The sequence below is a fragment of the Corvus moneduloides genome, chromosome 3, assembly GCF_009650955.1.
Source record: "Corvus moneduloides isolate bCorMon1 chromosome 3, bCorMon1.pri, whole genome shotgun sequence".
In the NCBI taxonomy this organism is placed as follows: Eukaryota; Metazoa; Chordata; class Aves; order Passeriformes; family Corvidae; genus Corvus; species Corvus moneduloides.
The window spans coordinates 63,515,848-64,005,373 of record NC_045478.1 but is presented as its reverse complement, the minus strand read 5'-3'; the positions used below and the strand labels follow the sequence as shown (position 1 = coordinate 64,005,373).

At 40.2% G+C, this 489,526-nt stretch overlaps 1 protein-coding gene and 2 long non-coding RNA genes across 14 annotated transcripts; 2 read left to right on the top strand and 1 right to left on the bottom strand.

Annotated features, from left to right (window-relative positions):
* Positions 1-56,028: 56,028 nt before the first annotated feature.
* Positions 56,029-385,600, bottom strand: ARID1B (AT-rich interaction domain 1B). Of its 11 annotated transcripts, none has more exons than XM_032101920.1 (23): positions 385,430-385,599; positions 383,373-385,173; positions 352,712-352,906; positions 304,170-304,316; positions 285,178-285,288; positions 200,941-200,982; positions 154,392-154,635; positions 137,322-137,411; positions 121,717-121,896; positions 115,051-115,378; positions 97,212-97,363; positions 90,123-90,232; positions 89,229-89,387; positions 83,024-83,233; positions 79,441-79,645; positions 71,825-71,963; positions 70,608-70,780; positions 68,844-68,994; positions 67,727-67,843; positions 66,189-66,285; positions 62,121-62,910; positions 61,129-61,259; positions 56,029-59,125 (listed from the first exon to the last, which is right to left on the bottom strand). In XM_032101920.1, the coding sequence occupies exons 1-23, from the start codon at positions 385,576-385,578 to the stop codon at positions 57,413-57,415; spliced, it is 7,434 nt and encodes a 2,477-aa protein (XP_031957811.1). In that variant the 5' UTR covers positions 385,579-385,599; the 3' UTR covers positions 56,029-57,412. The 11 variants fall into 11 exon arrangements, with proteins under 11 accessions (XP_031957811.1, XP_031957812.1, XP_031957817.1 ...); XM_032101921.1 differs by having other exon boundaries at positions 97,218-97,363; XM_032101928.1 differs by having other exon boundaries at positions 57,413-59,125; positions 385,366-385,600.
* LOC116440780 lies at positions 383,565-388,428 on the top strand. Of its 2 annotated transcripts, none has more exons than XR_004238761.1 (3): positions 383,565-383,643; positions 386,771-386,868; positions 387,861-388,428. It is a non-coding gene; the product is annotated as an uncharacterized LOC116440780 (long non-coding RNA). The 2 variants fall into 2 exon arrangements; XR_004238760.1 differs by lacking the exon at positions 383,565-383,643 and adding an exon at positions 385,281-385,414.
* A 42,422-nt stretch (positions 388,429-430,850) lies between these two features.
* LOC116441894 lies at positions 430,851-480,580 on the top strand. The gene is made up of 2 exons (XR_004239271.1): positions 430,851-430,986; positions 480,313-480,580. It is a non-coding gene; the product is annotated as an uncharacterized LOC116441894 (long non-coding RNA).
* Positions 480,581-489,526: the final 8,946 nt, after the last annotated feature.

The window sequence follows — 489,526 nt, the reverse complement described above, 5'->3', positions numbered from 1 at the left end:
TCAGCGTGTGACAATAAAAGTTCCTCTGAGATCGCCGTGAGGGACCCTTCTTCTGCCTCCTTTACTGTCCCCGTGTTGCGGAGCTGACAGCTGGCCAGAGCAGGGGCGCGGGGCCGTCCGGAGGGGCTGCGGGAGAGCGGACCTGCCTCTCTGTCCTAAGCAGCCCCGCTGCACCCTCTGAGAAGGCTGCGGCTTGCTAAACCCAACCAAACAACGCAACAGTTTTCCTATGAAACATGACACTAAAATAATACCTTTAAAACAATTGAAGTGTAATAGTTGACGTCTTTTCCAGAGCTTGATGCTTGTAATTCAATATTAAATTGTGGTGAATACTGCCATCATACACACATGAAAAATGGTACTGTTTTTGTATTTCTGTTACTTTCGTGTGAGTGGTGATACCTGTTTTGCCTACATTTAAGCATATTAGTGCTGAGTTACCAATTTTAACAAGTAGCTGTGTCATAGCTGGTCAAATACTGAAGTGAACTAAATAAATGCAAATCACATGATGTCCTTAGGATTACTTTTAGTTTCTAAGGTGGGATTTGGGTCATCTTTATCTGGGTTAAATAGCTCACCTAAATCAGTCATCCAAAGTGCCTTGCATGTTCAATGGAGAAAGGCTGGCCAGAGGGTGGCTTGCACTGTATTGAGATGAATGGCTGTTCCTGGAATTGTACAAGTTGTCACATCAGTCCTGCGTGCTGGCTGCCTCTGGAGAGAGCTGTCCTACCCTTGCTTACCCCCCTTCAGCAGTGACTGCATGTGGACACAGTTCAGGTGAAACCCAGAAGGAATATGAGTGGTCTTCTAGCACTTCAGAGCTCTGAGGGTTAGTTGGTAAGTCTTGACACAGGAGAACTGTCCCTTCTGGAAATGGTTAGCCACTGGATTAGTGTAACTATTATAAAAAAAATTCCCTTATGACACATCAGATAAATTAAATCTGGGGGTACCCAGTTACAAGGACATACCAGATTATGCTCTTCAAAAAATTCTAGCAGTGAAATATAGAGACAAAAATCTTTAAAATAGAACTATGCTTAACAGGACAAGTACAGAGTGATGAAATAAATCCATGTTGAGGTATAAGGCTGAACATTAAACATGTTTCAAAGAGAGAGGAGTTCATGGATCATTGTATTCCAAAGTTGTGTTTTTGGCTGGAAATGGATTTTCTCTACATAAGGGTTTGAGTAGAAGAGTGCAAGCATAATGTAGGAGTAAATCAAGTCTCAGTTGACATGAAAAACACAAGAGATCTTGGATATTTGTTACTGCACTGTGCAGATCTCCACTCGGTGAACATTCTGCTGGTTTTGTGATGGGTCATTTTTTCTTTTTATGAAAATATTTGGCAAAAACTTATTGGAAACCACAACAAAACTGAACAAATAGAAGGAAAAGTTCTTAGTACACCAATAGCAGCTAGATACCATAGTGTATGTAGTTATTGAAACGGAACGAATAAAATTAGGCAAAAAACAACAACAGACAGTAGACATTTAAAAAAAATTAACAAGTTTCAAAAGTTAAATACTAGAAGTAGATACTAGCACAAAAAAGTTGGTGGATCAGTGACTCCCTAATTGCTTTCTTTTATTTAAAAATTGCTTACTCTCTATCAAGGGAGTGTAAGAACAAGACAGAAGTTTATTTTCATCCTCAACTCTTCCTGTGCAAAAAGTTACACTAAAGTAAGGTGATGTTTGCAACACTGCCATTCGAAGTGGGTAATGTAGAATACCCACAGTGAGTTTCAAATTGTTTCAAGTTACTCTTCAGCTGGTCTCTGTTTCATTTCCACTGATTTTTTCCAACTTTCTGGTCACATTGAGTTATAGGAATAACAGAGGGCATGTATGTTCTTAAAATTAGCCTGTAGGCTAATGCTTAATAATCCATGAGCTCCCTCCATATTCCTGTGTTGCTTAGAAGCAAAAAGAAAAATAGGAAAACAAACAGTGATGAGAAGAGATCAGCAGCCTGCCCAGCTCTGCCATGCTTGTGATTACTGAGGGAGCCCCCACAGTACCACCAGCCCCAAAGTCACTAACAGTGTATTTGCTCTAGGAGGTAGGAAATGAAAATAAGATGGGAATGCTTGTTTAAATTGGTCCACTGCCCACTCTGGCAAAAAAAAATTCAGGGGCTTTTGCTGTGATTTTTGTCACCTACGGCATCTACTGACTTAAACCAGGCTCCTAAGAGCTCATCGTTTTAGAAAATTCAGGTCACCTAACATGCACGCAGAACGGAGTAGCCTTCAATATTTAGGCTGTCAGTCAAAAATCTCCAGAGTGTTACATGCCTGAAATGCAATTAAGGATGAAGAGCTGAATCAACACTGCGAGAGTCTGGGCTGGTGGTTGCCAAATTTCTAGATGTTTCAAACCTGATAGGCCAGAAAACAATTCCATCTGGGCAAATGGCCTGTTTTTGCAATCAGGATTAAGCTGACAGAAGTTTTCTGTAATTTGTCTATTTCCTTCATAGTGTGGACTTATTGTTAAATTAGTTAATGGGAAGAAAAAATGTTTAACAGCTAATGTGATCCTTTATGTGGCGTGCCATCTGTGTATAGTGTGCTGAACGTCACTGGCTGTGGGAGAGAGGAAATCATAAAGAATTTCAGCCTTGTCTTCTTTACTGTCATTATCTTGGGCAAGTATGATAAATAATCATATTTATGTTCTGGAGCATATACAGTTTAAATCAACCTATTAACCAGGAAGACATTCTTCACAGACTTTGGAAGGCACAAAAAAGACATTATCTCACCATAAGCAATCCATTTCATGGATGCTGAGCACTAGAAACTTAGAATGGAGTGAACAAGACAAGTTATTTCTCCTTTCACATTTAAATAAAGCTATTTGCAGAGACTTTATTCAAGCATATTTGGGGGCTAATCCTGAGGTTCTGGAAGGGAACAAATCAGCTTTTGTAGACTGTTATGCAGAAAGTTTAAGAAATTTTTAATCCTCCATGTCCCAAAATCATCAATTTTATTTAATTGAACACTTGTTTCTATGAAAGACTTTCTGCTGTTAATTGGAGCTTCAAGAGAATCAGTTCAGTTATTCATCAGCCTGACAACTGTGGATCCTGCTGTCCTTCCCATCTGAGGTGTTACTCTGATCATCAGCAGAGCAGGGAGGAGATAGCTGACAATGAACTATTTGGCTATGGGTGCAGTTTTTGCCCTGCGATGGCTGGCCCCTACTCTAGCTCAGCCACACTCACCTGCCAGCACAAGGCTTTCCTCTCCCAAGGATGGAGGTGCAGCACTCACTCACTCACTTCAAAGAGTTTGAGCAGTCGGTGCCATCCACTCTGCAGCGCTGCCCACCCAGCTATAGGAAAGTTTCCCAGACCAAAGCTCTGTTGCCATATGGTTTAGGGACATGCAGGAACAGCGTCTGCCTCATTAGCTCCTGCTGAAGCTGTTTCACTGAATGTAAATAACACAATAGTTATTACATTGGAGAGAAAGAGGAAAAAACCTCAGGAGATGACTCACAATTTTGTGGTCAAGCTATTCACTTGGGATAGGAAAGGGTAAAGTTCAAGAATAACTAACATGAAGGGGGAACAGTTTTGACAGTGGAGAGGGATGCCTCCTGTGTCAGATATGCCCCAGGATAGCCTCCTGGGACATGAAGACCTATTTCAAATTGAATGCTTTGCTCTTCCTTACAAAAAAAAGCAAAATAAAACACAACAAAAAAACCAAACCAAAAAAACAACTCAGAATGGGAACATTTACTTTCATGGTTGGTTGGATTTTTCCAGCACGGAAACATTTTCTGTATTCTTCCCTAGAAGAAACATTTTCACCACAAGACTGAACTTATTTTTATCGTGCACCACTGGACTTGATTTGCATTTGTCTCTTCTGTAAGGCCTCTGGAGTTCTTGCAAGCAATAGCAACTGATTAAACTCTATTCCTGATTCCTATTCTTCCCCTTGGCTGTTGGACTATGACTTAAAATTGATAAAATGTACTGGACAGGTTATTGTTCTCTACTCTGCTTGGCTACGCAGCTTATTTATTATTTGGTACAACTTATCTCAAGAGTACTGTGGAGATGATTTGCAGAAAGTCTGGGATTTGCTCATATATCTGGGTCTGGTTCATTGCTTTCATACTCTGTTGTTCTACTGAGACATATGTAGATCCATACCAGTTCTTTATTACTTCTCCTTTCATTTGGGTCTTTTTTTTTTCTTTAAAAGAAGTGAAGAAAAAAAAATACAAGTGGTTTTAGATGTGTGGATTTTGGATGCTCACAGTAAGGGCTTTATTGATAGTAGATAAACAGAAAATACTGACAAGTACTTTGTTTGCAGCCCTTTAGAGGAGAAGGATTTTCAGATTGGGCACAGAGGGTTATCTGCCTTCTTTAAAAAATTGCCTTACTACATTATGTATTTGTACTTGTAATATATTTGAATGTTCTGTGTGACCATACTGTGGCTCTGTTATAGAAATCTGTTCTTATGGGTCACAGGTTTATTTTTATGTCATTTATGAGAACACACTATGAATTAAAGAAAATTTACTGCAGTGGTCCTGTTGAAAAAGAGAAGCTCACACATCAGGGATGACTTACTTGATGCCAAACACTATTCTGATATCAAAGTACATAGCAGTCAAAAACAATGCTTTGCAGCCAGTGCTTTTCAATTAATGTACTGGATTTTTATTCCCAATTCCTATAGATATCTGCAGAAGCATATATCAAAATTCCCAATGTTAAAAAATTTAAGTGAAAAATGAAGTGCACCTTAAAAACTATACCATAAATAGTGTAAGAAATTAATCTGAATTTTTAGACCAATTACTTCTATATAGTCACAAATGATAATAACTTTGCTAGTAGGCTGACAAGTCAAAATAGAAACACTTGTTTTGAGTTAAGCTGTTGTTTCCCTCTTTGTTGTTAAGCAGCATTCTTTCTGTCCAAAACTTACTGCTCTGGACCCTACTGACATTAAGAAAGACCAAGAATTTTCTGTGTGCCAGCTTTTGCTGCCAGATAGAGAATGTTGGAGAAGAGCTTTTTTGAGTCCATGTTGGAATCCTGTGGCCCTTTGCTGGCCTGACCTCAAACCAGCTATAACATGGTGGGTTTTTCTAGGGTTTTCTTCTGGGTTTTGAATTTCTTTAAAGCTGAAACTTTGAAGCTCAAAATCCTCAGAAGGAACAGAAAGAGAAACCTCATGCAAACAAATACCGCTGATCTTTACACAGCTTTGATCTCTCATATATCTATAGTGCCTTTCATCATGAAGAAGCCCAATAAGATTTATAAACTGCCTTCAAAGAGAAATATCTTATCCTCTGTACCACAATGTGCACACCACTGAAAACCAGTCTTCAGAGCAGATGACCTATACCACAGTGTGCACACCTGGAGCATGATGCATATTAACTGGCAATAGGGAAATAATTAGCAAATACAGAGGAAAAACATTATTTGGCAGGATCTGCAATGCCAGAGAAAATAGTAGAGACCTCACATTTTAATGTCATATTTATCTTAACTGGAAAAAGGGGCATCTTCCCTTAAGGGACTAAGGGAAACACAAGGGCAGCCTGATAGCATGTTATCTCAGTCCTGGACACTGCCTCAATTCCAGTTAGCCGCTACTTGTGATCACTTGGAGACTGTCCGCATCCCTGGAAGCTGTTGCCTTGTGGGGGATTTCAAGAGGAAAACACGTAAGATGCCAGCAGTGTCTGCACACATGAGCATGCAGGCACGCAGGCACAGTGTGGTGATTGCATTCTCGGCTCCCACAGGTGTGTGTAGGAGAGGGCCGCCTGGGCAAGCTGCTCCAGCCCTGCGCCGCCTCAGGACTCCTCAGCTGCCCACGTAGCAAACACCCAAGCCTCTCTGCCCTCCAAGACCCTCCAAGGCAGACAGCACATGCTAAGGCAGAGGAAAGAATATAATCACAGGGGGCAGAACAGACTTCATGAACCATTTCAAACTCCTGGGTGCAACAACCCCTACTGCTAGGGATGGCTCAGCAAACGTTTTTGTTGCACCTGTCAGCAGGTGCCAGTTTTGCCAACCCATCTTCAGCACAGGGGATTCTGTATCTCCTCTCAACATGCACTGGTACCCCACAAGATTTTTGCACAGAAAAATTTATAGGCACATTTCTGCTCTCTCTCCAGATCTCTGTTGAAAGTCCTGGCCTTAGGGACCCCAGCTGAAACAGCTCTTCTCCCTCCTTTCCATTAGCCAGAATCTTTGATTAACTGAGCCTCTGACTGTCTGAAAATTGCAGGCACCCTTGAAGACTTTCAGGTAATTGCAGTCTCTACTGCATTTCAAAGCTAAGGCTTAGGTTCCTAAGCCATCTCCATAATGTCTGATCAATGAAGTGATCAATTAGGAATGGGAAAATGAGCTACGGTACAGCAAGCGGAATGGCTAATGACCTATCACAGAGAAGTCTTTTAATCTCTGGCTCCCATGACTGCGTGCCAGCCTGCTCCCCCACAAAGCCGGCAGGGTCCTAGAAAGTTGAAAATTACCATAAAGAAGAGAACAAATGGATACCAGGAAAAATCAGTTAAAACTAGTGGTATTGTAAGAACCTAGAGTGGGCTCAGGAAAAATTCTAAGTGTTTGTTTAATGGATGTGTGAGATTGTTTGCCCTAGTAACTGTGTCTCTGATATGTATGAGGCTCTGAATATTTTATAACAGTGATGGCTGTGTTCACTTAAAGGCAGCTGCTTGAAAAAAATTAAAATTCCAGAAAACACTTTGTCTTTCAACTCAGCATTATGTAATGTTTCAGGCTGGATATCCATTTTCTTTGAAGGCTTTTCCCACTGATAGCATCAGAAGTATCACCCAGGAAAGATGTTTCATCAGAAAAAAAAAAAGGTTGTTGGGTCTTAAAGGTTTTGTTTTGTTTTCTTTTTTTATTCCACTGACAGATAATGAGTGTTAATGCTTCATCTGAAACAAAAAAAATGATAGCTGAATTGGAAGAGTGCTAGAGAGGAGGGCACTGGGGAACACATTTGTGAGCCATCACACAAATTCTCTGAGAAGCCCAGGCAGAAATTCAGAACATCACATCTTAACAGAACATAATGTACTCCAGAAAGAGTAGAGATAATGTATCCTAATGTATTCAGTATTTGCCTTTGATGTAAGCTTAAGTATTATTCCATATGTTTTACTCCATCACTATATTAATTTTGGTTGGAAACCATCACACATTAATTATCAAATATGACTAAGCTCCAGCTCACTGGTTTTCCTAGGTTAATTGATATCTGCCGTGAGACAGTTACACTGCAGAATTTTGTTTATAATAGCTGTGGCTAACACGTTAACAGTGACTCTGCCAGATTTGCCAACCATCAGGCACAAATACAGCTCAGCTGTCCAGGGAGGAGGCTGTATAGGAAGGGAAAGACCTGAGCCTCAGCAAAGATTTTGCAAATGCATGCACGGGGTCTTCTTTGAAACAAAATAGAATAAACTAAAATCCATTTTTACAGGGAAAGAATCAACTCATTTGGGTCAAACATTTTATATGTTGCATGGCAATTATCTCAAGCAAATGCTTGAATAAAGAAGGCAGAAATTTATTTAAATTTTTCCCCCAGTATTACAGACCACTCCCTGACCTAATGCTTTACTTTGTTTTGAACAGCTTTTATGTGAATTTTCAAGAACATTTTAAATAATAGATGTGCCATAATTACAGCCTGTGTTTCTTATGAGAGGGGGTTTTACTATTCAGATCTTGTCATTTTAAGATCAAAAGATTTCTATTTCAGAACTCTCTTCCTTGCTGAGCTCTAGACAGACAGAATAGTTCGTGAGTTGCCAGATCTTTAGCTCTTGTAAGCTCTATTGCCATTAAACTAAAGAAATGTTCCTGAAAAATCCTTTGTTACACAAGCAGCTTATTGCAGTATTGCCCACGCTTCTTTAATGGAGAAGCCCACATTCCCTTTGGAATAATCTAGGGACCATCTTGTGTAAGTGGAACCAGAGTGTTTTTCATCTAAAGAAAACTGTAAAAAATTTTGAGCTAACAGTAGAATTTCATGGTTTTTTCTGTTTGCTTACTTAATCATGGATGTGTGCAGTTTTTTGCAATGTTTCATCATGTTCTGTTGATCACCAGAGATCCCTGAGATACATGGTAAGAATATTTCTCTATAGTCAAGGCAACAAAGGGAAAAATGATACTGAAGATTTTCTGAAGTTGTTCTTTGCTAATTCATCATCATAAACTAACATATAACCTTCTATCACAAGCTAAAGGTTCATAAATCTAGACTCTGTTGTACAAAAAACAACTCATCCAGTGTGTTCCATTGGCCAGATGCCCCTACCTACAGGTGGGGAAGGCAGTACTTAGGTAAGTGAGGAGGGAGTATACACAGCTTGTATTTGGCTGTTCAAATTCAAGGCTAAATGACAAAAGCAGTCTGAGTAAAATAATGGTAAAAATCACACAAACTGTGAAAGCTTCCACCCAAATATTTTCAAGGGCAAAAATCTCTCAAGAATGATGGGCTATTTCCTACTATGTGTCACTTCAAATGTTGTTAAGAAAATAGATTGGTTTTAGGTTTAGGCTCTGACAAAAGAGACAGTTTGGGTTAGAATGGAGATGTATTTGTTCTACTTATGACCTGTCTCTAGTGATGTGCCAACCTTGAACATTTGCCTATTCCTATTACAACTGCTTCTAGCTTCACTTGAGGCTTTAATGGGACATTTATTTAAGCGGATACTGTTGCATGAAAAAGTAGCCTGTAAGTCTCTTTTTCCTGCAGCCACATCCTTTGCCATCCCGTCAGCTCAGCTAGCAGCATCAGTAGTGCAGCTGAGTGACAGTTCAAGCTGAAAGATGATTTCTCCCAAAAGGATTATTTCCCAGCTGCTCTGGTTCCCTGACCTAGTGCATCACAATCCCTCAGCTTGTGCTACACAGCTAACACAGTGTACAAGGTAGAGGACAGGGACTAGTTTGGGGAAAGCAAGCCATGATCTTGGTGATCTGGGGCCTTTTATTGTAAAAATCATTACCTCAACAAACAGGAAAACTCATTACAGTTACTTTCACATTGAGCTAAACTCTTCAGGCTTTAATCACTTTTTACCAAAACTTCTGCAGTCAGTGGAATCTCACCAAAACACAGGGAAAGCTTGAACCAGTGAAATATGAAACTTTAGAAGAAGGGTAAATGGCAAGAAAGGGGGAAAGATATGAGAATGGCGTAGATACATTAATTAGCTTTTAGAAAATGTTGAAAAATAAATCTGACCAAAATATTATGTAATGAACATCAGAATCTATTCTTGTAAGACGATGTTTGGAATTAACTCCTGCTTTTTTTAATTGTCCTACTGGCCATCTGTTAGCGTTATTCCGCTTTCCATTTAAAAAGCCGTCTCATCTTTAGCAGATGTTCAGTTTGTCTACATGTATGTTTTCTAATTCCTCTCAACTCTACTAATGGGCTTTGTACTCTCAGAACTACAAGTTTTCTTATATTGCCTCCACAGTGACTGCAACATCCTCCTAAAATTTGAATAGAAAGCTTCTATTAACATCTCCCTTCTTTGAGGCAATAGTGTTCAAACATCTTCACAAAATAGCCTTTGCAGTTATCTCTAGTGGGCAGTAGCTGTAAACTCTGAAGTTCCTATTCATTCTGAAATATAAAATTGAAAGCCTTAACTATCTCTACTCTAGCTCTAAGTTGTCACAAAAAGAAATGGGTTGTATGTTCACAAGGTAGGGAAAATTTCAGCATGGAATATCTGTCTGATACCACTTGCACTTGGACTGAAATAGAGTTTTCCCACTATTTCGCATCCCATATAGAAGTCAGCGTGTGTGGTTAATAGTAAAACAGGTAAGGGAAATATCACACAAGGCCATTTTGTGTCCTTCCAGCCAGATGAACATGAAGGATGTGTGCCTCCTGTTTGGTAGGCAGAGGTACAAAAGGTCAAACATTTGTATGGCATATATTGCAGTGCCACTTCCTGACATTCATGAGTTTTATATGTTCTAAAAGAGTCATGTACCTTTAATGGTCTCCTTTAATATATTTGTTAGCATTTTCTCTTCTCCATTTCTAAATTCTCTCTTATTTTATGAAATAGTTGTACAGTTAGGCTTTGTACCCATGACTGGTAGAAGAAATCCGGGTAGAAGCAGCTGAGGAAGGAAGAAAGTGATGTTTGCAGTGGGTGAGGGATGTGGATTAAATGATGACCTCAGTAAGATGAAAATTCTTAGCCGGGCAGCGGGTGAAAGTGAAAGATGATGAGACTAGGGACACTGAAGACTCAATAACATACTAAAAGGAAAGGTGTGCAAAGGTTGCTATTTCATACCAAGCTGCCTGGCCAGAGACACTGTTTAATAGAACAGCTAGATGAGTAGCAGTCAATTATTAGGTGGTGCTGCAGATTTCTGCAGAATACCGCCACCTTGGAAGGAATATTGCAAGGATAAATTTGAACCCAGCCCCAGAAGCATTGCATTCTTCCATCATTGCTGACTAACAATTAAGTTTTCTTTAAAACAGCTTGTTTCCAGCCATCTGCAGCTCTTAGCTTCCTTATCTTTGCTTTGTGCTTCTGCTTTCCAAAACAGACTTTGTTTTGATGGTCTCAGTAGCTGAAATAGCACAGCCTAAAACATAGTTGGCATATACAAGCTCTTTCTGCCCCCTTACTTGCTAGAGGGTTTCAGCCTTCCCATTTATTTCTGGATCTGTTTTTGTCTCTGCTGTCACTTCCAGCAGGGGCATGAGGGAGGTGTGCAACCTGTGCAGAGCTGGGCTAACACTATAAGAGAAGTGATGAGGAGAGGAATTTTAGCCATGAATATCCTAATGAAGCTCCTGTGCTGACCTTACACACTTCTGATTAAGCAAATATGCAAATGAAAAGCAGTTCAGAACTGGATTAGCATTCAAAGATTTTTAAAAAGCTACTGTGGCTACATGCAGAGTGACCTTTAGGCCTGCTCAAATCTGCTAGAATGCAGATGAGGAAAAAGAAAGACATTATAAATACAGTAGAACTTGCAGTCACCATAAAATGTGCCACAGGAGGAAAATAATATCCAGATCAAGGTTTTACAGCTGATCTGATTACGGGGCAAGAGATTATTCTGCATCATACTTGGGGATGTTTCTTCCAGTACCTTCCAAAACCAAAGTTAGCTTAACAGTTGGTTTGATCATAATCCTGCAGGTTTTTGTACTTCAAAAAAAAAAAGGAAAGTTGATAGATAAGGAACCAAATCTGTGTCTCAACAGTGCTATAAAGATTCAGGGAGGAACAGGAAATCCAGGGCAACTAGGAGACATATCTCAAGGTCACAAGAGGGCCAACACACAGGGATCTGCTGTTTCCACCAGCTGGTGATCAGGAGGTGAGCATTAGTGGTGCTATGGTGGATACATCACAATTCAAAACCAGAACCTGGGCTGTGGTTTTAAGATTGGGTATCCAGATCCACAGATGACTGAAGGTTGTTCTAAGCTTGTACTTCTAAGAGGAGGGAAAACTACTGGAAAGAAGTGGTTAAGAAATACTGGTCATTTACAGTGAACTGTTCCCTCTACAAATACACACCTTATTTCTAGGGACACAGCAGTGAAAGAGACCTCCTGAGTTCTCAAAACTCTCTGATTGCAAGGACCATGTTATATTCTTCATAAATTAGGGATTTAGTTGCTGCTGTTCTGACTAAATCCACCAAAAATCTCTTCCAGAATGAGCTTCCCTTATAACTGAGAACTCCCTTCTGATTTTTCAGGCTAAATGTATCTGTAGCTACCTTTCACCCACGCAGAAAACTGACTTTATTTAATTACTTCCTAAGGCTTGTGTATAAATATCTTTATTTTCTTTCCCTTGGAATGCTGCTTGAAAAAATATTTTAACAGTGAAACAGGAGGACACTATAAACCATATGAGATCCTCTACTGGTATAAACTGGTTTAACTTTCATGCTAATGTGTATTGACTAGGAATTTAAAAGAAACTTTTCATGTGGGTTTCTTTCAAGTTAGACAAGGTAGCAAATATCCGTGCTAAGATGCTATGAATACATCCATAGCAACCACACTTTCAGGTCATATATCTGTCATTTTTTTTCTAAGAATTCTTTTATAAGAAAAACTGAACTCTGAAAGAAACAAACAAGCAAAATGTTTTCCTATTGTGATTTCTTGATTACATTATACCCCCATATCTTAATGTAGCATGTCTATTTCTGTTTATTTTTGCATCAATCAACTTCTTGATTTGGAAGATATTGTCAAATATATTTGTTTACCCAATGCATACTTGAGGTTCCAGAATGTCTTTATGCAGATGGCAGCAAAACATTATAATACATCGCTTTATTTCCTTTTGGAGATAAACAATAAAGATCAAAATTTACCACAGCTCAAAATACTACAAAATGTTCACAATAATTTGTTTGAGTTACAGCTGAAGGATATAAACTTGTTTTATATCTTAGAAACAATCACTTAGAGTTTTTGAATCTACTGATCCTTTGCCTGAGATGATCATTTTGGAAAGGTTCAAGAACTTGTTTTTCAATAGTTTTCTAAATTGACAGAAAACACAAATTTTGATAAAGATAACAAGAAACCTTAAAACCAATATCATGAAGCTATAAGGGAAAGTATCAACAATTCTGTTTCTAATGATGAATGAACACATTTTTCCTGTGATTTAAACCTCATCAAGTTGTATTTAGCACTCAAATAATAAAAAAGCTCCATATTTTATGCCGGTTTAAAATGACAGGCTTCATATGGGCTCTGAGGCAAACTCTAAAATAGCTCAGGCTGGTTCAAAATCAGATCTGCATCCCCTGAGAAAGCTGGCTGTTCCGTGCTTATCACAAAATGTGAAACTGAATTTTGTACCTTTATGTGTAATAACTCTTCATACAGTAAATATCCTGGTTTATTTCTGCCCAATATGAGGAATAAAGGATAAATATGGCTGATTCTCCTGTGAGCCCTTCTGCTTATGCAGTCTGCAAACCAGAATCAAACATTCCTTTATGAAAACAGCCTACACTTTAAGAAAGGAAAAAAAAAATCAACAAAGCTTTATGAGACATAATTGGGATCAGTAGAAATTACTGTAATTCTGAGATATATTCTACAAGTTTTTAAACCATCCTTTAGTATTCTGTACTAAAGGCATGATTATACATTAAATTATAGCAGATGGCATCATGTAGAGGTATCATCTGTTAATATATTCTGCTGGGCTTACCCATCAAGGTAGTACAAATTGGCATAAATTACACTTTCTTTTGGCTTTTTGGCATGTTGATTGCATTGCGTTACGTTCTTTCACAGCTCTATTCTTACCGTCTGAACTATGGCTAAAAAGTCATCTTGCATAAACTAAATACAGGAAGAGCGAAATCTTGAGTGTCAAAACTACAAACCCCAATGGCTGGCACTAATCTTACAGGAAAGTCCAGTCAGCTCATTTTCCTTCTCAACTAGACAGTCACCCTGAAAAGGGTAGGTTGCCAAGAAGACAGACAGAAGAAGACAGGGGATAGATTTAAGAGAAAAGATGAAAGCTAGAAGTGGAACTAGACCCAAACAGATCGTATCCATCCAAGTAAAGAAAGATGCAGGGAAATCAGCGTTAGGACCAGCTTCTTATGTGGGTTCAGGGCTGAGCTGATGGTAAGAAGGACTCTGTGCAGCGTCACTGCCATGCATTATGGAGGCAATCATGCCTTGCTTTGTTCTTAGAGCCTTGCAGAGGAGTCAGAGATATCTCTCAGATGTGATGTTTTCTAGCGGGAGGGCAGCCAGGAAAACACTATAACTGGTGGTTAGAGCAAGCAAACCTGTGAATCGGGACAGCAACCTGATTTTGCTTTTGTCACCTCCAGTGAGCCTGGGGTAGGTGAAGCTGTGTGAAGCTGTATGAAGCTGTAGCGCTGCACTGTTCCAGCAGAGAGCAGTATCCGTATATGGAAAAACGCTGCTCTCCTTCAGTTAGCGCATCCTGCTCCGTCTCTTACAGAGCGAGCCTGGGACTATCACCCTTTTTCCGTCTCCGCAGTTCATAGGTAAATGAACTTATCATCGAACCTAACACTTAACGTTTTTAGTATCATACCGTTCCATGTTTTATTAAGTCAAGATTAAAGTTTACATTTTAAAAATGAAGATTATCAGCAATGAAATAATTCAGATTCTGGAAGCAAAGTTGAAATCTCTATATATTTTGCATTCGGCATATTTCACAACACAGTATTATTACATTGATTACTGTGATTATTAAGGATAGATAGTTTAGGAATGCGTAAATCAATCAATCCCAATCAGGGAGTAGAACCTCAGTTCAGAAGACGTTGAATGCAGAATCACAGAATATTCTGATTTGGAAGGGACTGCCGAGGATCATTGAGTGCAGCTCTATAGTGAATGGGCCATACAAGGATCAGACCCGTGACTTTGGTATTTTTAGCACCGTGGTCTGACCAACTGAGCTAATCCCAGTGTCTGTGTGCCTGGGTGCAATTAAAATCCACAAGTTCCAGCAGACACACATCTGAGCAGCTTTGTTAAGCACTTCTAGGCTCTTGACTTTTAAAATGTGGGGTGAAAAAACAGTCTACCCATGTGAAAGCAGCTAAACTAGTGGTTCTTGGAGCCTAATATTTTACACTTTTTTATCGTTGCAGTTTCATTCTCTCAATAAACTAATTTAGTTGCATTAATGTAAGGTACTGGAGGAAATTTGCCCATGTTGTGAGGCTGAGCCACACTGGGGCTGCTCTGCTTATCTGTGCTATTCCTTCCTTCTAGCTGTCCCTTTGTCTGAATTTATGTCTTTACAACATGATACTGTTTAGCTTCATGAGCAGGGTGGTGTGATTCACTATAAAGATGCTGAAAGACCAGCAAGTAGTTTGGATGTTCCAGTCACAATTCAGAGATAATTAATCTACAAGGCTGCTATCCTTTCCAAAAAGATGACAACTGTGATTAGGAGAACAAGAGTGAGCTTGGGAAGTGATGCTACATAAACAGAAGTTCAAGAGATTGCTGGAAGCAACAACCATGTTTTAAGATGCTGAATTAACCTCTGAATTTATAGAGTGCACCAGTGACTGTGGGAGACACACCTGCTCTTCATAGATGTAATTCATGGTAATGTGTAGAAAATGGCTGAGCAGAGGACAAATTTATGAATTTTGTGTATGGTTTGTGTGACACTGACTATCAGACTGACCTTGTGGATTTTGCCATGCTGAGAAATGATAAACCATGTAACATGTGAAAATGAGAATATGGCTTAAGACATATTTCTGCTCTGTGTTTTTTGACAAAAAGGATATTGACATGAAAAACCCTCAAAAATTTAATTACCTGTGTAGTCAACCCTTCAGCTTTCAGAAAAATGAAGATCTACACACTTCTAGTTCATTTACAAATTTTTCTCTGAGATGAGAGAAAAAACCCACACCAACCAAACATAAGCAAGCAAACAAACAGAAAAACCCAAACCCCAAAACACAACCCCACAAAAAGAACTCCAAAAAAACCCCCCAAGCCTCCACAAAACCAAATTCAACTCCCTGCAAATCAAAACAACAGCACTACCCCCCATTAATTCTGTTGAAAAAAAAGGGTTTAATAATAAATCAGTGATACTTTCTTCATAGTCCCGCAACACTGAGTTCACGTGATAAAAATACAGTTGATTTTAATATGAACAGTTTTCTACAAGCTTTGAAAAGTCAAGGTCCGAGGATGTATAGAAAAGGGAAAATTAGAAGTTAATTGAAAAGAAAGCAGATGCTATAGAAAGATGGGCAACAAAAACCTGCAGAAAAAAAATTGAAAGAATAAAGCAAAGTACTAAAAAGTGGAGAGAAAAAAAGGATGGAATAAAAGACAAATATTGACTTCATATATTGTGAAATGTAGACATTCATCATAAATACTTATATCTATCTACGTAACTCAAATAATCACATCCATTTCATTGCATTTTTCAGTTGAAAATGGTTATGGTTTAAGTGTGTAGTATCTGCAATCTAATGTTCTAAGTAATTTTAAATCCCTCAGGAATGATAAAAGTAAAATGCTGCCTATTTGGGTTTTTTTGTACTTCAGTGCTCCCTCCTTGTACCTTACCTTTCCTTGTACAAAACTCCAGTTAAAAAAACAGAAAAATTGTCATGCTCAAATGTCAGATTTCCTGCACCCCCAAGTGCTCATCTGACTTGATCTATTCAAAATTATAATTGAAATAGGCTACACCAAAATACCATACTGTGTGATACTGTGTGATCCAACATGACTTTCCTTTTTCCTCCTTCTGCATTTCAAAGTCTCTTATACTTTCCCCAGACCTTCCAGCTGCCCTAGTGACTCCATCCCTCACTGACACCTGTCTTCCCTCTCATCTACTCTCAGCCTGGGTAAGACTGGCCATACATCCCAACTGCAGAAAACTCTACAGATGTTTGATAACCTCGCTGTGTGGAAGACATATACAAATTTTTGCTAGGTAGGGGATACTTTTGAAGGATCAACTCCTTTAAAAGAGGCAGAAATAATAAAGGGAAAAACAAATTTGAGACACTTCAGCATACATGCAGAAAATTCTACACCAGCAGAAAAGGAAAGAAAAAGAAATAAACTCTTCTGATAAACTTACTTGTCATTCCTAGCAGAATACTTTGCAAGAAATACCAGATGTGCTGCCCACAGAGGCTCCATACCCTATGAAGGACATGGTCTTATTGATATCTTGTTTTAACTTTCAACTCAGTAATGGCAGAGATTGTGTCAAAAAGTTTTAAAAGCAAAATAGAGGTTAGATGCATTTTTGATACTCTAAATTAAAAGAATAAATGAATCACCCAACTGTAGTTAATGGGCAATTAACATAATTCTGGTCCGGTGTAGCTGAAAGATAATGAAAAAGCTGATTGCAAATGAACCAGCAGTAATGTGGGAGGTCATAATAGTCCCATAACTCTGAATGAGAAACCAATTTCTCCTCTAATGCTTGGTGCTTTGATTGGTGAAGGGCTTTATCATACTATGAAATTTAACCGTGATAGTATGAGACATAAAAAAAAAAGGTTCTGCTGTGTAAATGGTGGATGGCTGACAGAACAGGTACCCTGAGCTGCTGCGTGAGCCTGTAGTAGCTATCATAAACTAGAGGGTAATTAGAAGTGCAGTGGTGAATAGAGAGAAGAGGAGCATATATCTGAGTAATGAGCTCACAACTGTACTACAGCAGGGCAACAACCCACCAGGGGAAATGCAGCAGGGCATCAGACTCTGTTCCAGCCTGGAGACTGGATGTGCTGATGCCCTCTAACTCGGCCCACCTCCTGGATACAGCGTAATACCTTCTTTGTGCTCAATTTGTTCTTAAAAAAGGGGTAATGGGGTGGGATGAATTCCACCCACAATGCTTCTCTCCACTTACCATCTATGTCCTGATCCTATTAAAACTTAAGATCTTGTTCAGCAAACTGTCATCAGATAAAGTAAATTACATTTAATGCTAGTGGTAATGCTCTCAAAATCAAGAGAACAATTGAGTCTAGGCCAAGGACCGTCTCTTTTCCTAGAATTTTAAGTAAATCTATATTTAGCCCCTTTGTGGCTTTTGAGGGGGGGAAAAAGGTAATCATGTTAGAACACTGTAATGGTAAATGAATCTACGTCCTAGCAGCAGATGGCACATTAATAGAGTACAGACACATACACACAAAAAAGAACTAACCTTTAAAAACGTATTTTTTTCCTCGGTATTTTTCATCACTGTTTCCTATGCCTTTTCTACCAGGCTGAATAAAATGATGGTATATTTAACAGAGAGGATTTATTCTTAGTGCTATATTTATATCATGACAAATCAATAGGTTATTGCTGCATTATGCAAAATAGAAAAAGTAAATAGATAAAGTAACAGTGCTTAACACTCATAAATATTTAACATAACACTTTAGGTGCGTGGATTACAAACAACCTTTTTGGGTTGATTTTTACACCACCTTTCTCACTACTGTCCTATCACTAACATGAGTAACAGAAGTCACTAAGGCATTTGAGATGACTGGATCTTCTTGCTGTGTAGAGGTGCATGCAACTCTGACACAGGAGCACCAATGCAGATGCCTCCAAGCAGTGAGTACTGCAGCAGATACCTGTAGTTCCTTCACATTGAGTAGAACACCCATCTTTGTGGTGTCCATCGGGATAGCAGAGTAGTGGGTTCAACATGGAAAAAGCATATAAACCAGGGAAAGTATTACTAATCCTCCTGCCCAGCCATCCAAAAAACCACTTCCCTGATAGTGTTCCAAGAAATACTTGTGGAGCAACTCTGAAGATATCATATTTGTCACCTTACAAAATTATTAATAGCCTAAGAAAGAGCAGGTAATAACTTTGACCAACTTGGGAAAGTCAACATGGCTTTTATAATGGACAGTCTTGCCTTCCAAATTTACTAGAGTTCTCTAAAGAGATCAATGCGTGTGGATGGTGTTAATTCAGTTGACATAATTTACTTGGATTTCCAAAGGTCTCCAAAAAAATCCTTCATAAAAAGTTTATAAGAAAGCTGAGGAGTGATGGGATTAAGGGAAAGGTCCCTGCATGTATAAGAAACTGTTTAATGGAGAGGAAGCAGAGGAAAAGTGAATGAATAATTTTTGCAATAGAGTGTATTTCATCCTTGGAGTTCCAGTGGGATCTGAGCTGGCAACTGGGATAGACACTGTATTCCTAAGTGATTTGGGAAAGTGGGTGAATAGGGAATTCAGGAAATTTGATGAAGACACAGAGCTGTTCAAGATAGCAAAGGCAAGCAGAGACAAAATAAACCTACAGAGGAACCTTATGAGTCTGAGTGACTGGGCAATTAAATGACAAATGAAATTCACTGTAGATAAATGGAAAGCAGTGCACATGGGAAAACCAATTCTAACTCCACATATTAATATGATGGAGTTGATCATTACTACTTAGGAGATAGATCTGGGGTTATGACAGATAGTCCTACGAAAATGTCAACCTGATGCTTAATAGCAGTCAAGAAGGCAAGTCAAATGTTAGAAAACATTAGGAAATAAATGAAGAACAAAACAGAGAACATCACTGTGCTGATACAGAAAACCATCACTCAACCCCACATTGAATAGTGTGTGCTGAATACTGTCAGGTCCCCTTTTTTCAAAAATGATACAGGTAAAACAGAAAATTTCAGAGGAAAGCAACAAAAATGATCAAAGCGGTAAAGCAGCCATCATATTAAGGAAAGCCACTCAGCAACTACAACAGGAGATGCTAGCACACTTTATCCTGAAAAGAAGGATGACCTGTAAGAATATGACAGAAATCTGAGAAATCATGAACACAAAGAGAAGGATGGATCTTGATCCTTCACTCATGAAAACTAGGGAATATCAAATGAAGATATTAAGAACCATATTTAAAACAAACACAGTTGTAGATGTGTAAAAATAATTTCCTGATACTCTGGATGCATAGACTAAAAGGGGAAACTAAACAAGTAGATTGGTCATGCGCTGAGAGTTATGAAAATGCAGTGACCACATCTATTCAGGATGAACATAGCTGAGGTCTGGAGAGCAGCAAGAGCAAGGATCATGCAGAAATAGGTGCTGAGCTAATGGGCCTCCGGCCTTACCAGTAATGGCTCTTAATATGATCTTACATTCTTCTAAAACATCGCTGCACCTGGGATATTCAAAATGCGGTTGATTAATTAAAATGAGTAACACACATGCTGTACAATTCAGACAAATGGCAGGTATCTTGAATTTTCTGTCAGTACAGATTAAGGATAACTAGAGATGGCAGAAGGCAACACACACGTTTACAGAGGTAGGCCCTTTAAGAAAATTATATAGTTTCAGATATTTCTTCTTAACTCACATGAATCAATTTATTTTCTTTGATTACTTTAACAGGACATTTCTTATACCAGAGGGACAGACTTTTCCTCCTTCTACTCTCAAATGAATTATGACAGAGATCACCTTATTTAGTGATCTGGGACAATTTGCCAGGATCTCCAATAATCTTCCAGTGCAGTCGCTACCTTAAAGAAATATCTATACTTTGTTCACGATAATGAAATCTGAATTTTTTCAGATAATGATGCCAACTGGGAAAGAAGAAAAGGATCTAAATTTGAAAGAAGGCTGGGAAGGCAGGGGGGTTATATAGAAGAGACTTAAATAAATTGCTATAAAGACAGCATCAGCAGATGGAGCTGTTACTTGCACTCTTCTAAATTCTTCTCCTTTGCATGCAAGGACCCCCTCAGTTTTAAGATCTTATATATTGCATAATTTTGTGAAATAATTTCTGTGTTCCAGACTACAGCGAGTAGCAGGGGAGTTTGCTCTCTGTCCTACTGCCTCTACCAGAGCTGCTATTCTGGGACCTCTTTGGTGCTTTCTTGAGGCTTCTGAATGAAGACATCACCTGAACCCTTACTGCTCTTTATTCAGAGACTATTACATGACGGTGAAAATAAAGTATCCTGCACAAGGACTACACCCTGATTTCGCCCTGCAATGGTAAGCACTTGCAGGCCTCTGACACTGAAGGCTGCTTTGGCAGAAAGACAAGCAGTTACAGCTGATCCACACATAACCTTATCGATTGTATCTCTCCTCTCCCAGGCTTTCCAGAACTGTGCTTGAGATGGGAGCCTCGCTGCCATTTTTCTTGCTGTAGATCTGCTTATTCTTTCTGTTATCAGTGCTCCCAATATGCATTATCTCTGTACATTATCACCCACAACAAAGCCAAAAGAAGAAAAGCTTTCCCTGTAAAATATTTCACTTAAAACCCCAGTTATCTAATCAAAAGCTTTAGCTCTGTCCCAGGGAAGAGAGCAACCTTCAGTTTATTGCCCATAGAGGAGTCTATTCTTATTAATCAAGGCACCTCAGCACCATATTCAGTGAAAAACCATGCTGGGTGAAACTGGCCTGATTGCTGCCTCTGTGGGTTGGTGCGAGGGAGACTGTATTTAGAGAGGCTATCACAACCTTGGCAAAAACTGTCTCCTCCTTGTTAAATTCTTGCCTGTACCAGACGCTATCACAGGGCTTTAAATTCCACTTTGGAATTCTATTTTTAGAGCTCAAGTGGGATTTATATGGTGCTCCGACCTAACATGAGCTTGCTGCACAAGGCTGAATTTAGCCTTGCATGCACTTGCTGCTGAAACTGCTGACTATAATAAACTGAGAAGGGCTTGCTCTACATATGTCTAGTAGTCTCCTATGTACCTGAAATGTAGGACTACCATGATGGCTTTAATTTCACCAAATGCTTGTAACAATAAAGATGACAATTTATGTTTCTAAGTTCACCTTTCCTTATCAGCAGTGTCTGTACTTCTTTACTGACTGTTATAAAAAAATACCAGACCCTTGTTTTAAGAATAAATGAAATAAGATTCCCAGATTTTTTACAGCTAAGGAAAACATTCCTTTTTCAGCCTAGTCTATGATCATGCTATGGTCAGCCCTGACTCCCTTCACTTGCATAAATTTTGAACTGTTGGCCAACTTAAACAAATAGAAGAGCACAGGGGAACAGGTCTTATGGATACTAAACTCCTTTGGGCTTCGTCAGGTAGGTGAGAAAGAGTACTAATACCCCAGTGACAGAAATATGCCGAACCCATATTAGACAGCACAGAAGGCAGACAGGAGCAGATGAAGACATAAATATGATAGAAAATTAGATGCTGTCGATTTGGTTGTTCATGGATAACATGTTACTGTGAGGGAACAGATACACGGGAGATCAAGACCTATGTGCTCACAGTGTTGTTAATGTTGTGTGTTTTGATGTTATTTGCTTCAGCTTCAGGTGCAAACGGCAGCCACAAATGGAGCCCTTTAATATAAAAATATGGATTGAAAAATCAGTCCTGAGTGTCCTGCCCAAAGTCAGCCAGTAATGGGAACAATTATATATGTTGTTTCAAACTGTCTGGCCCTGATAAATTTCTGTTCAAAGACTGGGCTGGGGTAATGAAAAATATTCCCAGGATGGTCTCAATTTCATAACTACACATTAGCTATAAGCAAAAAAAAACCCCAAAACAAAACACCAAATGAAGCCAAACAACTCACTGTAGTAGAATAAAGCAATGAAGAATGACAAAACAGATGAAGAAATCCACAATGTGTTCGCCTGTGCCTCACAGTAATTAATGCTTTTTGAGATATTAGATAAACTTTTCTTTGTTGTAATAGAAACAGATTTCCCAGATCTCCTATTTCAGCTCTCAAGCTCCACCTTTTCTCAGCTTTGTCTGAAATTAGCCACATTTTCTACCACTTTAATAAACGTGGAATACAATTTGGAAATTATCTGTTTGCATCAGCACTGGCAATGAACAATAGCTCAAATTTTGAGAGTCAAGGCTTCAATAATAAGGCCTGATTTTCTTAGCAATCAGATGCATACACACGCGTACACACACACACGCACGCACGCACACCACATGTCTTTGTGAATAGGGCCCAAAACAGCTGCAACCTTCCAGAAATTAATTGGATTCTGGATCATTTGCATTTTTATATAGTTTACCAACAAAAGATGGAGATAGCAAGTTTATTAATGTGAAAAAAAAGAAACAAAGAGAGAGAGGGAGGGAAAGTGAACGTTTTGGTTGAGCCACTAATCCAAATTTTAATACACAGAGTGCCTATTCACCTTATAATACTGCAGCAGATCCTCCAAGGTGGAAATTGATATGCAGGTCTAAACTGCAGGCAGCTGTTAAGGACTCCTCCTGATGCCTAGGGCCTTTACAGTTCCTCATCTGGGTAGACATTATGATTTGATAATGGCCATATTCAGACAACACCCAAGGCAATTCTAGGATTTGCTGTCACAATAGACACACTGAAAATAAAGTCAGTGTAAATAGATTAAGAAATTGACAGAATAACAAGGCAGAAAGAATTAGAATGAGTACACAAATGGCAGATGACAACTCAATGTATTGTGATGCAGAGATGGGATAAGGAAAGTGGAGCTGGAAGATTTATCTGCTGCCAGTATGCCTTCAACCTGCTTCCTGCCTTCGTGGATGCCTAGTTCACTGAGAAGTGAAATCTTTATTAGAAGATTTCTTATCTCCCTTTGCTGCTCACTGAAAAACTTCCTTTCTGTTCAATTGAAAGTGAAAGCTCCTGAAAGCTCCTGAAAGCTCCTGATCCATAGGTGTCCAAGACATCCTTGTTTCCCTAGGGAATAGGAAGAAAATACTGTCTTGATATTCAGAGGAGAGAGTGTCCCTCAACTCCCATGGGAGTTGATGTGAACACTGGGTGACAAGGTAGTAACCAGAACATTTTTCTATGTGTTTAATTTACAAATTTCTTAGAATTGTGCTGAGGTGTATGTGAGGTTTAATGTCTGAATTGTTCCGTGGAATCCCTTATTAGATGCTTTTTTGGGTGGCAATATATTGATGGAATTTCATTTATTCACTTTGATCATGATTCAATTTTAACTTTATCTCTGCCAAAACAGCTCCTAGCTCTGCTCAGCCCAGCCTGAAAAACCAAATCATACCAGAGTAAAGAAGTTATCAGACCAATTCCTGAAACATGTGCAGAATAACTGGATAATGACTGGTTCATTGGGTTGGTCTCTGTACAATAGACCCAGAGCACGTGCAGAGATAGAATATCAGCAGTGACATCTCCAGTAGGTTGGTGGGTGAAGAATGGACTAAAGCTGCTGTAACACTGAAAATGAAACTCAGTTCTGTGTTAGTACTCAGCTGGATAAGGATCCTATGAACTTCACAATTCTGTGTTAGTACAGTAAGTGCTTCCTGGGTCTGTCAGACCTCGTACACAGCTTTTCTGTGGAACAAAACCTGGATGGGAGCACACAGGAAGGCAAGGCAGCAGCACTGCGCAGGGCTGGCTGTAGCAGCAGGAGGCTGGAGATGCCATATAGCAGTAAAATGCCATGTGCTTGGGCTTGGACTGTGTCAGAGCTTTGGGCAACAAGATTGGACACCAAGGAGACACTGCAGTAAAAGGTGCTGCTGGGAGGAAGAAGGAAAGAGTAACTTTGCCCCCCTGGGGTTACATCAGCAGGAAGTTGTACCCTTGACTATCCAGCCCAGCTCCACCTTTTCCTTCAAGCCCTTTCCCATTTACTTATTTTGCTAAAATCACTGAGAAGCCATGAGATAGCTCTTGTGTTTGAACAACACAAATCCCAAACTCTCAGTGCAGAGTATTCAACCAATACATCCAGAGTAATCTGGAGGGAGCTTAGACTCATTTTAGTAAAATAGTTTGCTTGACTTCATGGGAATTATCCCAGTGCTTGAGTGCTATGTTGGATCAGGGACAAAATTATATGTGTCTTGCCTAGAAAATAATTAAATATTTTGTGATTTTATACATGCCTATTACCTCATATGGATCTTTTGGATGTAACAGTTCAATCAAAATCTGAAACACAATGCAATGGAACAACTTTGAACTTTTATTTCCTTACCTCATTTTCTTTCCTCCTGCCACATTTCTTTGGCCCAATCAGAGGTCTCCATGATTTTCCTACATTTTCTGTTGTTTGTTTTCCTTCTGCCTGCATAAAGTTTGACCAAGTCTTCTATATAAGATTTGATCACAGTCCCTACCTTTTTGGTTTTTTGCTTGTTTGTTTGTTTTTCTCTTTGCTTTATTCCTTTAGGTGTTATTTTTATTCTTGTTCCTTTGGGTGTTCTCAACCACTTTCGTTTAATACTCTCTCAGTCTTCTCTTTCTATAACTAATTTACGCTGAGCATCTACTGCTTCTGTTCCTCTCCCATAATCTGTCCTTCAGGGTTAGAGAAAGAGATAAGATGATGGCCAGAGGAACGAGAAATCAGGCATCAAGACTGAAAAGTGCTGAATGTCACAGAGCCTTCACGTATGAGGACAAACAAGGTAGAATAAAAAATATAAAAAGTGGAGGGGTGAAGAGAAAGTTTGCATAAAGAACATGGGAAAAGGATTGAAAATAAAGGTAGTGAAGGAAAAACTGCAGGGCTACTACTTTTATTCACAAGTTCAATGTTCCCTGATTTTTCAAGGATCCAGATCTGCAAGGAGTAGAGAGCTCCATTTAGCCTTAAATCAATCCTGTTAAAAGGAATACCTTGATTACAGTTAGCTTGCCAGCATTTAGAAATGAGACAGGAACATGGCCAACATTCTTCTGGCCGAATACACAGATAGAGCAAGACACATTATGGAATGATAAAGTATCTAAGTGCACCAAGCTCTTATTTATCTAACTTTTGTTAACCTTTGCAAAAAGCCTGCCAAAGTACTCTGGTAGGACTGAAAAGCCAAGCAGGCAACAGTCTTATAACCTGGCTACTTTTGTATGGCACAAAAAACTGTATTTGTGCTGCCTAGGGACTTTGTAATTTCCTGCTTTTGAGACAGTAGAGAAATGTGAGAATTTTAAGATTGAAATCCTAGCCTTGCTGAAGTCAAAGGCAATATATCCACTTAAATTCTAGTAGTGCAGCCACTTTCCAACTAAAAGGGTGCTTATGGAATGTTGCCTGTGTGAATGTACATAATTTAGGTGGTTTAAGAAAGCACCAGAGGAGAAAACGCAGAAAGCTGATGAGTATTAGGGCAGGAGTGATAGAGAAACTTCAGGAAGAGCAAGATCATGAAAGGACTCAGGCTGAAAGGGTGGAGGAGAGAGCATGTCCATAAAGGACTGTAAAAGGAACAGATGAGGATCAAAATTGTCAGGGACTGCAAATGAAGGGGAAAGGAGGACACAGACAATGAGAACTCAGAGCCATTCTAGGCAAAGCAGAAGCTGTTGCTACCAAGTGGGCTGAACTTCCTGCATGAGGCTTGGGAAGTGTTTATGGAAAGAGAGAACTATCCTGTGGTTATGCTTGGGAACCCGGCACAATACACCTTAGCTTTGCATCTGTTTATTTTGTAGCTATGAAATATATTTTGTTTGAAGAAAGTACCAAACACATATACTTTTTAAATACTCAGGATTTATAACACTCCTCTTCTGTATTTCAAGGGTGCCACACCCTGAACTCTGCCTGGAGACTGCCTTCTTCAGCTCTTCCGTGTGAAAAGCTATATTTCACCTGTTAAAAATCTTTCAATACTTCTCCAAGCAGAAATACAAATATTTGCCTGCTACTTCACTAGGCAATAGAAATTAATTTTTTTCCTCTTTGTGGTGAGAAAACACTAATGAACCACTTATTTTATTCCCTGAGAGGAAGCAAGAGGGAGACGCTGTTACATCACCAAAACCAAATCCTGATAACAGAGAACAGTTATACATTTGATATTAATTTTCTATTGTCTTGTCAAAACTCATTTAAATTCCCAATGGATAGGTCTTCTGCTACTCCTTTTGGGATTGTACTTCATTATTACTAAAGGAGTTTTCTTGATTTTGTCTTTGCTTTGCAATAAGTTAGTTTTCCTTTCTCCTTAGCATTCATACCCTATAAAAATTTAAAACTTGTTATATTTCATCCCATTTACTCTTTCACTAAGTTGCCTGTACTTGACTGATGGGGTTTTTTTTTAATGTGAGTTCATCTTCCTGTTCCCATTCTCTGGATTTTCTTTAGTTTATCAGCTACATTCTAGTGACATGATAAATCAAAAACATACCTAGTATTCTATCCAGGCTACAACAGAACTACACAGACAGGGCTGTTAAGTCAGGGCTCAGTAGTGCACAGCTTTTGTACAGGCAGCCTGAAATTTTGCTACGCTTCATTGCAACTGTGTCATGTTACATATGCATGCTTAATTTTCTGTTCACTATTACCCCTTTTAGAATATGTAAGACAGTGGCATAAGGCTATTCAGCTGGTTTACTCTTTCTGAGCACTGCTCGAATGCTAGTAATGATGTCATAAAAAAAAATCTGAAATCTGAATTGGGCTCCTGTTGACTTTACCCAGAAATTACAATTTTATTTTATTTTCATTTTAAGCTGTTATATTATGAGAGGTCAGATGTTTGGCAAAATATTCGCCTGTTGCAGATAACAGTTTCACTTAATGAAAACAGGTTTTTGCTTTGCAAAATTTGAAGAAAGCCCACTCAGAACTTTACTTACCCAAAAAAAACATTTTGTTAATCAGGAAACAATTCTAATGCTCCAATGGACATGGCTAATTCAAAGAGTACTTGAAGTTAAAGACTAAAACCAGAATAGTACATAGGCTTGATAAGGAGTTTATACTGCACCCTCCTGGGACATCAGCAGTAGTACATTATTGCTTGCAGAAGTGAAACTTGTGATACTAAATGACCACATAAAATCTTCAGAAATGCAATTTATCAGGAGAAAATACTCTGTAAATAAATAAGTATAAATTATTTCAAATAGAGTACTGTTGTTCCTTTACACAGTAGGATCTGCCTGGAACAATTTGAAGATGGGAAACCTTCGCTGTAGTGTAGTATTAGTGTTTCATTAGCAATGGTAAATCATTCTGGGGTAAAAGATGAGAAGGAGATGAGAAGGAGTATTTTTTCTTTCAGCACCCCTGTGCTGTTTCTCTGCAAAATAGGGGATGCTCTAGCAGCATGGTTGATTGCCTTGAGAAGATGAGACAGCAGCGAGGGTAAGTGTACCTATATTACTGCTAAATTAATTTCCCTCAACAGTGTGGAAAGCATGAGCTACTCAGGTTTGCCTGGGACCTACGGCCTATAGTCTGATGGATGGTTTACATGGAAGTCTAATTCACATGCCACTGCATTTCCCTGCTGTTTTTAAAGTTATGGGTGTTCAAGAGGCAATTAGTCCTTCTTGTTGCAATATGGGCACTGCAAGGAGTCGAAAGCAAAACACAACGCTTGATCAGCCAGTCCCTCCTCGATTCCTGTCACACCTTCTCCTACACTGACTTTGTACCTTGAACACTAAAGCAGGAGTGATGCCTTCCAGGTGTGCATTCTCTCCTTTCAGATAAAGAAGATAGGATCAGCTTGAGACACTGCAGATCAGAAACCTACAGTATGATGTCAGCTAATTCCATAGTGTTTATAAATAAGTTTCAGATAATGGATACCATGGAATTCAGATTCTTCTTAGTTCTTTACTCTGGCTTGAAATTGATAAAACTAACACATTTTCACAATCCAAGCCATACTTCCCACAGATTAAGAAACTGGGTTTGTACATAAACTAAGCTTAAACCAAGTTTGACCATATATTGGCAGCTCAACCCACATTTAAATCAAAACTGCATGGAGTAGTAAGTTTTTATGCCAAAGTAATAAAAACTATAACGAGACACATACATACACACATCCCTGTCACAACATATATACACTGTGTCCTAGGCATACTTTTAATCTGTATCTAACTTTTTTAGTAGTGACAAAGCGCCTTCCAGTCATTACTAGAACCATTAATTTAAGTATCAGCATTGTCTGGATGTACTGTTCTCCTACAGTGCCTAGGATGTCCACACAACCATTGATTTAGGAGACGATATCACTTGCTTCCAAGTTTATGAGGCAATAAACAGCTCCCGCATATTGATGAATGCGGAGGTGTTTGCTCAGCACATTTGCAGGGGACGTTTATTACCCAAGTGCTGTGCTTTAAAAGCAAATGAAATTGTAACTATTCTCACTTTCTTTTGTTGGGGGGAAGGGAGAAAAATACTGTTGTTTTTAATTTGTTCCTGCACTTTCCCTCCTCCTGTGACTCATTAAAATGACTGACACAGCCACGGACGCTTCTCTCATCTGTGCAGTTGACGACTACAGTCATTTTTTTCTTGGGTGGCTTTACATGAGACTGCTTTAGAACAGGGTGCAATTGTCAGAATACCAGAGAGACATGACTAAGATTATTCCTTCGTGCTTTATTACCCTATTATCCCCTTCCAAAGGATTAAGTTAGCTCATCAGCATAGCCACTTAGAGTTACTAACTCTACAATAATATTCATTGCTCTGCCCATACAATAAAAGAATGAAATAATTTTTAATTTGCAGAATTGGATAATGCAAATGTAAGGGATTAAAAGATGAGTCTTTGGCTTGTACACCTGGCAAAACACTGCTTGGAATCTAAACTCCTTTGACGTATATTATACTGGGAAGGAAAAGAGAGTGGAGGAAAGAGATGAGATTGCAAAGCTGCATGCCAACTGAGTTGTTATAAGGATGCCAGACAGAGAGAGCAACCCGTGAAAAATGTATTAAATTATCAAACCCACAAAGCTGATTTATAGCTGCTGTAATTTCTCTTTTGCTTTTTGTTCCCATACGAAGAATGTCAGGGGCAATATTTACTTACAAAAAAGAAAATGTTTCTAGCTGTTAATAAAAGAAAAAGAAATGTTTCTAGCTGTTAATAAAATATATACAAACATATTTTAATTATTTTATTTATCTAGGTTGGGAACGAAAACAGAATGACAATTTAAAGAAAAGTTGGAATACAAAATGTAAGAAGTAAACAAATATTTTCCAAAATTCTTGAGATGAATGAATCATTGAATCTTCTGGCTCGTGTGAAAAGTCTTTAATCTAAATAGCAGCCTATTTGTTGTTTTAACAAAATGATGTTTGAAATTTCTAGCAGATCAGATGATTCCTTTCTTACAATTATTATGTGAGATAAGGGAAAAAAATATTAACTTGAAATATTTCACAATGCTCATTAACTTGCCTCATTGCTTGTCTCTTTTCTAATTTAAGACTCAGATATGCAAACTTGCATTCATTTATATAAACCTGTTCATCTGAGTAGTGGCATTAAAATCGATGGGACACATTCTTAGGACAAGCCAGTCCTTAGCAATGTTATGCCAGTAGGTTGCAAAAGGTCATTCTTTTCCTTCATGTTTGAAAAATGCCTTCAGTCCACCTAGAGGTGTAAAAATTATAGCAGTAAGAATTAATCCCTATATTTAATAGTAGGAAAACTTTAATTGGTTGTACTTAACTAGCTCTTAATACTTTACACTCTTAGAAAGGAATTTTCTACCACACCTGCTTTAATCCATATACTTGGAATTTTCCATTATAGTCCTTTTCTTCCTAATACTCTTTCTGATCCTTTCATTTGTCCTGAACTTTCATTTTGCCTTGATTTTTGTCTTTCATTCTTATTTGATAGAGTGAATTTTTAATGGGGAATTGAAGGGAGCTAATGGGAATACCAGATTATGGTGACATCCATTCAGCCTTCGTGTCCTGTGCTGGTTCACTGCAAACAGCCAGACTCCAGTTTGCTCTTACTGTCCTTTGCCTTCCGGTGAAAGGGAGTTAGTCCATGGGAACAAGTTGGACAATAGCAGCATCTGTTTAACTTACAATCCAGTTGGCAAGTTTTAGTTGGCATTTTTATCTTGCTAATATTAGGTTACTGCAGATTTTGAATTATGTAAATTAGAAGGAACAAGACTTCTGACAGGTTTTGACAACCTCACCGACTGCTACTTGGGGAATTTATTTGGGGCAGCATACGGGTGGCTGGTTAAAATCACATATTTAAATTTTGCTTTAATGTATCTGAATTCACTACAAGAACAGTATTCCAGAAAGTCAAGAAACTGAAATTAATGTTTTTCCATGCTTATAATTTTAAACAATGGAAGTGTGGAATTTTGAAATTGGAATTACTTTAAAAAAAATCGTGGCAATAATGGATGGAGACTGGGCTTCAGTCTGGGAACTGAAGTGAAAATGTGTGTCATCATAAAATGGTTTAAGTTAGATCTAGTTACCTCAAGTGTGAAACAAAGTAATGAAAAAGAATGTTTGCTATATAGAGGTTTTTATGTATCCTGTTCTATAACAATTGGACTATTGAGAATAAATATAGGAAGAAGGTTCAGTTAACTACATATTTTGCTCCACTGTTATTAATTTCATCTGAATGTCCATAGTAGCCTTGACTAAGGTCCATGCATGACCCCATTCTTTGGAGGTGTGGATATGGCAACAATCTGCTAAGAAAGAAAGTAGGAAGATATAGTGGCATAACTAAAAATGAGGCATTTTGCTGATTTAACGGACCTCAGGAGCAAAAATAAACAGCAATATCTAATAGCACAGGGCTACCTTGGCTATTAAAGAACTTTTAAGCTAAAAATAGAAAATAATTCCCAATTAATGTAGTAAGAAAGAATCAAACCTGATGGTACGTACAGCTGATAAAATGTGTTATTTATCAAAGACATAGGATTAAACTAGAGTATGTGATTTTTTAAAGAAAATATTTTTTCAAAAGTTATTTCTTTTATTCCTTATTTAGGCTGTCACTGAGAAAGAAAACAGGGTATAATTTTACTGTTCTAGTTTTGGGGTTTCACCTTTTAAAGTTTTTCTATACAGAAAAGCTCAAGAAGAACTACTTTCTTTTCAAAAAATGTTTTCAAAATGGGTAGTGCATCCTGTTTTTCTTTCTGACACCCTATTTGATTTTTTTTTTTGCAAAACAATGGGAACAAAGTAAGGTTACCTCCAGGAAAAATAACAGAAGCTTTTGACATGTGTCTGAGAGAAGAGTCAACAAAAAGCAAATGGGGGCAGTGACTAGTCTTTGTTAGTAAGGACTGTTATCCACATCCAATGGAGGGAAGTGGATGATGACTACTTTGGAAAAGACATTCTGAATGTTAGGGCAGGTGTCTCAGTCCCATAGAAAAGCTAAGACATGGCAATGATTTTGAGAGAGGATCCATTTTTGTAATGGATATGATGTTCCAGCTTCTGCAGGAGGAAATCTCAGAAGTGTACACCAAGAAATAAGACAGTTTTCCTTCCATATTTTCTCTGCGAAGGGTCTCAGATATGAGCAATACTTACTGTACTCAGTAAACTTTAATTGCATGGAAAGTGTTGAAAGCCTATTATACTTTGTGTGAAGATTATTAGGGGTTCCCCAAAAATCTCATGTTGAGTGACTAATTGCTAGCAGCAGACATATTTCTAATTAATCATAACACAAATTATTCAGATACTCTCTTTCATTGTCTGAAAATTCATAAGTAAGCTCTGCCATTTGCATATGCTCTTTGGCCCAAGGGACATGTTAGTGTTGGCAGTGAAAGGAAACCAAAAAAGCACTTTTGTTAAAAGGAGAAAGAAATGGTGCAGTCAGGTCTGTTCTCTGATGCAGTTTCACTGAGTTACTCAAAACACAGCAATCCTGTATCTCCAAACACAGAACAAACCTATGTGATATTCACATTCACAATTGCTAAGGTTGCCTTCCCAGTCTGCTCTGTGCCCCAGGGTCTTTTCCTTTCTTCTGTTCCCTATTAAAGCCAAACAAGGACCCTGTATCTCTACCTGTAGCTGGTGAACTCGGACTTTTAATCATTCCCTTACATGAAGCCTTTTGCTAGTGAAGGGAACTCCTAATCTTTCCAGCTGTTTCATTTGTACAAAGGGCCTTAATCAAGCCTTCCCTTTAGCCAGATTTAGGGGTGTTTAGCACCCCTAGCTAGAGCTGTAATGGCCTGGAGATCACAGGCTTACTTGACAGTAGCCTCTAACACTTTCCAGCACAGCAATATCATATCCAGGTACAATACCAGGTATGATTTAATTTCAAATCCCTTTTGTTCCTGCAGGGGTCCCATCAAGCAAAGCATACACTCAAAGTATAAATTCATAGAAAACACTGGCTCCCTATGTGGATAAGAGATACAAGTTAAAGGGGAAAAATAAAAAGGAATTATGTCTGGGCTGCTGCTTCTGTGTGATTTTCATATTTATTAGCATAATCAGATTTATCATTATTCTTATGTATCTCTTGAGAAGCACAGTTGCCAATTATTTAATTTTTTAGTAGTAAAGAAAAGCACATCTCTTTAGCACTGGGTGACAAGGACAGGAGAACCTTTGTCTGAGAAGCACATGTGGATGAGCCAGTATCCACAAAATTATGTATCTGCTGGAGTACATAGCACTCCCTGAATGGAGAGCAATCCTTTCCTTAAAGAATTAGTAGAAGCAAGCTTTACATGCTGGATTTATTTACTCCCTCCTCCCCATAAGAAAAACACCACCACACACCTACTGAAAATAGCTGCATTTTTAATGTTTTCTTAATCCCATTTGTTATTTCCTGGGCAAAACTGAACTGTGGCTCACCCTCCAAAAAAACCCCAGCAGACATAGACCTATAAAAACTATCTTGCTATAAAGGACTCTATAAAACAGTATGTTTTAATTGCTTCCTGGTTTCAGCAAACTGTTTTATATTCAAAGTTAACATTAGGTTGACACTTAACTTCCTTGGGCTTTTTATTATTTTAAAGCATAAATTATCAGAAGCTATTTATTTTAGCACTTGCTTTCATGAATGGAGGTAGCATTTGTGTGACTGATTAAGCACTTAAAAAAGCAGCACAACCCACCGCAGATTTAATTAGTTGCACAAATTATCACTGAGCACCGTAAATTTAATGTCATCTCTTTTACAATTACAAAAAATACTGAGCAGGTAATAACACATTTGTATGGAACAATTGAGTATCCCGTGGGTAGGTTACTATTATACTCATTTGGGGTACAGGAAGATGGGACTGAAGGAGTTGTCCAGGGTGATGCTCTCAACTGATGGTTTGGGTTCTGAAACAGGAAGACTGACAGTTCAGGAAATAAGGATGTTTGGATTTGTGCAGAGATGACCAGAGCTACCCTGCCACCCACCTACAGAATAGGTTAGGAATCACAAATACAATCAGCTGAGCAATTACTACCTTTATTGGAAAAAAATACACAAAGCATTCTCTGTTTGCATTGTACGTGTCTAACAACGTTTTGGTGCTCAGCCAGGTAAGTCTTCCCTTAATAACCTGTCTTCTCGCAGATGCTGAGCCTGTAATACAGCTACTAAAATGTATTTAAAAGGTTTATTAACTTCAAGACTCTTCAGAAATCTGTCTCACAACAAACTGATATCATTCTGGAGAGAAAGATACAGTACCTTCTGTAGTGAGACTCTAGCACTGTTTATCTCCCAAATGAGATATCAGCTCATGAGGTCAAGAATCAACCAAGTGAATTTTTACATTATAGACTCTCACAAGAATCAGATGAAAACTGGTGACGTGCAAGAGAACTGAAAGCACACCTGCTGCTTAAAGTACAATCTAGTCATTAATAACCTACTCCCAGGTATTGTGTGGTGTCATGGTTGATCTGTAAGGACAAATGGGTCACTGGATAGTTCAAAAACACCCATTTTTTCAAAAAAGCCATTCCCCATTCTTCCCTGTGGAGGATAGGAATGCACAAAACAAAGCAGTATATTACTTAAAGGTAAGTCAGCATCCTATGAGAAACAACAAAAATGAGACTGCACAATCTGAAGTCTTAGCCCTCTTCCTGGAGCAGTGAAAACTTTCTAAGCCACAGCAGAAACAACAGAGAAACCCTGCATCAGTAATAATCTTTTTCTATGACAAGCGCTCTTCCAAGGTCATGCATTTAAGGGAGCCGACAGATGAAATCTGACAAACCTAGCTGCAGCAATCTGGGATGTTATTTCCCAGTGTTGTCTGGATTCATCTCTCTGCCATGGATTACCACAGATCACAACGCATGCAGCTGCTTCAGCCCATCTCAACTTTGTTACTGGAGGTGTGTGCTGCAGAGGCAAGCTATGAATGGAGCTGGCTGAGGTGCAGCCCAGCCAGGCCTGCTGTTGTGCTGTCCCTGCTGCAGGGGCTGCAGCCTCTGGCACAGGAGCAGGACAGCCTTGCTCTCCCTGGCTTGCTCTGCCTCAGCCTGCCTGTTGAATTCACTGGGGTGCACTGCAATTAGGAAGCTTTACTGCAACCCCTGCAGATAAGAGCTTTCAGCTGCCAAATATTATGCAGGATCCCTGATGGGCTCCTCAGCCTATGTCAAACCCTGTGAGGTTGTAGTTGCCATCAAGCTGCAATCATTGATCTGAACTGCGGGCTACAATTGCACCTTGAGAGGAGCAGCACTGAGAGAACATAGCAGAAATCTGTCTAGCATGCAATGCTATCTCTTAACAGCAGATGCCTGGAGCTCAATATAAGAACATAGGTACTTTTAAAGCCAGGGTTTGCATCCCGAACTTCTCGTGTAGAAATCCAGCTAATTGCTTTTGGAGCTCATATAAACTTCTGACTTCTACATGAGGAGATCCAAATTACAACATTTCCTTAAATAGCATTTCTTCTTGCTGCTTTCAACCAGCCATTTCCTAGTTCCAGCAGCAGTACCTATTTCTTGGGTTGAAAGATAATTCCTTTTTCACTTCCCCATGTATCTCACAGGTTCCTAGATTTGAATTGTCAACAACTTTGGTCACTGCTTCCCCAGAAAGAACCATGCTAGTGTAGTTGTTTCTCATCTGAAGTCATTCCCTAACTTCTCTCGCTCTTGTCATTTTTTTCCATCATTCTTACTCTGCTAGCTAGGTGCGGGTAGCACACTGTCACCTTTGTGCCACAGGAGTCAGAGTGGCAGACATGAAGAACAGCCTAAATCAGAGTAAACTGCCCAGCATGGGGGATGGCCACCAGCCAAGCACCCCCAAGGATAATGTGCACATCCACCTGTGATGTGCACCTCCATGCTTCCCATTGCGATCACATGCTCCAGACTATGGGTTCATGGAAGATTTTCTACTCCTCTCAGGCCTCTCCACCTCTTAACTTTTTGTAAAGAGATGAAGACTCTCAGTAAACAACACTCTCGAGCTAAACTGTAAATTTGTGCTGATATCCAATTTATCAATAGTTAGAAAAATTCTAAAATAAAACTGTAAGTACTCATTCTGCTCTTCTGCTGCTTGACCCATTCAGTTAAATTCACTAAATTACAAGATTATTTCCACTCAATTGAACTATCAAACAGCAAACAAACACAAACAAACAAGAAGAGCAAGCAAAAGAGCAAACAACAACCACAAAAACATCCAGAAGTAATAGGCTGGGGTTCCAAGAAACTAAGAAACTTCATTACAGATTATGAGGTTAAAAAAATCCTGAATAATCTGGGATAAATATTTTAGTAAAGTAGGGATTCTGTTTTCATGTTCTGCCAGCAATTGTAAGATGAAAATGTTACTTTTACAAAGAAAGCTGATGACACCATGATTCCAGCCAAGGTCCAAGCCACATGGGATTTCAGTTGGCTTAGCATTTTCAGTTTGTGCAGTTAAAATTCAAGATTCAGCTCTTTACAGTAAACTAGTGGAGCAAGGACAGTTGTTCCATGTATTTTATTAGCTCAGGTAACATATACTCAGGATTTTATATTCACCTTCAATATATTTCATGAGTCTTCTTTTCTATATCTCCTGACAAAAAAGGAGAAAATACTTTTTGAGACTGGCAACACTCATTCTGGGAATGACTGTGCCTTCACCTTCACAGCCTCAAGAGGAAACTGTAGCTGCTGGGGAATTTGTATCTAGTAAATTCTCTTTTCAGAAAAAGAAATGTGAATGGATTGCTGGGAAAAAAAAATACAAGACAATTTCACTAGTGAGAATAAAACAACAAAAAAATCTAACCAACCAACCAAAAACCAAACCAAACCAAAAATAAAAACAAAAAAACCCAACCAACCAGCTAGTCAGCCAGCCAGCCAACCAACCAACCAACCAAAAAAACTGCACAAGAAAGGGCATTTTAAGGAAATCAGGTCTCAAAGAATTTTAGCCAGCTGCAATTACAGTTAATACACTCAAGTTACACTTCTCCAAAAACATTATTTTAGCAGTTTTAGTAGTCATTATTGATCATTAATTAGCCATGTCTTATTGCTAAGATATTTTAGTGGGTATTCCTTGGCCATCACAGGTGAAAGCAGGTCCTTACTTGCCACTTCTGTAACATTTCTAAATTAATAGATATGCACAACCTGGAAGACAGGGTGTGATTTGTCACGAATATTCAAAATGGGTCACATCTTTTCTGTATTAGACAAGAGTATATTTGCTTTAAAATAAGAACTCAACATTACCCACAAATTTGTATGGGTATCTCCTCCATTATGAAACTGGAAAGAGCAGTGAATTGGCACTCTGTATGATTTACATAAGGTGAAGAAATAAGGTTTGCTTAATTCCTACCTTTGCCAATGCTGTAAAGAAATACAAATTGAGAAATCTCAACCTCCATTTTTCTCAAACTTCTCCAGACATTACAAAAGTCTATAAAATAATTATACAACAAATAATATTAACCATGGTACCAAACTGTATTATTGCCTTTAAATAGAATATTTATTCTTGTCCCCAGAAAACATATAATATTTTTCACTGGAACTGAGAGCAAACACTTAATGTATAAAATATTTCTGAGTTTGTTAATTACTGAGAGAGAAATGTAATTAGCAATAACAATTCTTGGGATCACTTTATAGTCAGTCTTTCTCAATTAAACTTGCAATCTATAGTTTTCCTGGAGGAGATGCTGAAATGTCTCAGATCTCAGCAGGCTAAGTTCTGTGTATGAAAAGCTCCATAAAAGGTCGTCACAGAGCAAAGCATGGGCTCTCTTTAAACTGAATAATAGTTATAGTAATAAATATAGTACTGTTGAGGTTTTGCAGGTTGCAGTAGAATAACTTTTCCTGGTATTCTTTTGCAAAGGTTCTCCTGCAGTCTCTGCCAGCAATAAACTAGACTTGAAGAGGGAGTGCAACAGGAATGTATTTTGACCCACACCCATCTCTACCCCTTGATCTCTGTGCTGGTGGGCACTTGTCTCTATGTGTAGTTGGCTTCCTGGACTGCTGATAGCCTACGCTGGAAGAATTCACTATTTATATATTGCCATCAGTTCTAAGAGGAAGAATTCCTTTTTACTGCAGGAAAAGCAACTTCACAGTGAATGAAAAAATAAAGTAAACCACACTGGACTATGGGCCATGCTATTCTACAAAAGCATAGAGGAGTTAAACCCTGTGCAGCTTTCATAAATGTGGAGGAGGTGTCTTTTAAGGTGTCTTTTAAGATTATCCTATCTTATCTGTAAGGTTTGTCCACCTAACCAAATCACAGCTACATTCAGGAACATATTCTAGAAATGCATTTTACCCAGAACCATATCTAATAATTTCATTTACAGATGGGGGCACTTTTAGAGCATTACAGATTAAATTACATGTCTGTTACTTGTGTTAGGTCAGCATCCTAAAGCATTGACCTGTGGAGCAGGAAGGCAACATTGTCCTCCGGATGACATGCAAGATATTTAATAATGTCCAGTTATTAAAACATGCATGTTTAATTGTGCAATATGGTCAAAGGCAGCTATAGATGGAGTCTGAATTGGGGTACTACAAAAGACACCATTTATAGATGACTTTTAAAGTATTTTAAGGTAAATATGCCTTGATTTCCTTTCGAAAATTTTACAGTAACTTCGCAATCATACAAAAAACATTGCTGCAATCACACATTGTTTGTGCCTGTTACCCTTGTTCTGTCACTGGGCTCTACTGGAAAGAGCCTGACCCCATCCTCTTGACATCCACACTTAAGATATTTGTGCGCATTGATAAGATCCCCTCTCATCTGTCTCTTCTCTAAGCTTAACGGGCCCAGCTCCCTCAGTCTTCCCTAAGAAGAGAGATATTCCAGACTCATAATCATCTTTGTAGCTCTCCACTTGGGAATCTCCAGGAGTTCTTTTTCCTTCATGAACTGAGGAGCCCGGAACTGGACACAGCACTCCAGATGAGGCCTCACCAGGGCTGAGCAGAGGGGCAGAATCACTGGCCTCAACCTGCTGGCAATGCTTTTCCTGTTGCCCCCCAGGATACCGTTTGCCTTCTTGGCCACATGGGCACTGCTGGCCCAAGGACAGCTTGGTGTCCACCAGCTCCTTCTCTGCAGAGCTGCTTCCCAGCAGGTCAGCCCTCAGCCTGTGCTGGTGCATGGGGTTATCGTTCCCAAGGGCAGGACCCTGCACTGGCCTTGCTGAATTTCAAAATTCACTCCAACCTGTTGAGACACTTCTGAATGGCCACAAAGTGCTCTGGGGTATTGGCCACCCCTCCCAGTGAGGAGGTGCTCTGTCCCTTCATCCAAGTCCTTGATGAACAATTAAACAATACTGGACACTAATCAGAATCTGTGTAGGCAATATATCTGTGTACAAACAGTACAAGGGAAATTTTACACCAAAGTGCCTCTTCTTTACTAGAATCTCAATTTTTGATCCCACATAATGTCATCCCCCTCCTTTGGCCTCTCATTTTGGGCATTTTACTTGGAAGAATGGATTATCCAAGAATATGGATTACTTGAAGATTTTTTTTTCCCCAAGGAACAATTTTTAAAATAGCAGTTACCATGTGGAAGAAAATATGAATGATTCACCCAATCCCTCTATCAGTGTGCTTGAAGCTGAGGAATCCAATACTAAGCTCTCTTGGTCAGGTGGTAATTTCAGATACTGCTGGGCAACTATCTGAGTCTCTTTGCATGTTTACGTGGCCTATCCCCACATGCTGACAGGTTCACACCTGTAAATCTGATTAGCAGACAATGTTTGACTTGATTAGTCAAGTGCAAAGCTCAATGCAGTCAGACATTTGAAACTCAAGATTTCCTGGAGCTGTGTTAATAGGTTTGAGACCTGAGCAGCGTGAAAATGAAGCTACAGGAGCCACACATTCTTACAGACAGTGTTTAATTTCTTCATTCTCAGGGGGTACTGAATCAGGAGCTGTTTGGAACTGATGTGTCCCTCCATTACTGAATGCCTTAAGACAGACAGTGGTTGCCATCAGAGCTTTTCTGGAGCTTCTTCAAATGGAAAATAGGAGGTTTGTGTAATATTAATCAGCAAATTCCAGTTTCCTACTGATTACTGTCTGTACATTTGATGATCTCTAAAGGTCTACAGGCTGCTTTCAGATTATTCCTTCACATGACAAAGAAGGACTATATTCTCCCTCCAGCCTTTCACAAGGGTTGTCTATTTGCACTCTCTCAGCTCAACCTCTTGTTTACTTATTGTTCTTCCATTTCCGTGAATCCAATTTCTCCTGAAATTTTTTGTCAATGCAAAGCTCCCTTTCTCTTCTGAGACTGTCTCAGTGAAGCATTTGTGGTACCACACATCACGGGTGCTCTGTGAAATCAGTTTCAGAGTAATGATTAATGATTATACCAGCTTAGAAAGGCACTTATGTTTCCAAATACCTCCTTGCATATTGTTAAGGTTTGAACAAAATGATGAGTCATTCTGCCACCATAAGGAGACCAGAGAAGAAACACACATGAGTATAGGCCCAGTCCAGTCCTAGTTAGTGTGGGGGAAAAAGTCATGGAAGTGTTGTCATCTATTTATACCTACCCACTATGAACATGGTATTTTATTATCCAGTAACAAGAGATGGACCCTTGCCCCTTGATCCTGTAGATCCTGGAATATAAGAGAAATTACACTGCACTGAAGTAATTGCAGTATTGCAAACCCTTGATACTGACAAAGTTTGTAAGCAGCAAAGTAAGATTTATTTTCATGTGGCGCACCCTGTAACACATTGCAATAAGTAGTCTCGGGAATGAGCTCTACTCTCTGGTACCACACCTTAATATCTCTATTGAGTCTCTCAGAATATTGTCCTAAAATAGGTCAAATCCAGTACAAGAATACAGGACATTATGACAGGGCAAAGTAATGGTGGAAGGAAAAAAATCAATAAATACAAAAAAAGGCTGAAAATTGCTTTGAGGTGAGTAGAGTTATTCCCACAGAAAGACTATCTGCATTGATTTAATTTCTGACATGCTTTGTTTTTAAGACTTGTAATGAACTGTACTATTACTGTTCTGAAGCATTATCAGAACAAAGTCATGAATAAACAAGAATGGAAATGAAAAATTTTAGTCTTCATGCCATCTGTGAAGGGCAGGAATCACCTACAGGCACTAAAACATGAGCTGGATAAACAAGGTGGGCAGGAGGCTGGAGGAGAACACAGATCATAGAGCAGCAACTGAGGTGAGAATGGGGGATTTGCTGGAAAATGGTAGACACAATGCTTTAGTAATCATTGACCTTGCACTAAACAGCCCAGGAAAAAGTCAGTGCTGCAGAGATTTAACACAGGACAAACTCAAGAGGACCAACATTCAACAGATTTCTCTCTTATGTGCACCTTATTTCCCTATCCATTTCTCCCTAGTCATATTAGCTGTGTCCTTTCTCCAGTGTCATAAGTTTACTCCTCTTCCCCCAGACAGCAGTTCTCTCTCCCCCAGCCACCAAAACTCAGAGGCCTCTAAAACCTGCAGGGTAACATTTTTACACAAACCAACATTTTCTTTGATACGACAGGACTACTTACTGATGAAAACTTGTGATTTTTCAGAAGACATTAAAAAAAAATAAATCCAAACACTAAAATTACAACACTATATTTAAACTGGGAAAATCCATGGAATAGCTGGCTTTCATTTGGTGCTTAAGTGAATGCACAAATGACTATCAGAAGACTTATCCCTGTACCATTTGCTTTATTGCAAAGCAGCCATTGGGAAAATTTGTGAAGATTTCAGCAAATTTGCATTAAGACCAATGTTGGTTACACTATCATTTTGCACAGCACAAGACACTTTGAGAATCTGTTTATTTCCAGAGCAAAGTGTTCCTTGCTCATGGACTCTTTCAAAATGATGCCCATATTTTTACCAAAAGGAAGTGTCAGTGATTGACTGCCCTCTGTCATTCACTTTCACATGTTCTGCCTCCTTTCTCACATCTTGCAAGACACATATGAAGGCACTGTGGTTTATAAAGGTGATGCATCTGATGCCTGCAGCCACACAACGGGAAAGCGAGTGGTGCACCAGTGCTGGAGAGCATGAACTTGCACAGTGCCACAATCTGTGTCCTTGTCTGTTACCCCAGACATTGCATAAGTCTGCTTGGTGGATCAAAGGAGCAACATTCTGAGGAAGCATGACTGCTGCATGGTGCTCCATAAATGCATGTGATGTGGTGGCATACTATAAGTCATGTTTCCTAGGAAGTGGACTCTCCTGTCTTAGATCAAAATACTGGTGCACCCCCACTGCTGCTTCCACTTCCCACCTTGACTGACCCAGTGTCCTTTTCATATTCATCTTTCATATTCATCTCTCTTGCAGAAACTTCTCTCACCCAGGGCTCCTCCCTCTCTGCTACCTGGACCCATGTGTCCCCTTCTGAAAAATCCTGCCTACCCTCCTGATGGCATGTGGCTGTGGGCTGTACAGTGTACACACTCACACACCCACACAAAACCTGTGGGAAGGCACGAGGCAACTGCTCTTACACCAGGTTCTCAGTAGGGCTGTAGCCCTGTGGCAACCACTAGCAAATGCCTAAAGGAATCATTAGGACAGTATTTAACTCAGTGTTGTCTTCACATCGAATGCACTCACTGGAAATAAAGAGGAGGGAGCAAATCACAACTGCTTCGCAAACAGGCTGTGCAGTCTCCAATTTTGAGAATTTCTGCCTCGGGAAGCAGGCACTGTGAATTGTATTTAAATGCTACAGGGGAGGGGAGGGGAGGGGAGGTGAGAGTGAATTTCTCTCTCATGTCACACCATGGTCACCAAAGCTGGCAGTGTGTGGTCAGCTGCCTGCTCTGGAAGGGTCATGGCTGTTCTGCTGCTGCTGCTGGAGTTTGTATGAGAGCTTGGGCCATCTGATTCAGGCAAAATCAGCCAAGGTGGTGTAACCCATTGAAACATGCAGTGAGTTTCCCTGGCTCATTTTGTTTGAAGAGCTCACACAAAACTGGCTGCCCAGCAGAGCTGCAGGAAAGGGGCAGCAACAGGCAATTGGGAGGCAGTGAAGGCTGGAGTCAGAGCTGTGTGAAACACGAACATCTGTGGTTCAGTCATTTATCAGTACAGTTGGTGTTTGTCAACGTGGTCAATGAGGTCATTTGTCAAAACAAAACTCTGCTGAGTTCCCAGATGCCTCGTTCTTTCACGTGAACTTCCCTAATATAAGTGCAGGAATAAAAAGAATGTGCTTGTCATTGCAAGAATAAATTCATTAAAGGTTAGAGCAAAATCCAAAACAATTATAAGGAAGCATTTACCTCTCCACAGACAACATCTCTCTGTTATTTTTGCCAGCAATTTGGAAAACTAATTAAAATAATGGATTATTGTAGTCACTGTTTTAAACTAATCAGTAATCCTAACATGCTATGCATTTGCTATTTCCTATAAACACTATTTTTAAAAGCCTTAATAAATTGAAACTTTTAAATAAAAATTAATTTCTTTTTCTTCTTAATTATATCTAATCCAATAAAAAATTAAGCTCATCTTGCTGGTATTTGCATGAGTGTGAGAAAGCACAGGTCATTGGGCATGGGTAGCTGAGGAGACCCTAGATCCCTGAGAAGGGAAGATTTTCATAAAGCTTTTTAGTTACAAAATACATAATGTTTTAAAGCCATTGACCTTCCAAAGGACTGAACACCTTTCATATGTCTCCAGGTGAACTTTCCAAAGCAGGAGCCCACTAACTTAACAGGCAGGCTTGAATACCTTGCCTCAGGGTGTTTTTCACAAACAATACAGACACATACACTCGGCTCATAGCATGTCTCTTCCACTTGCCTGAGAACTAAAAACCAAATAAGGGAAAGAAATCCTCAGTTGCGCTATGAAATATGAATAGTTCTTCTGTGAGTTGAACTTTGAAGCTTAAATAACAGAGCAGAAAAAGTCTGGGAAATGGAAAGATGTACATTTCTAATTTAGTGTTACCCCAAAAATTCAGTTAAAAGATTTAAACGTCTTTCTTTACTTTAACTAGAATCTTCAATGGACCAAAAGTGCCTCTGGGGAATCAGCAAAGCGTTCTGCAAGATCTGAAGAAGATTCAGGGGGAGGAGATCACGGGGGGAATTATCTGCACTTCAAAGAGTTTCCTTCAATATCACTATTTCACATGAAGATTTACAAAATGTTTGTTATTTATACATTTAGTTATTTAAACAAATGTAATGTATTATTCAGATGAGAACAAAAACAGTTTGAAAACTTAATTTTTATGCTGTAAAAAAAAACCTATTGGACTGAAGTTCGCTTTGACATTCATTTCTCTTTTTAAGGGGACTTTTTTCAAACCAAAGACAAAAAAAATGTCAAGTTCTCACCTCTCTGTTGAGGTTCAAAGGATTTTCCCCCCTTCATTTTAGTATTATTTTATATGGTAAGTATCCTATCAAATGAAGGCTCTGTTTGCTTGAATTTCAATGAAAAGTAAGATAGAAGAACCCAGCAGCAAGTATTCCACACTGAGTGCTGCTTTCTACACTTTTGAGACAGCTGCTCTGAAAAGTCTGCAGAAAGGGTAGAAACAACAAGCAAAAAAATGTACAAAACCCCCATTCTGACATTGCTGTTTCATTATGTTGCATTATTTAAAATGAGCTTCAGAAAATAGGAAAGTACTTTCTAAAGCTGAGGTATTTAGAGGCATTGAGTGGCCACGGCTGTTACCTGTGGGCAGGAGGATGGCACAAAAATGCTAGCCAATTTTTTGGTTTTTATTAAGTTTCTGTGAGATACAGAAGTCCTTTAAGGATTTGATGAACTCTAAAGATATGCTTAAGTTCAGCTTAATGTTACATCACTTTAGCATGTACTTGCACTGTCCTAAGGCGGCTTTTAAGTCAGCAACAACCTATCACAATGTAACTTTTATAATCTTCCATAATTTCCCCATTCTGTACCTCCAAATATTTTCTATTTATTTATTTAGCATCACACATTTTCTGAGGAAGAAGTTTCATTCAGGTTAGTCAGGCTAGCCTTTCAAAAAACCTGATCAAGCCAGGTGAAAGAGATTTTTAAAAAAAGTGTTAGCGAGCATCTCTCCCATGTCCCCTGGCCTTTGTGGGACAAGTCCTTTGAGGCAATAAGCAGTGCAGAAAAAGCATGTACACCATTGCCGTCACTGCATCTGTTTTCCATGGTCTCCTGTGCTGCCAGAGGTTCTGCCTGGGGCCTGACACCCCCAGGTCCTTCAGGAGCATTTCTTTCTGCTAATGGACACCTGCCTGCACCCAGTCTCACAGCTGTGCTGGGCCCTCTCTGCCGGCCAGGAGAGCATCCCCCAGCTGATGTGCAGTGCCCGAGGGGCTTTGCTGGTTTGCCCTCTTGTGCTTCACCTGCTGCAGGTGCTCAGGCTGTGGGGCAGCTGGATGTTGCCCCCCCACCTTACAGCCTTGGCGCAGCACTGGAAAAAGTCAGTTCTCCCAGCAGCTTCCAGCCAGCGTGGGCAGCAGAGAAACAAGGGCCTCTATGCAACTTTTGGCTGTGACTGTGAGTTCCTACAGACTACCTAAAAGACAGCAGTGAATCAGAAGCATTGTAATGGTATGTTGTGTATTTTAGCATAACTTCAGTCAAATCAGAGGCCATGGATTGATTTTTAAGGCTGTACGAATGTTGCCAGCTAGACTAAAATATATGGCAGACCAGAATTGAGTTAATGTGCTAGTAAGACAAAGAACTTTTGCCAGCAGGGAAACGTAAAGCTCTGAATTCCCTAAGGCTGTAACTAGGTGAAGCAAAGGTATGGCTGGTTACCCACTGCTATGCTACTGTGACTTGTACAGTTCACACAGCTCATGAGAAACTCCCAGAAAAATGTGGATGCCTTGGCTGTATTGTGCTTAGTTCTACTGAGAGCATTGTAAGGATTGTTCACCTTTTCTTTGCTTGAAGTAACATTTATCATTGTTTAGAGAGTACCAATGGCAGGGAGATTTGGCAAGCTTCTCTAGTATGCTGTCCTTCATCCCCTTCTGTTATTCCTATCCCTGCTGACAGCTAATCAACCCCCTTTTTTTTTTTTTTTGATTAAAAATTGTGTTTTCTTGATTCGGGACTGCACTTCCACTGCAATTGAGAAGTTTTGAAAAAAAAATTACTGCTTTCAAATGTATATTTATTATGGGAAACATTCAGAACAAACCACTTGAATTTACTGATTTTTTTGATGACGTCAAGCACCTTTGAAACATTTAGTTTTGACAAAAGATATAGGTTATTATTCTGATTAACTTCCCATCATTTAGGATTATATTAGATGGCAGTTAGTAATGTTATAGACAAGTTACTTATTCAGCACTGAAGCAATGTACTTTTACTTATCAGTGTAGTAAAATTACCTTGCAATTTGTGTCTTAATGAAACCCCCTCTTGTACCTTTACACGAAGTGTGCTTCAAAATTTGAAGTCAATCTCTAGACTAAGGAAACTAAAGTTAGAATCACAGAAATCTCCCTTCATGTTATTAAAATCTCAGTCATTGAAATTTCTGTGCTGAAAACTCAGTGCAGTTATTTCTGCATATTGTTGCTCTATGTTAGTTTGACTGATTGTCTTCTTTCGCTTCATGAGGAATTAATGACATACAGAAGTTCTCTTAATGTGAAGGAAACATTATCTGATTCAAAGTCCAAAGAACCCACAACTTGGATGGTGATGCCATTTGCAAAGATGGTTTGACACAAATCCATTCAACAATGGAAGTGGCCTTGTAAGGGCAAACACAGCTGTAGTTATTTGAAGCTGACAAGCCTCAGACCATTCGTGCCTCGCAGTCCTTTAAACTCTTCTCCATTCTCCCTCAGGTTAGGAGGAAAGGAAGAGCTAGGGAGGGGTTCATTCAGAGCGCTGCCAATCTTTCAGTGACTCATAAAAGACTTTAGCAGGCAGGCCAGTTCTTACAGAGCCGTGGGGTTGGAAGGAAACACATAAGCAGAATCTCAGTGAGAGGCATGAAGACAGACCCAAACTAGTTCATGACCTCTCACATAAGTTGTTGAGGAAGAAATCTGGATAGAAAGCAGCCAGTCTGCTTTTTCATCTAGTCTTAGATTTAAGTCTTACAGAGACCTGTGTTATTTTAGACAGTTTTTATCTGTTTACAGAGAATATTTCTATCATTTTACCTGTTATATGTTGCTATGATTATGTTGTTTTCTTCCTAATAAAAAAATAAAAATCAAGATGTCCTTGATATCTTAGTCTGCAGCCACCAGCTACCTTGAAAAGAAATACCAAAATACTGCAACACTTTGATTGTTGCTATATAGTTAATGGGAGAATGGGCTATTATTTATTCAATTATTTTCAAAACAGCGCAGAAATCGCAAAAGATTCTTCAAAAAATGTGAAGATATAATAATACCATGTGTTTTTAACTTTCACTTATCTACAGCTGATAATGCTGATACCAATGCTAGTAAGCACCACTGCCTACAAACTAATTAGAAAATGAAAATATATGCTTATATGATTGTTCTGCTTGCATTTTTCATAATTGGCTATAACAAAATCATTGTTTGATCTTGAGTATTGCATAGTAAATGGTGTCAGCTACTTTTTCTTTATCAGCCAATGAATTTTGGAACAGAAGACATATTTTCAACTTCTTTTTCTGTTAAAATGAAGAGGTATGTCTTTAATATATTACCATGCCACTGAAGGGTCTTAAAATACTGCATATTACTAGATACTTGTAAACACAAGGCAAGGATTGCATTTTTAAAATAGTTTAACAATGATGAAGTGGTTCTTTCAGTGAATGACTACCACTCATATTTCTTTCAATATGAGCTGAAGGACTTTTTTTTTTTTTTTTTAAATTAGAACAAGCTGATCTGTATGTGCTTAATTTTGATATAGTATGCTAATTGCTGAGTTACCAAAAACTGATGACAAAAGCTCTGGTCATAAATAGTGCTCTCATACAAACACATCCTAGTGAAATTGAAAAAAATATTTCATATATGTGTGTGTGCTTTTATACCCACTTCCCCACTCTACAAGGAACAGGGAGAGAGGCTTTTTACAAGAGCATGTAGTGACAGGAAGGGGGAATGGCTTCAAACTGAAAAAGGGCAGGTTTAGATATTTAGATATTAGGGAGAAAATCTTTACTGAGCTGGTGTTGAGGCACTGGAACAGGTTACCCAGAGAAGCTGTAGATGCCCCATTCGTGGAAGTGTTTTAGGCCAGGTTGCATGGGGCTTTGAACAACATGATCTAGTGGAAGGTGTCCCTGTCCCTGGCAGGGCATTTGGAATTAGACGACCTTTTAAGGTCCTTTCCAAACCAGACGATTTTGAGTGCATCAAACAAAAATAAAAAAATAAAGTCAGAATGACTTTTTGGGAACTCACCGATGGTGCTCAGCAGGCGACGCTGATTCCCGAAGGTGGCCAAGGGCGGCTCAGTACTTGCATGTGAGCGGACGCGGTGGCACCGGGCGGCGGGTGGGTGCCGGAGGCCCGCAGGAGCCGGCGGCCGCCTCGGGGGGCCACGGGGCAGCCCGCACGGGAGGAGGCCGCTCCTGCCTCACCCAGCGCCGCGCTCCCCTGTGTCAATAGACCGGCATGGATTGCAGGAACCTGCTAAATATTGATTCTGCTAAGGTTCGGAATTAAAGTTAATTTAAATAGTACGTGTAAAGAGTTTTATGAATTGATTTCAAATGACAAAGAAGTATTGAAAAAGCATTAAACCTAAGTGCAATTTTAAACAATAAATTTAAGCTCATGGTAATTGAATTACGTGTTTGCAGGTGGAAGGGCAGGCCGGGGCGAAACACACTCTGTGCTGCTGAAAACAGGGGAAGCATTCTGGAAGTAAAATTGCTGTCCTGAGTGCAGAGGGGCTGCGTGCGGGAGGGCAGCTCGCCCCGGGCTGTCCCACACAAACCTGCGAGGCCGCTGCCGCCGCCGAGGGGACGGGGGTGCTGAGGGGGCGGCCTTCAGGGAGCCCGGCGGGGCCAGGGCGTCCGGGCTGCCGGGGCCGGCTCTACCGAGCTGGGGGGCGTGGAGGAAGGAAAGCAGCGGGACACGAGAGGCAGCTGTGGCGCAGGAGGAGGGGCGGAGAGTGGCCAGCAAGTCGAGCGAGATGATCGTCTCTCTCCAACTCTGGTGAGACCCTGCCTGGCGTACTGCATCCAGCTCTGTGGTCCCCAGCACAGGAAAGGCGTGGGCCTGTTGGAGTGAGTTCAGAGGAGGGACACCAACATGATCAGAGGGCTGGAGCACCTCTCCTGTGAGGAAAAGTGGAGAGAGTTGGCGCTGTTCAGCCTGGAGAAGAAAAGGTCCTGGGGAGACCTTATAGAAGCCTGCCAGTACCTAAAGGGGACTGGAGACTGGAGAGCTGGAGAGAGACTTTTATGAGGGTGTTTAGTGATAGGACAGGGGGAAATGGCTTTAGGCTGAAAGAGAACAGGTTCAGATTGGATATAAGGAAGAAATTCTTTACTGTGACGGTGGTGAGGCACCAGAGCAGGTTGCCCAGAGAAGCTGAGGGTTCCCCGTGACTGAAAGGGTTTCCAGCCCAGGCTGGATGGGGCTTTGAGCAACCTGGTTTAATGGGAGGTGTCCCTGACTATGGCAGTGGGTTGGAACTAGCTGATATTTAAGGTCCCCTCCAACCCAAACCATCCTATGAGAGCAAGGCCAAAAGGATCTCAGTCCCACAGAGAATGAGTTTCAATGCATCAGACTGGGAGGAGCTCTAGGTGTTTTCCTCCATGTATCATCATTTCCCACCAAACTGACTACAAAATAATTAAAAATTGAAACAAAAACTGTTGGGAACAACCCTCTCTCCCACAACCACTTTCTGCTCCAAGGCAAATGAGTGCTGCTGGTGGAAATGTCAAATTCATATAAATGAGGGCTTTATTGGCTTCCTTACATGCCTGTTCAGTGATGGCACTGCTGCCCAGAACTGTATCCATGACCTTTGGGTGGTGCAACACCTTTGTGATGGATTGGTCGCCTGTTGGTTGTCCCCCTATCCAAACAGAAGGCAAATGAGAAGCCTTTCTTGTGTTCTTTTAGTAGAATGTATAGTTTCATAAATAGCAGCTCCAGACATTAAAAACTAAGCAAACAGTGCAGATCAGACTGCCTGTTAGAGGAATTTAAGAGCATTTAAGTGTCCTTGGATAATGATTTATCAGTATACTTTGTTGTTTCCTTTCAGCATGAGTTTATTACTCCAGGACTACATCCTCTGCCTGTACCTGGGGCAAGAAGCTGTGCTGCTTTTTGTGAGACCAGGCTGAAGGTCCAGTGCATGCCCACCCTCCCTTACACTAGATTTTTAGATGCTCTGGGAGGTATATCAAATCTACTGGCTCCTGGAGAGTTTGGAGCCAGCAACAAATCACTGTCTGTTGTATAATGGGTGAATAACTCTGTGAGTGTATGGTCACAGCAGCTGTCAAAATGTTCTGGGTGGAAAAACGAGCACACCAAACACCTGAATGCATTAAGTGCTTAATCTAGCCTTGGCTAGGTTAGAAACAGTACCCTAGAGCTGCTGTGTTTGCAGGGAGCTAATAACTTGTAGGAGGTGCAGGCCAGGAATGGTAACCTCCTCAGGTAAGGCCACAGCCTTGCATGTACACAGCTCCAGCTGAAGATAAAACAAGCTAATGAAATGAGGTCAAAAGTCTCCTGCTTAAAAGAAGGTGTTTAATGAATATGATCTGCACATACTGCTTTATTTTCTTCCTTATGCTTCCTTATGCTATACTAGTCAGTGTTTTGGTTCTGTGAGTAGCCTTTCTTAGACAAGATACACATGTCGTGGAAGGTTGGCATGTTCTAGGCTGATAAAAATGCATGAGCCACTTGAGGTACTGAATGAGCTGGTGTTACGGAGGCCATAATATTATTTTCACAGGGTACATTGGTCATACATCTAAGTGCTTTTGAACAGGCAGCTTTATTGATATTTAAAGCAAACTCTCCTTACTCAAAAGATCCTATGTAATAGAAAAGCTGAGGAAGTTATAGTAGCTGACTGGAAAGGTTGGTTATTAATGCTTACTGTAACTAACATGCCCGTCTTTTGAAGGTGTAGAATGTCAAATGTGTAACTCTTTTCTCTTCTTTACCTGTCCTTGGCAGATCTCGACCACCTCTGCCCTGTTAAGGTTGGGAGCCCATTGTAGTCACTTTTCTCTGCAGGGTAAGAACCTTTGGGAGATGCTATGTCTCAAGAACTGGTGACTCAATTTACACAATGAAGAAATCCCTCTGTATACTACAAGGTATCAATAACAGACAAACCCTAGGCTATTCAGTTATTTAAAAAAATCAGGACTCTGTATTTGGTACTAATGCATAGGGGAAAGGAAGGAAGCAATGTGAGAGGTTTAGGGACTAAATACTAGGAAAAAAAGAAGGAACAAAAAAGAACAACTTCTCCTTCACTGTGAGACATATGCCAGTGAAACATGCATGACTATACAAAATGGGTGGAAATACACTTTTATTTTTTAGGTGAGCTCATGATATTGGTAACAACTTGTTGTTACAAGTCTGTCTTCCCTAACTGCATCTAAAATACATAGTGGTAGTTCTGCAGATGAAGCCTTGTGCTTAAATCTCAGTATTTCTCAGTTATTGTGTTTCATTATGTACAGAGTTTCATCTTTCATATTAAAAAACTAAAAAAAGAATCTTCTAGAAGGAGTCCACTGTAAGCTTTAGCAGTAGTGATAAACCCAGTGGAACATTGTTTCTTTCCAAATTCTCTTAGAGCAAAAGAAGTTTAATAGTTGATTTTGCAATTTTGTGTTATAATTTGATGGTAAAACATGTACTAGATTTAGTTATTTTTCTTCTCAGTTGCAGATGCATATGTAGAACTGGTAGGCAAATTACCACATATAAAGTAGAATTGCATCATGGAGTACTCTAAGCTTTTTCTAGCATGTGTTTTTCATGTTAGGTAAATGTATGTTTATTTATATTATCATGCCTTCTTCTGGCATGATAATACATCAACTTGCATTTTAAAATTGCTCTATAATGGAGTAGAAGTCAGAATGTTTGTCCTTCAGGAGTCTCTTTGCAGACCTGAATAAACATTGTAGAGATTCCCGAGTCATTAGGGATTTGCTCTGCTGGCTAGGCAATTCCACTGCATCACCCTTTCAATGTAAATAACTATGCTTAATTAATGGAAATGCAATATATACTAAGTAATGACAGAACAAGTAAATTAACAAATGCAGGGAAAGATGTGCTCTGTTGAGGGCATCAGATGAGGATCTTGCTACTTCATTAGTTTAGGCCAGTTAAAACAAATATGAAGTATAAACCTACACTTTTTAATACTGTACAACAGCATTGCAATGAAATACATTTTAGCTTGTGTTAGTAATTAGAAGAACAAAATGAGTCGTTTAGGCATGTGACTGGCTGTATTTGGTATGCACTCCAGAACAGCTGTCTCCTGTATCCACAGCTACTGACACTCACAGAAAGGATGGCCAGACTTTGCAAACCCATTTCTGACAGTGCACAAATAAACAACTGGGGGTGGATTCAACAATGCAGACAGTTATTAATTCTTCCCCATTCCTGCTGTCTTGAGGATTTGAAAGGTAAATGCAATTAAGTAAAACTTGAATTTACCAGTCTACACTTGGAGGCTCATCTTTTCCTTCCCTTGCTCCCACTAAAAATATATTTTTGATTCCACTGTATTTATACCAGCCACCAATGAAATTACAAATTCCCCTAGCTTGGTTTAATTGTTTTTTTGTAATGACATAGAGTAAGGGACATAGGAAACTTTTCTTTCAGCTTTGTGTTCTGCTTCTCTTTTTCCAAATGACCATGCCTTTTCACCCTTAATTTTCCTCCCCTTTCTTCACGCTCAATAATCCTTAAAATATGGGGGACGGATGGAAAGGAATTTGCCATGGGGAACTGTAAGATTTCATGAGAAAACAACTGGGGAGAACCCTCAAATGTCACAAATTATCCTGAGGAAAATTAAAGTGGCATGAGGCCATGTTCTAGATCTCTGAATTCCACTTTGCTACAAGAGTGGTACCTGCCTTTTAGGTTTACTGCTGCTTTTTTTTCCATTTTCTCCTCTTTTTCCACCTGCAGTTACTTGTTCATGACTTGGAAAATAAACTCTTTGCAGCAGGGACTGCTTTGTGGTTCTGTCTGTGAGCATGGTTTTCACGTATTTGGTATTACTGGGTTGGAGGTGATAGAAGTCATCTTTCTCTGGAGTACTCTGACCCAGAATTTCAGACTGCTCCTAGTTGTAAGCCCAAAAAGCCTGACTTCTGTGGTAGTGTTATTGCAGTGTTTGGGTGACAGGTGTGTATTATTTCTTACGTACATCAGCACTACTGCCTGCAGAGTAAGGAACCTACTCACAGATTCCTGAAAGGTGAACTCACTGTGTGCCACCTCAGTTCAGTTTCAAGTTGGCTTGAGCCCCTGCACTGTATGAATGCTTACAATCCTCTCTGTTCTGTGGGGGAGAACAGTAGAGGTGATGGTAATTTTTTTTCTTTCAGTTACACCTCTTTATTACTAAGAAGTATTTCTGTATTATTCATAAAATAAGAAATGTAGCCTGCATTGCACTGTAAAAGTGTTGTATAGGAATCATTAACGTGTAACACATGTACGTGCTTTTCCTACAGTATTTCTTTAATGATGTACATGTTTCTTCTAGATGTATCCATGCCAACAAGACAATGGTCTCACGGTAGTGATGGCACAGATTGTGGTGTGAAACAACAAAAGAAGATGGAAGAGAAAGTGCCTAGGCTTTTGAACACAGATTTTTCTTTTCCATCTTTCATTTTTGGTAGTTGAAAACATGGAGTTTCTGAGCAGGATATTTTTGTATGTTGGTTTTTTGTGGGTTTTCTTAAAGAATAGTGTAGGAAGTTATGTTAACAAGAAACAAAACCATTTTTTCCTGTCAAAGGGGATAGGCATTTAATTCCTGAAGTGATTCTAAACGTCAGTAAAGATAAATTAACACTCTTTCGATCTGCAAGAAATTAATTGCTTGGGTCTGCCATAGAACCAGGTAGGTTTATATATACATATATATATATATATACACACAGTTAGTTAGTCAAATATTCGTGGCTGAGTAGTGCCTAAAATGCTAATTGGCTGCTTTCCCTTAAATAACTCAAATAGTCCATCCTGTTAGTACTACTCTGAGCTTCACTACAGTGATCACATCAGCATAAAAATGTAGAATTTGCTTCTGAAACTGAAAGCTAAAATACCTCTTATAAGAACAATACCAACAGCAGCTCAGGCGTGGTCAGGACTCAGTAAGAACATGCTAAGTGCACAAGTTCCATGAGCAGGTTGTCTCCAAAGGTTTAAGAGAACATTGTGGGAAAGATGGAATCATATGAAGACAAGAGAGGGAACTGGAGTTCTTATGTGTCACCTTACTTCTGATAAATGTGCTGCAATACTAACCAGTGATTTAGATTGTTTACTCTTACTGTAACAGAATAAAATCATGTTCAGGCAGAGTCTGTACTGTTCACACTGCTGTGTTTTCTCAGCTAGTTCTTGGCCCAGCTGGAAAACTGGCAGGAAATGCCACATACATATGGACATTATGTGGCTGGCTGGGTGTTTTTTTCCCCCATGTTGTTTAAGCAGGCTCGGAGCAGTCTTGAAGAGCATTAACGTGCTGCCTCTGACAGCTGAGAGTGTTTTGCCACAGGTGTAGTTTTCCCCAGAGGACTCTGGGTCTGAATGCTGAAGAGAGAAGAGAATAGATGTCCTTTGTTGTCCTTGATCAGAAAGGGGTGCGTAGCACTCAGGAGAGGGTTTATTTAACAGCTTCCTTGCTTGCATCCATGGGGTGGTATCAAGCAGTAAAACATTACTAAGAAATAAGTTTAGCAGGGCATTCTACTTCCACACTGCCCAGCAATAAGCTGTAAAAATCATCCCTGAAATATGCCTCCTTCTGTGATGAAGAGTTACAAGCAGGTTATAATTCACCAGACACTTCTAAAAGCAGTGATATGCAAGAGGAAGACAGACCACTGCAGCAGATGATGTAGGAGTAGAGAGATTATTGAGTAAGAGAAGCTAGAAGGAGAAATTACTTCTCATGACACTAGGGAAGCACGTTTCAAACTTGGCTTATAATTGTATGTACTTCACCTGTCTCTGAAATTCTCTTACATATATTAATGTTATAGCAATCTATATGAACAAAGTGGGCAGTATGCCAAAGGGGGCTGTAATTTTCAAGTACCTCCGTATTGTTATTGGAGAGGGGAGGAGGATATCCACTACCAGTGTAATTATGTGGCAATTCCAGGGAAATTGATTATTATTAGCTTTTTATGATCACACTAACAAAGTCAATGATCCAAGATAAAATAGCAAAAATTAGTGCTTGAACAATATTCAGCAACAAGGTATCACCAGGTGAGAGTGGACGTATCTGAAACCAGGTAATTCCTGAAAGGCAAATGGCCATCTCCCACCAATTATAACGATGGACGCGCTCTATTAAAGCCTGATCCACTTTATGGGGAACTCCCAGCATGAGAGGCCACGTAAGTATGCAATGACACATACAGTATCGAGAAGTGGGTGGGTGTTTATTCTAAATACCCACATCACTGGGGTATTTGCACCTTTAACCAACAGAGAGAATTACAGGTAGTGAATACAGATCAATTTCTTCCAGTTGGTTATTGCTTTAACAAAACCTTTTGTCACTTTTTCTAACATCTGTCTTCAGTCCCCCAAACACAGCACGGAGACTGGGTACCTGCATAGTCACAACTATCACTTGTTAGCCGTGTCTTCCCCTTTGAGGCTTCGTGGTTTTATATATAGTAATTAAAAACACTTCTCCAGGATGTGAGAAGGCTTTTCTAAAAGGAGAGCAAGTTGCTGCAATACAAGAGCATAATATTTTTGAAGGTCATAATAATAAAGTAAGGGAAAGAGAATAATCATTATTGCTCTTTCTTGTAATTAGTTTGCTTTCCGATATCCCACACTGTAACTAGAACATTATTCAAGAACACCCATCACAGTGCTTAACAAGATTTAATGTACATTTATTCTTAACATGTGGAACATATAAAGATTTTATACTGAATAAATGAAATTCATTAAGCCAGAGGAAAAGGAGGAATTTACATCAAGTTTTTTCTTTTTTAACTACATTATCTTGAAATACAAATGCAGATTCTTGTCACTGAAAAATCTTTGAAGCTGTGTTTCTTCCTTTTTTTTTTCCTGTATATATTTTTTGTCTGTAGACTGGTAACCATTTTCTTAAATCAATCCATACGTAACCATTTCCACACCTTGATTTATAAAGCAAATTGTGATCGGCTGCTCTCCCGAAATAGAGCATGACTTTATACATACAGAAACTTGTACATTACCCTCAGTTGTTGGTTTTCTGTGTTGGGTTTTTCCTTTTTTCTTTTTTTTTTTATTATTTTTTGGAGATATGGCCCAAATGAAAGAAAAAAATAATTCTACTATCACTTTGTAGATACCACATCATGAAAAAGAAACTAAAAACTTTGTACTAAAAAAAAAAAATAAAATGAGGGTATGTTTCATGTACAACTTCTATATACATCACGGCCCTTAGGCAATAAGAAAATATTTTAAAAAATGATTAAAGGAATTGTGAAGAACTGTCATTGTGGAAGGTCAAAAAAAAAAAACCCAGATGTAGACAAGACAGTTCTGGTGAGGAAGCAATTGATGTTTGACTTCAGGTTTTGTTTAAAAATCTTTTAACTTGACTTGTTTTGTTTTGCTCCTAGCCTAATGTAACCATTTCTCCTGAGGAGAAATCAGTATCATTTTGGATTCTGACTACTGACTGACACCCTCCTTGATCCCCTATACCTACATCACTAGAATCGTCTATTGCACAGAGCTTTTGGTGATGGTATACAAGTTTTTTTTTATTTTTTCCTTATCTGAAAAAATAAAACACACAGGAACTTGGTATGTTGGTTATTTTTCACCTTTTTGTTTCAAAGTGGTGAGGTTTTTCTTCCCCATCATACAATGGTTTGCCATAACATTTTTTTTAAAAAGTCACTAGTTCGCTTCCCAAAAAATATGCAATACAAACATGGAAAAGAACATTGAAAAGGATAATCTATGGAAAAAAAAAAGTGTGACCTTTGAATGTACTAGACAGCAACTTTGGTTAAAAAAAATAAAATAAAAAGATGTACTTATACACATAGACAGCAAATATTAATTTCATAACTGTTCAAATTAATAATTTCTTTAATTCCCAATTGGTAAATAGTGAATGGGGCAGAGGAGCAAAGATTCTTTTTTTTCCTTCTTCCTACGTTGGATAAACAAGAACAGAAAACAGCCAGTTATATGTGACCCTCTAATCTCCACTCACACATGCTTGGCTTCTCACTTATGTCATAACTGCCCAATCTGAAAAAGTACATCACAGATGACAGATGCAACCAGAGAGTTCAGGACAGCAGATATTGAGATATCCAGCAAACGACCCTCGTGCAAAAGGAACTCGGAGCGGTTCTCGTCCACTCTCGCCATGGCCAGCAAGGCCTTGGCTGCCCTGCACATCATGTCTACGCTAGGCGGCTCCAGAGGCGGAGGCTGCATGTGCATGAGGTTATGCTGGCTCTGCTGGTACTGGGCCATAGTGACCCCATCCTCCAGGAAGCTTATCAAGTTTCCGATGCTTCCCTTCTGCACAGCTATTGCCCTTGCTGCTAATGTGTCCCCCTGGGCAAGGTTCGATAGGAGCGCCATGGACATTTCTCGGCAGACCGGGTTTTTGCGGTCCCCAACGTACCTAACTAAAGTAGCGTAGAGTTTCTCCTGACGGCTGAATGGGGGGGTGGCCAAGATAAGGTCCACATTATTGTCCTGGATACTGAGCTTACACAGGGTCTCCAGCACAAGTCTCTGAGGCGAAAGAACTGAGTTGGGCCCCACGGTTGGAAAAGGATCCTGTGCCTCTGCAGACGGGCACACCATCCAGTGCAGCAAGCCATCCAAAATTGGCAAACAGATGCTTTCCGTGTAAGCAGACAAGTCTAGCTGCCCAGAAATGTTGGCTAATGTGACCAATGTATTATCCCTCAAGACCTCGAGGCAGTCCCACCACCACTCATCCTTGCTGCAGGCCACCCCTTTGTCCTCCTCTTCCTCTTTCTCGTAAGTCTGCGGCGCTCGCTTTCTTTCTGGATGCTCGTGGTGAAGAAGGATCAACTTTCCCAGGATCAGCACCAAGCCTGGATGTTTGGACATTTCGGTGTCATTGCCAGGCACAAAAGACAAGCTACGGACAATATTTGACACACAGATGCAGCGTTTGGCCAAGGAGTCTTGCCAGTGAGTTATGGTGCATAGAGGAGTCTCATCCCGGCTCCTTGGCTCATCCTCTAGCAGTTTAATATTCCGGTGGCTTTTGGCTTGATGGATCCCAAAGGGAAATTTACTGCTCTCTGTTTGGGAACCAGAGTTTGAGTCTTCAGGTAATGCTCCTGGCCGAGCTGAGAGGACATCATCAATGGTTGCTGTTATACTCTTTTCTTGTTGCTCCTCAGATTCACTTTTCCCCTCGAGGTCCTTCTTTTTGCTTGGAGAGTTCAAGGGAGGAGGGGCTTTCCTGCGTGGTGGAATCTCCATCTTGCTTTCAAAGTGAGTCTGGATATGCTCAGTTGTGTCACCACCACCAAGCTGCCAGTGGAGAAGTCCACTATCAAATTCCTGAACGCGTCCAAGTTTGTCAGATCGGTCAACAACAAATAGATTATTTTTCTTTACAATCTTTATTGGCAGCTTGTCAAATTTACTGGCTTGTTTTGGCCTCTCACTTGGATCAGCAATGGCACCAGGAGTGGAAAAAACAATGCTCTTTTCTTCTCCTTCTACCTTTTCATCCTCCCCCTCCTCCTCCTCTTCATCAAAATAGTCAATACATTCGTCATTCTCATCTTTTCCAGTATCCTCTGCCAAGGACTGACTATCATCTTTCTTGGCTACTTTGTGATCAAGTGCTTTGTGGCCTGGATCTCCCACTTCATATTCCATAAGGATTCCAAAAATGTCAATCAGGCATTTTCTAAAATATTCTACTAAAAGCTCAAGAAATCCAGACAACTGAGGGGAGAAGAAAGAAAGAACATAAAAATCACGTAAATATTTTTGTCTGCATGAGATTTTATTAGGAACACTGATGCATATATGTGTGAATATTTCCCTCATACTGCTGTGGACTTGTGGCTAGGTCCTGCATGGCAGAAGTTAATCAAAAGAAATTCTTCTAGAGTCTGTCCAAACAGTATATAATGTCAAACTATCACAGTTCCATTTGCTTCAACTGTAACAGCTATGAGAAGTACAGAACTTTATTAATATCTCCTTTAAGCCATAGCAGACATCTGGCTTAGCTGTTCTGTCCCCTTGGAAGTTCCTATTACTCTTCATTTTTTGTACAGAGTACTTAAGTTCCTAACTTGGCTGTTTTTTCTCATTTGTACTTTTATTAGATATCTAAAGTTTGCAATTCTTCCTTTCCTCCTTTGTCTCTGAAACCAACTGTCATGTAGGAACCTGCAGTTTAGGTGTCTAGAACTGATGTCCTAAATTAGTATGTCATCTCTGTTGGAATAGATCCATTTTTTGTCTGGCAATAGTTAAAAATTGTTATTGGAGCCTGGTGCTGTAAGTCACCCTTCAGAAACAGTTTTCATTTAGGTTTAATCTTCTTAATTAACTTGTAATCACTTTCTTATGGAAAGGCAGTAGTTGGACTTGGTATTAATTTACGCTCAGTGGCTTTATTATTAAAAATTCTTTGTTGTTATGATGCATTCAGCCCGATTGTCTGGATTTTAATGTGGTTTTTTTTCTTTTTGTGGGCTAATAGGTTTTCAGTGAAATGTAGCCTTTTGTCTGTTCTGTATTCTCATATGATTGCCAGCTCCTCAAAGAACTACGGACAAACTGATGCTTATCAGAACCGCAGGAGTTACCAGGCATCATATGGTCCTGGCTGCCACTGGAAACAGAGTCCAAGGCAAATGTAACAAAAGAATGTCTATATTTACAATATGCATGGTATTCTGTGCAATTTGCATAGGGTGCATTAACACAATTTCTGACAGAGTTCAGAGGAGGTTCACCTCATTTAACTTCAAACACCCACACTAGTCACACACCTAACCTAATTGTCTTGATTCCTTTTATAATCAATGGTCTTTTACAGGCCATTTCTAGGGTATGATTCATCTGACCTATTTTAGATCTCTTCTTCTGGGTGAGATAAATCATGCTATAGATATCCCTAATTCCAAAGTTAGGTGGGATGTAATGTACCATTTGTGTCTGAATTTAAAAAAAAAGAAGTCATTATATTTAAAAAATGATGAGTTACACTATTAGTAACCAAGGAATGAATGGAGGAGAGAAACTGAATATTTAATTTGTACAAATTTTAGATGATGTAAATTATCAGCATGCCATCTATTACTACCACCTAACAGCCAAATGATTAGAGCAGAGCTGAAAAATGCTGGGAGGCAGTGAGGCAAACCCACACTGTTAAATCCTGTGTTGCCTGCATCCTACAGATAGACAGTGGATTTTAGCCTTTAAATTGTCAATTTGGTATTCCTGGAAAAATGAAATTCCCTGGAAGAAGAAACCAAACAGAAAATAAGCAATTAAATAAAGTCCCACAGTCTTACATGGAAGTATGGAATAGGACAAATTGTCATCAAAAGACAGCCTTCAAATCAGTTTAACATAGTTTTGCAAAGTCTTTTATGGAAACACAGATTAAGAAAGATTACTAACATACTGCTGTTTTGAGGGATTATACTACCATGTGTGTGAATTTACACACTAGTTTTTTGGCAGTGCTAAAACTCTTATATTCCTACATGCTCCTTTCTACAAGAAACATCCTTCTTTCAGGCTTCTTAATTTCCTCTATGTGACCTATATCTGTCTCTCACAATCTCAATCACAAGTGCAAGTTTTGCAATATTAAAATTTCTGTTAATTAGAATAAATTGGAAAGGCCAGCAGCATTTTTGTAGGTGTCTTATTTCACTTTTCTTTCCCTGCAAAGTTGAGAAGTATACTGCTTTCCCACCTACCTGAGAGAGGTTGAAAGTAGCAACAGTGCTGTCATCATACAGAAGAATATTAATAGTGTCTAGCGCCCAGGTACTTTCAGCCAAAAGACCAGATTTAAGAGACATCATCACTCTCCAGGCCTCAGGAGTTACTGGAGAAAGAAAAAGGGAGAAGTAAAACAGAATTAGTGCATCCAGATTGTTAATGAGTTCTGAAAGAGTAAACTGTGACATTCTGAGGATGCAAATTTAAATTAAATAGTTACTGGTTAAGACCCTATTTTCACTGCTTAGTTCTGTTCAGTTTTCTGTAACTGCTGCTAAGCCTTAGTGCTGGAGAATATCCTAACAGGGACATTCTTCCTGACTCTGCTGAACCTGAAATAATTGTACAAACTTAAAGAACTTGACTAACCCAATTCATCAGTAAACCAAGGTAGAATACTCTGTCAGGACTGTGGAAATCAGAAATATGAGAACTTGAATGGATGAAATGTAACCAGAATTTAAGATAAGAAGATACTTGGGGATCTTAAGAAGCAGGGGAGAAACAAACAGGACAAATACTATGGAATGATTAAATGGACCATTCAAGGAAAGCAGAGACTGCAACTACACAGCAGAACAGCATGAGCTTCCACGGAACAAAAACATGGAAAGCTTTGCTAAGCTAAATGTTGTATTGGTAATTTAACAGACATTCTGAAGGACCTTTCAACACAGCTCATTTTGAAATCTAAGGCAAGCTTCATTTTTAATGCATTTGTGGAGACCTCAGGTCTCCATATAAAATATTGCTTTCATTTCATGTCAGATTGTCTGGGATGAGTTTTACCTATCATCCCCACTGATGCACATGTTATCACATTTTTATTGAAAACAATCACATTACAGTCACCAAAGTTCCCTATTTGTCAAGAGTGTCTTAAAATGTGAAAAAAAAAAAAAAATCAGACTCAAAGTGCCTTTCCTCACAATTTATATTGGTACTTAGGTTTTGGTTTGATGCTTACCAATATCTTTTGAGGTAATCTTTCGTCTTGGTTTTAAGACTGGTTGGGATGCTTCTACAGAGCCTGGGGGGAAGGTAATCTCTCGCCTAATCGGTGGTGGTTGGGGTGGAGGTCCTGTGACCTGTGACACTGGAACTGTGGGTATAACCTTTTGCATCTTCATGGAGGGTAGGAAAGGAGACTTGCTTGGAGACATACGGTTTTCCAAAGAGCGCTGGAAGGATGCTGGACTTGGAGCTCTAGAGATGTGGTTTGGCATAGAGGGTGGTGTCTGGTAGGATGACTGAGGAGGTCTAGTGATAGGCTGCATGGAGGCTGAGGATGACATATAAGAAGGCTGCCGTTGGTTGACATGAGAAGGCCACTGACTCTCGTGGTTTATCCTCTGGTCAGGTACCATCATATCATCAGTGCGATTCATCCCTGGATACGGAGGAGCCTGTGCAGGGCCTCCTGGACCTTGCCTGTTCTGGTAAGGGTAAGGCATATCATTTCGTGTTGGCCACATGTTCTGCTGAGGACCTTCACTGGAGGATGACGATTGCATAGGGCCACCAATCATCTGGGGAGGTATTCCATGCTGCTGCATTTGTCCTGGGCCCTGCATCCTCTCCCTGTTGTATGGATATGGATACTGTCCCTGCATGGGCCTCCTGTCAGGCCCTGTGTAAGCGTTGCTGTACTGGTTATACATTTCCTGCTGCTGGTTGCCATACTGCATGTTATACATATCCCCTTCATGGCGTTTGGCTGGAGGCCCATACATGCCATCCATGTGTCTCTTGTAGTTCTGAAAGAAAATTTTGGAAAGATGTGTCACTTTTACTCCATACACAATACAAATATACTGGATGAAAGCTCATTCAAAAAGCCAAAGGCACTTAGTTCTAGAGGGATCGTGCTGACTCTGGAGTCAGGCATACAGCATTATGGTTAGGCTTGATCCAGTGCTTTCTTTTTAAGCCTCTATTTTGCTGTGCTTATAACTGAATACTAAAAGGAAACTTATCCTTGGGCTAAATTTTCTTATGCTTGCTCTAATTTTCTCCCTTTCCCTTTCCTTCCCCATCTGTCAGATTAAATTCCACTGGTCATTTCAGACATGCATGAAAAGGCAACATTCCTCACCAACTAAAATATTTTCACTTCTTTTTTATGCTTAGTCTACTAGGAAGAAAAATCTTAAAAAAAATTCAAAACCACCCAGTGAATCTTTTCAAGAGACAAGCACTGAATAAACTCTTAAAGTAACAAGATATGCTGCAAGCATGCATGTCTAAAACACTGAATCTTACAATATGACACAGACTACACACAGTATATTTATTAATAGAAGAAAATATTCTGCTGCATTTGATACTCTGTGTAATTCCCAGGAATAGACTCCTCTTTGGGCAACCGTCCTCTTCCCAAATCATCCTAATCATATTTATTTTACTGCGAGATTATTACAGCAAATGGTCACATCCAAGTGTTCTGTTCTAGTTTATGCAGGGTCTTACCCTGCTGTTCAGTAATGAATTAAGCAATGTAACTAACAGCTGCCACCTATGGTTTATTCCCTCTTTGTTTCTCACCCTCTCAAGTGGGGAATGTTGTGTGAGGGAAGCTGTTTTACGTTGGGGAGAGCTGAGTGGTTTTTAAACCACACAAGGTTGTATGTATTTATGTTTAAGATGGCAGAACAAAAAAAAAGACATGTTGCTCTTCGAGGGGAAGGTGGTAAGGTTTGCAGCAGTCCTTAGTTCCTGTGGGAGTTTGTTCCACAGTTCAAACCACACTGAAAGCTCTGAAGCAAAAAATGTGAATTAAATGGGTGATTTTTGAATATATGATCTATGGCAAATTCAAAGTTACAGCTCCCCTGGAAACTCAGTAGCTCAATAGCATGGTACAATGTATACTAATGTACTAGAGTTAAGATCAGATAAAATTCTCTCTGTATTCAATATGGGAAAGTTAAAACAGCTCTGGGATTCATAAAGTCATCTTCCAACTTTGGTGCACATAAAACCACAACTACTGTATTGTATAAAAGTATTTTTTTTTAAACTTGCTATAGAGCTTTCTGGTTATCTGAGAAATACCTATTTCCAGCCTTACATGAACTATTTGCTGTACTAAATTCCACCCTTGGGGCCAATTTATACATTAAGAAATGACTTGGCAGTTGCCACACCTAAGAAGGTCGTGTTCATTTTGCCAGAGTGACTCAGTGCTTACAGCAGACACTTGGGAATGAAGCATGTGCCTTTTCAAAAGCACTCCAGCACCCTGGAACATGCAGTGCCAACATGCCCAGTGGTCCCCAGTGCAGAGGACAGTGATGCAGCTGAGCTCCTCCCTCCTGTGGACAGGCTCAGCAGGAGACTGAGACTGCACAACGTGTCTCTCTCTCCACTGAGATGTGGAATTCTGAGACCTCACAGAGGACAAAAAGCCACCAGCACAGGTCACCTGCTGTGTAATAGCTCTTGGGATGTAAGCATTCATACAGGAACTGAAAAACCTGGCTCCAAGTGTTTCATTAGCCCCAGGAGTTCATGCTCCAATCACCTTCTTTGCAGGTCATTCCCTAGTCTTCGGGTTGCAGATAAAGCTTTGAAAGGGTCATTTTTCACATTCCTTCTGTACCACTACAGAGTAAGATTTACGAAATTGTAAATAAGCTACTGGCAACAGAATCTCTAGCTAAATGAAGAAGTGGAATCCTCCGGGGATGGGAGGGAGAGGCCGAGGCCAGTCAGGATCCTTGTCCTTCATTCTCCACTGCTTTTCTGCATTAATGCATTTTGTATTCAAGAATCACTGTACAAAATACACAAACAGCACTAAGGACAGGGCTAAATACATTTTCACAAATTCTAGCTGTCTCCTTGCTTAAATGAACATGTAGTTAATATATTCCCTGCACATGTTAGCATGGAATATCATAAACTGTTCTGTTATGTATCTTTGCAATTTCCCCACTAAATCACCTGGACTGCTAGCATATGCTTGTCACAAAAAACAACAAAACACTTTTTCGATTATGCCACTTTTGAGATGTTACGAACCAAAGAGATAAACAAGAAATTCTGAAATTTAAATTTATATATGTTTTTAGTACAGTGCAATCTAAGATTTCTTTTGGTTTCTCCCCACAGCACTCCCAACCCCTGACCCCAATTTCCTAGTGAAACTCCTTCCCCAGCTGAAAAGAACTGTCTGAAATTGGCTCAAAACTAGTTTACATTTTAGTTCTCTTACAATAAGGAAATGCTTTCTATTCTGGAAGCTAACTTCGAGTATTGTATGACTAGAACTGAATTAGTAACATGCAGAATGAAACTGATCCTGTTGAAGTCAGTGGAGTTTTGCTATTGTCTTCTAAGGTGGGATTTTGCTCACAAGGTATTAATCATACATGTAACAAAAAATATCTTATTAATTAATATAATTTGTACTTTTGACTTATAAGAGCTGGGGAGACTGCAATGTAAAAATGCTTAAACTAGTTTTAACACCAATAACATTCTCTCTTCTCTCTTACGTATTTGTACCATATTATTACTAGAGGCATCATGTGGGAAGTGCTCTGATCTATATTAAAGATAGGTATCTCATATGACCCACCACAGCACGGAAGAGAATTGAGAGTGCTGCACATTTTATTTTGTTCAGTTCTCTGTTGGGTTCACTTGGCTGCATGACATTAAGTTAAGGCCCTTGAACCTGCCATCCAAGCCGCTTTTCTATTTGTTCCTGGAATTAAGGCAACATCACATCACTTGTCCATGCTTCATACTTTTCCAGTCTGCTGGTTATTAACTTGGGACAATCACTTGATGCACATCCAAAGCCACAGAACATCTGTTAGAATTTATATCTTCCAGTGTAATGAACACATTTTCCTACAGCTGCACATACACTGCTTATCCATACAGGCTGTGACTTTGACCAGAACTACAGTGCTCCTCTGTGCCAGAAGACATACACTGTATAAACAAATTTTTGAATGTATACAGAATTCTGGGGTGAATTTTATTAAACAAATGTTATGAACATAGCCATTTTCCCCTCTACTACCTGCTGCTGTGGATACATTCCAGGTTGATGCCCTCCATATGGTGGCTGTCCTGAGGGAGGTCCTTGTCCTGGATACTGCTGCCCATATGGTTCATGCCTAAAATAAAGCATTCAAATCAACACTTAGAGCTGCTGGAGTTTTTAAGCCACCAAGAAAAGTAAAGTCTTCATAAAATCTTGCACCTGAAGGTATCTGCCATCTGGAAACAAGGTGAAGGTACAGTCTGGTATGGTCCTGAGCCTGAGGTAGCAAGCTCTGCTGGAGCTTTTAGTGGGAGGAAGGAGGTAAAGTAGATAGGAGAAAGAAGGAGCAGTGAAGGTACAGCAGAGAGGTTTAGGGGGAGCAGTCAGGAATGGGAAGAGGGTATGGTCAGCAAAGAAGTTAGAAAGGCAGTTGCAGATGGGGAGCCCATCCTTGGTGGAAAAGTATCTGTTGTACAGATCAAAGGTTGCAAGTAAAAATTCTTGTGTTTTAGAATGCCAACCTAATAGCAAGCTACTTTCTGGATTATTTAAGAATGTATCAATTTAAAGTGAGTAAAAACAGTACTCATAATTTTGCTAATGTTCATGTAATTTTTAATTAAAGCTACATAATGAAGCATACACATAAGAGACAAAGTTGTGTTGCACTGGAAACTTACCTGTGGCCTTTAAGACCTCTGAGGAGCACTACAGTGTAACTGCAATATTTTTAGCACATCTGAATGAAATTTAGGTTGCTGAAATCAAGTACTTGGGAAGCATTAAGATTGATAAATAACACTGTACTGCAGGCTAATATGTCAGTAATTCCTCTCTGTACACTACCAGTGAGAACACATCAACAATTACAGGGTAATTATGGAAGTAATGTATCAGGGAGCGTCACAGAAACAGAGGACTGGGGAACCTGACATGTTAAAAGAACTAATGGGACCTCATTTTCCAAAAGCATAGAAAATGAACTTTTTTTTTTTTGAGAGATGACAAGAGAGAAAGCAAAAGCAATTCCCTATCTCCTAAAATTATGACATGGATGGAGAGAAATTATGCAATGCCAGTTAAAAGAACAATGTAAATGAGGGGAGTTGTCTGTAGCTGTCCAAGATTACATGCAGTAAGACAAAATTCAGCAAAAGTACACATATGTTATATGTAAGGGAAGACTTTCTAAATGTTCGGTTTGTTAGCCACAGGATAACCACAAGCCAGGTGAAGTTGTGGAAGCTTCAGAAGTGGTGTCATTTAATGCTGTTCTGGAGAACTTGGGCCTGTGAACTATGTTCTAGTCCAGTGCTGACCAGCAGATACACAAGGCAGGATGTACACTCCTTTTCTAACATCTCTGATTCTACTACTACACAAAGTCAACTGACTCACACAAGCCTCTGCTCCCCTACAAGAAACTGAACCAACGGTAAAGCCTGAACAAGAACAAGCAAAACAGAAGTAACACACCAAGAGGCCACATGCTCTGTCTATGTGCTCTCACAGAGGCTGCTAGCACTTGTTAGCTGGTTACTGTGGGTATTACAAACAGAGAAATCAGTGTTCACCTTTGCTGGCCAGGGTAACGATTAGGAGAGTACATGCTTGGGTCACTGTTTGAAGGCACCATGTTGCTTTGACCAGGTGGTGCCATACTGCCTTCAGGACCCAGCCCATGATCCGACCTAAAAAATGACAAAGGAAACCTCATTCTGTAAAAAGTACTTCTTTTCCAAAATTGTCAACAAAATAAAATAAATCATGCCCCTTCAAGAAAACACTCTCTTGACTTAACACCTTCCACTGGAGCTCTTACTCTCACCAACTCCCCAGCAATGTGACCGATTGAACAGCATGATTATATTCGTTTTACTTGACACATCTGCTGCTTAAAACTACTGACTGAAAACTACTCTGCCCTTACACCTTAAAGACCCACACTGCACCACTCTGTCTACCATCAGAAAACAAAAAGAGAAGCTAAGTACACAGCTTAATGAAAGTAAAAGCAGGAATATGGCCAGAGCAGCAAAACCTGCAAGAATACTTAATATAATCTAAACATTCCCAAAACATTCTGCTTGCTCTACCAATGCTTAGACATCAGTGATCTTACAGATTTTTTTTTTCCAAAGCCTTTCCCCAGATAAACAAAAGAGGACCAAATATATTTTGTGTACTTCACTGAAGGACAAACTTATGAGAATCCTGTTGGACACATAGCAAGACTGATGCTGCTACAGCTCTGACAACAGACTCCAGACTCTCCAAAGGCAATCGACTAACAGACCACAGATCAGACACATTTAGACTGTGCATTTTGTTTTTCATAAAAACCCAACCAGCAACTGTTTAGGTGAAAACATGGCCAGGAGACCAACTCAAGCACTACTTTATGCCATCACAGCCCAGTCCAGCTGCCAGCTGAAGGCAGCTGTCAAAGACACCCATGAGATGATCTGCTGAAACCTGAGTGACTTCTAAGGTGTGACAATTCCTCCTTATTAATTTCTGTGAACAGCTAGACTCAGTCATCACCAGTGGTTTGACTCCCAGTGATTTAGTTAAGATGTTGTAGGAAATGTAGGCTGCTATGTTCTCTGCAAAGTGCAATGAGAAAATGAGAAGGAAGAGAGAGGATCATTTTCACTAATGGGCTTTGCTTTTTCCTAAAGATTGACTCACCTCCTGTCATAGCCACTTCCATAAGAGAACTGCTGTCGCTGGCTCATGCTCATGTTGGACATTGCTCCAGACGGACTCTGGTTATACATATCTTGTATTCCACTGTTAGGCATTTGTCCAGGGGTCATGAAAGGCTCATTGCTTCCAGGCACTGCAACAGTCAGGGAAATTAAATTTATTATTCTGGGTGTTTCAGGATCTCTTTCTATTCAATGAAGTATTTTAGGAGAATGTTCAGATCCCTAACACTGCCAAGGAGAATTAGCTGGTGTCTGACAAACTCTCTGGGGTCTGATGGGAACACATGAAGCACCACCACTACCAAGATGATGGGTATAATATTAAGGAGCCGCAAGTGAGGAAAGAAATCTCCTCCTATGGAACTGAGATATCAGGTACCAGGCAGCTGCTTCCCTCTGGTCTTCACACCTGAACTTACTCTTGTTCTTTTCACCCCAAACAATGCTAAATATGAATGCAAACATAAGCCTTACAAAACAGATGAAAGCAAATCTGCTAGTTTGACCTACAAAGCTGTCATAATCAAACTTTTATTTCCCCCCATAAAACCCTCATACACAGATATACAATAATGTTGTTATGGACAGGATACTATATCCTAATGTAGCTTCTCAAGCAGGATGGGCATATTCTATGGGTCCAACAATAGGCACTATTATCAGATATAAATCACCAAGCAAATAGAAGAGACTCCAGCCTTTAGTCCCTCACAGTAGATACTGAACAGAGATATTTCTGTTTTGACAGGATGAAGTGAAATGTATGACAAAGTACAATACACCCACTTTATCTCACATGGATATAAAACCTAAAGTGAATCTAAAGGAGAGAGAGTTTTCCCTTCCTTCATCTGTGTTATATGTTAGTGTCCACAGTCCAGGCAAAAGGATTTAAAGGAAAGGCCTTAAGAAAAAATCACATCTGACTAACTATCTCTTTTAAAGCATCTCCCCACTTCATCACATCTCTCTCTTTCCTCAGTTTCTGAACCTCTTCTTGCCATATCTCCCTTTTGCTCTCTTTCAGTTTACACTTCATCTCCTCCACCTGCTCTTCTCTTTACAGCCATTGTAAGCCGTGCTTATGTTCTTTCCTCCCACTTTCCTATATACAAGGCATGCAAGATTGATTCATTTTAAGCTCATTTTACAATATCCACAAAACCAGCTGTAGGTTAAGTACCCAAAAGGACCAGAGTCAGTTTTGACATTAATTTTAAATTTTGCTTTCTAAAAATAAGCAAACTTTGAGTGTGTTTATTGCCTTTTGTCAGGGGCTGCCCAAGTAAAAAAAAAATTAGCTTTAGTATTCTGAAAAATATGTAAACTGAGACAGAGAGCATTAGGAGACTTGCTCAGTTTCACACGGTGAATTCCCAGATCAGTCTTACTACAGCCAGGCATGTTGCTTCACCACTTCACATTCTAACAGTGAAGTCCAGCACTTGATTTGCAGAGAGGCTAACCAACCTCAAGAAATATAAAATCTAACCCTATGATTAATGCCATTTCCCGAAATGCATTCCTACAAGCATTTTTAGGATTCTGTTAATTCCAAAATAAAGGGTGTGACTCTGAGCAGGGAAAATATGAACAGACCAGAGACACAACTGCACTGCACCTCTCTTTTTGCTACAAGGACATCAATGGCAGAATCATTAAAGTGAAAAAGCTCATTCTGACTACAACATCTTGTTTACCTAAGACACAGGGAAGAACACATAAGCTCCCACACAGAAAATACCTTTTCTCATTCCACCGAAAGGATCTTTATTCGGCTCATATGGCATCCTTCCCATCATATCTGGCATGTTTATTCCCTGCTGGTATGGTGCATTTGGCGTCATGGAGTTTCGCTTTGGGAATGCTGAATCACTTACATCAGAAAAGGGATCATGCACACTGACTGCGCTGTTTCTAGCAGATTAAGAAAAAAGAAACATTATCATCATCATGTATTCGTAAGAATTGTGAAAACAGCCTAGACTACAATACAACTAGCTCACCGTGCTGAGGCAGTGATCAGTGCAGGATATATCCAACGAAGATGCAAAAATGACTTTCACAATGGACAATCATTAAAAAGAATCTACCACTTTTTCCCCAAGCTTCTTTGTCTACTTACCTTCGAGATCAGGATTTTTCATCTAATTCTATTGTTTGTGCATTCCTGCTATTCATATAAAAGTCTAAACCTTCCTGAAATTTCACTAAGCTGTTTTGTTCTTTTTTACCTAGTGAAAGAAAACTCAATCTGAATTGAAGATGATTAAAAAAGGTTCTTGCTATCCTTTCTGCAGCATTACAGATGGATTAAAAAAGGACCTAAGTAAATTAAGTTTGGAGTGACTCTGTACCCAGTTCAGAACTCAGTTGTGTTCCTGCTGAAGTCATAAAGAACTGTTTTGCTGGACTCCAGTGGACTAAGGCTCCTTAACAAATGGTGAGAAGGCTTCACTTCAGATTAAGCCAGTCTGTGTGACTCAAAGAGCACAGAACTGAGAGGGATCTCAGTTGAATCCTCTGCTATCTCAACCACTGTTATTGTATACGCTTTTCATAATTTGAATTTAAGTAACACCTTAAAACCACGTCTCTCCTTCCTGAGCATGACTGGATCTGTTGACCAGAGGTGTACAGGATAAGCGAGGAAAGGAAGGTTGTGGTTTTAAGTTGGTGCTGTTGGGTTCCACCTTCCTCCCCACTACTGACATATTCGCATGCACCTCTTTGCACTGGTGCTTGTCTGATCCTTCTCTGGTGCTTACAAAGCTAATGGACCTCCTACTCCTTCCTCCCTTACCCTCTCTCTCCTCCAAAAATAAATAATTTTCTGCCACTTTTCAGCCTCTAACTGGTTCACCACAGAATTACATGAGTGCCTGTGCAGCTAGGAAAGACTGGATTAAACTGCTGCAGAACTAGAGCCCAATGAAAAATGAAGCAAAGCCTTTTTCATACCTGCCACCCTGCATAGGTGTCATCTGTCCATGAGGTGTGGATGCTGGTGTTGGGGGCTTCAGATCGCCTGGCACTTCTGTCATGGAATTACTACCAGTGGACTGTGGAGTCTGTGGGCCTTGCAACGAACCAGAATTAGCTGAGAAATTTAAAAAAAAGTAATTATTGAAAGGTAGCAGCCAAATTCCTGTGGAAATAATAATCATCAAGGAAAGGAAATGGTTCTTTCCTCCAGAAGCCTGGGTATACCTTAATCCATCTCAGTACTTTATAACTTCCCCAAAATCCTCTGAGATCAGGATATGCTGTGTAGTAATAGCCATCATCTTTCCTAGAACCATGAATTTAATCTGCTGCCTGAAGCAACATGAATAGCAATCATCCAGATGAAGGATCATTTAAATCAGAGGTCAGAGATACAAAGTTAATTGCCTGTAGTTTACAACAGAATAAACGAAGGTTGTTCTTTGGCATAGCTCCTTATAATCACTATCACAACACATATGCTTATAAGAAATATAAGAAATAAATAAGATGGTATTTAAGAAATATACAAGGCAATCTGGGATCAAGAAGAAAAAAACAACTGAAAGTAGAATTTGAACAGGAGGCTACAGCTAACACTCCTAAAAGAATTGTAAAAACAGAAATGGACATCTTAACAAAATGTTAGTTAGGGTCAGTCATGGTAAAGCATATGTAACAAGACCAGGTCAAATCTGCAAAGCATCAGTTTAATCTGCAAAAACTTATTTGTTGAGATCTCAGAAAGCAATAGAGTATCTACACTGGTGTCCTCCTTAATGGAGGTAAATAGCTTGATATTCTTGCTATGACAAACGTAGAAGAGCATTTTACTGTTGTGTTCTGAGCAGCAATAAGGGCATTAAATGAATACATCAGATAAGCTAATGGTAAAATACATCCAGACCAGTCTTCTAGAGTAGACACCAAAGCTATATTTTCATATGACTACTGAACAGAAACATGCCCTGAGCCCAAAACTCTGACATAGTAGTTTTATAATTTAGAAGGTGGTAAGTGAGGATTAGTAACAACATCTAAGCCTTGGATCTGACAGGTCTTGCAGCAGAAATTCTGTGGACGAAGAACTTGTAGGATTCAAGTCTTTAGATGCAACTGGGAAAAAAAATACCAACAGAAAAAATTCACAAATCCAACACACTGAGTAGGACATGGATTTGGCTTGAGAGGTCCTTCTTTTTTATGAACTGTCATGTAAGTATTTTATTTCACCTGCCTATCTACATTCAATAACCAATTAACAAAACTTTATAAATTACTGTTAGAGGGAAAGTTGGAACAAGCAGTATGGGTTTTTCTTCTGCGTATGAAAGAGAGTAGTTTATAATTGACTCAGAATCCTAGAACACTCATCATCCTGACAGGCAGAGCTTGTTTTTAACTGAAGAACACCTTTTTTATATGTGTTTCATTTATATCTGTAACACATGCTCCCCTATCTGGAAATCAGTCTCAGTAGCAAGTGCATATGTAAAATCCACATTGTGTGGACCACATTGTTCTTGTCCTCAGCTTTCTGAGGCATTTTTGAATTATGCTTACATAGTAATGAAGTGCAAAAAAAAGTTTAGGAAAAGCTCTCTGACTGCATTAGTACAGTAACAAGAACATTTGCAACAACTAATGCTACAGTTAACTGAAGGCTTTAATGCTATAATAAAACAAAAAATCATCATATTCACATAAAATGAGCTCTTTGTATATATGACCCCTGAGCAGGTCAAGATCATTCTTCTGCCCTTGAGCTTTAAACACAATTCTAGATTCTTCTAAAAAGCTTGAAAGCATTTCTGAGTTATGCCACAGATTGTCACATATCATCTTGCTATATTAGAAACGTGTAAGTAAACATCTTAGTGTACCCATATACTTACTGTAAATTCGGATATTGCCTAACCCTGCATATTTCTCTTATGGTGGGCTATTAAGCAGCAATTAAGCTTTTCCCTATCCTACCTGAGCAAGAGCTTAATTCATATCTCAAGCAAATCTAAAGGAAAAAAGTAAAAGATTTTTCAGTATTTATGGGCTGCAGGAGTGCAGAATTATTGATAACAATGTGTTTTATATCATATTATATAAAGAAATGTTTAAAAGAAAAAAGAAGACACCCAATGAGAAGCTACAAGTCCAATTTCTATCTTCTGGCTGGCAGTTATAAGGTTGGTTATTTTTCCTCAAGCCTGTTTCTAAATGACTGGTTATAAACAACGGAAAAAATGGAAGGCAAATGCTGTCATGAGAAGTGCAAAGTTTCTGGTACTGCTTTTTTAATACACTTTGCCCTTGACCTCCAAGTGTTTCAATCTCTGGATTAGGACACACACCATCTACCAAGAAGAGCTTGTATTTCCCATTTCACCTTAAATTTTACATTTGCTGGGCTGCACTCTGAAATTTTTACATCTATTTCGCAGGGATTTTATTATGTTAGATGTTTGATTGTGGACATCCTGAAATAGAAACAGTATCTTTTAGAGTGCTTCATAAGCTTCAGTATTAAAGCAAGTTCTAAGAAGGAAGACAAACAACAATGTTCTTTTAGGAAAAGTGATCTCTGCTTACATGATTCTGCAGCTATCTTGGGGATGTCCAGGAAAAAAACCTGTGGGTTCATAGCTACTGAATTCCTCACCTCCCATCCACATCTAAGCAACATTTGTCTTTCAAGCATTGTAACAGATTTGTAAGAATATGCTTTTCACAATAGAAAATACATCAAAACTTAAATACAACTGACATCTTTGTCAGTGAGAAGGTGAGGTTTTCCACAGTTTGCTGTGGAAGCATGTGTTTGTAACACATGATAGCATGCATTATTCTCTGCAGCATGGAACTATAGTACTGGCATGGCTTTTGCCTTGCAAAGCTGGCATGGCTTTCAGGAAAGACCCTTTATTTACCAGAGAAGAAATATGCAGCTAAAAAAAGATATAAAACCTTTCTCTTGCCAGCAATTTTTTTCCCTTTGGGGAAAAAAAAAAAGAAAGAAAAGGAAAGAAGAATGCAACCTCTTGAAACTCCATTAATGTGAGGCCTGACATGCTCTCTAGGATATCCCTACCTTTTGCCAGAAGCTACAAATGTATACTCTAAAGTAAACAATGGAAAGGTTACTGAAGGTTAAGTACATTCTCATACTTCAGAGTGAACAGCCAGCCACCACGCTGGGAAGATAATTTACACAGCACGAACCCAGCGCCCCAGTTAGGCTGGACTGGGGGCCGCTGGCTGCTGCAGGGCCCCCCGGGCAGGCATGGATGCAGGCACGGGGCACCTCCGCCTGTCCCCCCAGCCACCCCTCCCAAGCCCTGGCCCATCCATCTTCAGTGGGGATTCCCTGGCTGGCCTCATGACACGCTCCATGACATCACCTGCCTGCTAATAATAGCACTTCAGTGAGCCACCCGCCAGCAGAGAGACGGATGGGTTTGGTTACAGATGCACTCACTGAATGGCTGTGTCCTGCGGTGCTGTGTTGTGTCCCCCCCCCGCCATCCCCCCCCCCAAGTCTCCTTTCTCTGCTGCCAAGGAAACACACTCCTGGCACATTCTCGCTCTCTCTTTCCAGCACAAGCATATGATTTTTCCAGGTTTGCTTTAATGAAATCTCTGTTGACATCAGGGCCAGCTGCTGTTACTCACAAGAATCCTCAGCTGGACCACTTTGGCCATCCTGTTCATTCAACAGAGGATAAACTCTGAGCCTGTTATTTTGAGAGTTGTGCACACATAACTGCACAATGCAACTAAGAATTCAGAGTGCCAGAGGACAGCAATGGAAAATAACTCCTTCATGCTGATGCTCTCTTGGAATTTTTTCTCCAGCATCCATTAGTGCTTACTGTAATGGTGCCCAGAATTCTTCTCAGCTTAGAACTTCCCACATTATTTGTGAGCATTTTGGTCAAAACTATCAAACACATGACAGGAAAAGCATTTTCCCTCTGCACCCACTCCTGGAAAGCACTGGAGCACTAGAAGGAAGAGGTATGATGCCGCTCACTCTAAGGGAGTTTTTACACAGTTAAAGTCATCAGCAGTTGACATGGACCTTGGCACAGACCCAGTGATCAGGACAGAAGGCCAACAGGGGTCCCCCAATAGTTAGTCTGTCACTAGGCATTTGCGACTGATGGCATTACCTGACCCAGGCAGATTTAAGCTGATACAAAGGCCTAAGCCTACCACAAACACATCGTCAACTTGCACAGCCTCAGAGCAGTGCCAGGTACATTAAAACACTCAGGCCCCCAGCCCTCCCCAGGAGCATTATGAAACAGCAGAAGAGGCTCTGACAGTGATATGAAGTGAGAACTATTAAAATGAGCACCTAATCCTAACCCTAACACCTTGGCTACTGTGCAAATCTCTGCTGATCAAGGCCAACCAGTCTGTCACTTTGCTGCTCTACTCTCATTCCTTTTTTCAACTTCTTATAATTGCTGACACTATCATGAATTGCACTGTACATCACACTAAATTATTCACTCCTTTACATACCATTTACCTTATTAATGATGTTGTAAAAACCAGAAGTGGCGGAAAAATCCCAAGTATAGTGCTACAAGCAAATGGACAAACACATGCTCCCAGACCACCATCTTGCAGTCCCATAAATTTGACTTACACATCGCATCCTTTCCTTGACCGTGCTCTTCCATATGAATCTCCTTGCCATGGCTGTCGTATTGTGTTTCCCAGCCCTCCCTCTATGCCTGCATTCTAAAGGTCATCTGTGAGGCAGTCACATAACCACCCCTTGGATCTGAGACATCTGCAAGAACGGATTTGCTCTAAGCTGCACTTCAGCCTGCTCCCACCTTGCATAACCACCTACCTGGGAACTATGACAACATTGGAACCGAATCCTCCTCTGTACCATAAAGGCTGCCAGTCCTCATGTATTCTTATGAACAATTGAAATATTTAATTTTAAAAGTTTTATGAAGATCAGTTGACTTTTAAGATCTCAAGACTTGTTTTGTAGCATCAGCTTGTTAGCACTGGACAAAATACAACACCCTCCCCTCTGAGACAAGTCCCTCTCCTTTTCTATCAGATTAACTTCAGCCCTAATACTGTAACTAGTTCCCTGCAAATGGATTTGGCTTCTAAGTGGCTCTGCCTACACTGAGCTAACTGCACAAGAGAGGCTAATGGTTAAAGCAAGGACCTTTGGAGGCTACTGTTTCTTGTTGTATTGGGCTCCTGTTCCCTCTGAAAGCCAAACAGTGACAGATTATCTAAAGTATGTCTACAACTCTGCTTCTTTTGTGCAGCTAAAATGTTAATGTTGGTATATACTAAAGGAAAAGGAACAAGAAAAAAATCTGACTATTAAAGAGAACAAGCTTGTACTCTCTGAGGCATCTATACCTCAGCAGGATTTCATGTACTAAAGCTGATACACACTGGGAAAGCCTTTCTCCGTACAGAAGTGCAGTCCCATTCAGTGACACGAGCTCTTTTCTCTCCAACAAAACAAACCTTGAGATCTTTGCTTGCTTCCCCCTTTTCTAGTCTCTATGTCCTGCTGTGTTTTTATTTTACAAAAATGGTTTCAGTTCTCCTCAAAGACAGCTTGCTTGAATGTTATGATAAATTTAAACTTGGACTTTGCCATTTTCATTTGTAGCATCACGATGCAAAAGAACCCTGTAAAGTGGTACATCGGACAATTCCATTCCTTTGTTTCATGTTTACATATTTAAATAACAATTCTTCACTCAAAATTCAGCTGATACATGGTGATCATCCCCAATTCAACTGTTGAGAGCAGTGTTGGAGAAAGAAGGTAAGGGAGGAGAGAACAAAGCATAATACTCTTTCATTTTTAGAGACAGATTAATTTATTCTTCACTGTCCTTAACAAGTCTAACCATTTCAGCTTCCCTTACCAGTCTTCTCAGGAGGTGACGGGCACCTCCAACATGTATTTTTTGCAACTGTGCACATTCAGGACACTCTGTGCTTATTTCAGACAGATAAACATTTGGACTATGGGCTTTACTTCTAGCACCAAGTGTTTTTCTCTATCTCCTAAACTTATTGCAAGGTAACCTAATCTCCTCTTCATTAAACAATCACCACTGGGGTATCTGATAACCCTAAGTTTTAACAAGGTGGAGGAAATATTTAAGTTATTACATAGGGATGTACTTAGGAAGATTTTAACTAAACACTCCCTCAAATCCTTACACTGAATAAATCAGGCTGAGAAAGATTTAAGCCTTATCACTGTTATCTTTTTCTGTACTGACAAAGCACTATTGTAAGAGATAATCTTGGAAAGGCCAGAACTTTATTATATGATTATAAAGGTCTTTGCAATTTTCTAGTATCCACGATAGGGTACTGAAGTCATGTGATTGCAAACTGTCTGCAGGGCTTGCTGGCTATCTGACTCTCCACTTCCCATTTTCAGCCAGTGAACTGCACTAAGAAATGAATAAATTAATTTAATTAGTATTAAGTTAATTAATATTAACTTAATTAAGGAATTACGTTAATTAGTATTTTCCTAAACTTGTGTTCTAATGCAGGAAACTACTGTAAACATTCCAGAAACTATATTCTCTTGGCAGTAAGTGACAGTGGTCTGCCTCATAGTAATCGTGGCACTAATTCACAAATTTTGTCAAATTATTTGGTTGGTCAGAAAAACTAATAACAAAAGGAATAATCCAAAATAATTAAAGGACCTTTTTACTCTACCATGGGTAGTCCAGAAGTCAACATCTAGACTAATACTATGACTCTTCCTATGTACTTAAAATGTTTCTACTTAAGAATAGTCCTGTCTTGAGTATCAACTGTATCAAATCTTGAGAGACTTAAGCAGCATGAATTTAGAAAGAAAACAGTGGTTTCAAACATCACCCTGTAAATGCAAAAAAGAACAGCCAGAATAAAGCAATCCCAGTTCCAATTTTTCAGATGAGAAGATAAAAACAGTGATCCTAATGACTTCTCTGACACACAGGATTAGCAACAAAAGAACAGAGCGCGTGCCTCCGAACTAGGATGTCTGGCAGTGGGGATACACTCTACTCTCAGCTCTCCATCTGCCACACATTCAACACGAGCTGCATCAGAGCAACCATCTGAGACGCGCTGATCAGTCCAGCATCTGCCATCCTGCTCCAACTGAAGCCTTGCTGATCAACAGTTGGGCTGAAAATCAGCTTCAGTCACGGCAAGGAAAGTGCAGGTACCAGAGCCTGACCTTTAGACAAATGCATGCTCCTGTCTTACAGCAGAAGCACATCCGTGCAGGACTCCGTTCTTTTCCTTACGCCCATGTCACTGAATGTTAAGGGTACGCTGGCACAGACGTCTTTGTATGTTGGACAAACCAGATACACGACTGCGGGTGGCCCTGCAGACTTAACACTGATTTGACTGAGGAGCTGGCTCCAAGTTTGAGAACAAGATGTCAACAACAGATTTATCCTTGTTTTTTGTCCAGCATTGTCGAGACATGCTTATAAATATATAAGGTGCAACGACCTAGCATCCCTTGCACTCAGAAAATGGTTGTGTAAGAGGCTGCAGTTTATTTGACTTACCAGGAGATGGCGGCTGAATCTTAGGTTGTTTCTTGGTATCTCCAGTGCTGAAGACTTCTGGCGGGGGCTCCTCCCCTCGCTCAATCTTGCACTCGAAGGCAAACAGGTACTGAATGTATTGTTTTTTCAGGGAGCTGGCTGCGCTGCTCGAAGTGCCAACGTTCAAGGTGGTTGCCAGCTCACGCCATTTCTTGTTTTTATTAACCTAGCAAAGTAAACGGCAGAATCATTGGTTTGCAGCAAAGTGTTTTGTTTAAGTCAGGAAACAAAAAAGGAAAAAAAAATCCCACTTAATGTCTTGGTTTACTTTTTTTATTTTCCTCTTTTAACTAATGCTCATTACTCCCACATGCAGTAATGCACAGACAGCATTTACAGTTATAAAGCCATTAAGGAACCTGCTGATAGCTACATAAAAAGCTTTGCTTGTGGAGTCTTCTGCATGGTGCATCCTTTAAATGCCTTACGCCCTTCCAGGGCCTATGCTCTTCACTTAGCAATCCATCTCCAAGTAAATTCCTGCTCACTCTCTCCCTCCCTAACACCCACCCACACCCACCCCATTCTAATTAAAAAGCAGCTTCTAAAATATAATTTAGAAAGCAATAACAGTGTTATTCTGCAATTTGTTTGAACGTTGATATGAAAAATAAATTTTTCTCCCAAATAGCCACCAGCTGTCAAACAGTTCAGCTTGTAATTCCTGGTTCAATTCCTTTCACTTTAGTGCATCTTGCAGGGGCAGATCAATGATTCTCTGGCTAGATGAGAGGCAGAGTGAAGCCAGGCCCCTTAATTAATTAAGGCAGACTTCAAACACTCACGGCTAGTCCAGCAATACTCTGTATTACAATGCTGACTGCACCACTCCACTGCCAGTCTTGTTTGCAGCGTAAGGCTGAGAATATTGAAAGACTCTGCTCATGACTTCCTCAAACACAAGTGATCTGTAATAATAGCGAAGTTCATTTGTCATCCTGGATGATGCCACTGACTCATTCGGCTGTACCACTTGTAGCAGCCACTGCTTTTGCTGTAACACCTGATGCCCTTAAGTTCATTCAACCAGTTATGCCATTTCTAGGTATGATCCAAGGAGCAGGGTCAGCACCAAAATAAATGGGCTTTAAACATCTGAGAATATCAGCTTTTGTGGGTAGCAATTCTGATTCTATGATGTCTGCTCCTTGCCCTAAGGCCTGATATTTTAACGACTCCAACTTGTGTAGCTAGAAAGATTGTTAGCCATACTATTCCTTAGTCTGTGTGCCAGAAAAGAAAACATTTTCTTAAGTTTCTCTCTGTGTTTAATAACACTGTAACTGCTGCCAGTCAGCAAAGATCTTTTGAGGATGGCATTAACAGCAAGCAGGTTGGCATGGCTGCGCAAAGTGTTTTTATTTCTCTGGTGCATCCTGCAAGAACCCAGGAGTTAAAGGAGACCAGATTTTCATAAACTGCCCTTGTTGAGGCTTGAAATCCAGTTACACAGCTCTTTGAGCCTACTGGCTTACAGCTAAGTGGTGCGTAACAAACACATTGCATAATGCAAACTGAAACGTTCATGCCTAAATGCCCAGGATATTGGCATTTAAAAGAAGACTGCCAGCAGCTGGTCTGTTCATGTTGGGACCCCATCAGCTGCAACTCTTCAGACAGAGAATGTGCACCAGTGCTGCACAGCTCCACTCCCTGGCACTCTCTGGGCAGAGTCACAAGATGTGGAGTGCAGCACTTGGAGCAACGGCTTTTTAGGAGGGCATCACACAGACACATTTAAATAAAACTCAGCAAGCAAAGCTCTGCACCTCTGAGTTGCTCTAAACAGATAAACATAGTGAACATTCATGTGGACACACCAGCAAAACCAGAAGCCTTCATTTTAAGTGTAAATTTTCACCGGTACTGAAGCACACACATTTATAACTCAAGCTCTTTCAAAAATCAGTCTAAGTGAACAGCATCTATTCTTTGGCAAAACATAAAAGTCTGTCACTGAAAATCAACACAATGTCCCAAAACAAAATAAATTTCCATAATAAGCAAACATGAATGACTCTCTAGAATACCCCATCTGCCCCCCATCTTGTTCAATTTTGGATGCTAAGAGTCACACTGTGGGCACAATCATGCTGTATGAGGCAGAGCAGCTGCATGATACGATTTACCTGTAATAAAGTTTCTGAGCTAAAAGTAATCAAATCCATATGATGCTGAGGAGCATGAGCCGATCACTAAAAATGTCAGGATAACATCTCTTACCCATATACAGCATTTAGCAACAGATGACTGTAGTAGGTTTCTCTGCCTTCCTTTAATAAAAAGAATAGCTAAAATCCCTGGATTTGAAAGGCCAATGATCTAATTCAGTAGTCAAATCCTATGTTGTGAGGTGCTATTAAAAATAGCTTTGAAAGGGGTACTAATTGATGTTGGACATTCCTTTCTTGAAGTAACCACATAGATTATGAAAATATGTTCTCTTTTTGAGAATCTAATTTGTTTGCCATTTTTTTGAGTTCAGATTTTGTAATGAGTGTAGATTGTACCTGTTTTAATATTATATGTTTTATATAATATTACACATGCATATTTCTCTACATGTTAGCTATGTTTAAGACCTCATTTTGCAAGGCATTTAACAAATATCTTCAAAAACATAGAACTGATGGATCCTGGCACTTCCCAATAGTTTCTAGCATCTAGCCAGTGATCCCCCAGATGCAAGGGATGCTTTGTCATCAGGCAAAGACAGGCAACTTTGAATGCCAAATCTAAGCAAGTACTGACCGTTTTCTCCTGCTTTCCCTTTAGATGTTAAACAATGAAACATTTCATTTTGATCTGTGGTGAACAGCCTTATAGAACACATGAGTATTTTTCAAACATCCCTTTGCAAAACTTCCAGTTAGCTGGTGAGAACACAAACGAAAGCTTCTGTCTCCCATCTGAGACTTTTTTATTCTCAGCTCTTCCTGCTCTCATTTTTCTTCAACTCATTTAGGTAATTCACCTTTTCCTTGTAATCATTATGTTTGCAAGGCAACCCAAAATATCCTGTAAGCATTTTCCAAACACAGGGCAAAGCACAGTCTGTGTATAAGAAACAAATGCACCATATAGAGACACTCAGAATTAAAGGTTTGGGATGAAGGACTGTGTTTTAAGAACATGTCTGCAGTTTCTCTGGAGAGATGAACTGAATTGTCCTACAGGCTGTATCTCTATATGGGAAAGATGGACTTAAAAATTTCCTTTTCCTTTTAGCTCTATCATCTGCTTCTTACTCGTAACTTTGATCCAGTGGCCTTTTCCTCTTTTCTTCTCTCAGCAGCATTACTAGATTTCCCTGAAAAGGCAACAATTTCATCTGTCTACAGCAATGGTCAATCTTGATTCAAACTCCAAAGTTTTAGGGCCATTATAAAGCCCAAAATGAACTCCAGACAGATATCAAAGCATGAAATAAATTTTCTTCAACAATATTGCCAGTGCTGGAAACCTAATGATGTAACCAGCAGGAAATACTCTAGAAAAAAAAGGGCATTGGCTTTTTGAAGGTTCACTTTTAACCAGTTCTCACCTGTGCCAAACCTCCAATCTCTTTGACACAGACATAGAGCCTGAACAGGTCCAAGGGCTTCTTGCCCACAGCTGGCAGACTGGCCACAGGCGTGCCCCTCTCCTCCATGAACGTCAGGTACCGATCTACCCACATCTTGCGCTCCGGCTCATTTCCTAGCTCATAGACTTTAGTGATCTTCTCTCCAGTTGTGGTAGAGGAACTTGATTTCTAAATTGCAAGAAGAAAAGAAAGCGTTGGGGGAAGGGTGGGAGGGGAAGGGAGAAGAAAGTAAGAAACTCACAACACTGAAAAAGAGAAGATGTCAAACAAACTAAAGCTATCACACAACAGTCAGGAATGAAGGCTACTAGTTCAGGCACAAACAGTACATTCTGTCCATATGCAGAAAAGTCAACTTTATAAATAAAGGGCCCAAACTCCCCATTTTCCTATTTCTTTCACTGATCTGAACTTTGGATCCCAGAAGGCAAGTTTCTGATGTTGCCTCATGTCATTTTAAGAAGAGGTAGCTCTCACAGAGTGCTTCTTACCCACTTATTTCAAAGTGCTTTGCAAGCAAATATTTTGGTAAAATTAGAAACAAGCTTGTCCCACACAAGTTTAGAAAATCGTAAAACCAAACCAATCCTCTCCTCTTTGCCCTCAAAGATGGGCTAGAAAACCTGGAAGTGATCCTCCACAGCAGGAATTGCACAAAAATAGCCGAAAGTGTGAATCATGGCAAACTAGTACATGGAGAAGTAGTCCTCTCTTCAGAGTCATAAATGGTTACACTTTATTACCACTTCACACCACTGGTGGCCAAAAAGCAAGATAAGCAAGAGTGCCTGCAGTACAAGCAGATTGGTGGCAATACTCTTTGTGAACTGCCAATTAGCTCCCTGATCCAATAAGGCTTATAAGTAGCTACTACTCTCCTCCCTTGACAGAGTACAGAAGATATCCATCTCACTTGTCCTACCTTGCAAAAGGAATGTGTGTTATGACCTGGGGAAAACCAAGGAGGGACAGGAATCAGAGCTGAGCCACCAGGAAAAGCAGAAGAGGTGGCAAGAGCAGAATTCCATCTCTGTGGCAAAAAGGCAGGAGCGAACCTGCTTTCCTGCTGCTCTTTGGGCTTTACAGCTAATGAAAGCTCATATTATGTTTGATTCCCTTTTCTTCTCTTTTTTGTAAAATGTAGAGACAGCAGAAAGCACTGAGGCTGCTACATAAGCTATGAATTCTCACCCCACTTTTTCTGTGCAATATAACCCTGTGAGCTGGGCTCTGTGCCGTGTATGGACAGACCCTGTCACAGACCCTACCCGAGCTGCATCAGCTCTGACAGCAGAGAGGGGCTGCTGCTACAGCAGGAAGACCCTCCTACTTGCAGAAAGTGAACTGATTTGCTCAGCAGTGGAAGATGGGAGTGGTTCTGAATTAAACACAAGGGGAAAAGACTGACATAAAGCTTTGGGAAAGGAGCCAAATATGTGAAGGGAAACATATCCTTTACGTCTGTATAGTAAAAGCCTAAACTTTGTTGTTGATTGCAGCAGACACTTCTTAAAACTCATCTAGTCAATCACTCTTTCCCTCCTTTGCCTTTTCCTTACTTTGAACTGAAGACAGACTATTCTCATGTAAACAGAAACTCATTCCTAGTTGAACATCTCTAAAGAGGACCCTCACTGTACCTCACAGATGCTACAAAACCACCCACTTTGTCCATGTCCCCACATAGTGGTGAGGCCTGGCACTCGACACCATGGAAGAGGGATGCAGCAGAGCAGAAACCCACTGCCAATGATTTCACCATTCATCTTGCATGTTAGCCTGGAAAATATGACAGACTCTGTATCTCCTTCCAGCTATCAGCTGCAACTTGGCAACACCAGAAGAGAGTCAGGAGAACAGAAACATGAAGCCAAGGGGGGTGACCTAGTGGTTCCATGAGCCATTGCTGTTCTTTCCAGTGAATGGATATCCATTTTAATTAAATAAATACCCTCCTTTAAAGTTTTCTGCCTTGCTGACATTGTAACTTCTTCACAGCAATCCTTGCTACAGACAGATATGATTACCTTTCTTACAAATGAGGTGCATGCCTGAATTTACTTGAGCCAGACTCAGTAGCGTTACAACTCCTACTGAAGTGAGAGTCAGGGCTAAACTTGTTTTATTAATACTAAGTGGCTGGCAGGAAAGTACTTTGACATGAATCCTGCAGCTCATGCAAAGGAAGCACAAACTGATTCTGTAATAGCAACCAATTTACTCAAAGTATCACTTGCTGTGTATCTGGGTGTCCAAGATCAGTTTAACTCTTTGCAACAAATAACACTTTGTCAAAGTTTGGGAGGTTTTTTTGGGTGGGTGGAAAGGGGGAAGTAGGGAAGTCATGTTGCTACTAATTTGATATTGTAGTGAGCACTAGATACATGACCACACAGGCTTGAACAGTTTGATGAACTGGAGCTATCCCACTACCTTTTGCAGTAAGTACAAAGTTACTCTCTCTACTGGTCGCCAGCATCAATTTTAATCTGACACTTAAGATGCCCCAGAACTCTTAACAAAAATGAAGGTGGGAAATTCCAGCTTTTACCCAGCAAATTTTCTATGTGCTTATATTCTAACATACGAGGCAACAAAATAGTTTGTATTTCATGTTATGGTGAACCAGGATTAAGAAAGTTCAGCTTTACCAGTTTTAGGATTTCATTTTTATATGTTAAGATTCACTTTTTCAAATCAGATTCAGAGCAGAAGGAAAACTGTTAAGAATTTTTCATTCCGTATTTTTCTACTATACATCTCAAATGATGCTGCTTTTCAGCAGTGTGGCAGCAAGCTCTAAAATGACAGTATAATCTGAAAACTTTTCACAGCTTACAGAAGGTAAGAAGTGTTTCTTACTGTGTGAGCTTTCAGGTTGTCATGCTTTATAAAATGGGTGCAATTTTCTTCTAAAATGAAATGTTAACTTTAGAAGAATGCACTGCAGGGAAGAATGCTATTCCTCAAGAGTAAAGATCTTTTTCTCTTCTCTATTTTTATAAATGTAAACGTATAAAAATGACAGATTTGTGCAAGCTAGTCTACACACAAACAAACTTCAGTTTCACATGGGCAGGTTCAGCTGGAAGCCTAAATTCACCTATAAATATTAAATATTAACCCTTATAAAGCGATAGTTTATAAGAAAAAGACCCCATTGTTAATTAAAATGAGCACATCCCAGGCAATGCTGGAAGAACACTGATCATGACCTTTTCTTCTGTTAAGTATGTTGATAATTTTGGTGATAGAAGAATGCCAGTGCAAGCCTGTGGCACATATCTTTACTGATTTAGTTGTATCCTACTCTGCCCGCAATCCCCAGCACTCTTCCACGATATACTGGCAGTGTTGAAATGGGTGATTAAAAAAACTCCACCAAAGTATATGGATATCAAAGCCAATTCCCATATTAAATCTGTTGAACCCCACACTTTCTTTTCAATATACCTACCCACTATTAAAACTGTATTATACGCAGACCCTTGTATGGTGAGTCTGCAGAATCCTTCAGAGCAATACAAATTTCTGTAGGAGTTATTTTCACATGAAAGGCAGTGGGTAGTTGCTTCTGTACAAATCTTTAAGGATCTATATTTATAGAATTACCTACTGTTCACTTCCCCCACTTCAGTGAAGAATTTGCCAATATTACATGTATTACACAGACCTCTTTTACTACAGAACAGAGCGTGCATACACAGGCAGCAAAAACTGCCAAAGTCCAATCCGTGGCAGAGGCTTGTGCAGGACACAATCCTCTGTCAAGATTTTCTCCTGAAGGACTCTGGAGACCCCTCCCAGCTAGCACCATGGAGGTGCAGCACTGTTCAGGTGTATTCACTGTCATGTTCATGGGTACCTATGGACAGGGAACAGCAATTTACAAGGTTTTCGTAAGCTACTGTTTTACTCATGTTGCAGTGACCCTGCGTAGTTTACACCCACACTTGAAATGTTTCTTTTAAAGAATTTTAAAACTACCTCACCAGTGTCAGGGATGCACATTATATGCAAACTTGGCATAGCAGAAGTGTCCTTTTCCTGATATACCCAAAGAGGCCTCAAAACCTAATGTTCAGCAGTTCTTTCTCCCCATTTTCTCATGCCTCACTTCCGCACAAAGCAGCTGAAAGAGAGGATCCACTTAGTAGGATCACAGGAATACCTTGAAGTGAATCACAGACCATTCACCCCTGCTTTTATCCTCTACTGGAATGGACAAGTTGTAGCACATGAAGCAGCTTTGGGATTTAATGAACCAATTCGGGCTGTTTTCAAGTGTAACGAAATGCCTGCAATCAATCGTTCCAGGCTATGTCAGGCTGCTGTTAAAATCGATGAAGTTATCCAATCCACTGGCCTTCATAGGTAAAAAGGGATCAGCTCATTTGTAGCACTTATTTTGCTATCATTCCAAAGCACTGTATTTATCCATGTCTAACTGAAACTTTTGGAGAGAAGGACATCCAGAAGAAATTGAAAGCACAAACTTTCCTCACGTATTTTTTCCAATGTTATACTCTGGCAATAACCTATAGTTTATTTACATGAAAAAATCTCCACGTGTTCCTGATGACTCCAGGATTTGCTACACAGTTTATGCAATGAGCTCAGGAATGCATTATTGTTTGGTTGTAGAGGAAGCACTCAATGTGTTAGACAGCCTGTGCTATAACTCTCTTGCCTTCCTCCAGAAAACTGCCCAAAAGCAAGACCCCAAACATTACTACAAAGAAAACTAACAGAATTTTTGATATCACACTTTCACAAATGCTGTTAAGAAAAACATGAAACTTTGTGGGATCAAGTAACATCAGCTGCCTTCTGAGACTCAAAGTTGCTGTCAAATAAACATCCAAAGATTTAAGTGGTGCATTTCATGCCATGCTGCCCCCTTGCTCGGGGGATTCAGTAAATGTCTGTTTTTTTGGATGGTTAGATCTCTTACCCTCTGACTGGCCTTCCTCTGTTTGCCCTGAGACACACTCTTTAACATATCACTTTGTAAAAATTGTTATCAAAGAATTATTGCTAATTTAAGTGCACTTTAACATTAGGGAAAACCCCCTTTATATTCTGCACAAGAATATATTTCACTATTTTTCTACAGAGAAATTACCATCATTTCTGCTTTTGATAAAAAGGAATAAGAGAGGAACAACATATACATTCTTAATTATAAAAAAAAAAAACAAAGCAAAAATGACCAAGTGGACATTTGCTCCCCATAGACCGACCACATCATCTTATGTCTGCATTCTCTTTTCTATATATGTATATAGATTTTCTAGGTGTGCGCATATATAGAGATAGAAAGATAGATGATGAAATTTGGTTTTAGCTCCACACATCTCTCTCAGGTTTTTCTTTACAACCTGTATGAGAATGATTAAACATTACTCATCTAAAAAAATAGTTTTCTAAAAATGTACATGCATCAGGGTCTTTGCAGCTTATAATCTGGGTTATTTCAAAATAACCAAATGAAGCAAATTAGAAACAATTTTGGTTTAGACTGTGCCCTGACAGCCTAATGGCTGTATTTCCAAATACACAATTCGAAATTAAAAATCTTCCAAAAATATAAATGGCAGTTTTTCTGTGGTGCTGAGTCTGTAATTTAAGTTTTGATGGATATTAGCTTCAATAGGGGAGAATACTTCTCTTTTTTGTTTGTTTTTGTTTTTTTTTTTTTTTTTTTCCTAAATAATCCTAGTAAAGACAAGTGCAGCAACCAGAGTGAAGTCAGTTGTGTGAAGGAGTTTGGGCCCAGGAACAGAAATGGAATTGTCCTTAACAACACAGTAGGCATGCTTGGAAGCTGATGCATTACAGGAAGGATGTTTTCTCCACAACAACTGCTGTTTTACCAGACAGCACACTTGCATGATGCACACAATTTTACTCTTTCTTATTTCCAAGTACTGTTGGGACAAATTTTGCCCTTGGATAAGCATGCTCAGGCCCCACTGAAGCCAGGCAGTGGAACTTACAGTCATGTGTCCGAGAGCAGAATTTGTACCCAGTGTTATAAAGAAAGAAAACTGTTTAGTGGATAAATAATAAAGAAAAGGAATTTACAAAACAAACAAGCAAGCATTAAAATATAATTAATTACAAAAAATAAACGAAAACCAAAATAACCAGAGCCACTTACAGGGCTTGATGGAGTCTTTGGCCAGCCTGGGCTGCTAATGCTATCACTTTCATCTCCATGAAATGAGGAGATGCTAGCAGAGCTTGGGGACATTGGGGAAGGGACTGGCAGGTTGCCTGGGGTTGGGGGCTGAGAAATACCCTGAGAGCTGTAGCTATCCTGTGGTAGAGGAATAAAAAAAAAAATATGACAAAGGCAGGGCAAACTTTATTAAAAACAAAAAAAATACATCCAGTTTAACAGACTGACCAATTTTTATATATAAAATATATATAAACAGAGAGACACATACAGAAAACACACACATACAGAAATATATTTATATATATATAAAAGGTATTAAAACAACATTGTTAATTAGTATAATTTGGAAAGTTTGCTGGATGCTTGGCTAAAGTCACTAAGCCACCATGCTTACTTCAAGCTCACATGAAATGCTAAGCATGGGTTTCCCATTATGAAAGAAAGAAACAAAAACAAGCCGTTCACCTTATTTAATCAAATAAGGCAGGAAAGCAAAATATTAAGGTATGTTGCTGCTGCTGAGGTGGCCAAAACAGGAAGCTATAACTGAAGGCAGAGAAAAATGGCTGCAAGGATTGCAATCAGGCAAGACCCTTCTTTCCCACCCACCTGGCACAGCCAAATCCCCACGCAACTTTTGGCTTGGGATGCTTTGCCCCCACAAGTTAAAATGCCATAAGAACTAGTAACTTTCAGATCCACACAATGAAGGAAAAAAAGAAAAAAAAAAGAAACAAACAAAGAAATTGCACGTGAATGGAAAGGCATGCAGGAAAGAACAGAAGTGGGTAGGCCAAAACCAGGAGATGAAGGACAAGACAGCAGACTTCTGCGGGCAGAACCAACACCACGTGCGGAGGTGGTAAATACCTTTGACTTGCTCTCGGGTTGGGGGGCTCCTTCTTCTTTGCCATCTGCTTTGAGAGGAAGGGGTAGTTTGGACTCACCAGGTGTCATCATATCTGCAAGACCCATAGGTGCTAATCGAAAACAGGAGAAACAGTTAAGCATGACTATGTTTGGCTTTGTAGGAAAAAACACGCTTCCTGCTGCAAGGTTGTAGCGCCACGTGAAGGAGAGGTTTTCCCACCTCTGTCCTGTTATTCCAGCATCTGGAAACCTGGAAACCTCCTCAGCTGAATTGCAGAAACAAAGGAGAATGAACAAGAAGAGAATACAAGCACCATGCAACAACAACCACCACCACTTTACAGAGTAGAATTCATTCTTCCTGCTGCTCGTGCTCTTCAACTGTCTCTGCATTTGACCACAACATTTCAACAAAAGTCTATTTGAATTACTGCTCTCTCCCTTTAGCAGTAGACAAATGTAAGTGAAAACAATGTACATTTTGCTTGCTATGTTGAATCCAAGAAAAAGGCTGAATTTTCCGATTACATCTGTATTAAGGCTGGTGTCCAGCAGATAATTCCTACCTCTACTGACTTCAAAATGAATGGCTCAGCCACTGTGAGCCTTAACTACAGAATTACAAGCTGTAAACTGCGCTCTGTTGGAGAACCAGCACTCAGCTTCCTCCTCCTGCCAAAATGAGGTGGGACTATAACGAACACACAAATGTCTTTCTCTGATAATGGCATGCAGTTGCTTCCCAGGGGTGCAAGGAGTTTAAGGGGTTTTTTTATTTGAAGATGCAAGTGCCAAGTATAGTATTACTGCTGCAGAGCTGCTGGGTTCCTGCATTTCTAGAAAGATGCAAGAAGAAACATTCAGACAAATAGACAGAAAATACTGGGCAGAGCAGATGCTAGGAGGTGCCATGACATTGAATCAATGCAAATAACCAGAAAACAGCAGCACGACATCAGGTGATTCTTTGCCTGCTGAAAAGCATGTGCACAGCATTTGTGAAAGACTGGATTACCTTCCCTTTCTCTCTTTTTAATCCCCCTCATGCCCTTCTTTCAAAGGATATGAGTTAAGAAAAACATACAGAATAACCTAAAAGACAATAAAAAGGAAAAAAATATATATTGCAAATGTCAAAATGTAAGAATCAGCAAAGCATCATTGTCTTTACCAGAGTAGTGTGGCTCGCAAAATGACAGTGCTGGCTTGCACCAGGCAGCAGGCACACTGCACAGCGAGCCAAAGATAGGAGGGGGAAAAGAAGCTTTAAAAATACTTCACAGATTGCCCACTACAAAATGATTATTGCACATATTCATGTATTACTATGTTTTAGAAAATAATTAGTTTTAATTACAGCAGTGAGAGCATGAGCAGGACTCTAGCGAATACGCTGGCAAGCTTTGCAGTGCTAATTTGCTAATATCTTTAGCATCACTGCAGGTTGAGACTCTGGCTCTGCCAAAAAAACCTACCCAGCCATGTGCCATGTGAGTTTACAACTGTATGCTCAATATTCAGCTTTGAACTGCCGGTGTTTTTCATGGGCACATTTTCTTGTTTTTTCAAAGCACATTTGTAGCCCAATCAAGCCCTTAAAGTCATCACAACACATAAATCATAATTGAGATTAAAAAAAAAAATTACTTGCAATACTTCAGACTTCAAGAATTGGAACAAAAAGGCTTTTACAAGTGATGCAGCTGCAGAGAAAAATCTATTGGGATCAGCTAAAAATGCTGTTATTTTTATGTATGTGTGTGAAATCTCAACAAAACAGCCAGTCAATATGCTACTGGGAAGTCAGCATGCACTAAGCATTTGATTAGTATGCATTTTGCCCTTATATTCTGCTTGAGGAGCTGGGGCAGCTTGTGACCATTCTCAAGTTAAGGATGGCAGCCTAACATGTTCTAGTTTCGAATTCACAATTAAAAAAAAAATAATTTTTCTTTCAGAGATTTTAAAAAAGTTCTATGTTCAAAATGGTCAAATATATGCCACAGTGTGCTTTCAAACTGGGATGCAGAACTGTTATACAAAATCCATTTTAACAGTTAACACATTTCATGCTGTGAAAGTGCTAAAAAAGAAGTCTTGGGTATTAGTTTCAAAGCAAGCAAAGCTGACCCTTTCCCTATAAAGCAATTTTAGAGAGGTCGAACAAAGCAAAGTTAAAGATGACACTTCTTCACCAGAATTCTGCATAGCTAAATCCTCTGCTGATATCTCACTTTTATGTAGTTGGAACATCATACTTCTATTACAAAGAATTTAAAAATTGTGTCCACTTCTGGTAGTCCTGTTCCCATCAGAACTCCCTTATGAAATCTCTGTTCCAGAGGGGCTTAAGTTAACACCTCATATAAAGGGCTAGTAACTCCAGTCTGCAGATTATCACAAACATTCTGACTCTATTAATCATGCTTAGAAATGTAAAAATACAGGTTCATTTTGGTTTTTGACTATTTATTTTTGGCATATGCAAATGTAACTATCAGAAGTTGGAGACAATTATGAAAAAAATAATAAAGTTACCCAAATTCTGTTTCACTTTTTGTTCTAAATTATTTAGTTCATCTACATTCTTTCTTTCTACCTCTAAGAGAAGAAAACTGCAAGCACTTTACTGGCAAACTGCAAGGTTGTCTATTATCCCTATAGCTTTTACCCAAGATGTTTCCACAGCTATTTTTCTATCTGCTGTTGAAATGCTGTTTCATAACTTCTTGCTAACATACTCTCCAGCGATTTGTGAGAAGACATTCTTTCACTTTTTTTAGCTAAGCGGTACAGCAAGAACATTGTTTTGACCCTTTCTGAGCAGTGAAATACTGTTATTGTCACGAAACTGCTAAAATAAGACACAGTCTCTTTCTACACAGGTACTAATAATTCTGCCTGTGAAGTGCAGACCAAAGGATAAAACATTGTAGAGAGGAGGATAACAGGGAAAATCTTGACTCGAAAAGTGTTGTGGCGTACTGTGAATAGGTTTCAAGTACTAGCCTCTGGCTTATTATAAGAATGTAAGAGGTAGAATGATTTCAAAAAGCAAGTATAGGTCAAGGTCCTGAATTAACTATTCCACACTGAATTTAAGGTACTCAAAGGCAGATATTGACATGAGTAAAACTGCAGCAAAGAATTCTTTTTTGCTAAAGGCTGCTCTACCAGTCCCAGCAGACGATGAAATACTGTAGAAGCAGCAATATACAAACATTGTTTTTCTCTTTATTGCTAGTGCAATAACAAATCATGCTCTACAAAACAGAATACTCCCTCCTTTGTAGGACATTCCTTTCCCCCTTCCAACCCTAGCACTCTCCCTCTGCAAAAAAAAAGAGAAGAAAAAGCAAAAGCAGCGAATTAGTGACTGTGGAGTTGACGAGAGGATCTCCACTGCTTTGATGCCCACAGGAAAAACAGAATAGGGACAACAGTAGTGCCTGATGTCCTGCCATGAATGATCCTCCAGCTCTGGGGACAAGGGCACCCCAGGGTTTGATTTGATTCCTTTAGTGCAAAAAATTTTTCCTAGAATTTCACGTTTTATGTGAAGTATTATGATGTTAAAAATTAATTGGGAATAATAATACCCAGAAAAATAAAGGTTTCAGTAAGACAGAGGTACTGAAATAAGGAAAGTATCCTTGAGCAGTAAGGAGATTAATGCCTTTTTATTGGTTTGTCCATCTCCAGAGGTAGCAGAGATTGTGAATGCCAGTTTCTGTGCAAGAAAAATATGGAAACCTGTGAGATATAAACTTCATATTGCTTCTTTTTAAAGATAATTTTCGCTAGAATTAACAAAGCTCACAGCATGATCTATACTGGGGGTTGTAAGTTTCCTGTTTATTATATGCATTTTTAAACCTGGAACTTGAAAAATAGGGGGGAAAAGTCTGAAATATATATGGGTAATTTGAACTCATATAACAAAAGGACAGTGGAGGTTATACAGTTTTTCTGAATGGCAGTTTGTTCCATAATTGTGAAGGGATTCTGACACCTTTTTCCTGAAGCTTTTGTTATTGTTATGAATGGAATACTCTATTAGAAGGATCTGTCTTCTTTGATCTCGTAATTTCTGTGTTCCTAAACCACTCTGCATCAGCAGAAGCTGGTGATCTGCTGTTTGATCCACAATCACTGCTGAAGTACGAGGATGCATAACTGCATTTTCCTTTCAATTGTGACATTAATTAAAAAAAACTAAAGACAAAAGGATCAACTGGTAATGAGGAGTTATAAATACTACTAAAAATGGGTGACAAAACCAGTGTTAGACATAGCTGTACTGAGGCTCCAACACCATATGAAAACAATTCCATCAGTTATCAGCAATCTTCTTCTATTTTAGAGTAAAACCTAAAAGTGCATTTGATTGAAATGAAAGACCCACCTTCCTCCCTCATATCAGGCAACACAACTGCACCCTCCAAAACCCAGACAACCAAGAAACAAACTTCTCCTTATTACTTGCCTTGGGTTTTCATTGGCCTCTAACTGAAACCACAGTTGTTCATGCCCAGTGTATGTAAGCAAGTTAACCAGCGCCTTCACTCCAGCAGCAGCCACTCAGCTGCACTCTGTTTTGGCCCTCCATGTGGACTGAACGCTGGTTTATCTGACAGATGTATGATTTTACACTAATGGGGCAGGAAGGAAGGGGAAGCTAAGGAGCCATATAGCTGAACTGGTCTTCCTGCCACAGAAAATCCTGTTTTCAAGCCCCTAAATAGGTATCATGTGTAGGTTCTCCACCTCATCAAATGCAGGGCCAGAGCTGACCCTAAAGTGCACCCCCAGCTCAAGGAATTATCACTAAAAATATGGTATTTACACTTGGCTTAAGCTTTCATTTTTTTGACCAAATCAGAAGGATGAGTCATGATAGGGGGAAATTAAGCATTCCCACCGTATTTGCCCTCAGCAGTGTATCCACACCTAATTTTCTTTATTCGGTGTTGTGTGTGTCCATTTCCTCCCCAACATTGTCTCTTGGAGACCTGTAAAGCAATTCTAGATGCGTGTCTGCTCCCACGCGGACTGAAGGGGTGCACTGAACTCCTCTAGTTCATCTCATACTTACTTTCCATTGGGTAATCTCTGAATTAATAAAACTGGAACAAAAGAAAACCTCACAAATGCACTGGCAGAAAAAACCCTGATAAATGTTTAAATTATTAAAAATCCAATATTTCAGAATGCATAACACAATAAAAAGAGTATGACTACCCCATACAAAAGACTGCTAGGATAAATGGTCTTGCATTGAACAGATTTCCACTGTATGAAATAACGAATGGCTGAATTATCTGAACAAAAAAACCTCTGTGAATCTTCCTTTAAACTGGTTATTCCTTAGGAATACATAAATCTTCTTAGGCAGGGCACTCTGCCATCTGTTTGCTGTTGGTTATTTTTGCAGCTCTGGGGGCCAACGGAAAAGGGTGGAAAAATTACTTCTGCTAATAGCAAAACAGAATTTATAGCACAGTTTCAATGCTCAGAAGTAATTTTATTTCAGCAAGCCAGACAAAACACATAACTAGACAAACAAAACATAATATTACCTGGGACAGCTCTGGTGGGGAAAAAGCAAGCTATTATCTAATGCTCTTTTCAATAGCTTGTCCCTCTTCATCCAGATGGTGCAGTGTGCTGTCTGGGCTAGCCAACAGCTTCCAGGCCAGCACTGGAAAAAGCCTTTTTTTTTTTGTTAATTTCTCTCTCTTTTTTTTTTTTATATCTTACTGATTAGCAGCTTCCTTTCTGCTTCTTCAGCTAACCAAAATGGTAACATAATGTTCTTGAAATATAAGACACTGTTCAGTGTCTCAGCAGCTCCTATGCAGAGGAAAGAAACTCTCTGGACATACTAGACACTAGCATCTCACTGTGGCCATTTTCTTCCAAAGAAGCAGGAACATAATAGAATTTACAGGGAGAAAAGACGGAAAGATGCAAAGGATGAAGGAAATACACAGACTAAGAGGGGTAGAGAAAAAGATATCAAAGCCAAGGCTCTTGGTAAGACACAGTTTAGGTAGTAAAGCATTTCTACAGAAATAACAGAAGTAGAAACAAAAACAACTAAGAAACAACATCATATTACCTTAGCACAACCTATTCAGCTTTCTGAAAAAAACTTCAAAAACCCCAACATTTCTAAAAGGGATAATGTAATCAGTAAAGCATGCACGGAAACTCCATGACTGGAATAAGTATTTGGGAGGATCCGCTTCAGGGTCATTGAAACTCCATCCAAACACAGCCCAATCAAAGAATTGATCTTTGCTGAAGTATTATCTTGAAGGAGGTAATTGTTAGGAATTCAAGCTGAATATGGACCATGAAGCACATTTGCACAGAACTACATTCACCTGTCTTCAGAGACACACAGAAAGCTACAAGCAATTCTGAACTCATAAGTCATGATATGAAGGATAAATCCAGGAGCTACATTGAATATGCCCTTTTCCTTTTTTTCTTTTTTTTTTTTCCAAAAGGAAGTTATGAAAAAATTTCATAGACTGATACTTAAATAAGTAAATGAGGAAACCCTATATGAATTTTGGAAACAGTAAATATGGCCTATGTTTTTCAAACAGAATAATTATGTTAAGTGCTCAACTTACAGCATCTTCAAGTCAGAGCAAGTGCTCATCTCTTTTTTTAAATGACTACCACATTAAATATCTGAAATTGCAACCGTAGCAAGTAAGATGCTGAAAAACAAAAGCAACCTCTTAAAAGAAGTTATTCTCCTTCCCTTTCCTGCAGACACATACACACAAATATACATACTGGCTAGTCAACACCTATGTCAGGCTGAGTCTGAGTGACGCTGGACTCTGTGTGCATCAGCACTGTATGCATCTACGTGCTGTGCAGAAGGACTTAATGAAAAACGTATGAGTTACTGTACAAAAAAAAGGCGCATACCTTAGCCTAATTTCAAATCACTCCAAACTACCCAACAGGGGTGAATCAAATGAAGAAGGATGTTCCCCTGCCACCAGCCCTGGGCTGACACTGTTAAGCAGGTTTATGGAGGAAGGTCACTGCTGGAAGGCTACTCACCATTACCTGTTGAACTGTTCACCATGTTAGGTGCCATGCTGTAAGGAGGAGCTTGCGGGTTCATCAGGCCAGAGCTGTTGTTCATCGGCTGAGTGTAGGGGGAGCTGGATCCCATAATGCTGCTCTGATTCATGGCAGGAAAATTGCCTTGCCTAGGAGAGGAAAGCACACATACAATATCTCATTACATACCTCATTGCTGAAGATGCTGTGGTTTGTCACAGAGCACATCACCTATTGTTTGTAAGGAGAAAGCAGGCAATTAGTTCGTTTTACCTACGTGGGGAGTTTGAATTAGTCTTGAGCTAGTTACCATACGTGTGAAATAGAGTTGGACTGAAGACTAATTTCAAGAGAGGTATACAGAGTCTTTCTGTGTCACCACCAATTGAAAGAAAAATACAGCTCACATTATACCCTATGAGTAGACACCAATGTGATCAGGAGTCAAAATTAGAACCTAGCACTGGCATAAAAAAAAATCCAGCGCATTGCCATTCTCACCATTTTGACCATGTAACAGCAACCCTCACCTGCCTGAGCTTAATAAAAAGCAAAATGACCAAAAGAAAAATGGGTACCATAGACTCAGTTTCTGATTTTTGCATCTGTTGTTATTGCGTTGGACAGTGTTCATCCGTATGTGTCATCTATGTCCAATCTTTCAAAAAACTCCATACATATTCCACTTTGCTGAAACAAGAAACCTCAGCAGGACTATTTTGCTTTTGAAAATTTAATCCCGTATTTGTTTAACGCTTTTATAACTGAGACTTAAATGTGTCTCAAAAACGGCCCTAAATGAAACCCTTGTATAATTCTCCACACATTCAGATTCTCCACATACTCAGACCAAGTATTTTTAAAGACTAAAACTTATCTACTTTTAAGTTCTAAAAAGTATCTAAGTATGCTTGGTACCTGATTTGTGAAACTCTGTAGATTAACTGAGGCACAAGGAAGAAAATAATCCAATCGAAGTAAGCACAGTAACCCAATGTAATGCATGATTCACTTAAAAAGTGACCTTTTATTCTTTTAATCCATAAAACAATTACCTACCTTTTCTTAGTATAGTTGAAGACTGCATGTATTATCATATGTATATGAGTTAGACTTAAACATATAAAATCATATCTATAAATAAGAACACATGGAAAAAATACTTACTTTTATATTCATAGGAAAATACATAGGAAAATACAAAACTCAGACCTGTTTCTTCAGTGTGCCCCCTGTAAATTTATGCTGTTTTTCCAAATAAAAGAAACAAGAAAGCAACCACCCTTTTACACAGCTTTAGTACCTGTCAACTTTTATTTCCTTACAAAAACGAAGCACTTAATTTCATCCTACACAAAGGGAAAGCTGAATGTCTTGGTAGCAAGATGAGAGTTTTAGTAGAAATTCTGCTTTTAATTATTATACAGTATTCAAATGAAAAAAGACAATTCCAAAATTAAGAACCCTGAGTAACTTCAGTGGCTTCTTGTCTTCTCCAAACTCATGGCAGATTCTTAACACAATTGGCAGAAGCAGATTTCTTTTTTAGGAGGTATAGGAGGAAGACCATTAAAGCACTATTTGGCCTAATTTTTCTTGACACATTGTGAATTTCTTCAAAGGAAAAGAGAACGTGTTATCTAAATAAAGCATCTTTTTCCAAGTCAGTTTTGTCCTTTGCTCTCTGAAGACAAACTTTTCTTCACTCTTGCAAAGAGGCAAAGGCTTTCTTTTGATATGAAGGAGATAACTGCCATACAATGTCATTTCCCAGATGAAGCTTGCAAGGAGAAGTGGAGGGAAAAGATTTAAAATGCACAGTGGTGCAATGCTCCAAGGGAGAATTACAAAGGGAAAAGAGAAGAGCAGAACCATTTGGCAACAACTTTAAATTATTTCAGTCACACAATCAAGCTTTTCTTATGTAAATACTGTATCTTAAACATCCCCACCCTCCTTTTTTAGCTGAAAAAAACTATATTTCAACAAATGCAGTTAACCAAAAAATGCTTTCTACACTGGATAAGCAAGATCCTTTCTGTTACTGGGTAAAATTACTAGTGAAGATGAAAAAAACGTGCAAGTGTATTTTCACAGTTTAAAAAAGAAGTAATAGATTTTGAGAGGTTCTTTTATGGACTAAGGCTAGGATTCTGGAAAAGGCAAGTCTCTACAGGTATCTATCTCCTTAATGTGCTTCTTTTACTTTAAAAATACACAGGAGACACACACCTTGCAGGTAAGCTGAAATTGGTCCTTACCTACTAATATTTCAACACTATTACTTCCTATAGCATGTGTATCTTCTAAGCTGTGGGGCTGTTCATTGTCTCAAACTGAGGTACAACCTGTTTCATGTTACCCACTATGGACATCAATCTCAATTGCAGCTCATGCAAGCATATTGCTGTACAACAGCTTTAAATCAAAAAGTAGGAAACTATTTCCAGTTTAGACGGAAAGTGGAAATTAAATAAAAAAGAATATACTGGCTTTGGCCAGGGCAGCAAGAAAACAACTGAAGTCTAAAAAAATTGCTTCTGTACTCAGAAGAACCTGAATGGCAGAGCCTAATTCTGAAATTTCATCTGGCAAGGCAATACCTTTCCCTTTCATCCTCCTATGTAATGCTGCACTTGGAACGGACACAGCTCTCCATCTCTGGAAAGAGCCCAGCAAGTGAAAAGACTCAGCACCATCCCTGGCAGGACTTCGTCCTTTCCCGGCCCCCTGTCAAAGCCCTGACCCGCAGCACGCGTGAGCTAATTCAGTAATGCTGAAAGGACATCCTGCCAGAGTAAATGCTGTTTTATTCTGAGATTGGGTGCAGTGAGCAGTACAGAGCTCCTCCACATATTATTTTGCTCTATGATGGTTTGGAATGGAAAGTTTTCTTTAGGGAGAAATAATCAGGTATTACTTCAGCCTTTAATTCTCACTCCACAGTAGGCCTCCTTTGAGTAAAGACTGCCGACTGTGACAAATTGTGCTGCATCAGTGCTATAATATGAAGTGGAGTCCATTAAGAACTGAGCTGAGATCACCAAACTCATTTTGATTAACCTCCAGGTCACTAAACACTTATAAATATGTTACACAGCAGCTGCTAAACATATTTATATATGCTTAAGGTCACAGCATCATCTGTTGGTTGTTGGAGTTAAGTCAAAAATCTTATGTTTCCTTCTGTGCTGCTTTTAGTTAAGGCATATCCAACATACTACAGTACCAGACTCTCTCCTACATCTCCCAATTCCCTCCTCCATTTTTCTGGGGTGCTAAATAAAAATCAAGCCTTTTAAAAACAGTCTGCTGTGCATGTAGTGACATCTAATGGCAAAAATTCAACTGTCCAGCTATGAATTTTATAGCAGAACAAACCCAGCTAAGTAAACAATTTTACAGTATTTGCCACATAAACACCAAGGGCTGGGTTGTTTAGGGACAATGCAATTAGGAATAATAGGAAGAAATTAAGAAAAGAAACACTGAAGTTTAGTATAATGAAAAGATGTCTTCATGGTGAGATACAGTTACCCTCCAAGGGAATGAAGGAAACGTCAGTACCTGACATGTCTGCATGCAGGCAACATGTTAGAAAACATACTGGTCAGAGAAACCCTGCATTGTGTATGAGCTAGAGTATCTGCTCTTGCAATACCTTGATCCCAGATAATGTATTTTTCCCATTTAGAAGAAAAAGCAGCCAGGCCAATAGAAATTTGGGATTATCCTATCAATTTAAACTCAGTCTCTAAGCCTACAAGTTTTTTTTCCTGCTCTACTGCTACAAGTAGATCTTCAAGAATTCAGCAGTTGTAAGAGATTTAAAGTGGGAAGAGAGGATCTGCTTGCTTTCTATGGCTTATTTACTCTGTTGACAATTTAACAATGCATAATGCCAGAGCCAGTTGTTATGCTTGAGGAAAGGGCTGCCATCTCAGGGGACCTGGACAAGCTGGAGGAATGTGCTGACAGGAACCCTGTAAAAGTCAACAGGGACAAGCGCAAGGTCCTGCACCTGGGAAGGACAAGCCCCCTGCAGTGGTGCCAGCTGGGACTTGACTACAGGGAGCAGCTTTCCTGAAAAGTCCCTGGGCATCTTGGCAGATAGAGCTGAGTGTAAGCCAGCAGACTGTCCTGGCAGCAAAGAGGGCCAACAACATCCTGGGCTGTGTGATGAGGTGCAGAGTTGGGAGACGGAAGAAACTCTTGGAAGGGATGGAAGGGATCATCCCCTCCTTCCTCAGCACTTGCTGGACTCCATCTAGAGTATCAAGTTCAGTTTTGGATTCCCCAGAAAAGAAAAGAAAAGATGATAATAAACTAGAGTGAGCAGTGAACGAACCCCTTAGATGGCCAGGGCTTGAGCACTCACCCTGGAGGGGCTGAAGGATAAGGCCTCATTCAGCCTGGGGCAGACAACTGTCAAGAGGAACCTACAGCAGCTCCATAGCACCTAAAAGAAGGTCAGCAAGAAGAGGAAACTGGCCTTTTCACAGTGGGCATGGTGGGGGACAAGACACACTGGGCAAGAGTGAAAACACATTAAGTTCAGACTGGATGCAAGGAAACCATTTTCCCAGTGAACACAGTGAGAGACTAGATCTGGAGGCCCAAACGGACTGGGCAATCTCTATCTTTGGAGATTCTGAAGACTCAACAGGATAACGCCCTAAGCTCTAAGCTGAGCCTGATGAGGAGAAGGTTGGACTAAATGTTCCTCCTGAGGTTGCTTTCCAGCTTGAATGATCCTATGATTTTAGCTTGTCAGCTTCACTGTGCTGTTGACAGTCTCGTGTACTCCTGGGTCCATAGTACAACTGCTCAAATTCAAACCATTTCCTTTTAAGAGGTTCTTCTGATCTTTTGCTTTCCTTCATTTGCAATCTACCCAAAGCTTAATCTGCATTTAATCTCTTTTCTCTGCAAAACAAGCAGCATCAGATCTAATTGTGTCTTCTGAGCTAATGCAGAAGTCCATGTATTTAAGAGGAGGAGTTGACATGCAAGATCTGGTCATCGTTAAAAAGCAGAACAAAGAAATTGTTAGAAAGAGCAGCACTGACAATACACAGAAGCACAAGTGATCACAGCTGCTGAGCAGTCTCTTATACTGAAATGCCTTCCTTTAATTGGACCTGAAATCCTCACTAAGTTTTACATGTCTCCAACTGCTACACAGAAGTCACTCTACAGCCCTTGTGCTTAATACTTCCTGATATGTGATTTAGTACCTCCTCAGATTTGTCACCTTATGCTAGACTTATACTGTCATCTTCCTTCTTATTGAATTAGTATGAATTCACTACAAAATTGAGTTCAGACGTATATGTGGTAATTTAGCTATGGACGATGACAGAAATGGATTATGCTTCACAAGACAAGAAATGAAGACACAACTTTTCATATGGAAACATGTCAAAGCTCAGGTTGTTCCTGTGTACAGAGAGATCAAGTTCTAAAACTTTCTGTGGATTTCCTAAGAGGCATCTGATGCCTTGTATTCTTCTCTCAATCTGCAACACTGGAGCAAAGCCCTTTGTACAGCCAGAAAAAAATGATCCAGCTTCTCTATGAGCCTTGTGGCAGCCTGAGCACAGGAGGTGAGTCCAACATGGAAATGTCTAGGGAACAGAAGAAAGCTTCAGAGGTGGAGAGTTTAGAAGTGATGGAAGTGAGGAGATTCTGGGCCATAAGAAATGGAAATGAAGGAGACAGTAGAAGGAAATTAAGAAGGAAAAAGGATTGGGAGCATCCTCACTAGGTGCCAAAGATTTTTAGGGCCAGGAGGTTGGTAGGTACGCAGGAGAAAGCAGATAAAACAGAGATGCAGGAGAAGGAGCAGGGAGAGATGCACAGAATGCTGCTACTCCTAGGGCAAACACAGGTTACGGTCCCTCTAGCACAAGTGGAGCCTCTCAGCCAGATACACCTGAAGGAAGGAAGGGATTCACAGGGAAGCTTCCAAAGCAGGGTGCTACCAGACATGTGCCTTCCCTCAGCTCCTCAGCTCGTGCACCCTGCCCTGAGTTAGGCCAGGCTCTGATGTGGCCACATTGGCCAAACGCTGGGGGAGCCCCAGTCCAAATGTGGCACAATGGGGTGATGCTGAAGGAGCCGTGCAACAGGGACAAGAGCAGAGATGGGGCACACAGCTCAGGTAGGGAAGAGATGGCACTGAGTCACACTGCACAAATCCTGGTGGTCACAAACTCGTATCAGCTGTTAGTTAGGTACTTGGGCACTGTGCTTCCTGACACTTGCCACACAGTGCACCTAATGTAGGGATTTCGCCCAGTTATGTTGCCCTAGGTGTGAGACCTGAGAAATTATCCTGTTACTGTGACCTGGCCACCTGAGCAATTGGCTCATGAAAAAAAAATGGCCCACAAGTTTGCCATTTCTGCTCCAGATCTTTAACCTACATCAGTTTTGCAGTCAATGCACTGCAGCACCTCAAGGGAGTAATTTGTGTAAACATTTTAAAAGGAACATTTTTTCTTTTAATGCTGACACACTGCTAAGGTGGCTACTTGATTACAAACTGTGAAAATGACTGCGTTAGGCTGCACTCACAAATCACAGTGTACTGACCAAATTGCCCTGTGCTTATCTGTGCCAGGTCTGCAGCATGACAATATTTCCTCTCTCTTTTAAATGTCAAAGTATGATTTGGGGGGCTGTTATTTAAACACACTGACCTGCACAATAACCAGAAGTACTTTATTTAAATCTGTCTTGAGCTGGGACTAGCCTTAAGCGCTTATAATCTGTCACACTTTGACACCAAATGGGTTATTATAATGAGAGTAATTCAGGAGTGAGACCTGTGAATGCTTTCTCCCTGGAGAATTTACACATAAACATGTGCAGGCAGATACATATGCTTTTTTGTTATGGATTTTCCTTCTTGCTACATTATGGGCTTCCTTGGAGAAGTGAAACCATTTCTGTTGTCAGTGGATATGGGAGAACTGAAGGAGGGAGAAGAGAGCAAGGGAAAATAAACCCCAACATTGCTTACTTTGTTCTGCCTGGAGGTTCATAGTACTCTTAGCAAAGGCCAAGACAAATGAAGCCTGAATATTGGCTTGAGCAGCTACAAAATGGCATTGAAGGCAGTTCCCATGTGAACAAAACAAACAAATTTAACATCACTGTATCTGAAAACAAAGTATCATCTCTAGTTAGCTTCTACTAACTATACTGCAAGTATACTAGCCTGGACTTATATGTCCTCCTCTGTTCAGTGGGGAAGCTCAGCAACTGTAACAACAAAGTTTTAGAAAAACAACCACGAAAGCTGCTGATGTGACAGGTATTAGGGCTGCCACAAGACTTTTTGCCATTTTTCAAGTTAGAAGGAAAGCGAAAATTTTAGATTTGTGCATGTGTACTTGTGTGCAAATGGAAGGCCAAAGTTCTGAAATACACTGACAAAGCACTGGCACACACAAATGAAAAAGCATCCAGATTTGTACTGAGGGGTGTGTGTGTATGTGTGTCTGCTGACAGGAGGTACACAGAACTAACACAAAACTGTTCTTCTCAACAATCAGGCCTAAATGGCAACGCTAAAATGGGGGAATATTTTCAGCACTGTAATTATGTGATAGTGCAAATTGTCATCCGCTGCAGTCGGACTGCTTACACTGACTGTTTTCTTCGTCTGGCTGATCCAAAGATTATTGTGCAAGATACTTTTAAAAAGAGTAACAGAAATAGCCTTTCTAAATATATTATTTTTCTTCTGATTTACACAAATACTTGTGCCTTTAGCATCATCTCCATTGCTTAGATTTTACTACAGAACAATCAAGGAGGGGGGAGAAACTTAAAAATTAGTTGTTCCTACCACACTGATTCAATGCTGAGCTGCTTAGCAAAACAGTCACAAAAACTTATTGTTTGTTTACAAGCTGTTGTCATCACATTAACCATTTTTCCAGTGAAAACATCTGCCTGACAGGCTACCTACGTGGTAGCCATTTAAAGCCCAACAGAACAGGAGTGTCATACCACATCAAACTCTTGAAGAGCAACATAAGAGGCACAATGTAATTCACGAGTAATGATGTTAATAACAACACAACTACCCAACATTTGCACAGCTGAATGCATGCTGAGATCAGAATAAATCTCCCTATCCTGTTTTACAGATAATAAAAACTGAGGAGGAGATCCAAGATTAATAATGATCTAAAATAAGGCCAGAAGAATAATTAAGTAGTTGAATACAGTGAGGAAAACACAGCACAAGTCTATTAAAAATAAATCCTTAACTTCATTTGATCCTAATGACAGAAGGGTGTGTGACTGAAAAGCATTTAGTGATAGTGAAATATTGTAGGGTTTTGTTTGTTTGTTTGTTTGCAGGTTGCAGCTATTTGATTTTCTTTTTATAAAGTTCCATTTGTGTTAATTAAAGTGGTTTTGGTCTGAATTTCATGGTGACCACAGCATTTGGTCACCACTCCTCAAACCCACAGGGAACCCCTGAAATGCCTTTATTGCACAGCATTCTTGCAAGTGCAGCAACACTTCCATATTTGAATTTATTTGTGTAAGAACAAACTAAGCTCTTGGTATTCAGTGCAACCTGTACTGGATAAATAGAATATAATGCTGTGTGACAGAAAGCAGAGAATGACTGAAAAGTGGGCCAAGTCAAATGGCTTGTAAACTCATCAGAGCTCTGCTCTTGGTAACCTCTGCCAACCTTCCCTACACATGGATTTGTATAGCAGCTCTAACAGCAACTTGCTTGCACAACTGTCCCCATCAGATGTGATATCTGAACACTGAGGGGATACATTTCTTAGCCCAAGTGGAGTGCGTGATGCATAAAAGAGGGCTGCTTTAATCTGTCCAGCAAGCAGGAGCATGCATGAACGGGTTTATAGGGAAAAAAAGAAATTTGCCCTGTATGGCATGATGCTGTCAATCTGAACCAGAATGTCAAGAAGGGTGATTTAGTTTAGTGTGACTTGATATCAAAATGAGAATGACTCATACAACTCTCACTATGCATCTTCTATTTCTGTGCATGTTTATAAATAGCTGTATTAAAAAGTCGGAAGGCCCTATGAACTCTCTCCCAGAAAGATTACTTGAATGTGGCAAGAGTCTGTTCCCAGCACATAAACAGCCAGAAGGTCACCAAAGTGTGGTGCTAAAAAGCTACAGAAAATTATTCACTCACTCAGTTTCCTCTGGTGGGACACTGTCTTGAGAGAGGCTCAATCCCTGAGCTCCCTCATCTTTCACCCGGGGATGCTGTCTCCCACCACCATGTTCAGTCACATCCTCGCCCTGCTTTTGAGCACCTTGGACTGCACTGTGCTAGCAACCAACTGAAAATCTAATAAAATCCTCATCATTTCATGCCAGCTCTTCAGTGTATTTTTTCATAGTAAAATGTCATCTGGCTGACAGCAGGACGCTGAATGCAACTGTGCATGTGCAGCAGCATGGTGAGGAAGTTCTCCAGAGGGATTTCCCAGCAGACATGTTTTCACTCACCTATCTTTGCCCAATGGCCTGGAGCAGTTATATGTTTATCAATATTATTACCAGCACTGTTACCATCAGTCTCGGCTCTCTGGCACACCGGGCAGTTTCACAAGAGCAATGTAGTGCACATGACAGCATGATTTCAGTTGGCTCTCTTCTTCATCTTTGTCTCAATAGATGCCTGAAACCTACTGCAACCACTGCAACAGGTATTTAACGTGTTGGTAAGATTGACAGCCATCATTAAAAAAATCTCATGCTGTTAGGTTATTATTTAATATGATTCTTAAAAGGCTACTTATGTGTCCAGCTAGAACGGGTGCTCCCATCTGAGCTCATCAACAAAGTGAAGGGTTCTTCCCACTCATATTTCCCCAGGCAGCATTGCTAAAAAAAATTGTTTATTTTTCTCTCAAATATCACCACTGTAAAAGAACCTAAAACCTTAAACCCCCTTTAAAACTAGAAACCCTCCTACCATTTTTTATGTCTCTCCCTTTCTGTCACAAGAATCTTAGGCTGTTCAATCACAGTCTTGTACTTGCACAGTGTTATGTGCCAAATCACACAGTGCAGTCACAGAATTAGCTTTCTTCATGAGTCCCATTAAACAGATGGCTATTCTTCTATTTTGTTTTGGCTTTTTTTTTCCTAACCACTTCTGTGATTTAAACTAGTAGATCTTCTGACAGACTGTGTAAACTGTTTCCTCATCTGAAATAGTTTTTGTTGCCTAAGAAAGAGTACTCAATCTAAGATGCTCCCTTATTCTTTATACAGTATCAATTAATGAAGTACTGCATTCTTAATTTCCTGAAGATCATATTTTAAGGTACACAGTTTCTGTGTAACATCTGACCCTGAGGCGAGGCAGAATGTCAATAAACTACACGAAGTCCTACACTGCAATTCTGTTTCAAAATATTTACTCTTTCTACAGAGGGCAGTGAATCTCCTACGCAACCAAATCAAGCCAAAAATAATCTTGACACAATACTAATCGAATTAGAAGTGTCTCTGAGGTAAGTGAAAATTCTCATTCATGACTGAAAATCATGCTTCCTTCTCAACACACTCCTGCTTTTACAATTTAAGAACGGTTACTCTCTGAAGGAGGAAAAGAGTAGGACTCTTGAGGTCTGTGGTTAATCTCTAATGGCACGAACAGCATACAGCAGTCGACTTGATTGATGAGTCCAAAGAAGAAAAAAATGCTTCCCCAAATCACTGGTTGCCTGCAAGAGCTCTGCGGCATGGTGACAACCAGGGCTCCAAAATGATGGATTTACCTTTTAGTAAAACAAAATTCCAGATAAAAATGTATTTCTCTTAGTCTCCCACAAGAAATGGCTATGGTTAGCTCAGCATGTAAAGTTTCTTCCAATTCTTACATGATTTTATCAGCAATTTTGAGCTGATCCATAAAATGCATCTCCATTTAAATAAAATAATCACAGAAGATTTCTAGCTTTCCCTGTACAATAATAAATACATATAAGCTGAGCTGAACTTCCTCCTTCCTAATACATTATAGAAAAAAGTCACACATGATTCTGCTTTGAAAAGTAAAACACAAGGGAAAGAAAAAAAGAAATAATAAAAAAATCAGCTTGATACAAATGACTATTTCTCATGAAGAGGAAAGAAGCACGGATCCTTTAGAAGAGAAATATGTCAATACTGGTTAATAGCTTCCTTAGAAATTACAGTTACAGTAAGCATTAGTATTTGGACTTTTAACCCCTCAAATCACATGGAAGCTGAGCTTGGGGAGAAGATATTCCAGCTATTACTGAATCTCCTCCAGCCTCAGGTGGAGCCAGCACAGGAGTATTTGGGGTTTGCAGAGACAATACAGCCATTTAGGCCAAGAAGCAAAACCACTTCACCCTGCTGAAACTACAAGTGGGGCTCATTTCAAGGTGACCCATCAGGATCTCTAAGGAGCAGAGCGGAAATGACCAGACAGCTTGAGCCTGGAGAACTGTGAATGGCCTGAATTTGAACAGGAGCAACTCCTTCCGTGTGACTGAATGTTAAATAAAAGACCAGGCAGAAAGAGCCTTTCTTGCCAGGGGCTTATTTCAAAGGCAACAGATAACGAAGGCCCTGGCTCCAATTATGGCTACCAGTCCTATCTTAGCCTAGTTTACTTTGGGGATTTCACAGTTGGCAGCCTTTCATCTGGAAGTAGCCTGGTTTGAATAAGCAAAGAAACTTGAATGAGTACTTAACCTTCCTGCACTCCACTGAACTTCCCAGCAGAGAAGAACAGCACCTCCAAGCTTAAGGGGAAAAGGGAAAACAATGGAAAACATATACTCTCTCCAAGGATTAAAGACGGTAAGTTTTACTGGAGCACTTCAAGACTTCCTGCTACGAAACTGCAGCTTTCAAAATCACAATTAGAATTTTAAACCCAAGTCTGAAGATCAAAAGGGCCAGACTGGAAAATACTGCACAAAACTGACAGGCACTAGGATGTAAAACAACTAAAACAGTCCTGGGTTTTATTTATATTATTATTCTCTTTAAAAAATTTATTCCCCATTTCCGCCTCCTTCTTTTGCCTTTTGACGTTTTAATGCACCATGTCCATTACTGTATTTCCTCACCGGTACCTTCTAGTCCATCAGCAGTGCTGCATTACCCTGCTGTTGGAGAAAATAATACAGAAAAAGTGCTTTGCTGGCACCAGCAACATGGATTATGAATTATACATACATAGCAGGAGAGAAATAGCTGATGGAAGGTTAGTGTGACTGTGTGTGTGCAAGTGTGCATGTGCATGTATACACATGCACAGACTAAGAAGAAGACATCTAGAATGCACTTTTTAAACTAATTTATGCTAATTGTGTTTCTCTGTACAACAGAAATTCTCTAATATCAGTGCAGCTTTTCTAGATCAGTATTATGACTGATTAAAAACTTACTAAATTCTTCTCACCACACTACAATGAGGCTGTGGTATCTAACCAGTTGCTAAGTAATTTAGAACCAGAACCACATTCTAGAATGCCTAAAAGTATATCAAAGCAATGCCACATCATACATTATTTTAGAGACTGAACACCACTTCTCACGCATGGGGATCAGCGGGAGATAATGTAAATATCCACCACAATTTAGCAACCCAATGGCCAGGATTTAAAGTGACCAGAGGCTGCAAATAGCAAAGCTGGTTTCCAATTCCTCAGTTTAATAAACTACTGTCTGAATCGTCACCTCTAAAATCAATGGCACTGAATTCTAAATTCACTCAATCTATAAAAAAAAATTGCTTTAATTTACAAAATTGCAACATGCAATCCTGAGAATCATATTAAGGTACATTGAGGTCAAAGGGGTGCCTTCAAAGATAGGATTGCTCCTCATGTAGGCACATCAAAACTCATTTTGTTGTAATTAGTTCAGGTATTGATAACTGTAGATGCACCAGCAAAAGGCTCATTTTAACATCCAGTTGGATGCACATTTTACAGCCACCTAGCACTGAATTACATCTTCTAAGGCCACAATTCTAACAGCATGCAAGCCAGCTGTTTTACAACTATGTTTTTACCTTTCCATATACTACAGTCACACTTTCAACTACTAAGAAGACATGCTCAGAATGACGCTAGAATGAGAGATGCTGAAAGTGATGGTGAAAAGCATCTAGCTCTAAAGATGTCTTTTGACTTCAGGTGCCAACCTGATAATCAGTTTTAAACTAGGAACTTGCTGTAGGAAGCAAAAGCTCAGAGACAGTGCACACATACTCCTGCAAAGATTCAAGCTGGGCATCTACGAACTGAGGAGATCAAAATTGGCTGGTACTAGAAGATATTGGCTAAATTTGCTGCCTTTCACATAAACAGGGAAAACACAATCTCATATGCTTAAAACTGTTTGTTTTTACTGAAGGCTTACTGTGTTGCAGTTTTGTGCACACAGGAGTATTTATCTATCACTATAATAGATACATGTATGGTTCTAAGAAGAGCCACAGTGTGATAAAAGACTTGATCTTTTGGAGCCACCTGGTCCTTGAAGGTCTCCTCTGGGTTCCAGTCTCCAGCAGCAGAACCAGCCCTTGGGGTTTCAGTCAATGTCAACCTAAGTTATGAAGAGTCTTTTCTTACATGGATATATTAGGTCTTTAACATAGAGTCCTCACCAGTCGATGCTTATGCTGAGACCAGGACAAGACAAATATAAAAAGGAAAACACTGTTTCGTAGTTCCTTCATACTCTCCTCCTGAAAATGAAGGGAATTACTACACAGGGTACTAGAGAGTTATTTAACATTGCCTGCTGTGAACTTTCACTCAGAGCAAGCTTGAACACCCTGGGCAGTGTGAAACAATGAAGAGGTTCAATGAAGAGGTCTTAAAAACACCTTTCTTTTCTCTAGCCTGACATGCTAGTTATCATTTGGGAAACACTGGCCTGCATGCAGAGGACAGACTAGCACATTGTAAGATTTTAGGTTACAGGGAAGGTATTATGTAACTGTAGAAATTAATCTAAGCTTAACATAAAGCAGATCTCAAGATGAGGTCAAAGGCTAATTCAAATGGTGTAAACCTAGTATCTTCCACAGCCACCACTTTCATTTATGTGATTTTTATCTTTTCTAATGAAAAGGGTGGTAGTCTGCTCGGAGGATGACACCTAGGTATAACTGGCTGACACTCAGATCTTGATCATCCTGCCCTGGTTAATGAACATCAATTTTAGGCCCCAGTGGAAGAGATTTTTTTCTGATGCATGCCATTTAAATTCATTTTATACAGCTGCTTAGTGTGGCTTGGCAAGGCAGAGGCAAACCAGTGTTCTAAGTCTAAATGAGACTCCTGAGCTGGTGAAGGACAGATCCTGTCTGTGGATTAACAGCTGAAGATAAATTTCTCTCCCCTATTGATACTTGGCTACTGAGTCAACAAGTTGACCTTGAAGTCGATCACGACCAACTTGTACAGAAATACTGCTGTGTAACCATGACTATGACACAACCTTTTAATTTTAATCTGAATTCTACACAGAGGAGGGTGTTTTATAGTAATAAAAATCCAACAGTTTTTGAGGTCCACAGCCGAATCTTATAAACTCAACACATTCAAAGAAAAAGGCTGGGCACTGCTCATGCTTGTTGGCATACAGTAGTGGATGTCTTTCCAGTCAGGCAAAGTAGTATGGTGGGAGTGCTCTCCCATTTCACTAAGTTTTGTTTTTTGAACAGGATAACCAGTAGACTTGTGTTCTAATTTTTTAGTTTTCTTTCTGCTTTTTCTATGCATATATATGAACAATGTTACTAAGGAAAAAACCAAACTAGCAGCTACAGAAAACTGGTAATTAAAACTTGTTAATTGCTGTGACAGCAGCAATAATTTGGGTATTACAGATTTCCTACAGAGGCAACAACTGAATTAACATGATGGCAGGGAAGTCCTTAAAGGTTAAATCTCAAATGAAGATGGACCTGTTTGCGAGGAAGCAACAGGCTGGGAGCCAACACAGATACTTTCTCCCAGTTCTGTAATTTATGATATGGTTACAGAAAACAGTGTGAAGGACTCTGGTGAGAAAACAGTACCTGTGCTTCAGGCAAATGTTTTGCAAAGGATACTTAGTGCTCCTAAAAATCTTCTAGAGACTAGTTTTTCAAATACATGCACACTCAATTACAGGGTACTACAACTTCCTTGAAAATCCCATTAGGAAATGCTGTAATCACTCCCGCAGTACATCATCTCTCAGAAAGAGATCATACTTTGGGGGCTGCAGTTCTCTGCCTAGGCAGCAGCGACAATACCACCAAGTCCAGAAAATTTGGCAGCACCGCTGCAGACAAGAACACCAACAATGAAGAGAGAAAGATGGTGCCTGGGTCAGGGGAAGGAGACATCTCATCAGCCATGATGAGGTTCTTCATTTCCCTTTTAGTCACAAGGAAATGGAGCTGTGCCAAAAGCCATGCAGGTGTGTGAGTGAGCGACATGCAGATTTTCGTTGTACTGTCACAGTGATGTTAGTAAAAAGAAAACAAAAAACTAAAATCCCCTCTACAATGCAAGTATTTCTGTTTATTTCATGTGATTTTTATACTCCTTCAGCAGCCAGATGGCATGATCATAAACATTTTTAAAGAATGCTAAGGTCCCACAGCAAGTCCAGTTTACACTGCTACCTACCTGTACTGGTCAGGCTGGTGCACTGAGGAGCCTGAGTGTTGCCATAGTTTGGGTGCTGTGAAGAAAACAGCCCCAGACTGGATGGGATAAGTGGGTGACCTAATGTGTGGTGGCCTAAAGCAGAATGAAAGAACAGCCTCTCTGGATTTGATCTGTATCACAAATCCGAGTCACTGTCAAGTACATGTCAAGTCATTCCTTCCATATGCGAGTCTGGAGGACTTGCAGGAATAGCCAAAAGCCATTATGCTTTCTCCCCTACAGTTGACTTGAGACCAAAGAGGAAAACAGTGTGCTTGCAATCTCCTGGCATGAGAGCAGTGTGACAAGTTCCTCCCAATTTGCAGTTTATAAACAACCCTTTTGTCAGTATTTGTGACAGAAATTCAGTGACTGCTCTTCCATAGGTGCTGGATCACTGGAATGGGCAGTATGCGATAGGAAGGCTCCGAAATGCTGCAGTTTTGTCCAGTCAGAGCTAGAAAGAAAAAGCAGTTCTACGAAACTGACTTGGGAGGAAGGTGTGAGATAGAAATGGTAATCATTTAACCGAGTTTTTGATCAAACACCACACACTATGCCCAACGTATAAGTTGAATCACAACCAAATGCTTTCCACTTAATACAAAGTCTTTTCTTGCTGTCAAGACCAACAAATGTGAGCTTTTCCTTTCATTCTGTGATTATAAAGAAATCCTGTTCCTGCAGCTGCAGTGATGGCCTATTTATTCCTTTGTGCCTGACCTATCAGCTTATAGCCTAAACCAGACAGACAGAAGCAGACTTCCATAAATCCTACTAGACAGGTCTGTTAAAACAAGCAACAGAAGAAAGGGACTGCTGGTTCACAGATATCTGCTGGAGTATGGTCTATTTTAAGGGAACCTGTTTCTATTTTACTAAGGAAGAACATGAAGCACACTAAATTTACTGTTATTGTTTTAAAAGTTTGCTGCTGCTTATCATTAGTAGCCACCTGCCTTTCAAGTTCTCAAAACAAGAAAGCAACAAATACAGGGACACATTAGCTTCCTATTTCTTGTTTAACATTGCATCTTGGAATAAGAGCAACTCTAGTGTCCACAAACACTGGTCTTGACTGATAAATACCTGGATGAATGTATGGGCATCTGTGTACGCATATGTGTAAGTGCAGTGAGCAACACACACACATAAAAACATGTTCACCAGAAGAGTGCAACTAGATTTCTGTAATTCTCAAACATTATGGACCTTCTTGCAACAGAAAAAGGTAATAAATATGCCAGGAATTATTTGAGTCCAGGGAAATGTGGATGTTACTTAATCTGAAATACTTCACTAAAAAAAAAAAGGTTTAATTCCAAATATTTAGGCACCTTAAGAATGACATGAACAGAAAACTGCCTTTTACCAAAACCCATATACAAATGGCAACATGTAGCTATGCTGGCCAAAAGGGAGACAAGAAGACATATGATGGCTCCAAACTCTGCAGTTCTGTTTGCAGGTTCTCTGTTATGGATGCACAATGGCAGGAATCAACTCCAGATTACTACAGATTGGTTTTATGTCCCCTTCTGCCTCTCCCCTCCAGCTGTTCCCCTCAGCCTGCCCTCCTCTCCCCTCTGCAGGCCTGCTCAGGAACAAGAACATCCCGCAGAAGAGAACTGCCATCAGCACTGCTGCTCAAAATATGGGCAGTAGATGCAAGAGTTGATGGGCAGCTTCATAGGCTTCCTTACTCCCTGGCAGGGGCAAGCTGCTGAGGACATATTAGCTCTCTCTTTACTGGAGATAAAAAAAGTATAATCAGCTGATCAGTTTAAAGTTCCAGAGGGCTTGTCAAATGTCACTGCAATCCTGTGGGTTTTCCTAAAGCCTATAGTGCCAAGAACCAAACTAGAAGTGGCCATCATCTCCATTGTCACAACTGCTTTTTGAGAGGATAATTCAAACAGGCAACAGCATGCTTTCTCCTTAAGAAAAGGAGATGATTAAGAATAAGTATTCTTCGGACACACCATCTCCTCCCAGAGATAAGGGCACAGCTAGAACATCTATAAATGCACATTCACACACCTCTACAGTGCTGTTACTTCAGAAATTACAAGGAAAACATTCCTACTTATTTAAATTTCTTTCACCTGAGCGCATACCTGCTCTGAGCGGAGTTTGCAGCAGCCTGCATCACTGCAGCAGCCGCCTCCTGTGCCTTACGGTTCACAGTTGGCATGGGTGGGCCCATCCCAGGGCCTCCCTGCTGAGACATGCCAGGAGAATTGGGGGTCATACTGCTCATGTTTCCAGGAAATGGTCTGCTCTGCATCCCAGCTGATGGCATCCGTCCCAGGGGCATGGTACCACAAGGCTGGCTTGGCCCTTGTCCATGCATCTGACTGTTGGCATTTATACCCATGCCAGGTCCTGGGCCACTGTAACTTGTGTTGGGCACACCGCTGTATGTCGGTGGTCTGGAGTAGTTTCCTGAACAAAATGATAAAAAGCACAAAGAAAAACATTAAAACTTTTGAGCACATACTTCTATTTAGGAAGTTAGCAGCTGCAGAACTTACACATGTGAACTGAAGTGACCTACGCTGGCCTCAAAGTCAGGACGTTTTTACATATGAGGACAGAGAAGCAGCAGAACAAATTGCCCAAGGAGGTTTTGTAGACTCCCTGCATCCAAAATCCAGTTGGATAAAGCCAAGAGTAACCTGGTCTGATCCTTTATCTGACCCTGATATGAGTACAAGGTCAGTTAAGAACAGCTCTTGAGCACTCTTCCAACCTGAATGATCCTATGAACCTGATTTTCATGTACCCTCAAACATTTTCTGTCTAATATATGTTATGAGGCATCATGAAATAAAGAAAAGCACAGCCTCCAGAGGGTTATCAGCACAGCACACAGTACACGACTGTCTTATGCAGTAAAGAGAGATGTGGCACGTAAAAAGCCCATTACGTAAGATCAAGGAAGACTCTTATTTTTGTAATTTCATGTTCTCATTCCTTTGTCTTTCTGCAGTTTCAGCAACAGGCTTCTTGCTCCTAACTGTTCTGCCCATTTGAGTCAGAGATGATTTGGAGTAGACTGGTGAGGATAACTGCTGGGGTCTGAGAAAGATTCCTGCTGCCTCCTGCCCCACCCCTGCTTTCCTAGTAAGTTCAGTTTGGCTATGCCAGCAGAAGGGGTGGTAGCTTACAGTACACCTCCTCTGAGAAAACTAGTCTTACACAAGTAAGCAGCAATAGTACAAAGATGCTAATGTAAGCAGGTGCCTTACGAAGGATGGCTGAACCCAATCTATGTTGTCACTGGAGTAAAGTGCTCTGCTTGCAGCAGCTTAACTCATTTGAGTGCTGATTTTCCTGTCACGTTGAAATCTCAAGAAAAAGCAAGTATACAGCATGCAGTGTTACAGAAACAAACCCAAGCAGCATGAGAAAGAGGGAAAAAAAAAAAAAGCAAGCTAAAGATATGATAGAATACTATTTTAGGAAACGTATCACATTGCACTACTTCAGTCATCAGTTTTGACTTGTCTTCATTTCCATCTCATCCAGATTAGTGGAAACATGACCCATTCCCTCCCTGTGGGATGCCACACAGCAGAGTTTCCTGATTACTCTCAGATATTCCCACGCTTATTCGAAGGCAGAAGCCCTTGGACTCTTGCTCTGAATGTGGAGATCAGCCATGCCTCTCCTCAGGCCTCAGCTACCAGGCAGAGGAGTTGGTGGCATCCAATCCCCGTTTGTATTTAAAATAAACATATTCATCCATCATTTGAATGCACACATAATTAACTCATATGCTCCTTCTGCTGTGCTTTCACTAATCTTCTCCTCTCCACCCTGTAACTGACTCACTCTACTACAAGATCTCCTCGGCGAGAACGTGTGAGACCTACACTTCCCATGGAAATGAAGCAACCATTCTCTCCTGTTTTAAAATCCAAGTTTCTGCCTGGGGGTCCTCATGGAAGTATGTGGTTCAGCAGAGATGAAAGGCTCCAGATTCAGCTTTATGCTGGCTTAAGACTGCCCTGTCACTTCTCCTCCTCCTCTAGGCTTGGCTGCTGGCAGCTGACTGTTCTCTGTTCAGTGAGCCATTGCCCCCAGCCGGAGTTTTGGTTGCTGAGACCTGCTCAAGCCACGCATCTGATCCAGCATATGTGACTACAAACTGAAGGGCTGACTAGTTTCACACTGCTCTGCTATGTGTTACAGGCAACAGCACACAACTTGGATGTTGCTCTGGGTTTCCAGCTGCTTTGTGCAAGAAAAATGTAATACAGCAAGATAGTGTATATGTGCACTCAAAGATTATGCACAGCAGTTAGCACATCTTATGTACATGCTATTAGTAACACTACTTCCCAAAGTGAAGCAAATTCCCTCCCTAGACTAGCAGACCTGATATCCATGATCACTGGCAGCTACTGTCAGTCCAATTTACATAAAGCCAATTTGTTTTGTCATTTAGGGTCTACGAAGCACATTCAGCAGCACGCGTGGAGGAGCAAACACCAATGCTAAAACATTACCGCTGTTTTGATGCTATTTTGAATTGGGACAAAAAACGTAATCTTTTGTGCTTTGGCTTTTCCAGCATATGCACAACACAGAAAAAAACGTGGAATCTTCTCCATAAAAATATGTGGCTCAGTTAAAATAGGTTCTAATCGTTCATCTCCAGGGATACACATCCAAGAGCACCGGGAAGTTGTATCTTTTTAGTAAGGAAAACAAGTTTCAATGGTTTTTTCCATTTTTTTTTTTCCCCTAAGCATTTCCTCAATACCTCAAGTACTAGCTATTCTTATACCTTTCCCAGACCATAAAAAAAAAGGCAAAATAAAAGCCAAACAAAATACAAGAGGAATTGCCAGGAATGAGGAGTGCAATCTTATTTCCATGTTTCTCTAATAGATTAGTAATTTGTTGGCAGTGGCTTTGACAGAAAACAGATGGATGCAGCATTAAACACAATGAATGCAGCAGATGCTAGGCCAGCCCACATCAGCTGGACGTGTCAGGCAGCCAAGTTCAAGAGCCCACACTTTTCAAGTGGGTACAAGCCTGGCAACAGCGGCTGCACAATACTACTGAACAACTCCTCCCCTCCATATCTGAGGGATTTTTGATTCCAACTCCCCCTTGGCAGACTAGAATTGTACCCAGAGAGACTACATCTCTAATGCATGAGAAAAAACAATGCTGTAACAGGAATCAGGAGGAAAAAAAAAAAGTGTAATGAAGATAAAGTATAAAAAAGCTGACTAACAACCTGCCAAAGACAGATGTTCATACTTACTGCTGAAACCCTGGTCCACTTTGTTCAGGTTTGCTGAACAAAGTGCTCTGAGATCTTGCCATTTCTAGGCAAACAGAAAAGAGGGAAATTTGAGAACTACCTGTTAGCTTTGCTCTCTGCTTTAGAGACATAGATCAGATGCATCGTATTAAAAATAGCATCTTAGGATAGTTCTAGAATTTTTTACATGTGCACTTAACCATCAAGCTTTTCTTCCACAGACAATTTAAATGTGTTGTTCTGAATTCCTCTAAACTATTTTACCCAGGGGACTTCAGTAAGACACAGCTGATATTTAAGTCTTAGCTCCACAGGCTCTCGCATACATGGGTCTGGATTCAGAGGTCCAGACTCTCAAGATACTCAGGGCATCTCATCCTTAAGATGCTACCAATTTTAATTAAAATCGAGGATTAAAATCAGTGGGAGCTAGACAGCAAAGTGCTTTTGTGAAATGAGTCCAACATTAAAGGTTACAAGGCACAAATACTCAATTCATACTACTTTATCATGAGCAAAAGGGGGTTTAACTTATAGTGACGCTCTGGGGAAACATATTCAGTAGTGATTTCCCTCTTTGTTATATCCCCACAGAACAGCTTTACTGCTGAATTGAGTAGGAAAAGTTAGGAAGAGACAGGATGTATTTCTGAGACATTTTACTGATCCACAGGAAGCTTTTCCCTGCCCCGGTCTTAAAAGATCCAACTGACTACGGCATCCGACTGCTCTCCAGAGTGCATTTAATGGACATTTTGCTGTGACAGCAGTCTGATGCTCGGGTCATAGACCAGGGCTTCATTAGCCCCCAAGCTAGATGTTGTCCAAATACAAATCAAAGAGATTCTTTCAGTAACAACTTCCATCCTTGCTCTGCTTTTCTTTCTTTTTTTTTTTTAATTTATTCTTGGGGACAGGAAAATGCTGGGATTTAATAAAAAATTAAAATTAATGTTCTGTACTGCATGCTCCTGTGTTGTATCCCAGACACACACAGAAGTGTAGAGCCAAAGCCATTTATTATTTTTGTAGGAAATGGTTTCAGAGAATTGGACTAGGACCCAGTACAGAGCTGCTTCCTGGGAAAATACATTCTGCTCTTATTATAGATCTAAGTGTCATGCAAACACACAAAAATCAAATAAATCAACCATAGGCATGAAATGGATCATTCTGCTCTTATGAACTGGGGGCTAATACTTCCAATCCAAACTTAATGGTGTAGTCTTTACAATGGTGAGCAATTCCACTGCACACAGGACACTAGCCTTAAGCAATGGTTTTCAGGACAGCACATAGTGAAATCCAGTATTCAAAGCTGGATCAAAAGCTTAGTGTCCAGACTGCTTTGATGCATATATGAAAATACAAGTAGTCCTGTCAAATCCAGCCTAAGCTTAACAATATTCTGGAAGAAGGCCTATGTGAACAAAACATGGAAAACAAATCAGATCTGTGAGAATTACTTTAGTTTAATAAATTAAGAACTTGGTTTCAACCCAGGTAATTTTTAGTATATTTCCTATTTTGGCAGGAAAAGGCATATGGGATAACATTATTATATATTCATCATTGCTGGCATATGATTATGCTTTGTAATAGGGTATGTTAAGAGTTGCAATTACAGATTACTTTTATTTAAAATGAAAAAACGCTATTAAAACCTTAAATCCAGGTAAACACATAACTTGGAATATATCACTATCGTCATACCTGGATTTTATTAATGGTTAGATTAGCCTAGTTAAAATGTAGTATTCTTCTGGTCTAATTGTTACCTATAGAGCTGACAGTCTGCAAGGCCCTAATTTTATGATGATCAGCGCACAGAACCACTGGTACCTTCCAAACACTGGCAGAAGAACATGGTTTTCATCCATCACACTATTCACCAAACCCTTCTGAAGCGGCCTGTTAATGACAATGATGCTCATTTTCTTCCTGTCCCTCAAGTTCACTTTTTAATAGCAGTTTCTTCCTGACCATGACCCATAAAATCATTACATAGGCACTTTCATCTACAGAGGGAGGAAAAGAACTGCTGAACTCAAGCAAAAAAAGAAAGTAGTATTTGGCGTGTTACTTAAATGCATTGATTTAGTACAAAAACCTTTCCATTCAATCAGTGTGGATGGCTAATGTTTTACTGCACTTGACACCCACTATTCCCATGGTTCGGAATCTCAGCAGCAGCAGTACAGCTGGAAGTCAGGATAGCACATCATAAATCCACTGGATTTTTTACCAGTTAAGCTAGTTGCTCACTGTGCAGATAAAAATAAGCACTTGGACAGCATTTTATGGCCACAAAATGCTTTCCAAATAAAAGGAAAGCACCAGTCAACTGGAGTTAGGTAATTAATCTTCGCACATGGCTATAAGGCATTACTAGCCCCATTTTATAGTTAAGGAAGGCAAAGCAGAGAAATGAATCTACTTGCCTAAGTTGAAAGATGATGTAAAAGGCAGAGCCAGAATTAGAAACTGGGAAATCTTGGCTTGTAGCCCTGTGCTCAGAACACTAAACCAAACGCTACCCAGGGATGAAACAGAAAGGAGCATTGCATAGGGCAGCAACGCTCTTTGCAAACAAACATCAGAACTAGTTCTCAGAAACTGTGGAGACTAAAATAACCATCCTTACTAGCATAGGCCAGTCATTGAGCCCTACAGAAATTCCCATTGCTGGCTCAAGTCCTTTTTGAGGCTTTTAAGTAAGAAAGCAATAGTAGGAAGTGCTGAAATAGAAAAGCTTCTTTATGTACCTCTAAAGAAAATACTGACCCTTATATATTCTGTGGCTTGACTTCAACTTCATTAAACCCCTAAACAGATGCATACTTTATAAAGGTTATCCATTAAAGGCAAAACAATAGACAAGTTCAAGGTTGTCCAGGGGCAGAAATTGTGTATTCTATTTTTGTTTTACTCCCCCACCAATTTTGTCAAACAAGCAAAATAAAAAGAACTGTCTCTTTCAGTCTAAAGGGTTAGTTAAGATTCACAAACCATATGCATTAGAGCTCAATATTCTATTTCCACAGTAGCCACTGTATTATTATGCTTGTTAGAAGACTTTACCCTCGAAGTCACCACGCAATTTCAGGTTGGCCTTGGGATTTCATCCAAGAAAAAAAGACTTATTTTGGGATTGGTGTTGTGACCCTTATTCCATGCTCGCTCAAATGCAGCCTCATCACAGAGATGACATGCTTGGGCTCCTAAACAATAGACCTGGCAATGCCACAGATTCATCATTTCCTTGCCTAATTTAGGTCACTATTTTTACACAGAGAAAGGTGCTAATAACAGAAACAGCTTCTTCCACAAGGTGCAGCTCCACCTTGGATAACAGCTTTATTTGTTTAGCCTTTTTTTTTTTTTTTTAGGGAGTGTTGTGTGTGTGCTTCTGTTGTTTTTAACACACCAACCCACATATATGATACACATATATATAGAAAAAAAAAATTACTGTATCTATTACCAGGAAGCATTTTACCTTGTGGTCCATACTGGCTCATCTGAGGCCCATAAGTACCACTTGAATTACTCTGCTGAAAGCTACCAATTCCAGGATGCACTTGACCTCCAGGTGATGGGTGTGGTGACATGGAAGGTCCAGTTTGTTGAGGTCCATACTGTGACATTTGGGGGTTCCTCTGTATGCCTGCCATGAAACCTGAAGGGAGAAAAGTGACAAAGCAAAAATTAATATTCAGGTAACGGTTCTTTGTTTTTAAAAAATCTTTGGCATTAAAGTAAACCAACCCTCTTTAGTTATCTCAGACTAAGAATACCCAGAAAACTGCTGTTGTTCATACAAACAAAACCAAACACATCTCCAAGTCAGCAAAGATGTCTCAACCACCAAAACCTACACATAAGGTTTGAAATCCTTTACTTGTAAAATAAAGACAGGGCAGTACTGCTTAGTTACAAATGGGTGTTAATTTTAAAATTAAAACAACTTTTAGGAAAAAAAATTAAAGGCAATTATATGCATTACCTAATTAGCAGTACTAGGGAATTTGCCTGATGACTTACGGTAGAGTATCACGTCTTCCAAAATTATATGTTGCTACCAAAATGCCTCACTTCAGCATATAGAAACCTACTGTAAATACTCCTCTGTTGCCAACAAACTCACCAGAGCTAAAATTTACCTCTGTGTGAAGACTAGTCTTACCAGCCAGAAATAACAGTTGTTTTGTTATGTATTTGTGCTCTAGGTCCTTCTTCTACTCTTTCCCCAGCACATTCTATGGCATTCTCTCCTTTTTCTTTTTTGCAAATGTATTAATGAATCCCAATTTAATTTAAGGTTCAAAAGCTACAGCAAGAGGCCTAGTGAAACGGTATAAAATTTAGAGGCTTCACATAAAGGAACAGAACTTATCCTATTAAATGAAGGAAGAAGAGGGTTTTGTGGTGGGGTTTTTGAAGTTTTCATGAACTGGGAAAAATGCTGCAATCCTGCCTGTGAAATGTCCGTGTAGGGGTGCTGGTTTTCTAATGTTTTATACCTTGAATGGTTTTAGTGCTGCTTCCAATGTTGAAGAGGATGTGCTGGAAAAGTTTAGGGATTTTTTTTTTTTTATTTCTGGAGGAAATCCGCTTTCTTTCCTGTTCTGCTTGCATATTAAATTTCATCTTTCCATTTCCCTGCGGGGCAAAACCCATGCGTACCACAGGCCAGTGCTGGCTGTGCTGCCATCGTGCCAAGTGAGGAGGGAGCCCCGGTGTGTGGCTGCCCAGTGGGATCAGGGCCCTGGCACTGCTGCATTCCGGCCCATCCAGCTGCCAGCCCAGGATCCCGTGCTCTGGGGCCACAGAGAGCTGAAGCCTTACGTATCAAAGTTGCCCCTTTCCAATCTGCCCCGTTCCTTTTAGTGGCATGTGTGTGGGGAGGTGTGAACTTGAAAGCCAAGAGACACCTTGCCTGGCAGCACTAGTTACACCTTTCCCTACATGAGGGAGGGAATAATAGAAAGGTAGAACAACCAGAAGCTGCTGATGGGAGGATCAGAAAAAGAAGGGAAAAGGGGAGAGAGAGGCAAAGGCAAGTTGTGAGGACAGACAGACATGGGTGACCAGGAGGAGGCAGAGGAGACAAAAGGATGACTCTCCCACAGGACCGGGGTGTCCTCCCACTGGTTAGCACCAAACATCACCACCCCCCTCCCCCAAACACTCAATGCCTGATTAATGAAAAGAGGTAATTTTTTCTGAGCCATAATTAAATGTGTGATCAAACTCGTAACTGAAAACACTGAGGTGCAGGTCATAAGGAGAAAAACCAGGAGATGAGATGACTCTGCACCCCTTGTGCCCAGTTCTTTCGTGCAACAAACAGCTCAACCTCTATTGTGCTAGAACTCCAACTGCAAGATTTGGCAGAATATGCATCAAGTTCTCCTGATCTTTGTGCAAGCCCCAAGACAAGGAACTTGATCACACCTGAACTGCTAAGTCAGAGCCTGGCACTTTCTCTGGAGGTAGAGCAGACATTGACACACGGCACAGAAAAAACTGAGTGCAAAATGGCAGCTTGGAAACTGGTCTGTACTGGTTGGAAAACTCCACACTTCTGCAAAGGAAAACTTGCATGACCTTCTCCATTTAGCTGTATTTTGGAATAGACCCTTTGATTTTTAAAACAGTTCTACCCTCGGTACAACTCTTATTACAAAGCCTATGCCTTCTGCTGACAGTGTTGGTAAGTAATTTAGAAACCTAATACAATCGTATGGCTGTATGAAATAAATGCCCATGTTCCTGACAGACATACACCATATATATCACACTTGTGGGATCCATTTGAATGAAAAAATTTGTACTGGTCACACTAAGATTTTTATTATAAAGACAGTGAAGTTACTCCTGTGTCTAGTACAAAAGTGAGGGGGGGGGGTTTTCTGTTCACCTTTAAATCTATATGAGGCAACTTTCCAAACACTGTGCTAGTGATTAAGGTTTTTCAGCCCCATTATTATTGCAAGTAGTACTTTTCTTAACACCACAAGGAAGGGTGATACACTGAAAAGCTACTGGTACAGTAATTTCCAGTAGTGACGCAGAAGGACTGCTGGTTGTTGAAGCTAATGGAGAACATGGACTAATGTCTAATGAAAAACATGGAGATTATCATTTTTAACCAGCTCTACTGGTTGTCAAAAGGGCTTCTCAAGGCACCAGAGTAATAAGTAAAATAAGTGTTTCTACTCAAATGACCTCTTCTTCAGTAACCTCCTTCTCATTCATTTCAGATGCTGTGGAATGGACTGGGCAGCTATGTGTACAGTCATAAATAAAACATGCCAGGAAGAGAGTGGGGCCACTTGTGTCCATCCAGATAAACCTTCCCACTCAATCCTGGTAATCTTATCTGTATGACTTTTGTGCATAGTCCCTTGTCCTGCCTTATCCATGCTCTGGGCTGTGGCTCAGGGAGTGCTAATGGGCATTGGCCAAAACTAAGCTGAGGGCATGCCAGTAACTCAAGAGCACAGATAACTGTGTGATACTACTCAAACTCATGCTCTAGCCTTAGTTTAATAAAGACGTTGATTAACACAACAAAAAAGGAACACACTCCTAAACTGCTTCTGACGTGAGGCATTGGTTTCATCATCTCAGACGGTGTAAGATTCCTCTCAAATCAAGGCTGGCTTTGCTATCTTTCCTTGAAAGAAGATGAAGCATTAAGACAGGTAAAGAATTAAGGAAAAGGAATCCTGAAATTCAGGAAGAGTATCTATGCTATACTGTGTTCTGTTACTGTCTGTACGGTACATGGAAGCATGGCGTCAAAACAAGACATGCTCTAATTTCCTTCCAGCGAGCAGAGGAGTCCTTTCAGCTACAGATATGATGTAGAGAAGCTAAGAACAGTTCTTACTGTGATCTGGATTCCATTACAACATAGAGGAGTCTATCCTCATCAACCTCCATGAGAGCCCAGTCAACATTCAGAGATCAGTGCATGAGTTTGAAGTATTTCAAATATTTGCAGACAGCTCAGATGTCTTAGAGAGAAAAGGGTTCCTGGTCAATACATTAACATGCATGCATCATAAAGAAAAAACAACATCAATTCTAAAAATCTTATCAGAAATGAAAGGGAGCAGCTGGCATACATTCATTTTTCCTTATTTACACACATTTTCCCTAGTGTTCAACTTCATTTTATAGCCGATACAAAAACAAATAAATTTTCTTCCACAAAATTAGATCTAAGATAAAAGTTTTCTTCTGTAAAGAAAGGAAGTAGAATTACATTAGAGGTGCACTGGAGTAATGGCAGTGGAGTGATTCAACAGCCAGACTGCATCTGACACGTCAACCCCTGTGACAACAAGGTGAGTTGTTCTGTCTTTTAAACTGCTAGGAAACAGCTATGAGTTAAGCCTTTAGAAACTGCAGTGACAACATACTCATCAGTGAACAAATCTACTCCCTTCCCTTAATATTAGTGATAAAAAGAGATAGAGGTGATGCTTTACATGCCATCACAACAAAACATTACTTATTGAAAAAACACTTGAGTGGGTTTTGGCAAACTAAGCTATTTCAGAAGTAGCTGAATAAAGTGACCCTGTCAGAAGCATTCTCCTCGTTTAGTTAGCTGTTATACTACATTTACATACGTGAAGAATGACTGTATTAAAAACAGTTTAACAATGCAGAATCATCTTGGCAATTTTTTTTGTTCTCAGTGGAAGAGTAGCATACTATTAACAATTATCACACCATAGCAACAATAAAATATGTTTGCATGTTCAAATAGAACATACATACAGGGTTTAAAAATGGTCAGGAAGCATTTTATTTTTCTTCTTTCTTTTTAGCAAAATATAGAGAAAAAATATAAACTGAGCAATGCTTATGATAAAAGAGTTTCTGCTCCTTTGATGATGGAAAATACAAAAACGAAGCCTCTGTTGTCCTAAACAGCACTAACACCTGGTAATACACTATATATATATAGCCACATATATAATATAGCTAGTACCACTTATGATGCCTTTTTAAAAACATTCAGAAACTTGTCTTTCCCTCAGGCATATATATACACAAAACAGATACACAACAGTAAATTACTAAAGCTTCATGAAATTATGCACTAAGGTTGTCTTAATTACATTTGTACGTTGACCAAGACAAAACCATCTGTTTCTTGAATACTATCTCCTTAGCACTACCCATGAAAAACACCTACTGAACGTGCTGGGTGCTGCTGTAAAATCTCAGACGGATTCTTCCGACATTTAAAAATCTTGGCTTGAATATGAAAAAACCTTACAGAAAAGTAGAAGCTCAAACAAAAAGGAAGTGACTACAAAGGAACAGGTTATTGCATATCAGTTGACAGACAGCAACTGTCCACTGGCACACACTTAACCCATGGTCAATGAGAGGTCTTTTGATTTAGCCAGGAGTAGTGCATTGATTTTCATGAATGAATTAAACCTGAAAACATGTGGAACACTTACTCATTTTAAGCTCACAAAAACGTTGGAGTTTACAGCGATAGCAGATCACCATTAACTTACACATCTGATAAATAAAAAATTAGGAAAGGTACGATGTGCAACAGTATATTGTAAAAATGAACTTACCTAAGTAAAAAATACACAGGGCTATGGCTCTTTCTAGAGGGGCATGCTTAGTGACACAACTTGGGACGAAAACAACTGAGGAACCTTTCCGAATAAGGAATAAGGAAGTTCCCCTTGTTCAAGGGCAGAGGCTGAAGAAAGGGCTAGACAGGCTTATTACTCTGAAAATCATGGAATAAGAAAAGTAAAAACAGATTGGATGCATACAGTGTTCATCAACTAATTAGAGAAAAATAACATAAAATCTTGTACTTATGAATCAGCTCAAAAAAATTAAGTACGTGAAGAGATATTTTCCACTACCTCTAAAGGAAAAACTTGTGTGTGGGGAGAATCACAGAAATTTCCAATGCTTGGTATTTAAGCAAGGCACTGGTCAGTACCCTTGAGAAAAAAGAGCAAATGTTTGCACACCCATGACACAAGTTTTTGGCAGACCTTCCTTCCTCAGATAGCAGTTTGGGTTCTATCCACTCTCTCAGGATTTTCAACAGAGAATACAACAGAACTGCAATGGATCTAAAGCAGTGACTCCCATATCTAGCTCATCTGTGGACAAACAACACTGAGATAGATGTGTCAGGGTAAAACTAAACAAATGAAAAGCATTATTCTGTGATTTGGCACCCTGTTAGCATGGCAGGATGCTGAGGAACATCACAGTCAGACTGAAACACTGCCTAGCCCACCCATTTCAGATGGCAAGGACAGCTCAGGAAGGCTTTGGACTGATGAACCATGTCTGGGTTTTTGCCCAGCTAAACATGTCCACAGTCAGCACCTCAGAGCACTGCAAGGAAACATCCAACAGAACACAACACACACATTAATTGTTTTAGTAATTGAAAGAGTTGGTTATTCTCACATAAGCCGGTGATACCAGAACCCTAAATATGCAACCAGATTGTCTGCAGACTGTTGATGGTACTTGAATGAACATCTTCAAATGGTGTGGTCAAACCTGGAGATGTGTGGCTTACAGACAGCAGGAGCTAAGAAAATACTATTGTGCCATTGCTTATGGGAGGCCAGCTCTACCTGGCCATAAACTACTTACTGTCACAGGCAAAGAATGGCGTGGTACCTACCCCTAAGGTGCTACTTAAAATAAACACTGAGAAGGACACAGTGAGGGAGATTTAGGTACTGGAAAAAACCTAAGCAGACAAAAATGTTATACAGGTCTAAACAAATAACAGCAATTAAGAAACTGGTGAAGGTTTGACCCATGTATCAGAATACAAACCAAGTAAATCAAGTGAAATCATGTGGGTGGCATAAAAAAACCTGGTATCTAGAGCAAGCAGGCACAAGGTTTCTTTACATTTGAGATACCCCATCTTACTTTCATTTTCCAGAAAGCAACCTTAATAACATATGCCCAGCTAGCCCTATGTTTGACACACACGAAGCATCTGACTTAGCAATATGCACCACAGGGTGATGGGTTGGTGAGCATGAGTGGCTGAGCCTGCAGTGTCAATCTCATTTAGACACTGCAAATACTAATTCTCAATATTCCTGTCCAGTTAATAGGCAGGTAAAAGAAATAAGAAATCAAATAAATAAAACACCTGCACTACACCAATGCAATATCTTCACATATAATATTTTATAAAAGCTAAAAAAAAAATACTTAAAATTTCTTCTTTCTTCTCCAATCACATTCTATTTTTAACAAAAAGTCCCAAAATGTTTTTAGGAGAAAGTTCTTTGAGAAAAAAGAGCAAATGTTTGCAAACCCATGATACAGTTTTTGGCAGACTTTCCTTCCTCAGACATTCTCTCTCTCAGTTCTTCTGAGAACTGTTCTTCTTCTAATGAACTGCTCTTCTTCTAATTAGAGGTTCTTCTAATTTTTCTCCATTAACCGTGAAAAAACATAATCAAGTTTCTACACTGAGCTCTTTTTTCAGCCCACATAAAATCCCACATAAACCATGTCATCTTCTCCAAGTCCATCAGAGCACCACTAAAACCATGCTGAAGTTCTCTAGGCTGGAGTAACAGTGACATGATTTCCCTCTGGTATCTGGACAATTTATTTTCACAATGGCATCTGCTAATATCTGCAGTACAACCACCACATTTCTTCACATCCATTCAACAAAGAATGTTTCTTTGCTTATGTGAAACAGCAATGGAAAACATCACCATAGCAAAATTAGTTCTTCCTGCAAAGATCACTGCAGTATTTCTCGTTTCCACAGAAAGACCAATGTTCTGTTTAAGAGAAAGTGCTGGACTGGTTTTCTTTTTCTTTGAAATTATTTTCTTATTATGCTTTAATATCTATCTTACAGTCTCCTCACTGTTTATTTGTCTGACTGCTTCTCTTCACAATGTGAATAGCTTTGGGGAAGATGGAAACTAATGACCTAGCTAAGGTTTTAACTCAGACCCCCTCGTGTTTTACCAGCTGTGCTATTAGGTTAACTGGCTGAATCTCCTCTGCTTCTCTCTCTGATATTACAAAACCTCAGTCTATGTATAGCATGCAATAATGTTTAAATTTTTCCCACCCCTAAACCTCCCTCTGCTACTGCCTAGCCTTGAAATTCATATAATCTATCATTGATAAATTAGAATCTGGGGAAGGATCAGACAGATTACCCAGATGGTAGCCAGGGAAGAAATACCCAACCTTTCCTAATGCAAACCTTGCATAACGCTCTCTGATGCAAATTTTAAGTGCTATACTGAGGACAAAGAAGGAAAGACATCTGTGGAGACGTTCATGCACAGACTAAACAAAAACCACATTGCTCAAGCCCCATTTTTCACATAATTTGTTACTGTAATCTACCTTACACAAGATGCTTTTACTATGGTGCTTGAAAAATCAGGGTCACAGTGACTTGCAGTACAAAAGCGCCCACCCTGCCCTCCCAATTGCCCCCGAAGGGAATCCTGAATTTCAGTAGGTAGCTTGGGCTGCTAGAATTAATCTCAGCAGCAACATGAAAAATCTGAGGAGTCCGTCTGCTTTGCACAATCGACATTTGCTTAAGTTTTGCTAGTAACATGCACACTTAGGAAAATCACGGAGGAGAGCAAAGAAGGAACAGCATTTTATAATGTGTAATGTGCAAAGCCTGCAGGCTTAATGGTCTAAATCTCAGGTTTGAAAAATTAACCCTCCCCAGATACTGCTGTTCAAAGGTTCCTTGGATCAACTCAGATCTTCCTTTTCATGAAGTAAATATATTGAAGACCACTATATATATATTTTGTGGACAAAACTAAAATATATGTGATGTGTCTTTTCTGTTGCACACATGTAAAATAAATCATAATGTTTCTTTCAAAAACACAAAATGAGTGTGTTGTCCCCAGTCCCAAAATGCCTTTGCCTCAGTCTTATTTTTACCATGATTTATGATTTGACTGATTTTTCCCTTCCTTGATTTGCAGCTGTTCCCTGATGAGTGTTTATTCTTTTGGGATCCTTTGGGATGGTAGGAATTATCCAGTGATAGCTATAAATATATACATTATATAGATTTCAACTCAGTGTCCTGTATATTAATTTAAAAAGACATAAAGGGTCTTAGATCAGAGGTTGTTTATCGTTACAGAAGCTTTATAAAAAGGTTAAGTTAGGTACTGAGGAAGTAGAGTGTCCTGACAACCATGGTGCTGCTGAACAGGAAGACCACAGGCAGCTCCCAGTTTATAGGCCACGATGGGAAGCTCTCCCAGGGACAGGGATCATACCCAGTAACTTTACATCAAGCGTGTGACACCAACATTGACTGTCACTCTGTCAAGTTCTTCATCAGTAACTGCTGTAGCTTATCGTGCTCCCTGAGCCCAGAGGCAGGGAATTTGATGGCTGCCTAATGAAGTCACAGGAAACTTTTCTATTGAGAAGTCTCTCTGCTGGCAACTGTATAAACTCTCTCAGAATAAGTGAATTCTGCTCCCTAATTTCAGAAAGAGAATCCCCAATTTAGTTTAAAAAATGAAATAAAGATTTATCTCCAAGTATAATGAGATTTAACATCAGCAAAAAGAGTGCAATGACCAGCTGCTAGTATACAAAATTTATTTGAGACCTCACTCTGGGTTTTGATTGTACAGATATTATTACCTACTTCACATTCTACTTCTGCAGTCTTGCTGTCTCCCAGCATGGCTTATCATATGTAAATCATACTCTTTTGTCCTCTGATTCTTCTTGCAGATGGCCTGCTGTATATTTAGTGTAGGCCACAACTAATCAGATCAACCTAAAGCTGAGACTGGCTACTGTATGTCTTAAATCCAAGTATAGTCTGAAACCAGTATCCTCAAATGGCGATTGACTTCTTTAAGAATTAACCTGTTTTGGCAGAGTTAACGTAATTTCTAATACTTTTGGCCAAGAAAACCAGGTCTTCCTGAAACACTTGAGAGACAAACAGACACAAAACTATGCACTCCACAGCTCAGGGAGAAAAGCAGTAACTTTTCATCCCAGTGATGTTGATTACTAATCAAAGTAGACATATTGTAAGCTTTTTTGCTGTGCATTGCTAATCAAAATAGCAAAGAAAAATAGCATGTACACATTTAAAAAAACTGCTCATCACACTGACACTGTATTTCAGTGCACTTCCACTTTTACAGTCAAATTAAAAATACAGAGGTAAAAACGAATGATGGCCCGATCTTTTTTAAAGACTGTCGCTAAATTCAGCACTCACTAAGTTGAGAAACTAATGTAGCTTTTTGAGTCACCGAAGAAGCTTAGTGCCTGGCTCTACTGCATGGCTCTGCCTTCACACACAGACCCTGCTCCGTGTACTCCTATGCATCATGTTCCTACTTCATCAAGTGACTTGAGATAAAAAAAGGATGTTTTACAGAGTTAGTGTGACAGTTTTAACTAAAACCTGCTTTTCCTCCTTATGCGATGCACTTTTTCTGCTTATTGAGGGCACAATTCCTCTAACCCCAGTTTTCCAGGCATGAAGATTTCCTCCCAGTCTGGCAATGTTCCTGCATACCAGACAGAGCTCAGCTCCCCTGCACTGACCCACTTGGAGAACGCTGTGTGCAGAAGAGGCACTCAAACATACCTGTGGCTTTGCACTCTATGCATGTCTCAAGCATCTTTCTTTAAGAGCCTGAAACACTTCAGTCTACATCAAGTAAACTTATTACCAAGTCTGATTTAACCTTAAGTGGTGTCATCGTTAACATGGCAAGCAGAAGAATGTTAATGACAAGAATCGTTTTATTCTCTAGCTCCTCAGTGCTCTGAATAGATCCCAAATCCCCAAATGAGAGCAAAAAACGTATTCTCAGGGAAAAAGTCTTTTTAAGATATAAAAGCAAACTACAGTATCTTTTTTGTTGCAGTAAGAATTCTTTGATCTATTTTCTTCCTTCTGGTTTCTCTTTTTAAGAAGAAAATAGATTTCAGGGGAAAGAATCTCTACCATCAAATGTCAGTATTAAGCCATAAATCTGATCAGGAATTGTAGGTGCAAAACACCTGATTGGTATTCTGTGTCTTCCACACAAGCAAAAACATTTATATTTTGTTAGAAGAAAATGCATGACAGCGGAATTTATGTGATGACTGTGTATAAATAAGTATGCCCAGAAAACAGTTAAAGGGGAGAAAAATACCTGTATGAAATCTAATGGGTAAATTAGGAAATTTTAGTTACATGAATTCAGTTGCTACTACTTAGTGTTTGTAGGGAAGCACAAAGAGAACATCAAAATGCCTGATCACATCCCATCTGTTACAACCTCTTACTGGATAACATCTTGACTGCCAAAAAAGCTATTTAAATTTACTACATTGCAGCTACTGATAAATATCACTTCTGTGAAGATCTAATACTAAATAAGGACAAGATCTGAGGATAAACCTTACAAGCAGTAGTGTCAGAAAGATCCAAACTTTGCTTAGTCTAACACCTGTACTATTAAGAGCGTGCAGTTTCTTACTCCTTGTCCCTGTCTGTGACATGTTTTTAATAGAGCACACAACTGTACAACACTCCTCAAAAGCTGGATGTCAACATGGAATGAAATAAAGGTACAACAGAAAGAATGACATAAAAAAGAAAAAAATGAAACGGTACTAGGAGAAGGTGATGGAGAAGGCAGCAACTTCTATTCAACAATTTCGGAGGTGCTTACTCCAGGCACTGTCCACATAGATCTGACAGGCACAGAATGCTGCCATGAAACTGCCTCCAGCAATGGAATACATTTTCCAGCACATCACAGCAGCTGCAACGGCATCAATTCTGCTTGCAATCCATGTCCAAAAAGAAAAGTTCTCAGTGGTCCTATTTCAGCATATCTCAAGGACTAATTAAATCCTCATTACTATCTTCTAATTATTCCAGTGCTCTGGGATTTCACTCAGCAAGTCCCCAATGGTGCATTAGATGAAAAGGGTTAAATAACCTGTGTTGATTTTGAGACTCCAGATCTATTTCAGACCTTTAGCATATCATCAGCATTATCATGAATATTTAACTATGTACTGCTGTGAAAATTATAAGGGGAAAACAATTAAAGATTTTTTAAAAATTAATTCTGACCCATATACATTTGCACTAATAAATAAGGTTTCTTTAAGTATCCCCATTATGAGAGTGCTTGCTAGAGTAATAATGTGAAGTCATTAACTGTTTTCATTAAATTCAATGGTTTTCAGGAGCTCCCAATTCATTATTTTAATATAAGACTGAAACCTGACATCTACATACCCAACTGCTTAAGCATGAAAATACTATTTAAAAGCAAGTAAGTTTTCTAAGCTTTTTCAAAATTACATAAGGAACCATTCATTCCTGCAGGGGTAAAAGTGCCTATTTCAACATCATTGTGACACATATTCTCCTAATAGTGCTTGCAGAGGTGAGTGTTCATAGAAGCAAACAGAAATCTTCATTAGTTTACAAAAGTAAGAATGGGAGTATAAGCTAACGGCCAGGACGAAGGTTTCTTTTTCAGGCTGCAGCTTCAGGAAACTAAATTAGGGGGTCAATTGGGATGTGCCGGGCTTCTATTTGATCCCTAGAAATAACTTCTAACTCACTATTCTGGCTACTAAGTACATCCTCAAAGTACAGCTTCCAAAACCCAAACAAATAAGTAGATACAGCTGAACACAGGGAACCCAAGCGGCTGTGTACCTCAAGTATTTGCCAAATGATTATGACAGCTGAGGTATTACTGCCGCCCTACCTCTGGGGCTGATGCCACAAAAGTCTATAAAGAGCTTTGACTTCAATAAACACAAAATATCAAACCCCTACTTTTGATCATATAAATGAAAGTCTGGCGTAAGTCTATCAGAAACGGAGAGCAAAACGTGCACCCTCCCCCCAAAAACACAGCAACTTTCGATGACTACCTCAATTAGTCATGACTACACTGTCATTATGGTAGCCCCAAGTAATGGTAATTGTTGGGATTCAACAGTGGCTAAACACACTCTCGCTTCTCCAAAAGACTTCTGACACCAGTCTGTCTCCGCAGCTGGCCGGCTCCAACAGTGCTTTAAGATGTATGGGACTTACTTCAAGTCCCAGTGCTTTCAAAGTCATGTGAGCTAAGAAATAGGTTATGTACATAAATAAATGCAATTTCTTGTTTCCTAGGTAGACAATGTGTGTTGGTAGAACTAAAACTACTTCACTGATTGGGCATCAAACAACAGTGGCCAGTTATCAGTTGTGGGACAAGAATAAAAGTGCCTAGAATAGCAGGCTACATTTACACTGAGCAGGTTCAAATGTTCTACAGCTTGAGCAGGACACGAAAAAATTAAAAATTATTTTTAAAAAGTAAGCATTTTAATGCTCATTACAGAAAGTATGAAATAAGCTGTATAAAAAGAAGGCTGAGGAGAACAAAAAAAAATTCAATCCCCCAAGAAATTCCTATTACTGTGTATATGCACTACATTACTACTCCCCTACTTTCACACACAGAATGTACATCTAAAAACGTGGTCATTGCTTCATGCTGCATGGTATGACTGGTGATGCACAGTCTTAGGCAGGCAAACATAAAGATTCCAAATGGGTGTTGAGTAACCATGGAAAGCAGGTAAAATATAATCAAACACTTTGACAATAAAACAACTGTAACCTTAATGGTTCAAGGTAGTGGTTTAGCATGCAAAAGTGCTGCAGCTCAGACCCCACCCATCGGTCAATCTTCATGATAGCTGGTAAATAACATTTTTTTCAAGTATTGAGAGCAGAAGATTCTGCTCAAGCAATGACTAGCAGTCTTTTGTCCACCCAATTTTCTCTCTAAACAAGGAAAGAAATGCTATACTAAGTGTGAAAACAAACAACTTTACCTTATCCTATGGAGTGTCTCTGGGTGTTTTGTTTTCATTTTCCTTTTTTTTCTCTTTTTTTTTTTGGAGAAAGTGTATCAGTAAGCTGAGAGTTTAAATTACTGTAACAGATGCCCAAGGATCAGGTGTCCTTAGCAGCAACGATTTTCTGCTCAGGTTTTTATCAGTAAATGACAAGCACCTTCCCTTTGAGTCCCCATCATTCCCCCTCCTTCCTTTCTTCAAGTTCTGTTGAAACCAGTTCAAGCAAGCAAAGGAACCAACTAATGTAACAGCCTTTTTAAAAGGTGAAGTTTTCCATTTCAAAGGAGCCTCTAATCAATGGCAGGGCACAAAAGGGAATGCACGCATGTTTATGCGTACAGCACAGACTTTAGAGAAGCTTTGGGGAACGTGTTCTGCAAAATCAATATGACCTAGCTAGTTACAAATTTTGAATCTCCTGCATGAAACAAATGGACTTCTTGTACAAGCTGGGTCACAAGGATCATGCATATTACACCAGATTTTGTATATGAAGTGTGCAAAACCTGTAACATTCCTGAACACATTTTCTCTAAGAATATACCCACAATTCTCACTGCAAAGAGGAAAAAACAAACTAAATCAATCTGTAAATTTTATTTCTCTCACTGTTACTTACTTACTTGTTTGACTTCCCAATTATGGCAGCTGTCTTCTGTTTTACTTCTGAATAGGTATTCAGGTGTCCACCTCTCCTGACCATACAATGAACCCCAGTTTTGCTCTGAAGCAGAACAGGTTCGACCTTTCCAGCTCTGTCAGGCCTAACTTGTCCCCCAAAGCCAGGTGAGGAACACACACTGCAGAAAAAATTATTACTGGGCAGTGTAACATTTTATGCCAAGACCCAGTTGTGTTAGGAAATGCACACATCTTTCTGAGATGTTTGAGTCTTCAAAGCCTCCATCCGATCCATTCTTGCTGCCTTGTGACATTTCTATCCCAGAAAGCATCATATATTTGTATTGGGTACTGAGAGCATTCTTTTTTCCCCAAACATGTACATTATTCTGATTTTTTTTAATGGGAAAATAAGACCCTGCACTAACAACTGAGTATAAAGAATGACTGAAAAGGAAACAAAACAAATGAGCATGGAATTCTGTATTTCATGTTCTCATTAATCAGCATTCCTGGACGAGGGGACATTCAACCCAGAAAAATAGCAAAAATTAAGACTCTCTGCTCTTCTTTGTGAGTCCTCTTAGCTCCTCCTGGATGCTATCCCAGAAATTTGTCATTCTGTGAGTTCAACTTGTTTCACTGTGAGAAAACTTCTAGTATTTATGGTATCCCCATATGGTGCTACTTGGGATATTTCTGGAAGCAATTTTAGGAGGGGCATTTCATAAATAACTCCATGTTTATCACAGTTATCATGTGTCTGTTTTGCAAGCCTGTCACTGGCACATGTTAACCACTGCATGGACAGGATGCCCAGTTTACAGCAGTTGATCGCACGTATGGCCGTGCAACAAAGCTGCGACAACTATCTTCCATGAGCTAGGGAGAAAAGAGGTGAATGGAAAAAGGGCTTAAAGTTTATAAAAGGTAACTTTAATTTGAAAATGCTCTGTTTATTTTTGTGAGCACATGGTAGGGAGCACCCTTTTAGAACAGTGCTGTTGCCTGCAAGGTTTTCCATGGCAAGATTTCCAAATGTTTGAACCATTTGACCTAAATATTTGATTTCCCTTTATATTTAAAGATATTTTTATCCTAGAACGGGCTAGAGAACTATTGTGTCCATGCAAAGATATTAGAAATGACAATTCTAAGAATAGTGGCAAAACCGCTCATAGTTAGCACTCTTTCTCTACATCTTAATTCCAAGATAGACAACAAAGAGTTGTACTGTCCAGGACATGACTCAAGTATTTACAGAAACTGCCTTTATACCCTGGGCATTCACTGTATTTTGAGAAAACCTTGTTTTCTATTATAGTTTGGTAAAACCTGCTATTCAACTGCTCTTTCCCCGGAGACGGAAACCCCCCAAGCCTTTTACAATGAAGACTGTCATTATTTTCCCTGGGAAAAGAAAAGAAATACCAGGAAATCTCACATTGCTAATGTGCAACTTAAAATGAAGGCTGCATTTGGCACCAACTGAGAAAGCCCCAACACCTAACAAACCTCGGTCCTGTGGCATTGGTGACTGGCTCAAGGCAGGGTGGGAGCTGGATTCTGACTGGCTGCCAGGAGGCTGTGGTGGCATCTGACTGCCTGTAACACATAGAGAAAAAAGGGATAACAGACTTGCTTTTAGCATTTCAATGCACAAAACCAAGCATTGCTGCATTTTTCAACCACCAACATCAAAGAAAGTACCAGCTGTATAAGGTAAAGACAGAGCTCAACAGGTCTAGCTTTTTTCATACCTTTTTCTTTTTTTTTTCTTTTATTTTTTGAAACCCATGGAGGAAACATGCACAAACACATTTAGCAACAGGCATGGCGAAATGTTCAATTTCGCACTGAGCGAGTTCCCAACCTCACCAACATGATCCAATTTATAGCTGCAAATCTCCTGACACATATTTCTGTTAGAGAGTTTAACAAAATCCAAGTCTGCTGAACAATAGGGCTCATCCTGCTGAGCTTAAACTGGCCTCCAGCCAGGCAGACATGGACTGCTGCCAACAATATTACCAATGAAAATTTCGGTCAATACAAAAATTACTAACAACAACAGTTTAAAAAGTATTTCAATGAATCAGTGGTTTTAATATTGTTTGAATGTCCATGTAGAATATGGGAATAAAGAATAACATGTAGGCACACATGGTGAAAGTGAATGTTTGAAAGAGAGCAGACAGAAAAGGGGTATCTTATTCAAATAAAAGCAAAGGGAAGTTATTTATTAAAATAACTAAAATAACTAGCCCGAACAGACACATCCATTTTTATGACCTTGTTCAAAAGACATCCACTGCTGTCTACCCACCCAAACAAGAACAACACTCCCAGTGCTGTGAGGCTCAGAACACAAAATGTTCCCTTGCAATGTTAATAGATAATAAGGCAAGTGCTTATTGCACTGATGCAAGTCACTCCTCCGGGTCACCATTCAACACTGTGTCAACAAGGGAGGTTCATCTTACCACCCTCCCAATGCCCCGAAGCCTTGTGCTTAAGTCAACCTGCCACAGCCCAAGCAGGAGGAAGAATGAGGCCTGGACATCCCCTAGGATTCCTCTTTGCTCTTGGTCTGAGACATGCCTGCTTGTGACAGCCCAAGAGGCTTGAAGACCACCTCAGGTTAGGCAGCAAATACACACTTTAAGCATTTAGACACTTGCAGTGACGAGCACAGTATAAATAGCAGCAGACAGGTTTATATCCCTCATCCTCAAAAACTGTTCGGATTGTTTTCCATTTGAAAGAAATGGACAGAATAAAAACACAGGCAATAGATTTGTGCCTGCTGAGACTCATTTTCTCCTGCTCAGCAGCTGCCCTTCTGCAGTGGCAGGAGCAAGAATCCTGCGGACGGTCCTGGCGCTGGGAGCCGGGCTGACAGCGGGGCAGTAGGGGCTGCCCTTTAGAGCGACCAAGGGCCCGGAGTTGGATACAAATGCAGGAAAGCAAATGTGTCTGCTCTGCCCCATCCACTTCCCATCCCCAAAGCCACCGGCTCTCAGCATCAACTCTGAAGAAAGGCCAGACTGATACAGAATAAAGAGAAAATCTATAAAATGTGGAGTGTAACCATTGCCTAGCTATTCAGATGAGGTGCTTTTGCACTAAAAACAGGACAGTCAACATTACTAGGAGCAGCTGTGACAACTGTCTCAGAGATGCAAATGCTGGACTAGAGGCAGAATTGTTCCTCCAAAAGACCAAACATGCCACTCAGCGCCCAAGGCTTTGGGTTCCATGGCCCATTCACGAACTCTGAGGCATATGACAATAATAATGACAAATTCCAGCTTATGTTTTGATGTCACTCAAGAGCAGGCTGTGGAGATGGTAAGTGCCTGCATTATAATGAAAGCTTTCGGCTTGACAGGAAGGATTCAGTGACTCAAGACTGTAAACAAACAGCATTTCCATGTTAACACAGAGCACTGCCACTTCCACCGTGTATGCCCCAGGCACCACTATCAGACAGAGCACTTCAAGTATATGGGAACCATCTAAGATTTCTACAAACACTTAAAAAAAGTAAATAATAAAGGCAAGGCTGCTCCTGACTGCACCACATAGCTCTCAGCAGGATCCCTCCTTTAGGTGGACGCTTGGCAACTTTGAGAAAAGCTATAGTGCACAGAGTATCTATGATAGGCAACATATTTTGCATATTATACATGGTGTCTGTTTTTTTACATTGACAGTAACATCAGTTATCTGGCTGGATCCTAATCCTGTACAGGCAAATGTGCAAGCACAGACAGTGAAAGTAAAAGCCTAGAACAGTACCTGTACAACTTGTACAAAGAAATCAGTTTCATCTGCATCCTCAGTCAATACAGACCCAGGAGTTTTGCAGATTCACTGAAATTATCAGCCTCTGCAAACACTAGTGCTATTTTGTCAGTGTACTTCTATTTTTTCCTTATTAAACAAACTTCAAAGTAAAATTTCATAACATTTCATACACACGACCAACTCTACACATATTCTAGCAAGTAACAAACTTACAAGAGAAGTATCCAGCACGCTAATTATCAGTGGGTGCTACAGATTATCCAGGTGCTGGACATGAAGGTACTGCATCAAAATGTTTTCAATCGAGCTGCCATTTTATTCTTAGAAGTGATGTGAAAGGTAAAAGGAGGTTAAGCACCCAAATACCTTTGAAGACTTGAACTGAACTCTTAATTTGGGTATCTAGCTCCTATTGATTGGGAGCTGATGACAGGACTTTAAAACCTTTGAAGATCCTGTCTGCCATGCTTTCTAAGTTTCTTTGTCATGAAAAGAAATGACCTTAAAGATTTTCCATTTCTTTCCTTTAAATGACAGTAATCCTTCTCTCTTTCAAACAGTATTGCATTTGTGTTTCTTGGAAGACACTTTAAATAATACATGAACAGACTTTTGTATTTTATTAGGGAAGGAAAATGTCTACAAAAGAAAAACAACCCTTTTTCGTTTTTAACATAAATTCTACAGCTATTTAAGAGAGAGAAAAAAAATCCAGTAATTTCTTTTTCACTGACAGACTACTGCCTCCTTTGACCCAGCGATACACAGAAGGAAGTTTAAACAGGGATGACCTTTTCCCATGTTTTGTATACCATTGTTGCCACATTGGTGAGATACTCCACCTGCCAAAATGTATGCAAAATGAATACTACAGATGTTTCACAATACTTCTATTATGCAAAACCACAGAAAATGCAATAATGCATGTTAAAGGGATAGAAGCTGCCACACTAGTTCTTTCCCCTATATTTAACAGAGGAGCAAAATGCTATTCAAAGTTATATAGCTATCTAGTAAAATTAATTGTTAAAACTACCAAAACCAGCAGTCTACCTAATATAGTATCTGCTATTTAAAATAAAAAAAGAGTCAGATGAAGAGGTAAGGGAATTAAAAAATGCATACTTGTAAGCGGGGTTTCTATTTCTTAAATTATGTCGAACGCTTTTAAATTTTTGCACTTGGAAAATCTTCACTTCAAATGGAGTCAGGAGAGACTGCATGCTACCTTTGGAAAAGATGGACTGAGAAAAGTACTAAATAGCAATTGCATTAGGGCTACAGCCATGCAGTTAAAACTGTAAAAAGTAAATTCCTTAGGGCCAACATAGCAAGCAAGAGCAGACCTTTGGTATCCTGCTGAGGAGGGGTCCTTACAGTCCACATCAGCAATGTTTTGAAACATGCTGAGGGCTCTCTGCTCCCATCACTGTAATGATACTGGAGGATGCTTGACTGAGACACCCTGTACCAGCTGGACAATACCTCACAGAATTACGCCTGAACAATTGAATCAAGAAAACACTTTGGTGATAACAGGTTCCCTCTGGGAAATAACTAGTTAAAGGGGGAAGGAGGGATATAAGCACAGGAATTTTAAGATGCATGAGGAACTGAAGGGTGGGGACTGATCACAGCCTGTATTGAAAATGGAACACTAGTTTAAAGGAAAGGCAGAAGTCACAGATCTTGTGGGTTGTCTTTGGGACAATTCCCAAACTAATTTAGGAACTGAGAGCTATGACTGGATTAATGACATTGTGATCAATGTCATTAGGGAAAGTAGGGAATATTAGTCAATACAAAAGATGATCAAAATACTACCTAAGAAACCCTTGGTACCACCTTTTGGCCTGGATTATTAAAAATGCAAACATTTATATTCATGGATCAGAACCAGGCCTTTTATAACTGAAGAGCTGTAGATTATCAGGTAGTCATGGGAGAAGAAAAGGAAGGAAAAATCTGACCATATCTGTTGACCTAAAATGGTTATAGCCTACAAACAGGTATAACTAACCATGTGATGTGGCACTCAAAGAAACAAATTTATCACTAGGATAAATCAGGATTGTTTACAGTAGAGGTAAGGCAACACAACATCACTGCTGATGTGTCACTGGAGAGCCTTCATAAGGACAAACCCAGAAAGCCTAATGCAAACTGGAATGGTGCCACGATGCTAACCAGAATGAAATGACAGGAGGCTGAAAGTGTGAGTATTATTTTACGGCAAAATCTAGAGCGAGAATTTTGTAACTTCTTTCTAAAAACATATTTGAGGCTAAATATCAGGGAGGGAAAAGAGCATGATGATGTTTAGGAGGATAATCAAACCATTACTGGAATTTGAAACAACTTTGTTTTAGGAATAATGAGGTCCTGAAAATCTAGTGATTAAGATGAGATCTGATAAAATAACAGGATACTCATCACACAGTCAGTGTTACAATAAAGGCTCACAGACCAGAAGAGACATTCTGGGTCTCGGATCCCTACATCAGAAATGAAAGAACATAAGTAGGCTTCTATATGGGAGTGTTTCAAATGAGCTCTTCAGGAAATTGGAAGTGAGGTGCAAATGACTCAAAGGAAAGAAATTTTTCTGTGGGTAGCATAAAGGGAAACTGGTCATGTGTTTCGTGTTATCTCTTTCATCTTATCAAGCCTATGACCCCTTAAGAAAAAAGATTATTTTCTTCCTTAATTTATGCATTGTAGCCAGGCTTCCTATTGTATCAACAGTATTTTTAAAATTACTTATTCATTCAAGTAAAAAGTAAGGGTTGTCTGCATATCCTCTCAAATTAAGACAAAAATACTAAAACCTTCCTCCTATCTATGCAGTAATCTGAGCACAGATGTTTTAAAAGGCCTGAGACATCAGGACCCTTTCAGATAGAGCAGCTGTGGCTGTGCTGGGATATGGAGAGTCAAACACACTCAGACCAAGCCTTCTGGCTCTGCTCAGCACCACTGCAGCTAATAACCCCTTGCAAAGCTGGTAATCCACTGCAGCCTGCTTACCAAGACAACTGCCACCTCCCTGACCCAGGAACTTAGGACCAAACCCAGAACCCTCCTGCCTTGGAATGCTTTTGGTGGCTGGCTGAGAGGCTCACTGAAGGTGAGACTGCAAGAAGCTTATTTGTTCCACTGCAGCAGCGCAAAACTTCTGTACAAGCTTCTAAACAAGAAGCTTATCAACTTAAGCCAGATTTATGGATGCTCTTTATCATAAAATGTTATCAAGATTGTTGTCAGGCCTAGCCCTGATTTTCCATATTACCTCTTAAAACAAATGTATTATGCTTCAAACACACAGATTCCCTAACATATGTGACTATCACAATCCACGTAAAATCAACTAGAAGTCAAAAACCCCACTTTGCTTCTCATGAAAGTGTAAAATTCTCAGATACCAACTCTCGAAAGTTACACTCTCACCTTCTTCTTCCTATCTATGTCACATTCACCATATCAGGGATGTGACAGAGTTTCAGAGAAATCACTGTAACTTAAGTGCTAAATTGCTCTCAGATCTCCATTAAAAAAATGCAACAATGAACAAAGGGGCCTGGAGAACCCTAGCTCTGACTTTTCTCTGCACAAATGCAATAGCATAAACATCCTAATTTCATGAAAAGAGGCTACTTGTTTGACACGATACAACATTTAATTCAAAGCAAAGCTGACACTGACAGGATGAGGTAGCTAGTCAATATTTTGTTTCATCCTCATTACTCAGCATGTAGTCCCAAGGTAATACTTATGGAACACCATCCAAATGTCATCCTTACTACAGAATAATTCATTATATTATGGACTTCAAAAAAAAAGAATTAAGTAGCTGAAACTGGCATCTGTAAAATTAGACATCCAAGTTTTATTCCCAGGTTGTGTAAACTCTGAGTAAGGTATGAAGACTGTAACAAATACTCAGGAGTATGAAGTGAAATAATTGTTAGTACTGCCTGAACTGACAACGGTCTTGGTGGCAAGGGGCAAGAAAGAAAATATATTTTCCTCTGGAGAATATGTATCTTTTTCCTCTGGAGGGGAAGGGAGAGCAGCAGCAGACACTGCCAAGCAGGTCTGTTTCATCCATGCTCCATGCAGAAGTCACCTCTCTGTTGGGACCAAAGTGAAGCACTTTCCCCTGAGATTTTGGAAACAAGCCCAAAGCAAGCTGTCAATGGGAATCTTCAGAAGCCTGCGACTCACCCGAATAATGAGTGGCTTTCCAGTAGGTCACAGCAAGCACCTGTCTGCTGAGGACTATTCTTTTCCAACAAATTCCAAAATTCTGCTGCAAACCAGGAAGGCAGCAGAGCTCCTCAAAATTAAGGATGCATCATTTAATTATTTGTATAAATGAAGGCATAAATCAGTCTAAATCTAGGGATCACTGCTTCTCTATCCTCAGTAACATCCACCCCAGACCTGTAATTTCACTTTACAGTTATGAGAAGTTTCATTTGGGGGAATCAAATTCTTTCTGCTTTCACCTCTGCCTAACTCCACGTCCATTTAATACATTATTTCCATTAAGCTCGAGAGTTTCCAGCCAAGGATATTTCTGTTGGAGGCCAGTCCTGAATGGTGCAGCCCAGGATAGCAACCAGTTAAATCTTTTCTAATCCCCACATTCAGAAATGGTGGCTCACAGCGGCTGGCATGCAGGAACTGAATAGAGCAGGCAAGCTCGTATTTCTCTCACCAGGCCAAATTAATAAAAACAAAACCTGATTTCTCCTTCTCGTTTTCCTATTCTTCCTGTTCCCCAATATTTTTCCTTTCAAACAATTTTATTTTTTTTTTGTTTGAGAAGCCTAATGTTTGGCTGCCTTCTGAAGAAATGGGCACAGTGACAGATGAAAGGCCGTATTCATCGCCTAATTCAGAATAGGAAAAAACCGACTGCTGTGCATTTAAGATTCTAACAACCTTGCAATTTTGTAGAGCCGTTTTCCCCAACCCGTTCTTTTGAAGAAATCTGCTTTTATTCTGTTAATAACTAACCACAGTTGCAGCAGCATGGATCCGATTAGCGGTTCTTACGCTACAAAGGGGGTGGGGGGAGGCTGTGAACAGGGTTGCCAATTTGTCCACCTGGGTCCCCAGAAGAAAGATTAGATGAGGTGCTTGCTCCTTTCTTCCCCACTCGCTTGCTGCTCTGCACTAGACAGACCTCTTCAAAGCTCAGCCACTGACTTAATTTCTTTTTTCCCCCCTCTAAAGTCTCGTTTAACCACCCCTCCACATGTTTTGCACTCTGTCACTGCGTCCCTCTAAAGCGATGGCGTGAATTGGGATGAGAGGGGTTGGGAGAAGCCGTGGCCACAGCTTGCCAGCGCTTCCTCTCACACCTCTACAGGGCCTCTGAATTGCTTTTAGATTTTGCAAATTATATTTTCTTAAATTTGTGCAAGCCACTGGAAAAAAGCATCTATGTTCTTCAGGGAATTAACCAGATCCTGTAGTCGTACTGTGATTTTCATTCTCTCCTTTTAATCCTTCCACAAAAATGGTAGTTTTGCTTGCATTTAGACTGAAGTAGAAGATTGTAAAGGGTTGCATGGATTTAGTAATCTGTAATTACTTGGGACACATCATTACATGTTTCTAGTAATTACATGTAATGCAAAAAGCATATACTTCAGCTAGATAAAAACCATTCTCAATTTTTTTATAAAATGTCAATTAAACAGAATATAAAATTGTAATTGATGCAAGTGCTAAATATCTAAAAGCTCTAACAAAGGAGAGGGAAGTATTTCTTTCTTATATTTGGCTCATTTCTTCCCTCCAGAAATGAAACCTACCCTGCCACACACCTGAAACTTAAAACTTCAGAATTCTATTTAGGGATTTAATCCAAGTTCCAAAAGGAAGAATTTCTCATTATCAATGCTCCTTCTCTAGACTGCATTTATAACTAGGAGGAGATTTTTTTCTCTAAGGTGTTCCTCATTGTGTCAACTGCATTTGAGAGCCTGAGAAGCACAACAGATGTAGCAGACATACACTTCTAAAATTTGCCACCTAAGAAAAACCTTAACTCCCAACTTTAACATTGCCAAATTCTAACCAAACCACAGATCAATTTTCATTTAAGATACCTGCAGTGTGAAAACATGCAAGATAAAGAACAAAGGGTCAATGTGAACTGAAATTGCTGTTTCTTATCCATATTTCTTTTCCCTTGATCCAGGCAAGTTTAACAATTTCTCAGAATCAGGCAGCACTAACCTGGAATACCATCAATGACGGAGTTTGAGTTCTCCCTGCTCCTCCCAGCTCTCTCAAGTTTAGCAAGCAGGGAAACTGGAGCAGCGCTATGTGGCAATGAACTATTTAGCTAGTCCTGCCTGCTACTCCTCGTACTAGATCACTGTCTGTAATTAAAAAACATTTTAGTAGCAAAATGTGTGTGCTCTCACTAATACTACCCTCAAAAGGAACAAACCCTCAGCTAATCTAGCTTTTCCTATTGTGTTATATTGCATATTACACAGCCCTGGTCTCAGCAATTCTCAGGAATGAGGGAGGAAAGGGCAAGTTGAATGCATAAAGGATAAAAGCACCTTGAGGCAAACCTGCTTCCAAAAACCATTTGGTGGGTCTGATCTCCCTAGAAGACAAGATCTATCATGCCATATTTCATCTTGCCCGACAACGATAAGCTCCAAAGACCGGTGCAGAAGCGAAGCAATTCTTCATGTATTTTTAATCAACCGAGAACTTTCATCTGGCGAGCTCCCTCCGCAAGGTCACACGCACCACGCGCAGCCACGTGCCTCTCATGCAGTTTGCAAACACCAACTCCTATGTCAGCTTCTGTTTGGAAGGGGGAGTATTAACATTAGTGACTCCTGGTTATATCATTTATAAACATGCAGATGTGGATTATTAAAGATTAATGCATTTTGGGATTGGTGTCGGCATTCCGTTTGTCTCACGCCGAAACCAATTCTGTTCTTCATTAGTCAACGACAACCCACATCACCCTGTTGTGGAAGAGAAATCAAAGGTGCAAGCGTGAATTGAGAATAAGTGATGAAACTGATTACTAAGAAACTTAACGGCTGTAATCAATCAACACATCACAATAATTTGAGCCCACTGTTATCTGAAGATGGGGAACAAACAGAAAAGCTTACCGACGGAGTGAATTGTTCTTTTGTGTTTGCTTTCTAAAAACCCACTTTGCAATTTGACTTCCCTATCTACCTACAGAGTGATGCTGTCAAAGGGCTGTTCAAATCTTTCAAGTTGCAGCTCAACCTGCATGAATTTTGTCTCCAAGGGGGAGAAAAGATATCTTGCTTTTCATTAATTTTTTAAAAAATTATTATCTGGAGGTAGTGAAAATGTTCTTCTTTTGAGGCACAGAATTAATTCAAGCCACATTTGCAATTGTTCAGACTCCTTCTTCTAAGGAGGGACACACCACGTATCTGTCTAGTCAAGTCTGACACTAACTATGAAGCATGAAGGCCACTTTAAATATCTCTCATGGCAGTGATACATACTCCACTGAAAAGCTGAAAACTGCAGCAGCCTATCCCATCACAGAAACCAAACCACTTATGACATTTATGCTCTATTTTATTTAGGTATAACAACCATCTGTCAACAACAACAAAAACACACTGATGGAGACGTGAGAGACTTTTCCCATTTGCTCATCAATCACTGCTTAGTATTGCAAAGGACAAGGGAGTGAGAGACAACTTTTTAATTTATGATAAAACGCAAATTAATGCCCTATTTGCCAACACAAAGAAAGAGAGACAATCTATGTTTGTGTAGCCAAATAATGACAGAATAAAACCCCCCAAACATTCAAAAACAAATATACACCACTTAAAATTTCTTGTAGAAATGTAAGTGGCTTTAGAAAAAAGTTATAAAGAAATGCATAGGTTAATGATCAAATGTAAACAGTAATTGTCCAAGGTTGGCCTTAGAACATACACCTAAGACTAACAACAAACATACCTGTCAAATCTTGGCAGCTGTGGTTAAGTATATTTGAATTTTGTTACGTGAAGCAGAGCACATGCATAATTATGCAAATATGTTAACTGGATTCCAACAGCCCTCATACTCTAGATGGATTTGTACCAGCAGGGTGCTACCAGTGACTCACAGAGCTACAAGAAGTGGCCTGTCATACGTACGTGTGCTGCCACAGTGTCCACAGCAGCAGATGCCCTGCCATGCTGGCTGCTCAGCCATTGCCAGGATGGTAGAAACAGGCCTGGCAGGAATCAACAAAGAGGACAAACCAGATATGGGGCAGAGCACAGTTATGGGGATGCAAACGCCACTGATCTGGCCATCTGTGGGACGTGCTGGACAACTCTCAGCACTCTTCAGGATGTTCAGTCCATAGGGCAGAAGTGTTTGGCACAGGCTTAAGACAGCAATTAAACACTAAAACTGAAATGTGTGACTGTGAAATGTAAACACTGACACACCAGATATTAAGCAAGTGAAACCATTTGAAACTAAACCACGTAAACTAACCCTAAAAAATAACCACCCAGGGCATGCTTTTTTGGTGATTTACTGTTTCTCTACCTGATGCTTAACTTCGAGCCAATAAAAACCAGCAGGTTGATGCTGGTGGAATATGAAACCCTCTGTCATCATGAAAACCTAACAGGAGGAACTTGAACAGCGTGCCTCTGTCTCACTTCATCTCCTGCACCTGTTCTGCAAAGACCACCTCTGCAGAGAAGGACACCTCCCTGATCTCTGGCAAAATTGCAAGTATGATAGTTTTTATAGTGCCTTTTGCAGCATAGGCTCTCCTCATGAAACTTGATTGAGACTATTTAGTTATTTCATGAAGCCTTGAGACAACAGATTATTTATCAGTTGTGACCCGGTCTGAATTCTAATTGGTATCAGAGGTTAGACACTCCCTATGCTAGAAGCAATGCCTTGAGCTACAGTGCCTTACAATTTGCTTATTTTTTCATCCTTTGAAAAGACAGAAACACTCTAAGTGTTGTTCAAACCATTCAAAAGAAAGGGTTTTAAACCACTATTATGTGAAACATTCACATATTTCATTTGTAAGCATTCTAGATTTGCAAAACTGCTGATTAGATGTTTTGTGCACTAGAAGTGATTAAGAACATAGCTACGTCAATGGCATTTTGTGTTTTGGCTTTTTTCTGGTCTGGATGCCAATGAACAGCATGCATCTTCCTTGCAACAAGCTGTTGCAAGATTTTTGCCTCCGGAGAAGCCAAGGGGGAAACATTGATAGATGTGTTAAAATAATCTTTCCAGACAGGGGGATCATATCCATTTTACAAGGATATAATCCCCTCTTGTTTTGCAATCACTTTAGGGTATTTAAAACTTCAACAAAAAGCACAGTATTACAAATTCATACATTCATAGATTTGTTTGGGTTGGAATGGATCTTACAGTTCATCTAGTTCCAACCCTCCTCCCCCCTGTCATGGGTAGGGACAGCTTCCACTAGACCAGGTTGCTCAAAGCCTCATCCAACCTGGCCTGGAACACTTCTAGGGATGGGGCATCAACAGATTCTCTGGGCAACCTGTTCCAGTGCCTCACTACTCTTACAGCGAAGAACTTCTTCCCAATATCTAATCTAAACCTCCTTTCAGTTTAAAGCCATTCCCCCTTGACCTATTACTACATGTCCTTTTAAACAGTTCCTCTCCAGCCCTCCTGTAAGCCACCTGTAAGTGCTGGAAGGCTGCCTGCCATAAAGTCTCCCGAAGCCTTCTCTTCTTCAGGCTGAACAACCTCAGCTCTCTCAAGCCATCTTCTAGAAGAGGTGCTCCAGCCCTCTCATCACCTTCAGGGTCCTTCTCTGGACCTACTCCAGGTTCTTCTTGTGTTGGGCACCCCAGAGCTGGATGCAGAACTCCAGGTGGGGTCTCACCAGAGGAGAGCAGAGGGGCAGAATCCCCTCCCACACCCTGCTGGCCACACTGCTTTTGAGGCAGCCCAGATCATGGTTGGCTCTTTGGGCTGCAAGTGCACATTGCTGGCTCTTGCTGAGCTTCTCCTCCACCAAAATCCCCAAGTCCTTCTCCTCAGGGAATGGCCTCTCTCAATCCATTCTCTGCCCAGTCTCTATCTGTTGGGATTGCCCTGACCCAGGTGCCAGACCTTGCACTTGGCCTTGTTGAAGTTCATGAGGTTCACACAGCCCCACCCCTCAAGTCTGTGCAGGTCTCTGTGGATGCCATCCCTTCCCTCCGTGTGCCGACTGCGGCGCATGGCATCAGCAAACTCGCTGGGGTGCACTTGATCCCACTGTCCATGTCACCAACAAAGACATTAAACAGTGTTTATCACTTTCATGTAGTCTTCTCTCCCACAAATAATATTTAAAAGGGGTCCATGCCATGTAGCATACGAATAGTGGTGGTTCACAGGGTAAGTACATAGAAAAGCTCAATCCCAAAGAAAAGATGTTTCCAAATTCTTTTTTAAAACAAAATCTACAGTAAAATTATTGTTTTACTATAGTATATTCTGGAAACTGGTTCAACTGGTTCTTTTTTATAAGGTATGAAAGGAAGCATCATTCCTATTCAGAGTCTTGCAGTACAATGCCCATTTGGACTATGATAGACTGCTGCTCATGTTTTTCTTCTCGCAGCATTTTAGTCACACACATTGACTAACATGCACACGAAGACAAGATTTCCTGTTACTGTTCTGTCTGGGTATCCCATTTCCCTCTTGCTCCTTTTTTTTGCCTGGAGTGCTGGCTGTAATGCTGATGGATCCTGAAATTCAAGCAAGCTAACTGATCAATACAGATGTGGAAGACCTCCAGGTTTGCAGACAGTAGAGTTTAACACTGAATGGATCACATCCATTGGTTCATAGAATTACCAGAATTAAAAATTTGGGGTATTTTTAATCAGGGGAGGATGCTGACTGGTTAGCATAAATTAAAAAGTCTGGCAATAACACTCCTAAGACAGAGTATCCACAAATGGATCTCTTCCTGAAAATTGTAACTTCATCTGTATCCAAGCTCTTCAGTGAAAGAAGGCATCAGTCGTAATAAAAACAATGTAGTTGATGCTTAACAGAGTGAAAATCAGCTTGTTTCTTTAGAAAGTACATGGAACGTGATAAAAGCACAAGTCAAAATACTGATCCATGTAAAAAAAAAAATTACGTATTTCTAAAGGCAGCATTTGCTACTCGTTATTAGCACAGCATACCCTTCTGGACAGATAAAAATTGCTGTAGAGGTTTAAAAATAATAGAATCTATTAACTTGTACAAAATCTGCTTGTCCATCATGGGTTAAGGGATTCCTGGCCTATCAGCAATGTTTCACAGAACTCTTAATATTAAAAAATTTTTGCTGCTTACACCGCAAGGGAGAAAGAGCTGACAAAAGCCTTTGGCCAGTGAGACCAAAATTGGGGATGGGGGGAGAAAGGGGAGCTTAGCTTATTTACATTTTTGCTTTGTTAGTAAACTGGAATTGTTAGAGCAGGAGGGACAGGGAAAAAAAAAAAAAAGAGAAAAGTGAAATTAACAGCCTCTAAATCTTCTGGCAACAGCAGTGCATTTTGATATGTGCTGTGTCAGCTTCCACTAATGGTTTAGAGTTGAATCAGGCACAGTTCAAGACCCAAAGCAGTGCAGGGCATCACATCTCATTCCTTGGAATAACATGTACCCTAATTATAAAGATGGCTACAAAATAAAGAGATCAGGATTTCTGGCAAAACAGAATAATGATCTACTTAAAAGGAAATCATAATGTCATTTTGAATCAGTAGAAATCATAGAAGAGTAGGATTTCAGCCCTGTAGTGAACATACATCTGAACAAGAAGTGTTCCCATTTTGAGAGAAAACACCTTTCTGACAAAATCCATCGAAGTTGCTTTTTCTGCTCTTAGGAGTTAATCTCCCTAGTCTATTCTGGTAATGCGAATGGAAACAAAGGCTGTATATGCATGTGCCACTTACCACACAAAATATCCATCCAGTATTTCAGAGAGCACAGGAAGGAAATGCCCACTGAGCTAGGGACGTGCCAATGTCAGTGCTGCCTGTGCCAGGCTGTTCCTGTGAAATTCGTGGCGTGCAGCAGAAAGCAATGCGGGGTAGCAGGCTTGCGGTGGGGTGCGGAGACAGCTTAAACAGGCAGTGGAAGAGAAGCAGCCATTTGGGAGGTTTAATAGGGGGCTGTTTGTTTGTCTGCCCTTTTGATGTTAAATTAGTTTTCAATTTTGTTGCAAGGAAGGAGCCATTGGGAAAAGGATGCTTCTCTTCCAGTAAACCCTGGGAAAGCAACACCTTTATTTTAACTGTCTTCCCACCAAGAACCCCCTGCAACATTTTGGCTTTCCCCAGCCATAGCTATCAGCAACACAACAGCTGCTCATTTTACAATGACTTGCTGGAGAGAGAATGATTGAAAGAGCCAATCTATGTCACATTGAGAAACTGTGGCATAACATCGCAGGAGGTAATAGGAGAGGAATGAGGTCAGAACAAACAAGGGTAGGGTGAGAACAGAGAGGAAAATAGCAGAGAACAAAATTATTAAAGGCAAGGTGCTGTACTACACAATCTATGTTTAAAAACGGCTACAACCTGAATGCTGCAAACAGCCACAGAAATGCAAACAAGCTCTGTGTTACTTTTTCTTAGGGTCTCATGAATGCAGCTAATGATAAAAGCTACCAAAGTCCTTGTAATGAAGCACAATGGTGGGAACACACTTAGGTGAAAGCACAGTCTAATTCACATGGCTTGAAAGCCCCAGCACCCAGCAGCATCCCTCTATCACAGAGTTTTACATAGCAGCATTGCTCCTGTCGTTTTGTAGCTTGAGAAACACAGCAGCAGCAGCAGCAGCGATGCTACCACAGCTGCCTGGCTGCCCTCAGGAGAGTGCTGCCTTAGCTCACACCTGGGAATTCACCTTTAGCAAGAGCTGCAGAGACCAGAAGCTTGTCTGTGACAGGGAAACAGTGGAGGGTGATTTTGATTTAGCACCATTCATAAAAATCCTTCCTGAAAAAGAACCGCTTTTGTGTTACTGCAGCAGACCAGAAAACCACTGTGCAAAATGGTGGCACAGTTTGTATGGAGAGACAATGCTTTTCACTAGGTGAGTTATAAAAATGAGCTTTTGGGGCTCATCTGAAGTGATGAAGTGACTCTGACCCTGACCTCTGAGCCCATATCCCTTCTATTTTTACCCCATGGGGATCAAGTGGTAATAAAAGTTATTACTCTCCCCCTACACTCTTATGCTCATCCTTACATAGCATGGCTACAATAAAGCTATTTTCAGTGTCACAACATTTTTTCCCTGTTCAGCAATCAGGCTGATAAAATGCCAATCCATTTACCGGCCTGAATCTGACTGTGGCAAAATGTTACTTTTTCAGCCAGGTGGACTATCCGGCTTCACTCAACAACAGAGATGGATTTCTATACCAAATACTGGAAATTATCTTGGAAATACAAAGCTACCACACTGCATACAATGCAAATACTCTGCCCCCACTATTCCTCCTCCACTTGAGCTTGTGCTGCCAGTCAGAGCGGCTGGAGAGGGAAGAAATAACTGCAGGGCATGCACACAGCATCAGGGCTCAACATGCTCAGGCCACATTTAGTACTCAACATTCCTGTGTGCACTGAGCTTGCTTCCCTTTGCTTATCTAGTTTAACCTCTGCAGACAAACAGGCACAAACATTTTACACAGATACCTTTGTATCAAATACCGAAACACATGCTACCCTCTGAATTTTAACCAGCATTTGGTTTACAGCAACACTCAAATCACCTAACAAAAAGACACCTCTGCTTTTGTTTCTTGTAACTGAGCTCCATGTTTATTATTCCGTGGTTTTGTCAGCAACTGATGTTATCCCTAGGGTAATGTCAGCACTCTCCTACTCTTAGGAATTCCCCTAGTATTCAAAATGTCAGAAGATAATAAAAAAACTTGAGCATCAGGAAGAGAATAAACTCACCTGAAATACTAAATAAACATTGCTGCCTGACCCCCTGGAGTAAGGAACATGCCAGATTGGTGGGGATAAGGTAAGAACTGAAATTAATGTATGCCATTTTTTTCTTCTGGGTATCTTAACAGATTTCCACAAATTTCTGAATATACATGAATGACTGTGTGTCATACTCTAAATTGCACAAGAGAGCGAGTGGCAAGCATGCCACTGGTATTCCAATTATTACTGGTGGGGCTGAATCCCCAGTAACTTGTTAATCTTTGCAAATATTAAGAAATATCTCATACAATATTCTCTACTGATGTCCAAAATTACATTGTCACAATACAGGGTTGAAAAACCTCTGCCTCGTCCTGCAGGTCTGTAACCACCATATAAGCTCAACAGCCAAACCCAACAAAAATACACAGTTAGAACAAAAAAAGGATTGTAAATTATCAAGAGAAGTATGTGACTAATGACACAAAAACCAAACACAAAAACTACAGTTAAGTATTCACATTGCTTGGTGATAAAGACACGTATTGAACACCTATGGCGAGTCAAGCTCAGAATTTTGAGCATTCTGAGGGCTTGACAGCTGAAGTTTAGATGGGATTTACTCCCGCTCTAAGCATGCATTTTTTTCAGAAAAAGGCCCTGAAAAGGTAGGATTCTCAGAAAGTAAGTTAGTTTGAAATACAGGAGTATTTATTTACGTATTTAATAAACCTACCAATTGCTTTAACTTTGTTTGTTAGAACCAACTTACCTGGAATACTCGCTGGAGAAATGGGACCAGATCTTGACTGGTTGCTTCCAACGGGTGAGCCTACAGGGGAAGGCGATGGACCCCCAGGGATGCCAGAGAGATGTGGAGAAGCATGAGGGGAAAACGGAGACTGTGCAGGGTTGCTCTGCTCCCCTTGGCTGCTTGTAGAGCCTGACGCGCTAACAGCTGAGCTGAGGGTTGCTTCAGTTCCAGTCGGCAAGTCGTCAATGGATCCAGATAAATCCTGAGGAAAAATGAAGAAAGAACGTAAGTGCTTGCATGAATACTCAGGCCAGAGGACTCAAGAGCTGGCATGGCAATAGATCCATTTGTTTACTTATTGCAGCAGATAACTGAAAGGTTGTCTTCAACATGTAGTTAAATGATGGCAGAAAACAAGGATAGTATGCACAATTCTCTGCTTAATCTCTGATTCTTTTGAGAAAAAGAACAAGCAAGGGCAACAAATGAATTGGAACAAATTCATTCAGCATTCAATTTAACCTTTTCCATCTGGATTAAGCTTTCAAAATTAATCCCAGAAATTCTGCCTGGGCATACCAAAACTAATGAAAATGATACATCAGTTTCACTTTTACACAGTATTTAATTTTGGGGTTTGCTACCATTACAATCACAGCTTATACTCTTCACTCCAAACTATTACCACAATGAGAGAAGAAGGGTTTAAAATACGCAGCCCTCTAACCCTCCCATGCAGCTCCTTTGCCTTGCAGCAGGGAGATGAGAAAAGGCCCAGCCCTCAGCAGCAGCACTGGATCTGCTGGCCACCAAGGAACAAGGACTGCTGCTTATTCACTTCCATCATATACCAGTGTACAGCTCACAGGTTCTCTTCAATTTCATCTGAATACAGTGCTGAACAGTTACTCCATTTTAGCTCATAACCGCTACATTTTCAATGAGAAATTTCCTCTGTAGATCACAGCACATCTGAATTCTAACTATGAACTGCTGGACATATTCCCTGAAGCTGTAACACAGGAATTATACTGGTCTTTGAATCTGTGGGAGTAATCAGAGGCTTTAAATAATTTTAAGATCAGATATAAAAAACCAAGAATGCTGTGACAAAGCAAGCACATGCTCCCCAACTCTCAAGAAAAATATTAATTCCTAAGCATCACAGAAAAACCTCATACAAACGGAAAGGTGCCAATATAGCTGTGCTTCTGTAGCTATTGGCAAGTCACAAGGAGCATGTTACTATGTTACTATTTCTATTAGCAAATTAAAGCACAAAAAAGTAGCACGGAGCTAACTCACATACAAACCAGGTCATTAAGTGACCTCTGAGACTTGAAATAACTGGGATGACAGAGTGCATTACTTTGGTTGATCCTGACTTCATTTGTTTGGCTCATGCAAGTGGTTGAACCACAGACAGCAGGACCCCTTGTCCGAATGGCACAAAAAGAACTAAGTTCTGCTTGAGTAAAGAGCTCAGGAAGCAAAACCTTAGTGCTGCCTAATTTTCATAACAAAAACCAAAACTTTTTAGAAGTCACAGAACACGGATGAAATGCACACGTGGTGTACTTAGAGCCCTGTCCAACGATGACTACCACCATTACAAGGGAGGCTCACAGCCAGGTTTCCCTAACAGACGGACATGGGCAGTCTTCCGAGGCACAGGAAGAGGAGGATTAACAGTTTAAGCGCTGCTAACACTCACTAGAAGCCACGTAGAACGCCGTGTGTTATTCCTCGTTGTGCGTAAGGGTAGGAAATACAAACCACCTGACTTAGCTCTCTGCAGGGCATCTTGCGGACCTTATTTCCAATGAGTTCCCACAAATACTTCAAGAACAACTCTTATCACAGTTAAATTTTGCTTTTTCTGACAAGCATGGAATTGTACCCCTATTTCATTAGGCATACGAAAAGCAAAAATTAAGGCTAAAACTTCAGTCTACATGTGGATGCTGCATTTACTCAAGAGTAGACTTCAAAATCCGTACAAATGGAAATTTAATTGTGAAGTGGGCAATAAACTATTTTCATTGTTTCCTTTTTGGATCTATTAACTGTAGAAAATGTAAACAAGAAATAACACTGCTTGGTACTGCATAGAGCAACACTAGATATTTTTCATACTAGAATGTATTTGGCAAACAGGTAAGCAATTATTGCTTTTCCATACATAATATGGTATTCTCCTAAATGGAATCAAATTGCTGCTGTCGTCATGTGTAACAAATGCTGCAGGAAGTGCTGATAAAACAAATGCTGCTGAAAAGCATATAATAAACCTATGAAAACTGAATGCAGCAAAACAGAGCCTATTCTAAAGGAATATAAATTCTGTGTAAAAAACCAGATAGGCACCCAACTGATAGAAGATACAGAAAACATAGAGGTTTACGTTTAGAATAACAAAGATTTTAAAATGGTGTGTGGAGTAAAGCTTTCACGTGGGCTGGCAAGCCAAAGTACTTGACAGAACAGGTTTGCCAGAATAACGGAAAAGCCATGAAGAAATTAGCACTGTCCTTGATGAAATTATCTGCTGTTCAAAGGCTAAGGCAAGACTTTGGGACGGGAATGAAGTCAGGTCACATCGACTTCTCCAGCTTTCCGCATGAGTGGAAGAACTGGTGAGTCTCAGGCATTTTCTCAAGTGCCTGCTTTCCAGGAATTTCTTCACCCACCTGATGAAAATCCTTCACGAAGGTGGAAGGGGAAAGCTTGCATGACACCCTTCTATTTAAATTGTGAAGCCATGCCACCCTCATGCAGTGCAGGCTGAGGGAGCAGCCCGGTCACCACGGCACACCCACAGTCCCTTGGGCTCCCCACATGAGCTCAAGGGTAAGCACTGGGATTTTCTCCCAGGAATGGCACACTTCACAATCACCACACCTGCTGAGGATGCTATGGTAGTGTTCACTCATCAGACTCATCAAGAAAACCGAGAAAGAGGTTGCTCTCAGGATGGCACAAAAGACTGTTGCCTGTCTAGAAGTCTGGGCTGTGCCACACAGCCTCCTACCTTGCCATCAAGTGGGCTATAATGAGAAATATCAGCTGTTCTGTACAGGGTGGTTTGGGGTTTTTTGTTTGTTTGGGGGGGTGTTTGTGTGTTTTGTTTTTGGTTTTTTTTTTCTTTTTTGTTAACATACACTTCAAGGCCTTACCTAGTCTTCTAAGGTGGAAAGCCTGAGCGGACGAGCAACTGGGAAACTTGCAGCATACGGAGGCTTTAGAAACACCTCTGTTAACTAAAAAAGCTAATTGGGAAATATAAAAGAAGGAGAAGAAAGACTTTATGTGAAGCACACCTGGACAGAAAGAGCAGAAGCCGGCTTTCTGTTCTCCTATTACCAGCATTTTAATGCTTACTTTTACCTCATTTTACAGAACAGTAGTGAAGTTGTGCAAATTCCACATCACAAACACTTATTTGTATATAAAACACTATACACACACACATTATATACGTAAATTACATGGATACACTTGCATTTACTTAGCACATCTATATGTAAAGCTATTAGAAAGCCTACTAATAGGAGAAATTCACAGCGGTTTAAGCATACAGCCTAGTTAACAAAGAAGCTCTGTAACTAATACTCCTCTAGAGGACAATTTAGTCAGCAGGGCACCAACTCTATTCTTCTTTTATAAGTAGTATCAGATCTATGATGCCTGTAAAGAACAGAGAGACCTTACTTACTGCATCTCATTCAAACCAAGGCACCTTCAAGCTACAGTGCTTCCATTTATCTTGTTGGGAAGTTGGCAGGTTAGGTAATTGCTGGGATTCTTTTAAGGGGCTGAAGTCCCCATACCCTAAGGCATGCCTTAAATTTTGCCTCTTTTCAGAGGCTTTTTCTGGAAAGCACTTATTTCTTCCAGTAAAATCTAGCAAGTTTAGAATTACCAGTAGTCTTGTGTTTCTTACAGATCTGTTTCTTGTAATGTAATCCTATTATTCTTATCTATGGTATTTTTATGACTATATTTTCAAATGTGACATCAAATCTAAGAAAAAATGAAAGACAAACTATTTCCCCCCTCCCATCACAAGTCTATATTACAGTTCTGTATTCTCTACGTCAGCTTTATATCCTGTATTATTCAGGACATTCCAACCAGCTTTCAAAGTTCATTTCCACATAATAACTTGATTACAAACTGAAATGTCCCCATGCAAGATTTATCTCTTTTAGCAAAGTGTTTTATCTTCAAGTATCTTCAGTTCTAGCCTCACCTTCCACCTATGCACGACCTTTTTTCATGCCCATCTGACAAGCACAAGAGCTAAAATGAACAAGATCACATTGTGCTTGGGATTATAATGTTATGCCTTCCTGGTGGTACGATCTTATCAGAGTGACAGGAGAGACACTCTTGAAACAGCACACCAATTTACTACCGCAATGTGGGCAGCAAGAGATAGAAGGAAGCAAACAGATTATATAGAGCCAGGAAACCCAAAGCTACAAAGAGATCACAGGGAAAAAAAGCCCTACAAACACCCATATATAATATAATAACAACTTACTCGAGGAACACACCTAGATCCAATAAACAAGCAAAAGGGAGACGACAGTAGCTCAGCAATATCACCACAATTTTACACACTGAGTGCGACAGGATTACAGCATTCACTGTGCAGCAAAAATTTACACTGCAAACACTTCATGCAGTTGTCAGCTTTGCTTAGCAATGTCTCAGCAAAGACAAACCAAGATTTTACTAAGGGGATCCCTTGCTAAATACTTACAGTTGAAAAAGGATGAGCACCTTCTCAGAAATCAGAAGAAGGAGAAAGTGTGGGGCCCCTTGCTAACGGAGTTCCTACGCCACTAAATTACAGCCTAAATTCTCTAAGAAGTTACGGCAGTTTGGGGCTCTCTTGCGGGGATTATGCAGAGCACATACAGCCTGTGATTTATTTAAATTTTCCAACTATTGCCTACCAGTTCCTTTATGCTCAGGGAGTAGAAGAAAAGCAGAGGTATTCTGTCAATACTAAAATTTAAGACACACAAAACCTTTCTGTCTCCAAGAAGCTGAACCCCCTAGACTCTACCCTACAATCCATTGTGCTGGGATGAATCCCAGTGCTACATGTAGGGAACTGCATCAACTCACTGGCTGCAGGATCAAAGCCTACTCATTCCATTCAGGCCTTCCTGCAGTATTTCCTTAGGATGGTACTGCTCAAAAGACAGGATCCTGCATGAAATATCCATCTCTTTAACAAGAATCGCCACTTTACAAGCAAAATTATATATACAAGCAAACATATTTCACATGTAAGTATGTAAATATATATTCAAACAGACATACACTCTGCTATTGTTTTGGAGCCATGGGGGATTACGAACAATATGCTCTGTAATTGAGATTAACTTTGAACAAATGATTTGGCTGACAAACACACATACGCACACAAAAGGAAAACTCACAATAGCTCTGTTTAAATTTCAAGATATTTGTAAGACCTCTTTTCATCACAAAGCAGCCTATAATAGCATGTTTCAAGAAGTCTTCCAAAGGCCCTGCTGGTCACATTGTGGAGGCAGCGAGTGAGCTAACAGCCTCCTAGCGCCTACACAACCGGAAAAATGCACAGGCGCAGCAATGATTGGGACCATGTGGAAAATTCTTTCATTTTCAAAGGCTGTTACCCACAACCTGGGTATCTTCCTTCCACGCCAGCTGCATAGGGACCTTCAGCTAAGCACAAAAAACTGTACCTAACACACATCCTTAAAAAATTGTTTAACAGGAGACAGCAGGGCTGCCATTAAATTTCTGCAAAAATTCCTTCTACACGCCTTTCTGAAATTAATTCTGGGGGAGAAAACAAGGTTCATTCTCTGAATCTTGTTAAATCAAGGTCTGGAGAAGGAAAAGTAAAGAAGATCACTTCTAGTACAAACACCTCTCAGAGGAAAAAGCTCGATTTCTATTGACAGGCACAACCCTACCTCAGAGCACGCTGTTGTAAGGAGAGGGCTTGTTTCACCTGCAAGACAAACACAAACTTTGACAATAGCTGGGCAGAGGTACTTCTTATGGTACTTAGTCATGTTACCTAGAATTCTTATGTAATTCCACTTACTATATGTTTCAGTGTTTTTAACCAGGTTTTTAACTTTAACCTCTATGTGATAAACTATTCATGCAATATTCTAAATGAAGGGAATTCTAAGTATATGATAAAAATACTAGCATCTTGCACTAAATTTAGTGACAAAGAACAACTTGCTGGGGAAACACATTCCCTTCATTCTGTGGACCTCACATGCTTCCCAAAATAACTTGGTTACTGAACTGTGTTGCAAGTACTCTCTCTGATCAGAATCAAGAGCTTTCTCTGAGAAGTTATATAGGCAAGCTCCTGAGGATGCAAAAATCTTTTTCCCAAAAGCCCTATATTCACTCAAGCAACCAAGAAAAAGTGCAATCAAACAATGTAGTGCCAGTGCCCTGCCTGATACCTTTTCAATGTATGGGATCCTGGAACTAGATCTGTCTTCAAGAAATTATCCACAAAAAGCTGACTTGGAAAAACATATTCAAATCACAGCTTACTACCTAATTGCTAAGCAAATGACTGTTCATTTAAAGAAAGAGTAATTTTTTACTACATTTGTTTAGCAAGCAAAGGATCTGTGTTTGTAAGAAACCTTACCTAAAAATAAAAATTGTTGACCTGGGGATACAGGAGTCCAAGAACAGAACATTACATGCCCGTATCTGTCAGACATGGGATGAGAAGAAGTTGCTAGGATGGATAAAATCGCATTTCTGCGTCTACAGTTATCCACAATGGGATCTTATTTGCTTGTCCAGACAAGAGCTTTACACCAAAGCAACTTAGGGCAGCTAGAAATTCAACACTGATGAGGCACCAGATGAAGGCCCCACCAGCCACACTCCTCCTTGCCCGCACCGAGTGCCACTCACTGCAGGGTCCGCAGCTCCCTGGCAGTTACCAGGAAGGGGCACCTGAGTCCTACAGCAGCATCAAGTAACCTAACGGCACAAGAAAAAGTCACTGGTTTATAAACATTGACTCCCGTGTATGAACAATAAATACTAATGACCCATGTGCCATCAAAACAAATTGACAAAGTCTAACAAGGACTGTAAAGCGTAGGACACACAGCCTGTCTGACAAGGATACTTTTTTATATTGAAAATAAACAGTAAATCTCTAGAACAGAAAAACAGTAACACAGTATCTCTCAAGATACAAACTTCCTTGTTTATCTCTGAAGAAGAATGCTTAGCACGTAGAATTTCTGGAAATAAAATTTAAAAACAAAAAGCCATGAACCCTTAGGAGTCATTTGTTTCTTCAGTACTGTAGCAAAGAAAAATGCCCAGCTAACAACTCTTGTAGTTACAGCATCAGTCATTTATCATCAATAAATCATCAACTTTTAAAACAACCAAATCAATGAAAACGACAACAAATGGGCCTTACGAAGAAGGAAAGTTGTGTTTGCATAACAGCAATCTAATAAAATTTAGTTTATTCATGCTACTTCCCATGCATAGTACTGTTCCCAAACTGATAAACCTAAGGGGTTTTTCATATAAAAAACAGTGAGGTGAGACATAACAACTTCCCTTTTTTGTGTCTCTTTGGATTACAACAATTTTCTAGATCATGTTGCCTCCACAGGGAGAAGACAGACTAAACTGGCAGGATAAAACAGAGGAAGCTGACTGAAGCAAAACATGTACTGATCCAAAATCTCTCAAGCTCACTGGAGAGCTTGCTCTTTTGGGGATCACTGTCCTTCTCCCTCTATGCAGCAAGCTTAGAATCTGGACGGCCACTGCACGACCACCCTGCTCGCCAGCCCAGACAACTCTCCTAGCTCTGCTTCCAGCCATGCTGAATTCAGCATCAAAAAGTCATAGGGAAAACACCACGTGGCTGCTACTCCTCCCATTACCTACTTATTCTACTTTCACAGCTGATGTAGAAAGAAATCAGACTAAGTAAGCAAGGAGAGGAGTCCTAAATCACAAGAAAGACAAACACGGATTTAAGCAAAAGCATATGAGAAAGAACAAGACATTACTAAGAACATATAGGTCAGTAGATCTGAAAGAGACCAAACATTTTAGCAAGTGCAGCAGCAATATGCATTAGAAAGTATTGCTTACTCTCTTTATTCTATTTACTCTGGCTATCATACTTTGGAAATTTGCAGCACATGCAGTCAGACATAGACCATCTATCTTCGAGACTACATATTCAAAAACCTGGTATTGTGTGGGTGTGGCTCAAGCAGAAATGAACAAACAAAACTTCAGAATACCATAACGTGCAATGTGATAAAATTCACATCATGCCTCACCTGCACTACACCCACGAGACTGCAGTGCAGAGATTCTCAATAGGTCTGCGCAGGGCAGCTCACGTAGGAGAAGCTCTTTGAACATGACCACACAACCTCATGTGGCTGAATGTACCTTACTGTTTACTACTACAGACATACCCTGAGTCACAACACACTTATTTTGCAACTATTAATTGACATCTTTCTACATATGCTTCTCAGGCTATCCCACATGGCATCCAGAAGGCATTAACTGTGCTTTTAAATTTGGACCTACAGTATTATCTGATTTGGAGACTGCAGTTGAGAGAATAGAGAAAGTGTTGGTCCAACAACCAACTGCCCACTGATCACTGAAAGCAGATACTGTCATGCCACAGTAAATTAGGCAAGTTGATAACAAGTGAGCTGTTCTGACAGCCCAAGGCCACCTATGCATGGAGTACGATAAAGGGCTTAACAACTGATTGAACCTATACACCTGTATGCCCAAGGTTTAAAAACTCTTGATCTACAGCACTTGCCTTTTTTCTTTTTTTTCATATTAATACCCTTTGTAGAGTTACGGTTTGATAAAAAAGTCTGTCCCAGCAGGTTACCGTGGGAATAAGGATCTACAAAACATAGTTTTTCATTAGCTTAGGGCTTGTGCATGCATCATACTGCGTCTCTTTCTTCTCTCTCCCACAACACCCTGTAACCAAATACCACAATTCAATGAGATGGTAAATAAGCCCCAGACACATCTTAAACTTCAAAAACACAGGTGCTCTGTTAACTTTCCATCTCTTCCTCTTGAATCAGAAGCAGAAAGGAGGAGAAAAATGTATACATCAAAAAGACTGATAAATGTTATGAAGACTTCCTTTTTAAGGAACTGAATAAAGTGACTTCCCTCAGAGAACAACACTAATTAATGAATTAAGTCTTATTTAAAATACTGGAAATGCAGCATTATATTGGGGTAACAGGCAGAAATGAGCGCCATAAGGTTTACTTCAGTAAATTCAGCTTAATTTGCTACTTCAGGCTCATTGTCTCATCGTCATGCAAGAACCTCTCATCTCTGTTCCTTTCTCTTCATTTTTACTGAACCCAATGCGACTCAGTGGAGTGTAGTTTGACCATCAGTAAAGCACAAATGCATGGGGCTGTGATCACCCTGCTTCTGCTTTGCTCCTCACCCCCAGCTACACGCACAAACTGATGACTTCTTTCTGAGGTCTGTGGACCACAGCATCAAAGCCAAACAATTACTCTTCAAGAGCTGTTCACTCTACCCCTCCCACGAAAAGGTTGGAAAATGAAATCCAAGACAGTAAAAAAGCAGAAAATGAACTTTCACATTGTTTTTCACACATGCCTGAACATGGCCCCCACAACACCCCAAGTTCTGGAATTCACATTTCTTTGCAGTAGTTCAGTACTTGCTGGACATGCTAAATAATTAAGCAGCCAGGGAACGTGGTATTTTGAGATGATATGGCTTTAACAAACTTGTGTAGAACTCAAGTCTCAGAAACCTCTATATAAATTTCAAAAGGCTTTTGAAATTCTATAAAAGTGTCTTGGCCTCAGTTTTCTTTTTGAAATAATGCCTTGATTAGCCAAGTAGGAAGCATAACTTGCAGCACTTCAACTGGGCATTAAGAAAAAATTCTGAAACACTGATACCCTCCCCCATCTACTGCTAAGCAACATTTTGGCATGGGAAGAGGTATATCAAGGCTAAGATAGTGCCATGGTTGCCTTGATCACTGAGTGAACTAAGCTGAACTTTATTCAACAGGTTCATAATTTCAGGTGCACTCCTGAAATCCAGTAAATGAGGAGACACGTGGACCTGTCACTAGAGGAGTGTTAAACATTGTGGACTATGCAATCTACCAAAAAAACCCAACAGATCAACTACTACTGTTCTTTAATTAACATATCATACAAAGCAAAATCATCCATGCGGAATTTTGAGGGTTCTGTGTGCCTGAGCATGCTTCAGTGTTGCAGCTTTTGCTTATGATAGAGAGGATAGGGAATCCTGAGGTCCTTTAGATAAAGCTTGTAGTGGGTTGCTCTTCCAAAATTTTCCTTGCCTGTAAGGGAGGAGGTTGGTATTGCACAGAATTACCAATTCATTGCGATGCTAATAAAAGCCATCTGAAAAAATTCCAAGAAAGCATGGATAGGATGTCCAGTGTACAGTAGTTGTGGTCTGCAAAAATGTGACTGCCACAATGGATGGACACTTGGTGGGGCCTTACTGGGCAGGGCGCTTCCATCTGCCTTTTTGTATGATGGTGCTTTACCCAGCCCTTCACCTGAGGCGCCAGTTGTCCTTCTCCAACACCTGCCAGGCTATGTCCCTGCTGCAGCTCCCTCCAGCAAGCATCACTGCAGTGCCACAGCCCACAGTGCACTTGTAAGCCACTAGTATAAAATATTTGTAATGCAATAAAAGATAAATCCTTTCCCCATTGATCTCTATTTTTGTTGCCCTGAATTTTTAGAGTTTTCATAAATGGTGTGAAAAAACACATCAGGTAAAATGACAGAGGTGGAAAAAGAAAGAACTGCAGCTAGAAGCTTCTTTGAAAGAGGGTTTCCCAGGATCTTGTAAGGAAGTGATCCTTTGTTCTCCTCTCTGGCCGTTCCTGTTCCCCCATGGGAAGCCAAAAGAACTGCAGCTCTGGTCAATGGCTGCTTCCTGGTCCTTGCAAGATGGAGCAGAGACTTCAGCCCTGCCAGACCTGCAGTTGCAGCCCTACCTACTGCTGATTCTCCATCCTCCAAGCCTGTTTGAGCTTTGTAACACGGCTTAGGGAGCTGGGCCAAGAAGGCTTTTGGGGACCGTGTCTGATAGAAAGGTGGGAAAAGAGCCATTTGTATCAATGCATGATAAGTGCTACAGCTTGAGAAGAGCCTGGTTCGTAACCTTATGAAAGTTTTGCTGCATGGCTTCTAAGGTCATTGCTGCTTTGCAGCAGCCTTTCCTAAGCTCCTCTCCTAGTTCCCTGTTCACGGTCTTCTATGCTGAATCCTACAAATAGGGCCAGTGTTTATACACTGCTGTCTTTCTTTAAAAAGACCACTACCTTTATCACAACTTCGAAGAAGATCTACCTAATGGAACTATCAAGCTACAGCTCATTTCAACCTCTAAGTTATTCATTAGAGAGACCACCAAAAAAGAGGAAAAAAAAGCAAATCAGTAAGCTGGATCTTTACAAAGCCTCAAAATACTTCTAAAGGATGCTTGTCAGAACAAACAAATGTACCAAAGGAAGAAACAGCCTCATGAATTAAGTAAAAAAATAAATATAGGGAAAACATATGAAAATTTCAACAACCGTGCCGATCTGTTGCGAGCTGTACCCGTGCCAGTGGGCGGCCTCGGGGCACCGTAGGATTCCTCAGTGCAGTGCCAAGCTCCAGCAATATTGTTATGGTTAGAGAGGAATTTCTCACAAGAGCTAACAAAGGCAGAAGGTCATAAATAAACACAGCAGGATCGCCTTGTCAGTTCTCATTATTAGCGCTGCAGGCACTTGCTTTTCTATGGGCTGCTCACAGGTTCATTTAAGTGTAAGAGCTCCTCCTCAGAATTTCACATACTCATAAATAAAGACAACATTTCATTAGAAGGAAAGGCACACCTAAGTTATTTTTTATTATGGAGGTTTTTTTACGCACACAGGGGCACATGTGCTTGAGCCGGCTGTGCTGCCGGCAGCCGCTGTATCCGTACACATCCTGCACTGGCCAAAACCTTACACTCGGCTAACCCAGAGCTGCAACACCCTTCTATGCTGGCCTCCATGACGCCGTGCAGGCCTCCCTCAGACCATGGTCATAATGAATGAGGAGAGCCTTACTACTGTAATAATGGTCACCAGAATTACATCTGGGCAGGAAATGAGGCTGAGCTCCTAAACTGATCCTGACGTGCATTATACAACTAGGAAAGCACAGCTGTGTGATCATTACTGCAATTATAAAGTGACATTTAGTGTTAATTTTCTTTTCTTAGTGAATTTTGAAACAGAGAGGGGGCAGGACCAGTAACCTTGGGAGTACAAATGTGCAAAAAAAGGAGATGAAAGTTTTTAAGAGTGCAAATGTTGAGTCTTCATCACCTGTCAGAGGTTTACAAACAGCAGAGTGAAAACACCTCGTATCTCCCATATAAACACCCACCTTTATCTATATTCACACCTGTATAAATGGGTGAAAAATAAGCTCTGTGTAAAACCAGACATGCTTGAAATAAATTAACACTATCATATAATGCATGCTGATTTCAAGTTGCAGATATAGTGCTTTTCAGAATATTAGGGGAAATCAAGAGATCAGCAATGCTATCTCTAGAGAGTTTTTATTTTCTACTTATTACCCTGGAATTAAAAAAAAAATGTAAAGATACTAATAAAGCTCAAAGATTCACAACCGTGGAAACACCACCAGTAAATAAAAAGTAAATAAAATAACAGGTCTTATGTTACACAGGAGATGCCTAGCAATGGGAAAAACACTTCTCGGTCACCATTCCTTCCAACACAAGAGAGGTGCTAGGGAATGTAATTACTCACCTGCCAACCCCACCCCTCAAAATACTGCTCCCTCCTGTGAACTGTACTGACCACTAATGTACCAGTACATTAACTGGTCGTGTCTATCCTTCTAGCTGGCTAAAATTTGACCGATGTTATTGTTACTATAAACTCAAATCCTCACCTTTTAAAGCAAACTACATGACTGACAAGCAAAAACCCTTGTCCCTTGCATGCTTTCTGTGAGAAGCTTGGGAAAACAATTTTCCTTCCAGTTTGCTTCCTATCCCATCACCTGCTATCAAAAGAAGTCGGGTTGTTAGTCCTGATGCACTGCAGCAGAAAAGCCATGTTCGGAGAACTGTTTCTCTGACCTGTGCAGCCTTTCATTCATCATTATCAACACCAGGAGCTGCTGAAACAGCCCTTGTGAAGGAAAAATCTCCCTGTTTAACTTCTAGAGGCTGCCAGCCCACTCCCTTTGGCCTCTGTGCTGAGGCAGGGTTTGTACCTCTGGCAGTGTGCTGCCGGCCATGCTGTGTGTGTGTCCCCTTCGCCCTGACAGGAGGGCAGCAGCCCCTCTCTCCTTCTGCCAGTGGGAACACACAGAGCCATTCTCCAAACAACTGACCCTAAACTGGTTTCTAGCAGACAGAATACCAAAGGGGCAAGGGAAGTTGCTTTCTTTCTGCACACCAGCAATGACGTGCTTCTTGGCTCCAGACTCCTTGAGAGGAAAGACCTTCCGGAAGTGGAAGGAGCTGGAAGAAGGGACAACAGTTTGCAGCTGGTCACTTCCTCAGTTCCTCCTGATGAGTAGGCAAGGTGCTGCCAGGGCACAGGGCAGGCTGCAATCCCTTCTGCAAGCACAGAAATGGAGATGCTGCTCTATCTCTAGCCTCTTCCCTTTGCTCACTTTTTTCTTATTAATATTTTAAAAACATTTACATAGCAGACACGTTGCAATTAATTTATCTTCCCTGGTCAAAACACATTTACTTCTGCAGAAACACTCCTCTGCCACCCATTTCAAAAGAAGAGCTGGGTTTCAGCCCACTCACTCAAACATAGATTTGTATTAATTCTTGCGCCTCGTTAATTATTTCAGAAAAGGAGAATTCCTTACACAAGTTAGAGAGTGACCTAAACCTACAAACTGCTGTGTCCTATGAATGGCAATGGACAGAGACGAGGAGAAAGATGTTTTTCAGGGGTCTCTGCAGTGCTTTTAAGTCACACTGAGAAGAACTTCAGGTTTCCCAGACTCATTTTACTTTCTTTTTTTTTTAGTACCATCTTTTTTGTTCTTCAGTGGTTTTGGTCATATTTCAGTAGCACGATATCCATGGCTTTTTGAGACTTTTGGTATCTTAAACTTATTTTACACAGTTACACACTTGGAATTTTCTACAGAAAACATTACAGAAATATTTCAAGGACATCAAATTTCTAAGTTAAATTCATTAAATAGTTTGTCATATCCAGCACTATATTTCACTGCCATAGATGCACTACTGTGGAGTTTTTCCTCTAGGAGTGCAAAATATTTATTTTGTACAGTCTGAAAAAAGTAATTTTACATTTGTTAAGAGTATGAAAGAATTATACAAAGAACAGTTGAGGAAGGGGAAAAAAAGCAGGAGGTATATTCTTCAGAAAAATTACGGAGGTATTTTCTTGTTACAAAATATTATTTGTTATTTTTCAATCAAAGAAAACTGCAAGGACACACTAAGAAGGTTGAACCAACTACTCTAAAAAATTATGAATGCCAAAAGATCACAAAAAGCACATTAATGTAAGAGTGTTGGCTCCCATTGACTGCTCAGGATTTTAATTTTGCTTTCCAAAGGGAGAAAACAGAGAAACAGAGAAGGCATCATTAGACTAAGTCCATCCTGCCTTGCCCTAATTTTTTAAGCTAAAACCCCCAAACTGTGTCCATGATCTGTATCGGTTTGTACCTGACCACTTCAGCTGTCCCTGACACTTGACCTGCTTCTGAAAAGCAAGAAGTCCAATTTAAGTCGACGGTCCTACAGGGAGGTAATGGTTTGACCCTTGTTCCCTCCACTGCAACCATTCCAATTCTCTAATGATTTCCCTGCAGGGTTCATTTACCAGTTCTGGGTCAAAGACCAGCACATCCACGAAGGCAAGGGGCAGCAGAAGCACTGCATGATGGATTTGAAAATAAGTGCATCGTAAAGGAAACCTCCATCAATTAGGGATGGCCTTTGAATTCAAAACAAAAGGAAGCAAAGTGCAAATCATGTCTACTCTGCTCACTTTAGCAGCACATGATTTAGCAGACACATACGGTAAGAGATGCATTCTAGCCTAGGCGCAAAACCAGCAATCATCCTAGGGCAAACAGTCCCCCGTTCATCCTCAGAATAGATGGCCTTTTGCTCACTCTGGGCAACTGGGAAGTTGAAGGAATTCACTATTCTATTCCATGCCAGCTTTTAGTACAGCTTAGTACTTCGGTATGTGCACCATGGCTTTAATCAGAAATATTAAGACCTGCTCTAACTAACTATGAAGCGAAATATTACCCAGGTCCACTTCCACTTTCTGGAATCTGTGGTTTAATTTACCTTTACAGGGAACTGCAAAACGACCAGTTATGAGTACATCTTTTCCATCCACCCAATATAATGCACATATTAAAAAGCTGCAGATTTCCTTCTTCTCCCAGTGCTTTTCAATATTGAAATGCACTACAGGGTTTTTTTGAAAGAAAGGTATGAGGAAGTCTACAGAAGGAGACGGTACAAAAGGAGATGCAGTAAGGGCATAAAAATATGAACAATGAAGAAAAAATGTATCTCTTGCTTGTAGTGAAAGATTGAGGGAAAAAAGAAAAACAGCAAACATGCAAATTAAAAAAAATGAGAATGCTAAAAATAACTTTGAAGGAGGTCTCTGATGTCCTGTGTGAAGTGACCAGGCAAAGGCATGTTAACAACTCTGCTGATGCTAGAAGCCATGGCCATGACTAGTGGTCACTGAGCTCTCATCTAGTGAATTCTGCTTAGCTGTAACCATTAGGGAGCTATAGCCACACGTGTAACCCTTTTAATGCTATAGTTATAAGACCACCAAAATTAAAACATTAAAGAAATCCTACAAGTTGTGGTTTTGGTTTTTGGTGTTTTGTTGTGGGTTTTTTTTGTTTGTTTATTCTTGTTTTTTAATGTTTTTAGTACATCTAAGCTTCTCTTCCCTATCTATTTTTGAAAGACAGGAGAAACTGCTTATCTGATATTCAAAATATGTTTGTTATCATGCTTCTTGCCAAGGCTTCTCAAACTTAATAGTGATTGAGACCTCATAAAAATACTCTCATTTTCCAAGAGTTCCAAGAAGCCTGAAAAGAAAGGACTTCATAGTGTTTCAACATAGCATCTGAAAACTACAAGTTGTCTTTTAAACTTTTGCCTGCCTGTGTGCACGAGTATCACATACTCTCTCCAATAATCTGCCCAATACAAATATGCGTGTATTCTTTTCCTGCACAAGAAGCATAGAAACCTATATTCTTGCTAAAACAGAGAGAAAGAAAAACATTACTTTCTCCAACAATACTTATCTGAAAAAAGAACACGACTGCTAAGACTGAAAACAGCCGAATTTAAACAGGGAGCAGAGAGATAAAATAATAAGGAAAACATTGCAATAGACAAACTTTTTACATCACACCTCTTCACAAATGCAAAATTTAGAAGCTACATAAAATCCTCAGCATTGAGCCCATCAAGCTTGCTGACCTTGAATCTCATGAATTACCTCCCAAAGTTTAGTATTTTCACTTCTATTTTGGCAAAAGTGAGGGATGGGCAACATCCGCTGGGATCTGAGTGAACGCGGTTTGTCTATGCAACCGGGCTGGCTGAGAATAAGTTCTTGCTGCCAACGACACCATATGTGACAGGAAAACTTTTGTTAATAAAAACCATATTGATGTACTTGTTAACGACTTGAACAGCCCAGTAATTGAATTTAAACCAGTTAACTATTCACCAGGGCTTCATCAGCCCACCTCCTTCATCTCCTCGAGCCCTGTGTTATTTCAAAGCAACTGGAAGAATTTTACAGCACCACCACCCTTCCCGGCACAACCCTTTCACCATTATGCGTGCTCGGGAAGCCTACCATTTGAGCAGCTCATTTGAAGAGCTCTTAACTGCATTTCTGAAAGAACAAAGCAGTTTTATAACTGTCTCTATACAAACAGAAGGCACTTATCTCAGGGGCTCTCTTATTTTCAGTCCATCAATAAGTGACACCGATATGTTACAACTGGCTACCACCATGGAGACAAAGTGTGTCCATCCCTGACCTCAAAAGGATCAATCACATCAATGTTTCGATGAGGTTTGGGTTTTTTATTAAAGGGGATCAAGGAAAGAAACAAAGCTCCCCAAAGTACACAGAATGTTTTAATGCGTAAGTTTTTCAATTTCCTCATCCGCAACATTATTTGAAAGCTGAATTACTAAAAGGTTGCAATTACAGAAAAATGGTTTTCAATAACTTTTTTTCTGAAGTAGTAATTCTTTAATTTATTTTCCCTCATTTTTCATCAATTAAGTTTAATTTTTCCTGTGAGCCAACACAAGGGAGCTGACAATAAAAGCCTGATGCAGCAAACCTTTCTGAAGGCCCTTAAGCCAAGTGATTTCAGCTTATAACCAGAATTTGCTTGCATTCACAACTACCCCCTCACTATGGCTCCACTTCTGCTCAAAAGTGCGGTTTTGCAAGATTTCTTCTGGGCTGGCAACATTTTGCTTTTGTAGTTGTATGCCAAGAATGGCTCACTACAAACTTTACTAGAAATAAAGGAACTTATTTGTTTATTTTTGCTTTAATTCAATTACTCTGTGCAGCTCATTTATCTCACGCAGACCACAATTTACTATTGCCATTTATTTAAACAAATTCTGCATCTGATGAACTCCTTATTGGTGAGCACCTACAAAAAATGAAGACACTTCTCTCAGAGCAGTCCTTCTCCCTCCCTAAATTCAGGCAGGAACAGAAAAGCCAATAGTTGTCTTTAACTGTACACCGGGTCGCAGACCAAACAGTAATCGTACACATTGCAACAGATTTGCACAACATTTGGGCAGCATCTCAATGGATTGATAGCTTGTCCGCAGAGATGTGAACTTATCAACGTTCTGCTTAGTGTAGATATCCAGACAAGCAGTTGGCAGCAAGGTTTCTTCAGCACTAATTACATTCTTTTCCAAAAGTTCACCCTGCCTGGGTGTCCAGGTAATTGCAATTAAGGCAAGAATCTGGTAATTAGAAATTCAAGTGCCCTGCCAAGAACAATACACTTCCTCTTAACGTGCTGCCCAAAGTACTAATTCACTTGGAAAAGACAGAAGCTGATGTGAAGTGGCAGAGTAGATGTTGATTAAGCAACAACCACAGAAGTAAATTCCCTTCCCCCTAAAATAATTTAGATTCTTAGAAAGTTTTTTATTACCTTTGAAACAAATAAAATAAATTTAAAAATCAAAATTCCAGGCTTCCAAACAGCAGCATTTTCTGTTCCCATGTCTGCTTAGAATTTCTGGACTGTCTTTCTTGAAGCTGAAAGTGCTGGTCATACTCCCCTTCCACCTCCCACTGAAAGCTAACTTTGTATCATGACTCAGCAATTACTGCTCATAGGCATTACTGAGTAAGTATCAAATTGCTCAGTAATTTCTGAAGTAAATTTAACACAGAACAACAAACACATTTTAAAAAAAGTATAAAGCAAAGCCACTCACAGTTTAGTGCTCTCACAGGATATAAGGATACTACAATGTCCTCTAAATTCCAAGTTTTTTAATGGTATTGTTAGTTGGAAACGAATGGTTACTTTTTACTCTCCCTACACATTTCGTTCTAACTCATAGCTGTTCCTGTCAATTCAGAATAACATCTTTATCCCAAATCTTGAGCCTAGCCTCTTATAGTTAATACTACTTTTTTCTTTCAGGAAACACAAAAAGCCTTTCTCCATTGGGGATAAGGAAACTCTTATTGTGTGTATATTGTGTACATGTGTGTATGCGTATTTACACAGTTACACGAACACAGACATTTCTGTCCAAATCAAAGCCCTGGAATCATGTGCCTGGCTTTAGACATAGCTATGACTATTAATTTTTATCCAGCTGAGCAATCTGAAATTCAAAGACGGAAGACTCTAGGATGATGTTATTTAAAATTATTTGAAAAAAACGGGGTGGGGGAGAAATTCCCTCCCTCTTTCTGAGTAAAAATGTATACCAGGTCCACATTCATGCTAGATGAGTCAAGGAAAGTGCTCTCTCCAGTACTGCACTCTGTGGTTCCCAAATAGCTTCTTTCGGATGACATCACTACCTCTTCTAGTGTGCTACCCAGGCACTATCAAAGGAGCCTCTGTTGCCTTGTCTCGTGTTTCACCCACTGGAGGCTTCAATAAAATCCCATCACTGGGATTGATGTGGGGATCAAAAACCACCACAAGCATCACTCACAGAATCCAGAGTGCACTTCACAAACGGAGCCTAGAGCAGCACACAAAATGTGCATAGAGCCCTGATGGAAAACTATGAAAAGGAAAGGATGCTTTGAAATTTTCAAGTTTTGTTGTTGGTTTGCTTTCATAAAGCATTGCAAAAGCAGTACTGCTCCCCTCCCGCTCCCAATGTTTTTAAGTCTAAAAAACTACTCCATTCTCTCCTGACCTCTGTTTCCTATTGCCTTAGTGGGTTTCCAAGATTTCTTAGATCATAGCCAGACATAACTACTAAAGGAACAAGCTGAGATCATCAAAACCTCATGACTGAAACACTGAAAACAAAATAAAATGCACAGTTTTCACCATCCACCCCAGAAGTACATCAAGTGCACAGCAAGAGAAGCCTACAGTAAGAAATTACCTCTCACGCACTGCAGCAAAGCCTCAGGAGCTAATAATACAAGAAATAAAACTGCTGTTTTGATTGATAGATCTGTTAAAGTTTCTTATCGCTTATTTCCAACAATGTCAGTCAAATATGTTTCATCTTTTATCAGTAACAAAATAAAGTTATTCTTGCCTGAGAATCTAAATTATAGATATTTACATGTAGAGAAATAGCACTAAGCTGAGCGACAATTGGGGACTAATGTTTTGCAATTGACCTAACAATGTATTGAAGAAAAAATAACAAAGATTAACTCTTACCATCTAACACTCTGTTCCTTCCTATAATTCATTTCAGGTGATCGTAAGCAAGTTGTTTAGTTCAGTATATTGGGTTTTAACTTAAGTAATCTTCCCCTTTACATCACGATACAATACAGAAATTAACTGTACGGATTTTTTGTTCATCTAACAGACAAATTTTACATATGTTACACAAGTATTTACATATATTTACATGTTTATGCAAATACACCCATTTGTATATATACAATACATGTAATGTAGTATTTGATTGGTAAAGCTGGGTTCTGAAAAATGGCTCACTCTCAGCAAGGTTTTGCTGTTGTATCATAAGTGATTTTTATTTTCCTGGGCAAGTTAAAATCTATTGTTCAAGGAGTATTGAAATCCTCTAACCTGCATGCTGATTTCATAGTTACAACAGGCTGAAACTCATCGGATGCTTTGTAGATGGCGTAACAGTGAAAGTAGTGCTTTGCAGGGAATTTGGACTAGAAAAGCCTGGAAAAAGTTAGGAGCCTTATCCTCCTTGTATATACACACACTTACACAGAAGCAGATGAACAGCTGACTGCGTCCACGCAGTTGGGTAAGATCATTTCCCAAGGTGCTGACACTGTCTGCACACAAGCAGGGCTGGGCCCCATTCCCTTCCCAATTGCAGGGGTACATCACAACCCAGAGAACGAGAGAAAACTCTAAGAGGCCACAAACCACAAAAATAGCAGAAGAATTTAGACCAAAAGAAAGGGATTTGTCATGTCAGAAGTTAGCAGATCCCAGGCTGATGGCATGTGTAGGTCCATCCTGCTGCTTCTGAACACCTGCTGGAGGGACCCATTCCCACCTGGGTCCCACGATGAGCAGCAGCTCTCCCACACCTTTCCACAGCCTCTTCTGTGTGCTGCTGGACTAGGACTGCAACTTACACTACCCCAGACCACAGTGTAACAGTGTTATCTCCAGCAGCTCTGCAGGGATGTTAAAGACCTCAACAGTGTGCCAAGCACTGGCCGCGCTCCCCAATGCTGACTGCTGTCAGGCGTATCCCACCCCAAGAAGCAAAACTGCCTGGATTTCTCTCCGGACCACAGAATCCATTTCTTTTATATTAAATATTTTATCACAAACTAGGTAATGTAGAATAAACTTTCTCTTGTAACATCCTTTAAAATGGTTAATAAGGGATTTTTAGAAGTTAAGATTTTTCTGTGTAACACTCCATAAAACAGTAACAGAGCATTTTATTGCTTCTTTCTTCAAAGATGCACAGCTTTTGTGAGAGCTGCATCCATTCAAGTAATGGAAAGAAGCCAAGGTGAAACCAGAGGCACTTACATTTTGAAATCCAAATCATCACTTTAGAAAAATTATACTAACCAGCACATAGCAATATAAATTGCTCTATAAAAGCAGCAAACTGCCTTATAAACTGCTCTTTAAAAACTAACTTTAGAAAAAAAAAAAAAGGTTAACAATGGGCTACATAGCTGTAAAGTAAGTTGCCAGTCCCCAACCAAGATGATGAAAATCAGCCATAAAGAAATTTTGGTGAACAGCAGAAAGAACAAGGTGATGTATATATTTGGGGGAGTGATCAGGCCTTGCAAACTCTACTTCAGCAGCAGAGTACATGTAAAACACCACATCCATCTCAAGCTGGCATCCAGTTCACCAGGCATGGTATTCAAGACAAATTCATTATCATTCAATAATAATGACTCAAGAGCCAGTATTTTCTGGGAAAAACCCAGATTTACTGCGATGGACAAGCAGCAGACTGCCAGCAGTTAGACAGGTGTGGGGACAAGTCAACCATACCACAGATAATCTCCTCCATTTTATAAAGGTTCTGCTGTAACACAGACAGATACCTCATTTTCGTAACTTCAGATTGAAGTCCTTTCCAAAAACCTCTCTGACATCTTTGTGAAACAGACTCCCAATTTTTTTCTGAACCACAGGAAAAGGCTCGTGTTAACGCAAAGAATGACACAACAGGAAAATTACTGGACACCTTCACTGTTTCTCATTAGCTAATTTTTTTTTTTTTAAAGAAGATACAGTTTCTAATGACCTTCCCACCCAAAGGGTAAGAGCTTTGTCACTTGTGAGTTATTTGTATACTCTTGCTAATTGTATCGGTACACTCCTCCAACCGTTATGAATATTCATTTTATCTTACTTCTATCTCTGTGCAGCTATTAACTGTATAACACAAATACTTGAGAGATTTTGCGTGTGTGTGTACATAGGCATGTGTGTGTGTGATACTATTTATGTAAATCTATAGCTGACCTGTGCACACAAACCACTATTCGCCGGTGGTACCACAGCCCTTAGAAACAAGGTTTTAAAGGTCTGAATGGCAACAGAAATTGCAAAGGTTCCAAATAACCAAATTTCGCCTCAAACAAAACCAGTTCCTTTTACAACAATTTTCTTACTAAGGATATGAACTCACCAAGCATTTCTTATCATTATTGTTACTATTATTTACTGAGCACTAAACTGTGTTTTGTCTTATAGATTTAAATTAAGAAAGTAAGCTGCCTAAAAGACCGCATCTTGTCATGTTTGCTTCTATCTGCTGCTACAGTTTTAAAGCACATTTCCCTTTATTTCACTTTTCCACAAGCCATAAAAAAACTCATTTCTAATTCATCCGTTCGTTCAGCTTAACCTCTCTTCTCAGCAATTAAAGCACTCTGCGCATCCCTCATCTATCACACAGCCAGCTAAATAATGCATTGCGTCCTCCGCTCATCTTTTATCATCCCAAATGACAGGTATTAGCATATCTCCCCAGTCAATTACAGTGCAGCGGAATAATCACAGCATAATTGGGCGAAAGCCACTCTAATCACCAACCCTGCAAACTCGCAGAATAAAAACTGAGTGGCAGTTCAGACAGGCCTTGCTCTTGTCCATGACTCCAGCCAACAGGCTTGGCAGGTCTCCACATCCTTCTGCTTTTCCAAACTCGTTCGTTGGGGCTAAACTTCTCAGCACACACACACGCAACCCGTTTGGGTTTTCTTAAAGGAAGACCAGGGCATTGACAAATATTACCCAAAGACTTTTTGCTAACAAATGCCAGTCTGGAATACAGCACAGATGTTTTCTGCCCTTCAGATCATCCAGCGGGGCTCTGCTTTATAGACTAGCTTTGACAGATGGGTTTGTTGCTCAAGGTAGAAAGTTTTATATTTCATGTTAGAGCAAGCAGAATTTCTTTTCCTTTAAGTATAAAGGATTTATGAGATCTAACACAGTTAGGTACTGCTTTAGATGGTGCTGCTTACTGCAGACATTAGCCTTCTGGTTTTCAACACTAGTGAGATGCCCACAAAGCATAATTTTTATTTGTTGTCTGCTTAATACATCAAGATTAAAATCCTACATATGTATTTGAACATAAAATGAGCGTTTCACTTGCTAAACAAAGAGACAAAAAGAAATTAACATCACATTGCTGTCTCCTGTGCTCAATCTGAGCAAATGAGAGTATCAACAGAATTTTGCCATGGCCATTACGCCAAGTTAAGGCTAACAGGCTCCTGGATGTGCGCCCTCCCCACAGCTCTCAAGTTGGTGGTGCAGGACTAACTTCAGGTGAGCTGCTTGCTCTGAGACTTCCCCATTCTAGCATGCAGAGCCATGTTCTCATGAAGGAGCTATCTGTGGGTGGTGGTGGGACCATCCCAGGCCTGGGTGTACTCCTGGGATCTGCTTACCCTACACGGCAGGAATACATCAGCTCTGCAGTCTGGGATCATCCCAACAGTTGGAAGTTGAGGGCATGAATCATGCCCTGGGAAATCAGGATACAAATTGAATTCAAAAGAAGATTTTCCACAATATTACATCAGCACAGTTGAAATTTTCGAACGTATTACAAACAGGGAGAAAGTAATCTGAAATCTAACAGCCAAGTTATCTTTGAAATTCTAAGTGAGAAGTACTAAATTTGTGCTGTTGTCATCACTGCTAGCAGACTTGGGTTAAGCATATTTTCTAGCTCAGTCCCAAAGACAGAAAGAAATGCTACTAAAGAAAAAGAGCAGTTAGACATATAACCAGACCATTAGCATAGTGCATTCCTGCTGTTTGGTTAGCAGTGTGCATAACTACAAATTTTAACCAGTGTAAGGTTAAATAGCACATAATGACAAAAAATCAAGACTTTCTGGAAGCAAACTTTAGGCAGGCTACATACCTATTTCAGTCTAAAGGGAGGGGGTTGCTTTACTTCCTTGTACTAAATACTTGAGAGCTTACACATTATTTTAGCTAGAACACATCATCATTTTAAAAGAGCATTTAATGTTTCATCTTCTTCCTAACCTTTTTGCTCCTTTGTTTTCTCTAAACTGCTTTCAAGTTTCTACCCCAGCATAATTTCTTTTTCATTGGCAGATTAATACCAGATACATTTAATCAGTGGTGATCTTCCCATCCTTGCTTTCCAAAATGGAGCTGAACAAGATAGGGAGGCTTTTTTCTATTTTATTAAATTCATTTTGTGTAACATCTCATTATATAGTTCTGTGTACCAGCACTGCTCCATACAGTGCAGCTATGGGAACAATTTGGTATTAAACCCCTGTTACAAAGCTGGGAAGAATAAAAGCTTGTGTATAGGACAAAGAGAAATACCTTCCTTACCCCCATGTCTTCCATAAGATCTATACTACTGATTTTCCACACACAGGCTGCTGCAACCACAGCACAAGTGAGAAGGGCAAAGTAAGGCTTGAGACTGTTTCACAGTGGAAGTGTTGGTGGAGGATCTGTTTCTGTCCCCTGAATGGACCTGAGTGTTCACAAAGATGTGGTAACTATTCAGCTTTCTGTGCTGCTTCTTTCTTCTGTGCCACCACAGAGTGTCAGAGACTGAAATATTATAGTCTATGACTTAAAGATTTTCTGAAAGGACTTTTAAAACTGTATTACAAAAGCTGCAGAGAAGACTACTGCACCCTGGATGGGCCCTGACTGAGGCCTTGCACCGCTCGCTGATGAAGATAAAGTAACAACTCAGGGCTGGGGACATTCACAGAGCACAAGCTTAACACCTCCAAGGTGGAGATCACAGCCCCAGGGCTATCAGCTGCCAGGCTCGCACAGACCCTCCACCAAAGGGTGGGGGGAGGAGAGGCTTTGGGTATCTTGGAAAGGCCTCTGGTCAGAGGCGCAGTGACTGCCCATCCTCCACTGTGCAGAGGAGCCCAGCTGAGGGGTCCTCATTGGGAGGTGGAAGCTTATCCACAGCAGGAGGGGGTGACATGGCCCATCACAGGGGCCCCCTCAAAGGGGTGCCCAGACCCTGCACCGGAGCCCCAGAGATGGTGCAACAAGACCCTCAGTGTTGCAAGGGACAGTGTCAAGCCGGCCCCTGCAAGAGGAGACACGTGGGTGTTCCCACCTGGCCCACAGTGTACATTAATCCACGGGATTCCGTACTCTTCCGCGCGTGGTGTGGTGGCGTGTGGCGATGGGGGACCCTCGCCACCAGCAGAGCAGATGGAGGGGAGCAACGAGACATCATTGGGACCCTCACATGGGTGATACGCTTCCACCTAATCCCTGTCACCTCTCCCTGTTCCCCCAACCATGCACTTCTTTTTTCCATTTCTTTCTTTCTTTTCTCTTCCTTCTCTTTGCCTCTTTTACTATTAAATAAAATACATCAATTATTTGGCATCAACATCCAACCTTGTTTGGTTTTAATCTTGTTTCTGGGAATATTTTGAACCTTCTAAGTTCTGTCCAGTTTATGCACAGAGACTTAGCCTTCTTTGCTTTTCTGGGTTTAAACTGGATCATAACACTGGGCCAAAGCCTGCTTCTTCTGCTAAGAGCCACAGAACAAAAGACCTACCACCTGTACCCTTCCAACACCTTTCATCCTAACTCATTTCTCATTTGAACTTTTGCTTAAAAGAAAAAATGGCACAGAGTAGTTATACAAATAACTTTTTCACTGTTTTAAAAAAATTCCAGTGTTACTCTGTTGCATCGCATTTCAAGCTGCTTACTTCATACAAGTAGATGGAGGTGGCTTTCCAAATTCCAATTTATTACTTTTTATAATGTTAGGTACTGTGTTACTCTCAACAAATTCACTGAATACGATGTGACTTGGGGCAAAGCCAATCAACAAGAAAAAAAAAGCCATTAAAAATTGGCTTTAAATCTTGGCTTTCAACTGATAGAAAGACTTGAAAAAACTTTTAATTTCTCTCCTGCACTTGCTGATTTCACTCCTGCTCTGTAAAAACCCCAGCTGAGTGAATGAAGGCTGGTCAGCTAGGTCATAACAGGTTATGTTGAAAAAACCACTAAGTTAAATGCTGCTACAGGAACCTTTATAAAACCCGACAGACATTGCTTTTCTTTCTGCACTGCATTTACTGCTCATAAGAAGTGTTCAAGAGCTATTGAGGTTTCTTCATTCCTGCAATCTAAAGGCATAGCGCGTGTCCCCGAACAAGATGCACAGATGCTGCCCTTCACATCGCCCTGCTCTAAGAAATGTATCTGCTCTGCTTTTCTTCTTCCGTTTTATCTTTTTCTTTTCCCGAACACCAGCATCCAGTTTTACGAAATTAACAACTTCTCTGTGAAGAAGCAGGCTAAGACCAAATCCAATTTTGCAGAAGTACACAAGTCTCCCTAATTTCTCAACAGATGCATCTGGCAAAGCCAAAAGCTGAAGGATTTGGCAGCCTGTAATACAAAGCCTTCCCAGGAACTGGTGACAAATTTTGAAGTGCAAACAACCTTGTTAACAATTTGTTTCACCTCCAGGGGCAAAGGTTTCTACAGTTCTATTTCAACTATTTCTATTTGCTGGGGCAGGTTAGAATCATAGAATGGTTTGTGTTGGAAGGGACCTTAGAGATCAACTAGTTCCAGCCCCCATGCCATGGACAGGGACACCTTCCACTACACCAGGTTACTTGAAGCCCAATCCAACCTGGCTTTGAACACTTCCAGAGATGGGGAATCCACAGCTGCTCTGGGCAACCTGTTCCAGTGCCTCAACACCTCACAGTACAAATTTCTTCCTAACATCAAATCTGAATCTCGTCTTTGTCAGTTTGAAGCCATTCCCCCATGTCCTATAACTACAAGTCCTAACAAACTGTTAGGGTTGAACTATGAAGGTTAGGGCTCTTCTATCTGTCTACCTCACTGCTTTGCTGCTTTTACAGAAAAATCATTATAAGAGAATGTAAACTTGCACCCAGATATTGAAACTCAAACTGAGTCCCATGGTTTAAACTATGACGCTCTGGACTACTGCAAACATACCTGTATGTGTTATGAGGTTTGTAGCTTCCGGTAAGTAGCGAGGAATAGTTAACACCTTCTGCAGTATCATCTGTCAAAGCACCTCCTGATAGACACCTAATCTAAAGAATGCAGAGATGATCCTTAAAATCACACAGCTCAAATTCTACAACATTATGTTGTACCAGGACCGCTCTCAGTTGTTCCAGGGAAGCAAATATAAAGCACACTCATCACACAGTAATGTCAAAACCTTGGCCTAAGTTTTGAATATTGCCTCCTTGATGGCACACCCAGACACATACTGGAGTTCATATTTTTGAGAAAAGCAGAATTCATCTAATAATAACATCCAAAATTATGTGCTAATACGTAATTTCACAGGAAATATGAAAGGCTCTGCAAACATCAGCTTTTAAGAAAAGGTTCCAGAATCTCAGATGGAAGGAGAACATGTATAAAAACTCCTCCACTAACACCTGGAACAAAATAACGGCTTAAAAAAAACCATTTTAAATCTATATTACTTGGAACCGAAATTCGGGAGCATTATTTCCTTTCATCCATGATCAAGATTCTGTAAGCAACAAATGGATCAAGTTCCACTAAGAGTTCCTATAGATGCAGTATTTTAATGCCTCCAAGCTGCATGCAAATTTCTACCCAAGCAAGGGAATTTGTGTTGATGTTTAGAAAGTGCAAATGTGACATGCTGCAGCCGCCTTGCTCATTACGAAACACAATTCTCATAGTCCTGGACAATGCCTGTCTGCAAAACTGTAAAGACAGAGAAACATAAACTATACAAGGTAGTCAGAGAAACAGCAGAGGAGGTCGGTGCAGGGGAAGCATGGATTTAACACCAACCTCAACTCTACAGTGATGATGGAGAATTCTGTAAGTTAGTCTTTGTTTCTCTGAACATTACTCACAGTGGACACTATCAAGGTGTCTGAATTCAAAAGAATGGTCTGCAGAAAAAGCATGTAAAATAAATCCAAGAATTGAAGGGAAGATGTATTCTCTGGAGTAAGCGGCTAGTAGGGAACCATAAGCTACTACTCTTTAAACTGGGACTGTCGAAAATGTGTAGATTTGCAAAGTTTAGTCACACAGGAACTCTCTCCTGGATGCAAACTCTTCATGTTTGCACTAAGGACAGTCCTAGAGAAACAGACAGATATACAGTCCCTTCCTTTACAACTGCACTGGTTTATGTTTCAAAAATTAGGCAGCAGTATCCCTTTATCACTGAGCTTTCATCATCAGTGCAGTACTATAATTTATTTGAAAGTCAGGTTCACGTTTGTTTTGTGGATTTTGAAGGATGTTAAAATACTGACATTTTTATTAAAATACTTTTGTTCCAATAGATCTCACAGCCCTAACACTTATTTATCTCTTTCAAGAACTCTCTAATAGAGTAATAATTATGACCTATGTTCAATTGACTTGACGACTAATGAGCCTTCTGTAACCCAAGTAAAAATCCCATAAGCTTTGATAAATTGCACAGATGTAATGTTGTAGCAACACTCAGTCACTACTTCTCCGGAGTGAAACAGGAGTACCAAGACAAAGCTGAGAGGATAAATGCCTTCCCTCTTCCTTCCCAGGGGGTGGGGGCATAGTGAGGAAATTATGCATTATGTTCCAGCCACAAAATCCTTAAATCTGAGAGGAAAGTTAGGAACCTCTTTTAATGTAAAAGACTTCCTACACTACCTGGATTCTACCATTAACAGGAACGATGCCTCATTTTTCCAGAGATCTTTTAGCATAACCACACCTATGCCATGGGGATACAAGTGTCTCCAAAGGAAAAGCATTTTCTATTCAAGAGAAAATACAGTTGAGTTCTTATTACAGAGTATAATACTCTGCATTTTAGTTACTGCTTGGAGGATTGTAAGAAAAACATACATGGTCTCAAAAATGGGATTAGAGCTCCTTTATCGCAAAAATTAAGTCTAAATATATGGGAAGCAATCAGTTCTATGCATAGCTATTCTCATTCCCTTGCTATATATGCATGAATGAAAGCAGGCACATGTGCTTATTACATTTCTTAGTATATGTATGATATCAAGGAAATGATATAATCTTTGGTTATCTAGGACTTTCAAACTCACATTATTAAATAACTTCCATCATCTTAAAGACAGGTTAGTAAAATGTCATGGTTTTCTTCTATAAACAATGTTAAAGAAATGAGACAAATTAATAAAATAACTGCATTCAGAAAATGATTGCAAAAAGTGATTTTTCTAAATTAATTATTAAAACTGCTTATGACTCTCTCCCTGAAAAATATTCCAAAACCTGGATAATGTCCAAACAGTATTTTGGAATTAGACATATGCTCATCACATCATCTATCTCACAATTTCCTCACAGACTGGTTCCAGGTATTAGTTAAAAAGCCTTTTTAAGTCTGGAATGACGAGATCCAACTACAGAATAAAAATGCTAACGTAGATGCACTTTAAAACAACTTCTGTTTTAAAATATTGCTTCCTTTCTGATTTGCAAGATCATACGTATGTAAGAAAAGAAACCATTTGCAATCCCTTTACAAATAATTCCTTCATCGCAATTCACCACAGAAACATAAATATGAATTATTATAAAGCATTTTGAAATTCAGAAATATTATATTACAATTTTGAATAATTCAATGCCTAACTAACTTTCAAAATTCACTTTATAAAACTGTTTTTCCATTGTTACACAATGACTTGAAAAAGGGAATGTTTCCCCTTTGCTCAGCTATGGCAGATGCCACCTCTGGGACGGAGGAGCTGAGCACCAGACGTTTGCGCAGCCCTTTTGAAACCGAAGACTGGCACCCGCAACACTCCTCCTAAATTTATTATGCTCTTTCTTATAGCTCAGCAGTGACACATAAGCAACAAGCAGAGCTGTGAGCAACCTACAGTGACAATCTCAGGCTTATTTTATTTTCACCAAAGAGTTTACTATTACTACTATCCATGCTGCTAGTATGCACAAAATGGACCCAAGGTATTGAAAATCTTTGATTTTATTACTTCCAATTGAGCACATACCGCTCTACAGATATGCAGTCAGAACTGCATATCTACATCAGCCTTTTGCAAGATGTTCTCAGTGAGCACACGAAACTCAGAGTGAACGTATAAAGAAATCTCAAAATTGACAGAAACCGAAGCTAGCTTTTCCGCTTACACCTCCTAGCACAAACTTTACTGTGCAGTAGGGACTTTGAAATAATAACAGATAACATTGCATTTGAGCCTTATTTCTTGTTATTTGGGGCCTCTTGCCTAATTTTTTTTTTAATATTAAAATGACAAGGGGGCAAAACCAATTATAGAAACAAGGCAAGCTGCTCTTAAACTGATTAGCCTAGATGTCAAAATGGTCATATTCACTTTTATTGAACATCTTTCCAGCAAAGGAAATCCACTCTCTTCTAGACCAAGTGTCATATACAAGTGTACATATGCAAATATGTACACTTCAATCTACCGACTGGTGTTTGATCAATTTACATAGTCGAGTGGCTCACTCAGACTCTCTGTGCTTTGAGGTTACATGTCCCAGAATGTACTGAGCTTGTTGGCATTTTGAAAATTAAATTTAGAAAAACGTATTACTTCACAGTTCTTTCCCCCAAGTTACTAAAATATTTAAGTGTAAGATATTCTACATCTAGATAAGGGGATAAATCAAAGATCAAGACTATGAACTTCCATTCAACGCCAGCCCTTTTCTGCATCTTTCATCTCTTTATCAAAACATAGAGAGATGAACCTTGAGGGAAGCAAGCCCTGGAGTGAGACATTCCAGGCCTGCTGAGGTATGCAAGGAGACCACAGTGCAGTGGTCGCATGTACTTGAGTGTAGCAAAAACCATCTTTCACTTTTAAATTAGAACATGCTGAACTCAAATAACTTTGCAGGGCAAAATTGGAAGTGCAAGACTAAAATAAGAAGAGACAATTCTAACCAGAGAAAGATCTGGAAATCTATCCGGTCCTGACAGGCCTTTTTTTCCCCCCCATACCTTAAAGATGTGCCAGTAGCAAAGTGAGAAGGCAAACCCTTCTCCTCTGCTGAAGCAAAGCAATCATCTGGACCTCACTGGAAGTTCATTTCAGATTTTGTACACCACAGCCACTAGCTCTGGGTAGACTTCAGGCTCCACACAACTCTGCGTTTTGAAAAGCTCTCCAATTGAGGGCTCTTGAAATATTTAATGTTAAGCAGGAGTATCCTGCCCAGAGTGGCAGCCCAGCCTTGACAGAGCTGTGGCACCCAGCCCATGGAGCGCTGGGTACGACTGGCCAGGCCAGCGCTCCTCCAGGAGTGAGGTTACTGCTGCAGTTTAGCACAAGCACAATTTGCATTGTGGGGTTGTAAAGGTAAGGCACTGATGTCCCAGCCAATACCATGAAGTGACAGGCATTCTCAATATGGTTGTTTTTTATGTGTGTGCGCATTTGGGATTTGAAATGTATATTTTATCAGATTTAGCAGAAGGATGATCTTTGCCAAAACACGATGAAAGGGTATGCATGGAATGCAATCTCCAAATTACACTGTCATAGTATAATTACTTTAAATCACTGTAAAATATCATAAACTAACTCCAAATTTTAGCTCTTTGGCAAAATGTATATTCACAGTAAAGATCAACAAGAAGAAACTGTGGCAATCGCTGCAGCAGGAAAAAAAAGAACCAGGTGCTGCCATATAAGCTGTTGTTTTTAATTACTTTTAATTATTTCACAAGATAATCCAATATTTTAGAAATTACTGCAGAAAGAATTTATTACATACTTCTGTAACATTTCTATTCTAGACTGAAGACTTCATTCTGCCTGGTCTGAAAGAAATAAGCAGCAGTGAGAAAAAACCCCCAAACTACTTTGGCTTCACTTACTGGGGGATTTAGTGATGAGGGATTAAAAATATGTAACCAGTCTTTATCCAACGCCCTACAACTTAAGGCAAAATAAACAGAATTTAATTCTTGAATGTGGAAAGGACATAGCTCTCTTTTTACCTTTTAACACTGGTTTTCTTTGTTTAACTAAGACCTTGTATTTCAAATCTGATGGTGATACGATCATAGCACATTACCCATGAACAGCTTCTCTCCAGTAATCCCAAAACACTATGAGCACAGCCCAGACAAACAAGGGCACACATTCCTTCCTAAGAAGGAACCATTTTAGTGCATCTTCAAGTCCTAGCTCAATCCCTCTGAAGTCAGAGAGGAATCTGCCGCACACTGCTGTCCTTCTTGGCCATGGAATACCAACTTACTTCTCTGCACAGTCCTATCTAAGACTATTTTTAGCCCAACTCTCACTTGCTGTGAGAAAAAGGTGTCTGAAACAAACCCTGAGAGCCCACTGGTTACTTCAAATAATGCTGATTCCTGTGTAAAGCCAATGCAAGAGTGGTGAAATAAGTGATTTATAAACCAAATAGTTCTGCACATCACTACCAGCACCTGGGCCTGTGCCACAATGTGTGTGTGTGCACATGCCTGACGATAATGTGATCCACACCGCTCCTGTATTTTGACTTCAAACTTGTGACTGCCATTTTGGCACAAAAATGAAATACAAAAAGTGATGGCCTAGAAGGAGCTGGAGTACCTGGGGTTGGTACTGGTTTTCTGCCAGGGAGGAGTGCTGCAGTAACAACAAGCTTCTCCCAACTGTGGAGGGGCCCCATCAGCACTTGGCTGACAGGAGGGAAGGAGAGCAATTGGAGGTGAGCAGAAAATCCTGACAAACTCTTTGCAGACATTACAGGAAGATTTAGTGCCCAGGTATGGTATGAACCAACTTATGAAAAAATTACACAATCAGCAATTATCTCTTTTCAGGCCATGCAAAAATCCTGCCAAAAAAAGAGAAAAAAGCCTATGTAACTAAACATAGATACATAAGAAATAAAATTTTACATATATAAATACACAGCTTTGTGTATATATATATTTTATATTTCCATGTGCATGTATAAAAATACAGTTTTGAATATTTTAATAGAAGCAAGCACAAATTGATTTAAATTAAGGCCTGAACATAGTGGAGAGCCAGCAGAGTAATTAACTGTGTTATTTATTAACTATTATAACCATCCCAACTGTCCTTTCTCTTCATCTCTCCAATAAAAACAACTCATTGCTAATCCACTACAGCTGCAGAAACTTCCATGAAATCTTAGTTAAGGTAATAAAATAGCTCCAGTTTTAGGTATGGAAGATCCATTTCTGCCCTTGAATAGTTTATGTCAGATTATAATCTTCAGTGAAGAATTTGATGTTATTTCAACAATCCAATACCTCATTGGCACATGCTAGCACACAAAACCATTTTTTTTAAATTACACAGCAATATAGTCTGAATAGGAAACCGGTCACTGAACAAGCTAAATCTGCATGAAGGAGAAAGACTGGAAGAGCGGGATAGAAGTGGGAGGGTAGAATGCAGTGAGCAGTATCAGAAAAATGAACACATAAACGAGAAAGGAGGAAGGATCATAGAAATGCACCTTAGTTGAAAAGATTTCTTTCAGTATCTGCTGGCACTTTCTTTTTATCTACAACTAGTTCACTCTATTGCAGCCAATAACCTGAGTGGGCATAAAATAGATTTTTTTCATGGTTTGGATCAACGCGGGATATAAACCACAACTGAAACACATTTCCATGTGCTAAACTCAGCAATGATTATTGTAATCCAATTGCTTATACAGCATACTTTGACAATTGAGGTGGTAGGCACAGGGAATACAGAGCAAAAAGGTAGGTAGGAACACGGTTCAGATTACTGCTTTCCAAATCTACTTTTGTTTTGCTGGTGTATTGTTAAATCCTTTCTGTGCTTCACAGGAAGCTACACACTTTGAAGACAGTTAGTCACAACAACTTCTTTATTTTGTTTTTGGTTTAAAACGCCTATGATTTGCACACCCTGACACTTGCTGATTTCATGCCCTGCCTTTTCCTGTCAAAGCCCCTTCTTGGCTCTCCACACGAGGAAATCTCATTTATCAAAATTCTGTTTGCGTAAGGGGAAGGGCTATGCTGAACTGAGCCGTGGCCTTCATTAAACATGCAGAACATAAACTGCTGACACTAAGCACAGTCAACTTGCAGCATGGCAGAGGAGAGAGGGAAAAAAAAAGAAAAAAAAGAGCAATGAGACAGAAGGAATGATGTGATGGTGAAATAGGAATAAAAGTCACAGTTTTGCAAAGCATTTAAGTCATACTGGAGTCAGTGAGATTTAATCACAGACCTGAAGTTAAGCATGTGCTTAACTTTGCCGAACAGAAATAGATCACTAAATTATGAATGGAACAATCTATTTCTGTTCCTAGGAACACGGACACTTTGTTCTCCAGACCAGTCCCTCAGGGAATGGAAAAGGTGAGGGGGAAAAACGACAACAAAATTGGAGAAAACAATCCCTTCTTCAACTCAAAATACCGGTCCAGATAAAGGAACCGTACATTATCTTTAACATAACAGGATTAAAAAGGATGGTATCCATCACTTAGGTTACAGGAGACAGAAAAGGGCATTTGCCATTATGGTCATTAATTTCAACAAGGTACCAAAGGCTGGGGCTCCGAATAAAATAAAAATTTGTAAATTTGGAAGAACCAAGCATGAGAACAGAAATGCATTAAAAACCAGAATTAGGGCTGAGGGGGAACAAAGTGGCTTTTTGAATTTTCACTTCACTTACTGTTCTTGATATTTTTTCCCCTTTAATTCTCAAAGATAGCTGTGTAATGCTGCCTACAATAGAAACTTGAATTTAATAGGCACGAAGCAGAAGGTGTGTAGCATTTTCCTCTGATCACAAGGAACAAGCACTTAGCTGTAAGAGATCCACAATGAGTCACTGCAGGGAGGAATCAAATGCATCACAGGTACATGCAAGCCTTTTTTATTCTTATTCTACCAACTCAAAATGCATTATAACATACAGCCCTAGGAAAAAAAAAAATCAATTTCAAACCACCTAGTCCTACAAAAATATATAATTTTCCAATCATATATGCCTGCATTTACACAGTTCAAGAAGAGCTAAGGCAGATGCAAGGCAGGGGGATGGGGCGGGAGATAGGTGGAGGGGGATGTTAACATTTCCTCTGTAAGCTTTTCTTGGTATTTATAAATAAGATAGTAATTCCAAGTTGAAATTGTCTCAGTACTAAAATGAATAACTTACCATCAAGTTTCAAACAGTAGCTAGAAGTTATCCTAATATTATCTGAAAAATAATATTATATTAACATTTTCTGATACTTTCACACCTCTTAAAACACTTCTTCAAAGTTAATCTGGAAGTTAAGAACCATAAAATCAATGGCTGGATTCTGCCACCCTTTTCCATATGATGAATATCATCATACTCCAGAGAGAAAGAACTTAGCTCTGATCAACTAGCTCTTAACATAGTATTAACTTTTCTTCCCTCTTGCAGTCTTCTGTGTACATGCAGCTTTAACGGAAGAGAGCAGAAAGCGGACACGCTTATGGCAATGGAGCATGCACCTTGACCATTCCTCAAGAGTGATTTCTGTAGTTTTTTAAAAAAACAAATATTGTATACATTCAACAGAAATCAATAGCTGCTTTTATGTTGAAAAAGTGTTGTTTTTCTTGAGGTCACCTATAAAATAGAAGAGGACAGCCCAATTGTTCTATCTTCTCTTTGAACTTGTAAACAATGCAGTATTATCACCAGCTTTTTTAGCTGTTATTCTGGTCAACAAGGCGCTGCAGCCTGCCATATAAAGCTGCACACCACATGGCACCATTCAACAGTATATCTAGGTCAGCTTGCATTTTTAATGTGCTCCATTAGCTTTCCCTTGCTCACTGTATCAAGTTTGAACTTCTCCTTCTCACTTTTCAAACCTCTCTATAACTAAGCCAGGCAACACACAGGATCCTAAGAGTATTGTGATCATCTTCAACATTTGTTCCACCAAAGACAGCAGTTCTAATCCTACTTCCTTAATTCCATGCTGTTTCCAAACCCAGCATCCCTCAATTTCCCCTTCAAGATCCTTTTCCGCAATACTGCTGGTAAAAAAAAAAAAAAAAAAAAAAAAAAAAAGAGGTTACTTAAATAGAAAACCCCAATGCTTTACCTAACGTAATACCTTCCCTCAGTACTACTTGGGGAAGCTTAACAACTTTGGCCTTGGCAGCATTCTGCATGCACCACAGCTAAAAAAACTACAAGTTAATAAACATAGAAAGAGCCATACGTAAATTACTGTAAAGCTTTTGCAGAATCATATGTGCTATAATGGTATAAGTTACTTTGATGCAACAAAAACCAGTTCTACATGATTCACTTCATTGATTTCCTTCATAAACAGCAGTTAACTCATTTCTTAAAATACATTTAATAATTTTTAAATTAGCATGTATTCTAACTGCTTTTCCCACAGATGATTTTAAGGCATACATCCCTCCACTGGAGCACAGCCCTTGCACAAGGACTGAAGTTGTAAAACCACCCTAGATATAGATTACAGGTACAAGGTAATTGGTACATCAGTATGGACACAAGGAATAACACTGGGAGCAAGTTTAGCAGGAGGCTCAGGGAGATTCAAACAGATCTTGATAAGTGGGGAGTGAACTGGATGATGGAACGAAAACAGTCAGTCATGTTAAATTGAACTGTACAAATAATACTTATTTTGGTTCAAATTAAAATGGTAAGGCAAGTTTTAATAAAGAGACTGCAAATTCATCTGTTGTCTATTTCATGTAGGAGCAAGGATTTAGTACTGAAATCATAAAACACACAGAATGATTGTTACACTAGGAATGTGTCACAATAGCTTACATCTGTATAGTATAAAACAATGTAAAGCATTGCAACAGTATGAAAATCATGCCAAAACAATCTGTAATCTTGATCCTTCTGTACAAGGAAATATTAAGACCCTGTATAATTAAGTGTTCACCAAGAAAATCAAAGGAATGACCTTGAAAAACAAGATTTCCCAGTGTCATTCTAATCTCATAAAATTATCCATCAATATCCCAATTCACTAGAAAACCCTGTCTCAACAAGAAGAAATCCTTAAAAAGCAAACTGAAATAATTGAAGCTTCAAAGTTAGAAAATGATGTCTTCTGTAAAAAAAAATATATGTTCGGTAAAAAGCCCTAGATTCTGCACTATTGTCATTGTTTTTTCCTCTTGAAATCTGCAACATGTCAACAGCACTTTTTCCAGCAAAGCACAGCTCTGAATGATGATACACACCTGACCTTGTCTCAGGAAAAAAACCAGGGGAAATGAAAACTGAAATCACATCTGTCTACCCAACAACATTCTCACGGTCCTCTCTGCAATTCCTATTCTTCACACCTAGCACTAGTTTTAACAAGCCAATTCTGAAATCAGGGGAAGCAGCCACACAGCAGAAATCTGAATATTTTTCTATATGTGTATTTCATGCTGTTAAAAAAGTATGGTATAAAGAAAAGGCAAACACATTAACAGTAGTTTTATAAAAAAATAAGTATCTGTGGGGGTTTTGTTGTTGTTTTTTAAGTCCCAATCTGAATGGGAGCATGCTTTCTGTAGCAAGGTGGGATTGGTTGCTGCAGGGCACAGTTCTGGTCCCACTAGTTGTACAATTAGGTAGAATTTACAGAAGAAAAAGAAATCTGGTCTAACCTGTTCACTTCATCAAGGAGGAACAGCAAACTATTTGCAAATATTCTGAACTGCCCTCTTCCCACCCCTAAAAGAAAGAGACCACCTGCCTCAACATTTATTTAAAATGTGCAGGTATTTACAAGCAAACTTTGTGTTCCGATTGTTAGATGACTTCTTGGTAAATCTGATACTCCCTCCAAGTTCAAACCGGCAGTGTAAATCAAAGGGACCACATGGAACTGTAAAGGACCCGCCTGATCAGGCAAGCATCACCCCCGTTTACATGTCAACAGGAGGCAGCTGAGCAAGGGAGGATGCTGAGCAGCACACCCAGCCAGACAGCTCAGGCACACCAGACTCAGGCTGCCTGAGTGCGCCCACCAGTTAAAATTTAATGAGCAACAGAAGGAAGACTGAGAAAATAAATTCTTTTTTTCTGGTAGTAACTTAAGTCACTGCAATGTAGTGACTGGTGTTAAATGGTGGGTTCAAACCCTTGAGGTGATGCATTTTCCCACTGTGAAAGCAGCACCAAATTTTGCACTCTTCTGGAATTTCTATGGAGTTAGGAAAGGGAAGACCATACTACAGACGGACTCTTCATAAAAGCAGCAGGGGGTAGTATGGATTGCTGCTGCAGTTGCTGCTGCTGGTGCCACCACAAAAGCTCGATGGTTCAATGTTGCAGCAGCTCATTTTAACATAGTGGCAATCTAAATGGGCATAGGACTGCACAATGAGGGATAGTCATCAATCAGAAAAGCAAAACTAGTTGCCAAGCCTTTACTGGGAAGGTGGTGAGGCACTGCAACAAGTTGCCCAGAAAGATGCCCTGTTCCTGGAGGTGTTCAAGGCCAGCTTGGATGGAGCTCTGAGCAACCTGATGTAGCTGAAAGGTGTTCCTGTCCATGACAGGAGGATTGGAACTAGGTGACCTTTAAAGCTCCTTCCAACCTGAACCATTCCACGATTCTTACTTACAGACATTATTTTAGCAACTACCTAACAGTTGCCATGAATTGCATACACATCTTCTGAAAACTCCACACTGGTACTCCCAGGAAGGCAGTGGGAGCTTTAAATCTGTATCAAAACCCAAAATGTGGCCCCATCGACACCTTGATAACCTAAACCATGCAGTGCTGGAGAGCGAGGCTGTTCATCACATTTATGTATGTCCAAAAGTAGAGATGATGTAGAAAAAAAGAGAGCAGTTTATGTTTTCTTAGCACTAATCCCAGCTGGTTGCAGGGCACTGGGCAAACCACAGGCCAACGATGTCCAAGGGTTCTGAGGAGGGCAGGTTTACCATCTGTGCTCACTCCAGCTTGCCACAGAGTGCTTGGGAACTTTGAAAAATAAATGCTACCACATACCCATGTAAACTGCCTAAGCGTAACCCTGAGGCCATCAGTATTTATTCTGCAAGCACCATGAGATGCTTCATGGTGAAAAGGAACATTAAACATGTATTTATGGCTAGTTTGGATCACTGGCAAGAGAAGCAAAAAGGAAATATCCAAGAAAGCCTGACATGCTGTATACGCACAGGGACACTGCCACAGGAGACAGGTCCTTCCAAAAACCTCACCTTGTCTTGTCTTTCCTGAGACTACAGCAGTGTGGGCACAGGGCACAAGGAGGAGAGAACCAACTCTTATTTTTATCCAGCCGATCATGACTTTCTGACAAGTGGGGCTTCTCAGCTAACATATCTTTCTTTTCTCCTATTCTATGGATCATCTTGTCTTTTCTTTTACGCAAGATTGTTATGGAATTGTCCAGACCCACCTTCACTGCACAAGGAGGCATCATGACCTCCAGGAGGCCTGCACTTTTTTCCATTCTCCCAGAGAGCTTTAAAATCCTCTCCACGTGGGAAGCAGGACAAAGTTGTGAGTAGTGGGACACCTCAAGTGGGTGCTTTTTGGACGCACCCTCCACACTCAAGGTGGTTAGATGCACTCTTCTACTGCTTGCAGCACTCAGGACAAAGCTGGACCACAATTAGGACTCTACGATGGACAGAGATGAGCTTATGGCCGTAAATCTCTTGGTGTGCCTCTTAATTCCTATACAACTAACTGGGGAAAAAAACCCACAAACCACAGATGTATTTATTGAGACTAAACTTACAGGACATTAAGAGCTATTGATTATGCAGATGAAATTTCTAAAACATGATCGCAAATTCTCAGTTTTGTGTTTTCTTGGACTGTCCCAAATAGCATAGCAATGATATGCACAGGTTACTCAGGAAGAAGCCTGTTCAAGTTGCTGCTACTTAATCATAAGTACTTCAAAACACTTCGATACATCTGTAAGGGGTCCCTAAGAAAATGAAAAGAGCACCGTGGTCCATGCTTTAATGCCATTCTCTGCCCTTAGAAAACACCCAGCACAGAGGGCACTCAAGAGACGTCAGCAACCCCTAAACACAACTTTAACTATGAGTCAAAGAAAAAAGGTTGGAAAATCCTTTTAGTCATCTGAACACCTCTGGTGAAACAAGTCCACAAAGAAATGAACAACAGAACTGGGGAAACATACAATCCTAACTCTCCTATGAGTAGCAAAACAGAATTTACTGGAGGTTAATATGAATAACTATCTTTTCTAAGCTAAAACAAATCCAAAAACTTATTTACAACTCCCAGGTTCCTACCTAAGTCAACAGTGCAAAGACAGATGTAAATGAGGACTCATTTCTCTATATTTCCCCATAAACTAAGCACACACAGACAATCCAAGTGTCAACACATCAAGACAGAGATAATTCTGACCCTTGAAAACATTCTCTTCTGAAAAGGATTAATTGGCTTTAAAACAATTTAATTTGGCTTTGAAGATGCAGCTTTTATTAGTAACCACCAGATGGCAGGAGCAAAGGCTGCTTACAGTCTTCAACAAAAGAAAGCTGTCTTAAACAAGGTGAGCATTAAAAGAGAACAGTTTTTTATGTCTACTTTTTCTTCACTTTCAGTGGTTAATTTTCTTATTCTTTCCAAGAAGTACTATTTTATTGCAATCAAGCTAATACATTAAAAAAAAAAAAAGAGAGAAAGAAAAACGTCTCTTGAGAACATGTTTCTCAATTTTATCTCATGCCATCTCCATCTCATAGCTCAAGGGTTCTGCTACAGATATTGCAAGAACAACAGCTTCCTTCTAGGTTTGCACAGTCGTAACTCACAGGCAGCCACCAAATGTATTCCCTTTGATGTCCTATGCTTCAAACCAGAAAGGTGACACATAGCTACACTGTGTAGCTCAATTTACCCTTGGGATTTGAACTTCTGCTATCTGGGATATGAAAATAAGTAGAATACAGAAGATGCACCATGATGTGATGATTGTTGCAATAATGCATCATCTACAAGGTGGAGGAAAGCAAAACCCCTCCCCCAAAAGCATGAGCCTCCCCACTCTGCCCAGCGCTCTCCCACCAAAGCAACCAAAAAAACCACCTTAATAAAATAAAGTAAAAGTAGTATGTTTGGGAGGAAAAATGTTTTAGTCTGAGCACATTTGATTCTTAAAAACATATATCCTGTATCAGAGAAAGAGCATTTAAAAAATGCAATCCATCAGCACATACTTTAAAAGACTTAGGAACAGACTCTCTAAACAACTTCCAGAGTTACTAAATTATGGAGACAAGGTCATCACTTTATGTTGTGTCATAAAACATAAATACAGCTAGTTCCATGAACAATGCTGGAAGCTCCACCACACAGACACATCCACATCAGAAATACCACCCTCGCCGTATTTCTTTAATAGAGCTGTATCTCCATTATGCTGATTTCTTGATCAAAGAGAAAGCTTTGCTCCTGTATTTGTCTTCCGCAAAGGAAACATAAAATCACTCCTACAGTGAACATATCCATCGGGAATGAGATTCTTTTTCCTCAACCCCAGCAGCACATAGTCCCAGAAAAGAACAGATGAAGCTCGCTCCTACTTCAAAACAGCGTGAGATGCAGTTGTGTGGTTAATTCTGCCTCTGTACATTAGCAAACACGCCACTTTCAAAATATGAAAGGCTTTCTTCCCTGCCCCGTTTTTAAATGACACCTGCAAATCACTAATCCAGTTGCCATTTATTTCCATATGTCAAATTACAATCTTAACTTGTGCAAAGCAACATAATAGTAATGATTAAGCCAATTACATCACAACACAGCTTAAAATGACACACAATGGAAGGATTAAAGCTCACTACCAAATAAGAGAGTCCTGTTCTTGATGGAGCTCCCCCACTGTGGGAACATAAGTGTCTCTTTTCCTGTTGCACAAACTTGTGAGCCTTCTAACATGTAGCTGGTAGACTGCCATTAACAAACTTATTTATATTAATGCAGCACTAAGCTGGGATCACTGCACCTCGGCATTAGCTGCGGAGGGCGGGCTCTGCAGCCGGCGCTGCAAACGCGGCTTATGGCACACCACAGGTCCATAGACAGGTTGGGACACATGCACGAGGTGATCTCACCAGGCTTAACCAAATAAAGCCTCCTCTACCTGACGTTATTTGGGTCAGGTAGATGCTGACAGTAAAACCCTTAGGGAAAAGGAGGGAAAGGAGAGCAAACTGAGCACAAATATTTAAAAAATCAGGCATCCTGTTGTCTAGATAGGGCCAGACACCATTTGCAGCCTCTGTGAAGCATGTGCTACTGCATTTGACACCATAATTCCAACTGATGCCAATGTGCAGCTCCTACAACAATAAAATGTGGGTTAAATCTTTACATAATAACCAACCTTTCAGACTAAGATTTTCAATTCTACCTCAGGGATTAAAAGGTTCTAATGGAAATTGAGCATCTGAATCTTTTAGGAGGATTTAAAAACTCACACACTCTTATTTTTATTTGTTCATTGCTTTAGTCTTTAAATCAGCATCATTCAAAATGGTTAAACCTTTTACCTTTTACTTCTGCCCTGGGCACCTTTTTTTTTTTTCCCCACTTTCTCCTTCTTTTTCACATCTTTGTATTCCTCCTATTTTCTCTGCCATCTGCAAACAGTGGTCCCATCTGCTAAAATATAACTTCCTACTCAGCTAAAATAAACACAAAATAAATTGGTACTGTTAGTATTTTACACATCATCATTAAGCTGTAGTAAGATTAATGGGACTTAAAGAGTTTCCAGCTTTGAAATACATTCCTGTGTGTTGACTACAGACTCGAGCAGATATCACTCCATCTATTCACTCTTACTCTATGTTAGCTTCTTGGCAACTAAGGCTTTGAAGGAACTTACTATATATGTAAGTCTATCCTCAGCAGAATTTGAACAAACCAGGCATAACTGTTAAGCCTGTCCCAGATCACCCATCAGCTGTTCATGATTTGCTGCGTGGTCATTTCCCCTACGTCTCTCCATACATAACCATGCATATAACACTTCTAAAATATTGGAACAAAAGAGCCAGTCGAAAGCTGGAAGGTTTTTCTTCAAAAACAAACATGCATTCAAGCACACACACAAATGCATGTGTAAATTAAATTGAACACCATGTGTACCATCTTTGAAAAAGCTGTTACAGCACACCAACAGCTTCCTCCTTCTGTAAAATTAGTTGCACAGAAAGCTAAATGGGTTTGCTTCCTTCTATTCAACCAAAAGAAAGGTTTGGACAGCAATGCAATCAAATCTGTACATATTTATACTTATCAAATGACAACTTTTATTTAAACCGATTGAAAACATGCTTAGATTTTTATGGCCTTTTAAACAGTACTGGTCTCACATATGCACAAAATGAAAATAAAAAAGTTCATATTAAAATATCATTTTTACTCCAACAAATACCTTATGTCCTACATTTGTTTGGGGAAGACTGTTTACTTATTAGAAAGCTGAGGCGGAGGAAACAATTTTAAGGATTACTATTAATGGTTTGCAATTTGCACCTGTTCCATGCTTAAGGAGTAAAGATAGGATTTGGTACTTCAAGGTGCTTTTTCCCTGGGTATTTTGACAGTTTGACACGATTTCATTTGTTTTCATTTTATTTTCTAAAATAAGAATTATTTTGACTAAATCAATATGCGTAACTTGATAAAAAGCATCCTGTACCTGATTTCTACACACACTTATGAAGATGATGATCATCATCATCCAAGACTCAACCATTCAAGGGGCAGAGTACATCAGCCAGATCTTCACTTTGCCAATGATAACTACAGTGAAGCTGAACAATATTCTGACATCTCATTCAGAACCTTTTCCTAGGAAACAGCCCCATTTGCTGCCAGTATGCATATTTACCATGAGACTGAAATCATCGAGAATTTAAGAACAACAAATGACATTGTACATTCTTTCAGTAGTCTACAAATACTCTTTTTAAAAAGACAGTATTCTTGTATGTATCTACAGGCAACACAGCCTGTCAACAGCCTAAAACTAAGTGGCATCTAAGGATAGGTAGAATGGATGCAGTCAAAAGAAGAGTCATCCCCTGCAGCAAATTAAGCTTCTGCTCTTGCATACAGCGGGGCCCTACAATGTTCCAAGCTGAGACATATGCTACACCCAAACCCAAAAAAGTTCCCTCCAACACTCTACAATAGCCCTGGAGGAAAATTCAGGCTAAAAGCAGGTACCAAGGAAAGCACTGCATGGTGCAAATTTTTAATGTTACATCTTTCTCAAATGTGTTATCTGGTATTCAACTTATGATCTAATCTATAAAATTAAACATTTTTCATTTGAAAAGTTTTGCTTATACACATTCTTTGTTCGCATACCAACTCATCTGTTAACGTAACAGAGACTCTAGCCTTTATTTGTCATTGAGACAGACAGTAAAGAAAGCATATCTTAAGGGAGAGAAGGCAAGAAAGTGCTTTCGCAGCATGTCTAAATAGACAGCAAAAATAAATTCTGGGGTTAACAAGTTTTGGATGATATATTTAGCTTTCTTTTTGATTGATAAAAAGTACATGACATTCCTACACATACAGAGTTTACTATATAACATAAAGCTACTATTACAAGAGAGTTTAAAAGATCCTGATGGTTTGAAGACGAATCTTAGGAAAAAAGATATTTGGGACTCTGGACAATGACGTTCAGAGTTGGCAACAGTACAGATTCAGTTTTGTAAAACTGAAGCTTAGCAACAGAAAACTTTTAAAAGTTTTTGTAGTAAAAAGGAGTTTCAAAGGATGTCCATCAGGATGACAAGACATAAAAACACCTTGCAAATCTAGCCATGAAAAAAACTTAGAAGCCTCCTCCACAGTGCTTTAGCTCTAAGAGAAACTGGCAACAATAATCATCAGTACTATTTCTATTTACCCACCTAGTCTGAAGGATTATGGAGATGAGTTCACAAGAGCTGACCCTCAAGGTTTATTAAATATTCAATGAATATTTTGTATGCTTGCTGGGTATTAAATAAAAATCAGAAAATACTGAAGACTACCATATGTTATATACTTCAAATAATACCGGAGTAGCTCTGTTTGTTTTTTAATAATTTATTGAAATCACTTTATCACATATCAACATAAAAATGTACAATACAGACACAACGTAAATTCTGGCATCATGAATATTTAGGTACTTTTAAAGCTTTTTTTTTCTGCTGGTAATTTTGTTTATTGTATTCCAAATAAACCTGGAGAACTTATTCAGTATTTTCTTGCTTTTCTTTTTTACCTTAATAGTAATAGCACTGCTATTTTTTTCACCTGCAGAAGCATCACAGCATATGGACCTCCAGCAGCAGGAAACTCTTCACTGTCATGATTTAGCCTACTGTGCCTACAATCTCCTTTTTCCCTTCCCCATCCACTCTCTTCCTGACTAACTAGATAAAGCCTAAACACAGTCTGCCCTGATTAAAATCATCTGGTATTAGTGCTCAGGTAAAACAGTGGTCATCACTATAATGCTCACTGGCCAAAGAAACTTGAGCACTACGTAGGACACAGTCCATCCATGTAGCTGGGCAGGTCTGAAGTCATCTCTCCAACACACAGTACTGCCCATCACACACTGATCTACAGTTGAACACAGGGTGATGCAGCTGTTCAGTGAACTACTTTCTACTTGAGATGCTTTGTCAAAAAGGGCCTGAACAAACTCAGCAGACTGCCAAGCAGACAAGTACAATTTCTGAGTTGCAAATCTATGGAACAAGAACAAATTCAGCTTTTGGGCAAGTCCAATCTTAAGAACTACTGCTAAGCTGACCTTCCATGTCTCCACATGGGTTTCCACAAGTAAAACTTGCTCACAGGTTTTATACCAAGAACAGGATTAAGACAGCCTGTGTGCCACTCTCAGATTACCACACGTAAGGGAAAGTTTCTGAATTGATGGATGCAAGTCACAGGATCCTCAATTCTCAGGTTGAAAATTGTCATTTTCTGTGGCATCACATCCAACAATTCATATTGTTGGGACCTATATAACAAAACTGCACCAAACTACACACCTTGTGTCCAAATGTAGCATCCTCGGAGGCCAAGACTTCAACCTGAAATTATAAGGAGAAAGATAATTTCAAATTTAGCCACCACCAAGAACCTCTCTCTCCTGAGCACAGCACCACACTCCAGGCAAAGAAGAGATCTGTAAATGAAGGTGCCAGTCTGGATCAACCCTAGGAAACCTACATATGATAGGATGTGCAAAACTATCAGCTGACAACAGAAATCCTCAAGTGAGGAAACTCGGAGAGCATCCCTCATGACACAAACAAGGTTTCTCCACCTGAATGACATAAAGAGTACCTGTCAGTGTCCCAGAATTTACTGTACTACAGCTGGAACATTTTTCTCCATAAAGAGTTCTGACTACACCAAAAAGCTGCCTGAGCACAACTAGAATGATCTGCCATGGTCCATCCCTGTAAAAAAAAAAAGCTGGAAACACCTGAACTCTTCCCCTCTGGTTACCCTCTAAGCAGGCTGGGTACTTCTGCACCAGCACCAAGTGGAACAGCAATAAGGGGAAACTCTGCAGCCAAGGTCTTGGTTGCAGGCTCCTGTCTTGTCTTGAGCTAGAGAATTGTTTGAAAACTGTAGAATTCAGGGAACACAAGCTCCCCAGGCAAAGGCTGAGATCAGCTGGCTGAGAGATACAGTGAATGTTTGAAAGTCTGAGAAAAGCAAGCTGCCAGGTCATCAAGTTGTGCTCCAGACCAAACCCCTTGCTGGTTGCCACACACTGCACAGCTCTAGAGTTGATATGCACTAATCTGTGACAACAGGAACAGACGTAGGAAAGCAGGCACACCGATTTTTCATTAGACTCCTTAAAAATACTTCACACTTCAGCACCTTTCACCTGAGAATCTCAGTGCTTTTATGAATTCTAATTAATTAAGCTTCCCAATACACCAGTGAAGTCAGAAATGTCATCATCCCAATATAGAGAGAGAAGAGTAAGGCAGAAAGAGGTTAAATAATTTTTTAGTAGTCATGTGCCAAGCCAGGGACACACTCATAAAAAGAATCTCAGATCTCTAGTCTCAGGCTCACAGTTTAACAACTAGGAAATTCTCTATTTCTCTGATTTACATCCTATTTAAAATGCCTACTGCTGCATTATTATTTATACAACTAGTATAACTATAACTAATGTATCTAATCTCCAGTTTAACTTAAGAAGAGTGAAGGATTTAAAGCAAATCAAGAGGGAAAAAATGAATGTGAAGTTTCAGCCTGAGGCATGTTATAATGCCAGAGTTATAAACCCCTGAACAAGAGGGTTTATAATGGAAAGGCTGATAAACTAGCAATGATGCCAGCACTTAAATATATTTATGTCATGATCTAGCAACATATGGTATTTCTTCATCTCTAAATTAAAAAAGGGAGGAAAAAAAAAAGCGGGAGGGAGATAAAGCATTTATAGGAACTAAGAATAAATTAAGAAAATGAACCTTGGAGTTACCCAATTGTGACCTGTCCAGCTAGTTAGGAATGGCAGTAAGAGGCTACAAAATAGCATCTCATTCAATTGGAGGTAGGAAAAAAAAATCCAAGTAAATAAAATCAATCTAAAATGATATGATATGTATTAGCTCCTTATATTAAGCTTCTAATCCTTTAGGCACTTTATAAATATTAAACAATCAGTCCTGGTGAGACTGATAAATATCCATAATATATTTTACAGATGAAGAAACAGACAGAGGGTTAAGTGACTTGCCCAGGGCCAAAAAGAATAATCAGCTATCGGATTGGAAATAACTGTATGACTGCTTGTCACAATACAGTGCCCTACTCAGATGCTCAGGTGGCTTCTGAAAAAAGTCATTCCACTACCAGAAGCATCTCAGTTAGGGTTAATGTGGTGCACATCTAAAGTGTGAATGCTCATTTTCACTAGGCTTACTGCTTCGGTACAGCATCCAGCTACCACCACTAGATAGACGCCAAAACTTGTTCAAACTCACTCAGTTTCTCTATCCAGTATTATGCAGTCACATATCCCAGATGCTATCTCCAGTCCCATTAATCATAGAATCATAAGGGTTGGAAAAGAGGTCCAAGATCATCACGTTCAACCTTTGATGGAACACAACCATGTCAACCAGACCACAGCACCAAGCGCCATGTCCAGTTGTTTCTTGAACACTTCCAAGAACAGTGATTCCACCACCTCCCTGGGCAGCCCATTCCAATACCTAAACACCCTTTCAGTGAAGAAATTCTTCATGATGTCCAGCTTCAACTTCCCCTGGCACAGCTAGAGGCTATGTCCTCCTGTCCTGTCACTTGTTGCCTGGGAGAAGATGCTGACCCTCACCTGGCTACAAACCTCAGTTGTTCTACCTTTCAAGTAGTTGTAGAGAGTGGATGCTTTATCACTGTGCTACATTTCTATTGTGGAGATTCATTAGGGAAAAATGGAGCCTTCTTTGTGCCACAGGGTCCTTCTCTGACTCTCTCCTGGAATCCACCACAGTTGCTGATGCCTTGCCAGCCCCAGTACACTCTGTCTCCCTTGCCCTGCTGCCCCTGCCTCCTCCCTCTCCTTCCCAAGCATCCCAGCTGGGCGGACAGCCCCATTGAGCCTGTCCAAGGCTGTCTGTCCCCTGCCTGCAGAAGCACGACATGGATGGGATGGCATGGAACCCCTGCACCAACCCAGCACAGATCGGGCAGAGTCTTAGTTTGGGCTCCGCATTGCACCTCATCTACAGAGAGGCCACCTGACATGCCAGGACCGTCACTGCAAAGCACAGGCGAATTGTCAACACCTGGGCTCTGCTAAGGAAGCTCCTGCTCAGGGCCAAGAGAATGCTCATGTCTGCCACAGTTCCAAAAGACATTAATTAACTTGGCAAAATGACCAGCACGTGCAAAATCCAATCCTTCTTTTCACCAAGAAACTGAGAACAACAAACTGTGACATCAAAGAGTAAAGCAGAAGTTTATGTTGGTTTAACATACTCTTAGTCTCTTTTACATATAGAAATATTTTCTTTTATGCTTACAAACATAAGGCTCACAAAGACAGTAAAATGGCTTGGAGCGAAGCTAGTATAGATAACAATTCTAATTAAAAATGTTATTGAACAGGTCTGATAATGCTGCTTCTACTTTTCCAAGAACGATCACACCACTTCTGTGATAAATAATTGTCCTCACTTTGCAGATGATGCAATGAAACATCCTCCGTATTCTTTGTTACTACTGTGTTTAACAGTGTACTGGTGTGTTAGTCCATTCATTTACATTTTCACCTCCTCGTATAAAAGACAGTTAAGCTAAGTAAGAGACAAGTAACTGCTGACACCATAAGATACGCAACATAAAGGACTGAAACAAGATGTGGGACAACATGAGGTTTTCCTCATGCTCAGCTTCCAAAAAAAAAAAAAAAAGCCAAAATGCATTACAGCCTGGGCTGAGTGGACCCCCCTCTAGTGGGAATGCTTGTGTACTTCAATCAGCACCCACACCACCCCAGCAAAAGACAACATTACTTTAAGAATCAGGCAAGCACCATCTTTCTCTTAATTGCCTTTCAGAACGTATCCTTTCCATTCCAATACACAAAAAAAGAACATGACATTTATTATTGGTTTAAGATAATCTGATGTTAATTAAGAACTTCTCATTATATACCTATTTGTAGCAGCTAAACATTTTCTATTTTAGTTGGCTGTTCTGAGTGTACACATGTAAGTATCTTGGGTAGGTGGAGTGTTTTTCTTTTACAGTGAAAAATTCACTGCATCACTAAAAAATGCAGACTTGATTCTTAAATGAAGCAGTGTTGATTTCATGTACATATTTATATCTGTATCAGATACAGCAGCTTTCCCCTAGGCACTGAATCTTTGCTCCAGTCCACAGTTTCCACTCCCCAAAATACAGTGCTACAGTTGAATGCTGTTTGCCCTGTAATTTATTTCTATGTAAAAGTAATTTTTGGTGACTGTTTTTTGGTGGGTTTTTTCCAGTTTATCTAAAGAACTGAACGGCCTTTTTGCTTCTAATAAACAAACTCTAATAAACAAACTGCAATTCTGGGCTAGAAGGCTATTGTAAGTGGTAAGGGGTAAATGAAGGGGTACTATTTGAGGGAGTATATGTATTAACCATACACTGGGGATCAATTACACGAGTTAGTGGTTTAAGCAGGAGTATCCCACAGCTGAATCACGCCTGTCCTACCTGGGCAACTGACCCTTCCTACAGCCTGCTCCCCACTGCTGACCCTGGTCCAAGAGGAGCCTTCCGGGGCTGGCCAGGATGGGGTCCAGAAACCTCCACAGTGCATGACAAGGTGAACTTCCCACCTCCCTGCACAACTTACATGGTCTCCAAAATGGGCAGCTGTGGCCAAGGGCATTACTGCTTATGTAGTATTCTGTGATTTAACGGTCAAATAGAATAGCATTTAGTATTTTTTTATAAGATGAAAGAATTCATAAATGTCATGTCACCCTGAAGGACCCAATGAATAAGGTGTGGAGTACCCTGAAACAAGATGGGGAGTAGCCTTGAGTCTCTTTTTGTCAGAAGTAACGAGACTTTGTCAGTAGTTTTATCTTGCTTCTCAAAAAATGAGTCATACAGACCTAGTTCGACAAAGAATATTGCATCGTGACCAAGAGACTTACAGTAAATTACACACAGTCATTTCTACCTCCCCGTCAAAAAGGAGTTGAAACATAGATAGAACTCTTGAGGTGCAATGCTGAACATGGCCTTTTTGGAACGAAGTTGTACAACCTAGTGATCAGATGACACAAAGAATTATTCTAACTTGGTCTTCTTCAAAGCCATTTTCGGCATTGGTTCAGACCTCAGCTCAGCCCAGGACCTTCTTGGCTCATCAAGACATTGCTTGAGATAGGATTAGGCGAAACTAAGCAAGAGTCATGGGAAGTGGAATACCATTAAGAGGAGGAATTACAGCCACGCTTAATGCCCACACTGTTATCCAAACAATGGAACATGAAATAGCAAGTACACAAGGACAAAAATAACTAACTCACAAAAGACTTGGGTTACAAAAGCCCTCTCCATCTTCTTTGGGGAATCTGAAAATAAGCACTAATAATAATTTCTGATGCATGCTGATTCCTGGTTAATATCCTGTTAACATTAATGCTGAAAAGCATCATCGACCTACATTTAACTACCCAGGCAAAAACTTCCAATACAGCACACACTTAACGCTGGTCTGAGATGGGCTGGAGCTCCTCAAAGTTCACTCAATGGAGCCAGAATTTGCAGCTGGCAAGTGAGGGGATTACAGCTACTCTGGCAAGGGACACAGTAGACTGAAGCGGCTCCGATCAAGACAAAATATTCTGTATGGGCACTTACAGTTTCTGTGGTTCACACATGAGAATTTGCCCAGCTGGCTGCAAATTTTATAGGCTTTCTATTGTCACTTGTTTGACATTATTATTCTAGGAAAATTATAGCACAGGGCCTTCTCTGATACCTAGAGGGTTTTTGCCAACTGCCTGCTTACTAAAAAGGCATGCCTCTGGCTCTTCTAAAATATGCTCAAAACAAAACAAATGTGTAAGTTAATACTTGCATTTTGCAATACTTTTGTTTTCCCTGTTCGGTAACGATCAATCAGTTTAGAAAGGGCTCTCCTCCCCATGATAACAAAATCTAAAAAGAATGAGGGAAGACAGGTGCATCCACTTGAATTACTACTGCCAAATCACCTTCTTGCTGTCAGGGTACACTTCTTGCTCAATTGTTCCAAGACAAAACCTTGTCACGCTGTCCAGTTCAAACTGTTTGGTCTTGTACGTATGTTTGCCCTCTGACTTAACGCAAGACTTGGTGACTTTTTCCCCTCCTGGGGAGAGGCTCTGTAGCTCCAACAACTCAGTGGGTCTCATCAGTCCAGGTGCAGAGCAATACAAATGTAACTCCCATTACTATTTCCACATACCAATCTTGCTGAGCTGCCTGTAGGAAATAGCCTGGATAGCATGAAACATGGAGGATGCTGTAATGCTTGGTGCAGATACACCCTCATAATCCTTTTCTAGCGTAGATTTTCAGCTTTTAAGGTTTTCCCATCAGCCCACCCACCCACACACCACCACTTCTGAACTCATCTTATAAACGAAGGTGATAGGAAGTTAATCCAGTTTTCATTTTTCAAAGTCCTTAGTTTATTTCAAAGATGAATATAGTTACAGTCATTCATATCTTTATGAAATCCACTTTAACTAGCTTTAACATCTCCTCCCTTTGCCATCCTTTTCAAGTAATTTAGGATTCAGTAATTGAGGCAGATAGCTGTCCTTTTCATTGGAGCAGGGACAAACCTACATGACCCACACTGTTCCTGGCAGTTCTTCAAGGACTTACTGAGGGTGTACACAGCTTTACATGCACACTGAACTATGGTAATAAACTTTGGTAACTGCAACAACCCTTCCTTCCCTTTTTTCTCTGCTACCCGCCACCAGTTTTATTTATTTTTAATTGTAATCATGCATGTACTTCACGCTAGGTTTCAGGTCTGTAGCAAGTGAGTGTTAGGCGTGTTTCTTGGGCAATCTTTGAATAAATACACCAAAGACACACCTTTGTTATGACCCTGAATCTATGCCTGAAACAAAGGTGTGACAGTCACATAGTATAAATCTCATGAATTAAGGACAGATCAGCTGAAATTTCCTCACTTTCTATACAAAGGCTGTTGAGACTACTTACTGAGTTAAGTAAATGCTACTGCCTCACAGTTCGACCTACATAAAAACTGGAAACCATGTGACACAGTTCACGGTAATTATTCATTATATCTGGCATCCCCTTCTTCTTAGGCTTTCCCTTTCATTTATTTTGCTTCTTCTTTGTGGTATCAGTCATTTATCTCTTAGCTCACTGGGTCCCGCAATAATAAAGATCAACGTTCTAATTTTTGAAGGCACAACTTTTAGGTAGAAAAAGACAAATTAAGTAACAAAATGATCCCTCGTTAAATGATAGAGTAACTTTGTGTGCTACTTTTTGCTAAAAAGGTTTGAAAAGATGTTTCAAGTAACTACTCTGCAGCTCAAATTGCTTATTAATTCTCCTCATTCTCCGTATTAGCATGTACAGACAATGCAGTGACTCAAGGACGCAGCTCGCTGAAGCAGCTCTGTTCTTGGTCAGCCAGTGTTTGAGATAAAACACAATGATGCATCATGTTCTTAAAACCTGATTAGTGGAACAGATGTGTCCTGCTTGTATTTTTAAATTTTCTCTTGAATGTCACTACTTTTGGGGAAGCTGATTTACAACAATTAAAAAAAAAAATCATTCACATCTCCAGCATTGAGTCCAACACACATTGCTGGATGTGCTATTGACTGACCTGCTGGCTTAGTCTCCCTTTGCAAATATTTTGCAAAATCCTGGGAACAAGGCCAATCCCTGAGAAGGAAATATTAGCTAACTAAAAGTAATAACAATCAGCCTTGTAAGATATAATACATACAACATTACACATATCAGAAGCACCTCAGGAGGAAAAAAATGGTGTGCTATGGGGCAATTTCTGTAAAGTCAAGACAGAAAAGTACAAAAATATTTAGGTTTGCACCAGGAAACAAACATTACAATTCCCAGAGAAACTGACATTTGAGACTATGTGCACCCTCACTGCAGAGAAACCTATGAGACCTATCTGTGGGCACCCTCCCATCCCTTACAACTCTGTCACAACTTGCTGCTCTGTAGGTCCCATATCAGTAGCGGATCATCAGCAAATTCATGGCAGTAACATGCTCATCTGCTCTTGTCATTAGGAGATGAAACAGGCAAGATATATATAAACACACACACATACCCATGCACGTGTTTTCCATCTGTAAGCATATATTCAAATTCTTTTATATTTTCCTGTCATACTGTTTTTCATATATATATGCAAAAGATGTGTAACATGCAATTAGTTCTTTCACACCAGAACACTGCATGAAACAGAGTTAACTGCACTAAAAATGCTTTTGATATTTATTTGTTTGACAATGTAGAGATCAAAATGAGTGTTGTACATAACCCAAAATCTCAGAGCAGTTGCTATTTAATTTCCCTTAAGAAAGGAGTGGTAGGTATCATAAAAAAAAATTCCAACCTCACGCATTCTAGTATGTGGGAAATTCTGAAAAACTGTCATTATACCATGTGACATAAGCAGTAACAATTACCGCCACGAGTAAGTCTTTAAGGTATTGTGACTGCATCTTTTCTAATCCTTTTGTATTTTTCGCTCTCTCGTTCCAACACTGTGATCTCATTTTAATTCCCCACTTTCAAAACTGAGAAACATAAAACCTTGTCTGCAAAGGGTCTCTATAGCTATTGCCTTGGGGCACTACCACACTGTAGGGCTGCATAGGGACTACTAAGGAAAAACTCAAAAAAGGGTTAAATGTCGCTGCCCCCTGCTAGCAGGGCTGGAGCTTCCCACTCCCACAGCTCAGCAACCCAAGCACCCATCTGAACATCCCCAACAGCTTTGTCTTTCCAGACAAATTTGGGTTCCTCAGCCTTAAATACAAGATGCCATCCACCAGTAACTACAGGGTGGTAAAACAGCTGCATTGCCAGAATGCTTCTAAATATTCCAGAAAGTTCCAGAAAGGCATGTTTTAAAGCCACCCTCACCAGAGGGAAGGATTTTTGCTGCTTAAGGCTGCAGCTGCGGAGTACTCCCTTGTCCCCTTTACCTACATCTCTACATAATTACTGCACACAGCACCTGTAAAAGTGAAAATAAACACAGTTCCAGGTAAAACGGCATGTCTTAACAATCTTGACTAAAAGAAGTTAAACATTTTGCAGCAAAAATTGAAGATAAGTGACCAAGGACAAAATCTTTATGGAAACAAAGCTTCAACTCTACACCATTCTGTCAGCAGCTTTCTTACTTAATTGAGCCCGTATACAACCAACATCAAAGATACAAAGCTATTTTGTGCTGAAAATATTGGAAGCATGTTAGGAAGAGGTGGCAAACAGAAAGGATCTGTCAAAGGTAACAGATGTATCAAGGGCACCAAGCACTGTGAAGAAGGCGTTAATTATCTATGCTGAAAAAGAAAAGGTGTTTGAAAAACAGAAACTGTTTTCAAGAGATTCGACATATTCCTATTGTGCTCAGGAGAAAAAAGCTTCCTGCACCTTAGAGAACATTATTTTGAGTATGCGAGTTAAAAAGAACTTTTAGGCGAGTTTAAACACAATGTAGGGAGCACTCTGTTTCAGAAAAATAATTTTAACTTCAAAACCTTTACTGTGTCTCGCAACCAATTCCAATCGTAAATTGCATTCTTTATTCCTACTTTTAATGGAATGGGTAACTTACACAACCTAGCGGAATCTCAAAAATAACAGGCAAAGAACACCTTTTTCAGCACCTTTTTGTAATTTAGCATCACTTCCCACAGTACTTTCAACTCCCACCCTACAAGAACTGTTTCATTTTTCTTCTTGCTTTATCTGAAAAAAGTGGTGCTTTTTGAAAAAAACACCAAATCACACCAAGGCAAATTTATCACCGTTAAGATCTACCCTACATACATCTTACGCTCTTCTATACTTGCTTTCTAGATTGTATACAGTACTACTTGCTCCCAACCTAATTCTGAGTCAGAAGAAACTGATTCTTTATTATACCTGTGCTTCCTCTTTCCACCTTCCTTTGTAGGACTGGTGAATTGGGACTTTCTAAAACACGATTTTGAGAAAAATGATCAGTTAACATAAAAATCAACCTTTTCATCTTCAACAGAAAAAAAAAATCGGAACAGATGCAAAAGGAGATGAGAAACAATTAAAAGCAAGGAAAGCCCACACTTTTATACAAAAAAGGGGTGAAACACATTTTTCTGAACATGACTGAAACATACTAAATGCGTGTCTGATATTGCACACTCAGCTAAATTAATGTTACCATAGGAGTGTGATAGGATTAACAAGAAAACCATGGCGCTCCACGCGACTGTAAAGTACGTGGGGAAAGGATCAAGGCAACCGCCAACAGCATGTAACACGCTCCCAGAATTTGGCCCCTACCTTCCCGACTAGATCAAAGGCTCTTCCTGACGTCCCCTTCTCCCATGTATCATGCCATATACAGACAGTGGCTAATGCTGACAACATCTGGGCAACTCATGTGGGCATCATCTGGGCATTGTCAGATCCAGTGCACAGGTTTAGAAGGCATAGTTTGCATAACAAACTGTCCACACACCTACCAAATAACCATGCAGTACGAATTCCTTGGGCAGTGCTCTGTGTTTCCATCTCTAACTTGAAAAGGTAAATCTGTGGAACAAGACTCAGTTAAACTACTTGACTTTTGCCAATGACATGAGCTTTTCTTTTGAATTATCTTAGGATTGCCTCCACACATGGTACAAAGATTGATAAACACTCTGACTGGATTAACTGCTTTAAAAATTATTCAGATGTCACAGCTGGCCAGTTCTTGACCCTTCTGGTATCAAGATTTAAGAGTTGACTGGGAAAGAACAAGCGCTCTAGTCAGTACCATAACTCCTCCACACTCTTCCAGCTCACAATAGCAATACAATTCCTCAGAAGTGAAGGAAAAACTGGCTGTCAAATCTAGTCCAGCTTTACACTGAACATTTCAATGGGATAGGCAAAAATACAAGCATTCCTAGGAATCACTTCAGTCGTAAGTAGGGTGCATAATAATAAAAGCTTAGAAGAACCGACAAACTGTTTGCATTTTTTTTTCCATTTAACTTGAGTTCTCTACACATTGTGCTGAAGAAAACTGAGCACAAGCCCTGAAAACATGTCCTCCAAAAACACACGTTCCATGATTCACATGCACAAAGCCCAAATCTGCATACAGGAATCAAACAATTAGCTTTCTCAAATGCTTGAACTACTTACACAGTTCAGGACTTTTGCTAACCCAAGCAAGTGCACAACATATAATTTTGCTGACCACTTCAGCATTTCACTTTTTTGCTACAGCCACAAACAAACAAACGAAGTAATTTAAGTCCGAATTCTTCTCAAAGTTACTGCTAGCAAATAGTGGCTCACTTATAAAGCCTGATTAACAGCAGAATCTTGGCTTTAGAATTCAATTACATGTTAGAATATTAAAAATTCTAGAGTCTATAAACAATGACTATGAAACTGTTTATAGCATTTTAAGTATTTTGAATACTGCAATATGAACTGCAAATGTTCTTCCCCCTCCCCCACTTTTCTTCTCATTTGTTTGCTGCAGCTTCTTCATGCAAACAGAACAAGAACGACACTGAGGGAAGGAGGAGAGGAGAAAGGATGTGGCAGGCTATTGACACACCACCTCCTCACAAACTCTGAATCTTCCTTGTGCTTTATGCCTGTTCTGTGAATTTTATTCTGGGTCTAAAAGGGTGCTTCTGGATAATTACAGGATACAAGCTAACTTTTTTTTCCCCAGCCTGTCTCAATTTCAAAGTAAACCCCCTCTTCATTCTTTTACTGCTATTCAAAGTGAAACAGCAAAACAAATCAATTGCTAACAGCCTTGTACAGGTTTCCAAACTTAGCATTTCTGTACGACAGTGTGCATATAAGGCAATATTCATTGTAGCAGTACATCTTCAGGCATGAAAACCTTGTATAAATCCTCAACTTCAATGACCACTTCTGTAAAGATTTCTTCTTTATGCACATATATTTATATATACACATACACATATGTATATATATATATTTTACAAGTGCCCAGTAAAGATTTTCTTTACAATGTTCCCTGAATAAACTAAATCCCAGCACTCACCCTGTTTTCCAATTAGGTTATCTGCATCAATTGTAACACAACTGGCAATCCCAGAGACTACTTTTTCTACTTATTTTAAGCTCATTTTACTCAGAATGTAAAGAAAGACCTGAACTACAATTTCAAAGCTGAAAGAGTTTTAATTTCTGAACTGTGCAGTCCTGGCAGGGCTTTTCAACACTTTCATGTTTTGTAGAACCCATTTTATTTCTGTAGGTATTTCTACTAAGGCTCCCCTTTTCCCTTAAAATAAAGAACGTATCACTGTATTTATAAGGAAGCTGGTCACAGACAGGTTTTGCTGCAGCTCATTTGTTACGTCTCACTGTGAGTTTACAAACAGCTGTCCCATGCATCTCTACTGGATACAATTTTAGTCTAGACAGGGGAAATCCAAGCTACTGCTGCCCAAACAACATAAACACAGGAAGATTTTCAATCAATCATTTCATTAATAGAAACACATCTAATAATATAAGGGGAGGGTGTTTTGGAAGAAAGCCCATTTCAGAGCCTGAAACAGCATAATTGTGCGGTATTGTTCTTGTGCTAGGCAGGGCTATGGAACGACACTCTCGCAAACCAGATTTTGGTGCTGTGGTACGTTTCAATAAACTAAGCCTTGTTTCTCCAACACAAGTGGCTTTCAAGACCACTAACAACTTTGAATTAAATGGTAAACAGACTAACTAAGGCTTGCACAGCGCTGGCATTCATCTCTGCTTTGATACAATCGGGTCAGTGCCCACACAAATACATTTCTAGCATGACCATTATTTCAGGTTTTCTTCAAGCTGTTTTACCTGGGAAAGAGCATTAAACCCAGCAGCTAATAACATACTAGTACCTTTCTCCTGTTCTCATCTGTGCCAGCCTGTTGTCTGTCTTCAGTCATATAAATGTTTGAAATCAGCTGCTTTGAATGCAGCTAGTCCTATGTTGCTGTTTCTTAAAGAGAAAAACACTGCGGTCTCTCATGTTATGTTTGGAGCATCCACACAGTAACTTGTCAAAAAAAAAAAAAAAAAATCAAAATGAAGACCATTGCAATGCTTTTCATTCAAGAGGAGGAGGGGGAAGAAGCTATTCTTCGGTCCATGTTTTGTTTTTTATTCCTGAGTAATAGCTGTCCTTTTACTATCCTGATCTCAGATCAACTTTTACCAGTGGGTGTCAGTGTAACAGTATAATGATATAATGGGGGGAGGACAGGGAGAAAACGCATGAAAAAATAACGATTAAGTTTTATTTTTAGATGCTACATTTATATTAAAAGTAAAGAAAGAAAATGTTTCCTTTCAAAACTGATTTCACTGCAGATTTATTCTGCAAAGATCCTCCAACTGATTGTTTGTGCCAAGTAATTAATTACAATTTTTGTTTTCCAAACCTATGTATCTTCTGTGTACGTACACACATGCACACAATCATGGACATACAATAAATGTTTGGTATATAAACCTTTTTTCATCGTTTTGATAAAGTGAGACTGTCTCTTTAATTCAAATTTCACAGCAAACAGTTAAGAGGCTCTATGGACCCCAACTTATTAACCTGTGCCAATTTAACTAGTATTACTCAAGAGGTTCGAAAACCTAAAAATAGGTGTTAATCTGTGCAGACTGACAGCAACTAATCAGTACCCGCCCCGCCACAACTTCTGCCCCTCCTACATACTTGAAGGGGGGCAAGTACAGCACAAGGAGAGGCAAGAAAAGGACAGTCCCCATGGTGCGGTTTTTGTGTGTGTGCGTGTTTTGTTTGCTTGTTTCCGCTTGACTTTTCTGAAAGGAAAAAAACCCCACCAAGTGTATTTAGTAGAGCTCGGCTTGAAAACTTGTTTCCGTACTAGCAAGCAATGGCTTCCTGAAATCAAGAACTGCTTGAACGGCTACCAAATCATTCTGCCGAAGTGATAAAAGCCTTTAGTTTTACATACCCTAAAAATAAACATGCTTTAAAAATCCAGTGGCCTTAGCTCCAAGTCTAGTTAGACACCATTTGAAATTTTAAACGTGCCACTTTGCCTTTTCAAACGCTGCTACATTAATTAATAACCTAGTTCGGAGACTCTCTCCACCAAAGCACAAAGGTACGTCCTCTTCTTCTCTTGCTCGTTGCCCGACCGTAAGCCTGGCATTCCTGTGCCATGGAGAAAACCCTGAGTTAGATGCCCATAACCCCTTTATTAAACCCAAAACCCATTAAATACTGAGTGAAAAGCAGCCCAAGTTGCGGCTCACAGCTGTAGCTGTAGCGCTGCCCCTGGAATCAGATCCTACAAAAGCGGGTTAAAATAAAGAGCCGGCCGGGACAGGGCGATAACTAAACGGTCGAATTAAAAATATGCACCGAAGTAGGTTAGGTCTTTCCGTATATAACTCGTACTGCCCGGGATATGTCGGGCTCTGTCAAAAGGAAAGACCTATCGGTCCGAGCGAGCCACCGCGGGGCAGATTTGCAGAAGTACCAAAATACCGCACAACAACTCTGTTGCAGCCATTGTTAACAGAAGGAAGTAAACAAAGCTGGGCTAAGGCTGGAACGGGGAGAGAACAGAGGAGCCCCCGCCGGGCCGGGCCGGGCGGGCTCGCAAATGGCGGCGCCAATGGCGGCCCGCGCGCCCCTCCCCCGGACCTGTTTTTGTGCGCGCTTCACCCCCCCCTCCCGTCCCACCCCCCGGCCCCTCGCAGCCATCAGCCGCTCGTCCCAATTACGCTGAACGAGTCGCAACTCATCCAGGCTGAAAGTTATATATTAAAAAGAGATCGGGCGAAGCGTAGGGAAAGAGGTCGGGAGGGACGAGGGGGATGGAAACCGGGAAGAGCAGCTGAGAGTGGAGTTGCGGCCGGCGAGGGCTCGGCAAGGGGCGCTCCTCGCCTCGGCACTGCCACTGCCCACGCGACCTTTTATTTTGGGTTCTCTCCCGGGTCAGCAGAAACTTCTCTCCCTCCGTGTTTCTCCCGCTCCTCTCAAGAAAAGATCAGTCTTGGGAGCCCATCCCTTTAACACACGGCCTAAAAAAAACTAAAACAAAAACAAGGGGGTAAAAAATCCCCAGGGGTCAAGTACACCCCGGCCGCCCGACGGCGCTCGGCCCCGCGTACAGAGGCGGGGGCATGGCCGGCTTTCCAAAGTTTCCCTATTTAGGTCGCCTCCAGCTTTCTCTGCTCTTTGAGCCACTCCGAGGAATTAAACAAGGGCCACTAACGAGAGGGGGGCGGAGGAGGAGGGCAGCCTTGGGCAAGAAGCAGCCGCATGCCATTCGCCTCGGCCCCGCGCTCTTGCCCTCACTCGCCATCCTCCTCCCTCCCCGACGTGTGTGTGGGTTCACAAAGGCACATCTGTGCGTGTCGGAGGGCCGGCCTGACGTGTTCTCCGCTCGCAGCAGCTGCGGTTTCTGAGGAAACAAGGCTGATTTTCTAGTCAGGCTAGAAGGGCTTTCCCCCCCCCTTCCAAGCGCCTACGTGCGGGGGAGGGGGAGCGGGAGCGGCGGGGGGAGGAGAGGAGCAGGAGAGCCGAGCCGAGCCCGCGCCGCAGCGGAGCCGCCGGGGGAGGGGCCGCGCGGGGCCTGCCGGGAATGTGCTGGGAATGGTTCGGTGTTCCCAGGGCGGCTCTCGGTGTCGCAATCTCGCTCTCTCCTGCTCTCTCGGCGCTCTTGGCTTGTTTTCTTTAAGGCTACAACCTTTGCAGTCGCGCGGGTGTTGCGCGAGGGCTCGGGATCGTCAAGGGGCGCCTCGCACCGTTTGCCAAAAATCCCTTTTAATCCTGCCAACTTGGGGGAGGGGGAAAGGGAAAAAAAAAAAAAAGCTCTGCTCAACTAAGTCCTCGCAGTTCTCGGTGCTGCGGGCGGGTTTTCACGCTCTCCGCTTCGGCTTCCCCGGCTCCTCAGCAAGGGAAGGGGTTAATCCGAACCACTCCAGCTCTTTAAACCGGCTGCAGATCTGCGGTGCGATAGCGTCCGAGCAGGGGCTCGTCCTTCCCTCTCCCTCACACTGCCCGAGCCCCCGCTCAAAAATCCAGCTCTGGCAACCAACACAAACAGATAAATTGCCGTGCCCATGAACGATGAGCCCCGGCGTGACACGCAGCCCGGCCCGGCAGCGGGGGAGGAGAGGCGAGCGGAGGGATGGGGGTCAGCCAGCGAGGGGCCCGCGATGGGAGGCGGCGACCGGCCGCCCCAGCGACCGGCCCTGGACACACAGGTTCGCCTCACAGAAATTTTCCTGAGGTTTTCCTGTGCTACCTGCGCTTCGTGAAAAGACACGGAAATTAATTAAAGGCTGTAGAGCAAACCCGGAGCCAACAAGGACATGCCAGGGAAAGATGAAATGTTCCGAGTTAAAAAGGAGCGCAGCCCTTCAGCTTCCCCGTTCTATCCGCCCGTAATAGCCCCCCCTCATAACTAGAAATTAAAGACTGGGAGGGAGGACAGAGGGTGGGAACTACTACTGCTCTGACAAGGACGGGAAGAAGAAAGAGGAGACCGGGATAAAATGTACATGGAAAGACTTTTGCCGAGTTCGGTAAATGAAGTCGTAATTGACTGTAATAGGCAAAGGTGGAAGATAAACATTTGTGCTCTTTGTTCTGATACTAGAAATGTCAGATAAAACTTTAATCCCTTGTAGCTGTTTATATGTAAAATGTCCAAACATCTTCCTGTGCACACACCATAACAAATTAATTTCACTGATGTTTAGCGTTTGAGATCACCGTAGACAAGCAAGGAATTGATTCTGAGATATAAAAGCTAATGTTACAAATTTTTCAAACTTGATTGCCTGCTATTAGGTACCTATGTTCATATTTAGTCACTGAAATAATTGGCCTAATTTTCAGAAATGATAAGCACTCACATTTTCAATTAATTTCACATCTCTGAAAATTAGGCCATTACGTATCTAAATTTGACGTAGGTTTGAAAATTCTGGTTGTATCTCTGAAACAGAAAAAAACCTAGAGTGATTACAACCGAATTCTGGCATAATTACTTAACATTAAATATGGAAAGAGTAGAAAAGGAAAATATATTCATTGGGCAATGGTATCTAGTGCTACAGAAGCTATGTGACAATTGAATTAAAAACATTCAAAGCTCCATCTGAATCTGATAGTTAGACTGGCTTCAGTTATTGCTGTGGAAGAAAAAATAAACAATTCGTATCCCAACAGAAAATAAAGCACACATTTACAAATTGTCAGGACTGACCCCAAATATTTGGCCATATTAACCACATTTAATGCACATTTTCCACAAAGGAATTAAAGGGGGAAAAAAAATAACTTCTGCTTTAAAGAGGGGAAAAGGCAAACTGGATAAAGACTGCATGTGCAAATATTCCTCACTGCATTTAATTTAACTGCTATTTCTAACTGTACAAAGGCTGTTTTTCCCACAATTTCAAGTGAACTTTTCTGCAAGGTTGAGCAAGGCACAGGGGTGGCTCTAAAGAGGAATATTAGAAACAGAGGGAAAAAAAGATTCTTGAGAAATGCCAAAAATAATCATGTTTCTTGCCTTCTGCCAGAATTGGAGTCAGTTTTACCAAGCGGAAGCAGTCAAAAATCCCGTGTCTGGGCTCAAAACAAGGAAAAAAGCTTTACAGAACATGAAACTTTTAGGAAACAACTCTGGATTCGTTTTATACATCTTCTAGTTTTTGAACCTGTACAGTAAGTGCTTAGATCATTATTCTCACGTCCCTCCCCCACCATTTTACAAGAGCTAAAAAATGCCCCCCTACAAGCACTGGAATGTAGAGGCTGAAGGGTTTTGTTATTGTTGTTTCGTTTTCTCAAATTGTCCAAAAAACAAGAATCCAGTCTCTGATCCATCCTCGTCTCCTCTTCCCCTCTGCCCTCCCATGAAAACCCTGAAGTAATCCCCAAGTCCAAACGCCCGGGGAGCTGGCAGCCAGGCTTCCCCGAGGCTGCTGCCTCTGCCTCACCCCCGTGCGGGGCAGCAGCAATAATGGCTCCTTCTGCCGTGCTCACCAAAAAAGGTGATCTGCTCTAATAATAAGGTAGTATCTTTAGCTCGATCTCAATCCTTTACGCAGGAAAAAATTAGCTGCAGTGGCCTCCAGAGTCCTAGCGCTCATTGTCAGCAGGCCTCCTAGGCACAGAGATTGCAGGAGGGAATTCACATCCCAGCCTACTGCGGCCGGGGAAGGCGGCAAGCAAGGGTGAGTTGAGCACCGCGTTTGGGATGGCCAGCATAAGGCAGAATTTTTAGCTGAGGTCCTTGGAGGAACCTATGGTTTACCTCGGCATACTAAATTGTTTGAAACCCCCAAATTATCTCATCCTGATCGTATTACCTCACGGTAGTAAACTTGCTAGGAATGCTGTTCTTTAATGACAAGCGCTTTAAAGGCACAGTGCAGAATCTCAGCCACTGTGCTTGCTTTCCCCTTAACAGCTTTGGCAGGCCCTGCAGCAATGTCGAGCTCTTGCTTTGCAGGCTTTCTGTGTCTATCTCAACTAATGGTCAGTGTTGAGGGCCAGCGGAATGGGGGCTGGGAGAAGGGTGTTTGAGGAACTGAAACACATGGTGGAAGAAAAATCTAGTAAGCTTCTCTGATTAAGGGGGACCACAAATGAATGGTCACTGTTGGAAAAGAACTCCTGCAATTTATCAGTACTGTAATGTGGACAAGTACAAGTTCAGATGTAGTGACCTGTAAGCAGCAGATGTAGCTTTAAATATGGTTGAAAAAGGTGGGGTTTTTTCAGTCTTGTAATACTTTGTGAACAGTAACAGCAACTGGAAAATGATGCAACTATAACTCATATACAGAAAGCAGATGGTCTGTTTATACTTGGAGAAACCAAACATCTAATATGTAGACTATATTGCCTTACAACCTTTTCAAATGAAAACACAAATGCTTTGTATGTTTGATACTCTAGAAGTGCCAACAAGACCATTCAGAGCTACAAAGTATAAAAAAAAAAAAAAAAAGCCATCCATTTCAGTGCCTGTTAAACAAGAAAGTGACCCCAATTCCTTTAAAAAAAATAAGGTTTCCAAAACTCTAGAAAAAGCAAGAAAATTCCCTTGCTGGTAACTAAATCTCTATTTCCAAATCTTCCAGGATCCAATAGCAACATTCAACACATGCAATCACAAAGCTCTGAAAAATGCTTTTAAAGTTTTAAGACAGCCTGTACTGCCTCATAGGAATTATTCACGTCTCTTTCCACGCTGTGGAAGACTTGAAAGGGAAAATAAGGTATATATGCATAAATATTTGACATACTGGTCCAAGCCTCTAAAAACGTATGAAAATACAGAACATGTGAAAGGAGCCAACCCAGATGAATGCCTGCATGATTAGATGAGTGCTGCCTTCCATTCCCTTCCTTTTACCACTAAATGAAATTGTCATTAGCAGAGTGTCAGTCCCAATATCATCAACTTAATAAAGGAAGATTGAAACAGGAGACTAAGCCAGTTAATGCAGTCCTCCAAATGCAACCCATATCAGAAGAATACTGTTTGAAAGGCATGGTGCTGCTTCTAGCAGAGGAACTAATAACTAACAACATGTTAGTTAATGACTGGGCAACAATTCTTGAAGGAAAGAGCAAAGATCCTTGTACTGTACAGAACACTGAAAAGCTGCATCTGGGAAAGTTATGGGTAAAGATGAAACATGATATGGAAAAGGGTTAATTACAATATAGTTTAAGTTTCTAAAGACTCTTTAGTAATGAATGATCAGCATACAAGCAATAGATTGGTTAGGCAGATGCAACCTTGGGCACTTTAAAAGATTAACATTGAGATGATCCGCTACTGCTCCTGACTATTTCCCTTTTCCTCCCCAGTTCAAACTGGTGTCATTACCACTGTTCATGTGGGAGTGGGAAACACCCCAAACCAGAAAGCATTTACATACTGATCATACCAATACACTGTATGCAAGGAAAATCCTTATACAGACTACACAGACTCCCTAACAATGTTTCTCTGAAAAGAAACCTATTATAGTAGACGTGGGCAAAAGTGAAAATTCATGGTCATTGAAGGAAGCTGAGTCTTCTTCAGGGACTGAAAAACAAGGATTGTTTTAATACTGTACAAAAGCCAAGCACCCAAATCCACATGAGGAAACCCAAAAAGGTTCCAGCCTAGCGATTCAACAACCTACTGAAGTTCTCATCTACAGTGCATCAAGAGATTTACAAACAGAGTGCTACATGCTCCACAGCACAATGGGACCAATTTCTGAAACAAGAAACCTGTAACAAAGCTAATTTATTCCATCAGATTGGAACAACCTTCATTAGGTTCCCCACAACCTTTCACAAACACAACTTTATTTGAAAATGTTTGAGCATAAAATTCATCAATAATTGTTCTTAACTGTGTTTTACAGTTTCAGGTAACTGTTCTTGTATAAATATTGTCTATTTATACATTCTCATTGTGAGTGAAACCATATGCAAGCACAGAAAGCCTACGAATTTTATTTTCTCATCAGTATCTGCAGAGGAGGGAGACAAATATGACCCGCTCCCCTTGCCCTGCATACAGCTATGAAATCAATGGCATGTGCTCTTTCCTGTCAGTTCCTAACCTGAGGAGATTTTTTATCTAAGGGACTGTAGGGAGAGGGTTTATGAAAATACAGGAGAATAATACACTTTAGAGGCAGAATAGCTGCAAGTAAATAACCTTTCCATCTCTTTAAATGCCTCCCCATGTGAGCTTCGAATTGTACTTCACACAAAATACCATTTTCCTAAAGGACGATTCCAAAGGCCATGGCAGATAGAAGCTCTGCTCTCCCAAAACCACCGTCAATCAGCCAGGCTTCAACAGGGTGCAGAGCTTGGCAAATGTGGAAAAAAACCCTGTCAAGGTAACGTGTTGAAAAAAACTTGAGAGGGAAAACATGCTGGCATTGTCCCAGCTATGGTAGAGCATGCCTGGGTCATCCCAGGCCTTCTACTTTCCCAACTGACCCTCAAAGCATCATTTAACTATCTGACACTCTCTGTCTCGAGAATACCAGGCACGAAGAGTTTCTAATCAGATCCAGAAAGCCAGGGGAATCCTCCAGTTTTTTGTTTTGTTTTGTTTGTTTGTTTGGTTTTGGGGTTTTGGTGTTTGTTTTTTTTGTTTGGTTTTTTTTTTTTTCCCTGTTGTGTTTTTTTTTTTTTATGATGATGATGATTGTTGGGGTCCCTCCCCTGCCATGGAGCCCTGGGAGAGGGGCCCTGAGGGCACAGACACGGGGCTTCCCTGCCCCTGCTCAGCCTCGTTCCCATTGGTTGGTTTGTGTTCCCTGCGCGGGCAGAAGGACCCTTGGTCCCGTGATTGAACAGTTCCTCAGCAGAGCTCCGGCCATGCGGCTGGAGAAATAAACATCTCTGAAACATCTAGCAAGAATCTGTCTGTCCATATATATTTCCTTTCCACGGGACTCCTGGTTTGATATATGCGTGTTGCAGGATCCCCACTGCAACAAATGGTGGAGAATTGAGAGCAGAACGATCCCCGATCCCTAAGCGACTGATTTGTGTGAGTAAACCCTGGAAACTTTGGATTCCTCTTCTTGGTTTTGCTTTGCTATTCCATATCTAAACTATGGAGGAACAGTGGGAAGACTCTTGGCTCTCCGAGCCGCATATGGACATTTATCTTAAACTTAAAACGATTCTTGAACAACGATTTGTAAATTTTAGCTTGATTCAAGCTCAGAAAGAACTGAAACACTTCCTGGCATGGTTGTTTAAGAACTTTTTCTATGTTTCTTGGGATTTAATTCTTACCAAGGGCTTTTGGAAAACCGTTTGGACACAGTTAATATTTGAGTCAAAATATATGCCGATGGAAGAATATTTTCGTGAATATTATTTAGTTACCGAGACTGTTGAGCAATGTCAGCTGTGTCCTGGCGAAGGGAAGCCTGGCGCAGGGACCGTGCGGCCCAGGCCACGTGCACCGAGCGCTCTCCGAGCAGCAGCGAGGCAGTTCCCGCGCGCGGGCGGAGCCACGTGAGCCGCAGTGTCGGTGGCGGAGCGAGGAGCGGTGGGACCCGGCGGTGCCTGCCCGGCCGCGTGCAGCGTGTGGTGGAGCGAGCCCCGGGAATGCCCGACCGAGACGGAGCCGCGCCGAACCGAAACACGCGCTGGAGCAGGGCGCGGGGGAGTCGTCGCTCGGGGGCCCGGCCGAGACGTGGGTACAGCGCCTGGCAGCGGCAGCGAAGCTGCGACCAGAGGAGGCGACGCACGGAGAACTGAGCGGCGCGGCCCGGCCCGGCCCACGCAGCCCCGAACGCGACCCCGGGAAGAGCGCGCAGGCACGAGCAGCCCCGACAATTCCAACACGGGAGCGACCGAAGGAGAGAGCAAAGACGCAGCGAGACAAAAAACAGCAGCCACTCGGAAAAAGATCATAGTAACTAAGACCTTAGGGATAGTAAAATGGTATAATGTTAAGCAAAATTATGGTTTTATAACAAGGTGTGACAACCAGCAAGACATATTCGTGCATAGAACTGCTATTAAAAAGAATAACCCTGAAAAATGCATCCCAAGCTTGGGAGATGGAGAGGTGGTGGAATTTAATATTGTACTAGGGAGAAAAGGGTTACAAGCATCGCAGGTCACTGGGCCTGATGGTGTTCCTGTAAAAGGCAGTATATATGCAAAAAATCGTAGTCATGTTAGACAATATCTCCATTGTAAGCCCCCCCTACAGTCTCCCTTTCCTAATCCCACCTTTCCCTTTTACCCTATGTCCTATTACCCCCGGTGTATTCCCAATCCGTTTTTTCATCCATGGTTTCCCTCACAAAACCATGCTTTTGCCAATTGTTTCCCCAGAAATCCCTTTCCAATGCCGAGTGGGGGATGAAAAGGGGGAGGGAAGAAGTTAAACCCTCTCCTGCCTCAGTTTCCCCACAAAGCATGCTCAGAGAGTCCTGTCTCCCTTCTGTCAGCCCTAAGATGTTCCACAGAATCTGTTTGGACATTTAAAGACTCAGGAGGGTGGCTTGTTTTGTTTTGAAACTGTTCTTGTTATGTTTATCCAGTTGTTTTCATTCTCCTTTTATTAAAATAGAACAGGTGAGGTGTTGGGGTCCCTCCCCCGCCGTGTAGCCCTGGGAGAGGGGCCCTGAGGGCACAGACACGGGGCTTCCCTGCCCCTGCTCAGCCTCGTTCCCATTGGTTGGTTTGTGTTCCCTGCGCGGGCAGAAGGACCCTTGGTCCCGTGATTGAACAGTTCCTCCGCTGAGCCCCGGCCTTGCGGCTGGAGAAATAAACACCTCTGAAACATCTAGCAAGAATCTGTCTGTCCATATATATTTCCTTTCCACGGGACTCCTGGTTTGATATATGCGTGTTGCAGGATCCCCACTGCAACAGATGATAATGATGAAACATGTAAGATGTAAGAGGAAGCCTAAAGCCCTTAGAGGTGAACAGGAGCACATGAGCTGTGGAGACTCAAATGACTGGAGTTCTGACATGGCCTCAAGGGGAAAACTTAGTGTGTGTTCTAGAAGTTACCTTGTCCTGAAAAGTTAAAAATTAACAGTCCACCAAAATGCCCTGGATCTCTCATTTTGGACAAGATTATGTAGACATGAAGACAACTATTGGCTTCTCTGTAAAAATAACAGAGAGGGTAGGTGGACACTGGCTGTAACAGGCGAGTAATCCAGAAGGCCAACTGACTACAGGACCTCCTCCTCGGCCAAGAAGAGGTTGCATGGATCAGGGCGGGGTGAATTAGCACTGAGAAAATCTCTACTTGGGAGTTCCAGGCAGAGAGAGAGAGAGCGAGCAAGTGCAACCTGAGAAAACTTAACAGAGGCCCACTTCTTTTCAGCTCAAGCAAGTAATCCAGAATACTGGGCAGAGCAACCTGAAACAGGGTCATGTTTGTTTTGTTCCTCTGCAGATACTGCTGAGGAAATAAAATTTTCTGGCTTTCTATGCTTGCATATGGGTTCACTCAGAATTTCAGCCACCCACCAAGCTGAAAAATGTGGTTTATTTAGCCATATACGTTAATTAAAGATATATTCCCAATCTTCAGTGATTTGTAATTCAACACTTGCTGAACCAGAGGTCACACATCTTTGTATTAAATAGTATTTGATGGAGTTTTCTTCTACTCATGAAACCTTTATTTTGAGCCCACTAACTTTTTTGGCATCTCTAACATCTTTCAGCGAGAATATCTACAGTTTAACATGACTCTTTTGGTTTACTTTCAGCATGCTACCTTGCTTTGAAAGAGACCAAAGTGGGACTGGACTTCACAGGTGTTTCTGAAATGGCACCCAAAGATAGAAATTTGCACATGCGTATTTGATCCCAGAATGAAAGAACATGAATGGGAGTCCTAAAGTTCTCAATGTTCACACACATATATATAAACAAAAAGATACTTTTTATGAGCAGGGGACCTGTTTCTGTGCAGATGTTAGCTGGGAATCAGAGGATTCCAGGTGCAGAACTGTTCCTGCACCTGTTACTTGTTTACAACAATTGCCAACACCAAAACTGGCATCCCACCACCACAGTGCGGCTCTTACAAGTGAATAGAGACCAAAACACATGCCAAAAATCTGGGGGAGGAGTAACAAAATGGCACTCTTTGTATATCCAGAAAGCCCCTTACAGAAAAGCCAACCTTTCAGTCTTGGACAGCACAGTTTGAAAGGTTAAATCACTTTGGCATTTGAGATAAAACAAGTATCTTAACTTTTCCCTTAACCAGTTCCCTACTAGAACTGGTTACAATGTCTAATTTACACTTTCCTTACCAGATGAAAAACATTCGTTGGAATGCCTTGGTTAAACATGCACTAATTGACTATGTGCAAATACAATTTACTTTGACAGTTTAAATCCTGTTATTTCCCCAAATTTGAATTCCACATTATTTTTAAGTTACGGTAAATACCTCTTAAAATATTAGCAAAATTTTGGAATGACTGCCAGTGTTTCATTCCTTTACAGAATACATTTTTTCAGAAAAGAAACAACCTTTTGATGAACTGAATTCATTAACATAATCCTAAAGGAAAAAAATATGCATATCAGTCCTACCCATTGAGAGACACTGTATAGGAGAAGTTGTGACAAACAATTAACAAAGATTAATTTTATTTTAACTTTACTCCCCCCATCCCAGTTACACTTTCATCAAGAGTAACTGCAATAACTTTTAAATTTGATAGGTCAAATTAAATAGGAAGAAAATAAAACTTCCTCTGGCTCTTTCTTGTGTTGCTTGTCTTTAAGAGGCTTTCTGACTATAAAGAAAATTACTTTAACCTAATCCTATTTTGAAGGGGAAAAATAACTGTTGGGCTATACTTCCAGACTTTTTGGGTTAATAATGAGGACAAGCCCTTCAAAACAGAAGTAAAATACAAAACAACTTACTACAGAAATGATGTTAATTCAAATCCAACTATGACAGCTCAGTGCTATCAGGCAGATGTCTTTTCACCTCCACAGCTTTCACATCTCTCTGTGTCCATATAGATACACACTTAAAAATAATTTCTTAATGCATTTCTTTAACAGAAACTACAGTTCAACATTTGCAGGGTGTTTTAGGCCAGGAAGGATGATGACTACAAAGGTGAGGAAGATTTACATTACATTTGGCTTTGGATCTCACAAAACTATCTTTCAGTGGAAAATCATCTCTGTTCTCCAGGGCACGTAATTTACTTGTCTTCACAAAAGGCAGCTGACACTAACATTACAAATACAAGGCTCTGAATCTCAATTACAGGAATTAACTCCATTTGGCCTGGCTGGATTTTGTTCCCTAGCCTTGCTGCACCCATGTGTCAATACAAATTCTGAACTCAGAACAGAAATGGTAGCAAATGTTGGGTTATTGGTAAAATAGCTTTGTTTATGTACACACATACACACAGAGTTTTCCTCAACAGACCTCAGTTAATGTGATTTACAGATGTTCACCTTTCAGAAAACTTGTGTTGCATCTCTCAGTACCAGCTGTGCCAGGCCACATTACCTTAGTGAAAAAACGTCCAGGCAAAAATCTCAAAACCACAAGCAAGCAAAATGAGATCCACAGAGTTCTACCACAGAGATAGCATCGTCTGTAGTAACAAGCTGTAGCCTGCAAAGTGTGCATGTCCCAGCACACAGTGCACCTCTGCAGCATGAACATTCAGAAGGCTGCACGAGATCTGCTGCATTTTACAAACACTAGCAACTAAACACCATGCTTTCTGTAGAGTTTGTATGTTATTGCCTTAATATAAATTTAGGTAAAAACAGATTCTGTTTGCACAATACAGGAAAAAGTGTATTTCCAACTAAGCCAAAAGACCCCAAATCATCTAATCCAGTCAGCTTTAAGACAAAAGGACAGGAAAACTAATTTTTGTAATTATTCATGAAAGCTGTTATATTTGAAATAACTGGTATTTCCAAAGTGAGATGCAACACATTAATGTTATTGGATCTCTAAATACCTGGCATTGCTTTTTACGTTTGTATGTATTAAAGCAATGGAATATAACTTTGAGGTATATGTGATGATACTGAATTTTCTGGTTTTCTGTATCCAGTCCTGCGTGTGGAGGCACATGCATAATACACACACTCCTTCTCCCTCCAATGGTACTTGCACAGTTAAAGTGTTCCACTGATTAGAAGTCTGAAAAAAAATTCGTTTTTTCCTCCTCTGCTTTCACACAAGCACCTAGAAGAATAAAATGAGTAGGAACGGTTCTGCTAATGATTCACTTTGCTTCAAAAGTCATCACATCAACATCTCCATTTTCATTTCACATCCACTCCCCAGCTGGTGCACACAAGTGACCAGCACATGGGACAGTCCATTAATGAGAGGAAGAAAACAAAGAAAGAAACAGTTAAGGGAAGACTGCAACTAATTCATACTCACTTTTCAGCATTTGTTAGAAAATATATTCCCACAAACAAGGATGTATTAAACATTATACCCTTTCTCAGAGAGGAGGACAAAAATACTTATTTTTGGTTCAAAATGACAGGGTATAGAAAGGATGGCTCTGTTTGTGTTTGGAATTAACAGCATAACCACAGTATCTGAGCTGTAAATATATGCAATTAAGACATGAAAACTTGAACTTTCTTCTGAATTTTTTGAAGTATTCTTACCAAAGTCCTTAAGAACAATGTCTCCCTGACAGTTTAATCTTCTGACAATCTCTAGGCATTCAAACCTGTCCTATTCTACACATTTTGCTATACAGCAATAATAAAATCAGTTTTTTAGGGCTGAATGGTACTGATATTTGCCTTGACTCATACCTGCAGCTGCTACAGACTAACTTCTATGGTACCAGTCCTGGCAAGGCCCTGGTATGCTGGGCTGAGGGCTCAGGAGGGCTCTCGGGTCAACACAGCAGTCCAGTCTATCCTACATGAAGAAGCCAATGTAAATCAGCATCTTTCTATGCCTTGGCTTCTAGAGCCTCCATCTTCAAAAATTAGATAAGAAAACCCAAACCAATTTGTCCTTTATTAAGACTCTTTTTTGGAAAGCTTAATCACTTACTTCAGTAACTTTAAAAAGAGAAATCTAACAGAAAAGATCTCTCACCTTGGTACCTCCTATACAACAGAAGGGAGTTCTACAGCTGTGTTGTGTCAGCAAATAGGCAAGAAAATGAGAAGAGAATAGGGAGACAGGCTTGTAAAACACATATTGCAAGTACAAAGTTAGCTCCTAAGTGGCATGCTAGCCTTGGGGGCTTCCTCAGGCCCTGAAAAAAACCAGAGCAATTAACAGATAAACGAGCTGAATTTTGTTAGCTTGTTTGGGGCATGCATTTTTCTTTTTTTGGTTGGGTTGTTTTTGTTGTTGTTTATTTTTTGATGCTCAAGAACAAAGATAATTCATAATGTGCAGATTTCCTAAAAAGCCAAGGCAGACCAATAATGTAACATTGTTATTTGTACTTGTTAACAGCAGCAGCAGCAGCAGTAACAAATTCCTGGAAGAGAAGAGACAGTAGGGAAAGGAATATTATGTTTCCTTTCTTCTCCAGCATTCGGAAAATGGCCTGTAGGGAAACACCACTGATCATTTTTCATAGAAAAAAAACCCCAGAAACCGTGCTTAGTCCCCCACCACTGAGGACTGGCTGCTCAGAGAAAAGATTTTTCATTTTCGCACATGCACACGCCTCTACACACGCTTGGTTTAGATAAATTTGCACAAGCTGCTTTAACTAAACTGATGGGAAGCTTGGCTGCATCTGAAATACATGGTAATTCTCGTAGACAAGAGGGTGGGTACTGCATGCATGTTGTTCAGAATTAGACAGCAATTTAGGACATCAAATTGATCTGGGATGAGCAACCATGCTTGTATTAAGTGACTTACTATGAAGCCACCAATACTGTGGCCATGGTTATAAACTTGGGTGCATGTGTGGGTGCAGGTGAAAGAAGCAAGAGGACAGACTTTGATTATTTTCTCTGCTTAGATTTTAATAAAATAATTTTAATTTGAGCAAGTGTACAGCCATCTAATTGTTCGGTCTGATTCACGTGAAAGTGTAATTCACCTTTTCTTCCTCCTCCCCCTTCATTTGTTCCCTCTTTCCATGATTCCCTTATAGTCAGATTTGACAAAATGTGAAAAGTTTATTTTAACATCTTTCGGAAGCTGCATAAGAAATACCTCTGAAAAAACTCCATGACTATGGAATCAGGGCTCAGGGGGAGATAATTTCACTCACCATGGCTCACTCTGTTTTAATGTTCAATTTTTCATTTGTAACTACAGTTACATTTCTGCAACAATACATTTAAAAGGGAAGAAAAAAAAATCCAGCTCAGCAAGTGCCTTTTCTATTGTTTGACAGATTTAAGCCAAGCTAAAAAAAAAACAAAAAAACCCCCCAAAACAATGGTGGGTTTAGGATAAAGAGTCCACTCATCCTCCACTGGTAGAGAAAGTCCAGTGGGATCAAATCGTGGGAGAAAAAGGAATAATATCCTTGGAAATTCAAATACAAGCCTGATGAGTTCTTTGAGACATGACTAAACTGCATTTCTAAAGAGACTTTCACAGACTTACACTTCTACTGTAAGTCACATATGTTCTCTATTAAATGTAACAAAATAAGCTTTAATCTTTGTGATACTCAAATGTTGTAATATGTGAGACTGTAATCTTCTGTAAGAATCTTTTTGCTATTATACACATTTTGAAGGTATTATACACTTTTTGAAGTACTCATAGTTGCCTTCCCCCTCTTGACTACACAGTATGTACATTTTGCTTAATTTCAGAAGTATTCCTGTTTGCATATGGTATTCCCAAGGAAGATTAATAGATTCCTACAAAATACATAATTCAGCTCTCTCTTGCCATTCTGCAAATACTACCAACTGTACTTCAGTACACAATTCCTGAATATTTTAAAACTCATACTTCACATTTTCCAGTCCAAAAAAAAAACCAACAACAAAAAACCAAACCCAAACCAACCAAAAAAACCCCAAACCAGTTTCATGGCACTCCATATAATTGTCTTGAAATTTTTGAGTTTGTGCAGTCTGTTATCAAATTTAACGTAAGTATGTGAGAAAGGATTTTCAAAATCGTTTCTATTTCTGTAAATACCATTTTATTAATTAATACTTCACAATTAGAAGCTAACCTCGGCTCATATTAAATTCTTATGCAGGTTTTCGACAGATGAAGAAATTAAGATACCAATCTTCAAGTGAAATGTTCTTCATAGGAAAAAATTAGTTGCTGCACTTAGAACTCTCAGTGCTTAAGAGCAGAAAGCCATCCTGGACTCCATGAAAGTGGCAACTGCTGTCCAAGCCCAAAAAATGCTGTTCATCCTCTTCCATCAACGAAAAAATCCCAGTTCCCTTCACGGATGCATTGTGTAGCCTGTTTATCCACACACTGCTTGGAAGCAGCGGGATGCATGGCTGCTGCCAGGTGTGGGACTGTGGGACTCCTCTCCTGGAGTCTCGCAGCACAGAGGAGCCATGTACAACACGCAGAAGGGAGAGAGAACCATGCCTACCTGTCACCGTGCATTTTCCATTACATTTAGTTATCAGTAAATCCAACTTGGACGCTGAGGCAATCTCCTATCTTCCCTTCTAGTTTACTATGGAACCTGTCATGACTGCAAGTGTCCAGGACCTTGGTTTTACATCTCATCTGAATGACAGGGCCAGCAAAAGCTATATTGTCCCCTGATACACTGCAGGGGCATTGATTCTGCATGGGTTTAGAGAGAACAGTGTCACCTACTGAATCACAAATACCACTTGCTAGAGCAGTTTTTCTTCTATGTGTCACATCTAATCAGCATAGCACAATTCTCACAGCTGCTAGGAAGGCTGATAACATTTTCTTTCAAGGAACTAAAATTTAATTTTATTCAGGCAAGATACTAGCATTGCTGGAAAGAAGGCTTTTACTGAGATTTGGAAGAGCATTAACAAAATGTTATAGGGCCATATGGCCTTCAGTAATCTGGCCAAGCAAAAGACCATTTAGGGGTAGTTCAAGATGTGGAGGGAATTTCATCACAATGGGAAGATCTCTTTGTGAGAGTGCAGAGCTGATGAATGCAGAGATGGGTGACACACGCTGTGGCATATCCATGCTGCTCACCAGATCACTTCTTTATTTTTTAAATACCCAGGATTTTTTTTTAGATTGAATTTGCTATTCAAAACAACTTAACATGAATGTTCTTTTAGTATTAGCAATAAATTTGCACAGCCTCCGTGCAGCGTGGAACACTGAATCCATGTGGCTAAAAAACTGGTTATGCAAGCAAGGCATATGCTTGAGAGGATGAAGAAAAATTGGCAAGATACAGCTTGCCAAGGCATGCCACACATTAGTCTACTTTAAAACTGTTAGGAAATTTCAGCATTTGCAGTTCAGTTTTCTCTACGGATACACAAAACGGGAAGCATCTTCCTTCAAGAATCATCATGAGATGTCCTCCCCTCCCCACTTCTCTCCTATTTTGATCACATCTTCCCTTTGGAATTAGTGGCCAGCTTTCTCAGATGGTGTTATCTCTGAGCTAAGGAACACTATGTCATTTATTATTTAAAATTAGGTATTAAACAGAAGCAAACATTTCTTTGCAAAGCAATAACTGCACATTTGTGCAGCATACAGCATTGTTCTTGGAAATGGCTTAAACCATTGAACACGTAAGAGAAAGATTGCACACATGCCATATTATTTTAAAGAATTGCTTTACCATAAATTGTCTTTTTTTTTCCTGAACTCGTGTTCTGAATTTTTTTCAGTTGTAATCCTGCATATTGGAAGAGTCCAGGGCAGAATGGGCAGTACTAGAAATTTTAAGGAATCAGTATCACCTACAGTGTATCTTAAGTATATCTCTTACAATGATTCGAGAAAATATGTTGTGTGCTTATAGCACGAAAAAACCCCTAAAATATTAGAAAATGTTAGTTCCTTATTTACAAGTAGTCAGAACGTAAATTTTAGGCACTGGCCCAATTTGTTGATGTTTATCATGGCCTGGTGAAGTATAAAAACTTCTCTGGAAAGAGGAGCTAGAAAAAAAACCAGAAAAGGAATGAAAGAGTGTAGGACTTGTCTGGAAAATACACAGGAATTATAATAAATGAAAAGATGAAGGATGATATTACATCACTGAATATCAATGTTTACATTCCTGTCTTTCTTACAACAATAAAATTTCCAGGAACTTTTAGAAAAATCGTAGATTTTCACTACATTGAAAAAATTAAATTACTCTCAAATAATGGGCTGTTAAAAATCCTGTTCAGTATATCCAGACTGTCTTCTTCTTCCCCAAGGTTATTAGCTTGCTGCAAACCTCCACCAATGCAGTTAGCATAATTACTGAGCAGTGTTATTTTTAAGCTTCTGCTTTCAAAGTGACCATATATATGTAGAATGTTGCACCTGGAACTCTGTGAGCAAAATAGGAAAAACAAAACAAGCCCACAGTATTTTACATTAAAACATTTCATTCAACCAAATTCCTGTCTCCCCAAGTTGCTTCTGTGTGTTCTTTTTTTTTTTTTCCCAATTTTTTTGAAGAGGTAAGTTAATTTCATTAATAGTAATGATGTAGATGTTCTTTCTCCTCCCACTCTTCCATTATCATTCTTTTGAATACAGATGCACCAGTTACTGTGAAGCAGCAGGTCTTCCCCAAACTTTTCTGGAATTTCACTCAACTGTAGCTCCATAAACTTATACTCCATAAGGCAAAGCAAAGTGCTGAGCATCTTTCATTATGATCCCATTACTTTCTCTCCCAGTATTTGTTCACAGGAGACAAAACCGACCCCATTTAACGTTTTGGGGGGCTGCAAAGCTATTATGCTTGCTAAACATTCAGCAAACATGTAATTTACTTGGCAGCATTAGACAGAGTTCAAGCTCTTGCTTGGCATGCAGTTAGCATCCCCAGCCTGTGACATTTCCATGCAAAGCAGGCTTCCTGCGAAGTAAACTAATGCTAATCAATAGATCTGACTCAGTGAAAAGCCTTAGACTGATAAAAGAAGGCATCAAACATGAAGACAGATCATTACCTCGTCTAGCAGCTGTCTGTCATTTCTAGTGAGGTGCAAAACTTTTTCTGAAAACATCACTTTAACTTAGTTCAAACTGAAACACCATTTCAAATGCAAGCTAGGTGGGTTCAGTGCCAGTGTTTTACTAAAATTGGTCAGATCTCATTTTGCAACTACCAGAAACCATTGCTATTAGCACTGCTCAAAATACATCCACAAAGGCTGCTTAAGTCTCTGCAGAGAGACATTTGGATACCCTCTTTAAAGTCAGGTACTTTAAAGGTTAAAATAATAATTTTAAAAAATCTGTAAAAAGGCAACGAGTTTCTTCCTGTATAAAAGGCTGTAGTTAAAACTGAAGAAATTTTCTGCCTTTGCTCTGTAACAGGTGTTAACAGAGACAGCAGTTAACCCTTATGCCCACATTCATTCTTGACAGAAGTATTTACTTCAGTGAGTTTTCTGGAGCACAGATTAATTCAGCTCCCGCTGTGAATAATAGCCTATCAATGGAATATTTAAGATATTTAAAAATTTTTTTAAAAATTGAAAGGAGCTACATTAACATTTGGAAGGAAGGGAAAAAAGCTTGCATGAAATCCTACCTCTTACAAAAGATTTATGTGCCAAAGTCATACTGAAAGCTCGTATCAAGAGAGAGTCATAGCTACCTTTGAAAACAGTACCAGTAAGTCTAATAAGCATGTTGAACACCCAGCTCTGCCACCTTCAGAAAGTCTTCTGGTAACCTTGTTTGTTATAACGTAAGACTCTGTGTCAGTTTACAAGCACCTTCACAGAAACAGCCAACCAAAACTGAAGTTTTGCAATATAAAAATGATGTGCAGTTCTCATGAGGGAGAATTTAATGTATATGTGCTTCAGACTGCAGTCAGCTTATTTTAATGAAGCCTTCCCTCTCAAAAGAAAACGTACACAAACCTCAAGATGTGTCATGATTTTTAGAATATGAGCACTGGAGGTCATGGATGTTGAAATATGTACTTGTGAAGTACAGGCTGTTTTTGCAAATGCTCATACAGCAAGGATATTCTGTGTTCTTCCAAGGTCAGATATTTTTAACATCCCTACGCACGGAGCCCTGTTAAAACATTATAGTAGGTCACAAAAATAGGATCAAAAGTTAAGATGTGAATATTAAGGTTGCTGATGTCAGCTCAGATGTGGTCTTCTTTCCCTGTCACCTCCCATTTGTTCATGTCCTGCCTAGTCCTGCTACCTTTCCCATGTGAATCTCTTGGCCTTAATCTCAATGCAGATCAAGAGGCTTCACTCTCCTCCCCTCTGGACAATTTCTGTCTCTACAGCTCCCAGCCTCTGCTTTCCCTGCCCATCCGTCCCTGGGGAACCAGGCCCTGTGCTCCCCCAGTGCTCAGACAATGTCCCCTGTCCTCCTTTTCTCTGTCCAGCCTTCACTGCATTCCCCTAAAGCCAGCATCACCTCCAGTGCTGAGGTCCCGCTCACTCCCCCCCTACCACAGTATAGCTCCAGCCTCCCCCATGGCTCCTCAACAGACCCTGGCTTCTCCCTCCTTTTTCTGTCCTTTCCTTCAGCCAGTCCTCTTCTGACCTCCATCATGGGTTTTGCTCCCTTCCTGCTGTTGCTAAGGTCCCTTCTGTGCCACATCCTCAGCTCAGTCTTGCGCCTCACCTCTACTTTCAGAGCAGCCTGCTGTCTCCCTTGCCAGGCACAGCCCGGGCTGCTGGTGAAAGGCTCTTTGAGCCTCTTTAGCTGCACTCCAGGACTGAGTGGGCAGCGTTACCAACTCACATCTGCCAGGTGTGGTAACAGGGGCAGATTTATGGCAGTGGCAAGTGACCTACCCTGCATGCCAAGTGCAGCAGCAGTCAGTTAGTTTTTAACTTTCTGCTAAAAATAATGGGACTGCAAGGTCTGTTTAAAGAGAAGAGGTTGTGCTATGGTGGGGTTTTTTGGGGTCTAAAAATATTCTGTAAACCCATTTTTTTAAGAAAAAATGAGCTGGTTTTGTGATATTTTCAACATTTTAAAAAACTATCTGTAAGCAAAAATTAAAGCAGGCTTTTACAGTAGGAAATGTCAGACACCCTGAATATTAGTGCTATCGCGCCTGCCCATAATAATTTCCAAATCAAATTTAGATTCTGTGGTATATCTTTACCTAAACAGATTTCCATAACCACCAACCAGTAACTCTTCTTTTAATTTAGGAGTGCTGTTAGATGAATTTGTTCCCAGACTCAGACTATGAGGCTAGCCTCCCAAGAGACACTCCCACCTCTTCCTGGGGATAAACAAGCCAGCCCTGGGAACATGAAACAAACAGCAAGAAACACTATTTGACTTTTATAAATTTTAATAAACTAAAACACAGGACTGAAAGCTTGAGATCTTTTTTATTTACTATTACCCTGCAGTGAAAATGGGGGAGAAAGGAGGGGGTGTATTTTTTGCATATACTTTAAATATATAAATGTACCATTTTTGTCATTCAATACCCTTTCTATCTACCTATCCTTTTCCATTTACTTAGTTTTTTAAACAGTCTGACATTAGGCAAAAACTTAGTTTTCACTCTTTTTTTTTTTTATTAATTCTATGAGAGGAATATATCCACAGTAGGCTTCATAATCCTAGCAGATATTTTTCATGGCCATTCTTTGGTTTATGAATCAGGCAATTGGAAGTCACTTGCGTCACTGCCATCGCCATTTTGATCACCACATGTGAGAAGTAACTGTTCTACTTTAAAACTTGTTCTGGAGTCTGCCCTCAGCACTGCACATTGCTTTTTACTACTTCCTTTCTGCCATTTTTTAAAATATTATAAACATTAATCTCTATGCTTATACATATGTCAGCTAAGTAATCATTTTTTTACATTCCCAAATACTTAAGTTTACAAAGGATATTTGTAATTAAAAGGGCCATCTTAGCTCATTTTATCACTGTATCACTAATACTTATTTTTAATGTATTGTTGTGTTACACAAATGTGTATGTAATGTATGTATTGCTGGATGGGAGAGGCCAAAGGGGAACATGGGGGTACCTTAAATAAATATCTTGGAGACAGTAAAAGACAATAAATAACAAAAAAATCAAGTCTACATTGTTGAGAATGGATTTGTATCAGTTTTTGAAGTCCAGGGATTGCTCTGCTATATCATATATATGGGAAATGAGGGGTGCTGCAGATCACAGTCTCTCCTTTGACCTTCACCTTCCTGGGCTAAACTGTCAGAAAGGAAAACTGTGCAAATATAAATACCACTAGTAATGCAACAAAACCCAAAGAAAGTACTAACTACTCCAGAGTAGGCTGGGCTTCTGGTAACCCATATGGGAATTTGTTTCTTCCTGAAATGGGCTATCTCCAGCCATCTTTCACAGGCTCAAAAACCCAGGGAAGAATGAAGAGGAAGAGAAAGCTGCCATTCCAACATCAATACTTTAGCCGTGTTTTTCTCTCTTCATTCCCCCAGCTATCACTCCTCATTCACTCCACATGGTGGAAGAGAGTCTCAATTTCTTTGAACTTGTCTCCACTATTTTCAAAAGAGATGAGGGGCAGCAGAAGAAAGAAGAGAGAGAGGGAAGAAAAGAGAGAAGGAAAGAGACAGGGAGGACACATCAAGGTGAGTTACATTTCCACATCATTTATCCTACAAGAAAGCACATGCTTTAATCTACCCTGAGCCATACACAGGCATTGTCAGGGTTGCATTTTGTCTACAAAGCTAAAGAAGTAGCGAGTGTAAGATTATGCTGCTGTGTCAGTCTAGTTTGACCAGTTTCACAAGTTCGCTAGAAAAGGAAATGTGACATTTTCATTTAGAAGAACATGAGCGAAGTTTAGAAACATGGCTGGGCATGTTGGAGTAAATGGGACGGTGTTTTTCTGAGCAGGAGAGAGCCTTGTTTTACAATGAACTGGAGATTTTTACAACCAATGACAGATTTGCCTGAATTTAAAATCTGAATGCAGAGAAACTTCACTTAAGATAGTGAGAGACAAAGAAGAAAGAGATTTTGAGAGAAAAAGAAAAGCTGTATTTGCTGCTCCATCTCCCTGATCCCCCCAGCTCACAGGTACAGTCCCACAGCAGGTATGGATACACCCTGGCACTCGTGAGCAGATGCCATGTACCAGCACCTGCCTGGCACACGGCTCTGGGCCTCCCTCACGCTTTCTCCCTGTGGGTTTAAACCGGAGCGTGTCCGTACCGTGCCAGTGTTTAATCCGACTGCAGTATCCCCAAGACAGGAGTTTCAAAAGGACTTTCACGGGATAGAGTGTAGTGAGGGGAAGAGGAATGCACACCATGAACGTTCACGTGTGCTGCTGTTGTAAAGAACATCAGTTACCAGTAAGTAATGTCTGTTTTCAAACCCCGTAATTACATTCACAAAGGGCAAATGCAGGCTCCAGGAACAAGCCCCATTCACACTCACAAACCTTGTAGGGGTCTGGGAGCAAACCTGTTGACATTGAAGATGCAAAGAGTGGCCTTGGCACTGGAGGCAGGTTAAAACCATACCTGTTGACACCTGGGTTTAAGGAATTAAAAGGCCACTTTGCAGAGAAACTCTGAATGTGCTACAGGAGCACCCTGTCCAGCCTGCCTGGGAAACACCAGCAATAGGGGCCTGGATTCCTTCCAACTTCCAGAAAAGGTGACTGCAAAAGGAACATCACCTTCACAGTAAGATGAAATAAGAAAAAATTCTTGTGGATTGAAGGTCAGGCCAAAGAGCACGGAGGTAAGTTTATCCATCAGCCCACAATAAAACAATGTAACTTTTAAAATCTAGAAATGCCTGTCTCTTTCACATCATCTTGTCATCTGCTCCCTCAGTCCTGTGTGCTCACAGCCAAAATGTGATCCCTAGTTCAAAATCAAGTATCTGTCACAAAAAAACAGAGGAAGGGTTTCCAGTGTTGGGTCTGTCCCGCCCTGAGTAACAGACTTCTTTGCTGGGATGTGTCCATAAACTCAGATATCTCTGCATATTAAAAGAACCAACCACTCCTCACAAATCAGGGAATCGTCTAAACACAGGATTTTAGGTTTCATGTCTGTTTGTGAAGCTGCATGGTTTAGAAGGGTTGCACAAAACTATACTGATTGAAAATGAAATCAGAACGAGACAACGGCACATGGTCTTAAAACCTATGCTGCTGCACAACCTTTGAGCTACTGAATCCACATTCTCCATAATGATCTTTAAAGCCTGGATGGAGGTAACCTGTTGATTTTTGGCATTTATTGTTACACCTCCAGCTCTTAAGGCATAAAATGCTCCTAACAGAAAAGCTGTAAGATTGTTTGATCAAACAGCTATTCAGATTAAGTGAAAAAGATAGTGAATTCCCCTGAAGTGGGAACAGCTTTGTTAAGGTGCTCACTTGTAGTAGAAGAAGAGACAATTTGGAATTAGAAATGGTTTTGCCCTTCCCAAGACAAAGAAAACATCTACAGGATGTTCTCACAGCTGTATGAAACCAGAAACCTCAAGATCAAAAGGCATCGCCAGTCTTTTACCTCAAATACCAAGAATCATAGCAGCCAGGGTCACTATCCTGGACTTGAACTTGCGAATTTTGGTGCTTAGTTTTTCTAAATGCAGAACACACTTAAATCTGCTATTTCTCTTCATGTAATACCTGGTTTAGGTATCTCACACACTTTGTAGTGTATGAAAATTATCTGTAGGGCAACCTAGCATCAGCAAGGTACTTTTGCTTATGTGAAGTAACACTAATGAAATTCTCAAATAGGGGTAAAATAAAGTTTTGGGGAGACAACATGTAGACAATGACTTCTGATAACAATGTGTTGGACCCTGAGCCTGACATTGCATGTGCTCCTTGAAAAACTTGGTCTCCAGCGATAAAATCAGTGTGCACTTACTACACAGAATCACTGCAGGGGAAGAGAGAAGATTATATATAAAAATGTATTTATTCATATTTAATCCACATCACTTCCCAAGGTACAATAAATTTTAACAGTTTGGGAATCAGATGCTATAGATAATAACATAATAATCAAGGACAGCAGAAAGGATGTCAGAAGTTGACCGGTTCTGAAATACTGAATGTTGCATTATGAATGGTTTCCAAAACTATTCTGTACAGATAGCTACACCTAATCTGCAGAAAAATTAAAGACTGCTATATTTTACAAACATTATTAGTTACAGATGAAACATACCTATGAAAAAAGTGTCAGTAACATGAATTGTGTAAATTAAAATGATCAGAAGATAAACATGATGGGAAAGACAGCTAAATAAGAGAAAGGTCAATGTGGCATAAGCAGAAATGGGTAAAAACTGCCAATACTGCCAATAATAGCTGTGCTTAAGCTGGAAGTGAGAAGTTCCTAAGTAATGGCATGACCCTCCAGGCAGGGAACTGAATGCAAGAAGGTCCCTGTTTGGAGAAAGAGCACTCAATGTGCTGTGCGCAGAACCAAGTAACAGATCTTGTGGTGATCTGTGATTACAGCATAAAGGTTCCTCATTGGTCCCAGCTGCAGAGCTATTCCATCACCAGGAGGTGTGCCTCTGTGTGTTGCTGACCTTGTCATGTTTATTTCAGAGCGCATATACAAGCAATAGCAAATTAACTGAGTTTCCTTGATTTCTTTCTCTTCTTCTCTCTTATTTTTCCCTTCTTGTTAGGGGTGGGAAGGGAGGTAGAAGGGTATGAAGGCAGCAGAGAAAAGACAAGCTAGAAGATATTTTAAGCAAATGCAGAGACAGAAACCCTGAATTACAAGTATTAGTTCCAGTATAGAATATGGTTCCCTATATGTCTACAGACAATTTTTGTTTTCAAGGAATATCGAAGTGATACATGCAACTGTCTGTCCTTCTTCAAAGGCATGCTGCAGTCACAAATGGATCCTCTTACACAGCTGTGAACGGTGAAAAGATCTGTGTTTCAGCCTTAGGCTAAAAACGGAATCTATTTCTACTGTATCAGTTTCCTTTTAAATATCAATAAATACCACAAGTCCTGGGTGACTTTCTTGCAAGACTTGATGTTTCTGCTTCTGTTCATCCATTTATGCTATTATATTTCAGGCTAAACACATTTTGTTAATTACGCAGCAGGATAGGATACGTCTTCCATTCACAAGCTTTTAATTAAAAAACAAACACAGCAATAGGTAGGTTTTTCTAGTCATTTAAGCCTTTAAGCTCGGTCATAGCCTGCCCACCAAATGATGCAATTATGTTTTATTTCCCTGCACCTACTTCTTCATTGCAAAAGAAAAGCTGATGATAGAGGTTTTTTTTTCATACACTGCTGAGGAAGGAGCAACTGTAAGGCCACAAAAAAAGAGTGCTGTCGTGGCTCAGAAGTGCACCAATGTGCTCATCTGTTACACATCCCGGAGTTTAACTGCAAGAACAACCCATACAAACACGGGAACAACAAAATGCTGCTATAAAACATGTGACAAGCACTACCTTCTGCCTTGATGTAAACTGCAAACACATGGTCATTTTCTTACTGAAATCAGTTTTCATCACGCTACATTTGGTGAGAATCCTCGGGCAGGCAGCACTCAGACATGACCACTGCCAGACCACATGGTCAGCTTATGGTAGGTCACAGAAAATTCCATAAAGCTCTGGGATGCACGCGCTGGTGTTGGCACATGGGGAAAGAGGTTTCACAGAAACATCTGCAAGGCCAGGGATGGTGGCGAAGAATTATCCAATATTAAGACGCTATTGTACCTAGGTGCTCAACAGGAGACACACTATGTATTCCTCCACCACATGGGAAACAAAATTACCTGACAACTTCATCAATACCTCATCTTCTATCTCTCCTTCATTAGCAAGATCGGAGAACACATTTCACTGTGCCTTTCCACGTTCACATCTTCATTTCCACCCTCCACTTTTTCTAAGCAAACTTCTGCTGCTAGATCCCAACTCAAACTCTTCTGCCCAGAAAGCCCTTCAGGCTTCCCTGGAGCTCAAACTATTCCCAACCTCCCTCATCCACCCTGTCAGCCTTCCTCCTCAACCCTCCTCCTCCTGTGGCTTCCCATTATCCATCCCCTCCCAGTGATAAGCCCACCTCCAGTAACTTGTTCTGTGTGCTCCTGGGAGAGCTTCTTCTCATCTTCTGTCATCTCTCCAAGAAAGACCTGCGACTCTTGGACACAGCGTTTCACACCAAAGACTGATTCCTTGGGGAAAGCAATACCACTGAGCCAGGAAGACAAATGAGGTAAGGAGAAAGCACCCAGTATTTTTAGGGAAACACATCACTGTCAAACTGTATTTGTGTAAATCCTCCACTTTTCATAACAGACTCTCCGCAGAATACGGCATTTCACAGAGCACTTGAAATTTAATCCTTGGCACTGATAGCCAGTTAAAAGCCACTGTCAGAGCTGCTGCTCCCATTCCGGTCTCACCTTAAGGACAGAAGATAATGATAAATAAGGCACATGGACAAGCCCCCAACGGGAAAAACCTCTTGCACACATACGAAAAGATGTACTGGGAGCCATCAAGTCACTAAAAGGGAACAAAATAATACATTCTTTTAGGAAGCTATTTTCAGTGGTTTTTAAACTTCTTTATTAGTTAAATAGAGTATTTCAACATCTGCAGTGTATATTAATATAAATTCTATTTCAGTGGTAGGAAATTTCAGGACAATCTGAATTATTTGAATTCAGAAAAAAATTTTCATATCAACAGATTTTACCATGACTTCCTCTTGCATCCATTTACGTACCTCTAAAATATTACTGTTTTAAACTCCTAAGTCCTGATATTGAAATGTTTAACAAAAACCCCCACTTCTACTGAATAAACATAAGAACTTATATCTCCGTATGAACTATGGCACTGCTTCCACAGTGCTATAATAATTAGAGTTAACATAATGAAAACCTAGTAAAAAGACTATAAATTCACCATATGAGCACATATGGATGTGAAAAAGGAAATCAAACAAGTTCTCTGAACTAAAATTAGAGTCAAAACAGAACAGTGTCCCACAGAAATAGCACAAGCCTAAAAAGTCTATATAAATTTACTATGCCAAATCCAATTTTATCCAACGTTCCGTTTCATCTATCCATATTTCCACAGTGTATTTAAGGTATTGAGAGCTTAACTGTTCATGTGAGTCTGGACTGCAGTTTAGCTACTCGAGATAGATTTTCATGTTTGAAGCAAACCAGAGCTGAGCTCATTGCACAGCTACAAAACCATGGAGCCCAGTCCACCAAGTCGTGAATGTGATCTTCCTATCCAAGCTTCTGCTCCTGATATTTTGCACTGTGTGCCCTATTTATGCTTGCTCTACAATGGAGTCCTCCATTCTGAGGGTTTCAACACAATGATTAATTTAAAGTATACTTCTGAAGAGGGACCTCATCATAAAAAAGGAGAGCAAAATCCATTTATTCTCTGTTATTGTATATGTATTAATTTAAATATTGTTTTAAAGCAATTCATCTGTGAAGATGAGCCACCTCTCGACTCAAATAAAGACATTTGTGAATGGTTCTCCTGTAGCCTCTGCAACTTTGGTTGTAAAAAACTTCGGTGTAAAAAGCTTGTGAAAGAACTCTGAGCAGTTTTTATTTTGTTCTCTTTATGCTACATCCTCCACATCCGTTTAACTTGCTGTGTCCTGCACCTTCTAATATATTCATCATATGCACAGAAGGAAGGTCACGTCTACCATTTATTGGGGAATCAAACCAAGCAGTAGCATGTGTCCATTTTGCTTCTGGACTGCATCAGGTGTTTGTTGCAACTGACGCCAATCATTAGATCAGGACTCTGTTAAATTCTCAGGCACCTCTTCTGTGGGATAGAACCAATTTCTTCTGAGCTGTTTAATTACTTTGTGACTTCTGAGATTTAGCTTTTTTCCTTCTTTTTTCGGGAAGTCATCAAATAAACAGAAATGCTACACAACTACTGAGGCTGTTGCAAGAGAATGTGGTAGCCAAGGATGTGCTGGTTCTACTGACTGGGGAACCATGACAGGGAACAAGCCAGTTAATCACTCCTGCCTGCATCTTTCCTTTTTATTGTCCAGATGTGTGGCAATCCTGCATTTCACAAAATATTCAGGTCCTTTTTAATATAAGAAAGAGCTGCTATTCCTAGGAGATGAGTGAATATTCCATCCCTCACCTATAAGGTCTTACTCGCTGGACAATTTTACAGTGTTTCAGCTCTTACGCTGCTCTGCTGTGCGCAAGCTCCTCCGTCATCTTTCTATTCCTGTTCTCTCTCTGAACTTCTTTTCTTCTGCTGCGTCTCCTGTTTTCAGCAATCCTCCTCTCAGACCTTCCAGGCTCAGTGACAGATTTTGTGCACAAAAGGCTGTAAATTTTTAGGGCAGGAATTATCTCACTACTTTTGTTAGTTAGCAAGCTATGTACCCTTGATAGGGGATGAAAGTGCAACCTACTATATGGTTTTAAATAACCACTATACTCATAAATTATTTGTAACAGCAATAATACGCCTACACCAAAAAGCAGTAGGATCACATACAGTCATGGTCTCTCACAGTCGTCGGTGCCATCTGGAGCTCCAAGAGGCTAACTCTGCTCGGCAGTCTGTGCGCAACGAGTTGCACGACAGGCAGAAAAATATTCCAGGACTTCACAGTTCCTCCCCAAGTAACAAATTAATAATGATCTTCCACCCATGGTTAGCACTTCAACTGCGAACACACTGCTGTTGACGAAGGCACAACAGGTCCGTTGGGAGGAGAGCAAGCGGCTTTGTCCCCGGCACAATGCCCTACAGCCGCCACACATGCCCCTCACTCAAGTTGTGTGTGCTCTGTCATTATCCTTGCTGCCAGCTCCAGTGGGACTGCTCAGAGGCTACGGCAACTCTCCAAGGTCCACAGGCCTCCAGGAGGGGACAGGCCACCTTCTGATCCACAGCCGGGATGAATGGATTAGCGGCGAGCCGAGCCAGCTGCCACAAGCTTTATCAGTACGCAGCCCCGACAGATGGGAGCCCACTGGAGAAGCCTCCTGCTGCAGCCTGCGTGGCCCTCACGCCGGCCTTCTGCTCACCCCGCGCTCACTGACACGAAAGCGGACACAGAACATGCACAAGGGGCAAAATCACATTTAAAAATACACGCGCCCCGTTTGGGACTCTGCTCAGGTTAAGCAACAGCAAGCGAGCTGCTCTGGGAGCACAACCTGGTTCACTGAAGTGAAGCTACTTGTGGGTAAAATGCTTCATTTTGGTTTGGATTTGCAGTTGGTAGGATTTCTGACACATGATGTTTGTTTCCACCAGAACTGAATTACGTGCTGACATTAAAACTGGATCAGGACTGTAGTAAGAGATACACCAAAGATTGAAGAGACTATTAACTGTAGAGATGAATTCAAACTAATTGACTTTCTCCTGAGCTGTCTATCCATATAAAAGTCATACATATCAGAAAAAAGGCATACCCCAACTCAATCCAGTGGAAACTGGGGCTTCCATGTTTCAGACAAGGCAGGTAATGTCAATTTGACTTTTAAGTCATGAACCTTGCACTTGCTCCAGAAATATTCGATATATTATCTGAGGCAAAGGGTTGCAACAGGATCAAAAACATTGACAGTTTTTATTGTCGCAATCAAAAATCTTTTAAAATCATAGAACCAGAAAATTGTTGAAAAAGGGAAAACACCTATCTAATTGCTGCCAGAAAAAAAGACACTTTACTTTTGACCACACCACACTGAAGTATGAAGTGCTACACTTACGAACAGCAGTAAAAAGAAAAGGAAACCCTATTGCTTCTATTAAACAAAGAGCCTCTCTTAACAGATCATTACACAGCCAGATAAAAGCTCAGTGGAGTCAATGGCCGCCTTTGCATTCATTGGAAGGGACTTCGTACGAGACTTTACATATCAATACACATAGTTTCTCTCATATTACATCTCACAAGTCACTTAATCTTCTCTGAGCACAAATGTGAACAATATTTATAAAGAAATGCTACAGTTTGCCAGTCTTGTGTGTAAAAGTCTCAATTTTCCCTGTGTCTTGCTTCTTGAAAGGCATCTCACATAAACCTCTACGTCTGAAGCTGTTTTGCTGAAAGACAAAATTTTGCGACTCAAAAAAGCTGCCTATCTCTGAGCAAACAAAGTATCTAGAATTCTATTTGCACAAGCTATGCTTGTGCACTGTGGAGAGTATAAACCTTAATTTATGATCTTATAGGTAATTTCCTTTTAGAACTCAAAACCAACTTTATAACAACCAAGAATCATTTATATCAGCATTCTTGATTTATGCTAGTAATCTCAAAAATATAGTCCTAAACCAGTTAATCCAGCTTTAAACTGATTTCACAACTTCCTTAATTTCAAAACATATTTAGTGCACAAAAGTGAAAATATAACATTCAGAAAAAAGAAAGCTAGTAACAAGTACTGCAATGAAACTTGTTTGAACTTTCATTGAGCCAAGATGTCTACAAGAATTTATAAATCATACCTCCAGGTCAAAATTGGCTGTTTTATTTACATTTAAACACAGTGATTCTGGTACTCTAATATAAGTACATGCTGAGGACAACTTTTTTATGATCCATTTTCCAAAAATTAAATTAAAAACTGTCTTCAATATGTGAAAAATAAGACTGTATATTTAGGCAGTATCCAACAGTCTTAAGCAAAAGTGGCCAGTGCCTACTTCTAAAGACAAATTGACATTGCTTCAGCAAATTACATCAAAGTGTATACAAAAAACTTACCAAATATCTCCTGAAAAATAAAACCCATTTCTCATTAAGGATTTCCAGCAGGCATTAAGTCAAGATAAAAAGGTAAGGAGCTGACTGTCTCCAAGTCTTAAATCAGAAACAGCAAAATTCTTTATAGTATGCTCAAAATCAAAAGCAACACTTAAATAAAAATACAGGCATCTAAAGCATAAGTAAACAGTATTTGACAATAGTGTATTTATCAGAAGAAACAGTCTTTCAAAAAATGTTTTCAACAAAAAAATGTGTTAATCAGAAAAACAACCAACCAACGAACACAAGCTGAATGATGAATTCTCCCTGAACTTTGCATTGTCGTATTGCTGCAACATGGTCACTTCTGTATTAGGAAACACAAAGATACAGGTGCTGTCAAGATACTCTTGTTCTTTGTACTCTTATCAGTAAGCGAATTTGTTTTAAAAACTTAATTACTGAACGCCCCTTCCCCCCTCCCTGAACTCATAAAGACCATTTAGAGAAGGTAAACACTGATTAGAAAGTCCCACACTTACACTTGTGGGACTTCATCAGTTGAGCCCTAACCCCATGTTTCATAAACATATTTAGAAATTCTGTGTGTCATTTACAAATGTAGTTTCTGGTATGCAGCTGAACACCCATGACTAAACGATTTCTGAAGAAATGTGTCATCTGTAGATTTCAGTCATTCACTTTTTAAATTCTACAACATAAAAGAATATTGAAGGAACTTATGAATACTTATGAATGCCAAGGAAATAACTTAAAATTGAAGGGTTTAGGGTTGGTGGGTTTCTTTAATAATTTGGAGGGGACAGGGGGCATTAAGTGCAGGAGACATCTGTACCTTCACATTTCAGGCCATGTAATGTTTGTTTGCCATACACTGACCTATTTAAGTCTGACGGCAGCACTAACAAATACGACCAACAAATTCAACAGAGGAGGAACACACACCTTTCATGAGGAAACAAGAACAGAAGAACAACAAAAAAACCCAGTAGCTCTCATCCACTGAAACATCAAACATCCAGGGTTGACCAACGCAGTTGCATCACCTGCTGAAATACTGAAAGTCCAGATGTATTCTAATTTCCACTTGTTGCAGAAGCCTAATTAGTGTTGACAGACAACACCTCTCTGTGAAGGCTGCAGATAATCTTCAAAGACAAATGTATAGAAATAAAAACAAAAACACAGAAGAGATGAGTTTGGGCAAATACTGGAGCAGCTATCCAAAAAGTGCAGAGCAGGTGCAGGTAAGGCAACCGGTTTAACCAAGCTCAATCAATCTACAAAAAGACCTACACGATCTAGCTGCCTACAGTGGTCCTTGGTTCCATCACTCTTCTGCTACAACAGCCACTTCAACATGTCCAAATGTGACGTCCTCATGCTTGAGTGTCTAAATTGATCAAAACAGGCTTTTTGTGTCCTTTTAATAGACAAAGCTTGTGGAAGATCACAAGGAGGAATGGAAGTGAAATGTCAGAGAATGAAATTTCTTCAGGCAGCTCTAAAGCTGCTTTGTTGTGTGGCAACTTCATCAGATGTTCCCTCACAACCAGAACTGTACAACAAATGAGCAGTGGCAGCACATGTTCTCTCTCTCACTGTAAGTTCCCTGTGCCTTGTAACCACAGATATATACATGAGTCCATACATACGATCACAAAAAAGAACCCCTCAACCCCAATCACCTCAAAACTCTTCTTTGTGTTAAGAAGAGGTTGTAAAAGACTGAATGAAAATGCAAATACATAAGCAGAAGTTCAGCCACAGCTGAGATTACTGATGGATAAAAGACAATGAATGGACAGAGAGAAAAGAAATGAAGCTGTGTCTAGTTGTTCTGCTTGGCAAATTTTGGAATATTTCTTCCCATCAGCACCATATCCAGGTGTCCTGAGGCAGCAGAATGTTGCTGCTGATGTGAAGAAGCTTTATGTGCAGCCATTTGCCTTGCAGTGAACAATTTCCCAGCTGATTAAAATACTGTGACAATCTCAAAGCTTGCTAAAACCAGGGGAAGTAAACATATGGAATGCTATACAGGAAAACTAGAATACTGACTGGGGGGGACACGCTCCTTTTGCCAAGGGTACTTTAATGCATCTGAACTACAGCTGCCACTATCATTAACAGCTGATGGGCATTAATGTAATCCAGGTGGTACATGGCACTCAGGGCAGGAAGCATATCCCTCTGCCTATTCCAAAGACAAAGAGAAGCCACCTAACTGAATGCAAGTGCCCAGCCCTGGAAAGCAAAGCACAGACACATGAGCAAGTTGCTGTGCACCAGGAGTCATTTACCCTCCTCTGTTGACAGCTACAGCAACGGTGCAGGGTACTAATGGCGATGTGTGTCAATGGACAGTAAGGACAGAGCTGGAAATCCCCCACAAGCTCATCCCTTCAGGTACAGTGGGGCGTGTGCCTGCAGGCGGGAGCAGGGAGGACACGGGTGCTGCAGAGGCCACTGCTCCTGCAGAACCCCTCGGGTGCTGTGTGCTGCTCACTGCACCTACCTGACTGTAGAAGCAACAGATCTGTGGTCCAAAAGCCTGTCTTAAAGTTTGTTAATTCCAAACAAATTACCAATGCAGAGAACAGAGGGGAGAAAAGAGTTTAAAGGAATAAAATAAGAATTTAAAAAAAGGTATGGGGTAGGCCAAAAGCAATGCCAGCAATTACTTAATAAAAATGAAATATTCAAAGTATGATGAGAAGAAAAACTTAGAAAAAAGCAAGGTGCACAAAAAAATGTATGGTTTTGGTTTGCAGTGCAGATGTTTAGGATTTACAATCAATATGGTTTGCTTTTTCATGCTATAAAATGCATATATAATTATGCCCAAGATGTGTGTAAATGTTTAAATATTAAAACAAAGCAGATATTCTGGATGTTTGATGTTTGTTTTTAAAAAGAAAAAAAAATCTATTTTACAAGGACACAAGCATTAAAGTGAAATTAACATAAAACAAACAAACCAGTGTAATAAAATAAAAAGCTCAAAACCAAGTTAACCAAGGTTGTTAATGTCAGTTCAATAGCGAAGATCCATGTTACCCAATGTTTAAGTATCAATTAAATGGGAAAAGACTGCCTTCCAATTACACTTCACAGATTTATTTCTGCTTCTTCTAAGATATATATATATTGTCTCTAGCAAACATGCACATTTCCTTATGTTTCTAAAGTTTCAATTTCCTTATCTAAATTGTCACACTACTCAGAAATTTGAGATTTCCTCCTTTTTGCCATTCATTTTTCTAAATATTTTGGAGAATGATAGCATGGATCTGCTAAGCCCTACCTACCTCTTCCAGTGGTAAATCTGTAATTACTGAAACCTTATGCTGAACTTCTCTATTTGAACAGGAGACAAAGCTGTTGTCCACCTCTTCACTCTAAAAATACCCCGCAGCTTAAAATGTTGAAACACAAAAGGCACAACATGCATTAACACAAATTCACAGTGTTTTGCTGACCATAAAAAAATGTCCTTGTATGGATGGAAAGGGAAGTCTGGAAAAAAATACTTGGTAAAGAGGGTTTTTTTTCATGCCCTCCCTCCAAGTAATTCTGCTTGAATGGAATTTACAGAGAGCCACAGTCTAAAAATACATAGGCTGGGAACAGCAAAGCAGCTACATGGATTACACTCAGCCCTTACAACCCTTTGTAGTTTCATGGGAAAGTCAACTGCTGGAGCACCGTCAATGGTACAGTTCTTTCTCATATATTGGAAACAAATAATTTGAGGAGAACAGGTAAAACGTACCAACAGCAGGAAAGCAAAGTCAAGTGTTGGCCACTGTACAGTGCCCACATAAAATATTCAGAGAGGGAAATGTCAGCACTAAAAAGTGCACCTAGAGTATACTATTATTTACTTATTTTTAATACAAATCCTTCTGCTTTTTAGCCTACAAGATATAAAGGAGATACAGCGGATAGGTATTTTATACTAACAATAGCAGGGGAAGACCAGCAGCCTGCATGCCACTGACACAGAACTATCTAGTTAAAGAAACATAAATTCTGATTTTTCCTAAACCTCCAAAGATTATGAAAAAGGAGGGTTTGGGGTGCTTGGTTTTTTTTTGCTTACTTTGTGTTGTCCCCCTCTTATTTCAGTGTCCTAGGTAAGTTTGCCTTATGGGCCCCTACACATAGGATTGTATCACAATTCTTTACAAGGATTAAGGCACAGCATGGGAGGACTGCCTTTTAATTGAAACAAAACAGTGCCTACTATAACTTTTTTTCAAGAGGTCAATAGAGAGAAAAGGACTTTAGTAGCAATCCTGGCCTTTTCACCTTTCTATTTTCATAAACAAGTTCAACAGCAAAGTTATTTTAAACTGCCAGTGGAAATACAGATCTTGCTTACAACTGTGTAAGCATTCCCCTTTCCCTTTCCTGTTGATCACTGGGGTGTGAAGTTTTGGGAGGAGCTGGCTTTTCCGTTTAAACATGCTATCATCTAAATAGGTAGGTTTTTAAAGAGGTGAGTACCTAGTTTGATGTGAATGATTCTTTTCCTGGAACAGGAAGGTTTGAATTTGTTCAATACAGAGATGCAACCCAATTTAGGAAAGATGTTCTTGGACCCTTTCTTAGTTTACTTGCATAGACACACTACTACCCTGCTGAGCAAGAAAGGACATTCACACAAACCCTGCTTCAAGGCGAGGAAGATCTCTGAGCAGCACCAAGCTTGCAAATGTCGAGGCAGAGGTTCCTGATCCCCTTAAAGACAAATCAGCTCAAATCAGCTCTTCATCAGCCCAAACTGAAATCTGTGGTCAGATAAATGTAAACCATAGGCACCAGAAATGTATCTTTCAAGGTGTGATTCCTGTTAGTCTAAAGGCAAGAAGAACATCTTGCATAAAAGCATATTCCTTTCTCATGAACTGTATCAGAGCCATTGCAAAGTAGCCAGTTATTCAAGTCAGTCAGTCGCTCTTTTGCCTTCCTCTATGAAAACACTGAGACAAAGGTACCAAGCCTTCACTGGAACCACCAGCTCGGAAAACTTACAAGGAGGAGAGCAGGAAAACACGCCCGTGTTTCAGCGCACAGTCATAAGGCCTGTCCAAAATGGAATTACTAACACGGGTGATAATGAGCTCTCTACAAACAGGAACGTAAGAACTTCCATGTGAAATCCACCGCTAAGCGCAAGCAATCAGGCTCCTAATTCTCTTGACCATCAAAGCAAACTACTCAAGATCCCACCCTCTAGGTAACGTGTACTAGGAATCATCTGATGGGGCTCTGACAGCACAACTGCCCAGCATTTGTGTGAACACCTTGAAGGTAAGGACCACACAGCAGAGTAGGGTAGGAATCAGGCAGACCATGCAGGATTGCGGAAGACAATCAGAAGATGTATTTTTCCAGGATCGATCTTCTCTGAAAACATACCATAGTGGACTTTTATTGCTTATGCAAGGCAGTTCAGGAATGAGCTTAGTCATTTCAAGCTTCCCTGGAAAACAACAGTGTTTCTGGATTTTTGAAACAGTATTACCAGCCTTAGAAGATGTCAAAGGGATTAAATATCTATCTGAAGTACAGAAGTACTAATAGCTTTCCTCCAGCTCCCACTCGGAATGCGTGAAAAGACACGCAGTAGACCTCAAGAATCCAGACAGTCCCCAGCTCTTTCCAAAAAGAAATGGCAATGTCTCTTCAAAAAAAAGACAATGGATTTTGTGCAACACTAACTGTATGCAGACATTCAGAAATGCAGGAGTATGTAAATCAAGCACGCAGAAAAATCTTTATCAGGTGTGTCCTCACTGGAAATAGGAACACGCAAATGAAAAGCTCTGACAATTACCAGCCTGCTTGCAAGATGAGAAAAAGGAAGGAGTTACGAGTCACCCAAGTGTTCATAATAACCAGTACGTACAAGCATCAAGCACTCTATGAATACAAGAAAGCATCAGTACTGGATATTAAGTAAGCTAATGAAACTTTCAAATGCCTGGAAATTAAAACATAAAGGTTTTCAATGCAGATATTAAATCAGCATGTACAAATTTCTCCATCTCATTCTGCAATTCACGTAGAAAACCTTGCTCTTTTCCCTCCACCATCTGTCTAAAATTTAAATAAAACACTCAGCTCTAGAGATGTTCTTAAGTTCCAATGAGGCAGGTTTCAGCAGTACATGAAATCAAATTAAGGGAAAAAATATATAAAAACTCAGTAACATTTTTTAGAGTCATTTTTTGTTGTGCCTTTTATACAAATAATTTCCTTTCCACAGATTTGGTCAGTAATACCTTTGAATGCTTGCAAGTGTAGTGCTTTTTTGAAAGCAACCTGAAAAATTAGGTTAACCTAGAAAGTGAGTTCCATCTGTCCTGGTTGTCATCAGTAAAGGATACCTATTCAGTTCTCTTCAAGCATATAATCTAGTACTCAGTCTAAAACAGGATTTTAAAGACTTCTCTTATCAGCTTTTAGCTTTACTTCAGTAAGAAGAAAATATACAACTTCAAGCTGGTGCTGTAGTAAAATCAGAGAACTGATTCCCCCACTCCCTGCCCCCCAAAAGAAGAATGGGTACAGATAATATAGGAGTTCAACGCAACAAGAGAGGTGGAGAGAACCTAAATACTTTGCAGTTACAACAATATTTACCACAAACACTTGAAAGAACCACACAGTGTGCAACTTGGGGATGGGAAAAAGGTGTTGTATGATTATTGCAGCCTAGGTTTGATACTTCAGTGTATACAAGATTCTGCTTATTAAAATAAATAACATTTCTCTGAATAGATTAATTTTTTTAAAAAATATATTTTGCATATGACAGTGTTATTTCAAAAATATGCTAATTTTATTGCAAACACAGCATATGAAACTTGGGAAAAAGAAATCTGGTCCAAACCCACAATATTTTTTCAGTTAGATGCATTTCTTCACAAAGTTTCCAGGATGGTGCAGTTATTTACTCAAGACTGTGAGAATGACAATTGCTCAAGCTTGCACTGAAACAGGTGTTATTCCCTACAATATCTACAAATTTCTTGGTTTTGTATGAACCTTTAGAAATTCAAGTATTTTCAAACTCCGTTAATTCTAGGATTTGACAAGTACCACACAAGGAGTGCAAAAAATGGCTTTCTAGTTCAAAAACCAAGGCAATGTGAATAGCGTACTACATTCTGCTCCTCAATAGGTGATGTAAATTCCTTAACATTTCAACACTACTCACACATCTGGACAAATTCTGAAAAATTTGAGAAAGTATAGAGTATACTCTACAGTTTTTACACATTCCAAGATTTTGGGAGGAGCCAACATTGCTATACATGCAACTGAACCCAAAGGTTTCACCTGCCAATATGCCTGCTTATAAAAATCAAGACTGAATGACCTGGAAATTAAAATGTACACAAGCAAAACAAAGCAGCATATCAATTCTTCAGTAAACTGCTTCTCAAAGTAAAGATCACTTGAAAGACTTGGTCATGCCTGTGACAGGAAGAAACATGTCACAATCTATCTAACAGCTTCATAAAGGTTTACTGCCAGGATCGAGCAGAGGTGCACCTCAGCAGGGGTGCTGGAGAGGGAGCAGCTCTCAGACCCCAGCCTGCAGGAGGAGGCTTCCTGCACGGTACCCAGCAGACAACCAGCCAGGAATAGAAAAGCCTCTGAGATTAGCATATTGCAATCCTGAACCTCTCAGATCTGAGCAGCCCTCCTGAAAGAACTTCGTTTCCTTCTTCACTTGAAGTCTCAGCCCCAACTCCAACCGCAGTCCTTCAGTGACTACACTGATTCTGCCACTCGCTGAAGCATAATTTTCTTTAGACAATGACCAATAATCACCTTGCCAGCTCACCCGAATTTACAATTGTACAGTAAGAAGGTAAAACAGAATAACAGAAGTTATTTAAAAAAACCACAAACCAAACAGGTAGGATGAGAAGACAGTGTTTGACCAGTGCAAGACTGCAGGACAGCTACCACTAATGCACTTCAGCTAATGAAATTATCAAACAACATGGCTGAGTTTACTCAAATTTAATGGTAGTTACAGTATATGTTATAGAATTGTCAAATCAACAAAATGACTGGGTTTGTCCCCCAAATGTTTTCTCTGTTTTGTAACACATCATTTAGGGCTTGATATTTACTTCTTGTTTCTTTCAGAGCACAGAATGTGTAATTCACTTTCTGCTATTCTACTCATTTAATGTGGACTGAAACACAACTAGGATTCTTTACTGCTGTAGGTTCCCAAGAAATGCTCCAGTATGAGAAAATTAGTCAAATTCCCAGCTATTATAAACTGACTTTTACTCATGTGAACTAAGCAACTACTAACATATGAGTTAATATGAGCATACCAAACTTTATTTAGGGAAGAGAAATGGGCTATTATAATTGTATTTGATTCCCATTCACTTACCAGATCCACTCTGGAAAATGAAATAAACCATGCCAAAAGACATTAATTCCCTGCAATGAATCAGAAGTACTTTACAGAAGCAGCGTAAAGAGAAATAGCTATTGTTCTTATTTTATTTCCAATCCCCTCATGCTCCTTACTGTTATGAGGATCAAATTCAAATACACCAAGCAGCTATTTTGAATGTTTGCAGCCCTAGTGAAACAGAATATGAGCACACTGCAGCTACATTCTAACTTGCCTGCCTGCCATCCACCCGTCATTTGGATGGGTAATTTCTCCCCTCGGGACCATATGCGGTGCTTAAAGCTGAGTCAGTTTGCCGTATGGCATTATTCTATAAAAGCAAGACGGCTTTGCTGGAATCTGACCTAGGAGGGTAAAGGCTTCTACGTACTTGGCTCAGTAGTTGCTAGACATGTTAAAGAAACAAAAAGATTTCAAATGTTCGTGTAATCCACTTGTTTTACAGGGCATTTTTCCTATCAACAAGTACAGGCTTTACACCATTATGAAGCAGAGTTGTGAACATTACTCTTCTTATTACCTACACCAAATTGCACACAAGAAATTAAAAAATACAGAATGAACAAAACAATTACATTGCACTGAATTATTGATCTACAGACGAATTATAAATCCACTGAATATTCCATCTACTGAATTATACAGATCTGTTTTATACTTTTGTTTCATAATTCGCACTTGCCATCTCTGTTCTACTGCACTTCTTCTCAAACATTTTACATGAATAATTTGGAGAACACTGGACATCAAAGGCTTCTAATAAATGGCTAGTGGATGCAGGACTAGCATATTAGAAATGTTTACTAATATTACAGACACACACACACACTTTTGTTTCACTGCAGCTACCATTTCAGCGTTTTACTGAGTAGTAGGAAAGTAATTAGTTCAAAAGGCTGTAGACAGTATCACTCTTTTTTTAAACTGTATCTTTCTTGAGCATGATACAATAAAAGCAATACGAGGAAAAAAAAACCCACCACATAAGCAGGAGGGTTCCTTTTCATGTTTACTCTTGATTTGTTTTCTGTTGCAAATGCTGCTAATGCTGTTCAAGATCAACAGAAACAAAACAATATTAGAAAAAGCCTTCTTTAGAGATGCTGGTAATTCTGCTGATGTGCATTTTTCAATCTGCATAGAAAACACAGTATTAGTTTACAAGCACATCAGACATCACAGGCAACACTGGCTTGCTAAGATGATAACAATAAGAAGCCATGTATCATTACCCAATTCTTTCCGGCCCCTTCTTTTTTAAAAGTTTTACTATGTACATGAGAAAAGGAAGAGAGGAAGATTATAATGTATTTGTTGATGTAGACCTCTGCTGTATTTCCACAGTCCAGACAAACGGTGCTCAGAAGGGGTCCAGCCAAAATGGAACATGTGCGTGTAGTACAACCCACTGGCCTTGACCATGGGTATTAAAATATTCATATCTCCTTTCAATGTCACTTGCATACAAACAGCTTTTCCTCCTCCTTTAAAACATTAACCTCTGCTCTCCCAGGTGATACCAACTGGTCACAGAATTAGTACTGTCTTTCCATACAAAACCACCACCGAGCTAAGTAGGGAAGAGTCTGTCAGGCACCCGCTTCTGTCTCCTCTGAACTCAGGTATGTATTAATTGCAGCCTACCCACTCCACCAATACATGGGTCAAAACAAATAGGTGGGGGTGAAAGTGTAAAGATCTGCCCAGGAACTAAAGGAAAGCAGCAGTACCCCCTCGAACTTCATCCCTGGGGTAGCCACTCCCTCCCTCCCTCTCCCTGCTGTCCTCCTGCCATGGTATTCACTACCAAGGCTCTTTGCTAAAAGAAGCTTCATCTTCTTCACAGAACCTTTTATTTTAAAATGCGAGGCTCCATAATTCCTCCTTTGTGGCACACAGAGGAATATCAATAATAAGCTGAGGATTCATATGGCTTTATTATTACAGGGCAATGTAAGATAAAACACCCAGAACAGTCAAAACAAAACAAGAAACCTCCTACTGTAGTGAATCTAAAGTGTTTTGATCAGGAAGTTATCCAGATTAGGTATTTATGTTTTTAACAAGGAACAGACAGAACTATATTCATAAAAGAGTTTAAAGCCCAGAACGATGCACACTCATGCTCACTGCTTGGGGTGAGGGGGGTGGAGGGGACATGACATCAAACCAATGAACATTCCCTCACTCTGCAAACAACCAACATATAACCAACCCACCCCCAAAACCAAGCCCCACAAGACAGACACTATCAGCCCCTTAAATAAATAGGAGTATTTTGGCAGATGGGTGTCCACTGGGAAATCACATCTGTATAAGCCCAGAAAAATATGGTTGGAAAGTATTTACCAGGAAAATTCTGTCCAAAAGCCAGCTGAAGCTTAAGTCTGGCTGTGACACAGCTACCCCATGGAGGCAGACAGTGGAAGGAAATGGCCTCTTTTAATGCTTTCACCACCACTACCCATGGAAAGAGATATAAGGAGCATCACTTCTGCATTTTGGTTTTTCTCAAGCATAATTGTCACAGTGATGGATGCATCCAAAACATACATAAACCAATTTCAGCATCGAGAGCATAATGCTCTCCCACAGCCATGCAGCAAGCCAGTTGCTATGCTGGAAGCAGCACTCAGGTTTGTAGGACCATTAGACAGAGCTCTCTTACTATAAAAGCCTGCAAATAAATGTAGGCTAAAATAAACAGCAAGTCAGATGTTTTATCTGGGGACGCTACCTCATTAAAGGCTATATATGCCAACTCCAATTCAATTTGAAGTAACCTTATGAGGGAAGACATCTCCCCCCCAACCGGAATTAGATCCACTTGATCATTTTAATTATACTGCATTGCTCTTTTCAAAAGAGTCCTGCGAGCCTTCATAGGCTGCTGTGCTCCCCTTTGAAATTAACAAATTAGGCTTGGTAATTAGAGAGTCAAAATGGTGTGTTATATTGTTTGGGGTGACAAGGGATTTAAGTGTGTTTCATTTTAAGCCGTTTTCAAAGTTTGAAGGTAAAATACTATTACTAATCATGTATGTTCCCATTTTCCACCTATGCTGATTAATATCTACACAGTGCACTGAGATAAATTTCTTTGCATCTTAATTAAGAACATTTCAAGGCAGATTCCTCAAAGTTCTGTTCTTTTGAATGAAGCTGTAAATATCTTTTAAATGCTATTTACCACCACCACAAGGAAAAAAAAAAAAACAAACCCACACCGGAAAAAATGAACCCACAAAGAAAAAGCTTCTAGGGTATAATAGTACATGCTAATTTATTCCAGAAATTATAAATTACTATTTTGCTCTCCTTAATGGACCTGTCATCAAATCTTAGAATGTCACTGAAGCCTGATACATCAATTCAAGGATACAGCTGAGTCACCCTTCCTTCTGAGAACAGGCCTGTGCACTTGCTCATCGTCAAATAAAAACTTTAATAATTTACATCTCAGTTTGCATTGGTTAACATTATGCTTCAAGCCCTGAATTGATTATTCTTAACCTCACTGCCTCGGCAGAAGGTCTGCTGTGATGCATCGCTTCAGGGCCTGATGTCCATCCAGATTTACTGGACAACGCCAACATCAGTTCTGAGCAAAGCATGCCAGAACTTGTGGAAGGTTGTCCTGAGAAGCCATGACAGGACATTTATAGCATCGCATCTTTCATCTCAGGCTCTCAAGCCTCTTTACATGCAGAACAACTCAGGGCTAGTTAATTAGTTCTGTATGATATACAGGGATAAACATTTGGCAGGCTCGGTCACTGAGTAGGGCACAAACCCAGAATTGAAGAAACCCTGATGCCTCCCCCACCACTGTTCTTCTGCAGCAAGCGATGTACAGGTTATGTTTTGATATTACAGAATTTTCACTTGCATCAAATCCAGCGCTGATGTTTTATTCCCATTTTCAATGTTTGTTTTTCAGCAAAGCCACTGACTTTCTAACAGTGCTCAGAATAGATGCAATATGGCAGGATTTCTCACAAAACTTACAAAACCTGAAGCATAAGGTATTTTAATTCTATTCAAAGTTTTAAAGCACAGAGTATATAGACTTTCTTCCCCCGAAGTACTCTTCTAAGCTGGCATTGTATAACAGTAGGTGAAAATGTCAGACAGAAGGAGGGAACTTCATTCCCATATATAGGATCAAAGAACATAAAACATAGAAGACAATAAAAAGAAAGCAAGCAAGAAAAAGGGGTATTAAAAGGGTATGATGAATGGCATATACATCCTTGTGATAATTCCTTTCCTGCTTTATTGCTCGGTAATGATCATACAATACTATACTTCATTGATCACTGCTTGAAATCTAAGCTTCATTTCCTTCACACACGTTAAACACCTTTGACTCGAATTCACTTCATGTAACTTTTCAGTACTTTCTTTTTAGTGTAAAGAGAAACTGAATATAAATACTGAATGAAGGAAAAAAAAAAATCATTCTACATTATTGTTCTCTGTCATCTATAGAGCCAGGAGATGTCTTTGAGGTTCAAACGTGTCAGTGGCAAAGCAGGGCACCACATCAAGGCACTCTATATATTAAGAGTGTGCCTCGGGCTAGTGATTGAAAACCCATTTTGACCACGAGCTGCAAAGACTGAACGCAGATTTCCCCGCAGCCAAATCATTCACTGTCTGGACAGGAAGGAGGGAAGCTCCCGTATGGTCACTCCTACGAGCAATCAGACCTCAGGGGCAGGCCAGCGCTAGGGCTGGTCCCACCAGCTGCTCCACATCCTCTTCACCCACAGGGCTCACCAGTGGATGAAGTCCCCCACAAGTAGCTCAAGTACCTGTAGTATGTACAAGGCAACATGTATGTATGTGTGCAGACACTTATTACAGACCACTACCTAATGCTTTTTGACTACACACGTGTTTTCAGACGCCACATGAACAAATAAGGATGCTGGGAGCTCCTTTTACACAGATAAACTCCAGCTGGAAGGACATAATTTATGAGCAGTTCCTCACTGCATACACTTCCCTTTTAATCAACCGCTAATGGTCACTGCGGTGCTCCCCTTGGACAGCCCCATCTCCTGCTCACTGTGGAGCACAATGGCTCCAAACACAGGAAGGCATATAATGAATCAACACACCACTAACAGCTAATATTCTTTTGGCAGTTTAATCCTTTATTGTGATGAATTCTGTACCACAAAAACATTGGGGGGAAACTACATTAATTAAATAAAATAACTGAATGCATTTTGCTTATATTGTGGTTTCAACATTCAGATTTACTTGACCAAACAAAGTGCAAATATCTAGAGTCTTAGAATTAATATATATGTATATGAAAGAACAGATGGCACTTAAACCTGAAGTCCCTAAAAATCCTTTTCACTAAGTTTCTATCCAGGAAAAAAGGCATACTGGATGAGGATTGACAAAAGGCAAAACAAGGCTTTTAAGATACAATACGAAGACCACCTAGTTAAGCAAACAAAACCACAAATATTAAGGGGTTATGGTCCTGTGATTAAGGCGTTTGACCAGAAGGCAGAATATCTGGATACAATTCCACCTCTGCCTCTCACTTCCTCCATGACCTTGAGCAAATCAATTCATCTTTCTGTGCCATAGAAACTCAGCAGGGATAGTAATAATACAACTTCCTACCTCCCTGGACTGTTGTGAGAAGAAATTTGCTGATGTTTGTGAGGTCAGCACACTCCCTCTTAGGTCATATAGATTGACTCTGTTTTGTTTATATCATCAGAGTACTACAGCAGCAACCCAACACTGTGTAATTCCAAACAGCAAGGCAACTATTTCTGCAGATTGTTTTATGCACTAAAAACCACAAAATTCTTATGACACCCGAATTCTCCATGTGACAGTGTACACTAAGGGTGTATTATGGACTTTGCAGCTCATGACCACCAACCACCTAGTAAGAGTTGAAAGAGTCAGGAAATTCTAAGCCCTTATCACATATCTGTGTGTGAAAGATTCCAGTGTCCTTCAATTTTGAACATTACTGTCCAATACAGAGGAGTATAGGGCTGGAAAGTCCCTTAAAATACTCCTTCTAGGAAGAGCACCAATTGCGTGCAGCTCTTAAATTCAAAGCACTGGTTCAATACATGTGAGTGCAGGCAAAATGCATTGTACTGCTCTCAATTCCAGACTACCTTGTGCCTTACATATGTGATTAAATGAGTCCTAGAGATTTATTGTTTTGAAGAAAAAAAAGGCAAATACTATATTCTGTGTAAAGTTTGAGAACAAAATAGCTAGACAAGAAAAATAAGTGGTCTGTCTAGTCAAAACAACACTTGATATTTTTATAAATATTTCTTTTATTGCATACTTCAAAGAAAAAGAAAATTTTAATTTTAAACAGACTGGACAGGTGAGTATTAATGGAATTCTTGAATGAAAGAACAGAAGAAAAGTGGTGAGGGTGCCTTAAGGTCAGCTTTCTGTATCTTGTATTTTCAAGCCAGTTTGGCCTGTTAATATTATTCAAAACCTTCAGGTTTGTTTAATTTTCAGCCATCTGCCAAAGTGCTCAAAGAGATCCAGAAAGCAGTCATGAGCCAACTCAGCATGCTACAGAAACTCCTCCAACTCAAGGTCTGAAGGCTATGTAATGGGGCATTGCACCACCTTGTTGCTCTGCAACCTTTGCCCTAAGCCACAGCAATTTTCTAATACCTATACAAGTTGCTACAGAAGAGCAAATGTAGCTATATAGACCCCCTTGCTCAACTCTTGCAGCAAAAAAGAAGCTGTACTAAAGTGTCATCAACCACTTGCACTTTTTTATGATAACTTTCATCATCCAGTAACAAAAAGTAGTAAGAGAGCTCTACAGCTGTGCTGTATCACTAAACTGAATTTCCTAGTAGTGGCAGAGGTCTGTAACAGCCATGTTTTCATTTTAAATTAAGTTTAAAATATTTTAAATCAGTCACAAAAGCTGCACTCAGCATGAAATAAATTAGAATGTTTTAAAAATTTGGGACCAATTTTAATACAACTTCTGGGTTCTTCCTAGCTCTCAGCCACAAGATTAGCCACTCATCAGGAAACATTTTCAAGTATTTTCTTGCCCTTCCACGGCTGAAAACAAGAATAGGAGATGAGGAGAAATAAAAGGAATTTAAAGCTGTTGAAAACTAATGTCTACCACATGAGGCACAAAATAAGCATGCCATTGTATATTTGATGAAAAAATAACTGTTATGAAATATTCATTTGAAAAGTGATTAAGCTTTGCAATTGAAAAGCTAACCCTTCACAACACGAAATAATCATGCAGCTTGGGAATGAACACATCCTGTGTCCTCTGGTGCTCATTATAATATATGCAACATCTCTACCCCACTACTTTGGTTGCTTAGATATTTTCCTTTTTTTTTTTTTTTTTTGGTTTTTTTTTTTTTAATTTGAAATAAAAGATCACTAGACCTGTTTCTTACAAGCCGGCTTCAAACCCAGAGAACCAGATTTACCATTCCCATACATTTCCAGGCAAGGAACAGTAGGTAACACTTTCTCTGAATTACCTGTGGGGGGAGAAGGAAGCTCTCCAGGCCCCAGCACAGGGGCCCCCAGGACCCAGTGCAGAATCCCACCTCCTGCTCTGCAGCAGGAAGAAGCTTCTTTCTTCAAAGCTATTAACAAATTTACTCACCAGCACAACGCATGATGTCTCTCCTACGGGTTAAAACGAACAACTTTTCATACAGAATATGCAACCTATTCCCTAAACTATGAGGGATTAATCCACCGAGCAAAAGAAATGTTTTACAATCCCATTTATTTTAACTATATTTCTTCAGGGATATTTAACTTTACATATGAAAGCTATGCTTTATACATGGTATACATGCAGGCGCATTATTTATTTACAAATCCCAGGCACAGAAATCATGAGTCCGAAATTTTCCTTACAATGAGTTTCATAATTAGCCCTTCCACAGTCAAGGCACATACAGAGATCAGGGATTATTCATTAGAGGAAGGAATTAGCAGGATTTTAGGCTTCAATGGCCTGTACAGACTATTAGCTTACATTTGGCTATTAGGCGGGTAAGCAGAGTGGTCTCTAAAGCGTCAGCAACAGATAACAATAAATTCTCCAAATGAGACTTAACACCTGCTTTTCTAATCTTGAAGGGAAGTTCTAAGACAGTTTGGTAGTGGCACAGCACCCTTCCAGCTGCACCGACTCCCAGTGATTGGCCAGCAGCACCCCGACAACTCCCTGCCACGGAAGCCAGAGGTCCTGGGATGAATGAATAAGGTAGGCAGCTGAGACTGTGGCAACATCAGGCCCTGGCATCAAAAAACGCCCTCCAGATCTGCATGACAGCATGCAGGCTCCAACTGCTTCCCTCCGATAGAGGGGGTTTTGAAAATGAAACAAAAGGATGGCACACGGGGCTGGCTTATTTGAGGACTATCAGCTGGTCTGCTTCCATCCGTTCCAAGGTCTGGACCAGAGATGAGAGGAACATGGAGACTGTGAATAGCTAATGGATGCACAAGTGCAGGTGTGTCCTGTCTATGCATTTTATTTATTCTGAATGCCACCAGCACCCTCCACGTCCTGATAACACAAACCACCAACCTGGTAACACCAGCCTATCCTTTTAACACACTAATCTATTGCTTCAAAGTAGATGGGAAAAATGAAAAGAGTCTAAAGATGTTCTCTTCTTTTTTTCTTTTATTAAAGCTAATGCCCTCAAAGATGAAGGACAGAATAATGCCTTCACCAAAAACACAGTGCAAGACCCTCAGGACCACTTTGTTCAGCTACAGCCAGCAAGTAAATACTAGAAAAATAAGGACTTTTGATTTTAACTTTTCTCCCCACTCCTTTGCGTTTCCAAGGCACACAGAAATAACTGCATTAAATAGAGCTCCTAGGAACGGAAGTGCTGACAGATAAGCAGCATGAACCCAATCAGTGAAATGTCTCACAGCTTAGTACAACATTTCATCCTCACCTCGATCAGTAGAGTATTTTGACTGGAATAAAAAGCACCATCAAGAGTGCAACCCTAATTCACCACTACTGCAATTTTCTATCAGTGTAAGTTCAATGATTTTAAAGTAATTACATAGATGTAAAACAAGTATAACTGTGATAAATCAGTCTCAGAGCAAATTCAGAGGAATTCTTCCATGCACATGTACAAATAAAAATATTAAGACAAACCATTACAGGAATACACACACAATTACATGTAATTATAAATGTACATTCTACTAGATCCTTGAGTCCAATGATGAAATGGAGCTACATTCTGTTCCCAGATTGCTTCAACATCATTATTATACCATACACCTGTTTTAAGAGGAAAAAAAGAGTACAGATTTTTGCAATTTAACAAAGATGAAGACTAAGTAAACAAAATAATACAGTAAATAAAGAAGCAGAAGTTCAACAGATCCAACCTGTCCATGTTAATTTGTTACAGCAATAAGCTGATTTCCTACCTCACATGAAAGGATTCAGAGGAAGCGGGAAAATGAAAGCTTTTCTGAATAGAGACCAAACACCACCTTGCATGATAAAAAAATGTAATTACACACCAAAAAAAAAAAAGTTTGTGAAAATTCTGGATGAGAGCGAAAATTTCAAGGGGAACATGTGAGATACAGGGAAATGAAAAATCTGTAGTTTTGTTATTCTTTTCTATCCTTGCTTTTAAAAACAAATTTGAGATCTTTTTTCATTAGCACTGTTTTTAGACCTATGGCATCACTCATCTCAGAACACTATTAATACAAATGAACATTGAGATTTTTCTTCCTCTGTCCTGGATTTTTACTCCAAAACTGTGAACAAAGTGGCTGCTGGTAATAACAAGGGGCTTACCGCACGATTTTAAGAGGAGCAGACACCTGCACTGCGCAAATCTCTCCACTGCTTGTCAGTGCAGTTCAATCCATGACCCAAAACTCCTCTGCTAATTTCAACCTTGGACCTTACTTGAGCAACGAGTAATAATTTTCTGACATTTTTTTTGACAGGGACAAAAGGATTCCAGGAGATAGCAAGAAGCTCACTTCCACTTGAGAACTGATCAGACTATTTGAACTCAGTTCTTTAAAAGGTAACATTTCCTCATTATAGAAAAATCTCTGAACATCCCTTTTCAGATCACAACCAAATCATTAGGGCCTGCCACAAAGCCTATTAAAGTCAATGGAAGTCATTCAAAGACTTCAAAGGGCTCTGGATCCAGACCTTATGTAAAACATCCAGATGTGGCCCAGCGGCACCTTGCATTGAAGGGAATGCAGTGCCTGCCAGAGCCAGCAGTGTGGCTCCGCAGGACCTGGTGCAGACGGGAGAGCGCAGTGCTGAGCACCTGACACCAGGCTGTACCCCTGTTGGAGGGCTCTCTGTCAGGCTGGCCCACGGACCGAGTGCCCATGAGCAGCTGCAGTGCATTAGGCAGGCTCCGGGGGCACATTTTTCAGTTTTGTTTCATCCAAAAGGAATCCAGCTCACTCCTTGCCTGCTGGGTAACGTGAATCAAATGGTAACAGGGCTCAACCCAGAGTGTCGCTTCAAAAGCCTTCGCCTGATATGAACCAAAATGCTCATCCAGCCCCACTCCAGCATGGGACGGCTTGAGCAGCCCCTGAAAGAGCAAGGCCAAGTTTCTGTAAAATAAGGTCTCTAAGAGGACTCAGTCTCCAGAAAAACTGCGGACTTCGGGGGCTGCAGCACAGCAAGTGCCCTCAGGAAGAGTTCCATTTAGAGCCAGAACTACAGCTTTTGTTCAGTGCTCTGAACATCATTCTCATCATCTGTACTCAAGATGGATCCAGAGTTTTCACATATAATTAAAAATAATGAAATACTACTGTCCGAAAAATTCTAAATCTAGGACTAAAGGTAAGCCAGATTACTTTCTATGAGAAGCCAAGTTCAACTTTCAGAACTTTCCACAGTCTGATAATCGAAGATCAATGGCATCACTATGCTATTTCAGGCATGCACACAATTTTCTGTATTTTTTTGAATGGTTGACTAATAAATCATGCAAGTTCTCAACACTTCCTACTTAACTTTGAAGTGTCTTAGTGTAATTCAAATCACTGTTCATTGTTAATACTCACATTTAAAAAAAAATGAAATAAAACAAAATAAAAAATACTTCCCCTCCCCCCCCCCAACAGTTCAGCAAGAACATAAACAAAATACTTCAGTGACGTCTTTCTCCAAACTGGCTCCAAACCAGTTTTGCCTTTCCAAAAAGCAGAATTTCGAAATTCCAGCTGAATTCCAGTTTTCAATGTGTAAATAGGCAAACACCTGAAAATTTTAACATACTTTATACAAACTTAATTTTAGACCACAGAGAAGAGAAATCTAAAAAAGTCTTCCCTGCTGAAAGGAATTATACATATTCCACTGATCGGCCCTTCCCCAAGCTGAAACCACGCTTTCTAAAATTTACCGAAAGGAAATTTGTGATTAACTAGAATGTTTACTGATGTTCAACAACGGTTTAAGTAAATTAACCCAAGAGTAATAACTATTAATTATTTTCATAAAATATATTATTATGTTCTGTACTCTGAGCAATCACTTTCTAATTTGGGATGCAGTTCCTCTTCTGAGGTATAAAAGCAAACCTAACATAAAAAAAGGACATATTAGTGTTGTCTTTTTACTTGATAAGTGAATGAAATTAAAACACAATTTCATTATGGCAGTGCTACAGCAAACGAACACACCAAAAATCCACCAGAGCAAAACTGAAGAAGACACTTAACCTAGTTCTGAAAGGACGCATCAAACCAAAAATGACAGTGTTATATCACTATTATTGGTTTTAGAAACAAAGCTTTTAGGAGTAATTTCAGTTTTTAGTACATTACCCTAAATGATGGCATATGTAAAAGAGCACATGCAGAAATGTAGTTTGAAAAAGATTAAGAGATTATTTTAGAAGCAAATCACTCCATAAATAAAGCATAAAGGGAACACAGCATCATTCAGGAATGGACATCTGTCACCCAAGCAGATACCACATCACACATTCGCAGCGTAATTCTGCGAAGTGGAAAAACAAGACTTAAAAAAACACATAGTCTTACATGCATTACATTTATTTTTAAATTTCTAGTTACCATAAATATATAGACATCATCAAGAAGTATAAACATTACACAGAGAGGAAATGGTGAGAAATAAAATGAACAAAGAACAAAAGAAAAGAAAAAGTCACATGGAGTTGGAAAAATCCAGCCCTATCCTGAGTAATTCCAGTGCCGCTTTTCTTCTAGTGGGGGAGGGAATGAAGAGGGAAGAAAAGTCACATTCAATGTCATTTTGACAGCGACCTCTTATTCAAAAACTATTATTTTTCCATCTTGAATAAGAGAGAACCAAGTGCTCTTCATAATCACATAAATGACCTACCACTCTCTAAGTGCTCTCTCTTAGATCAACAAAGAGCTATCGGAAGCAGAAAGTATTGCACACTACTCCCCTGTCATCTCAATCCAAGTCGTCTGCACAGCTCAACCTACCATAAGAGAGAAGGCCAAAAGCTTTAGGAAATAGACTTCTCAGACTACCCCTCCTCCTTGAAGCAATCCTTTCAGAATGTTGCAGTGTTAAAATTATAAAGACACACAGAAAAATAATAGTTAAGAGCAGGAAAGGAGAAGCACGATGGGAGTTAACTTTTATTTTTCTAGGAGAAAGGACTCAATAGCTTTAAAATGGTGTTTTACAAGGGTGGGAGGAAAGATATCAGTTGTCCTTAGAGGCAGACCATTCCCTAATGCCACATTTTCAGTCAACTTGTGCAACTAACTAACTTAACGTAAAGGTTCTTATTGCAAGGTATGCCACACCAGAATGTAAACTGACCGACTCACACTTCTCCTCTCTGGTGAAGTGTGGGGGAAACAGAAGAGCCTGTCCTCATAAGGTCAATGGCAAGGCTAAGGATCTTTATTCCAAGAGAAGAGCTATTCGGGGGGTTGGAGGTGTTTGTGTTTGTTGTGTTTTGTTTTGTTTTCAAGGACGAGGGGAGAAATCCCATTCATTTATTTGTCTTCAGGTTTTTTTCCTATGATTGAACCAGGAAAGTACCCAAAGAAAAAAAAAAAAATGAAAACTGTATCATGCACAAGAAAAACAGGGGGAAAAAACCCCCAAACACCTCTTTTGGACTACAGTATTGCCAAACACACAAACATCTCCCAGAAATGCTTTGCTGTTATTTTGAAATCCAACTACAAATTATGTAAGTTTAATTAAAAAAGAAGGATCTGGTGCACGGAGCGACTTAGGAAGTCAGACCTCAAGTAACTCAGGGTGGGAGTAAGGGGGGTAGCCCACAACCCAGATATCCTACCCTTGTTAGTGCAACTGTCCCAAAACACTCCACAAACTGTTTCACCTGTGAGGAATGTGATGATCACATATGGCAGGATACTTTTTCCCCTTGACCCCCCAAACGCTTAAGTCAGGAGTGACGAAAGCTTACCTCTACCAGTCAGGTCAGCCTGAAATCCTGACTGTGCACGAACTTCCATTCATTCATCCAAACCACCTGAAAAGGTGCAAACCAAACTACTTCTAGTAGATGGATTTGCTGGAAATTCAAATCCTCTTAAAGAGAATGGGTGAACCACTTCTGACAAATGGCATTTGTTGAAATGCTCTGTGTTCACAGGCTGCAATAAACTCTGTGCAATAACTAAGAGCTGGGGAACAAGGACCATAGCAAGCACCGGGATGACTCAAAACTCCTTCAAAAACTAAACCCATATATTCACCACTACCATAAAGCAAAAGGATTAAGTTTACATTATCAGTAGGAGGAACCAACAGGCCATAATGCTTTCTTCTGTTTCTACCGAGAGAGAGTATAAGTCACAAAGGAAAAGCAAACACAAGAAAACCCTGAGAGAATCCTTGGATCTGACCGTCTCTCCATATTCTCCCTCTGTCATTTTTTTTTTCCACTTCCTGCACAGCTAGCTGTATTGCTGACTGCAGAACACTTACTGAAGAATGCATAATTACATCTCTTTAACCCCTTGCTGTCTCAGTGTATATACTATGCTTGGATCTAGGGTTTTTAACATTCCCCTTCCCTCAGCAAAAAGAATGATGAGAATTTGCACAGGCTAATAACGCCCCAAAAATATAAAAATGCCATTGATATGGTACTATTGCTGAAGATTCCAACCCATACAAATGAGACTCTACATTACTTCACCACTAGCTGTGATCATGTATTCCTCCCCACTACATTTTGTTTCAGGCTGCTCAAGTATACACACAGTAGAGTCAATGAAATGCAGGAACATCACCAACAAAGGAACATTTTGGGCCCAGTAGCTTTTATTCACATGCTTTTCTACAAGAATTTTGCAGTGTGCAAGTGCAACAAACTCTTTCACTTCCATCATATCAATCCTTACTCTGGAAGAGCTTGAGAACCTGCTCTTACACCAGTGACAGTAAGAACTTCCTGTGAATTTTATCCAATATTTAAAGCAATAAGCAACTCTTCAAATTAACAAGTAATATTGAATTTTTATGGATTTGTTATGCAATCTCAGGCTAGAGTGCTTGTGCTTTGTAAAATTCAAGAACTAGCATACTCTGAAACAGTGCTTTCTCATATAAGCAGTACATATTTTTGTAGGTCCTAGCTGCTGCTAGTAACAAGGACAAGAATTTTTTTCAAATATCATTTCAGAAGTACCAGCCGTGGTGTTTCAATGGACAGCAGACCTAAACTAATAGGCACATGAGACCACAGTGGCAGTCAGATGAAAACAATGGAAAAGCAGAGATCCTGACCTAAAAAAGACTTAAACATAAGCTAATGAGAAGTTGGGGTTTTTTTTTCTCCAGTTTGTCTCTATTTCCAGCTAGTCAGAGGAATGGCTGATGGCTTAGGGCTCTGAATAAAGATACTACTAAGCTATGTAACACTGGTTTCTAAATGAATTTTTCTTCATTTATGTATGGTTTGCAAATATATTGTTTTCAGCAAGGCTTCCACCTGTGCTGAAGGATGCTATTATAGCTCAGCAGAAGGCTACAAATGTTACCAAGGAGAGCTGTATTTTCTGGTTGCTACACGCTGCTGTATACAAGTTTGCAGCCCAAGGGGCTCAAAACAGACACTGATACAGAGCAACAGGGTGGCAATTGGGTAGAACAGACATTAAGAGTTACTCAGCCTAATCCAAGCTCACTGAAATCAGTGAAGAAACCCACTTCAGAAAAGTCTGAACTGAGTCCTCGAAGAATAAGGAGAAGTGGAAGCGTAGAGTGAGACTTACATTCATTTGGGACTACTGTAGCTGTTGTTCACTGACTGACTTGGAAACAACCACTTGTATGGAAGAAATGCTACTGGTGTTTGAGTTTGGATTTTTCTTCCATGTGGTTGGTTTTCTTTTTAAAAGGCTCTCTAGTCTTTTCTTCTAATTCCAAATCGAAGACTGGTATCAGCTACAAGAAACCAATATACTCTTTGACTCCCATGGCAAAAAAATGATAAAACATACAGAGCTTTCTGATCTTCTGTGTGCTCTTCTGTATCACGCATTATTATAGTTAAAGCTGAACTGGTTTTAGTTAAATTATTTTATGAAAATTGTCCTAGTTTAATGAAGTCAACAGAGATATGACAACTACAGCAACAAAAGGCCTACACAAAAGATTTTAAAAAGAACCGAGAAACTGAAAACACCAGGAACTCTGGAAAAACCTGCAGAAGGAATAATTTTAAGTTGTTCTGAATTCTGCAAATACAGCACTAAGAAGAACATTGAGTACCTAAATAATTAAAGTTTATCCTCTTTATTGAAACAGTCCATGTTCGAGAATTCATGTGAGTTTTAATGTTTAATTAAGGGATTTAAACCTCGTTTTAAGTGAAAACTCAGTGCAACCTTAACTATGACCCCACGAGGTCACCTCTATAATATATTCATGTTGGGAGATCCAGGACCTGGCTTTTACATAAGTCAGTTACTACAAACACACAGTTCAAATATCAGTCACAAGCACGTGAAAAATCAATTTACAAAGAGATGAAAAAATAAATGTTCTAGGAGATAGGATATGCTAATGAAAATTAGTGTAGTGTGTTTGCTTTTTGTCCACATCCAGGTTTTAGTTTCACATCCAGCAACTGCTGAGACATGTTTATTTAGTGATTAAAAAAGAAAAAAAGATTAAGCAGCAACTTTAAAAAGCCCTGTGTAGATAAAGATACGCCTGTTTTATAAGCAATTAGTAATTTCTTATTCATGGAATATAAACTGTTTTGTCTAATTTTCCCAGAATTTGCAGATTTAAGGGGAATGCAACTCAAAGGATGAAATTCATACCCATAAAGCCTGGAGATGAGAGTAAGCCTCTAGTCCAGCCTATTTAATATATACAGTTGTACAATACTATATCCACACCTAGAGCAGATTTATCCACCATTGCCTTTTGTTTAATATTTAAACAGAATTTAAAAAACACATAAAAGAAAAAACTTTTAAAAATGTATGTTATTGCCACATTCATCCACACTCCAACACACCAACTCCAGACTGGCCTGCAACACAGCCCACAGCTGCTGTTGGCCCAGAGCAGCTACAGGCCTCGTGCAGATCTCAGGGGGCCAGGGAGCTGGGAGGCCTGTCCATCTTCCATATATCCCAGGGCCTGCCCAAGGTAGCAAATACATGTCCCTTGAGTTTTAGATGCACCAAGGTGTCTATGGTAGTCACATGGATGCTGAAGATGGACATGGTGGGGAGAGCAGGAGCCCCACACACACAGCTTCCCTGCTTGGACACCCGAGCACAGTGTGCAGTCAGCTGGATAGGTGAAATAAATCTCAGCATTGCGGTCCACTGTCCAGAAGCTGCAAGCCCATCCCACAAACGGTACCATTTACATCACCATTGCCACATGGCATCGGTAAACAAGGACAAAAAATGAGGAATATTTGCCTTTTCCTGAGATGCCCTTGGAAGATTTTAGGACAGAAGGATCTGTGATAGATACAGATGGACAAAGTGAGGTGCCAGTAAGCACCCCATAACAACAAATTCACAGTTAAAAAAAACTGAGGGAGGGGGTTGCGAGAAAATATGAATTCCAGGTTTGCTTGTTAACCTCCAAGTTTTTAACAAGGAGACCGTTTGTGTCGGCAGGGATGACTGAATCCCCGTATCCACAGCATTTGACTGCACTTGGATATATGCCTCCTACTAGAGACTAAATGAAAGCTGTATTTTAGAGCACTAGAAAAGTGAAACAAAGCCTGCAGCTTGTGTTTATAGCAATACTTCTACTTGTCTAGATGTATTTCACCAGCTCCATATTAACAAGAAAGGTGGTAGACGTAAATACTGTGTCCCCAGGACTGTACTGTAATACTGTCTCTGCCCTGCTCTGTGGCGTCCCACGAGCACCCACAGAAGCACGGGTGGGTTCAGTATTATAGTCGGTAGCAAAGAGTCAAGAAGGGCATTTCTGTGCATTCCGGCAGGAGCATTCATTGCTTCTACACTGTCGAAGGTTGCAGAGGCAAATACCAACATGATCCCAAAACCCACAGTTTTACCTGGGGGCGGGGAAAAGGCAGGATTAGGGAACGGGGGCCAATGGGGAAGCTCTGGGGGAGTGACGAGGGGTAGAGTCCAACAGCCAACCGGGGAATCCAAACTGGGATAGATTAACAGAACAGAACAAGCATGCTGGGAGAAGCCTTTCTGGTCACCCTAACATAAAGTGGTTCTTGTGGTACTAGGGAGTTGTCTTACTGAAAACTCTCTGTCCCTTGCAATGCATGTTCACCGGCCACCACAGTTCTGGATTTTTTGTTCCTCAGTCCTTCAACCATGAGGTGCATCTCTTTCTGAAGGCTGCCAACAAAAATACTACATGTAAAGAGTATGGGGTGCAGACACTACAGGCAGAAGAGAAGATGGGCACACAAATGAAAAGGCAATCCCAAAGTATTTCCTCAACTGAAACCCTCCACAATAATATCAAGGCTCATGTGTGCTGACTTTAGCATCTGTTTCAATTAAATTAAAAGAACAGACCAATTGCATTGCTTTTTAGAGCACTTCAAAAAAAGCAGAATTGTTGAAAAAAAAATTTAAAATAATAATAAAAAGGAAGCTTTTTTCTCGTTTTTAACACATTAAATGGGAGCAACCAAGTCTGCTGGAGGCTTGGCTCCAAGTTTTTGAAGACAAGATCAAGGAGAGAAAGGGTTAAGTCCTGAAAAATAAAAGAGCAGCAGAGCAAATCTGACTACATGTTTGAAAGGGCCTATAAAACGTTACAAGCAAAACAGGAAAGCTTGTGTTAATAATGCATAAACCAAAGGGGGGGGGGGAAAAGCTACCCATTTAATGGAATAATGCTTTTATCCCCGCAGTTAAAACGAAATAAACCATGACTATTAATCTGCTACGGCCATGTAAAAGCGCAGTTTTTAAACATTTTCTAAGAGGGGACAGCTCAGTGAGCGCTCCGGCGAGCGGGGCCTTCGCAGGGCCGCGCTCGGCGCTGAACACCAGGCTGGGCTCGGCGGAGGCCATTACCCGCCCGTCGCCATGGCGACGCTAACAGAGCGCCCGGCTTCAAAGACAAAGCTGTAATTTCAGACGCGCAGCAGCCAGAGGGAGCGGGGAGAGCTCCCTGCCACCTCACCAGCCATTACACAAATGCCCTGGACGGTGCCGAGGCGGCCTGAACGCCGCCCGGCCGCAGGAGAGACAACCCGAGCCTGCTACACCGACACGCTTTCGGGTTTATGGTGTCATTCCAACCACCAGAACAACAAAAGTCGTTTTCACTCTTTCATCTTGCGTGAAAAGAGTGGGGATACTTGTGAGATCATCAGTTCTGAGGAAAAAACCCTCAGCGGGAAGGAGAACGCTCACTTTTAAGTTTTGCCACTGTGTGGATAATGGCAATAAAGAGTAATGGTAGTGTAGAAATAACAGACATTAACTCAGCTTACACACTGTTGTCTCATCAATGTGCTGTTATTAAACGTGACAAAAATGTCCACTTGGAAATCAATGTGTAAAGCTGGCCTTGTAGCCTAGCAATAGTTCACTGTGCTGCCTGGGAAGCCACGGATCCAAGCTCGAATGCACTTTTTAAAATCTGCTGTACCGAGTCTCCAGGAGGAAATGCAGTTCTTCTCTGAGATGCCATGTTCCCCACTGCATCACAGCCATGTGCTGAAACCAAGATAAAAGTAATGTACTCCCTTTTGGTTTACTGAAGTTGGGTAACCTTGCAAACCCCTTGAAGAGGAGACAGAAGAGATGGAGAAAAGCCACATCCTTGAACAACCCAAAACTTTGAAGTATATTTTTTTATGTTAACACATACAGAGAGATGTGTATAATCAAAATGGTATCACATGCATAACTTGGTTATTACCTACTCTAAAGGAAACCTAACCCTGTTCTGCAGAAATAGGAACACCTTGCTTCCCTCTCAGTACAAAAGTACGGTGAGGTTTTGTACCCTTCCCAGCTGAGAGAGCCCAGAATTGTCCAGAGACACTTCTGATATTAAACCCCAAATACAGCAGCACAAAGCACCCTGGTTAGCCAGCAAACACACCACACCACTCCTGCACACACTTCAGTCTAGGATAACATGTCAGCCCGTGAGCTGACTGGGTGAGCAGCAGAACATGCCACCACACCCTGTCCCTGATCCATGTTCTCCCAGTCCAAGGCACAGCGTGGGCAGCACTTGCGGTTAGGTTTTGCCACTCTGGTAAGGCTTGGAGGTATGTATTGCTTACAAGCTTGAGCTGGATCCTGTGTGTGACCCTGGACCAATAACCCCAGACTGAACTTGGAGAAGCATAAGCTGCCTGATCTGCATGTGTTTAATCATGAATCTCTCAGTTCTGCGGGATAAAAAATTCAGCTTTTGACAAACCTGAGCCTGCGTTATTCAAAATAAGCACACAGAAACAGAGTGTGCGAGAAATTCAAATATACATAGATGGGTATACAGAATGTTTAAGATTGAGGGGCAAAAGTAGTAATTTTAAAAAGAAAGAATAAAGGAGGAGGTTGGGAGTTTTTTTGTTTCAATCTTGTTTTAAATAAACATTTTTTTAAAAAACCCTTTGCATCATAGCTGATCACATACTTTGTTTCCAAATTTCATCTTTAATGGATATGGGTGGCAGAGAAAAAATGTGTCAGACTGTAAGTCCTTTAAATACTTTTAAATTCTGGAGTTTCACTGCATGCTGTAAGTGAAGATAGTCCTTAGTTGGCGTGGCTAGCTGACTACTGCCCTCTGACCACATCTCAATGGAAATGGAGGTCAAGTGATCAAAATTCACACAGGAGGGAAAGTTTGTTTTCCTGGCAAAAATAAGGTAAAGAATTTACAGGACTGACTTCAGTCTGACCTATATTACTCTGAATATAGGCATTAAAAAGCAAGCACTAGAAATCACTGGTTTTAACCAGCAAAAATTAAAGAGCTAAAGTGTTTTTAAGTATATGCAAGTACACACATGGGTGCATTTCTCAGCATTTCACAGGATTTGATATGTGACCTCTGGTTCTTTGCAAAGGAGGAAGGCAACTCTGTAGGTAGCCCAAACGGCCCCTCTCACACCAAGCTGTGGTCTCAGCGCTAAAATGACTTTCTGGCCAGAAGCAGGCCAAGGCTTCCACAGCCAAACAAATCCCTGTATTTCATCATAAGTCAGAATAGGAACAAAAATGCTGTTACTGTGATTTCCAGTGGGGCAAAATGTCTAACAAGCCATGCAGGAAGACTCAGCAGTCATTTGAAAACATTGATGTGTATATGCAGTCTTCCTAAGTCTTCTTTAAAGGTACAAGCAAAACAAAGGAAAGTAATGAAGACTGAGAGAAAATGGATTATGACAGAATCCAAATGAAGCTATGAGATGTTACTTATTAAAAAAAAAAAGCCAGCCCCTGCCAAACAACAACAACAAAACCCACTGATTTTAAGATTTTCCAGCCTTGTTTCAGTAAATTCTGAAGAGTTGTGCTGAAAATTGAACTGAATTTTACTTTTTTCCTACTTTCATGTAGGCATGATAATAACAATACAATAAAAAACAAGATGGAAAAAAATAGGTTTCTACGAAGCTCTCATTAAGCCATATGATTAAAATCTTGACATGAACTCTAAGTTAAAATAAATGAAAGAGATAATCTGGAGTTTTTCTTCCATCTCCACTCTCCAGTGGAGTATCATATGAAAAACTGCTAAGGCCTTCAGTTTCAAATCTAAACCCAAAAGATAACTGTTCGTATTAAGTTTTATCCCACGCAGTATTGGATAAGTTCACTAGAGTCAATGTCTGTACTTAATCCATACACCATTTTATCTACCTACTTAAATCTTATTTTGATTGTAACAATTGAGTTTAAAAATCTCAGACCACTTCCAGTTTCTTTATTTCCATACTTTTCAAAAGCAAGAACTAGCTATTGTATAATTTGCAGTTTAAGAAACAAAAATAGTAATATTTTAGATCTCTTTCATTACTTTTTGTGCAAAATGCATTGGGAAATTTTACTAGCTATGATACTGTAAATGTACATGTGAATCTACACCTTATTCTATAGTATGAAACAAGCTTTGTCCTCTACACTAAGTCCACTACTGTGTATTCAGCAAACCTCACTAAAGCTTACTGATGCATAATGTATTACTACATGCAAACATAAACAAAGACGCTCATGTATGCTTATCTTTACATTACTTCCCAAAATGATAACTTCAGTCAGAAGGTGGAAGATAAACTATTCAGTGAATCTCTGCCTTCAAGAGAAAAAACCAGAACAAAAACACCAAACCCAACACTACACATCTATACAAATTCATGCAGTTTAACTATAATGTAAAACAAATGATCCAGGATGGCATATTTCCCTATCCTAATGCAATTATTCAAATGTGCCTCAAAATTCAGGTCCTAATTCTTATTTAACACAGTAAGTCTCACAACAAGGTTAAGATGATTAAAAGGGTCATCTGCAACTGTATGCATGGAAGGAAAGAGATCAAAAGCCTAAAGACTGGGAACTGAAAGTAGCCTTTTCCTGGCATTATCAGCTTTTCTATCTTAATTTCAACACTCTATGATGCTTCATCCTCCAAAATTACACTGCTGTTTCAAACAGGACCATCTTTACAAAGTCCTGTAGAAGCAGAACTGTGTTTGGAATTGAGTGGGAAACAATGGCACAGAATAATCTGCATGGCCTTAAAAGAAAACTGACGCAGCGGGTTAAAATGTAAATGCCTTCCAAAGACAAATGCAGACGCCCCTTCTGCTTGTGTGTGTCTGTGTGTATTTATGTTTTTAAAGGTAAATTGATAATGGAAACTTATCTACATGAAACACACTTCAGAAGCATTTCTCACATATAGCACAATATAGCACAGATTGTATAAGAAGTCACCACATATCACTGTCTTCAAGAGAAGATTCATAGTGAATCTGAGATGTATGGCTCCAGCAAAGAAAGGAAGGTTTCAGAGGCTTAAGTAGTACAAGATATTAGGTTTAAAGAAAACACATTTAAAGAACATTTAAAAACCTGTTTCAAACCTCAAAAAAACCCCAACAAACAACCAACAACAAAAGAACACTACTGAAACATGTGAATGGTCTCACAGTACAGGATTGAATTTATCGTGATTCCAACACAGTACTATGAAACAAAGAGTACATTACAAACACTTCCCATTTGCACTGTGATGGCACCTAGAATCCCCAGCAATTATGGACATACCATAAACAATCAGACAAAGTACTGTGAAACCTGGCCTAATCTTAACACTATTGACCGTGACTGCACAAACATCTGCTCACACAGAAACAGCAGCTGTCCAGGACCACTTAGGAGTCAGTGTCACATCAAAGACTAGTAACGTTTTTTTTTTTAAACATGAAAGCAGGAACAATAGCACCAGAAACCAACATGTTCCCAGCAAACAGGAATGGAAGGAGGAAGAAAAAGAAAATGCATCTACTGCTAGGCTTCAGATGTTGCTGGTCAGAGTGAGTTACCGTGTTTAGCCAAGGTTATGAAGCTGAGGTCATACTTCACAACGGTTAGACAAGAAAAGGAGTTATTTGAAAAAAAAAATCCAATCTTACAGGAAGACTTGTGGTAAAAATAAAGAAAAAACATTTACAGTGTCTCAGGTACTTCCTGAAATGGTATTCAAGTGAGTAATACTCCTTTGTCTTACTTTCCGCGTTGTAATCCCAATGTTCACACAGGCATGAACAAAGACATGCACCAGTGACTACATTAAGCTTTGGAATTGATAGTATGCTATGAACTCAAAATTTACAAACAACCAAGCAGGTACGACGTGTGTGTTTTTATACACTATACATGTGTGTACACACATTATGTAAAATGTTCAAACAATAAAAATTGATCTACAAATTAAAGAAATCCCTACCACTTTAGAGACAGATTCCCAAATGCAGAATCTAAGGCACTGACTTGGAAATTCAGGCAGATTAAAAGGACAGCTAGTGCAGTTACTGCCCCTGCAGCAGGTACATCTGAGCCATGCATGCAGAGGCACCTGTGCTACTACAGTTTATGGCCTTGCATATTAAAGTAACCTTGGGAGCTTTTAGCTTGCCTCTCATTTCAAGCTGCAAGATTTGGTAGTTCAGGGGCTACCGCAAGCGCAGTTCAGTCACCCTAGCTAGGAGGGCAGCAGCCTCTTTGGAAAGGATCAATATGAGGCAGGGGGTGGTAAGCAAATAAAAAATAAAATACTTCGAGCACCCAAATTAAATCTAATTTCTTTAATTTCTGAATCAACACCAATACTGTTCTAGTATTTGGAGGTATATAATGCAACTCCTGATGGCTTCAAAAAACAGTGCAGGAAAAAAGCTACTGATACTTTACTATTCCACTTAGAACAACATTGGCCTATTTAACTACAAGTTTTTGCAACCTTAACCACTACTGGGATCTATAATCCCTTAGCAGCTTTCCCATATAAATTTCAAGAGGTCAGACTAAGTATTTATTTTTGCATTTGTAAATTTTCTTGGATCATAAATTAGCCATTTTGTTATTACAGGGGTGTTGTAAACATTGTAAATGTAAAGTATTTTGAATGCTGAGAAGGTGATGAATAGCCAAGTATTTTTTACAATACTTAGTGAAATTACTTTTTATACTTCAATAACAACCTAAAACTGTTCTTTTAAATAAATATGATCAGTCTGTCAAGCAAAACCAAGTAATTCTGTGAAGTACAAAACACAAATTAATAACAGGTCCTTCTCTTCAGACTACAAATAATAGTAGTAAGAATACCTAATTCGAGCATCTGTAATTTTGCTTTCAGTGTTTCAGATTAACCCTACATGGACAACACATTCCCAGGGCTACTCTGCACAACTTTAATTGTACTTTTCCCCCAAAATGGGACTTAATGTACAAGTCGACTCTAAGACAATGAATTACTTTGACCACCCTACATGAAGTCCTGGTTTAACTGAAGTTAAATGTAAAATGTGGGCTAGGATGTGGGCACACAAAGTTCCCTCCCCTGATAACATCACCAATGTCAGTGGTGCTGCAGTGGCTCACACTGGTTTTGACCCACTATTCTGACTGACACAGATGGGAGGTCACATACAGAATCTGGATGTGCACCTGCAGCAACTACAGAGCATGTTTTGCACCTCAGAAACACACAGAAATACGTATACTTGATATCTCTATACACGTGTTGTATGAAACTGGTTCTAGCTACAGGTTTATTACAAAGAATGTTAAGGAGAAAAAAAAAAACAAACCCAACCTAGCAACTGCACTTGATCCAGAATTAAAATAACTTGGAAAAAATAGCAACTTCTTCCAACTCTGCATGTAATGGCTAAGAAAAACCTTTGAGATAGCTTAGTCACTTCTTTGCAACTTGAAGCTTTTTTCCTTTTATTCCAGGCTTAAACAAAGTTCAGTGGGGCATCAAACTGCCTCAGTTTTAAATTACAGTCTGTACTTTAAAATAGAATGCATGCACCACATGTTCCTGAAGCTAGAGGGTGGGAGTGTTATTCACTGAAAATTGAAGGCTTGTTGAGTCAATAATCTTCTTTCACAGAGTAACAATTTTCAGCTTGAAAATTTCTTGACCCAAACAAAGGAAAACAAGATCATTCAGTTATTTTACAATGTTGCATAAAAGAAAAAGGAAAAGTGGGAAAGAGGCACACCAGTTTTATCCTACGTGATATACAAACAGTGGAGAATTTAATTCACAAGTATTACATACTCACATTTCTTTCTTGTTCACGGTTTGCCATACTCCCAAACAGATATTTTCAGGCAGAGACATGAACAAATTCAGGACAGATTTTGCTATCATGTACTACGGACATCTATCAGCTGACAACAGCATTTGCCTCTCAAGAATTAGAAAGAATCCATTTCTAGAATTTGTTTCATCTTCTTTCTCAAATCATAACCAATACTCTGTATTTTTAAAATAGCAGTTAGATCAAACTTTGTAATTTGCTTACCTGCAAAGAGTTCAACAAAGACTACAAAAAAAGAGGGTCACTGCTCTATGTTTCCTTTAATACTGGTTTGTTCTTACAAGAAGGGCTACAGTGGTAATTAATATTTACATTATGGTAGTGCCCACAACCCTGATCATGATTAGGGCTTACTGGACTAAGCTGTATATAAATGTCACCAGAGTGCCTTGTCCCAGTAGTTTAATCTCTGAGAAAAGAAGAGTTACCTCCAGCTCTTAATCACAGATGCTCAAGTAATGCTGGGAAGTGTTTTCCTGGTCTATTAAGACTTCAGCCATTAAAGGCATTTGTTCAGGATGTGCTGTTGCTTGAGATGACTTTCCAAGCTACTTCATATTCTAGAAGTGGGACAGAGAATGTGGATTCCCAAACCATCCCATGTATTTTCCTCAGAGCCTACACCTATTGAGATCTATCTGAAATGATGCTGTTCAATGAGCCAAGTATGTCTAGTTTTGGATTTAGTTCACTACTAATTCCCAACAGAGGTCCCCTGAAATCTAATTTAGTAGCTGCCTTCTACAACAAAAAAGGTGTGTCAACCAGAGGAAAAACTGTCCAGCATGCTAAACATCTTTCAGAGGCTCATTAAAATGAGGTAGAACAGAACTGTGAAGCAGTTAATAAAATCAGGAAGGGATTGCTGATGTGCTGTTTTCCTCAGTACCAAGCATAATGAAACAAGACAACTGACATCTTAAAAAAGTTTATCTGTTCAAGCAACAGTATGTATTATTTTGAGCTCTGAAGATCATACAACTGCAGACGTGTAGAATCACAACCAGCCTTGTCAGGTCACAGCACTGTGCAAGATACAAGTGGCATTCTACCTCCACTGCTGGCTACTATTTTGTTTTGCATAGGAATTGCTCTGCCTCAGTGAAAAGACCCAGTGAGTAACTGATGTCACAGAATGAATCCATAAACTCTGAATTCTGAACAACCTAGCAGAATAGTGATCCCCTCAATCCCAGATACAATCTTCCCTTTTCATCACTGCATGACCTCCAGAAAGCACAAGATAAACCTAAGTTATAACACTAAAGCCACAATTTCCCTACAGTTTACACAGATGGAGGTGAGGACCAACACAACCCCACCTTGTCCACAGCCTCCACCCACGCATGCTCATGCCTCTGCACTTGCACTCATGGGCTTGCATTAAACAGTGTAGGGATGGCAACCGGCAGAAAACTCACCTTACAAAAAGAAGTGAACTGTCTTCTGTCTGTCTGTGGTTCTGTGACTGCTGCAGGGCCTGACTGTGAACACTGTAATCTGCTGTGCCCCCATGTCTCAGCTGACAGGATGACAGCATCTTAAACCCTTCCAGCAAGATCATATGGTCCATTAGGATGTGGCTAAAATCAAAGCTGCTGTGGTCCCCACTGTCTGTCCCCTTTCCCATCACAGCTACTGATTCCTATCTCCTCTTCCTAGGTGCCACTGATGCCCACGCAGTTACCCAGTGATTCAGTCACAAACTAACCCAGAAAGAGAGAGAGATTATTTTTTATCCAGTTCAGTTCCCCAGGTCAAATCCACTGGCCAGTCCCAGGAGCAACAGTGGAGGAGACGGGATGGCACAGACAACATGCAGTGGGGCACACAGCAGGACTGCAGCTGCCCTGGCTTACAACAGCTCAAGATGCCACAGAGCTTTACCTGTAGGTTGCAACAACAAAGCCTTAGCAGAAACCTGTCTTTCAAAAGCTTGGCAACCGTGGGCCCTTTGGCCTCATAGCTCAAACAAGCACACCTGACACTGGGCAAAAAAGGGCGTTATTAAAACAAAGTAACAGCAAAACCAGCAGCACCTATCTGAAATTACTTTAATACTCATGGCAACTAAAAATCATTTAATTAATGTTTTCTGCTCCTCATTCTATCAACACAGTCCAACATGAACATTTACAAATGCACTTACTAAAGACAAAATAAAGGATTAGTCTTCATACACACACACACAGAGCCTACTGCTGACACAAGCTCCTTTACTGCAACAACGAATCTGCAGATCCTGTGGAAGCCTTTTCCTGTAAGTCTGCTCCAGCTTTCTCACAATAGCAAAAATGTGTATTTTGCTATTATCCCTTAAGTCTTGATAAATATGTTCTGTAGTAGCTGTTCTCCAGACAATTTCATTCAGGCCTCTCCCCCTTTATTCCTCCACTCTAATAAGGAACAGTTTCTGTTTATGACTTCCTTTCCTTCACAGAGTACCTAACTCCCATGTTTTCTCAAAGGCTTGAGATTTCCTTCTAATTGTGACCCCAACAAAAGTGCTTGGAGCACTATTCTGTACAACTTTTCAGTTGGGCTCTCAGTGACTCCACATGGTCAGAGACCCACAGGTCAAACCCTCCAGATATCAGAGCAGTTAGGAGAAGGAAAGCAAGCATTGTATAGAATCTGACAGGCCATTAGAAGTAGCTAATAAAGCCATATTTTGTTTGTAGCCATTTGTTACCAACCCACATTACAAATTTGTCTGCTTTGAACTTTATGGGAACATTCATGCCAGGACTTTTATATACAATGTGTGAAGGAAACGGAACAACTATTGAGCTGTTTAGCTGCGCTTACTGTGACACAAACCTGCTGAAAAAACTCCCCCAAAGGGTGACACAAGCCAGCATTCAGTGCTGCAGAAAGTGGCCAGCTCCTCTTCAAATCCATCAAAGGGAAATTCTTTTCTCAAAGCCACATCAGAGAAAACCATTCACCATTTAGTATTACATCTCTTTTGTTGTTTTTCGACACTTGTATAAGCTTGCTGTATAGCTGCTGTGATTTTACACAATGCCCTTAAGAAATAAAAAGATAACGGGCAAATTGTATAAATACCAGAATACCATGAAACAAGACATAACTAAATTTTATTAAAAGCCTAACACCACTGCTATAATTTCAAGCTTCACTGTACAGAGACAACTTACTGACTACTACCCTGAAGAACCACATTACCCTGAAAACAAGCTTAAGAAGCCATATTTAGTATACCAAAATGAAGCGAACTAGGAATACTGAGCAAGAAACAGTGATCAAGGGTTTTCATAAGCAGTCTAAAACAGAATACAGAACTCTCCTGCTTCAGGGAAAAACCACCATGTTAAACCATTACCCTAAATAGACATATTAAAGCTTTTAATGTATGCATCATCAAAAAACCCCTTGTTGCTACATACAAAGAATTGCAGTTGTTTTTCAATTTGAGAAACAAAACAAAAAAACCTCTCACGCCAACACCAAAAAACAGAATTACAGTATCCTCTATATGAAAACAGCAGTGTTTTTGAGTATATGAAGTGCTCTCAGGTTATGCATCAAAGCTTTTCAGTAATTAGGTGTCTCAGTAACAGCATTTGGGACCAACTTAGAGTTTAAGCTCTGTGGCCAAAATGGTTAACATTCACTGTTAATACGACCAGCTTGCTCATACCTAGAATAATTATGAGCTACTAAATATACCAAACACTCAGGGACACAGATAATACCCAATACTCTGCTTAAAGATCATGATGCTGGAGATAGGACAGAGCATGGATTAAAAGTAGGACAATTGTTTAAGAAAAAACATAGGCAAATTAGCAGAACATTAGCTGATAAATAACTTTACTTCTCTCAACCCTAATAAACAGTGTTCACGAAAAACTGGGAGATAAAAAGTCTTTTGTAGTATCTCTGCTTTTTAAACTAGGTAGTTGTTGCCAAAACAGTTAAATGTCCACAGGGGCTACTATTTTTAAGGTAACTGCCAGCATCCATTTTTGAGAACTGTTCAGACAAATTAGTCTGTTTAAAAAAGGGTTCCTGAAAAACTGTCAAATTAATACTAGGTTCAAAGCAAATGGATATCTTTTCTCATACCAGTTTCCATAGCTTCTCCTGAGACTTGCATGTCTCAAATGTCATGTAAAGAATTTGTAGCACATATACTCTCCTAGGTGCCAAAGACATAATTTTAAAATTCTGTGAAGATGTTTATTGCCCTATTTTTAGGGATTTACAATTGTGCCATGTGCCAGAGGTAATATATACAACACACCACCAGATTTCACAAATACATGCAATATCTTGATACAGTAAACTTTCAGAGAGATCCCTCTGCCGACTGCAAATGAATACATACCCAGTGAACTGCAGGAAATATCCTACATGTTTCTGATACATTATTCCAAGCCAGAGGTCACATAGTTTATGAAGTTTCCATCATTTAAACTGAACATATTCTAGTTGGTTTAAATTCATGCTGGTTTATACCAACAAACAAGAAAATCTCCAAACCACAAGGGGCACACAGAGACAAGGCTAAGTACTTTGTCCATTACAAGACCTTCAAAAATGCAAGCAGCTGCAATGTCTTCACAAAGTATATTAATTTGTGCTTTTTCCCCCACAGCAGAATGCACAGAGCTCAGAAAAGCTGATAAATACTAGTCCAAAATAATATCCTAACCAAAAAATCAATCTAGCCCAAGTACTGCTGTCATTCCTGCTTCTACGCTTGTGTACTAATACATAGCAGCAGAATTAACATGTCAAACTCATTACTGATGATCAGGGTTCGGAACACACGACTCCTGGTGACAGTATTCTAAACCAGAATCTACTGAAAACATTTGAAAAACGACACAGAAAAAAGCCTCCTCCTCACGAGACTGGTTTGTGCAAGTATGAAATTCCTAAAGTTAAAAAAAATCTATCACTTTCCTGTATGCAAATACACGTGTGCAGAAGCACAGACCATGCATGTGCATAAATAGTGCTGTTCTGAACCAGAACAAGCCTAAGCAAAGTCCACTCATATACAAGCTATCTGTTCCCCTATTTTTAAAAACAATTTTTCATCAACCTTGTTTAATGTTTGTTCTTTCACTATTTCTCATCTGCTCATCCCAGATGCAATAAAGTCGTATGTAAAGCGCTTTCATTTTAAAATACTGAAACAAACATTATTTTCTTACTGGTAAGCTCGATGGTCTTTCTTGCTGGATTAGATTCAAGTCTTCATGGTTAGGCTTTCCTGGGGCCATAGGGGGTTGAGATCTGGTTCCATAGCCTTCCTGAGACATGTCCTGCAACAACAGTTGTAAAAGAATTATTAACCTGACTCAGTAATTTTAATTAAATCTGCATCACAGAAAGGTGAAAATACAACAGCTGAGTGCTGATGGTTTTTTTGATCAGAAGTTTTTGCTAGTTAAACCTTTCTTATACAAGTATCAAGCCCACACAGGTACTACTATGACAAGCGATGTCTGTAAAGAAAACCTGGGAGCTGAGATGCATGCCAACAACCAGCAGAGAATCATACCACTGGAACATGGGAAAACACACAAAACCAAACCTCTTAAATAAACAACCCCATTTTACTGTAAAAGAGTAAGGAGTAAGCACAAACATTCATCCTACTCTAAGATGTATTCTCAAGCGTTTTGATAAAGTACTGAGCCAGGTGGAAGACTGGATTTGAAAAGAGGACTGCAATCACACTGTGTAATCACACTCCTGTAACAACCCTAGATTCACCATCAGTACTACTGGCGCAAATTTCAAACCCTGGCCATCAGGTCATAGCACACGGCACAGTCGCTGCATCTGCTGGAGGCACGTTCTGTCTGAAGGGTTAGAGGGCACATGTATTTGATCAAGAGTAGATCCAAAGCTTGTACCAGTAACCTGGGGATTTTCCTCCCTACACAAGCCCAAGCAGCTGTAGTTAATGGCCCAACACAACACCCACCATGCCCGGGTGAGGGGAGCAATGAAACAACCTCCTGTCCTGCAGCCCATCCCCCACCCCCTGAGCACAAGCTCACTTCACACGCAGAGATACTTGCCCATTGCAAAGCCTTAAATTCAGGTGTCATTTTAGCTTCTATAGCAGCTTCTACACCAACTTCTTTAGGGAAAACAACAGAAAGCTCAATACTGACTTCAGCATGTATAACTGGCAGGGAAAGTTGAAGAACCAGTTCCTGCTAGAAAAGATATCTCACCTTTTTCTTCGTTTTTAAATGGTTTAACTCTCCTCTCCCCTTCCCCAGTTTGCTACCAGTTCAGTTTGCTTCAGCCACCCTCAGGCTTTCGATTTTGTGGCATACCTAAAGCAGGCGGGAGCCGCAAGGCACAGAGGGACAGGGCAACTGCCTTCCGCCCCACCCCACCAACACCTTGCTGCTGCCTGTGCAGGGCTGCTCAGGCAGCCCAGTGCCCACAGCCACAGCTGTGGCTCATGCACAGACTCCAGAAGGCAGCTGGTTGGCAGAGCAGGAAAGCTTTCTGTCTCCAGTTTTAGCCCCGCTTCTGACAGAGGGAAATTTGTTAACAACTGTACCACTTCCATTCAGCCCTTTCCACCCATTTGGACTCTCACAAATTATTTTAAGGGATGCAGAAAATTCAATGGGGCTAATTAAACAAACCCAAGCAAACCTGATACAATATAAACCCAGCAATAAATGATCCTATCCCTAAGCCTGTGCCAAGTAAAATCAAGAAACACTTAAAAGGCCAGCACTTCAATGTGGTTACCAGCAGAGGGTAACAATTAAGCTTAAGGGTGACAAAGGCTGATGGCTGAATGATTATTATCCCCTGTGACCCCCCGCACTCCCTCCCGCCCAGATTTCCACTTGTCACACAGCTCTCCTGCTGCGCACACCAGCAGGTTCCTGTGGATTAACAGTGAGGTTTAAAATCAACAAATGGCACAAGGCCTCCATTCAGCAGCCTTCACCCCAGTACAAAGGAGTAGAAAGGTGCAGGACAGCTTCACAATAGGCAAACAAATGAGCAAACCTCTGCTTTCCTCTTTATTTAAAAATGCGCACGCACACACACACACCACGCTCACGCACGCTGGGGCTGTCACTACACAGGCATTCGCAATAAACCCAGCAACCCCAGAGTTCAACTTCCAATTCAGCGTTCAATGCTGTTCTTTCTAATTCTTAAAAAATTATACCAAATAAAAACCACTTGTCAAAACAACAACAACAAAAACCATACAGTTATACCAAGAGTGGTGAAAAAGGATAAACGTTTAGGAGATGTCATTGTAGAAACACAATTGTTCCTTTTTCCAAACAGACACTCCAGGATTTTGCTGGGAAGGAAAACATGTTTTATATTTTGAAAAATCAAGAGCCATTCCTTCCTTACAAAGTACCAAGCATAGGTTTTCCCACATGTTTGCAAGATTTTAACCTTGCTTCCTACTGAAATTTGCAGGGAGACCAGAGCAGGAGAGAGAAGAGATAGCATGCTTTCTCACGAGAAATACTGCAGGTTGAATGGAATTTACTTTTACCTGGGTATTTGAACACTATGTATGAAATGTCTTTCCACACACTGAAGAGCACAGTAAAAACCCACAACACCCTTTGTCTTTTTAAATGCATCATTTTCATAGAGCTTTCCTTTCTTTCTGTAGAAAAATCCAGTCAATTTGCTCAGTTCTAGATGAGGTTTCGAAACACATAGACATTTGGTTTGTTAATGATGCAGGCACCTGTGCACTCCAAATGGGACTGAGATTACAAACTCTTTCTTACACTCTCTGTAAAGCCATGTAGATATTTGGATCACTAGAAACTTGGAAAGCAGCTCTTGAGAAGTAAAGAATCAGTTTGCTCTCAGTAAGCTGCAGGCATGGGAAATCTCCCAGATGAAATATGCATGGGACTGTGTGTATAATTTTATCTGTTTATGCATATGTATTGTCAAATAAAAACAGTCCATTTATATCCTAAACATAATGATTAAATAATAGCATATTTCACTAAGAGGTTGGCTTCATAACCAAAGTAGTGCTTAGTATCATTTTCACTGAAAAACAGAACAGAGAAAATCCCTACTGCCTTTCTTCAGTTCTGCATTTGGAAATTTTGCTAACATACAGCATATTACAGAATAGCTACAACAGATTTTGAGAGATAAATAAGAAGTAAGGACAGAAGTATTAGGGTAAATTGTCTGTCACGGAGGAAATGCATGGAATTGGCAATTCTTGCAGCTTTGAAAGGTCATTTTTCTTCCTAGCATCTAGGAATGGATTTATCGGGGACTGAACAGAGGGAACATAAGGGAAGAGGAAAATGTTACCACGTGTTGTGCTACAGTCATGGCTGAGGAATTCCTCACTGATACTGGGGCTCAATCTTCTTCTGGGATTCCCAAGGTTTTTTTTTGACTCCCAGTATCTCATCCATTATTGACATCAGATTTCAAAGCAAAGCTTATGATTTTTTATGAATCACAGAAAATCCTTCCTACCATAGATGAGCATGTGTGTAAGACACAAATCCAGGCTTTTATAAACAGAAGGCTACAAGTTTCCACTCAGAACTTCCCAACTTGGCACAAACCCAATCGTATCATAGCTGTTACAGCACAAACTGTCAACAAAGTTGTAAAATAACTAGTCAGGGTTTCCCCCATCAAATTTTAGAAAAGCACAAGGACAAATAATCAGCAAGTCATAAACATATACTCAAAATAGCTGAGATTTAGACTCTTTTAGACTTTTTGAAACACATTTATGATTAAAATAGGTAGACAAAAAAAGGACTAGACAGAGCCTAAAGCCTATGTATTGGGTAAGCTGTTCAGAAATTGATCCATTAACAGTTACTATATTTGGGAATTAATAATAATAACAACAACTAATTGCTTATCATCCACAGAGCCTGGACTAGTTATTCACCTCCTATTTATGTACACTTTCAGCTTTTTCTGCAAATTGTGGTATATGGAGCTCAAGATTTGTGTAGTCTAAGCAGTAAGGGAGGAAATGGGGTATTTTCATCCCTCTTGTTCTCTGTTACTGTATTCATCATATAGACTTTCAAAGTCTCTAATTCTGGTGTGGGATTTCTCTACCACAGAGGTTTAAAGTGACAGAGTGAGCCTATGTACCGACCTGCAATAAAGTCAAAGGCTCCTTGTTCCTGCTTCCCACAATTCTTGCAGCTGGACACACATCCCTTAGCTTGTATTAGTGGTCTGTATTAGACCACTTTGTTAGACGGTGCAATTTAAAACTTGCCAGGTAAGCAACGCCTTCCCCCTCAGCTTTATGATGCTTTACTGAGTAGAGCTGGCCTTGGGAAGGGTTGGGTGAGCAAGAGAGGAAGGAAACTTCCCTTCTCTGGCAGGAGCCAGCCATGAGCCTGGCTCCACACTTGCAGGAGTCAATTACACTGCAACCACTTTGGAGCAGGCCACTGCCAGACAGCTTTTTCCCTTTTTCCTATGCAATGGTAATTAGTGTCATGCTTTCATTCTCTAGCTAGCCTAACACAAGCAAGCCTGGCCACATGGATGTCTTCTCTGAAAATCTGAATGAATATAGCGCCGAAAATGATTGAAACCATGTAGATGAAATGCACATTTGTTTTAAGTTTTGCTGAAGATGATTAGATCTAATTATTACATAGTTTAAATTATTTTTAATGGAAAATGAAAGCATAGTGAAAATATCAATGTTTGAGGGAAAACCACATTTAAAGGAGGGCTGGGTGAGAAATATCATTCAGGCTTCATCCACTTCTACTGCAGTGAGTTTCAGAGTGATAACATGACCACCCAGGAAGATAAGTACCATGATGGTTAAATAGAAAGAAAATAATTTATTGAAAATAATATGCTAGAATTCAATCTGAAAAAAACTCATTAAAAACTATTTTAGCCCATGTTCTTGATTCAGTGAGTTAATCTTAAGAAGACTTCAAGTGTGGGAGCAGCAAATTCTATAGCAGTGTGACAACAGCAAAACTGAAAGCAAATGTAATTTTTTTTTTTTTTTTTTGCCTCAGACCACTTGAGAAAGGAAGTCAGGGCCCAGTAGAGCAGCCAAGAGAAGTGGACAGCCCTACAATACAAGATTATTTTACTCATCTCTGAAGGAATATTACTGAACAGAAAGAAGCCAAGCGATATGTTAGGGGCTATGCTAGAAGGACATGCCTTGTTACCACTCAACCAAGCATCTGTTCGTTTTGTGTAGATAAAGTTGTATCAACACATCTCCCCTGTTTTCACCTTCAGCACTAACAGGTTACAATAAAGCAAAAATGACTTACCAGAATGATGACATATCCCTAAGCAGCCAACTTCTAGCCCAACCCTAATACCTAACATGTCACCTCCCAAGCTGTATATTCTCTGGCAGCACAAAACTGACAACAAAGGACAGCCAACCTGTTAGAGGTATATTGTAGGGAAGGCTGCACTCAGAAAAAATGTTATGCCCACGGGCACACGCAACACTGAGTCTCACACAAGCAGCCCTGTGGGGAACGATCCACTAAGGACAAAAGAGCAGAGACATTTGCTTGAATCCTGGACAGATGGTCTGCAGAAGTCCTACAGGATGTAGACAGACTCTTGTAGAAGCTCTTGGGTCAAGAAGAAATACATGTAATATATGTGTCTTGAATTTTAGGAATCAGAAGTGGAGAAGGAAAAATGAAACAAAAGCTTGTAAAAGCCTTGAAGAAAATTGGTATCTTGCAGCTGGAGAGCATTGTGCACAAACCAGCAAGAAAGTCTCTTGCTGCACAGAAGGAACAGGTGATTGCAGAAAAAAAAATTGCTTTGTAGGTCCCAGCACCTATTACACCAACAAAACGAAGAGCATGCTAACCACCGGAGGTGGATTACCAATGCAGTCTGGTAATCCTCTTAAACACGCAAGTCTGTGTTTACGTGATGAACTGAATAAACCCTGTTCACAACCAGAATACGTAAATCATTTCACGCCAACCCTCTACCACCACCATGGAAACCTGAATGGAGACAAGGAAAGCAGCTGTCCCAAAGAACGGCAACCAGCAGGCTGGCATCTCCCTCTGAGATAGCTGACACTATTTTGCTAACTGCTGCTTCATTGGGACTGGCAAGCAGTGACTGATCCTCTTTCAGGTCGTTACCATTTGCCCACAGTCAAGCCAGGGCAGGAACATGCCCTCAGAAACAAAGATGATACTCTGCCTCACCAAGTTAACTTTAGTCTTCAACTTCTTTACAGGTACTAAAGGGAGTCAACAACTTCAGAAAATTGCCAAAGCAAAATGGCCCCTTCCTTTTCCAAGAGGAGAAATTAATCCAGAAATCATAACTAATTTGTCAGGGAAAAATCCTACCATGTATGTGGAGACATTTGGAAAACCTGCCAGTTTGCATGCCTCAAGTGCTGACCAGTCATTGTCACTAAGACACCTCATCATCTTCTCCAATGCTATTAATACTGTCCCTTCCAAGATATCTGCAGTTTCTTTCTAAAACTTACTATTTCCTAGATGTCCTTTGTTAAGCTGACTAAAAAAAAATAATTTACAATGGTAACATAATTTTCTCCCTTCAAGATCCCAGTTATCATGAAATGACATCTGAGTTAAGTCATAAGACTGAGAGGAAAGAAAAGAAATACACTTTACACAGCAGTTGATGCAAAAGATACTTAACTTCGGTAAGCAAATATACTGTTGAGGGTCAGTTCATCAGAATTCTCTGGAAGTTATTAGCAAGTCAGACACCTAACTATCAAAGGCTTTTTCCTGCAGAATACACTGAAAACATTTTAAGCACAGACAGGGTCAAAAAAACCTCCCCACATCTTACAGGAAGATTTTTTGTTTGGACAACATAGCTTCTAGTCATATATTAGGTAACCTGAGCCAACTAACAAGACAGAAGGGTCTCTCCTCCTAAACACTCTAGTCCATTTTCACATGTGTCTTGTCTATATGGCCTCCAGGAGCCACATTAAGCAAGTGATGCAGGAAGAGCTCCAAGATGAAATCATTCTCAGAAACCCTTATCTTGCTTTTCTCTTTCACCACTATTGCATTCCATGGATCACAGAGCATATCAATAGTGGATTTAATCAGAAACAAGACATTTCTTCTCATTTTCCTCTCTCATACTTGTAACATGCCACAAGAAAAATAGGCCAGTTTGATGTTTGTATTAAAATGTGACTGTTGCACGCTGCACAACCTGATAAACAGCTGTCAGCTCTTCATTTACAGGCAAAAAAGGTAGGATTTTGTTCTAGAGATTTAAAGTTCCAGTGTAAATAAAGAGATGAGAGTCCAAGGAAGTAATCTGAGAAGTATAACTTGGAAATGAGAGGTAACATGAGCATTTTATTTCCATGCATTTTCCCATGTTTACAGAGCTTTTTGGACTTTTCCTTAAAAACCCTACAAAGCTCGACAGTCCAACCACGCTTTCATTTTCTACACCCCCTCCTTCCTCTCCCTGCCATCTTTTCTCTGACAAAGCTATATTTAAAACAAAACAGAACAAACAAAAAACCAAAAAAAAGTTTTTTAAAAAAGAGGCCTGGCTGGTTTTGCATGTCCTATTCTTTATAGTCACTTGGGACAGACTACCATGTTAATGTGATGACTTACAGATTTTGTGCCATCCAGCATCCTGCCCTGCCACACTAGTCCTTCCTAAAACTCCAGGAGGAATGCATTGCTTCAGCAGACCCGAGATGCGAAGCTGGGCTGAGAAACAGCTCTGTACCCCAAAGAAGCAGCTAAACCCAGCAAAAGGTGAGAGAGGGGCAGGATTTAAAACCTGCCATTTCTTTCAACTCAGCTGCTGCAGAAGCAGGGAGCTGGGGGGCTCTGTGTCCCAGAGGGCAGCAGCCTGCCCCAGACTGCCTGCTGCCGCCGAGGAAGCTCTCCCAAGCATACGGCTCGCTGGCAGAAATGAGGTCAGAGCACTGCCCGCAGCTTACAGCAGAGCTGAAAGCCTGAAGCCAGCTTACAGAATATAAAGAGAAAAGCTGCACCGAGAGCAGCTGCTACCTCTAGGCTAATCGAGCTAGGTAGTACCCAAGGATGAGACTTCCTCACTGGAGACCGGAAAACATTACTTTGGTGTTTTCTTAGGGGCACGTCTGTGTCTGTGCTTCGAGGTAAAAGCCAGGACTTCATCTAAAGGCTCATGAAAACCTGCAAATTGGTGAGGAAGAGCTGCAAAACATCACTGGAGTTACATTTTTAAAAAAACGTTATGGAGAGGTTTGTTCCTAACCCCTGTCCCTCATATATAAAGCTATATTATATTACAGACAACTTTTGTATCACAGTCCAGTGTCACCTGCTAACTTACTCCCTAACACTCCATCACAGAGGTCCCTTAAACAAAAAATTCAAAGGAGGTTTACCAACTATTTTATCAACAGTACAATCATAGGAGAAGGAAGTGAAGCTCAGATGCAAAAATATCTGTAATAAACTTGGTAAAGAAGGTATTTTCAAGTGGTCTCTACTGTTTTGGTTAACTTTGTTTTTCAGTATACGAAAGTGTTAGTGTGTTACATTTGGGGCTACTGGAAGTTGAAAATTAGCTGCATTACCATCCTCCCTTTCTCTGCAGTCTGTGAAGACACAGAGTATCTGTGCAAAAATTGTTATCCAGCCCACCACATGGAACAGTATCTTAGTCCAAGGAGTGGGAAAAGAACAGTAATTTCCAAAAGCAAGCACCCACAAGTAAAAGCAATTCAATGGACTGAACAATACAAAAGTTTAAATCAAAAGCAGTAAACTATTTATTTATTCTTTTGAGATAGAAAAGTCTTCACCACCATCACCACAACCACAATTTCTCAAAAGAAAATATTCCCAACTGTGCTGGTGCTGGGAGTGGCAGGAGGAGGGAGTAAGAAGGTGGTGGACAAATGAAAGAAGTGGTGAAAACTTCAAACTCTAACACTGGACCACTGACTCTTTAATACAGCAATGTAAAAACAGCGACATTCATTAAAAGTTGGTAAAGGATTACTAGGTAACAAAGCAACAATAATCCTCTCCTTTTTTGTGAGGGTGAAGGAGAACAATCTTCATGAATTCTGTAGGCAGAGACCCAAACCCCAGACTAGTTATAGCTGGTTATTTAGCTTTCTACCTAAAAACATGCGTGTGGAAGATAGCTTCTTGGCAGTCAGGGATAAGCATGAGGAAAACACAAAGAGAGAGGCTGTGCTCTTCCAGAGCTTGATTTATTGAGGGACAGCTCACCAAGACCAACAGTTGTTCTACTATCTCCCGCAACATAAACACCAAGTAGTTTTGTCAACATGTAAACTTGTTTATTAAGTGGTATCTTATTTATTTTGATTTGCTATTTCATTCTTTGTTGTACCTATCTGATTGCAACAACTAGAACACCCTGTAACAATTCAGCTGCATGCTCCAAAATCTACTTGAAATCCTACTACAGTAGGAAAAAGCGTCAGCAGAAGGGAAACAATGGAAAGGATAATGAATGCATATGAAATATATGCTGGTCAATACTCAGATGATACATTGTCTCAACAACAAAATCCCAATGCAAAATACAGAAAATAAAACTGAATATATATATACTGAACAGCTTCAATTATTAAAGAAAATGCGTGCAGCCAAAAAAAGGCAGCGGTAAATTTTAGGCCAGGAATATTAACAAACTTATTTTCCCTACCTCTGAGGAAAATAATGTGTGTTAATTTAAAGGCCATAAGAGAATACTGCTATATTGCAACTGGCCATGAGGTGCAATTTACAAGACCACTGAAATTTGGAATATATACTGCTCATGCAGAACTAAAAAACCAAGCCAAACAAAACAAACAGTAAAAAAAAAATCCTACCACTTAGATTTATGAGTAGTTTTTAGACTTTACAACATGATAATTTAATTCAGAATGCTATTCTATTTGCATTTTAGAATTTTTCTTAGAACAGCATTTGTGCCTTTATATTTTAAAACATTTGCATAGACAACTTTTGTCAATGAACAGCCATCAGATTAGTGGATCATAAAATAAATGACAATTATATGATCAGGTATCTTTTGATAAACTCACTATTCTGTTTAACTTACTGCTAAATTTCAAAGGTATGGATAAAATTATTTCTGGGATATTAATTTAGCTCTCAGAGTAACATTAAAAGAAAACTCTCAATGAGTAGTAAGGAGAGTGGTAAGGGGAGCAACAATAGTTATGATCACTAATCTCCTACAACAAAATAGTTTTTATCAGCCTGCATTCCAGTAGTTTTACTATCAAGTTAATTAATTGACTCCTATGCTAATATCTAAATGCCAAGCAATTAATAGCACTGAACTATAAATGGTTTTTCTTTGCTCTTGTAGTTATTTTATAAAGCAAATGCAATTCTGTCACTTCACTGATTTAATGCAGGCTTTGTGAGGTTAATATTCCAAAGCAGTTGCAAAATAAAGAACTGCTTTAATTAACCTTCTGTAATTTAAATACTGGGAGATATCAGAACTTAGAAACTTCAAATAATATCACCGTCATAACAACAACAACAATAATACTTTGTGGATCAAAGCCAAACCACTGATTTGAGAACTTTAAGAAATACATTTGGACACGTGTATCTTACTGTGTTTCTAAGCTCATTAGAAAGACTTTTCTCTAAGCATAGCATACTAAATCCATGATAGATTTTACATAGTTTTTGTAGTTGAGCTGAAAAATGTTTCCTTTTAGAATTATTTCCTTATAAATACTGAAGTTTTCAGTTTGAACAAATGATTCAGCACCCCCACTTTTTGGACTAGACTAGTTTGAGAAGATTTTTGTTATGGACATAGGACACTGCCCACTAAATCTACAAACTGATTGCATGTAAGTAACTGACCACTTAAAAATAAAGGAGCAAAACAGGACCTTCCTCTTCCTAGGAGATTAAATTTTCTCTCTTTCCAATTTAGCTGAAAGGAGGCTTTTATTGTCAGAGTTTCTTTATGATGTTGTATGCTAACTTCATTTTAGTACATGAAAAAAATCAAGACTCAGACTTTTCAGCATTGTGTATCTTTCAAGTACAAAAGCTGCAATATGTCTACCAGGCACAGAATGATACCAAAAACATGGGAATAAAAATTAAAAACCAGCAGGATTCAGGTGGTCATGAACATTCCTGCCAAACAGGTTTGCAGTGTGCTCTGACCTATCCCCTCTGACTCTCCGGCTGGGTATCATCAAACCCCCATCAGCAGCAGCTGCCTCAAAAGGTGCACTTGCTGGTTTCACAAGAGAAGAAAGCTGACCTTCAGAATTCCTCCTTCAAGTGGAAAAGCCTGCTTTCGGCAGAAAACCATTAAGCGATGAAGACAGCAAAAACCCATATATACTGAGAAAATGTTTAACTACAATGAGGGAACTTTAAACTGAAGGTGCTGTTCAGTTGTTGAGACAGCTCAGAGGCAAACAAATACTTTCACTGACAATCCTTTGGAAGATTATAAAACAGAAGTATAAATAAGCTTGTTACATTTTATACATGAATAGTAGTACCACTTTGCAAGATAAAGTACTTCTCCTTTCCCAGTAGTATCACTTAACAAATCCAAGTTACTACAAAGACAGCAATGTGTAAGGGGTAGTTATACATGCTAACTTTAACAGCTTCAGGCCTAGCAGACTGGAGTTGGATTTTTATTTGCCTGAATTGATCAATGTCTGTAAACACCCTCTTCAAAATAACAGGGCCAAGAAAGTCTTCCCTGAATCTGAATGCAGATTTTTGAGTTTGGCCAACAAGCCTTCAGCAAAAACAAACCTGTGCTGCTGTGACTGCTGCTCTGTGCTATGCCCTCAATTTTGTATTTATGCTCAGGTGTGAGTTCACAGACAATTATACTTTCTTTTTCTGCCTGACTCTATTCCTTCTAGCTACTTGGCTCTGGATGATTATTTGCCAGGTCTGACAAGGTAGCACTTATTATAATCTTACAAATACAGAGAGAAATAGCTGAGGAAAAAAAAGAGAGAGGTTTGACAAATTTCCTGGAATGATATAAGCAATGATGAGCAAACAGAGCAGTTCCCAAAAGGACAATAATCAACCATTCCCACTACTGGGAGAAGATGCAGCAGAGGAGTCACAGTTTCACTGAACTTCCAAGCTGAGTTAAATAACCTCAACCACATAAATAGCCTTATGCTTAACACTTATTTGCTATCATAGCAGCATCATGATTATGAACTAAGACTTTATAAAAGCAGAGATCTAACTGGCAAAGATTTCAATCACTTAAGTACTCATTGAACCTACAAAGGTTCAAATCTCTCTTGTCCTTCTTGAAAATATCATGTGCTTAAGAAAGGCTCAAAAAGGATAAATCAGTTTTATGTACAAGTTCAATATGGTTCATATTTCAACAGTTCTTAAATCACTTCAGTGTTCAGCAGGTGCTGGTCACTGGTGGCTTGTCTAGAAGCTAGGATTTAAGCTGTGGTGTGTAAGTTTGGAAGCCACTTGCTGAAAGCCTGCTCCCTCTAACCTGCTTCCCCCAAGTCCAGTCAAGCTCTACTACAGATGCAAGAAGTCAATATTGCACTCTCCCTTTTGGTATCTATCCGACCTCTCTGAAACACATTGGCAGCAGAAGGTTCACCATACCAAAACCAATGCCTTCATATAAAGTAATACTGTTGGTGATCCTTGTCTCTAATTTCAGCTCCCCCAGAAGAGAGGCTGAAAAAGCTGGCAAAGTATGTGTATCTGCATGAGTTTAGTGCCATGGATCTGGGATTAAATGTTTTACAGGAATCACTTGTCCCTTGTACCTCTCCACTCTGGAAAGAATATAATTGCTCCTAAGCTAAAAACAAGTCCAGCATTTCAGAGTGGAGTGAGTGCACACTGAGCACTAGGCATCTCTGTTGCTGCAATGACGAAAGCCATGAAGGATTTATGGCACACAACAAGCAGTGGTGTCAGCCACTGCTGCTGACAGCAGGGAACTATCTCTTCTGAACATTAAATTTGATTATGAGTTCCCATATAACTGTAATAGCCAACTTCCACAAAGAATACTTTCCTATATGCCTGGCAGCAAATGTCAGATTAACATACAAACTTGTTCTTTCCCAGATTTCCTGTGGTTCATCACCCAACAAATATTAAGTGCAACCACTCATCTAATGGTAGATGATTACAGACACAAAAGTTAAAAAAGGACAGAAGGACAAATGATTTTTATTACGACTTTAAGACAGGAGCAGCTGTATGTTACTCCTTAAAACAAATTTAAATTAAATTCTGAAGGATTTCAGACTAAACTACAGTACAGTCGACTGCTAATTCTGTGCCAATTTCTAGTAGCTTAAAAGTGAAGATTTTATTATAAAGAGTAATTGCATTGAGGTATACAAATTTGGACTCACTGAGGACTGTCTGTATTACTTACTAGTGAATTTGGTATTTGCATGTGCAACAGTTACTCTTAACTTACAATACTATTTTTGTACAGTTACACCCCAAAACAGCTTGACAGTGTTAATTAACATATTGCTTATTATACTGTTTAAAGAACTTTAGGAGCTCACATTGAATTTAAAAACAATACTTCATCTTCATTGTACCAAAATCACTTTAATAATTTGGTGCATTTTGCCACAATACAATTTGTTCTGTTTTCATGACAGTCATACAGATTGGACATGAAAACAGATTAATTAGTTTCACATTTTGTTCACATTTTCAAAGACTGTTTCAAATCAGGAAATGTTTTATCTGTCCTACCTTGCACTGACTCAACACCAGAAACAGATGTCTGCTAAAGAACGTTCTCATCATCATCATCATCTCAGGCTTGCAACTGAGACTAATTCCAACCACTGATCCCAGTTCAGGGAAATAGAGAGAAGCTGCAGCCCCTTATGGAAGCATCAGTGGTCCCCAACCCTCTACCTGGAGAGACTAACCAAGGTGTCACCAGAGATGCTTCCCATCTTCTCATGTACACTGCCATCCTGCTTCACGTGCCTTTCTACCTGGGACTACCAAAACAATTCCCAAATTCCTACTGGCCCAAACTGCGTTTGTCCCCCTGGCCCAGTCTTGGAAAAAAAACTTCCACTGGTTAATCTGCTCTTTATTTGTCCTATACAGTTTGCACAGGGAAGAAATCTTGCCAAGATCAGTAGGTAAGGTATATTACTCTGAGGGGCAAACAAGATCTTGGCCAGCTTTTAGAACATTTAAAACCTGTGAGATGGTGAGAGAGTGCTGTTTGTTTGCTTGTTTATAAAACATTTTCTCCTTTTAAGTAAAAGAAGACTAAAGAGTGAGCCTCAACTACTTAAAAAATCCCATAGTAACTACAACAAAATGACGTACAAACACACACAAGCTCTTTGTGCACACAGTTAACCGTAAGGACCAATGCCCCAGAAAAGGGCACATGCATGCCCCACCTCAAGGACTTGCCACACTTTTTTCCCATTTAATCTTACGCCTGTACGTGAGAAAAGGGATCAGCGTTCTATTCTGGAAAATTGCAAGCAGAAAGCTTCCATGAAGGTATAAAACAAAGGATGGCTTCATTCAGGGTAACAGCAATAGGTATAGAACAAAATCACTATTTTTGTTTAACTAAAAGTGAGACCATAACTATTTTGCAGATCCATTTCATCTGTCAAAATTTGATATGGTCCCAATTCATAAAATAACACAATAAAGCTTAAAGGCACGATTCTATCTTGATACATATGAACACATGCTACATAAAGCAAAGAAATATATAAACATGGCTGTTTACAAGCCAGTTGGAAAGCATAATAACCAAAAATATACATCACACTATCTTAACAAAATAATGTTTAATGATGACAGTTTAAGTTTGCAATTACATGACATTCTTGAGCAAAATATCACTTCTACTTATGGCAAAAGATTTAAAACTGCAAAAACAACCGAAGCATTTATTCATTTATATGCCATTTCAAGATGAAAAACCCTGCCAAGGGCAACACTATAGCAGTGTAGCACATCTTTCTTTTTTTTCTTTTAAAGAGCAGTAAAGGTAAAAAGAAGTTAAAGAAAAAAAAAATCCAAGGCAGGACCTACATCTACTGGCAATATTTAATGATCAATGAATCTGCTACTGAAATAAATTTGCTTAAAACAAAGCTCTTCCTTTAATGGTTTTTACACAGCAGGCTCCTGATACGAAGAGGGGATAAGTGATGCTGGCTTACAATTTGGTTCTATAGTAAACTGTGCTAGTATTACTATCAAATCACCTCTTATGAAACTCCCTTTCTGCCTACCATGCAATCAATTTAACAAAGATCTAAACAACAGTTCAAACATTCAAATAAATTCCATTCTCCTCCTTCCCCTCTATGCTTACTAGAAGAATGAAAGTCACAAGTCACTGGAACAGTCCCAGAAATTGTTTTATCTGTTTACTTTTATTAGACAAGATTGCATATTGAATTCAAGTGAGTCAAGAAAAAACAGCAATGGCTTCACACTTCCACAGTATGTGTGAAACGAAGATGAGCACCAATTCTAAGACACAACACAGTTATACCTGACCTCAGGAGCTCACTCACATTCTGTTTAAAAGAGCAAAAATAAAACATCATCTGCAAGAAATTTCGCATCAGTTTTGTCCCCATAACAGAATACCCAGATCATCACACTACAGGGTTTTACATAAAAGGAAACCAGTGGCAAGAAAAAATCCATCATCCAGCCAGAATAAACACTATTTTCGGCTTTGTAATCTCCAAAACAAGTAGATAGACGTAAGTATACGAGGGGAATAAAAAAAATACAGTCAGGAAAAGAAGACAAATTAGAGAAGCCTTCTTTCCCCAATCTGGCATTTCTCTTCTCCATCCTGAAGTAAACCAATTCAATCACACTCCCATCACAAAATCAATACAGAAAGAAAAAGAGATGGTTAATGAAGAATATAGAAAACATGAAGGAAATTCATTTGCAAGCTGAAAAGAAAGAGCAAAACTAAGGATGACAGACAGAAAGGATGACAGATTGTATGACTGAAACTACCTCAGCTTTCTAATTGACAGGATTATATAAACAGGATGTACTGATATTTTTAGGAGCACAAATAAGAAAGGTACACCAGCTGGTGCAACAGGTAATATATGATTCTGTAGTTTATTTTAAAATTGTATTTAGAATATGTAAAGCCAGTATTAAGTCACAGCAAGACAACATATATTCGAAGAGACCTTCAGAGAGACGTCATATAGTCAAACCTCCAGTTCAAAGCAAGCCTAGCATGAACAGGGTGCTTGGGGACTTTGTCTAACTGAATTTCTAAAGATGGGAGATTCCAGTCTCTCTGGAATTTTGTGGGTTTTATAATTTTTGAGTTTGTTTGTTTGTTTTTCTTTTACAGAGTTACAACTTCCTTCTTCCCAGTGTGTCCCTACTGCTTCTTGTCTTTCCATTGTGCCCCTGAGATGAGTGTGGCTCTGTTTTCACCCACATTCCCCCACCTGGTACCTCTCCTAAAACTATACAAGTACCTACTCCTAGTCCTCTTGCTAAAATTTTAATCAAATAAATTATAATTCTTTATTTTTCAAAGGTACTCCGTCTCATATAAGCAGGGATATGCATGCTTAAGTAAGCACAGTTTGTAGTTTTTTTCTGTCAGCAGCAGAATTTGACACATGCTCCCAACTTTTCTGGTTTTTTGTTTAGTATTAATTTTTGTATTCCACACCAGTTACCACTTGATGGTAGTTCTACTATGCATTATCAGCAGAGAAAGAACACTTTTGCTGAAGTGTCAGAAATACAGACTTCAAATTCTTGTGTTAGGAATTGTTTTCTAGATGAGCAGTTCTCAAAGAATGGGGAAGTACACAGTGGTGAGGTTTTACAGAGAAACATGAGAGAAGAAGCGTTCATCTGATGATTCTTCTTGAGACGGGGAAGAGCAGCCATGGAACCAATCTGGAGATCGGGAAAGAAGCAAGCCCCAAGGTGTTTTAGGACTACTCATTATTTATAGAAAATAGTCCCATCTCCACACAAATACTCCAATTACACAGTGAAATTATCATATAATTCAAAGGGGATCAGAGTTGAAAACTTAAGAGGCTGACCACTACTGAAGAACAGTCATTCACAAACCATCAAGAATTCAGGTGAAATTCTCACAATAAGGACTACCAACTGCAAGGCTATACTGGTGAGGACCTCATGCATCATCTCAACTTGCAGATTGAGGCAAAAAATGCCTACTGACCTTCAGATACCTGTATCACCCTCGGAGCCTGGATTTAGACTGTCTTTCAATGTTCCCTCAAATCCTCAGAAAAGAAATTTGGCTACATCAAGGCTGGTATCTTTTACCTGTGAATCTGCCCATGCCTTTCTCTTTACCCTAGTTCTCTGAAGCTCAAAATATATGGAGGGCTTTACTCTAATTTTGCCTTCATCCTTCCTATGATACCTCTCACTTCACTGCACAAACCTTCGCTTTCCCAGCTATGATAGCAAATGATGTAATTGGAACACCTATCAACAGATAAATCAGTACCTTTTTACTCTGAAGGCCTATAAAGTTGGTATGCTTTGTGTGTTTTTTAAACCAAAATATTCAATCCGTTCAACTGACAGTATATTTAAAACATGACAAGGTGTCCAAGGCAGCAAAAAACCCATTTCAATTTCACACACTGTGATATGTAGACATTGGAGCAGCTGTGTTTCTCCTATCTTATAGGCTGTATTACTAGGACTTGATCTGCTGAGACTTTACCAAGATGCTTATGAACAGTATTTTCAAGTCATACAGAAATCAAGCATTTAATGGCAAAGTAAAAAAAGAAAATTAAATTTAAAGACACAACTGCAATCTTTAAAGTTGCAGTTACATATAATCCAAAAGATGGAATGTGGTGACATTTACAAGAATATCATAGACACAATTAAGAATTCTATTTCATAAACCATCCAGCATTTTAATGAAAAAAGTTAATTCTCAATGGAATTTTAAAATGTAGATGAAGAGAAATTAACATGTAATTACACAGTGAAATTATCATAGCTTTATTTTAAAGTCAAAGGAGGGGAGTCTCCAGTATCATTGCCACTTACAGCATCTTTTGTTAGTTTATTTTACACACTGTTTTTATTTAAAGCTGAGATTTCTACATTGCACCAGCATAATCCCAAAATGTTCATCAACCATGCCTGACAGAATTCTGCACTGACTTGCAGCAAGTGCTGGTGCTTCCACTAATATCCAGTCTTGAGCAACTCACTTTTGTTAGATCTCCCAGGATGATGAGTATGCTTTAGTTTCATCCTTCCATTTCCAGATCACCTCTCCATGATTAACAGAGCTGAGACTGCAGATAAAACTGAACCTACGTGTTCAGCTGCATCAGTTATGCACATCCGTTTTGTTCAGTATCTAAAATCCAAGTGCTTCTCCAGCTCTGGGAACCAGACCCATACATTACCACTTCTGATCTTGGTTAAAAACAGAATCACTTGAAATTAATTTTAATGCTTAATATATAGAGCACAATTCAAAACCAGCAATGGATAATGAATTGTGCGGTTTCACTAACTGGATGTGCAAACTGACAAAATTCAAATTAATAGCTGCAATATCCATTTAAAATATCTTTTAAGAAGCTCCCTTGACAAAGCAACTCCAAAATGCCTTGAACTCCTCTGCCCTCAAATGAAGTAACAAAAACCCCAAAACAGTAGTGACCACATTAGATGCAGGAGTTCTCAACAATGTCTGTCTTGTGAGGAAAGAACAAAACAAAAGCAAGGAAAAGCTCCAGAATCCACTAACATCTCATCAATAAATTGTTACCTGTTTTTAAAAGCACAGTTAATAGTTGCTGGGGCAAATATACTGGCTTTACTCTACAAAGCTGGTATGAAATAGTCTGAAAATGTGCGCAGATGTATTTGTGCGTATATCCCTAAACACCGTTCCGAAGGATGTGGTCTGATTCCGCGTTTATTTAATTTTGCTCAATTTATTATTTAATCATTGTTATTTAACTGACACTGTTCCCTCAAAAAGATGAGGGGTGGGTTTTGTTCTCTGCATAAGGGTTACTTTTACACTTCCAGCTGCAGGGTGAGTGTCAGTAGTGGAGGACGGTGCTTACCTGCTGAGCCTGGTACCTCTGCTGGGCCTGCGACAGATACTGTGCCTGGGGCGGCAGGTGCTGGGGCTGCGGCTGCTGGTTGTAGTACGGCTGCTGGCCCTGCTGGCAGTAGCCACTTACACCTTGCTGACCATACTGAGGTGGGATCTGTTGGAAGAGCCAAGCAAAGCAAATGCATGAGTTGAAGCAGAGGACATGAAATCAAGCTATGTCCCACCCATATGGCAACTTCAGCAGAAGTGGTATCCTCAGCTATACACCTGACCCAGTGGTCTGACTCCTTTTCTCAGCAGCTACTGTGAGCCCTTAGATCCTCTTGCCTTAGGAGGAGGAGTGAGCCCAAGTGCTCTGCATAGTTACTCTTTTCAGGAAGAGCTTCCAAGGAAAATGCTACGCTTCTGAACATCACAATTCTGTAATGCCCAGTCTTAAAATACAGAAGCAGTTATTTGAGATATTTGCTCTCCCTGGGCACATTACTGAGGCAAATCAACAGAAGAATCATTCTGATGCACTGACCCAAAAGTTGAATTGCGGAAAAATGGCACAACTCTTAAAAAGACATTGAAAGAGAAATGCTTTTTTGTTTGTTGTTTTTTTTTTTTTTTAGCAATCAGGTATTAATTTTTATTTAATGTTTTGCCTGCAATCCTCAGGTTTTTAGTGTTTGTGTTTAAGCCTTACACAAAAGCCTTGGGGTTTGGCAGGATTTTGGTTTTGTCAAGTTCAATCTCTCTTAGCCTTTTCCCCCCTACGAAGATATATTTTTTTAAAAAATAACAACAGAACAAAATAATGTGTTACACATCAGTTGGAACATGTATCACATACTAAGAACCCACACACAGTGAGAATTTAAGTTAGAACCAAAACCAAGTCAATTACAATGTCAGAGGAATTTTCTGCATCAGTTTAGTCTGTAAGCCTTGTATCAATAGACACTGACATTTTCTCAAGGTATTTGGAAGAGCACACTTTCAACAGACTCCTGATATCATGTCCAGATTTCCCTGATTTTAGGTACCCATGCTTTTCCTCAAACTCTGGAATGTAATATAATTTCAGAAAAATAACAGATGCAGCACGTGACTTCTCCCTTCTAGGACGGACCTCCTGTTGGTCCTGCACATCCCTGCTCTAAGCAAGTGTCTCAGATACCTGAGCACATCTGAAATGCTTTGATCTCTGAACTGTTCCTACTGAGTTTCTGATACAACGATAGATCTGTTTATTCAACAAGCAAACACATACCTGTTCTACCTAAAGTTAATTTACTGCATTCATTCAACAGTATTTGCTAGGTGGTAATAATAATAATACAAAGTCAAATTTAAACACCTGCTTAGGCTGTTTTTATTACCACAACTTGATCTGCTCCAGTTACTTCTGCCAGAAGTTAGCAGTCCTACCTCTTCTACTACCCCACTTCTGCACTTGTGCTCTTTACCTTCGCTTCCATTTCCTTTCCCACCATTTCACAGGCAGTTAAATGCTTCTGTGACCAAAGCAACCCTTTCTGACAAATACTCTCTTCACGATGATGCATAAATGAGGCCTTTATAATGCAAACTAAAAAGGGTGTGTTGGAATATCATCAGGCAAACAGACAGCTGGAGTCTGGGATCTGACAGAAGACCACATGGTGATTTGCCCATCATCTGCAAAGGTCACAGAGCCTGGACTGGTTCCTAGTAAATGCTGAGGAGAAACCTGTGTTGTGGTCCATCTGGGTTCCAGTTACACTGGGAAGAAAAGGAAAGATATACAGACAGCAAAATACAGGCTGCTGGAAAAAAGGAAAAAAAGAGAACTTGAATGCCCAGTTGACAGGATGGTGACAAAGCTGAAGACCAGATGCATGAGCAACCAGAACATTTCTAGAATAAAGATACTTGTACAGGAGGGCTGGAGTTCACCTGAACACAGAAGCCAGGTCACTGGTACATAAGGCGCAAGAAAACAAAATTTTAAAATGAAGAGGGGATTAGAAGAACACATGGTTTAAGACCATGGTATTGCTATGTCAAATGAAGACATGGAGATTCTGGGTCATCAAGTGAAGATGCTGGGAAGAATCAAAGAATGAAAAATAGACATGCAGTGACTGCAGAGTAAACAGAGTGGCAATAAGAAATTCCAACAATACATGGACTTCCACACAAAGAGGGGGGGACTGGATCAGTGGAACATCAAATTGCGAACAAAAGCACTAGTAGCAGTCATATAAGAAATACGGTAGAAAGGAAAAAATTAGTGGAGTCACTAGTAGGCATCATCCTAGGATACAAATTCAGAGTGAAGACAGCTAATAACAAACTAACATTATATACTACATAGCATTTAGAAATAAATCAAAATAAAATTCCACCTCACCAAGCAGCAGAGGTCTGGAGCTTGGTGAGATCAAAAAGAGTGAGTGCTGGAACCATCATGCATGGCCAAACTACGACTACGCTGACAGCAGCACACTAAGCAAGATCAGCAAAAGGCACACCACAAGATTGATTAGGGGGACATTTCAACCCCTCCCAGTCAGACTTAGTAAGCAGACTACAAAGCTGAGACCAAAGTATCAGATAACTGTCAAAGGTCCCATGGAACTGCTGGTTAGGGAACCTGCATGAGGAGCCACTGCCTTTGGCTCAGGAGCAGCAGGAGCCATCTACTACTACATCCTGCAGCTGCAGAACCACAGTGCATCAGTGACCATAACAGAGTTAAACTGAGCATCCCTACAGGAACAATGAAACCCAAGGAATGTGCTACTGTTGTGCTTAACTTCAAAAAGTGTAACTACACAAAAATGAGAAAGCTTGTTAAAAGGAATCTCTAACAGACAGCTACGAGAAATAAAATCTGACTGGCAGCATCAAAGCTATTTAACAACAACCACATGGAAAGCACAGAAACAATATTCACTACCCATTCGAAAAGACCTGATAAGAGCAAAGGGACACCAGCATGGCAAAGTGCAGCTCTCTAGAGGCAAAAAGGCATCCCCTTCAATAAGCCAGCACCAGGTCCAAATGAGGAAAACAGAAAAGACTGTAAACTCTGGCACTTCAAATGTAGTAAGACAGGCCAGAAAGAACTGTTGGAACAGCTAGAAAAGGGAATCAAATGAGTCATGATTCGTTTCTTCAAACACATCAGAAGTAGGAGGTCTGCCAGAGTCTGAAGAGACGAATGATGATGAAGGTATAAAAGGAGATACAGAGAACACAATGCCATCACAGAGAAGCTTAACAAAATCTTTGGCTCTAGTGTGCACTGTGGAAAAATCTTGGGGTGTTCCCATGCTGGAGTCCTTTGTGAGGGACTTGATAAATGTCTCTGAATCTAATGGGACTTTTCATGGAATAAAGTGACAAATGAACAGTCAGAAGTGGCTTGGGACCATAAAGTATCACTCCAGAGGTCTAATCAAATTCAAAAAGCTGAATTACTAATGACCGTCCACAGCCTCTAAATTGGAACTGCCTTGGTAGGTGAGAATTGCAGTATGGCTTAGAAAGAAAAGTCAGAGATTTGAGTAATTTAAGACTACATAACACTGATGACTGTTCTGGATAAATCAGGACAGATAAGAATGAAGATGAGATTTAGGAGACATCAACACAGCGAAAGAAAATCCCTCTCTACTGACTTCTTGGAATTACCAGGAAGGGTCAGACAAAAAGGTTCAGGAAAATGCAACAAGAATCATCACAAGTATAGAACAGTTTCCATACAAAGAACCTATAATCCTTTGAGCATGGAAGAGACACCAGGAAGTAGGAGTATGATGGAAAGCTACAAAAGCATCTTGTCCAACAACAATTAGGATGCATTTAATAGCAGAAGCAAACTTCAAAACAAGAGAGAAACAGGTTCTCTAGTCACGGAGGTGGCAGATGTATAGAACTCCTTGTCAAACTGATGTTTTGAAAGCTGAAAGTTTATGTGGTCTCAAGCAAAGACTGGACAAGTTCACAAAAGAGACATCCTCTGAGGGTTACCAAATTTACAGAGCCGCATCTGGCTCAGGAAGTCCCTGAACTGAAAATAGCTGGAGGGTTGAAGAGTATTGAGGGAAGTACCGCATGCTCGCCTTGTTCTGACTCTCCCCCAGGCATCCAATTAAAGCCTCCACTGGAGGCAGGATACAGGGCTACATGAACCCTTGATCTGCCCTGATAGAGCCATGCCTATGTTCTAGCCTCTTTGCAAAAGAAATTCGAGTCCCCGGAGAAAACAATGGAACTTTGGTCTGCAAGATAGTAAGTAACAAACGTAAGCAACCTGAAGAGGCAATAACACCTTGACTGCCAAAGCTCTGAGACTGCTTCATTTTCTTAAATATTTTCTGAAGCAATCTGCTTTCAGACACTGGTTTAGAAAAGGTTACCAGGCTCCTCTTCTGAACTTACATATCAGTTACTCATGTTAGAATTTTCCTCCATATTCCCTCAATCCAACCTGTTTTAAAAAAACAGCCAAACATCACCACCTAAAATACAGCAATAATCATAATGCTACATGAACGTTTGGATGCTGTTCTCTTCAGCGCAGAGACCCATCACCGCTGCCTTAGCAGAACATTCCATGTAATTGCTGTGGCTATTTAAATAAATAACAAACAACAACATGCAAATTAATCCTCCTGCTTCACTGATGGGGATCACAAGATACCGCTTATGGACAAATGTTTATTAAACAGCATATAAAAAAAAGCTTAATTAAAATCTCCCCAGAACAAAACAAATCTAAAGCCAATTACTTAAAATGCTTGGGAGTGAATGACCCAAGCATCCTCTTTCTTCATAAAGTAAACCCTCCCTCCCCCTTCTCCCTTACACCCACATTTTTTGTGGCCCACACAATGCAGGAGACAAGAATTTGGGAAACTTCATCATGCCTGTGGTAGCGTGGATATTCTGGGGCCAGCTAGAGAGAGAACAGACCTGAGTTTGAATCTATTTCTAGGCAAGCACAGAAACTGTAATAATTACTTTTGACTCCTATCTGACTTGTACAGTATAAATAGCATTATTTTGGGAGAAGTATGACTGACCATCAGTGATTAAACTACTCTGAACACAAAGAAAGGATGAGAATAATAGAGGAACAAAATTGGCAGCCAAAATGAAGAGATGGGGCAAATCCAATTAAACCTATAACTTAGCCCATTATCTTTAATTCTTGTTTGAATAAGGGATCTAGTGGCAGGCATTCTTTGTCCAGGTAATACCTTGATAGAAACACAAGTTTTAAGCAATTTTTGCATGTGCAATCCATGACTGATGTCAAAGGAGAAGGATCATTAGACAGCATTAGAGTCATTATAATAATTTTTAAAATTAAAATGTAAAAGAATTAGTGTGTTAGCATAGGTACACTAATAATACCAGCAATATGCAGCTACTGCCCTTTTACACCATCCTGATGGCTAGATCCAGTCAATAATGGAAGAAGCTTTACACATCCCCTATCACAAAAAGCTCTGCCAAGTCACACTGGGATCCACCTGAACACATCAGATTTCATGACATGCTCACTACAGGGAGGAAGTCCTGGCCACATCATTGCTTCTCCCTGAAATCTATTTGGTGCCTAGCAAGTGAGTTATGATATTGGATATCCATTACCCTGGATGATATTGGTAGAAGGCAACAGCACAATCTGGAAGCTGTGGACCATAGTGTCATGACAGAAAAATCTGGGGGAAAACAGATCTGTCTGGCCTGATCAGCATCAAGCCCTGCTTACAGAGAGAAGGAAAATTCAACTCCAGAGGCAGGGGTGGCACTCAGAAGAAAGGCTGGCACTACCTGGTTCAGTGGCCAACTTTGCTGAGGAACAGTGAGACAGAATACTGTGAAACAAGTACCACCCTCAGTAATATAATCACCAGTATCACTCCACTTTCTTAGCACCTGTAACACTGTAATTACATAGAAATTAGAATTAAAAAAAGTATAGTGAGGAGCATTCTCAGAAAAAAAAACCCTACCACCTGGTACTTTACACTAGGAGTAATTCTTTCAGTTAACAAAAGGTTGTAGTATTTAATTCTAATTATTTTAATTTCACAGTGGTCAATTCAGTTGTAATTATAAAGAAAGATGTCACTCGGTTCCTATTCAAATAAAACACTTGTGACTTCTGAAACAACTTCTGCTTCAGTCTTAGATTTCCAAAGCCAGACTTCTGCCAAAATCTAAGTATTTTCCCCCAAACATTCAAACCATGCATTTCTCCATACTGTCCAACAGAAAGTTGTAATGGAAAACTAACTCCCTGACATTCACACACTTACCAAAAAGATCTGGTTCATATCTAGAACTTTCAAATTAATACAAGACCTGTATGTTTAGCTGAATTATAGAAACAAGAAAAATATAATATGCTTATACAGCGTAAGGAAATCCTCTGGCACATGTTCAGTGGAATATTCCGCCACAGTTAGGGCAGCATGGTCTCCTGTCTCAAATCAACATGTTCAACCCCAGCATGCTTGTGCACACAGTCTTATTGAAGGCTAAAAATCCTTCTCACTAAATAACAAAAAAAAAGAAAAATCTAAAAGGAAACCAAGTGGAAAGCTGGGTGTTAATGTCAAGGCTGTTAATCAGAGGTAAATCTGAAACCCTGATGCTAAGGCGTTTTATTCATACATTCTATAAATTCTATTACTTCTTATCACTTAGCTTTGACCTTTTGACAATACATTGGTCACAATGTCCACCTATGTTATTGTCTTTCCTACATTGCTTGCCTTTACACTGAAGTATGAACTTTAAAATCTTATTATGAGCCTTTAAAATATTAACACTGGGCCTGATACTGGTCCACCCTGTGACCCAGGGCAAGGAAGCAAAAGCATGAAAAGCATGTTTCTGTGTCACAGAACAATAATCCCCATTCCAGAACTTGCAAGGTAGTGGATTTTGCAGAGTCATTAAATGCATGTCTATGTTGAAGACTGCAGTGCAGTACACAGATCTGCAAACTAGCTCAGATACTGGCAGGAGCCTACACCAAAAACTGTGCTCAGCTAGTTTGCTGTGCTCCATAGAAGGGTGAATTAGGTCAAAGGGAGATCCACACTCCTGTAGCCAGATTGCTTCTTGTACACAAGCCAGTTCATTTAAAAAGGTAGCTCGAGCATGTTCACAAGACGCTGCAGTCTGCAATGCAGTCATACCGAGTACTACAGAAAGGACAGGACTTACACACCGGCCTGTAATCCCTTTGTCCCCAAGAACTGCACGGCAGCACAATTACACCACTTGTCAGTGCAATGTATAGAGCATCACATATGCACCTGTTATGAGGTGCTCTCTATATACTGCCTTCTACTCTATCTTAAATCAAAGCAACATGAGCTAACCAATTATTAATACAGGCAATTTTCCTCTCCTAAAAAAATACCCCAAGCCAACCTATGAAAAAAAAAAAAGGTGCAAAAAATCTACTAAGATTACATGATTAAGGAACTCTCCAGTCAGAAAATACAGATCTTAAAGTTCCAAAAGCAACATTAACTGAGCCATGTTACACATATATAGCACCTTCTCTTTCTGATTTATGTTGTCAAAGGCATTTCATAAAATATAGAGGATGTGAAATGTGGCTGCTAGAATCTTATCATTTATGTTTTCTGACTTCTTAGCTGTGCAACCTTCACATCTCATTAACATAGTTTTTTGCATAGACTGTAGTATGGAATAGTACTTATGTTTTATGTATTGACATATTTTTGATGTACTGAGATTTTGAGTAAGTTTGCTATTCTTCCTGATGAGAGCCAAATAAATAAAGACTACTACCACAAAATAGTCAATCATTTATACGGAAAAGCAATATCTTTCCTTCCAAAAAAGAACACTTTGATTCCCCTGTCAGAAATTGATGAAAACTACCTCTGCTGTAAATGCTAAATCTATGCCAATATCAGAACCACCTCCCACTCCCACCTTCCTCTAAAAACAACAAACAAACAAAAATAAAAATTTGCATGTTTCAGATGAGCTAAAATTAGTTTCAAGGGAGAGGTAAACAGCTGAGTCTAGAAACAAAAGGAAGACATTTTTCCTACCATAGTGTTGGTTCACACAGTGCATTACAGCTAATGCAACATTTGGTGCATTACAAACTAATGCAACATTTGGTCTGTTCTGCAAGTTAAGGGATGAAAATATGATAATCTCCAGTAAGAGATTTCCACATTTCTGTATCTATCCTCTCAGGCAAACACTATAGAGAAGACTAAAAGTTTACAACAGAATTGTTTTTAGAAGAGCTATTTTGATATATTGTATTACAAATAGAGAGAAATCATAGTACCTATACACACACACACACGCTTACTCTCAAGTGATGAGTCAGGTAAGATATCTATTCTTATACTCTGCCTTCCTTTTTTTTTTTTAAGTGATCAAAAGAATTAAAAGGAATCATGTAATCTGCGTAAGTAACAGATTTCCACCAAGATAAGGAAAAACACATCAGAAATGTCACAACCTGATCTCTGGTGATTCTAATGGTTGGTGCTTCAGTAAAAAACAGGTAGGAAACCTCACCTCTTGCTGCATGAGTAGCATGAAACTCACCTATGAAATGCCAGCCATTACAGAAAAATGCAAAAGCCTATATTTAACGGATTTTTAATCATATATATAATCATATAACAAATAATTTGTTCCAGGGCACTTCTTGTGCATCCATTAATGGAATACATGGTGATCTTTGATCCCCAAATCCTCTAGTTGCCATTTATTTTCCAGGAAATTTGTAACAATTTTGACCACTATTTTTCAAATAGTGATTAAAATAAAATATGGTTAAAAAATATAGAGAATCATATTTCTTCAAACAAATCCTGCAATGCCATTCAAACAGGGAACACAAATGAGAGGTATGGGTTGAGTTTGAATAGCAGGTAATCCAACTCTATGAGTAATCCTCCATTTTCATGCCTTTATACACAGAGAGACACCTAACACTTAACTACTGGAGACTGAAAAATCCCTCAGTAAAATAGCATTCACTCTACATTTCTTCTGGCACATAGTCTTGGTAGGTGGAAAAATTGCAAACGTTCTTTAATCTCAGTAGTGAGAAAAGGCAGAATGTGCACACACCCTGTTTATCATTGCTTCCCTGGCATCTTGCACACCTTCTAGTTTTCCTTCTTTCTTTTAGTCTTTCAAGAGAAAAGGGTGCTTTTTAATTATGTTCTCCTCCAAAGATATTAATCTTGATGAATACTGTCTTTACCATTTCTAAACTCAGTGGCTTTCAGAACTAAATCATTTGAGATCGTTCAGAGCCCTTCACCGTATCTCTTAATATAGCAAGAGAAGAACATAAAAGGTCTTCCACAGGGAGTAAAGCCATGCACTCTTAAACAAGCTAAGCCTTTCTCCCCACCTAAACTTGTCCAGTTCCACTACAGGGCTTCACAGACCCTTACAGTGCACACCCTCTTTCCCTGACAGCTGCTTTTCTTCCTTTATTGCTATCCTGCACCTGTGGAGAACAACCCCAGGCACCAATATATGGTGGAGGCCATCCAGCTGGAAAACAGCTTGGCAGAAAAGCACCTGGAGGTCCTGGTGGACACCAAGTTGAACACGAGCCAGCAATGAGCCCTTCTCACAAAAAGAGCTAATGGTATCCTGGGCTGCATTAGACAAAGTATTGACAGCAGGTCAAAGGAGGTGCTTCCGCTCAACTCTGGAGGACTGCAGGACTGTGTCTACACCTGGAAAACTGTGTCCAGTTCTGGGCTCCCCAGTACAAGAGAAACATGGACATATCAGAAAGAGTTCAACATAGGGCCACAAAGATGATTAAGGGGCTCATGCATCTGTCCTGTGAGGAAAGGCTAAGAGAGCTGGGACGATTTAACTTGGAAAAGAGAGGGCTCCAGGGAGACCAAACAGCAGCCTGCCAGTACATAAAGGGACTCTAAAGAGAGCTGCAGAGGGTTTTTGTACAACGGCATGTAGTGACCAGACAAGGGGGAATAGCTTCAAACTGAAAGAAGGCAGGTTTAGATTAGGTATTAGGAAGGAATTCTTTACTGTGAGGATGGGGAGACACTGGAACAGGTTGCCCAGAGAAGTTGTGGATGCCCCATCCCTACAAGTGTTCAAGAACAGGTTGGATGGGGCTTTGAGCAACCTGGTCTAGTGAAAGGTGTCCCTGTCCAAGGCAGGGGGGCTGGAATGAGATGATCTTTAAGGTCCCTTCTGACCCAGACCATTTTATGATTCTATAGTTCAGTTTAGTAGTGTCTTAGTACAAAGTTATCTGCCAAGGGGTGCACCCAATTTCTGATCTTTAACAGAGAACCTCTCTGGTTTTGGCCCAGACACCTTTGACAAGGTCACCACTTTTGAGTTAACCCCCACAGCTCTGCCTCCTGGGCCTAACAGCAGACCAGCAAGTCATCTTCTGTTCTGGTCCCTCACTGTTTAAGGGATATCACACTTTTAATCAAGAAAAACTTGCAATGAACATGCAATGAGAGAAGATTTACAGCTCTTTGTGTTCCCATTAAGGATTTGAATCCCCAAATAGTGTCCACAGCACAGGAGATCAACACACAAAGAAAAAGACATGACCTCCCACACCTATCATTTAGGTTCAGCAGTATCTGTGTCAAACCTAGTCATTTGTACAGTCCAAATTCTGCTGGTTTCTTCTACTATGGGAGGATCAAAATCATACTTCTCATAATACCCCACAGCAAGGAATGCTGAGGCAAAGAGAATGACTGGCTGAACTAACTGTAAGAAGATTTGATTCCATCTATACTCACCCAGCATAATTTATTATCCTGCAACATAGCATCAGATGCCTAAGATCAGGATCCCATTCCTGTGGCACATTTCCTCAATAATCCTTTGGGGGTACTTATGCTAGCTTAGAAAAACAAGAAATACAGAGCAACTCCTATCAGAAACCCTTCTTCTTTAGATGAATTTGATCAAAGTGCACCACCAATAAAACCAAAACCAACCAAACAAAAACAATACTAGAAAAAAAAAAAAAGGAAGATGTAAATCTTTTCTGTGCTGGCTTTTCTTTCCCTTTCCCTACTGGGAACAGATAAAACCCAAGTCAGCTGCTTAAATAAGAGTACTTACATAACAGCTGTGATTTCAAATATTCCTGCAAGTATTTTTTAAGAAAACTTTCAAACCACTTCTTGTAGTCACAGAGTTTAGATATTTGATTTATTCCATTTCTATTATTTAATTTGACCTATTACTTAGCACTGGAAAACATCAAAAGGACCCTGACAGAAACATCAAAGACATCTATCTTATAAATTCATAGCTGAAACCATATAGCACATCATAATTTTAAAAATAATTACAGTTTTATTATACTCAAAATAAGATGATTATTGTAAATAATTCCTCATATCAGTTACCACAAGGAAGTTTTAGAAACATCTGCTAAATGTAAGTATCTGGATACAGTTAATCCAATTCATGTAACATTATACTCAAAAGGGAACAGAAAAACAAACGAGAACCTTTAAAGTCATAACATCACTTATCAAAACCTACCTGTTTTGCTGAATTGAAAATAGGCCCCTTAAAAACCTATGAAGAATCAACCACCAAATTCATACATTCATTCTACCAAACTACTAGAATTCTTTTAAAATTTTAACTCATTTTAACTCAAAAATTGTGCTCCATCTGTTAATCTTCAAAATACCTACTCTTCTTTCAAAGCATCCAAGCTTCTCCAGTATATCCATGCATGCTCCTTCCTTTCTTGAAAGCTCAAGCTCCCCTTCCCCCAAGTCTGGTTGTTTTGGGCTATTATCTGAACACCTATTTTGTTTAAACATTCACAAAACAAATTCTTACACTCACAAGAAAACGCTTCCTTCTCATTTATGTCCAGACTGAAGTAATATCTATCTGTACACAAAATTAACACACAAGTATATAATTGTAGTTTTACGCTCAAGTGCCCCAATTATGCACTTTGAAACACTTTAAAGGATCCATCAGGAACATTCAATACCTCCAGACTGTAAAATCTTGAGGAGTGTCTTTTGACAAGACAGCTGCATTATGGAGAAATCTTTCAGCTAAAAACAAAGAAAGCAAACAGCTTTGGGGTTTTTTTACTGCAAGATACTCAGGCTGTAAAGAATGGTGGGATCTATCTGGTGCAGTGCATTTTGCCACAACTAAGAGACAAGCAGGAAAGGGAATAGTTTGTTCTGCTTTCATATAAAATGTCCCAGGAAAGCATCAGAGGCCCAGCCTCCAGATTATTCAGAAAGGTGATTAAGGAAAAGTGATTAAGGATGTTTGCAACAGACAAGTGAGGACCCTACACCTTCCTCGCTTCAGCCCCAAGTCAACTGCAACTCCCCACACATGCTCGGTGAACATTCATCTTCTGCATTCTCACTTCTCCTTACAAAATACTTTTAAGAAGCAGTTTGTTCAAAAAGGGAGTGCAAGAGGTGACTGTCAACAGTTTTTTGTTACATAAATAAATCTCTCTGCACGTGTGGTGGAGAAGGGAAACCTAAGTTAGCCCATCTGACTTTGCAATGAAATGGGTTACAGGTGCTTACACAATGCATTACACTCTTTCACACAGCCTGGTGACAATCTTGCCATATCCTTCATGTTATAGTTTATTAGAACCATTGGTGGTGTTCGGAGTGGGGGGGAAAGCGGGGGGATGTCCCAGTGAACACAAGAGAAGATAAGGAGACAAACTTGTTTCACATGACAAACGCACCCCAAGCTGTTAATAAATAATAGGTGAGGAAATCAGGAGTGGTAAAAACAGCTTAAGAAGAAGGTAGACAATTCATTACATTAAAAACATGCTAAGAAAAGGGCTTCAGGCTGACTCAAAGATAGTTAAATAGTGAGGCTATGTTAGCCAAGACAAAAAAAGACAAAAGCAAGACACAGTAACTTACAGTGAGAAAATACAATGCTCTGTGCAACTCATATGGGATTTAGCATGAAGTGTCAGGGGCATGTAGTCACTGTTTGTTGACCATCAACAAAGAGATAAGATGAGCCTGTTTAGGGGCCACAGTCCTCAAAGAGTGATCACAAGCACCAGGCAGAGTGAGACAAAATACCAGCTGCTGTTGCAGTTCTTCAGTGGGGCTAACAGAACGCTAAGCTCTTCCAAGGGTGATGGAAAAACCACATGTTCTCAGGAAGGTGCCATTCAAAGCTGTTCTAGAAAAAACATGCCATGCAGAAATGCTCCTGAGCTCTTCATCCAATGCACTGTGTGGGTTCCTGTCTCACAGCTGCCCAGTGCCCACCTCTGCACACTGAGGAGCTGTGGAAAGACGAGGTCTCCTGACAGCAGACACCATGAAAGGCACAGTGCAGGCTGATCACCTTTCCAGAGGCAAAAGCACCAAGACAACTGGTCTACAGCTGCAAGCCAATCTGTCTGCTGCCACAGAAGCCCCACTATTTCATCCAACCTGTCATTTCTCCCTGACTCTCTGCCAAGGGTTCTGCCACACTCCAACAGCAGAAAGATAATGGGCAGCCTTCTGCTGGCTTAGCACGCCGAAACAATTCAGCGTGGTTGGACGAACCCAGCAGTGACCGGCAGGGAAGCACCACTGCAGGTACCAGCCGGGTTGGCTTTGGCTGCTGTCGAAGTGCAGATTCTTTAGTTTTGGTTTTCTGTGGCTCTCCTCATCTCGTGAATCCAAATCCACAATTCTCACTTTCCAAAAAAGCACCCCATACGCAAAGTAACAACTTTCAGCTCTCCATGCAGAGCCCTTCTAAGAGAGAGGTGCCATGAGAAAGCTGCTGGACTACCAGGTGAAGCTACAAAAGAAGCCTCTCCTTGACTTTCAGGGAGGACACTGGCTTTTCAGGTCTCCACAAACTCAAGACACTCAAATTCTGCCATAAAATTTAACCCACTTTAAGCAGAAAATAATTCATTGCTGCTCTCACCTAGAGTGATGTCCAAGGGAAAGTAGTGATATAGGGAGGGGGACATACACACAATTCTCTCTCTCTTCCTTGCAAGAAGCAGAAATATTTAATGGATTTCAGGGACATTCTTATCATGAAAGTGAAGTGCAAGTGGGTAATGCCCATTTAGATTAGTTCTTGAATATTACTAGGGCAATGATCACTTACCTATGTTGGTAGTTTGGCAATTCGGTTTGGCAAATCCTCCTTAGAGTACCAGTTATACTTTAGTGGCTACAGCATTGCTCAGGCACGAGCTTCTAAGATTTAACTAAGCTTCTGATTTTGCAGTTGCGTAACTATTTAAAATATTTCAGACAACAGGTCAATATTTCTCAGAAGCTGTATATACCTTTCAGAGCACAGAGTTCACATGTCCTGAAGAACAGGCATTTGAATTTAAAAACAGGCATTTTCATTACTTAATTGGCTCTGAAGTATATAAATCTTTTTTTTTTTTTTTTTTTTTTTTTGAGAGTATAAAACAAGGGAGAAAAGCTTAGGAAGCAGCACTTAGGAAGCAGCACTGTCTGCTTTGGAGGGAGTACTTACCCATCTGCCCTTCTGGCCAGAGGTTTAATAGATTTCTATTTTTATAAAGGACATAAGGGGAGGGGGTGGCTCCATCAGTTTCCTACAGAAACCCAGCTGCCAAACTGGATGTGCCAAAGGGGAATTTTAGGGAATTTTAAAGAGATAACCTCTGCTGAGACTGCAATGTCAGCTTTGTAACCTCATGACTGGAACATGTGCAGTGAATGCTGGATTGAAAAAGCTGTGCTATGGGAGTTAGAAGAAAGAAAAGGAGAAAACAGGAACAGCACAAACTGGGATTATTACTCTGTGATGAGAAGAGGACTGGTACTAAAAACCACTGTTAGTTCACTATGAAAAAATACATCTATAGACTAAGCTCACTTTGATTTGAGTATTTATTGATAACCTCTGTGCACTTCCCTTCTCCCAGCCCCAATATGGTCTCTGCATTTTATGCTGATGCTGTTGTTCCATTTAGCAGGTCACTTGCTGTGTATTTTAAACAACACATGGAGCCAAACTGACCTCTGGTTTAAATGTTCAGCACAGAAATTGCAGGATAGGGGTTGAGCAGGGAAGAGGAAAGGGAGAAGAAAAGGAGCACTACCAATTAAGAGCAAACAATAAATAAATAACTAAAACATTAAATAATTGGTGCTTTTTTGATCTAGTCCTTCAGTTTCTACTCAGCTTTTCTTGCATGTCAAGACAAAACTAAACTAAATCCCCTTACTTTGAATTATCAAAACTTTTTAAAAATTTATTTTACAGGAAACAGATAAAGAACTATGGCATGTACTACTATTTACTCACCAAGATCAGAATGTTTTAAGAAATTTAGTATGCTAAGGAAGCTGTAAAACGTTTGTGATTCTAAACTACGATCAACTTTCAAAACATTAAGGACAGCCAAAAAACCCACACAAACAGAGCAACCACAAATACCTTCTAAGGTCTATTAAAATCTATTATCAACGAAGGGAAGAGCATTAAAAGTCTTACTTGGGGATTAAAAAGGTGAAATTAGTGATTTGCACTCAGATAAGCAAATTTCTGTGCTAAATTACAGAAAGGGAAGTCTCTTATGGGTAGGACCCCATTACAAAATACTTCTGATGTCCACCTGTTTTCTTCTGCTCCTCATATATAGCAGTGTGCTTGCAGAACCATCCCTCTTACTACATTTAAAATAGATGGGAAAAGATGATGTCATCACATTTCACCTAGTAGAGAAGCAGTAATAAATACTCTTTTACAGTGAAAGCAGGAATGCTTTATGATAAAATGTAACAGCTCTTTAAAAAGAAACATTTCAAAGTAACAGGAATGTTAGAAAGATAAAATAAATTAATAGTCTATGTTGTTAAAAACTACCTACAAATCTTTATAATTCAATTCTCTCAACAGCTCTTACATGTGGTGAATGTCATTAAATTATCAATCTAAGAGAAGAATCTGCCTTCGAACTTGAAGATATATCCTGTTTAGCCTAATATTTGGGAGTTTTAGAAAAAATTTTTTTTTCCACATTTTGGGTTAGTGATGGTGTTTGGGGAGGGTTGCTTTCTTTTCTTTTAAGGGAAACTGTACACTGAAGACCCTTAAAAAAACAGCAATAACCTCACACCCTCCATAAGGCATCCGCTAATATATGCTATCTTTAACTAAATGTTAGTTTGTTTCACTAGTGTTTGTTCTGCTTTCTGGGCAGCACTTCACTGAGGACCTGCTCCCTTGAGGAAACACAAGCTGCTTCAGAGCAGTGTATCTCAACATCTCTGCAGAAGAAAAGGCACGTAATCAAATAATTAGCAACCAGTATAACCATTCTATGCATCAGAAACAAAAACCTAGACAAGCACCTCTCTTTAAAAGCATTGCCTCTGCTACTTTGTTGCCTCTAACTGATCTGAAAATAATAATATTTCATCTTCAAGGCAAAAAGAAAACAACTTGTTACACTGCAAGTGGCTTTTCCATTGCCTTTCAGCAACAAAACCTTTGCCAAGTCGGAAGATTTTTGCTCTCTCAGAAAAAAAGTATTTCTATGATGTATTGTAAATCTTTACCTCCCTCAATTGGGAGGTAGGGTTTTATGCCTTTCAAAATTTATTATGTCTGCTTGACTGTGCTTTCCTAAAGATCCCTTTCAGCTTCTGTTCCAACTAGCAAGTGAAAATTCTCTCAAGTGCAGTAATGTAAAAAGGAGTAGGAAAGAAATTCAGCACATGAACAGGGCAGACACACAATGTAGTGCAGTGCTTTGCAGAGCTCTACAAAGCACATTATGGCTCGATTCATGAAATACCCAAATTCAAAGTACTTGCTCTCCGGATCTTATAATTTATTAAATTTGATATTATAAATAAAACCATGAAGTCAGTCCCAGCTGAAATGCTCACAATTCCAAAGAAACCCTAAAAACTCAGCAAAATCTTGAGCCTTTTCTATACATCTTTCCTACCCACATCCTATTTATTTCCATTATGTGTGATTCAGGTTCCAGCTCTACAAACTACTATGCAATTTTAAATTTTAATCATAAGAGCAGTGCCACTGAGCTTAACAGGGCCAATGCCACTAACGTAACCAGTGATGCACACATCAACCTGTGAGCTGAGGGATTTATGCTACAATATCCTTGGGGCAAGGAATATGGCTTTTCCTATATTTCACAAAGTTGCACATAATTTTGCTGGAAAACAGGAAATAAAGATTTCAGTTTCAAAATTCTTCCTGTTACCAGGAAGCCCAAAGAGGAGAGCAGAAAGCCCAGAAAAAGCTCTGCAGTATGTCAGGTTAAAAGGATCTCCACAATCTTCTGTCTCATAATGGTAGTCAGGAAAGGTTCCATACAAGATATGACAAAAGAAATTTGTGATTAACTGGAAAATTAATCAGAAACCAATTTTTCTTGCCGCCACTCTTAGCTATCTTTTTCTACTTTTGTCAAAAGCAAAAGATTGTACTACCTCTATTTATTAAAAAAAGCAAAAAAACTCCCCCCAAAACCAAAACCAGTTTCAACTACACTAACTACACCTCCCTTACATTCCTCCTGCTGTTAAGCTTATTCAGTAAGTAAAAAAGGGGGAATATCACACACAGTTGCACTATCAGATACACTATCAGAGAAACAAGCAATAATTAGCCTAGCAATGACTCTTTCTCTGGTATTTCAGTATATATACACTGCATTAGATATTCAACACACTTTCTTGAATAGCAAATTCATCCTTCATGCACACAAAGTGCAGTAAATTCTCTCAATTGTAAGAGTGCAGGACAACCTGGATAATTTTAATTACTGAGAAGTTTGTCTTAGATTTCTAAACACCACCAGTAACAAGGTACACAAAGCAAATAAGACACACAGAAACAGAAGCCAAGGCTGTTTTAGCAAAATTATACCTTACTAATATATTAGGATTGCAGGGTTTGGTCTTGCTACCAAGTATGAGCAAGTGTATTTCACTGACTTTTATAAGATGAATTGATTATTACCATGACATTTCAACCACACACAAAAAAGAAAGGTGACACTACAGCAGAAATGTGCTATCAGTTCAACAGCGGTGATTTACAGAAAGAGCTTTTCAAATTTATACTAACAGGGTTATTTCATGAGCTGAAAATAGTTTTATTCCCTTATGTCAAATAACATTTATGTAACTGTAATGTGCACCTTAACATAAAAAGGGAGACATGAAGAAAAACATGATTTTACAGACATGACTACCATCACACAGTATTGCTTTATAAATAATGCTGAAGTAAACAAAATCTGCATATAAATAACATTTCTTATATTGACTGTTAAATACAATGACAGAGCCAAACAGCAGAAAAATGCTGCTTATGGTAAAAATCTCTGCTTTTATTTTAAAGATATAAATGAAGTATTTATTTTTGTCACCATCAAAGCAAGCAGCTGACTTTTGGTTTTGTCTGTGAGGAGCATATGTCTACAAATAAAGGAAGAGAGGAAAAAAACCCCAACATCGTAGGGGAGAAAAAGACACAAGTGAAGTTTCACACTATTGACAAGGCTTATAACCCAGAAAAATCTGCCATGTGAGCCAAGGCATGGCAATATAGCATTTAGGCACACAGAGGAGAAATGCTTGTATATTCCACTGGTCCAATGAGCAGAGACACAGTTTTCATAATTTTATCATTGTGCTCCATGGCTGAGCGGCTGTCAGGCCAATGGCAAGGCACAGGTTCCCATTTGAATGACATATGGGTTCACCCAACCAGAGAGATGTTAGAGCATTAAATACCACAAACAGACAGGACAAGAATACAAAAAGCCAAATTAGCGCTCGCACAACGGCGCGTTCCGGCAGGGACCTGCCTGCTCCAACCCAGCACCTCTGCCAGGTCTCCAGCATCGGGAAAACCGTGTCCTCCAGGTAACAGCCTCTCACCTCATAAAACTCAAAGACATGCTGAAAAATTATACTTCAAAGTGTGGTGGGAAAATAAGAAAATGTGTATTTTTAAAACACTGGGAAATGTAGACTTAGACATGTGGGGAGTGAGAAGGGAGCAGGAATTACTCTTTCCCACAGTATTTCTAAAACATGCCATGGAAAATACATTTTACCTTTGTGGAAAGCTGTTCTTCAGACAGAAGTGTTTAACATGTTACATAAACATGTTATGCAGTGAAATGTAAAACACAGGGGGATTTTCATCACATTTATTGCATTTGTTAACCAAAACGTAGTAGTCTTGTAATCACCGCCACTGCTGTAGTAAAACAGTTCAGTAATATTAACAAAAAAGTGCTTTCAGACAGGCTTGTTGAAGGGGAAAGAGATTGTATTTAACAACCTGGACCTAAACAAAAAACAAAACCAAATAAAACCCCCAAAAAACTGCAAATGAGCATGCAAAAGGAGACCAAGGGCCTGATTTCAACCAGCAATTCACCATACCTTGAAATTCCCTTTTATGAAAAAACCAAACCCAAGTCACATAAATTACCGAACACTGCCAGGACACAGCTGGCCCCTCCCTGTGCAACGTAATGGAGCAACACATGAACCACACAGCACCACCAGTCCAGAGGAGAGATTCAGACTTTGCGGACCTGATGGAGGAATTGCGTTAGCAATCTTCAGGTTTTGGTCCACAAATACAAGTCAAGAAGTTCACCATGATGGCATATAATGAGCACCACCTTTGCACAGCAGGATTTGCAAAAGCAAAGGCAGAGAACAAGCCTTTAGGCAGGGAGGCTGCCTAAGAGACTCTGCCTGTATACAGGCAACTTCTAAAGTGAGGAGGAGTGGGCACCTTCATCCCTGCTCCTCACCCTGCACCCAGTCAGCTGCAGCCTCCCTGCACCTCTAAACAACTCAAGGAAGTGCAAGAGATGGTGCCTTCCACCAACTTTAAGGGAGTTTTTCTTCTCAGTCTTTCCGTGCTCTATTTTCACTCTGCAGATCTCTCTAATGTGGTCTCTTCAGATTTATTTGATAATACCAGGATTCTCTCCTGTTTGTACTGTGTTTTCCCTGCCCTCATTCGTTTTACCCTTTTAGTGGCTAATGCTCTCATCTATGTAGAAGACTTGGGAGACTTCACTAGGTTCTGCAACATTCTCCATGAATAAACTGAGAGCAGGAGGGAGGATTATCTTTAGGCATACATTCACAATAGCTGTTTAGATCAAGGGTACTGATTTATTACTGCAGCTCAAAAGTCACTGACAATCTCTTCCCAACCAAGAGGAAGACCATTACTGCAGGAGCAGCAATCCCTAATAATCTTTATTAGAAGTTATTTAATCACACAGAGTTTACTTTTTAAGTGGTTGAATTTGTATTTTACTGGCAAAAATAAATACTTTTTAGGACAACAGTGAATTGTTAGGAAAAACAACAACAAAGCCACTTCTTTCCTTAAAAATTCCAGCACCACATCACTATCAGCTACAGTATCTCCACATGCCTCCCCTGGTAGATCCCAGAAAAGTGCTTACAGGTTTTAACTTTGCTCCGAAGTTTATTGCAGCTGTATCTTTTTATTTCTGAATTTGCTTTGCCTGAGAACTTCATATTCCAGCGTAACTTCCAACTGAACACATCCAACTAGTATCCTCTCATCTTCTTTTCTTTGTACTTAATTACTGAGAACTTATTTCAGGACTATATACATCAAAATACTGAAAGAAAGCCCCTCTGACTCAGGAAAAACCCCAAATTCAGTTAAATATCTCCCTAATTGTTCTTCATATAAGCAAGCTGTATGCCACCTGAAAGCATAAGATGAAGAGCAAATGAATCAAAGACTAGGAAATGTACTCCTTAGTTAGTATTAGTATTTTAACATCTAACAGTAGAAAATTATTTCAAAGCTCCCCGCACATACACAGAACAGTGCTGGCAAAACACAAGAAAAGTAGATATGAAGCAGAATTGTCAGTGATGTCCTCCTTAAAATACTATCTTAGAGAACGACTCTCATACCCTCTAGGCTAATCCATTCTCATGCTCCGTGTTGGAAGATGATACTCATATTAAAAGATCCATCAAAGCCCGCCCCACCTTAGACAAGGAAGAAGAAGTCAGCACAGCTAATGGGAGAGAAATCTTCTGAGCCGTAGGCAGAGCATCTCCCCCCTTGCCGTTATCTCTCCCCACTCTACCATGCTGAGTGAAGTCGGCCAACTGAGACAGAATTCCCAATTCAAAAAAGCAGGAGCTTTCAAAAAAGCTTAGGAAAGGGGGAGAGTAAGGCTGAAGAATAGGGGGAAGGAGAAGGGGGAGAATAAGATCTTCAGAGCTCAGCAAAGTGCAGGACAGAGGGAGAAAAAATAAAATTGATGTCTATGACATTTCAAAGTAAAAGAAATGAAAAAGTGAAAACCACTTTTTCCTGAGAAGTTGAAATTTTTAGTTATATGGATGAATATTTCAATGTCTGATATAGAGACGTGAAAGCTCCTGAGGGTTAGTTTAGGGTGTTTTGTTTTGTTTTAAATAAAGTGCAGTACTAAAGCATGGCAGAAATTATTAAAAGTGGTTTTCAACTGGGAAGTTTTTGACTCAGAATGAAAGCATTATTACACATACACACAGAAAAAGAAAAAAATCAAAGTCTGTCAACACAGAAAAGTAAAATAAGTTACAAAATCTGAATATTTAGATTTGACTATAACTGCCAAGAACATACAAGTTATAACTTACAACTGGACAAAAAAAGTCTCTTAAAAGAAAAAGAGTATTCAGGTGGGGGGAGGGGAGAAACAACACTTTTCAAATTCCCCCCAAATATTTCTTTTGAAAACAATTTTCTTTTGAGGATACTTTAACTATGAGAAAAATTCATCGTCCAGTAGAAAATTACACTTGCCACATTTTCCAACAGCTTACAGGTAATCAAACAAATACACCGCAGTACACCATCCTACTTTGGTAATGTGGAAACTAGTAAGCACTTAAAATAGATAAGATTTATATGGATTTACAACAGACTTACACACAACAAAGGTAAGCATACTGAATTAAAATTTATACATTGTGTTACAGCCTGCTTAATGTAGTGCTCATGTAAACCTGTAGGCAGACACACGTGCTAAACTGAGTCACAGTAGAACATGACTTTCTTGAGGCTATGGTAATTTTAACATGAAAAAATGCTGTACCTATCTACAGAGCTCCAGGACATTGACAGGCCTTTTCTAACTCCATTTCTCTAGAACATAAGCAACTTGACATCTATAAAATGAACAAATCATTCTCACAAAGTTAATGAAAATAGAGTTATGATTTCACTAAATCTACTGGTATCCTCTCTTTTAAAATTGCTCTGAAACCAAAAGCATCAAAGACACGAACAACACTGATGAAAATATTTTCAGCTCAGATAGTAATGTAGCTTGATGGTCAATGTTTGGGCTGCACAGCTCAAGGGTTTTTCAAAGATGAGATTTCAGTCAAACCCCAAGCTCCAAGGGGAATGAAGCCTCACAAGCTATTGCTTCTCCCACGCAGGTGCAGCAAAGCCCTTGCATGAGTATCATCTGAACTCCCAACCAAACAACATTACAGTATACAAATATGGCTCATCTAACACTTACCAAGGCAAACTTAAAACAGGAGAAACAGGAGATTTTCTTTTTAAGTTTTAAGGACAATATCCAACTGGTAACACCCCTTCTGCCCCTGACCCAAGATGTATAATGCATGGAAATGGTAAGAGCTCTACCACCACTGTGAGCAGCTATAAAAATGAACAGATGTCCTCATCTTTCATCTAGCTGAAAGAAGACACAAAAAAAGTCAGGCCTAAATTCACTCCATCTTCAGTGCTTTTTCAGCTGATGACCAAGCAGTACATAATGGAGTGACAGAAACACAACGATGGGAGAGGGGGTGGACAGAGGGAAGCACATTAACAAGGAAACGATGCCCGTCATTCAAACATATTTTTTTCTTTTCAGGTATAAAGTTGTTTCTAGATTTACGGTATACTCAGAAAAATACTCTGTATTTCTGCTTTCAGAGCCAATGAGATAAACATGAAAGTCCTGCAGGAAGATAGGTAAGTCTTAGGCAATCACCCAGAAGGAGGAAGGTCTCAGGCATTAAGATGTAAAACTGCATTGAAAATACAGGCTAGGCAGAAAGCTAATGATGGTTTGATAAACCTGATTAAAAACCCCACATGGATAGATGGCAGTCAGTGCCCATTATTGCAAGGCTTGGATGGGATTACTTTAATTAATGTTCTACCTAAACTCTTACTTCAATAGCTACTAATTACCATTAAGACCTACCAGCTATATCTGCAGATTAAACATTTCTCCCCACCCCAAAGACCCAATTTTAGAAGCTGCTTCTACAACAAATTATTTGTTATATTGTTTATTGTGCCATAGAAACCTCTACATCCTTTTAAATTTGTGGTAAGATCCTTTGATGTAGGTCCTTAAAAAAACTTGTTGAACAGATACACACAAAACAAATCCCTCTTTACTCTATGCTGAAAGAGTGTGAAAACATGTCAATATACTACATAACTTTAAAGCAAAATTAGAGGACTTCCAGTATTTGATGCAATCTTCAGATTGACTTAAATCCTGCAGCTTTTTCTTTCTTTCTGAATGCACTTACGAATAGCGAAATAAGAAAGACCTTGTCTTGAAGATGCAATTTTTTGTAGATTGATGTATTCTCTTTTAAAGGGATATAATTTTACAATCCCTCACAGGTGAGATAGTGGGTTTAATATCTAAAGGAAAGTACATATTTGTCTTTATGTCAATCTGCATGAAAGAAAAATCACCGGTAAAGTAGCAATAAAATACATGCACTGCAAGGATCCATCTGCATTCCTATTTTGTGGCTCAGATTTGACGTATTATTTGCCATATTCAGAAATGTAGTATTTCTGTATGCACACACATTAATCTTGACAAAAAGATCTTATTTCAGTCATGCTGATCCTATTTTAAAATTTATTTAATACTCAGCTATAAAAGGCAAATACTATTTTATAATTGAAAAGGACATCACAGTTGAGAAATATCCCTGATTGAAAACACTATCTGAACGGTTGAAAGAAAAATCCTACTGTCTTTCCTTTAAAAATCAATAGCAGAAGACAGATATGTACCGATTTGGAGAACCTAATAAACAAATTGCAAGAAAAACAAAAGCCTTACCAGTTTTATACACACACACACACATAAAACTCAATCATATTTTTCCCCACAGTATTGTGAGTTTAATAGAAACTATGCTGTGTACATCTATGAGATGCTGTATTTAAGAATTTTTGTATCTCTTTTCATATATATCCACAAATTTCAGTAAACAATTATATAGGATTGCAGCTTGAAAAAAGAGAATAAAAAAGGAACAATTTTAGTAGAGAATATCTTTGAAAAAGAAATTTAGTCTATTCTCCTGCAAGACAGAACCTCACTTTATATTTCTCAACTGTGAAACTGCATGAGAGCTTAATGGTTTTAGTACAGCCAAAACAATAGCTTTGTACAAGTAAGAAACCACGAAGAATAAAAAATAAATGCAAAACCAATCAAACTCTGTACAGCAATTATGATTAAAAAGTGACTATTAGCACAGCTACAATACTTCAGACAAAATTTTTAACAACATTTGCTTTCTCCATCTGTCTTTTTTGAAGACTTATTTCAGCAGTGACTCAGATTTTGGACAACATTTGATGTGGTGCCATTTAAAAAGTAAGAGAAATAAGGAGATTTTATGGAATAAATTCTGCCAAAATCCAAGGCAGATCTGGAATATGACAACAAATTCATGTCAAGTAACAGTCTGCCTGATGTTTAGATTGTTAAGATTATTTAGGAAACGTGAAGGAAAAAAGTAAGCTTTACAAACAGCCTTAAGGAACTTGTATTTTAGTGTATGTAACTTATTATGAGAAAATTAATAGATACATGAATTTAATTAAAAGATTCTGTGTTTGCCTATTGCTGTTATACACAGAGGAGCAATCATATGCTGGTAGCAGATACGTGTCATTAGAGTGACTTCTGCAATTTTTCTTTTCCATGTACAAAAGCAACTACACATCTATGAAGACTGCAGCAAGAGGGCCAACTATCACAGTCTTAGTCTTGTTGTTTACCTTTGCCACCAGCGTTCTACAGGTTCTTCTCTACCAGAACTAAGGAGAACAAAAACCATTTCAAACAGCTGGATGGAGCAGACAGCATTTTGGTGAGCGGCTCTCTGGCACAGAGAACAACTTTGTAAGGTTAGAATGCACTGACAGCACATTTTCTTTTAAAAAAAACAACCAAAGAAATTTACTAGCCTGCTAGGAGTCCCAACCTAAACACTGCTTTTCTATTGTCCTTCTGAATAAATATGGTTTGAGAAGTCAGACAAAGCATCTTGACAAAACTCCGTTCCATAAAAGTAGAAGAAAATAATGGAAACTTATCAATTCCTTTTAAACATTTATTCGGTCCAGAATGGGGCTGTTGGGCAGAGAAGCACAAAGCATTGCCACACAGTTTTGGCAGGCCCAGCTGCAGCCATCAAGGTGCCTTGTTCAAGGACATGAGCTTTAATCAGCCAATTATGTCTTATTTTTAAATCATTCTGACTGTGCCAATGCAACAAAGCAAGCTGATCTAACTGCCAAGTGCCAGAGATTCACCTCCTTTGCATCCTCCCGGCTCATACTCCCTACTTTTCTTTGCATGGCTTTGGCTCCAGCCTGGCCATGAGCTGAGCCATTTTAGTGCACTGAACCTGCAGAAAACTAAGCCTCCTCCCTTCCTTCCCAACAAAAAAGACCCTGAAAGTCTCCCAACACTGCTAAGCTTCACAAAAATTAGTGAAGTACTGGACTGACCCAAGGGAAAGCAGGAGATCCAACTGGAATCAATGTGCTGCAAGGAACAGAAAGCCATCCAAAATTAAGGAAACTGTTTCCCACAGTTGCCCAAGTCTGACTCAGATTTGTAACACCAGCGAAGCGCCACATAACAGCAATGGGATTGATGCACACTGTATTTTGCATCACGCAAAGCAGAAAAAGCGCAAGAAAATCTCAAGCGTAAAGAAATCACTCCAGCATCAAAGACATTAAATACATATATACACATCTGTACTTAACACAGACACCCTCACTGAATTTTGTTAGTAATTAGTCCTTCATCTGAAAACGCTTAAGTAATTCACAATGATATATAAAATGTATCAGTGAAGCTGACAGATATTATTACCTCAGTAGAGACTTCATATTAAATCTTTAGTTCAAATCTATGGCAGAGCTATGAAGCCCACCACCTACTCTCAACTCTTCCCTATATGGAATTACATTTTGCCTGTTTATCATCTCCTACCAATTTAGTTTGCTAAGTATTTTTTCCCAATTCCTTTCTTCCAAATACGTTGTAACATGTCTAGCATACTGTAGCTTTTTAAGCACTTGGGTAGTCAATGCACATATATAATCTGGTTTTCAAAGTCATAACATGCCTTGAGGGATGTGAAAGGTGTTAGGAAAAATAAATAAGGCAGTAAGAGTTTTTGGTTCAGCCAACCAGCCTAAAGTTACATTTTTCTAAGTTCTTGTATGTATTCCTAGCCAGTTTTAAGTATGTGTTAAAAGCATAGAAACAATAAAGAAATTGCAGTTTTTCAGTGAGCCATGAAAACCTCTGCAGCTCCCTGGTGTAAATGCAGAGAAGTAATGGGTGATGAAGAAATATGGTCACCTTCTTACTACTAACTGGATTTGGGTGTTCAGTCTACTTAAGCTCTTGAGTAATAACTTACTTCAGTGGCTAAACCAGAACCAGAATTTAACAAACTCAACAAATTTTTAACAAAAGCTGCTGAAACCACTGTCAGAGAAAAGCCAAAAATTATCTGGAAGTTAGAGACTATATAAGTAATTCTTTAAAACACTGTTATTAGGATATTGCCAGCACTCTTCAAACATAAAAGGCTGACATCTTATTTGTTCAGTTTGCACACTGCATGTCTATATGGTTACAAAACCAGCAACATTTTTAATATTTTTTCCTCAAGTTTTGCATTTCAATAATATTTTTCTGAAAAATGCAACTGCCCTTATAAATGAAACATCTCCAGAACAACCGCAAAAAGTTGCAGAAAAACAAGGAGGGATGAAGGAGAAAGACAAGCCTAGATGTTTAAAATACTGCCATTACCGAGGGTATCAAGGTAAAAACTGAAGGGATGAATTGAAGATATGCTCAGTGCCCAAAGCACATTTCTGAAATACGAGATAACAATTTGTCTGAAAACATCTTCTCTTTATCTCCCTCTGAGGGTTGTAAGATTATTAATCTTCAGAGCACAAATCACTGCAAAACTACAATTCCCAATGTACCCTGCAGCCCATTCAATTACCTGAAGTACATGAGTCCTTGCTAAGAGGAGGCAGGTAAGTTTTAAGAAAACATAAACGTAGCTCTGCTGTGCAGTTTCCAGCTTTTAGTGGCTGGACATGTATTTTTCCTGTGCTCTACTCTTCTTGAAGAAAAAGAGGTAGGGAATTAATCCATTGAGTGAGGCTGAATATTTTTGGTTTCCTGTGAAAGAACAAACTCAAGGTGATACTGTAAATACAGAACTGCTTCTGGGATGAATTTTGGAAATGCCCTCCACACACCTCTGTATGGTACCAAAACACTAACCTCAGAGCAAAGGGTATGTTACTAGGTTTCCACTATCCCCCAAAATGCTTCAGCTGACCAACAGAAGAAATGAAACAGAAGCTCATATATTGAAGTGGCACTGGGAAACAGGAACAAAATCTTCTGGCGGGGCTCAGACAACAGGCTCAATCCAAGACAAATGTTTGTTTCTCCTCTCTGACTTTACAACTGCCCCTGTGATCCTGCACTCTGGAGCAGCTTTTTACAGACAGGGAGAATGTCCCATCTACTGCTGTAAGAGACAGCTTGCACATGGCACACACAGGCATGCCTGCAGTAAGGATGATGCCATCCGATACAGGTGCATCCTTTCCAAGCCTGAGGTCACAGCTACCACACCAGGGGCTGATACCACACACTATGGTTATAACTAACAGTCCAACTTAAGCTGAACTATATCTCTCCTGTGTGGTTTTATGGGTTAAATGAAGAAAAAAAAGGGGGTTGGTTAGGGGGAAATGTTTTATCCCCATGATATGGTTTGGCTGAGCTTCATGACCTCAGCCATGTCCCACTGCCTGGCTCCTCCATCCCACTATTCAAGCTCAGGTAACTCAAGTGCTGCATTAAGGATGGAGCAGAGAGAGATGTCCACACCACATAAGCACAAGAGGCTCTGGCAGTACCAAATTGCCACCAAAGTCTCCACAATGTCCACTGGTGCTAGAAAAGATCCACCCAGATGTCAGTGAAAGCAAAGATCCCCCTCCAATGTACATCACAAGAATGCACAAACCACCACGTAAAAAGTAACTAATTAAATTTATTGCATCCACTGCTTCAGCAGCAGAAGCAAAAGAAAAAACAAAAAACCCCCTTGTACGGAAGACCACTGATAGTCTCTAGAAAAGTGAAGAAGATGGATTGAGAAGCATGCAGGGGAACTACCTGCCACCCCACGGAGAAGACAATGGGGTCTCACTCAGGAGGGCGCCAACACCTGTTTGTCCCACCAGGGCCCCAGTGAGTCAAAACAGGCCAAGTAATAAACTCTACCTTCACAGAAGATTCAGACACCTGGAATTTGGTGTCTGTTCCAGCACCCACCCCATTACCGTGTTAACCACTGGGGAGGAGGTAGATGACATACACCAAATTTACTGCCTGGTACTGAAAAACCATTAATTTATCTTACAGCTATTTTACTGGCACAACCCCTGCTCTATAACGGCGCTCTTTTCCTGACTATGAGAAATTATTGGGCAGTTTGTGCTAACTGCTTTCCCGTCATGTTTCATTTCCAAACACCATCTTCTGTCAGTTTATTCCCATTCAACCCAAAGTGACTGTCAGCATGAATACAGATGATCTGTTCATTTTTATAATGGTCTAATTTTGAGAGCAGTTTCCACCTCCCCTATTCCTCAAACTTAAAAGGCCAACCAAACCCAACAAAACAAAAATGAAAACAAAAACTAAGGAAAAATAAAACCAAACAAAAATCCACCAAAGCAGGAGTAGATTAAACCTCAACATTATGGGAAATACATTCTGTATATGTCATTGACCCATTTGTATTTTACTTTATCTGAGAAAAGACAAGAAATGTGGAAAATGGAAATGAAAGAACCAAACGAAAGGGAAAAAAGCCCAACCAAGCCCAGAATCATCCTACTCCTACCTGTTTTATCTGCATATAAACATTTTTGCCCCATAAATAGGCAAATTCTGCTTTTATATTCCTGCTTATTCTACTAGTTTTAACACCTTACCAAAAGGAGAAGCCCTTCTTGAGGGGCTGAACCCTCTCCTCCTAGCACCCACAAATGTGCATCTGCACTGGAAACATTCTCAAAAAGCAGCAAAATCCAGTTAAGACTGGGAGGAGAAATTGTAGGGTTAAAAAGAAAATAAGGAATCCCTGGAAATGGTCCTGCACTGCAATTATGTAACTCGATATCAAAGGTGCGAAAGCTAGAATGAAAATATTTGATGTGACAGCTCTTCACCTCAGTTGTAGCATGCCCTATCTAAATAGCAGGAGAGCAGATGGTAATTTTCAAGCACATTTAGACTGGAATGCAAACGATACTTAAAAAGAAATACATAAATAAACAAATAACACTATACATGGAATAAATAAAGTGAAGCCTGTGTAGGGGGAGAGAGCATCTTACTAGGCTAACCAACGTAGTTGGGGGAAAGAAAACACCACCACATACACAAATCTACAGTCACACAAGCCCTTCTTCAGATCTGACATTTACAATTTATTTTTCAGCTAAAACACCAACTTGTGGAGCAATACGAAGATGCATGCACTTGTCCTGGCAAAAGCTTTCAAAGTTCCTTGATATTAAATCTGCAGCCCAGTAAGCTGTGAAAACTCTGTCCTTTCAAATGAATCAGCTTTTGAATACTTGTTTTGAAAATTTTAAGTGAATAAGCAGACTGCATAAAATTTGTTCAAACACCCACCACTACCTAGAAATTTATGCAATGTCAGACTCGAACTCCAAGTTATTTTAAAGATAAGGAGAAATAAATCATTTTAATATTAATAAAGACTGGTTTCAAAATGCTGCTTGCTCCATGGATAATTCTGAATAGTCTTCCAACTGTCCAATCAAATAAATCAATATCTGGGGTCGTGGCAGAGGGGGATTTGTGAGCTATACATGCTCTGTATTTAACTGTCATAGCAAATCCCAGATTTAAAGCATCACTACGGCTGACAGAGCCAAGAACAGCCAGTGCCGTGACTAAGAGCAGTGCCTACTACTGCCCAGGAATCCACGCCATCAGGATGTTTCTGGATACGGAGAGATACATGCCATCACATACATGGATGTGTACATGTAGTATGTTTATGTAAATGTGCATGTGTATAGTACATCCAAGACAAAATTTAACAACACTGGGACCAGATGGAAGAGAAAGGACAGAAACACACAGTGAATTGTTTGCAAGCATCTACTGTTCACCAGTATGGCTGGTGAAAGGGAATGCCCACACACACCTTTCCCAGTTCTCCTCAGTGATACAGTACGCCAAGATGTTTTTTGCTGGTCATCTCTTCTTTTTCATTCTATTCTAAAAAGTGACAGCCAACACCCGACAACTAAATGGAAACTGGTACAAATTTTATGCTTAAGTTGTTTTAAGGAAAAAACACACCAGTTTGCCCACTTAAACAAAACTTCTGAATCTGCTTTTACACATAATATTTTAACAAGCGACATGTATACACAGCCCACTGCAGTATACTGATCTTTCAGGGATCCAGTAACATCCTATATCAGTAAATCATGGAAGAAAACATAAAACTAATTGTGCCTGAATAAACCATTGAGCACTCTTACCTCAATAATCCTGATGATGATTATTCCAAAGCCCTAATGCTTCATCCAGAGCAACAGCACTTGAAGTTTAGAGATTCCCCTGCCTGCATAGCTACATATCCTCTGTGTGCTCTCATCAGTTGAGGTCAGTCACTGCAACATTCCTCTCAGTGCAGTCACAGCAGCTTTGTACCCCACTGTCCTACGCTCCTGCAGATACCTACTTGACTCTTTGCATTGGCCACATTGTCCCTTGAGTACATCTCTGTCGGTTTCCAGCTCCCTTACTCATACTCATCTTTAAAGGTCTCTCCCACCTCATCTCCAGACCTTCTCCTGCGATGAAACCCAATTAAACCTGAGCTGGCAAACAACACAGCAAACCCCACTACTCTTGAGAACAGATCTAGAGTCCCAGTGCCACAGGGCAGCAGCTTCTTATGATGGAAATATGGCATATTTGACATCAACTGAGACTGAAAAGATTTCAAAACAAGATTGTATTAAGGGGGGGGGCAAAGTAAGATCAAATTAAGTGCTGAGATAAAAGCAATTAATTGCTGCATCTCCAGCACAAGTGTTTCCACCTGATGTGCAAGAGCAGATTTGTTCAAAGCAAGCTAGAACTCCAGCACACTGAAAACTCAAATTTCACTCCCATGTTTTGCAAGAACACCATTTCTGCTCAATAAACATTATTTGGATAAAGCACTACTAATACGCAGCACCCGGTAGGTATTTTATCATTTATTTGCAAGTATCATGCATTTTATAATAAATTAGCATAGCAGTTCAGCAGCAGAGTGAAAATTTGCACCCAAGCATCCTAATTACTAGGATTCTTTCTATATTCCAATTCTAAAGTGTTATCTCATTTGCTCATTAGTATGTAGTATACATGCATTACTAAAAGCACATACAACTGAAATTATCATAAATATATAACTACAGTTACATTTTTATTAGGTTTACCAAAATCTGAAAGAAAACACAACTATTAAATGCAAAACTTACATGCAAAATTGTAATAAATAGTGTCTTAAGTTTAATTTATTCTCCAAAATACCCCCAAAATGTCTAAAGTGAAGACTTACATTTTACACAAAAATTGGTAATAACTGTCTATTCATTGTCTAGAAGAATGAGAGGTTATCATCTGAAGTAACTTGAGTGTATTGCAACACGCTTCCAGGTATTAAAAAATACAGAGCCATTTCTTAGCTATTAATAGAGCCAGACTAAACTGGTATGATTAAGTCTCAGTTTAATCCACTGTATAGTTTTATGAATTTTTTAAACTTGCTTTCTTGTGGTCAATTTTGAAAAGTAAACTGTTAATCAATTGGTATTAAGACCTTTACTCCCAAAGCATGCCAAGGCAGACAAGAACAGATACATGGAAGTGTGCTTAGTATGGGTACACTTGCACACATTCTCAGAAGGAAACTCGTAAGGTAATCTTTGCTTCATTTGTATGTTTTTGATTTCATAGCAAGACTAAGAATCAAGATGATGGCTAACCAATATTAAAAAAATGCAAAAATCATTCTCCAGAAGTGTCTCATGCAAAGTCCACAACTGACCTCCATTCCTTGGAGAAACTCTCAGTAAGCTTCAGTGGGATATAAACAGCCAAAAAAAAAAAAAAAAAAAAAAAGACCTCCACTGTTTAAATGGGCTTTACAGAGCTGGACCAAGTCAAATTCAGGAGATAAACTTTTCTGTGTCCCATTCAATGCGTCTCCTGTTCAGAAGTCCTCCCTATCAGCTATGGTGGGTCACTGCTTCTCACAGCCAAGCTCGCCCCTGCTGTGGAGACCATGGCAGCCCACAGGCTGGCCTGCCAGCTTCCTGCCCTCTCAAATAAGGTTTCTTTTCTGCAGGTGCAATTCCGCCCATGATTCCAAGTGAGACACAAAATACCATTTCTGTGTCTTCTGAACTCTTACCGTTTAGACGCGGTATTTCAGAAGTAAGAATACCTTCCATCTCCAGAAGGTGTTTTCTACATGCATTTTAAGTTACTCGCCTGATGGCAAATATTTTGGGCCCAGAGAACCCACCTCCACAAAAAGCACTCACTTTTACAAAATTAGGAACCAGAGTGTGTTGTGTTTTTAGTAATTAAAGCTTCTGGTTTCTGAAAGCATAACAATGTGGTGCAGGTTTAATAAACTGACTACACTGTTGGAACATGTGGTTCACTATAGAAAGAAAAACAAATGCTCTGATTGCAATATGGCAGAAGGAAAGTGATTTCACATTCATGTCACTCAGCACTTTAAAGGCCACGTCAATTTTCAGATCTCTTGGGGTTATTTTGATTGTTTGAGTTACCTGAAAGGCATAGGAAGCCTTACATGGCATTTGCACATGGCCACAGTTCTCCAGCCAATGGGCCCTCCTTGTCTGTGAAAGCATAGCCCATGTATGCCTGCATGCTGGACTGAAAAATTCTTTAAAGCTTCTGTTCCATGTATTCAGTTATACACAAGTTCAGGCCAAGAGAGCTGAATCACCTCCTTTTAACCTAAAAGGTTATTCAGTCCTTTGGAATTTTACTATCAACTACACTCTCCAGTTTACTATAGCCATCCTAACCCTGTATCTGAGCACCATCTCTATGAGCCATTTTGAGGGACCAAAACCCAGATTCAGTTTGCCAGTATCGCTTTCTTTTACTCAGCCAAATATCATATTAATGCTTTTAAACTGCAGGACTGCACAAGGAACTTGCACTCAACTGATTATCTACCATGACCTTCAAAAGCTTTCTGTCACTGCATTTCCAGAAGAAAGCGATATCCCGTAAGTGAGAACTGCATTTTAGTTCATAGATCACAATGGATTTATTCAAATCAAAGTATTCTCTATAAGTCTGGTCTTATCTTCATTTAAATTGGCAACAGGAAAATGTGGTATGAGTAATGTATTTTATTCTTGTGTTGCATTAATTTTTTTTTTATTTATTTTAAAGGAAAGTTTAGTCTCACTGATTGGTAACTATTCTGTTTCAGTTTATTATTAGCTCTAGCTTTCACACCATGCTTGGCAAGCCTTTTTGCTAACCAGAAAAATGTATTTAAATGTCCTCACACATTTATTTAAGCAATTAGGTGCTTAAACAAATATTTATTCAGTCCTGAAGTTTAACATGCTTATTACATTATAAAAATGGCAAACAGAACATTTCTTTCTTACCAGATCATTTTTTTTAATTCACAATTAGTGCTCATTTATAGTTGAAGGAATTTTACTCCTTTTAAAACAGGTCTTCATTAGTTAAAGAAACCACTTAAAAATAAACTTGATCCACATTCAAAATATTCTTTATAAACAAAACAAGAAATTGCTTCAAGAAGTGAAGCTTCTAGTTCTAAAATTCTGACAGATGCTGGAAACAAGAACAGCAGGACAGCATTAGCTTTTTCTTCTATTATTTGTTTAGTAAAAAAACCTTTAAGCCATTTCGAGCATCATCTACAGAGAAAAAAAAATCCCTCCAACTGATTCAGCTCATGACCATTCCCATCTTCTGTGCTGCTGTCCCTCTGAAAGCAACAGACATGTTTGTGCATGTACACAATATATCTATCAATCTATATGCATCCATGCTCAGATTTTCTGTTGCTGCTTATTTGAGCTCAATTCTTTCTGCATACAACTTAATTAAATCAAGCTACGGTCCTTACAATTAAAAAACCACTAATTTACTTCTGTGACTGGTTTGTCTTCATCTGCTTTTGAATTCCTCAGTGCCAGATACAATGTTTTTCCACACAAATTGCTCTCTGTATTTACATGCACAGTTTTTAACAGAAATTCCTAGGGGTTTCAATGCTTGCAACAGCTGGTGTTCAGTCTCTGTATCCCCCTTCTCTCCTCAGTGCAAGTAACACTCTTGAGGAACTGGTCATCTTGCTTTTACTTCATTTCAGTGGTGCCTAGCAGGTACTGGTTAGTACCCTCATCTCCTGCCTTCTCTGCCAGGACAATAACTCAGAAGCATTTAATGTAATTTGCTTTTGAGTACTCAGTTACTCAGAAATACATAATATCACTCTTGATATAGAGTACCACTTTCCTTCCTCTTCTATCCATTCAATTCTCTCTAAATAGGTTATAACCATTTATTTTAACATTCCAATCCTGTGAACCTTTACACTAGATTTCAAGTAATAGCAAGCAGACAAAATTTGTAATTGTAAATGAGAAATTTCAGCTCCTCTTGTTTATTATCCTGGCTGCCAGCATTACAGCATAGGCAATTAAATGGGGGCATGTGGTGTGTGTGTGGCAGGTGTCCCTCCTGTCATGTTTAGTTCCTTGATCACTGCTGTCCACAAAAACAGGATTTCAATCTCAATGTGTGCTTACATGCTCCTGTAATCTTACCCTCCACCCCCACTGCCCCAGCTCTGAGCTCTTCTACTCACCCAAGCCAAAGTGACCCCAATAGCTTCTCTGCTTACTAGGGAGAGCTCAGCCAAAGAACACACGCCCTTCCCTTTGCAGACAATAACCAGCTTCTCCAAAACACCAACTTTCTACACCAAATTACTCACCCTACCAGCAGGACACTTACAGGGTCTTTGTTTCTGTACTGCTTATCGGGAAGGAAGGCCTTTTGAGTCAAACAACTGGATAAAGAAGCTTTTAAAAAGCTTCTGCCTCCTGGCAATAAGCATCAAAACCCTACCTTACTAATGTGAATTCTTCCACCAAAGCTGACTGACAGGACAGCCAAAGGCAGCTGGGGAAAAGAGGAAAGGAGAGATGCTAGGTTTCTTGCACTAAATGGAAAAGGTTGGTTTTCTCCTACCTCATGGGATGTTCAGAGACTTCAGAACATCCCTTGGTAATCATCTTCTGGGAGTCTCTACAGCATCAAGTATGTGACCCATACTTTTCTTCTTTATGTCAGAAAAGGCCTGTCTAGGTATATTTTCTGGTCAGTGGAACAATTCAGGCTTCACAGGTTCAGAGTCCTGCAATCCCACAGCAGTCTGCTTATTTCTGCTACCTTGAAATTTCTGAGATAGTAATTTTGTTCTCTACCAAAAAAAGAGAACAAACTACTGCTGCGATATGCAGTATGATTTCAATTCTACATCAGCAGTACTGTAGGGTGTCCAAAGGTATGACAAGTCCAGGCAAAGACACCAAAATGCAGCAGCCAGCCACATATCATCACCAGGTTTGTTCAGGAGAAAGATTATCAACTTTTTCTTTTAATATTTGCATCTGCACTCTTACATTCACGTGGCAAGTCTTTTCTTAACAGTTATCAAAACATACCTCCATCCAAATGACTGCTGTTTCAAGATGTATTTTTTGTTAATACAGGTCCAGATCTTTCCACAGCCCTACTGTCACTCCATTTACCTCAACTGTTTCACAAGCAAAAGGGGAGGCCTTCGAGGCAGACCAGCTCATAGCCACTGCAGTTTCCTACTAAATAACTCCATGAAGGGACAGGCTTCCACAAGAAGGGCTGGTAGCCTCGCTCCCCCACCCGAATGGGAAGCCTCCTGTGCCTCCAGTTGGAAACGGCAGTGGTAAGTGCAAAACTGACATGAATAGCACAACCTTAGGCAAATTACACTAAAAAACATATAAACCAACGGGAGAGCTAATGGCTAGTGGTGGCCTTCCTGAACACAAACAGGGCTTCAAAGGGAGCACCCCCAGCAATAGTGTTTCCTCACCCAGTAGGGAGAGCAAGCAGAAGACTGACCAAACATCCATAACAATTATATCCAGAACAAGGTTTCAGGCTTTCATTATTCACCTAATATTCCATGAGTAAATATAGTGTAACAAACAATATTAACCTAGCAATATGGACAAATATGTACACCTCTGCCTCAGCTGACAAATACGTTTGCAAGGCTCATTTCACCTTCAACTGAACAGAGAAAGTTGCCCCAAGACAGGGAATCATAAGGAAAAAAAAAAAAAAGACAAGAAAAATCCCTCAAGGCAACCGCACACAAATACACTGCTGTATGTTGCTTGCTCCAATAACCACTTACACTGACTTCAACCATAGGAAAAATCATGGGACAAGAGTGAATTCACATCCTTTCAAAGAGTCCTACTGCCCAATTCATTCTGCCTTTTTTGAACACAATTGGGATTTTCACAGCATATCACAATCTGGTATCTGAACATATCACTTTCCAAACCAAGATGTTAACAGCGTAGATGAAGAACTCCAGCAAGTGCGCAAAAACAAGACCATGCTGTTTTCAACCACTTTCAAGTATATGGAGTATATGAAAGTAACAAAGAAAAGGCATCTTTTTTTCAGGAAAATACTAAGTCTTAGTATTCTTATTGCATCTTTTAGGTGAACCATTCACAGTATTTGTTTGCCATTGTAATTTCACACACCCCACACCAGGTGGTTATTAGATGAACAGTACCAGTGAAAGCAACAAAAGGACAACAAACACTGCATTTCAAAAATGAAGATGGCATAGCAATAAAGATGTGCAGATTTGTGTTACATTCACTGTAAAAATATCTCCAGGCTAACCAGAAACTGTTAAAGCATTCCCAGTATTTCCCACTGCTATGGTTTTACTTTAAAGGGGGAGGAAAGAAGGAAAAAAGAAAAAAAAAATCTGTGATTCAAAATGGAAGTTCAGTAATTATTCACAGCCCAGTATGTAACTGGCAAAATGACTGGCAAAGTTCTCAGCACATCAGCTCAGACGTATGTAAGCAAGGCATTCCTTCCCTGCGGTAGGCGGCCCCATGTCAAGCAGCTATGTGCTAGAACTTGTCCTGTGCTACCTGTTCAAAGGAAACTGTGCAAGAATATTTCAAGCTCTGACAGATACCACTTTGTGCAAAAACATCCACAGGAGTATTACAAAAAAAGACAGCACTGATGTTTCAGCAACCTCTGTGTCAAGAAAGGTGCTCTCCTGCATTTTTATTGACACGCAGGAAGCAGATGATCATTCCTTGTACAATCACTCCCAATACTGTTTTTCTACTAGTCCCAGGCTCTTTTCCATGCCTTTTTCCAAACTCTTATTTAAGAATCTGCACCCACCTTTTTCAGAGAATTTTCTATTTGGTATTGCAAATAGAAATGTTGCATCTCTGAGACAATAAAAAGTACCCAACAAAACCACAATGCAATAAAAAACCCTATCATTTGCAGCATTTCCTTACTACAAGATGAACACCAAATGCCAAAGTGTATTCTCCCTTCTTTCAGCAAATATTTATTAAAATACTGAGATTATCCAAGTTTATTGCCTGAAAGGATTCAGGACACAGCCATTCCTGCCTGTGTCTGGAAGTGGAATACATAACATCAGGTCCATGTATAAAAAATACTTTTCAAGTAAAAACCTCTTTTCTCCACTAAGCACAACACTACACGTAATATAGATCTTTCCACATTCCTATAAACAACAGTCTTACAACCATGTTAACTCTTTAACTCTTTTTAACTCTTTTTTTTTTTTTAAACTAGATTTACAGAAAGCTGAACTTTCTAAGTGCCTGCAAGGAGGTCTAAAGCAACTCCAGTAAAGACACAGCAACTCACATGTACACAGGGTTCTGATATTTTGTCAAGTTTTTATTCTGCTATACAGGATATTAATGCATGCCAAGAATAGGAGTGTATTTTTAGTCAGTTCTGCATGTGAAAGACAAAAATGGGATGACAGAACACAAGAGAGAAAGAAGAAAGAAAAGCCTACACCTAATACACCCAAAGTATATCTGATCTTTTCCTGGATATTCTTCAATTACTTTTTGTGGTTATGCTCCTCTTGTAACCCTGGTGTTATAGGCCTAAAGGAATATTAGAAAACATTATTTTTCTTGTAATGTATAAAATCAAAGAAGAAAAGGCCAAATATCCCACACAATCTTGGCATTTACTGAATCTACTCTTCACCACTTGCTGCAAGACTGCAAATTTACTCAGGTCATAAAACAATCTTCAGTTTTAGAAGGATACATGGAATTTCTCACAGCATCACCTCAGAGGACTAAAGACCCACCTGCCTGCTCTCCAACATCAGGTAGGATTTTTTTCTTTTGTGAACACGAGGTCTAAAGCAAAATTTTCTGCAGAACTTAAGGTTCATTTTAGAAATAATAGTTTCCTCCCTAGAATAACTTTCCAAACATAAAAGGACCATAAATCTATTAAGTACACACTTCCCAAACCTGCAGGGGGATATCTTGGCCTCTGATTTTCCTCAGTTTTGCCAATCAGCAATAAAATGAAACCAATGAAAAATACAAACCAGTCAATTTGCATCTGTCCTTTAAAACACTCTCCAGTACAGTAGAAGAGTCAAAAACACATGCCAATTTTCATTGCAGCCAGCTGGGAACGTTAGGAGAGACAGCAGAGGCAAGCAGTGGAGTTTCTGAGGAGGGGCAGGAGTAGCTAAAAGCAGAGGTCCTTGCTGAGCAGCCCTGCTTGCTTTGTCCATGCACAGGCTCAGTCTGTTCTTGGCATGGACTCCTAGGTGTTTGTTTCTATTAAGCACCACTTGCTGAGCACCAAACAGTTCAGAGAGAGAGACAATCCTGTGGAAAGAACAAGGTGGTTTTGCTAACCTGTCCTGTAAAGCACATCTTTGCCAACATGGCCTGTGAAACACACATGCATATAGACTCCAGATAACTAATGTTACTTCTATAATTAAAACAACATCTTCCCTAAATGGCTATATAAACCTTGTTTATTTTGATTGGACTCCTGTCTCAGAAGACAAGTTATACTACAGTTCGCCAAGAAATACACAGAAATCTCCTCATCACTGTTCTGTGAAAGAAACTAACAAGAAAGTGTAATTTGTCCCTTTGATGTACATACCAAAACTAAATCCACTCACTTTCCTAAAGGTGTATTTGGATATAAGATTCAAAGGTGATTTCTAATAATGTCCAGTCACTGAATTGTTTTATTACCTGGTATGTGTATTGCTCTTACACTCAAATGCAAAAAGCATCACTAAGAAACAATATTCAGAAGAGGAGGGAAAAAATGGAGTGTACAAAGAAATAAAGCAGACAATGATTTTCTCCTTGGTAATCCTCCACACCCCCAAAAGATTTTGTAAGATTCAGAGACGAAATACGTTATCAGCAAGGATGCAAGCATTTAACACATTTTTTCTATTTTAGGCAAAGCAATGAACAAGTACCAGAGAAGTATCCAAAAATGGGGTCACCTAAGGTAGCAGAAGAATAAAAGCTTACAGAGATTGCATGAGCTGTAGATTTGAGTTCTTCCTTAAGTTCTTAAATCTTTCTTTCATCGGTCTTGAAAAACAACAAAACACCAAGAGCTTAAAGTATTTACATTAGGATTTTTAGATGTGCCTTGTTAGAATAGTTTTAAGGAGCAATGCAATATTTAAACACACACGACTATTAGAAAAAATTACCTACAGAGAACTAAAATAGTCTCAAACATATTTAAGATTTTTTTTGAAGACTTTATTACTCATCTACTCCCACAAAAAGTCTTAGCAAAAAGCTCTAGGTGATAAAACATGAAAAACTAAAGCAGGTTACTGAGCAAGCTTGAATTGCACTGCATGGGACCCATGTCATTTAAGACTGACTACATAAAAAAGGTATGGAATTGGTTTTTAGCAGTACTAACTCTCTCACTGTAATTTTTGCACAAGTTTTGCTGAAGTTAAATCTAATATAAATCTTAGTTTATTTTTTAAAAAGTTGCTGCTAGCAATAAGAGTCTAATCTTGAACTACTGAAACATCAGATATTTTCTGAAAGGCCTTTTGTTCAAAGAAGAAAACTACCTGACTCTGTCCCAGGGTGACCAAAGTGAAGGGTACTGACCTGTCTCAGTCTGAAATTCTCTTCAGTTGACTTAGGGGATTAATTCTGCCTACCCTGATACCAAGACAAGTCACCCAATCCCAGCAACATGGCCCTGAAGTGAAATTGTAGTTCCAATGAAGTCACAGCATATTTCCCACTGATTTCCCCTTATCTTCAACCATATTTTCAGCTGTGGGAAACACGCTCCCTATTTTTAAAAAAGCATACTCTATTGCCTCCCTTGCTTCCTTTGAGCAAGTTCAAATTTACAGACAAATGATAGCATCTTCTGAGAAACTCATACCATGATTTAAAAAAAACAGAAAAAAAAGTTCGCTGAGTTCCCTCAGGAATACTGGGAAATACAGCTACAATATGGCTACAAAAATCTTATAGTATATGTGCATGATGGGTCGGGACATCATTTCAACAGTTTTGAGCATCAATTATCATTTGATTAACATTATTAACAAAAAACTACTATGACTATAATATTAACAGTCAATTATTCCTTACCTACACTTTAAAACCCTCCTGGCACAGTCATTATATGGCAGCTGTTGAACAGAGTAATGCAGCAGCCTTTTCTTAAAGCAAGATGCTTATTTCACTTCAAATGTAAATAAACTCATGTCTCCTGCTGCCATGTAAAATGAGCTGCTCATAAGTAAATGATTTTGTACCTTCCTAGTGAAGCAGCAAATAGCTCTCTGTTCTCCACTCCTGATCACCAAAATCTATTTCCTGCCTAACTCCAGTGCAGACTGACAGCTAATTCGGCTAGCAAACCAAGCTCCCAATAACACAATAATTGCTATTTCCTTTAACAATCACCGTTTTCAGAACACCAACACAGAGGGCTTGCATGTTTTCCTCTCTCATGCCCCCACTTCCAAGCAGAACAACAAATGTGATCACAGCTATTATATATTCCAGCTAAATGACAATCGTTTAGCAGTAACAAAAATACATTTCATTTGTCATAATACTTTGATAATTCTTACACACTTTCTGTGCAAATGTTGTCTGCCTCTTACTCCAGTATGGATGTAAAAATTAGCATTTACTGAACATCATTACATAGTAATTCAACAAATAAAAATGTTGACTCAGTCTCATTTCCGAGCCATCTCTCACCAGCTGAAAGATCAGTTCTTTCCCCTTTTCAACCTACATTTTTTTCTGCACTGTTTCAAAGAATGATGGAAGCTACTGAAATGTTTCTATTTACCATAATAATGCAATTCTCTTACTTTAGGGATTTTCTTCAGTAAACAATCTCAGATGACCAGCATTAAGATGAAGCGCTAAACTATCATAAAGACCTCAAACTTATGTCGAATTTGATTCTGTGATTATCTGTAATCTGTGCCCACCTCCCTCTATAGAGTGAATTGCACTCAATAGAAGGGATAATTCTAAAGGAGACAATACAACATAAAGCCTTATCCTGCCATGAACTAAAGCAGCAGCCTTTTTTTCAATTTAGTCAATGAGGCTTAGTATACCCAAAAGAAAGAACCATGCTAAACATTTTCCTACAGTCTGCACAAGCACAGTACCAAGCATTTTCCTAAATCTGAAATTTAAAAATCCCATTTCTTTACATGACAAAGAGCAGCAACTTTTCTTTGCCATTAACACTTGACTATCAAAAGACCCATTCTTAAAGATGACCTTACATGGAAGACAACTAGCTGTCACTTCTTGTCCGTTTTTCTAGTTCAAACTTTACATTCTCCAGGAAGCAGCAGTTCTACTTACTTTACTGATTTTTTTTTTTTCCTAGAGGTTTATAGAAGTTCAGCAGGATGGCAGATATATCATTCAAATAAAATGTTACTGAGGAATTCTTTTAATTAAAAGTATTTATGTTTTTAACAGAATAGGAAGTTGGGAAAAGTAATCCTTTAGAGTTTTGACATTTCTGCTTTCCAGTAATTAATGAAGTAGGTCCATAATCTGCTAGTAACAGCTCCAAATAAATGCCCAGTGAAAAAAGCAAACCAAAATAAATGAAACACGCAAACAAAAACCCAAATAAAGCACACACCCACCCACCACAAAAACCAATACCAAAGCCAAAAGAAAAACAAATGCCCCCCAAAACACCAAGGTAAATCAAACAAAAATCTGGAAAAATGTACTTCCAAAGCACATGCTGATCAAAGCTTCACACTCCCTTCTTATGTGTGTGCATCAAATTCATCTATCAATCTTTAAGAAAAAGCAACACATCTCGCTATTTTGTCCTCTGCTGGCTGTTTCTGAGATTCAATCACATCGATTCATTCTCTGTTCTTGCAAAATAAAGAGACTAAGAACCGAGAATGGTGCTTATTTTCAGTGTCTGTTCTCTTAACCAAGACTAACATCAATTGTGCTAACACCTACTTAGGAGCAAAAAAAACTGCAACGCATTTAACATCGTCTAGGTGGTGAGGGCAATTACACACACAGAGGACAGAAAAAGTAATCACTTGACCAGTATTTGCTGTGTGTATACGCCACATTTTAAGTTAATGGATCAGTGCAAAATATGAAAGCAAGCCTCACTTTCTTGGCATACTTCAATCTTTTAGAACGAAAATGACTTCACAAAGTAACACACACAACCAGCCAACCAGTAGTAAACACGTGTGTTTGCTGGCTTTAAAACTCTACCTGCCAAACCAACAGCCAACTGATTTCCTTGGCGTAAACTTGACATTTCCAACCCGGGACATTACCCAATAGGGGCGCTGTAAACCCTTTCCTAAATGATGTAATCACACTGCTGCTGCTATAGTTCTGGTTGACTTGCAGTTTCTATTACAGTAAATCCTTGCTACATATTCCTAGAGGTTTTACAACTTTTTTTCCCCTTTAAAAAAAAAGTTACTCCCCACATTGAAACTTGCCATATAAGACAACAACAGGCATATTTTCCTTACACCTCAAAATAATATGTATATCAAAAAAGGGGGGAAATGGAGTTAGTGCTTTTCTGAATATCTACAGTTCCATTCTTAAAACGGTGAGGACAGCGATAACATTTGGTTTTGAATTCTGCAAATCAAGAATATAAAAAAAAAATTAAAGGGACAAGTGATTAGCATCCTTTCATCTCTCAGTACTTCTATAGCAAAAAAAAAAGAGAAAGAATAGACTGAGGCTCAGGCCTCAAAACTTGTCTTGCAGCAAGCAGGCTCAAGGCACTAAGGCAACTGCATGATTGGTACTGAAATGTTCCATTTTAAATAGCTATTAGGAATGGCTGTTGTACATATCCATGCAAACATCTTTCATAAAGAATTTACTATGCGTTATAGCAACACGATCCTATTTACACAACAAGTTGTTGTTCCAGTCCATCAAGTACACAAGGAATTTTAATGCATGCTAAAAAAAATCAATTAGGAAATGATCATCTGATTAAACAGGCACATCACACCATTCGATTCTTTCAAACATATTCATAAATCCAAGCCTTCAAACTTTGCTGAAAACTTTCAAAACCTATAAGCAAATATTTCGAGTATATGATTTTTAAAGTTAATGAAATTCATCACAAAATAAAATACTGCATGCTAGTATCATGAAAAAGCAACACTACTGGTGGGAAAAAAGCCCTTTATTTTGATCGGTATTCTGAGGTCTTTTTATTTTTAGCAAAAATGACTTTACAAAGCAGCAGAAGGCTTTCCTACAGCCCACAGCACTAAAGCACAAAAACACTTTGAGAGGGCAATCAAACCAAATCCAGAAATAACTGATCATGGCATCATCACCTGCTTGACTGAGGTCCAAAAAGGGTGTAAGGCAAAAAAGAAGTTAAATGAAAAGCAAATTATTGTCTTTATAATCAGATCTTACTACTCAGATAGTACTTCACTTATAGTGAAATACATTGCAAAATCGAGCCTGAAGTTTTCAGGTGCTAGCTATACCTGCATATTAGGATTTTCAATTTTGACATCATATCTTTCTAATTCCAAGTGATATCTATGATATTAGAAACTGAAGTTAAATCTGAAAGAATATTTTTCTGCTTTCTGGTTTTACATACATTTCCTGGGTAAGAACTGCTAATAATCCTAAAATTACATTCACCCCATGCAAACCAGGAGAGAGGGTTCACGAGATTATGAGATAGCAGTATTAAGATTTACATGCAAGAATAGCATTTTAAAGTCTTGTTGTGACTTGTGTTTCAATCATGAAGACTAACAACATAGGCACAGGCCATCTTGCTCCCAGCTTTCTCTTGCCTTCTTCCCCCCTCTCCCACTGAAGGTGAATGGGAAAGAAACAAAATTCCAAATTTCCTAAAAATACAAAAATCTCTAAGGAATTAATTCGCCATATTAATACATACTGACAAGAGATATGTCAAGTCTGCTATCCTATAAATTAAGCATATGACTCTTTTAGTATCACCTTCCTTTCTCATACCTTCCCCTTTATATAGGTGTCAAATCAGTCCAAATGTTTTATATACTTATTTGACTCACACTGAGTTAACTGGACATGCCCTTAAAATCTTACAAAATGCTGCAGCACTCTTCAAACTGCTTAGCACTTTGTCTCAAGAGGCTTCACATGACAAATCTGTATCTCTGTTGTCAACTTTCAGAGAAGAAAGTGAAAATCTCAGGTTACCATTACCTTCATCACAATTTACCTGCCTTTCCCATATGGCTATTTATATATCTAGACCCCTTTATCTATCTTTAGCTATATTAGTGCAAAGAGATTGCCTGGATTTCAAATTGTGCCCCTTATGTAAGGCTCAGTGTGTTGGGCTGGGGCTTAAACACTTAGGAGATCTGCTTTCTCTCTTCAGTCCTTTGCAGTCGTGTCACAGAACGTATCCCATACCTTCCATAATCACTTCAACATCCTGCAATTTCCACAAAGAATTTTAAGAAAACCTGGGCGTTTATTTGCACCTTCATGTTTGGTAGCAAGCATGCCTAGACCAAACAGCAGTTGTAAGAGAATGTCTGCAGCACTTCATAGATACCCCTTTTACAACTGCTTAGCAGGCTATGTTTGACACCCATGCTGCAGATACATAGGCTGACTGCACCTGAAACATTTCATCTTTTCCATCCTCTTTCATCTTTCACTGCTTATGCCAGCAGCCTCCCTTCCTGCGAGAGAGCTCTTCCACCTCTGGGCTGCAGGCTGGAACACACTACTCTCTGCTGCAATATGACATAGACCAGCTAAGTATATCTTATTATCCTATCTTCAATTATCTTCAATTCTATCACTTCCATTAATTTTAGCTCAATCTTTAGGGTGTTGTTTTTCATCTTTATTTCTTCATTTGCAGCATCCTGCAGCAGAGCCTGCAAGTTGAAATCTGTCAAGTCCCATAGTTCTAACCTCAAGCCACAACACTTGCTGACAAAGAGCCAGACTTAACATTTCAAGGTCTTCTTCAAAATTCAAAAATCTTCACAGTTTAACAAAAAGCCTTCTTGTTTCATCCAAGGAAACAGAGTTGACACCCTCAGCTATCTTTGGGCAACAGCAAACTATAACTTAAAATAAGAACAACCTCTCCCATTGATGCTTCCCACCCTTCCTGCAGTGTGGCACTTCCACCCTCATAATCCATCTACTCAATGCTATCTCTGCACAATACTTAAATCTGAGCACGGTACATGTTTAAGGCCCAGTATTTTCTAACCAATCGAGTTTCTGTAAGTGCCTTGTGCTTTTGATAAATTCAGTGTGACACTCTAAAGCAGTCCAATTTCCAGAAAGTGCTGAGATTCATCTTCTGAAACTTCTGGCAATATTATATATTTTATATATCTATGATATCTAAAGTAGATACGTGCTACACAGTTTTAACAAGCATAGCTAGGCTCTCCTTATTTAATATTCATGTCACAGGAGTAAAAATCCAGCCAGGAATCAAACTGTGGCATCCTGTGCCAAAGACAACTTACCACTCAGCTGGTAAGTTGGCAATTCAATTTACAAACCTGCATTCCTGCATTTTAATCCTTTGTAGAAAGGTGGTAATATATGAGCAATATGAAAAGAACTGGATTCAGATCATTAGAGGTTCACAAACCAAACACACGAAGCTCTGGAGGCTGTCCAAAACAAAATCATGCCTAGGTGGTGATGTCCGTTCAATAAAAATTCAATGTCATAATTATCCTGTCCCTTTTTCCCCAAAGAGCTCTGGTGCTCGGGCCGGCGCTGCCGCTCAGCCACTTAGAGCAGCGCTGCGAGGAGACGGATGGGGCCGGCAGCCAATGGCGCTGCCAGGTCACTGCCTGCTGACGGGTAATTTACAATTACCAAGCAATTAGCAAATGCACTGCAAATTCAACACTCATCTCCGCGTAACACAGAATAACTCATTTTTAAATTAAAAATGTGTTTTAATAACTTCACTTTGGCTACAGCTACGCGGAGAAAAATAAAGCCTCCTTTATTCAATTTCTCCTCCCTTTTGCAACTGACAAAATGCTCTGCTGTCTGAATCTAGCAACCAAATATATTGTTTGGCATTTCTAAACTAAACAATCTCTTCCTTACCAGTAAGTATCTATTTAACAATGAAAAGAATAAAAATTAAGACTTGTGCTAATGATACTAGAATATATTTGAAACTGTTATTTAATTAACTGCCTGATTAACATCTTGTCCTGCTGGATAGGTGATAACAAGAATTGGCCAGGCACCTATCTGCCAGGAGTCCAAAATTTTATTTTCTTTTCTATATTTAACAAAAGATGACATAAAAAAAAGCTAATCTCTGACTGGTCAGTTGCATAAAACAAATGTTCTTTCCCATAAATGATCAAGTTACTGTTGTGCTCACGAGGCGGTGTAGAGCTCTCACTGCCTACACTCACATCCCTAATTAAAAAAAAAAAAATTAGCAAAACATTAGCTTCTTAACCTCGGTTTATCTCTCCCTCTTGAAAACTGCTGTATTTTCCTTAGTATATGGTATGCATATTGAGATCGACCTTCTTAAAAAGGGTAGGAAAATAGCTGAGACAAGAGGTCTCTATCAGCAGTGAAATCCAAGTAGATAAAAAGGAGATTCTTACCTTTCTATATACTCTGATATATTTAAAAAAAAAATCCTGACCTTAAAGAGATGGTAAAAGAAAAAAAAAAACCATAGGAAAAGCTACAGACTCCTACCAAAATGAGGGGAAAAAAGAAAACCAACCACCACCACAACAAACAGCTGATATAAATATGTAACACTTTTGTATGCGCTGGACTACAGTAGCCTTGATGTACTGATGTCAGCTGTAGGTTTTCATCTTACATTTAAATGTAAGCCAGAGAGAAAGAGAACATAAAAACCACCAAAAAAACCAAAAACAAAATAGCAACAACAGCAAAGAAAAGAACCAAAAAATATGCAAGGCTAAGTGGTGTCGACTGGAAAAAAAAGAAAATTCATGGCATTTGACATACTTCTCTCTCTCCAGAAAGATACCAGCAAAAACTAAATCGTTTTCGAACTGTAAGGGATTTCACAAAACAATCACACTGTGAACATAATTTATTTAGTTTTAAAACAGTCTTTCATCCTTGCTCTGCACAAGAAATCCTTATTTCTGGGGTTTTTCTCTTGCACCCTCTGTATTACCGCAGTGTCAGAACGGAAGAGAAAGAGAGGAGGGAAACCAAAGCAACCCAGAAAAATCCTCCACAAACCTGTTGCTGTGGATACTGCATTCCTCCCATGGCTGCTGGGGCTCGGCCCTGCATTCCCACGGGATAGCGCTGGGGGCCGGGAGGGCCGTAGGACTGCCCGGGGTAGGGGCTGCTCTGCTGTGCCTGAGAGTGAGGGTTATTGCCCATGCCGTACAGCTGCGGCCTCTTCATCACCATCGGATCCATCGGACTGCCCTGTTGGCAAATACAAGCAAAGGAATATTTAAGACATGCAAAGAAAAAGGTCAGAATCGTCATGCTCACTGCGGGGAAATTAGACACGTGTTTTCTCAATGCTTTATACATCAAATATTGACTTGACATACAAACTGGCAAAGTACCATACCCTGGTTCTCTGATTAATTAGATGAGGTTCTGAATAGTGAGTTTGGGACTTCTATTCCATTTAAAACAATGAAAAAAAAAAAAATTTTTGCACTAAAACTTGAGGCTGTTTGTTACCTATACAGACAGAAAGCAGAAAAACTGCTCAAAAAATTTCAGCTTAAGAAATAATTAAATATACTGCTGCAAACTGATTAGCATCACTGATGTTAGCGTTAAAACAAAAATAAAATAAAACCATAAAAATATATAAAGAGACACAAACAGTGGACAAGCCACTTAACCTTGAGAAAATGTCTGTTCTCCTACATTGAAAAAAAAGAGAAAGTGGAAAGAAAAGAAAGTTTCCAAGAAGTGAATGCATACAGAACACTGTATTTCAGCATTTTCCTATTGCTAGCGTGCACACTAATAAGTTTCCAGATCAAAAAGCAAGTCATAACCCACATATTACATGAAAGTATATTTGCCTCCTTAATAGACCTCAGAAAATCAAACTGCAACCAGTGATGGAGGGGGAAGGGAGGTAAGGGAGGGAAGTTTTATTTTTAGACTTTTTGGCAGCACTTACCAATCCCTGTAACAGTTTCAGGACAGGTGTCAACCATTGTGTAGTATTACTCTCATGTTTTATTACTGAGGACTAACTGAACCAGAAAATACCATACTTCATCAAGTGCAGCCCTGTATTGTTAATATGACATCCATTTTTTAATTCCTGAGTGCTAGTTAGATTCATGGAAGAATGGGGGGGGGAAGCTTTCAAAAAGCCTATCACAATCATGTCTTCATAAAAGTGAAACATACCCCCCTTCTACCCCCCCCCCCCAAAAAGACCTATTAATTCACCCAGCCAGCCCACCCCCCCCCCCCCAACAGGAGCAGGATTCCCTCCTGCAGCACATTTTGTACATGTTTTCCTGCAGCATACTGCTGCCCAGTTTCCTTTTAAAACCTCCTATGTAATACGGCTTCTTCAAGTCCTTTCTGGCTATTATATTCTGATGTAATAGTTATTATGACAATAACTAACATTTCCCACTCCCATCCACGTTTCTTCTCATCACTGATGTTTGTACTACTAACACACTACTTTTTTTGTTCTTATCAAAAATATGTCCTTTCCAAAGTCGTCACTGCTTAATGAACTATTATTCTTTCTTTACTGCAAATAAAATCCATCAAACCTCTTTTTTTTTCCACTCTTTTTTTTTTTTTCGCTCTCTCCACTACTACCAATACAAATTTTCCAGGAATGTCCCCCAAAACTAATACAGTATTCTGAATATGGGCACACTACACCTGAGGAGATGGAAATGATAACCTCCTCCTCACATGACACCTCCATTCACTTCAGAAGAGGACCACCCTTTTTTTGCTACCATAGCAAATTGCACATTCACTTCTAATTTTGGGTATTACTCAGCTATTTTCCCTTTATTATTTGCCTGCTCCGTGGCCAGATTAGAAGTTTCTATTTTTTGCCACTAAATGTCCCTGGGTAATTTACTATTTATATTTCATACTGTTCAAAATCAATGGTTCCTCAACCACTTCAGATCACCTGATCCACAACAACATTCTCAATTTTTTCTTTTTTTAGGGCCATCATGCATTCTTCACCACAGTTTCAATTAAAAACACAAAGGCTAAGCAGATGAACTATAGATTCCTTCTTACAGTGTCCCAGGGGACAACTTACATTTCCTCCTAGAGACCACAATACCTCATCTATGTTTACTTCTGTGTTTTAATGTTCATTCTGTGCATCACCCGTCATATTCATCTTCTCAAATACAAATCCTTGTTCAAAGCGAGTCTTGAATTTCCTCCATGAGATTCCCATGAAGCCAAAGAGCACTGCTCATTGCCACCATCTTCTGTTTCAGGGTGTAATTTCCAGGTCTCCATCTCCAATAACAACATTTACTCAAATTCAAGTTTAATTAATTTTGAGTGTAGTATTTTCTTTTCTGCATCCATTCTTAAATATAAACAATGCAGATAGCTACACAGCTAAAGAGTATGACATTTTCCATTATTAAGACTACGTTCAGGTGCATATAAACTTTGCCAAACTTCAAGCATTTAGGCTGAAATTTTCCAGGGCATATGTATGCTTGAGGCTGAAATTCTCTGGAAAACTCAGCAGAAAACGTTCAGCTATGTCTTAGAATGAGGTCACAGAAAAATATATGGTTTATGTTCTCACATAAAACACTTGAAAATACCTCTTGAATACCATGCTTTGAGGCAGAGAATTTTAATTTCCCAAGGTGACACTGGACATTTGTGAAAGGCAAGGCATGTGCCCCTGTCAGAGAGAGCACCTGAATGTCACCAGACTGAAAGCAAAGGAGGAATAAACAGGAGCACATGAGGGACAGGGCAAGGCTTCTTCGGAGTTACAAAGTGTATGGAGGCTGCCTTGAATGTGCCGGACACAGAGAGAGGGACAAGGAGTTAAAAAAGCAGTGGAGACAGAAGTGAGGCAGAAAGAGTTGAAGGGGAGAGGAGGAAACAAGGTCAGGAGGTGACATGGATACAGGCCAAAGAGTCTGTCCTCTGGACTAGTGACCTCCAAGCAGCGGAGCTTCTGTGCGTGTGTTGGGAGAGTGAGCCTCAGTGCCAGTGCATCCTTCCTTCCCTTCCTTCTCACCAGCCTGCCATCATTGCACTTCTCCGTGTTCTCTCCAGTGAGCTGCTCCTCTTTCCCTGAGGTGATATCCCTCCAATTCAGAAAGGTGGAGGGATGAAGAGCCTCAGATATTGCTGTAAATCCAGTCACCAGAGGCTGCAGTGTCTCACACAAAACTGGAATCGAGGGAGCTGTGGTCGCTGGGTAGCAAGGGACCTGGAGATGCTCAGAACTTACTGTGAACACTGCAAGTCAAGCACCTGGACCAAGGACTGGAGATACTTGAATATGAGAGAGCTAGACTGAGAGAGAGCAGTAACTGTGCCTGGGAAAATTACTGGGACAAGCCACAGGGACCCACCCTAGCTGTCAGTGCTGCCTGTTCCTCCTGCCTCCAAAGCTCTTAGGGAAAGAACAGTAGAGTGCTCTGTGATCTCTAGGGTTGGAGAAGACGGACTCAGTGAGGAAACATTTCTCAGCCTACGCACTGGTCAGTCCTTATGGGGGGGTGGCAAGTCACCACTGCTATTCCTGACTCCCTTCAGATTATATCCCAAAAGAAATCTACCAGTTACTCAGTGGCTGTCAACATATTTCTGCAAGGCAAAACAAAACCAAAGAGCCAGCTCTTCCCCAGGGTTAAGAAACAGTACTGCAGAAGCTGAGAGTTCTTGGAATTAAGTTTGCCCTTGCAACATTAAACGTGTCTCCTTCACAGAAGTGTGGCTGTGTCTTTAAACACACAGCCACACTTCAACCCACACAGGCAGCGATGTCCTGCTCCAGGTGTCCATGCAGCACAGGGCAGTGAAGGGGCTACTGTGAGCTACTGGAGCAAGGGCTTCACTTATCATACAGAATAGGGAATGAAGCAGACAATTGTCTTGCCACTTAAAGAAGCTGTGTGCTGCTCAGGCAGAAATGGACTCTACCTCTGCATCTGCCACAGTTTTTCACTAAACCAAAAAAATTTCAAAATTTACCAATTGAACCCATCTTGAATTGAAATCATGGGGCTTAAATTGCAGGAAATGCTGCGCATCTACAACTGCAACTATTTTGAATTTGATTATAGATGTGCTCTGAAAGTGTTTCCACAAACTGGGTGTTTCAAAAAATTTAATCTACAGCCATCAAAACCAGACCAAACTTCCTACAACAATGCCTCAGCTTCCCTGCTGCAAAAATGAAAAAAATGGGAAAAAATTTCCAATCCCAAAAATGAACAAAAAAGCCCCATCATTTCTTCAACACAGAACCAATTTTAGAATTTAATATGTTCATGATCAATACCACTGAAAACTCTCTAACAAAAAGACAAATTTTGTCTTCAGAACAGTGTATGGTGAGAAAGACGTGGAGCCATACACTTAACAGAAAGAAGAGCTGCTCATCAAGTACTGTGTCCCCCTTACAGTGAAGGTAAAAATTTCAATGTAACTTTTTCCAGCTTCAATGCATGCACAGTTTTTAGCTTTATCATTCTTGTAGACTTCCTGGTCTCATTCTTATAGCAAGATTTTCTCTCATCCATGACATTTTGAAAACTTATTAGAAGGAGTTGTTAATTGAGACATACATATTATCATCTTATCTGAAGGTTCCTTTAACATTTATTAAGTTCCAATATTTTCTATAACATCGGTTCCAACAGTTTTCAAAGACAAGTCTTCAGTGACAGGATGATTATGAGAAGTATCAACCGCTTTCTGCTGTAGGGATCATAACCCAACCCCTCCACACCTGCTCTCTAACATTTACCAAAAATGACAGCATTGCTCTACCTGAATCACATTCCTCTAAAACCCAGCATGCATGTTTGACTACAAATGGATGACTTGTGTATTTTCACATCTTCCATGCCTTTACTTAATTCTATTACATGCTGTACTGTGAAGTTTTAATTACTTATTAAATTTTATTTTAGTGTCACTGTAGTAATCAATATCCATTAGTTTCTTTTCCCGCCTTTACAGAACAGTCCAATTTTTCTCTAGTGCTATTTTACTCCTAATACACACATTACCATTTTGCCAGTTTATCTAGTGTTTGCTCATGCTATTTTTTACTGCCATACTCTTCCAGGCAAGCCTAGATGGATTCTGCCTTTTGCTTCTGATTCCTCACCTCCTCTTCAACTTGCTGCATTTCATTTAAACTTTGCGTAGATCTGCAGGTCCTCAAAATACCTCAGTCTTGTTCTTTGTTCCAGTACACAGAAGTATTATAATTTATAACCTCTTTATTATAGTTCCTATCTCGTGTCAGTATCAGATTCATTTGCACATGTACTATCTTTGTGAGAACAGAGCATTTCATAAGACTTCTTGCCTATTACGTGCCTTGCGAGCACATTAAAACACCCAGTGGAAGGTTTGCTTATGATTTCAACAGGGCCAAGGTTTCATTCCCAGTCTTTAGACTGACAATACAGCCATTAAGGTAGGACACTGAAAAGCCTACACTGCTTACAAATAATCACTGACAACCTTTTTCTCTTACCTGCTCCTTTTTTCAATGTTTTGTATAAAAGAATACATAAACTCGACATTCCTGCTATAGGCAGAAGTGAAAAAATTAATATTCTACACCCACTTGTAAGCTTAGTACCACCACCACTTCTGTGCTTTTCCCATCCAAAACAATCAAATAAATCACCTCACCCTGAAGTACCTGGAGATTCAATTTCACCTTTTCTAAAGTGAGAGAAAAATACACTACCATTTTCTTTTGTCATTTAGCCAGTGTTTTCCCAGTTACCTCATCTATACTCAGATCTGAGGCAGCTTGCACAAGAGAGTAACTTGAGAAGCAGTCTGACCAAAATCAGCTCTTACTTTTAAGGCATTACTAATGTTATGCACACATTATATATATCCACTATTAAGTTATCAATTAGTGTTTCACTTCTAACAACAAAATGTTTATTTGAATGATGTTTATGAATATGAACAACACCAGTCACTAACATGTCCATTTAAAGATGCCACTAAGACCCCCAACACTGAAATCTCAAGCCAGGGAGGAGCGGGAGTCACTTTAGTAAGGTCACAATGGAATTTAGATATGAATCCCATCCAGCTAGTGCTCTTTTCTACAAGGCAAACAGAGCAATTCACTAGAAGACAAGAGTATTTACATGAGAGATGTAACTATTTCTCAAGTGAAAGTGTGCTTTTTTGTTTGTTTAAACAAAAATGAAAAGAGGCATTGGTTTGGCTGATAACAGCAAATGCTGCGATTTAAAGTGACTACAAGGCACAGAGCACCCCAAGTAATGCTCCACCATTTGTGCCTATAACAAAACAACATGAACTCAACACTCCCAAGTAGGCTTCCTCTCAAACTCCTAGAGCTATGAATACAATAACTCTTTGTTTATTGATTAATCTGCAGCCAAAGCTTCTGTCTCCATATTAAAAAAAAAAAAAAGAAAACCCATCTCTGTATAAAAACCAAAGCCTTGAAACCTCATAATAAATAAAGACAGCTGACAATCAGTTACCAACATTCCAAGAAAGATGGGCATGAAGCTCTCAACTCTAGGTCAGACACCAAGTCACAAATTTATCGCTAAAGATAATCACGAGTATTCAATATAATACAATGACACAGCTGGCATGAGGATGGAACTGCAGAAAAGATAATCCATTCCTAGATAATGTCATCATTTGTATGAACATGTACAAGGACGCCTCAGCCAACGTTTTTACGTGACAAAAGTGGGAGTATCAAAACAACTCTTGTTACGTGTTTTTCAATATCCATTTAAGAAAGCTGCAAGCAACTATTAAAAAAGTATGAATGTACAGCATTAAATTCTGACATTAACAATAAAGTCTGAGCACTGACTGGCAAATATACTTCCTATTTTTTTGAAATAGGAAATCTACTGTCTGTTTTACTAAAATTTTAATTAAAAAAGGCAGTTGCACAAACACAGTAAGTAGTAAGCAAAACCAAAAAGCTGAGTTCAACATAAGCCTATGATAGAAGAAAATCCAGTAAATGAAGAAGCATACACTAGCAGAGATTTCACATAAATAACCATTTTCCTGTTCTTAAAAGCTCTGCATACTGTCTGATTTCAGCTGCAGGGCGACATCAGAAAGATTATTTCCCAAAACAGAAAGTAAGTAATTAACAAGGGGAAAGAAAGGAAAAAAAATCAAAGCTATGCCCCACAAAGAAATCAACTACTACTATTTACAAATAATTTATAAAAGCAACTGTTTTTGCAGGGTGAGGGAGAAGGATATACTGTTTTTCAGTCTTCTGAGTGGTCTTTAACACGCACAACCTGAAAACTGTAAGGCCCGTGAATCAGCCATTCTCTATTTATTATTTTGCATACAGATAAAACTAAACAACTACTGAAAGAACAAATCACAACAAACATAGCAAAGAAATCTGTTTTTAATGAAGTGTACATAACTAACCTCTTCAGTTGCCACTACAAGTGCATGCAAAGGTTAAGAAAACATCAAGAAGCAATTATACACATTAACACAGCTGATGGCCAAAACAATCCTAGGTTTCTGACAAGTTCACATGGATATACAGCTCAGAACCGCTGTCCCTGTTGACAGCTAATAGGTTACTCTGAAGTTAGCTTAATGTGTGTCATCTGTCCTCATCACACCTGAACATTCAGTGTTCTCCTGTAACCCACTTTCCTAGTATCAAACTTCTTCCAGGAAGTACTTAGGAATTATAGTCCTGTCTTTAGATTTGTCTTCTCCAACTTGGATGCCCCTACAAAGAAGACCACTTTTCTTTAGGCATGCAGAAGCTTTACTCCCCTCCTCAACAAGTTTGCAGCAATTTCTAGTGCAAGAGAATTCAGAGGTTCTTTAAAACGTCTTCTAGCAAACCTATCTGCAACTATACAACAGGTCACTCACTCCAGCTGCTTCTCCTATGTGCTGCCAGATAGTGACCATGCTTTAACTACTTCCATCCACAGTCCAGCATCTGAACTCAATACTGTGTTGGATGGTTTTTCACCAATACAACAGCTTTGGCACTGAAGCATGGGCAGACACGGGCAGAGCTCTCAATCTGGCATTTCTACTGTCAAAATAGCAACCCCCAGCAGGAGAGCAAGGCAGCTAGCAAGGGAAAATAGTAACCTAAAGTTCTCAAGCTAGATTTACCAGTGGATGCCTCAAAGCTTTAAGGCCTCCTCAGTAGCCAAGGCTATGGCTTAACAAGGAAGAGAAAATCCATTCACAAACCCAGAAAACCAAGTTAAAAAAAGAAAAGCCCCACCCAAAATACCAGTTACTTCTATTTTGTCTGGCAATGAAGTTCTCAGCTTCCTAGACAAGTAAACACCTTCACTCACTGTGCATGGCTGCCATCTGGAACTCGGAAAAAAAATTCCCTTACCTACTTTGTACAGCTCTTACACAAACACGGCGTTAGATGGACAGAAAAGGATGTACTAAAAATAGTGTCCGTCAGCCAAGGAATAGAGCACTGCCCTGAGTGGAACGAGGGGAGCTCTGCAGGAAGGCTCCCTGCAGAGAAGTATTGCAGTAAGAGGGAGAAAATGCACAACGTCCTAAATATATACGTAATGGTGGGGAGAGATGTAAATGGAAAAAATCCCACATTCACTTTAAATTTTAAATAAAAATCTTCCTCAACCTAATATGCCAGTGGATCTGAATACACTTTTTCAACTACTTGGATTTACTTACAGGAATGAAATTATAAGTTAGATGTATTTAATTGCTGGAGAGAACACTAGCTGAGAAAGTGACACTGTGAACACTGGGGACGACAGCGTACCCACAAAAAGGTATAACCGATCACATCTAGGTCACAAGCCAAAAGTACATACAGTTAGCTGCAGATTTTTTCCACTCCAAGAGATATATATAGTTCTATATTAACACACACACACACACACACACACACACAAAGGTATGCTGGTCATATATCCTCAGCATTTATGGCAAATTATTAATCAAGTCCCACCTGAAACAATTTGTTAAATTGATTTTAATCACTGGGCCTCTCATGTGAAGCTTTGTATAATCAGCATTTCATTTACAAAATTAATTGCCTGATTGATTCTCAAGAGGCAGTAGCTGTCATTACACTGCTGTCATAACTTTTGAGTAGGGGTGTCACAACACTGAATTCTGACAGTATGAAGAGCACTGCTATTTAAAAAATGAGGGCGGGGAGGTAGGGGGGAAACAAATACAGTGATTTCACAGAATTGCTCTTTAGCCCGATAGAATGTTAAAACCATTTCCCAGCAGTTTCAGCCAGCCTCCCCGTTTTCCATTCATTGAATAATGCGCTACTCAGCTATTCAGTATCTTTTCTTAGAGGCAGGTTCATTTAATTCAATTTTATCATAGTTGTGGTTGCATAAAATGAGTTTGTTGTTGAATATACAAAAGATTTAATCACAGGCCGCTCTTAGGTTATTTGTAGAGCAGAGTTTGACTTTTAAACACATGGAACTTTTTTCCACATCCAAAAACGTCTGGAAAGCTATTTTCAATTAGATTTTTTTTTTTTTTGCTGTTGTTCCTAAACAAAGCAAAGCAAACCATAACTTTACAGAACTTATCAGGAGCTCCTTTAGAAAATTTTTTTTCCTCCCCTTGTACTTTAAGCTGTGTATGAGCCTCGGAGCCCTGCCAGAGTTGGAGCAAAGCTCCTCTCTTTGCTGTAGGTACTCCTGTGCCCCATTGCTACTATATTCTTGGAAAAGACCGGTGCTCCAGAGAGGCGGCGCAGGCCAGTGGTTAGGGCACTGAGTCATAAGACAGGACTTCTATTCCTGGCTCAGCAGCTGACCTGATATGCAAACATGAGCACAACACTTCACCTTCCTGTGACTGGGTTTTCACTCTCATAACAGCAAGTATTATATACACTTTTAACAGGGAAAGAGAGATGAAGACTTTGGGGAGATGGATGTCAGTTATTAGCAACAAGAAAGAGGACTAGGAGTCAGGAAGAGTAGGCTAAGGGAGGAAAACCCGCCAAACCTCTACAGAGTTTGAAAAAAGGAGAAATTGCATCAACAGGCTGCAACAAGGTACTCTAAACATTCAGAATTCTATGTTCCAAAGGAAAAAGGACCCTGGAAACATCTTAAAAAGGAGGGGGGAAAAAAGCTCAAAAATAAGCCGCTCAACTGCTCAAATTCAACCTGATACACTAGATTTCATCAAGTGGTCATGAATGAAGCAAATGTAAAATTTCTAGGCCATGTTCTGAGATTACACTAATACCAAAAAAACGCAAATGACAACTCTTCAAAAATCACATTATACTTACTGCTGGTATTTGTAACTGACCTCACCAGAATGCAATTCCAGAATAAATCAGGTAACATTAGAATCTAGCAGATACTCTAGATAACACAGTCACTCTTTTCTTCCTACCCCCCAATTCTTAGTCTCATCCCTAACTGCTGTCAAATATTATTTTCCATTCCTCTCTGCAAAGTGCTCTGCCACTTGAGTGGCTTTATGCAATTTTCTTTCCTTTTTGCAGGTGTCTGAGTTCATGATAAATAAAATTGGGGAGGAGGGGAGACATGGACAGGGGGACACCAAAACAAACATCATTTACAAAATTGATAGGTTACTGAAATAAAGATGCATAAAAGGATAAAACAACGGAAAACTTCACCAGGCAAACAAAAGCAAATGGCTGTTTTCTTTTTCCATAGCCATAACACGATATTTCAGCTAAGGGAGGATCAGAAAGTTCTGTCCACACTGAGAAACAGCTGCCAGAGTTTTAAGTTATATCCTTCTTCCACACCAGCAAGAGTTCAGAAAAAGGAAATAATCAGTCACCCTATTCACAACATGGCATAGCAGACTGGGACCCTAAAAAGCAGTGTAAAGCACTGATTTTCTGTATTTGTTGGTTTCTAGCTTCAGAGCAGGTAACTTACTCATTAATCTATCATCTTCTCAAGCCTAACTTTTTTTTTTTTTTAAATAGGTAAAAAATGGTCTTAATTAAAAAAAAGAAAACAGGGGAAAGCCCCTAGCTAGAGCCAATATATGCAGAATTCCTGAAAGGATATATTTAGCATCAGGATAATTGGAAAGCAAACTTAGCTCTATAACAGAAGCCTTGTCACTTCTTCAACTGCCAAGAAACTTCTCTTATAACGTATTTTCTATATTAAAACTGCTTCCTGTAGAGACTGAAAAAACTTGGTTGGAAATAGTGCAAAAATTTAAGTTACCTGGGAACTCACTAGTTCATCTCTTTTTACCATAATTCCATAATGATCTCTGTATCACACTGGTTGAACATCACAAAGATCCAGTGTCCCAGTTAGAGACATACCAGCAGCGTCAGCTCATTCCAAGGGTTAACTACAAACAGACAATGAATCTGGAGCTACATACCCATATTGTGGAGCTGGGGCAATAGAATTTTGGTGAGTACCTGCCTGTGATTATTTTGCGTTTATAATGACCGTTCTCATCAACACAGACACTGTCAGCAGCACGGAACTAAGTTCCTGGGCAGGAGCAAAACAAAAATTCACCAGCAAGCAACAGGTGATTTAAAGCACCAGAAAATGAAGAGAGGTGTCAGTAGTTAAAATAAAAATTAAAATCAATCACCAGAACAAACTACAGTTATGAGTGGGAATTTTCATTATTGATTGAAAACATTTAATAGTTAAGTTATAAATTAGAAGAAACAGTAAACTGAAGGTTGAAACCCTTGTGTCACTTGAGAGAACAATGTGACTAGAAACCATGAATCCACACACATGCCTACATTCACACCCGCTCTATTGTATAATGTAACTGATTCCCAAGTATCATTTTACAATTCTGATTAGGTATTACAAAAATCTTGTTTATTAAATTGCTTTCTTTAGGCATTCATAGCTGCTAATTTGTTTCCAACTAAATCATGTATCATCTGAAAAAGATTACATTGCAACAGCGAAACAACACTCCTGGGATTACACTTCATCTGGGTTTTAGAATTAAAAGGACAAAGACTTGAGGAGTTGTAAATTTCACTTTAAAGGTGGTGGTGAGAACATCCTGCAAGTAATTCTAAAACTACTAGTGCACTTAGCATGTAGCAGCTGGACTGAAACAAACATAGCAAGTCAAAAACTCAAAGTATTAAGGGATCTGATCATCTTTAAAATTTAATTTCTACAATTTAAAAAATCGATCAACATGTATGTATTTATACAAACATTTTGAAAGCAAAATAACTTCTTGTTATCGTAATTCAAAAGCTATGGCTGAATTAAAAATATTGTCAGCTCTAATTCCCACATTTTAAACAAAGTTAAAATTTTGCAGAGATTTGGGAATGACTTTGGAAGACCTCTAGAGAAATGACCTCCAAAAAATGTATCTCAATGTTAACACAGAGTTCGCTGTGGCTTACTCAGGGATAAAAAAGTCAGACCTGGGTTTAAACCAGGTCAAATTCTGGTTTACCCTAGAGCCTTCACCTATTTCTCAAAACTGGCAGAAGTCACTAAGTCTTCATTCTGTTCTTGCAATCACAACAAATGGGACAAATTCTTCCACAAATCCTGCCAGACTATGAAACATCCCAGAGCATCTCAGCTCAAACACATGCATGTAACACATACACACAGGTAAGTGCAGAAATAAAGAAAAAGGTTTAATCATGGGTATGAACACCTCTGCAACAACTCATGTAGGACATTCAGAATTAAATGCATACTTTTAGTATAACCACTATCCAGAACTTTCCGTTTCTCTACAAAGAAGGCATGTGCTTTCAATATATGATCATAATTTTCATTCAATATCACACCATTTAAAATTAAATTAAAAATCAGCATTTGAGACATATCTGGTCTGAGAAATATGAAAGCAGGAAAGCTGATCCACTTCTTCAGTATTTCTCAACCAAAAAAAAATTATTTAACAGGAAACCTGATTATGCCATATTCATAGAACTGCCTTCCCTCTCCCACAGCAGAAACCATTATATTTTCAAATTCTCTCTGCCTGAAAACTCTTGGCTTCTTTCCACTTCTATGCCCATCTCTTATTTCCCAGTCCTTAAGAGAGCCCACATCAGCCATCATGCAAAAACACCAACACAGCTTTCTAAATGCACTTCAAAGAAACTTCTTTATTTGTTAGAGAGGATCTTCAGGATTAATGAGCCCCCTTTGGGCACAACCCAAAATAGAATATTCCCAACTTCCCAAAATTACTAAATCTAGAACAGAAGTAAAATTAACAATCAGATTAGATGGGAAGAAAAGAGAAGGGAATCACCATCTTCATAAACACTGAAGCAGTACAGGTACAGGGAATCTTTTCTGTAAGTCTGAGTAAGCTATTTCTGGGGGCAACAGCTATTTGAGTATATTTACATCTAAACCTTCTCCAAGGTGGCAACTTATATCAGCACCTTCCTGCAGCTGTTGAGGGCTCAAGACAGTTCACTCTGTCAAAATCACTTGGCCTAGTCTATTAGAGGTCATTTAGCAGCAAAGACAGATGTTTCTCAGCTGATATAACCAAAAGGCAAAATGGAGCAAACAAACCCAAAGACTCATTTTAGCAACAAAGTATCTGCAATTCCAATTTCAGGTATTGTTCTATTTAGAAAGATGCTATTCATTTGACACTCATTTGCAACCTTCAATTTAGATTAAAGAGCTGCAGATACCACATGTAAAATTCTGAAACATATGTTCCCTTTATTCTTCAAAGAATATAAATCTTTACTTAAGGCCACACTATTCACTTCATATCTAACCTGACATTTCAGCTAAACCCAGCTCTTCTGCTGCGTAGTATCTTGAACACATTCTTCCCCTTCTCACTTCTACACTCCTACCCACAGTTAGTTTTCTTTTTTCTGCTCAGCTCTTTCACGAAAAAAGAAATCAAATAAAAAAGGAAAACTGAAACTGATTACACACTAGAAATACTGTCAAGTATGAAAATGAAATGCTACACATTTTTAAAGTAAACTGCTCAATGCCAAAGAAGAGGAGACACTGGTTACAAAGCCAACACAGAGAAATAATCATTTCAGGAAGAAATACACCTGAACAACAGACAACCAGATAAAATTAAAATGGGATTATTACACACTCAAAAATACACAAACATCATCAGATTATTTTGACAGAAAACAGTTTCCAAAAAACAGAAATAACTCAGAAACTTGAAATAATACTGAAGGAATCCATATATCCTCTCACACCAATTCTATGTAAAGTTCAGCTTGCACAAAGCTTTGGGGAGACAAGGGAAAAGAGTAAGTATAAATAATTCTTTTTTGTTCAGTCTGTTACCACTACAGGACAGATGAATATCTGCCATGAATGTTAGGTCTGCCTTATCCTGTCTCAGAGCTGACGGATAGATTAAATGACCTCTTGATGTCCCTTCAAGCCTTGCTCTTCTATGATTTGGAGGGTATAACATCAACTCTATTTTATTATAAGACTTCTCCCATCTCTGCAATTTTTCATTTCAAGTCACAATCCTCAATTTCTAGCACAACAAGATCACATGGACATTACAACACTACAAACTTACTAGATACACTGATAAAAGAAAATTAAGGGAATAAAAAGAGGTATGTTTTTCAAACCAATCATTTCATAAGGAGTAAAAAAAGATACAAAAGAAAAACTGTTTTTAAGTAATTTATGTTGATATTTACAAAAACTGCGAAAATACTGTAAAAAATGTTTACATATTCCTGTTTTTGGGGAGGTGTGAATGTAAGGATGAGATGAGCTGTGTGCTAAGCAGCAAAGGAGATATGGACACAAGAGAACCAGAGAAGACGGCCAGCTTCAAAGAACCATCCATGTGAATACCTCTCTCTAGGCACTCACCTCTTTCTAGGTACCCACCTTTGACTGAACCAGGCAAGAGACAACACCCCTACCGAACACACCTACACATCATCACCCTTCTCCTGACTGCACTGCATACCAGCAGGGTTCCTGCATCTTCCCCTTCCTCTGAATCCAATCTGAGTTGCTCCTTGCACAACTTGTGCCCAGCAAGTCAATTACGGTCCTGTCTTGTGTAAAGATCAATAAATTTCAGCAATTCTCTAAACAATTAACATTTTTGGAAGCAGTTTTTTCAACTTCATCAAGGAAACTTCTTTCTGTGATCCATGGAGATACATGCAATTAGAGCCACAGCACAACAAAACTCAAGGAATAATGAGAAACAGGAGACAAAAAGTGTCCAACACAGAACTCATTAGACAGCCACACACTATTCCACCCGTTGCACTGTACGCTGAGTACTGGTAAAATCACAGGCGGGGGGAAACATACAGATACATCCAAGCATCTAGGAACATGAATTCTGATCCCTTTTTATATCCTATTGTTATCCACAACCCAGGAAGCTGTTAATTGGCCTAAGTAATTGGTTTAAATACCCAAGTCCCATTATAAAAATATACTATAAAAATGCTTAGACACTTATCACAACCAAGAAATTCTTAACTGAAGTTCAAAGCTGAAAAGGCACAAGGGACTTGTCTACACTGAAGGAAAAAAATGCATAATTATACCAATATAACTATCTCAGTGTGGAAACTTTCTCCAGCATAAGAGTACCCTGTCCCTCTTAAGCTTACATGGTTTGAAAGCAGAGTAAGATAAACCATAAAAACTCTTATTCTGGTATAAGAGTGTCTCCATAGGGAGTTATATTGGTATAATTATAGCATATAATTATAGCACATACTTGTACTGTGTAGACAAGCACTAGATGCCCAGTCCACATATATTTTCTAGCAAAACAAATGGTTATCAAATTCCAAGAGGTGCATAAAATACTTAGCCTTTATTTTTGTTTGATGCACCTTCTTCATTTTAAAGTGATGAATTACTTCAATTAATCTTCCTTGAAAATACTTTTCTCTCTGCTATTCTATATGGTAATAGATTGTTCTTCTGGTGGAGACATCATAAACTAACACTTTGAGAATGGCTGCGATATCTCCCACACTGATTTAGGCTCTCATCGTAGAAAGCAAGTGGTGAGAAATCAGGTACAAGGAAGGAATAAGGGGCTGTTTACACATTCGACTGTTAGACTCGCACCTTTTATAGTACATCCCCAGCCACTTTAAACAGTCAAGTCAATAATTTAGTCTCTATCCTTCTGACAATTTCATTTTCACCTCATTTGCTACAGAAGTTAAAACATTTCAGTCAACCTTGAGGAAGCCATGCTTCCTCCTCCTCCTCCCCCTCTACACACTGGGGAGAAAATAGTACATCTGAAAATCATACCACTAGTTGAACTTCAAACTGTAAGAGAGAACTGAAAAAGAGATACAAACTTTAAAACTACAGAAGACTCCTCAGAATCTTTTGAAAATAAGCAACTTTTCAAAGGATACCTAACTCAGAAACCTAACCTTAAGCCAAATAAATTGCCACTGCTCGTGAGAAAGATCCCTTAAAAAGGACGCAAACAAAAATACGGTTGTGCCAGCCTCCAAAAAGTGGAAAGCACTGACATCCTGCTACAAAGATGCCAGTGAAATTATTAATCACAATAATACTTCAGCTTGGGCATTTTAAACAGTTTACTAAGAAAGATTAAGTGAGCCTAGACATAATTAAGGATTACGGTACCCATTTTTCAGGAAGCGCAGGTAAATCTGTTTAGCAAATTGTGTTTTTTCCTCTTTAACCATTTTGAAAACATGATACTGCCAAGAAGAGCTCTTTGCAGGATAGGCATCCCTGTGTTTTCTTTTGTCCTAAACAATTTCATCCCTCAGCATAACATCCAGTTTCATCACCTTGGAATACATCCCTAGCACTCAGAACACACACACGCCCTGTTTGCCACTGTCTGTGGCAGAGATCTCTGGATAGCGCTGCCCTTTCCTTCCTCCCCATGCCCAGCACAGCCCTTCAGCCCTCCAAAGTGCTCACTGGGTTTGCTGGCCTGCAGGAAGCTTCACAGAGAGACCCCCGTGCTGGGCGAGGAGGATCACCACAGCAGGGAAGCTCCTTCCCAGAGGTGCCCACTTCTTTGCAGCTGAAGTGACAGCAATGGGTAAAGAGTTTTCAATGGACTGTGAAGCAGCATCTACACAACAAAACTGCTGCCCTATTTCCAAATCAAAAGCTTGCATCTCTGTACAGAGGAAATTGCGTACCTAAGCATGAAGGTCAACCGATCTCGAAATTCATCCTGGTATTTTCAAATTTGCCAGTATGCCAGTATAGTATGTCTGCAAATATGCTGGACAAAAATAAACAATACTGACAGTTCTCACATGCAAAAAATTGACATACCAAAAGAAAAGCAGCAGCAAAAACCCCTCTGAATAGGTGTTATACAAAGGACAACAAAATAGAAATTTATCAAGCTTAACAGGAAATGGGTATGAAAATCATTAGTTCCAACAGGTTAGCAGGACAAGGAGAGGAAGCTGTTAGTCCAGAACTCCAACACAAGTCTGGAGTCATTTGCCTGTATGAAAACAATATGAATCGTGGAAGGAATTCATTTCATCTGCCCTTTGACATCAACACCTGAGCTTATCGGCTCAGACCTTCTTTAGAGCAAGGGGAAAAACATGCAACTGTAGAAGCATGATTCATTAGACCTGCATTACACATCTACTTTAGGATGAGATGATTCACATGAAGATCTGACTATTTTCTTGCACCAAAGATACACAAAAAGATAGGTACAAATGCCTACAGTACATATGGTTGGATGAGTTCCACCCTCGAAATCTTCTTTTTCAAAGATACTCACAGCTTATTCGGGTACTGCAATCAATGCATTCTGTGTAATTATCATCCTTGGGAAAAAAACAATATTACCCTCTGCCTCAGCTTCTCTCCTTTTAAGAGAGGGATAACAATGACTCCCTGCTCCAGAGAAATGTTAAGAAATTGCCTGTCATTATTGATAGACTAATTTTACACTCAAGAGGCAATATAGCAAGGAGTTTAGGCTGATAGAAGCCTGTACCACCACCAAAGGAGCTGTCATGCCCTGACGCCCACCCTCAGTCGAACTGGCCATATTCTCCCTACCTCTGTACTTCGAAGATTATGCTGCAAGTCAGACCTGCTCAATGATCTGGCTGAAAGCTAAACATTCACAGGTTTTGTTTGGCAGGATTAGTTTTCAGACAAATCTTCGAGCTGATTCGACTCACCTTATGATACAAGGGAAGCAGCAGGGAGCTGATAAAAAGGTGGGAAATGGTCTTTACAGCAGAAGTGAAGTCTTACATCAGCTTCAGACAACCATCAGACTCACACGGCGGTGCAAGATCTTTTAGCAATACAAAACTAGGTAAGAGTACTCAAGGAGTGTAACAAAAGGCTACTGAAAAATGCAGAAATAAACAAATTAGATTTTCAAGTTTTCTTCAGTTCTCCCAAGAGAAATTCTGGCTTCGTATCTACACAAAAAGCAGATGTCCATTTGGTTCAACACATATTTGCCTATGCATTTATGTATTACAACCTTTCTCCTGCTGATTTGCTCTTTGTTTCAGCGTGTGATCCTCAAAAGCCAAGAAGGACAAAAAGCTGTCTTTCTGAGGAATACCCACATGGACCTTCTGATCAATGTATATAGACTGAACTCAGTTTTAAAAAATATTCACTGCTTATTCCTAAGTATTAATCTAAAAATGAAACAAAACATGTTACTGAATGCTCAGTATCAAAGACTTGGGAAAAAAATAAAAATTGAAAAAAACCCCAAAACCCTCATGTTCATTGTCTCTTTGGATATATATAAACCCACTTCTGGAGACGAAAACTACATTTCTTCCTACTTCTGGCACAAAAACTGAGACAACTTGCTCGAGTAAGATAGACAACCATATGCAAGATCAAGAACTTCAAGAAAGTAAAAATGTCATCAGGAATCATAATTATTTGAATTTTCTATTATGATGCCATAACTAGCTGCAGCCTTTAATAAAAAGCACCTACTTTCTTCCTCCATCTCTAGAAGGAAGACATCAGCTCCAAGCAAAAAAAGAATTTAAACTGAATGTTAAAAAGCAGGAGTAAAGAAAAGAAACACAGAGGGTTAAATCAGACACTGTGGGGTTTTTTTTCAGGGAGCAAGATTGCTGCAAATAAACATCTAGGACTTCTTAGAGGCAAAGCAACAGAATTTGGAAACTATCACACAGGAGGAAATTGGCCTCAGTTCTTGAATTACTAAGGTATTCTCCCTGAACAATGGAACCTCAACTCACTTTTTAAACAGGCTTCATTCACCATCTTTGTAAGATACATTCCCTCAAATAAAATATGACACTGTGGAATTACAAACAACCATCACCAGCAGCTCTCTACACCCCTGACCTCCTGAGGATAATTAAAAGGAAAGGAAATCTATGAAATGAAGTATCAAGTACTATAAAATTGCATAGAATGTATCTAGCACACCACATCAGTACTTAACATAGACAATTGCATGCAAAGTGTTCCCTCTCCTCAATTCCAGTCTTTTCTACACTTTCCACAGGTACAGCAACACCACACTTGAATTTTCATACAGACATCTTTTCATATATCTTTTGGGCAAATATATATATATTTTTAATCACACCTGCCACGCCAGGTAAAAGGTAAATTAACTATGAACGTCAACACTTACATTTCACCTTGGTTTTGTTTCCTTCGTTTGTTTCCCTCCTTTCTCTTAAGTCTGCTATTACTTAGAAGACCAACAACAGAGGAACCCAAAACAAAAACACCAGCACCATCACCCACAGATAACTAACTACTTGTACAATTTTTACTATTATAGTGTCAAGTCTTGCCAGGATTTGGGGGCTTGCTTGGTTGGTTTTTTAGTGGCTTTTTTTCTTTTTCTTAAATGCTACTTGACCTCTGCTAACTAGGAAAGCCTACACAGGAAGCTGGCTGGTGAAGACACTTTCCCTGCTGCCACTCTTTGCCCAACAACTTTTGTCAACTTGGAGGACAGAGGAGCAAATACAAGTTAGAGATGGATGGGTACCAGAACCACTCAAAAGCTATTTTCTTGATGGCTATACAGTCATACTAATCACTCTTGCACAACTGTTAAAACTGCAGAAGACAGTAAGGACAACTTTTCTGTCACTCCAATGATTTGGAAAGTGAGAAATAATTTGAGGATAGTTTAAAGAAGGAAAAAGAAGTGTCACAAGACAAAGGAGCAAAAAGAGATTATGACATTTGGATAAAACAAAGTACTATGACTTTGGGAAGAAAAGAAAGTAAACAGATGCAAATAACTCACAAATAAATCTCTCACTCACTGAAGGGGTAAACACAGAAGAAGGGTGTTGAGCAACCACATCACACAACAGATCTGACACATAACAACATTAGCATCTGCAGAAAAAGTAGAAGACTGCATCCACCATTCTCTCAACCACACTCCAGCAAAGTAACAGCTCGATCAGGCCCTCCTCAACCTTCCTCTTAATAAGAAAGTGCATTGTTATTGTTACTATTATTATTGAAATGAGCTGAAGAACTAAAAGGAGGAATGTGTGGCTATGCAAAGTCTTCCTGGGACAGGGAATCCCTCTCCACTGCTTGTTCAAAGTCCTGCATTTAGCAAGTTTCTTGTGAACAACCAAATCCCTAAATGTCCCAATATATGAAAAAGCCAGTCCATGTACCTAAATCTAAAACTTTTCAAGGGTCTCAGTTAATCCAGAAAATGTTCTGATTGCCATCAGCAATCACACTTAAAGCTCTCAACAACTTTGGATGAAATAGCCTTTAGATTCCTAGCTAATGCTTGGAAAAATCTGTAAATACTGGCCTCTACTCCAACACCTCGACCACTTCAAGAACACTGTTCTAAAATGCGAGACACTTTGTTTCAGATGCTGCTGCCCAATCAGCCCTTCCTCTTTAAAGAAAATCTCAATTAAGTTGGGAACTTTTCTTCTGAACGATTTTAAATGGTTTTTTTTAGTTGTGGTTGGATCTCAGTTCGTGTAATTGCTATTTATATCAAAACATTAAAAGATCTGGTTATGGGGTTTATTAGAAAAGCAAAATGTGTTTTTAATACTTAAAAAAAGCCACAACAAAATACTCCATAGCACTATTTCCCCATGTATTTGCATACCACATGTTCAACAACAAAAAGAGCATTCTGCAGAAAGTTAAAAATCTCAGAAATGTTGCTGAATTAGTAGCTCCTACAGTTTGTTAGTAGGAAAACCGGCTCTGTGCCAGGCTGGAAGGGGGGGCCATCACAAGAGATGTGTGTTAGCTTCGGGATTAAAAAGAAAAAATATATATATTGTAAACCAAAAAGCAACATACAAGACAAACAAATGCAGTATCTCTTTATTGGCAAAAATTTTAAATATAAAATAAGTGCCACTTAAAATGCTAGAAATACTCCACAGAGTGCTGCATCTTAGATGTGAACGCAGAGAAAACCTTCTTCCAAAGGCAACTAAGGGCCGCAGAGCCAAGGGCAACTGCTGGACACAAACATGTTGCCCACACTTGCCGGTCCCACCGGTGAGGGCCGGGGCATCCCGCCGGCCGGGAGGAGCTCCTGGCCCGCTGCCCGAGCGGCGAGGCTGCTGAAAAGCAATAGATAGCTTCTGGCAGCGGCAAAGGGGAAAATATTTTGATCATGTGACGCCACACAAGTGAACTAGGTTCGCTTCGTGTGTGCAACTTGCACAGACGCTGCCACCGGCCCGGACCCCGCCTTGCCTCCGTGCCCCCCTCTCCCGTCCCCGTGTCCCGCCAGGCGAACGCCTCAATCAGGCACAGCTTCGGCAAAACAGCATCTACATATCCCCGGCACGTTCTATGGCCACTAAATGCCGGGCACCAAGAAGGCACCTGCCTCACAGAAGTCGACCTATCTGTCTATAGGAAGGAAGGACTTTCAAATATAAGTAAAACTGCCAAGTAAAATTATTTTGGTACTGCTGGTACGCAGCTAAAACAGCCTCAAATATACCTACCTACCTCTATTTTTCCAGAAATATTTCTTTAAATAGCTTCTATGACCAACCATAAACTTAAAACAGCAACAGCTCTAAAGAACATGCTTATTACTTTTCTTCACTTGGGAATTTCAACCAACTAAGAAACACTGAATTTAAAAAAAAAAATTACAAAAGCACAATTATTTTCCATAAATCATGCCTGAAAATAAGACATCAATATTACCATTTCATATAAACGGAAAATCCAAAATATTCACAACATAAATTGCTACACACAAAAAAATACAGAACTCCATACATTTCATCCAAATCAAAGGCTGCAAACAAACCAGCATATTCCTTTGATGCTGTCAAAACAAACCTCCTTATCTTTATTTTTAACTTTAAAAGAATAAAATTTAAGAACTACAAATCCTGTCCTTGTGCTTTCAAAAGAAATTTTCGGAGCTGATGTTTCAGTATCGTGCTTACAAACAAGTAAGTCTGACAAGGTAACCAAATAACATGATCAATGCTGGGAACACCAAGTCTCAGATCCCATCCAAACAAATAGAGGAAGGCACAGTGCAGACTGAATACCTTCACACGTAACAAGTATTTAGGCTGCCTATTTATTGTGCATTACTCTGTAATTAAAACTGCACATCAAACTCCAATTATTAAATAAGGCAAATATTATCCTTATTTTAACATAGGGAAACTGAGGTATCAGTCAGTGAAACCAGCCATCTTTAGCTCATGCAGCCAGCTGAGAGATATCAAGAATTCCTGCACCAATCCTCTATTAATACCATTTTCCTGAAGTCACATAATTTACTTACCATGGCTGAATTCACTGCTTGTGTAAAGAAGGCACTATTCCACTCAATCAATCTGTGAATTAAGCCATGTCCACACTGGGAACAGCACATATAACTACAATTGTTTTAAAACAGGATCCCTCCTTTTGGGATTTTCTGAACTGATTTCCCTTCTTTACTCGAACAAACAAAGAAAAACCATGCTCCAACTTCAGGTCCTTCTGTGAAAGACAGCTGTACCAGGGACTACTACAGCCAAGACAGCCCTCTCTTTGCCATGCAACACAGATCTCTTCGCCCTTTTAAAACATGACCAAAACCTGTCGTGGAACTATCTACCTTCTGAAAAACTCAGCAAGATACCTCAACAGCCATACCTGCAAACCCCTCAGGAGAGGCTTCTTATAAAGGCTGTTATTTTGGCAGCGAAGATACACTACCACCCCAATGGTAAGCTAAATGCAAAGGGATTTGCCACAACAGCTATTAGTCAAGGATGCAGTTAATTCCCTGAATCTAACTACGTAGCTACAACAACAGAACTTCACATGTGAACCTAGCCACATGGTCTCTAAAGGGCAAATAAATTGATTCAGTAACTTGACAGAATCACATCCAAGAGAAAGACCTGCTACTTAGGATTTATTTTTTGAGTAAGCAGATACCTAAAATAAATACCAAACCAAACAAAAAAAATCATGAGTATAAAAAATTGAAGTAGAAGCTTGCAGGACCCTAATAGCAACATGAGTAGCATGTTTACCAAAAAAAAATAGGAATTTATACATCAAGGATCTTTCCCATTATCATGTTTATTTTTTTTAGCAACAAACAAAAATCCCATGTACATCTACTTAATTAAAAAAAGGTAAAAAAATATTAGAAGAATATTCTTTCCCCACCCTCCAATGGTGAGAAAGAGACTGATGTGGGTGGCAGGGGAGATCAGTGACACAGCCTTACATACGGAAGTGTCAGAGGGCCTATCACTCAGATGGATGTCTTCATAAACAATTACCACATCACAAACCTAAATTCAGTATCTTTTCAAACCTGAGAAGCCTACAACGTAGCAGGAAGACAGAGCACAGCAGTGAATTCTTAAAGGCAGGATGTCATTTGGCAACTGTGAATGTTCAGGTGCAAAAGATCAATTAATAGCTCTTAAAATTGGAGAAAATAAACTAATAAATAGATTACATACTTCTACACATGCTTAGTCCTTCTGATGTAGTTACTAACTCACAATGACTCAAATGCAAAAAGTAATATGAAAGTAGATCACACACTGATAGATCTGTACTGAAAGCAATTCCTTATACACACTGCAAAAACATCAAACTCTATTTCATATCCACAAATTGACCACTACACATTCAGAAATCCAGCCACTTCATAAACTTGTTAAGTTTATAAGGAAACTAACATTTCCACTATTCATGGAATATAAATGCACAATATATCAACACCCTTTCAAATCATGCCTGCCAAAAACTTTTACACAGATTTCACATTAGTTTTCATAAACATAAATAAAACATTTTAATAAAAGCATCAGAACAATCACCTTAGGTTTCACAATTTCCAAAACAACTGCAGGCACCTTCAGATAACATAAGCATCCTACATTGGGAATACAAAGTCTGCTACAAGATACTTCATATTTGCAGTAAGAACAATACCCACATGAAAAGCAATCTTTAAACAAGACATAACAATTGTGATTTCTACATCAAATCTGTCCACTTCAAAACTGAAGACAATGTATCTGCCAGATAAAACAACCAGACTTGGTGGTAAGGAAGTCTGTGCATGCACCCCCGTACGCACCCCACCCCAGCACACACTGGTGCTCTATGCAGAATAGTCATCAAAAGACAAGTTCCACGACACTAGCTAAGCTCCTGGGCACTTGTTCAACTGAATTTTCCTCAGAGTTTAATTTCTGTGAGAAATCTAGTGCCTTTATATAGATGACATTGTGTATGCAATGATAAAACAGTACAAGAAATATTGAAATTTTGGATTACAGTGCCTTTAGTTTAAGGTGACTGTACTGATACAGCAGACAAATCCCTTGTTTTGCTCAGTTATTTGTCTTCTTACTCGATGAACAGATGCCAGTAAAGCTTACATTCTCCCACAACAGAATGTGTTCACAGTAAGATTGGATTTATTTAAAAGCTAGAGTTTATGGCCCCAAGACCCTGGCTATTTCCAAAAGACTTCTGTCCTCAGGTGTGCCTGTCTGAAGCTAACTGGATGTTATGTGCCTCAGTTTCTCACCCTGTACAACAGAAAGAATAATTTTTTACTGTGGTCCAAGGCATTCTAGAAAAATAGTGTAAACATCAAATGTACTTGGAATATTGTTACCAAGAAGATAAAGGTAGTTAAAATCAATACTGTACAAATTAGCCATCTACTGTCCCCACTGTTCGCAGATTCACACAGGTATCTTAAGATACATTCATCCCTGAGGATTCCTCGACTGCAGTGGAACACCACCCTGGATGGGTTTGGCTTTTTTGGAGCTGACGTGTTCCTGGTGGATCACTGGATGCCACACTCTCAGAACTGGAAGTACAACAGTGGAAATCCTCTGGCCCACCTGCAACACAAACACTGCAGCACTCTGGCAGCACATCAGCATTTGTGTGTGAAACTGAGCATGAACAAGTACGACTGGGGAACAGAAGAAGTAAAAGGGTAACATTATGATCTGAATGGCAAAACATACATCAGGTGTACAGAAACCCTTCAGGTCTACTAAAAAATAATTTTAGATTTATTAACAGGTAAGACTTCCTTAAAGTAAATTTCACTCTAATACAATTGGCTCCACAAGATTTTTGTGCATTACATTTATTTGCTTCTCTCAGCACCAAGCAATACAAAAACAACACTGCTTAGCAGCACTTTTCTCTAACTAGTTTTCAAAACAAATTTGAAAACCACTAAGGTATACTTTTAATTTAAGTTTAATTAAAGTACTCATTCAGTCATACCAAAACATATATTTAACACTATGTAAATAGCCCCAAAATTGAAAGAAAAAAGTTTTTTTCCCAAGTACCTTAATAATCACAATTCTAAAATATATTCTAGCAAGTTAGCCTACCACAAACACATGCTACTGAAATTCTGCAGCCTTGAGCATGCATGCACAGTGAGTGTGGCAACACTGCTTTACATATCCACAGAGAATCTTCAAAGCCTCCTGATAAATGGCACATTTTGAAGAAGTACGGAAAGATGTAACTGGTTAGGGCACAGGTACAATCTTAGGGACATAAGAGTAAATAAACTACTGCTATTCTCATCTTAACGATTAGAATGTCAAAATACCTGTGACAGTATTTGAGGCAAAAAAGTAAGAAAGATCTGTCAGTAGCTAATCAAACTTGTTTTCATTGCACGAATTTAATCTAGTTTCAACTAAGATACTATTTCAGAACGAACAAGCATCACCTAACAGACCATGCTTAGTAATTTCAAAAATGTTATTTTACATATGTAACTAGAAAATTTAGCAATGGATTAAAATGCCCTAGTTTTCATCCCCCAAGATTCAGATCAGAATGCCAAAAAGACAGTAACTGACTGCTTAGCTGAAGAATCCTTACATTATGGAAGCAGGAATAGAAGCGGGTTTGCATCTCTCTTTCTTTATTGTATCTCGTACACAGGGTTCTGCTGTTCCATGTGTAGGCATAAGCGCTACTACAGAAACCAATAACTGAACACCAAACCACAAAGTGTCAAATATATGGTCGTAATATATATATAGATGCTACTAACTGTGAATATTGCTATTTGCTACTTCTAAATAGAAGCTATGTGAATACTAAACTGTTTATTTGAAACTGCACAGGGAAAAATATGTTTTATTCTCCCATTGAGACATCAAGAATCTATTCACCACACTAACAGCTGTTTAATGGCCTTCAGGCACAGGACATGATTCTGCAGCCTTGGCTTAGCCAGAACTCTCAATACGGGCAATCTATTTGGCATAAAAAGAGCTGCAGAACCAGGCATATTCAGAGTTTCTCTGCTACAAAATAAACGATACATACACAAACTCAGAGCAGCTCAACAGATTTTTTTCTAAAACTTGCTCTGTATTTTGTGCTATACAGGTACTTCTGAAAAGACCCAGGTTCTCTCCTTCTGCGTAGGTGTATATAAATCCTACACACATGCACAAAGGAGAAAGACATATATAAAGCACACACTGAGAGGTCAGCTGATGTGTTTAACTACTGCAGTGCAAATCAGAAGTGAAGAATAAAAAGAGCCTCAGGACTCTAAATATCTGTATGCTGTCGAGGATTAATCAATAATCAAAATATCTGAATGACAAGGTACTGTACTAGCATCACACAACCTCTCCACCACCAAACCAATGTATCTGTGTGAGCAACATCCATCTGCTTTGAAAATGTGCGTTTCTTCAGAAACAGGAGGCCTCTTTTGCAAGCTTCCATTGCATCTCACAATTGAGTAAGGTGATTAAATTAAATGGAAGCAGAATTTTCTTAAATAATTTAACAAACAGGCTGGACAAATGCAGACCTCAGTTCAGAGTGGGACACCATAGTTCTGCATATCACAAAAATTACCCATGCTGAGGCAAGGATTTCCTGAACAAGCATCTCAGATGTATCCTACTGTTGGTCCTTTTTCTCTGTTCACAGGACAATAGTTCCTTATAGGCTTAGGGGCCAATCAACATCTGCTTTGCAAAGATACATGACAAGTGAGCATATTCTAATGTGTGTATACACATATAGAGAGCACACACACAGATGATTATTAAAAAAAAATAAAGAGAAGCCTTCTGTTCAAGTGCTGGACTAAATATTCCAATTTTCTCTTTCAAAAAGCAATCAATTTCTCTACTTAGTGATACAACATACATGGAGATTGACATGTGGGAATTAAAAAGAAATAGCAATGTACAAAACCAATTGTGTTCTGCAAGTTAATGGCAACTATTTTTTGATACAACCCATTTTATACATTAAAAATATTAATTTAAAAACAAAGAAAAATTTTTATCTCAATCACTTACTGGTTAAATGGAAAAGTCATAATACAAAAAACAATGATATCTTGCCTTTTTTGAGGAAAATATAAAAAATAATTTTAAAAATAATCACAGAAATTGTGCTCTTGCCAGACTACTCTTTCTAAGCTGCATGCCAATCCTTACGGTGAAAAAAAAAAAAAAAAAAAAAAAACCACCAACCAGAAAAAAAAGAAATCTGTAAGAGAGGATGTAAACCCATAAATATAAGGAAGTATTTCTAAGGGTCATACTGAGGACATAAATGAATTTACTCTCACTCCTCCAATAAAAATAAAATACTTTAAACAATTTCTGCCATGAAGAAACAGCAGCCTGAACTAGCATGTACAGTGTCTGACAACGGTTTTCCTAGCTTTCAAAGCCATAAATTCTGAACTACCTGTTTAAAAGGAGACGATGAAAATATTTTAGAGTAATTATGAAAGGTTAGGCATACGAGGCCTCATTACATTATGGCTTCCAGTGATCCTTTTACCATTCCAAATTTAAAAAAAAAGATAAAAATTAACACACACACACACAAATCTTATTTTCTTGGAAGAATCAGAAAGGAAAACAGAATAAAAACTAAAAACATGACAGGAGTGGTCTGTTGGAAGTAGACAAACACACACACAGCCCATCTAGGGCTTCTACTTTTTTTCCCAGGATTAATACACCATCTGCGATATTAAGCAGCGACTTCTCCAGATTCAAATCATTACTTTATGGAAAGATCCAGCCGTTGGAGGACTCCAAAAGCATACACCTGCATTTGTTCCTGTCAGACCTTGCTGTTAAAAGCTGTTAAAAGATTTAACAGTTCTTAATAGAAAGATCTTGTTGAAGGGAAAAGAAACCCATAAAATTCTAATGCACTACTCCATTTAACACAATTCACTTTCCTACTGAGAATTCAAGCCTAATCTCACACTTGCGTAGAAAAATAATGAGATCAACAACTCCCGATGCTTCTTGAAGTATTCTAACCACAACTCAAACCCAAAAGCACCCGAATATCTGGATTTGTTGCAGAGCTGAAACAAACACAACCCCTGGCAGAGCGGTTCCTTCTTCCCTTCTTTGTACAATACACGGCATTTTCTCACCTACAGCAGCTCACATGCAAACACGGTATTTTTAAGAGGCATGCACGAGTTAGGCATCGAGCTAACAGAAATGCAATGAAACTAGTATTTAAAATTCTATTTTTTAATAAAAATCCAATCCCTCGCATAATATCCGTAATCTGCAACATTACAAAATGTTTGGGCTTGTTAGGGTTTTTTTTAGAAGAAGGCTCTAGCGCGACCTGAAAACCCGAACCCTCGTCCAAAAGCACTGTTATTACAAGGTGCTTTCCCTACCGCCTCTAATTAGCGCGGAATTGAAAACCTAAAATAAGTAAGTAAATATAGATAAGCAGACAGATAGATAAACAAATAAATCGGTGCCCAGGAGAAGCACGCCGTGCAGGCAGAGTGGGGGGGCGGGGGGCGCCGGGGGAAGGTGCCCGCGCGGCGGTGGCGGTGCCCCGGTGCCCCCCGGTGCCGGCGGTGTTTGCGGCGGGGGCTCCAGTGCCTGCGCCGCTCCAGCGCCTCTATTTACATCAGCGGCGCGAGGTGCCCAATGGCGCGCGCGGAGCCAATCAGATGGCAGATTAGATGTCAACTCGGAGGCAGCTGTCGGGAGACGGTTGCAGCCAGTTTACCTCCACAATTCAAATTCCCAACCTGGCGGGCGGAGGAGACCCGGACGCTCCTCCAAGGGTCTCACCCGGCAGCCGGCATTCCTCCCACACCGCGCCGCGCCGCCCCGGAAAGGCGCTGCGCCGCACCCGCCGCCCCGCGATCATCGCGCCTGTCTATCGATCGGATCCATTCATCGATCGATCGCCGGAGTTACCGGGGCTGGGGCAGAGGAGTGCAGGAGGGAGCGGGGGCGGCGGCCCGCCCCGGTGCCCGCGCCCCTTCGCTGACGCCAAGGACTTTTCCCTCTCCCCCCCCGACCTTTTTTTTTTTTTTTTTTTTTTTTTTTTTTTTTTTTTTTTTTAAATTTCCGCGTGTGTTTGTGGAGAAGTGAAAGGCAGTTACGCGCCCGCGCACGGTCCTGCCGGCGGGCGAGTCCCCCGCAGGTCACTGGGCCGGGACGACCCGCGCGGACCGGGCGCACACGCGCGCACACACACGCGCGCACTCTTCCCACAGGGAAAGGAGCGCGACCGCGTTACGTGGATCTCACTGCGGTAACTCCAATCAGTGACAAACTAATTTGCTGAGAGCGCGCAACGGCGCAACTCGTTCTGCTCGGAGATTAAAAAAAAAAAGCAACGGGTTAAAGAGAGAAGAAAAAAAAAGGAGGAGAAAAAAAAAAGCCCCGTGAAAGATAATGGACGTTATCCCCCGGGAGCCCCCCGGGTCCGGCACTCCGGTTACAAAATCCAACCCCCCGCCCCCGTCCGTCCCGAGCTGCTTGTCCTCCGGGCCCTGCGTCTCTCCGACGCTGTTTCAAAGTGGTGGGGGAAAATATTAATTGGGTCTGAGAACAACCTAATTTCGGCAGCGAAAGCCATACTCCGGTGCCTCCAGCCCCAACGGGGCCGCGCATTGTGCGTGGCTCACCCTCGCTACGGAGGCAGCGAGGGGCAAAACTGGCCCAGAGGAGAAGGAGGGCGGGGGGTGGGGGGGCGGAAAGAGGAAAAAATAAAAGAAAAAAAAAAGGGGGGGGGCAGAGGAAAAAAAGTGAATTATAAAGAAACTAAGAGCCCGACACGAGCGACACGGAGGCATTAGCCGTCATTAACCGAGCGCGGGGAGTTACCTGGGTCCTGCTGATGGCCTGTCCGGTGTTCCCGGGGCTCATCGCCGGGTGGTTCCTTTGTTGTGCCGCTGCCCAGGCCGGGTTCGCCGCTCCGTACTGGGCGCCCATGTCCTTGCCCATGCCCATGCCCGCCGCTGCCTGCTGGCTTCCCGGGGCGGCCGCCGCTGCCTGGGGCTGGGGCTGCGGCGGGGCGCTGGGGCTGCTGTAGTCGGGGTAGCTGCTGCCGTAGCTCCGCATCATGGGGCTGGGGGACGTGAGCAGCTGGTTCAAGGTAGGGGTGGCCCCGGACGGGTGCTGGTTCTGCCCGGAGAACCGCGCAAAGCCGCCGGCCGCCGCCGCCGCGCCGGCACCAGCCTTGCCGAGGCCGGCTCCACCGCCGGGGCCCATCATCATGCCGCCGCCGGGCTGCCTCGGGGAGCTCAGCACCCCGTAGCCCGCCGCGGAGCCCCCGTAGCCGCCGCCGCCTGCCCCGGCGGCCGCCGCCGCCACGGCTCCCGCGCCGCCGCCGCCGCCCGCGCCGCCGCCGCCGGGGCCGCGGCCGTAGCCCGGGTAGTGGTTGTACTGGCTGTTGGGGTACCCTTCGTGGGAGTTCTGCAGGGGGTCCATGCTGTTGGGGGCCGCCGTGGGGTGCATTATCCCCATCCCGGGGCTTTGTTGTCCGCCATGTTGATCAAAGCAAGGCCCGGCGCGGCTCGCCGTAGCGCTGCTGGCAGGGGCAGGGGCAGGGTTGCCATAATAGCTATTGAACTCCGAGACACCCACCGCGGAGGGGCCGCCGCCGCCTCCCCCGCTCCCGCCGCCGCCGCCGAGGCCGCCGCCGCCGCTCCCAGCGCTCGGGGGCGGCTGCTGGGGCTGCTGCTGTCCGCCCAGGGGTCCCAAGCCGGGGTGGTCGTAGCGGCCGCCGATGGGCTCGCCCATCTTGCCGGGCATCTCCTCCTCGTCGGCGCCTTTATTCAGCATTTGCTGCGGCTGCTGGGGGGGCTCGGCCTGAGCGCCCAAAACACTGTCTTTTCCTCCATGTTGCTGCTGCTCCATGTCTGCACTGGGCTGAGCAGCGCCGCCACCGCCACCGCCGTTGTTGTTGCTGCCGCTGCCGCCGCCGCCGCCGCCGCCGCCGAGGCTGCTGTTGTTATTCTGCACGGGATGGTGCTGAGGCGGCGGCTCCTGCGGCGGCGGCGGCGGGAATTGATTTAGCTGCTGCTGTAGTGCATGGTGGTGGTGGTGCGGGTGGTGGGCATGGTGGTGGTGGGCATGGTGATGCGGGTGGTGGGCATGGTGGTGGTGGGGCGGCGCGGCGGGGTGATCGCCTCCGACGCTCTTCAGCTTGTGGTTGGGGAGCAGCCCCGTCTCCATAGCCGAGCCCGGGTTGGAGGAGGAGGAGGAGGAGGAGGAAGAAGACGAAGAAGATGAAGATAACGCCGAGGAGCTTCCACCTTCCTTCAGAGCCGGCTCCGAGGAGGAGCCGCCACCGCCGCCGCTGGCGTTGTTGTTGTTACCGGCGGCAGCGGCGGGAGCCGCGTTATTGGCCATGTTCGGCGGCTCGCTGCGGTGGTGGTGGTGGAGATGGTGATCTAAATTATTCACGATGCTGCCGCCCGCCGGACTCCCCTCGCCGACCCCCAGCGCGGGGCCCGGCCCGGGAGCCCCGGCCCCCCCCGGGCCTCGCTCTGGGCCCAGGCCGCCCAGCAGGCTCGGGGCTTTGCCCTTGCTGTTGTTCGCACCCGCCGGAGCCGCTGCGACTTGCGCGGCCATGATCATCGCAACATTGCGAGTCCGGAGAAATTGGTGCTGATAATAGTAACTACAAAAAAAAAAAAAAATTTAAAAACCCCCAAATTTGAAAAACGAAACAAAAAAATCGACTCCCACCCTCAAAAATGGGGGGGCGAGCAGAGGGGTGGGGGGAAGGAGAGGAGAGGGGCAGAAGGAGAAGCGGCCGGGGCAGGGACTTGACTGAGCCCAGAGTCTCCCCTGCGGACCGCTCCGCACGCACCGAGTTACAGCGATTTCCCTCCCCGAGTCCGTGGTTGAGGTTAGAAATGGTAAGAACGCCTTACGGTCCGTGCCCGTTCCCGCTGTGTGATTTCATGTTGAAAGTTTTTTTGTTCAGGTTTAAATGAAACTTTTTTTTTTCTCCTCCTTTCCTCCCTAACCCGGATATGGGTAAACACACGTCTGCCGGAGCCGCGCTGGCCCAGCATGGCATGAGCGAGCGAGCGAGCCAGCGCCGGCAGCCATCGCCCCCTCCGCCCCGATCGCTCCCGCGCACCCGCAAAACGCGGACTGGACTCCGCGCTGGACTTGCTCGGGCTCCCGCTCCCCTCTCTGCTCTCCCGGCAGCCCGGCGGGATGGGGGGGCGCAGCCCCCGCGGGTCCCCCCGCTCCCAGCAGAGTCCCGCCCGTGTGCGCCCCGGGGGTCGCGGCCCGCGCGGAGCAGTGAACCCGCGGGGGCTGCTCCGAGCGAGGGGTCGAGGCGGGCCCCGATGGGCGCCCCCGGTCGCCGAACGCCGGTGGGGCGGGGCGGGGAGCGGGACTGTCCCCGGTGCTGCGGGGCCGAGGGAGCTGCCGGCGGCGCTGCCCCGCGCGGGCGGGTTCGGCGGGAGGGAGGCGAGGGGCCGCCATGCGCTCCGGCTGTGCCGGAGCAGATGGATCGGTCAAACTTTCGGGGACCGCACGCTGCCCCCCCCAGCCCCGTGTGCCGTACACAGCAGCCGCCTCGTGTGCCGAGGGCCGGGACACCTTTGCTTGCGTGACGGAGAAATTAGACTTGTTTTGGATTCCCCCCCCCCCCCCCCCCCCCGCCGCCCCCTGAAGCTTTATATTGTATGTGCAGACGGTTATAAAATTTAACCTAAAATTCTGCAGCGGTAGCATCTTTACAGTTGTCCACATTGTCCAGCTGTCTCCAAATTCTAACGGTCATTTGCACTGATGATGCCTTTATGTATAGGGCCGTTTTCAATATGTTCTGTGTACTTATTTGCAGTTCAACAGGAGTTGATCAAAGAGAGAGAGACATTTTCGGTTTCATAATTTTATGTTTCCCCAAACAATGTAATTTCCAGTATGCACAAGACACTCAAGAAAACGTAGTAACACAAACCCCAAAATATGTAATCTGAGTAACTCTTGCTCCAAATGGAAAGCTGCTGCTGACCTACATTTTTGAACCAGAACGGTTCGAAGTTTTTTTTATAACTATCTTAATACAAGTGATACCCTAGTATAACAAAAGGTAATAGTCATTACCTTTTGACCATTTTAACTACTGAAAGCATTTGGGAGATCAAATACTTGGCTATGAATACAGCAAACTGGGATGTTAGTGAACATTTTCAATACAGTAAGGGTTTAAACCACGATGTTTTAAATTAATATATTTATATGCTCTGTTAAAGGTAAGCACATTTTCATATTTCAAAATGGATAAATAGGAGATTCAATCATAACGGTGGAGAAAAGCGCAGCATGTCAAGAAAAATGCTGTCACAAGTAGGTAAGCTTTTTTGAATTCACTGTGAAAACATTAAGGGCAGAAGCTTCATGCTGTAATGTTGAGTTACATGCAATGATTATTGATAAATGTATGAGCAGTGTGATTCCAGAGTCTATTAATTTTAGTTCTCTCTGAAAAGTTAGAAACATTATTTGCATTATGGAGTCAGTTTTGAAAAGTCTCAGTGCTCGTGAAGTACATCTCGCTAATACTTCTGTTTTACAATTGGTTTTTTTGGGGGTTTGGTTTTTTTGGTTGATTGGCAGTTTTGTGTGGGTTTTTTTGGTACCCTTTGCAAGTGCAAAAATGTAATATAGCTACACATATATAAACACAGAGCGGGAAAAAAAATTGTGAGTAATTCTAGTGGGGGGAATCAGGTGCATACCCAAGGGTCATTACAGTCTGTACCAACAACAAATTGCAATTCTATGCAAACTGCTAGAAAGGGATATATCATCTTTGTAGGAGAGAGAATAACAGAACTGTAAGATGAATTCATGCCAAATCATTCATCAGCTTTTGCCAAGAGAATACTACATCTTTGTTAGTGAGGCTTTTTGACATTATCTCCTGGATTTTCTTCTTTTCTATATTCAAATGCACGCTAATTATACACATTAAACCACCTAAGTTGATTTTTAAAGTCTTTCATATGCAAATAAAAATATAGATGTCTCCTTGTGTGTATTTCTTTACATGTGTACACTAACATAAAATACAAAATCAATTACACACTTACACTTTGAGACATTTCTATTAGAGAAAAAATACATATATTGAAGATCTGCTAAGATGTACTGATAGTGCCTGGGCTGCAGAGCGCAATACTTCTGGAGACACTCCGCAATGCTTTCCAATCGGGAAAATAACCCGCAAAAGTTTAATGCAGATTTACTTTGAAATGTTTTCCCTGGGAAAAAGGAAAAAAGGATGAGGCTTTAAACTGAAGAGTTCATACCACTAACTCTTTTTCCTCCCATTTGTTTCAGCAACTCGGCTACAAGATTGGAACTAAGAGGCTATAAAATTGAGGCCCTCAGCACAATGAAATCAGTCTGCTATAAAAGGCAACACATGCCAGTTTTTCCTCCCCAATGGCAGATGCCACACCCTAAAGCAGACAGAAGGCACTGCAGTCTGTGCAAGGGAAGCACAACACAAAGCAACAACGATGGTTCAATTTTCTAGATCACAAATAATGTTGAAATTCCTTTTGCCATCTTTGCTCAGATGATGAGTGGTAGTGTTTGTTAAATTCAAATGCTCCTTTCCAAAAGCTCTCATTGTATGCATGAATTATGAATTTATTATAATATAATGTAAAAAAGCTCTAATTGCCATGCATATTATCTGCTGCAAAGTGATTGCGTTGATATTTGATATTGCAAGTGCACAGTTTCACTTTAGTTCTATTTTCATTGTTCCTTCAATTTAATTATTTTCTGTAAACCAATGTTGTCCAAGTGTGGTTTCTTTCTCTTGATTTTTTTCCTAATAACCTATAAGCTCTGGTGCTCTAGGATCCCTCTTCAAAATAAACATAATTTTATAAACTTACTGTTGGTAATTTGTTTACACCATTGGCGACAACATTCATACAGACCTCCTAGGCCACCTGTCTGTAGTTCAATCCCATGAAAGCTAGGTGCCTTTCCCAGCAGTATAGCAGCCATCCTTCTGTTTGGCCTTCCAAGTCATACAAAGAGTAACACTGAAGAGAGAGACAGAAAACAAACCAATATTGTAATAGCTCTGAGATATTACGTTAGAGATATTGGAAGAAATAGTTAAATGTTTTTTTGTTGAGGTAAGAATCCAGTCAGAGGTTCAAGATTCTGTTGGATTTGACATGGCTACACACAGGAGTCTGAAAAATTCCTGTGTACAAAAGAAAAAGCTTTTCATTGGGATCTTGTTGTGCTTTATGGTTAAACCCACTGTGCAATTTAATGAAACTGTTGTCAAATTCACTGTAATTCTCAATTTCCTTCTTTTAGATTTGCATTAGATTTAATGAGAAAAAAAGAGAGAAGTATGTGGGCTTTTATTAAATTATCACTTCTATTACTAGTTAAACATCCAATTGAAATCGTTCTGAAGTCAGTGCAAATCTTTTAATTTATTTCAGTAAGGCATAAATCAGATTGCAGAAAAGTAGGCAGCCAGCTCAGGGCTGCTTTAACTTGGTATTTGGAATTATAGTGATGGAATTTTGCTTTAAAAGATCCCTTATGTGGTCAACATATAAATATAACATAGTGGTGTTTTCTTTATTATGTAATATTTACATTTCAGTCACAAATGTAAAAAGTAAACTATTGCCATAGATGTCCATCTGATAAGCCAGAATCTCTAGGGTGTAAAGCCTGTAGGTAAGTGTAAAAATTTTATTTTAGCTGGTCAAAATGAACTTTGAACAAAATGTGGTTTATGCCAACAGATCATGGCCTAAAACATGTAGAGAGTGACACATTGTACCATTTAATTAAAATCCAATCTTTAGCAGCCACTAATCCTGGGCAATTTAATCAATTTCTTCTGGCAATGCGTAAACAAAAGGACTTAAAACCATCACCATCTCCATCTCGAGAACGTCATACATGATTTTTTTATGGAAATGCAACATACTAGATAGACCACTTGAATAGACTGTTTAAATACCTCAGTTTTACAAATGCGAATCATCCATTGAAGCCAATAAGATCACTCGCTTCCTTAAAGTTAAGCCCTGATTAAGTGCTTCTGTGGACTGAGGCCTCTGTGAAAAAACAGCTCTTGTGTCTGCACTTCGGTGAGATAGGGGCCCAACCAATTTTCTAAATCAAAATAAGATCTTGCCTTTGGCAGTAATAGGAGGAATTGTTGATTTCGGGGTTCACCCACCAGTGAAATCTAAGCCTTTAACCTGAATTACACTAATATTTCTGGATCCTTTGTCATTGTTTGAGAACATCATTGCATTTTGGAGAAATTTAGGAAAAGGCCATCCTTCCTTTGAATTAATAATTTATGGTCCCATTTTTTATAAATTAGAAAAGTTAAAAAAGGCTCAGTATAACAGTAATCATAGAGTTCTCTGCCAAGTTTCTTGCCCATTCTCCTGCCTTTTACAAATCTCTTCTGATGTGCAAGAGACACATGGGAAACCGAAAGAAATATTTGCTGCTAGCTGTGCATTGGTTGGAGGTCCTTCCTATTGTCCGTTGTAGCTTGCCGAGTTGACTGATACATTGAAGAAACAGTGAAACTGACAGTACACAGCTTTCACTCTCATAAAATAAATGACATTGGTACCTTAGCTGTAAACACGCTGGATGTTCCAAGAAAAATAAAAAGCTGTAAGTTTTCTTTCCTAAACTTTTTCCACTCTATAGTCTTACATTTTATATATCACAGTATTTATCAATTGCTGTTTCTAGAAGCAGGTTACTGTGGCGTCCATGTCTTAACCAAGTAAAATATGTGTGTCTAGGATATTTTTATGTACAGACAGAAATGCATGTATTTTAATACAAGATGGCACAGTATTCTTCCTTTGCAAACTGAATTTCTTCTCTATGACTATAGTGTATATGTAATTCTGAATTTTTATAAATGTGCCAAACTATGATTTTGCCTTATGCACTCTATTTCTGACCCATTTCTATAGTATTTTACCATTTACAGTCTCAAATACAGCATCTCTGAGTCTTTTAGCTGGAGACCCACCTTTTTCCTTTGCTGTAATAGTCTGTAATTCCCTCTCTTCCTCACATTATTTTCATTCCCCACCCTTTCACATGTGCATACACATCTGCTTGCTGGGTAATCCCAAATTCCTGCAGCCCAACTTGCAGCTGCCTTAGCCTCCTGAAGCATAGTCTGATAGTGATGCTGTATCACTTACAAATATTGCTCACACTGTAATCCTGCCCTCCAAGTTCCAATGAAGTTCACCCCAGTGCAATTTTCTTCAGCTCCTTTGCACAAGGGACACAAAGTGAATGTTCTTGGGGATGAAAAGGAGGAGCTGCAAAGCCTCAAAGAGGGTGAGGGAAATGTGAGGTGGAAGAGGTCAGATGAAATTATCCTGAACCTTCTCCATCCCAACTTAGTACATCTTGTCCTTTCTCAAGGGGAAAACTTCCTGGTTTGAGAGCTGATGCTTTGATACATTTACCCTTGTATGGTAAAGCACTCTTGTACACTGAGAAGTCCAGTTGCTCCCACTTCACCATCAAGGACAAGAGACACAAGGGGGGAATGCATGAACAGTTCTTTCAGCTGCAGTGCCAGCTCCAGGAGCTCCAAGTGACTGCCAGAGTCATTTGGTAGGGACCTCAGGGGGGCTAATGCAAGGGTCTGTGAGGATGCATGATGTGCCAGCAACCCAAGAGGGGAGAAAGAAAACTTATTTTTATCCCAGTCCTTGCACTGACTCACCCAACGGCCCAAACAGTAGTGCTGGCATAACAGGAAGGGGGAAGAGAAGGGGCAGAGCATACGAGGCCGTTACCCGCTTCTTTCTGTTTGACCAAAGAGGAGGTTTGGTGGCAGAGGGAGATAATAGGGTCTGTTTAGCCAACACTACTGCCAAAAAAAATGTATATCATAAGATTATAAACAGGTGCTCTTTTCCAAAACCCAGCTGAGACAGTGAAAAAAGTTACTGTTCCCATTTTTTGTCAGCATCACCCTGTCAGATATTAATGCTCCTCACATCTGCTGGTACAGTTGCTCCTACATGTATTCCCCAAACCTTCCTAGATTAAACAGCCCAGGTTACCAGACTTATTTTTAAACTATCTGCATTAGCTGAGACCCATTTGCCTAAATAAGATTAGGATAAAGTGAGCCAACAGATCTGAGGAGACAGTGGACTCCAGCTGAGGGACAATAAACAGCTGGCAGGTGGTAGTAACCTCTTCTATAAACACGACTTTTGAGGTATTGAGGGACTTCATCCATTTAGGCCCTAAATGTTGGTCATGGTGATATAGAGACAGTTACATGTCAGTAAAGAGAGTTTATCCATTCTTGTCATGTCAGGCCTGGAGTAGTAAAAAATTCACAGTGTGGGGTTTGCGACCTTCTGTTTATTAGTTTCTTATTCTATTTCTGCATCAATGGGATGTACACTTATGAAGCATATGCTGCACTATATGTACATCTCCAGAGTCCCAGGTTTGTATTACAGCTGATGGTCCATCATCCTTGCTTACGCAGTGACTCAATGGAGCCTGTAAGCTGCAAAAGTGAGCTTGCAATTCTTGCCTGAGTTTCAGGTGGGAATGCTCCTTGCACAGGATGCAGCTGAAATGCCTGTGATCTCTAGATTCGCTCTGAGAGGTTAGCATGGATGAAGTTGCTCCACACATCAGCTGCAGAAGGGGCAGCCATGGCTTTGTTCCCAGGGAGCCAGCAGAGGAGAAGGCTGTGCTCCTGAGGGGTGCGCTAGCTATCTGTTACGCACGCAGTCCCCATGGACATGCTGAGCTTGCCCCTGTCCTCAGCAAACAGGACGTCACCATCAACTGCCACTGGGGTACCTCACTTTCACATCCTCTCTGCCATGACACGTCTGATTGCCAAAGACACATTAAAAGGGTGAAGTGTTTCTTAAGAAGAGCATCCCCCACAGCTGGCCCCCTGCTTCAAATAAGCTAAGAGTTAAACTAACCTAAGAGAAAGGGGTTTTTTTAATATCTTGGATATAAACTACTTCAAGATACGCAGATCTAAAAGATCTCAAAATGCTACTAGTCTAGGGTGTGACCCTGGAAATGCTTACTAATTCATGTAGTCCTTGCTCCTGTTAAGCCATGAAACTTAGTGACAGACTTGAGAATTTACCATGTGATGAGGACTGGATTGTTTAAAACATCTGTTTCTTCCTGCTTAAATATAAAAAGTAATGTTATTAAAATTAGAAAGACCATTTTATTAATCCAAAATATCATCTAGTTATTTAACAAAGACTTAACAATATGAGTCATCTGCATTAACAAATCCAGATGCTATAGTCAGAGGCAGGAAAGACTCAGGGACTGACAACAGGCTTGCTTTTTATGCTTTTTATGCTAATTTATTTTCTGTTTGTTTTTCATTCTAAACAGACCATCCCTAATATTTTATCTCACTTGGTGGATTTTAGGAAAATTGTAAGTGAAGAGAAAAATTCTGGATTCTCTCTCTTTCTTAAAAAGGTAATATACAAATACTATTAAGATTTTTCTAATCTATTCAGCAGACTTCGTAACAAAATTAAATGTGTGTGTATCTTTTTGCCGTGTTACAGCTGGTTTCTTCTCATCCAGAGGATTGGTTTTCATTTGGCCACATTTAAATTTAAATTGCCACACCATTCTGTGCTGGGTGTGAACTTACTGTGCATATATCCAAGAAGAAAGGACCGTAATTTGGGAACTGCTATCCATGGTGATTCTCACCAGCTAGAAATCAGGGACTGCACTCATTCTGGGAAAGGCCACATCATGTAAAATCATCACAGTCACCTTGTCTTTTTTGCTCTTCATTGAAGGGCTGGTACCACTGAAAGGGAATTTTCAAAGTGTCTTGTGACAGAAGAATCAAAGTTCAGCAAGAGCAAAGTGAGGCCAGTACTAAACACTTTGCTGATTTAATTTTAATACATATAATTTTTATACAGGGATCTTATTTGCACAGCTCAATGGAGTCGTGTATTTGAAGAGCACTGCTGATTAATTAGATTGGTTCAGTATGAATGAATTAGGTGATCTCTATTTTATGTCTGTTTCAAAGTTCACTATTGTGAACTTCACCCCATTCGGTGCTCCATCCTGTTCAAAAGACTTATTGCTAACTTTACTTGGGCAAGAACGTGAATCATTAAAATCACTAAGCAAGCCTCTTGAGTATGGTGGGTTCTCTTACAGTTATATAAATGCACCTCATTACTAAGGGGAACTGACTTTCTAGGTAGGTTTTGAAAACAGAGGGATCATGAGTTGGAAGGTGTGGAAACTGCAGGTTTTATGACCAGACCTGAACCCAAGTTCTCTGTTCCTGGGATGGAGTCTATACCAGCTTTAAAAGTAATCTGCCTCTTTTTATAACTATATTGTATATTTTGCTCCTATTTTCTCTAAAGACTGCAGAAACAACTGATTTAATTTATTAGGAATATTTATCTCAACCTGTCAGTAAAAACAAATTCACATTTCCCTTAGAAATACAACAAAGGTGGAAAATGCTAGACTTTCCTTTTTGCTTCTTTACTTCCAGTTCAGGAGTTCCTTTATTCAGTCTGATGTTAAATCTACTTGTATTAGAGAATCCTTTTTATCTGAGCAAATCTTATTCCTTAGCAATGAATCTCAGAACATTGTGGGGTGATTGTATAAAGCCATTGCTTTTTCTTTATTGCCCACTAAAGAAACATTTATGATTAAATGGGAAAGGGAACTATCTCATTCTCCTGAGCTGGAGATATTGGACTCAATAATGTCCTTCATATGTGTATGCTCTATTTCAGCTAACCTGTTAGAATTGCAATATAAAATTGTAAATCAATGGCATCAAGCACCTGTGAAGATGAGTAAGATTGCAAGTCATTTCTCAGATAGATTTGGAGAAACAGCTCCCAGCCAAGAACTCTTTTACATGTTCTACAGGGTCTGTCCTAAATTACCGCAATAAAGTCACTTGTTATACATCATATTGAGAAAATTTCCAGCTGTCTGATGTCAAGTACTGAGAAATGCTATACATAGGGACACTTGGACTTTGAGGTATGTGACATACAACTGGATATTAATAAAAATTGAGTTACAGGTTATTCAGCTGGTTATTTGCAGAGCTAAAAATTCAGAATCTTCTTCAATAATGAAAGTGGATCCTCAGGAATTTGTTCAAATTTGTTCTGTTTAGCTAATAACTGCAGAAAATGCATTATTTCTATATAAGGTGTTCCTTTATTGATTACTTTTGTGCTGGTATGAATAGTTAAACTCAGATACTCATAAACACTTTATGGGCTAGCAAGAATGAAAGTAATGAGGAATTTTGTTTGTTTTTCTTGTCTTTCTGTAATCATAATGGTATCTCTTTTTAAGCTTGTTATCTTCTGCTCGGCTGATTCTCTTGTAAGGGCTTTAATAATACAAATTTAATATGAAGTATACCTTTGTACCTACAAATATATATCAGTCAAAACCCTTACTTTCTGCCTTTAGGAATAAATTTACTAAGACTTATATATGTCAAATATCTCCAGACCTTACAAAAGCAGAGTTGTTAGTGCCCCGGCATGCTTTTTACCGCCACAGAGCTTGGAGATCAGTGCAGTGTAAAACTTGGCATGGCAGCCAGAAAATATAAAATAAAAATACACACCACCCAGGTGACGATCTTTCAGCCCCCCTCACAGAGCTGACAGTAGCCACTGAGCACACCCTGTCACAAGGGTGTTCTCCCTCTTCCTGCAGAGGACACCAGAAGGTGGGGTGGATATGTCTTAGTGTGTCAACCTGGTGGTTTATGCTGCTTTGGGAGAGTGATGGCAGGTCTGCTGCTGGAAAAGGGATTAGAATGTTGCCTAGAAGAATGCAGATAAAAGGAGTCAAAGAATGATCAAAGAATGAATCAGAGAGAGGAGAAACTCCAAGAAGAGGCACCTGCACAGAAGATTGCATCACAGAGGTCAAAACATCTTGGGGCTCTGTATTGATAAACATGAGGCAAAAGCTATAAGCTAGAAAAGAAAATGGTGACTTCTTCACTTGGTGTCTTTGACTCAAAAATGGTTTCTAGATGTTTGCTCATTTATGAATCATAAGGCTTAATTACATGAAATTGCTTGACCTGTGTTGTACCTCAGGTTATGTTACCTAAAGGTATCTTCTGACCTTAAATTTTATGAATCTGCATAAAGTAGCTGTAAGGAAAGAAGAGCAGAATATAATGTTGTTTCACTGATTTGAATTACAACATGCATTTGCATCTTCATTTGCATTTACTGTCTTAAGAGTAACTGTACTGAATGCACTTGTGTGATAGAGTTGTCACTGTGAGTTGAAAAGAGGTGAATGTGTGTTCTGAATGACCAAGATCACATTTACAGGACTGATGTCTACCAGCATAGCTCTAAAGAGATGCCAGCCCTGACAGGCATAGCTGTGTCAACAGAAGCCTCTAGTAGAGACACAGTTGTACCAGTAAAATGGTATTTTCACCAATAATATTTTATGCTAGTGCTGGGAGATGGTTTTATCCTACTAGCAGACAGTACAGATGTATCCATGCTAAACTGCTTAGGATTTTAGTATTCACAGCAAAATACTCCCCTCAGAGATTCCTAAACCAGTTTTGTTGGTGCTGCCAGAGAAAGGGCATGCAACTGGCCCTGGCAACTGTCAGCTTTGTGGTACCACACATGACAGCATTTAATAAAGGGAGAGTGCAGAGAGAGTTTCAGGAGAAGTCCAGGCTAAATCTGTTGGCCAAATAGTTATGTCAGGGAGGAGTGTGAAAAGATCAGGCTGAACGAAGTCAGAATAAACAAAAAGTTCTTTCTCAAAAACAGTTTCTGTCATTTGAAGCAAAGGTTTAACAATACTGGCAAAAGTGATACTGGAATAAATTGCGCTGACCCCATGGTTTTTGTAATTAAAACTACACTGGAAAATTCTTTGTGGTGTAAACTGGCTCTCAGAAAAGACTCTAGGGGAAAGGGTGAAGGGTGGTAACAGTTAGCACTTCATTCAGGAGCAGGGAACGAGGAGGGAACATCACTGCTTTGGTCTATAAGTGTAGGCCAGATGCACCAGCCTGATCAGGCTGTGAGCAATTCTCAAGCCTTGCCCGTGAAAGGTGTGGGTGTTACTCTGTTTTATTTAGCTGTGCTCACGGCCTCCATTTCCAGGGAGTTCCTAGGAGGTAGATGTGCACAGCTTTAGGACCAGCCTGGCATAGTGAGTCTCTACTGAGCTGGTGCTCAAAAGTGCAATTCTTTTTCGCTGTTCATATCTAGGTGCTCTATAATTTGGAAGGGCATGACCACTAATCAACCTTTACTCCACCTTAATAAAGTTGTGCAATATTCCATGCCCTTAATTATTTTTTTTCTTTTTATCCTCCATAAACTTCTTGAAGCCTTTTAGTACTCTGATGCAGTTTTTCTTCTGTCACTGGTTCTGCAGCTTCAGCTATAGCAATGATTTTCCTGCTCAAAGGAGGTTTATACAACTCACTGGTTGTATGTTAGAGCTTTCACTGCATCTGCACCACTCACACCTGAGCCCTTCTCCTCACGGAGGAAAAGGACTCAAATGCTGAACCTCAGGGCATTCAGAAACCATTTGAAGGTGATTGTGGAAATGATTGTTGGGAATGTGTTTTTAAGCAAGGTGAACTAGGGGTGAGGGTTTTGGGGAAGCAGATTTTCCTGGCTGCTCTGACTGCTTCTTCTCTCTCCCTCTTGAGCTGTTGTGCCATTTTTGCCTCGTGGTGCTGTTCACAGTGCTCACCCACCACAGGGATTTTCTCCTTATTTCCGGAGCTGAAGCTCTGACTCTTCCTTCACTCGTCCCACTATCACCCCCTTTGTCTGTCCCTCATTGCAGCAGCTGCCAGTCTCACGTGTGCGCAGACATCCCACGCAGGGCTGTGTGGTGCTTTGTTTCACTCCTCCTCTTGGGAAAACTTGAAGGACTGGCAGTGAGGCAGGAAGGTGAGGGATCTGGGAGAGGTGTAGGCACATCTCAGGGCAGGCCCAGCTAGAGGCCGGGAGATGCAAATAAATACAGAAAATATTGCAACCTCTGCTCCAAGGTTGTGCCGTGTGCCTTAGAAAGGACGGCGCTGGCACACAGGAGGTCTGGAGAACGCTGAAGCGTCCCATTCCTCTCCATGAGGTGTGCCAACACACACCCAAGCAGCCCAAGAAGACGAACACAGCTGGGAACAAGAGCCTGTGGATTAGTGAACTGCTCTCTGCAGTTACTGCGCGTTCTTGCTTGCCCTTTCCGAGAAATTTGGGCTCACCCAGGCAAGGGAGGGCTCAGCTGCCGGGGGAGGTGGGAGCAGCGCAGATCCTAATTCGCTCCCTTGGCAGGCCTGGTGCAGAGCCAGCCGTGCCGGGGTGAGGGGGGGCCTGCAGCTGGCTGTGCCCAGTGCTGCTGGCCACTGCCCTTCTGTGCCCAGCCCAGGCATGGGAGATGCTGCTCAGCTTGGTTTGGTTCTGCCGGTGGAGACAGGACCAGGGTGAGGCATGCACCGCCTGCTGCCCTGAGCCAGAGAGGGTTCAGATACCCAGCGGGAAGCCCAGTGGGGCTCAGGAAGGATCAAAACTTTGGCATGAATGTGGGAGAGTCCTGGCAGGGCTGTGCTGGGCGACTCCTTTGGCAAACGGCCTCCGGCTTGGAGTACGAGCACTGTGCAGCCCCTTGGTGAAGCACTGGGGCGGTGACTGGTTTGGGGACATTCACAAGGGTCCCTCTTGGAGATGGAAGCTCTGCTTGGCGAGAGCTGTGTTTGCTTTTGCTGGCACAGAGAGGAAGATTTAAAAAGCAAACAAACAAACAAAAAGCCACAATGGCTGCAACAGTGAGTTCAAATACCACTTACACTCATGTGTTGCAAATTTGGTCCACAAAAAAATGTTATTTTAGCACAAAGATTTAGGGAGTGTGAGCAACACAGATGCCAAGCTGTTCCAATAACAATATGTGAAGAAATATTTATATAGGACTCCAAGTTGAGTGGGCAAAAAAAGTGTGTGTCTTTAAATCAATTCAATCCGGCTCGGTGCAGCTAAGTGCCCCGGCCCTGGTGCTGCTCAGGATGATCCCGGGAGCAGTTTGCGAACACCGGGAACCCCGGGAGCGGCCGCCGCCGAGCCGCAGGCACGGGCCGGGCGCGGGCCCAGCTCCGCCCGGCGCCACCTCGCGGCCGCCCGCCCGCCGCGCGCCCGGTGCCTGCCGGGAGCGGCCGCCATGTCGCGCACCGCGGGCTGTGGGCAGGGCGGGGAGGGCTCCTCTCCGCACGCAGACCTGCCCGTCTGGATCGGACGAGACCAGAGCTTACGTGCTTACATTCTGCTTGAGTGCTCAGTGTGTTGTGCCTGGTCATCCGCGCAGTGGTGCCACCGGAGCTGCGGTGCTCTATGCCGCCTGCTGAGCTGGTGACACTGCCTGCCGGGGTTGTTTTTTTGGGGCAACATTTCCCCCCATGCTTGTGCATCCCTTTCTTGTTCTACTCAGAAGTTCCCCGCGTTGGGACTTCCAAACCCATTGTCTGTAGAGAAAACGCTTGTGTTAGTAGGAGTTACTATAAATCACAGTTCTTGAAGGAGCATAAATGGAAAAAAACTCTCTGGAAAATACTTAAAACTTTTATTTGGGGTACAAAGAGCACAGAAGTTAAATTGTTAAAGGGTTACAAATACCAATGGAAAAGTAGTAGTTGGATTAAACAGGAGTACGGGTTCTATCACACCCTGAATTCTCATTCTATAGATGTACAGCAAGACCCTTACTAATCTGTTATAAAGTTCTCACAGCCGGAGTGTATCTTTGCTCCATTCCCCACCTCGCAGGCATAAAGTTTGTTTTGTGATGGAGGTTTCAGGAGCAGACAAAGAAGAAGCTGTGATCCCAGTGCTCCACTGGGCAGTGTTGTGTGTTGCCAGTATCATATGAAGCTGTTGTTACCACAGCCTTGACAGGCAGTGCTATCATAACAACCCAGTGTTTTGCAGTCTTTTGAGAATTTAATTACATGGATTTTTTTTTTTTTTTTTAAGTTAAAGTAAGTTTCCATAAATGTATTGACAAGGTTAGAAATGTTACCGAAGTATACCCCTCAATGGGTGAAATGCTAGAAAATCCAGACAGCCATTGTTTGTTTTTCAAATTAGGATAATATTTGACTGGGGAAAGGGTCTGACATCTGATTTTGTAATTTCTTGGGTTTGCAATACTACCTGACACCGTACCTGAACTGTGTCCTAGTGTAGCTGCTCTGGCTGTGGACAGGAGTGTCATGCACAAGCAGAGTGGCGCAAGGCTCCTGGACACCTGATGTATGGTGTCTTCCCTCACAGGATGCAACAGCCCCTCCAGTGTCCAGGCCTTCGAAGCCTGGAGCCATTGCCTGTAATGGACACGTCTGTAAACCACCAGGACTCACACTTCTGTTTCTGTGTTGTTCCATTCACCTACTGCCCACATGCTGTTCCTTCCCTCCAGTAGGATGCTGACCCCCGAAATAACAGATTTGCTTGGGTGTTTTTTCTCTTCTGCATAGGACTTCTCAGGTAAAGTTTAACTGAGAAGTCAGAGTGGGCTTAGTGGTCTTGCATGGTCCTGTGCACATACATCTACGTGTATGGATGAACCAAGACTCAAGTATGTCATTCTCCAACAGAAAATAAATGTTTTGTTTAATGTCTTAGAAAGAAATTTCCTACATTTATAGAATGGGTCTGTACTACCCTGACCACAGAATAGGTCTTTCTCTCTTGGGTTTTACAAAATATGCTCAAAGTGGGGGCCAGAGAGAAAATCAATGATTGGAGACACTATATACTGATTTACAGATAGATTAGGGATATCAATATTACAACCAACATGGATATTTATGCACTGTGTTTGTACTGTCTGTGTAGAAAGATTCTGATGAGTACAACTGCCTTCTTGAACGTGTATCAAATCATGGTTGTAGAGAATGGAAGAACGACTCTGTGAAGTTCAAGCTTTTTCTCCTTTGTAAAAGCAAGAGCAATTTGAAAGATGGTGTAAATTTTAAAATTCAAATGGCTCAAGTGCCTTACTCTAGGAGTTGGAGGAAAGAACATCTTAGCTGTACTGCTACCGCTTACGCACATTTAAAAATAGACAACACAAAGAGTCTGTATATACTTCATGTGTCTTGCACTGTAAATACAACTTTGGTGGTTTATGCCATGTCCAAAACAGAAAGAGATCCTGTACCTTCTTCTCTAACAAAAGGTTTACTTGAGAGAGGCAAAAGCTCAGCTGAAATTGAGACATGTTGTTTCTCTTACTCTAATTTAGCTCAAAGTCTATAAATTCCCAGCTAAAATTTTTGAGACAATCAAAAAAAGATCCTTAAGTAGAACTGGATTTTTTACAGATACAGTATGTGAGGAGGAATATTTTCACCAACATTTTCTTTCTCCAGTGTCATTTTTATGTGGCTATCATGTAGATAACAGCAGGGAATTCCACTTAAGTAGATCCTTAATGGATTTAACTAATGGTTTCTTTGTGATGCTCTCAGACAGTTCTCCTGTAATGTGGATCCTCTAAATATTTAAATCCACCATTGAAGCATTTAATAGGAAGAAAGTCTCCTACCATTAGAATAAAGAAAAGGCTTTCAGCTGGAAACAATACCAAAACAAAATCTGATTTGTACAACTGCATCAAGGATCCAAGCCCACTTACTCTCTGAGGCAGCTGATACAAAAAGGACCTGGAGTGCCAGGTAAACAAGCAGCCATTTGTATATTCAGACAGTCTCTGTCCTTTGCTGTTTCTCTACATCCTCCATATTTTTGAGGGCTGTTTGTAGTGATTATTGGTTTGAGTGAGCAATAAAGCTGGTAAATTAATACTGCTACTTGGTGTTGGTACAGGGAAACTGCCTAAGCCATGGTCTTGTGGAATCTTGAAGATAGCGGATAGGTTAAGCTGGGATGCTTCTCCTGTTTTGAGTCTTCTGACACTGTTTCAAAGTGATCTTTCTTACTATTCTATCCATTATCCTTTTTTATTCTTCTTACAAGTGGAGCCTAATGTTTGTTGAGTTCCATAAAATATTTGACCTGGAAGGAGAAACTTTTTAGACATCTACTTACTATATTGTCAAGACCAAATTTTTTCTCTCCTGTCGCTTGCTTGGGAAGAACAGTCACTTCAGAAACTAAGACTGGTCTTTAAGGTGTCTGCTTAGCCCTGGATTTTACTATGTTTCCCTTGCACAAAGAAGAAAATCTACTGTTTTCAATCTAGATTGTTTCTGAAAATGATAAATAATAGAAAAATAAAGGCTCCCTGTAGCTTGCATTCAACCGAACAAAACCATAGAGCTGCTTTTGTGGTGTATAAAATCCATACCCTACCTTTTGAATACATAGGACTCCTCAAAAAGAATAAATATCACTTTCAGCTAAATAAATCTGTTCATTTTGTTGTGCACAGTTTAGGCAGGGACATTTATTTCTGCAGATGATATTAATAAATTTATAGGAATTTTCTGCAATCACTTGACAATCTGTATTGTCTAAATCCACCTGTACCTGTTCCATATCTAGCCCTTAAATATAGACACTTTTAAAATTTTATTCTCTGATATTTCTGTGATACGATTAATTTCTGCATTTCCATCACTTGGTATTGTTACACATAGAAACACGTAAAGCCATTCTGAATTCTTGTGTGCACAAGCATGGCATAAATAATACACAATATAAGCAATAAAGTTTCTCACTTGCTATGGAAACTGGCCATCCAGAAAGGGTGTGTGGGACCAAGTTGCCCAGAATGGCACCGTCATTTGGCTCTATGGGGAGGTTCTCTAATAAAATGAGCAGGCACACTTAGATTTTCCTTCTTGTTGCATCTCAGCGCCGTTAGCGATAATGCAGAACTATCAGCATGTTCCTCTCACGCTTGTACTTTATGTTGCATGGATACACTCAAAGGCTCGAATTAAAGGCTTTCTTGCTATCCTACCCACTGCCAGAAATGGAGTGCCTGTTTTTAAACCAAGTGCTGGATTCTTTGTTACTCTGTATCTCCTGCAGTTATGTAAACCAAAGAGAGTCAACAGAAAATGGCTATTGGATATTAACATCTGTGTAAATCAGTGCAGATGCTGAACTGGTAGCATTTTGTATCCCCTTGCAGAGCAGAATATGACTACCCCAAATCAAAAATGGGGTGAAATTTATTTGGGGAGAAGGAAAGCAGTAATGAGTTAGTACATGGAAACTGCTGTTACTTAGATCCACTCAAAACTTTTTTAATCCAGGTGCCTGTGTAGGTTATTATGTATGTTAAGTATGTTATGTGTTTGTACTCTCACAGCCCCAAAAGCCCACCATATCCAAAGCAGCATGGCCAGCAGGTCAAGGGAAGTGATTTTGTCCCTCTCCTCTGCTCTGGTTTGACCCCACTCAGAGTGCTGCATCCAGCTCTGGGGTCCCCAGCACAGGAATGACATTGATGTGTTGGAGTGAGTCCAAAGGAGGGCCACAAATATGATGGGGGGGCTGGAGCACCTCTCCTATGAAGACAAGGGTGAAAGAGTTGGGGTCGTTCAGCCTGGAGAAGAGAAGGCTGTGGGGAGACCTTAGAGCAACCTTCCAGTACTAAAAGGGGGGCTACAAAAGAGCTGGAGAGGGAGTTTTTACAAGGGCATGTAGTGATAGGACAATGGGAAATGGATTCGAACTAAAAGAGAATAGGGTTAGATTAGATATTAGGAAAAAAAGTCTGTGTTGTGAAGGTGGTAAGGCATTAGAACAGGTTGCCCAGGGAAGCTGTGGATGCCTCATCCTTGGAAGTGTTCCAGGCCAGGCTGTATGGGACTCTAAGCAAACTGGTCTAGTGAAAGGTGTCTCTGTCCGTGGCAGGGGGTTGGAACTAAATGGTCTTTAAGGCCCTTTCCAACCCAAACCATTTTATGATTCCACGATTTGCATATTGGTTAAAAAGCAGAGAATGCAAGTGTTGAATTCATGATAAAGGGCACTTCACAGAATCAGAGAATGGGTCAGGTTAGAAGGGACCACCAGTGGGTCACCTGGTCCAACCTCCCTGGGTTATCCTGGAGGCACAGGCATATGTCCAGATGGTTCTCAGATAGCTTCAGTGAGGGAGACTCCACAACCTCTCTGGGCAACCTGTTCCAGTGTGTCATCACCCACACAGTAAAGAAGTTCTTCCTCACGTTCAGGTGGAAGTTCCTGTGCATCAGTTTCTGCCCATTGCCTCTTGTTCTATTGCTTGGCACCACCAAGAAGACCCTGGATCCATCCTCTTGACACTGTCCCTTCAGATACTTACGGACATTGATGAGATCACTTCAGTTATTTCTTAGGCACCTAACTCCTGTTTTTGTGCCTTTATGCCTTTGAAAGCCTCCCATTCTTACCCAATTTATTTATGTATTTACTTTTGAAGGTGTTGCCTATTTAATCCATGAGAGCAAAGAAAGGATATAGTACTAGTCTGAATTGGTACAGGAGCAAATGCCTCCAAAAATAGTGTGATTTTTTTTTAGAGAAGCCCATCTGTGAATTGCTGCTTTGTGCTGACCCACAATTTATGCAGCTTTTGCCCAAATGTATCGGACGAAGCTCTTTAAATGGCTTAAAAATAGTTTGTAAGTGTTACAGGCATTCAGTCAAATTAGTCACTTAGTCAAATCATCCTTTCAACTGGTGCTTTCAGCAAATGGTTAAATCAGCATTTGAGGAAGGACCAGGTGTATGATCTAATGCCTGAAAGCAGCTCATGCTCAATGACATAATCCTAAGAATAAATGTATTGTAAGTGTATGGCCAAACACAAGAGAGTATCTGTCATCAAGTAGCTAGAAGTGCCACATGGTTTTTGTATCACTGTGCTGGAGCCACTGAGTGTTGTGCAGCACTTTCAGCTCTTCTGAGAAAAATACTGCTTCGGCACTCCCTGGATCCAGGGCAGATGCTTTTAAGAAATCCTTAACTAGCAGAAGTAAAATTTTGCTGGGTGTCTCTTTTTCTAGATGGAAGAAACTAAAAACTCACAGAATTTTACATATTCAGCTTCTAGTGGTGTATTTGGAATGGGCAGTGGCACAGTGCCTCTCGCCATGTTGCGGCAGCACAGCTAAACAGAGAGAGGGCACCGGGAGTCCTGTGTACAAGGATAAAAGTCTGGGTCCATCAGTGGTGCACATGATACCAGGCTAATCACTTGGCCTCTTTATGGCCTGTTTCTACTAGTGTATCAGGATAATGCACAGTACGGACATTTGGAAGAAAAAAACTTGGAAGAAAGGAATTATACTGCTGCTACTACTACATTGACTATTACAGTTGCAGCTGTGCCTTCAGAACCACAATCAATACATTGCTTATTTAAAGATTATTCCAGATTTCTCCAAGAATACCTCTTGGGCTAGCTCTCATTCTTCACCTCTCCATTTGTCTTCACTGTAAATGTGTGTGGCTCTGTCATTAGTGTCTTTACAGGTAATTTTTAACTGGACTTACTGTCCCTGTCTTCATGCTTTTTCTTCCTAACCAGAGGATGTGCTAGAGTTCCTTGCTTGTTGATTTTTTTTTTTCCTGGAGAATGGTGTGTTTCCATTTACTGTTTAAAAACTAGCACTTAAATGGAGTGTTAAATCACTTCTGGAAACTGGGCCTAAAATAAACGGTTTTACTCTATGAAAAACCGCATCAACCTCTTGACCCTGCTCTTGCCTCTTTCCAGAAGCATGTTAGGAACAGCTGTGTATACAAATTGAATGTACTCTCTATCTTCAAACCCTTTACTAGGACCCATCCTAGTATTTGAGTGCTCATTGCAACTCCATCATAGTTCAAATCCATCCTCTCCTGCTAAATCTGCAACTACCTTCTCAGCTTTCCTCTCTGTTTCCTGCCTCTCCTGCAGCCGTTACCATTACAATCTGCAGGTGCTCCCCCTTCCCCCCACCTCTCCTGCATGTCACTTCCAAAGCACTCTGCATTACTCCTTTCACTGGTGAGCCCTCTGAGTTCAACTGAATTGCTGTTAACCTGTTAGCTTCCCCAAAAAATTTAAAAAAAAAAGTAATTACACTGTTGTATTAAAATCGGGGAATTAAACATTGGACAGTGATGAACCAGAGTCAGCATGGATCTTGCCATTTCTGGGGAGGAGGGGATTTATGGGCTTCGTTTCTCACAAGTGTTGGGTAATGACACTATAAAAAGAGTAAACAGCCTTATTTTTTCAATATGGGAAACAAAAAAGGAAGAAAATGATCTGTAGTAAATTGAAAATAAGAATACAGAATAGAACTTCTTTTGTGGCCACGGTAGCAACAGTGAATATGTATATACAAGAGGATCATTCAGCAATCACCTCTTCTGGCAGCAGATGATGACTGAGATTTTTGTTGCTTCCGGGTAATTGGTGCTAGTGGAGCAACAGAGGACTGGAAAGCCTGATCTTGCACCAGCTAGACCCAAATGCTCAACCTAATTTCTGAATAAATGGGAGACCAAAAAGAAAGGGGGAGGAATTTTTCCGCAGTCTTTCTTTCCAGAAGGGAAGAAAAATGTGAACAAGTGAATCCTCACAACAGCAGGTAGAGACAAGTCTTTCCTCTTCTGTCCTAATTCAGCAGTTGGATCCATGCCTGGGATTTTCACCGGGGAACCTTTCTCGTAGTCTCTTGCTCTGGGGGTGGCAGGCAGTCCCACAGCCTGTTTTGACATTCAGGAGTAAAGGCACTGATGAAGCAGAGCTCTCCATGGCTTAGACAGGGCGTAAGAAAAGAGATCATTCATACAGTCTTTATTTCTCTTAATGTGGAGTTTGTATCCTGGTGCATTTCTGTGTGTATCCCCTGATATCAGTGGAATTAGTGTCAAGGGAGAAACAGCAGCATGTCCCACAGGCATGGTCGAAAGGCAAGGAACAGATCTCCCAGGGGCCTCCTGAATTTATGAAGGCAGTGGAGTAGTAGATCTGAAAATGAATACTAAGTGTGAAGTAGGTGCTGGGATATTTCAGCTCATTAGTGATTGTTAAAAGTAACTATTACTCTGTGAGTGTAAACAGTATTGAATATGCCATGCTTACAATGAGGTTGAGCAAGACGCTTCTTCACAACCCCATATTGTTATACATGGTCATCTAAAATCACTCATTTTTACACTGTGGCTTTCAAAGTGTGTGAAAAACACTTTATACTCCTGTGTGTGTCTAAGTTGGTTTCACACAGTCCAGCCCAAGCCGCCATGTGCAATTACTTAGTGATTATTTTGTGTGCCTTTCTAATGTAAGACTCTTTGAGCAATGGCAGATATCTAATTGATTGCTCTTTTTGTAAAGTATCAGCATTCAGCCAGTAATCAATTTATTACCAAATGTTGCTTAGAATGAGCAGCTTTCTCCCTGACAGTAATCTCATTGGTTGTGACAAGATATGATCAGGTGACAATGAGACCTTCTCAGTAACACTACAGTAAATCACACTCAATACGAATAAAGAGTCCTAAGTAAAAGTAATTCCATTTTCTATTAACAAATCCCTTGGCAACTGGCAACCAGTGCCACAGTGGCAATACTGGAGAAGTGAGAGATTGTTGTCCGAAACAGAAAAAGTTAGTAGGAAGCTCAGTTTAAGTGAGCTTTCTACATATAATCATTTTTCACTGCTAGGTCTGACAACCTTTTTGGGGTGTCTGTGTCCCATTTTCAAGCTTCTCTCCCTTTGTTGTTCTGCAGCTGTTGGGTAAAACAATCCCTGGTATCTGTTAAGGCAGCTATATCCAACTTACCTCCATGGTAATGCACTCCAAGGTAATATACTTTAATAATTATGCACAGAGGTACATTTTTTTAATCTTGACATTTATATCTTACAGTTAGCATTGCATTTATTTATTGTATTGTGTTGCTGTTGTGTCTATCGGACAAAAAGTAATCTTGTGGCAGGAAGATCTGTGGCTATTCCAGTGTTTTCAAAAGGGAGACGATTCCATATTCAGCTTTCTGCTTCTTGTGCTGACACCTCTCATTCTTGTTGCAGACAGTTTTTTCAGAGAGGGGCTTTGAGAAGTCATGTTAGTGTAGGCTGAAGAGATTTCTAACTCTCTCTGAACTGTCCCATAAAAGGCTCTGAACACAGCTGAGAATATTAAAAATCATTAAGCACAGTGGCTTAATACACGACCTCTAGTCTATAGTATAAGAACTGTATTTTGCATGACTGAAGCTTTTAAAGTCTCCTTCCCTGATGAATATGATCCTTGGAAGCTGCAAACACATGGCTGTACTGTGTCCAAGACATGATGTCATTGTGCTCAAGACTGGGTGCTTCTCAACTGTGTTTGGTCAAGTGCAGTGCTGTCCAATTGGCTTCAGTCTTCATGTGTTGATTTGAAATAAATTAATTTGTCACAAGTGCTGGTGGACTCCAAGATAACCTCGATCATGCTGGTATGCTGGCCTCTGCCTGAGTGTTCAGATGACCTGAAATAAATTCTAGTATTGAGAACTTCCATATTTTTATAAGTTATGGTAATCATGACCAATTAAGTGTTCACTCTGATATTTTAAGTCTCTCAGTCATTCAGTATTATTTCTTCTGGTAAACCACTGAAGAACAAAGAACAAACTGTGAATATCTTCACTGCCTACTGTGAGTAGCCCTATATTTTACCATGGATAGGCATGAATGGCTGTTTAGGATACCATAGAAGCCTGAGACAGAACCATACTATATTTTCCTCCACTAGCTCCCAGCTAACAAGCAACTTCAGGAAAAAAAAGTCCTTGATGTATCAGTTCTTTAAGTAAACCATCCTGCTCAGATCAGCTACCTTCTCAAAACTCAGACACTTCTGTGAAATAAAATGCACAATATTATCTTCAAATGTAGAAAAATTATTTTCATTTGCATTTCTACAGACTTGAGATGACTAAAGAATTTTTTCTGAGATTTAAAGGAAGTTGCCTTTGGCCACAAAGTATGAATGGAGAGTTGTAACCCAAAGGTGATATTTTCAGCAAGATCTTATCAAACACGGGCATGAAATGAAATATTTTTCCTCATCTTATTTGTTACCAATGGATAATAGGTTTCTCTTTCATCCTCTGTATGATACCTCCCACAACTGCATCCGAATCCATGATTAAATTTCTGATTGCTAATTAATGCAAGTTATTATTTAATGTTATTATTAAGTAAGGGCAGGGCTGCCTTCATCTGTCTGGAGGGTCTGCCGTTATATCTGCTCTGTGTATTGCCGCTACAGTGGAACTGAATATGCCTCAGCCTCATGCAGATGCACTGTGTCAGAAAACATCTGCTAGCTGCTGATTTTATGCATATTACAGAGACTTTATGTACTGTTAAATGGACCACTTTTTCATTCCAAACCATAATTTTCCATGTGGCATCATTTGATCTGTCCTCACTCCAACATTTGGTTTGATCAACTCATTTCTTCCTACCCAATGTTTGTTGTAACCTCCTCCATGGCTGTGTGTGTCCTCCCTCTGAATGGAAATTACTACAGTGCTCCTGTCACGATAATATGGCGGTAGGGCAAAACGTGTCGTTTTAATCAATATATTTTATTTCCATTAGCTTCTTTCATCACTGAGCTTGAGTCTAGACAGCTTAGGTTTGATTATGCCAACTGCTACCCAACTACATAGTAGCATTCCGTGATCAAAGCAATGCAGTTTTTCAGAAGTACCAAGGACACCTAACTGGGTATTAGGTTTAGACCTTAAATGCAGCTAATGAGGAAAAGCATGTCCTCCACACAGAACTTTGCTGTGCCTGTACACTGAACTTCCAAATGGAAGAATCAGAGGGGAAGCTTATTCAGGTCACTGCCCTTTGGGGACACATCCATTTCAGCCCTGCTGTTACTCTCCTGAGCTGCAGGGCCATGGCAGGAGAGGGTACAGGAGGCAGGAGTGGGAAAGGGCTAAAAAGGGGGCCATTCCCTTTGGAGATGGAGCATGCTTTGCTATAAATTGTTTTGCTTTGGTTTTCTTGTGATGTTTAACTTTATATCACCTACCTGTGATAAACTTGAAATTACTGTGGAGGAAGTTACCCTGTAGATCCAGGCTGCTCATGATTGCTCTGCACAGGCTGTGGATTGACGAGTCTTTGCCTGTCCATTCTTAAGAGTTCTTGAAACAACAGATCTCTTCTGTACCTGTTGAGTCACAACTTGGGATTAGTACAGCTTTAATTACGACAGAGAAACAGTACTTCTTTGGTAACCTTTGGTCGTGGTGACATTTCTAGAGGCTACAAGGAAAAAGATGTCAAGTTTGAATAGCACCCACCAATCATTTCTGATATATGTCAGTAGCAGGAGGCGGGCACATACTGCAGGGGAAACATTTTTGCCAATCAAACGTCACACAGTCTTTCTTGGCATGCATAGAACTTCATTGCTACATTACAAAATAATAACACACACACACATACCCAACATAGATTTTGCATATTTAGTGATTCTGACAAGATTGAATAATAATAATAATAATAATAATAATGCTGCACATTTAGGTACCTCTTTTAAGGTTCAAAGCACTTTATAAATGCTAGCTTGTTAACTAATCCTTGCAACATCTTTGTGAGGTACAGAATTATTGTCCAAATATTAGAGGTATATAATTGTGTGCAGTGCACCAATTTCCAGTAACTTTTTAACAATGCACTGAAGTCTGATATACGATGTGTATCCCTATAGTTCTGGAATATCACACAGTGACATAAATGTATCTAAAATAAGTGATTTCTTCCATGAAAGCAAAGTAGAGTAGATCTATTACTCATGTGTCTATAATTCTCTTCCAATTCATTTTCTCAAAAAAAAATTTAATTTAGTTGTGCTTGAGGTAACAGTCAGGGAACCCAGCAGTGATATTTGTGGGGGTACTGGGGTGCAAGGCACTATGCTGATTTTTATGGGTGAGTGAAAAAGGCTGGTTCCTATCTTGGATATTTTGCAGTCCAAGAATATGTTAAGAGACAACAGATGGATACAACAAAGAGGCAGAGACATCTCGAGGTTACAGTGAGAAGATTACAATTACTATAAGAAGTGGTGGTCACAGCACACCAGCTGTTTAACCATTCTCAGATCATTTTTTAGTCATCACAACAGTGAGAATAAGAGAATTATTTGAAGGAGGATGACAAAATGACTAGGCAGACTTCTGTAATGTCTCCTTCACATGCAGATATAAAGACATGGGGAAAATACCTTCATAAGAAAATGGGATGAAAAGCATTTCACCTTTGGTAAAAATGAGGTGAGAGCTAAGGATTCTGGTTCACTATAAGAAATCATAAAGGATGAGAAGGGATAAGCCCTCAAGATAAATACTGAAGTGAATTTGGGTCTGAAGTGAAATGCAAGGTATAGGCATGCAGTGACAGTGAAGTGAGGTGACAGGAGTGAAATGCCAAGACAGAAGATGACAGGTGTGTTTTGATAGAGCTGTTTGGTAGATGCTATTGCAGTTCTAAGGCTGTAAGAGCATCTGTTTTTCAAACTTCAATGAAAGCCCCATGTTTCTTGGCTGTTCTACAGGAGGCTGTGAAAAGTCTTCTAACACTAACTTTGTGTGGCCTCCATGACATGGACACCAGTTCTGTGCTTTGCAGTTGTTTTAGTCCTGTGCAGGAGTGGCTTGCACCCTTGCTTGGTGTTCAGCTAAAACACTCCCTGTGTTTGATATGTACCAGAAGACTCAGTTTAGACACGGGGAAGGAGTGAAGATTTACATACCACATTCATCTCTGATCAATGTGGTCTCCATTCTTCACTGTTCATGGTAAAGCCCTCTCCACACATCACTCCTGAGGCTACAGATCCTTTGCCATATTGCCATTCCAGCCCTTTCAGACAGCCTGGCATGGTAGTTGCACATGTCCCCACTGCATACCAAGGTGTAATGTAAACATATTCAAACCCATTTTAAACAGGAAACAGCCTTGTTGTGGTAGCACTGAGGTCTGTGCAGATTAATATATCCTTTGAAAAAGGCACTAACCCTAATTTGAGTATTCTTTCCAGTATAAGAACTTGGGTTTTGATCGAGGAATTAATGTACTTGATGTGAGTCTTTCCACTGCCAGCAATGGGCTTTGGATTGGAACCATAATCCGGATGTCTCACATGCATATACGTCCTTAATTAAAAATTTCTAAATTGCTGTTACATAATGAGGATCCCAAACCTCCTGTGAAGCATTTCCAGCTAAGCCAGTGAAAAAAAATGCACTCAGTATCTTGCCATCACAGTTAACATGAAGTAGAGCAATTCTCAATACTGAGTATTTAGTGTATAAGTGGATGTCCTGACTTTTGCATGCTTGTAATTTATAAACAAAGCTGCTTTACATTAATTTAGCTACATTACACACATACATACATATATATATACACACACTCAGAAAGTTATGATCAGCTTTAAAAACAGGCTTAGAATGAACATAATAAATAAATCTTAAATATACCAACTGCTTCTGTTGTTTCAGTTTCTGTTTTCTGTATTATTTCAGTATGCCAGGCATATTTTAAAAAATATAATAGATTGCTGTACCTTTTTACCAAGAAGAGAGACATCCTGTAGTAGCTGTCCATCATTAGCCACAGAATCATTTTACACTGACCTATATGAAAAAAACTGAAGCAGGCCTCAATCATATCCCCTCTCTTGTGCAGTAAAAGCAGTCATTCAAGATTTTAACTCATTTAATTTTTTTTTCAGCAGGAAATACCAGTCTGGTCTCATAGCAAGTGCTCTGACTTAGATTCATATGACCTGCTTTCTATTCCTGGCTCTGGCTCTGAGTGACCTTATGAAAGTCATTTTTATCTCCTATTGTTTTTAAATGGACAGAAAGGTTTCCTAGGAGAATGGGTCAAGCATAGGCACTTTTTTTTCCATTATCCCACCTCAAAAACCTATCCCTGAAGAAGCTACACACCTACACATAAAAATGCCAGTCAAGTGTTTGCCTCAAATAAGATGCTCTGCCTCTCACCCTCCTGCTTTCTCTCTTTTCTTTTTTATAGCATGAGGAAGTTAGAGTGGAGTGCCCAAATAATGTTCTTTAAATATACATAACTTGAGAAGACTAATTACATATACACATTTCTGCTCCAGTAGGCTGAGGTGATTTCTGGAAGCAAACACAGCATGGACAAAAGTGAGCTTCCCAAAATATTTATGGGCTTACTGTACTGCTACACCCAATACATGATAAGTGTTTATTGGAAAACTGCCTTCCCCTTTATCAGTATAACTGTCAGACAACAGTTCATACACAGCAACACAAAGTCATAACTTGGGAGATAATCTTTTATAAGTTCCTAACAATATGCTTTGAAATCCTACATTTAAAAGGGTTTAAAAACACATAATACCCCAAACCATCAAATAAGCAGTAAAAGTAACATGCACAGCCAGACACAAAACCAGAATGAAAAAGATTTTTTATTATTCTCGTCTGTATTACCATAAATGACATGCTATATTTAATTTTACAGTGCCCCTGGACAAATCATCAAATACTTTAATAACTACACAAACATTAATATTTAAATACAAGAGATCCCCTCAGTTACTGAATAATCATAACTCTGGATTGATAGGGTACTAAATGGAAAAATCTTGTTTAGACAGTTGTAAGAGGGGGGAGGGTGTTTAATGAAACAAGTTTGATGGTCTTGTCATCATAAAACTGATAGATATTTGGCACAATTTATATCTTTGCTAAAAAGAAGTTTGAGAAATGGAACAATTGTGGTGAAGATTAATTTTCCCTTCTTCTGCTGTGAGAGCACAGTCCTTTAGGTCATTAGCAGGAATGTGTGACATAGATTGCACTTTACCCATGCAAGCTCCATGCTGACTCTTCGAAAATGCACTTGTTAAATAGCTGTGACTTCTATACTTGTGGAAGGGGCTGCCCAGCTATCACCACAGCTATCTAGACTCATTTTATGAGAGTGATGAATATAGATGGTAAAAGAGACAGCATACAGAGTTCTGGCTGTCAGTGTTTGTTAGGCCTGACCACCCATTCTACCCACGGTCCTTAGAGGGATTTTTTTAATCCAGATTTTGTCTTGTTGCTTCAGCCACTCTTCCAATTAAATGTTCTACGTAATAATGGAAGTTTCACTACTAAACCACAACAAGAACAGTGAATTGGAAGGTATTTCTAATCCCTCCAGCACCACAAAAAAACCAATAGACAAACAAAACAAAACAAATCAAATAAACCAAACCAAAACAAAAAGACTGAAAGACTTCCCAGTCAAAGTCATTCACACAAATGCCTGAACCAAAAGCCTGAGTCTTGACTAGATTTTCAGGTCTCCAGATCTGAGACTACATTCATGCATGTGTACTATGTGTCACTGAGCACAGGTGACACTAAGCTAATGATAATATCTGACCATTGCTGGACAAAGGCTTGGCTTTTATTTCTATCAACTCATAGTCTGCTTGGCTGCCACAGCTTTTGTAGCTAAATGAAATGCTTATGGACTGGGAGGTGGGCTGTATTCACTTACCAATCCCTTATATTTGCCTTCATGCCTCTTTCCAGGAGAGTCTGTCTCTGCAATGCACCTTAACATTTTCTTTTCTGTTTTGGGGCGCTGCCTCAGACTCTGCACTTTTCAGAGTTCCTTTTTCTTCTGTGCACTTCAGCTCCATGGAGATGATACTGTTCTAGCTGTATTGTGTTTCTTGGCCCCTTCTCAACTGGGAAATACCCCTTTGAGGGAAGTTCAAGTGAGAACATGAATGTGTTCATGTTCTAGTTTTGCAGGAACACAGGGGAGGAAATGATACAGAGACTTAAGGCTCCTCAATAATAGGACATGGGCTGGCAGACCCTGGAAGCAATACCATTAGAGTACTCCTCCAGATGTGGACAGCTGACAAACTTTAATGATGAAGGCTGCATCCAAGCCAGTTATGATGAACTAATTAAATACCTTGCTCCATTTAATAAAGGAAGTATAGAAGAATCCAAAGCTGTCTATAAATCACCTCCCCACTGCCCTGCCAAGCTTCTACAGTGGCAAGAAAGGTGAGCAAAAGAAAAGACAATAGGGCAAAGCTAAAGGACTAAGACCAATGGAAGTTTCTGTGCTAGGAAAGAATGGCGGTTGTCACCACATCTTAATGAAAGCAAAGATACTATGGAAACTCCAAAGCTACAGACCTGGAATCAGAGCAAAGAAGGTTAAAACAGCATAAGAAGTTAGCATAAACACTTCTGCTTAGAGCTGAGCAAATATTTAAATAAGTAATTAATTCTATCTGTCGTGACTTTATATGCCTAATTTGTCATTCAGTTTTTGTAACTTCATTTATTTTTCCTTTTCTTTGTTATAAGGCAGCAATAAAACAAGAAGCTGGAACTGAGTTCTTGATATTAAGAAAAGGGCTGATTACTCTCTGAGACTAACTCTGGGCTTGGGCTGCCTCCACCTCTGCTGCTGCACTAGTAATGCATGCTCCCTTGAGAGGACAGATTTAGTCACTGAGTCCAACCTCTTTTTCAGGAGAAGAAAATGTAAAGAGACAGCAGTTTCTAGCAATAAAATAAAAACCAAAACAACATAAACCATTTCTCTGCCAGTCATTTCTTCCTCCTTCATTTCAACTTTTCTTGAAATGGACAACTCATGCCCATTGATGAGATTTTGAGCTGTTCATGATTATTTGTAGTGCTTGAGAGAAAAGCTGATTTTGCACTTACATGTGAACAAGAGAAAATACATTTTCACCTTTTTATTTCACTCTAAAAATCTACCTGAAACATGCTGAGAGACTAGAAATACATTCTTACAGATTAATCTCATTTGAAGATACTGAAACACTGGTGAGGAATGAAATTCTACAAAACCGTATTACTTTATGATAAAATTGTGAATGTAATGTACTGGAATGAGTAATTGAACTCCCAAATTGCACTGATTTCTCCCTTCCCCTGTATGTGCATGGGTGTTTGTGTTTTTGTACAGCCATAGAAAAGCCACTGTAAAAGGATGTTTTAGTGAAGTCTTTCAATTTACTGTTAACAAGTTTTTGAGATGCATATACATTTTCCTCATTGCCAAGCATTCTCTTTCAAAGATATCTTTGAAGTCCTACAATTTGAACGTTAGAGTGCCTTTTGCATATCACTTAACTATTCTGATTGCTTCCTAATCCTTGACAGAAACAGAGATAAGCAACTATTTTGTGAAACTATATTTTGAATATTTGAAGTAATTTCTGGGGATGGACATAGTCCCAAGGTATACTGGAAGCATGAATTAATCCTATGTGGTCTAAAAATCATAAATGGAAATGCTGAAGAAGTCTTCTGTTCCCCAATAACACAGCTCACAACTGAAACTACCATTTTTTCAGCCTTCTGTGAAATAAAAGTACAGATGGTTGTCTATGTGCATAACATCAGCGATGCCTAAAGCAAAGAGATTACAAATCCTTTACAGAGTTGTTATCACCAGATAAGTACTCAGGAGAATACAGAAAGGCAGAAATTCACCTTAGAGCTACAGAAGATGGTCATGGCACTCTATTTACCACTCTGTTGTCTGTTGCCATAACCTCTCAGAAAGCACAGATTACTGTTCTAGAGCAGGTTTCCTTTACTTTTTTTTCTAGAGCAGGCTGGATTTTGCTTAGGATGTCACTTTACACTGATGATATTTAACTGTGAAAATGAAATTAATTGCTGGAAACTACCTTATACAAACTGCATGCGTGGTCAAAGAGTTTCCAAGAAAGTTCCCGTGAAGATCAAAACTATTTGGCATATGCAGTGGTTAAAACCTTGTCTCTATAATGGTTCCATGATAAAACATGGCCTCATGGATGTAGCATCTTCCAGGAGGGATTCACACTAATACACTATATATACTGGTTGTGCTTAGCCAGGATACCTTTCCAACTCAATTTGTAAGCTATGGCTCTTTCCTATGAAAATCTGTGATACTGAAAGTTACCATTTTTTGCTTCACAGGAGGAAGAAAATTCATGAAGATAATTGTCTGCTGAAGTCTGAACAAATCAACCAGTGCACACATTTGTTTCACTGTAAGACCAGGGCCCGACACCTCTCAGGCTAAATGAACATCTTTGGACAAGCCGGTGGATGCCTGTATCAGGTTGAACAGCTCCAACACTCACCATTCTTGCAGCAGTCTCTCTTTAGACTGCTGCAGTCCTTCAGTTCTTGTGCTGCTGTTTGTTTCCTGGTCTGGCATAATCTTTTAATAACACTTAAGTATTTTGTTGAGATGTGGTTTATCCTGAGTTGTGTTCCTTCAAACTGATTTTAGCATTATCCTTTACTAAGCTAGATCTCTATATTTTTGAATTAATACAGAATGCAAATTCCTTTACTGTATAACTGCAGTTCAGCATACCATGTCACAAAGGTGCATGTCAGTAAAACCCAGAGCTGCACAGTCTGGAATATTGTCTCCAGGAGAAAAGAAAATATATTTATTTAGAAACATAGAAATATTTTCTGGAATTAACTCCCAGTTGAACTGATATTGGTGCTGTCAGTTTCATCAGGTAGCTTTCGTTCAAGTATGACCAGAAGTCATCACCTCGGTCACACAGAATGCCACCAGGCTCCAAGAGACCTGCATCACTTTGCTCCAGGTAATACAACTGTATCCAATAGTTTTCATTCTTGATGATTTCTTTCTTGCGTCTCTTGCTGGAATAGGCTGAAAATTAATGTGTTTCACTGGTGGATGTGATTACCCGGATCCGTCTGAAGCACATGATGACTTTCATCTGTTTTAATAGCTGCTGTAAACATGCAGGCAAAGCAGTGGTGTAGATGAACACAGAAAATAATCAAATCATCTGGTTTTGATGAAAGTGTGTAAAACTCTAAAGTACACTTAAAAAACATGAATCAAAAGTTTATTGAAAATTTAAAGCAGCTTGTCCTCAGCAAAATCATGATGTACACCAGATTTAAATGCACCATAACACACTTGGGCCAGCTTGAGAGAGTTGGTTTTGAATGTCTGGAATAATATGTAAGGTGCAGAAAAAATGTGCATTTGCAGCAAATCTATTCTGATGGAAAGCAGCAATAATGAGGCCTCAGATCTCTGAGCTCCTGGTGGCATGAGAAGCATCCCAGAGACTTAGAGATCAGCAGAAGGATAGCCCATTTTCCAAGACAGGTAACATGGATGCCTCTGAAAATCCCACTCAGAATGCTGATATTTGTTGCAGGGGACAAAGCCTCCTCAAGCTAGCTATCTCCTAGAGCTGTAGAGAAACTACATTCATTTCTACGTTCATTTGTAGCTCTTAGAGGCAAGACTAGGCTGTAAATATCCCTGGGATGGGACTTTGTCCTGCACTCTGAACCAATTATAAAGGCAACTTTTATATGGACATAAGAGTACAAGAATCACTAGGCTGACTCAGATCTCGCTGCTCCACTGGCCTATCTTAGATGGTGGCCGTTACCAGATAGCTCAAAGGAAGGTGTCAAAGCTGAAGGGCTTCCTATTTAAGACTGGATTAAAACAAGAAGGGAGGTTTAACTCACTCAGTAAAGCTACTATTATATCTATTGTATTGCTGGATAGTTTAGTCTCAGTGCTAAGCTTGATATATTCTTGGCATCAGGGACTTCCAGAAGCAAAAGGTTTTCCCTAGATAATTACTGGTTACATGACACCATTCCCTCATTGGCTTTGAATTTCTCACCTTTGAACTTCATGACATGTCATATTTTTTTTGCATCACGATATAGGGAGAACAGAAATTCCTGACCTACTTTTTCTATTCTATTCTATTCTATTCATCATTTTGTATCTTATCCTCTCCCCTCTTATTTGTTTAATTACTTAATTAAGAACTCCTCCATCTACTAAGTTTCTCATCAGCTACTACTTAAAACCACTTACAGCATTTTTTTTTCTTGTGACTAAATCGTATGCTACAGACAGGAACAGGAGAAACTGAGGTGCCCACAGCTCTTTGTGGGGGCTGGGAACTGTTTCTATGACACAATTTTTTGTCTTGTCTACTCGTCTAATAACAGTATGTTGAGTCAAAGTATATGCTGGTCCCAGGTCTACAAGATGTCCAAGTCCTTTTCTGAGCTGCTACTTCTTCACAAAAGCACAAAGTCTGCAATTATATCCTGTCATAGGGCAGACCAAGAAGGGAAGAATTCTGTGCCTTCTCGTATGACTTCATACAGAAGCACCAGATGTAACCAATTCCTGACAAAATAATGAAGGGCCATTGACCATTGAATACAAAATAAGATCTCTCAAAATGCCTTTTTTTTTTTTTTTTTGCTAAAACCAAAAAAAGAGCACATTTGGAAGAAAAGTTTTCTTTATAAGCCAGAAGGGTCTCTCCTGTGTCCAAAACACTTATCTAACAGGAATGAAGTAATGACAGTAAACTTTTGTTTGTTCAAGATAAGAATCACAAATAGCATGACTAGAACACTGGTTTTCAGATGGTCCGTTCAGTGGAGCTTGGCTACTCAGAGCATCACCCACTTATGTGGCGCTGAAGCAGAAGTGCTGTGCACTGAAGATTCAGGGCAGTGCAACAGAGAACAGAATTAGGCCCTCATGAAATCTTAATGCATTGTGAAGCTTTCCAGCTCACATACATACCCCAGTGAGACTGGGAAAAGCCTAGTTCAAAAACTGTCTAGCAATGAGAGGATATGGTTCAGTTCTGCTGTGATCTAATGAAAGATGAAGCTTCTTAGAAGTCTCATAGGATTTTTACCTTGGTTGTTATAGACAGGTATGTAGATGGTATACCTAAGCTGAACAAAAGAGGGGGAAAGAGAAAGGTCTGGAATTAATGAAATATCTTCTCCTAGAATAGACTCATAAAACTCTTGTCCAATTAAAGCCCCTAAAAACAAAGAAAAAAATGCCTGCCTACTAAAAAGCTAAAAATAAAGTTAAACAAAAGATGTTTTAAAGATGGCACCGTATAAGTGAGAGAATTCCATGAGCTTTTGGCTTAGTGGGCTGACAGCCTTTTCTAAATGGCAAATGCTTGAAGGTTCAGTTTTAGGACAGGTTGTTAGTTGCCCAAATAGACTGAGTGCTCCCAGAGGCTGTTTGAGTGTGTGGTTAAGGGCTCGCTGCTCAGACAGGCTATACAGAAACACCCAAAAGACCCTGCGTGCTCTGCCAGATCCTTCTGATTTATTTATATGAATAAACCACCAGGCCCAGACTAAGCTCTTTAGACACTGCTCATTTGTAGGTGGTTCTGCACATTACTCTTTTCTTACAACCACCAAACAAATTAATATTAGCATAGGTATGCAATACTGTTGCTTTTCTTAAAAGCTGAGCATTCAGTGTTGAAAGGGCTTTGGAATATAACCTTAGAAAACTATGGCCCAGACCTGAAGGCTTTTAAGGAAGGGACAGTCATGAGTCTGGATGATATTGTTGGCTGTGAAATACAATACTGACTGTGTGAATACAGTAAGATTGAATCTCTTGATTTAATCTCTTCATGGTGGACATGATGGGGAGGGAGTACACTATAGTTTCTCCATGTAATGACCACATTGTAAAGGGTGGAGCACAGATGAAATGGGCTTGGGCCAGTGGCTGCTCCAGGAACTGCCTACTGATGTGCAAAAAGGATGGGGCATGTTTGACAATCAGTTTTCAGTGCTTTGAAGTTAACCATTACTTGTAGTCATACTGCATATATTTCTGTCAGCAGTGGACAGGTAATGAAATACAAGCATGTCGGGTTTCTCTGTCTCCCATATGCATTATCTCCCCTTTGGTGTGAGTGGGAGTGAAGCAAAAGGAGTAATGAGATGAACTAATTTCCTCAATAGGCTTGATTCCAACTTCCTATATTAATCCAACATCCAAGTTGCTTTGCCTTCACTGTTACTTTAACTTAATTTGTCTAGCTCTGGCTTGCTCAAGAAGACAGGTACACAACTTCTTTTTAACTGACTGTGACATGCACTGCTACTCTGTTTCTTTAAACCTCAGTTTGGTTGCTTATCAGCTATGAATAGGGCTGGTTATGGATATTTGGTTCTGGCTACGATTATTCTTCCAGTGACAAAAAGAGACCAACCACATCTGACTTCCCATGTACCAATACAAACTGACAGTCAACTGACTGGACAAAGGAAAGCTTTTTCACGGGCAAATTCTGAATTAGCCCACTTTTTTTTTTTTTTTTTTGCCATTGGCAATAGCAGATATTGGCTGCTAGCCACACTTGCTCCCAGTTGGCCTTGAAAAGACCTGGCATCCAGAGCCATTTCCTCCTTTGAAAGGATGAATGTATTCCTACCTGAGAGAACTGTGTGAGTCTTGAGTGGAACTGATTACTCCTTTTTTTCTGAGCCTGGATAAAGATGGTGCTTGATCAGGTAGGTTTTGGAGAGCTCTGAGTCAGCAAATCCTCAGCAGCTGAGTGTTCTGTAGGGGGACCAGGAACCAAGAGTTAACACACCAAGTAGGAAGACAGATATCTCAGGAGATGAGCAGTCATTTCTTCTCTAAAAGTGGCACGGTATCCAAGGAGGGTAACCTAGGAGGGATTTTGTCGTGCCTGCACTTACACTGAGCAAGGCATAGGTATAAAATATCCCTGATGAGAAGCTAAGCAGCATATTGTGGTGAGAAATGTCACCTCTGGATGAGTGTGACAGTGGCAAACAGAGATGCACAGAGAAATGGTTAGAGTGGAGACTGCCCTTGAAGAATTGACCTACCACCATGTGTCCAGCTCTCTATTCTCTGTGATGGTTCTCACAGGAGTAACTGCAAGAGGCTACTTTAAACTAGCCAGTGAATGCTAGACCATGCACTTGCTGTTCCAGGAGAGCCAGACATCCGCTATTTTTCAAGTAACTCCATGCCACAGGTCACTTCCCAATTGTCAGTGTTCTCCAGCTGCTCTCATTTCACAGGCTCCTCTATAAAATTGCTCCAGTAAGGCATTAGAACTGCAGATGCCCTTGGCATTTGGAAGAGGTATCTACAATATTTGATTTTTTTTTAGCTTCCTTCTGCTTCCTTGCCCTGTTATCCCTGGACTCTGTGTCTACCTCTTTCTTGGTCCTGTCTCTGTACCAATCGCTTTAGCCAAAATGCTCTGACTGTCACAGAAAACCCTCTGCTTATATGCTGAACATCTCTGCATGAACAGACCTCATTATCATGTGGCAAGAGGTCATTTACATATGCAAATCAGGTTAATGAGAGCAGAACTGTAAAAGGCTTCATTCCAGAGGCATTTGCATATCAAGCTTTAGAAATATTTGAGTGCTCTGCCCCTAGCTGTGCAACCAGGACACAGAAGCCCTGGCAGTATGTCTTCAGTGGCGATTATATCCACAGACAGCTGCCATCCTGGTTTGCAACAGCCTCTATCCGAGGTACTGGCTTGTTTGAACACAGAGGGTAGTTGTGTAATGTGCGCTTCTGCACCAGACTGCTAAGAAGCAGTTAAGCCTTGGCCCTTATTGGGACAACATGTAGGCTTCTGACAGGTAGATATATGCATTTCAGTATGAAGAATACAATTTCCTACGGTGCTGTCACTAACGCATGCCCGGTTTATGATGAATGAGGAAAACAATGCAGGTGCCAGGCATGGCTCTGTAAGAATATACTGTGTGTGCCACAGCATCGTGCAAAATACTGATCATGTTTATTCTGTAACTAACCGGGCCTTTAGCCCCCAGAGTACAAGGAGGGATCTCTTTTGGATGTTTCCAAATTACCCACAAGAGAGCTCAATTCCCTCCTCTGCCACAGACAGAATGGCTGCCCCCAGTCCCTCTCTTAGACAGGTTCTGGGCAAGCATGGTAGGTGTTTTCTGACTGTCTAATTGTGAAGCAAATTTGCACAAAGAGTTCCTTAGAAGAAGCATCTTTTGCTGATCTTTTTTTAATTTTTTTTTCAGCTGTTTTGTTTTCAGGAAGGACTATGAATGCTTTTTTACTGTAAAGCTTTCTCAGGTATTGCTCTCTGCCAGGGACTTCTGTGCCTGATTCCAGGGGAGAAAAGGCAATGGTGTCATAATTTCTGAGAAAAGTTACTGATTTTCCCTTTGCTCCTGCCCAGTCCTGAGTAAGCTAAGCATGTTTCTGGCACATCCCAATGACTAATATAAGAAAAGACACTCCTTCTTGAAAGAGGTATTTCTCTGCCTTGATACACAGTACTACAACCTATACAGCTGCCAGGCGAATGCCAGGTGGGCAGCCTCAGAGTGAGATTGGTGCATGGTTTTGGTGATGACCCTGTATGCATTAGGCTGGAACAAGCCTCCAAAACACAGGATCTAACATGAAATGCCCCATTTATGCCCTCATTTTATCTCTATCTCCACTTATTCTTAGGGACATGCAGATCACACGGAATAATTTACCATAATTCAAATAACAGTGTTCAACTGTTCAACAGTATGTCCAGTCCCATATGCTACTGTCCATGGATTTTCTCTCATTCGGCCTTGCTAACTCTACTGACTCAGTGTGGGTCAAACTCCACTGCAGTAACTCCTTGGAGTGATTCCTGTATTGCAACACTTTGCCTGTAGCTATTCTCAACAGCTCTAACATGACAGACAAGATTAATTATCTGAGCCTATAGGAGCAAGAATAGCTTTTACACCTTTGTGGAGGAGGAACCTGGGACTGAGCTGGTTTCTCTCTCTCAGCTGATGGCTATCACAGAAGATACTCAGTCCATATACAGTACACAAACACTTTGGCATTTGCCTGCTTTATGACACATCAGTGGATGGACACCACCATCTAATAAACCAGCTGCTTTTTGCATGGAGTTGATCTCACTGAAGACTGAAGACAAGATTCTCACACTTATCATGAAGAACAAATTTACCAGGGTGTCTGAAAGTCTGGATACCCCTTAAGGCCTATGCCATGCACCGTGTGTGCTCACATCAGAGCCTGCAGCTGAGCAACTTATCTTACTGATAGCACAGCTGGATGTGGTCATGACTTCATCACTGACAACTCATAGCTATGAGAATCCCCTCTTGTTTAAGAGCACTCTGGACTGAGCAGTCAGCATCCCTGCTGTGACCCCAGATTGTCACCTTTGGAAGCTGATCTCTCAGAAAAGCATTCCATCATTTCAGAGCAGAATTGTCCTCCTCTGTCAAAAACCTCTGCCACACATGTTTGCTAAGAGAAGAGAAAATCAAAATACAAATTGGTAAAATAAATACCTGTGGGGCTAATGAAAGTTGATGTCTTTTTTCCATGTTTGAATTCTACTTTTCAACTATGAAAATTCAAATTTAAGTAGCTCAAACTTACTGTCTTTGTTGTTTCTGGAGGTGTGTCTTTGTTCCACTGAATATCCCCTTTCTATTACGCTCACGTTTAAAGCTTCTCACACAGAATACAGTTTACCTCCTTGTGTAGCGTGAGATCAGAAGCCAGAGATTCTGTTTAGTAAACGACAGCTTAGGAGGTGTTCTGTTTTACATAAGCAATAGCCTAAAAGCAGCCAAACCAGAAGGGCAAAGAAAATGTAATCATTTCTACGAAAAGGGAGCAGTCCTCTCATTATCATTCAATTGTTGGAAATATATATATGGATTTTTTTAGGTATTAATAATAAACAGTTTTTCACTGAATCACTTTTCAGGTTGATAATATAGCTTCCATGTTTTGCTTAAAATCCAGCCCTCCCTATCTTAAGAGCACTGAACTGATTTTATTGCCAATTCTGAAAAGTGTTAACAGGAGTAAATCTCCCCTCAAATTACTGCTGTTGTTCCTTTGCCCTGAGCCAAATTCACTGCTAAGCACCTCTGACCACACAGCCCATATAAATGTACATAATAGAGGAAGCGTCTCACATCTGCTTATTCTCACAGAATTAGGAAAAAAACTTACAAAAACCTATGTTACTGTAGTTTTTGATATATAAACGTATATATTTGGTTATAGCTTACTTTTTCATACCACATGCTCAATATTCAGCAGAAAAACTGAAGTCAGGTATGCAAATGCCAAAAAAAGTACGTAACATCCAGAGGAAAAAAAGAGGGAAACTAAAGCCATTTGGCGGTGTCAGTTTTCATTGTGCATTACATTGTGGGAGAGCTTTTGAACTCTGGTGTGGAGGAGCTTTATTAGAAACCAATTCTCCTCAGACCTCTGGAGGCCTAGTCCTATACATGAGCAAGCCAGGTGCCAAAAAGAAATAGGGAAACTCACAAGGAAGTGTGTTTCTAAGGTTTGAGCCAAACACAATGAACTACAGCAAGCAGGATTGCTACCAATGAGTTTAAATATTCCTGCAAGAAATTAAAGATGTTTCTTACTTTTTTTTCCATCTCCTATATTAACTTCCCCTATTTTATTTTTCACTTGTAACATCTCCCTTGTTTTTGCAACTCCTGTGATATACTGTTCCTTCTCCTCCTTCATCTTTTGCTCTTCTGATGTCACCTATTTCTCCTTCCAAATTCTCATCTCATTATAGACTTTGTCTGTGTCCTGTTTTCCTCTTCTCCTTATTTACCTCCTTTCCTTGCTCCTTCTTATTTACCTCCTTTCCTTGCTCCCTCTGACTTAGAGTGACATAAGTTAATGTAAAAACTTAACAATATAACTATGATGAACTTCAGAAAAAAAGTGAAGCAGCAAATGACTTTGGATTATATTAGCTGGAATTGGTAAGCGTTCTTACAGAATTCCAGCTCAACAAAACTGCCATCACTTATGTATCTGGAGAGCTGGGAGTTTAATTTCATTTTCAGTGCTGCACTTTGCTCAGTCTTTGCTGATAGACTGACAAAGCAACCTGGTTGAAAATGAAATGATTTCAACAGCTGTGAAATACTGCATGATATAACAGCCAACATAAAGCCATCATTCTCTGTGTTTACATCAGTACTGATTCTTAACAGCATGCTGTTAGCTCAGCATAAAGCTCTGCTGCTCTGAAACAATTCAGGTACAAGGACAACTCTTTTACAGCCAATCATGCTCTGTCCCTATAAAGAATTATTATATCAATCTAAACTGGCATGTAAGTTAATGCTCACCCCTCAGCAGCTTAAATTTACATTGCGACCCACAGACTTATTTATCTCCCACCACTGAGAATCATAACCCCATGATCACTACATGCACATTCACACTATCCAAGAATCAATGGCTGCTACAGCATTATACGTATTATCAAATCCAGTTGCTTGTCAATTAACCCAGTATGACATCTGCATGAAGGATTTAAATAAGGAGCATCATATTATGCTGTATGATCGATACAGTGAAAATGCAGGCACTGACAAGGCTTACCATTTGGCCTGATACCACAGCATCCATCTCTCTGAATGGAAGTTATTTATGCTCCCACTGAATTATGGCTTGTATTCAAATATTGGCAAAGATGCAGTGTACAAAAAGTGTAACATCTACAGTATGCTGTGGTTGGCTATAGCTCTTGGGAATCTCTTAAAAGGGTAATTTCTCCTTCAGGAGCACAGCTCTCAGTCCAGGACTTAGGAGTGGATCCTTTTCATCTCAGACAAAAAGGTGCTACTGAAAAACATTACCAGAGGAGCAGATGTGTTCTTCAGCACATACATGTACAGTGGAAAGAACACCTTTCATAGTGCTGGCTAAACAGAAACTTTATTAATTAGAAAGAATCCTGACTTCCATAAAATAAAACAAGGTTCAGCCTTTTTCTTCATCAGGAAAAGCAAATGAGCTGATGAGGACAATGAAATGCATCACATTGACAAATGAGTTCACTCCGGACACTGGAAGAGAATTAGGCTCCTTTATAATTTAAAATAACAAAACTGCCCACAGTGCAGTCAGATGTCCCACATACAATCAGTATGAGCACCTGGAATGATGTCCTCCCAGTTATTTTGACAGAAATGGCACTGGTTTCTCAAGTTGGAAAGACATCTCCTGCTCTTGAGCAAACTGGTGATCTGAAAGTTTTGAGTGAGAGAAAAAGAAATCTATCCTGTTGAAGGGCTGCAAGTGATATTAAGTATGTTTAAAGGGTTCCTGTTACGTTTAGTTGAAAATTTAGGCTCTACGTCAAATAATTTCTTACCAACTTCATTGTGATAGAAGTGTTTCCATTAAGAAATATTCCAGTGGAAACAATTTGGTTAAAGACAGATAAACCTGGGTAGTACCTGTGGAACAAACCTGTGGCGTGGTGCTGCTACACAAGCCAGGCGTGATACATATTAGAGGAAAGAGAGGCTGTCTAGTGTCCATTGCTCAACTCAAAGGAAACTCAGAAAAGAAACATGGGTGGAGACCTAACATGTGGGAAATGAGTATCTACGCAGGCATTGTAAAAAACACGCTACTGTTGAACGTAATATTATTTCAGTGTGCAGGCTGACTGTAGATATCAGTGCCCACATCCACTGCCACTGCATCCAGTGGAAGCTCTTCCATTGATTTTAATACCACAGGCTATGAAGTTCCATAAAAATTTTTCCTTCTATCTCACTCTCTCCCACAAAATAATTTTTGGCTCATGATGTTTTTACTCCCACTCTTCTGAGCACATTATTTCAAACTCTTGATACTTCACATGTGAATGAATACCGTAAGCCCTATTAAAACATACAGAGACAACTTTCAAGTCACTCCTGAACATTATGAAAATTCATGAGGTCCCTACATTTGAGAATGTGGCTTGGTACAGCAGGACAGCAAACCAAAATATTTGCCTCTAAACTCCCTAGGTCCAGAGGTATCTAAGTGTGAGTCCTCTTAGGAATTTTATATCTTCAAGAAATAGGCAACCTAAAGACCAAAGAGTGCTTTTTTTGTTCTGCTTTAACAAGTGAGAACACAATTGAGATTTTGGATTTATAAAAATTTGGCTGATTCAATGGCACAGGGCCTTTCTGAAACAATCTAAAATGACCTCTCTCCCTTTTGCTCAATTATTATATTAAGTTCTTATATTAAGTTTAGAGCTCAGATGGTTTTGTACATGCTAAGGATGTATTTTATTGAATATTGACTTACATGTTTTGCAACATACTTATTCCTGGAGTAGATGTAGCCTCTGAGAAACGAGGCTGCCGTGGAAAACTGGAAGACTCACAAGGACTGTAGGCTGCATTTTTGAAAAGTGTTGCCATGGTTGCAATGGAGCGAACCTACTTCCTCTGGTTCTGCCACAGAACCTGGAGCCTGTGATGAGGTGGATGTTGCAACCAGCCAAACAAGGGGACGTAAGGCTGTGGGAAACAGGAATATAACTACAGAGAGATTTGGGAGTCAATGGACAGGTACCCCAAACTATGATGCTGGCAATGCAGCCCCTTGAGAAAGGATGACCTATCCTCTCAAACCATGTGGCAAATACCTTCTGATTGGTAAAGAGTACTTGTATGAGTGTGTGTGTAGGTGGGGAGTATTAGCCTGACCATGACAAGGTCAGGAGTCAAAACTGTAAGAGACAGATGAATATTCTCATGGTAAAAAGTAGTAAGGGAAAATTTGCTAAATAGGTATGGAACAATATAAGAGGATGTGGGATGTTTGTCAGTGACGGAAAATAAGATGAAACAAAGTAAACCTCTGTTAACAAACATCTCTCCCTCTTGGTACATTCTGTATGAATATGTCTGAGAACAAAAGGGACTGAAAAACTCCTGAAGATCTCTCCCACGGCAAACTGTGAAAAGCTATGGCATGCTATAAACAGCTAGAGAAAATGGCATCTCTCTTGTAGTACAACACAGCCTTCTACTGAGATACTAGCCTGTAAAAATCATAAATGACTTATTTTTACAGAAATCATCCAGACAAAAACATAAACTCAGCTGCCAAAACTACAGTCCCTCAAAGCTACACAAGAATAAATACACACCTTGGTTTTGCAGAGAGAACCACCATGACTCTGTAAGTGTAAATAGTGTAAGCAGTAGGGAATAATGCTTGTTTGTCTCACCTTAAAATAAAGTGGAGAGATCCGAGCAGAGAAACAAGTGGTTGTGTAAGCTGCACAAGTCTTTTTATCCGTGTCTTATATTAAGTATTGCCAGGCTATAAAGAATCAGGGACACAAGTATCAAGAGAGCTAAAATAAAACAATACCAATGATGGTCATAATAATACATTTATGTCTCCTTTCCTTTTGGTTCAGAGCTGCTACGGCACACAACATAAGTTTCTGCTGCAAATAAGAGGACCAGGAACAGAATTCTTCCTCTTAGATGAAAGCCAAAATTCTTACTTGACTTGTGGAACTGGAACTTTACAGAATCTCTACCACAGAACATCAGTTCACAAAACAATCATGAGAGCTGACAACACAGTATTATGAAAACTACGTTTAGGAAACAAGCAAAAATTGCACACTGGTGTAAATCACAGCTACACCTTGTTCAAAAAGAGCCACATGCTCAATGTCAAAAATGGGCAGAACTCCAAGTAAGATGTGTACTTGTCAATTAGTGGATGAAATTTAATCTGTAAGGGAAGAAACATATTGCACACAGGAGAAGATAGCTCAGGGAGGGGTAATATCCACACACAAAAAAATACTCCCATTTCATTGAAATCCCTGAAGAGGTAATGGCGAGTGACAGTGGTGACTATCGATGGACAGCTTTTGGCTGGCTCACCTGAAATGATGTTGGCAGAACATACCCAAGTCTTACCTCTGCTGAACTGACAGGCTGGTTTGTGCAGGATCCCAGCTTGAGCAGGCTCAGACGAGTTTCATGGCATTTAGGGGAACATTTGTGTGCACTTTAGGAAAGGAGCTCAAGGCTTCCAAAAGCAGGCACTGCCTCAGCCCCGACTCCCGAGTGAGGGTCTGTGGGATATCTACAGTGAGGGGCTGTGGGGTACCATGGCTCTTGGTACCCAGCACTCTCAAGGCAGCATGGTCTATGCCCAGGGCAGACCTGTTCATCTGGAGAAGAGACAACTGAGAGGGGACCTCGCTAATGTGTACAAATATCTTAAGGGGGAAGGGGGGGTTCCCAAGAAACTGGAGCCAGGCTCTTCTTAGAGGTGCCAACCATTAGGACATGAGGAGCAGTGGGCAGAAACTGATGCACAGAAGTTCCACCTGAATGTGAGGAAACTTCATTACTGTGTGGGTGATGGAGCACTAGAACGGGTTGCCCAGAGAGGTTGTGAAGTCCCCCTCACTGGAGGTATTCAAGAATCATCTGGACACAATCCTATGCCATATGCTCTAGAATGACCCAGCTTAGGCAGGGAGGCTGGAGCAATGACCCACTGTGGTCCCTTCCAACCTTACCTATTATGTGATTCTGTGATCCTTTATGCAGCACAAAAATTGATTTCTCTGTTCCATTTTACACCTCCTTGGCAATTCGTACCAAACCGACACAGATTTTTTTACTTCAGACATGTTGAAGACAGGTGAAGCGGACAAGGCCTGCCGGGGAGGGTGCGGGAGCCCCGTGACGGGTTCGGCGAGACAGACCTCAACTCCGACCCAGCTGTGACTTTCGGAAGCTGGACCCGGCGATGGGACGCTACGAGCCGCCCTTAACCCCACGGAGGAGCGCTCTCCGCCGAACCTACGCCTCCTCCTGCCGCCACCGAAGCAGCCGAAGGTCACCCCTCACCCTTCGCCGCTCCGGAGCTCCAGGCCGGGTTTTGCGGGCGGCCGCGCCCCGGCGGCCGGGGCCGCGCTCCCCGCGGCAGAACGAGCGCTGCCGGGGCGCGGCGGTGCCTGCGCGGGGCCGGGCTCGGGAGGGGGCAGGGAGCGCCCAGCGGGAGCCGGGGCACGGGGACGGTGTCCTCGGCCCGCGTCCCCCGCGGGAGCGAGCAGCATTCCGGGGCTGGAGCCGGCTCCCCGCGCCGTGCCCGGGGCTGTTCCGCCCCTCCCGCCGCTGCTGGCGGCCGCGGGGCGCGGGCGCTCAGGCTCTTGGCGGAGCGACCCGGAGCCGCTCCCGGGTCCCGCGGGCTGTTCCCGCATATTGTTTCCCTGAGAAGTGCCGGGAGGCGGGGGGTGGGAAGGGGGATCTGCCTGCAGTTGCTCCACGTGCATCAGTAGTTGTCAGTAACATCAAACTGACGTCATCCTCGGGTAAAAAGATCTCTCTTTTGTTCTCGTTCCCTCCTACCACTTCTTCCCCCCCCCCCCCCCCCCAAGCCACCCCCCCGGGTTAAAAATCAAAAGCCAGAACATTTGCAAAAAATAAAAATAATAAGAACTCTTCTCCCCCACGTTAATTGCAATGCAAAGGGAGCTGTTGCATTACGAATCCTGCCTGGGCTGTGCTGGGCTCTAATGAATGCGCCGAGCCTTTGATCTGGGTGAGTCAGTTGGGTTCAGTTGTGCCGGAAGGTTAGCTGCACATCCTGGCTGATCTGAAATTCGATCAGCAGAGGGGGCAAAGAAAAAGAAAAGCATTTTAATGAGAATCAATAGAGGATCATAGGGTCCTGGAAGGAAATAGGTGTTGATTAAAGATGTGTGGGTTCTGTTCGTGTTTTTTTTGTTGTTGTTTTGTGTTTGTTTGGGGTTTTTTTTCCCCATGTACACGACTTGTTTAAAAATAACTAAGCACCAAAAGCAGCCCGGCAGAAACGAGGGAGGGCAGGCTGGAAAACAGCTTTCCCAATCACCCGTGTGTTTGTGTTCCAGGGAGGCAGTCAGCAGACCGAGAGTTTGTGCAATGCTTCAAGCTACAGCGCGCAAATTTAAAGCAGTAGGCTCCGAAGGATAGCTCCGTTTCTCACTGCACTGCTTTCTGTGCCTGAGCTGTTTACTAGTGCGTTATTAAATAAACCCAAAACACTCGCCCTTCTCCCCCCCAAGCCAACTTGTTTTTCCTCCCTCCCACTTCACCCCCCCGTTCCTGCCTGCTGCCGAGTCACAGGGATTCGAGATACCCGACGTGAAGGTGCAGACCTGTTTTGTTACAGTCACAAGTTTCAAAGCTAAACTTTCTAGGCACGTTTTCATTGTTTAGGAAATACTGAGCTGGATGGTTCTGTATATATTGCCTGACTTTACGTGAAAAAGAGGGAATTACAATTGTGTTGAACATTTTTCACTCAGAAGGAGTTGAGTCAACTTCCTACACAGAGGCTTGAATCACCCACCCTGCACATTGCAATAAAATCCGGCCTCTCTTCCATTCATGTGTCCATGTACACATGCACATGCAAAAATGGAGATTGCAATTGAAGAGCTGGGAGAAGCTGCTGGCAGAAGGCTGAACATCCCTGGCATGATTATATGCTGGTTGTCATCATAGAAATGGGGCATTGCTGTGCCATGGTGGCTATGTTTTTATCCAAATGGCAAACCTTCCGATCAGTTCAAGTTTCTTGTTGAGTTGCCATTTCTTCTGGTTTTGCGTTCTGGCATGGCTCTCCCTACCTGCTGCTAAAGGTTTCTGCATCATTCAGAACTGTTGTTGTTAATGGCATTGCAGTGGTGTGTCCAAGTCCCATGTAGAGCATGAATTTATGCAGATCCTCATTAACAGGCAGCTTTTCAAACAGGGAGACAGAGTGGGAGGAAGGACCTCCCAGATGTAAGGCCAAAGAGGTTTCCTGCCTCTCAGGTAAACACAGGCCATGCTGTCTCACCATGAGCTGTTTGAACATCCTTATCAACAGCTGAATTGCAGTTGCAGTGATGATTTCCATTCTGAATAAGAAATAGGAAACACTTGTTCTATCTTTAGAGTTTTTGCCCAGTGTTTGTTTAAAGTAAAAATGTTTTGGGGCACATTTTTGGATATTCTGGCAAATACTCATTATAATTTGCCTCCAATTTATATATATATATATATATAAGTCAATGTGTATTTCGGTGGTCTTTGAAGAAAATTGGTGGAAAGGCAGTGTTAGATAACATGACCACTTGAGGATGACCATTTTATAATAGAATGAGGATTTCTTCTCCTATGAGATATAATTCATTTATTTTAAAATTATGATGACAATGATAATAAATTCTCTATTTGCTGCAATAGAATATGGGATATACAAGTGCCATTCTCACTCACTATCCTGTGAACATGGAAGACAAAGGAAGGTCAAGTATCTAAATTAGCTCTTCTAGGTTTGTGCTCATGGAAGGTACCAGATTAATAGCCTAGGAGAATGAAGGGCTTCTTTTATTGTCAGAACTGGTACAATCATGGGATCTTTCCCACACCTTACCTTACTCGTCACTGCCTCAAACCATTTTTTGGAATAGACCACAATTACACCCGGAACCTGCATAGACTTGCTTTCTTAAATTTATTTGTAGAGCTAAGTCATTAGTACTAAGAGGCTGTGGAGACCTGAGAGGCTGTGGAGGCTGAGCTATCTGCTGAGAATGCTAAGAAAGTTGTGAATTATTAAATTTTTATGTGGATACTTGTGAAATACCACTGGAACATTTCATATAAACCAACATTCAGCAGATTACCTGCATCCATTCTGGCCTAGATTTGATCTATGAATGAATGGCTCTCAAGCCCTTAAAAATGCCCTGGGCAATCCTGTTCTATTATCTCCTCCATTGTTTTTCCATCCAGATACCACAGGGATGAGCACAATCAGCAGAGAAAATGAAAATCAAATTGCCTACCAAGAGCTGACCATATGGGGCAGCTGGTTGCTGCTTCCCAACCCCCTGCCTGATGTCTCTTCCCTGCCTCTGATGATGTGCTACTGAGTGCTAGTCAGTCCCCATCACCCCTTCCAAATCCGTTTTTATCCTGAAGACAAGCAAATTTCCTCAGGTTTTACATTTTCTGAGAATGTATCCTCTTTTCCCTCTGGTTTTCTTGTTTCTCTGAAGACTAAAACGTTTGTTTGGTGTGCCCACCCCTCTGCTCCCCCCCCCCCCCCCCCACCTACTTCTGCTCCTTTGAATATGAACACTGGGCCTAGAAATAAGGAAAGGAGGCCAAGAGGAAAATGTGTCTCACTGAGACTTGCCAGATATCCAAGTTGCATGTGGAGAGACAGAGTTTCAGCTCATGTGTCTGGCTCGGACAGCAGTGTAGACCATTAAACATCCTGTTGTCTGTCTTGCACTGGCCAGACTGCAGAGCTCCTCATACTGACGCCTGGAGGGGCTGTGGGGGCTGGAGTAGTGGGAGTTACTGCCGTGTTGAGCTGAGGTAGATCTGGTGGGTTATTGGTGGTTTCTGTGCCCAGGGATGCATTTTATGCTACACCTTTAGAATGAGGACACTGGGAGGAGGAGAGGTGTCTGCAATCAAATGATATCACCTGTCACGTAGAGGAGCACAGTGCAGGTTTCCTCCTGCCAGCTTGTCCTCTTAGAGTATCTGGCCCTTGGTTTCTGCAGGGTTCTACAACAGTGGTGGGTGGTAAGTTACTGTTATTTTTATTATTTTTATTGTCTTGTTGCTTCATGACAATTCACATGACCCAGTAAAAACTGGATCCCACTGTGCTTGTCACTGTGTAAACTGTGGTACTGTGTCCTGCCACCTGAGGAATTTGCAGTCTAAATAGGCAAAAAGGTGAGACAGAGGCATCCAGGAGAAAACACCAACCAACTACCAAACAAAAGTCCCCACGTGTTGACTTACATGCTGTCTGTTTTTTGACAGTTCCAAAAGAGGGTACAGTTTAAAATACCTGTGTTACTAGATAAAAACACTCTCCTCCCCCAGGCAGATTAACAAAAATTAACAGAAAAAGTGCCGAGGTGTGTCTGCCACAGTACCTTAACACATTTCTCTGTGCTTCATTGTTCTGAGGCATTGTTCTCAGATCGTGGAGCACACAGATTGTGTAATACCTCTATTCTGGGACACCTAGGTTAGCACAGTTACTCTCAACGGGGCAAAGGAGGAACTCTGCAGTAGCTTTAGCTGAGAGTGTTTTACTTCTTGTGGTTTGTGTCCTGTCTTCCAGTAATTTGAGAATTTGAGGACGTGTACATTTATTAATCTGTTTTGAAAATGCAAATGTTTTAAATGTTAATAATTTTTTTATGTATATGTTTGATCTGTAATTTATTTTGTACAATAGAAGTATTTTTACAGCACTTGCCATACAAGCACCACCTCATTCTGTGATAGAAGGTAGATAGCAGCATGTGCTTCCATAAAAAACAAACAAACAAACAAAGAAAAAAGTAAAGCTGCTATTACATTAATAGGATTCTGTGACACAGTCATAAGAGTTCGTGCATTGGCTCAGCACCTCTCTGCCCGGAGTACTAAGGCTCCTGGTTTCTCCTGAGCTCTGGTGGGAAGCTGTGGAGAGACAGAAGAGTAATTCCAGATTCTGTGCTGCGAATGCTTTCCTTTCCCACTGGCTGGCTACATCCGTGCGTGCAGAGCTTTTGATTAGATCTGCTGTTTTGCCTATGGCAATCTTCACTGCAAACGTCCTTTGTCTATACATCATTTGAGCATCTATACATGATAAGATTGCCACCTTTTATTACAGTAAAAACAGGAGCTTTCTTCTCAATAAGCTTTGCTCCTTCCTCAGCTCTCCGTCCACCCCTAGGGGAAGTGAGAAGGACAGGAAAACTTTGAAAAACCTTTCACCTCTTTGTTCTCCTTGGAAGAATGTGGGAAGAGTTTTTGTAAAAACCAAGGTAGACATTCATAAAAGGGGACTTGCCTGGGTGGCATAAAAATGGGAAACTTGGTAAAGTAGGTACATGTAAATACCCACAGATGACTGAATTAATAAACTCACTTTTTTTCTCTTAAAGGAAAATGATATCCATGTATTTCTTAGCTTACATCCTACTTTCAGTCTTTGTTTCCCCTCTTACGTTTAACACCAGGGTCTTGGAGCATTACAATGCCCTTCAGCATTAAAAGCTTCCTTTTTCACTGTGAATAGACTTGTACTGCAACTAGGCAAGTTCTAGTGTATTACATGAGAATGAATAAAGATATTAGCGTACAGAAAATGTGAAAAGAGAAAGGCAGTAGACATGAATAAGCAAGTAAGTAACTTAATCACATTTTTCTTTGAATATACAAAATACACTGAGGATCACATCACTAAAAAGCCACGTCTGCTGAAAAAGAAGTGGGTTTTGTGTAAAAACAGATCACGCATCTGCTTGTCTCTGAGTACTTTAAGTAGTCAATGTATGAACTCACTTTGCTTTTACTATGCACACAATTAGACTGTGGACTAGGACAGAAGTATATGTGATATGTATTTCCTTGAAGAATACTGCTGTATGTAGGAAATAAACTCTTAGGCCAGGTAGCTCAGCTTCCTATGAGTGCACGATTGTTCGCTACAGTTTGCCATTGAGTGCTTTACCTGCTCAAGTTTCAAATGCTTTGTTTGGTGGGGCTTCATTCTCTATTTGAAAATTACCTGCTAGACTGAATCATGTGGTTTCTGAGAAACTCTCTGATACTTTGTCCAAATTTTGTTCTTCTTTAGTTTCATCCCATTACATTTAGCTGTACCAGTGCATGTTAGCATCCAAGAAATCCCTTTCCATTCTCTCTGTTCATCACTCATACATTTCTAGACAGTGGCCGTTTTGCCCCTGTGTCGTGGTTTAACCTGGCAGGCAGCTAAACACTAGACAGCCGTTCACTCACTCCCCCTCTCCCAGCTGGATGGGGGAGAGAATTTGAAAAAAAGTAAAATTCTTGGATTTAGATAAAGACAGTTTAACAGGACAGAAAAGGATGGGAAAATAATACCAATATTAATACTAGAATTAGAATATGCAGGTGGTGCACAGTGCGGTTGCTCAGCATGCACTGACTGATGCCCAGCCAGTTCCCAAGCAGTGGCCCCCAGCTATCCTTCCCCCTAGTTCATGTGCTGAGCATGACACCATATGGTTTGGAATATCCCTTTGGCCAGTGGGGTAAGCTGTCCTGGCTGCAACCCTTCCCAACTTGTTGTGCACCGTACCCTACTTACTTGCTGGCAGGGCAGAATGGGAAGGAAGAGTCCTTGACCACTGTTTAGCAACAACTTAAACACCAGTGTGTTACCGACATGATTGTCCTAAATCCAAAACACGGCGTTACACCAGGTACTGGTAAGAAAATTAACTCTATGCCAGCTAATAGCAGGATAACTTGTTATCTAGATTAATAAATCAAGCACCTTCCTTGTCTAATCAGTTTTGTTGCTGTTCTCTGAAGTCCTTTCCAGCATACCAGCATCCTTCTGTTACGGAGGTGTCTGGAAGTGGGTGCAGTGTTCCGCAGAAGTCTTCCCAGATGCATAGACAATAATTTTCCTCTTCTGACATTATTCTACTGCATATGCAGCCCAAAACTGCATCAGTCTTTTAAAATGATCTATCTTCTTGAGAACTCGTATTCAATTTGTTGTTTGCTGTCACACGTAGATATCTTGCCATGCAGATGCTTTCCAGGTTTTGCTTTCTCATGGACTCTCCGTATTTCTGATTATTTTTCCTCAGTATATTAGTCTACATTTTTCCACATTGAATCTTATTTTATTGCCTGCCTACATATCCAACCTTGTTAGTTTCCATTTATACTATTGCTATCGTCTCTGACATTTGCAAGCCTCCTGGTTTATTGTCATTTGTAAATTTCATTAACGTGCTATTTACCTCCTTTTCCAGATCATTAATTGAGATATTAAATACGAACATACCAAAAACACCCCTGCAGCAAACCAGCTCAATACCTCACCTCCCATCATTACCTGCTGCTTACACTCCTTCAACCACCTTTTTCATCCAGGTCACAGGACTCAGACTCAAGTCAATTTCAATTAGATTTTTCTAAGAGATTCATTTCAGCTTTTAAAGTGTTTATAAGATTTAGCTCCATGACCTTTTCTCCTTTTCCTTCATTGCACAGGTGGGACTGATTCTCCTTCCCTATGTTTCCATAGATAGCAATAATGATTTAGACAATGATATGGGGGGGGGGGTGGGTGCGTAAATGGCTTCTTTTGACTGGTTAAACCAGAATGCAAAATTGTCTCTAGTCTTTGTATTTTGGTTTTTATTTATGCCCTTTAAAGTTGTCATAATGTTCCTTTTGTTGTATCCTGATGGGTGAAGTTTTGTTGCTTTTCTCAGGCTTAACGTTTGCAAAAAAACCACTCATATTTCCCTTATTTACTTTGGTCATCTGTTAGGCACTTTATTTTATGATGATGTTCTCCTCTTCTCTCTGCAGACTTCAGGTAGCTTTGAACATCAGAAACTGTGTGTGTCTCTATTATGTAGATAAAATAAACTCTGTGAATCAGTTAATTTTTATTTAAATTATTTTTATGATGAAAGATCATTATGATGAAAGTAGAGTGTTCTGAAAACTGCTTCTGAAGTCATTTTTTCCTCACCTCCCCTTCAAGCAGCGTGAATGAAAGCCCACTGGAGTGGGAAGAGATTCACTCACTTCAGTGAGCTTGGGGTCAGTTCCACTCTCCTGGTGCAATGTAACACCCAGAGAGAGAGGAAGCCTTCATGGTTACTTCTGAGACGTTTTCCGTGTGTACTGCATCCGGTGCGATCTCCCTTGGCAGCCATGTTCCCAGGTGCTGCTCTGTGTTTCATTGGAGCAGCTGGCCAAAACAGATGTGTGTTACCAACAAGTGTTTTGGAGAAGCAGCTTTTTGCTGTTATTTAAGGATTGGTGTCAAAAGTGTGCTGTAGTGGTAATGTTCTGAGAGCTGCGTGGTTCAGTAATGCCATTGTGAATTTATCACTTACTGATTGCCTGTAAACAACATTTAATGGTCAGACAGGTTTTGGCAGCAAGGGTTGTGGAGAGGAGGGAAGTGCAAGAGGCAGGAGTAATGAGAAATCCTGTGAAAAATGTTTTCCCTCTTGTTTCTTTCCCTGTATCTGCTTTTTGTCTGATGAGTCATGGAGAAATTAGCCACAGAAAAAAATGCCTCACATAGAGGCAAGGCACCCTAAAAATCCCAGCATCACCTGAGGATTCTTTCTCTACTGTCTTCTGCTGTCTTCTCAGGTTTCTCACTGCTGCTGCTTTTCCTTCTTTTTCTGTTCTTAGCCACTCTTTCTTGTCCCTCTCCTTTTATTGCCATGGCCCTGTGATGTCCTTATATCAGAAGAAACCCTTCTGCAACTGGCTTTTAGTGAAGGTGGACTGTGATTATGGAATTATATTTTGAATCAACAGAAGAGTAAATGTGAGTCTACAATTAGGGCCATAACTTGATAGAAAAATGAATTATACTAGGAAAAATTATTCTAGGCCTGTCCGTGGAGTCAGGCATATCTAAATATCTTGGAGAAGATAGTTTCTTGGCTTGGAAGAGGCAGGATTCAGTTACTCCTGTTTGCTTTGGAGATGTTGAATTTTCTGAAATCAATCTCAGTCACTTTCATTAATAGAAGAGGAAAATCTGTGACTTACCTTTTATCCACTGGTACGAAAAGATCCATAATGACACTGGACAATTACAGTTTTGAGGGAAGGAAGCTATGAGGTCTGGTAACATATTTATGATGTGTGCTGATTTCTGGTTTTTGTCTGTATGTGTAAGATCCTGGTCTGATCTTAAAGAATGTACTTGTCACAGTTTCCCCATCTGGAAACTAAAATAACCATACTCTCTGTCTCTCTCCAGGACTATGGGAGACCTAGAGCTAGGCAGATTTTCTGACATGAAGCTATGGAAATAAATAATATTGCCATTATTCTTGTTGAATGCCTTTGAACACTGTCTATCTTTCATAATTCTGTCAGTGACATCTGATTTAACAGCTGCTGAGTGTCCACTGCTTGTGTTGAGTTCGGCTGGAGCTGAGGGGCTGAGCACTCATCTAATTCACAACGAGGCAGTGGAAAGGCATCCAAAATTCTTTTTCTGCTGTGCTGCTCCACAGGCGTACATTATGCAGTCCAACATTTATTTCTCTTCAGCTTTTTAAAAGCTAGTAACTGTACAAGCTCTGAACAAAAATGTGGACTATAGTCCTTTAAAATTTTTGTTATAAAGAATTTTGCTTTTCTTCTTAAACTAAACCCCTATATTTTGGGTGAGATGTGGAATAATGTTAGAGTCCAGTGGGAGGATAGCTTAAGGTAGGAAGAGGTGAAAGTGATAGCTTGGTCACTGAGTGGTAAATCTCTACTAATCTTCAAAGCAAGACACAACCCAGGATTTTTCTTCTGTTTCTTTCCAAGCGAAGGCCGTTGTGTTTCCATCCTTGGCTGTGTCAGCAGTGATAGCCCTTTTTTCCAGCATTGATTGTTGACTTCCCCTGACACCATATCACAACCCATTAGTGCTGAAAACTGACAAGCCCAGCTGCAACAGCAAAATGGCAAGTTTAAAAGAAAATATACAAGGGACGGGCACAGAATGCTATTAGTATGAAAAAGTAGTTGTTTTTTGTCTTACCTTTGTAAAGGTCAAGAATGCAAACATTTTTTCTCTTGCTAACAACAACTTGTGTATATTTTGAACTAACAAAGCCATTCTCTCTCTTTGTTTTTTTGTGGATTTTTTTTAAAATTCAAACTGTAATGTGGGTTTTACAAAAGCAACCATGTTGCGGTGAGTGAAAAAGATTCCTTCCTTTAGGAAGCTTGCAGGGAGTATTCTGCTTATACATATTTATGGAGTATGAGGTTTTTTTTTAAGGCAGAGACATTTCAGAGAAATTAATGCCTCAGCAGTTTCTGGGTACTGAGATCCCATCATCAAGCTTTTGTATTGTCTCTAGAGTGGGATTTCTTTTTCTTCCTTTCTTTCTTTCTTTCTCTTTCTTTCTTTCTTTCTTTTTCTTTTTCTTTTTCTTTTTATTTTTTTTTCTTTCTTTCTTTCTTTCTCTTTCTTTCTTTCTTTCTTTCTTTCTTTCTTTCTTTCTTTCTTTCTTTCTTTCTTTCTTTCTTTCTTTCTTTCTTTCTTTCTTTCTTTCTTTCTTTCTTTCTTTCTTTCTTTCTTTCTTTCTTTCTTTCTTTCTTTCTTTCTTTCCCTTTCTTTCTTTCCCTTTCTTTCTTTCCCTTTCTTTCTTTCCCTTTCTTTCTTTCACTTTCTTTCCCTTCCTTCCCTTCCTTCCCTTCCTTCCTTCTCTCCTTCTCTCCTTTACCTCCTTCTCTCCTTCTCTCCTTCTCCATCTCTTTCTCTTTTTCTTTCTCTCTTCTGTAGTTGTATGGCAGTGTCACCACTCTGGATGGTACAGTAATGGTAAATGTTCCTTCTGATTGTACAGGTGATTTCCCAGGGCAACAGCCTTCATTGTCCCACTGCTGTGTACTTAGAGAGATAATGGGGATTGAGCAAGGGTAGGTAACTCTTCAAAACCTTAGTGCCAATGCCCATTTGATATCAGTTGGGAGGCAGAGTGTATACTTTGCTCTGTCAAAGCCCAGAGGAGATTGGAACATGAGTAGAGCCCAACAGCTCTCTTGACACCCAAATTTGTTGCAAATGGTTATGTAGCAGCAGCAGCAAAAGGAGGAACATGGCTGGAAAATTGGTGAAATACATTAAAATTTTTTGTGTTATGAAGAACAGCCTAGAAAGCTGAGGTTTTTCAGTCTCAAGAAGAGGAGACTGGGGTGGGGACCTCATTGCTCTTTACAACTCTCCTAAAGGAGGTTGTAGCCAGGTGGGGGCCCATCTCTCCTGCTGTGCCTGCAGTGAGAGAACTGGAGGAAATGGCCTTAAGCTGAGTCAGGGGGGATTCAGATTTGAGATAAGAAAAATTTTTTCACCATTAGAGTGGTCAGGGATTGGAATAGATTGCCCAGGGAGGTGGTGGCATCACAATCCCTGAAAGTGTTCAAGACGTGTCTGCATCTGGTGCTGGATGATGTAGTTTAGGGATTTAGGGGTTGCACTGTGAATGTTGGGTAGATGGTTGGACTGGGAGATCTTGAAGCTCTCTTCTCAACCTTGATCATTCTATGATTCTATGAAGATAATATTAAAAAAAAGAAAACACAAAGGCTGAAGGTCAAATTGTGTAAAAAAACATCCAGAATTTATTTGGAACACTGTAGGGCAGTGAGGATACAAAAAAACTTAGGTTAACAAGGTAATGAATTTGTTTTTGAACAGGTGGGATAATTTAGACTTGGTTTTGCAAACTGATAGCTATGGACATAAAGGATATTTATCTCAAGTAATCTATTTAGACAATTCTGTTATCACAAACATGAGTTCTTTCAAACTCATACCTATGGACATTTGTGTGGCAGTAGCTGGTTGATCCCCCATTTTGCTAGAATGTTGCAAAGCAATGGTTTCTGCCCCAAAGTACTTGCAGCAAAACAAACCTACTCATCAAATAAAGGAAATGATACTCAATTTTACGGGTGGAAAGCAAAGTTTTACAAACCAAGTGACCTATACAAGGTTGTACTGTGCACCTCTCCTGAAGACTGATTGCTGTGTGCTAAAGTATGGATTTTCAAGGTCCAGCCTACTGTGTTAGGTTTCTGGGTGACTTTCTAAGCATCTATTAAAATGCCCTTGTACGATGTAGCTCAAAGTGAAGTGTGTGGGTAGAGAGTGACCACATCAGAACTTACAATTAGGGCAGAGTAGCTAAAACTGAGTTAGTTGATACCCTACTTTCTCATCTTCTTTCTCGTTTATTCAAGCCATGGGTTAGTGACTGAGGATGATCTGAGCTTCATTCTCTCTTTTTTCATTGCTACAGAATTAGCCTGCATTTGAGGCTCCCTTGTTTTTCCTCTCTTCTGCTTGCTTGACCAACCCAAGAACTTCATGAAGATCTCAGACATGTTTATGAAATTTCTTTTTAATGCATTGGGATTTAGGTCTAGTTTGTCTTCACATGTTAGCTACAGTTTTAATTGTGGGTCAGATTCCAGAGGGATGCTTCCCAAAGTTTATTTTTATGGGTTGGATCAGGTATAAAGTCTAATGCAGAATGATCTTATACTGAATATGAAGTTATAGTCATGAGGAAGCTTTGTTATGGCGATCCTACTCTAGTCACTCATGGGCAGCCTCCTCCAAATAGCCAAAATTTTTGTAAACACTCAAGTATCCAAAAATATGACCTCCTTCTTATTTACACTGAAGCCAGGACAGCAGTAATAAATCAGTCTTCAAACGTCCTTGGAGTAGTTACCTCTCACAAAGAAAGAAAAAAGCATAACTTCAAGTAGTTAAAACAGGGGGAAACAGATGAAGGCAAGATTACACTCAGTTAGTACTTGTCTGCTTAATGCACCTAGCTGATCCAGTTGTCTGGGTCCGAATGCAGAGCCTGCTGCTAGTTTTTCCTATATGAAGAGCAAAGTTTACTTCATGACTTTGGACACAGATGACCTAATTTCTGAGATTTTCTATTAATACTCAGTTATCCCTTGTCACCTTTACAAAGCACATACAGGTCTAGTGGCAGAAAAGCATGCATGGAAGGCTTGCCATCATGAGGGTTAGGCAGAAAGGCATTTCTCTGTGTTCTTCAAGGCTCTGTACTTCCACTGAAGTTGTTCATTCTCAGTGAGTCAGTCCAAAAACAATATTTAGTGAGATTTCATCTGTCTGGTTAACCATTAGTTTAAACTGTTGTAAAGCTACCATGGTTAACTTTAATAAAAATAAAAGACAAAGCCAGACAAAATGAGAATAAATTAGTGCTTATGTGTAAACCAATGCCTATAGAAGAGTATCTGTCTGTGTTATACATGGTGGCTGATTTTGGGTTGGTCTTGACTATAATTGTGGATGGCACTGAGACCTGGTCGTAGAGGCAGAGTTTATGCATTTACAGGCAAATAGGTAAATGCAGGTGGAACTTGACTTGTGTGGTACCGGCTCCTTCGTCTTCTGGATATCTCTATGAAAAACCTGCCATACGGTTTGCCAGCTGTTGATAACCCTGAGCAGTCTCAGTCAGCCGTACTCCACTTTGACAGGTATCTAAAATCTCAGTTATCTGAGCTGCTCTGTTCTGTGCACTCCTTTTGTGCCTTCTGAGATACCATGGGAGAGAGTAACAGTGCAGACTAAGTGATCCACACTGTTTCAGATATTGAAAGGAAACTGGATATCATGGAAGTTGTTGCTAGAAGTGTACTGTTTCTCTTTAATCAGTCCTCCCGGTGCTAAAATAGACACTAAATGAGGAAACAAAATATCTATGTTTGTGAAAAGCATCTGGAACTCTGCTGTACTTAGTTTTTCTTAAGACCATTAACGAGGGTTATCACTTTAAAGGGTGCTTTAAAACTCACTCTTTAGCTTTAACAAGAATTTCCAGAACTTCCTTAGACAGCAGACACTTTAGGTGTAACGTAAAGTAATATGAGGTGATCATTTCTTTAATTCAATTTCAACTCTCCCTGCCTCCTTTCCCCCAAATGCAGAGTGGGTATCCCTCACGCAGTAAACATGTCTTGGATTTTTTATCAGTGCTGTCTGGGCAGATGGGCCATGTGGGACACAACTACCATTATGAGTGGGACTACATTTGGAGGAAAAAAGGTCTTTCTGTTCTTTTAAGGAATTTTCCTCCTCCAGAAATTACCTGGAGTAATGGTAGCAGCCAGAAGTAATGGTCACATAAGGGAGGGAAACAAGATTCCTGGAAAATCTTGCAAAGCAGTTAACATGCTGAATTCTTTGGACAATAGGTATCATTCCTCAGAATGAGCTGGACTCTGATTCAGGTACTGAATTAAATGAATGTTTTTTAAAATCAGCTCAGCTTACTGAGCTTTATGGGAAACCTGTCTCTTATTTTGGTGTGTGAGATTTGAGCTCTTTTGAGACTCTGTCTCAGAGTAACCCGAAGGACTCCAAGACTTGACTTCTTCAGTCCTTTCATGGTTTTCAAGAATTTTGCTATGAAAAGTCTCCCTTGCAAATGCCTTCTTTTCTGCTTAGGATACAAATTATTCTTCTTAATATCAGTGACATACAAATGTGTAGCAGAGGTTATATGTGAAGGTATTTTGTCTTTGAAGGAGAAAGGCAGTTTACAGGTGTGATGGGGTGAGCAGCACCAGCTGATGTGGGAGGGAGTGAAGTCATGTCCCTTTTCTGTTCCCTTTGAGAAGAGCAGCCCTTCAGGGTGCTTGCACTCCCTCACGGAGTGTGCGGAGCTGGCAGGCAGTGACAGAATGGAGACACCTCAAGTAGCTTTCAAACAGTTATTTTGGTTGCCAGGAGTAGTCTGATTGTGACAATTCAGAGCTCAATAAAAACAGCTGATTTATTTGCTGACCCTCCTGTGTCTTGATGATATCCTAGAACATACTGCCTGTGGAAATCTAGGATTCTTGTTTCCCTTCCCCTGTGAAGAGCCAGGATTTGGCCACTTTTGTGCAAGACAGTTAGTTTTTGTAGTAGTGAGCTGTGAGTTAGATTTTTTATATCATGTTTGGGCAACTAAGTAATTAGCCTGCTTTTGAAAATGCTGAGTCTACAATGGCTCCCAGTGAAGTGAAGAGAATTACAGACTATTCAGCAATCTGGAAAACGAGACCTATTACCTATTAAATATGGAGCTGGGAAAAGAATTTATGATGTTCATTTTTTAAAATTTGAAGCTGCATAAACTACAGCTTATATTAAGACTCTACACATAAAAAGTTGCTAAAGGTCTAGTAAATGACTAGTAACTCTTTCTATAAGTGACTGATCAGTTGTTACAATGCCCAACAAGTTTGGGATTTTTTTTAACACCTCCTAAAATTGCTTATAATATACCCATTTGTGTACTTTTAATGTACCTTTGACCTCTGTAACCTGAAACTATTGTTCTTTTGTCAATTTAGTATCTCCAGAACATCATGTGTGGTCATGATATATTTGTGGAAGGGATTCTTTGGTTGAAATGTCTGCTGGCTTAAGTCAGCTGGGGCTGACTTCAATCCAGCACAAGAATCTCAGTTTGGAGACCCAAATAATGGGGTACTGTAGTCTTGTGGACAGCTTAACCAGACAGGGAGCGGAAGCAGATTCTTTGAACAGCCTTCCTTTGTCCACCATCATGAAATCAAAAAGCAAATCTTTTGAAAAACATTAGGCGGTAATTCCCCGGGGGCTTTCCTAAACTCATCTATCATGGAATAAATCTAATTTTCCTTCTTTCTCTATTGTACTCCAAGAAGCCTTGTGACCAGTTAGGTCATTTTAGCTTTAAACATTAACTTTGATAAGACATTTTAAATTAGTAGAATCTTTTCAAAAATTAGACCATAATCTTACACTCATACCCTAGGAATAATGATGCATTCTTTTTGTTAAATATTAATGATTTTTGAGTGAAAAGTATTTTGTTTATGATGCTACTGTTGAATAATAGTAATAACTAGTAGTGACATTGTAACAGATTTTTTTTTAATAGTCTAGGAGGCTTCCCACCAGAGAGATGATTTGAAACTGTTTTACTCTGGTAAAGTTCACTTCTACCTGTATTTATATGTTAATAAAGTGTCAGGCCTAGTGTTTTGGTTGGGCTATATCCCAGTCACACCAAACTATTAAAATGTCCATTTATTAATTCATTAATTTCATGACTCCTTCCAAAATGTTCTACAAAGATATTTTGCCAGTCCTGTTCACATAAATTCCCCATTGTACTTCGCATTTTTATTAAGTAGAACTAGTGTTTGAAATAGCTTGTAAATTGACAGGATACAAATTAGTGGACATTAAAGAGTCGGTGATGTCTCTGGGTGAGCTTTGAAGAACATTCTATTTAGAACCAATTGTACCATGTATCATTTATTTTTCTGCTTTCCCCTTCCTACGTTTGTTATAACTAAGGAAATTTGCCTAAGAATTGGTTGCGGGTTTATTTCAATGTTTACCTGTTTTGACTGTTTATTTTCTACGAATCTGCTGTTTTAATGCTTGTCTTATGACATCACTGTTCATTGCCAGGGGAATGACAGTGATGTCACAGAAGTGATGGTTTGTAGGACAGAATGCCTCTTGAGACTGTGAGCGACTATAAAACCCTTTTTTCCCTTGGGCCACCAGTTGTTGCTAGTTGATGGCTGTCATTCTCCTGTGCAGTCAAAAGCCATTGTGTCATGGTCAATGCTTTGGCATACATGTCACAAAATGGCCACACTCCTGACAACTTCACTGCAGAAAACCAAGCGTTCCTGATCACAGGAGACCATGTTTCCTTGTAATTCTTACTCAGGACACAGATTTATTTGGGGATGAGGACTCCACTGATGTTTGTCTTGTGTTTTCTATATTACATCTGTTCTTTGTCTAAATAGTCACCTCTGCCTCTGTCAATTCAAATCCAAAACCTTTCAGGAAAATGAAACTTCCCTAGTCCAGTTTGGGGAGGGTGGGAAACTATGGCTCCATGTTGAGGAATAAGCAGTAATGAGATTAACCATAAATATCTTTCTTGTGTATATAGGTTTATATGAATGAGAAGTGACAGAAACAGGACAGTATAGGAAGAAAAGATCTATCTAAATACAGCGTACTTTCCAAAATGTTCCTGGAGTTATTGGAAGCTCCTTGAAAACACTGCATGTCTTTTCCAGTAGTAGATGGACCACAAGAGAGGCAGCCCTTGTGAAACCAACTTCCTCTAATATACTCAGACAGTGGATCTGTTGTATCTGTTGTATTGCTGGGCATAAAATGGAAAGATGGTTGACCACTCCTTTCACTTTTTTTCCCCTTCATGCTCAAAATCGTCTCCCACACCTTGAATCTCCTACTGAATATGACCTACCGGTCCAGTTGCAATCCCTCACCTCCAGCAAGCAGGAGGTTGCTCCTTTAGCAGCCTGTGCTGGTAGTAACACACCACTGCTCACCCCGCAGGGCTTCTTACAGAGCGACTCGAGGAGCTCTGGCCTCTCTCTGATGACTCGGTTTGTCATTTCTGTCACTCTGTGGCACATACACACACACACACACAGCAGCTGCCAGTGGCCTCAGGGGCCTGGGATCCTCTTTTTTTTTGAGCTCAGTTCTCCTGCACACTGGCTGGGTACATTGGAGTTTATTACCTGCAATAGGCTCTGACCTCTTTCTGAGCATCTAAAACACCCTGCCCTGGAGCTCCAATGGCACGCAGACACTTGCCCTGTTTGCTGGTGTCTCTCCCCCTGCTTTCAAATCACCTTTTCAAAGTCCATTGGTATCAGTGGCTTGGGTTTTTGTTCTTTTCTGAATGGTGGTGGTTGTCTTTGATGTCAGGATTTTAATTTTTTTTTTACTCTGAAGGAAGTAAAGAGGCAGTTGTCCATTTTATGTACATTTGAATAATCGCTAAAAATAAAATGAAAAAATCAGGGCTCTACTCTGCAAAGTAGTTTTCAATCCCCTGAAGAGTAACATGGCTCTTTCTGACTCCACACAGGCAGACAGGCCTAATTCAGCTGTCTGTTGCATGGTATGTTTAAGTGGTTTTGTAAAACAGTGTTCCCTAAATGTTGACAGTTTAATGGATTTCATTAGTGGCTGCCTACTGGCTGAGGGCTCAAACCTGCCCCCACCAGGGTTAGCTCAGATGAGTTCAGATGTGGCTGTGTGGAGGACCACCCTCATCCCGTCGGAGCTTTTCCAAGAGCTGCATCTGGAGCTCCAAAACAGGAACAGGCATCTTCTGTGCCTCCATATCCACAGCACGCTGTGGGCCATGGCTGGTGGGTGCATGTGTCCTTCTCACTAGGCAGAAATGTCTCCAAGGTTCCATTGCACACCCAAAGACCTGTGAGTCTTCTCAGGGTCTCCTTCCAGACTTCCATGCAGGTGAACTGCCTCCGTTCACTGTCTTGGGAAATGAAGGAGTGTCTCTATTATGCCAAAACATGCTTGTGCTACATCCCCTGTGCCTGTGAGACCTGTAGCTGCATAGAACATCTGGGGGCCCTCCAAGTCCAATTTCCATTAGCAAATAATGTTCATGATTTTGTTCCAGTCACTGCCTTTTAAGTTGAATAACATATGAAAGATAGCTTCATCAAGGTGAGTAATAGCTGAATCGAGTCTCTCTCTCTCTCTGCATGCTATGAGGTCAGAGGAAGCTTGACTGCTTTGTCTGGAGTGTGTGTTGGAGGAACACTTTGAAGGGGAAAGCATTAAAACTAACAATATGAAATCTTGGAATAGACTATAATTTTATTCCTTTTTCTGAACAAAGCAAAGAAAAATATAGTCCTAAGAAGCCGTAAGTATAACTGAGAGCCCATTTTGATCATATCATTGCATGTTAAGCTGTTCCCAAACTGAAGTGAAGACACTCCAAAACTAGCAGAAGTAACTTAATATTTTTCTGACATGTTCAAAATCTAGAGAATGACAATTAGCTGTAACAATTACAAATTGAAGGCAAGTCATATTGTTAAAAATTAATTCCAGCATCTATTCTGTGATGTCTAATGATTTCCTCAGATTTCTTTATTTGGGGGGCAGGACTGAAAATTCCTGTGTTTAGTGCCTGTCCAAGATGGTTTCTCCCCTGCCCATCCTGAGAACTGTGTGAGGTACCTGTGTCTGGATTCGGCACTAGGGAAGAACAGTGCAGACTACCTGTTGCTTTGGCATTATGAGCATCAGGACTGCAGCTTAGCTGTGCCCCATGACATACTAGCAATTTCCCTCTCTGGTTTTAGGTCCAGGTCTGTTCCCATGCCCAGTCCAGTCTGATGGTTCTCACACTCCTCAGATGATTTAGGTCGAGTTCATTCTTGTGTCTCTGCTCCCATGTGAATGTTGTGCTCCGGAGAAGGGGAGGGAAGGCACGGAAGGGAGAGACAGCCTCTCCATATGCACCATACTCTTTGTCTGGCAGCTTAATCTTTCCTGCAGCCTTCCTGGGCCTGTTGATGGTGCAGTGAGGCAGTCAAAGAGGTGTTTATTCATTCTGTGGCCAAGCTGACAATAGAGCTTTTTTTACTATTACATCCATATCTAATGCACTTTTTTCTCTTTTTATTCTCCAGTAGCAGCTTTTTCAGGCATGGCTTTCTGTTGAAAGTAGGCAAGAGCAGTGAGACATATAAGCAGGTCTTTCATACTCCAGTAGAGGTCAGATACCTACCTACAGTAAAGGAGCTAATTCATTACAGCATGATAGATTATAACAGCTTATTTGGAGCCCTATTATATAAATCACTTAAATGTGTATTTACATAACATTCCTATTAATTACCACAAAGACTGTAATGACTGTGAGCTGTTCTAGTTTATCTTGTAAATATGTATTTAAGCAATTCTGTTGCAGGTAATATTTAATCAATAGACCATAACAGATCATTAATCATGCCAAACCTTTGTGTAAAAAGGGAATTTCTACTGGTGGAATGCAATGGATCCTTTGGAGTACCCTATAAGATATTATACTACTCATATGAAAACTCTACAGTGCCACCAGTGATACATGTTAAAAGCCTTACCGTGACCTCCTGTGTGGTAGGTGTGTATTGACACATGGGCACATACATTTCTTGAGGTAAAGAAGTCAGGAAGTTACTCAGCAGTAATTCTTTTGGACACTTTCAAGGAGCTGAAAAGACAAGCTCCAAGGCAATGCACCTACCATGTTTTCTTGGCCAAAAAGGTACTGGGTAAAAACATCTGTGTAAAGTGTTTATACGTGTACCTGGTATCTGTTGTGTCTGAGCACCACACAACAATATTCTGCAGCATCAGTGATGGCAATGGCTCTGGAAGGAAGAGGAACATTACTCTCATCCTTACCTTGGAAGTGGGGAAAATCCAGAGAGAGAGAGAGCGTACAGAACGCTCAGGATATAGACATTCAACAGAGGGGTTGTGCTATTGCCATCACGCAGATGACCATCAATTAACTTGAATGAAGGCAGGTAATGCTGCTGTTTTCACAGAAACTTAAGATGCTATCTCAGTGAAAGCATGTGTATGTTCAGGAGCCAGTGTTTAAGTGGCAGTATTTTGGTGGTCTTCACTAAACTCTTCAAAACACAGGTGCAAAAAATTGACATTATCATCAGGGACCTATTTTTAAAAATACTTGATGCACAGAGAAAGTAGAAAAGAGAAAGTAAAAACCTAAAGCTCTTAAAAGAGCTCCAGTAAAACTCCTAAGGGTTTTGTTTCCTTCACATAGTACAGAAGACGCGTCATGTCATCAGAAAGTGGAGAACCTGAGGACGAAATCTTGCTTAGTTTACCTGTGCCAGCAGCCCAACTTGATTTTAAACAGACTGCTCAGGAGGGGGAGGCAAGCAGGATTTTCTGCAGAACTGAATTATCAACTATTGTAACTGCGCCACTGCAAATCCGCATGATGTAGTGCATGCATGCTTGCCAAGCTGTCCTGGGAAGCTGGCCTCGAGCTCTAGCTGAAGTCATAGCTAACAGCTAAGAGCCAGATTGTGGTCATGTGAGTCGGTCACTGGCATCGTGCAGGACTACTGCACAGTTAAGGTGCACCAGGTGGGGAATTCCAGAATGGGAATGCAATTCTAAAAACTCTTTGTCCTATGTCGTGAGTGTGCCATGGAGTGTCTGCTGAACAGCAGAGATGATTCATGGCTGAAACAGTAAGAAAGTCTTAGTCCAGGGCCATAATGTATTGGCAAAGCTTTGTAGGAAGTCTGTGCATCACTGGCTCTGGCCAACTCCACCGATCTCTTGTTTTCATAAGCACTAAATTCACTTAATTTTTTAAAAAGGCTTTTATTAATGATTCCTTTGGAGGTTTTGCAATCTGTTGTCTAATGCAAGCTTTGATTAAGTAAAAAAAAAATTCTCTGCAATAACAGTTCTCCTGTGTAATAACTAATCAATATATGCTAATCATTTGCCAAATATATTTCTGACAGAGAAATGATTATGAAGTTAGTTGGCTGCCAAAAAAGAACAAAAAATTCCCAACAAATAAACAAAAAAGCCCCCACCTTCAAAACCCTTCTTTAATTCCTTAGCCAGTAGGTATTTGTATCTGTAAAAGATTAACCAGTTTTTTACTTTTGAAAATTAGTATTGAAATCTTATTAGCTGTCATGAATATTCAGTTCGAATGGTTTTATTTACAGCTAAGTTATAAACCTGTAGAAAACATGGGAGGCCAACTCAACCCTGACTATAGCGGTGAAGCTGAGTGCTTCTGTAATAAAGTAATCTATTAAAAGGTTATCTTTCATATAAGATTGCTTTCCCTAAGCACCTAAGCATATTAACAACATCTGAAATGCACTTGTAATTATACACACTTCAGAAAAGATTTTAAATTGCCTTCTTTGTCCACACTTATAAAAACATCTCAATCACTCTATGATCTTATTTTACCTATGCACCTTAAACCTTGTAAAAGCAAAATGGAAGAAGCAATCACCCATCAGAGAATTGCTTATAGGTGAACTTTGGTCGTCTCTAGTGGCATTAATTTTGCTATCTGTGAACTGCACTTGACACCCTTGTAAGGTCTGGAGAATTCTTTCCATCTCTGACTGGCCTACATGACTATTTGCTATTAATTTGCACATCGAAGATGATGCACTGGGAAAAAAATAGTTAATTTAGTCTCTGAAGAACAGCTTTCTGGCTAAATCCTGCAACTTCATGGGAACGGCTGCTCTTTACCTTTTCAGCTAGTGCCAGTGAAATCAGCAGTGTGCTTGTGTGACTGGGTCTGGAAGGAGTGGGTACAGCAGCAAGGTAGGAAATGTGCTGCTTTAACCGCACCAACTTAATTTGTGTTTGAACTCCAGCTGCCTTTTTCCTAATTGCTGACCATACTAATGAACCTAAATGCCCTGCAACACTATTGCTGTCATCTTCCCATATACTGCAGAAATATATTGCGTATAACACAGTAAGAAACCTACATAACCTGGTCTATAACCTGTTTGCTTCTGGTGTGGTATTTGGTTTCTGAACCAGACAGCAAGACCAGCAAAACAGTTTCTGTCAGTCCCATACAGCAGGAGCACAATGGCTTGAACAATACAGAGATTTTAAGACAAAGATAGTAAGAATACTGTTAAAGTTGCTATGCCTCTTTGCCTTGTTAGAGATCTGATTTTGCTTTCCTACTCAGACAAAAATACCTTTGATTTTGAGCCCGTGTAGAAATTCCTTTTGAAAATTTTCAGCTGACTCCATTTGGCAGCTAGGTTTATGAAGGAACATTTTTATCTGTCTCCAGTCTTCTGGGGCTACTGGTTATTTGGTGAAGAGCATTTGAGCTAATGGAGCTCACTTGAATTCCCCTTAGGAATAAGATTCTTTCCTGAATAAGGACTGTGGGATCAGTTGTTAGCTGTTCTGCTGAATAAACTGAATACCCATGGAGCTTTTTAGCTTCTCCTTTGTGAAACCCATGGCTTTTAGAAAGGTCTGTGATGGTTCTGGTGATTTTTATTGTGATAATACTTCTAAATGCTCAGGCACAGCTGAGAGCAGTACTAATATTCACCACATGCTACCTGCAAAATTGCTATGGTGGAAGCATGGGGTGCTTGCCCTGAGCACTTCATGGTGTCAGGGTTTTCAAGATGATTCGTTGCTGAGTTCTACTTGCTGGATTTTTTTTCTAAAATCATCTTATTTCCAAATGTTAATGCTCACAATGGAATATCAGTTATAAATGCATATGTTGCTAGGGTATTTTATCATACTTAAGAGGACTTCATAGCATCTCCCTCAGCAATTTGATTAAATGAAAGTATTAGTTTCCTTCTCTGGAAGGGAGAAAGCTGTGCAGTTTGGTTCTAGCTGTAGCAAACTTATGAAAAACTTATATAGAACTTAATGGAAAAATCCTGCAGATTTAAAAGGAAAATGTCATCTCCACCACACAACCCTCTGGGATGATTCAAAACCAGATGAGAAGAGACTAGCATAATTTCATACCTCTGCGTTCTAGGAGCAATTTCTTAAAAGATGAATATTGTCTTTTCTGTGAAATTTTTACTAGTATTGAGTCAAAAAGACCTATTTATAATAGTTTTTGATTTAACACTTCCCAGAGCAAGGTTGGAGGCAAGAGTGATGAAAGGTGAAAGGATCTGGGAAATCTGTTGCAATGGTGTAGTCCTCTGTTGTATCACAGACAAGAAGCATGATCATGTGCAAAGCATTTCTGGGGTGAAAAACGTGTCTCCTGAGCTCTTCCCAGTCCCAGACGCTGGGTGGAAGAAATGCCTTTTCAACATTAAGAGAGGTGGGTGTGGTGGATTCCCTGTCATTAGAGTTGTTTAGGTCAAGACTTGCTCTACTCAAGCCATACCTGTATGGTAGGTGAGACTGGATGAGATGGTCGCAGTGGTCCTTTTTTGGCCTTCGTGGTATAGGAAAATCCTGCAAACCATTTGCATAGAACTGTGTCAGCAGGTGTGCTTTCATTTCTTAAGGCATTGTGTAAATTGTATAAAATCATATGCTGTCTTACAAATGATGAAAGTATTAGGCCCGTCTTCTACTGTGCTGATACAATGGGGGAATTAATTTTCAAAAAGTAATTCTGGTAAGTAAGCTGAAAGAGCACTGGAAAGTGCCTGCTCTTTCAGACAGTGCAGGAAAGTAACTAATTGCTCTAAACTAACTTCACTGAAGTGCAGAGCAAGGGTACAGATAACACAAAAATGTATTAGTTGCTTTTGTTGCAATATAAAAGACTGAGGCAAGGGATTAGGTTTTTTCTGTTCAGCAAAGAAGTGGAATGTGTTTCTCACACACTCCACATCTCTTCTTTTGCTATAGTTCAAAAAACTGAAGATACAGCAATTTGGCAGTGTCAGCAGTGTAGTTTAACAACACACAGAGTGGCACAGCACTGCCCCACAGAATGGTGTCCCAACTCCCTTTCAAAGCTGCCGCTTGCGAGCACAATGTACGCTGAGAACATTTTTATGGGAACATTCAGGCAAACAAACACAGATGGCTGCAATTGCCCTCCCCCCTCCCCTTCCCTGGTGGGTAATCGGCACTAGTATTGAATTACATAATTATTGGGGGTAATACTGTATTATCAGGTCAGGCAAGTTCTCTTTGTGAAGGTTCACCTGGTAAGTACTGCATGGTGATAGATGAGTTTTGTGTTACTTCACATTACTTGGGACTGACGCCAACCAAATCACCTCCTGACTTGTGTACCAGGTAGTCAGTCACACCCAGGCTATCTAAAGCTGTGCTTGCCCAGGCCAGTCTTCTATGAAAACAGCTGGGAATCATGCCATATCAGCCGTGTTCCCGCGAAACGGCAGATGAAAGCGGCTAGGAAAGTTCAGCTGCGATTTGAGTATGCGATGGTACTTCTGGCACTAGAGGGGAAAAAGCAGTGAGGGCCAGGAGGAGGCTGGGAGATGAGCGGGCGAGCCTGCAGAGCCGCCGTGGTCACAGCACAGCGGTTGGCTTTCAGCTGGGGCAGGGGAGGAATGTGGGATGGTTCCCACAGCATCTCCCAGCTTTGGAAACCTCTCCCCTTCCAGCACCACGTGCGCCGCACTGGCTCCGAGGGCACGGTCGGATGTTTGCTTGAGAAACAGCTGTGGTGGTTTAACAAGTTACTGCTTGATCAACTATTTGTTCCTGCTCCCCTCTGCTGAGGTGCAGTAACCGAATCCATGGGCTCTTTCAGGCTGTTGCAGGGTGGAGGGAAACAGGATTTGCTTCAAGTGTTTGCAGGTACGGGCAGCTGCCATGTCTGAGTCGTGGGGGCAGAGATAAAGAGTTAAGGGGCAGCAACGTTTTAAGCAGAGACAGCTGTCTCCTAAACGAATGTCTGACTGTGCCATAAAAGACACTCAACACCATTAAACATTGGGCTGTCAGCAATAATTACAGAATGTGTTCACACTGTTTAAAAAAGCAAAAACTTCAGAGAGGAAGAGAAGTGACATGAAAATTCAAATGTGAAGAAACTAAATAACTACACTTGGAAAAATAAAGTGTTGCTTATGTGAACTAGAGAGTGTTGTTCCAAAAAACCACAACTTCGGAGCAAATTTTGCCAGTGAATCTTTCATGTGGGAAGTGGGAGTGATGAAGAGAAAAAAATGCTTGGCCCTTTTGCAGTTTGCCCCTTCCTTTCTCTCTCTTGATCTTGAAAGGTAGGCAATCTCCACTGCTGTTTTTTAATTCTGATAGTTTAATGTACATGAATGTTAAATATAGCCTCACCTGTCTACTTCAGTGCACATATTAGAAATTGCAAGATGCAATCTGAGCAGTGGAAGCTAAAGAGTCTGAAGTCCATCAGTGTATCTTGTAGTCAATTAGGGAACACCTGCCGTAGAAGAGTCACACTTTAGATGTGTTTTTATACATATGGTCATCCCAAATAACATCTCCAGGGGCCCCCAGTCAAAGAAAAAAGTGAGTTCTTGAGTGGTTTATGCTAGGTGTTTGCTTTCCTTGCAAAGTCAGCTCTGAGTTTCTTCATCCTTGTCATTTTGCCCTGACTCTCTAACCCTGCATCAATGGGAAGGTGTGATTATAAAACTATAGGCACTTGCAGCGGACCCAGGAGGGGGTGTAGTGCTGCAAATGTATACTGTTTAAATGATTAGGTTTAAAGCTCCTTCTGTCTCTCTAAAGAGAGCTCTAATGCTCTACAGCATTCTAGTTCAGATAATAGTAAAAAAATGCCCCACATACCCAAACGTGTACAAAATATTATGGAAGGGCTATTCATATCCTTTGTTTGCTTGCTGAAGTAGAAACACTTAGAAACACTTTTTGAGCATTGAATTCTTGTGTTTCTGTCAACCGTTTGTGGAGCCATTTGGAATTATCTGTGGCTGTGCATCGTGCCCAGCACCCTGGTTTTGGCACCTCTGTCACTGGCTGACACGTTCCAGCTGGTTTTTAACACATTCACATGCACTTCAAGCAGACAACAGATACTTACTTCGGCTGCACTGTGCCAGGTGCCAGCACCAGGTATCCACTCTCTCTGTACAAAACACACCTGGAGCAGAGCAGCCATGCATTGGCAGGACTGACAGTGCAAGCTGTTACAAATGCTTCTGGCATTAAACCCTACGTGGGTACCCGCCTATTCCTGCCAGTGCCCTGCAGCCTCCCATCATATCTTGCAAATAGTGTGCAGACTCTCTGAAGACTCTCTCAGAAGGACTCTTGGCTTCCCCTATGCACAGCAGCAAGGATTTGGGAACAATTTCTTACTGCTCTTTGGAGCAGGATGTCTTCACTGGGAAATACAACTGACGGCTTCATGCAAATAGTCTAGAAACTGGTAAATCAGTTCACTAACCCATTTACAAAATTAATATATTACACAGGAAGCTGAACAAAACTTGGCAGCTCTGCCTATATCCCCTTTGCACCTGAGGAACCGCTGAGTGACAAAGTAAGACAACCTTCACTCTGCCCTTTGCGGGATACAATAGCCATGGCCCTCACCAGAATCTGCAGCACAAGCCTTGCTTAGTAAGTTAGCACTTGTGAATTTTTGTGCATTGGATGTCCAGCTGCAGGATGATTTTTCTTTATGGAAATGGAGCATCATGTAGAAGTAGGTTGATCTTCCTGATCCCTTAATAACACAGGTCCTGGAACCCAGGGTTATATAGGGTCAGTCCTCCTGGGAGTTCCAGCCAGAACAGAGAGGTACAAGAGGTAAAATCTGTTATTAATTCTCAAGTATTTCATCTGCTTTCTTCTATGTTAATGCATAAGGAAAACCTGTGTTTTGTAAATGCCATTATCATTTTTTGTGCAGAATGGCTGGTTAAAATGTGGACCTGGAAAAGCACAATACCTTTTTAGTGCTTGGTAGGCTCCTCTGCTAGCACTGACGGTAAAGGATATGGCTTTCCTGCTGACTTCAGCAAGAGGTAGGGCTGGTGGAAGAGTTTCCCCTGGCTGTGTTTTAGTCATATGCATTTCCACATGCGGCAGGGTTAAAAGATTCATCGCCCTTCCTGACTGCTTCACCCCGGTGTTTGAAAGCAGTGGTGGGGGGCAGCGAGGGAAAAAGGAAGACATTAATACACAACGAGAAGCTGAAACCAAAAGGCCAGCCCATGCTGCATGGTCCCACTTCTCGGCAACTGTGAGTCACACACGTTAAACGCATTTGTGCGCCGGTTGTGTGAGTTGTCCCTAGAATGCTTCAAACTTTTTATAGCTGCTCCCACTTGCTGCAGTGTCACCTGCTGGTGAGATCAAAGCACTCAATAGCACGCTCCCCCGCTCCATGCTCAACAAAGTCACCAGAGCCCTTGAAAACTCCTACAGATGTTTCCTCTCTGAAGACAAAAGGATATTTTTCTCCCCTCCCTTCCTCCTTCACACCAAAGAACAAATCCTATGCTTGGCTGAGTTTGTACCACCTCAGATTAATTGGCACTAATGCAAATGTTCGTGGCTGTGTGTGGGATGTTGCTGAGAGCATAATGGTTGTCGTATTTGCTTGCATGTGGTTACTCCACTTCAGCTGTGTAATTCATTGCTTTATAAAGTGCCTTACAATATGATACAGCACAGGAAGCTAATCATATGCCGTGGCAGACAATACAGCAGAGATTCAGAGTTACTGCAGGTCTCCTAAGGCCTGTGCCCTGAAGTCCTCAGTCCTTTTTCATCAAAAGTCCTCCTCGAGTGAGTGTCTATTTTGCCACCTGGAACAAATTCTTAGAACTGCCAGAATGTCTGGAGCTTTTCTGCTGGCTCCTCGTGGGATTCCCTTTCATTCCTTTTCAGTCTAATTCCTCTTCCCTCACTCCCACCCTGAGTTTCTCTCCCTCTTTTTAGGCATCTTATTGGCAGTGTACTCCAGGCATAGCAGTATGAAGGTTGTACAGAGTTTCCATTCTAAGGGGGTTATTTTGAGTTGCTTATGTTTCTGGCTGCAATTTTAAGCATTTGATATCAAGCCCAGAAGCAATTTTTTAATTGGAAAGTGTAAGCTGAGATAGGTACAAGAACAAAGATCTCTTAAAAACAGTATTTCCAACTGTGTTATTTTAACAGTTCTCATAGATGTGGGGATGAATTGGTGTTTGGTTCTGCAGTATCTTTTGCCTCTTCTTGTGCCCTTGAGTGTTACGGGCTGGTAGTCACAGGATGTTTTTTTGTGAATGCAGACTTGGCTCTCTAGGTACCAAGCTATGCTGGTACCATGCTCTCATTTCTAGCTCAGGAAATCTCTCTCTCTCTCTCTCTCTCTCTTTGACCAGTAAGGCATGGATGAAGAAAGATGAGCTCCTCTGCTAGACAGTGACAATCGAAAAGCCAGCATGGAAGGAAGCAGTGAAAAAAAGCCAAGCTTTGCCTTGGTCTAGTTTGCTGGCCTAGCAGAAGCTGAACCATGTAGAAGTTCATAATTTAATTTATTTTCTAAAAATGCACAAAATTATATTAGAAACCCTACATGACAAGACTATCAAATTGCAAACACTCAAGGCTAAGGAAATGACAAAATTGAGCTTGCCTACCCAGCCTTAATGCTGTTTCCTCGCTTGTATAGTTACAATAAAGTTTAATTAGATTGTCGCATATTATTTTGGGGAGCTGCTGGAGCTGGTGTCCCGCCTCATTCATTTTGCATGCTAATGCAGTGCAAGGCAGTTTTTCTGGAAACACTGAGGGCCAGAGTTTCTCACTTACTGCAGGGGCTGTATGATGTGTCATAAATAAGATTGGTGTTCATAGAAGGCAGGAGCTGTGAATGTAGAATGATAATGAAGAGTTTGGATGGTGACAGAGTAACTGCTTACTCCATCACCCTGCCAGCCACCCACTGCTATTCCAGCCCCTCCAGTCCACAGCTGAGGGCACTACACTGAATCTCCTGTACTGGCTGCCTCCCCAGCAGACTTACATATTCCCATGCTCCAGTTTCCTGGGAACCATTCAGGAGAAGATGTCAGGATGTTATGTGCCCTAATTCAGAGACCAATCCTGAGGGACATACTGACCCTCCTATGTGTTCTGTGGTAAATTACTGCTGTGGGAATGACAACAGCTCCACATCTCACTGGGTCTCTTGCCTTAAAAATTATAATCTTGCTGTGTGGTTATTCATAGAGAAGTTTCTTCATAGATAAACACTCTAAGGACAAATTCTCTTTTCATTCTCAGGCAGTGGTAAATGTGAAAATCAGTTTCATGCAGTAGAGTTAATTCATATTCCGGCAATTTTTACTGTTCCCAACAAATGAAAGGTTTGTGGCCATTTATTTGAGGGGTCAGCTATCAGTCTTCCCTGTTTGTATATAAGGGTGGCCATTCCACTTCTGATAAAGATTGTGTATTTCCCCCTAGATGTTTTTTTTCTGTTTATTTCTGATTGTTTGTAAGTGCTGGAGTGAGTTTTTCTTTCAGCTACAAATGCTGCTCTTTGAAATTGAAGTGCATGACAGTAGAACTTAAGTGTAATAACAAAAGGCAGTCTCTGCTCCTGTAATTTCACTTGCTTCTTTCCCATGTTCTTCTGCAACTGTAGCGAAATGCTGAATAGCTTTAGTATTTCATCTTCAGAGAGCTAGGAAATATAGCCAAGGACGCTGAGCCACACTGAAATGAGAAAGGGCTCCCAGAGCACTGAGAAATGTTCCAGTTCTTTTAGGTTCAACCAGCCCTTTTCTGTTTGTTGCTGCAACTTATGTAAATTATTAGAGTTCAAGTAGATTTAATATTTATCATCCAAGACAGGAAGGGTCAGCCCTCCTTTCTTCTACATTCCCTCTACTGGAAAAGTGTAATTTCAGTAAAATGTCAGCGTTTGTGATTTAAATACATTTCAGCAAGAAGACTTGAAAATTGTTATTTCTGCTGTCCCTTCCCCAAATGTGTCTCCAATTTTTTCTCTCTAAAATAGTAAGATTTAAGGAGTAAAGCAAGATGACTACAGTTGCTACATAACAAGGCTTAAAATCTGTTTCATTTTTTAAAGCTCTTAAGGTTCTTCAGAGTCTTTGGACAAGTTGCTGAATAAGGTACATCACATTAGTGATGGTGACCTGTGAGTGTCCAGCAGGATCCTTCCGTGAGCTCTCCTTTTTAAGATGAGATCTCCAGACAAAATAATTTACTTGTTCATTATTATTTGGAGATGTCACTGTTTGCACTGAAAGGATGTGTACACCCCATTGTGCCACACACCAAGCATCATGAATTCCTATGATCTCTCCTTATTTCAGGAATAAATAAGAACAATTAGGAACTTGTAAAGCTAGGTGTGATGTCAATATAAGAGCCAATCTTAACCCATAACCTTGATTTGCTTCCAGAAAACCAAATCTTGGACTGTTCTGGGACATGATTGTCGTGCTAACATCTTCTGGTAGCAACATCAGTTCCTACAGAATACAGGCTTTCATTAGAGAACTACCCCATGCAGTTACAGATATTGCAGTCTTCACAGAGCAGGTGCAGCACTACTCTACCAGTTGTCAATTAGTGTTTTAAAAATTCTATGCTATTCCACCCATTTTTCAGGCCTCATCTCTTCAGAATCATCAGGCATTTGATTTCCTTTAGCTTCATGGATCAGGGTTTTAGAATATGTAGGGTGTTCTGGATATCCGTGAATCCATCCACAGCTTTTCGATGACATCTTTCAGCTGCTCTCACATGCTTTTGTTGTGCAGGCTTTGTCCTGCTGTTCATTCCTCTTAGTCCTGGTATCACGGAGGACTGCAGGACCTTTCCTGACCACCTTTCCTCATTATTCCTTTCTCATGGGCTAGTCCCAGACTGACAGGTCCTCTAGGGCTCTTCATTTACACTCACTCTGGGACAGAGCAGAAATTCATCCTTCAGTATCTAAAAGGGGGCTACAAGAGAGCTGGTGAGATTCTTTTTAGAAGAGCATGTAGTGATATGACAAGGGGGAGTGGCTTTAAACTGAAAGAGGGCAGGTTTAGATTAGACGTTAGGAAGAAATTCTTTACTGTGGAGTTGGTGAGGCACTGGAACAGGTTGTTCAGGAAAGTTGTGGATGCCCCACATCCACAACTGAAGTATTCAAGGCCAGGCTGGATGGGGCTTTGAACAACCTGATCTAGTGGGTGGCACATTTTTGTCATGTTCACTTTATTTCACTCCTTTGAGCTGTGGTTCATAACTTGTAGTCTGTCCCCTCATGCGGGGCCTTGCAGGAAGCTACTGGAGAGTGAAAGGGTCTTCAAGAGCATTTGGCATGAGGAAAGGGGTTGTCACATAAGAAGGGGCTCCAATGATAAACAGACTGACAGACTTATTTTGCAGATGATCATGCTAGGTGTTCTACCAGTTACGATCTAACACTATGGCCTTCTCATCCATTGGATGATTTGATGAGCAAGAGGATTTGTGGAATGTTATGCATGAGGAGAGAAGAAATTTGAGATGCCTGTTCAAGCCGAAGTCTCTCTGCATCATTTTGATTCTTCTAAAAAGATGGTGGTGGTCAGGAAAATTTCACTTTTCTTCCTTGCATTCGCTTCCTTAAAACAACACATTAGGGCCTTATTAAAAAAAAAAAAAAAAAAAAAAAAAAAAGAGTATTCAAAAATCTGTTAACTCCCTCACTGTTTTTTGTTTTCCGAAGACTTCTGTATTTTCATCTTGCTTGTACACTTCAGCTGCTCGCAGCCATTTCACTCTCAGTTTGGAGCCCCTCTGTTTCTCCCACAAAGATCCATTGCTGTCGTGTTTGTGTTTCCAGAATAAACCATTACCTTAAAATACAAACAAAGCAGATGTTTTCTTCTGATAGACCTCATACTGTAAGGTAACTCCAGAGAATGCAAAGAAATAAATATGACTGTACGTGTGCATTTGTCCATCTGTGATCAGTCCCAGCTTGCTGAGGGAAGGCTGTGCGTGAGGGAGAACTGGCTTCACTCAGTGCCACAGCTGGGCTGGCCAACTCGTGCCTGCAGGGGCAGCACAAGGGAAAGAATTAAAATCAATTGCAGGCAACATCTTATACTTCCTTTTTAACCCACTGCAGCTGGGGAAGCTGGGGAAGGGAGCCAGTGAGCGGAATGAGGAGATGCACACAGACGATTGCAGGGTGCAGGAGGGAGCAGTGTTTGGGAAGGGGAGGCTTTAGTTAAGGGATGAGGAAAGCAGCAAAGGGTTATAGGTTTATTCCAGGTTGGAGTCGGAGATCGAGAACACTGCTGTCGTGATCAATGGAGAAGAACAGTCTTCTGTTTCTTCCTCAGAGTTGTTTGGAGAAAGTGAAGGGGATGCAGAGAGGCAGAGCATGATGGGGAGGAAGCACTGGTAATAGGAGAGGAGCTGGGAAAGACATGGTGCTTTGAGGCAGCCAAAGATGAGCTGTTGTGCAAGCTGGCTGCTGTACTACAGTGAGACAGAGGGAAGAGTTGTCAGCAGTTGATGTACATGGCTCATTCAAAAGCTTGATTGTCCTCTTCATTTTGTTTATCAGTACAAGTGGTCCAAAGCACTGCTTTCTTAAGATTGCACTCATATGAGCTGTAAGACAAGAAAGAATAAAACCAGTCATATGAAGACTTTGAATTGCAAAGCATCTATCCAATGGCTAAAAAAGTTGGACTGCAAATTATAGCAGTGAATTTATGAAGAGTATGCAGTTTCTAGTTACAAAAGGACAGTTCCCCTTTCTCCCCTTTCCTTCACATTTTCCCCTTAAAATCATGTATGTGATCATTATGGATATCTGTTAAACTAAGGGTAACCCTTTGCTTATTACTGGCTGGGGAATATGGCTATTACACCTGAGGAGCCATTACGTGTGTACTGTTCTTGTAGCAGCAAATGCAAAATGTTACTGTGACTGCAAATTAACTGTTATCACCAAACACTTAACAAGTTTCCATGTTGGGCATCAGTGTCCTCCAGGGTGAAGTAATTTTTCTACTAAACTGTGTATGCAGGGCTGGGTAGACAGTGGAAGTTTGCACAGCTTGTGTAGTGGTTAAAAACCACCCCCCACTCAAAATACAATCTGAGCTTAATTCACTCATTAGATGATGTGTGTGAGCACAGACACTAAAAGTCCTGTAGGTTAGGTGTTACAAATATCTGACCTGAGAAGTTAGCCAAAGTTCATGGTACTGCTGCTCTTTTGCTAGAAGAGATGGATGAGGCAATCAGGTGGTCTGAATGAAATCTTGTATTATGACAAAGAATGCATGAGGAACTGCTCCCTTGAACCGGTGGGGAATCTGACAGAAGATAATCTCTTTACACACAGGGTCAGGTCTCTCTGCCTCAGCCCCTGCTCATCCAGATACTTATTCTTCCCCGTTTTGTCACAATAGTGACAAGGTCTTTTTTTTTGTCTTCTTCCTCAGTTTTTCTGGTCTAGCTGTTTCTGTCACGCACAAACCCTCACAACATAATTGCCTGTGAAACCTCTCTGTCCACATGTGTCTTTGTTTTGGGAGATGGCACGTAATTATGTTTGGGGTGGAGATCATTATTGTTTCAAACATCTGGCTTCATAAAGAACCTTAATGGCTTCTCTGAATTTATTCTGAATGAAAGGATGAAGTGTTACGCCCACCATCTTCCACTAGCTTTTACCCAGCTCGTAGCAAAAAAAATGGCTGGAAGCTGCATAACCTGTCAGGCTGCTTATTAAAGATGTCAGGAGAGGACTATTAAACCTCCCTACTCGGGGGGAAGATGTGTGTTGAGTGACCTATACAGCAACTTGTGTTGTAGTGTTGGAAAGGCAAAGTGCAAGAAATTTCTTGTCTTTCAAAAAGGAGTAGACTGCTTAGATGGAGGAGCAAAGAGACATTTCTCTCGAGGCAATGGCAAGGATTGCCCTGAAAGGGATGTGTTGCTGTGACCTTGACTGCACCCCTCCCTGACAGCTGGCTGTGGGCGCAGGGCTCGTAGGAAGTGGTCAGTGCCATTCCTCCAGATCCACAGAAGTTTCAGGCAGGATCATAGCTCATGGCAGCTTGACCTCTCCCTGTGCACCGCGGGGTCATGTGTAAATCAAATCCTTTGCCCTGACAGGTGATGACTTTGTGTGGTGTGAATCAATATATGTCCTGGAAGAGCAACTTTGAAATACACATCTCTTTAATGTGTGTGCAGGTGGGGAATTATATCATGTAAATGCTAATTTACACAAATTGGAGACACAAGTGAGTAGTTAGTTCATCCCCCAACACCAGAGGAGAGTCCTGGATAGAAAGTGCATGAGCCATTAAAAAGATATAACACTTAACCTTAGCTGGTGATGCATGTGAGGATGACACCATTACTGCTTTGGTGGTGGTGGATGAACAAGTTGTTCAGTGGTGCTTCTGAAGGTTTGTGGTACAGTGCTAACAGCATGTGAGTGCCAAGGACCTTGCACTGCAGCCGTGGGAGCCCTTTTACTGGTTGGAAGTTAAAGAATAGGAAACATAGGAAATCTGCTGTAAGGATGGTTGACTAAACTGTGATAAAAGATGATCTGTTTGTGGGCTGCCATAGCCCTGCTTCTTATTTCCTTGTGAGGCAGTGACATGCTCCCCTGCAGAGCCTTAATTTCTGGTTGTTTGTATGGAGCATCTTAGTGGTTTCTGGCAAGTCGTTACTTCCAAAGTGAGACTGAGCCAGTGGAAGAGAGTTGCTCAGCTACATGGTATAGAGATGCATTATACATTACACTGTACAGCAGGGTTCCTGATGGGAAACTAACAGAAGAAGTGGTGCTCCATTAATAGGAAAAACAGGTAACAAAATAGTTTTATAGGCCACATCATCCCTAGGTCTTGCAGAATACTGTAGAGAGAGGCGTTAGGTAAAATTAGATAATATTATGCAAGAGTTATGGCCATTTCACAAACAAAGGGTTCTCAGAAGAGTTAAGGCACTGTTTTCAAAAGCCTTTCTCTGTGCTCAGCTTAGTATGTTCTCTAATCTTAATGGTTTGTTATCTGGATAGGACAGGAAAATAAGTATGTGTGAAAATAGAGTATTGTTCAGACTATCAACCAAGAACATCAGCAACATGGGGTTTATGATTGGCATTGTGTACCCAACCCTCTTTTTCTGTAAAAGCTAAAATTTGTTCCTCTACAGCTACTGTTGAAGGCATGGAACTTGAATTGACCACTCTTGAAAAATCAGGCTGAAGCACCAATAAATTTAGTCCCCAAATGTGGCAACTGCATTTGAGGTAAAAAAAGTTCTAGCATAATTGATGCCTTTTTCACTTTAAGGCGAAGAACGAGTATACCACAGTCAAAGAGAATACAGCAGTTTTAGCTTCTTCTCACTGCTGCCCTAAATGTAAATAGGGAATCACCAAGATAGACACCACTTTTGATTTTGTCAAATCACTTGATATAAACATTGATCCAGCCATGGCTGAACATGTAATACCCTCCCTCAGACATCTTCTTGTGATGTGGAATTACTGGCTGTGTTGTAGTTCAGAAGTGAGCCATTCACTAATGAATGTGCGAGTGTTCATGTGTGTCCCTGAGCGTTAAGTTCTCTGTGCATCAGGCTTATGAACCAAGTGGTCTTCTCAAAAGAATCACCTCATCAGATGGAGCAAATTGAAAAAGCACCCTCAGCTTTGCAGTAATTGCTGTGAACATTAGTTTTCCTATTTAAATTAATCTTCAACTGTGTTTTATTTTGTCCATAGTACAACAGAGACAAATTCTGCAATTAAACCAGAATAGTTCATTACAGATGACACTAATAATTGAACAGAGACATTGGAAAATATCTCTTCTCCTTTACAGCAAGTGTGCATGATTATAAGAAGATTATACTGGGTATAAAAAGTCACATTACAGTAAAGGAAGTGCATGAATCCATAATCTGGATGATGGGAAAATGTTGCTGGCAGGAACAAAAGGCATTTTACAGTCCCAAAGTCTAATGGGTGATGAAAAAGAATAGAAAGAAGCTTCTAAAAAAGAAGCTTGTAAACCTATGACAGTGCTATAGGTTTGGCTGAGATATTAGGCTGAGAGTTACAGGGACATTTAATCTTATGTCTGAGTCCCCAAAAAGCTGAGGAATATTTACTGTTAGTGCTCTTATATCTAGGCTTCACCTCAGTAATTCTTTCTGAGCCCATTCCTGGCAATTAATATCTGAGAGAGGGACCACATTAATTTTTCAATCCAGAAGTATGTAGTACCTTTGTTCTAATACGTAACTTCCATACAGCTGGAAAGACATGAGGGACAAAGAGACTACCATAGGGAAAGGAGACAGAGTATTTTTGTGGTAAAGTGTTAAAATACCTTTCCCGCTAAAGCGAAGATTCAACATTTAGGCCACATTTACATTAAGAAATAAAACATAGAGTTCTTTCTGCAATTTAAAGTTACCATTTCTCTTGCTCTGTCCTTCTATGAACTTTCAGAAATGATCCCAATACCCCAGTAAGAAGAAGAAAAAGTAACCTATGTGTTTTGCTCAAAGTTTGAAGCACCCACATTACAAAAAAACACCAAAACCCTAAAACCAAACCAAAACAAAAAACCCACCCACCCACCCAAACAACAACAACAAAAAAGGCAGGAAGGGATTATATCAGCAAAAATGCCATTATAGGTAACATTTTCACAAGTGCCCAGCTGGGATGCTAGAAGCCCAGTAACAGCTCCCCTGCTTTTGAAGGTGTGATGTTTTGCATCAGTCTGTCCTCAAGGTATTCCACTGATGGGAGCTGCAGCTGCACTGTGCAAATGAAGGCCTGCGTAATTTATTCCTTTCCTCCTAATAACAGCTGCAACCCCAAATTTACCCACAATTACTTTTTTCCCCCTAAGCCACAGAGCTTTTTAATGCACTGCTGCACAAATACTTTCGCTGGCAATGTCAGGGATTTGGAAGCAGTTTTGACCTTGGCGACCATTTTGGGGGACATGGGCAAGCTACTTCCCTTGCATTTGTGCAGCTCTCTTTAAGGTGCATTGTGGTTATTTCCTTCTCAAAGATGTAATGAGGTGTAACTTGTGTATACCTGGGTAAGTATTTGGAGAGAAAAGGTTTCATGTAAATGTAATTAAAAAAATATTATTATATCGACCTCTAGAACAACTGAAATATGGTGAATTTGGTATAAACTAGAATGAAAAATTAGAGCAGTAATTCACCACTACGGCCTTTCGCTGGTTCAGTTATTTAGTGGAGAGAAGACTCAGGCATCTTACTATTTTGGACTGGAATTTTAAACAGGTTTCAAAAGAAAGTCTGGCAGTAGAAACTTCTGATCTGCTTTATACATTTACCCTTGTGTACAACTAATTGCACATTTTGGAATTCCTTTTCCTGACCCAGAATTTTGCAATGGCAGATCTCAAAATGCTACACAAAGTTCACGGCTCTTGTTCTGCAGATCAAGCAACATCTTGGCTTTAAATGCAGAGTCACTTGGGAATTCAGGAAGTGATGGCAGGGGAGAGAGCTCCTGATTCCCAAATCCCAGAGGACCTCTACCCAGGAGACTGTTTTGCCCCTCTGAACACGAATTTGAAGAACTCCCCGATTAGCATTTGCCTGAGCCCTGCTTCTTGCTCCTTTTCTACTTTCTTACAAGTGTTAATTTTGCTAACATTGTTCAATGATATCTTAAAAATATCTTCAGCACTGGAGGCATTTTTCCCTTCACTGTTTTGTTGTCTTTTTCAAGCACTTGCATTGAGTCCTTCTCTTCCTGAGATAACAGCCTTCCTGAGGTCTAATAGTTCAATTCCTAAATATTACATCCCTTTTAAAAAACACAGCAAAAAGAATATGAAATGCCACATATAAAACAATATTTTGGAATATAAAGAAGCTTGCTTAGATTAGTATTCCATAATAACATGATTATTTCTCTCAAAACTAGTGCTACTTATGTTGTTTCCTGTTTGAAATATCCTGCTTTGCATTTTTTTAAATTTATGAAATAATTGGTTTTGCACAGCAATCTACAGCAAAAATATTCAGAGACCCTTGTGCATTTCTGCCTGATCTGCTACATTTTCTCTATCCAAAAGAAAAAGACCTTGGATGTTTTAGATATGGCACTTAGCATCCTTCAGGAGACAAACTTAAAAATTAGCTCTGATGTGATATAACTAAAATGCTGATGGTTCAATTTTTAGCTTTTCAGGGTTGATGATAGCTGAAATAAACCAGTTACACAACTGGAGCTTCTTTCAGGAACACATTTAAGCACATGCTTAAATTTGGGCATGTATGTAAGGTCTGAGATTTTTAGTATTTTCCTAAATTAGATCTTTGTTTTCCTGGGGGTGTATATACAAGAGATATCCCTCAGCAATATGGGTATTTCTCTGAGCACTGTAAGGGCAAGTGGAATGTGAGTCTGAAGTTAAGGGGGAGGTCCTCTCAATTTCTTGAGGTTTTGCCTTAAGCATAATTTTGCTTCAGAAGGTTGAATCCTCTTCACTCTGGCTTTCTCTTGTTTGATTTGGAAGATGTAGCTATGTATTTCCTTAAGTCCTGATTAATGTGGAGAAACATTCTTTTCATGCTCGTAAAAAACAGACGCATCCCAGCCAGGCCCAGAACATATGTGACTGGTTCCATCCTCCTTACAACATATTGCTGTGTGAAATAAGGAACATGCGACAATCATCACTTTCCAGTCTCCGGACTGCGATGCCAGATAGAAGGCACCCATCCATTTTTTTCCCCTCATCCTTTTTTTAGTCCTTACTCTCCCATACTGATTAAATTTGAATAGCCATTTTATTGCCAATTCTGTTAGCTACGATTATGCCTTATTATTCTATTAAATGAAGTTAAATGGAAGTAGGAGAATCAGGCCCTTTGCTTGCCAGTTGCTGGCTTGCAGGTTGAAATGGTTCACCATTCCCTTTCTTCTATTGTTGTTAATAAATAAGATGTGCATTTCTTTCATTTAATTAATTTCTGATCTTGAGGTTTGATGGTGTTGACATTCTAAGAATCCAGAATGAATTAGTCATATTGTGGTGCCAAAGCTCACTATGCATAGGAGAGTGCTACTAGCAATGTGAAAATAAGAAAACCACAACAAACCAGGCAGCAAAATTTTTGTGCTTTTTTAAAAAATGCTTTTTAAAATTGCTGTTGTTTTAGTATAAGGTGGTATGCTGACAGTAAGCGATCATATCCCTGGCAGCACAGAAGAATGGACTCAGGTGTTCTCGCATGAAAGAATCTCTCGGGGAAAATTCACACTTCTTCTGTTTAGTTTTGCTTTTCCTGTTTCTCTTTGTTCAAACAGAACCACAGTTTAAAAAGCTTTGGACACACAGCTGGACATACATAAAAACCACACCTGACTTGCATCTGTGATTTATCTTTGTAGATCATACTGTTATTTGAACATATAGTTGTTCAATTTACATATGCACATATAGAACTCTGGTTCTGTACCTTTAAAGTAAAAAGGAGCTTTGCCATTAAATTTGGGGAGTATCAGATAAAATCCTGTATGTACAGATTAGACATCCAGATTCTTGTGTTTTTTATGTCCAGTGATCTTGAAAATACAGACTCAATTTGGACACATTGGGCAGCTGGATGCATTATCCAGTATTTGTCCCTGAGTGAGCAGTCATTCTCTTACTCCAGGAGAAAGTGTCTAAATCTGGCTCAAAGACAAAAAAGAAAGAAAGAAATCTTTACCTTTCTTCTCTTGGTTCAAACCAGGAATGAGTGCATCAATTTAGTAAGCACGTAAAATACATTGAAAGTTGAGAGAATTTAGGTTTGCATTATAGGTATAGGATGTGACTTTGAAGAGTCTGTTCTTTATTTCCCTCTCTTTCTTCCTGATTTATTTACTGACTCCCGGGCAAACTTGTTTGCCATGTGGTGCAAATTGAATTGAAACCGCTGAATTTCTCTAACTGCTTAGAGTACCTACTGTCAGAAAATCTGCACAAGTTTTAGAATTAGCAGACACACAAAATGTTTATCTCACTTGTTAGCTTGGTAAAAGCCCACTGACTTTCTGAAATCACAGCAGCGAGCTGTAAATGATGTGTGAAATGAAAAGGCTTTGCTCACCCAGCGAAGACACAGCAAACATTGAGGAAGCTGTGCCATTGGACTGGGTTTGGTGGAAAGGAGGGAAACAGCTGGGATACAAGAAGAATTAAGCCCAGAATATACCAGCAAAGACAGAAAATAAATCAAGTTTGATGTAATTTTCCTATGCAGGTTTTTTTTTTTCTTTTCTGTCTTGCTCTGTTTCTTTTTCGTACAGAGACTGCAAAGCTGAGTGGTTCTGGTTTGTGTGACTTGCATGAAGTTTTAAATTTGAAGTGATCATTGATTTGTGCATTATGTTCCAGTATGTTCTGCTGCATCAGGCACTCTGTTTTGTTTCTGTCCACGTCTACGTGTTTTACTGGGAAACAGCTTTTGCAGGGAGTCAGTGATAGAAAACTGACTTGGAAAATGAGTGCCAGTTCAAGGGCAGAAACATCCGTCTTTACTGCCTTCACCCTTCTGATGATCTGGGAAGGAAAGGGAAGCACATGGGGTTTAGAAAATTGAATGACACACTTAGAGGTTAGACAGAGGCATAGATTTTAAAGAGTTTACCCTTGCAGAGGAATCAGATGCTGAATCTGTTCTGGCTATCACCTTGCTAATGGGAAAAGAAGGAGAAAGGGATAAGTTCAGAACCACAGGATATCCTCACCAGTGGGTGCTAGTGGGTGCCAGCAGGGATCACACATCCCTGGCTGTCCCCAAGTTTACTCTGTTTCCATACCATCTGCCATTCCTACCCCCCATACTTGTTGGCTTAACCCCATTAAACACATGGCCCTGTGCATGCTGGAATGAGTATACACAGACCATTATGTGACTGCTCTGTTTGAACACTGAATCAAGGGAATATGAATATATAACTTCAGTGGTAGCTGGGGATTGATGTCATGCGAGCACGCTAACACAGCTTCTGGATGGGATCTAGCTTGCACTGTCCAGATCCAAGTGTGAAGGAGAGCAGGTGTGTGGTTGTCTGCCCATGTAAATCTACTTTAAATACTGCCTTGCCAGGCAGTATTTGATTTAAACCTCATTGTCCAAAGATGCTAAATAGCTATCCCTGTCCCAGGATCCAGGCTTTGAATTAGAGCTTTTTGTTATAACAACTTGTATTTCCAAAAAACCAAGATACTCCGTTGCGACAGTTCCTAACAGTACAATTTACAATTTTTTTTTGCTGTATTTTGGCTTGTTACTGTAAAATACTGTGACAGATGGAGCATCATCTGTCAACAATTCCTATCTGACACAGAGTAGAAATTATTGCTGTGATGAAATTATTGATCTTGTATCTTTACATTTAGGAGCAAGGAGGGTCTTATACTCAACTGAATAAAATCAAAAGCAGTTTAGTTTAGGATCCAAGAGGGATTTTACTCTAGGAAGACCCTTAGTGACTGGAGGTGGAAAAGATTTTAGTCTTGGCAGACACAGACGAATAAAAGCTAATTTCTCATAGCTGTCTTACTGCTTTCTGTGATATGTCAACACTAGTATGGAACACTAGTATGGATTTATCCATGAATCTTTCGTGTGTTTTTCAGGCAAATAAGAACTAAGGAAAATCCAGATTTTTTTTTTCGTGTGTGTGTTTAGTGCATTCTCTTTGCTGGGAGCCAACAGACTTCTCTGTGTAAGATCTGAGAGCAAGGGGAGAGCTTGACGAGCCAGACTTGCAGTCAGGAGAAGCATGGGAGACAAAAGGATCGTGAAAAACAATTAACAAAAAAGATTTGGTTTTCCAAGAGTTTGCTGGCACAGATATGGATGTGGCCCTAATGTGACAGTAATTATAGTGTTAATGCCATCTTATTAGTTCTTAAACCCAGGATGCCTTCTTGTTTTAATGACCAGTGGCTTTTATCCCTGATTTGCTACATCATTATCTAATACTCTTGCTGTAAGTAGTTATGCTGGAGAAACAAGGAAGGGCTAAGCTGAAAAGATAAGAAGGAAAGAAATGTGACGATGTGGCTCCTACCAGTGATGGTCCTTGTGCCTAAAAGTACCTCTTTAGATTGACCCTAATACTGGAGAAGAAAGCTTATCTGAGTACGGGCAAATGCAACCAATGTCGGACTGCAGGTAAAATGTCTTGTTGGTACTATCCTGAAACTGTGAGGAAGGTGAGTGGGAAGTCTGTTCTCCATGCTTTTTTTCTCCATTAAAGCTACTCTGCCTAGTACTTGTAAGAAGTGACAATTCTTATCCCTTCAGCAAATAGTGATGGGTTTGGTGCTTCATGGGATTATCCCCAAAGTAAATATGCCACCTGAACATCTTCAACCTTGAGCTAAAGCACCTGTAAACCCTGATCTGAAAATCTTGGCATCGCAGATTTCTTAGGGCATTTCTTAATATAGCTTTTTGCTGTGTCAGAAATACAAATAAATAGTTCATTTTTCTCTGCTTCTTGTTTAAACTAGAAGGACTTTTTACTTTGTCCTGAAAAACAGTCCAACCACATTTGTGGACAGTGGTTTGTATTGGTCCTTATTTTTTTCTGAACCTACCTGTCCATTCCCAACAATGAAAGGGAATCACTGTTCATTAGGTGATTAAGAAAAGTTTAGAGTGGCTTGGAACTGCACAGAGGTGGATTTTCCTGCCAGAGAGTCTATTAGTAAATGCTTTTATGGGACTCTTCACTCTTCCAGAATGAGTAAGTCGTGCATTCACGGTCTTGCAAAGCATTCATCTGTGAATTGTACGTGAAGAAATGTACGGGAGGCATGTGTGGTGTGTGTTCCAATGGGACTATTCCCTAGCCACCACTTGCTTCGGAAATGGTATTAAAAAGTACAATTGTTGGTCATTAGGGTTAGCCTTGCAAAGCAGGCATGACAGCATTAGCAGGAAATGCTTCTTTGATTTCAATTATAATGCATAAATTATACTCTTCTTCTGTCTTATCCATGCAACATTCAACAACAGCTTTTTCATCTCGGTCTGGGGAATAGAATTTTGCACATGGTGTAACTTCCATTGCCTTAAATACAGCCTCCCCAATTTTATCACTGAGCACTCAAAATCTTCATTATTACAGTTCAGCCAGCAGAAATTAGTTGTATTTAGATCCCAGTAGGCCATAGGATGCATGCAGCTTTGAGATTTGGCTTCCATTTAGCCTTGGGAAGCAGACTTAAAGCTTGATGGTTGAATTACAAGAAGTACTGATATCCCTCTGCCAGCAGTAGAGTAAAAACCAGAGCTGTCCTGGGGTGTGAGAAGCAGGAAAGGGGAAAGATGGGACTAATCATTCCTTCTTATAAGACTGAAGCATCTATGGGAAAATTCAGTTCCTCTGATTTGCTTTCATCTGGCAAAACCATAGCATGAAAAAGTCATTGAGATAATTACACAGTGGTGGTCACTTTATTATTTACAGTGGTTTCTTCATGAAGCACAAGTATGTAGCTTGCTGATCTTGTTGTCCACACATGTGAGACTTTATCTGCCTTTATCTGAAACATTTGTGGATTTCTCTGACTGGTTTGGGTAGCAACAGCTGTGAAGCCTCCTGGGGCATGGGCTTCAACCATGCAAATCTGCGTATATGGGCTGTAATGGACTAGTATGACTCTTGTGCTGTTGAAAAGTCACTTCTCCTAATACTTAAAGTAGTTACTTCTCCTTTTACTGTCATCCTACCTCCTGTTATATTCCAAAACCAGCTCACCAGTATTACTGAACATGAACTGTTCAGCCTATCAACTTACTGTGTAAAATCAGTATTTTTTCTACCTTTTGTATTGAAACAATTCTCTGTGTGTGTGTGTGTGTGTTTGCATTAGAGGATTGTGCTGTCTTGCCTATGTTTAGCACATATCTGCTTGGTAAATATATCTCAGTTGAAATGCCTGTGTGCATAAAAAGAGGAGTTTCTCAATATTGTCTCTGTAGAAGGCTAAAATTATAACTCCAGAAAAGGAATGTGAAGTGTTCAAAATGACAAGAAAAATGAATCTGATGTTGAAAAAATACAAGACTGTGAGTTTTATTCTGAAGAAGAAAACTACTTGCCACTTACAAATCTTCTATTCACATCTTTTATCTACATCATTAATTGGAATTCTTCTTAATCAGTTCTTTCCTTCTCCTCAGCAGAAGCAGCAAATTTTTCCAGTTTTCCAAATTTGGTCGCGAACTTTTTAAGACCTTCACATGCATTACAGAAATGGCTAATCCAGAGAAAATCATTGCCTGCTTTTCTGTCTCCATGTATTCACAATTTCAACATTGGAGGAAATGCACCTAGAGCTAGTGAAACATTAACACTGGAAACTTTGCACAGTGACTTCAAATAATTTTATGCTCTGGTCTGAATAACAGTTGTTTTCAAGTATAAATACTTGGGTGTTCATATTATGAGTTTACTTACTTGTTAGCTAGGATATTACAGGCAAATATTCCTTGTGATTGTAACCTAATAGACAGAAAACTTAATTGTGCCGTACCATTTAACAGTTGCTGCCCAATAACCAGTAAATAAAGGATTATTATGACTGAAACATTTTAATGCTAAAATAACCAAAATTGGCTTTTTATCACTGTTCTTCATGGGCAGGCAGCCCTGTTTGAATTGGTTTTGTCTCCAAATCTCTTTCTAAATATCCTCTCACTACAGGAAAGGAAGAAGTTTGTGCTGTGTCCAAGGAATACGTTAACTACTGTATAAAGTTCTAGACCTTGCGCAAACTGGGAGAAAAAAAAAATCAATATTTTACATTCATAAAGCACCTTCTGTTTGTCTCAGCTCACTTTGAAAATGTGAACTCTGAGTTAAGAAGCAGCACTGTCATTACACCCAGCCCACTGATGGGTAAACTAAGGCAGAAAATGCTGTGAAGTTACAAACTTGGCCAGGATCAAAATCCAGGAACACAAAAAAGTCTTCAGCACTTAAAAGACCGGAAATGTTTCCCATTGCCCATTCCATTGTATCAATTGAATATATAAGAACGTGGTATTTTCTTTCCCTTAACAATTTCTGATGTGGTAGACAGACAAATGACTAACATGCGTGTCATAAAACAAGTTCAGATTTTATTTTTTTTTAACATAAAAATGTAGTTTACCACTAACTCTTCATGTCAGGATTTGAGGACTGGGAATCTATTTTGTATCCCCAGTCTGCACAAATCCTTCCTTATATGTGCAAAACAACTGGGTCTTCTCCTTATCACCACTTTCTCACAGCTGTTCCTTCAAGCTCACACTTGATGGCTGCAATTGGTGTGATAGAGAGTGAAATAATTCTACATGATGTGCTACTATTTACAGGTGGCTGGGGTTATTTGCACTTGAATGTTGTGCATGTGTCTTCAGCTAATAAGCAAGTGTTTGGCTCTGAGAGGTCTTACTGGTTTTCACTACCAGTGACCATAAACAATGGTCACTGATGCACAGCATCCAACAGTTTGCTCAGCTGTTTCCTTTATTGCAAATGTTGTATTTTCCATTCTGACTATGCAGAAAATTTTTATGATTTCCAATGCTTCTTGTTAATCTGGGAGCAGAAACATTACAGAGCAAATACACATTGGAGAACCCAGGGCAGAGGTCCCCCATACCCACCACCCACCCCTTGGAAACACAGAGAGTAAGCCCAGCAATGCCATAGCTGCATTTTGCCAGGAATTGAGGTGACCTGCTGTTCTTCTCTTTTGCAGATTTTTCTCCTTGAGTAGTGGTTTAGCTCAAACCTGTAAACAAGGTAGTGTATCTTACAAAAAAAGGTTGTGGCTATCTTAAAAATTATATGGGCAGCTGAAATGTTGCTCTGTATCTGTCAGAAATGGGACTGTATTGCTTATTCACTTCACCCATCCTCCTGAAGACTCATTCCTAAAACAGCAATACTTCTCTTCCGTATTTCCTAACGTTGCAGCGTTATTCTAAGTTTCATAATCTCTCCTACCATCACAGTCATACAGAATTCATGTGCTTTTACCCACTATACACAGAATGGAATACCTGGAATGAAAATGTAATTAAATCATATGCAAATAAAAAATGCTGCAGCTGACTTCATAAGAAGGAGACTGTCATATCAAATACCATATTGTATTTGATTTCAATATTAACTGATAGGATTAGCAGAGATGAAATTTACCTTAGAAAGCTGAGCCTGCCTAGAGTTACTGGTGAAAGGATTTTTTCAGCTTTTGCACCCAGGAACATTTTTGTTCTTAACCTTGGTGCAAAGAAAGCTGTTTTGTGGCAACTGAAGGTTTTGCTGTCCGGGTGGTGCTGTATTCCATCCAGCCTGGTCCAGGGGGTGGTCAGATGTCTGAGTGTGGCTGAGGAGACAGGTCAGCCTGCTCTCCTTGCTGCAGCAATGCCAGGGAAGGGCTGGGCCGTTTGCTCCTGCTCCTAAGTGGGTTGTAGAGGTGGGCAGCCTACAGAGACTGTGTGCCCCAAAACCTGGCTGCTGCCCAGGAGCTCTGCCTGTACTTGGCTGCGTACACTGGTGGAATTTTAGGGCATCATTTTCTTGCACCAATGCTAGACTCTGGATAAAGAACAGAGGAGGCACAAGTTGCCTTTCCTCTTTCTGTGTTGGTTCTTGTGGAGCAGTTGGGCAGTTCTTGTGTTGTGTCTGCTTTTCAAAGGCCCTGAGAGCTCTCATATGGCTTACCAGTGCCTCACACCTCATGTATGGGTCTGTGCACTGTGATGTTTCCTGGCTTTCCTCCTCCCGTGGGAGTGCTGAGCCTGGTTCTGCGGTGCAGGGACCTCTCAGCCGGTGACGTCTCCTGGTGCTGCTGCCTCCCAGCCACACCTTGGCTCAGGGCTCTTCTGACCTGCTGCCTTCATAAACACTTCAGTGGCTTTGCCTTCGGTGTGAAGTGCCTTGGGAGCCCAGTATGAAAGGTGCTATAGAAATGTAGTTTCGATTTAATTTGGTTTGATTTACAGTTTGAAAAATGAAAATCTTTCTGCAAAGCTAAGACCCCTGTACAATTTTTCCAGCTTGCTTCTGCTGCTTGCAAAGCTACTTGCATTCCCTTTTGGATCACTGGGGATTTCCTTGACACATTTACACTCCTGTTCTCAATAACTTCATACCCAGTCTCATGCTGACACTTTCTCCCTTTCTCTCTCTTTTTATTTATTAAAATTACCTTCTCCACAGGTATTAAACATAACCAAGCCAAGCAGAATAGAGGCCAGTCATAAAAACATAGATGACTACATTTTTCCCTGTTATGATCTATGACAGGCACTTAGTCCTTTAAAAAATTGCTACACCTTCAGAGCCCGGAGATCTGGAGACCCCAATAGCATCAGAGGTTTTAAAAATACATTGCAGATATTTCCCTTCAAATCCCTGTACTTCCTGAATTTCTGTCCTTATTTTTGTACTACGGTGTCATTCTGTTTGATGCTGAGATCCTATACTGGCAGGCACTTTACAAACCCACAGGAGTTGCCCCAGAAACCACACACTTAAGCAGACAAAAATATTGACAAGAAAGCAGAAGTACCAGAGAGGTGAAGTGATTTGTTCAAGGCCACAGAGCAGCTCACTGGCAGGGCTCACTTGTGAAGACAGGCTTTCTGGTGCTGTACCCACAACAGTTACCTGCCTCTAAATCTCTGAATTCATCCTTTAATCCTTTGGCATTCACAAAGATTTAAAAAATTTACTTTACTGGACTTGGGGAAACCTTATGGTCCCTGAAGTGGAAAATATCAAAGAATATGACCAGCACTTGTAAAATTAAGTTGGGTTATTTAATGTATTCCTAGAAGCTCATACCTCTGTGAAGAAATACAGTAATCCAGGTTCCCTTGCCAGTGTTTCCTTATGTGTGACAGACTTATGGTGAAGGACAGGAGAAAAATGGGAATGTTTTTACCTCTTACCAGGAAGATTTTCTTGTGTTTGATACATAGTAATAAATGGCAAAACTACACTCAAAACTTGGCAGGTGGGGAACAACTTTGGAATTAAAATGAAGGAAGTTGTCTTGTAGGTTTAAACAAAGGAGAAGTGTTTGGGGGCAGAATATGACTTCTTGGTGATACACTAATTAGAATAAAAATGTCAATAATTAAAAATGGAGGGCAATTTTGGCTTTTCAGGCCAAACTTTTCAGCTTTTCACAGGCATAGCTTTTCACCAGAGGCACTGTACTTCCCAATGGTGTTAATTAACCCATTCTTTGCTGGGTGATATAAACTAACAAGGCAGAAAGACACAGCACATGGTGAAATAGAGAATTGAGCTGGGATCCTGAAATGACACTGACACTGCTTTGAAAGCGTTGTTTCAGGAGGGTTTCTTCTCATCTGGCTCGTAACAGGCATCAAATCTATGGTGGTGGTCTGAAGCCCCTCTGCAGTGGTGGGAGGACTCTGCAGAGAGAGAGTCCCTTCAGGGGTGGTTCATCCTGTCTGCCTCAGGTATCCATGTAGGAAGGGATGAATCCTTCTCTGAAGGGATTGCTCACTCTCCTCTGAGTACAAAGGGAGCCTGGATGACTACTGCTCTCTTCTAGCTGCCTGGACTTCCAGGGAATTACAGGTAGGGGAGATCAGTCCCACACCTTTATGTCCTCCTTCATGTTGCCATCAGAAATGGTAAAACCTGCCAGGGGCTGGCCGACAGTCTGTGCTTGTGAGTATTGCACACTCCAGGTTTTAGGAGTATGTCCAATGTCCCTCTCCCAGATTTCTCTGGAACACTGCTGGCTTCATTCCTGTTGCATCCATAGCTTTCTTTACAGCCTCAAGGCTGGGAGAGGAGTATTTTTTTGTGTGTCAAAACATGATTTCTTGGGGAAACATAAAGAGGATACAGCTGCAACAAAATGGAGAGACAGGTGCAGATGCCTATTTATGTTTTTAAAAACTGCAGATGTGTGTATGTGTGTACATAGAACTGCTCAGGCAAGCTAGGATGCATGGATTAATTGAAACCTATACTCTTCAGAAAACCATTTGAGATGTACTTGGTTTGATGTTATATTTGTAACCAACACTATAGTGGTTGTTGGGGTTTTTTCTGCTTGGGAAATTTCAGATGTGGTATTTAGCTTTGTTTGGAATGAAGACAAGTTTTTTGGGACAGAATAATTTCCTGCCAAAGAAAATTGGGACTCTCTAAGGCTTCAAAAGTCATGTGAATAGTTTTATCCTGCTGGTCTATTCTTGGTGCACTATTTATCTTCCTTCTCCGTGTGCCGTGCATGGCAGGGCCCCATCCTCTTGTGATGTATGTGTCAGGGGAGCCTTGGTTCTGACTAGGAACTGCAGATACCATATCATTAAAATTAATAAACAGGAACGGTGGAGGTTCCTGGAGAGACTGTGATAAACATTTGACCAAACTTATTTTGTTTTAAATTGTGTCATCCTTCAAAAAAACAGTATCTTCACTATCTCATCCCTTGTGCCTTTCTATCATGTCTCTGTCATGTGCTGGAGTTACCCATTTGCCTCTCAGCCCACTTTCCTCCCCTTGTCACACTTACAAAGTGGCTGACACCTTTTCTTGTCCTTCACTGGCTGATGGCTCCTAAACCAGGCCTGGCTTTCTGTGCCTCTCCCAAGGAGGAACCTCTGGACGTTCTCAGAGTATGCATGGGGGTACAGGCATATTTGCTCTGCAAGTGAGGAGTCGTGTCAGGTGGGTGTAGTGACTCAGAAATAGCTTCTCCAAAAAGAAAATAGCATTGCTCTTTTTATTTTATTTAAAAAGGAAAATACACTTTTTTTTTTTTTTTTAAACACAGTTTATTAAAGCATGTTTTTTGTAAAAACAGCAGAGATCTGTGTGTATAGTTCAGCTCCTTAACCTTTATTCTTCCCTTGCAGGTTTTTGGAAGTTCTCCTCCACCCCAGCTTGGGCTAACATTCTCTCCCTGCTTCCACATATTCCCTCACCTGCTGGGAAGCTGCATGTGACAGTATATGAGCAATCCTCCTGATGACATCCAGGCTCCCCTGCTGTACTCCAGACTTGGGATCCTGCAGTGATTTAACATCTTTGTTTGTAAGCTTAGTTTAGGAAAGATTAAACTGTTCTTTGCATAATGTGTGCTTACTGGATCCATGAGACTTATTAAAAACTATGCAGAAAGTGCCCACCTCCCATCTCTTCTCCTGGGGCTAATGGTTGTGTGCCATTATAGGTTCATTATTTCAGATGTTCTCCTGCAACAACCCCTCATGAAATCTTCCCTTGGAGCTTTCACCTTTCAGGTTCATTCCCTATTTTTGTGGGTAGTTGCCATACTGGCTCCACCTGTTGGAAATCCTATGTACAGGGAAGGGAATCTTCTCGTGCTGTAGCCACTTTCCCATACATTCACCCATTTTCTCCTCCTCATCATCTCCCTTCCACACCAACACTTTCTGCCTCTGAAGCCTTCTGACCTGCGAGAAGCCAGAAGAAGGAGAGTTACAACAGGATCACCACACTGGGAAATTGATAATAGATTATATCTGCCATGGTTTTGAAGTCAACACAGCAAAGCCGTTGCTGTGGTAGAGGAGTTTGTAAAAGTTAGCATTATCCACATTTGTGGAGGTCTTCTTTCCCTGGGAAGACCCTGGGTTTTCAAACTGCCTGAAACAAGTCTCAGGAGAACCCAGTGGTAGGTGAGAGAAGGTCTGATGTGAGGCAGAAAGAAGAGGGAGTATAAATCACTCACCTCTGACTGAGGTACCAAACAAACCTGAAGCTGCAGCTGAGACCTTGGAGAAACCAGTTAAACGTATTGTTCCTTCTCCTGAGGGGAAAAAAAAAGGTGAAAAAAAATCAAGGGGAGCAAAACATTTCCTTTGCTTTGCATATTACAAAAGGCACCAAATGCAGAAAAGAAGAGGAGCAAGTAGGCTGATAAGAGATTTCATTTCATTCCCCTCAGGGTGCCAACTTACCAGTGGTAACCTCGTGGTCTGCTGATGTCATTCACACAAAGCAGTTACTTCTGAAGAGACAGGTTTCCTCAGATTTTACCATCTGAGGGAAAAATAGAGGAAAAAAATTGTTTGAAAAGGAAAAAAATGTTAAGGTGTCTGTGTTTTACCAAAAGCCTTTGTAGGAGGTTATTAACTTCAAAAGAAAACTAAATTTATCGTAACTTCTCTCCTCCCTCCCTGTGTTTCTGAAAAGAGCACTTGCTGTGATTGTCTGAGCCATTAAGGGCTCCTGGAAAGGCAACTAAGTCCCGTGCTCCCATATCTGTGTGCTTACTGATTTATAAACCTCTCTGTAGGAAGAAAGAAGAAGGTGAAATTTCCCCTTTAGTGGCAGATGGGCTCCAAAGACTAAAATACAATTATTATGCAGACTCTCAACATGTAGGAATTGGGAATAAAAATCTATGGCTAAGATCCATATGAGGGAAACTTTCTTGTCAGGCTCTCAAAGGAGCAGACTTCATCACCCCAAACTTTTTTCTTCTTTTTGAACAATGATTCCTGGAAAGAAAGACAAGGTTTAAAAGCAATTTCCAGAGGTGAACCATGGATGCCACCTGTTCCTTTGGATGTTAGCTTGAGATCCACACAAACAAGCTGCGCTATTCATGTTACCTGTGTGACATTTTGAAGAAAAACTTTTTAAAGAGGCTGTGCAGTGGGACTGGCAAATAGGAGATTTGTATTTTCTCTTGCATTGGAGTAAAACCTGTAATCTGAAGGAGACAGGAGTGTAGCTGAACTGCTCATGTCATTGCTGGTACAAGAGAGTTAATCCGGCATGACGCAGAAGGTGGAAGATTTCATAAAAAGCCATGTGGTAGTGGTTTCTAGTGCCCAAATATATGTTTCATATCAGTATGACGTGCTGGTTTTATCTTCATGGGAACCTTGTCCCCTCTGAGCAGGTCCACTTGCTTCTCCCATCTGTATGAACCTGATCCTTGTGTTCCCTGGCAATGTCACACTTTTGGCAGAGCTCTTCATGTCCGCGCCCTTCTCTCCTTGCAGCAGGTAGCCTCATATTCAGTGGCCTTTCAGGACATTACGCAGTCAGTGCTTACCAGCTCTAGTGGAAACAGAGCTGCCAGGTCCCTGCTGGCCCGGAGGCAGGTTGTCCTGCACGCTCTGTTCAGACAGACTTTTGTCGCTGCTGTCAGGGAGGTGGGTTTGGTGTTGGAGAGCTCTGCATTACAAGGTGAAACTTCAGGCAGTTTTAGAGTGAATAAACCCTCAGTTTTGCCTAACTTGGTAAATATGGGGTGAGAAAATTGGAAACCTTTCCTAGGGGCATGGGCATTTCAGCTTGGACACACAGCTGCCAGCCACTGCTGTGAGCAGCTACTTGGGAGAGGATGTGCAAAGGCAGGAGACCGAAGTGGCTGGTGCTGGTGGAAGCAGGTCCAGTGGCAGCCAGGGGGATGGCAGGAAAACTGCTGTGGTACTCTCTGCCCATAGGCACCCTGCAGCAGGCAGGGGAACCACGGCAGGAATGTGGAAAACAAAATAAATTCTGTGCATTGGTCTGTGTTTCCCCCTGCTCCAGCGTGTGCCCCACATAATTCCAGCGGTGTTACTGACTGGGTACTGATGCAAGTGACCACCCTGCTGAACTCTGTGTTTTCTCTGCCTCTGAAGTAAGCAGTGCTTAGGAAATGGGTAGTTAAAATACCCAAATATCCCTGAAGTAAGCTTAGCTGCAAAATAATTGACTTAATTAACATACAGTAGATACTTATTGTTAAGTGAGAATGCCATCCCCTCCTGCAGGGATTTCAGTTAAACATGGTAATTGATAAATTGTTATATTCACATGGTGTCACTCAGTGATATAATCGTGGCTTTTGTAAATATTAGTCAAGAGAGCAGTCCAGCTGTTCCCAGCCAGGTTTCATCCAGTGTCAGCCAATGTTCAGTGCTGCTGATTTATTTCATGTGTTGCTTAAGCCTTGAGTAAGATCACATTTTTATGAGTCTCGAAATACCTATGGTAATAAATAGTGAGAGTGCCAGAGCTAATGACAGCAGCAGAAATAATTATATGGAAAAATATTGCCCAGGGTCCAGAATATGGCCAGGTACTTAACTATTTGTAGTTTTTCAGGACAACTGCTTAGCAGCTTTTGGTCTAGATTTATGGCAAAGCAGCCCTCACCAGATGCCATTGGAAAGGGAATCCATTCAGGAACCATTTTTCAAAAGGACACCAGCATTTTCTCCCAAAGCTTGACTTAGCTGTTGACAAAGGGTTGACATTAAAACAGTGTTGGGCAATGAAATAAAATTCTGTTTTCCAAAGGATTTCAAGATTTACCTAAGGTTCAATTTAGAACGAAAGTCTGAAATTCCTCCTCACGGAGGAAGGTTCTAGGAGGGATTCACTCTGAATCAACTGTGCTGGTTTTGCTATTCAATACAGTACTAGAACATAAAATATACAAATATATTAAAAATGGAAAATAATTCTCAGATGAAACACTGACACTGTTATCTCTGAAGGTGTCCAAACCTGACATATTCACAGTGTTGGAGCCTTCTTGTGTTTTTTTCCTAAAACATATTTCTGCAGAACTGACAATTCCATGAGCCAGTTTGTCTTTAATGAATTTATATTTTCTGGTACTTCTTTCCTGACCATGTCCTTGTTTGATGAACACCCATGCAACTTTTCCTCACTCATCTGTCTCACTTTTATTTTGAGAACTCTTCAGGAATAGCTTTTGTTCTCATGTCAGTTCTTTGTTGAGGAACTGGCTGTCGTGATGTCCTACCCCCAAGACTTGGAAGTGATTCACAAAAAAAGAAAGTTTAAAAAAGATGACACCCAGTTTGGGCTGTATTGCGTATTTGAGATAGCATGCTTCACCCACAGGACAAGATGGTAGATGCTGAATTTAACTTATTCCCAGTAAAGAACCTCTTCAGTGACCCATATAGACACCTCTTACTGACAGAAGAGGAACAAATTATCTTTACTGCCAAAGTTTTATTTGCAGAAAATTCATCTTTTTGTTCCCTCTTTGCAATTTGTGTTCTTTCATGTTCAGAAGCAGCTCATAATAGCAGGGTGTTTCTAATTTTCCAGGGAATGTGGACATTTTGAAAAGAAATGCAGTATTAACAGCAGTGGGGTGAGCACCTTCAAGAAGGTAAGCTTAGATCAATACACTCGGAGCTTTTTGCTAACTTGGATTCTAAGGTAGGGGGGTCTCACGACACACTCCAGGAAGGAAAGCGAAGCCTAGAAAGTGCCTGAAAGCAACTGTAGCTCACTGACAGAATGAGGTGAGGTTGTCCTACAGCACTGCAGAGTGAAGCAGAGACTTTTTATTTGTTGAGTGCATGAAAACATCTGAGGCGAAGGAAAAGCTGTTTCAAATGGGCATTAGCATGCCTGTTGGCACTCTCAGACTGATATCAAGGGCGCCCTTGAGCTCAGAGCCAAGTGGAGGTACACCCCTTGAGAACCCGAGGTGACAAAGTGCAGGTGGAAATGCTGTTCAAATGTATATTTAATGGACATGGGGATAAGCTGTATTCCAGCCAGTGAAGGTAGAAAAAAAATCACAAAACCCCCTCTAACAATATCTCATGGTCGATACAGCACTAATGGGAAGTAGAACTTCGAAACCAATAGAATTACTCTAAAGCCAACAAATTGAACTGCAGAAATGAGTGGACGATTAGCAATTTTTAAACCCACTGCTCAGTGGGTTGTGTGTGTTACCCTATCTCCTTGAAATATGGGGAAGGTACAGCAATTAGAGCCTGCTGCTGCAGAGTCCAGCTCAGGTTGTATGGATTTGTTTCGGTTTTTTCACTCTAGATCTTCATTCTGATTTTTGTGGTGACTAAAGGGAAATTATCCAAATCAGAATCAAAGTAGAAATTGCCCTTCTGCCATTTGCTGGAAATAATCACCATTTTTCAGTACCTATAGGGAGAATACCTCAACATTTCATTGGCAATAAATATATTCAAAATGATAATGTTAGTTGCCTTAGAAATATTTGTTTCTTATGAAAGACCTGTTCATGCAGTTGCAGAAGTTTCCGGGTACTATAAACCAGTTTTTGCGTCTGTGTAGACCCTGAGAATTTGGTTTGGTGTTACTGGATGGGTAAGTTTATGGTTTGCTCTTTCTTATTCTCATCCAGCTGTGATGTGGAATCTTCCCACTCACTTGGTTTTTGCAGGCTAATATTCACCGAGTCTGGCATTCATCTCACCTAACCATAGCTACTCAAAAATTACGTGGTTTATCTGCGTGAGTAGTCTGGGCCGCCCCTGTAGTCAGTGGTGAGACTCAGGCAGGTTGATTCATTCCATCCTCCCAGGTATCACCCTCTGGAGGTGCCTGAGTCTCTATAGGGAGACAGATGGCTGAGGTGAGGTGAGGTGAACCTCAATCCCAGTGCTCAGCAATAATGGCTTGGCGCGTGCCCAGAACACCTGGGGTTCCCTGGGGAAATCACCCTTCCAAACGCTAGTTAGAACTTGCACCTTTTAGCATCCAGAATTAAAGCAGTTTTTATGTGCTTTCTTTCGGTCCAGTGTACATGTAGGTTTTGTGTGTAACAGAAAAAATTTGCCCTGTGTTTGACCTACATACTTAAACACAAATACGGCCTTAAATTACATATTCAGTATTTTTATATATCTGCTGTCTGTGTGAACATGCACATATTTTCTGCATAATAATATTCAGATATATGGTTCTCTATGATATTTTACTATTAAAGTGCTGGCAATATGCTCAAAGCTTTACAAAATACAGATAAAGGCAATTCCTGTCAGAAGAAGGTTATAACAAAGATGAACGTTAGATTCACAGGGAGTGAGAGACCAGAAAATACTGGGCTCAATGTTTGTTTTTTAGACTCATTTCCTTAGAAAATGAGGCTCCTGTATTGCACTGTGGGTGAGGTGAGGTGCGTAGCTGTCCTCTCGATGACTTTTGAGCTGGTTGGCCAGCTTTAGCCAAATATAACCAAAGAATGTTTTCTCAAGAGAAAAAGCTCTCTGAAAAAAGACAGCTATTTAGAAAAGAGAGTGACGTTGCTGAGGAAAAGGTACAGGGTAAGACATATTAGGTGCTAGAGTATCCACAAAGGAGTCCTTTGTAGGAGTAGGGATAGAGCATCACCTGTCGCTGGTGTTGTGCTAATCCCTAGGGAATTGGGCAGGGAGACCCATAGGAATCAATGCATTAATGATTTTATGATGCAAGAAACATATTCTATACTAGTAGTGGCCTTTATGTTTTAATCTTCCTTAAGAATGGAATATGTTAAGAGTTCTCCCAACTACAGGAACAAAGCTCATTAACTGGGGGAAGGAGCAGTGGAAGACATGAAGCTGAGAATTTGTAGAAAGTGTAAAAGCAAACAAGAATTTAGTATTCCTACAGCTTCTGCCATTTCTCATATGTAGATATAGCTATCTATTCAATATGGCATTAAAATTAAAGGTATTTTTCTAATGTATCGTATTCTTGGCTAGTTTTATCAGGTGAGGGCATGTCTGATTAGCTGTGGGTTATTGATTTCTAGCTCATGCTGTTTGATCACTCACACAGGGGTTATCCTCTCTCATCTGCCCTGACATTGTTTTCAAGGTACAGCTTTTATGAAAAGAGCTGCCAGATACCATTGTCCATAAGAGCAGAGGAAAGAGTTTTATTGGCCAAATAGGGCAGTTCCTGGCCTGGGCGTTCCTATGAATACAGCTTTATCAACACACTTTATCAAAAATGGGCAGTTCCAGGGTGCAAATAGTTTCCATCCCTGTCTGCTGATGGTCAGAATTAGGAGTATTTTATCAGATATGGTGCATGCCTCTGAAGCACTCAATGTCTATTTTGATTTTGATACTGATGCAGGCTTCTGTACTAGATCTTGGTTATGCTGAAAATGAGAAGAGACGGGTGAGGTTTCTAAACTGAGATTTTCTTATTACATGTCCTTGGTTTTAGCACTTGGATTGTTGAACTGGGTGGGATGAAACAGGTGCTGTGTTTCTACCCCACGAGTGGCTTCAGCTGTCCCCAGGGCTCTGGGTCATCCTGTGCAATGCAGTTTGCCTAGGACTCTGTGTGCAAGATGCTTTGTGAATCTCTTTCCAGCCCAGCTTGTGGCCTTTTAGGCAAGCTGTTTATTCTGTCTTGCTGCTATTTTGGACTTTCATCTTCCCAAGAAGCTTTTCCAGAGAAAGCTGAGGGAGAAAGAAACTGCCGTGGCAGTGATGGCAAGTGTTTTAAGTCTGCCTGCCTACATGCCCTGCAGCAGCTTTTGGACTCGTGGAAACTTCCTGATCAGTGGAAGAACTGATTGGGTTATGGACTGTAGGGAGCAGAAGTGTCTGCCACTTTATTCTACATTTCTGCTTCCGCCGGTCACATACTGGGTGATGACCCAAGATTGTATCATCCCAAACACTCTGCTCTTGCAATTGTTGAGGTGTATCAATAGTTCTCATCCTTCTCTAAAACATGAGGTACTGGCCACTTGATCTGATTTAAAATTAAATGGCAAATCCTACAGTATATTCCCAGGACCCCAGGAGTGATAAGTCATTTGAGTTATATTTTTAATAGATTGTTATAAATCATTTTTATATTGCCGTAATTGAATAAGGTGCTTTAGAGAAACAGAAAGACTGCACATTCCCTGCCTCTAGGAGTTTGCTTGCTAAGTACATCTTGAGGTACAAAAGGTAATTTGTGTAATTTTATGCAGTGTGAGCCCTTGCTGCTTATGACAGTGATATAAATGTGGCCCATATCCTGAAACAACTTAATGTGTGCTTAACATGGAGGATTTACAGTGCCTCTGGATGAGTGCGGTGATTCATGCCGGAGAACACAGGCCTGCCTCCTGCACCACCTGCCCTCCCGCCAGAGCTGGCTGCCCGGCCGCTGAGGGTGTGCTTCAGACCTAATGGCCATCAGCCTGATGCCATCGGCTTGCTGACAGTGGCCAGGGAAACAGCAGAAGGAATAGGGCAAACACAGAATGACCCATCCTCTGGCACATTATCCCAGAGCATCTTAGGGACTTTGTGAGCCAAAGTTTGTTTATTGGGCTGATGGACCTATCTTCCATGAGTTTAAGCTTAAACTGAAATCAATATAGTTGCAGTGTGGTCATATTCCAGCCTGGATAATTCCATTCTGCATTTTCAACTTCCCTTGATGCATCTTCAGATAAAGCATTTGTGCCCTAAAGCTGTGGTGCTTTGTTTGCTATTGCAATTTTGTAGCAGCTGCATTCCACTCCGGAGATAGATGCATTTTGGTGGTAAGTGATCCTTAAGTTTAAATAATCTATAATTCTTTGAAACACTTTTTGGGCTTGTAAAAGGTGTTATACAAATCAATGAATAATTTTCACTCACCGTTGTTTGTAATGTATTCTTAGTTTTCAACTGAAAATAAAATTTCTTTTCCTATTGATTTTCTTCTTTTATGTTTTGCCAAATTGATTTTTCCTTTTCCTAATGGAGCAGAAACTAACATATCTGGATTTCAGTTGCTTCACCCTTTCTGATTCAGCATCATTTAGGATATCAGAAGGAATAAAAACAGCTCTAAGGGATAGTATTCATTCATTAACTTCAAGGGAGCTGACGCTGTTTTAATCCATTTTAAGGGAGACTGTCTTTTGGGTTTTTAAATTTCATCAGTGGATTTATAAGTGTTCTCTAAACAAGTATTAAAGAGACAAGTATAAATATGATGTTATGACTTGGGAGGACGAGGTGTGAGAATTAAGCAGAGTTTAAGGTAGGCCAAACTGTTGGGTTGCAGAAGGTTTGGAGCTCTCACTGAAAATGTGGACGGGGTTAGATGATCTACTTCCATTTCTGCACACCACAGCCCTTCTACATTCACCTGGAACAGTGACAAGGTAAGTATTCCTATGGTATTTTCAGATCGGCTTTGATCAGGAAGAGTCACAGTTGTCTTGAGATACAGAGTACGATCCTCAGCTGGGGGCTTGTTTTTTTAAGATGCCAATCACTCCTTTGCATTTAGGACATTAAGGGGGCCTTTGAGCATCAGGTAGCTAGGAAAAAACTTGAGAACTTCTGAAATGTTTGGCCT

Excerpts from the sequence above, each read along its gene's own strand:
- ARID1B (XM_032101920.1), bottom strand. The coding sequence starts at position 385,578 with ATGCCATGCTGGGCCAGCGCGGCTCCGGCAGACGTGTGTTTACCCATA. Across the intron at positions 137,412-154,391 it reads TTCTCCAGCGAGTATTCCAG|GCAGTCAGATGCCACCACAG; the intron begins GTAAGTTGGTTC and ends TATGTGTTACAG. Across the intron at positions 79,646-83,023 it reads AGATTGGAGGTTTGGCACAG|GTTAATAAAAACAAGAAATG; the intron begins GTGAGAACTGGT and ends TTACTTTGCTAG.